This window comes from Camelus bactrianus, chromosome 18, assembly GCF_048773025.1.
Source record: "Camelus bactrianus isolate YW-2024 breed Bactrian camel chromosome 18, ASM4877302v1, whole genome shotgun sequence".
Classification (NCBI taxonomy): domain Eukaryota; kingdom Metazoa; phylum Chordata; class Mammalia; order Artiodactyla; family Camelidae; genus Camelus; species Camelus bactrianus.
In genome coordinates, this window is record NC_133556.1 from 25,383,061 (window position 1) to 25,902,387 (window position 519,327).

General features: G+C 51.7%; 18 protein-coding genes, 1 long non-coding RNA gene and 2 other non-coding genes across 68 annotated transcripts; 12 read left to right on the plus strand and 9 right to left on the minus strand.

Annotated features, from left to right (window-relative positions):
- Positions 1-2,118: 2,118 nt before the first annotated feature.
- Positions 2,119-11,301, plus strand: SEPTIN12 (septin 12). Of its 3 annotated transcripts, XM_010949937.3 has the most exons (10): positions 2,119-2,400; positions 4,284-4,409; positions 4,481-4,562; positions 6,133-6,270; positions 6,412-6,529; positions 6,627-6,722; positions 6,847-6,849; positions 9,867-9,963; positions 10,819-10,870; positions 10,956-11,301. In XM_010949937.3, the coding sequence occupies exons 1-10, from the start codon at positions 2,238-2,240 to the stop codon at positions 11,167-11,169; spliced, it is 1,089 nt and encodes a 362-aa protein (XP_010948239.2). In that variant the 5' UTR covers positions 2,119-2,237; the 3' UTR covers positions 11,170-11,301. The 3 variants fall into 3 exon arrangements, with proteins under 3 accessions (XP_010948239.2, XP_074201525.1, XP_074201526.1); XM_074345424.1 differs by lacking the exon at positions 6,847-6,849; XM_074345425.1 differs by lacking the exons at positions 6,133-6,270; positions 6,847-6,849.
- Positions 11,302-33,654: 22,353 nt separating this feature from the next.
- Positions 33,655-42,500, plus strand: ZNF500 (zinc finger protein 500). 2 transcript variants are annotated; one of them, XM_010949782.3, is made up of 7 exons: positions 33,655-33,873; positions 34,549-35,046; positions 36,626-36,809; positions 37,009-37,076; positions 38,073-38,184; positions 39,412-39,525; positions 40,612-42,500. In XM_010949782.3, exons 2-7 carry the CDS (start codon positions 34,645-34,647, stop codon positions 41,202-41,204), a joined length of 1,473 nt encoding a protein of 490 aa, XP_010948084.1. In that variant the 5' UTR covers positions 33,655-33,873; positions 34,549-34,644; the 3' UTR covers positions 41,205-42,500. The 2 variants fall into 2 exon arrangements, with proteins under 2 accessions (XP_010948084.1, XP_010948085.1); XM_010949783.3 differs by having other exon boundaries at positions 38,076-38,184.
- Positions 41,488-55,982, minus strand: DNAAF8 (dynein axonemal assembly factor 8). Of its 8 annotated transcripts, none has more exons than XM_074346381.1 (11): positions 55,688-55,982; positions 53,917-54,074; positions 53,313-53,441; positions 50,580-50,996; positions 48,783-48,900; positions 47,098-47,239; positions 46,073-46,216; positions 45,527-45,643; positions 44,633-44,899; positions 43,385-43,562; positions 41,579-41,696 (listed from the first exon to the last, which is right to left on the minus strand). In XM_074346381.1, exons 2-11 carry the CDS (start codon positions 54,022-54,024, stop codon positions 41,688-41,690), a joined length of 1,629 nt encoding a protein of 542 aa, XP_074202482.1. In that variant the 5' UTR covers positions 54,025-54,074; positions 55,688-55,982; the 3' UTR covers positions 41,579-41,687. The 8 variants fall into 8 exon arrangements, with proteins under 8 accessions (XP_045368653.1, XP_045368656.1, XP_074202480.1 ...); XM_074346380.1 differs by having other exon boundaries at positions 55,580-55,982; XM_074346382.1 differs by having other exon boundaries at positions 44,633-44,712; positions 54,931-55,982.
- A 3-nt stretch (positions 55,983-55,985) lies between these two features.
- Positions 55,986-82,401, plus strand: ANKS3 (ankyrin repeat and sterile alpha motif domain containing 3). 7 transcript variants are annotated; one of them, XM_074346367.1, is made up of 18 exons: positions 55,986-56,125; positions 58,719-59,109; positions 61,290-61,488; positions 61,685-61,806; positions 62,869-62,950; positions 71,630-71,765; positions 74,903-75,061; positions 76,172-76,318; positions 76,862-76,999; positions 77,502-77,611; positions 77,957-78,124; positions 79,439-79,563; positions 80,034-80,175; positions 80,614-80,786; positions 81,086-81,171; positions 81,612-81,695; positions 81,859-81,950; positions 82,045-82,401. In XM_074346367.1, exons 2-17 carry the CDS (start codon positions 58,940-58,942, stop codon positions 81,936-81,938), a joined length of 2,121 nt encoding a protein of 706 aa, XP_074202468.1. In that variant the 5' UTR covers positions 55,986-56,125; positions 58,719-58,939; the 3' UTR covers positions 81,939-81,950; positions 82,045-82,401. The 7 variants fall into 7 exon arrangements, with proteins under 7 accessions (XP_074202468.1, XP_074202469.1, XP_074202471.1 ...); XM_074346368.1 differs by lacking the exon at positions 81,612-81,695; XM_074346370.1 differs by lacking the exon at positions 76,172-76,318.
- NUDT16L1 (nudix hydrolase 16 like 1) lies at positions 78,173-85,287 on the minus strand. Of its 11 annotated transcripts, XR_012500376.1 has the most exons (9): positions 85,083-85,280; positions 84,744-85,004; positions 83,772-84,002; positions 82,733-82,905; positions 80,593-82,076; positions 80,240-80,343; positions 79,481-79,543; positions 78,836-78,975; positions 78,173-78,735 (listed from the first exon to the last, which is right to left on the minus strand). XR_012500376.1 is itself a non-coding variant. In XM_010949786.3 (4 exons), the coding sequence occupies exons 1-3, from the start codon at positions 85,278-85,280 to the stop codon at positions 83,781-83,783; spliced, it is 681 nt and encodes a 226-aa protein (XP_010948088.3). In that variant the 3' UTR covers positions 82,605-82,905; positions 83,772-83,780. The 11 variants fall into 11 exon arrangements, 2 of the variants coding, with proteins under 2 accessions (XP_010948088.3, XP_010948090.3); XR_012500378.1 differs by lacking the exon at positions 78,836-78,975; XR_012500379.1 differs by lacking the exon at positions 78,836-78,975 and having other exon boundaries at positions 79,481-79,838.
- A 2,055-nt stretch (positions 85,288-87,342) lies between these two features.
- On the minus strand, positions 87,343-132,311 carry MGRN1 (mahogunin ring finger 1). 10 transcript variants are annotated; one of them, XM_074346373.1, is made up of 19 exons: positions 118,276-118,990; positions 115,779-115,897; positions 114,171-114,259; positions 113,637-113,711; positions 113,366-113,512; positions 111,987-112,104; positions 106,843-106,909; positions 106,010-106,059; positions 104,294-104,341; positions 103,088-103,156; positions 101,764-101,923; positions 98,985-99,094; positions 96,726-96,791; positions 94,996-95,222; positions 94,319-94,418; positions 93,956-94,001; positions 92,552-92,650; positions 90,309-90,353; positions 87,343-88,923 (listed from the first exon to the last, which is right to left on the minus strand). In XM_074346373.1, the coding sequence occupies exons 1-18, from the start codon at positions 118,436-118,438 to the stop codon at positions 90,313-90,315; spliced, it is 1,794 nt and encodes a 597-aa protein (XP_074202474.1). In that variant the 5' UTR covers positions 118,439-118,990; the 3' UTR covers positions 87,343-88,923; positions 90,309-90,312. The 10 variants fall into 10 exon arrangements, with proteins under 10 accessions (XP_074202474.1, XP_074202475.1, XP_074202478.1 ...); XM_074346374.1 differs by lacking the exons at positions 90,309-90,353; positions 118,276-118,990 and adding an exon at positions 132,047-132,310; XM_074346377.1 differs by lacking the exons at positions 113,637-113,711; positions 118,276-118,990 and adding an exon at positions 132,047-132,309.
- Positions 132,312-137,635: 5,324 nt separating this feature from the next.
- UBALD1 (UBA like domain containing 1) lies at positions 137,636-142,759 on the plus strand. Its single transcript, XM_010949793.3, has 3 exons — positions 137,636-137,895; positions 141,270-141,332; positions 141,658-142,759. The coding sequence occupies exons 1-3, from the start codon at positions 137,776-137,778 to the stop codon at positions 142,009-142,011; spliced, it is 537 nt and encodes a 178-aa protein (XP_010948095.2). The 5' UTR covers positions 137,636-137,775; the 3' UTR covers positions 142,012-142,759.
- Positions 142,760-148,592: 5,833 nt separating this feature from the next.
- On the minus strand, positions 148,593-182,632 carry C18H16orf96 (chromosome 18 C16orf96 homolog). Its single transcript, XM_074346874.1, has 17 exons — positions 182,180-182,632; positions 173,258-173,362; positions 172,014-172,094; positions 171,716-171,802; positions 171,368-171,604; positions 170,530-171,127; positions 168,657-168,742; positions 168,195-168,305; positions 164,291-164,365; positions 163,716-163,880; positions 158,817-158,935; positions 158,054-158,116; positions 155,710-155,802; positions 154,572-154,752; positions 154,349-154,451; positions 149,832-149,912; positions 148,593-149,099 (listed from the first exon to the last, which is right to left on the minus strand). Exons 1-17 carry the CDS (start codon positions 182,630-182,632, stop codon positions 148,882-148,884), a joined length of 2,856 nt encoding a protein of 951 aa, XP_074202975.1. The 3' UTR covers positions 148,593-148,881.
- A 12,913-nt stretch (positions 182,633-195,545) lies between these two features.
- Positions 195,546-218,357, plus strand: CDIP1 (cell death inducing p53 target 1). The gene is made up of 5 exons (XM_010949794.3): positions 195,546-195,701; positions 216,471-216,575; positions 216,700-216,855; positions 217,557-217,830; positions 217,951-218,357. Exons 2-5 carry the CDS (start codon positions 216,491-216,493, stop codon positions 218,060-218,062), a joined length of 627 nt encoding a protein of 208 aa, XP_010948096.2. The 5' UTR covers positions 195,546-195,701; positions 216,471-216,490; the 3' UTR covers positions 218,063-218,357.
- Positions 218,358-220,183: 1,826 nt separating this feature from the next.
- HMOX2 (heme oxygenase 2) lies at positions 220,184-244,765 on the minus strand. Of its 2 annotated transcripts, none has more exons than XM_074346383.1 (6): positions 244,614-244,765; positions 224,278-224,404; positions 222,956-223,073; positions 222,079-222,570; positions 221,064-221,190; positions 220,184-220,967 (listed from the first exon to the last, which is right to left on the minus strand). In XM_074346383.1, exons 2-6 carry the CDS (start codon positions 224,361-224,363, stop codon positions 220,840-220,842), a joined length of 951 nt encoding a protein of 316 aa, XP_074202484.1. In that variant the 5' UTR covers positions 224,364-224,404; positions 244,614-244,765; the 3' UTR covers positions 220,184-220,839. The 2 variants fall into 2 exon arrangements, with proteins under 2 accessions (XP_074202484.1, XP_074202485.1); XM_074346384.1 differs by lacking the exon at positions 244,614-244,765 and adding an exon at positions 243,117-243,140.
- Positions 242,238-242,311, plus strand: TRNAT-AGU (transfer RNA threonine (anticodon AGU)). The gene has a single exon. It is a non-coding gene; the product is annotated as a tRNA-Thr (tRNA).
- A 5,711-nt stretch (positions 244,766-250,476) lies between the features above and the next one.
- Positions 250,477-259,439, plus strand: NMRAL1 (NmrA like redox sensor 1). 3 transcript variants are annotated; one of them, XM_074346385.1, is made up of 6 exons: positions 250,477-250,500; positions 250,641-250,806; positions 251,162-251,328; positions 256,426-256,675; positions 257,900-258,090; positions 259,147-259,439. In XM_074346385.1, exons 1-6 carry the CDS (start codon positions 250,492-250,494, stop codon positions 259,324-259,326), a joined length of 963 nt encoding a protein of 320 aa, XP_074202486.1. In that variant the 5' UTR covers positions 250,477-250,491; the 3' UTR covers positions 259,327-259,439. The 3 variants fall into 3 exon arrangements, with proteins under 3 accessions (XP_074202486.1, XP_045368664.2, XP_010948098.1); XM_045512708.2 differs by lacking the exons at positions 250,477-250,500; positions 250,641-250,806 and adding an exon at positions 250,813-251,050; XM_010949796.3 differs by lacking the exons at positions 250,477-250,500; positions 250,641-250,806 and adding an exon at positions 253,980-254,218 and having other exon boundaries at positions 251,156-251,328.
- A 5,831-nt stretch (positions 259,440-265,270) lies between these two features.
- On the minus strand, positions 265,271-294,432 carry DNAJA3 (DnaJ heat shock protein family (Hsp40) member A3). 2 transcript variants are annotated; one of them, XM_045512709.2, is made up of 12 exons: positions 294,186-294,432; positions 288,907-289,040; positions 285,580-285,663; positions 284,641-284,841; positions 283,325-283,477; positions 276,931-277,078; positions 275,734-275,798; positions 274,163-274,291; positions 273,511-273,626; positions 272,516-272,613; positions 267,144-267,260; positions 265,271-266,494 (listed from the first exon to the last, which is right to left on the minus strand). In XM_045512709.2, the coding sequence occupies exons 1-11, from the start codon at positions 294,394-294,396 to the stop codon at positions 267,157-267,159; spliced, it is 1,443 nt and encodes a 480-aa protein (XP_045368665.2). In that variant the 5' UTR covers positions 294,397-294,432; the 3' UTR covers positions 265,271-266,494; positions 267,144-267,156. The 2 variants fall into 2 exon arrangements, with proteins under 2 accessions (XP_045368665.2, XP_010948100.3); XM_010949798.3 differs by lacking the exon at positions 267,144-267,260 and having other exon boundaries at positions 294,186-294,431.
- Positions 294,433-303,677: 9,245 nt separating this feature from the next.
- Positions 303,678-358,460, plus strand: CORO7 (coronin 7). Of its 3 annotated transcripts, none has more exons than XM_074346386.1 (28): positions 303,678-303,865; positions 306,214-306,310; positions 307,104-307,178; positions 310,647-310,717; positions 311,135-311,318; positions 314,032-314,108; positions 324,224-324,274; positions 329,905-329,991; positions 330,437-330,519; positions 350,584-350,638; positions 351,175-351,232; positions 351,311-351,456; positions 351,542-351,634; positions 351,780-351,911; positions 352,350-352,476; positions 352,841-353,016; positions 353,522-353,630; positions 353,740-353,826; positions 353,907-354,049; positions 354,123-354,227; positions 354,307-354,392; positions 355,136-355,277; positions 355,368-355,457; positions 356,054-356,170; positions 356,418-356,553; positions 356,961-357,052; positions 357,601-357,687; positions 358,235-358,460. In XM_074346386.1, the coding sequence occupies exons 1-28, from the start codon at positions 303,806-303,808 to the stop codon at positions 358,250-358,252; spliced, it is 2,784 nt and encodes a 927-aa protein (XP_074202487.1). In that variant the 5' UTR covers positions 303,678-303,805; the 3' UTR covers positions 358,253-358,460. The 3 variants fall into 3 exon arrangements, with proteins under 3 accessions (XP_074202487.1, XP_074202489.1, XP_074202490.1); XM_074346388.1 differs by having other exon boundaries at positions 303,679-303,865; positions 357,808-358,460; XM_074346389.1 differs by lacking the exons at positions 303,678-303,865; positions 306,214-306,310; positions 307,104-307,178; ... (1 more) ...; positions 311,135-311,318; positions 314,032-314,108 and adding an exon at positions 314,126-317,609.
- On the minus strand, positions 334,822-345,704 carry VASN (vasorin). Its single transcript, XM_045512717.2, has 2 exons — positions 345,537-345,704; positions 334,822-337,477 (listed from the first exon to the last, which is right to left on the minus strand). The coding sequence occupies exon 2, from the start codon at positions 337,465-337,467 to the stop codon at positions 335,434-335,436; it is 2,034 nt and encodes a 677-aa protein (XP_045368673.2). The 5' UTR covers positions 337,468-337,477; positions 345,537-345,704; the 3' UTR covers positions 334,822-335,433.
- Positions 358,461-359,890: 1,430 nt separating the features above from the next.
- PAM16 (presequence translocase associated motor 16) lies at positions 359,891-367,098 on the plus strand. The gene is made up of 5 exons (XM_045512716.2): positions 359,891-360,028; positions 365,112-365,196; positions 365,952-366,088; positions 366,438-366,503; positions 366,940-367,098. The coding sequence occupies exons 1-5, from the start codon at positions 360,026-360,028 to the stop codon at positions 367,024-367,026; spliced, it is 378 nt and encodes a 125-aa protein (XP_045368672.1). The 5' UTR covers positions 359,891-360,025; the 3' UTR covers positions 367,027-367,098.
- A 730-nt stretch (positions 367,099-367,828) lies between these two features.
- GLIS2 (GLIS family zinc finger 2) lies at positions 367,829-388,007 on the minus strand. Its single transcript, XM_074346390.1, has 7 exons — positions 387,863-388,007; positions 373,923-374,165; positions 372,905-373,077; positions 372,160-372,336; positions 371,945-372,078; positions 371,735-371,853; positions 367,829-370,765 (listed from the first exon to the last, which is right to left on the minus strand). Exons 2-7 carry the CDS (start codon positions 374,092-374,094, stop codon positions 369,966-369,968), a joined length of 1,575 nt encoding a protein of 524 aa, XP_074202491.1. The 5' UTR covers positions 374,095-374,165; positions 387,863-388,007; the 3' UTR covers positions 367,829-369,965.
- A 340-nt stretch (positions 388,008-388,347) lies between these two features.
- LOC141573922 (uncharacterized) lies at positions 388,348-391,910 on the plus strand. Its single transcript, XR_012500383.1, has 2 exons — positions 388,348-389,326; positions 390,547-391,910. It is a non-coding gene; the product is annotated as an uncharacterized LOC141573922 (long non-coding RNA).
- Positions 390,464-390,570, minus strand: LOC123615299 (U6 spliceosomal RNA). Its single transcript, XR_006722892.1, has one exon. It is a non-coding gene; the product is annotated as a U6 spliceosomal RNA (small nuclear RNA).
- Positions 391,911-394,063: 2,153 nt separating the features above from the next.
- TFAP4 (transcription factor AP-4) lies at positions 394,064-424,184 on the plus strand. Of its 5 annotated transcripts, XM_074346394.1 has the most exons (8): positions 394,064-394,165; positions 408,256-408,581; positions 419,821-419,986; positions 420,096-420,194; positions 420,616-420,786; positions 421,419-421,559; positions 422,167-422,322; positions 423,125-424,184. In XM_074346394.1, the coding sequence occupies exons 3-8, from the start codon at positions 419,912-419,914 to the stop codon at positions 423,317-423,319; spliced, it is 837 nt and encodes a 278-aa protein (XP_074202495.1). In that variant the 5' UTR covers positions 394,064-394,165; positions 408,256-408,581; positions 419,821-419,911; the 3' UTR covers positions 423,320-424,184. The 5 variants fall into 5 exon arrangements, with proteins under 5 accessions (XP_074202495.1, XP_074202496.1, XP_074202492.1 ...); XM_074346395.1 differs by lacking the exon at positions 408,256-408,581 and having other exon boundaries at positions 394,075-394,165; XM_074346391.1 differs by lacking the exons at positions 394,064-394,165; positions 408,256-408,581 and adding an exon at positions 411,314-412,804.
- A 10,007-nt stretch (positions 424,185-434,191) lies between these two features.
- SRL (sarcalumenin) lies at positions 434,192-469,091 on the plus strand. 3 transcript variants are annotated; one of them, XM_045512718.2, is made up of 7 exons: positions 434,192-434,448; positions 456,456-457,463; positions 459,202-459,303; positions 460,388-460,483; positions 463,161-463,277; positions 464,031-464,264; positions 465,866-469,091. In XM_045512718.2, exons 1-7 carry the CDS (start codon positions 434,388-434,390, stop codon positions 466,675-466,677), a joined length of 2,430 nt encoding a protein of 809 aa, XP_045368674.1. In that variant the 5' UTR covers positions 434,192-434,387; the 3' UTR covers positions 466,678-469,091. The 3 variants fall into 3 exon arrangements, with proteins under 3 accessions (XP_045368674.1, XP_045368675.1, XP_074202497.1); XM_045512719.2 differs by lacking the exon at positions 456,456-457,463 and adding an exon at positions 451,087-452,089 and having other exon boundaries at positions 434,197-434,448; XM_074346396.1 differs by lacking the exon at positions 456,456-457,463 and having other exon boundaries at positions 434,198-434,448.
- Positions 469,092-519,327: the final 50,236 nt, after the last annotated feature.

Consider the following 519,327-nt stretch of genomic DNA (forward strand, 5'->3'; position numbering starts at 1 on the left):
AATGGAATAATCAATGCAAATGCTCCCTTAGCTCAGCGAACGCACTGGAAAACGTGCATCAGATGGCCATGCACCTCACTCAGCCTGTGGGTGGATTCCCTCTGGTCTGGTTGTTTGGGTACCTGCGGGCTCACCGGCCATCCTCACACTGCTCTGATCCCTTTACCCTTGGCTTTCCCCAGTCAGCACGGCCAAGGGCGCCTTGAATGGTCCTGCCTTCTGTAGACATGGTCCTCCTGTCCACAGTCCCGGTGGGTGTCCACTCAGGCTTTCTTCCCCGCAAGTTTCCAGAATCCTACATCACTCCTGTGGGATGCTTCTCCTAGAGAAAATGTTTTCTCGGCAGAGAAGCTTATATCCGTAGGGGACATCCCCAGAGGCAAGAATCCCCTCCTGTGCAAGGTCGGTCCCCGTGTTAGTCACCTGTGCTGCTCGGCCATCCACACAGAACGTTCTCATCTGTGTTGACGATGAGACCACAGCCTCTCCAAGTCCTTCAGGGGCTGTGGCGTCATAGCTTGAGAGAGTTCTCTGGCGGGATGAGCATCATGTTCCAGGTGGGCTCTGTCCCGGGCCCTGCCCAGCCTAACTCCTGGCTTCCAAGCCTTGAAAGTAAAGTGTAAGCCTCTGTCCTCAGATGTGTAGAAGGTAAGGGAGTAGAAGGACACAGGCAGGGAGAGACAGAGGCTGCTGGGCTCAGGGCAATTGAGGTGAATGGACTAGTGAGTCCCGGGGGCAGAGCGGGGGCGGCAAGCCACCGCCTGCTTCTATGAATGGCCTGAGTGGCACAAGCCACTCCCATGCCTCCACCTGCTTTCACACCACAAGGGCAGAGCTGGAGTGTGCAACAGAGATCTTAGGATGGGCAAAACTTAATATGTGTTCTATCGGGCCTTTTACAGAGAACATTGGCCAACGTCTGAGACGCGGATTGCTTAGGGCTTGCAAACTCAGGTGCCAGGAAACAGGTGAGAAAGGACAAGCCAAGTGAGATGGACTTGGTTTAAGAAACATCAGAGAGACATTAGGGGGAGGTGAGGACTATGGCAAACTGGAGAGCACGTAGCCCAACTTAACAGGGCAGCTCGAGTCAGCTGTGGGCTGGGCCGGGACTTGCCAGGGCTTACAGTCTCCACGAAGCAGCAGAAATCTAGGTGTTCCTGTAAACAAGAAAGGAGGCTGTAGAGGGTGAGCACGTGGACTCGGATCCCAGCCCTGCCTCTTCCTTACTGTGTGACCTTGAACCACTCTCCGGACACTCTCTTATCTGTAAACTGGTGGCAGTTACAGCACTTACGTCATAGGGCTGTGATGATTACTACGTTAACATCCTGGGGCTCTTAGAACCGTGTCATGCACAAACAAAACACGGGGTATGTTGGCAATTTAAAACCCTGTGGCACTGGCAACTGACAGACTAAAGAAAACACGTGGATGTTTTGCCTTCCAGCTGTGGGTCACAAGTCTGCTTCCCCGCAGAGTGCTTAAGGGGCATGAACTTGGAAGCCCGAGGGACTGGCTGAAGCCCAGCTCTGCCACTTAGCAGCCAGGTGACCTTGGGCAAGGGAGCCGCCTTGGGGGCCTGGGTTCCTGTCTGTAGAGCTAGGATCATTGTGAGGGTTATAGGGCAGGGACCTGAAAGGGCCTGGAGGAGTGGCTTAGCTGTCGCAGTCCTTGGCCCCCTGCTGCAGAGAAGCTCCCCCAGGACCAGGGTCACAGGAAGAGGGTGGAACTCAGATTCTTCAGTTAACTGTCACCCTCCCCCCGCCCCCACCACACACACCAGGGTCTGCCAGGACAGGGCAGCCCCCAAAGCTCCCACAGGGACCCAGGGCCACCAGGTGCTACACGAGGCTGCTTCTCTCGCTCTCCGTCCCCCACAGGTCCAGCCCCTGGGTTTTGCCAGGCCAGCCACAGTCTGCTGGGGAAGTGTCTGAGCAGGGAGCCTGCCTGGGCCAAGGGTGTGGGAGGGACATATCCCTGGGGCTGGTGCACCTCAGAAAGGGAGTTCAGTCTCCCCTGAGATGCAGCTCCCCCAGACACCCCTCACCAAACCCCATGGGCCGTGGGACTTGGGGAACACATAGATCAGGGGGCATGAAGTATGGGAGTGCCTGTGAGCAGGGCTCAGGAGTCAAGGCTCAGAAACGAGACCTTGGGTGGTCCTCCACTGGAGCCCTAGCAACCCCCTTCTCCCCACCCAACCCTGATGACAGGCATCATTGTTCCTCAGCCCCATGGACCCCCTGAGGCAGCCCCCCTCCCCCTGCTCACCAAGGCCTTCCAGCCCCAGGACACAATCCTGCGAGATGCTTGGTTACGTGGGCATCGAGGCCGTGCTGGACCAACTGAAGATCAAGGCCATGAAGATGGGGTTTGAGTTCAACATCATGGTGGTGGGTGAGTGAGGGCAGGGGCTTTTACGGGAGGACAGACCAGTGGATGCCACCCCGTGGGCCTGGATGTGTCGCCTCTCGGAGCCTCAGTGTCCCCATCTGTAAGGTGGGCCTGACAGTTATACCTCACAGGGGGGCTATAGCTGAAAATCTGGGAAACACTGAGTCGCTGAAAGACAAAAACCACCCATGAAGCCCCAACCCGAACAGAGCAATAAAGGAGAGACCATGGCAGGGAGTGGGGAACTCTCAGACTCAGATCCTGGTCCCAGGCCTTAACGCCCACCAGTGTGTGATCTGGGGCACGTCCCCTGACCCCTCTTTGCCTCAGTTTCCTCATCTGACCTGGCACAGTGCCTGGCATCAGGGAGGTTCTCCAAGGGTCGGTTTATCTGGAATCGCATTTTCATATATGCAGAATTAATGTTGTAACTCAAAAACTACACTTCTAAAAAAATGAACTGGATACCATAGAACAGAAAATGTCAGAGTGTGTTGCCCCAGCTAAGAGCATTATTCTAAGGCAGGGCTACCCAGTAGAAAGGTACTAGGAGCCACATCCATAATTTTAAGTTTCCTAGTAGCCTCCTTTTAAAAAAAAGTAAAGAGAAACAGGAAAAATTAATTTTAACTGTCTTTTTTATTTAACTCAACACATTTCTAAATACTGTCATCTTGACATGTAATCCATATAAAACATTATTCATGAGATCCTTTTTGTTCTTTATGTCATACCAAGCCTGCAAAATATGGTTTGTTCTTGTCCACCGATGGCACACCTCAATTCACGTTGGCCAGGTGGCCATATTGCCGCTGGCAATAGCCAGGCAATATCACCTGTATTGGATAGCACAGCCCAAAGGACAGTTTCAGTCAGACACACAGAGGTGTGTCCAGCCATGATGTAGGATGTGTCCTACTGCGGGGCGTGGTCTGCAGAGTTTGAGAAGCCCCCAGGGCAGGGAGAATGGACCATCTACAAGCCCAGGCAGCCTGGGGGAAACTTGCCTAGTAGCTCTGAGCAAAATAAGCCAGATATGAAAGATGTCGAGGATGGGCAGCAACTGCACCCCGCTGATAAAGTCAGGAGAGCGGCTGTCCCTGTCCCTGGAGCTGTGTTAATAGTTACTGAGACGAGGCAGGAGTGGGCTTGGGGTAGCTGTGTGTTGTGTCTCTTGATCTGGCGCTGCACGCACAGGTTGTTTTATATGTAAAAATGCTTTGACCTGCCCATCCACGGATAAATGGATAAACACAGCATGGTCCAACCATTTGGTGGAGTATTATTCAGTCATGAAAAGGAATGAAGTACCAGTCCATGCTACAATGTGGGTGAATCTTGAAAGCATTATGCTGAGAGGGAGGAGCCACAGACAAAAGGACAATATTGCAGGATTCCATTTATATGAAATGTCCAGAAAACAGATGTGTGGTTGCCTGGGGCTGGCAGGAGGGGGCGTGGGGAGGAAGTGCTTAATGAGTATAGAGTTTCTTTTTGGGCTGATGAAAATGTTTTGGAGCTAGATAGAGGTGGTAGTTGCACAACACTGTGAACGTACTCAATGCCACTGAATTGTACACTTTAAGTGGTTAATGTTAATTTTTTATTATATGAATCTTGCTTCAATTAAAAAATGAGGGAGGAGGATAATATCTCAGTGGTAGAGCACATGCTTAGCATGCACGTGGTCGTGGGTTCAATCCTCAGCATCTCCATTAAAAAAAAAGTAGGGGGAGGCGTTGAGCTGGAGACGTATGATAATACGCACTTTTCCGTAAGTGTGTGATACTTAGCAAACAGTTCACTTTCCAGAACAGCTTATTTAAGAGCTTCCAAAACACTGCCTAACCCATTCACCATTGTTGGTGCCATGTGGTTCCTCACAGGGCAGAGCGGGCTTGGCAAGTCCACGATGGTGAACACGCTCTTTAAGTCCAAGATGTGGAAGTCCACCCTGCCAGGCCTGGGGGTGCCCACGCCCAAAACGCTGCAGCTGCAGTCGGTGACCCACGGTGAGTGAGACCCGCCTCCCTCCACCCCACCCACCCAGGCCCAGCCTCTGCCCCTTCACTCTCCCCCCCAGTCATCGAGGAGAAGGGCGTGAAGCTTAAGCTGACCGTGACTGACACACCCGGCTTCGGGGACCAGATCAACAATGACAAATGGTGGGTCCTCAGCAGGGGTGGGGGGTGAGGGAAGACCAAGCCCTGGCTGCCCCTGCCCCTCCGGTCTCTGGGAGCCACCTGGCTGTGGCACCTTTGAGGCTCAGTTTATTTGTCTATGCAATGGGTTTGTGCAACCATCCCTCCCAGATCCAAGGGAGTCAAGTAACTTGAAGGTCTAGCTCACTGCCTGGCACACAGTAAGTGCTCAATAAAGGCTGTGGTGTGGCAGGGGGTTAGAAGCTCACAGTCCAGAGTCAGGACCCCTGGGTAGACTGCTTCCCAGCTGCATCACCTCGGACTGGCCACCAAAGCTCTCTGAGCCTCAGCTTCCTTCTTTGTAACTTGGAACTGATGACACGCCCCTTGCAAAGTTGTTCAAGGCTCTCAATGTAAGACACACACACACACATATATATGCATAATCAGGACTGGCTGCACAACTTGTGGGACCCAGTGCAATGAAAATGGGAGGGCCCTATTTAAAAAGCACTGAGAACTTTAAGACTACGTCCGCAGAGTGTTCAGACCTGCGTGGGCCCTTCTAAGCCCAGACCCCTGTGTAATGGCTCCATTCACATTCCCACAAAGCCAGCCCTGCACACAATGCCTCACATAGCACTTACCACGTGCAAGCTCTGTCCTAGACACAAGGATACAGCAACGAACAGAGCCGAAGAACATCCTTGTCTCCACGGAATGTACATTGTAGTGGGGGTGGGGGCAATCGATGAACAAAATTAGTCAGCTGTATGGAGGCTGAACCTGAACTCTACCACCCACACGGTACACTTCTGGGAGTGAAAGTACAGAGCTGTAATGGGCAGGGGTAGGGGTGTGCAATTTTAAGCGGAGTGATCAAGGAAGACCTCACAGAAAAGGTGACATCTGGGCAAAGACTTCCAGGAGAAGAATTAGCTATGTGCACACGCAGGGGAAGAGTGTTCAAGGCATGTGCCTAGAAGGTGGCATGTGCAAAGGCCCTGAGGTGGGGTGGCTGGGGGAACCTGAGTGATAGGGAGAGGAGGAGGGGCAGGCAGGCAGGATCAGTAGTGGGATCCAATAGGGCCTTGAAGGGCAACATAAGGGACTTGAGCTTTTTTTTTTTTCTGACCACTGGAGGCTGAGCAGAAAGGGGAGGTGATCTGACTCCTGGTTTTAAAAGAATGTTTTTGGCTGCTGTGTTGACAGTAGTCCTGCAGGGAAAGGGACCCAGGGAGAGGAGGCTGGAGACCATTGCAACAGTCAGGCAAGAGTCCCTGGTGGTTTGAACCAGGTTCAGCATTTCTCTCCTTTAATGCTCACTCCTCCCTTACAAAGTAGCTGCTCTTATCGTCCCCATTTTACAGAAGAGGAAGCTGAGGCCTCAGCTGGAGAAGGGCAGGGGCCTCTCTGATGATGCAGAGGAGTTGGTGGAGGGTACTCAGGTAAACAAAGGCCTCAGGTTGTGCAAAACTGAAATTCCTGTATCCTGGGCAAACTGGGCGATTGGTCATCCTAACAGGAGATTCCCCAGAGGACCCGGGGTGGGGGCTTCTGGCAAGGTTCTGAGGTTGGGCATCTCCTGCCCCAGCTGGGACCCAATCCTGGGCTACATCAATGAGCAGTACGAGCGGTACCTGCAGGAGGAGATTCTCATCACCCGCCAGCGCCACATCCCTGACACCCGGGTGCACTGCTGCGTGTACTTCGTGCCACCCACCGGACACTGGTGAGGTGGCTGGGCCCACAGGTGGAGGGCCATCTGCGTGGGGTGGACAGGAGAAGGAGGAGGAGTCCGTGGCATGGGCTGCGAACTGGCATCGCCTCACTCACTCACACACTCGCCACCGTCACTGTCCTGCCTAAGCAGCCTGCGGCCCCTGGACATTGAATTCCTGCAGCGCCTCTGCCAGACTGTGAATGTGGTGCCCGTGATTGCCCGGGCTGACAGCTTGACCATTGAGGAACGAGAGGCCTTCAGGCGCAGGGTGATCTGGGCGCCTGGGGCCAAGCTGGGGGTCGCTGGGGTTGGGGAGCAGGCAAAGTATACAGGGTGGGCTGAGGTTACCCAGGTGCTGTCTGCAGATCCAGCATAACCTGAGGACCCACTGCATCGAGGTGTACCCCCAGAAGTGCTTCGATGAGGACATCAATGACAGGATCCTCAATAGCAAGATCCGGGTAGGAGGCTGTGGGAGGTGGGGAGGCTGGTGGGACCGAGCCTGGGCGATTTGCTTTCCACTCATGCTTTCCATCTGAAGATTCGTCTCTCTTCACAACTTGGGGAAAGTTCATGTATTTCTAGCAGGTGTGAATCTCCATCCATCCACAAACTCAAGAAGTAGGTCATATCAACAACCCCCAGAAAGGGAGAAAGTGTTTGCAAAGGAGATATCTGATAAGGGATTTGTACCCTGAATATATAAAGAACTCTTACAAATCAACAATAAAAGGCAAGTAAGCCAATTTAAAAATGGGCAAAGGCGGGGTTATAGCTCAGTGGTAGAGTGTATGCTTAGCATGCACGAGGTCCTGGTTCAATCCCCAGTACCGCCATTTAAAAAAGGAAAAAGAAAAATAGAAATGATCAATGAGAAAGAAAAAAATTTCATAGAAAAAAATTCATATGGCTATATGGTCAACCTCATTAACAACCAGGAGAATGCAAAATAAAGGGTGTATATGTATAAAAAAAATGGGCAAAGGATTTGAATGGACATTTCCCCAAAGATTTTACACACATGGTTAGTAAGAATATGAAAAAGATGTTCGCGGTCATCAGTCATGAGGGAAATGCAAATCAAAGCCGCAATAAGATACCACTCCACGCCCACTAGGGTGGCGATTATCAAAATGACAGACAATGACAAGTGTTAGTAAGGAATTGGACAAACTGGAACTTTCATGCGCTGCTGGTGGGAATGTCAAATGGTGCATCCGCTTTAGAAAACAGTCTGGCAGTTCTTCAAAGGTTAGACACTAGCCTAGTGACCTAGCATTTCCACTCTAATAAGAAATGAAGCCTGTGTTGGGAAGAGGGTGAAGCTCAGTGGTAGAGTGCATGCCTAGCATGCACGAGGTCCTGGGTTCAATCTCCAGTACCTCCATTTAAAAAAAAAACCCTAATTACCTCCCCCCGCAAAAGAGAAGAGACAAGTAAACAATAAATAAATCAAAATTTTAAAAAACATGACTATGTGAATTGTATCTCAATAAAGCTATTTAAAAAAAGAAAACCTATGTCAACATAAAAACTCATATACAAGTGTTCCTAGTAGAATTATTCATAATGGTTAAAAAGTGAAACAGTCCAAATGTCCATTAATTTATAAATAGATGAACAGGGTGCTGGGTATAGCTCAGTGGTAGAGCACATGCTTAGCATGAGCGAGGTCCTGGGTTTAATGTCATACCTCCATTTAAAAAAAAATAGATAAATAAATGTGGTCCATCCATCTGATGGAATAGCCATAAAAAGAAATAAAATTCTGATAGACGCTATAGTGTGGATAAACCTTGAAAATGTAAAAGCCAGACCCAAAAAGCCAAATATTATATGACTCCGTTACATGATGTCCAGAATAGGCAAATGTATTGAGACAGAAAATAGATTCGTGGTTGCCAGGGGCTAGGAGGTTTGGGGGAAACGGGGAGCGAATGCTAAAGTGTAGGGGTTTTCACTTGGGGGCGATGAAAGCGCTCTGCAATTAGATTGTGGTGTTGGTTGCACAATCTTGTGAACATATTAAAAACCACTGAACTGTACCTCTAAATGGACAAGTTTTATGGTATGTAAATAATATCTCGGTAAAGCTGTTACAAGGAAGAAAGGAAAAAAGAAGGGGAAAGAAAGAAAGAGAGGAAGAGAGGAAGAGAGGAAGAGAGGAGGCGAGGGAAAATAGTATCTTCATTTTCTCTGAATCAACTGAACTCCAACTGCAAGTCCCCATATTGTTGTCCTTGTGGTACATTCTGTCAGTCTGTCTGGATCCTGCAAAGCACTTGGGTGAGGCATCCACCTCCCCCAGGGACCCTGTTAGCCTACACAGCACTTCTGCTTGGATTAGAAAAAGGCAGTAGCTTCCTTCACAGACGGGGCCTTGCATGGGATTTCAGCCCTACACAGCCTCATAGCCAGATGCCTTTGTGCAGTGCACAAACTGCACATTTGTACTTGGAAGCCCTGCTTCCCAGTTGGCACCAAATTTCTTTTCACATTCCCTCTTTCCACTCCCCGCTGGAGCAATGAACAGCATTTCCTGTGAAAGATTCAAAGAACCTTGACCTCCTGCTTTCTGTCCTGAGGCCGGCAAAGACAGCAGCGTGGCCACAGCTGGAACAGAACTAGGGGGAAATGAAGGAGAATATATTCAAATTAACACTTCAATAAATCATCCAGATGTGTAACATTGATTGAAGGTTGACAACGGGCTGGTATATAATAAGTATGCAACAGATAGTTGTTATTAGCATCAATTTATTCCCCATCACAACCTAATTCTTAGAGACAAAAACAAACCACATGCAGCACTTGGGGGGTTTTGTTTGTTTGCTTGCTTTGTTTTGGCATGGGAGGTAATTAGGTTTTTATTTATTCACTTATTATTTTTTTTAAATGGAGGTACTCGGATTAAACCCAGGACCTCATGCATGCTAAGCACACGCTTTACCACTGAGCTCTACCCTCCCCGCTCAGCACTTGGGAGTTTAATCTCCACTTCCTTTCTGGCCATGAACAAGTAAACAACTGGAATTTCCACAGGGCTTAGCAAACTTTTGTGAAGGGCTAGACGATGGTAAATATTTTAGACTTTGTGGGCTACGAGTCTGTGTTGGAATTATGCAACTCTGCGGTAGTAGCAGGAAAGAGTCAATGAATGGGCGGGACTGAATGAACTTGAATGTTTCGGCCAAGGAGCCATAGGTTGCTAACCACTGGTTTATAAATTCTCTCTCTTAACCCTCATGACAATGGTTGACGGTTTCACAGGTAAGAGATAGGGACAAGAGCAGGATTATATCATTAATACGACTCTGAGTAGTACTGGGTTTCCAAGATTTACTCTACGTACCTCTTAATCTTGCTAAGCCCTTCCCAGAGAGTCGCAAAGCCCTGCGTGGGTTCTGTTGTGACTCCCATTTTACAGATGAGGAAACTGAGGCGCCGATTAGACTTTGTGTCTTCTGACTTTAGATGTCTGTGCTCCTTCTCCCACTTTCTCTCCCCACAAAGGACAGCACCTTTCAAGTTCCTACCTTGGTGTCCTCTCTCTCCACTTCCCCAGTGGGACCAGCCCTCCCTCACATCTTGTCCCCTCCCCACAGGAACGGATCCCCTTTGCTGTGGTCGGGGCCGACCGAGAGCACCTGGTGAATGGGAGATGTGTCCTGGGCCGGAAGACGAAGTGGGGCATCATTGAAGGTCAGTGCAGGGACTCTGGGGAGGGCCCAGGGAGAACGGACTGAAAAGCCGCGCATGCCTTTGGCATCCTTACACCCACCATAGAGCCCCGTGTAGTTAAGCCCAGAGCCAAGAAACAGAGCCCTGGGGTCAATCTCCTTTGTGCAGCTGAGAGGCCCTAGGGAGGTAACCTGACTCTCTGGGCCTCAGTTTCCTTACCGTCAGGTGGGCATCACTGTAACATCAACCTCATAGGGCAGTCAGAGGGGTCAGAGCCACTCCTTTGCACGATGTCCGGCACCCAGAAGGTGCCCTATTTGCTCACCAGAATTGATTGTGGGCCTACCAAGTGCCGGGCACACGATGTGTGGTTCCTGAGGGGTACAGTGAAAGGGGGACCAGCAAGGTTTCTGTGCCCACAGAGCTGATGAGACAAGGACAGGTGGGAAAAGTAGAGTGAAGAAAACGTGCAGGGTAGGAGGGGGAGGTACCCAAGGGAGCAGAGGATGGGCCTGCTGAGGGCCAGGCCAGAAAGTGGAGGAGACGCAGCCCCGGCCTGAGTCCCTGACTTACCGATACAACTGTTAAAGGCAGGAAGTAGCACATATTATATGTGGCATAATAAACATCCTACACTCATTATTAAATGTATAATGATAAATGATCAGTGGGTTCCTTGGTTCAACAACTATTTGTAGAAGCCACCTGTACCAGGGCTGGGGGCGCTGGAATGAATGAAAGAATGGAGAAGGGAAGTGGGCTAACACGGGAGGTGCGGGGAGGGGCGGGGCGGCTGGCAGATGGCAGTGTGCTCGCTGAGGCCAAGGGCAGGGCTGCAGGCAGAGCCGCGCTCAGGGGCTCGGTGGTGTCTTGCAGTGGAGAACATGGCTCATTGTGAGTTCCCCCTCCTGAGAGACTTGCTCATCCGGTGAGCGAATGGGGAGCCCGGGGGGCTACGGGGGGCCCTGGAGGATTCTGTGGTCAATCCAGCCGTCCTGCCGCCCATCTCCCAGCACCCACCTCCAAGACCTGAAGGACATCACCCATAACATCCACTACGAGAACTACCGTGTCTTCAGACTGAACAAAAGCCACGTGCTGCCCCGTGGGCCCGGCTGGGTGAACCTGGCCCCGGGCCCGGCCCCCAGCCCTGCCAGTCCCCAGGCCACCCCCCGGACCATGAAGGTCTGCCGGTGGACCCAGGACAACTCGGACGATGAATGCTAAGCACTGGAGCACCCTGGGCCCAGGGTCTCCCGGACGCCATGGCACCCCCCAACCCCCCGCACACACCTGTATACTAGAGCGTGTATTAAAGGTGAACATTGCTTTTTGGGAAAAGCTGTGCTTTGAAAACAAAAGGTGTTTTGTAAATGTCTTCTTTGAGCTATTCTCAAATAAAATTGTGTTTCTTTTTAAAGTAACAGTATGAGACCCCAGGCCCTCAGGAGTCGTGAAGACCTGGGAGGGCCTCCCTTGGACAACCAGCCCCTTTCTGCCCCAGAACCAGAGTCAAGTTCCAAATCAGGCTCTGCGGTCCCAGTCCCTACCTCCTGGCACATGGCGTCATAAACACTTAAAACTTTGCCATCTTCCCAAAACTGTGTGCTCCCCCACCCCCCACCCCCTCACTCCTGCCTCCCCCTCTGCCTCAACCCACCCGGCAGACCAGAAGGAGGGAAACCAGCTCCAGCTTTGGAGTCTGGTGAAGCTATGTGAAAATCCCCACCCTGCCACTGACTTTGTGCGATTCAACCTTAGGCAAGTCACTTACTCTTCTGGGCCTCAGTTTCCTCATCTATAAAACGGGGATGGGGTGGGGTGTAGCTCAGTGGTAGAGAGCATGCTTAGCATGCACGAGGTACTGTTTCAAACCCCAGTACACCTCCATTAAAATAAATAAATAAATAAACCTAGTTACCTACCTTCCCACCTGCTGCAAAAAAAAAAAAGGGAGGTGGGGGTGATACTATGGCTCTCACAGCATTGCTGTGTGGACAAAATTGAGGAATTCACGGAATGTGCCTGCCACCCCTGGAGAAACAGCTCTCAGGGATGAGTAACAGGAGAGCACAGGTCCAGGGTGGAGGCTGTGCCTGCAGGGTGTGTGCCCTCCCCGGGACTCTCTGGAACCCTGGAAAGGAAATGGACTTCACGGAAGCCCATGCGGTACATGCAAGCTCCTGGAGGGCACGAGCAGGTGGGGAGCATTCAGTGAGTGACTGTGGGGTGTACTAGTCAGGGTTCTCCGGAGAAACAGAAGCAGTGGGGCGTGTGTAAGGAGATATATTACAGGAATTGGCTCCTTAGGTGAAGGTGGCGAGAAGTCCTGCTATCTGCCGTCTGTCTACAAGCTGGAGACCCAGGAAAGTTGGTGGTGTAATTCAGGGCAAGTTTAAAGGCGTGAGAATCGGGGGGTGGGGGACAGTGGTGTGAGTCACAGCCTGAGTCAAAACATCCAAGAACTAGGAGCTCTGATGGTCGAGGGCAGAGGGTGGATGTCTCAGCTCAAGCACACAGTAAAGTCACCTTTCCACCACCTCTTTTGTTCTATTCAAGCCCTCAGTGGACCAGACGGTGCTCACTTGCCTTGGGGAGGGGACTCTTTTTGCTTTAGTCTACTGAATCAAATGCTAACCTCTTCCGGAGACACCCTCACAGGCACACCCAGGAATAATGTTTTACCAGCCATCTGGGCATCCTTTAGCCCATGCAAGTAGACACATAAAATTAATCATCACATCAGCTCAAAGTCACCTCTGCCCTGAAACCCTCCTTGACTTCTCTAAGCCTATGTACTCGCTGCCCTCTCTGTGTACACGTCATGTGGTTTTCTGGTTAATCTCCCTATTGTCCAGTGGGACCTCTGTAAGGGCAGGGATACACAAGCTTCATACACGTGACAGGCACTCAGGACCTGGTGATTAAGTGAGTGAATCCTGCAATACCTGCCCCATAGTTATTTACCCACTGAATTTACAAACCTGCTGACTCCAGGTCTGGGGAACTCCCAGGGCCAGTGGGGACCCACACTATCCACAGCACAACATCTCACAGTTGGAGTATTACTGTGGATGAGCTGAACTCATTTCCAAGGTTAAGGTTATGGCCCCATCTACCTTTCAAAATCACATGCCCTTTGGTTCAGCAATTGCATTTCTAGGAATGGATCCCACGAATAGACTAGGATTTCACAGCCTCGGCACTATTGACATCTGGGGCCGGGTCAGCCCTTGTGGTGGGTGGTGGGGGCTGTTCTGTCCTTTGTAAGACAACCAGCAGCATCCCTGGCCTCACCCACTAGGTGCCAGTAGCACCGCCCCTCCTGTTGTGACAATCAAAGATGTCCCCTGTGGGCACAATCTCCCCAGTTGAGAACCACTGACAGTGGTACCTACTGCAGGAAAGAACACCGGTGGGGAATGGAAAGTAAATGCCATGTATTCGTTTCCTACAGCTGCTGTAACAAATTAGCACCAACTAGGAGGCTTCAGCAACACAGATTTTTATCCTCTCATAGCTCTAGAGGTCAGAAGTATGAAATTAATGTCCCTGAGCCAGAATCAAGGTGTCAACAGGCTTGCACTGCCTCTGAAGGCTCTAAGGGAGAATCCATATCCTTGCTCTTACCTGCTTCTAGAGGCCACTGTCATTCCTTGTTTCATGGTCCCTTCCTCAGTCTTGCTTCTGAAAGATCCTTGTGGCTACATTGGGCCCAGGGGGATAACCCAGGATCCCGTCCCCAACTCCAAATCATTAGCTTAATCCTTAATCACATCTGCAGAGTCCCTCTTATCATATAAGGTAAGAACATGTGTTCAGGGTCTGGAGTGGGAACAGGGGATATTTGGGGGCGGTTCTTCAGCCCACAACATCATGAAATATAAGGAACAAGGTCCTTAAAAAGAGTAAGGCAGCTCTGTGTTCATGCTAGGAATAGACTCCCAGGGCCCACCAGGTGCTGCTGCAGAGGCTGGGGGATGAGCAGAGAACAAAACCAATGGGCCGCCCTCAGAAGCTTGAACCTGAGTGGGGCAAGATGACAAAAGACAAAGCAAATACATAACATGTGAGGAGGCTGGATTGTGATGGGTACTCTGGCACCAAGTCAGGCACTGAAGAGGGATAGGACTGTCTGGGGTTGAGGGGGTTGCAATGTTAAGAAGGGGGTCTGGGGGCTCACTAAGAAGAAGATTTTGAATAAAAACATGAAGCAATAAAGGCATATCTGGGGACAGAGCATTCCAGACAGAGGGAAAAGAGGACACTGCAAGTGCAAAGGCCCTGGGGCAGGAGTATGCTGGCAGTATTCAGGGAATAGAAGGCCTGTGTGGCTGAAGCAGCATGAACCAGGAGAGAGAATGGGAGGAAATGAGGACAGAGAGGTAGGGAAGGGCAGACACACAGTTGTTGCATTTGAACTGAACCCAGGACCTCGTGCTTACTAAGCATATGCTGTATCACTGAGCTACTAGCCTGTTAGGTGCTGCATTTGAATTCCTTATCATGACTCTTTGTACAGACAGATTGATTGCCTAAAAGTGTTGATGAGAGGAGAACAAGGAGCAATAGAAGTAGGCAGCACAGGGACAGAAATATCTGGAAGGGCACTGAAGACCCTGGGACCCACGGCTGCTTCCAGGGAGGGCAACGGGATTGGGGGTCAAGAGTGGGAAGGAGACCTAATTCTCACTCTATCTCCTTTTGTGCTGCATGAATGGCTTGTTAGCCAGAAGCATGTATTCCCTATTCAGAAAACATTACTACATTTAAAATATGAGCTGTACACCAGAAACTAACACAACATTGTAAATCAACTAGATTTCAATTAAAAAAAAAATTAGCTCAGTCCCTTCCCTGAAAGGATCTCCTCCCTCTAGGGTCACCTGGAGACACAAATAGAAAGCCACTGGCCTACCTCTCCCTTCCTGGTTCCTGGTCACCCTGCTTTGGCCCTCCCCCAGGCTCCAGTAGCCTCCTCTCACCGTGTTCAGACCCGGACTGCCCCTTTCTGATCACTAGGGCGATCTTTTCTTTTCCTTTTTTTTTTTTTTTTTTTTTTTTCTGGCTGTTGTGGGTGGTAATCCAGGGACAACTGGTCCTGCTCTCCGCTGCTGGCTTTCCTTACAGTCTGGAAGCTCTTGCCTTGCCTACGGGGACTGCAGCCCATACTTGGCACAGAGTCAGGTGTGTACCCAGAAATGGCTGTGCCCAGATTCCTCCTGCATCTCCTGACCCACATCAGCTGGGTGAGGGCAGAGGTCTCAGCTGGCGCATCTTGGGTTTCCCCAGGCCCAGCAGGCGCGATTACAAGTCCAGCTCTGCCCCTTTAAAACTGCTGGACTTTAGACAAGTCATCTGACATCTCGGAATCCACTTCCTCATGCAGAAAACAGGGGAAGCGCTCCAACCTCCTACCTCAGGTCTGTGTGTTCACAGATGCCCAGGTTCTTTGAGGAGCCTTTTTTTTTTTTTTTTTTTCTGATCGTTTTGTTCCTTTTTGTAGGTGTTGAGGGATTTCCTTTGTGTCATACATTAAGCAAGTTCATGTTGTGATGACACAGTCATTGTATTAACTAACAATGGTGGGCAGTTTTTAAATGAGTGAATTCCCACATGCCTGGTACAATAAAACCTTCCCCAGATTTCACGGACAAGAATGTTCTAGCAGCCTTATTTATGGTTGCCCATAACTGGAAACTCCAAATGTCAGATGACAGGAGAGTGGATAAATTGTGGCAGAGTCGCACAACAGGCTGCTCTTTGGCAATCAAAATGAACCTACCACCGCTGATACACACAACAGTATGGATGAATCTCACAGACCTAATGGTGAATGTAGAAGCCAGACAGCAAAGAGAACACATTCTGTGGATGCCTTCCACAGAGCTCAGAACCAGGAAAAAATCCATCGAAGGTGATGGAAATCAGATCTGTGTTTTGGGGCAAGGGCTGGAGGTACTGACTAGGGTGGGGCATGCGGGAGCCTTCTAAAGTATTGATAATAACCTATATCTTGATCTGAGACTACACAGGGGTACAGATTTGTCAGTCTTTGAGCCATACCCTTAAGATTTGTGCACGTTACCATAGCTATGTTATAGCTCAAGTAAAAATCTTAGATGACGAAGAGAAATTTATAAAAATTAAAATAGAGAGGGGAGGGTAATAGCTCAGTGCTAGAGCACCTGCTTAGCATGCGCGAGGTCCTGGGTTCAATTCCCAGAACCTCCATTAAAAAAAAAAACAGATTTAAAGATGACCTCTTTTAAAAAATTAAAATAACTATATATAAAATAAACAACACGGACCTAGTGTTTAGCACAGGGAACTATACTCAATTTCTTGTAATAACATATAATGGAAAAGAATCTGAAAAAATATTATATGTATGTATATGTATGATTGAATCACTTTGCTGTACACCTGAAAGTAACACTGTAAATCAATTACACTTCAATACAAAATTAAAATTAAAATTAAAATTAAAATAGAAACAGTATACAATCAATATTACCTGCTTTAAAATTAGCACTGCATTTATTTTAAATTATTTCTGAAAACATTTGCTAGGTTTCAATGCTTCAAGAATGCAAATTCCCAATAATGGTTATTTTGTTATTATTGCTGCTGTTAAAAAAAAAAGAAAAACCACATTAAGACTTGCAGTTTATGCCCCCTGTACTCCTGCCCAATCACATCTCTCTCCAACCCCTGCTCCACTACGCAGTGGGTAATCATCACCTTGAATTAGGTGTTTATCCAAATCCCAAGTACTTCTTTACATTTCTATTGCATATGCACGTATCCCTCAATTATATGTAGCATTGTTCTGCCTGTTCTTATAATTTATGGAAATGGTTTCATTCTGCCACTTGTTTTTTTGCTTAATACACTCTCTGTGAGATTTCTCCATCCATCATTCTGTTGACTGACATTTAGATTGTTTTTAGGTTTTATTGTTACAAACAACACTGCTCTGTACACAGAGGCAGTCTTTATTACTTACAAAATTAGCATATATTAAGCCTTTATTATGTGTCAGGCATTCTGTTGTCTCTTTAAGTCACAATGGCTCCTAATCCAGATGTTAGTATCCTCATTTTATTAATGAATTATCCTTTTTTCTGTTGTTGTTAGTGGAGGTATGGGGGATTGAATCCAGGACCTCATGCATGCTAAGCACACGCTCTACCACTGAGCTATACTCCACCCCCATGAGTTATTCTTGCCTTCTCTTTTCTTCACCACAACCCAATTAGCCATAGGGCCCTGCTGATTCTGCTTCAGGACTCTGGGTCAGATCCATCCCTCAGTGACTACCGCCATCACTAGTATTACATCAACTCTGGATCCTGGCAGCTTCCAGCTGATCTGACTGATCCCCTCTCTTCTCCCTGAGATCTGTACTCCAGAAAGCTTCCTCTCCTATCACAACCTATCCTGCTCGGACTCCTAAACTCTGCTGGTCTCCCGTTGCCCTTGGGATATAACCCTCAATCTTCACCAGAGCCTCTGAGGCCCTCTTGCATGGTCCCACCTCTCCAGCCTCGTCTCCCACACTTGGCTCCCTGCACCGGGTCACACTGGTCTCCTTTCTGTTTCTCAAATGCACCCTGATCCCTCCGGCCTCAGGACCTTCACACCTGCGGTTCTTTCTGTGTAAAACCCTCTCCCCTAGTTCCCCAGGCTACTCTAAGCTACCTTCACACTCCTTCACTCAACTGTCACTTCCATCCTCAGGGAGTCAGGGTTCCTCTTTCCTACCCCTTTTGTTACCAGCCTGAATTCTTGGCCTCCTTAATCAATAGAAATTGATAAGAGGGAAGAAGACAAATTCAGCCAAGGCTTTACTGGGACTCATGCAGCACAAGGGAGCAAAAACAAGTAATAGGTTCCCTTGCTCACTCCCTGAGGAGGGGGAGAGCTGGTGTCTTAAATGGGGTGAGGGTAGGGGCAGGTCCAGGGGTTGGGCTGGAGGGGGCACGTAGGTGATCTGCCCACCCCCATGGTGGTGCTGTGTGCAGGGATAATGCACAGAATCCTGCTTTTGCTCTGGACACCTCAGAAGTGGCAGTTGGGTTTTTGGCCCTTTTGTATCTTATTGCTTATATCTGGTCCCAACTGTGCATGAACACAGTTATTTTTAGTTCTTTATAATTTCTTTGTATCCTGTTGTTCCCTCTGGTGCAGACATTGCAGCCCAGGGTCCCAGGGTCCCACGGTCCCAGTTCCCAGGTCCCAGCCTGGGCATGCTCTGCAGCAAAGGGCCCAAGTCCCAGGTCCTGGCATGTTTCTCTTCACCAGCATTCACCAAAGAAACGACTAACCAACTATTTGTGCAATTATTTGTCCACTGTATGCCTTGCTTGGTAGAATGTAAGTTCCACGAAAGAAAGCACCTGTTCATCACCATGGTAACCCCAGCCTGGCAGAGCTGACAAACGGGATTGCTCAAAATACGGCTCTACGCAGCATGCCAATCAATGAAGTCAGAACACTCCCTCACTCCATACACAAAAATAAACTCAAAATGGCTTAAAGACTTAAATATAAGAAAAGACACGATAAATCTCCTAGAAGAAAACATAGGCAAAATATTCTCTGACATCAATCTTAGCAAGTTTCTCCTAGGGCAGTCTACCCAGGCAATGGAAATAAGCGCAAAAATAAACAAATGGGACCTAATTAAACTCATAAGCTTTTGCACAGCAAAGGAAACCATAAGCAAAACAAACCGACAGCCTACGGAATGGGAGAAAATATTTGCAAATGATGCAACTGGCAAAGGCTTAATTTCCAGAATATATAATCAGCTCATACAACTTAATAATAACCCAATCCAAAAATGGGCAGAAGACCTAAACAAGCAATTCTCCAGTGAAGACACACAAATGGTCAATAGGCACATGAAAAAATGCTCAATATCACTAATTATCAAAGAAAGGCAAATCAAAACTACAATGAGGTATCACCTCACACCATTCAGAATGACCATCATTCAGAAGTCCATGAATGATAAATGCTGGAGAGGTTGTGGAAAAAAGGGAACCCTCCTACACTGCTGGTGGCAATGCAGGTTGGTGCAGCCAGTGTGGAAAACAGTATGGAGATTCCTCAAAAGACTAAAAATAGACTTACCATATGATCCAGCAACCCCACTCCTAGGCATATATCCTGAGGGAACTCTAATGTGAAAAGATACATGCACCCCAGTGTTCATAGCAGCACTATTTACAACAGCCAAGACATGGAAGCAACTTAAATGTCCATTGATAAAGAAGCTATGGTATATTTATACAGTGGAATACTACTCAAAGAGAATAAAATAATGCCTTTTGCAGCAACATGGATGGACCTAGAGATCGTCATTCTAAGTAAAGTAAGCCAGAAAGAGAAAGAAAAATACCATATGAGATCACTCATATGTGGAATCCCCCCCTCAAAAAGAGGACACTATGAACCCATCTACAAAACAGAAACAGATTTGCAGACTTAGTAAACAATCTTATGGTTAACCAGGAAAGGGGGTGGGAAGGGATAAATTTGGTAGCTTGAGATTTACAAATGTTAGTCTCTATATATAAAAATAGTTTTAAAAAAATTTCTTCCGTATAGCACAGGGAATTCTGTTCAATATCTTGTAATAACCTTTAATAAAAAAATGTGAAAATGAATATATGTATGTATATGCATGACTGAGACATTGACACATTGTAATTGATTGTACTTCAATTTAAAAAAAGCAAGTAGTATAGTAAAATGTTTATTACAAAATCTAGGTACTATGTGTATAGTTGTTCAGCGTAAAAATACTTCCACTTTCCTGCATGTCTCAAAATGTTGATAATAAAAGCATAGTTAAATAGAAAAAAATATGGCTCTATGACTGAAGCATTATGCTGTACACCAGAAGTTTACACAACATTCTAAACTGACTATACATCAATAAATATATATATGTATGTATATACAAAAAATATATATATGGCTTTAAAAAATATATGTATGAATGGATGAAAGGGTTTTGAATGAGTTAATGTCCCCTATTCACAGATGTGGAGACCGAGGCTGAGAGTATGTAAGGAACTGTCCAGTGGCCTCCGCAAGGACAAGGTCGCGCCCACTCCAGTCTAAGCCCTTTCTCAGGCCCTGGCAGTGCTGCGTCCCAAGGAGACCCTCCAGGCGGCACTGCACTGCCTTGCCCCTGGGAGTCTCAGGCGCAGTGCGGGGCACTACGGGAAGTGTAGTCTGGCCTGCTTCCCCAGTCCGGCGCCCTTGAGTTCCACTTCCAGCAGGCACCTTCCTCGTGTGAGACAGCTGCAGTGGATCTGGGCTCCATCTTGGTCACCTCCCCCGTGGGACCTAGGTCAGCGTTCACAATAACTTGCATGTGCATGATGTAAGAAGTAAATATACTCATGCGCTGATATTATAAGGATGGGGTAACTACGTACAATACGCGTGCGAGGGCATTATATAAGGACCAGTGTACACCTGAGGTGCACACAACCCCTTGTACTACAATAAAGTGCTGTTTTGCTCCATGTCAACTCCTTGCACATTATGTTGGCTCCTCACGCATTCCTTCAGTTGGGCAGCTCACCTCTTTGGATCCCTCTCCAGCCTCCTGCGGCTGACACTTGGCGTAGTAGTTGGCAGGATCAGGTGAGTGCCCCTTCTGCTCTCCCTTCCTCTGACGGGGAAGCTCAGATGGAAACACTGTGGCCCCCTACCTCTTTACGGTACCCAGTAGCGGCCTATTTGCTGGCATGGGCCCCACCTGAAGACTGGGACACAGTGGCGCCCCCAGCTAGAGTTGTTGGAAAACAACGTCCCACAGGCCCACTGGGAGGCAGCAGGGAGGGTAGCCTGGATGTTTTCAACTGCTTTACGCCACGCCAGCCGAGAAAATAGAGAGTTACAGGTGCAAGTGGAGCAGTTACAGCGCAAGGAGGAGGAACTTGAGCAGAGACTCAGTATAACGGAAAAATGCCTGCATGGCTCCAGTTCCAACGCCTCTTCGGGAGTGGTGAGCACGGCCCCCCTTGTTCTGCTGCGTGTACAACCCGTGGTGCTGCAGCAGGTGGAACTGGAGGGAACTGGAGGGGAGTGCCTGCAGGGCCACGGCAGGCAACTCAACAAGCCACCTATACGTCTTATTCGTCGATGGAACTGTGGGACCTAGCAAAGCAGTGTGAACAGCGTATGGGTGAGTCAGTCCCTGCATGGCTACTGCGCCTTTGGGATGATAGGGCTGACCAGATTGAGCTATCTCCAAAGGAGATGGGCCCGCTGGCCAGCATAACAACTGTGCCCTTGTTGCGACAACGGCTGCAAAACATTTCCCAGTCTAGTGCTGATGCCGGCAACCATACATTGATAAACTGGTTGGTGGCTGCTGCACACACTGTATGGGACAGTGCAGGGGATTTACCTGAACACATGAGCAAATGGACCACGTATTTGGATTTAGTGCAAGTTGTCCGAGAAATGGGCATGCGCCAAGTTATGTTTGCTTTGCAATTCCACAGTCCAAATGAAGAAGTTCTTACAGCCTGGATGAAAGACTTGATTTTGGCTAACGGCCCAGCGGGAACATTTGGGATCATGGCAGCATTACTAGCGCCGTATGTAGACCACCCCATACATGAGGCAACTGAGGCTCTGGCTTGTCTAGGGGACATAAAGGTGCGCCAAAAGGGAGTACATGCTGCCAGGACTAAAGGTGAGTCCATGGCCTCCTCCCGTGCAATGACTAAAAATGGGAAGCCCACTCAAGGGGAAAAAAAGAGGAATGCTCCAATTCCGGGAGGGCCCCAGAAGGTAAGTCGCCGACAAATATGGTGCAACTTGCTGGCGGCTGGCTTGGACCATGCAAAATTGGACGGCCAACCATTGGAGGTCCTGATGGCCCTGTGGAAAAAATTATGGCCTGAGCAACAATACACCCTGTTGCCAGCCTTCCTACAGGCCCAAGAGGTGGCCCTTACTGATTTCCTCCCTGACTAGGGTTGAGGCTGAGGCGTTCGGAACGTGGGGAACCCAAGCAACCGGAGGCCACACGTTGAACTGACCATCCACTGGTCTCCCACGAACAAGTAGCGGATATTGGCATTAGTAGATACAGGAGCCTACATTACATTATTGTATGGAAATCCAGATTGCTTTAGGGGACCATGATACAGAGGGATACGGAGGCAAGCAAGTGTGAGCCAGATGAGTGACTCTGACTTTAGGTATTAGCCGCTTGCCCTCCGCTGCATATGAAGTACATGTATCCTCAAATAGCTGAATATATTTTGGGCATAGACATTTTACAGGGATTGCAAATACAGATGACTCAAGGGGAATTTCACCTGAGAGTTCGCATGGTGAAAACAGTTACACGGGGGCACCCCCATCGTGCACTTCTGGTTCTGCAACAGGCCACTCGAGTGGTGAACATCAGGCAATATCAGTTGCCGGGGGCCACGGTGAGATAGGACGGACTATCTTAAAACTTGAGGAAGCCGGTATTATTCAGCCAACGCATAGCCATGTAACTCTCCAGTGTGGCCTGTGTGGAAGCCAGACGGCTCCTGGAAGATGATAGTGGACTGTCGAGAACTGAACAAAGTCACCCCCATGCATGCGGCTGTGACAAACATAACAGATTTGATGGACCGGCTGTCCCATGAACTGGGTACTTGCCACTACGTGGTTGACCTGGCCAATGCGTTCTCTACAGACACAGCCCCTGAGAGCCAGGGACAGTCTGTGTTTACCTGGGAAGGAAGACAATGGACTTTTGTTGTATGATCGCAGGGATATCTGTGCAGCCCCACACTGTGCCACAGCCTGGTGGCCTAAGACCTGGCCACATGGAGCAAACCCGACACTATTCGTTTGTTCCATTATATAGATGACATAATGCTAACCTCTGACTCCCTTTCAGATTTAGAAACCAGTGTCACAGTGCTGCAAGAAGCCCTGGCGGGCTGGGGGTGGGCTGTGAATGAGGACAAAGTGCAAGGACCTGGATGTTCTGTCAAGTTTTTGGGTGTTGTCTGGTCAGGTAAGACCAAAATGCTGCCTGAAGTGGTGATAGACAAGATCCAGGCATATTCCCGCCCCGACACGGTTAAACAGTTACAGACTTACTTGGGCCTTCTGGGATATTGGCAGGTGTTTATCCCTCATCTGGCCCAAGTAGATAAACCCTCTATAAATTGATTAAGAAGGGAAAAGTCTGGGACTGGACAGATGAAGCCGAACATGCATTCTTAGAAACTAAGAGGGCGGTAGCCCAAGTGCAGGCGCTGCGCACCATCGATCCCTCCCTCCCCTTCTGGCTAACAGTCCGCGTGGATGATGATGTGTATTGTTGGGGCTTATGGCAAAAGCATGGGCAACGGAAAGTGCCCATAGGGTCCTGGTCTCAGCCGTGGAAACAGGCTGAATATCATTATTTCTTAATTAAGAAACAATTGTCAGCAACTTATGCATCCTCAGTAGCCACTGAGCCCCGGATGGTACGAACCACATACCCCACTGCAGGATAGATACATATGTGGGCAAAGCAACCCCAACTGACGACTGGGCAGACCCCAACCCTGACTAAGTGGGGTGCTTACTTAGAACAGAGAGCCCACTACACCACCAGCCCCTTGGCTGCAGAGCTGCAGCAGGGGTTAGGGCCTGTGAGATTTGTTGCACCTGCTTTGCAGACGCTCCCACATCAGGGGGTGGACCCCACACCTGGTCCCTTCCTCGAAGGAAAGGGACCACCCCCGGGGAACCCTTGGTACATGGATGGTTCTTGCAATGACAGTCTGCCCACTTGGGTTGCAATGGCATTGCACCCTGCCACCGAAGCCTTCTGGTGTGAGAGACGAGAGGGCCAGTCCAGCCAATGGGCTGAGCTACTGGCAGTATGGATGGTGTTAATGTATGAATCCAGCCCTTTGCAGCTCTGCACGGAAAGCTGGGCTGTATACCGAGGCCTCACACTATGGCTGCCCCATGGGCCACGCAGGACTAGATGATTGGGCACTGAACTCTATGGAGACAGCATATGTGGAAAGAATTGTGGGACAAAGGCCAAGAAAGTCAGTACACAATTTACCAGGTGCCAGGGCACCGCCCAGCCTTGGCACCGGGCAACGATGCCGCTGACACGCTAGCCCATCTTCGTTCTGTACAGGCCATGTCTCTGGGACCCAACATAGGTCCCTGGCTCCATAAGAAACTTGGCCATGTAGGCCCATACACAATGAGGCAGGCAGCCGACTGCGGGGACTGCAAGTTGAGCCAAGTTGAAGCCAAGAATGCCGTGCAGCCATGCCCATGGTGTGCTAATCGCCACCCAGACCGGCAGCGATGGCCCCAGCAGGCGGGGATGATTGCACAGGGGGTCCAGCCATTGCAGGTGTAGCAAGTAGACTACATAGGCCCATTTCTCCTAGCACAGGCTTGCCGTACCTGCTGACGGCAGTAGACACCACTACTGGCCTGGGTTTCGCTGACCATGTGCCCCAAGCTATGCAGGACTCTCCCATCGCAGCACTGGAACTTTTACAAACCTTTACAGGACTCCGTTAGAAATACAAAGTGATAGGGGGCCCCCTTTACTGCCCAACAGACCCAGGAATAGGCCAAGGAAAATGATATTAAATGGACACTGCGTGTGCCTTACTGCCCCCCAAGCAGCAGGAATGATTGAGCGATACAACAGCCTACTATAGGATAAATTAAGGGCCCTTTAACCACAAGGACGAGGCTGGAACATTGTACTGTCACAGGCGGTACATCTTTTAAATGAACAACCCTGCCGTACAGGTATGAGCCCACTAGATAAGTTATTACAGGGGACCATTAGGAGGCTCAAGATTGGGCCTGTAAAGGACGCCTCCAATATATCAATAGTAGGGTGCGTGTTAATATCACCTGCCCCCAGGGTCTTAAATTCGGGGTAGCAGGACACATGGACATGGAAGGGCCAGATTCAGGCTGAAGGCCCGGGTTAGCCCTTTTAGAACCATGAGGGGTGACAGGCTAAAGAAAGCCCTGCAGGTAACCTGTGAATGGCCTTTTGATGTACAGGTCACCCTAGGAAGGACGGGGGTGTCCCTTCTTAAGGGAGCAGAGGCCCTGCGACTCTAGGCAATTCTGCTGATAGCCTCCAAAGCACTTCCAAAGTGTAACCAACCCAGTACCGGAGGATTGGTGTGGTACCAGCGCCAAGGGCGGACAGCCCTTCCTGCCACTGTACTCTCCCAGGACGGTAAAGTAGCCTGCATCCTCCTGGAAGGGAGAGACTTGCCAGTTATGGTGTCCACCTCTGCTTTATCCTTTCGTCCAGGGTGACGAGGAATACCATATTTTCCTGGGCACACACATTTGTGCGAGTCCACAACGTCTCATTGTTGGCTCTGTACTGAACTTTCCATAGACGCAGGGGATGGACTGCTGTGGCACCTCCACCCCATGTCCGAAACTAATTGGAGCGCATTGACCTAATGAAACACCAACAGGACAACAAGATCACCCTGAGACTTGCAGCAGTGGACCACTGAAGATACGCTCTGTCGTGAGTGGGGCAACGACTCCCCTAATTGGAAGGGCAGTATGGAATGGGTAGGGGTGGATGAATAGTGTTCATATAAAATTAACAAGTCTAAGCCCCTTCTGTATCGAGCAGCGGTTTGAACTTGAGGCCCCAAACCGCACCGTAGGGTGGCTCCCCAAAAGGCTGTGTGCCAACATCACTCACAATGTAAATGCCTCCACGCGGTGGGATGGGTAGCGTTTGATTGTCACGAAACCCACCAATTTCCTGCCGCCAGGGTATCTGTGGGCATGTGGCACCCACGGATGGTCTTCTCTCCTGGCTAGGTAGACAGGGTGCTGTACTTGGGGTAAAGCTTACATGCCCGGGCACATCCGGCCCACCTTAATGGAGCACCCCGCGAACTGGTATCCGTTTCACACCCGGTGGCACCGTGAAAAGTGTGCAGCTTGGTGGTTTTATTCCCTGGGACTAGTCCTGCCTGGTGCCGGAACCATCAGTGTAGAGTTGCAGGTGGAGGCCCTAGCTCAGCACTTGTCAGCTGCAGTAAATATCACGAGGAAGGCCGTAGGTGAGTTTTAGATGAGACCACCCAAATGCGGAAGGTGGTATTACAAAACAGGATGGCGCTGGACATTCTCACTGCAAGCCAAGGTGGCACACGCGCTATGTTACATACTGAATGCTGTATTTACATACCAGATCATCAGAAGGAAGTAGCTGAGGCGCTACGAGAAATAGATCAGGAGCTAAATCACATAGACCGTGTAACTCAAGGCCCCCTTAACGACTGTGGTCATCCCTAACCTCCTCTTGGAGATGGGTCTAACTGTCCTGGCCATCGTAGCTGCCTGTCTAGTGATAGGATGTTGTTCCCTATATTGTTGTTGTGGTCTCTGGGTGCAGAGCTCTGCTCTGTGGACCGGGGTCCCCATGATCTAGCGGGTAGAATGTCAGCAGTCCTGAGTAAGTAGGCCATGGGACCCACTTCAGCGCTCACAACAACTTGCATGTGCATGGTGTAAGAAGTAAATACATGCATGCACTGATACTATATAAGCATGAGTAAGCATGGGGTAACTATGTACAATACGCATGTGCAGGCCTTATGTAAGGACCAGTGTACACCTGAGGCACGCACAACCCCTTGTGCTGCAATAAAGCACTGTTTTGCTCCATGTCGGCTCCTTGAGCATTCTTTCAGTCGGGGCAGCCCACCTCCTCGGATCCCTCTCCCGCCTCCCGCAGCTGACACCGTCCTCGGTTGCACTCTCACTGTGTGCGGAGCGCCGCTTCTCCCCTTAGGTGTGCGCTGGGGCGCTCTCCCCGGTGTGCGCTCTCCCCGGTGTGCTCTCCCCGGAAAGTCCAGCGGGGCAGTTGACTAGCGCGAGGTCGCAGCCACCCAGGCAGAGGTGGGGCTTGAACCTGGACTGCCTCCCTTTCCTGGCCTCTCTTGGCAGCGGCAGCGGGGTCCTGGGTGCACCGCAGAACGATGTCAACAAAGAGCACAAGACGAGAGTCAGGTGGTCGGCTGAGTCAGGCTTTAGGACCTCTGCAATGTTACTACTGTTACGGAAATGACAGGCCAGCCAAGAAACAAGCACCACTCGGAGGGTTGGAGTACTCAGATTTATTATGCCGGCGGGCTCAGAGGGGCTTCTGCTCCTAAGCTCTGAGCACCTCCAAGACGTGCGCATGAGGTTTTATAGGGTTAAGTACAAGCTTGGGGTATTCGGCCAATAGGCATGGAAGAGCTTTAGCAACATCATTATCACAAAAGTAGAGGCAGTGAGGCAGCAAACCAACATTTCAAGGTCAGATATGTCTCTTTGAAAATCCAGCTGGCTAGCAAAAACATGAACAGGGAATCAGCAAACCGACACTTATTAACTTAGATTTACGAGTTAGCCCAGCAGAACTCAGATCAGTAATCCGACACTTGTTACACTTAGATTTGTGATTTAGCTTGTTAGCCCAGCCGGGCTTTTCCTTCACACTACCAGCTGGAGTGGATCAGCCTGGTACTTAGACCTGGAGTTCTGGAATGAACAATGTGAATCTCAATCCCATTGCTGTCACTTCCTAGCCATGGGACCCTCCCTGGGTTCAATACTTAAAAACTCTCAGAGCTTCAGAGATTTTTTTTTTAACCTGTAAAGTAGAGATACAGTACCTGTGGTCTTACTAAATAAAGAGCAAAAGAAGTGCAAAAGCATATTGCCTACTGCTCAGGAATGGGTGGCCATTATTATCACTGAATCAGAAAGAAGCAGGCAGGATGAGAAATTGGGGTTGAAAGTCATTGGGGTTTTGAGGAAGGGTTGTGCCATGACCTGGGAGGCCTTTATCTCCCAGGCAGAGGGTAGGCAAAGGAACTTGACATGTCTCTTGCAGTCTTACCGTGAACAACTTCTCCCTTTGGAAAGGAGAACCCCAAAGGGCACTTCTGCTTCTCCAGAGCTGTCTTCTCTGTCAGGGGTGGGGATCTGGGTTACCCAGGAAGTGGTGGCAAAGATTCTCTTCCTGACCAAACTGCTCAGGCCCCTCTGAACTGCCTTCTCAAGTCGGCCCTGACTTTCGGGCTTCCACGTTCCTTTCTGCGTTGTCCATTTTTAGCAAGAATCCTGCTGAGTCAGAACTCCACCCCACCTCTGCCCCTCATTGGGCTCCTCATCCTCCAGCACCCCCAACCCAGGTGATTTCTGATCACTCTGGCCTGCCTTCAGCAAGAATCTTGTCTTACCCCTGATGTTTCCTCTCACTAATTTTCCATCTATGCGCCCCCTCGCCAGCCCTGCACCTTGGCTATAAATCCCTTCCCTTTCCTTGTTGTGTTTGGAGTTGAATGTGATCTCTCTCCACTATAAAATCCCACTACGGTGGTTCCTAACAAGTGACGTGGATAATTTTTTTCTTTAGCAGTGCTTCAAGAAGCCCATTCCTCCACTATGCCTCTCTCACTCTGTCCATCTGTCTGTCTGTCTCTGTCTCTCTCACTCTGTCCATCTGTCTGTCTGTCTCTGTCTCTCTCACAGGCTGGCTCTCCTCTGCTTGGTTGGCTTCAGCCCACAGCAGATTTTTGGGGAGGAAGATGGACATTTTACCTCTGACTAGTTCTCTAAATTCTGGTCTTCTGTCCTTTCTAAGAAAGCCTTTGGAGAAAGTATTGAAGCCAAGGAGATGCTGGCTTCCCTTAGGTGGAGCCCAGATGAAGGAATGGTCCTTTCTTCTAAATATTCTCTACCTGAAAGAGCAACTGTGCCGCTCTTTCTCCTCCCCCTGGTGTGTTTTTCTTCATAGCACTATCACCACCTGCGTCATTCTTTGTGTAACCAGGCATACTTTGGAGATGTTGCAGGTCTGTTTTAGACCACTGCAACAAACAGAATATCATAAAGCGAGTCACGTGAATTTTTGGTTTCCCAGTGCATATAAAAGTTATGTTTACATTATACTGTAGTCTGTCATAAAGTGTGCAATAGCATAATGTCTAAAAAGTACATACCTTAATTTTAAAATATTGCTAAAAAATGCTAACCATCGTCTAACAATGCAGCATTGCCACAAACCTTCAATTTGTAAAAAAATGCAATATCTGCAAAACACAATAAAGTGAAGTGCAATAAACAAGGTCTGCCTGTGTAGCCTTGTTTGTACCAGACAGAGCCCAGGAATGGGTTGGTGTGTTTTATTGATCTCACAGAGGATTTAAACCCATTTTGAATCTACATTCCAAATTGGGAGTTTTCACCTAAACACCCAGAAGTCTGGCTTCTGGGGAGCAATCAGACTGACTGGCAGCCCAGGGCCTGCATCCCCCACAACTCCCTCTGGCCCTGACACTGAGGCTTTGCATCTGCTCCATCCGTCAAGCCCGCGCTGCTGTGTTTCTTGTCCAGAGATGTTCCCCACACTCATGTGGCTCTCACATGGTACCACAGAAGAAAGACCAAGAGGGACACATGTTTGAAGAAAAATGGGAGCGTGCACGTGTCTTTATGGAAAGCAAGAATATTCCCGAATGTCTGGTGTGCAAAGTGTGTCTGTGTCAAAAGTTCAGTCTTGCCTTCCCTCCCTGGCCCTTGTGGGTGTTTGAGCAGGTGACCCCAGGTCTGGAGTGGGTGGTGGTCTGAGGAGAATCTTTTGCATTCCAGGGACTGGTGTGTGTGGATCTGGCTGTGTGCTATGGACTGAATTGCCTCCCCACTATAGCAAACTCACTTGTTGAAGCCCTAACCCCCAGAATGACTATATCTGGAGACAGAGGCTAAGGAGGTAATTCAGGTTAAAGGAACAAAGACATCGCTTGCTCTTTCCACCAAGTGAGGACACAGAGACGGCACCATCCACCAGCCAGGAAGAGAGTCTTCACCAGCACCCGAATTTGCTGGCACCTTAGTCTTGAACTTCCTTCCTCCAGAACTGTGAGAAACAAACGTCTGTTGGTTAAGCCCCCAGTCTGTGGCAGCCCGAGCAGACTATGACCCTGTGTTTTTCCCAGGAGAAGTGTGTGCACCTTCACCCCATTCTGAGCCTCATCTGGGCCGACCGCAAGCAGGAGAGCTTAGCAGACGTCATCCCCGCTGGTGAGGATTTCCGAGCATGCCTGATGGCCCTTCCTCCTCCATACCGCAGCCCTCCTCCGTGATGCCTTCATTCTGGGAGCAGCTCTCCCTCAAAGGAATCCTCATGCTTTGCATGCCTGTTCTTACCCACCTGCTTCTCACTTGACTTACTGGCTGCAGGGAAAAGACAGTTTCCAACGCTGAGTGGACTGAGGTGTGCACGGTTGACCTCTCCTGCCTCCCTGTTCATCGGTGTATCTTCTCGTCTGTCTAAAATGTCATAATGGACCACAAACAGCCAGACTCCCAGGAGAGATTTCACAGCATTGCCCGGCAAGCACTCTTATCCCTCATCCTTTCTGTTAATGGATATAATAACAAAGAACTATTGTCTACCAAGTGCGCCTGTGTTTCGCCCTAAAGCAGAGTATTTTAACGTGCTGTGTCATTTAATTCTAGTGAGTGTCTGAAGAACAAATCCCACCCACTTATTTATTCAGTCATTCGGCAAATATTTACTGAGCGTCTATTATGTGCCAAGAAGATCTGCCTGGTGTGTCAGAAGACCACAGGGGCCCTAGTTGGTCACCTCAAAAGAGAACCTTAGGACAGAACCCGAGTCTTCTGAGAAACAGTATATTTACTCCTAGGCAGGGTTCTGATTAAATTACCCGGCTGCCGTTCAAGTTCGCTGTCAGAGCAGCGGTCTGCACAGCAGGCTCTTCAGCAGACTTTCCCAAGTTTGCCTCGGCTCTTCCACTTTCCTAGCTGTGTGACCTTGGGCAGGGCGCTGCACCTCTCTGAGCCTTAGTTTACTCATCTAAATTGAGGGTCACCATGATACAAGAGTCACTGAGGATTTAAGTAGCACAGTCAAAACACAAGATCCGTGGACTTAGGAAGTGCTTTAAAAACATGAGCCTTTATCATTAGCTCAGAGAGGACTTAGAGAAAGTGTTAAAAAAAAAAAAACTGACCCATTACATATCAGTTTTTGAAAACTGTAGCTCTCTTGTGACTCTCCTAGATAATTTAGCTAAACTATTTGACTTGCACTGAATTGTTGGTTCTCAGTCATTTGGACTTTGGGGAATTGCTACCAAAGATGACTCAAACCTTCAAAGTCCTTGATCACAAAGCATCTTTTCCCAGCCATAATTAAGTCATAAGAGCAAGCCTGAGCTGAACCAATGCCCAGTATGTGGTTGTGGATTATGAACCTTACGAGCCATCAGTCTGAAGATGATCATCCTCTCTGGCTTCAGAGGAGGATATATGTGTGCCTCCCAGTTGTTTGCCAACTTCCGTGAGTGTGAGGCTGCCATTTTAACTCAAACTGTTTTTTGTAAACAACATAAACCCGATGAGAACAAGCTACATGTATAAACATAAATAGCCATATATAATTATAGATATACTTATAATAATTATACATACTTTTCATTCAGAGTGTAAATGATGCTTGGGGTCTGAATGGTTTGTGGACCTCTTACAGGAACTCCATGGCCCCGAGCAGCCAAGATCCACAGGTTGAAGCCTGCAGACTCCATCCCAGTGTGGTTGCCAATCATGAACTAATGTTCATGGAGCGTCTATTAAGCGCTGGACATCGTCATCCGTCCTTTACAAACACTGTCTCCTCAAATCTTGCCTGTCAGCTCTCAGAAATTGGAGCTATGACAATCCCCATTTTACAGATGAGGCAAAGGTAAGGCTTATCCAGTGAATAAGTGGTCGAGGCAGGATTCAAAACACTGGTTTGGGAGTCCATCAGTGTAGGCCCAAATTCATCCTGGTTTACTTTGGTTATGGACTGAATGTTCGTGTCTCCCTTGAAAGAGAATTAAGACAGAAATCCTAGGCAAAGTAGAAATTTATCCTTTAAATCTCTGTTGGTTGTAGTCAACAAAAACTTCCCAGAGAGGAGAGGGCCAGGACCACGTTAGTCAGGCCTTGGTCATTACACAAACTTGCTAACTTGTGTACATCTGGCTCCAAAGAGATGAAGAGACAGAAATCCAGGGCCCCACAACTAACCAGAAGGCAGTTAGAAACAGGAAGGTGTGGGGCAGCTTTGAAAATGCTGGTGTCCTGGCACCTGTCTGTCCCTCCAGATGGAGCCCAGGGTGTCCTGCAACCAGACTGTTGTTCAGTTCTATAGAGCCTGCTGATTCTCCCTCAGATTCTCCATTGCCTTCTTCTGTTTTCCTCCTTTTCCCTCTGCCACCTTGGTCTATGCTCTCTTCCTCCCCTGCCACATACCCACCTGTGACGTGTTCAAATTAGCCCTTTCCACACCCTGCCCCTGAAGCCAGTGGAATGGCAGGCCTCTCGTGCTGGGCTTGAGCGCCAGTGCTCTGAACAGCTCCACACTTAGTCTTGGTTCCCTCTAAGATCCCAGCTTCCCTGCCCAGCAGCCTCATGTTGTAAGGAGAAAAGGAGGCATATGTGGTCCTGCCTTCCCTCAAGCCCCACCATAAGACTATCCTGAAATCTGGCATCTGCCCTTAAAGATGCCTCCCACTAGGGAGGGATGGTCTCCAGATATCAGTGGAAGGCAGCCCAGTGTCCTGTTCTGCCTGTGTGCTCACAAGAAAACCTGGATATTGGATGCAGGGGGAAATAATGGAATGTTAGAGAGGATGGAGACCAGCATTGGAAGAAAAGAAAGATGCCAGTGGGAGGGTTGGGCAAAGCGCTAGCCTGGGGATGCCAGGGCTGAAGGGCTCCGGGATGGCCTGGCTGTTATGTCAGTGATGATGTCTATGGAGCTCTCACCACTCAGCTCCAGCACACGACCCTCACCATGACCCTCCCGGCTCCCTCCCCCAAGCTCCACAGGAACACCAAGGACCGACTGTCCAGTTCACCTCCTGTTCTTCACTGGGCCTGCTTGGCACAAAGCAGAGCCTAATAAATACATATTTGTTGATCAAGTAAACACATGAAAGAACTAAGCAATAAATAACCAAGTTGCACCAAGCAAAGTAACTTTGTGGGTCTTCATTTTCCAGTCTCTAAAATCAAGGAGTTGGGCTAAGACACCTGGGTTCCAATGGCACCCTAGCTGTGCACTTACTGGGTGTGAGTGACCTTGGGCAAGTTATTGAAACTTTCTGTGCCTCAGTTTCTTCATCTGTAAAATGGAGAGAATAGTACCTCCCTCCTAGGGTTGTTTCAAAGATGAATTGATTTAATAATTGCAAAGCACATACGTAGTACTATGTAAGTAAAAAAGTTCAGGGTCCCCTCCACCGGGACTTTCTCAAGCTGGGGAGGGAGAATGGAAGGGAAGTAGAGAACATGTCCCAAAAGCTGCGGACCCTCCAAGCGCTCGCGCATGCTCACTGAATGTGCGGGGGGTACCATTGCCGCCTACAAAGCTTCCCAGCACCCACCTACCCCGGGAAGCGGCTCAGCAAGGGGGAGAACTACGTTACCCACAACGCATCTCGTGGGTCAGCTACGTACCTCGTTTTTAAGACTGACAGTCAGTTCAACCAATCGTACGAGGACTATGCTACCCATAGGGCCTCCCGTGGACCCGCCTCCAAGGCGCCTTCCCATTCGCCACAGCTGACTCAAAGGTGCGAGGACTACATTACCCACAATGCTTGCCTTGGGACGCCCACGCGGCCTGGTTCTCAAGCTTCAGGGCGGTTCAGCCAGTGGCCCCGGCGACCGTCCTGGGTCTCTGTTTTGCGGGTTGTGGTCTTCGTTTGTGGCCCGCCAAGCCCACCTCGTCTGCTGTTACGCTCCCGTCCTGGCCTGCCGCCTCGGGCGCGCCCTGAGCCCCTAAGGGTCGCAGCGCTGCGGGTGAGTGCGAGGGAGGGCGCGGGGTCCCGGCTCGAGCTTACATCCCGCTGCCCGCGCCAAAGCCCGGTTTATGCTCGGCCTGGGTCACTGCTCACTGTTCATAGAGAAGAGACCAGACGGAAAAGCAGCCCAGCCAGGGAGTCCTAACCCTCCCAAGACCTTGGAGTTGGAGGATCTTTAGTGACCATTCAGTGGGGTTCGGAGGGGCTTCAGGCTCGCCGAGCCCACAATCAGGGGTCAGACTGGGACAGAATCTGCGTCCTTCTGGGCAAAAGGGCCCCTGGTTCTCACCATATTTCCCCAGGTTCTCACCATATTTCCCCAGGGACCTTGTCCAAAAATGTTTGATATTGAAAACTCAGCATTTCTCCAACTCTGACCGTGTTCCAGGCACTGTGCTAAACAAGCTCTTTCCAAAAATCCCGTTTAGTCCTTTCAGCAGCCTATGTGTAGGTGGTGTTACCATCTCTTCTTTTCAGATAAGAAACTGAGAGCCGGAGAGATTGATTACCTTTCCTGAGAATTAAGGAGTTAGTAGCAAGGTTGACCCACTTAAATCCTTTCCTTTTGCCAATGAGGGCAAGTTGGCCTTGGGGCCAGGGCAGGGGCTTGTGGGTATAGATGCTTATCCAGCCCCAGTGCTTCACCCTAGATGAATTTGTTGTCTTTCCACAGAGCCCTGGAAACATCTCTCCCAGTGTCTGGCCAGAGGTTTAGGGAGAGACAGGTTTAATTCCCAGGCCAGAGAAGGAGCAAGGCCCAGCAGGAGCAATGGCGACCTCTCCCGGCCTCCAGCACCCGCCATCCCTGGAGCAGGACGAGATCCTGATTGTGAAGGTGGAGGAGGACTACTGCTGGGAAGAGGAGCCCTCCCTAGAGGAAGAAGACCCTAGCCCCGAGACCTTCCGCCAGCTTTTCCGGCTTTTCTGCTACCAGGAGGTGGCGGGACCTCGGGAGGCCCTGAGCCGCCTCTGGGAGCTCTGCTGCCGTTGGCTGCGGCCTGAGCTGCGCACCAAGGAGCAGATCCTGGAGCTGCTGGTGCTGGAGCAGTTCCTGACGGTGCTGCCAGGGGAGATCCAGGCCCGGGTGCGGGAGCAGCAGCCAGAGAGCGGTGAGGAGGCCGTGGTCCTCGTGGAAGGGCTGCAGCGGGAGCCCAGGAAACAAAGGCAGCGGGTGAGGTGGGGGGCATTTTGGCCCTGAGGTGAGGAAATGGGGCCCTGCTGCTGAGGTCCACATTTGTATATTCCTTGGGCTCTGGAGCCGTGGCCAGCCTTGGTTATTGGGAGGACCTGGGGCTGCCTGGGCACTGCGAATTGAACAAGGCAACTGCAGAGTGTTTTCAGTCTTGGCCAGTGGGTGTCCATCTGTTGATTAATTACTGTAGCCTCATTAGCCCTTTCTGAGCTATGTGGATTGGTTCATTAACACGATCCCAACACAGCCAGCCATAAGATTTGATGGGAGACTGGACACCTTCCAAGGCAGGCCTTGGGAGTTGAAGAGATCCCCACGGAGGGAGGATCACTGGGAAGAAAGACCAGGGGCTAGCGGGTGCCCTGGTTAGAGTCCCCAGATGTTTCCCGGTCTCTCCAGAGCTGTGTCATGCAATACAGTAGCTACCAGCCATGTATGGCTTTTTAAATTAAAATTAAATACAATTAAAAATATAATTTGTATATCGAACTGACTACATTCTAAGGGCTCAGTCATCACACATGCTTAATGGCTACTGTGCTGGACAAGGACAGGGCAGATAAGGGGCACTTCCACCACTCTAGAGCATGCTCCAACTTCTTCTAGTCACATTTGGGGAGTGGGAAGTCCCTTACAAATTTCTTCTGCTTGGGATAGAGTAATTCCTCCTAATTAGATACTTGGCAAATCCTGCAGGTGGCCACACACTGCTGTCGTTTTGCATCTGTGGCCACACACTGCTGTCTTTTTGCATCTGGCAGGACAGACAGAGCCCCCTACACCCCCCTCCCAAAACTGGACCACAAGGTGAGTTGAGTGCAATAAGCAAATCCTGCTGTCATGATGGCCAACAAGAACCTGGGAGCTCTGCTCAGCCCCTCCAGCCTTGGCATTTGGGGTTCCTGACATGACTTCCCTCTGTCACTGTGCACCCCATAACCTCTGGGGACTGTCTCCTCTCAGAGATGTAGAACATTGAGCCTGAGATAGGGTCCCTGGCCTTCACCTTATGGCTCCCTGGGGATGTGTCTTGTACAAAGAACTATTGCAGAGCTCAGTAAACTCAGATCCAAGCACATCTCGTTTACCTTCTCTGGAATTAGGAAACAGATAACTCCAGAGGGCCTGTAGACGATTTCAGAAAACGTAGTAAGTACAATAACTTGAATTTCCAAAACAAGACCTGATTTGGGACCCTTCTAGCTCCGGTCTTTTGGGAGCACCAAGGAAGGAAGGGTGAGAGTGTGACACTGACACTGAAAGAGAATGACGGGGAGAGAGTGCAGAGAGACTGCTGAGTCTCGGGAGTGGAGCAGGCCTCCCTTCCCCCAGGTTGGAAGCCTGACCCTTTCCCAGGTCACATGCCTTCTCCCTGGAGGCTGGATGGATGGAGACGTATGGAGGGCTGCAGGGGCCATTAAACACGACAAGGCAGCCCAGGTGGTGAGGGACAGCCTGGGAACAGGATGGCCTGGGTGCTTGAGACAGGAGGGATTGGGAACCCTGTGGGCTTCCCCCCTTCCTGGGAGCAGTTGGGCAGATCTGTGTCTGTGCGCAGGATCTGGAGGTGCTCCCTGATGATATACTGCCCCATGGGACAGGGGATTGGTTCTTGAAATGCCAGGCAGAGGCCCAGCCAGAGGAGCTATCCCTGGAGAAAGGGGCTCAGTACTTCAGCCAGCAGCTCCCAGCACAGCTGAGCCATGGACCAAAAAGAGGCCCCCAGCTCTGGCCAAATAGGGGTGAGTAGTCACCCATCTCGAGGGAAGAGAAGCCCTGCACTGGGGAAGGGGAAGGCTTGGGAGTTTGGCAGAGGGTCTGGCCTGCATGCCTATGGGGGTGGGCAGGCTCCCAGTGGGGCTGGGTGTAGGTGGAGAGCAGCTGGACCCGTCCAGCCCTCACTGTCATGCGCATGGGTGGGCAACTCTGCTCTTTCCCCAGGCCCAGTGACCTCCCGGCATCAGGAGACAGCAGCACTGGCCACGTCTTTCCTCTCAGCCTGGTCCCAGGTGAGCGGGCATTCCGACCTGCAGCATCCTCGTGCGTCCCACGCCTTTGATACAAGGACACTTATATTTAGTGGCCTGGGTTTCCAAGGCGGACCTTCACCTCCTCGGAAGTCTCACTTTCTCTCAGAAGCCACCTGAGTATTAGGTGTATTCTGGAGGATTCTGGGGTCCCAACAGTGAGCTAGGGCAGTCCCTTCAAACCCAGATATATGTTAGAATCTCCTGGTATCTGGGTTAAACTAGATTTTTCCAGCAGCCCTAGCCTGGAATCAGCCTCCTTTGCTTGTTTATTTCAATGATAGCTTTATTGAGGTATAATTCACATACCATACAGTTCATCCATTTAAAGTGTACAGCGTTTAGTCTGGTTACAGAGTTCTGCGGTAATCAGTATAGTCAATTTTAGAACATTTTCATCACGTCACCAAAATACCCCACGCCTGTTAGCAGTCACTCCCCATTCCCCCTGCTCAGCCCCCTGGCACCCACCGTCTCTGTGGATTTGCCTCTTCTTAATGCTGTTTGCTTGGGTGTTAATCGTGATCCCAGACCAGTCTGGTGCTAAATTTGGGAACCTCTGGCCTAGAGGCATCACGAAGTGCACATGTCACCCCATTTGGGTCCCAAGGTTGGCTTGAGCTGAGGCAGGGCCTGCTAACTCATATCCCCAAGGAGCATGGGCCCCGGTGGCTGAGATCGCAGTGGATCCAGCTGCTCCATGCAGCACATCTGTCCACACGACCCCTGCCCTGTAGCAGTGGGTCAGAGCTTGGTCGCCACAGTGTCCTCCTGAAGAGCAGGATCCAGCCATGTCTGAGCTGAGCTTGGGAGGAGGGGGTGGGGTAACAGCACATGGAAAGGAGAGGGTGGTTAGGGAAGGATGTTGCGTGAGGTAAGGAGAACCTGCCATGACACGAGTGGAGGGGCCCGGGGAGCCCACCAGTCTGGCCCACCCTGAAGGGGCAGTGGCGTGAGACTGAATGGGCAGCGTTCCAGCAGGTGCCGGTGACTGTGGAGGACATGGCCGTGTACCTGTCCCAGGAGGAGTCGGGGTGCCTGGACCTGACTCAGCAGGACTACAGCTGCAGCGTGCTGCCAGAGTGTGAGGGTAATGTGCGGGGAGACCGTCGTCACACACCGTGCTGTGTCTCTGGCATGGGCCTGGTTCAGGGAGGGGGGCTGCTTCCCTTGGGCTGGCTGTGGGTGTTTGTTGGTCTTTAAGATTCGAGGCCCAGGCCATCTCCCTGCTCAGCACCTTCCCCCACCTACAGGAGCTGGTTCTCAAACTTTAGTGGCCTGAGGAATCACCTGGGAGCATGTTAAAAATAGGAATTCATGGGCCCTGCACCCAGGGGATGGTTCAGTGGGCTTGGGGTGTTCCCTGGCAGGTCTTCTAGGCAGCCTGCTCGGCCACTAGGCCCCCCTGTCTGCCCATGGCCTTGCCTCATCCTGTCCCTTCTCAGCTCATCCTATCACTCTTGACCCCCATTCACTCCCCGAAACATTTTCTGAAGGAATCGAGACCCTGCTTTGTATCAGTTGGTGTTTTCCAGAGAAACAGAACCAGTTGTGTGTGTGAAGAGAGGTTTATTTTCAGGAATTGGCTCTCATAATTGTGGAGGCTGGCACTTCTGAAATCCATACGGGAAGCCAGGTGGCAGGATTTCTAGGCTGCCATCTCGAGGCAGAATTTCTTCTCCAGGAAACCAAGTTTCACTCTTAAGACCTTCAACTGATTTGGTGAGGCCCACCCCGATATGGAGGGTAGTTTGTTCTACTTACAGTCAGCTAATTCTAGATGTTAATCGCATCTGCAAGATAACCTGCACAGCAGCCTCTAGAGTGGTGGCTGACCAGTGACACCATAGCTTGGCCAAGTTGGCTCAGAAAATTAACCATCACACACTTTCTTTTACATCCTCATTTTTTTCAAACTAAAATGGAATGAATGAAGATGAAACCTTCTTACTGCCTCAAATACTGGTTTGCTATCCTCACTGTTGCTGGACCTCTGGGGCCTTCTGTCTGTCTGTCGCCTCCTATGTGTTGTAACTCTTGGCCACTTCATCTCTTTGGTGATGAAACTCTAGACCCCTCAGGGCATTGGGATTTCCCTCCCAGAACCAGGGAGAGCCTTGGGCCCTGTTTCCTCACTTTTTCTCCCTCAGAGGGAACAGAGTCTGCACAGAAGCAGAGCGTCTTCCACCTCTCTTTCGGGGCATCGAGCTTTCCCATGGGTCCTCCTGATGCCCCTTTTCCCTCATGAGAGGACCTTTGCAGTCTGCATTCTGTCCCAGCCACACTCACGTCCTCTCTCCTCTTTTCCCGTGAGCAGGACTCCTCGCTCCCAGGCCCTGTCTGATTGCCCAGCAGGGGCGAGGGGAAGGCCAGCAGGACCCGGCTTGTGCAGCCCTGGGGCCGAGGGGAGTCTCAGGCAGCGCCGGCTCAGGTGAGGGGGTCTGCAAGGAGGAGGCGGAAGTCCAGGTTAGACTCTCCCTCTCCTGAGTTTAGATTTCACTGATTGTGTTCGTGGAGTTCAAGCTCGAGGGCAAGGGCCAGCAGACTTTCTCTGAAGGGGGCCAGGTAGTGTAAGTAGTTCAGGAGTTATGGACCATGTGGTCTCTGTCTAGACTCCTCAGCTCTTCCGTCCTGGCATGAAAGCGACGCGGGCGATACGAACATACTCACGTGGGGCGTATCGGGTGGGCGTGAACTTTCGTTTATAAAGGCTAACCCTGCCTGAAGAAAAGGTGAGGGGAGATGGGAGACTTTAAGAAAAGCTTGGGGCTCGGCCAGAAAGCCCTCAGTATAGAAAGCAAGAGTCGCTCCATATCGGGCTGGGACGGCACCCTGCATGCAGGCACAACAGGGGACCTAGTCCCAAAGGAAGGCTGCGAGGGGAGCCCAGGCCAGGTAGGGGCCGAGGCCGATGCCCCCAAGGGTTGCCCAGCCAGCAGCGCTCACTCTCCTGGGTCTTCACGGGGTTGGGAGGGGTGTGGAGTCGCTCAGTCCTTCTGAGGAACTGCCAGACTCAGGCTTCCTTTTTAAAACTTCTTACCAAAGGCCAGTGCGCTGGTTCCATCATCATCTCTGCTGTACAGACGAGGTGAACGTGAGCTCAAGCCCAGGCTTGGCTTCCTGTAAGAGTGAGTGTGGAGACAGGAGGGGAGACCAGGAGGGCCCGCGCCGGATGTCGGGTGGCCAGTGTCTCAGCAGGGACACTTCCCCGTGCTGGGGGAGTCAGTGTGGGCCCTCCTGTGTAGTCAGTGTGCCTCAGCGTCCTTATGTGTGAATGGACAGTGACAGCACCACCTCACAGGCCATGTGAGGATTAGCCAAGTTGTATGTTCGCAAGTGTCTGGCCATGGTTTTAGTTCCTCAAATCAGGCTCTGACTGACACCTCCCTGCTGGGGGAGTTTGAAGGCATCGCTGTGCATCGCCCTCCATGGCCCATGCCTTCCTTCTTAGCAGAAGCATCCCTTTCCCTTCCGCCTCCCTGTGGAACTCTCAGTGACTGTGCTTTCTCTGTCTCAGAGCTTGCGGTGCGAGTGGAGATCGGAGAGGACGCCGGGGAGGACACGCCGATGAGAATGGGCTGGGGCCAAGCGCTCCCGGGTCATGGTCGGGGTTTGGGGCCCAGCCTGACCAGACCCCAACAGGCTTTGGACAGAGCGGGGCCCCGCGGGGTCCTGAAGCCGCACACGTGTCCCGAGTGCGGCAAGGCCTTCAGTAAGACGTCCCACCTGACCAAGCACCAGCGCACGCACACGGGGGAGCGGCCCTACCAGTGCCAGGTGTGCGGGAAGCGCTTCGGCGACCGCTCCAACTGCAGCACGCACCAGAGGGTGCACACGGGCGAGAAGCCCTATGCCTGCACCGAGTGCGGTAAGCGCTTCAGCCAGAGCTCCAGCCTGGTCATCCACCGCCGGACGCACACCGGGGAGCGGCCGTATGCCTGCGCCGAGTGTGGGAAGCGCTTCAACAACAGCTCGCACTTCAGCGCGCACCGCAGGACGCACACGGGCGAGAAGCCCCACGCGTGCCTGGTCTGCGGCAAGGGCTTCCGCCGGGGCACCGACCTGCGCAAGCACCAGCGCACACACTGCCGGGAGCAGCCCCCGCCCTGAACCCCGGGTCTCCAGGACGCCCCCCGCCCCTCCCCGGGACCAGGGCCTGCTGTTTCAGGAAGCTACCAGAGTCGTTTCTGTCCCGGAGCCGGCATCTCAGACTCCGTTTGTTCCCATGGGCCAGCGTGAGGACACTCAGTGGGGCATTTGGGGTGCCCAGGCCAAGGGAGGAAGCTGGACACCACAGGTGTGTTCGCGTCTGGGCGGCCAGAGGACCACTCTCTGGGTGGCTTACACCACCGGGAATTTATTCTCTCATGGTTTGGGAGGCCAGAGTCTTAAATCAAGGTGTCTGCAGGGCTGGCTTCTTCTGGAGGCTCTGATGGAGGATTTGTCCCACACCTCTCCTGGCTCCTGGAGGTGCCAGCCATCCTTGGTGCTCCTGGACTTGTGGCACATCACTCCAGCCCTGCTTCTGTCTCCCATGGCCTCTTCCATGTGCGCCTCCGCGTTCGTCTCCTCTCACAAGGACAGTCATTGGATTTAGGGCACCTTTAATCCAGAATGACCTTACTGTAACTAATTACATCTACAAAGACCTTGTTTCCAACTAAGGTCACCTTCTGAGGTTCTGGACATGATTTAGGGAGACACCCTTGTTTCCAACTAAGGTCACCTTCTGAGGTTCTGGACATGATTTAGGGGGACACCCTTCAGCCCCCTTGGGGGAAGGCTTAGTGGCTGCAGTTGCTTGCAGCTTTATGGACCCCAGCCTTCCCTGGGCCATCTCCCACCTTCCCCCACAAGCTTGCCACACTTTCAAAATGTAGCCAGGGTGGGTTTTCTGGTATCACAGTGGTGTTAGTAAGGAGATGGGTGAGTTGTGGGTCACCTTCACAGATCCAGGCTGTTCTGCAGGATGGCTGGCTGGTGTGGGGATGCTTCCCTGAGTTCCCACCTTCCAGCCTCTCCCAGCCCGCCAGGAAGCCCAGGGTTGTGGCCTCACCACTTTAGGGCACTAGGGCTGCCTTTGTTCCAGCCCAAGTGGCCATGTTCCAGGGCAGAGGCTGGCCTGGGTTGCCCCACTTTGTCTTTCTGAGGTGGATGTCCCTCTCTGACCTGTTCACATCCCTAGTCTTGTGAGTGGCCGAGGGGAGCGGTTAGGGTCCTTGTTTGGTTGGGTCATTAGTGAAGTTGTGGGGCAGCTCTGAAATCACTGAGTTCCTTAATATTCCATCCAGGGACTGTTCATCCAATCACTGTATTTTTAGCTTTTCACACAACCCAGGTTCCAGGGTGTGTGACTTGCTCTTTTCTGTTCTCTTAATAAATGACATCAGTTATTCTGGCCCCTGAGCTCTGTCTTGTGTGTTCCCTGGAGAATGGAGTCACCTCGTTTAGGGGTGGATTTTTTCTTCTGGGGTAGCTCGTGGGGTACATAGTACCCAGCCAGAACCAGCCAGGGCAGCGTCACCGACCGCCCATCTCCCCCTCACAGGCTCACTTCTCTCATGTCCAGGCTGATGCTGGAGGTGGCTGCCCTTTGCCTGGCCTGAGAACTGGGCCCATCCCATGCCTGTTCCCTGATTCTCTCTCATGGTCCTTCATGATTCTCTTTTCATGGATGGAAACTGAGGCCCTGAGAACTTGAAGAACCCTGTCCAGGTGGCAGAACCAGCTTTCAGCCCAGGTCTGACCTCCTGCCACCTCATCGTCCCAGCTTGCCTTGACAGACAGTAATTCAGAGAGTTGAACTTGGAACAAAGGCTTCTTCCTGTCACTGTTGGGGAAACTTCGTGAATGAACTTACTGCCATTAAAAGGGGTAGAGATGGGGGGATATGGAAATTTTATAAAATAGCCGTTGCCCCTAACAGCTGGCGGCTGCCGTGGAGGCTGTGTGCCACGTTTAGGCTGCTCTGCCCAGCACCTGAGCCCTGCCAGTGCTGTATGTGCCCTGGAGTGGGGGTGGGGGGGGCGCCTCTGCAGGTGGGAGGCGGCCTGGGGCCCCCAGGTGATGGTAGTCTGGCCCTGGCCCCTGCAGGAGAGGCCCCTCCCATCCCCCCAGCCTCTTGTGGCCTTAGTGAAAGTCGTCTCACATCTGACTTACAATGTAAATGCCTTTGGGAGGGGGGCTGCTGGTGAGGCCCCTTGGCCAGATCAAGTGGAGTCTGTGGTCCCAACTTGGCTGCCGGTGGCTGAGGCTGGGCAGAGGCTGGATGGGAAGAGGTCCTTACCCACCCTTAGTGCATGGGAGCTGGCGGTGACTCCAGCTAAACTCTGGAACACGTGCCCAGATGCCAATGACCCTGCAGGCTGCCTGATCCCATGGCCTGGGGGGCCTGAGATGATGGCTCTGCTCTTCCCACAGAGCAGGTGGGGCCAAGGAGGGCTGAGGCTCTGAGATACTGGAAACAAGCTAGAGAGAGAACAGAGGTGCCACAGATCAGGGCTCCAGCCTGTTGAGAGCAGCTGGGCTGAGAACAGCAGTTACAGAAAATTGAGGGCCTTGGGGGTAATACTAGTAATGTTGAGCAAGACAGCAAAGCCTTCTATGGCTCCCAGCTCTTGCTACTTATCCACAAGGGTAGACGCTGCTCCGCTGTCCACAGGGACAGGCTCAGCTGTTAGAACATACACATTCTTCCTACAACTGAACGTCAATCCGCCTTTACTTTGGAAGGACCTGAAACATATATGTGCCTTTGTGTCTTGGTTAAACAAAAGCAAATTTCAGTGGACCCCTTTATCAGAAAGTCCACTTGGTCTCTGTGTGTGCATGCGTGTGTTTGTGGTATTAATTTAGGAACACAAAACAGCAAACATCCAGGACCCAGAAAATCAAGCTAAGTTCTCTTTCAAGACCTGAAATTTGCTAACTATGTTTTACAGTTTAAAAAAAAAAACTTGTATGTTGGAAGTAATAGATGCATATTAAACAGAAAAAATGCAGAAATGGAAAAAGGTGAAAAAGCCTTGTAGTCCCAGTATCAGCACAAAAGCACTGTCTTCGTGGTGTTTCCTTCTGGTCCCTTTTCAGAGGGTTGGGGCCACTGGGGTTATCATGCTGTGTGTACACATCTGTACTGGCATCTTTGCTCTCAGTGCATGAAAATGTTCTGACTGAATTCTCACAGGGCTGCAGACAGATCCACAGTTGGAAGGTCCCTGTGCTGCAAAGGTACGTTCCAATGGAAATGGGAGAGCGAGGGGGCCACCAGGGCCTCGGGTGTCGATGGAAAATTAGATCGTCTGCTCACCTTCTCACATCCATTACTGGAGGCATCTACAGTTGGCCCAGGGGACGCGCCAGGGCCTCCATGACTGTCCCTGACCCAAGAGGTTCCCCCAGGGCCCCAGGACTTCCTCCTGGGGGTCTGGCTTGGGCGCTCTGCCTCTCTGCCCGGAGTGTTACATGTTGCTTCCCCCCACACCTGAATTCGGCTGTATCCCCAGGGGCCTGAGCCTTCTGGCTGCTGGGACCCTCACCGGCAGGCAGCTCGGGCTGAGCCGTTGCCTTCCGAAATGCCCTGAGCTGCTGGAGAAGCTGACTCTTCCTGGTACAGTCCCTGTGGCACAAGAGAAGCAACGTCCATCAACACCACGTGGAGCCGACCTCCTAATGCGTTGCCACAGAAACGGGACATGAGCAGGGGAAAGCCAGAGTGTGTCCACTGCTCCTGAAGATGCTCAGAGTAAGGACTGTGGCTCCCAGTCCTTGCCGAGTCACAGAGCACGTCAGCGTGTTCTAGGCTTCTGGGAAGAAACCCGTGTGACTGTTCTCAACCCAAAGTTTTCTACCCTCCTTATTCCTGTAATGCCTGGTCACATATCACATTGGAGAAAAGATGCATTAGACTCTAATGTTCCCAAAGGCTGTGATCCATGGGCTCTGCGGTTCCAAAAATGACAGAGACTGCAGAACACACGACACAGATTCACCCCGTGACCGCGGCGTGGCCATGAAGGACTTGAGCCTTCCCTGAACTGGACGTTTCACTTAATTGACCCAGGCCTTTCGTTTCTGGCTAACAAGCATCGCTTGTTCCACCCCTGTACTTTCTCTCCACTTCCATTCCCATCGCTAGTAGGGGGCAAATCAATTTGAGAGCAGTTTTTCAGGAAGAAAATGCAGTTATCCCTTCTCGAGAGTGAGCTAAGGCGTCCCTGGGGCTGTCTGGAGGACAGCAAGCCAGGCCAGACGATGCTGGGCTACCCTCCCCACCGCCCAGAGCCCCCCCCCGCCCCCACACCCCCTCCTGTGCTGGCCCTTTGGGTGCAGGACACAGAGCTGAAAGCACCAGAATTAGCTGTGCCAGGCGGGTGCTTGCTGCTGAGGCAGAGGGGAGCATCCCCAGGCGGCGGGAGCCCCCTTGTGTTTACCGTAGCCTGGCCGGGCCCCGCTGGTCTCTCAGAGCTGCTGTCTCCTCTTCTCCCTCCTCCTCACTGTCAGAGGAGCTGGAGATGCAGCTGGAGCTGCAGCTGGAGTGGGAGCTGGAGCTGAGGGAGAGAAAAGGGGGTTGCCTGGACATGCCCCAGGCCGCCCCCAGACTTGGAGTGCCCAGGCCTCCCTGGTGACCCAAGGCAGGAAGATGGGCCAGGCAGGCAAACCAAAGCCCAGACAGCTGAAACCAAAGGGCCACTGGGCTTCCTGCAGGTGGTGGAGGGGCACAGCCAGGGCCAAGGACCCCAGCCTAGGTTATGTCTGCTTAGGGCTCTGCCTGGAATAATTTCCCTTTGTTCCAGCTCCTCCCTCGCTGTGGGGAGGGCCTGCTGCTGCAACCCAGTGGGACTGTGGGCCAGGCTCAGCTCCCAGCTAAAGACACTTCTCAAGTGGGCAGTGCTCCCAGGACCTGCCTGCCAACATGGCAATGCGAAGCAGCGGGTTTGCTGCGAGGCTGTCACCGCTCACAGCCTTTGTGCTCCTACCTTCCCGAGGACCCCTGGGCTGATGGCTTCGTCAGCCGCAGATCCATGAAGACGGTGGGAGGCTCTGCTGGGCTCCTTAGCCGCATGTCTTCCGCCAGCCTCGGGCCCAAATCAGCGTGGATGCCCAGCCCCTTAGAAGCACTTCTGGGATGAGAGGAACAGGGGGCAGAAGTCACTTGCCAGTGATCACCCTGTGACCTGTGCTGGGCATGGCTGCCACTGGCTGGGCGCCCCTGTGCAGGACTCTGAGGCAGGTCCTGAGGTTTAGGGCCAGGACTGCCCAGTAGAACTTTCATGATGATCAGACGTTCTGTATCTGCACTTTGCAGTATGGTAGACACTTGCCATAAGTAGCCATTTACATTTACATTTCAGCTAATTAAAGTTAACTTAGAAATTTAGTTTGTCAGCTGTACCAGCCACATGTGGCCAGTGGCTGCTGACCAGACAGTGCAGGCCTAGGCCTTTGTACTGGACACTTGGGTTGTCAGGGACAGAAGCCTGCTCCAACTAGCTCAGGCAAGGGGCTTACTGGCTTTCAGATTCCTCAAAAGAGTGGGACATCCAGAGTGTGAGAAGAGCAGGCGTATAGCTGGGCCTTAAGGGACCCCAGGGCCCTGTCCCCACCTCTGCCCATCCTGCCCCCCAGCTTCAGCCTTTCTCACCATAGAAGGCCTGGCTGGGGTCGGATGCTCAGAGCTGGCCCGATCAGTGGTGGCTGGAGAGGCAGGGCCCTACTCCGGGGAGGCTGTGTGGATGGTGAAGGGAGGGTTCCCATGGGGTGGGGAAAGAGCAGGTGCTTTGGGGCTTGAGTCCCAGCTCTGCCAATTATGTCCTAGGCAAGTCAACTTCTCTGAGTCTCAGTTTCCCCATCTATAAAATGGGGGTAAAAGGAGAACCTACCTGATCACATTCTTGAGATGAAAGAAACACACACCAAGTGCCCCGCCCACAGTCAGCCCAGTAAATGCTGAGAGAAGCCAGTTCTAGAGAGGACAGGGGCTGTGGCTGGCAAGAAGTCCCACCTGCTTCCAGCCTCCTCCTGCTTGCTGTCCTGGGGCGTATCAGCAGGCGCCCTCCGGGCAGAGGAAGAGGCTCTGGACTGCGTGGCACACAGGAGGCCGAGCTGTTCCATGAGCCTGTCCTGGGTGCTCGGCTCGGTGTGGTCTGTGGGGAGGGAAGACGCTGCTTAGTGGGGACACAGCCCCCCTTTGACTCACAACAGCCTGAGCTTCAGGAGCCCTCACGGATGAGCCGGGCTTATGCACGAAGAAGTGCCGGGGGGCAGCCCTAGGCCCACCCAACCCTCAGCTGCTCATAGCCTTTGTGAGCCCCGCAGGGCGAGGGGCGCCGTGTCTTCACGAGCAGGGAGCTGGGTGTGAACCCTGGGAAGGAGGAGGCACCTCCTGTTAACAGTGTAGCCCACTTCCCCTCTGCGGTCCCACGTGTCAGAGGGAAGCATCATTAATAGTCCTGTGTGTTTGCTTCTTAAAAAATGCAATAGGATCATCTATAGATTTTTTTTCACCAAGTATATTTTACATCTTTCTGTGTTGAGATATATAGACTAGATGGATGGATAGGGTCGCCTCACTGAGCTGCAGAGAATTGTGGGTGACTGATTAGCTAGACTCCTGTTGAATCCTGCATTCGGGCTGTTTCTACTTTTTCACAGTTATAAACAGTGCTGCAGTCAACATCCTTGACCCACTTGGGTGAGGGTGTGTTTAGGACAGCCTTTTCAAATCTGATCGAAGGCTTATTATGTGCCTTTAAGTGGAGAACAGATCTGCCACATTTCCTGCCAAAAAAGGGGTGCCGACTCCAGTCCCCCAGACCTGCCCCACCTTGCAGGAGGGTGAGTTTCTCAATATCCTGCTCTCAAGGGTTAGATTACAAACAAAACCCCATTTAGGGGTTTGGGTATAGCTCAAATGGTAGAGCATATGCTTAGCATGCATGAGGTCCTGAATTCAACCCCCAGTACCTCCTCTAAATAAATAAATAAATAAGTAAACCTAATTACCTCCCCCCAAAAATAAAAACAATTTTTTAAATTAAAACAGCACCAGGGGCTGTCAGCCACAAAGGAGCCTTTGCTCTGGAACTGGAGGCCAGAACCCCTACATTTCCTTTGCCTCAGACCTGCCTCCACTTGCCTTTTGTGGGCCAGAGGGCTGGGAGGGGACTGGGAACTTTATTTTACAAAACTGCTCAGAGCCAGGAAGGCCACACGTGCAGTGTGGAATCCCATCCCTGTCTTCCTCTGGTAAATGAGGAGGCAGTGGAAGTAGGATTGTGTTTAGGATCTGGCTGAAGGGGCGCAGAATTCAGGGTCACTCTGCTTCCAGAGAGAAAGAGGAAGGTCTGAGGAGGTGGGGAGGGGGGAAGTGCCCTGGGTTGAGGGCAGGGACTGTGTCTGAAAGGCCTCTCATATCCCCAAGGCCCGGCCCATCCTGGGATGGAGCAGGCAGTCATGTGTTTAATGGATGGGTGAGTGAGTGAATGGATGGCTGAGTGAGTGAATGAATTAATGAAGTCTTGGAAGCACTGGCAACTGGGTGTGCAGGGCAGTGAGGGCCCAGCAGCTGAAAGGACATGGCGAGCGGCAGGGCCGCCCGTGCCCAGCCCACAACCTGATTTTATTAGGACGCTCTAGAAGGAGTTGCTGTGGGGGATGCACTTGGGCCCCCAGCGTTCAAGGTCAGACCTTGGCCCTGGCAGTGGTTGGCTGCCCACCACGCGGCTCCAGGTGCACCGTCTCCCTGGTCGTCCTCTCGCCCTGTCAGACTCTGAAGGACCTGATCCAAATCCCACTCTTCAAGTTGCTGAAATAAGTAAGGTGGTGATTAGAGGCTGCCGCAGGGCTCCGGGGGAATGAGCACCTGATTTCACAGCTGCTGTGACCCCCACGGCCCCCGGAAGCCATCTTGGGGTGTCCTGGGCAGAGACCAGGGCTGAGAGCAGGTGACCGGCTCACTCACCCCAACCCCAAGGGTTGCAGAGAACCCCCTCGCCCTCCTTCAGGGCAGGCAGGTCTTACTTTTCTTGCCCCCCACTTCCTATGCCTTTTTTGGGCAATACTTTTCTTTCTCGCACAAAGGCATTGTTTGACTTGGATGAAACCCAGTGTCATTTTAAAACTATTTAGGTTCATACAGGTTTAAAACATTGGGAGGTTAAAATGTTTTGCTTTTTGAAGAAACAGATGGTTCAAGGCAGGTAGGTGCTGGGCTGGAGGCCTTGGAAGAGGGTGCTGGGGGGCAGTGGTGTGATGAGACGGGGAGGACGTCAAACAGGAATTAATGTGTCTTCTGTGTGGCCTTGCAGCTCTTTGTAGCCCACAGGGGTGGGAAAATAAAAGGGTTCAGGAAAAAAATGGAGTTGATAGAATGGAATTGGTGAAAATGATCTCCACGTCCACCTTGATGTCAGTTTTCTCTAAGTGGTTAAAAGAATTGTCAAGATTTATAAATAAGGCCAAAAAGAGAATTTTGTGACATTCCAACGTCATGCAGGAGCATCTTCTAGGGAAAGGCTGGTTTGCGTGGTGGACTGGGGCTCACTTAGTTTACAATTTTGTACAACTGACAAGTGTGACAGCTTTCTTTTCCATCCAGTAGAGCAGATAACCCCAAAGGCACCAGTTCAGTTGCCCTGGAGGCTATGACTGATTTGTACTTAGCGGAGCAATTTAATTTCTGCATTCCTTTCCTCTACTCCCCCTGACCCATTTTACAAAATCCCAGCTTCTCTAATCTCTTTAAATCAGCTTTGTCATCCTGCTGGTTCTCTTGTTAATGAGCTAAGTATATACAACGTTCACAGGGGTTCACGATTTGTATGAGAATGAGAACTTGAATGTTTGGAAAACTATGCTTTGTCAAAGTCTGTTGTCTATTTCACGTGTCTTTATGATCAGGCTTGGGATTCGGTTTTATTGTTTGTTTGTTTTCTGTTTTTAAAGAAGGCTGGGGTCTCCTTGCTCTTACTCATTCTCTTTCACTCTACTTGAGGATGGTCTGTCTGCTGGGACAACACACCCCTGAGACTGGTAGCACTGCCTGCCTAATGGTGGATCCAGTGCCACAGGCCCAGGTCATTGCTATAGACTGAATGTCTGTGTCCCTCCAACATTCATGTGTTGAGATCCTAATCCTCAATGTGATGGTGTTTGGAGTTGGGGTCATTGGGAGGTGATTAGGTCATGAGGGTGGAGACCTCAGGAATGGGATTAGTGCCCTTACAAAGAGACCCCAGGGAGCTCCCTCACTGCTTCCAGATGAATCAGGGAGCATGCTCTCACCAGACATCGAATGGGATGGAGCCTTGATTTTGGACTTCCAGTCTCCAGACTGTAAGAAATGAACTTTTGTTGTTTAAGCCCCCAGTCTATGAGATTGTGTTATTGCAGCCCAAGGAAACTGACAGGCACAGTGGGCTGGCCCTCAAGTTGGCCCGGGGAGGACCCACGCCCCAAGGAAGCCTGGGCTGAGGGGACGCCTACCTGGAGGGAGAGCACTGGCAGTCCCTCCCGGGGCTGCTCTGGTGGCATCTCCTTCACTTGAGTCAGGTCACAGCAGGCTGGGTCCCAGGCATCCCAGGTGACTTTGTGAAGTATGTCTTTCTCCATCATCTTCCTTCTCTCCCTCCGGAGGGCTCTGCGGCTGTCAGAGTCGGAGCCTTCCTGGGCCAGTGAGGCAGCGCCTAGGGGCTCCGTCTGCAGGCCTGCTTCCTGGGCAGAGAGGGTGGACTTTCCCTGTGGCCACCAGGGATTCTGCAATCCGTGGGTCTCCGCAGGCATCCTGAGAAGAGAGTGCAAAGGCCCAACACAGGCCCTTCCTTCCAGGGAGGCTGAATCCTGGGTCCCTGTGGTCCACTCCCTCCAGGCATCTGGGGTGGGTCCCACAGGCCACACAGCTGGCTAGGGAGAAAACAGGCATTCTCTGTTAGCAGCCTCAAAACATACCACAGGGAGTCGTCGTGGCGATAGAAAATGTATAGAACATAAAAATCTGCCATGTTAACCATTTCCTTTTTTTGGACCTCATGCATGTTAACCATGTGCTCTACCACCGAGCTACACCCTCCCCCCAATCATTTTTAAATGTATAGTTCAGAAGTATTAAGTACATTCATTGAGTTTTGCAACCATCACCACTATTTCCAAAGTTTTTTCATCCCCCTAAATGGAAACCCTCCCCCAGCCCCTGGTAAACTCTCATCTACTTTTTGTCTTTATAGACTTTCCTGTTCTAAATATTTCACTGGAATGGAGTCGCACAATATTTGTCCTTCTGTGTCCTTCACTTAGCTTAATGTTTCTAAGTCACCCACATTGCAGGATGTATCAGAACTTCGTTCCTTTTCATGGGTGAATAATATTGTGTTGTATGGTTGGACCTCATTCTGTTTATCCATTTTGTCTGTTGATGGACACTTGGGTTGTTCCTGCCTTTTGGCTGTTGTGAACAGGTACACAGCTGTTAGAGGTGGGCAAGATGACCCCAGGCCTTTTGTCTCCAGAGCGAGCCCACAGCCTCAACTCCTGTGAGCTGATACAGACTTTCCCATCCCAAGATAAAAAACAATCGTCCAGAAGAGTTATCAAGGTAATTGTGGAAATGAAGAAAACACAAAATAAAGTGACGTGGACATGGTTCCAACTGAACTAACCAGGGGTCTTGGCAGTCCTGGAAATTGTTTGGGGTTATTTCAGATATGTTTCTAGGCATGGCTGAGGGAGTGGGTGACTTCTGTTATGGTGCTGGAAGGGGACACACCCTGGCTTTGTAAGATGACCATGTGTCAGTGCTTGTGCTCAGAACTGGAGAATCTCCACCTATACCCACTCTGTCCAAACTCCAAACTCTAGCATGGCTTCTACCAGCATAAGGCTAGGATGACCCCAGCCCCCCATTAAAATGCCTGCCTGGGGATGTACTCAGTGCTGCCAGGAGGATTTACTATTTCTTCTAGCCAATACCTGATGCTAGGTCCCTGACCTCCCTCTCTTGGAGCATTTACTAAAAAGGGCTTATAACTGTGAATATATGTCTCTTACAACCCAGAAGTATCTCTCACGGACCTGAGAGTCATTCTCTAGAAATGTACAAATCAGGAAGGACAAGGCCTCTGTCTCCGTTCTCCGTGGGAGGATAGGCTCCTGACTTCCACACCTGCCAGCCAGCAGACACACCTGGTCTAATCGCCTCTTTACTGCCCAGCTCTTTGTGATTTTTCACTTTTCTGACTCTTCCGAGCTCCCTCCCTCATTCTCCCTTGGAAACACCCAGTTGCCTCTGCACAGATCAGTTGGAGCTCAGCTGTTTTCCTGCTGTCAGTAGTTACAGAATAAAATCTCCTTCCACCACTTTAACTAACGTCAGCCTATGTATCTTTGGCAGCCCTGCCGCCCATTCCCCTGGTCACTGAGTGATAGCTAGTCCTAACAGTTATAACTGAGCTAGGCTCCCCTGGACAGGCCTGATGGGTTGGGGGCCTGCCCAGTGATAAAAGCCCATTGATGGATCCTATTCATCAAGGCAGCAGTTAATTTTAAGCATTAAGCCATAAATTTTCAGCAGGAGTTCTTGGTCTTACCTGGGGCCCTGGGAAAGAGGGAGACAAGATAGAAAATTCGCTCTGACATTTGGCAACGGTTGCAGCTACGATACTTAATTACAGAGCGTGCTGTGGCATTTTTTAGTTTCCTGTGTTCATCTCACCTCCCCAGCCAGGGGTACCTCTTACCTCTGAATCCCCACTGTTGCCCTTATTCAATCAACAAATGTTTAGGGAGCGCAGGATTTTGTGAGGTGCCAGATGACGCCGAAGCCAGCTGGGTTAAGGGAGGCATTTATGACAGTAAATTGTGACAATGGTTCAGATAGCTCAGGTAGACAATGGGTCGGCTGGGAGGTGGGTGTATGTGTGTTGAGGGGTCGAGGGGAAGAGCAGGGGGCAAAATCAGATAGAAAATAAAGTCCCACCCCCAGTCCTAAGTATGCTGGGCTCCTGGGGGTGTGATGTACACAAAGCTGTTAGATGTTTGGTGGCTGAACTCCTTGGCTGTACTTGGAGAAAGGCCCGGGCGTGTAGAGACGCTAGACCAGGGCCTTTAACCTTAGACCCACATTGCTGTTAGAGTCCAGTGAGGGCCATGGACACCCACACCCACACCCTATTCTGCTGGAAGGGTCCCAGCTTCGTGGATCCCCACAGCTGGCATCCTACAGACCTCAGGAGGAGACCCTGAGGTAGTGACCAAGGCCCCTGCAGAGTCTTCAGCCATTTCCTCTGACAAATCTGGAATCAGAGCAGTTTGATTTCGCTGGAAGATGAACAGCTCCTCTTCCTCACAGTCTGACTGTGGACAAATGAGAGGGCTGTGGATTATACAGCAGCAGGCAGGCAGGAGGGCCTCAGCTTCCACCTGTCCTAACCCTGCCCCACCCCATCCAGTCCTGCTGTTTCTCTGGGGAGCCGTCTGTGGAGATCAGTTCTCTCCCAAAGGGCCTTGCCATGGTGGTCCCTGTTGCTGACTTAGAAGTGGGCTTGCAGCACCACCTGGTGGAGGTGAAATCCAGGACTCCTGGTTCTACAAGTACCTGCCACCCCTAAGACCTTGCATACGCCTGGAACTGAATGAACAGGGCAGTGAGGTGGCAGCTGAAAGAGCAGAGTGTGGTCCTCCACTCCTCTGTGACAGGGAGCCATGGTACTTCACTTACGTGACACTGACCTGATAAGTGCTAAAGTTGTTCTTGGTTAGCATCATGTTTGTCATGGGAGGAAAGTGCACTGGGGGTCCAGGAAGATGTCAGAAGAAAGCACTTGCTTACCAAGGAAGAATCCGAGTCCAGGGTTGGGAGCTGCTCCCTAATGGCCTCCATGATGGCGTCCCAGGGAAAGGACAGTGACGGCCCCACATCTTTGTCTTGGGATGTCATGGGGGTTGGGGCTGAAGGGATGCTTCTCAGCGCACCATCATCCAAGGAGCCTTGCAGAGGATATGGAATGAGTGGGGCTCCCCTCACTCAAGAACTCAGGGGGCTGCCTTTTCAAAGCATATACCACCCCTTGGGGAATGAAAACAGATTGGCAGACCTCCCATTCCATTTTCCTTCTGGTCTGCAGGTTCCTGTTACTGAGTGCCAGGAAGTGCCATGCATTTTGTGTGTGTGTGTGTGTGTGTGTGTGTGTGTGTGTGTGTGTGTGTGTGTGTGTGTGTGTGTGTGTAGTGCAGTATGGAGCCTGCAGATGTATGTATATAATGATATATTAATATATAGATGCATGTACTGATATATAATGATATATGTACTTGATATGTAGGTATATATATATGATACATAGAATGATACACATATATGATATATACAGATACCTACAAACTGTATATATATATCCCATAAAACATAGATACTATTATTATCTACATTTTATAGGCTCAGAGAGGTTATACCATTAGTAAAGGTAAAGACAGAATTTGTATCAAAGTCAGAGGGGATTTCAAGCCCGACTACCCTCTACTGCCCCCTTACAAAAGGAAAAGACTAGAGACATTTGGAGTCCCCAGGAAACTTTTTTGGCGTTAACACTCAGATTAACCCGTTATACCCAGGCACTTAACCAACACCCCCCACCTTTAATCCCAGAGTCTAACAGGAGAAAGGCCAGTCCCTCAGGGGTCAAGGGGGCTTAGAAATGTGGGGTGATGGTGCTTCAGAGCACTTGTAGCCTGAGAGGACTCTGTAACAATAAAATGAGAAAAGAACACTCCTACCCCAGCCTGGCCCCTACCAGGGAAGCAGCAGGAGAAGTGAGTGGGGGTTTCTTGTTTTTTCTGTGCTTACAGGAGCAGGGGCAGGAGCTTGGTTCACCATGACCTGGGAACGGCATGATGTGGACACATGTGGTATATATATCAGGGGTGTTCTCTGGTTGCAGGGCAGATCAGAGGGCAACAAAATCACTCGGATGAAGTGGACTGCCAGAGACTGATAAATTCTTCAGGAGGACAATGCAATAAGGGAGGAAAAGGCATTACAGGCTGCGGGAAGATCATCTAAGAACTCAGAGGAGTGAAAATTGCCCAGTATGTTTGGAGAAGATTTCAGTTGTTGGAATATGCGGTGCCAACGGACCAGGCCGTGAAGGGTCCTCAGGAGCTCCTTCACCCAGCAGACAAGGGGTACATCCTGCCAGGTTGAGGAGCTCCGCTCACCCAGCCAAAGGGCAGCCCCAGTCCCTCCGAATCCTGACTCCGCCTCCACGTCCGTTTCTGGGCTGCAGACCGTTAGCCCCGCCCTGGCCCCGCCTACCGCCGGGTTGTTATAACAACTAGACGCCAACTTCCTCCCGGGTCAGGCTTTTAAATTCTAAAGCTCGGAAACACGAAAGCTCATCGCGAGTCCTCCCACCGACCCCCAGCCCGTTTCTCTGCTGCCCCGTCCAATTCCCAACGTTTATCTCTGCAGCTGCGGCAGGCCCGAGGCCACTCACCTCCGGCCTCAGCCTCCCCTCCCCGCGCGGTCCCGACAGGGCTATAAACAGCCTCCGCAATTACTGAGGCTGTTGCCGCCTTCGGATCCCCGCTCAGCAGACTCTTACGTTACTGAACTGCCAACTGATTTCCACCACCGCTCCCCCTGCTCCTCTTTCGGGACTTGGCGCGTCCTGCCTCTCCTGAAACAGGACTGGTTCTCTGGCCAGTGGAGGGGCGGGGCAGGGTGAATTCTCCCTGCTCATTGGCTGCCGCGGACATCACACAGCGAGCCGGGCGAGCTGACCGGAAGGTCCGGGTGCGGGACAAACTAATTCCACAGTGCCGGGAGCAGCCCCGGGGACCTGCGAGCGTCCCGGCGTGCTCCGCGCCTCCCGCAACCACTTCCGGGGCGGGAGCGGGGCCGCGGGGTCGCGCGCTGTGGCGACGGCCCGCGCGGAGGGAGCCCGGGCGGACACGGCTGAGGGAGCCCAGCGGCAAGCGGCCACGGCCTGGCGGCGTTGGCGGCGGCCCCAGGGCGGCCTGGGGCCTGAGGCCCAGCGCAGGTAGGCTCCGCGGCGGCCCGGCCCCGCTTGGTGCCGGCACCTGCTGCCCGCCCCCGGGGCGTCCCAGCCGTGCGGCTGGCTCGCCGCGTGAATTTACGACTCCGAGCTTCCGCTTTGCGGCTGAGGAGCTGGGAGCAGAAAGCCACGTGCAGTGTAGGATTACTGGGAGGAGGCGCCAACGGACGTCAGTGCCGTAGGTGCTCGGGTGGTTCCCTAGGTTACCCTCCCCGGAGCCTGAGAACGAGGTTGGGAAAATACTCCGGTCCCCGGGGAAGGCCCACGCCCAGGGGCGGGACGGGGTGCCCTCGGGCTTTTACAGAACTCCTCCCTGGGGGCGTGACTGCCGACCACCGATATCATTTTTATTTTTAAGTTTAATTTTTTTGTTTATTTTAAAAGTAACGGATAATTTGCATTTTATAGAACGGTCAGAACACAAAGGTAGAATGGAAATTAAAAGATCGAATTCCTAGTGCCTCTTCCTGAAGATAAGTTCTGTAGCGATAAGCAAAAGACATTTTCTACAAGTATACCGTGATATGTGCGTGAGTGTGTGAGTGAACATTATCATTTTGTTCGTAACGAATACCCATCATTGAAGAGCGTCTGGCACGTGGCACGTGATAAAGGAAGTAATAGCTTCCTGGGTCCTTGGCATCTGCGTTCTCCCTCCATCGGCCCCTTGAGTGGGAGTCTGGTTCTGATTGCCCCTCATAGCTCTGCAGAGTGTCAGACAAGTGAGCCTCCAATGAAAGGAGAGATAACATGGGCCCCATCATGGAGGAGGAATTCGGAGTAGAAGAGATACACCCAAAGAAGACTTGAGGGGTGTATTAAAAGGGGAGCTGAACTGACACTCAGCTTGTTTGGATTCCTGTCAAGGCTCTGTGCCCACCAGGACTGTTCAGGTTAGAGGTTCCCCCCTGCAAAGTGAGAAAGCTGGTTGATCTCAGGCCCTGCCAGTGTGGGAGGTGGTTTCAGGAAGCAGAGCTTTGGCGCTGAACTACAGGATCCCTCACATATACACATATTCTGGGCAAGGGCTAACACATTTTCTTTTTTTTTTTTTTTTTTTGTAATTCTTATTTTTTCATTGAAATGTAGTTGATTTACAATGTTTCAGGTGTACAGCAAAGCCATTCAGTTATACATATACATACATATATATTTTTTCAATTTCTTTTCCATTACAGCTCATTACAAGAAATTGAATATAGTTCCGTGTGCTGTGCAGTAGGTCCTTGTTGTTTATCTGTTTTACATGTAGTAATAGAACAGATTCTTTATCCCACTGATTGGTGGCTTGTTTGTTGTTTGGCCATCTTGGCTGTCACCTGGGGCTTGGAAGCCTTCTTTAGGAGAGACTGAGGTGCTGATAGCACCTGTGAGTCACTCTAGAACCTTCAGGCTGTCTGAACTGGATGTGGCTTTCTTTGTTTTCTCCTTCTCTTCCTTTTCTGCCCTTGCATCCTTGTTCTTTCCCACCCAGAGTAGAATAGGAGACAGATGTCCAAAATGTGTCAGATAAATGTGTCACATTCTGGACTAAGGGTTCTACTAGGCAGCTGATGACTTGGGCTTGATTGCTTAGTATTCCCAGAATGAAGTGCTCTTCATCCTAGTGCTTGTTGTTCCATCTCAAGGAAAGTGTCACCCCACAAATTTACCAGTCTGTCTCATTCCCCCATCCCCCCCACTTTCAAGGGGGTCATAGGTGGATTCCTAGTCAATTAACCTTCACTGAACATCCTGGTTTCTATGCTGTTGTTTTCATTTTTTTCAAAATTTGTTTTTAAAATATATGTACAATAGAAGTAACTCATTTTGATGTTCAGGTCTATGAATTTTGATAAATAGGTAGAGTCCTGTATCCACCAAATGAGATTGAAGAAGTCCATTGAACAAGTCCATCACCCCCAAACTGCCTCTTATACCATTGTGGTTCCCCCACCCTGAGCCCCTACTATCACTGATCTGTCCTCCACCCTTTAGTTCTATTTTTTCTAGAAAGTCCTATAAATGGAATCATACAGAAGGCAGCATTTGAGTCTGGCTTCTTCCACTTCGCACAGTGCGTTTGAAATTCATTCATGTGTTGTGTGTATCAGCTGTTCATTCCTTCTGCTCATGGCTGAGTAGCATTCCCTTGTATGAATGTGCCACTGTTTGTTTATACATTCTTCCATTTTTTTTAATTAAAAAATGTTTTTATTGAAGTATAGTTGATATACAATGTTGTGTTAGTCTCTCATGTACATATATATATATTTTTTTTTTCATTATAGGTTATTATCTCCCATGTTTTTAATAGCAGCCCTTTGAGATACTATGTCCCCATTAGACAGTGAGGATCTAGGTTGGAGATGCTAAATTTTGATCTAATTCCAAATCCAGGATTCTTTCCCACCACACCTAAGAGCTGATTTAGTCCACTGACCAAAATACCTTTTCTTTACTGCCCATCCAAGAGGTTGTGAGGCTCCTTGAGTTCCTGGAGGATTCCCTTTCTAGAACACCGGTCCTGGGGATTGATGAAGGAAACTATACGCCACAGTTTATGACTCATGATATGCGTTCTTCTTTTTCTGCTTAGTGACAAGCTCACCAGTTTTAGCATGATGGAGCTGCCCCAACCGTAAAGTATCTAACGAAAGGAAGCGGTCTCGTCAGCTCCAGGAGTTAGCTACGTTGGGCAGCCCCACTAGGGCAGTGACGTAGCCGCCCGCTACAGTCAGGAGTGTGACCATCCTGTTTCACTCCCCGGACAGCCAGGAGGGAGAGACCTACCCAACCCCTGCGCCTCCCTCTATAGCGATGTCGGAGCTCAGCGACGAAGCCAGCGAGCCAGAGCTCCTGAACCACAGCCTGTCCATGTGGCACGGGCGGGGGGCGCAGGTCAGCCGGGAGGAGCTGGCTGTCCCTCTGGATCTTCACACGGCGGCTTCCATCGGCCAGTATGAGGTGGTGAAAGAATGCGTGCAGCGGTAAGAGATCTCGGCAAACGTTCCTCCTTCTTGGATTTTTGAGCCCCGTGGTTCAGATCCCAGGTAGAGCCACCAGTCAGAGCCAGTGGGGCCTCTTAACACGTGGTTAGAATAATGGCTGCCCCTCTTGGCCAGTTGTCAATGACAATTTATGCCAGACGCCAATGAGGAAGGCTGTTTTGATTCCTAGGAAGAAAAAGATGCCTTAAACTTTTTTTCGTTTAGGCTAGAAACTTTTCATTTCAGGCTTAACTTTAACCAGGGTAGTTTTATGGTTTTCCCTAAATACAGAAATGCTCAGAGAAAGAAAACAAAAATAAAGATGGAAAGCAATGCCCTCCAGTCTTCTTTACCCAGAGGGGTCATTTTAATCCCTCACACACCACCCCCCCCGACTTCTGCCGTGGAAGAGGAGGTGGGGTTTCTCTCCCCTGGAGGACTGCACTAACCACCCATAAACCGTTTTTACAGCTCTTACGTGCATGTTATGTCCTGATACAATGGCAGAGGCCCTCGGCTGTGGCCCTTAGCTCCTTCTTATTCAGAGTACACTTTTGATACTCAGTGTAATTTTTGAAAAGGGATCAGCCTTCTCATCTCCACCCACTTTTGTCCACCACGCTTTGTGCTCACTATTACCATCTCATTAGTAACTTGGAGAAACAACCTACATTCATACCTACCTGGGCCTTTTCTAGTTCCAGTCTGGGGAGCCAAAGCACAGCCTCGTAGAAGCCCCGTTTCTGGTTCCTAGGTCATAGCCATCACTTACAAATATCTGGCCAGTTGAGTAGAGGTGCACTTGGTACCCCTGTACCAAGTGGATGTGCAGGCAGCCCATCCCACTGACAGGGTCATCACCTGTAGCCCTGCTCCTTTGGCATTCTCAGGCAGTTAAGCCTTTGGGTGTGCAGTAAAACCCACAGTCCAGAATGGCTCTGCAAAGGTGAGGGGCAGCGTTTGTGTTCTGATTGTGGTTGTGGACGCTGGTGCACAGTGAGCACACACTTGGGACCTGGGGAGGGGCTGGACACATCAGAAGGGAGGATTCAGCTGAAGGGGGCATGTAAGAGCCCTAGAGGTGCTCTGCCAAGGGGTGGGCTTCTCTGTGTTCACATGGAATTGTGTCCCACCAGTGGAGTTGGTGCAGTGAGGATGAACTGGTCTCCACGCGGCTCTCCCAGCCAGTGGCGGCCTCTGCAGCGTGGAGTCAGGCCCTGTAGAATGGTTGTGTGGGCCAGTGCCAGCAGCAGTGTAGAACATGCTAACAGATGGAAAATAAACGTCTGATGTCGCTTAGTGTGCGTACCTGGAACAGGCCTGAACTGTGGGGGTCAGTTGTCACTTGGTAACTCCGCTGGAGGTGAGGACTGTGGAAGGGGAAAGGCTGGGGCCTGAACCAGGCAGGATTCTTCTGGAGAGGGTTGCTATTTCTGTACCCTGATCCCAGACTCTTAGTTGGGGAACCCACATTTTTTTTTCCTGAATTGTAATGGAAATCAGTGAGGAAGGTAGGATTCTTTGGTCACGGATTTTCCAAGAATGTTTCTGTATGGTGGAGGGCAAAGGAGAAATCATTTTCAGTGGGACTTGTCCGTTATCTGAGTCCCTTCCTCTTTCCTCTCCCCTTTGCACCGGACTCACAGACTCTGGTCTGTTGGTGGAAGGTAGTCAAGTCTCCAGGTCAGCGTTTCTCAGCCTCAGCACTCCTGACAGCCCGAGCCAGGTCATTCTGTGTTCTGGGGCCATCCTTTGCACTGTGGGGTGTTGAGCCCACCCCTGGCCTCCACCCACTAGATGCCAGTCACTTTTCCTTCCCAGTTGTGACAACCAAAAATGTCTCCAGGCCCTGCCAACTGTCCCCTGGAGGGCAAAATCGCCCCTGGCTGGGAATTATATATGTAGCTGGTGGGAAGAAAGAAGAGAATTGCAGCCTTGGGATAGGAGGAGGGCACAGATGGGAACCAGCAGTCAGAGGAGGCAGACACACTCAAAGGTGTTTGCAGAGGCAGTTGCACAGCAAATGTAGCCATCTCCTCTCCCCCGTGACACCTGGGCTGGTGGGTGCTGCTTCCTGTCTGCCCTTCCAGCTCTTTCTCCCGGCCTGGCCTCGCCACCGGCTTGGGTACACCTCCCGTGTGAGATGGCTGGCAGGTCTAGCATGTCTTGCGTTTGTTTAGGAGAGAGTTAGATTTGAATAAGAAGAATGGTGGTGGCTGGACCCCGCTGATGTATGCCTCCTACATTGGACACGATACCATCGTGCACCTGCTGCTCGAGGCAGGGGTGAGTGTGAATGTGCCGACCCCGGAAGGGCAGACTCCGCTGATGCTGGCTTCTAGCTGTGGCAACGAGAGCATCGCCTATTTCCTCCTCCAGGTGAGCTACAAGAGGCTCAGGCCAGAAACCCGAGGGCCCCCGGCCGCTCTGCAGAGACGTGAACCACTGTAGGCCACAGTGTGTGCATGCGTGTGCGCATATACTCACTTCCATTCTTCCAGCGTGACGGCCTGGAGGGCGCCTGCCCCACCCAGAGGAGACACTGCCGTAACGAGCATTCTGTGTTCTCTTGAAGCAAGGTGCTGAGCTAGAAATGAAGGACATTCAGGGCTGGACGGCCCTCTTCCATTGCACCAGCGCTGGGCACCAGCAGATGGTCAAGTTCCTTTTGGACAGTGGAGCGAACGCCAATGTGAGGTGATTACCAGGTCTTAAGTGGCCTGAGGAGGGGGGCAATCACGTCTGACTCTGAGGAGGGCAATTGACAAGGCAGCTAAGCCCAGAGTGCAGGGTGCCCCTACCTCGGTTTGACAGATCAGGACAAAGGGGCGGAGGCGACAGTCCCACCCGGACGTGGAGGCACAGGGATCGTCCTGGCTTTTCCATGCACCTGTCAGGTGACACGGGGTGCAGCCCATGAAGCTCTCTGTGCCTCATTTCTTTATCTGAAAACAGGTACATAAGTACCTGTGTCAGAGAGCTGTCAGAAGGATCACATGTCCTGTTGTGTGCCAGGGGCCTGACTTAGCAAGTGACACTGAATTGACATGTGTTAAGTGCTAAATCCTTTCTCTTTCTTGCCTTCTGTGTGTCTCAGATGAGGCAATACTTTGAAAACGGTCATGAGTTTTATAAGCTGGAAATAGCATTTTTGTCTGAAGCATGTCTTGATGAATAATCCTCTTTCAGCAAACAAAGCACGTACCAACACAGCATCCACCTGCCACTGCCCTAGCTGGTGTCATCTGTTGTACCACACTGTAGGGCCACGTGCCCCTAAGAAAGAAAAAAATGCTGCTGATTAAAGTGCCACTCGTTTTTTGACGTTCTGACTTCAGCGATGCCAAAATGTGAAAACTGTGGGTCTTAGAACAGATAAAAACAGTAGTTAGCTTGATTCTTGTCTTCTGGATCTGAAGCAAGTGAAGACTGGGAGGCACTCTGAAGACAGGGCTGAGTTAACTGTAACCAAGCACAAAAAACAAGCCTCAGACACTAGGTGTAGTAAGGGCAGGGTGGCTTGTCAGCCCTGGAGCCTTGGGGAGAGTTCCTGGAGGGTGTTGAACTCTGGATAGGTGGATAGGAGGCACTAGCTGTCTGTGAGCCAGGAAGGGTGACAGCTGCTTTTTGCTTGTGATTAAGTGGAGATTCAGGCAGTAGCAGGTGGAGACAGCTTAGAAGGCGCAAGGATGGGAGACAGATTACTTCTGCCTGGAAGAACTCTCTGCCACCGATATGACTGTAGTCTCGATCTTGCAGGGAGCCGATAAATGGATTTACCCCTTTGATGGAAGCAGCTGCCGCTGGACATGAGATAATTGTGCAGTATTTTCTGAATCATGTAAGTGACCCTGTTTATTACCTTATAATTTAGTCAAAGCAAGTGAGGAATCATATCACTGAAGTATAAACTATAACAGAATTTGCTCCTGCATGGAAATAACTGCTCTTCATCCATTTATTCAGTATATTTCCTTGAGTATCTATTGATGCCAAGTAGTGAATGGTGCTTAGGCATTAGGGGTACAGAGGTGAGTAAATATAGATATCTATTCCTTTTTGAAAAAATTTTTTTTTTGAATTTTGAAAATACAATTATTTGAAAGGTATGGAAAAATATTTTTAAAAAGTACATAGCACTCATCATCCATCACTTAAAAAAATGTATGTAGAATAAGAAGGCAGAACTCTTCCTTCCTTCCCCAGCCACCCCTGTTCCTCCCCAACATGCCCCCTTGGTTGATAAAGAGACACTCAGGGGTTTTCTACTTAGAAAGTATTTCTGTATATACCTGTAAACACATGGCTTTTTGTTTTGAACAGAGTGGGGTTCTACTGTGTATTTGCCCTGCAGCTTCTGAGAAATCACTTAATATGCCCTAGACATCTTACCCTTGTACGGTATTCCATGTATAGTCCATGCCATAGTTAATCCAGTCAGTTCCCTTGTAGGGATGAGTCAGTTTGTTTCATAGTGGTCTGCAGATAGACTCAGGTCATGTTTGCCATCATGCACGGTGCTGTGCGGAGTATCTGTGCACAAACATCTCCACACAAGTATGGCCACGTCTATACAGTTTGGTACTAAAGGTGGGAATTTTGGATGTAGCCTAAATATAGCTTTAACATGGATGTTGCCAAATTGCCATCCAAAGAGTAAGTTGGAGGGTCCTTATAAAAGGGATTAGTGCTCTTCTAAAAGGGACCCCAGAGAGCTCTCTTGCCCTCTGTCCACCATATGAAGACACAATGAGAAATCGGCCTGAAAGATGGTTCTCACCAGAACCTGACCATGCTGGCACCCTGATCTCAGACTTCTAACCTCCAGAACTCTGAGAAATAAATTTCTGTTGTTTGCAAGCCAAAAATAACTCCCCCGACAAAAAACAAAGAGCAACTTGTACCAACTTGAACTTTGTCCACAGCAATAGAATTATGACTCTGAAATTATGAAGTACTATAAATACCTGGAATAGTACAGAAGATAATGCTAGTACAAGTAACCCACATGAATCCAGAGGTAACCACTATCCAGATGCTGGTCTGTACCTTTCCTTTCCCTGACTTTTTACTTTCTTTTTCTTTTTTTTTTTTTTTCAATTGAAGTATAGTCAATTACAATGTGTCAATTTCTGATGTACAGCTCAATGTCCCAGTCATGCACATACGTACATATATTCATTTTCATATTCTTTTTCATTAAAGCTTATTACAAGATATTGAACATAGTTCCCTATGCTATACAGAAGAAATTTTTTTAAATCTATTTTTATATATAGTGACTAACATTTGTAAATCTCAAGCTACCAAATTTATCCCTTCCCACCTCCTTTCCCTGGTAACCATAAAATTGTTTGCTATATTTGCAAGTCTGTTTCTGTTCTGTAGGTGAGTTCATAGTGTCCTTTTTTGCCTTTTATTTATTTATTTTTAATTCCACATATGAGTGATCTCATATGGTATTTTTCTTTCTCTTTCTGGCTTACTTCACTTAGAATGACAATCTCTGGGTCCATCCATGCTGCAAATGGCATTATTGTATTCTTTTTATGGCTGAGTAGTATTCTGTGGTATAACTATACCACAACTTCTTTATCCAGTCATCTGTTAGTGGACATTTAAATTGCTTCCATATCTTGGCTATTGTAAATAGTGCTGCTGTGAACATTGGGGTGCATGTATCTTTTCAAATTAGAGTTCCCTCTGGATATATGCCCAGGAGTGGGGTTGCTGGATCATATGGTAAGTCTATTTTTAATTTTTTGAGGAATCTCCATACTATTTTCCAGAATGGCTGCACCGAACTACATTTCCACCAGCAGTGTAGGAAGGTTCCCTTTGCTTCACACCATCTCCAGCATTTATCATTAATGGACTTCTGAATGATGGCCATTCTGACTGGTGTGAGGTGATACTTCATTATAGTTTTGATTTGCATTTCTCTGATAATTAGTGATACTGAGCATTTTTTCATTTGCTTATTGGCCATTTGTATGTCTTCATTAGAGAATTGCTTGTTTAGGTCTTCTGCCTATTTTTTGATTGGGTTGTTATTAAGTTGTATGAGCTGTTTATATATTCTGGAAATCAAGCCTTTGTCAGTCGCATCATTTGCAAATATTTTCTCCATTCCATAGGTTGTCATTTTGTTTTGCTTATAGTTTCCTTTGCTGTGCAAAAGCTTATGAGTTTAACTAGGTTCCATTTGTTTATTTTTGTTCTTATTTCTATTGCCTGGGTAGACTGCCCTAGGAGAAACTTGCTAAGATTTATCCTCACTTTATACTTTCATCGCATGCTGTGTGTCCTTAAACAATACATAGACTTGTTTTATATATCTTCAAGATTTACATAAGTGATATATTTATATAATGACTGTACGTGTCATTCAGTAAAGTGCAGTACCTATAGATGAGTTCACTCATTTATCAGCTCTGTATTTATTGAATGTAGGAATACAGTATATTTTCCATTTTTCTTTCAGCAGACACTTGAGTTGTGTCCACTTTACCATTCCTAACAGTGCTGCAGTTGGCATTTTTTATCTGTCCTCCAGAGCACACGTGAAGGCATTTCTTCAGGAGGTCAGGTTGTGTTCTTCAGCACAGAATTGTGGGTGTGTAGGGTGGGTGCATCTTCACTAGAGTGTGCACCTTGCTCTCCTCCATAGGTGTCCCAGCTCATACTCTTCCGATGGTATTTTACATAGCACTCATTTCCTGTACTCTCCAAACCCCTGGAACGTGGTGTCAGATGAGTGGTCTCCTGTTGATTTTTACCTTTCCTTGATTTCTGGTGAGGTTGAGCATCTTTTCATGTATTTATTGGCCATCTGGACTTCCTTTTCTGAAAATAATTTTCTTTGAAAGTAATTTCACTCACACATACTCAGCCTCCTTGAGACATGGCACAAGGTCAAGGTCGATGGGTAGGAGCCCAGACTGTGAAAGCATAACCTCTAGGTAGAACTGGACATCAGAAGGACAGTTACACTCTCCTTTTAAAAACTACTAGAGTATTAGAAAATCAGAGCCTTCACAGCATTGGTCTCCCATACAGGTTACATCCTCATTTGGTGCCTTTACTCCCCGAGCGGTCTGAGATGGTGTGTGGGCACCTTGTATGGAGGGAAAACAAGTCATACTGGATTTCTTTTGGAAAATTTTCTGAATTTAAAATTTTGAAATAAGTCCAGACTTAAATGTTACAAAATAGTACAAAGAATGTGTGTACCTTCACTAGATTTCCCAGATGTTAGCATTACACTTCATTTTCTTTCTTAGTCTCTACTTACATACATATTATGTTTTTAGAACCATTTGAGAGTGAGTTGCTGACATAATGCCCTTTTCCCCCTAAATACTTTAGTATGTGTTTCTTAAAACAAGGATTTCCTCTTTCATCATCACATACAGTATCAAACTCAGGGAATCAACAGTGAGCCCTTACTCCAGCACACTCATCAGGAGTGGAGGTGTTGGTCAGTTCTAGGGGGTCGCTTTCAGGCTGAGGGGCCGACGGGCACGGCTTGGAGCGTGTGGCTAATGGGCCAAGGTGTTCAGTTCTGGGAGGCCGCCTGGCTAGCCCAGTGTGGGTGCTCCTCATTCCCTGCAGATTTCCTGTGCTCAGTCGTGGGTGGACCCCAGGGAGCCAGAGGGGTAGGGTGGGTCCCTGACCCAGCCCCAGAGCCAGGCTCCACGTGTGAGGTAGAGAACTGGATAAGGCCGGACGCCCATGCTCTTCCCAGGGGAGGAAAGGGCTGTGGCTGCTTCCTGCACACCCCGTCTCCCTCGTCCCAGGGGGACCAGGCCCCAAGCTCAGTTGGGGCAGGGTGGGCTGAAACTCTCCTAGAAGGGAGCTGTGGCCTCCTCACGGGGAGTGCGCCCCCGCCGCGCTGGTCCATGGTCTCACACCTCTGTGTCCCACTTTCCTGTCAGTTAAAATGAATTCTCATCATGTTCTTCTCTAGTAATAAATGATATACCTTATAAAATGGGAAGAAAAATAGAAAAAAAATTAAAGGATAAATAGACAGAAATGCTAATATTTCCTTCCTCAGGGACCTTCTTGTCGTCAGTTCTGTTTTCTCCCTCATTTCTTACTAAGGAATCGTGTTTCTGCCCCCCCCCCCCCCCCAGTATCATCTTAAGTTGAAGTCTTCCAGGCTTAAAAATAAATACTACTTAAAATCCTTCAGTAAAGATGGTTTTGTTTGTTCTGGCTGAAACCTTTGGGTCCTTCTATCAAACTGAAACTAGAAATTATCTTTTTTTTTTCCCAGTTTTATTGAGATAAGATTGACATACATCACTGTTTAAGTTTGGTGTGTACAGCATAATTATTTGACCTAAGTATATTGTGAAATGCTTGCCACAGTAAGTTGAGTTTACCTCCATCGTCTCATACAGATATAAATCTCTATATATACAGACTTCAGAGACTACTACAGAGCTACAGCAATGAATACAGAGTGATATTGGCACAAAAACAGACACATGGATCAATGGAACAGAATAGAGAGCCCAGAAAGAAACCCACACACCTATGGTCATTTAATCTTCAACAAAGGAAGCAAGAATATACAATGGAGAAAAGACAGTCTCTTCAGCAGGTGGTGTTGGAAAAACTGGACAGCCACATACACATAAATGAAGCTAGAACACTCCCTCACACCATACACAAAAATAAACTCAAAATAGCTTAAAGACTTAAACATAAGACAAGACACCATAAACCCCCCAGAAGAGAACATCGGCAAAACATGCTCTGATACAAAGTGTAGCAGTGTTCTCCTAGGGCAGTCGACCCAAGCAGTAGAAATAAAAGCAAAAGTAAACAAATGGGACCTAATTAAACTTATAAGCCTTTGCACAGCAAAGGAAACTATAAACAAAATGAAAAGATAACCTACGGACTAGGAGAAAATATTTGCAAACCATGCGACTGACAAGGGCTTAATTTCCAGAATACAGAAACAGCTCATATAACTCGGTAACAAAAAGCAAACAACCCAGTGAAAAATGGGCAGAAGACCTAAGCAAACAATTCTTCAGTGAAGACATACAAATGGCCAATAAGCACATGAAAAAATACTCAATACCGCTAATTATCAGAGAAAGGCAAATCAAAACTACAATGAGGTATCAGCTCACAGCAGTTAGAATGGCTGTCATGAAAAAGTCCACAAGCAATAAATGCTGGAGAAGGTGTGGTGAAAAAGGAACCCTACTACACTGCTGGTGGGAATGTATTTTGGTGCAGCCTTTATGGAAACCAGCATGGAGATTCCTTAAAAAACTAAATGCAGAGTTACCATATGATCCAGCAATCCCACTCCAGGCATATACCCAGAGAAAACTAATTTGAAAACATACATGCACCCGAGTGTTCACAGCAGCACTGTTTACAATAGCTGAGATATGGAAGCAACCTAAGTGTTCATTGACAGATGATTGAATAAAGAAGATGTGGTGTATATATATACTGCTCAGCCACAAAAAAGAATGAAGTAATGCCATTTGCAGCAACATGGATGGACCTAGAGATTATCATACTAAGTGAAGCCAGAAAGAGAAAGGAAAATACCATGTATCACTTATATGTGGAATCCAAAAAAAAAAAGGAAAAAAAGGACACTATGAACTCATCTACAGCACAGAACCAATACCAGGGAAAGGAGATGGGAAGGGATAAAATGGGAGTTAGGGATTTGCAGATACACACTACTGTATATAAAATAAACAAGGTCCTCCTATATATTCAATGGCTTGTAGTAACCTACAATGAAAAAGAATATATATATATATATGTATAACTGAATCACTATGATATACACCATACACTGTAAATCAAACTGTACTTCAGTTTTAAAAACTCTATATGTATTTCCTTGTGATGAGAACTCTTTGGATTTACTCTTAATAACTTTCCTAGATGACACACATCAGTGTTAACTATAGTCATCATGTTGTACATTACATCCTATTTTCTACTTACCTTTCAACTGGAAGTTTGTACTTAAAAAAAATTTTTTTGGAGGTATAATTGATGTATAATATTTTACATTATAGGTGTACAACATAGTGATTCACAATTTTTAAAGGTTATACTCCATTTATAGTTATTATAAAATTTTGGCTGTATTCTCTGTGTTGTACATAATTTATCCTTGTAACATTTTTTGGTGGGGGGAGGTAATCAGGTTTATTTATTTATTATTTTTTAAAATGGCAGTACTGAGGAGTGAACCCAGAACCTCAGGCATGCTAGGCATGTGCTCTACCACGGAGCTATACCCTCCCCCCATAGCTTATTTATTTTATATGTAATAGTTTGTAACTCTTAATCTCCTACCCCTGTCTTGTCCCTCCCCCTAGGAAGATTGTTCCTCTTGACCACCTTCGTCCAGCCTCCTCTCCTCCTACCCTACCTAGAAATGATCTTTTAAGGCTGAAGTTTTCTAACTAGAGCTCTGGCAAGTGGGGGATTATAGAAAGTAAAGCTCAGTTAGGCTGTTGTAAAAATGCAGCTTTTTCCTACCAGAGGGAAGTATGATAATCACCTTCTGTACTGGCTCAACCAAGATCAATCAAGTCAGTTGATCATAGTTTTCCAGATTAGGGGAAAAGAGTACACATATATAAATACTTATTATACAAGTGATATATACTTGCTATAAAAAGAATTAAAAAGTACAGTTAAGCAAACAGCTGTTTAAATAGCCAAGACATGGAAACAACCTAATGTCCATCATCCCATCAACAGATGACTGGATAAAGAAGTAGTGGTATATTTATACAATGGAATACTACTCAGCCATAAAAAAGAATAAAATAATGCCATTTGGAGCAACATGGATGAACCTGGAGATTGTTATCTGAGTGAAGTAAGCCAGAAAGAGAAAGAAAAATACCATATGATACCGCTTACATGTGGAATCTAAAAAAAAATGATACGAACTTATTTGTGAAACAGAAACAGACTCACAGACATAGAAAACAAACTTATGGTTACCAGAGGGGGAAGGGGATGGGAAGCGATAAATTGGGAGTTCTAGATTTGCAGTTACGAAAATAGATAAACAAGTTTATACTGCATAGCACAGGGAACTGTATTCAATATCTTGTAGTAACGTATGGTGAAAAAGAATATGAAAATGAATATATGTATGTTCCTATATGACTGAAGTATTGTGCTGTACACCAGAAACTGACACAACATTGTAAACTGACTGTACTTCAATTTAAAAAAGTACAGTTAAGCAAACAGAAAGCAAAAATCACTCATAATCCCATCACCCAGAGATATAGCACATTGTCTAGTATCCTCGTTTTTTGTAGATACATGTTTTAAGTCAAAATGGAGTTCCAGTATACAAAAAGTTATAATAGGCTTTAATTCTCTTAACGATGTCTCACGCACACCTGCCCGTGTTCCTGCATACACTTGGACCTGTCTCATAAATGGGGGGGCGGTGTTCCCTTTTGTAGGTGTGTTCTCACTTATTTCACTAATCCCCTTGTGAATGCGTTCCTTGCAGTCCTCACTGCACTTCAGTGCTGCAGGGAAGATCCTGCATGTTAGTGTGCGTCCTTCATCACTTCCCGAGGCGGAGTTCCCTGTGGAACGGCTGGGCAGAGTACCACGCACGCTTCCAGCCCCAGCTGCCTCCTGCTGGGCTGCCCTTGGAGCATGGGCTCTGGTAGCTCTGCCTCAGCTGTAAGACCGCACGGCTGGAGCTCTTAAAAGTGGGAAGCTTCTGGGCTTTTCCCGTTTCAGAAGTAAACATGCTCCTAGTAACTAGAAAATACAGAAGATGAGGAAGGTGTGAAAAAATCCCCGTTATCTTACTGCTTAAAATAGCGCCAACAGTTGGGGCATATTTCTTTCCAGTATTACTTTCTGTACACGTTTTGGGTTTGTCTCTGGTTTTGCTGCAGCTATAATGTGTAGGCAGTTTTGTATCATGGTCCTTTTAAAAAGTTGGTTATAACTTGCTTATTTGTAAATACCCGCATTTATGGCAGTAACACAGCTGACTCTCTACTCCCCCAGAGCATGGAAGTCATCTCCAGGTTTTTATTACTGCAAATACGTTGTGCTGAAGACTATAAGTACTTTTTAGGACTTTGGATAAAAGTTACCAAATTCTGTTTCAGAAGGGTGGTGTTCCCGATCCGATTGTGGTTTTTAAAGGCTGCCCCCCTGGTGAATCTGTTGTCCCCAGTTTTCTCTGTGGGGAGAGATGGAGCGAGTGGGCCACATGCCAGGTGCAGAGGGTGAAGGTTGGGCTCCCCGGCCCAGCAGCCTGCAGCCTGCCCGCCCTCCCTCCCCGCTGAGTGTGCGTCAGAAGCCAAAGGTGTTATTTAGAAGGGAGCTTGCTAGGGCCTTGGCCTCTTCCTTGTAGGGCTCTGGGGTCGTAGGGGAAGAAGCTGGCCATCTCCAGGGTCCACAGCCCCTAAGTGAAGCCAGGGTGCTTTGCAGGGTAGGGTCCTAACTCTTCTTTCCCGAACTTTCACAGGGAGTCAGAGTGGACACGAGAGACCACAGTGGAGCCACAGCCCGGATGCTGGCCAGGCAGTATGGACACATGAAGATCGTGGGGCTGATTGACGCCCACTCACCGTCTCTGCCCCAGAGCGTCTACCGGAGCCCAGGTACCAGCATCTGCGGCCAGGCCTCTGCTGTCATCCTGTCACCGAGAGAGAGGAGGCTCCTCCTTCCCGGGCTCCCACTGCTCCTTGGAGCTTTGCCCGAGACCTTCTCAACGCCCCCCACCCCATGACTCCATCTCATCAGCAAGGTGGGGGCCCGCTGGGCTGAGGGGAGGGGTGCGGAGAGCAGAGCGGGATGGCCAGGCTGCGAGTGGGCAGGACAGAGGGCAGCTCACAGAGGGGCTCGCTCTGGGTTTCCTTTCCTGACTTTGCTCATAGGTGTCGCCATGTAAAATGTTTTAATTTTAAGTAGTCAGATTCATCAGTCTTTTATTTCCTCTGGGTTTTAAGTCACAGGAAGTCTTTCCCTGTGCCCTGGTTGTACAGGAATTCGCCCGTCTTCCTCTGGTTCTTGTCTGGTTTCATTTTCTACATGCAGACCACCGATCATTCACTTTATTTTCACGTGTGGAGGGAGGTGGGGTTTTTCAGCTGGCTGCCCCGTTGTCCTAGCATCCATCATCTGTTTAGAAGTCCATTTCTACCCAGTGGTCTGAGGGGCCATCTTTATCATATAGTCTGAATTTCCCTTTGTGTCCGGGTTTGTCTCTGGATTTCCTGTTCTGTTCCACCGGACCCTGTACACACGTCTATAAACGACAGGGGCATTTTCTGACATGTTTGACCACCTGCTAGGGCTGGCCTTCTCGCAGCTTCCCTTTCCCTACATTTCCTGGCTCCCGCTCACTTAATTTTTGGTATGAACTTGAGCATCCTCCTGTCTAGCTCCTTAAAGACAGTGTGTTGATATTTTTGAGATTGTGGAAAATCTGTAAATTAACGACCTCTTCATGCTGTTAAGTTGTCCTTTTGTTCAAGTGTACTTTTATGTCCTGCAGGACAATTTTAAATTTCCCTCATGCACGTTTTGCATACAACTTCAGTTTATTCCTGTGTGTCTGATTTTCCTCGTTGCTGCTGTAAACGTGTTATACCTCGAGGCTGCCACCCCAGCCCTCACTGCCTGTCGCCTGTGAAGAGGTCGGCGGTTGATGTCTGTCCACCAGTTTTATGTTCTGCTGCCTGACTGAGTTCTTTCATTGTCTGAGTTAGTTTTATTCATTGATTCCCTAGTTTTTTCCAGGTACGCTACCATAAAACCTGCAGATAGAGACAGACTTACTACTTTTTTTCAGATCTTTATACCTCTCATTCCTTTGGTTTCGTTGTGCTTGCTGAAGCCCCTAGTGCCCTGATGAATATGGTGGAGGAAGCGGGCATTCACTGTTGTCCGATCTTAGAGGAAATGCCACGTTAAGTAAGATGCTGGCTTTCAGAGTAAGGTTTGCATATGTGTTAGCATTTTAAGAAAGTGTCTGTCATTTCCTATATTCTTGAATGTTTCTTAGAGGAATAAGTGTTGAATTTTGTCAAAGGCTTTGTCAACATCTATAGAGATGATTGTGAATTTTCTCACAAAAAATATAATACAATATATTGCATTAATGAGTTTCCTAATAATAAACCAATTTTACATTCTTGGCATAAATCCCACTTGGTGCATTACTTAATGTGGTTTTGGATTCCATTTGCTAACATTTTATTTATTATTTTAATCACAAGTGACATCGGTCTGTAGTTTTTGCTGTTCTGCCTTTATCTGGTATAGGTCTCAATATTATACTTGCTGCATAAAAAGAACTAGGAAGGGCCCCTTCCTCTTGTGCTCTGGAACGATTTCTGTGGCGTTGGTCCCGTGTGGTCTGTGGGGGCTTCTCCTGTGAATCCACCTGGGCCGGTCTTTGCCCTCGCCTCTCTGTGTGGCGTTTTCCTAGACCCGCTCGTCTCTGTGCAGAGAGTGAGGTGAGCGACAAGGAGCCTCTGCTGGAGTGCGAGTCCGTGTCCTCCTCACTGGAGGGAGGCATGCTGATGTTGGCGGGGTCCCCGCCGCCTGGGCCGTGTTGGAGTTGGGGTGCGTGTGGGTCTGTCCGTTCTGCTGACTGTGCAGGCTCGAGAGGACGTGTCGGGAGGTTCAGGCTGAGGGAGCTGCCTTTTCCTCAGTTACCTCCCTGTACCTTTATCTTCTGTGACTCCCTCAGCTTCTGCTTGGACGGACCCAGGCTCCCCCTGGCGGTGGCCATCCTGGCGTGGGAGGGACTGACTGGACCACTTAGGGTCACTGGCCGGCTTTGGAAACGGGCCAGGGACCCCTCACTCTCCCGACAGTGGCTGGGCTGAGGCTTCAGCTCACACCTGAGCGACCTGCTCCCTTCCTGGCCACAAGACTGTTCTGTAACAAACACCAGCATGTGAGGACAGGGGTGCGGCGCTAACAGGGACTCCTCGGTGTGTCTCCACCCCAGTTCACCAACTCCAAAATGAGATCTTACCAATGGGAGCTTTCTACAGATCAACACCCCCCACCCCCGAAATTTGCTTTCTAGGTGTGATGAGATATGGAAAATGGAGAAAAGCTATAAAATGCTAACGGCTGTGCGCACACTGAGCTCGTAAGCTCATATGGGTGGTGATTTGAAATATTTCATGAAGCAGCAAACAGAGCCGTCAGGTGGTGCTTATTTCCCAAGAAGTTGTTCAGGGAGGGAGTTGTTCAGGCTCAGTGGTAGAGTGTGTGCTTAGCATGCATGAGGTCCTGGGTTCAATCCCCAGTACCTCCATTCAGTAAGTAAATACATAAAAATAAATCTAATTGCCTCCCCGCAAAAAATTTTAAAAAATTAAAAGAAGTTATTCATGTTGGGAACATAAAATTGCTTAGGAAGTTGTGACTGCTGTTGTTGTATGTTTATGAACAGGTGGGGCTTACTTGCCACTTCAGCCTAGAACAGAATTTATTTCTGACTGTAAACGTAATACAGGCTTGTAAGAAATTCTGGAAACCCAGACGGAGAGAGGGATGAGAACAGAACCCCTCATCATACTCAGCAAGCTTGCCACCCCCCAGGCATCCTGGTGGGCCGGCCTTGGGGCATTTCTCACAGGTGACATCCTGGGAAATACTTTTCTTCTTCTCAATTTAAGAAAACCAAGTACAATGACTTTCTTCTAGTTCGTTATGAGGATTACTAGATTAGTCCATCACTGAATAAACTGTCTTAATTTTGGTGTTTGACCCACAGAAAAATTTGAAGATCTGAGCTCTTCGGATGAATCCTGCCCGGTTCCTCAGAGACAGAGGCCCTGCCGGAAGAAGGGCCTCAGCATCCACGAGGGGCCGCGAGCCTTGGCCAGGATCACCGCCATCGGGCTCGGGGGGAGGACACAGCAGCCTCGCTATGGTGAGCGGCCCACGGCCCCTGGTGGCCTTGACACTGGAGTCCGGGATTCTGTCCTGATTCAGGCTCCTGACGTGTGGGCTGCCAGGTGGGAGCAGCAGCGGCAGCGCAGGGACTCAGGACTGATCATAGGGATGGCGACACGTCAGTTATTGGCTCACTCTTGGGTTTTGGTTCATCCTTTGATTTTCCTTTTCATTGGTTAAAATTAAAAATAGAACATTCTCTCATGGAGCAGAAATGTAGCTGAGGTCAGACCCATTTATCACGTGGGTGGCTCAGTCAGAGGGGGAAATGCCACATCCCCTGGGGAGGACTCTGCCCCTGCGCGCTTTCCTCAAAGTGATGGGTTTGAGAGCTGTCGGATGGCACACACCCCCGGGGGGCCGGAGCCCTAGACCCGAGTTTCCAGATCTCCTGACTGTTGAGTGCGATGCTTGTGGGGAGCTCGGGCGCCAGTGGTTCTTGGCGTGAGTTGGGTTTGATGCTCTCTTGCCGCAGGCCTGACTGAATGAGCAGACTTACGTGTGGGTTACTCGTCAGTGGCCAGGCCGCTGGTCTAGCAAGTGGGCGTCTGCCGCTGGGCGTGGAGGACCCGACTCCCAGTCAGGCTGGTGTGTGTGTTTCAGTCAAGACTATGTGAGAACTTGATTCCCTTCTCAGACCCTTGGAAGGGGCCCTGGTGCTGGTTGGGAACTCTGGGCCCACCTTCTCCCTTCTCCCGTCGTCCTGGCGGGGCAGAGTGGGAGCACAGTGCTGGAGCAGAGTCTGTTCTGAGCAGCCCACACCCCTGTCCTGCCTGAGGTCGGGTGGGGCGTAGGAAAGACCCACCACCAAGGCTTTTTAAATAGAAAATTCCTTCAAGTTACCAAAAGTCTATGGTGACGTCCATCCGTACAGCTCTTGTTTATGCACCACAGAGGAGCTGGTGGTCACCAGAGTGACAGCCGGAGCTGTGTCTCAGTTGTGGCATCTCAGGAGATTTTGTATTTCCTCTTACACTTTGTGATATTTAAATTTTCCAGCAAGTGTATATGTCCTCTTTGCCAACAGGTAAAAAACACTTGAATGATAAAGAGCATGTGCTGATTGTGAAAAATCTCTTAATTATAGAAGGGTATAAAGAAGAAAACACATCACCTGTGATCCCACCAGCCGGGCTTTCATGCAAATGCAGTTTCCGTGGGGAAGGGACAGGAGCAAGATTGCACTTAAACTCTCTGGTGTGTGTTCTGCTGCTTCTTGTTTCCTCGCAGACAGGTGCGCTCAAAGGTGACGGCATTTGGTGTTGCTGCTGGTCATGTTTAGCCCAGGGCCTCTTACCTTCCTACTCAGCCAGTCCTCCTTGTGGCTGGGCTGACTGACCTGAGGTGGAGCGCCCTGTGCTGGAAGGTCACAGGGGCGTGGCCGCGGTGTGTGTGTGAGGGTAGATGTACCCAGCAGAAAGGAACCCCTCATGGGATAGTTTTACTCTGGCTCAGGAATCTCCTTTTTTCTCTTGGAAAAGCCACGGTGATGCTGAGAGCACCAGCCTGGGCCGGGCCGTGCTCCACTGTGCACTCGCTGTCGGGCACAAACTGGCCCCTCACCTCTCGGAGCCCGTGTCCTCCCCTGCAGACTGCACAGTTATGTCCAGGCCACTGGGGCGAGTAGAGAAGCTGGTCACTACGAGCTGCCTGCCGGCCTGCGTCCTGGGTTCCCCCACCGGCCAAGATTCCTCTAAAGCGGCGGTTGCATTTGGAAGGAAGATCTTGTCTTGCTTTTTGTGTGTGTGTAGATTCACGTGCCCCATTCTGTCCACAGAGCAGGTGCCTCCCCGGGGCTATGTCACCTTCAACAGCAGCGATGAGAACCCCCTGGAAGAGGGGGGCCTCTGCTACAGGGACGTCACCTCCCCCATCAACGAGCGGGACGTGGAGAGCAGCAGCAGCAGCAGCCGGGGTATGCGCCAGCCCCCCAACACACACACCCGTCCAGCAGGGCCGTGGCACTGTGATGAGTCCATCCAGCAGAGGAGGGGGCAAGTTAGAGAAGGCTCTGGCTCTCGTGAGGAGAGTCAGAGAATCTAGCAGGGGGACAGGTGAGGAGAATTCTCGCCCAGGGCGTCTCCGGACAGGATGGGGGGGTCACTCCAGACAGAGGTTTAGCCTGCTGACTGGTAAGCCCTCAGGAAATGTCCTTGTATGCTACACGTATGGTCCCTTCACCAGCTGTTTAGTGAGTGCCCTCTGTGCCAAGCACTGTTCCAGATGCTTGGATTTATCAGTGACCAGAGCAGACACAACCTGGCCAAGTGTAGAGGGTGGGCTTGGCCAGGCAGTCAGCATGAACAGAATAAACAGTAGCTACTGAGAGCTGCGGAGGAAACAGCTTGGTGCAGGGCTCGGGGGAGTCACCACGGGCGAGGCCTGTGGTCAGGCGTCCTCGTCTTCGCCATTGTCAGAAGAGCACGCCTTCTGTGCCAACCTCGGGGCCGCGCGGAGCAGCAGCAGCAGCGAGGCCCTGGCGAGGGCCCCGGGACTCAGCAGCGAGGCCTCCCTGGAGAGCAATGAGGTGACCTTCTCCCCCCTCTTGCTCTCCCACCTCCCTCCCCTTTCCTGGCGTCAGCTGAGGTGAGCGGGTCTGCTACAAGGATTTACTGCGTCCACGCTGTGCCTGGACGTACCTGGAGCATCGCTGGGTTTGTGCCCCAGGGACCCTAGAGGCAGTCACCAGGGAGGCCTCTGTGTGGCAGGCGGGGGGGTTTCATGAAGGGTTTCAAACCTGACCCAGCCCGTGAGGGAAGTGGCACAGATGGCGACGCAGACGCTAGAGCTGTGGGGCGGAAAGCAGAGTTTGGACACAGCCACATTAGCTGTGAGCCCTTCGGAGTTACTTTAAACAAATCTCTCACTACAGGATTCGGATCATGCGCGTAAAAGCTCAGTTCGCAAACAAACTAAAAGTTTTGTGAAGACTAAGAGCCGTCACAGCAGTAGTGACAGCCAGTGGCCTCCTGGCACCGGGACTTCCTGTTCCCCGGGATCTGTCCCCCAGACTGAGAGGTCCCCGTATTCAGGACCCCAGGTAAGACCACTTGTGAAGCTGGTGGGTACGCTGTTAAAAGGACGGGGCTTTTGTGATCTGTGAGGCATTTATTTGAGAGACGAGAGTGGGGTGGTTCTTCCCCAAGTGACCAATAGAGCTGCTCGGGCGGAGAGGATGCTTAATGGCGAGAGGGGCCAGTGGCAGGGTTTCTGTCCGTCCCCTTGGTTTCCACGCTCAGCCCAGCCTTCCCGAGTCCGGGGAGGAGCAGCACAGGACCGATGTCGTGGAGCTGCTTTTTGGCAACAGTGACAAGATGCACATGAAGCAGTGACAGGTGGCAGCCAGCGCTCAGCGAGAACTGTGGTTTCTGCTTCTTGTCATCGTGGCTGCGCTGGCTCTGCAGTTACTTGGTTACAGGTGCATCAGCAGCTCAACTGTCTCACGTGTTTCAAGTATTTGCTATTTATCACTTCAAGTCACAGCTCTGCTCTTCGCCTAAAGCCTGTGGTTTTGCTGATTTCTCCTCGCAGCCCCCAGGGAGCTCTCCCCAGGGTTTGTGTTCCCGGCCCGGTGACCAGCTGGCCTCTCGAGGCCTTAAGCACATGTTGACTGGAGACTTTAAATCAGCTCTTTAAAATATATTCCAAGACCTAAAAGAAACCATCTCTAAATATTGAAAGTGATAGAAATAAAAATAACCAAATAGAAATTCTGGAGTTGAAAATATAGTAACTGAAGTGAAAATTTTACTAGAAGGGCTCGACAGCAGATTTGAATACGCAGAAGAGAGAATCAGAAAACTTCCCGTAGCTCAACTGAGGTCTTCCGATCTGAGAGATGAAGAAGAATGGAGAAAAGGACCCAACACCTGTGAGACCACAGTGGTGCTCCTAGGGAGGAGAGAGAGAAAAGCAGGGAAAATGTTTTAAAATAGCCAGGTTTTCCCAGATTTGATCAAGAAATGGATCTGCGCATCTATGAAGCTGAATGAGCTTTAAGTCGGTCAAACTCAGAGCCACATCTGGACACATCACAGACCATCAGAAGACACAGAATCTTGTGACAAGTGACTCAGCACATCCAAGGGCATTTCCAGAAAATTAACAGGACATTTCTCATCAGAGGGGATGACGTGTTCAAAGAAGTGAAAGAAAACTCAGCCAAGAATGCCACATCAGCAAAAGCAAAAACTCCCCCAGGTGAAGGGGAGATGAAGCTGGTTGAGGGTCTGCAGAGGCTGGGGAGTCACTGCTGCGGACCTGCCTCGGGGTGTGCCTTGTCTTGTGCCCCTGCCTCCAGGGCCCACCTGTGTTCTGACCTGCCCTCTGACCACGCTGGCTCCTTGCCCCCTAGGACCTGGCCACGCTGCTGGAGCAGATCGGCTGTCTAAAGTACCTGCAGGTGTTCGAGGAGCAGGACGTGGACCTCCGCATCTTCCTGACCCTCACCGAGAGTGACCTGAAGGAAATCGGCATCACGTGAGTCCACGGGGCCTCCGTGGCCAAAGCGCCCTGGGACCGGCTGGGGTTGCAGCTCCTAGCGTTCGGGTGGAGGGCCGCCCTGTCCAGAGGCCGGCTCTTTCCCTGCGGTTAGCTGTCTGCCACTCCTGGCTGACGTCCTGTGCAGGCCCAGTGGACACTTCTGTGTTCAGGGCACCCAGATGTTTTCTGCTGTTCACTTTTGAGTGTTCAGAGTTGGCAGACAGTCATCCACAGGTCCCTGTCCAGGGAAAGCAGCAGCCAGGGAGGCCACCCTACCAGAGCGGGGAGGCTTGTCACAATTCACAACTCCTTATGTTACTTTGTGTCCTCTGTTCCAGGATCCCGGGGAGCTACTCTCCCCCTTCAAAGCTGGGCCTTTTCTAGGGGACGGTCTTGGTAGGACGGCCCATGGAGCCTCCACACACAAGGCAGCCCACCCGCATCCTTCTCTCACCCCCCCGCCGCAGGTTGTTCGGGCCCAAGAGGAAGATGACCTCTGCCATTGCTCGCTGGCACAGCAGTGCCCGCCCCCCCAGTGATGCCCTGGAGCTGGCCTATGCTGACCGGCTGGAAGCTGAGATGCAGGAGCTCGCCATCCAGCTGCACAAAGTGAGTGGGGAGCCGGGGCAAGGGATGTGCAGAAATGCCAAGAGGGGCGTCTGCTGACACACACCTGCAGTGAAGGACGCAGCCGTGGAGACAGACGCCCAGAGTCCACGAGCAGCAGCCAGGGTGGGAGACAGGACAGTGAAGGCAGGGAGCAGGGCAGCTCACGTGCTGAAGGGAGACGCACAGATGGGCACTTGGGAGGGGAGAGGGTGAAGGCGGGGCACAGCAGCCAGCGGGGACACCGTGGGGCTCGCAGGCAGGGACCCAGAGTAGGGACACTGAGGAGACAGGCCCCTCCAGGCCAGGAGAAATGAGGCACTCAGACGGTGGAGATGGAATCTGGGGGCAGGGGTGTGGGCAGCCTGAGTGGTCATGGCCTGGTGTCCCCAAGTGCCCCAGCCCGTTTGCCTGCCCCACCTGCCACCTTGTCCGCCGCAGCGCTGTGAGGAGGTGGAGGCCATGCGGGGCCAGGTGTCGCAGGAGCAGGAGCTGCGGGCCGTGGTGGAGAGCTGCCTGCTGGAGCAGGACGGCGCCCGCAAGAACGTCCACGCACAGCTGCAGGAGACCTGGGCCCTCGCCCGGGACGCTGCTCTTATCCTGGACCAGCTGCGGTGAGTGGGCATCTGAGCTGCCCCCTGGGCCAGGGCCAGGCTGAGTCATCGTTTCCTCCAGATTCTTCAATCAAGGGGTCATTTTCAGGGCCTTCTGGGGTTACCACCACCACCCATTTCATTCTGGCTGTTCCTCCCTGCAGGCAGCAGAGGGGCCCTGAGAACCTGCACACCCCAAGTGGGTCCTTCTCTGCCTGGGCCTCACCGGCAGGCGAGAGCCCAGCTTCATACAGGGAGGAGGTGGGTGTTGGCCCTGCGAGGCCTCTCCCCTCACCCGCACCTGCTCTCATCTCCCACAGAGCCTGTCAAGCCGAGCTGTCAGCCCGAGTGAGGCAGGACCAGTACCCGCTTGGGGCCACCCTGGGCCCAGCCCTCCCCACAGCTGGTAAGAGCAGCATCCTGGCCCTGGTACAGGCATGTGGAGGGCAAGACGCCTCTCCAAGCCAGGCTTTACCCCTTGTCCCAGCACCATTATCACACTCACACCCCCAGGTCCCCTCACACACCCAAGCCCATGTCCTCACCGTCCCTCCTGACGGTGGGAGGCAGAGGTCCTTCACGTCCAAGACTTCAAGTGACACCTGCAGCCCTACACTGGGGCCATCCTGAGGCATAGCCTAGCAGTAGGCAGGGACCCTCACACTCTCACTCCCCATGCCAGGCCCTGACTGGCAGTTGGCACTTTGGTCAACAAGTGGGAGAACAAGCTGTGATGGAACAAGGGGGTGGTGCCGGCACTGACGGCTGGGTGGGTCCCCTGGTCAAGGTGGCTCAGGACGAAGAGATGCACAGACCCCAGGGCCCACCCAGCCCTCTGCCCCACAGACGCCAAAGGCTGGCAGGCCTCCTTGCAGGCCCTGAGCCTCCCTGAGCTGTCAGGAGCACTGGAGGATCGAGTCCGGGAGATGGGTGAGTCTCTGGGCAGCAGCTCGTGGCTCCTGCCCGCACTCAGGGCCAGATGCGGTGAACAGGGAGAGCCTGCCACAGCCCCCCAGCATCCCCAGCCACCCATTCCTGTGCCCTGCTCGCCCCCCAGACTTGCAAAGCAGTCACTGTCTGCTCCCATCCTCAGGGCGAGTGCTGTGCTCGGTGACCCAGAGCCTGGAGAAGCTGCAGGTGCTCAACGGGAAGGAGAACTGGCGGGAACCTTAGCCGGGAGGGACGGTGAGTGTCGTCAGCCCAGGACCCAGGCCAGGAGAGGAGGGCCTGCCGTGCAGCTGAGCGAGTGCCCACTGGAGTCTTCCCTTTCCCTTCTCAGAGCTGACGTGGGGTGACGGATCCACCCTGAAGCTGTGCCCGGAGACAGGAGGGCAGTGAGCGGCGGCCGCAGCAGCTGGGCCCCCAGCAGGGCCAGAGGATCGGGCCCCAGGAGCAGCCAGCAGACAGAGGCAGGACGGGGCTGTGGCTGGTGTGAGGGCAGCGAGGCCTGCTCTGAGGCAGGACGAGGGTCTCCTGTCCAGAACCTAGGATTAAGGCCCGGAGCAGGGAGGGCCTTGGGGAGAACGCAGCCCCACACACCACAGGCACCACACTGAGTTTGCCCTGACGGATGGGGACGGGCACCTGGGCAGCATATGCCATTTGCTGGAAAATAAAATTTAAGATTGGCTGGTGAGAGGTTCATTTCTGGTCACGTGGCCTCCAGTACTGGCTGATTGATAGACCACTGCAAGGAGACCCGTGCCAGGGCCCTCACCCTAGAACACTGACAGCAGGACCAACTGGGGACCCTTACTGCCCCACACGTCCATCCCCTGCAGCTCAGAGCACCCCAAAATTCTACAGAGCTACCCAGAGAGCAAAGCATGCCTCAGAAAGTATAGGCGAAAGGTACAGATGTTTTATTTACAGAGCGAAGTGTTTTTGCCCACAAGTGCCGGCCGCTTCATCAAGACTCTAAGGTGGGACAGATGCCCGGGTGGGGCTGAGAGCATTGCTTTCCTTACCAGGCCAGGTTGGCACTGTGGAAACTGGTAGCTTCACTGAGGAGTCTTTCCAGACATAAGGCTGTAGGAGACTGCCAGTGGTGACCTTCCTGTCCCACGTGGCTCTTATGCTGTCATTCCACACACTCGGCCAGTGCTGCCAGACTACCTCCCAGAGCTGCCTGCAGACTGTGCTGAAGATGGAAAAAGGGAGGCTTTCAAAGCAAAGGAAGGAGCAGCGGGCTCAGCCCAGGTACCACCAGAGCTACTGGGATCAGGAGAGGGGCCTTGCATGGTCAGTCCCAGAGAGACTCATGGCTGGTAGCGCCACAGTAAACACAGGGAGGTGTCCAGCACCCCCACCTGGGACAGGCCTGCCTTAGCGCCACTCTGAATGGTGTCCAAGCCCCAGTCTTGGGCCCAGCCTCTGCCTGCAGATCACTGGGTAGTGGGGAAGGGGACACCCTCCTGCACTCAGCCCTCAGCCTGCAGCCAGGACCAAAGAACACACAGAGCAGCCAAAGATCGACTCCAGCAGCTCCAGCTCCAGCTGGGTCCCGACTTCCTCAGGGATCAAACCCAAGGGAGTAAAACTGCTTTAAAGTTTTGCTGCAAGTGAAGCTAACAACCAAAATTCACAGTGTGTGAAAAAAAAAAAAATCACAGTGTAACATCCTACCCGAGGCCGGCTCTTCTCCAGGCCCTGGGGCTGACTTGGGGCAGGATGCAGGAAGGAGTCAACCCAGAGCTGCCCTCTGCTAGAACCAAGTCTACTGTGAAAACAGACCAGCTTCTCCAGGGTCCAAGTGCCTGTGCACTTACCCCCTTGGGCAATCGGGCCATACCCGGGGCTCCACAGCCCATGATGAAAGGAGAGTTTGAGTGGGCGCACCCAGGCCACCACCCAGTAACTGCTCAGGTCAGTGGAGGTGACAGGATGCGCACTCCCCCACACAGAATGGGGCAAACACAGAAACATGATGGAAGATACACTCCCACTGGAAGTGAGGGCCCAGCCTCAGCCCTTGGGAACAAGCAGAGGGAGGACGACAGGACGCACAGCGCAACCTCAGGAGGAAGATGGGAGCAGCTTCTCTAGGGCTTTCTTCTGCTTCTCCGTGGCCGCAGCCAAGGCCTCAGCCAGCTTCTCCTCGGGCATCATGTTGAGCACCTTGAGGGCAAAGAGGAGCTGGTACTTGGCTGTGCTGATGAAAGCATTACTCAGGAAGTTGGGAAAGCCACCGACTCGGTCCTTCTGGGTGTACAGTGGGACCCGCATGAGCCCCAGCACCTGCATGGAGAGGAGACCAGGGTTGGGGCCAGGCCCCAGGATAACATGACCCTGGCAGGAGGGGAGGCTTTTGAGCTGCTAGGCCAGGGGAAAGAGCCAGGTTCTCAAGGACAAAATGGGACACCCGGGCAGGGTCAGATGAGGCAGAAGCCAGCCAGCTCTCTCAGAGCAGTACAGCCCCACTTCTCCCCAAGCAACTTTCAAGGCCACCCCCATGCACCTCCATCCCACCCTCTAGTCCCAGTCCCCATCTGCTGGCAGGAAGCCCCCCAGTCCACACCCCATGCTCCCTCTTACACCTGGTAATCCTAAACACCCCAAGTGTCACTCCTAGCCCTTCCAGACTAAAACCCCCAGGCAAAAAGCCTTCACCTCCCTCACCGTAGGACCTGGTTCATGAACCCAGACCTGCAAGATCCTCTTTTTGCTCTTAAGTGTCCCACCTCCCGAGCAGGCACCGCCCCTTTCCATCCTCCCTCTGATCCCACTCCCCACTCCCAGGATTGGCAATGGCAGGCAGCAAGGCAGATGGAACACAGCCCCGAGGGAGCCCTTGACCCGACCCCTGCCTCCCACCCAACCCGGATCCCTAGCCCCTCTCCCCAACCCGATGCTGGAGACAGCGACACCCCTCCCAGCCCGGTTGGTGGACCCTCAGGGGGGCGTGTTACCCATCGGTGCCTTCCGCGGGGCCAGAGCCAAACCCCAGGGTGGGGGGCGGGGGACGGGCGGCGGCCCCACCTCCAGGCCGTGGTCGCGCGAGTGCACCGCACTGATCTCCACGGCGTGCAGCTGTTCCAGGGTCAGCTGCCGCGCGTACAGGTGCGCCACGACGCGGTGCGGGCCCTCGGTCAGGTGCGAGCTCAAATAGTCGGCCTCTGTGAGGCGCAGGCAGCCCAGGCCCAGGCCCAGAACTCGGTTCAGTCCGTCCTCCAGCGACCAGAAGCGTCGGTCCACGAATCCCCCGGGGAAGCCCAGCAGCCCGTCGAAACGCATCTGCATCTGCAAGGGAGCTCCGGGTCACGGACGCGGGTCCGAGTGGCGCCCGGTCCCCGCCCGCCCGCCTGCCTATGTCCTCACCAGCACCGAGAAGCGCATGGGGATGCGGCCAAAGAGCTGCCCGGGGTTTGCAGCATACAGCATGGCGTGGCACGAGTGGCTCCAGCCTGGCCCCAGGCGCATCGCCTCCACTCTGCTGATCTGCTTCAACTCAGGGACCACTGCCGTCGACATCTTGCCAGTACCCAGTGCTGCCCCAGCGCTGCCTCTTAAGTGCATGCGCGGGCCCGCCTCCGCCGCGCCTGGCCAATCCGCGGGCAGCTGCGCACCAGAGCCCCGCCTCCCCACCAATCGCTGGCGTGTATCAGGGCACAGCTTAACGCAGCTCTCCGACGCGTCGTTGCAAGGCGGAATGTGCGTGCGCAAAGGGAAAGGCGGTGCGTGCCCCAGCCGTCCACCCAATAGCCGCGCGCCTCGAGCGGGCCCCGCCCACCATTCCCTAAAACTACAGGAGCCAGGATGCAATGCGACAGCCCACTTGGCGGGAGCCAAGTGCGGACTCGGCACTGAGACGAACAGGACTTGCCTGAGGGCATCCAGCAGTTCGTGAGAACCAGGATCCCACCCTAGAGTCCCACCATCTCCTACCCAATGTCCGCAGCAGAAAGCCTCGAAGCTTCCAGGGAAGGGGGCATGAGGTACTTACCCGGCTTCTGAACTGCGGAATGAAGTTGTGGGGCTTGAAAGCATCAGAAACTGTCCGAGGGAGAGTAGTGCGGCTGCTCCCTGAATCCTGCTCTGGTGCCCCTCATGCACCAGCCCCTTGGGAGAGTGGTGCAGTGAGAGTAAGCTCTGTGGCACAGGGAAGGCTGCCCTAAGTGGGACCGAGCAGGAGGCGAGAGGGGCAGAAGGCAGGCAAGGGTTGGCAGGATCTGCCAGAAGCTCACTTATGGGTCCAAGGTGGTGCTCTGTCAGGAGAGTCAATGTTCTGTCCACGGGGAGTAAGGACCCAGAGGGAGCCTTTCCCCCACCGTGGCTCTCTGCCAGGGGTCAGGGCTCAGTTGGGGCAACCACAGCTGGCAGGGGAAGCCAGATTCCGGGGAGGTCAGCAAGGGGAAGGGCTCATTCAGAAAGGACCCTGCCTCCAGCTCATAGACATTATTAATAAAGGAGCTGGGTCATTTGGGGACAGTGAGGAGGGAGAGCCAGTGTAGCCCATGCAAGAACCCATGTGGCACTAAACGCCCTTCTCCCACACCAGGACATGCCAGACCCAGGCACCAGCAAGGATGGCAGGCCTTCCCTGACGTAGGACAAGTCGGCTTAGAACACTGGTTCCACCCTTAAGTGCCTGCATTGGGGGAACCAAAGGAGGCTGCTTGAAACGATGTCTACAACAGAGCTAGGGACCCCGCTGGCCAGCAGTGGTTCGAACAGTGCTGCAGTGGGCATTCTGGGCGCCAGCCTTTCCCTGCTCACCAGGCAGGGGAGCTCAGGCCAAGCAGAGGGCCCCGGCTGGGCTCCAGCATCCTGGCAGCCAAACCTGTCCTGTCCTGCCAATCCGTTCCTCACGTGACAGCTGGAGAAAGTTGCTCCTTTGCTTGGAAACCTGTGATTGTTCCTAGACTAAAACTCTGCCTGCCCCCACAGGGTGTCTCCACCCCACCGCCCCCGACTCTTGATGCTTCAGCTACTTGGTGGACACACTAGGCCCACTCCTGCTTCTGGGCCTTTGCACTTGCTGGGCCGGCTGCCTGGGGTGCTCTTCTGGGCCAGCTCCTTAGCATCCTTCAGGGCTCAGCCGAAAAGTCTCAGAGAAGCCCTCCCCAACCACAGGTTAAATTAACTTCGTCTCATTACCTGCTGACTCTTCTTAACACTAACAAGACCTGGGGAGACTTGGATTACCTGTGTGGTGTCTCACTGACCAGGACACCCAGGCGCCTTGCCCGTTTTGCCTTCTGCAGGCACAGCAGGCACTCAGTTTACAGCAGTGGGATGCAGGCGGTGTGGCTGCAGCGACTCACACACCTGGAGGCCCTGGGCTCTCCCACCTGCTCAGGACACACAGTCAAGTCCCAAGGGTGCCTCCCTTTTGCTCCAACCCAACAATGAACATCATGACAATGACCACAAGAGTAATAACCAGCAGTCCTCACGCCTTCCTGGAAGTCGTGGGTCACCGACATCTTACATGCGAGGTAACGGAGGCTGCAGCCACAAGGGGGCGTGTGCACTGCCATGAGGGTGTCAGAGCCGCCACAACTCAGCTGTCCTGCCTCCCAACCAAGAAGCAGCCTCGGTCTTGTGGTGCTATGCACGGACGAAGGATTGGACAGGGTATTGCTGCATGATTTTATTACTATAAATATACAGTTAAAAACGAACAAAAACTAGCCAATCAGAGTACATCAAATGATAGCACATGTAAGTCCAAGACAGGGCAGTCTGCGTCCCGTCCTTCAGAGTTACTGGCACCAATACCGTTAGTGAGAGGCCAGGGCACTGGCTGCTGAGGAGGTGTGAGGAGAGGGAAGTGGTCAGTGTGGGGAGAGGGAGGGGGGGGAGGGGGAGGGAGAGAGAGGGAGAGAGTGTGTGTGTGTGTGTGTGTGTGTACGTGTGCGTGTACTGGCATCCGTGCACCCAGGGGCACATGGTGGGTGGGAAGGGAGGGGAGGCAGGGAGCCAGCAGCCAGGGCAGGCTGCCCCGAGTGTGGCCTCTGCTCACAGGCTCAACTGGAGAGAAGAGGAGTTGTCTACCCCCGAGTCTCCCACTCAACAGGCCTCCGGCTGTGCTGCCGGCCACCCCAGAACCGTCCTGCCCAGGGCAGCTCCTTGGGAAGTGGGCCCGTCTCCCTCCTGCCAGGAAAGCGGTCGCACCCCAGGAGCTGCAGACCCACCCACCGGGCTCAAGGTCCTGCTGGGGCCACTCTCGCCTGGGGGCATCAGGGCCAAGTGTCCCCTCTGCCCTTCTGTTGCCCAGAAGGTTTATCTTAAAAAAAAAACAAAACACGGATGGGACCCTTGCCCCCAGGCAGGTCAGAATGCAGAAACCCCAAACAGAACACATCAGAGAAAAATGTGAAGTGCCATTAGAGAGGGAGCTGAGAGCCGCTCAGGCCCTCCTGAGGCAGGTGGGCAGGTGGACAGCAGCGCCGAGCGGGGCCCCCCACCCCAAGGGTCCGATGTGGGCAAAGCTGCCTCTGAGAAGGTGTGGGGCTCAGAGAGGGGCCCCTGGACACAACTGCTGACAACAGCCAGACCCCACCTGCCTCACTGCCTCTTGGCCTGGCAGGGTGCTGGGCTGGGAGAGGGGGAGAGGGAGGGAGTCTGAGCACATGGGGAGGGGACAGGCACTATTTCCTTCATTGACTGAGTGAGACTCAGACCGCACTTCCTTCCCTCCCACAAGGCCCCCCTGGCACTGCCTGGGAAGATAGCACTTCACCTGCCAATAAACTCTCGGGTTTGCTGAGTTCTTGAGCATCTACCCCCTGGGCTGGGTGAGGCCCATCCAGGCTGCATGTGGGGAGGACATTTGGGGAGAGATCCTGGCGCGCTCAGCTCCCAGCACAGGAAACCACTGTCCTTCATCTTGTACCATTTACAAACATGTCAACCGTAAAAAACGGGGGTTGTCAGAGGGGACAGTCAACTGTGCTCTTCAATCAAGGGTCACGTGGCCCCTTGGAGCCAGTGACCATGAGGGCGTGCAGACAGGAGAGGCCAGAGTTCACCCTGGAGTCCGGGCAACCTCTTGGCAAAGTCTGAGGAGCTGAGGGCTCCATGCTGCCAGCCTGGCCAGGCTCTCAGAGTGGGGTCAGCTCAGTGGCCCCGGCGTCAGGACTGGGGCCACCAAGTGGAGGCCGAGGGGGCCCGGTGGCGTGGAGGCTGCAGGGCGTCTCCATGGAGGTGGACCATCCTGCAATGGGAGAGAGAGAGAGGAGGGTCGTGTTTGGCTTAACTGTCTGGCCTCACTGCTCCCTTTACCGCCAGGCTCTGGGTTCCCACCAGCAGCCCTGCCATGTGGCCAGAGTGAGCCAGCCTGTCCGTCTTAGAGCAGATCACCCCTGGGTGCCAGCAACAGAACCGCAGCCCTGGAACTGAAGGCAATGGGGTGCCTGGGGCTGCTGGCCCCTGGGTTCCCCACCCACTCATGCTCCTGGGCTCTGACCAGCTGCGGTTCTGTGGCGATTTTACCCCTGGAATAGGGGCTGGAACTCAGCCAACGCAGGCAGAGGGGAGTGGCTGGGACCTGGGTGCACCCAGCAGGGGCCCCAGCCTGCCCTCCTCAGAGGCCTTTCCTGTCAACTCCATGCAGCGCTCACAGGATGCTGGGAGGAGCCAGTCCCTGGTGGAGCGGGGAGGGAGCAGGGGGGGCGGCACACCTCCAGGGCCGCCCACCACCTGCACGCAGGGCTCCAGGGCAGCTTCAAATGGCAAACCAAGCAGCCCCCCACAGCCTGTGACGGACACTTGGCGACTCTGTGAAGGGTCTCTTCACGGGAAGCCAGCTCTGCCATGCAGTTCTCGGTGGCTGAGTCAGACCTGCTTCCTATTTCTGGAAGTTTTACATAAATGGCAACACTCAGCATCTCCCGTGGCTGAGGCTGGGACCACCCTTGTAACAGTGCTGGGTCCTACTTCAGTAGAGGGTTAGCTTCGTCACAAGAAAGGTTCAAGTAAGACAAGGCCTGTGCGGCCACCAAGGCACCAGGTTCTCATCACCAGACTTCCTGGAGGGGCTGACGTCACCTGAAGGAGGGGCGGGGGTCCCCGACACATCTGCCTATTCTGGTGGTACTCTCGGGACTGCCTCCTGTAAAAACGTGTTTGGGTTGCCTGGGGAGAGGGCACCTCCCTGTCAGGTGGGGAGACCACCTCATAAGACCACCTCACAGACATCAGAGTGTGCTGGGGTTCCAGAAGGTTCCAGAGGTAGGTGGAGGGACAGGTTAGTTGTCAACCACAGCAGGGTCTCAGCTGGGGGCTGAATCACTGATCCTGGGGACCCTCGAGGCTGCAAGAGCCTGACTGGGTCACCTGGTTCAGATGGAGTATCCTCTGGGTCTAAAAGCCTACATCAGACCCCCAGGACCACCTCTCAGGGGACCTCCGCAGCGGTGTCTGGAGAGCTCTGAATTCAGAATCCAGGGCCTGGAGAAGACATGGATGTGGAAGGAGCCCGGAAAATGGGAAGGAAACCCCAGCAGGAGCAGGAGAGGGAGGGCAGCTGGGGTCCTCTCTCTGGCATCCTGCAGAGGCCGCCCGCAGAGCCCCCGCCACTTGTGTGAAGGCATCACGTACCAGCTTACTCCTCTAAACCACCAGAGCAGGAGCCGGGCCCCAGGGCTGTGCAGAGGAGGAGAGAGACGGAAGCTCGGTTAGCAAAGCGCTCGAAGGGGCCAGCACATTCCAGGGCAGAGGCACCGGCTTTAGGACAAAGTGCTGGGCTGGGGGTGGGCAGGACACAGTGGAAACAAACGCCCGCACAAACAGATGTGCTGACACGGAAAAAAAGACACGCCGAAACAGTGCTGAGAAACAGCACTGGGCTCAGTGCTGTGCAGAGGAACTCAGCCCAGGGTGGGACGTGTAGGGGCCGGCAGAACCCGGGGGAGGGTGAGGTCCGGGAAGGGCCACCACCCTCAAGGCTGCTGGGATGCCACGCATCTAAGGATTTCACCGTTCTATGGATTTCCTCCCACCTCCTTTTTTCCCATCCACAGGGGACACTAGCTTTACTAATTACGCTCCATCCACCAGGGGGCGCTGTGCAATTGTGGAGACCGAGTGTGTCCCCCTATTCTGAAACACACACACACAGATGTGGAGATGCGCAGGGTTCCCGCTAAGGGAGAAATGCAGGAGAACAGAGGGCGCCAGTGTGGGCGTGGGTGACTCAAGAGGTGAGCGCGACCACGAGGACCCCTGCCCGGCCCCAGGTGCTGAGCAGCTGTGCTCGCGGGGAGCGGATGCAGGATGGAACGGCACAGCCTCCTCTCTGCTCTGACATCAAGAATGAGCCCCACCCTGCAGAGCGGGCAGCGCGCTGAGCCGGCGCCGAGCCCAGGAGCCGTGACGGCACCCGACCTTGCCGCCCCATCAGGCCCCACGGCCGGCCTTCGGCCCCTGCGACCTCTCCTCTACCACCTCCACAGCCAACTGTCTCGGCTCCCAGTGCGGCGCTAAAGGAAGCCCGAGACACCTGCCTGGGGGCAGAGCCAGAGGTGCTGGTCTCACCTGTGGGCTGGGCCAGTTGGTTGTGGCCTGTCCTGACCTGCTGACACCTGAATGCTCCGCGGGCCACTAGAGGGCTGAGGGGTGCCGTGTGGGGTCAGGGTGCCCCTTGCCGCACCCAGGGGCCGCCCTGCAGGAGCAGGGCTCACACCTGTGGCTCCAGGAAGCTAAGTCCTTCTTCTGACCCTCTGCTCCCACCCAGGTTTTCATCATAATGCAATACTAAGTCGTCTGAAAGAACTTGCTGGAATTCTGTGTTTATCTAAGGTCCCAGACACAGCTTTCACCATAGGTTCCTTTGGATAGGCTCTTGTATGTCAGTGACCCAATCTCTGCCCTCCCTTCTCACACCTGGTAACCCCCTGTCCTCTGACTGGACCCTCTGTCTGCACAGGCCACTGCTCATCCAGAAGCCCAGGGACAAGAGGCCCTTTCAGACCAAAGCATGTCACAGCCTCTCAAGCCCAGACCAGGGGACCAGGCAATGGTGGCTCCTGGGGCCGATCAGGGGTGAGAAGGGGTCTCCCAGTCACAAGGCAGGAGCCAGGCTCTCTGAGGGCAACGTGGCTTTTTATCTTGATTACAGAACCTCATGGGATGTTACAGCAGGTGCCGGGCACAAATGTCTGAGAGCCCCCAGTGCCTGTCCCCCGTCTTTGGGGCCCAGGCCCTGAAACTGAGGATCTTGACCCAGAGGAACAGAGAGCAGAGCTGAGGCCACAGGGCCCTGAGCAGAGGCCTTGGAAGAGCGGGCCCTGCATGCCCCTGAGCCTTGCTCACACCTCGTGCCCTGGCCTGTGTCCTGCACCCTGGCCCGGACGTGCTGCCTTCCCCGGGGACCATGAAGCCTGTCAGCTCCCCCAGCCAGTGGTGGAGGATAGTGGCCCTTGTCAAACCTGGGGCGGGCAGGCAGGTTTCTGTCTGCAGCTGCCTGTGGCAGGGGCCCTGCTGCTGGGGTACCGGGCACAGCCCACAGGTGAAGAAAGGTAGCGATGCAGTGGGACCAGATCTGCCTGCCTGGCTTTAAACAAGAAGCCTCTTCCGCCTTCCCAAGGCTGAGCTGGTTTCGGGGTGAAAAGGGGTCTCAGCCAACAGTGCTGCCCCCAAGAGTCAGGGGCTGCAAGGTGACTATGGAACCCCGGCCTGGCCGTGCTTTGCAGGTCAACAGAAGGAGCATAGGATCAGAGACAGGGAGACGGAGGGGGCTCCCCATGGGCCAGCCCCTCCCTAAGCAGACAGCAGGTCCCCATGCCATGGGGACAGCTGAGCCACCGCACGTCCCCCCCGACACCATGGGCCAATGCTGTCACCTGGCAGGTAGATGTCGGCAGGTGCGCCCGGCTGGCCACGGCTGCAGGGCTCAGGGCTGCCATCCTGCAGGACGTTCTCAATGGACGGCACTCGGCTCCCTGCAGAGGAGGGGGCAGTCAGGGACTGAGCCACTGGGGCCCGGACTGCACCTTCACCCCTCTGCTCTCCCAGGACCCAGAGACAGATGTTCTGTTTTCTTCTTCTTTCCTTTCTCTCTTGCCTCTCAGCATGGGGCTGTTTTGTTTTTATTATACAAAAAAAGGTCACATACCCTCGTTTAAAAGACAACACGGAACGGTTACAGATTTAACTGTCTTCTCCCTGGATGAGCAGGTGGGGTGCACAGCCCTCTGGCCCCCACGCCTGCAGCAGGGGGCCTGACATGTGCGGCTGCTCTCCCTCACACATCAGTTCTCAGCCGGGACCTGCACTGTCTTCGTGGGGCATCCCCTTGGGCAGAAGAGGGGCCCAGACCCTCGGTCCCAGTATGCACTACGTGCAGGAGGGAAGGAGCTTTGGCTGCAGGTGAAGGAGCTGAGGCTTGAGAGGCAGAGCGACCTGCCCTGCATGCTGGGCAGGAAGCAACAGCACTGTGTTCCCAGAGCAGACCCCAACCTGGGTGGGCACCCTGCCCCGGGTGCCCACACTCACACCCAGGCCCAAGGTCCTGCCCACACCTGCAGGCAGCGCAGGGGCCACTGGCAGGGAGAAGGTCACAGCCACAGAGCAGCTGCAGGTTGCTCTGGGGGCCTTGACCACACTGTGGCCACCTCCTGGCTCTGACTCTCAGGGAAGGGGCCTTCGGCTTCTGCTGACACCAACCCTGAGCCTCAGCCTCCTCAACAGCCCAGCACAGGGAGGAGGGACCGTGACAGCAGAGAAACAGTATCTCCCCAACTGGCAGAGGAAGGCTTGGGAGGCACCTCATGCCCCACTATGCAGAGGTGGGGTCATCCCCCCTCAGAGCCAGTGCACAGCAGCAGCAGCTGGGACTGGACCCCGGGGGGCCGTCATGTGCTAAGCCCTCTGCTGAGGAGAGAGGCTCAAGGCCCTCTGCACAGGGGACGGGCAGGAGAGGGGCCCGGCTAAGCCGCACCCCTTCGCCCTGGCCACTGGCTGTGCCAGGCTGGGCGGCCGAGCCAGGAGGACGTGCACGGGGCGTGGGGTGTGGGCACGGGCAGGACACCCCTGGCGGGAAACAGAAGAGCTGCTACCACTAAACAGACAGGTAGGGAAGGAAAACCAGGAGTGGCCAGGGGCTGTTCTCTGTGAGATCGTGTAGGAACTGAAGTGTGTGACCCCAGGAGGGTGGCCAGCACAGCTCGAAGGAGCCTGCAGAGAGCCCCGGAGGCCCCGCCTCTTCCCCGGCCGGGGCACGAGAGCCCCAGGAGGAGAGGGCTTACCTTGCTTTAGGGACGAAGTCTCGTCAACCTCCTCTGTGGTGAAGCTCTAGGAAACAAAGGAGAACGTGCCTGGAGCCCCAGAGCTGACAGCCCAGCATCGGGCTTCCGGGGGAGGCTGCAGGGTGAGTCCAGTCCCGGACACGCTGGCCAGGACCAACCACCTATGCTTCCCGCGGCGCCCCCTGCAGCCTCCGCAGGGCTCCGCCCCACAGACGAGGACACCGATGCTGGCAGAAGTCACAGCAGCCAGCGCAGACTCGCGAGGGAGTGGCAGGGCGGGGCCCAGGGTCCGGAGGACAGCAGGCGGGCAGTGGGGACAGAAGAAACAAGGGCAGGACGGAGGAGCGTGGGTGGGGGCCTCACCTCGGGGGAGCTGCTCAGCGCCAGCCCAGCCCCACTCGGCGGGGGCGGAGCCTCCGCGTTGTCCTCTTCCTGGATGGGGGACGATGGGGACCGCAGGGTGCTGGGGACAGAGAGAGCGGGGGACAAGTGGATGAGCCACGCCAACCCCACCCAAGCCAAGGCCCTGGGGGAGCCAGGGAAGTGTGCCAGTCCTGAGGAACAGCACCCCCTGCCCCGTGTGTGTGTTAACAGGAGGCCCGCCACCTGCACCCACAGGCCGCACCTGGCACTGTTTCCAGAGAAAGGGTAGAGCCTTGGGGGTGGGGGCGCTGGGGAAGCAGCAGGAGAGGTCCCCATGTTTCCTCCTGTTTCCCTTTGTATCTTCGGAGTCTCTGCCACACGTATAAGGCTCAGGGCCGGTGGCTGGTTTTATAGAACCTGTACTTCCTTTACACTTTTCTAGAAAACCAGCACGCATGTGAGGAAAGACTAAACAGCAGGGCTGGTCACAGGTACCTCCAAGTGTCCAAGGGACCACAACTGACCCTTACTGTGTGGCCCTGAAGGTCACTGATCAGTGATGAGGACCCTGTAATCACCGAGCGAGGTGGGCCCAACCTCAGGGTCACAAACAAGGGTGATATGTACCTGGAGGGTCCCACACACCTTTCCTGGGGGGCATGCTGGCCTGGCCTCACCTGTCAGGGGACTTGCTCCGGGGCTTGCCCTTCTGGTGGCTGCTTTCCATGATCCGATCGATCCCAGTGAGTGGACAACTGGCCTGAGACAGGCCATCCGAGACGCCCGAGTAGGTGATCTCTTCATAAAGGGGGGCCGAGGGGATAGCCGGGGAGACGGCCCGAAGGCCGTTGAGCGCCTCGAGCAGGGAGATGGGCTCGTAGCCGGGCGGGATGCTGTCAGAGCTCTGCAGGGACAAGCGCAGGTGAGGGACTGGCCGATCAGGCTCCCTGCCCACTGCCCACAGTGACAAAGCCCCAGACACTGACCTTGTGTTCCAGGGAGGGTCTACTCCCCAGAACTACTCTCTGATCACTTCCTGTCCACTCTGCCTTCTAGGGACTCATACCCCCCTCCCTCAAGGGGTGCCAAGAAGTCCAGAGCAGCATCAGACACCCCTGCTCAGGGCTCCCTCGGCCATCAGCTGCAGCATGCAGCCCTGGACGCCCAAGTGCCCCAGTCGGTGCCCAGGACGGAAGGAAAGAGAGCACTCAGAAGGCCACCCCAGCCCCTACCTGGCTTTCTGCTCCTGCCTGGTTGGGGCAGAGAGTGAGAGAGGGTTAGTGGGAGGAGTGGCAGGAGCAGGAGGGGAGCGAAGCCATGGCAGAGGTGGGAGAAACCAGTAGGAATGCGTGATCCAGGCCGGAGAGGACCTGCCTGCGGAGCCCTGCCTGGCACAGGGGCCCGGCCGGGCTGTGAGCCCCGTGGCCTGGGACAAGCAGCCGCAGGGCTGACACGTACTCCGGGTGAATCTAATGGACACCCTGCTCAGAACTAGTTCTGCCCGCTCTGGGAGTGGATCAAGTCAATAGGCTGAGCCTTGCTTTAGGGTTAAAGCAAAGGGGGAGTGGAGACATCAGGGAGACGTCAGTCAGGCCTCGGGCACCATGGGACTGGGCAGGGTGGCCACCTGCCCTCACTCTTCATTAACAAGGTGAAGGGCAGCTCTCTACATGGGCTCCTACCTGCCCAGCTGGCCTTTTGGGGAGGTGACAGAGTGACCCTGGGGAACAGGGAGGCTGTGGGGGGCAGCTTCCTGCCCCCAGCAAGCGCCCCCTGGGTCCCCTGCATTCACTCCCAAAGGCCTTCAGTTTAAAGGCAAATAATTACTCTAAAGCCGCTCCCGCCCCTCGAAACAAGGAGAAGACCCCTCTCTCAGCTGACCCTCGGTGACCCTGACCCTCTGTGTTCTACCAAGGGGGCTTGGGGCTCGGCAGAGGCCTGCCTGGCCCCAGCCTGCTCCCTGGGATGGAGGGCAAGTGGGAGAGAACCAAGAGTGTGGCCCGCAGAGCAGGGATGCAGGACAAGAAGCACGGGGATGCTGTGGGCACAAGAGCGGCGGCCTGAGTTCCACCTCCACCGTCACCCCACTGCCAGCAAGAAGAAAAAGGGAAACAAGGGTGCTCAGGAGACCATGGGCAGAAGCAGAGCTGGCGAGCAGGGGTGCCCGGGGCCGGCGCTGCTGCCCGGCGGGGCTGCGAGACTGGCTTTTTGCCGACAGACCTTGAGCTTTGCTTGTTCCACAAAACTCCCTTCCTGGGCAGAGACACTGGGAATGGGGAGAGTGGATTTGACAGATTAAATTAACCAAACACGTGAGCTGGGGGTGAGAGTGACTTCCCGTACTGGTCACTGGTGCAGTGATGAGGGCGCGGGGCAAAGACGGAGCCATGGGGCCGAACACACTTACTGTTTCCCTTTTAGGTTTCTTGCTGGCCAGTGAGGCAGGGTGCGACTTTGATTTTTTAAAGGGACACTGTCAAGATAAAAATCATAGGTTTTACCGCTGCCACCCCATTGCGGCGCTGGAGCTGGTGCTGGCTGGATGGGGTCTCCCTGGTCGCTGGCCTCTGGGCATGCCGTGAGCCAGCGCTTTGCAAATTCAACACATTGAATCACGGGGACCTGGCCAAGCACTGGTTCTGCCTCAGGGCCTGGGTGGGCTGGGCCTGCACATCCAAGCAGCTCTTAAAAGAGTTGGTCTCCATCCCTGGGGGCCACCCTGGTCTGGGTCACCCCAAGCAGCAGGTCCTGGACAGGCTGGGCATGGAAGTGGCCAGGTCCTCCCCACATGTGGGCTCCACTGGACACAGAGAAGGGACCCTGAGGCCCTGGACACCTCTTTGAGGCTCAGCACAGTCTCATCTACTTATCACCAAGTCTAACTCCTAAAAGTGGAGCTAAACCCCCCAATCACCCCCACCCTGTAGTGATCGTAACAGACTCACTAGAGAAAACATTTCCTTTGGGCTCCCTGGGACCTCGGGGAGGCTGCTCGTGCAGGGAGCATGGCAGAGAACAGGGCCATTTACTTGGAATCGTAGACTCCAGAGAGGGGGCGCTGGCCCTCTGGCATGTGTGAGGTTACCATCCACGCCCCAGGCTGCCCTGCACTGTGGGAGGCACCTCGGCTTTCAGGACAAGAGGGACAGACACAGGAGGGTCCTGCCTGACCCTCAGACGCCAGGGCAGAAACCGGGAGAGGAGCACACAGGCAACAATAAAACCCCACCACCCAGGCCCATTCCTCCAAACTAGAGTGAGACTCCTCCCTCAGGGGCAGATCACACCTCAGTGCCAGTCCCCTCTCCCCCAAAAACGTGTTGTTGTAGAAAGTCTGCTCTGTTCCGAAACCAAGTCTAATGTTAAATGGCTGGAGGGCCTGGTGTCAACAGGGGCCCAGGAGGCTAAACAGTGTGGCTGGCCCAGGGGAGGGGGGAAGTGAGGTAATGGGCACCCCAACCCCAAGGGGCAACTTTGCCCCATCCAGTGGCAAGACCACACCTTCAGATTTGAGAGAAAAGCCAGAAATCTGTCTTAGACAAAATTCCCAGACTTTTAAAAGACCTCATGTTCAGAACCGCTGGGCCAAGCACACCACCCCCGCTGGCCGAGTGCAGGAGCCTGTCTGTGGCTGTGCCAACCCAAGGGCTTTGCTTCTCTTCCCTTTTCAGGCAGCTGGCAGGGCCTTTAAGAATCACGAGATCCAAACAACCTCAATCAAGAGCCAAGAAAACGGGCTTGCTGGCTGACAACGCTCAAAGCCAGCTGGGACCCGGGAGCTCGAGCCGGGCCGGCCCCACGTCCGTCCTCAGTCCTTCTGCCCCCATGTGTCCACCCTTGCAGCCCCCATGCCCGTCTGTGTGTGTCTCTTTCCATTCCTTTCTCCCTGTTGGACCATCTCTCTGCTCTCCCTTCCTAACCTCGCCCCCATCTGTCTCCTGTCCTCTCTCCATGTCTCTCTGCATTTGTGTCTCTCTCCCTCCCTGTCTCTGTGTCCCTGCCCATTTTGCTCTCGAGGTCTCTGAGGCCCAAGTCTGACTTCCTCGGCTGCTGCAGTGAGGTCTAACACACAGCTTCTTGGGAAGCAAGCCAAGTGGATGGCTGCCGGGTGCCCTCCTGTGCACCCAGGCAGGAGACAGGTGGGCCAGGAGTGGGCAGAGGATGTCACAGTCACCCTTTGGAGGACACCTCACTCCCCAAGAGCACAGAGTCTCCCTGGCTGCCCGGCTTGGTGGAGTGAAGGTGACAGACAGCATGGCTCTAACTCAAGGAAGGCCCCCTGCATCACATGATCTGCTACTGGCAGAAGCAGCAGCATCCCGGAAGCCAGGGCTCATTGGGCCGACCTGCATCACCCCAACACTCTGACAGCTGCCTGCTGGGACCACACCTGGCCTGCTGGACAAATGAGCCAGAGGCCCAGAGAGCTGGCAAGCGGGGGAGCTGGCCAGACAGTCTGGGTCCTGGCATGGCACAGCCCTGAGGGCACAGCCTGGACAGCCCCATCCTGGCCACACCACCAGGGCCTCCTGACCAACCCACCCCACCAGGAGCCAGACACTGTCCTAACACGAAAGCGGGGCCTGCATGATGGCCAGGGGCTTCCTCCAGACCCCTCTTCTCTCCACCCCAACACCTTCCAAGGCGGGAAGGAAGAGGCACTTACAGAATGCTCGTCGTGGTCCATGTTCTGGGCCAGAACAGGGCTGAAGGAGATGGGGGACAGGGCTCCAGGCTTCTTCCTAACCGCTCGGATCTGCAGAAGGGCCCGGAAAGCTGCGGCAGAATGACGGGGTTCACGTCAAGCACGGGACAGCACCACCGAGACCCGCAAGTTTCAGGGACACTGACCCCCACCCACCCACCCCCCAGCATTCCCAGGACAAGCCACATTTCCGAGGCAGAGGCAGAACAGCCCCGGGAGGGAGGGAGGGAGAAAGGCGAGGCCCAGACAGCGTGGCTTCCGCTCCAGTAGAGCTTCTAGGGGTGGCAGGCAGGGCACAGCCGGCCTCTCACCTGCCAAACCCTGGACTGTACACCAGACAGTGAATGTAGCTGCAAGTTACACCTGTCAGCCAACTAAAAGCACACAGTCTGACCCAGACACTGGCAACTCAACGTCAAAACAAACAACCCGATTAAAAAATGCACAGAGGATCTGAATAGACATTTTTCCATATGGCACATGAAAAGACGTTCAGCATCACTAACCATCAGGGAAATGCAAATCAAAACCACACCTCACACCTGTCAGAATGACTACTGTCAGAAAAATAACAAGTAACAAGTGCTGAGGAGGAAGTGGAGAAAAGGGAGCCCTCATGTCATGTTGGTGGGGCAGCCACTACAGAAAACAGGATGGAGGTTCCTTAAAAAGTTAAAAAACAGAACTACCATATGACCCAGCAATTCCACCCCTGGGTATTTATCAAAAGAAACAAAAATACTAATTAGAAAAGATACATGCACCCCATGTTCTTTGCAGCACTATTCACAATTGCCAAGATATGAAAGCAACCTAAGAGCCTGTCAACAGATGAATGAATAAAGAAGATGTGGCATATTTACATGTAATAGACTATTACTCAGCCAGAAAAAGATACAATCTTGCCATTTGCAACAACACGGAAGGACCTAGAAGCTATTATGCTAAATGACATAGGACAGATGCAGAATGACAAATACTCTGTGATTTCACTTACATGTGGAATCTAAAAAACAAAATAAATGAACAAACATAACAAAACAGAAGCAGTTACAGATACTGAGAACAAGCACGTGGTTACCAGGTGAGACAGAGGTGGGGAGAGGAAAGACATAGGTGAGTAAGATGAAGAGGTGCAGACTTCCAGTTGCAAAATAAATGAGTCACAGGTTTGAACCACACAGTGTGGGAAATACAGTCATATGTAAATATGTATCCATAACTATGTAATATCTTTGTATGGTGACAGAGTGTAACTAGACTTCATTGTGATTGTTTCCAAATGCACAAGAAAAAAAATCACTATGTTGTTTAACAGGAACTAAACAGTGTTGTAGGTCGGTTATAATCCAAAACCAACCAACCAGCCAACCACACAGAAAGAGGTCAGATCTGTGGTTACCAGAGGTGGGTGTGCGGGGAGGGGGAACTGGACGAAGATGGTCAAAAGGCACAGACATCCAGCTATAAGATAAATAAGTACCAGAGATCTAACGTACAACATGCTAAGTACAATCCCTGCTGCATGGTACGTATGAAAGCTGCTAAGGGAGTAAACCCTAAAAGTTCTCATCACAAAAAATGGTTTTTTATTTCTTTAATTTTGTATCTATATGAGAAGATAGATGTTTATTAAACTGATAATCATGTCATGATGTATGTAAATCAAATCATTACATTGTACATCTTAAACTTATACAGTTCTGTAAGTCAATTATATCTCAATAAAACTAGAAGAAAAAAAATTTTAATGAAATATATATGATTTAACAAATGCCTTTAAAATGCCCTCCATTTGTCTACTCTGTGTATACTAACAACAGAATACCTTTAATCTGGAATGTAATTCACTAAAAACAACTAAAGTAAATCAAATTGGGAGACAAAGTAAAATGATATGTTACCAATATAGAATTATTGAGTCCAAGTTAGGTTTTTGAGTATGCTAAACATATTCATAGGGCAAAGAACACTTTGTTATAAAGATCAAATTTGCATTAAAAAAAATCAACCTAAGCTTTGTTATTTTTAAAACACTTTCCTTTTTCCCTCCAGGGCTTCCTAAGGCCATGTCTGCTGATTAATTGCTTTGAAGTATTTTATTGTAGCTGTAAACTGTTTTTAAAAAAGAAGTTTTATAGTCAACAGTCATGAATCCAAGAACTAAATGTAGCCATAAAGAGATAACTTTATATTTAAGAGTTTCATATCTACCAATCCATTATTTCTGAAAGTGACTTAAATCTGATAGTCTTTATCTCTGCTTTAAAAAAAAGCCATCATTTGCCTCGGGAAAGAAAATGTCCCTCAGATCCCACAGGAGGGCGCTCTCCCCCCAACACCCAACCCCTCACCAGCAGGATTTACACCTGGAGAACCATTACATCCTCTCTATCAGGGAATATTTTAATCTGAATTAGTCCCGACGTGATGACTTTTTGACTGAGAGGGTCTGGATGCTCGAGGAAACCAAATTTAATTCCTTGATCATTTACACGCAGCACACTTTTCATTTCACTGTAATTTCTCACCGAACTCTTTAAAATAAAGATCTGACTCACTAATTGACTGTGCGGCTCACGGCACACGCTGCCCAGGAGCCCCTCCTGGACGCTCAGCCTGAGCCTAACTTTCCGGGAGGCAGAACGTGCCACCGCCGTGGCCATGGGTGTCACCCGCCCATGCCAACCGCCGTGCCTCGCGCTCCCTGCCGCCGCCCCGCACCCGCAGCCCCACTCACGCAGCCGGCAGATGGGGCAGCTGCTGGCCTGGTAGCGCAGCGTGTCGGCACACGAGTTGCACAGGCACAGGTGGCGGCAGGGCAGGATGAGCGTGTCCCGCAGGTCCGACAGGCACACCACACACTCACTGCTGTTGTCGCCGTTCTCCTCGTCCGAGGGCTGTGGGAACACCCCAGCCCCAGGGTCTGTGGCTCCCGAGGCCAGAGGCAGGGGCCAGATGGGTGCGGGGGGGGGATGTGGTGGCACAGGGAGGCCCATGGGGCAGAGAAGGTGGCCGAGGAGCAGGGCAGCCCCTCCCCTAACATGCCCCCAAATTGGGAGAACCCAGGTCTCCTGTCACTCTGAACCAAGGAGGCAACGTGGGAGGACGGTACTGGACAGAAATCCTCCGAGGAGGCGCGTTTACTTGGTCAAAACAAACAAACAAAAAAATCAGGCAAGTGTAAGTTGTTGAAATGTTTTCCTTAAATAACGGCAGTTTCTGGAAAATAAAAGTAGTAGCTTCTGGATCAAGACACAGCAACAGCCTAAAAATGAACTGGCCAAGTCCAGCCTGCCACCTGTTTCTGAAACAAAGTTTTGCTGGAACACGGCCTTGCCCCCGGGTTCCTGTATGTCTGTGGCTGCTTCTTTGTGACACCCGTGGTGCCGGGTGGATGAGCAGGAGTGACAGACGCTGCGGGGCCTGAGGCTGAGGACGACAAAGACCCGGCCCTCTAGGAAGTCGGCCGACCTCTGGTGCAGACACACGAACCGGGCAGAGAGCACCGGCTTCCAGCCAGTTCCAGCCGTCGTGGAAGCTGGCATGAGACTCCAGAGATTCTTAAGAAGAGGCGGAAGTTTCACTCGTGCCTTAAGATGATGACAAAGGCACAGGTTGACTCCCTGGCTCTGTGGGCCACCAGGTTCCTGTCACAGGAGTCAGAGGTCGAGCCGGCTGGCGGGTGCAGTGAATGAAAAGGGAGGGAAAGGCCAAGGCGGCACCGGCTATGCCTGAGGCAGGAGGGCCCCACGTTCCTAGGCCGCCCTGACCCACCTAACAGCCAGCAACCCAGTGAGGGTAACAAGCCGGTGAATTTGCTGGGAAAAGGACAAAATGGCCCATAGACTCGGTTTAACTTCTTAACGCTTAAGGGAAAGTGCTGGAGTCTGGGGCCTCCAGGGGAAGGCTTGGCAGGAAACCAGTTCATCTGCTTATCTGCGGGCCCCTGGCCAGGACAGGGGGCCCCGGACAGGTCACTCCGTGGGCGCGCTTCCTCACAGGTGGGAGGAGCACTGGGGAGCGAGCTCAGCCCGGCATCCAGCAGCCCCACGAGTGCGTACCTTCGTCTCCTGGTTGTTCTTATTCTCAATGCCATAGATCTCCTGCAGCAGGTAGCTGACCCGGTCCACCTGGAGAGCAGAGGGGTGTCTGGGCATTTGCCCACCCCCTACCCCCACCAAAGGCTCCTATGCACCCACCTGGCCCGACAACCTCTCCTGGGTGCCGGGTTCAGGTCCTGGGGCAGGCGTGGTTGGCAACCCAGGGAGCAGGTATCACTGGCGACAGGAGGGGAAAAGAGCCACCTGCCCCGCCCACAGGCAGCACGGGCACTGGTCTGGGCCAGGCGTCTGCGCACCCCAGAGGGCCTGGAGCCTACGTACCCACCTTACCCAGCCTAAGCCTAGAGGAAAACCACCTTGGACCTGTCACCAGCCCCACGAGAGTGACCAGAGCCGGGCCTCACACTGACTGTGTTCAGAAGTGGTCTGAGCTACTGTATTTCTTACAGTTCACAGACCACAGACATCTGTCCTGACAGCCACAGCCCTGCAGGTCAGCTCTCCCGACACCAGGGTCCTGGCTATCACGGGGGTCTCTGGCCCTCCTGTCACCCCCAAGGGCTGGATCTGCCAGAGTTCTCTTGACCCCTCTTTTAAAAAACTCACCAACGCACCTGAGCAGCTTCACACAAGGACAACCTAATAATCACGGCTTTTGACACAGACCCCACTGTGGCCACAGGTACAGCTCAGGGGACCCCATCCTCTAAGCCCTCACGGTACGTAAGTGGGAGCCCACTAGGGATAATTCTTCCTGGTGTTGGACCGTGGGGATCACCGACCCCAGAAAAAGGCTGTACTGGTCTACAGCTCCCGTTGCTTCCAAGATATCCCATCCTTCCTCTCAAATATGGACTAAGTCAATCCAAGTCTGCCCCACACGGAGGTATCGTCAGCAACTTGTGAATAGGAAGAGGGGAGGCTGCAGCGTTTGTTTCTTGTTTCCTCCCTCCATCCGGCATTTGTTCATTCAGCAAACATTTACTGAACTCTCACTAAGTTCAAGGCGGACAAGACTCAGGGCCACAACAGTCAATGCAGGTACATGGCGGGTATGCAGGTGACCCTGACCCTGACTCTTGGAGCCCAGGGCCCACAGCGGCCAAGGTGGCCCAGGGAGAATAATCCACAGAGACTACTGGGTCATGTGTGCATGCGTGCCTTTCACATCAAAAGGGCTCACAATGTTTCTTCTGAAGGACTTACAATTTGCTTCTGCTTTAAAGGCTTCACGGAGAAGCTTCCATCAACGTGCTGCAGGGGAGAAAGACACAGAGGTTAACTCGGCTGTGCTGACGTCCTTTTCTCAGTCAACCCACACCCACAGCTGAAAAAAAGGAGGGACTACAAGAAGACTCAGAGCAAGGCCGGGGTTTCTCAAGGTGTGGCCCCGACCTGGCTTCAAAACCACCCAGAGTCTTTCCAAGATACCGTCTCCTAGGTCCTACCCAGACCTAAAAAATCCAGCTCTCCCAGGCAGTTCCCAAGTACACTCAAGTTCACCACCATCAGCCAAAATCTGGCAATGGACAGATGCTCCCCCAGAGGCAAGAAGCAGAGCAAGCCAACAGTTCTAGCCCTCCAAGAACTCCCCGGGCTAACGTGAACACGGCACAAGGACGCCGCACATCCACGCACAGAGGAAGGCCCGAGGCTCCAAGAGCCACGGGGACACGACAGAGCAGACCGGTCCGGGGGCATCTGGGGAGGCACCCGGCTCCGAGGCCACGCAGTTAGCCAAGGCACCAGATCTGCACTCTCGCTCACCAGCTACCCCTTCTGAGTTGATCAAGAACAACACTCAGAGTTTCCTGTGAGGCTGATGGTTCCGACGGAAGTTTCTAGTGCGCTGCACTCCAAAAACAAGGCAGTTTCTCACTGAGCTCTATACCAGAGGCACAGAATGGAACGTCCGCCAGTGATGGTCCAATGCCTCGCCAGAACACAATGATGGGGAAACAGTGACTGTCGCCTCCGACGAGGCCGAACTGGGGCGCCTGCAGCTGGCTAGCCCAGAGAGGGAGAGGGCCACCTCCACCCGGGCACTGGCGTCACCACGGCCCTGGGAGACCAGGGGGCGCACAGACCTAGCCTCACCTGAGGGGGCCCAGGCCCGGCTCTACTGATACCCTGGGGGATCCAGAAAGACCTGGATCACAGGGAGGAGCTGGGCTCTGTACTTCAGGCTCTCAGGACTGCAGATACACACCAGGCCGAGGAGACCAGGGGTCGGCAGGACGTTCAGAACAAGTCTGAGCCTGGTCTCCTCACAGAGTCCTTGCTCCTTGTCCACCTGGGCTACAGGCTGGTGCTGAAAATACTTCACAACTGCAGAGCGCCGGCCAATGTCAAGGACCACTGCGGGGCTGGGGGTGGCACTTTCAGAGAGGGGCCACGCCCAACTGTGGCCAGCAGGGCTCTCGACGAGCAGAGATCCTGTCCCAATACAGCCAGGCACTCGCTCGCTGTGTGGACAGACACAGGGAACTGGCTGGCCCCCAGGAACAACAGTGTCAGTGAAAGGGCTGTCCCTAGAACTCAAGGTGCCCTAATGCAGAGCCAGCGGTGAGGCTAACCGTCCTCACCAACAACATCCCCACCACACATCATAAACATGGCCACAAAACGTCAATAGCCAAGGGCCTGGGGATGCACGTCTACGTGGAAAAAAGGGGCAAATCCTAAGTTCAAACACACATAACCATAAAGGTAGTTGTAAGTGAAGCCTTCGATGTAAATGGCCTCTTTACATGCAGGGCATCCCCAGCTTGGGGACCTCAGGAGAGCCTGCATGTCTAGGGCCGTGCTAGGCAGATGGCAGACACTCGTCCACCCCACCAGCATTCATGGGGCACCTACTGCATGCAGGATACAATGACAAATGAGGGATCACCAGGACAGTAAGGGGCAGGGGGGACTTACCTTTTCAAAGGCGGCCAAGAGCACGTGGGCGTGGCCAGTCACTTCCACAACTGCCAGGAGAGAGGGGAGAGGGGTCAGAGCTGGCCCCTGGCCCCCCGCCCTGGGCTGCTTCTCTCCAGCATCTCTCCTTCCCCTGCAGGCAGAGTCCAGACCCGCTGGAGGGCTCATCCTCATCTCGCCTTCCTCTGCCTGGGGGGCCCTATGGCTCCCTCCGACCCACACCTCACTGTCCCCCAGAGCTGCCACTGCTGACTGCCCACGGCCAGCTCTCACTCAGCAAACGGAGGGACTTCTTGGCGGTGCCAAGGAGCTGGGGGACAAGCCTGGGCCTGGCAGGGCTCCAGCATCTGTGCCCTGGCCTGGGACCCCCAAAGCCCGTGGTGGTGGCAAGGGAGAGATCAGCAGGACTGGCAGGAGGAGGAGGGGCGGGGAGGGATCCAACAGGCCAGCAGCAGAGCACAGGGCCCGGCCACTCCCTGCTAACTGTCTTCATCACTTCCCTGCGGGGTGGACCCCAGAACCGGAGGCCTGTCTAGCTGCTGTCAGCGTGGCTCTGCCACAGCGGGAGGAGACAGGCTGGCTGGGAGTGCCTGAGTCAGGAGGAGGAGCTGGAAGGGGAGCCGAGAGGGCTCAGGGGCAGCGTTGCCCAGAGGGGATGGAGCGCTCGGTGCCTTAGCCCCACAGCCCCACACCTGCTTGTCGGGCTGAGCCATCTTCCACTGTCTCTGGAGTGAACTGCCCCCGGCCGACTGATGTGAGAGTGGACTTGGGAAGTGGCCCCTCCACGTGGGTCCATGTGCCTGGAAGGGAGAACGGAGGGGAAGGCAACTCACCGTCCCCCTCATCCACCACGGCCTGGATGACCACTGGAAACACGCCCCGGTCCAGGTCAAAGTTCAACTGAGGAGAAAAGCAGGCAAGAATGATCAAAGTGAGCAGGAGGCGTCGTGGTAACAAAGTGCTGAGGAGAGACAGATGCCGTTTTTCTTCTCTGTGGTAAAACAGATGAAAACGGCACATCTGTGATCTGAGATTCAGTGTCATGAGGTACATCCATTAAGGTCACGTGACCGTCAGCACCACGGTTCCCAGAACATCTCCGGCAGCCCTAGCAGGAGCCAGCATCCAGTCCCAGAGCCTCCACCCTGCTTCCTGTGTGGACTGGCCCCTACGGGATGTTCAGAGAAATGGGATCACACGGTACTATCATCTGTGCCCGGCTTCTCTCACTCAGCATCACCAGGTCACAGCCGCGTCCTCCTCCAGGCAGAGCAGCATCCCTGCCCGGCCTGACCACGTCCATTCACCCGCCCACGGACACTGGGCTGCCCCTGGGCTCTGGTGAGGGTTGCTGCCTGGGCCTGAGCCCGTTTTTGACTCTGCTGGGTGTACCCTGGGCATGGGTGTACTGGGTACCACAGAGATGCCGTGTTCAACCTTGTGAAGAAAGGTACCTGGCTCGACCCCAAACAATGACGAAAGGAAAGTGAAAAAGGCCACATGGTTCGTCCGAGCTCACCCAGAAACCTCCTCTCCCTCTTCCTTCTCCTCCAGCTTAAAACCCTCGGGGATCCCTGCCGGCTGCAGGCCCCTCCCCAACCCACGTGTCCCCTCGGGCACAGCCTCCACGTCTGCTCACCACGGGGCCCACGGGCAGGTCACACAGAGCCCATGGGGAGAGGTGCTCAGCCGAACACACCCGCCGTGGAGAAGGTGCCAGGTAGGTCCCCAGCTGTCAGCGGGCAGCAGGGCCTGGAGAGGCCAGGTGCTGGGACAGGGCAGACTCAGCACTGCCGGCTGGGTTCGGGTCTGGCTCTACAACTCGAGCCTCAGTTACCCAATCCACATAAAAGGGACAGAAGTCATGCCTACACAAAGGCCCTGAGTGTGGTGCCTGGGAGAGCACGCAGTGAGCACCAGCCACTCGATGCTGCGTGTGTTAAGACAGCGACAGCCAAGGAGGTGGGTGGCCAAGGAGGGAGGTGGCCGGGGAGGGCCTCGCAGGACCACTCAGGGTAGGGCCTCCAGCGCCCTTGACCTGGTGGGGACATGTGTGCATACAGTTGCATGCGGGGAGGTAGGGGACGTGCTCAGGCCTATCCAAGCACCACACAAGCCTGGGCTTGGGAGAGGAAGGGACCCCCTTTCTGTGCTCCTGCCTTGCTCTTCAGTGACCCACAGGGTTGTGGGAAATCACCTGAGACAGGAGTCACATGTCATCTACGACTATCCTGGGGACAGGGCCCCCTGCACGCTGTTTCTGCCCTCCCCACCCTGCGTCAGCGCACATGGAGTGATCCTGCCGACGACCAATCCAACATCACCCAATGGTAACAATGACAGTGACACCCGGTGCAGCGCTCAGGCGCTGCCCTGAGAGGCTGTAACTGAGGCCAGGAGCGGCCTTCCGGGTGACAGAGCTGGAAGGGGAGCAGCGACCCGTGCTGTGCAGCCCCGCCGCCTGCGCTTCCACCGGTTGCTGGAACGTGGCCATCAGCATGGACGTGGGCGGCCTCCTGCTCCGAAGAGCTGCCGTGTGCTTTGCCTTTTCTTTCTCCCGGGTTCGCTGAGTGTGGCCTCAGCGCCAGCTGACATGGGGAGTAACAGACGTGGGTCTGGGGAGGAGTGATGGGGGCTCCACCAGCAGGTGGTGACCCCGGCCTCTCTTCTCCGGCCCCCTGGGCAGCAGGGTTCACAGCGGGGAGCCTGGGCTGAGCCCTCTACACCCCTGCCGTGTGGACCTGGACAGCCAGCCTAGAAGAAGGGGCTGTTTCCACCTCCAGATGACAGATGGGAAAGCCAGGCTCGAGGAGGTGGCATAACTTGCCCGATGCTTCATGCACAGTGAGAGTCAGAGTCGCCTCCAGGCCTCGCCCACCTGTGCTCTCTCAGCTCCTGGGAAAGGCCACCTGGTACTTCAGTCCTCCAGACTGTTCTCATCAAGCCTGACCCAACACGGGCCTCCTGCCGTGATCCGTCCAAACCCTACTGAAAAAGCGCAAATGGCTGTTGTCTGCCTGCCCAGCATTCGAGTGCCCTTCTTAGGTGGCAGCACCCCAACTTTCCTTGGGGAAATTTGGGAACAACTCCTCTCCCACCCTGGATCTATGTGGCCTGGCCAGGGGGACAGTATGCCTTGTCTTGAGCGGGGCCTGGGACCGTCCACCTGAGCACTCTGGGACCCGGGCCAGGACCACACCCATCACTCCACTGGTCTGCAGGGCAGCAGTAGCGTGCGGTCAGCTCAGAAGCAGTACACCTGTCCTGAAGACACAGGCCCCTGGAGGAAACCACAAGCCGTCCAGCTTTTTCAGAACCTATGCCAATAAATTCCTGGTTTTCTTAAGCCAGACTGAGGTGTTTCTGTCACTTGCAATCAGAAAGGTCCTGACACAGACGCTGCTTTGAAGGCTCTATTGCAGCAGCCTTCCAGGAGCCTCCCGTGAACAGTGTGGACCACGTGTCATCCCAGAGCCCAGGGCAGCACCCTACACATGGCATTCGTTCAGCTGACTCTGCAAACCCAGTGGATGACTACACTGGTAGACCCAGTGCTGGGCCAAGAGACAGAGGTGGAGATGACAGGGGCACCATGACCCCAGCTCTCCCCGGACATCAGGACGGTCCCCACCAAAGAATGACCAGGACCCAAAGGAGCACCGAGCCTGAGAAACCCTGGGATAAAGAGAAACCTGGGTTTGAAGCCAGAGTGTCCACCAGGTCTCAACCACCTGCCAACACCCTCTTCAACGCCCTCAGCAGGCAATGACGTCATGCCAGGACGTAACAGCACCGGTCTGCTCTCCGTAAGCTTAATTTCTGGAACCTTCTATTTATGGCAAAGCTTAGCAGTTTCCCAGCTATAGGAATGACTAATGAAGTTTCCGTTTAAAAATACCCGCAATAGAGGGAGGAAGGGGAGTGACTGCTTAATGGGTGGGTGCAGGGCTTCCTTCTGGGTGATGAGAATGTGCTAGAACGGCACAGTGGTCACACACTGTGAGTGCACTGCATGTCACTGTGGTTCCACTGCAGTAAAAAGACACATGTAACAGAAACTGAGCTGGTTTCAAGAACACATTAGCTGAGGTGATACTCAGAGAGGGCAAAGACGAGGACAGGGTCCTGGGATAACAAGGCTGGACAGGCCCAGGGTGGCGGCCCGCCAGCCCCACTGCACCACACACTGACAAGTCAGGGATGCGGGCTCCCTGACGCACTGAGGGAGGAAAGGGGGTGCCCCTATGCAGCACTCAAGATGGGCTTACGAGTCAGGTAGGCCCCCAGGACAAGGGACCCAAACCATTGGCTTGACTCAGTACTTCTGCAAATGTACAGGGGGTCTGTTTCGGGGCCAAAATGCCAAGAGACTGGACTATACAGAGGTCACCAAGCTGAGGTGCAGCCTCAGCCCGGCCACCCCACAGATCACCAGGGGCAGGAGCATTCACTTCCCTGCCCTCCCAGCCCCCATCTCCCTCCCCATTCACAGGAGGGTGGGCGGGACCAGATACACCTGCAGGGCATCTGAACTGGTGGTGCCCACAGGGATGGGACCATCCTGACGGCACAAGGCTGCTGCACAGAGCTGCAATGACTCCAACGACAGCTCTGCCTCTGACTCCAACGACCGCACACCCTCCCTTAAGACCCAGCATTCTCACCGAAGTAACACAGAGGTGGCTTCTGTTGCTCAACCAGCAAGCACACACGGCCGGGAGCAACCACCAGGGTGAGGCCTTCACGGCTGATGTCCCCGTGACCCAGAACCTTCCACACTACACCATGCCCCGCTACCTCCAATCCTTCCCCCTCGCGTATTTTAGTAACATAATACGCGACTACCTTTTACTAAAAAAAAAAAAAAGAGAGAGAATTCAGCCAGGTGAAAGAAGCCAGACACGAAAGGTCACATACTGCCTGATTCCATCCACGTGAAACGTCCGGAACAGTCAAAACTATGGTGACAGAAAGCAGACTAGAACCAGGAGCCGGGGGTGGGAGCAGGGATTAACTATCACTGGGCACAAGCGATCCTGCAGGGAGGAGAGAAATGTCCTATAACTGGATTGTGGTGATGGCTGTGATCACAGGTTTACTAAAAATCACTGAATTGCACACTGAAAATGGGTGAGTTTTATGGTATATAAATTATACTTTAATAATCTGGGTTTTTTTTTTATAAGTCAGAGGTGTACACAGTATGAACACTCACATTGTAGACGTATTGTGTGTGTGCGTGCGTGCGTGTGTGTGTGTGTGTGTGTGTTTCCTCCTCACACCACGACCCTCTGCAGAGGCAGCCAGTCTTCAGCTTGATGGGAATCTTCTCTGGCTTTTCCTCAAGGATTACATACACACATGTGTACCTGCGGAGACGGCTTGTGTGTGTCTGTGGCCGTCACATACATGAGATTTCGTGGTATTTGTCTGCATCATGATCTCCTCCAAGCCCAGGAGACAAAGCTCCATCAGCTGCTTTAGGGCTGCATTTCATCCCAGAACGGAAGAGCTATGGTGCCCGTGTTATGCACACAGGTGGTTCCCATAACATCGGTAAACCAACCAACCCCCCCGTGGTGGACACGTAGCTGGCTTCCAATTTTAGTATTACAGACAGAGCTGCAATGAGCATCCTCCACGTCCTTAACTATGCGGAACCACTAGATGGAAGGCATCCTGCCACGCTGCAGTCCCGTGGCCCCGACAACTGCACCAAAGCCCAGTAAGGAGCCTCTAACTGCCGCTGCTCCAGCCATCCGCAATCGTCCAGTCCAGCCAAGGCCTGGACCAAACCATGCTCCACGATCCTGGCACGCCCGGCTGGGCTGAGCACGCAGACCCTGGTCAGCAGCCGCCCCTGACGCTCACCAACCACGAGAGGGGTCTGAGCGCACAAGCCCCGCTGTGTCGCCCGCTTGAAGGGAAGGAATTCAGGCAGGGGGCCCGGGGGAATGGGGCCCAGCAAGGACACTACCTCGTCGTCCTTCCATTCCGAGAAGTCGATCTTGAAGGAGGGCAGGGAGAACTGTTGGCTCACGCCCCGCTTGTAGTGGACGGTCTCGGACTGCAGGGCTGGGCTCTTGGCGCTGTAGCTGAAGAAGCAGCAAGAAAGGACAGTGAGACAAACACTCTGTCTCACCCCGTCCCCCCCAGCGCACAGGAACTGAGACTGGCTGGCAGCCACTAGCCTCTTGGGGACCCAGGAGAAACCTGACTGGCAGGTCCCCACCACGCAAGCCCCAGCCCCTCTCTGGTGGGGCAGAGGCCAGCCTGCACGGCCACGTGTCCCTCACAGCACCGGCTCTGACCCAGCGGGGCCTTCCAGAGCCCACACCCGCCCAACAGCTATTATCTTTCCAGATTTGGCTACACTTTTCCCTTTGGTCTTTATGGTTTGTTGACTTTTTTGAATAAATATGACACTAAAATGCACACAGTGTAAAGGGACCCCCGCTCCCTGCCCTCAGGCCTGCTCCAAGCCACCTGCTTCTCTGCGCTGTCCGCAACTCACACATCACTGCCGGGGAAGCCAAGGCTAACCATGCCTGTGTGCGCCGGTGTTTCTTCTTTAATATTCAAACAGCAGTCCACCTACACTCTGCCCTTCACTACGCGGCACCCAGAGCCGTCCCAGAATCACCGCAGATGAGGTGCCATGTTCTAGGACACTGTGTGGACTCCCACAGCTTTACTCTGAGTGATTCAGTCAGGCCCCCAACAGTGGACACCTGGTGGTCCCCGACATCTTGCTATTCCAAACAAAGCTTCCAGAACCCTCTTCCACACATCTTAGTCGCACATGCAAGCATATCCCCAAGGTAAATCCCCAGGAAAGGAAGGGCTGGGTCCAGCAGCGCCCAAATGTTTAATCCTGATAAACTCTGGCATCTCCCTATGCCGGAATCCAACACATGACCCTTACCCGCCCCCCTCCACCCTACACACACCTGCTACCCTTGGGGCCTCCCTCAGTCTCTGGGACAAAGGATGCTCTCGAGGGCCCTGGCATGTCTGGCCTGAGACTGGCACTAAGGGAGGGGCTGCTGGCACACGAACTCAAAAGCCCAAGTTCTCAGCCACCGCCCCACTCTCCAGACCAAATCTGGCCTCCAAAGGGTTTTCTCCAACAGGACGGAAGCGGGCACATTTCTGCTCATCCTGCCCAGGTCTGGCCTTGCAGCCTGGAGGCAGCCCTGTTGTAGTCCTCCTGAAGTTGCAGACTTCCAACTTTGGGGGCCAGCAGGGCCTTCATTTCAAATAAAATCCCTGAAAGCTCAAACACAATGTACAGACAGAAGCAGAACTGCTGGGCCAGCCTGCCACCCCTACTCTGCCAGGCCCCAGGGGACTCACACAGCTGTCCCATTCAGGAACTCCTCCACCGCCTGGCAGTAGATGGTGATGGCCACCCGGGCATCGGCATCGAAGGTGAACTCCAGGCTGTAGAGAACTCGGGGCTTCTCGCTGTCGTCAGTGGGGCTGTCAGCACCATCTTTGTACCTGCCGAGGACGCAAAGGGACAGGGGCAGGTCAGGGGCCACGCCTGCGAGGGCATCCCCATCCTGCACCGCACACACCACCCCCGCCGAGGGGCCCCCAGAGTCAACTCCTGGCTGTGTCCCACCTTTCTAGGAATGCAGGGCTGTTTCCTGTTTGGACAATAAGGCTCAGCAACGCAGGGTCCTCCCTCCCTTGCCTCCTGCCCACAGGAAAGGAGATGAGTCCTCGGTTTAGAGGCAGCCCCAGATGCTGCACGTCTTCCAAGTTTAAAGTAGTTCCCAACCCACCGACATTCAGGGCTGGACCATTCTTGGCTGTGGGGGTGTCCTGTGCCGTACAGGGTGCTCAGCAGCACCCCTGGTCTCTGCTCCCCAGATGCCAGTGGCACAAGTCCCCAGCTGGGAAAACCAAGACTGTCTCCAGATACAGCCCATGGCCCTGGGGCACAGGTGCCTGGCTGAGACCCTGGCTTAAGGGCTGGACCTCCACAGGCGAATCCTGCTGGCCCCTCCCTTTCCCACCCTCACGCAGGGGCAGCTCTGGGAGGTGAGTCCTGACTCTACACACAGGGGGTGGGGGTGGGGGCCACTCAGCACCTCTCCTCCCAAGCATCACGGCCCTGGGGCATAGCGCCCCACAGGGTGGGGTGAAGGGTTACCTGACGAGCCGGACGGAGTCTTTGCGCACGTTCACCAGGCTCCTCAGCGTCTTCACCGGCTCGTGGGGGGCGGGGGTGACATAAGGAAACTAGGAGATAAACAGCAACTCCAGGTAACCCCCAGGGCATGGCGGGGGAGAGAACACATGGCGTAATCAGAACAACGGTCACAACCCTGCCTGGTACTGCTGGGCCCTCACACTGACCACAGGACGGCACTATCCTCATCTACCTCAAAGAAGCCACAGGCAACCCGGCCAGCACGTGGGGGAGCCGGGACCAGAAGTGCCCTAAAGGGTTCCGGCCATGTGGCCACAGTCCCCCAATTCCAGGAAGGACCCCTCGCTAGTGTCCTCTGGCTCAAGGGTCCCTGGCGGCAGTGGTTAGGGTTCAGGCTCTCAGGCCGCGTTCCTGCCGTCCCACTGCTGCTCTGAACAAGGTGGACCCTCCACACAAGGAAGATGGTCAGCACAGATTCTGGAAGGGACACAAGCATGCACACGCACACACACGGGTGCTGTAAAGCTGGTGGCATGTGCGAAGCGTGTGCGCATTGTCAGTCCCCTGCTTGTGACAACGCACTGAGACACTGAGTCTCACGAGCCGCTGTCGCTGGGAAGTCGGGTAAAGGGCACACACATGGAGTCTCTCTGCATCACTTCTTACAACTTCAGGAGACTCTATGATGGTCTCAAGGTGAAAGTTACACAAGACGACAGGTTTACAGGAGACCTGCACAAGCCAGGCACTGGGCCGGAGCTGAGGTTACGAAGACGTGGAAGGCGAGGTTCTGCTCTTGCTCTCATGGACTCGGGAGGGTGGGCAGCTCAGCACAACGAGGAGGCCCCACTGACCCCAAGGGTGGGAGCGGCCAGCACTCGGCCCTGGGCCCCTCGCCTCCCATCGGTTAAAGGATCAGAACTTCATGTCAACCAGCTGCTCCATGGCTAAAACAGCCTAGAGACCACCCATCCCCCACCAGGCCCAGGGACTCCCCAGGACTCGGCAGCCTCAGCAGACAGGGCCCAGTGTCTCCTGAGAGGGCCTCCCACCTGGCCCCCTGCTCACACTGAGGACCTCATCACCTCATCACACCTCACATTCGTCACCTCAAGATACAAAACCCAATCCCTGCTCAGCAACCCCGATGGGCCCTCACTTCTCTCCTTCCCTAGTCTCCATCCATCAAACATTTCCTTCTTTTTTTTTAAACTTTTATTTAATTTTGGGGGGCATCCATGGCTTTTTTTAATTTACCGTTCTCTTCTTTATTGTCTGCAACCCCTCACACTAAACAGGGCAGAGTCTGTCCTCTGTCCCCAGTCCCTGAAAGAGTCCTAGGCACACAGCAGGTGCCAAATGTGTGCTGAACGAATGGACAGCAGTGTACGAAGTGCACATCTCAGCCATCCAGCCTCCCAGGGGGGGCAGCGCCAGGGGCAGGCCTCTCAGAGGGGCACACCTCAGGCACACGTCCCACACACACGTCTGGCTGGCACCTCTGCCTCATTTGGGGTTTCTCGGGGCCTGCTCGCCGCCAGGGGCCTCGTCACCACCGCCAGGGGCCTCGTCACTACTGCCCACATGCCCAGCCCCGCAGAGACCCACCTGGACCGGGCGACTGCCCAGGAAGTTCAGATCCATGTTCTCGCCAAAGAGATAACCTTCAGGGTGGGGAGTGTCAAATTTCTCACCTCCCATGAAAAAGTGCGAGGCGAAGTAGTTTCCTGGTTAAAAGGAAACACAGCTGTAGATGACGGGGCTCAACACAGCCCAGTGGGAGCGTCTCACAGCCGAGAAGCTCAGCCCTGAGAAAGGCCGGCTCCAGGCACCAGCCTCAGCCTTTCCACCCAGCCCACCCCACCTCTGCACCCATCCCCACCTCCCCTCTACTGGGCCACTCCTCCCTCCTGCTGGACACATCCAGCACCCCCCTTCAACATCACCTCCATCTGCAGCAGGTTGAACTGTGCCTCCCTACAAGGACATGGCCCCATCCTAACCCCTGGTACCTGTGCACATGACCTTATTTGGAAACAGGGTCTTCGGAGATGTAATCAAGGTAATAGGAGGTCAGGTTGGATGGGGGGGGGGTGCTAAATCCAGGGACCAGTGTCTCCAAGGAAAAAGAGGGAGATTTGGACACAGACAGACAGGGAAGGAAGCCGTGTGCTGGCAGAGGCAGAGCCGGGAGGGACACAGCTCCAAGGCAGGAACGCCTGGAGCCACCAGAAGCAAGGAGAGGCAGAGAACCACCCCCACAGAAGCTTTGGAGGGAACCAACTCTGTCGATACCTTGATTCTGGACTTCTGGCCTCTAGAACTGTGAGAATAAACTCTGCCATTTTAAATCATCCAGTCTGTGGCACTCCGTTATGACAGCACAGAAAACGAATACACTTCCTCTGACCCACAGACTAAATCAGCCCCCGCATCCGAGCCCCAAGCAATGCCACAGTTTAAAACTATGTGGATGAGTTTTTACTTCATTCACATCTGATCCCCTCCTCCATGAAGACTGAAGATGTATGTCCACGGCACACTTAGGTACTGAATTCTCACTTCTCATAGAAATAAATGGATACAAGGCGTCAGACACAGCTCAGCTTCAAAGAACTGAGCTCACAGCCTTGCTGGGGAAACGGTGGAAGGACCACCTCTCCCAAGCTTCCTGATCTGACACCTGCCCACGGTCCGCCCTTTCTCTCTGGCACAGAGGACCCAGAAAAAGGCCAGGTGTCCACAGGACCAGGACCCTGTGAATTTTGTGGACCACAGGGAATTCTGGGCCCTTATAGCTACAGTGGGTGCCCTGCATGGATCTGTGTGTCCTTCCTGAGAACCACAGCTCTGGTGACGGAGGACACAGCCATGGCTGCCTAAGCTGGGAGGCCCAGAACCAGGAGTCCAGCCTGATGGCTCTGCCTGCAGGGAACACAGCCAGCACCTAACAGGCTAGGCGTAACCCCAACCCACATGTGGACCAGGAACCAGACACAGCCAACCACAGTGAGAGAAAAGAGAATAAAGTGGTGACTAGTTAAGTAAATATAACACCCGATTTCATGGAACATCACACAATAGCTGCTAAAGAGTGTCAACAGACCTGAAAGCCAGTATCACAGAACAATCGTTGAGCGCATTCCAAAACCTCTTTTGAAAGGCAACAGCACACGCTTAACCGCATAACTCGAGTTGTGAGCACACACAGAACAGTCAAAAGGACACGCCCAGAAAGCTGCCAGGAAGTCCAGCGGGAGCGGGTGCGGCAGGGACAGAGCCCAGACGTTCTGTTCGTGTTACACCTTTTCACTGAACAGGAACCATCGTGGTGCTCTTAATGAAAAGACTGAGATACAGGGACGCTCTGGGACTCTTCCAAAATCACCTGAGATTTGCCATGGTCCCAGTGCCCACACTGAAAGCATCAGTGCATTTTAATATGATGATCGTTCCCACACTGGCCCTGGAAGGCGGGTGGGAGCAAGGCACCAGGCCTGGGGCACTGGTGGTCTCTGGACTCCAGCTGCAGTCTTGGTTGGCCCTTGGTCCACCCAACCTCGAGCCCAAATCACAAGGTAGGTGAGAGATGCCTCGGCAGGAAGCTTTAAGGGGAACCCAGCTCAGAGCCACCTTGTCTGCCGAGATTGACTAGATCGTTACCACGGCACATACAGCAGGGCAGACAGGGAAAGCCCCACGCACCAGGCACTGGGTAACAAGTCGGACCGCAGTGGCACATGAGAGAGGGTGCGTGCAAGCCCAGTGACTGCTCAGACTGGCCAGTGAGGTCCCAAATGTTGAGCATTCGTGGTGGGGCCTGGTCCTCAGCCCTGATAGGCCCTCCACGCTGCTCCAAGACTCTGAGGTGGATCCAAAGGCTGTGGCCCTGGTCTGGAGGGAGGGCTCGGGAGAGGGCAGCACCAGGCATGGCAGCTTGGCCGACCCTGCAGGGCCTTCCGTGTGGAGACAGGCCCTTGACCTGGAAAATCCTGACCTAACCTCCTCCTGGGGGACCTTTAAGGCCAACAAATCCCCAGGGTTTTCTCCACCAGTAGAAAGTAGGTGAGGTAGCTCTCCTCCAAGAAGGCCCCCATATTCTCACCTCCTGGTACTTGTGTCTTTCGGCAGACTTCCCACACTGAATAGGAGTAACCGGTGTCACCAGCAGGATACTCTGGAAATGATGGAGTGAGACTTCCAAGGCACTGGGGGAAGCCAGCTGCCATGTGGTGAGGACGCTCAAGCAGCCCTAGGGAGGGGTCCATGCAGTGACCAGCGGGGGCCCCTCGCCACCACCCAGCACTGACCTGCTGGCCCCATGAGGGAACCACCTGGGAAGCAGACCCCAGCTGACTGCAGTCCCACAACTAAGCCACTCACAAGCTCCTGGGCCACAGAAACAATGAGATAATGAACATCAAATATAAATGGCTACACTTTGAATTTGTTACTCGGCAAGAGGTAACTATCACCATGGGCTTTGAAATCCAGTCTGGGTGACCCTCCGAGGGCTCCTGATTCTAATACTTTTTCCTGGCCACCACCCTAGTCAATGCCACCACCATCTCCTGCCTGGATTACTGCAATCCACTCCCCGGGTCTCCCCACTAACATAGCCCCAAAGTCTGTTTCCCACATCCCATTCTCACAGTTTCCTGGTGGCTTCCTAGTCACACTAGAATGAGTCCCAAACTCCTCCCTGGCCTGTGAGGCCCTAGACAGTGAAGACCCTGTTTGCCCCCAGGGTCTTTTAACATGCCGTTTCGTCTGTTTAATGAAGTTCTTCCCCAAGTCTGCCTGGATCCTTTGACCTCACGTTTCTATCTCAACAATCCCTTTTCTGATCATACTTTTTAAAACTGGCAACCTCCCCCAACTTCCCCTGACCCCCTTCTCTGCTTTCTTCTCCTCCACAGCTCTTCCACGACCTGACGGTGAACTATACACGGGAGGCCCCCACGTCTCAGTGCAGTCTGAAGCGTTAATAACTTCAGAGGTACAAAGGCTACAAACTAAAACCTCTAGATTAACAGGCAATGGATGAGATGTTCTCATTTGTTTTGTCTTTAACTGTATTTTATACATTTTCTAAATTAATGTGTATTACTTTAAAACAAGAAAAATTGTTTTTAAAAGATTGAACACATGGGACAAGAATGTGTTAGGGCAGTGGTTGTGTAATCACAAAACTGGAACCATGTTCTTGGAAAAAAAACACTGAATTGTACATTTTAAAAGGATAAACTTTACAGTATGTGAATTATGTCTCAATAAAGCTGCTGTTAGGAGCTGGAAGGACGTAAGTTGTTAGCTGGTAAATCATCAATAATATTTTTCTGGTATTAGATCTTTATGTGATTTTTTTTTTGGCAAATAATTTGGAATTGGATGCTATTGCTAAATCAAACACGTTAATTCTCATCTACTTGATTCATGTGAAAAAGTTTCTCAAGTTAAAATGAAAAACGGAACCAGAATAGATGCTGACCTGTCTCATTCCAGCAACAGGCTCTATTCAGCTGTGACTACATGAATTAACTGCGGGGAAAGCAGCCCATCCACTCACGTCAGATAATACGTTCAGTGTTTTTCAGTATTTATGTTTGTCACTTATGAAAACTGTAATATTTGTGATGTTTTGACCAACTGGGTATTTGTAATGGCCACGCAAACCAGAAGAAAAATTCTCACTCTTAAGATTCTAATTTTAATTTATGTATATATTTTGGTTGCAGACACACAATATGGGGATCAATACAAGACTTTCCAGCATAGAAAGATGGAAACACCTCACATGCTCCTCGATGAAAAGGGACAAACAGAGTGTGGCAGTGACGAGACGGGACCACACGCCAGTTAAAGGAGTGGGCCGGGTCTCTGCACATCAGCGCGGAGCAGACGCAGAAGGAACAGGACTCCGACGTGGAGGACATGAGAACTTAGCACAAGGCAGCCCCGCAGCGCAGATGGTGGGACACCCACATGTGGGGAAGGAAGAAACAAACGCGGAAGGATGTGCCCACATCCACAATATGAAAAATGCTAACCGTGGACGCTGGGTGGAGGGCGTTCCCTGTATTACTCTCTGTGCCTTCTGGTATGTTTTTTCTAAAGGAAGAACACATGCATCCAAGGAACTGGAGCAGCTCGCAGGTGTGTGCCTGTATACGTGTATGAGTACGCGTATGCATGTGTACGTCTGTGTGGTCTGTGTGTGTGGTGTGTCCGTAGGTGTGTTGCACACACGTGTGCTTGTGTGTGCACGTGTGTCTTGCACGTGGGTGGTGTGTGTGCTCATATATGTGCATCTATATGTGTGAACAATCTTGGACCAAGACGGGCTACAAAGAAAAGGGAAACAGAAAGACAAGACAATGGGGCGGCGGGGGGGGGCAACGACAAAAAAGTAAGATAGGAGACAGAAAGAGAGGAGACACCAAGCCCACAGCCCCCAGGGGTCTTCCTCCACGCCCCCGAGTCAGCGCCCCAGCCCAATTTCCCCACTGAACCCACTGAGGGGGGACAGATCCGGCCCCACTTTCCATGCGAGAAACTGAGCTCAGAGGTCACAAAGCTAGTGATGAAGGCCATGGCTCAAACCTGTTCTCCACCAAAACATCAGCTACGCACGCACCCAGAATTTTATTAAAACCCAAGTTTATCAGCAGACCAGAGTCTGGGACCCTGCTATAGAGTGAATGATTGTGTTCCTGCCAGCGTTCACACGTGGAAACCTAAGCCCCAGTGTGATGGTGTTGGGAGGGGGGCCTCTCTGGGGGATGATCAGGTCATGAGGATGGGCTCTGATGAAAGGGATTAGTGCCCACAGAGCCCCCTCACCCCTTCCGCCGTGTGAGGACAGAGAGAAGACAGTGGTCTGCAGACAAGGAAGAGGGCCCTCACCAGACACAGAATCTGCCAGCACCCTGTCATGGACTTCCCAGCCCCCAGAACCATGAGAAATAAATGTCTATTGTTTACAAGCCACCCAGAGTGTGGTGTTCTGTTACAGCTGCCCAGATGGACTAAGACAGACCCACTGGGTCAGAGAGTCCAAATCTGAACCCCGGAGAAGCATCCGCACCCAAATCCGCCAACCTCCGAAACACCCACAATGGAAAGGAGCTAGGCAGGCCAGGTGCCACCCAGCATCCCTGAGGGGACAGCCACTGCCACTGCTACCACCGGGGCCACAGGGCAGCTTCATGGCTTCATTCACTCCTAGTTTCGCCCAAGAGCTGAGTGAAGAGACATCTCCAGAGGCAGAGCCCCTGTGGCAGGAAACCCTCAGAATCCTCAGACCAGACTGCCAGCCAGGGTGGTCCCTGGAAGGATCTAATTAAAACGCAAGGGGGATGTTTGCACTCAATCCCCAGACCCCCTAGAGTCCCACCCATACCACCACCCATACTGCGCGTGGCTCCCAGGCCTGCCGCCCCTCGCCTCCTACCTCAACCTTCAGCAGCCGCCCACCTTCCCTCCACGTCCATCCAATACAGCTGTGCCTCTGGCCCCCAGGTCTCCGAGGGGCTGACACCATGCCCACGTTCTCACACAGAGGTCAAGTAATCGCTTGGGGCCACACTATCAGAAAAAGGTGGCGTCCTCACTGAAAAGCTGTGCTGACCCAGAGCTGCGTCCTCAACTACGCCAGCCTGATGTGCGTTTTCAACACCACCAAGCAGCTGTCCAGCTCTCAGTGCACACTGCCGGGGAAGGGAGGCTACAAATTTAGCTCAGTCCTGACACTACCTGGAGACGGCGTCAGATCCCACAGGTGAAGGGCTCAGTCCCACATGACTGCACCCTCCTCCACTTCAGATGCCAATCACAACTCCAGGTGGCCACCTGAGCTTCTGACGCACCAGCTATAAATAGGAGGTTCCCAGGACCCCCTCCTCAGGGTCAATTAATTTGCTAGAGTGACTCACAGAATTCAAGAAAACAATTCACTTACTAGATGACCAGCTTATTAAAAAGGCTACGGCTCAGGGACAATCAGACGGAAGAGATGCAAAGGACACGGCGTGTGGGAAGGGCTGCAGAAACCCCCAGCTCCCTGAGCGTGCCCCCTCCCAGCATCTCCATGTGTTCACCCACCTAGACGCTCTCCAAACCTGGCCACTCTGCGTCTTTATGGAGGCAAGACATTAAATCACTGGCCACAGGTAAGCACCTCAGTCTCCAGCCCTCCAAGCTCATGGCTGGCTCCACTGGCAACCAGCCCCCCGCCTCAGGTGCTTCCAAAAGTCATCGCGTTAATACAAACTCAGGTGTGGTTGAAAGGGGTTTCTTAAGAATATCGGAAGACACCCATTTCACTTTATCACTCATTGCTGAGGAAATTCCAAGGGTTTGTGGAGTTCTGTGCCAGAAATGGATGAAGACCAAATTATGTATTTCTCATTATAAATCACGATAATCCTGCCGGGTAAACCATGACATGAATAAGGATACCCTAGGGCCCCCTAAGAAACACAGCTGGCCCTGGGACCTGGGACACTGGGCGTGGATTTCGCTCAGCTACCCCCAGTGCCATTCCCACTCGATGGAGGGCGAGCGGGAAGGCAAGAAGGCTGGAAACAGTTCAGTGATTCCACTCGCTTAAAATTATTCTCATTCTGTATCAGGACAGATATTCCCAATGACCAGCTTCCTGACGTCCACTGCTGCTAAGCCCCACCGCCCAGCAGAGATCAGAATGTCACCGTCCACAGAGTGCTGATCTCAGAAAGCATCTCCAGGTCCCTGAGACAACCCTGCCGGGGGGGACAGCCCCTTAGCCTGTGAGCCTGGTCCCTGCTCAGCCACTCCCGCTCGGCCGAGGTCACGCGTGCGCACAGAATAGCGTCTCTGCCCCCCACACTCGGGCGGGAGACTCAGAATAGCCCCACTTCCCTGGGCCTCAGCGTCCCCATCTGTAACACGAGGCCTCAGTGAACCACCCTGGCTGCAAACTGCAGATAGAGGACAGCTGGGGATGCCCAGAGGCTACAGAAGCTGAATATTCGAAAGAGCTTTGCACAGGTGAAAAGACATGTGATAAACGTGTTTCCCAACCTCCCCGCAGTGTGAAAGCCTTACCACAGCAGACATAGCAAATAAAAGGCTCGCCCCTGCACGGAGGCAAGAACCTGAGCTGAGAACAGCTGTGACTAAGCAAAGACTCTGGTCTGCTGAGTTCCTGTAAGGTGTGGTAGCCATCTATCTTGGGGTGAGGGGTCTTCCCCAGCTTTCATCTCTTTTCTGGACATAGCCTTCACAATCCATAGGGCTGGGCCCCAGCTTCCACCAGAGCACACAGCTCCCAGCCCCTGGACACAGCTGGTTGGCTTCAGTGGACACCTGACCGTACTGGGCCATCCCTAGATTCTTGCCCCCCATGGAACTGGACCCAGAACCACAGGACTTGGTCCTTGAGGGCCCCCAGTGGGTGAAGTCGGCTTCATGCCTGTCACAGCAGCAAGACGTTGAGGCCAGAGAGGACTCTGCGTTCTGGTTATCACGATTTCCAATGCTTGGTTCCCCTCCCTGGGTCCCAGAGACCCCACCCCTAGGCCTCCAGTGCATTCCATCCCTGCCTAAGCGAGTTGGTGTAAATGCCACAGAGTCAACCTCCAAAGAACTCAAAATGTAATAAAAGGCACTTGGGAAAAGCATTCCTGCAAATAAGTGAGAAAAGAGAGACAACCCAATATAAAAATTTTAAGTAGACAAAAGATCTCACAAAAAGTGGAAGAGAAATGAATGGCAATTTACATACAAAAAGGTGTCCAGCCTCATTGGTCATCAGGGAAAAATAAACTTAAACTACCGCAAGATATTCATGGCTAATAAGGAAAAGAAACAGCAAAACAGAACACGCACACAGGACACTAGCCGGTGCTGGCAAGAACACAGCGGCCATGGGACCCAACTCTGCGCAGGGGGGCAGGGGGAGGGGCCCAGCCCCGCCACAAAACCGGAAAAGCTGCTGACCCCGCCCACGTGCACGAGGGGGCCAGCACCCACTGCCCGGCATTGAGAGTTGTCAAGACCCAGACACAGAAAGCAGAGTGGTGGCTGCCAGGGAGGGGATAGGGAATTAGTGTTCAGTGGGGACAGCTTCATTTTCACAAGACGAAGAGTTACGGGGATGACAGAGATGATGGTGGTGACAGCTACACAGCAGTTTAAGTGTACTTAATGCCTCTGAACTGCACACTTAAAACAGGTAAGGTGGTAACTGTTATATGTATTTTACCACAGTTTTTTTTAAAAGTGAAAAAAAATGCACCCAAAGAAATCAGAGTCGTGGGCACCAAAGCTGGGTACAGGAGTGTCCGTGGCAGCACCATTCATGAGAGTCCAAACCAGGAACGCCCCCAGTGTCCTACACGCAAATTCGCGGATGAACACGCGGTGCATCAGCAGACACTAGAGTGTCAGGCAGCAGCGACAGGAAATCGCCCACTGCCCCACTAACAGCACCAGGGCCTCTCATCACCCAGCCTGGAGCCAGGACCGTCCAGTTCCATTCACACCAAGCTCAGAAACAGGCAAAACTCCCCTCCAGTGGAGTCAGGAGGGGGCTCCCCAGGGTGGAGGGGACAGAAACTGGGCAGGGGCACCAGGGGCTGCCACTTTCTACTCCAACCCACCCACTTGGCGACAGCTCATCAAGCAGAATGCTAACTATCTGTACGTTTCCTCAGTATGGCACGCTCTGATTGTAAATATACACGTGTGTATAGTACATACCTTTTCTAAAGCACTGAACTGAGTACCGTTCCTTCATTCGATTCCCCCTAAAGGCACCGCCGGAGCCTGGTCACTCAGGGCTACCACAGGGGCAGGAGATCCAGGTAACACAAAGTGGCAGTTATCAAAACAGTGGACACCAGGGCTGACAGGACAGAGCCAGCACCCCTCTCAGGAGGCCGGCCGAGTCAACACCGAGTGGGATGAAAGGGTGAGAAATGGGTTCTTTCCAACCACTGCAGACACAGGGTGACAGATGCTCCCGTGTCAGTCATTCCCAAGCCTTCACCTCCCTCCCAGCTATGAGTGCAGGCCGATGACCACACCAGGGGTGCGGGCCCCAGGGCACAGGAAGGGACTGAGCCTGGCTCCCCAGCTCCAGGGAGCCAGGCAGACTAGGGGCAGTTGGCAGAACTGAACAACCCACCCTTATTCACTGAACCTGACTCCAACACTGCAGGGGTGGCGGGGGCTGCACTTCGTTTTACAGGACAACATGAAAATGTGAGGCCTGATGGAAGCACACATGGGAAGTGCCCACTGGATGTGGCCCCATGCCAGAGCCTGCCCGCCCACACTGGGTTTGGGAGGTGAGGCAGGCAGCAGTGGTCACCGCCCACAGGGCCATCCAGGAAGAGCAGGACGTTCCCAGGAAACTTCCAGGGAACTGAAAAACATGGGGCTCGGCTGGGTGGGGGCTTGGCCCCGCCCCCTGCCCAGCTCCCATGGGCTCGCAGAATCAAAACTGAAAGATGCCAGGGGACCACAGGTTAACTTAACCTCAGGGAGTCGGGAAACTGGGGCCAGAAAGCAAATGACCGGCTCAAGGCCACAGGGCAAGTCGCTAATATAGGGCCTCTGGACTCAGAATCCGGTGCTCCTCTCACTGCAGCTCTCCAGGCAGGGTGGTGGCAAAGGACCCCACATGGTGAGCTCGCTCTCCTGGTGCTAAACTGAGCTCCGGCTGTGCGCACCTGTCTGTGGAAGGGCATGCTGTAAGCACAGTAACAGCCACCCCAACTGTAAGGAAGAAAACACACGCACAAATGTAACCCTTTGATCCTGGGCAGCCAGGCCCTCGGCGCCATGGCCAACATCCCAGCACAGGAGGAAAGGCCCACCAGCCAGCTGGCCAACAGGAGAGCGCATCTCAGCCCAGGAGCTGGGTGAAGGATGTGGGGACCTCCAGGCCACTCAAAACCCTGAGGGCAGGTGAGAGGGCAAACCTCAGCCCCAGTGGCCACAGGGCCCAAGTGCCGGCAGCAGGCTTCTAAACCCAAGCAACCTATGGCTTCTCCTTCAGGGAAACAGGTCCCCAGATGCCCACCTCCATGGCCACCTGACAGGGGTTTTGTTTGTGTTGTTTCGTTGTTGTTTTTACCTAAAATCTAACACGTGAACCTCTGAAAACACAGCTTTTTTATACAGCTCTCACACTGACAGGATCCAAACTGAGCTCACATGAGCAGAAGCACAGGTGGCAGGCTCCCAGTGACGATGGTGCCGGGATCCGAGCAGGAAGGTGAAACCCCCGTGTGCAGGTGGAGCCCCTTCTCCCCATCCCCTGCCCCACTGCCACTGACCATGGGGCTCAAAGCACAAGCTCACTGCCTCGGGACAGCGATGGGACCCAGGGGCCCAGAACATCCCCAGTGACAAAGGATATCCTGGGTGACACAAAAAGTTCTCCCTCGTCTAGAACGCCTGCCATGGTTCTTCCCTCCAGATGCCAAACAAACCAAGAGTCGGCAAGGCCTCACTGTAGAAAAGGTAAACCCAACACTGGCAGCAGTGTTCACGAGAGGACGTTTCTAGACGGCCACCAACACAAAAGACACACCCAAAGTCTCCCGCACATGCTTCAGGTCCCCCATCACGTGGCGGCAGGCCCAGGAGTCCTTGGACCGCACCTGACGTTCCAGGGTATAAGATGCCGCTCAGTCTGAGCAGCTTGGACACTAGGGAGAGGGGGTTCGCTTTCTGTAAGGCCTGGGGCACAAGCATTTAATTAAACACCTACTGTGTGCAGGCTCAAGTGCTGAGAGATAAAGGGCTCAGTCTGATTTCTAGTTCTTCTGCCAAACAGGACAAAAGTCTAATGTTACAAGGACATGGCAAAGCTCCAATGAGATAAAGGAGGCGAAAACACTCTGAAAGTACACACATCTGATACACACGAGGTTTAGGTGTGAGGCGTATTTCACCCCCACTCCCAGGGTTGGTGGGTCACAGGGCTGATCACCCCTCCTGACACTTCTGTTGAGTGACCTGTCCCCAAACATCAGGGCAGGCAGCCCACGTCGCTTTGAGACACACAAGTAACAATAATAATGTGGGAGGAGGAATAACCAAACCACGGCAGAAGCCGCCCACGACCAGGCACTCCTGTGGGTCCCTGCTGCACTCTGGGCTCTCCTCTCCAGCCTTCTGTTAAAGAGCTCAGCCATAGTGTCCTAACACCCGCTTTGACCCTCGGCTGGGGGACCAGCCAGCTGTGTAACAGGGGCAAGTGACTGCAGGAAAAGTGACTGCAGAAATAAACCCTCACATTTACAGTCAACTGATTTCTGATGAAGGTGCAAAGGCAACGGATGAGAAAAGAATGGCCTTGGCAACAAATGATGTTGAAATAAGTGAAAATCCATTTACAAAACCTTCCCCCTCAAATCTTAGATCTTCACTCCAAACCATACATGGAAAAAAATTAACTTCGGGGAGAATATAGTTCAGTGGTAGAGTGTGTGCTTAGCATGCACAAGGTCCTGGGTTCAATCCCCAGTAACCCCACTAAAATAATAATAATAATAATTTTTTAAAATACATAAGTAAACCTATTTACCCCCCAAAACCCAAAAATTTAAAAAAAAAAGAAAAAAGTTAATTCAAAACAGCTCACAAACCTAAATGTATGAGCTAAAACTATAAAACTTCAAGAAAAACAATAGGAGAAAATCTTTATGACTTTGAGCTAGGCAAAGATTTTATGGATATAAATCCAGAAGCATTAACCATTTAAAAAAATCGATAAATGAATTCACCAAAATTTAAAACTTGTGCTCAATAAAAAATGTTTAAAAAAAATTAAAAAATAAAAATTAAAAATGTTTAAAAAAAAAAAACTTGTGCTCCTCAAAAGACAGCACTAAGAAACTGAAAAGACAAACCACAGACTGGGAGAAAATATCCGCAAATCACAGAGTTGATAAATGAACTGCATCGCTGCATCCAGGATCCATAAAGAACTCTTACAATTCAATGAGAAAACAATCCAATTTTTAAAAAATGAACAAGACTAAAACAGCCATCCCCTCCCTCCCCTCCCCTCCCCTCCTCGCGTTCACACACACACACACACACACACACCATATGCAATGGCCAATAAGCACAAGAAAGCCGCTCAACATTACCAGTCATCAGGGAAATGTAAATCAAAACCACAGTGAGATACCACTTCACACCCACCAGGACAACCATAATTAAAAAGGTAGGCAATGATAAGTGTTGACAAGAATCTGGAACCCTTACACACTGCCGATGGGAATAAATGCAAAATGGAGCAGCCGTTATGGAAAACAGCCTGGCAGTCCCTCAAAACGTTAAACACAGGGTTACCACGTGACCCAACAATTCCACTCGTAGGTATACACCAAAGAGAACCGAACACACCACACAAATGCTCACAGCAGCATTATTCATAACAGCCCCAAAGTGGAAACGCCCCAAATGTTCATTAACTGGTGAACAGATAAACAAAATGTACTAGATCCCTACAATAAAGTACAACACGGATGAACCTCAAGAACATTTGCTAACCTGGAGACTGTCATCCTCAGTAAAGTAAGCCAGAAAGAGAAAGAAAAATACCACGTGATATCACTTACACGTGGAATCCAAAAAACAGAAGAGAAAGAGAGAAACGAACTTATTTACAAAACAGAAACAGACTCACAGACATAGAAAACAAACTTATGGTTACTGGTGACGGGAAGAGGGTGGGAAGGGATAAACTGGCAGTTTGAGATTTGCAGATACTGACTAATACATATAAAATAGATAAACAGCAAGTTTATACTGGGTAGCACAGGGAACCATATTCAATATCTTGTAGTAACCTATGGAGAAGAGGAATATGAGAACGAATGTCTGTATGTTCCTGTATGACTAAAGTATTGTGCTGTACACTAGAAATTGACACAACATTGTAACCTGTACTTCAATGAAAATATATTTTTTAAAAATTTGCTAAGTGAAAGAAGCTAGACACAAAGAAGACTACATGCTGAATGAGTCCATTTATGTGAAATGTCCAGAAAGGACAAATTTTAAAGACAGAAAGCAGATCAGTGATGAGGTAGGAGTGGTGGTGAGGACAGAGACTGCCTGCAAATGGGCACAAGGCAGGAAACTTTGAGGGGTGACAGAAGTGTCTAAAACTGATGGTGGTGATGGCTGCACAATTGTCTAAGTTTACTAAAAATCGCCAGATCGTAGGTTTACAAAGAATGAGCTGTATCACACATAATTTACACTTCAATAAAGACCCAGGGAGAGGGTACAGCTCAGTGGTAGAGCATGTGTTTGGCATGCACAAAGTCCTGGGTTCAATCCCCAGTACCTCCAGTAAAAAAATAAACAAACCTAGTTACCCCCCCAAAAAATAAATAAATTTTAAAAAAAACTATACCTCAACAAAGCTGTTAAGAGTAAAATAAATAAATACAATGAATACAAAGCAAACGTTATTAAAGCTGCTGTGGTGCCTGCTGGAAGTTTCAAAGTAAAATATGGGCAGGAGATTTTAAAAATCCTCCCCACACACACAGGTAATGGTGAGGTGATGGATGTGTTAAGTAACCTTACTTGTGGTCATCATTTCCCGATATACATAAATACCAAATCATTACACTCTACTCCTTTACTCACACAATGTGTATGTCAATTGTATTGCAAAAAAGCTGGGGAAAAAATGGACAGTGTTACAGAGGTGTTAAAGAAAACACTAGCACTCAATCATTCTTTCTCCTTAACATAATCAACAAATTGACAGAGACCTGGAAAGATTAACAATCAATTGAACAGTTCATGGGGGACTCCCCTAAAATCATCTCAAACCCTCCTTCAGTCCCCAATGCACCCTTGGGGAAACATACTTAGGCCCCCATTACCTCCCAGAACACTGCTTAGGTCCCCAACTGCCTCCCGGAACAAGGTGGCCCAAGAGACAAGGAAGCAGAAAGGACAGCCTTTGGACTAGACAGGCCTAGGAGAGCACTGCTGTTGCTGACAGCAGAACCAAGGGGGCCCATGGCACCCACCCAGTCGATCAGTTGTGGCTGACTGGGGTGTCTAGGCTTGGCAGAAAACGGGGTCCTGACTGATTGACAAGGTCTGCCATGCAGAGTCCAAAAACCATGCCGTAAGTGCCTTGTACTTGTGATTTTGTCCAAATGCCCAAGTGAAGGGACACCAAGTTGCTCTAATCCCAGGTGACAGGAGATACCACCTTTTAAACTTTTTGATACCTCTGCCAACCCACCACTAACTGCTATTAGAGTCTGAGTTGATCACCTAATTTCCTTCTTAAGCCATTACAGCAGCTAACATTTTTCAAGGACTTCTTAGGTGCCAAGCACTGTTCTGGGCACTGGAGAGGGATCAACCCACTTTACAGATGAGTAAACCGTGACCTGGGAGCTAAGCAGCTTGCCTAAGATCACCAGGCTGGAAGAACACCAGAGATGGAAGAGGATGACTTCAAACAACTGCTTCATCAGATCTGGGGATGTCAGCCCACAGAGCCTCCAGGGGGTCCCCACACCAGACACAGACATCTCCCATGCTAGATAGGAAAGAGTGCCCTCTGTCTAGCATTACCTTCCGACTGCCCCAAACTGTGCTGGTCTCCACCCTCTTTATTGCCAGTGGTCCCAGACACTTGCCTTCCTTCACTTTCCAAAATGAGGGCAGAGCAGTTAACTTGAGTGGACATCAGACTCACCTGGAGAATGTTTTAAATGCAGGTTCGTAGGCCACAGCAGGTCTGAGGCATGGCCTGGGAAACACATGTTAAACAACCTTCTCCAAGGGGGAGAGCAGGTGGTCCTGGACCACACTCCCAGGAAACCTGGCCTGGGGGCTGCCCACAGGTCAACTGTGAAGCCTAGAAGACCACCACAGCAGATCAGATGTTTCAGAAGCCAGGATCAGAGGCCCCAGTCTGAAAGTCTCCATTATGTCCAAATCCCCTGTCCTGTTTCTTCTCTCTTTTCCCAGCAAATGACCAGAGGAGGAGATGGAGAGTGAGGAACCCAAACTAAAGTTCCAGGTCAGGCCACCCTCATCATTAGTGGCAGTAGAAACTGGGTACAACGCGTATGGGAGTCTGACTCCTGGTCCTGCTCCCATGTGTGCTTCCATCCACCTCTCAGACCTTGGGAAAGTCACTTCCTTCCTGGTGGCCCAGGCCTCTCAGTCACAGAAAAGAAGACCAGAGAACCTGGTAGGTCCCCTCCAACCATTCTTCTGTTCTCCAGCAAAAACTCCCTGCTTCTCTCCCAACGACTGTAATGCCTCCTTGGGCCCAGCCTCATTCCCCCAACCCACCCACCAAACACGCGCGCCAGGTCACAGGAGAGCTAAGCCTCTGACCAGATGGGACCACCAGCTGGGTCTTCAAACGAAGCCACCAAAGAAAGCGAAAACCGGCCATGGCGTGATGACAATCCTTATAACAACGACCACTTTGTAAGCACAAGAGAAGCGCAGGCACCGTGCTATGCCCTCGCCAGCGTCGCGCCCCAGAACCTCACCCTGGCCCTGGGGGTTTCCCATGGAGTTTTCCCCATTGTGCAGCCAAGAAAGCCGAGGCACGCAGGGGCGACTCGACTGACCCAAGGTCACCCAGCCGGGACAAAGCAGTCAGCCCTCTGCCCGACCCACGCCCCGGGGTCCGGGTGGAAGGCGCGCAGAGCTCCGGGTAGGGAAGCTGCAGGAAGGGCCGCGGGCAGAGCAGGGCCCCCAGCCCACCCTCCGCCTAGAGGCCGGCGCCCCAGCCCCGCCGCCCGCCCAGCGCTCCAGCCCGCGCCTCGCTGTCCGCGCCGGAAGCTAGGACCGGCGCCAGGGCGGCCACTCACCAGATTTCGGGGGATAGCGATAGGCCGAGTTTGCCTGGATGTCGATATCCTCCACGCCCGCGATGCGGCGGCTTAGGATGGAGCCCATGGTGCGCAGCGAGCCGGGCCGAGGCTAGGAAGGGGGCGGCGGCGTCCTCACCAGGACATGGCCCGGACCAGGCAGCGCCGACACTCGCCCACGGCCGCGAGCGCTCGGCCCCCGAGCCCCCACCGCCGGTTCGGCTCCCGGCCCGACGCCACGGCGGCTCTCCGCCCCCCGAGTCCTAGGCACCTCGGGAAATGGAGTCCCCTCGCCGCCGAGGGTGCCGGACAGAGGCTCACGAATCCCGCCAAGTACTACATTTCCCAGGATGCTGCTCGCCCAGGCTCGCTGAAGTTGTTGACAAACGCTCCGGGACAAACCAACTGGACCTGAATCCAGAGGGGAGGAACCATCAACCGCACCGCAAATTATCCTTCCCTTATGCATTCCAAGCACAAGACTAACATCATAACTCTTCAGCCTTTTCATAATCTGTTCATACATAAACATTCTAGGAATCCAATGCATTCCATTTACTCTCTCTCTGAAATTATTTCCTCGAGCTACCACGGTTCTCGCCACTTCCCAGGGTTTAGTGTCCTAGCCCGGCCAGCAGAGGGCAGACCTTTACCTGCCACCTGGAAAGAGCTGGGGGTGGCGGAGTGGAATCCAGGATTACTCCGAGCGGTGCTCTTAGGAGAAGCGAGGCATCTTTTCCAAAACTCTAGGCATATCTCCCGTTCCACGTCCAGAACAATTACTTTAAAGGCATAATTTTACAGCCTCCCCCCCGCCCTGCATAGGCACTAGACCTGTCCCCATTTTACAGATACGGAAACAGGCATAAAGACCGAAGGGCCACATGTAAGGGTGCTAAACCCAAGTTTACAAGAATCAGGATTACAGTTAAAGCCTCCTCGCAGGTTGCAGTGTACTTTCCTGGCTTTTGACTCATGCAAAACTCTGTAAGCATGCCAAGTAAGAATGTTTTTTACCTCCTTTTCAGTTGAGAAACGGTCGTAATAAGAAGAAAGTGACTTCCCAAGATAAGCCTTTTCTACTAAGAAAGGAGCTAGGGAGGGCAGAGGCTGGCTAACAGTCTCAGACGGTAAATTCACCACAGTCCACATTAAAGTGAATCCTACACCTTTCTAGAGGCCAGAATGCAGAATACAAACTTCCTATTTTCAGGGGAAACTGGGAAGGCAAAAGTAATAAAGGAAGTGAGGGACTTATTAGATTATAAGGGAGATCCCAGGTCTTGGGATTCCACAAACAAGATCCCCATTTACTGAGCACCTAGTATGTGCCAGGCATTGCTGTTGGGGGGTATGCAAATACTGTCTTTTTAAATTCTCTGTTGTAGGTTCTGTTTGCATTTCTAATTTACAGAAGAGGAAAGAGGCTGGGAGAGAAGTACCTCACTCAGCTTACATAGTAGATAAGTGGTAATAATGCTGGAATTTGAACCAGGCCACTCCTTTTAATGCCACCCCCACCTCCCACACATCTCCCCCACCCCCAGACAGGAATGCCCCAGTGCCAGGTTTCATGTCTCTTTCTCCCAGATAGGCTTGAAGACACCCCCACCCCATCGCTTCTTCCCTTTAAATTTCTTTCTGTTGAATCACACGACACTGTTGAATTATATATACACTCAAATATACCAACACTGACTTCAGTTTACTGGTCTCCCTGTTTGGGGGGAAGGAAGGAGAATATTGAGGGCCTGACATTCCGCCTGAAAAATAACCCTAAGAGCTTGTCTTCCATATGGATTGTGGGCCAGGGCAGTCGTTTCCATGAGCTGGATGTTTGACTAGTGAAACATTCCTCTTAATAGAGCTTTGGACTTCAGGTGTATTTTTCTGTGCTTATCCATGCCCCGCTGGGAAACAGGCCCTTTCTGATTTGATACTGGTTCTACTGTCAACACCTTGGCTGATTCATGTATTTATTCAACAAATAGTTATCATGCAGCTACGTGAAAGGCAATGAGCCAGACAAAGAGCCAGGCAATAGAGATTAAATCGAGAAACCACCAGACACAGAACACCTAGTGAGGAAATCGTGAAACTGCCAGACATGGAACATCTAGTGAGGAAACAGACATTAAAAAGGTGAACAAGGGTATAAATACAAAATGTGGTGGCTGCTATGGGGGAATGAAGTGAAATAACATAAGAGACTTACTATTGATAGGCAAGTCAGAGAAGGCTTCTCTGAGGAGGTGACATTTAAGCCAGGACTTAAAATATAAGTAAGAGCCAACCAGGCAAACTATGAGGGGGTAGGTCAGCCCAGGTTCCAGGCAGGGAGAACAGTGCGTGCAAGGGCCCTGGGGTAGCAGGCCCTGAAGAGCTGAGTAAGATCCATGAGCTCAAAGGCCAGCGTGGCTAGAATCGAGTAGGCAGGAGAGTTCAGGAACAGAGGTCAGGAGTGAGGCAGTGGCTAGATCTCAAGGTTCCTCAGCCAGCTAGCAATAGGTCCTTTGAAATGTAAGGAAAGACTCCAGGCGCACTTCATGGCTTCCTGGTGTGAGTCTCTCAAGGCTGGACCTCTTCTCCAGCCTTCTGAGGGAGCAGGATCCCTGCCTATTCCTTCTTGTGGTCCCAGAGCCAGACATCCAGTAGATGTCTGATAAACACGTCTGTGGAGTGATGGAAGGAATAAAGGTAGGGAGAAGGAGGCCCTGCATTAACTGGCTATGCCAACTTTGGCAAGGCCTTCAACCTCGCCGGACCTCAGGGAAGGTGAGGCACTGCCAGAAATGCCCTTTATTCCCTCCTCCCACTATCCTCTGGCCCCAGCTGTCAGGCCCCATCTGAGCTAAGAAATCCAAAGTCCACTCACTAGCCAGGCTGATCGTGGCTGAAAACAAGGTTGTTTTTTCCTTCCCTACTGCCCCTGGGAAAACAAGCTAGCTGAGGGGGCCGCGGAGGCCAGAGGGGTGACCTTCGCTCCTGCTAGCCCCATCTGCCCCACCCTCGCCAGCCATCTGGCTTGCAAGAGCTCCTTCTGGGCTGGGCAAGTCTGGGCAGGTACCTGAGTGGTGCCCAGATAAGGGTGAGGAAAAGGGTGATGGTACTTCCTGCCTCCTTGAGCAAAAAAAGCTCCCCACCCCACGTGAGCCCTGCCCAGACCCTGCTGGCCCAACGTGTGCCTGCTCTTTGCCGCTGGCTATGAACACTGGCAAGAGCGTAAGGAGAGCTTGATTCCAGCCTGTTTCCCTATCTGTAAAATGGGATTTGCGTTGCCTAGAATAGTGCAGATGGAAGCAAAACGGTGAGTGCTAGAAACGGTGCTCTAAGCGCCAGGCCCATACTGAGCACTTCACAGGGATTAATCCCCCAGAGCAGTCCTGGGAGAGCTCTGAGCTCTTCTTACCTTTGGTTCTACAAATGAGGAAACTGAAGCTAGGAAGTTCTTGTCCCAACACCAGACTACTTAAGTGGAAGAGTCAAGACTGTCACCAAAGTCTTTTTGACTACAGAACCTACTCACCTTCCACCATGTCCTGCTGCTCTCCCAGGAGTAACAGTGATAGTGGTAACCACATTCAGAGCTGCCTACCACGTGCTGTGCACTGAGCATTTTGCCCACATTAATTAATGCTTAAAATGCTTTGTGAAGGTGAGGGGCCACTCTTAATAAGAGCAAAAATCTCCTGGTACCATAAGGGTTTGCAAAAAGTAGTGGAGCCTGAGTGATCCCCACATAGCAGAAAGGGGTTGAATCCTTATTTCCTAAGTGGACGTGACTTGTGCCAGGGTTGAGGCACCCACCTGGAAGAGGACAAGCTCCGAACTCCAGCCCTTAGAGGCAGTTTAGCAGTTCGACAGTTCCAGGGCTCCTTGCCTCTCCCAGCTAACCCGGTGCCCCAGCCTCCCCCACGGCCCCATAACCTTGGGACCTTTCAGTCCCTGTCCACCAGTCCTCCATCATCCTCCTCCCACTAGCCAAAGCCAGAACCCCTAGAAGAGTTGAGGGACCCAGAAATGGCTCCTCGGAGAGCACTGCAGGTTCTCTTCCCACTCCCTTAATGAGGGACAGTTTCCTCCATTCAATCCAATTCTGAGGCGCTGGGCAGGGACAGACTCCCCTGTAACCAGATACACCCAGGACATCTCTTGAACCGTACTGGACCTCTCTGCCACCATCTGGTCTCCACACTGGTCAGCCACAGTAATCCTAATGGGGACAATGGATCAGATGTACTAAAACCCTCAATGGCCTTTAACCCACCACCTCCAGGACCCGTGCCTGCTTCCTGAGGGCACTTTCCACACTTGCAACTGTACATCTGTCCTTGGGATTTTTCGACACGCTCCCCCACCCCAGCCCCAGCTAACCCGTCTAGAATTTGTTCTCTGTACCCCGGACCAGGTCAGAGCCAGGCACAGAGAAAGGGTCCGAGATATAGTTGCTCAACTAATGAAACTGGAGACCAGGGAGCGCGAGGAACGGGGATAAGGTCATTCAGAGTGGGGGTGACCGAACGGGACTTCGGCCCAACATCTCTCCCGGCCTCCCTACCTGCCCTCCCGCTCCAAACCCGCCGGGCCCACAAACCCGACCCGCGACGTCAACCGGAAGCGGCGCGTGCGGAGCTGTAAACACAGTCCACAACACCCCACCCCACCCGCCGCGCAATCCAGACCCGCCCCCGCCCTCCACGTGATGCACCCCCGCCCGCCTTGACCCAGTACCCGCCCCCGCCGCCGCCTCATTGGACCGCCAGCTTTGTTTACCTTATATGGCCAGGTCCTAACACCTCGCGACCGCCCATAGGCCGAAGCACTGCCTCACTCACTTGACGTCACTCAGGATGGAACGATGCAAATAAACCGGGGCATTCTGGGAATAGGAGTTCAGGGCCGCCCCGGAACTGGCTCCGCGCGGTCCTGGCGCCCGCACGCTGAAAGCTGAGATTTCCGGCAAAGTGCACGAAATTTTGCGTGGGAAAGTCGGAGCATCTCAGAGACCGCACCCCAAGGCTGTCGAGGCTGTCTATCGCGGGCGCCATCCCTTTCTCAGACTTTCCTCGGGCCTACTGTGTGCCTGGCCTAGTGGGCGATACAAGCTTGCGCTGTGTGTTGGGGAAGACTCGAAGGCTTCCTGGAGGAGGTGACTTTGGGCAGAAAACTAAAGGGCAGGTTCATGCACTCACTGAACGAGTATTTGTAGGCATCTACTGTGTGCCAGTCTTTGGGACCTTACGGCCCTAGTGCTGCCGATTTGTACCAAAATCCCTAGCCCCCGCCGTTCCCCTAGGATGCATTCACTCCACACAGGAGGGATGCTAACCACAGCAGGGTTCGGGGTCCTGGGGTCTTGGCAAATACGCTCGCTGGTGTTTGCACTCATGCACGGTCTGTGGCCCCCGCCTCCTGACCCCCGTCAGTGCCGGGACTGGAGCGCGGATGCCTCCAGAGCAACGTGCACGTCCCGCTTCTGCACACAGTAGGCGCCCAAATTTTAAGGCATACCTTGGGCCCGGCCCGCAGCTCCCGTCCAGTGCGGCGGAAGCGGCGCGGGACTACATCTCCCAGCATGCCCCCCGCGGCCCTGAGCGAGGCGAGGCACGGTGAGTCAGAGCCCACAGTAAATATTTGTATTAGCCGGAGCCGGCTCGCTAATGGTGGACGCGTGAGGTGGAGGAGCGCGCGGCGGCGGGAGGCCGGAGCGGGCAGGCGGCGGTGGCGCCATGTCCGTGAACATGGACGAGCTCAAGCACCAGGTCATGATCAACCAGTTCGTGCTGACGGCGGGCTGCGCGGCCGACCAGGCGAAGCAGCTGCTGCAGGCGGCCCACTGGCAGTTCGAGGTGCGCTGTCGGGCCGGGGCCCGGGTGCGGGTGTCCGTCACGCCTGGAGGCGCGGGTTGCGGGTTGTGTGCGGGCTGGTGTGGACACGTGCGGACACGTGCCGCTGCGCGCTCCGCTGAGGCCAGGCCCGCGCACTCGGCCTGGTGTCCCGGCGGTCGCGCGCCCCGGCGTCCGGGTTCTATCGCGCAAACGCGGCGTGCGGGTCAGGCCCGGCCGCGCGGCCGCGTCTACGCGGCCCCCGGAAACGCCGCCGGCTCGGTGTGGGCGGGAGGGGCAGCCTGCCCCGCAGCGCCCCGAATCCCCGCCCCCCAAGTCCCCGGTCGGTCGGGTTGCGTGGAGGGCCCCCCCCCAACACACACACTTTTTGTTCGAGTAACGGCCAGGGCGGGGCGGCACAGCGGCGGGGCGGCACAGCGGCCCGGACGGACAGTCGGGCGGACGGCCCGAAGGAAGACGCCCCAGGCCTGGGCTGAGCTGGACCCGCGTCTCCCCCACCTCGGGACCCGCGAGGTCGGGATGAGGGAGCCCCGGGCCCGCGGGCGGAGCCGACCGGCGTGTGTGGGTCTGAGAGTCTGCGTGCCTGCTGGGCAGCTGGGCGGCGCGTGTCCACGTACATGTGCATTTGTGTTTACGCACGCGCCACACTACGTGTGGGCATGTTGGCGTGTGTGTAAACACGCAGTCCACCCTGGGCGCGGGTGCGGCGTGTGTGTGTTGTGTGTACACACGCACGTCGCCGTTTTGCAGACGGTGCCCACGTGCGTACACACGAGTGTATGGGTGGTGTATTGGAGCCCACACAACAGCTGCAGGTGTGCATCTGTGTACCCCGCTCTAGATGCGTGTCCGGGTGCCCTCCTCTGTGCTGGCTGACGTGTCTACCTGCACAGTGCATGGCATGGTGTACGCGGTTCAGTAGCTCTCAGCCATCCAGGCCCCCATGCCGCAGGCCTCCCTGACTCAGGGAGCAGTAGTGTCCAGGCCTTGTGCTCTTGTGCTGCCAAGAGGCCACCTGGCCTTCACTAACTCAGCCATCCCAGAAATAACCCAGGGTGGTATCTAGGGATGAGGCCAGAGCCCCTGAGCTCCGCCTCTCACAGGTGTAAGGCTACAGCCCCAGCCAGCCTGTAGAGTTTGTGTCCAGTCCAGGTTTAGGAGCCCAGTTTCTCGTTGAGGAGCCAGCCCCGGGAAGTTTTGGGCTGCAGAGGGGAACAGGGAAGAGGCAGGAGACTGGAGTTTCCTGCTAGTGGGATAGGGATCAGAATCCTGCCTGAATGTTGGGACAGTGAGGGGAGACGGTAGCCAGTACTCCCAGAGGAATCTTTGCTCACTTTCCTACCAGAGGTCTTAGGGGAACAGCTGACCCCGGGCTGGTCCTCACATCACAAGATGGGAGGCCACTTTGTCTCTCTGGGCAGGTCCCACCCTCTGGCCTCAGTTTTCTCAGCTGTACCTGGGTGGGTGGGTGTTGACCTCTAAGGAGTGAATGGCCAGCTGCCCCCAACCCTGGCAGCCCCACCCTGCAGGAAGCTCCCTAATCAGCCCGTTTGTTTCAAGAGCTGGATGTGGCAAAACTTGCAAAACCACATTCATGGCAGTTTGCTTGAGTCCCACATCTGCATATATGGTTCCCTCCCTGCCTGGGGCTGGGAAGGCAAGGTGTCCGGTGGGAAGGGGCCCTGCCTGTAGGCACTCTCAGCCCAGTCACAGAGCCTGGTACCAGCTAGGCAGTCACTCAGGTAGCATTGGTTGGTGTCGCTTGGTCACAGGAATTGGAAATGTAGCTTTGAAGATTGAAATGCTTGGGGAAAAACTCTGATCTCAGGAGAGGCAGGTGCAGCATGCAGACTAGGAGGCTCTGGTGGCCCCAAAGGGTAGGAGCCCTGTGCTCCAGGCTCCCTGAGTCTCAGTTTCATCATGTGTAAAATGGGGATACAGAGAGTATGGAGGTTCACTTAAGGTAAAATGGGTTTTGAACACTCAGATCTCAGATCTCTTACTGAGAGTGAGTGGGGTTCCTCATGGCTAATTCCCCTCTGTGTCCTCCACGCCTGGCTGGCAGCATACTTGGGCTGAGGCTGGTCCAGCTGGAGGCCATGTTTTGAGGTCACATTCTCTGTGATTTGGGTGTTGATGAGGACAGAAGGCTGCTAGGGGAAGGGAACCAGTGTGTTTTATGATTGGGAGAGCATTAAGAAGGCAGGAAAGGGGCAACCGTTTCTCTGTGGAATCCTCATACACAGCAGTGGCCTTTGGAGCTGCTTTTGGGGGAGGAATGGTTTGGTGTGTCTCCTGGGGGGGGGCGTGTCACAAGGAGGCGCTTAGAGACCAAGGCCCTCCCCCAGATTCCACACTCGTGTTTGGGGACATCAGGGTAGGGCGTCTCCAGCAGGAAATTCCCAGAATAATTCATTTGAATTTACTTTAATAATGAAACCCCCAGAGTAAGCCCTGGGAGCCAGACTGGATTTTCGGGTGTGTTGGGAGTAGGGAGGATGTTAGACGGGGCTGGGCTGGGGCTGCGAGACTGAGGGAGCATCAATAGAGGACAGAGCAGAGCGCCTGCAGACCCTTCGCACACTTGACGGGCTCCCTCACCCAGCGCTTTCGCAAGAGCAGCTGGTTCCTTTATTTTTCTGGACGCCCCTCCTGCAGGGGCTGAACCAGGACACACCAACACCAGCGGAGGCCGCCCTGGAGCCCCTCCCCCCAACCCCCCAGGGCCACTAGATGAGCACTAGATGGGCTGCCACCCCCTCCTCAGGATCCTGGGTGCAAACCTCACCTCTGCCTTCCTTCTGCTCCATCATCTTGGGAGCATTCCAAGGAGGGCTCAGGTGACAGGACAGGAGTGCAAAACCCAGACCATCCTACTTAATTTCGGCTCTCCCAGCAGGACTGTGGATCTTAGGAGGTCACTGCTACAAGGGAGGGGAATCTGCAGTCCACCTCGTCCAGTCTCCTGTGGTGTGGATGGAGAAACTGAGGACCAGACCAGGGCAGGGTTCCTTGTTCAGCCCAGGAGAGGTGTAGAAGGGTCACAGACTCTTCAACACCTAGGGGCCTTTGCCATCTTCTGGCTCAGAGACAAAGAAATTGAGGCTCAGAGAGGAGTAGGGACTTGTTACCATGGTCTTGGTAACAGTCAGGTTGAAATCTCCTGGAGGTCTTTCCGCATGAGACAGGCCCCTACGTTACGATGACGATACCAGGTAGGTATGATTTGGAAGCCCCTGGCGGCCAGGTGGCAGGAATGACACGAGGGTCTTCCCTGACCGCTGGACCTGCCCAGGGCTGACAGGCACTTCATCTCTCCTACTCAGTAGGCAGGGCCACAGGGGTCCTGAGGGTAAAGTCGGCCTTTCTTCCTGCAGACGGCCCTCAGCGCCTTCTTTCAGGAGACCAACATCCCCTACAGCCACCACCACCACCAGATGGTAAGTGCCGGGCAGCCCCAGGGCAGCCATGCAGGATCTCCGAGTTTGGGGCAGGGGGAAGCCGCCCAGGCCTGAGGAAGGTGCAGTGGCTCTCAGCCGTGGAGGGGCTCCTGGGATGGGACTTCCTTGGGGCTGGACAGCAGGCACAGTGGGCCACCCATCTTGGGCACCACACCTTTCCTTTCTGAGCTCCCGGCTGGTGGACCACCTGGGATTTGGGGTGCATCCAGGGAAGGGGTACAGGTCTCCCCCTAGGAGGCAGCGGAGGCACGGGGCCCTCCTAGAAAGGGATGCTCACCCCTCTTTGTTCCTTTTCTCCCCACAGATGTGCACTCCTGCCAACACCCCCGCCACACCCCCCAACTTCCCTGATGCCCTCACCATGTTCTCCCGTCTCAAGGCCTCCGAGAGCTTTCACAGTGGAGGCAGCGGCAGCCCGATGGCTGCCACGGCCACATCGCCCCCGCCGCACTTCCCGCATGCCGCCACCGGCAGCTTCGCGGCGCCCAGCTGGCCAACTGCGGCCTCGCCACCAGGCGGGGCACAGCATCACCAGCTGCAGCAGCCGCCCCTGTGGACTCCGGCACCTCCTTCCCCGGCGTCAGACTGGCCACCCCTGGTCCCCCAACAGGCCGCCTCAGAACCCAGGGCGCACCCTGCCATGGAGGCCGAGAGATAAAGGAGGCCCCTCCCCCCTCCCGGAGGCCAGGACCCCGTGGGGCGGGGGAGAGGATGTCTCTGCGGGCCCCTTCACCCTCCTCTGTCTGCACCCCCCTTCCCCGGAGCCCTGGAGGGGAGAGACCGGACCCTCGTGCCAGCACACAGGCTGCCCACACGCGTGTCTGGCAGCGCAGGCATGCAGCACCCAGCTGCGGTGGATTTGGTTCCCAGTCATCTGGGTGCTGGTGGATAGAACTTCAGAGAACAAGCAGCCTTCCCCAGAGGACTCGCCCGCCCCACCCCGCCCTGCCCCGGGGGGCTGCGGAGAACTGCCGAGGCAGAGACTCGGCCAGCTTCTGCCTTGGAGCTCCTTGGGGGCCGGCAGGCCTAGATCCCAACCCTCGGGAATGCAGAGCTTTCTCCGCATGTGTGCGTGTAGCTGTGTCTGTGTATTTATATGTATGTCGTCCTTCAAGAAGCAACCTAGTTTATGGGGCAGCTGGACTTTGCATGTTAGAGTGAGCCCCCAAGTCCCTTGCCCGCCGTCCCTCTCCCCAGGGCCCTGCCCCTCTCCTCTGCCCCCTCGGCAGCCAGCCTTGCTGTTCCCTGCAGAGAAAAGGATTGTGGGAAACTCCAGGACTCTTCCCACCCATCCCCCAGTGCCTGCCTGCTGGGGCTGCCTGCATGTCTCCCCCAGAGCCCGGGGGGTACCCCATTACCAGTCTTTTCCCCCTTTTAACAAAGGAGAAGAAAGAGTTCCAACCCACCACCAGGCTCTGTCGTCTTGCCTCGTATCCTAAGCTTTGCTGCCAGCTGGCTCAGCGTGTTGGGGGAGAGTGCCAGCCGAACCCAGAGCAGAGGCCCACCCCCCAGTCCCGCCTGGCTCCACACTGCTCCTGTCTGTCGCTGTCTTTTCAACCATAACATGCTCTGGAATCTTCCTACCCCAGGCTTTTCCCATGAAGTTAGTTCCTGGCCTGTGTTCCCAGAACCCCAGCCTCTCTGCCCACCCTTCCCCCTGCCCAGCTGGACAGATCCCCACCTCCAAGGCTAACAGCTGCTTTCTAGTTTCCTTGGGTTTCATATGAAGACCTTTTTTCCTGCCTTAGGGCCCCAGTGACCAGCTGCAGGTTGGACCCTCAGCCCAACCTTCAGTGAACGTGCTTCTTGGGGCAGGGCCCTTCCTTGGGGAAGCGCAGGCCACAGCACCCATAGCTGTGATAGTAGGTTTGGACGCAGAGCCTGTGGGGGCTAGCAAGGGGGACTGGACAAGGCCGGGCAGAGTCCAACCCTCTGCTCAAATCTTTGGTTGCTAAGATGAGCCACCCAGGGGCAATAGACGGTGGATCCCTGGCTGCTCCTGAGCTGGGCTGGAGCAGGAACCTGCTCTTGCCCCCAGGGAGAAGCCAGGGACACCCTACACTGCCCTGGGCTTCCTGTACCTGTGGAGGGCATCCCTGGTGAAGGAAGAGGCGTGGGCCTCTGCGGCAGTCCTCCAACTTGGCCTTGTACCTCCTGTTGGGCAGACCTCGCTCCCTAATCTAGGAGAGCCTCCGGGCACTCGGCCTTCTGGATGGCACCAGGGTTGAAGAGTTCCATCTTGGAAGTTTCCCTGCTTGACTGAAGTCTCCACAGTTGCCATCGACAGTCCTGCTTTTGCTCCATAGGGTTGCCATGTCACCACCCAGCTTCACCTCCACCTGTCTGAGCCTGGACAGGCTCCGTGGACTACTGTTTGTCCCCCAGTTGCCGCTGAAGTCTTGACTGTGGTGCCCCCAGCTTGAGCTGTTGCTTATGTCCTGGAAGTGTATCATGAGCTTGAAACCCACCCTTCTTATGACCTCTCGGAGTCCGGAGGGGGCTTGGCTCTACCTAGGTGCCTGTGGGGAGAGGCCTGAGGGCAGGAGGAGAAGAGTGAGGTGCTCCTGGGTCTCCTGAATCTTCAGTGCAGCTGCTCCATCCTTTTGGATGGAAGAAAATTCTCAGGAAGCTGCCACACCCCTCTCTGAGTGTAGGAAGAATGCTTTCCAGAAGCAGTTGTTTCTGGGTGTCTGCCATGTGGGGATGAGTGTACCTGAGCTCTCCGGTGGGCAGATTACTGAGGTGGCCATTCACATCAGGACCACACAAGATGGTGCACCATCTAGAATTTGCAAGCTGGAGGCTCCTCCCCAGGCAAGCCCTAGGTGACCTGTAAGTGAACCACACCCAGGCTACTCAAAGTGTGGTCCCCAGACTTTGAGTAGCAAAGCGGCATCACCTGGGAGCTTGCTTGTTAGAGATGCAAGGCTTGAGGCCCCAGCCCAGATCACTGAATCAGAATCTGCTTCTAACCGTTAGCTCAGTTGTTTCTGGGGGCCACTGTGGGCTGGGCCTGGAGTTCCCATGTGTCTCATTAAAGCTGGAAGGGTCTCGAGGTTCCTGTAAATCCAACTTTCCTAATGTGGACACTGGACACCTGGGGCTGGAACGTTTTCCAGCCCCTCGGGCACCCTGGGCACTGTGAGATACTGACCGGTGTTCCTGGCCCCTTCCTGCGACTAGGTGCCAGTAGCATCCCCCAGTTGTGACAACCAAAAATGTCTGTAGACGTAGTGAAATGTGACCTGGGGGCAAGGCCGCCCCAGTGGAGAGCATCTCCCCCATCCCCTGCTCTGTCCCGTGGCTCCCGTGGCTGGCTGCACAGCAGAGTGTCCTGGGAGCTTCCAGGCCCCAAGGCATCAGGCTCTCTGGGGAGAGGCCCTGACAGTATCACCTTAAACATTCCCCAGCATACTGGTGATCGACTTGCGAATATACTGAAAAACAGTCAATCATACACTTTAAAAGGGTAAACTGTATAGCGTGTCACTTATGTTGTAGCTGTTATTAAAAGTAAAATAGCTCCTGGGTGATTCTGATGCAGTCGCCCAACACAAGCCCCTCACAGCAACTGGGAGCCAATAGGCTTATGCCCCCCAAGCCTGCAGAGCATAAGGGACCCCTGGGTGCCTGAGGCAACTGTTCTGAGGAGGGCCTGGGAGCCTTGATTTTTAGTTAGTGGCCCAGGTGCAGTGGGAACCGGAGCAGGAGGGGGCAGTGGGCAAGGCTGAGCATCTCTCAGGCCAGCAAAGGGCTGCAAGAGCACGTGGGAAAACGAGGGGAGCCAGAGCGGGGCTCACATGGATGCCACGTGCCCCAGAACTTGAATGTGATGCTGAGAACCTGGAACTTCCTCAACTTCCCCAAGCTCAGAAGCTCAGAAGCAAAACTGGAGGAGTCAGTAACCATCTACATGTTCAGCTGGAAACTGGCTGAAAAGCAAAGATACTGATGCACGAACAGAACAGACTCACATTTATAGTCATCCTCTGCTGTCCTTCCTCTCGGGCACCTCCTGGGAGCTGCCTGAGCAGCACACAGAGAAAACCAGCCTTATCACCTCAAAGTCCACCCTCTCCAGGCTTTGTCACCCCAGACCTGACTGCCAGACTCGAGCTCCAGATGACTGTGTTTCCAAAATTCCATTCTAAAGAACACCATTTGCATCCATGAATTTGATGGGAAGAGTGTGATTGGAGCTCTGCATGTGTTATTTCTGAAAAGGGCACAGGGCGGCATGTGGGAACCTAGGTCTGGCCTTCCTGGGTGACAGTGGCCCTTCAGGTCTGCTGTTAAATGATCAGAGCATGGCTATCACAGGGGTTTGCAAACCTACAGGCCCCTCATGTGTGCTGTTGGGCTTGCATGGTGTTACATCTTTTTGATTTGTCCACCAGCACTTTAAAATCAGGAGAGTTTACATGAAAAGTCTTTCTCAGCTCATCTTGGAAATTTGTAATAGCTGGCCCAATTTCCTTTAAGGGCACAACTGGTTGAAACTGACCACCATGGTGGGTACCCAGCCCGGTCTGGCCTTGGCTGGCCAGCCACTCCGCTGGCCACCACGGACATGTGCATGTCCAACCCCTGTCCCAGAGTCTGCTGGAATCTCTGAAGGGGATTTGCTTTTCACCAGGAGCAGCTGCGGAAGTAAATGCCCTGTTCCGTGGGGTGGAGGAGGTACCTAGGGGGTGAATGGAGGCTCTAAAATGCTTTTTGCAGACAGGCAGGGCTCCTTCAGAGTTTTAGAGAGAAGGGCTTGTTCTGTAAGATTCCCTTGGACGAAGGTGCACGCCCCCGGGGCTGCTGAAAGTCCCCAGGGTCTCAGAACACACTGTGGCCGGCTGCAGAAAACCACACTGTTCCCGAGTCTGGCCCCCAACTGGCGGCAGGCGGGGCTGCTGTGGCCCTGGAGGTCTCTGAGGGGCTTTTCATAGCAGGACTCATCTGAGGATAGACCAGGGCTTTGACTCCAGTTACTTCCTGGTGTCCTTGTCGGGGAGGCCGCCTGGGTTGGCCAAAAGGAGACCTTTTGAGGCAAGGCTATTTCCAATTCCTGCATTTGGAAACGTCTCTAGTTGCTTAATCACAGCTTATATTTGGCAATATATGTATTTCAAATGAGCCTTAAAAGAACACAGCTCTTTTAGGGGTATGGGGGCACTGGGTCCGACTCTACAGACCCCGTCCTGGTCTGTCTGTTCCCCAAGCACCTTCCCCTGCTGGGATGGGGTGGGTGGGCCACTCTTCTGAAGCAGCAGCCCTAGGAGTAGGAGCAGTGCCTCCCTCCCAGCTGCCCAGGCCTGTGGGTCCCACCCGCTGGGGCTGGAATAGGGGAGGGGGCGTTCTGCCACGTCCTTGGCAAGGATTCTGCCTGCAGCTCCCACCTGGGACCAGGCCAAAGGCTGGCTTCCCCACCACCCCCACGGGGGACAGAACTGCCATGTTCGGGCCTGTGCCCGGCTGGCTACAGTTGGGTCTGCAGTTCCCCACCTTCTAGAGCACCCAGGAGGCCTGTCAGTTTGCAAATAGTTGCACAGTGACCTACCTGGGCCTCACTCCCTCCCTGGGCTGCAGGAACCCACTCCAGCACTGATTTCATTGGTACATCTGAGAAATGGGCTGGAAAGGCAGCTATGAGGGGCTGAGAGAGTGGGGCCTGGGTGCCTGTTAGTTCCACAAGGGTCAGGGCTGCAGGGGACAAGCCTGACCATACCTGGCACAAGGTGCCTCCCCAGAAGCCCCCATCTCTCTGTCTCTCCGAACCCAGCCGCACCTCCCTTCTCTGCCATGGGAGAGGGGATGGAAGTCGGACTGTTCATAGCTGTGTACAGCACTGAAGAAGTTAGGGCCTCCTGGGCAGGTGGCCAGAGAGCTGAGGAGTCACTGTATGACCCTGGGCAAGTCACACCATTGTCCTATGGGCCCCTGACCTGCCCACCACACAGGACCAGGGCAGCATGGGGCACTCTGTTACTGTGGGATGTGTGGTGGAGGAAGGGAGGCTTATGGATCTCTGCTGAGACTCAGCTGTGGTGAGCTCTGGGAGGCTGACCCTGGGGTGATGACCTGAAGACGGGCCAGCAGGTTCACCCACCCATGTGGGGCAGGCAAGGCCACCCCTTGCAGAGAGCACAGGGCCAAATCACCTTTATCCACAATCAGAAAAGTGAAAGATTTTATTCTGGGGAGAAATTGACAAAGATACTCATCTGTGATATGGGGGTGGGGCCAGGCTGCACTAGCCAGTGTCCCCCAAGGTGGCATGGGCAGGTAGGTCACCTGGGTCACCTGGGTTAGGAAGAGCTTGACCTCATTTGGACACAGTCCTTAGAGAAAGAAAAGAGAAGTCAGGTCCAGGAGGGGTCGCAGGTGAGGAGCTGGGGCGGGGTGGGAAGGCTGGGGGACAATCGGGAAGGGGCAGGCACACAGTGTCCAGGACTCCTTTGGCTGCCAGGCCCAAGGGCTCCTTCATGCCAGCACCCTGGCTCCTCCAGGGGGACCTCTGGGCAGCTCACTCCCACCCCACTCCCTGACTCGCTCCACTGTCCCAGTGGCCTGTAGTGGATGTTGGGGGGTGCCTATGCCCCAAAACCACACAGAGGGAAAATTTTTTTAGTCTTTGTGGCATGTGATAGAAATGTCAGGAGTACACAAGGGGTAGAGGGCGCGACTGGACAAGCGAGGGGATGGAAAGAGACAAAGAGAGAAGGTGAGAGGGAAGAGGAGGGACAAATAAACCATCCTGGGGGCAGAAACCATGCCAGGGTGCAGGACCGGAGAGGCAGGTGTGAGGGTTGCACTCTGCGCTCCGAGGCCAGCCACTGAACTGCCAAATCAGCACGCTTTGACCTCCTGCTTTGCCCTTTGTTCCACCAAGCTCGTGCTCAGTTAGCAAGGGAACCAAAGGACCAGAAAGACGCCAAACAGGGTGCAGGGCCCCAGTCCTCACAGGGACAGAGCAGTCCTGGAGGATTCCAGGCTGTTGCTCCAAGCGCCTCATGGATTAAACAGAAGTAAATACAAACAATCAGATTCTTTAAATATCCAATTCATAACGGTAATTACTGGTGGGAACAAGCAATACAAAAAAGCATGCCCGCAGTAAAATTTGGTTCCCATGAGAATGCTGGTCCTGGTAGAAGTAATGGTCCCCAAAGAAAATGGACAGCAGCATTAGCTGTAATTCGAACGGGTTCTGACGAAATTATTTCAGCAAAATAAAAGGGAAAGTGTTTTTAAAACCACTTTAACTGTGTTGTGTTAAAAATTGGTCAAGGAATTAAATGGGTTTAATAGGGAATTCAGTCTCAAAAGCTGTGTTCCCCCCATGAAACAGCATGAGAAGGGTTGTGTTGTGTGTATTTATATGCAGGTGAAAACAGCCACTGGGTCAAAAAGAGTCCCTTATGGAGACCCCTCCCTTAAGTCCTTCCCCAGGCCAGGCTCAGGGCGTGGTCTCCGCCAGAGGCAGGCGTGGGAAGGGCAGGGAGGAAACGCAGGCGCTGTCGGGGCACAAGCCCAGGGCTCACCGGTTGGTGGGCTCCTTGGCGGACTGCGTGCTGGCTTGGAACTCGAGGCGCAGTGGCCTCAGGTGCCTGGCAGGCCCTGAGGCCGGCTGGGGATCCTGCAGGGACGGCATTGGCGGTGGCAGCAGTGGCAGGGGTGGCAGAGACGGTGGTGGAGCTGGCATCATCGAATGGGGGCCTGAAGCGGCTGATCCCATGCTGGCATGGGGAGGCAAGGCTGGGAGGGGCAGGAGAGACCCAGAATGTGTCCCAAGAACATTCTGGAGAGAGGCTGGCCTGATGGGGTCATCCCCACCAAGGAGAGACACCCCAAGACTCTACCTCGGCTCACCCAGTCCCAGGCACCCTACACTTCCTAGAGGAGGGGGCGTCAGCCCAAGATAAATGAAACCAGAGGTAGACCCTAAAGGGGAGCAGAGCACCCGAGGGGACACAGGCCGTGGAGTCCAGGATCTGGGATTCCCCAGTTCAAGGTGGCTGGGCCTCAGCTTCCCCACTTTAAAAGGAGCTAGCTGTGCCCACCTCACCCGGGCAGGATAGGACTGGGTGAGAGATGGAAGGAGGAAGTGTACACTGTAGAGCGCTCAAAGATGCTGGGTACATGGTCATGTGAACCCGGGAAGCCATGAGCTCAGTCACCTGCAACCCAGCTCACGAGCCCTCCCTTATCCAACCCTTGCAGCCAGCTGGACACCTGGACGCTTGGGATGGTGCCTGGGCCAGGAAGCCTGGCTGAAGGGGAAGCTGGAGCCCAGGACTGCTGGAGGCCCTGGCCAGGGTGCTGGGTGCTGGGTGGGGGCCACTCAAGGGAACTTCACTGGCCCAGGTACAGGCAGAGAAGGTGAGAGATGGATGAGGTGGGGCAGGAGAGCCCCAGGCTGGGACTAGGGGCACCAGAGACCCTGCCAGAATCCCAGCTGGGCCAGAGAGGTGGGAGACAGATACTCATGGGGGTAGATGGAGCCGAATAAGGCACTTGGGTGCACACCTTCATATGGGTTTCGAGCCGGGGGATGCGGAACCTTCACAGCTTAGTGAAAAAGACAGGGGAAGAGACGGGGGTAGGGGTGGGCTCTGCCAGAATTCAGCCTCACCCTGGAGGCCCACGTCCTGTTCTCTGGCCCCTTCAAAAGCCCTTTCGCTCTGGTGGGACCCCTGCACTGCTGCCCCCACACTGTCTCTTCACACACCCAACCCCCACCCAGTTGTGCATGGAAGACCCTTTCTCACTCCCCACTTTCTTGAGTGTAAGGCTTCTGGAGGCTGAGATATTAGGAAGAGGCTTTTTGAAGGTAACTCCAGGTCAGGGAGGAAAGAGACATTGAGCATAAAAAGTTACAAGAGAAATGCTGGCCTGGCGGGTCTGGTGGTTCTTTAAATATTCCCGCCACGGCCAGACTCCCGGAATACCCCCACCCTCATCTTCCTGCCCTTCAGCTTTTGTGTGTGCACATTTTTTGTTGTTGTTGAGCTAAAATTCACATAAAATTAACCAGGCAGAGTGAGCAATCAGTGGCGTTAAGTTCATTCACCAGGTTGTGCCACCACCATCTCCACCTGGTTCCAGAACATTTCATCACCCCAAAAAGAAACCCATACCCAGGAGGTAGTCACCCCCCATTCTCCCCTCCCCAGAGCCCCTGGCAACCACTGATCTGCTTTCTGTCTCTGGCAATTTGCCTGTTCTGGACACATTACAGGAGGGGTCACCATATGTGGCCTTTGGGGTCTGTTCCCATCCTTTACTTTTGAATCCAAGGCGTCCCCTTCTCCCAGTCCAGCCAAGAATCACCACGACTGGCCATGCAGACCAAAGGCCAATGCACAAGTTGGGAACATGCTGGGAGGAGGAGGAGGAGAGGGGAGGGACTCCCAGGCGGCAGAGAAGGGCACAGGGGTCTGGACATGTTTCTGGGGCACAGAGCTCCTTCCCACGCAGGACCCTGACTGTTCCTTCTGCTTGGATGGCTGTGTCCTTCCCTGGCTGTCTCCTCATGATGTCCCTTTTCAGAGAGTCCTTCAGATCAGCTGCTCCACAGGGTCATCCCTCCACCCTATCATTCTCTCCCCCATTTCCATGTTTCATCTCATTCACTCGCTGAACTTACTTATTCATTTACATCTGACCATCCTTCATGGAGTCAAAACTCTAAGGGGGTAGTAACTCTATTTTGACCTCACCAGGTCTCCCCAGTGGCATCAAAAACACACCCAGCACCAAGGAGGGCTCAGGAGTGACCAGTTGAGTGACCAGGACCGTGTGGCAGCAGGAGGTGCCGCTCGGCTCTCCCTTTAAGAAGGAGCTGACCGTTCAGCTTTAAGGAGCACAGGAAGCTGACCACTTCCAGCTGTTGGCCCCTCCGGGGCTGTTAGCACTTCTGGCCAGTAGGGGAGCACAGGGCCTGGCCGTCTGCTGGGCAGTGTTCACTTAGAAGCGCCCCACTAGGCTGGCCTGGACCTTGTCAGGTCTGCACATGGTCTGAGGGGCTCTCTGCCTGGCCCCCCTTCTTTCCTCCTCTTTGTTAGTGCCTCCCCATCCCAGACCTCTTGTATCTCTAACTCTGTCTCAGAGTCTGCACCCTGGAGGGCCCAGCTGACCACCCTGATTCCCCATTAGCCTTTGGGATCCATACAGCTTGGGTCACGTCCCTTGAACCTGAGCTAAGAACTGCCTCCCGTGTGCTTTGTGGGTTTGGTGTAAGAGCAAATGGCCAGTTGAGAGTCACTCCCTGGCGCCCGCTCTGATTGCTGGTTGGCACCTGGACCCCTCCACAGAGGGGTAGCACCTGCCAACCAGCTGACTGATGAGACTGTCACACTCCTTCCCTTCAAGGTGAGGAATGTGGGCCTGGGATACAGGTTCAAAATCGAGAACCAGCAAGGCCTGGGAACCCAACTCTGAGCCAGCACTCTTCTCCAAGGCCCACAGACGCCTTGGACTATACAGGCCCAAACCCAAACCCACCACCTGACCCCAACATCTGCTCCTTCCAGCACCTCCTCCATGGCTCTCCCGCCTCTGCAGGAGCCAGAAGACAGGGAGCTGGGAGGCTCCTAAGGGGAGGGGGCACTGGAGCCCTGGCAGATGAGAAACGTTCTCTAGGGCTTCCAGGTGGAGCTCACAGCACGTGCAAAAGGCCCCACGGTGGGGAAGAGCCTGGATCGTTGAGAGAGAGCAGTTGTGTGAGGGTGGAGGGAGCAGATGAGGCCAGAGGAGGGTGGCAAGGGGCCTGAAGATCAGCCAAGGAGTCTAGACTCGGGGGACAATGCCCCCCAAGATGTCCCTGTCCTAATCCCCAGAACCTGTAAGTATGTCACCTGACATGGCAGAGGGGACTTTGGAGACGTGATCAAGTTAAGGATCTCGAGATAGGGAAGTGATCCTGGATTCTCTGGGTGGGCCCAATATAATCAAGGTCCTCAGGAGTGGAGGCCAGAGGGTCAGAGTCAGAGAAGGAGACATAAGGACGGAAGCTGAGGTCAGAGTGATGACTTAGAAGATGGCAGAAGGAGATGGGGCCACAAGCTAAGGAATGCGGGAGCCCTCTGGAAGGAACCGGCCAGGAATCGGAGTCTCCCCTTGAGCCTTGGAAGGAACTAGCCCTGCAGATACCTCAGTTTTGGCCCTGTAAGACTCATTTTGGGTTTCTGACCTCCAGAATTAAGATAAATTTGTGTTGTTTTAAACTACTGTTTGTAGTACTCTGTTACAGCGCCATAGCACACTCATCTTGACGGGTTCCAGGCTGGGAGGGGACTGGTCAGAGCGGGTTTTAGGCCATTCATCGAATGCTGGTGAAGACAGCCCTGGGGGAGATGGGTGGAGAGGGGCAACGTCTGATGGATGACTGGAGACGAGGGTCAGGTGTGTAGAACATCCCAGCCCCTCCGCTGAGGATGTGTTCCCAGCAAGCGGCTCTCACCTGCTCATCCGTGCAATGCCTCGCCAGCTGTTTCAGGGTGAAAGGAAGCAGAGCAGGGCCTGGCAGGAGGTCAGGCTCATTAAATATTAGCCACCACTGTTATCCTGCCTGGTGACCCCAGAGCCCAGCCTGAGTCCCTCCTGACAGCATTGGAGACCAGCGTCCTGAAGCAGCCAAGCCTCATCCAGGAGGAGCTGTTAACATGCCCAGGGCCACATCTGTGCCCTAGGGAAGAACACAGTGTTCGATATGGTGTCCTCCCCTCCTAGACCAGGGAGTGGGTTGAATGGCAGCCCCCAGAAGACATGTCCCCCTGGAACCTGTGAATGTGACCTTATTTAAAGGAAGGTTTTTGCAGATGAGATTAAGTGAAAGATCTTGAGATGAGGGCATCTGGGTTAAGCTGGGCCCTAAACCCAATAAGAGACAGAAGACGAGGAGATCCAGGGTGAAGGCAGAGACTGGAGTGATGGGGCCACAAGCCCAGGGACGCCTGGAGCCCCAGAAGCTGGAAGAGGCAGGAAGGATCCTCCCAGGGCCTTTGGAGGGAGGATAGCCCTGTCAACACACTGATTTTGGATTCTGGCCTCCTGAACTCATTTCTGTTGTCTTAAGCTGCCTGGTTTGTGGTCATTTGTTGCAGCCCCAGGACACTAAAGCAGGCCACTGACTTCTTTGTCCAGCACCCTTAGTGAGAGTCCCCTTTCCTCTTCTTATGTGTCTTATGTTCTCAAGTTAATGGGGGCAAAGCGGGGTGAGGAAGGATACTACAGGCAGAAGTTAACCCTCTGGCCACGTTGGGGCTCCTGGACCAGCCCCATTAGCACAGTGTGCGGAACCCCTCTTCCCAAAGGGGGAAAATCTCAAAGGGGCAGGCAGAGAAAGTACCCCTTTTGGTGCTGCCAGCCCAGTGCTGGAGCTGAGTCCTTGTATCCCCAGTAGAAGAGAACTAGAGTGGGGGCCACAACACTGCAGCAAGCAGAGCGACTGATTCCAATGTGTCCCCCAGCCCAACCCTCCTCCACCCACGACAGTTAGGACACAGGCCACCAGGGTCTGTCCATGTCTCCTCCTCATCACGCCCAGCCCAGCCTAATCTCCCTACTCCAGGTAGACTTACCTTCCTGAGTTCCTGGGACTGCCTTCCACCCACCACAGGGCCTTTGCACTGCTATTCCCACCACCTGGACCACTCTCCACCCACCTGACCCCCTCATCCAGCTAAGCTTATCCCCTCCTCAGAGGCCTCAGGAGAGCAGTCCAGGGCCTCCTTCTTGGACCAGCATCCCTTGTCACAACTCTCCCACCACTGCCCAGTATTCCTTCTTTGGGGAGGCCGACTGGCACCCATCCCCAGCATCCTTTTCCACATGCTGTTCTGATGCAGCATCTGGCATACAGTAGAATCCCATTTTTGCGTGTGGCTGTGTGAGGACTCCCCCCTAGTCAGGGACGTTGCCAGCTCTGGGTCCCACCTGCATTGCAATGGGCCTCAGGCTGCCCAGCAAAAGCAGGACACCCGGGCAGGCCTGACACCCCTCACCTGCCAGCTCCTTCTCCATGCCAGCCACCGGCCACATCTTGTCCTTGTTGCTCATTCGGCCCTTGTACAGGATGCCGTCCACTCCCAGGATGTCTACCTCGGCCTGTTGGACGGCCCGGGCCCCAGGTCAGGGAGCATCCTCCAGTCTCTCCAGTACACAGAGGCAGGCAGGGCCCGGCCTCCCCCGGGGTCGCCTGCCACCAGGGGCTGCGGCCTGACTCACAGTGTCATAGTCCAGCAGCTCGGGGTCCCCGTAGGGGTAGAGTGTCGACAGTTCACATGACTTGAACTTGAGGTTGGTGTCGTTTCCAGGGCCATCACCCCAGTCCTGCTGAGAGCCCAGCGAGCCCAGGCACTCCTCCTGGACTCCCACATTCTGGAGCTTCTGCAGCCGCTGCTGCTCCCTGGGGCCGGGCAGGGGCGTCAGCAGCCACCTGGAGACCCCTCCACCCCAGACGAGCCTCAGGTAGGGTCCGAGGGCCTGACCATTAGCAAGAGAAGACTGGAATTTCTTCCAGCTTGAGTTTGGGTGATGCAGCCAGGCAGGCCTGGGGCCTGGTGGGTGGATACAGACAGGCACTATGGGGGCAGAGGCGAAGAACTGAGACCTGTGTTTCCCCAGAAATGAAGCCCTGGTCTGGCCTCATCTCAAGGAGTCAGGCAAGGGAAGGTGGGGGCGTCGGGCACGGACCCCACATCTCTCCCCTCCGTGTGGCTGTGGCTGCTGCTCAGCATCACTCCCTCACCTGGCCAGACGCACCCTCAGGCCTGGGTGCAGGAAGCACCCATGAAGCCCCGGGACGTCAGTAGGATGAGGGGTGGAGCTGGGGCCCAGGGAGCCAGCCCAGCACGGTGGAAACCCGCAGGCTTAGGGGTCAGCTCTGCCACTTACTAGCTGTGACCTGGGGCAGACTGCTGAAGTCCTCTGAGCCTTAGTTTGTTCAACTGTGAAATGGGGTGATAGTAGAATGACCTCTAAGGGAAGGTATAAGGATTCAGTGAGGTCAAGTCTGTCAAAGCGCTTAGGCTGCCTGGCCACAGCAAGCCTCGAGGGTCGTGACTCACTTTTCCCAGCGAGAAGCAGGAAGCAGGCCTACCAACCATAGCTCACAAGGGGGTGTGGGATTTAAGTGAGAGACCCTCCCCTAACAGTTCCTGGCCCATTATGGATGCCCGATAAAAGTGTCCATTCCTCTCCCCATGGTCATTTCATGAGCCTGCCTGCGGCTCCACCACCTGGACATCTCCCTTGCAGATGGCTGGCAGTGCCCTGGGACAGTCATCTGGGGGCTGGAGTTTACGTCTCTGCTGGTGCCTGGGTTCCTGGGTGACCTCTGAGGGGTGGACCCCCACCCACTCACCTCATCTGTTGCTGCTGCAGGTACTCGTGGCTGTTGGCACTGGCTGGCTGCCGTCGCGACAGCAGGTGGGCATTGCGGATGGTGATGAGATGCCTGTGGAGGACAAGAGTTAATTGGGTGGCCTGCGTGGCCACCTCCTCCAGGAAGCCCACCCTCAATCACAGCCTTCCCTCCAGAAAGGTCCATGGCACAGAGCCCGCTATGCCTTTTTGTAAGTCATAAAGAACAACTGTTCTGACTATAAAAATAAAAATCAGAACAGATGAATCCTAGAAACAGGATGCAGATTGGAGGCTGCCAGGGGCCGGAGGGAGGGGGACAGGGAGGACTGCCGACGGGCATGGGGTGTCCTTCTGGGTGGACGGAAAGGTCCTGGCATTAGATTGAGGGAGTGGCTGCAAGGTACTGTAAAGGTACTAATGCCACTGAACTGTTCACTTCAAAACGCTTAATTTATATTACACGCATTTTACCTCAATACAAAAAATAAAAATAGGGGGAGAGTATAGCTCAGTGGTAGAGTGCGCGCTTAGCATGCCTGAAGTTCGGGGGTTCAATACCCAGTACCTCCATTAAAAAAAAAATTTTAAATAAATACATAAACAAACCTAATTACCTCCTCCCCTTAAAAATTATTAAAAAGATCAAATAAAAACAAAGATAAAGTAAAACATCAGGCTTTGGAGGAGCTGGAGCTGTTCTACATCTTGATCTGAGTGGTGGTTCCCAAGGTGTGTACACATGTGAAAACTTGCCAGGTTGTATAATAAACGTTTATGTACTTTGCTGTATGTATGTTAAGCCACAATAAAAATGTAGAATAATGCGTATTGATTGTCAGCATTTTAGAAAGTATAGAAAAGCACAAAAAAAATGAGGAAAGCACTGTAACCATGTGACAAGTAATTTGATATGTGTCCTTCCAGCATTTTTCCATGTTTTTTTTTTTTAACAAAAGTAGGATCATAACACACACCCCAGTTGGGTTTTCTCCTTTAAGTGATTGCAAACATTCTTCTAGGTCATTCAATATTCTTCCACGACTGTGCCATCCAATGTGGCAGCCACGGGCCTCATTTAAATTATTTAAATGAACTAAATTAAAGTAAAATTAAACATTTAGTTTCTCAGCCACATTGGCCATCTTTCAAGCACTCGCCAGCGGCTACTGCACTGGACAGCGCAGCTACGGAACATTTCCACATCTCAGAGGGTCTGTGTGAGGTGGGCCTCTATAACTCGCCCCACTGGCTGATGTGAAGGTACTGTGACTCATTAACCACTTCAGATCATTTCCTTTCTTCTTCTTTTTTAAAAAATATTATAAATAATGATACAACCAGATATCTGTGGTTTAAAAGAAGAATTCTGGACGTAGCTCCCAAGCCCCTCCATGCACATGGACGGGTGTGGGGTGGTGAGCTTCACCGGCCACCAGGAACAGGCCAGCCATGCAGAGGCTGTGGGTGCTGCAAGGTCATGGCTCTTAAACCATATTGGAGTGTTTGGTGGTTCCTCAAAAAGCTAACCATAGAGTTACCATATGACTCAGCACTTGCATACTTAGGTTTATGCTCAAAAGAACTGAAAACACGGGTTCAAATAAATACAGGTCCACAAAGGTTCCCAGCAGCACTATTCACAAAAACTTAAAGGGGGAAACAACCCAAATGTCCCTTAACGTGTAAATGGATCAACACAATGTGGCCGGTCCACACAATGGAAAATTATTCAGCCATAAAAGGAAATGAAGCGCTGACACATGGGACAACGTGAATGAACCTTGAAAATGTGATGGTCAGTGAAAGACGCCAGACACGAAAGCGATACAGTGTATGGTTCCATTCATATGAAACGTCCAGAGTGGGCCAATCCATGGAGACAGAGAATAGACTGGTGGTCGTCAGGGGCCGGAGGAGGGGAATGAGAGTGAGTGCTGATGGGTCTGGGGTTTCCTCTGGGGAGATGAAAACAGTTTGGAATTAGAGGTGAAGGTACACTAAATCGCACTGGATTGTTCACTTAAAGATGGTTGATTTTATGTTACATGAATTTCACCTCAATAAATAAACAGAAGGGTTAAACCATAAAAATATGTGTAAGGAAGCCCCGCAAAGTTCAGCTTTTCCTGTTTCCTTCCATCTTTTTCCTCTTGGAGCCAACTCCATCCCTGGACACAGAAGGTACCTGACAGGGCTGGTGAAGAAAGATGCCAGTACCTTGCCCAGGGCGGGGAGCTAATGACATGATGCATACAGAACCCCACAGGCACCGCAGGGTTTAGAGGGTGAGGGAGGAATCCAGACGGGAGGGGTGGACCCAGATGACCCCTAGAGGTACTTACGGGCCAGTCATCATTTCCACAGGCCGATCGCAAGAGATGCATTTCACCCGCTCAAACAGTTTCCTGGAAGACACCCAGGTCCATCAGCTGCCACACAGGCCAGGCCCTAAGGGCCAGCCCTGCCCCAGGCAGTGTTTGGAGGAGGCTACAGGTCCATCTGGGCCTCAGGGCTGGGGCTTCCCGCCATATCCTACTCCCACTGGCCCAGCCTGGCTCAGCTCAGCTCTGCTGACCCCTGCTGACTCCCATCTGCAGCCGCCTGGGGCTGCAGTGAGGGATAAAAGTGTGTGTAGTTTATCTCCTCACCCCAAACACAATGGAGGGCTTTAAAACAGGGCGGACATGGGGGAGCAGGAGGGGTGATCTGAGGACAGGACCTCCCCTCCCCCAGGAACATTGTGTCCCTCTGCCTGAGGCTCTGTCTGGATGACTGGAGGCCTCACTCTGGTCCCAGATCTGCCCAGGCTCCCTGTGTGGCCTCACACGGCCTCTTCCCTCTCTGAGCCTCAGTTTCCTCTTTTGTAGCAAAAGGGCCTTGGAGCACACGCTCATCTGGAGTCCCCTCTGCAGCCAAGGCCAGAGCTGCCCACTTCTGACTCCCTGGATGCTCTCAGCCCCATCCCCCGCCCCACCCCCTTTCCCTGGGTCCACAGTTCCGGAATCCTTCCTTCCAGAATCCACTGGGATACCCCTGTCGTTTCCTCTCAGGAGACAGGGACTCCCCGGCCTCTGGGAGCTGCACCCCTACCCAGGAGGGGCTCACTTCCTAAAGCCAGCAGCACTGTCGGGGTCAAATCGGAGGCCTTCAATCAGCAGCTTCCTGACTACTTTCCAGACCTCGTCCATGTCCTTCTTTAGATCATCCAAATCACTGTGAACCAGCTGCAAACAGCCAAAGGGAAGAAAAGATTATTAGTCAGTTAATTCACACCTTGCCTCACTCCAGAAAAGGACTTGCAGCAACCTGCAAAGCTCCATAGAGTGTAACAAGATTAATCAAGGAAAGTGAGGGGGTTGAGAAAAGGGAGAAAGACAACGCTTGGGTTAAGGCTCGTACCCCTCGTGCCTGTCTTGCTGTAGGGGAGCCGCACAGTGAGCTTCCCAGAAGCCAAGGCAAGGAAACACCATCAGTTACTGCCTACAAAAGATAAACCACCCCTACTGCTTAAGTGCAGGCCTGCAGGCCTACAGGCCTGAGAAATATTTTCCTGATGGTTCCAAGATGCCATATCTTCACACATTCAACACATATTTATTGAGGGTAAAGTATACATTCAAGAAGGGGGCAGGGTATAGCTCAGTGACAGAGTGCATGCCTAGCATGCACAAGATCCTGGGTTCAGTCCCCAGTACCTCTATTAAAAAAAATTAGGTAAATAAATAAATACACCTAATTACCTTCTCCCAACAATTAATGGCTTCTAGCACATTCACAAGTTGTGCAACCATCACCACAATCAATTTTAGAACATTTTCATTATTCCCAAAGAAACCTCATACCCAGTAGCAGTCACCCTTCATTTCCTCCCAAACCCTTAGGTGTGAACAATCACTAATCTACTTTCTGTCTCTATGGATTTGCCTCTTCTGGACACACCACATAAATGGAATCACACAATCTGTATCCTTTTGTGTCTTTTTTTTTTCCAGCATCAGGTTTTCAAGGTTCATCCATGTTGTAGTGTGTATCGGTACTTCAGTCCTTTTCATGGCTGAATGATATTCCACTGTACAGACAGGCCATGTTTTGTTTATTTATTCATCTGTTGATGGACATCTGGGTAGTTTCTACTTTGGGGCCACCATGAATAATGCTGCTGTGAACATTTGCTTTGTGGGAGCTGCTTTCGTGTCTCTGGGGTGTTTACCTAGTGTTTACCATAGTTTACTCTATGCCTAACTTTTGAGAAACTGCCAGACTGTTTCCCTTGGTGGGACTTTTGAATTTTGAAAGTGCCCAGATTTTGGTCTCTAACCACCATTCCTCACAGAAGGAACCAAGAATCCACAGAGAAATGGCTGATTCGGGTCAAGGAAGGGACTAGTTGAAGATGAGCCTGGAACATCTTGTCAGTTAAGAAAGCAGGACAGCTTTTCAAGACAAAGGGTCATGTCCAAGGGCTCAGGGGCCAGCTCTCAGGCCTAAAATGAGACCATGTGAGTGACAAAGTAGTAACTTAACTGATTGAACAAACTGAATATATAAAAACCCATGATTCATGATGACACCTACAAGAAAAGTAAAAAAAATAGAAAATTTCATTTGCCGCCATGTATTAGAAGTGGCTGCACCAATGCCTTACCCTGGAAACTGGTAATTAAAGGAGAGAACCCATCATTGTTCCCGTCTTTCCTGCAAGAAACAGACTTCAGGGTGATCAGCTCAAGCTAATGAGGGAAAGCTCTTCTTTACAGATTTCAAATATAGGCACAATGCTAGGGTTAGAAAAATAGCCATTTGGGGGGAGGGTGTAGCTCAGGGGTAGAGAGTGTGCTTAGCACACACGAGGTCCTGGGTTCAATCCCCAGTACCTCCATTCAATCAATCAATCAATCAATCAATCAATCAATCAACCTAATTACCTCCCCCACTCAAAATTTTTTTAAAAAGAGAAAAATTGCCATTCTGCAACCCTTAATGAAATAACTGGTTCAGGCAATAATCCTCAATTTAGCGGGAAACTACTAGGAGAATGGCCGAGGCAATGGCCGTTCCCAGGGTGCCAAAGAGTCACCCCCAAATTACCTGCTGCTTCTAAGGGGAGAATATATGTTTATGCCAGTGGTAACAGCCTAGCACCACTGGGCCCTGAGGAATCTTCACTTTGCTGCTGAAGGGCCCACCTGCCTGCATGACCTGTCTGCCAACCCAACACGACAGAAGTGCATGGCGTCCCAAGAAGATTCTTTTCCTGGGACGGGTGGAGAGGGTATAGCTCAAATGGTAGAGTGCATGTGTGAGGTCCTAGGTTCAATCCCCAGTGCCTCCATTAAAATAAATAAATAAACAAACAAACAAACAAACAAACAAACCTAATTACCTCCACCCCTCCAAAAGTTTTTTTTTAAATTAAATAGAGCAGGGCTCAGCAAGTGTTAAAAAATTATAATTTTTTAAAAAGATTCTTTCCCCCAATTACCTATTTCAAAAACTTTTTTTTCTATTTCAAAAACTTTTTTTTCTATTTCAAAAACTTTTAAACCTACAGAAAGGTTGCAAGAATAGTCCAAACAACTCTTACATATCCACTTAAATTCACCGATTTTTTAACATTTTGCCATGTTTTCTTTATCTATGCATATGTATGTGTGTATTTGTTTGTTTCCTGAACCATTTGAGAGTTCACTGCAGACATCACAATATATCACTCCTACAAAAAGTTAAACATAGCTATGACCCAGCAATTCCCCTCTTGGGTATCTACCCAAAAGAAGTGAAAACAGGTGTTCAAATAAAAACTTGTACATGAATGTTCAAAGCAGCACTCTTCACAATAGTCAAAAGTTAGAAACAACCCAAGAGTCCACCAACAGATGGATGAATAAACAGAATGTGGCCTATCCATTTGACAGAATATTATTCAGCTGTAAAAAAGAAATGAAGTTCTGATTCATGCTACAACAAAGATGAACCTTGAAAACATGATGCCGAGCGCAGCCAGACACAAAACGTTACACAGCATATGATCTGTTCATGTGCAATGTCCAAAATAGGCAAATCTATAGAGACAGGAGTAGATTAGTGGCTACCAGGGGCTGGGGGAGTGGGGAGTGAAGAGTGACTGATTAATGGGTCTGGAGTTTCCTTTTGTGGGTGATGGAAATGTTCCAGAATTTGATAGAGGTGGTGTTTGCACAACACTGTCAATGTACCAAATGCCAAGGAATTAGTTACTTTAAAATGATTTTTTTCTTTTTTCTTTTTTGGTGGGGGGAGTAAATAGATTTTATTTATTTATTTAATTTTTTTTTTAATGGCGGTACTGGGGATTGAATCCACAACCTCGTATATGCTAAGCATGTGCTCCACCACTGAGATATACCCTCCCCCACTACTTTAAAATGATTAATGCTTAATTTTACATCGTGTGAATTTTTACCACAATTAAAAATACACAAAGAAAAGAAAAGCAATGAGTATAGAATTACTTAAAACAACAACCAACCAAAGAAACCAAAAAGCCTCCAATTAGGGAAAAAAATTCAAACATATAGAGAAGTGAAAAGACTAGAATCAAATATCCACTATCTAGATTTAATAACTATTAACACATTGCTATATCTGCCTTATTTTCTTGATGGAGTGTTTTTTTTTTTAAGTTACAGAAGTCATGGCATTTCACTCAAATATTTTAGCAATTTTTAGCAACTGCAACACTGTTACCACATCTAACATGAGGAACAGTCATTCCTGACTTTGATCTAATTCCCAGCCCATTTGCAGAGTGCAGCCCCGAACCAGGAGACAAGGAAAGTCGCATTGTGTGTTTGCCTTTGGTTGTTTTGCCTCTTGACACTTGTTTAATCTAGAACAGTCTCTGTCCCACTTTTTTCCACCTTGCTGTTGAATTCTTAGGAAAAAAAAAAAAAAAGGTCAGTTGTTCCGTAGATAATTGAGTTACAGCTGTAATTCTGCTTTGATGTGTGTGATTTTGTGATGAATGTGTCCCTTATCTGTTTTTCTTATTGTCACACCCTCAAGTGACCAGCATCAGAAGTACCCAATACATGGTTGAAGAGTGAATAAATCCTCATTTTACAGATGAGAAAGCCAAGGCTTGGTGAGGTTCTATAACTCAGGGTATGCTGCTGCTTGTGGAGGGGCTGGGACTCAAACCCGGTCCTGCCTGATTCTAAATCCAAGCTCTCTTGTTCATACCAGCCGGTATGTGGCTGCAGGAACCACACAACACTGATATGATTGGCCAGACTGTTCCTAGTGCTGTATTGCATGCAACAAATTCAGAGAGGGGCTGTGACTCCTTATCAATATTTCCCCAGGGTCTGGTTCCTCACAGGCGGTCAGTAAATGATGAATGAACACGTGAATGACCAGCAGGACACCATTCCACCCCACCACATCCTTTTGCTTGCCCAGAGTGGAGCAATATGGTAGTTGGCCTCCAAGGCCCTCCACTTGAATAGGGCTGGTGTGTAACCAACAGGATATTACAGAAATGATGGAGTGTGACTTTGTGGCTGGGTGGTCCCCTCTCATAGTGAATAGGGCTGACCTGTGTTACCAACAGGATATTACAGAAATGATGGAGTGTGACTTTGTGGCTAAGTCAAAGAAGGGGTTGCAGCTTCTGTCTTGCTTTCTTGGACCATGTGCTCTCAGGGGACCACTCCCTGCTACGGTGCGAGGCCACTCAAGCAGCCCTAAGGAGGCATCCACGTGATGAGGAAGTGAGGAGTCTTGCCCACAGCCATGTGAGGGCACCATCTTGAACGTGGCTCCTTCAGCCCCAGTCAGGCCCTCAGATGATGGCAGCCCTGGCTGGAAGACATCCTAACTGCCCCCTCATGGGACATCCTGAGCCACCCAGCTAAGTCACTCCCCAATTCTTGACCCTCAGAAACTGAACATTTGCTGTCTTAAGGGGCTATCTTTCTTATAGTTTGTTATGCAGCAAGTGATAACTAATACAGGGGTACTCACCTTGGTGCGTATGTCCTTGCCCAGCTCTTCCACAGCCTTCTTCCAGTCATCTTCATTGGCCACGACCCTGAACAGCATGCCCTGAATCATCTCATTCAGCTCCATTGCCACTGTGTCCAGGTCGGCCCGGCTTGCCTTGCTTGCCAGGGTACTCCGGTCAGCTTTCTAAAGAGAGATGGGACTCAGGGAGGCAGGGTGGCAGGGGTGGGAACAGCAGGAGGCTGCAGGAGATCAGACCACTTTGGTCATTTTTTCTAGTTTGGGGCCCTGGACACCTAGCCTTGGGTCTGTGTTGGCTCAAAACAACCGGGAGACCTAAGCCAAGTTCTTCCTGTGATGGAGAAGTTGGTGCATGGTTTTTAAGTTCACATAACAAATTGTCACTAATCCTGAATTACTAAAAATAGGAATTGATGGGACAACTTTTGAGAAATTCTCCCAACCTTTCTATACAACAAAGTGGAAGGAAACTCTGCAAGTCTGTCTGCCTGGCTTTGTCTTGGATGGATGAGTCCATCTCCCTCCGTGGGGAGCTGGGGCTTGGGGGGAAGCGGGGGGAGAGGAATCTCACTCACCTCTTTCAGCTCCTGCTCCATCACACTTTTGTCTGCCTTGTACATTTCTAGGTTTCTGATTTGAGAATGGACAATCTGAGAACAGAAGCAGAGGGCATGTCAGCTGTCCTCGGAAGCCCTGAGGATAGCATCTCCCTCCCACGTCCACCCTTGCTGCGTGCCAGGAAGGGAAAACAGGGCCAAGTGGGCAGCAGCTGGGTGGTGCATTGGGAGGCTTCGGCTCCAGGGCCCCAGGTGCCCAGATCAGAAGGGAAGGAACATGGGACTTGAGACAAGCTGGCCCCTTGGAGATGCCATCATAGAGCTTTGCTACACAGGAAAGAAAAGAAGACCTGAGGAAGGAAAGCACAAACCAGTGTGGATGCTTTGGGTCCCCAGACATTTAAGGCAAGTGCATCTCTTTTGATCTGAAATGGGGTGGGGTCCCTGCAACAACGGCAGTCTATTCATCAATCAGCGTGACTTCTATGCCACACATGCTGTGCCCCGTGTCAGGGAAACCCCTTATTTCCCATCCCCATGACTCCATGAAGAGCCAACTCCCTCCATTAATTCTGCGCTCTCTCCACTTACTGGACCCTCCCTATGCTAGCAGCAGCCAGCTGACCTGCTTGGGAAGAGGCTCACAGTCACTAGACCATGTCCCCAGCAGGTAGGGTCACTTTTCCTGCAAAGCTGGAAGCAGGCTTCTACTTTTCCCTTCATAGCTGGTCTCCTTTTCACCCCCAGAAACAGAACTTCCAACTTTTAGCTGGCAGCTGGCATCCCAGAATCGTAACTATATGTCCCAACGTCCCTTATAGCTTGTGTGACCACTGAGGTGTAAATGAAAGTGGGTAGGTGTCCTCTTCACCACTGGCTGGAATGCAGAGTTAATGACCGGACCACCAAGAGCCATCTTGGGCCATGAGGTGACCTTGTGACTGGAAGTCATATACCATGGAGTTCTATACCAGCTCTGAGTCTCTTGAATGTAAAGGAGTAGTACATTTATGCCCTGTTCAAGTCAGTTATTTGGGGGGTTTTATGTTATCTGAAGTTGAACCTAATTCTAATTAATGCAAGGTTCCTTTACGTCCACCTTGCCCACAGGTGGGTCCCTAGGTCTAGGATGGGTGGTGGAGTTATGGAAGGAAGCTCCTGCTTTGGCCTTGCATCAGGCTGCCTCCTCCAACCCCACATTTGCAGGGGGCCCTGACCTTTTGGAGTCAACATTAATACTTAGACCCTCACTTGGCTCTTTCTAGTTAAAATCTGAAATAAAGAGGAGCGATTAGCCTGGACTCTCCAAATTCCACTGCCAGGGTTACCTGTGTATGGAGTTGACTAAGTCTCCCCCAAAATTCATACCCACCCAGAAACTGTGAACATGGCCTTATCTGGAAATAGATTTTTGCAGATGTAATTAGTTAAAATGCGGATTAGGGTTGGCCACGTGGATAAGGAGGCTATGTGCAGACACAGACGCACGTTTGGAGAAGAAGGCCATGTGACGACAGAGGCAGAGACTGGAGTGATATGTCCACAAGCCAAGGAACGCCAGGAGCCACCAGAAGCTGGAAGAGGCTGGAAGGATCCTCCTCTAGAGCCTTCAGACAGCAAGGCCCTTCCAGCACCTTGATTTGGGGCTTTTAGCTTCCAGAACTGTGACAGAGCATTTGTCTCTTATTTCCAGCCACCCAGTTTATGGTCATCTGTTACAGTAGCCTCAGGAAACTGGTCTACCCAGTAAGCAGCAGCATGGGGCTTCAACCCCAGGCCTGTCTAACCACAATAGCAGGCTGCCTCCCAGCCAGCTGGTTACTTTGCCTGAGTCTGTTTCCTCCTCTTTCAAATGGCATCCATACCACTCTCCTCCCGAAGATGCTGAGGGGGACTAGACACGGCATCTCCCTAAAAGAGTCAGCATTCGACACTCATCAGCTACCGTATCGGTCCTCTCCTGCACCAAGCCAGAGCCCTGGCTACAACCGTTTGTTTCAAGAATGGCTTTGTTGTGCAGTCTCTGGCTCATAAGAGATGCCTGTCCACTTGCAAAAGGCAACGTTCTCATGTTATTTGAGCCAGTAAGAGAGTTCTGTCCTCACTCATCTTCCTGCTGGGTTCTTAGTGGGAAACACTCCAAGAGAAGCACTCTGAGGTGAGGGAAGTGCTTCCATCTTGACTGGGTGGTGCTGACGTGTGTGTATAAAAAGGCAAAAGTGAAGTAAGCTCTTATACCTCAGGCTTGGACGTCTTACTGTGCATAAATTGTACTTCAGTTAAAAACAGATTCTACCACTCCCGCGCAAAAAAACACAACAGGGCCTGGGCAGTGTCTGTCTTGGCGACCGCTGTGTCGCCAGGCCCCGGAAGGGTGCCTAGCCCAGAGCGAAGGCTCCATGCTGTTGGCTGAATGACTCAGGGAGTGCATGAGGATTTCTCCTACCACCTGTTACGTCCAGAACACTTTCTCCCAGGCATCCAGGTAAAACAGTGACAGTCCCCAAGGCTGGGACAGAACCAGGGCCCAGATGTCTGCCCTCCCTCCTTTCTCTCCTGCGAGGACTTCAAGGGGCTGCTGATCTCTGGCAGCCCACACTCACTTAAGAACTATTTAATGAAGTGTGTTGTATACAAAACCCCATTCCAGGTCCTTCCAAGGCTCACTTTTATAAACAATCAGTTCTTGCTGGCACAAGGGGCAGGAAGGAAGTCTGGACAAAGGCCGACTTGGTCCATTTGGCCTGTTTGGCCAAACTCCTCTTGAGTTTCTCTCAACGAGTGACGGCTTCTTGGAGGCAGATCCTGTGACCCCCTCCTCCTCTGTGCAGGGTGGGACATAGTGCTGGACACACATCAGACGTGGTGAACGAACTGGCTCCAGTCTCCGTCCAGGAAGGACACCAATAGGTCCCTAGGACACGGCAACCCGGCCTCTCTGAAGAGCAGCAGCTAAATGAGGGCTCAGAGTTGGCAGGAGACAAATCAGTTCCTGATCCTGCACTCACAAAAGTCTGAGCCTGTAGCTGTGTATCCTGCGCCCACACATGGCCCAGGGGCTGCCCCTGCTTAGGTCGGAAATTGGTTCCCCTTTGATGAGCTCTTTTCCTGTCTAAATTGCCCTGTGTGCACTAGCCTGATTATGCTGTGTAACGATCTTGGGAGGGGGAGCTGTGCCCTCCCCTTTTGCTCCCCGCATCCTAATGCATCCCACCAACAGCACTCTGACTTAGAATCAGAAGCCCACTCGTGGAAACCACCTCAGGTGGACCTGTATGGGATTTTTGTCTCTTCATACGCTTGGGGAAAGGTCATCTCCTCCCACTGGGAGTGACTTTAATCCTTTCTCCAAAGGTCTGGGACACCCCTGGGACAAGGCACAGACTGGACTGGTCCTGTGGACTGTCAGGCCAGGGTCATCTGGCCAGCTCAGCGAGCCCACGGGGCACGGTGTCTGACTGAGTGAGCCCCTGGTGGGCGTTCTGCACCCGTCCTCACGTTTATCACACCAGAACTCTGCTGCTCTGGGAAGGCCCTGCAGTGTGGTTTAGGGGAAACGACCTGGTTTACGGGAAAGGTCATGAAAGTACCAGTTGGCTCAAGAAATCCTCTTATTCATTCATTGGTTCATTCAGCACATTATGAGCCTTCACTTCGCACCAGGCACCCTTCTAGGGGCAGCTGACCCCAGCGGTGGGGGAGACAGATACTGCTCAGGCCCCCTTGTTTAAGTGTGGGAGTAGAGGTGGGGTGGTGGGATTTGGTTGTTTTTCATGGAAGTGTAATTTACACACAGTAAAATGCCTGGGTAGAGTCCTTGGTTCTGCCTTCCGGGTGGCTGTGAAACCCTTGGGGAAGGTCTGAATGAGGACACTTCCCTCCTCTCAGCTATCTGTCCTCAGGCCCTCCCAGACCTTCACACCTTTAAGTCATCCAGACGCTTCTGGAGCTTCTCCACCGCCTTGTCCAGCACAATGTGGTGGTCCTTTATTATCTCTATTTGGTGGCCCCAAATTCTCTCGAGTTCCTCCTCCTACAAAGGGGAGACACAGACATCCAAAGCCTCTGTTGCTCAGGTCACCATGGCCAGGAGGGGACTTGAAGTGTGTCCCCAGACTGCCATCCAAAAGCCACTTAAGACATTCGTTGAGGGCGCCATGCAGCTGCCCAACACTGGGACCCCTGCACCAGCTGGAGAGATCTGCCTCCACGGGGCTGCAGCTGTCTTCTGGGCCCCTCCCCCTCCCCATGCCTCCTTTCAGCTCCAGGACAAATGCTGGGTCCGGGAGGGCAGGACATCCTCCCAGTTCTGGTCATGGAGTCTGCCACCAGCTCACTTCAAGTCACCATCTTCTTAAACACCTTTTCTGTCTGCGACACTGACCTTCATCCTGGATTTCTGGAGGTTGCCAATCTTTTCTTGCAATACATCCACGGTTGTCCCAAGCTTGGAAGAGGCTCCCATGTTAGCTGAAAGCAAAAGAGGGGGTGGCTGTTGGGGACAGGGATGGGGAAAGATGCTCTGTCTAAAGCTCGACCTGTTTCTGTTATGAGATGTCCAAGGCAGTGCCTTCCAACAGAAAGGTGTTGTGAGCTTGGGGGCCTTTGAGGTCATCTAAAATTTTCCAGTAGCCACATTAAAAAAATCTAAAAATAAGCAGGTGAAATTAATTTTAAGAAAATATTTTACTTAACCCAATATAATCTAAAATAGCATCATTTTAATATGTGATCAACAAAATGATTAATGAGCTATTTCACATTCTTGTTTTCGTTTTAAGCCCTCAATATCCGGTGTGCTCTTGGTACTTAGGACACATGGGAACTTGAACTCACTCCGTTTCAGGTGTCTGACAGCCTTGTTGTTATCCTAGTAGACAGCCCAGGCCTAGGGAAACCTCTCTGGAATTTACTCCCCTCCCAGAAGTGGCCCTCAGTACCTTACTTTGGGAGTATATGAAATGTATTATCCCACAGCAAGATAGAAAGAAGGATTTAACAAAGGACAGGGGTAAAAAAAAAAATACCCTCTATCCAGTTTCAGATGAGAGGCCGAAAAGTAATGTACATGACATAGGTAGGACGGTATGAAAAATTGCAGCCAAGATCCATTTACAACCTATCTTTATTTTTATTTGAGAGGGGGAGGTAATTAGGTTTATTAATTTATTTACTTAATGGAAGTACCGGGGATTGAAACCAGGACCTCGTGCCTGCTAGGCATGTGCTCCACCACTGAGCTATACCCTGCGCCCCCCTCTTAGTTTTCTTAACAAAAATGGCAGCTGGTCAGAAGTAGAGTTTGGGTTATTATGGCTTTACGTTGTATATTTAAATTGATGACTATCATAACCTTAGCTGTGCCACAGGATATCACTGGTAGCTGTGCAAAATTCTACTTTTTCAAGATTTGTGGAACGGTACTGCCCATCAGGAGTGGAGCCAGCCACATATGGATCTGACTTCGGCTAATTCAACTATTATACTTGGCAGAGAGCAAAAAAGCAAGATCAGGATTCAAAGAGGGTAAGACAGTGGATCCCAAACTGGGTTCCCCGGACCAGCAGGCAGCATGAGCAGCATCTCCCAGAACAGGTTAGAAAGGGAAGCTCTGGGGCCCCACCCAGATCAACAGGTCAGCAACTCTGGGGCTGGGCCCAGCAATTGTGCCTTAACAAACCCCCAGGAAGCTGAGGTGATCTTAAGGTTGAGAACCACTAGAGTGGGCCATTCTTCCCCGTTCCCTGCTCCCTGCAGTGAACATGTGCTCATCATGGACGTGAAATAGGAGCATAAATTTACTGCTACTGCCACCTAGAACATGACTGTGATCTTTTAAGGATACATATGTTTGTCCAGCAGTTGTCCCTAATCCCAAATTGACCACTTCATCTGGGTTCTATTCAGTGCTGTGGGACACTCTGGTTGATCTGGACTTATCAAAACACTGTACAGCAGTACTGTTTTATGCGCTATTGAAAGGGAATTTCCAAGAGTAATTTTGACATGTGATTTTCCTCCTTAAGCACCAACTTTAGACCCTAACTGCCCCTCTCCCCTAAGATAAGACCTCACTGTACACTCATTGTAAAAGAATAGACTAGTAAGAGGCTAATGCTTAAGCCAAAGGAATGAATAGCTAATGGTTGAATGTAGATTTTGTTGGAGGAACTAAACAAAGGAGAGGAGGTGCTTGTCAGAGGCCACAGGGAGGACCTGAGCCCTTGTCACCCTTCCTAGAGCCAGGCCACGCCTACCTAGATAAGTCATGCGCTGCTGCAGGTTGGATGACATCTGGGCAAACTCTCCTTTCAGGGTGTCGTGTCTAATAGGCATCTGGGCTATGTTGTTCATGGAATGCCTGACAGCCTTCTTCTTGTCTTCAGGGGTCACAGCCTGTCTGGCAGCCAGCATGGCCTGGGACAGGGCCATGTCGGGAGGGACATTGGCAGGAGAGAATGAGGGATAGAGGATGTCCTCAAAGTCCTTCTCCTGCAAGTCTTCTGTCTCACTGTCATCGGTGAAGGTCATGGGCCTACGGAAGGACCCTGCACCCAGGATGTTTGCAAGGACTCCTAAAGGCCCGGATGAGGCTGTGATCATAGCTTTGCTTGCCAATTTGGTGGCAGGGGCGTCCTCGACCAGCCTGGTGGCAGCCTTAGCTGACCGAGCTGCTGAAGTCGTTGCAGCCATGGTGGCAGTGTTGTATTTTGTCTGCTGAAAGGCAGGCGGGGGTCCCTTATGGAGTGCTTTCTTGGGGGCCCCAGCCCTGGGGGCTCCATCCTGAAGGACTCCCACATGGAGGGAGTCATCTTCTTCCTTTTCTGAGATAGCTGAGAGCTTGAGTGTCCCTTTCTGGTGATACAGGGACTGCAGTGAATGAGGCCAAGCTGAGCCCAGCTCCGTGGCTGGGAGTGGGGCCCCAAAGCCATGGAGCTGGGCAGGTGGGAAGTAGCCCCAGAAAGGCCCAGTGCTAGTCCCGGGCAAGCCCCTGGGAGGAGGCCAGCCTCCTGGTGTTACAGGCCAGGGTCCTGGTGGTGTGGGCTGAGGACCCAGGGCAGGTCCTGGCCCAGGCACAGACCCAGGCTCAAGCACCTGGGGCTCCTGCACCCCAGAGGGGGGAGCTGCTTGGACAGACCCCTCCTCCGGCAGCGGGCCTTGGGTTTGGTGATGCCAGGTAGTCTCCAGGAACTTGGGGTGCTGGATGGCCTCAGAGACCTGGCCATGACCGACTGCTTCATGGTACCTGGTGGTCTGGGGAAAGTCAGTCTCTGGGAGCTCTTCCACAACCTGCCACAGATCGGAATCTTCCAGCAGTGATGGAGCCTGTTCCTGCGGAAAAGGGGGCCAAGCTGGACGGGGGCTGGGCAGGCCCCTGCTTCCTCCCTTACCCAGCTTTCCCCAACCCTCAGATTCTGCCCCTCCTCCCACTCCTTCACTTACCTGGGTGAACATGGCCTCGTGGAGGCTGCTCCAGAGTACTATGTCTTCAGTTTGGGGGATAGTGATTACCTTGTTCTGGAGAGAAGCCTAGCGGGTGGGGAAGGAGGGTGGGAAAAAGGGTTGTGAACCCAGAGGGTCTGTGCCCTTGGTGGCTCCCTTCTCCATGCTGCCCTGCACACTTGCAAATAAATGGGCCCTTCCAGACTGTGTTCTCCTCCTTACCCCACCCTCCACCCCCAGTACCCCTAGGCCTGGAGAGTGGGGGACTCAGGTGAGAGCATGGATCCCGGGCCCTCACCACTTCCTGCTGTAATGCACTCATCTTCCGGTCCTGCCCTTTCAAATCTTCAGAGAAAATATCCATTTTTTCCAGATGCATCTGTCAAATGAATTAAGCCTGTGATCAGGGGTAAAGGTTCTGGTCCCAGCCCTGCGTCTCCCGCAGCTCAAACACAAAGGCCTTAGCTCTAGGTGACTAAGAGATGGAGAAGAAAGAAGGTTCCAAAACAAGTGTTTCCAAGTGAGTGGGAAAGGGTTCTCTGGGCAAATAATTTTGGGAAATGTTAGGCTTAAAAAGCATTCAACAGGTTTCTGTCTTGCAGGACTTCTCAGAGCCTTTAATGGGCCAAAGTACATTAAGAATCTCCAAGAGGTGGACTGGGAAGGCATGGTTTCCCAAAAAGATTTGGCCAACGGTCTTTTTTAGTGTTTCATGAGAGTTTCCTGACAGTGTCCTTTTTGCTCAAATGGAAGCTACCCAGACGAGACTGAAGTTCTCATAGTTCTCACAGTTAAATATGTACACTGACTTGTGCATTAGGGATGATACATTAAATCATGTTATTTGGGGGCAAGTTGTAAAACCTCAGCCACAACACCAGCATGGGTGTGTGGAGGCCTGGCTTCTGAGCCCAGCTCTGATTTGCCAGCTGTGACCTCACACGTCAGGGATTCCACGTCCTTCCACATCATGGTAAGGAGTTAGAACATGTCTGGGTTGATGTCCTGTGACTATAGAGGGAGCTAGAATGTATGCCCACGCTAGGCTTACTCCACTTCTCAATGTAAACAGAGTTTTTGGTTTCTGGAAGACATGTCCTCTTTCTGCTAAGTTGGTGGACTACAAGCCTGGAGTTTCCAAGACTTGGGGAGTATGTGCCTGAGAATGAAGCCAACCCAGAGGAAAGCATCACTGAGGGAGAGATGTTGATGTGGTATGAGAACCTGGATCTGGCTGTATCTGAAGGCATCCCTGAACTTTTTAGTAAATGAGACAATAAATTCTTTTATTTTGCCTAAGCCAAGATGAACTAGGCTTCTGGCACTTAACAAATGATGTCTTAACACAGTGGGGTGAAGATCATGGTAGAAGCTGCAGAGAGTTCAGTGGGAAGGGCCAAGTAGCTGGGCCATGTCAGTCCCCTTCCCTTGCCCCCATAGTTGTTCTTGACTAAGAACAGGCTTTCTGGATTTATCCTGTCACCCCAACCACCAGAGGTCCAAGCAGCATAGCCAGTATGAAGGATGGCAGGGAAGGTCTACCTTGTCAAACATGTCCTTCAGCATGGCCACATCCTTCCTGAGGGTTTCAGTGGTGGCCTTGAGAGAGTAAATGTCAGTGAGCAAATCTTGCAGGGTCTTCATGGCCTGGAGAAGAGGAGAGAAGGGGAAAATGTGAAGTTGGGTGTAGGTGGGGGAAAAAGGCAAGTAAAGTGCAGAAGCTCTCTGGTGATGCCATGGTCCAAGAAGTCCTCACGGTTCTTCCAAGGCCTAGGCTGGAACATACTCAGAGGACAGAAAGTGACACTAAAGCCAACTGTGCTCTGAGCTCTCAGGTGGCCTAGGTGGGAAGGAGGCAACCCTGTGTTTGAATGTGTTCAGTAAGCAGGAGTCACTCATCATGAAGCATGGTGGGAAACGCTGGAGGATCAGCAAGGGAGTTATGATTGGATTTACATTTTTAAAGGGTCCTCTGGCTTCATGTATAGATTGGCCCTGGGAGGGTAAAGGGTGAAGCTAGAGGAGCAGGGAGGAAACTTCAGGCAAGAGCTGATGGGTGCAATGCTGGTCTCATAGCTTAGCACCACCAATGACTGGGGCTGCTACTGCATCTTCCTAGATTTTAGACTCCTCGGTCATAAAATGGGTATGAAAGAAAATATGATAATGTATATAAGGGGCCTGGTGCATACTTAGGCATTCAGGTAAAAAAAATAACAAAGAGTAAAATGGCAGAAATCCTTCTTCTCAGTAATTACATTAAATGTAAATGGATTAAATTAAATTTTCATAAAAGGTAGAGATTGGCAGAATGGATAAGAAAACATGACCCAATCTCATGCTGTCTATAAGAGACACATTTTAGATTCAAAGACACAAATATGTTGAAACAAAAGGACAGAAAAAGAAATACCATGCAAGCAGTAACTGAAAGAGAATCAGAGCAGCTATACTAATATCAGGCAAAATAGAATTTAAGATAAAAATTGTTACTAAGATACAGAGGAATATTTATAATAAGAGGGTCAATCCATCAGGAAGATATAATAAACATACATGAACTTAACAATGAAAATATATGAAATCAAAAATTGACAGAACTGAAAGGAGAAATTGTTGAAAACTTCAATATCCCATTTTCAATAATGGATAAAACAACTAGACAGAAGATCAGCAGGGAAATTTGAAGAGATTTGAACATCACTGTAAGCCAACCAGACATAATAGAACACTTCACTCAACAGTGGCAAAATACACATTCTTCCCACATAGAACATTCTGCAGAACAGACCATATGTTAAGCCATAAAATAAGATTCAGTAAATTTAAAAAGGACTGGAGTCACACAAAGTGTGTACTCTAAGCACAGTGGAATTAAATTAGAAATCAATAACAGAAGAAACTTTTGGAATTTCACAAATATGTGGAAATTAAATAACACTTTCCTAAATAATTAGTGGGTCAAAGAAGACATGACAAAGGAAATTAGAAACACTGAGATGAATTAAAATGAAAACACAAACACACCAAAACTTATGGGATGCAGCTAAAGCAGCATTTAGAGAGAAATTTTAGCTGGAGTGACTATATTAACAAAGAAGAAAGATGGCAAATCAATAACCTAAACTTCCACCTTAAGACATTGGAAAAAGCAGTGCAAACTAAACCTAAAGCAGGTAGAAAAAGTGAAACAATAAAGATTAGAGTGGAAACTAATGAAATAGAGAATAGAAAAATAATAGACGAGATCAGTAAAATGAAAGCTGGTTCTTGGAAAAGATCAATAAAATTAGCAAACCCTTTGCTAGACTGACCAAGAAAAAGAGAGAAGACTCAAATTACTAGAATGAGAAATGAAAGAGGGAACGTTGCTATTGACCCTACAGAAATAAAAAGAATGATAAAGGAATACTATGAACAATTGTATGCCAACAAATTAGATAAGCTGGATGAAATGGACAAATTCCTAGAAAGTCATAAACTACCAAAACTAACTCAAGAAGAAGTAGATAATCTGAATAGACCAAAAACAAATAAAATGATTGAAGTAGCAATTTTTTTTTTAAACTAAGCACAAAAAAAGGCTCAGGCCCAGATGGCTTCGCCACTGACTTCTATTAAACACTGAAAGGAGAATTAATACCAATTCTTCACAAACTTTTCCAAACAACATAAGAGTTCCAAACATATTCTACGAAACCAGTATTATTCCGATACAAAAATCAGACAAAGACATCACAGGAAAACTAAAACATGGATGCAAAAATCCTCAGCAAAATATTAGCAAACTGAGTTCAGCAACATACAGACAAATAATCCAATTAAAAATGGGCAAAGATCTGAACAGACATTTCTCCAAAGATGAGATACTAATGGCCAATAAGCACATGAAGAGATGCACATCATTAGACACCAGGAAAATGCAAATCAGAACCACAATGAAATACACTAGGATGGCTAGCATCAAAAAGACAGAAAATGGGGGGAGGGTGTAGCTCAGTGGTAGGGTGTGTGCTTAGCATGCACGAGGTCCTCGGTTCAAACCCCAGTACCTCCATTTAAAAAAAAAATTAAATAAACCTAATTACCTCCTCCCTCAAAAATGAATAAATTAAAAAAAACTTTTTTAAGACAGAAATAAGAAGTGTTGGTGAGGATGAGGAGAAATTGGAATCCTCACACACTGCTGGCAGGAATGTAAAATGGTACAGCCTTTTTGGAAAACAGGCTGGCAGTTCCCTAAGCTTGAAACACAGCTACCATGTGATCCAGAGATTCTGTCTCTAGGTAGGTAGAAATAAAAGCATATGTTCACAGAAAAATTTGTATAGCAATGTTTATAGTGGCATTATTCCTGTGGTGGGAGGGAATAGCTTAGCGGTAGATTAAGTGCTTAGCGTGCATGAGGTCCTCAGTTCAACCCCCAGTACGTCCATTAGAAACAGATGTATGTAAATAAATCTAATTACCTCCTCCCAAAAACAAAACAAAACAGAACATAGTGGCATTATTCCTAATAGCCAAAAAGTGAAAACAACCCAAATATCTATCAACTGATAAACAAAAACTGGCCTACTCATATGATAGGTTATTTGGCAAAAAAAAATTCAGGTACATGCTACAGATAAACATGAAAACATTATGGGGCTCAAGGAGGTGCAGGAATGAAGAATGACAGCTAATGGTTAATGGGGTTCTCTCTGAGCTGTTGAAAATGTCCTAAAATTGACAGTGATAACTATGTAACTGTGTATATGCTAAAATCACTGCACTGTATACCTTTTTCATTGGGGTATAATTGACATATAACATAATATTGTACACTTTAAATGGATGAAATTATTAGTACATGGAATATAACTCAACAAGGTTTTTAAAAATAGCATTTTTGCTTTAGACACAATGGGGAGACATTTCAACACTGTCTATTGGATGGTATTCGGGAGTTGTTAATTTTGCCGGGAGTGATAACGGTATTAAGAGACAGATTTTACAAATCCTTATCTGCTGTAGATGGAAAAAATTCTTTTCAGAGAAATCTGTGAGGTCCCGACCCCCCACCCCGCGCACAGATGCTTCCCTCTCCCCGTGTCTCTCTGGATGTAACAAGGGGACCAAATTACCCAAGCAGGAGTCCACCGCCACCACGGGTAAGTACAGGGCAAGCCCTGAAGAGATGGCCAGGCTTCCTGAGGGCTGCTCCACGGGTAAGGGCTGCACACGAGGGGAGGAGGATTCTTTTCTCAGGGGATGCTGCTCTGCTATGAAATGCAGTCGAAGGTTTCTCACCCAGACTCAGCCTGCTTCTCATAAACGGGGGCCATGCCCTGACTCCAGACCCCAGGAAGGGCCCAACTTGGCCTCTCAGGCCACAATCAGGGCTGGGATGGAGCCGAGTTCAGTGAAGCGAGTTCTAGAAAACTGCCCTTCCTGGAAGGAGAATGTCCAGACTCTCTTTCTCTCTCTCTTTCTGAAGAGGGCTTCAAGAATATAGGCCTGGGGGCCAAGCGCTCACAGGAGCCTTCAGGGGCTGATAAGGGGGTCTAAGGCAAACACCCCCTTGAACAACCCAAGAGACTGGTCTACAGGATCTCGGCGCCAGAGCTCTGGGCAACGGGAATGCTAATGCCACTTCCTTCCCAGGGAATGAGGAAGGCAGAAGCTCTTCCCAGCCCCAGGAGAGGGTGTTGCCAGTGCAGGAAGTTCACTGCTATTACTGCAGTGACTTCCACTCGATTCTCCAAAACCCCACAGTGTCTTCCCTGCCCTTAAGCTCTGTTCTGAAATTCTCCAAAGCCAATTTACATTTAAAATCCTTTTAATTGTGGGATACACAGCAGGCGATTTTTGGTTGGGGGAGTGAAATCGGGAGGGAGTTTTGAAATTTCAAAAAAAGCAGCAACGAGTTGTTATAATCCCCTAATAGGACCCACGAGTTTATTGATGGAAACAGGGTCAGTAGCCAGGACAATCTTAATAACAAACAGTGGACATGGCCCCTCATTTTCTCCTTGGGTCATCATCACAGACGAGGTAAAGAGGCCTCAAGGAGACAGCCCCAGGCTTCCAAGTGCAGCTTTTCAAAACTCACATTCAGGGCTGCCTGGGAGATGTGGGCAGAGCCTGGGAACCTGCAATTCTGGAAGAGCTCCCTGGCATGGGCAGGCCGTGGGGAGCGGAACCTGGGGTCACGGGAACCATGCACAGCAAGCAGGGAGCCCAGCTCTTCTAACTCAGCAGTTCCCAGGGGGGTGGTTTGGCCCCCAGTGGACATGTGGCAATGTCTGAAGACATTTCTGGTTGTCATGACTACAGGGCACTCTGGGCACCTAGTGGGTAGAGGCCAAGGATGCTGCTCCACATCCCGCAGTGCCCAGGACGGTCTCCACCACAAAGAACGCTCCGGCCCACATGTCAGTTGTGCCCAGGGAGAGAAACCCTGCACTAAGCCTGCTTAATGAGGACTCACTGCCCTGCCTGAACCCCTAAATCCAGTGATGTACTGATCAAGGGCACCAGCCCTCGGGCCACAACTGTGAGTCCTCCCAAACCTCTCCAGAAGCCCCCTGGCTGCTTGTGCTGGTTTCTCAGACACCAATCCCCCTGTCTGGGGTGGGTGCTGGGGCCAGTGGGCTTGCCTTTCCCCAAAAAGGGTGGCATTTGGTCTGCCAGCCTGGCTGACGCAGGCGGGGATGGGGGTGTGTGTGTGCAGACTCTTAGCTAAGCAGCTTGCACCATCCTAGAACCAGCTGCCATGGCAACCCCTACAATGGGTCACCGTGGTAACCCTGGCAACCTCAGCCAGGCTGGGACTTGGTGACATTCTCTAACAGCAGCAACATTCCTAGATGCACAAACAGTCCTCTGAGGGCGGCACGATCGGTCCGAACCTGCCTACCAGCCCACATTATGAGCTGGTTGGGTCACTCCGGGTTCTTGTGCATTCTAGAAGCCTTCACCCATCAAGGCAGGCTGGGGGCAGGCTGCTTTGGAGGGGCTGGCCCCTCGGACCCTGTGTCTGCCTCTCCAGCTCTGAGACCGTCAGTCACCCACGCAGCCTTCTGTGCCTCTAGTGACAATTCTTGTCTTAAAGTCCTTTCTATCTGGTATTAGTACAGTCACTGCAGCTGTCTTCTGGCTCCTGCTTGTGCGGAGTATCTTTTGCTATCCTTTTACTTCCAACCTGTTTGTCTTTGCATCAACGTGTGTCTCTTGGGGACAGCATATAGTTAGAGGATTTTTTTTCTTTTAATGGATTCTGCCAATCTCTGCTTGTTGTGTGTGTGGTAAAATACATATCATGATACTAAAGTGAGCAATCCAGTGGCATTTGGTGCATTCGAAAGGTTGTGCAGCCGTCACCACTATCTGGTTCCAGAACGTTTTCATCACCCCAAAAGAAAGTCCACGCCCACCAGCCCTCAGTCCCCCGGCCCCTGGCAGCCACTGCTTTCTGTCCCTACAGACCTGCCTCTTCTGGGTATTGTGTATGAACAGAATCAAGCACTGTGTGGTCCTCTGTGCTGGCTGCTCCCACTGAGCACGATGATTTAAGGTTCACACCATGTAGCTTTGCCTCTTACCCACATCAGCCCACCCTGGACAGACTGGACATCCCGCTCTGTCTAAGCAGTTCCCAAGCTTTATCTTGTTTAGTTTTAATTGTTGAAACAATCCTGGGAGGAGGAAGCCGTGGCCATCCCCCCACTTCCAGGGGTAAGTGGCAGAGCATCTCAGCACCCACATCCCTACACCTTCAACCCACCCACTTGGCCCAGGTTGGCACTGGCCCCCTTTCTTCTAACACTATGACTCCAAGTGGGTTACTTAACCTCTCCGTGCCTCAGTTTCCTCATCTGTAAACTTGGGGGTAATGACAGCACCTGCATCACAGAGTTGCTATGAAGATTAAAGAAGCAAACAGATGTAGCATCCAGCTTAGCTGGCACACAGCAAGCACTTGTTCTCAGGATCATTTCCCTGGGGAAAGGGCCAAGTGGAGGAGCCATGGTGAGGGGGATAGTGAGGAGATGGGGGTGTGGGACCCAGGAGCATCCGCTGGCGGACTCTGGCCTGTGCTTCTCATGGCTCAGCATTTCCAGTTTCTAGGAAGGGAGCTTGCATTGTCTGTTTTTCTGTCACCTCTATAAACATCTGCACCAGGGTTCCCATCTTTTTCAGCCCCCAGGTCAGCAGTGAAGCCCGGTGGCCCCTGGTTATTGACACCTTTTGGGGTACCTGCCAGTTCAGGCAGTGGGAGCTGGCCCGCAGGAGCTCTAGGTCTTAGGCCTGACACTGACTGCCTGGCTGGGAGTGGACACCTGACCCTAGGTGTGCCCTCCCGTTCTCTTATCCTAAAATGATAACCAAAAGACCCGGAGATTGGTGAGTGGATGCTGAAATAGGTTAAGGGCTGTTTTCGAGAGCGCAGGAGATCTACGAACCTTCCCACCCTGTGAGGCCTGTCCTCTCACTTCTTCCTTGGTGCCCATGAGAAACTCCGGCGTCCTTCAAATAACACATTGCCTTTGTTTAAAAAGAGTCTCAGCCCAAATGCCCATCAGCTGGTGAATGGCTGCACCCAACGTGGTCTGTCCATACAATTCAGCCATGAAGGGGAATGAAGCACAGACACCTGCTACCATGCAGGGGAACCTTGAAAACGTGATGCTCAGGGACAGAAGCCAGACACACAAAGAACATGTACTGCATGATTCCATTCATATGAAATGTCCAGAACTGGTAAATCTTTAGAACCAGAAAGCAGATTAGTGTTGCCAGAGATGGAAGAGGGGAGGAATGGCCAGGGATGAGGAGCCCAGGGTTTCCTTTCGGAGCCATGGAAATGGTTAGAATGAGATAGGGGTGGTGTTTGCACATGAGCAATGACCAAATGCCACCCAGTTGTTCACATTAACTTGGTTAATTTTATGGTATGTGACTTTCACCTCGATTTTAAAAAGAAGAGTGGTATACACAAACAGCTCATATAACTCAACAACAATAAAACAACCCAATCAAAAGATGGGCAGATGACCTAAACAGACATTTCTCCAATGAAGACATACAAATGGCCAATAGGCACATGAAAAGATGCTCAATATCACTAATTATCAGAGAAATGCAAATCAAAACTACAGTGAGGAATCACCTCACACCAGTTAGAATGGCCATCATTAAGTCCACAGACAGGAGGAGGGTATAGCTCAGTAGTAGAGTGTGTGCTTAGCATGCACAAGGTCCTAGGTTCAATCCCAACTACCTCCATTAAAAAAATAAATAAATAAACCTAATTACCTCCTTCCCCCTAATATATATATAAAGCCCACAAACAGTAAATGCTAGAGAGGGCTCGGAAAAAAACCTACACTGCTGGTAGGAGTGTAATTTGGTGCAGCCACTATGGAAAACAGTATGGAGATTCCCTTAAAAAACTAAAGATAGAGTTATTATACGATCCAGCAATCCCACTCCTGGATATATATCTAGAAAGAACTCTAATTTGAAAAGATACATGCACCCCAATGTTCACAGCAGCACTCTTTACAATAGCCAAGACATGGAAACAACCTACATGTCCATCATCAGATAATCAGATAAAGAAGTTGTGGTACATACGTGTACACACACACACACACACACAATAAAAAGAATGAAATAATGCCATTTGCAGCAATATTAATGGACCTAGAGATGATCATACTAAGTGAAGTAAATCAGAGAAAAACAAATAGCATATGATCACTTATATGTAGAATCTAAAAAAGGACACAAATGATCTTATTTACAAAACAGAAACAGACTTACAGACATAGAAAACAAACTTACGGTTACCAAAGGGTAAGGTAGAGGGAGGGATAAATTAGGAGTCTGAGATTAGCAGATACATACCACTACATAAAAAATAGATAAACAACAAGGTCCTACTATATTCAATAGCTTGTAATAACCTGTAATGAAAAAGAATATATATGTATGTATAACTGAATCACTATGCTGTATACCAGAAACTAACACAACATTGCAAATAAACCATACTTCAATTTAAAAAACTGAAAAATTAAAATAAAAGAGTGTTAACACATCCTGAAATGACTCCTCTGTGTGATGGATGGTCTCCATCCTCGTCATCACCCCAAAAGGAAACCCAGTAACCACTCACTCGGCGGTCCCTCCCCACTCCCTGTCCCTCCAGCCCCCAGCAAACACCCATCTGCTTTCTGTCTCTGTGCGTGTGCGCACTCTGAACATTTCACACAACATGCAGCCTTCTGTGTCTGGCTTCTTTGCTCAAAACTGGATGGAGACTGCAAGCTTGGAGCTTTGGTTCTGCCTAATTCAAAGCCAAACAGCACCCCCGCCCCACTGAAGGGACAAGCCCATCATAAGGGGTACAAGGTGAGAGTGAAAGGCCTGGCAGGAGAGCCACAGGGGCAGGAAGCTCCTGGAGGCCGGGCAGCCTACCTTGGCCATGGCTTCCTCGTTGCCCTCCACCATCTTCCGGAGCTTTATCAGGTGCCACAGGTCCCGGGCGGGCTGGCGAGTGCCCTGGCTGGCCTCCAGCAGCTGGGAGGTGGAGGGCAGTTCCTGCAGCAGAGCAGGCTGGCTCTCTATGTTGTCCATGCGGCTCACCACGTGGTCGAAGATGTTGCCGAGCCCCTTCAAGGGGTTGAGGATGGACTGGGCGTCTCCTTCCCGTGGCATGAACACGGCCTGCGAGGTCTGGAGGAAGTCCTCGTCCCCCGAGAGGACCTTCTTGAGCTCGGCCATGTGGATGTGCTCCAGGATGCCCTGGAGCAGGAGGTGCAGGGCCTTGAAGTTCACCACCCCGCCCTGTGGGATGGCGACGTTGACCAGCTCGGAGAACGTGAGTGAGAAGATTGTTTTGTCGGAGTCCTGGGTGTCCTGGACATCCATGGGCACAAGCGGTGGCTTACAATGGACCTGCAAGCTGCACAGACAGGTCCTCAGGGGCCTGGGGAGCCTGCAAGTCTCGGCAGTCAGGGAGGAAATGGCCTCTGTCCCGGCTGGAGCTCAGGAGGTTCTGGCTGCTAGGACACCAGAGAATGTGGCTGAGCAGGTGCGATTCCGAGAGCCTGGAGCAGGCAGAGTAGTTGCTCAGTTAACAGATGAGGACTGTTCCAACAGACTGACGGTCCACCTTTTAATTCAAGCCCTTCGGTTATGTAAGACCGATGACCCTTTCCAAGAAGCATGCAGGAAAGTTTGACAGAGAAGCAGCTCTCTCCCTAGAAGCCTCTACAACCTTAGGACAGAAGACAGAGTTCTTGGAGTTAAGAAACCCCAGGTTCCTGCTCTGGAAGCCCCATAAAAGAAGTTTCAGATCAGAAAGGGCAGAATTTCTTCTTGTCTAACCAACAGGGAATTCGTGTTGTAGCAGACACTTGTAGTAGCACCTGTGTAAATACTACACAGATACCACGGGTCCGGTAGACAGTGGGGTCTCTAGAGAAAGACCAGCCTGACTCTGGGGCAGTTTTCACGGCCTGGGTTTGGCAACTGAGGGCCATCGGCAGGATAGTTTTGTTTCTGTTTCTGACAACCGCCTGTGTTGCGGTGGCTGATGTCTGCTGTCCAGAGTCTTGAGGGCAGTGACTGCCCCACAAGAGGATCAGACAGCTCGCCTGCACAAAAGAAGGTCCAGCTATGATGGCATCTTCTGAACAACCTCCTGACCCGCTCCCTCTGGCAACGGGGAAGCTATGGACACCGAGATGAGCGTCCTCCGGGCTGACTCCTCCGCCCTCGGCTTGAAGAGGGTGGAGTGTGGAGGAAGAGCAAAAAGTAGCCTGGACAGGGGAACTGGCCTGGTTAGAGGGGCCTTAGTCCACTCCTGTGAACTCAACCTCACAAAATCTGGACCAACAGGGCTTCTCTGCCCCATGATGGGCTCAGATCAAACAAGACCAGTCGTGATCATGCCTGAGCTGAGACAAGAACAGAACGTGGTCCAAACCACAAACACAGCCACATGGCCCCTGTCCTGGCTGAGCAAGTGACCGCTGCTCCTCGACCAGCTAGACTGTTAGCTTCACTTCGTTCCTCCTGCCTTCGAGATAAGACTGGTTAATAAAAAATAATAAAATAATGCCATTTGCAGCAACATGGATGGCTCTGGCAATTGTCATCCTAAGTGAAGTAAGCCAGAAAGAGAAAGAAAAATACCATATGATATCACTCATATGGGGAATCTTAAAAAAAAAAAAAAAGGAACTTATTTATAAAACAGAAACAGACTCACAGACATAGAAAACAAACTTATGGTTACCAGCGGGGAACAGAGTGGGAAGGGATAAACTGGGAGTTCAAGATTTGCAGATACTGACTGGTATATATAAAATAGACAAACAAGTTAATACTGTATAGCACAGGGAATTAAATTAGAAATCTTGTAGTAGCTTACAGTGAAAAAGAATATGAAAACGAATATATGTATATTCATGTATGACTGAAGCATTGTGCTGTACACCAGAAATTGACACAACATTGTAAACAGGTCATAGAATTACCCCTGCTTCCTGACAGCACCCAATCCAGGACACTGCTCCCGTCACCCAACAAGGGCCCAGATTCTAGAACAAGTCCTACTATTTTAACCCTTTCGCGAGATGCCCCTGGGTTCCCCACTGTCTTGTTAGACTGAAAATGAAAGTGCTGCCTTGACATCTTTGGGTCTCAAAGGCCCCCTTGAGTTCCCCTGCTCTTGTCAGATGTGTTCCCCACCCCAAGCAGGAAGGGCCCCCCACCACTAGTTCCCCAACCAGACAGACCAGCTGCACTCCACCCAGTCCTCAGCCTGAGGGTCTTCAGTTCCCTGCCAGCCTGTGAAATTATTCAGACTAGCCCATCACATCCTCCTGCAGGAACCAGGGAGCACCCACCCCACCCCCATTACTACAAAGCCTGCATCTACAGCCCCTGCAGGTTCACTCTGCTCCCCAGAGCAACCCCAAGTGCCCTCTTTCTCCCACTGCCAGTATACGTGTGGATCTCACCTGTGCAGTGCCAGGTGTGGCACTACTGAGGGCAGGGTCCCTCCCCAACAACAGAAGGTGATCAGAACACTCATGGTGTGTGTTCTCCCTTGTGGCAAAAGCCCATAAACCCAATTTTGCTCAAGGACAGCTGGGTTCCTCGTGGTCTTGGCTGGAGGGGCAAGACCTTAGGCAAAATCCAAGGGTCAGCGGTCAGGGTTTTTGGACTTTGGACCTGCAGATGGGGGACCATGGAAATGAATTATTACAGAACCATAAGCAAGACTTGCCCAGGTGGGCAAGGGAAGGTAAGGAAAGAAAAGGGGAAATGGGCAGTTTTAGTGTAGCAACAAGGCTGGAGAGGTGGGGCCAGACCACACTCCCCACAGGCCTTACAAAAAATGTGAGCAATAGAATCCAAAGCAATTCTCGGACCCTGGGGGCCAGGCTAGCTAAGCGGGTGTAACGACCAAGCAGTTCTTTGCCATCTGGGGGGATAGCCATCACCTGAAGCCGCTCCTGTGTCTTGGGAGGTCTGCGTCTTAGTAGTCCTGGTGGGCGGGGGTGTTATTAGGACCCAGCTCACTCTGAAGCCAGGACACGAGCATTTAGGAAGACATGCTGGCAGCCCCCAGGGCCCACAGTGTGTGCTCCTCTGGGATCCAAGAAAGCGAAGCTACTAAATCAGCCCACGTTCCACCTTCAGGGAGGTGGGAACTCACCTCAAACAGCCCAATCTCGTCTCAGGCCTTCAAGATAAGGGCTGCCAGCGCACCACAGAGATACTGATATGTTTCCCAGCACCCGGCACTGGACCTGGCACTGACTCTTCATTCTTTCCTTCCACCAATATTTGCTGAGCACCTATTGTGTGTCAGATGCTGCTTTTAATAACGAAGGGGATCTCAATGAGGTCTGAGGAGGTCTCTGATCTCATGGAGTGTGCAGGCTAGGGGGGGAGACAGACACTTATTTTGCAAGAAAGGACAAAAATAACCTCAGGGAGTGAAAGGAGTTATGAATAAAACTGAACACGACAAAACAAGAGTGGGGGATGGACACAAATAGGCTTGTTGGAGCAGCCAGCCTCCAACGTGTACCCCAAAGATAGCCCCTGGGATTCACACCCTTGTGGTCTCCCCAGCAGTGTACCAGCGCACCTGGTCATGGCCCTCCCCGCCTGCACCAACATACACACAGGTGATCGTTCATTTCACACTAAGGAACAGCAAGATGTGGGAAGGTTGTGCATGCTGCAGGTGATCTGATGCTGCTAAATCAAAACATTTATGATGGAAATGCAAAAAAAAAAAAGTCAGCATGTTAGACTTGAAAGGATCCATAAAGTTTAAAACTCATGTCATCTCAGGTTTGAAAATTAAAACTTGTTATAAAACTGGAGGACCTGGAGACTCGGCCGCTTGTGTGAAAGAGGCCACCCACAGGGTGTTCCCAGCTTCCTGGAGGGCCTGGTGTTCCTGAGGAGGGATTTTGCCCTTAGGTCAGCACACAGCATCTGTGAGCTGGCACCACTCAGCTGTGATGGCAGAACCCTAATTCAGACAATTTCAGGACAAACTTATCACCGGGACATTCTTTGAATGGCTGTCGGAGCCAGAAGCCTATTAATATGATTGGAAAGAAGCAATAGTGTTTTTTCCCTCCCCAATAAATTGAGGTCAATGATTAAATCAGTTCTGTACAGCCCCATTCTTCCGCTTTGCCCACACAAACTGTCTTTCTTGCTGGATAAAGAGCTAAGAATGATGACCAGGTGACCTTTCCTCTCTCGCTCTGGGAAGGACTGAGCGGGGAGGCTAGGGCTGCTGGGGGAGGATTAGAGCTTGTGGTGAACATGTGCACTTCCTGGCAGCCGAGTATCTGGACATTCTGCTTATTTAGGGTGGGGGTGGAGGTGGGGGATCACACGACAGGTGCAGGTGGCCCACCCCCTACTCAGAAGCTAAAGTTCCAGTTAGACCCCACCCCACCCACCAAGGTCTCCCTTGTGGTTAAATGTGAAAGATCAACAAGGCAACTGCTGTCCCTGGTCCTGAATTTCAAGAGCAATGTTTTTAAAAAAAACTTTTCCAATGTAAATCAGCTCTGGACTAACCTGCAGGAAGCTGTGAGGCCCTGGGGGGAGGCATCTGTGTGTGTGTGTTGTGGGGCGGTCTGTGGAACTGCAGTGACTCAGCCACTTACCATGTTCAGTCCTTATCTCACTAGGATGAGGGGCGGATGGAAAGGGAAGGGAGTTTTCAGGACAACTATAGCGCAGTCAAGGGTCCAGCAGCTGGGTCACTGGACAATGCACACTAAACTTCCCAGGCAGGCTGTCTGGGTGGCATCTTGACCAGAACCAGCTTCCTGGTTCCCACTCGAGCTGGGCTTCCCAGCCAGAAACATAGGCTCTGTGAGCAACTGTGACCTTCCAGTCAAGTCCTTTTCTGCTCAGGTAACCAGAGTCAGTTTCTGCTGCTTGTAACCAAGAACTTCCAACTGGTTCAAAGTGTTCATTTATGAGGCTGGCTAAACGTGAGGAAAATACAGATGGAACTCAGTGGGGAGGGGCATCTGGGTGTCCAGGGGAGGCCACAGCCAATCATAACCTGGACTTGCTGGGTCCCCTGATGCCCACCACCCAGGAGGGTGTGTCCAGGTGGGAGTAGGGCAGTAGGTACCCAAATTTCTTCTTGGGGGACAGAAAATATAAGCCTACATTTGCACTGGTACCTGGACAAGACACTGTCCAACTCACTTAATAAGACCTCAGATCAGAGGTTTCCAGGGCTTGTGGGACAGGACCAGGGGTCTTCTAGATGCCTTCCTCCCCCCAGCCACCCACATCACATCCTTCATCAGGCTCTATTGACTTTTCCTCCTTACTATCTCCCAGGTCCATCCTCTCCCCTCCTTGTCCATGGCTAGTCCTGCAGACCTGTGCCTAGGACAAAGACCAAACCACTTGACGTGGTCTACAGGTATGTGGCTGGACACTCTCTCACCTCTTTGGTCTCAACTCACAGAAGCTCCCTCTGCTCTCTGACTAGAGCACATTGATTTTCTTTTCTTTCTTTTTTTCAATTGTGGTAAAATATACGTAACACGAAACTTAATTATTCTAACCACTTTAAGTACATAGTTCCATGGCATCAACTACATTCACACTGTTGTGCAGTCATCATCATCCTCCATCTCTAGAATTTTTCTCATCTTCCTAAATAAAAAACTCTGTCCCCACTAAACAATAACTCTCCATCCCACCTCCCCCAGTCCCTGGCAACCAACCTTTTACTTTCTGTCTCTGTGAGCTTGACTAATCTAGGTATCTCATGGAAACAGACTTACATAGTTTTTGTTCTTTTGTGACTGGCTTATTTCACTTAGCACAATGTTCCCAAGGTTAATCCGTGCTGTAGCGTACGTCAGAAATTTCCTTCCTTTTTGTGACTGAGTAACGCTCCCTTGTATTTGTATGCCACATTTTGCACAACCATTCATCTGTTGGTGGATGACAGCTACTTGGGCTGCTTTCATATTTTGGCTATTGTGAATAATGCTGCTACGAACATGGGTGTATTTGAAAACCTGTTCAAGCCCCTCCTCTCAATTCTCTTGGGCATATACCCAGAGAAATGGAATTTCTGAATCATATGGTAACTGTATGGTTAGTTTTTTGAGAAACTGCCGTACTGTTTTCCACTTTATCATTTTACATTCCCACCATCAATACACAAAAGTTCCAATTTCTCTGCATCCTCAACAGAACTTGCTATTTTCTGTTTTTCCTGTAATAGCCATTCTAACAGGTGTGATGTGGTATCTCAATGTAGTTTTGACTTGCATTTCCCTAATGATTAGTGATGTTGAGCATCTTTTCATGTGCATATTGGCCATCTGTATATCTTTTTTGGAGAAACAGCTGATCAAGTCCTTTGCCCATTTTTTAATTGGGATGTTTTTTGTCGTTGTCATTGAGTTATAGGAATTCTTTATATCTTCTGAATATTAACCACTTACCTGACATAATTTTCAAATTAACTTTCTTTTAGTCCCCCTGTCCTTGTCCTAATTCTTCCTGCCCTGGGCCCTTTGCACACATAGTCTCCCTGCCTGAAACACTTTTCCTTCCCATCTTTACCGGGGAAAGGGAACTCCTACTTATCCTTCAAACTTCAGCTCAGCCATCATTTTCCAAGGGAAGCTTTCTCACCCCCTTGATTTGGGAAATGTCCTCTACTCTGGAATCTTCACATTTCTCATGTTTTTCCTTCACATGCTTGTCATGGTCATCTGTGCAGCTATTTGATTAATGCTATTCTCCCTGACTAATCTGTGAGTTCCTGGAGGTAGAGTATATCTTACTTCCAATAGGAGATGGCTTCTAGCAAAAAGCACATAATAGGTGCTCATTAAATACTAAATGTCAGAATGAATAAAACAGTCATTTGTAGGGAACCTTTCTCCTAGGAAGGAGCACAAATGGAGATACTTGCTTCTTTTGACAACCTCCAGGTGAGTATAGGAAGGCTGATTTTACCATCTGCCATAACAATATTGAGCTGTCCCTGTTGACTCATATAGGAGAGAACAAATAACACCAAAGAACTTGAAGAAAATTTGAAGCTACACCCTATGTACCTTAATAATGTGTTCAGGGAACCACTGTGATCAGACACTGAATTCACAATTTCTTTAATCCAAACAATACTACTACAAGGCAGGGATCATCCTTATTCTTTTAGCACTTTGAATATATTGTTCCACTGCCTTCTGGCCTCCATTGTTTCTGATGATAAGTTAGCTGTTATTCTTATTAGGATGGGTGATGAGTCATTCTTCTCTTGATCTTTTCAAGGTTATTTTCTTTGTTTTGTCTTTTAACTATGACATACATGGGTGTGGATCTCTTTGCATTTGTCCCACTTGGAGACTGTTGACACCCTTGGATGTGTAGATCAATTTTTTAAGTACATCTGGGATGTCTTCAGGCATTATTTCTTTGAGTATTTCTTCTTCTCCTTTCTCTCCTCTCCTTCTGATATTCCCATTATAAGTATGTTGGTGCACATTTCCCTGAAGTTCTTTTCATTTTTCATTTTATTTTCATTTGTTTCATTTTCTTCATTTTCTCCTTGTTCTTCAGATTGCATAATGTCTATCAATCTAGCTTCAAGCTCACTAGTTCTTTAATCTGCCAGTTCAAGCACTTCTGTTTTATAGAGGAGGAAGTAAGGATCAGAAAAATTAAATAATTCACTGGAAGTCACACATAGCTAATAAGTGGCAGGACCAGGACTTGAATCTAAGATTCAGCTCTCATCCTGCCAATCACTTATTCAATCACTCATTCATTCATTTCTTTGAGTAAATAATATTTATTGAAAGTCAACTATGTGCCAGAAACTGTTCCAGGGGCTGGAGAACACCAAAAAGACAACATTCCTGCCCTCATGAAGACAGCAAACAAGTAAACAAATAGATAAATAGGGTAACTCAGATGATGTGTGTGCTATGAAGAAAGTGAAGCAGGCAGTCAGGGAAGCTTGTTTGCAGAGGTGACATCTGAGCTGGGACCTGAAGATAAGGTGTTCCTGGGGTTCCTTCAGGACAGAGACCTTTCTCCATCTCCGTCTCTCTAGCCCCAGAACACACAGCTCAACACATAGAAAGGGTTCAATAAATGTTTGCTAAATTGGATGACAAATTAACAAAGGAGCTGTTAACTCTCATGGGCTATATTTATGATAGAAATGTTACACAGATGTTAACATTGATATCATTCATGTTTCCATTTAGAATCATTTAGCATTTATATTTGAAGGTCTGGCAATACCAAGTGTTGGTGAGGATATGACCAACAGAACCCTCATGTGCTCTGGTGGAACGTGAGTTGGTAGAAGCACTTTGGGAAACTTTGTGGCAGGGCCTACAAAACTGAACACAAGAATACCCTATGACCCAGCCACTCCACCCCTCGGTGGGCACTCAACAGAAATACGCTCACACCAAGTACTAGAAAGTCTGTGACAACAATATCAGAATAGCCAAAAATTCCCACCCAGATGCCCATGAACACCAAAACAGACAAACTGCGGTCTATTCACATAATGGACTATTATATGACAATGAGAATAAACACTGACAACTACGTACAACAAGATGGATGACTTTCATGGATATAAAATTGAGCCAGAGAAGCCACATACAAAAGAGCTCATATCATATAAATTCATCTCTATAAAAATTTCAGAAAGGGAGAAAACTAAACTTTGCTGTAAGAAGTCAGGAGCGTAGTGGCCCCGGGGTGACCTCACGCTTGGAAAGCAGGTTGCTGGGAGGTGGGTACCTCGGTGTGTTCAGTTTGTGACAATGCATCATGCTGCATGCATAGTGCTCTTTTCTATATTAAAGGTCTGGGAATCTGCAACAATTCAAATAAATCAATCACTGACAACACGGATTCTGCAGCGGTGGTGTGCTCCCTTCCTGTCCTGTGCTGGGTGTAAAGACAGATTTTTGCAAAGAGTTGGCCTGAGTCTGAAAGTTTCCTTTTTCACCTTGTTTGTGCTGGCTCACATTGTCTCTGGAGAGCAGCTTGTGAGGTGAGAAATCAGTCTAGAGTCACAAGAGTGGGGGTCTGCTGGCCGCTGGCTCTGCGACTCTGAGCATGTTATCTATCCTCTCTGCTCACCTTTAGGTAAATGCACACAGGCTCCTTGTGAGAATGGAGAGAGGGGTGTGTGTAAAGAGCTTAGCATGGCACCTGGCATGAAATAAGCGCTCAGGGATGTTAGCTGCATCTCTCAAAATGATTACGTGATTGTGTTTGAGGCTTTTCGAGCCAGATGCATCAGCCTGATGGGTGGAGGGGGGTTAAGGAGGACGCAGAGGACTGTGGGAGGAGAGAGGCACCTGGTGGTGCTCAGGCTCTGCTCCAAAGGGCAGAACCCTTTAGTTACCTGCAGTGTAGCATTACACAACTGTACACAGGATGCTCCAACTGGCTCCAACTTGTAATAGAAGATACAGAAACAGGCAAAACGAATCTATTCGTAGTAGTCAGGCTAGTAACTTCCTTGTGAGGGGACAGTGAGTGGAAGGGGGCACAGAGGAGATTGCTGGGGAGAGGAGGTCACGCTCTGTGTCCTGACCTGGTGTACTAACATGTGAGGTTCATGAACATGCATCAAGCTCAATACTTAAGACATGCACTTTTCCTTTGGGTCTCCATGTAAGAATCAGGCCTCATTTTTGCTCTGGTCTAAAAGAATTAAAGTCAGAGGGCTGAACACTGCCCCCGCCCTGGCGCTCTGCAACACAGGCTCCAAGTTAGGAAGGAAAGGCCAGCAGGGGAAGCCACCTCATCACGAGTGCCATGGTTTTGCCAGCAGATGGCACTGGTTTAGAGAGGATGGAGGAGCTCTGACTTTTCCCACCTGAGGGGTGTTTTCTACACAACCTGGGAGGCATATAGTTGGATGAAAGTTCTCAGGAAACCGATGGGCCAGCCCCGTTGAAGGTTGACAGTTGTTCCTCCAGTGGCAGGAGGATGATCTAGTGGCAGGGCCCAAAAGTACCTGTCACCAAAGGTGTGAGGTGCTCCAGCTGCCCCAGCTACAGTAAAAATCTGGACTCAAAGGACGGCTGGTCAGAGACTGGAGGAGGAGTCAGGTGACAGAAGTAACCACGTGTGTGTGCGGTCTTGAAGAGGGAGGTGTCTGCAGAAAGTGAACACTCCCCAGGAGAACCTGAGACAAGTAGTTACGCTGCAGGACTGCCAATGACAGCTCCTGCCACCTCCTGGGACAGTCGTGGGCTCCAGGTCTCAGATACACCTCACAAGGATTCTATAGCAAATAACATTGAAAACATCACCCTCTCTCTGCACAGAGTGGGTGGGGGCTTGCCTTTACTTTGGTGTTTCATTATCTGTCTGAATTTTTCTGAGTTGCTTTGGGTAGAGTCTCTCTTTTTTTTTTTGGTAACTATTTTAAGATGTAATTCACATTCACTCATATTAAGTGTACAATTCAGTGGCTTCTGGTACATTAACAGAGTCGTGCAACTGTCACGACAAATAATTTTAGGACATCTTTACCACCCCCAAAATAAAACCTGTACCCATTAGCAGTTGCCTCCATTTCCCCTGAATTCTCCCAGCCCTAGCCAGTCACTAAGCTTTCCATCTCTACAGATCTGCCTATTCTGAACATTTCACATAAATCACACAATATGTGTTACTGTGTGACTCATTTCTTTCACTCAGCATGATGTTTTCAAGGTTCATCTGCGTTGAAGCACATGTGAGAATTTCATTTCTTTTTAATGGCCGAATAACATCCCATTGTATGGACAGACCACATTTTGTTGATTATTTATTAGCTGTTGGGTTGTTTCCATTTTTTTTTTTGGCTATGGTAAATGTGAATATTCATGCTACGAGTATGAATAAGTGCTATGGATATTTGTGTATGGTTTTTGTGTGGACATATGTATTCATTTCTCCTGGGCATTTTCTTATGAGCAGAATTGTTAGTGACCCTATGTTTATTCTTTTGACAAACATTTGCCTTTAGTTTTTAGTGCAAAAATACAATTCAATCATCGCGTTTATTCCTTGATTCCTTGGAGCAAGTGAGAGATGGCAGTTCAATTTTAGTGAGGGAACTGAGGCCCAGGGCACTGAAAGGATAGCAAATAGTAACACACCATTTGTCTTGAATGCCAAGAACCAGGCAAAGTGACCTGACCACAGTGAGCCAGTCCGTCCTCACAATAGCTCTATGAAGCTGGTATTATATTTAATCCCATTTGTGGTTAGAAAATTGAGTACTTTGAACAAGGCCACACAGTAGTACGGTCCAAAACTTGAACCCAGTTCCATCTTACTAAATTTTAGGCTCTCACTGGCGCTCAAATCCTCTGCCATTTGGTGGTCTTTGAAGGGTCATCAGATCTCCACCCAGCCTCTGGCATGTTAAGGCTTGTCTGTCCTGTACTACTGCATGGGACACTCTGGACCACCCTTTGCCCTCCCTCCTCTCTGACCCTTCTCAGTCTCCACAGGTCTTTCCTCTGGATTCATCCTAGAGCCCCTTTCCTTCATAATGGGACCTCCTGCCTCCAATTTCCAGTCCTTCCACACTGCTGGAATGATCTGTCTCAAGTACAGATCCGGTCACATCGCTCAGCTTAAAATCCTCACCATTCTCCATCACTATTGAACAGGACAAGTTCTACATTCCACAGACTGGTCTATAAAACCCCCATTTTTCTTCATGCAGCACCCTCCCATTTCATACTCTACAATCCAGCCACAAAGAACTGCTTGGATTTCCCCAGAGACACTGTCATTCTGGGACTTTGCATTAGCAGTTCTCTCAGCTTGGAGTACTCTTCCCCACTTCTTTCACGTGGGGACCTCCTACACATCCTTCAAGTCCCAATGTCAATGTCTATCTCCTCTCCAAAGCTCTCCTTGTCTGGGTGCTCCATCCCTGACCTCTTAAAGTGCTTTGTTTTACAGTCTGCAACACAATCTATTCTATTAGTCTCTCTAGCTGGACTGTGTGCATTTTGAGAACAGAGATTGGGCTTTATTCCATTCTGTATATTTCCAGGCCTAGAATAGGATCTTGCTTGGTTGAATGAGTAAATGAATGAATGTTCCATATCTGCACTGTCCAATACAGTAGCCACAAGTCGCATGTGGCTACTGAGCCTGGGAGATGTAGCCAGTCCAAATTGAGATGTCCTATAAGGATAAAGTGCACACTGGATTTCAAAGACTTGGTGTGGTAAAAATAAGAACATAAAAAATCTCACTGATGATTTTTTACATTGATTAAATATTGGAACAATAATACTCTGCATATATTGGGTTAATTACTAAAATTAATCTCATCTGTTTTCTTTTTACCTTTTTAACATGATTAGTAGAAACTTTAAAATTGCATATGTTCTGGTCTCCCAGCTTCCAAATTGCTTCTCCTGATCTAAACCATGCTCCACACAGCAATCAGAATGATTCTTTAAAATGTCAGTTGAATCATATACAGTTGACTCTCATTGTAAGTGGTAGTTATATTCTATAAAGTCACTGAAAACACTGAATTGGTGTGAATACCCTCAACTGCTGCTCCTAGGGGAAATGCAGGTTAAGGCTCCTGTCAGCCACTGATCACAAATGATTGATACATAACCATGTTTTGAGTGTTTGTATTTTAAAACGCCTTGTTTAATATATATCCTTGGTTCAATAACAGTGAACTCAAGGCCAATAACACTGTAACTCACGCCTGCACAGTTTATCTACACAGGTATCGTCTCTATAAGGCACATCGCACCCTTCCTGCGCTCAAGAACACTGGACAGAGCTTCAGAATTATGTCTGAGGGCCATTTTAAACAGCAAAACCAACTAAAGCACACCAATGCCAAAAACAATGGCATTAAAAATACCCAACGACACCTGTTAACAGCATGAGGGCTGAAAGGAGAAAACAGAATGTTGTCTTATTTAACTCCGCTTGTAACCTCCACATCAGGCAATTAAAATCTTTCCCATCTGGGTCTGTCTGCATAACACACAGCACCTAAATTCCATAAAGGTCTGTGGAGTAACCGAACAAACGCGCCCGGAAGGATGGAAGGAGTGGAGGCCGCGGTGCTGGCGGGCCCTGAGGGAGGGCTTCACAGGGCCTCCCCTTATCTTCCAGCCGCTTCCGCACGCGACAAAGAAACCCCGGGCCCTCCCACGTGCCTCGTCGGGCCCGAAGCGCTTCTGCGCCCCTGACGTCACCGGGGCTCGTCACGTGCCGCCTCGAGTCCCCGCCCCGGCGCGGACCTCACGGCCCTGCCCGTCGCCGTGACGCCACAGGCCTCGGCCCTGCTCGAAAGCCTACTCGGCTCCTTCTGACAGACGCGCGACTGCGAGCTGCAGAGGAGGCCGTTCTTGCTACTGCGGCCGCAGGTGCCGCGGGGACGGTGAGTCGCCTCGGCCATTCGAGACGGCTTCCCGCGGACGGAACCCCCAGCCACCCTACCCAAAACCCCGGAGCAGGGCTGGGCGTTCGCGGGCCTCGGGGGGGAGGGGGACGACCTCGGACCGCGAAGCCCCCTCCCCGCCCCCGCCCGTGGCGCCTCGCGGTGCACGCCGGGTACTGTGGTCTCGCTGGCCCGCAGAGCGCGTCGCGGGCGCCCAGACGGACTACGTCTCCCAGAGGCCTTTGGGTGGTCGCGGGGGGCGGTGTGCACGCAAAGCCCCGCGGGGCTGAGGGTCTCCTGTCCTCCGAGCGTCTGGACCCCGGCTGTGTTGGTGTTCGCTCGGCCTGGGGCGCCCGGCCTCACGAGGTAAAGGGACCCCGGCGGCGGCGCAGCGGGCCGGTCGCCTCCTCCCAGGACACTGATGCGATCCAGAGCTGCCCTTGGGGTTTTGACGTCGTACGGTCGCTGGGTTGGCCGGCCACCCGCGGGGCTGCGGTGACAGCAAGCCAGGCCCAGGCGGGCGCCGGGCTTGGTGCCCCGGGGGCTGCCGGCTCCTCGGGTCCCACTTGTCACACTTTCCACAGCCTCTGCAGGGAACGTTGGGGGAATAGCATCCCCGGTTTTCCAAGGGGGCTGTTTCCTCAAGGAGAAGGGGTCGGGAGGAGGGTCCCGGCGATCACGAAGCCCATGCTGAGCTCCTTGATGACCTTGGCAGGCCCGAGGGGCCCCGCGCGGCTCTCCCTCCCCCGCCCATCCCGGCTCGCGTGCATCTGTTAATCTGCGCCGCCGGCTCCAGGTATGGAGGCAGTGACCTGGCCTGGCTTTGGGCCCCGTCTCATGCCTTCGAGGACCTTGGTGTGGTTGAACCCACGGGGTCTTGCGAGCCCAGGTTTGGGCACTTGACTTGTTTGAGAGTATGTGTGGTTCTATTTTCCTCTAAATGTTCCCAGGAGACCTCTCAACAGGTGTCAGGTAAGGAGCAAGCGACTGTAGGTTTCTCCAGGGTGGGCCTAAGATCCCCTGCATCGGAGTCACCGGGGCCCTCGTTAAAAGGGCAGATTCTGGGGACCCACCCCTAGAGCTTCAGATGTTGCAGTTATGGGATGTGCCCCAAGACCCTGTTTAATAAGTTCCCCAGGTGGTTCTCAGGCACATTTGGGGTTGAGAACCTTTGTCTTAGAGTGAGGAGAGTGGAGGACCCGGGGCATAGCATTTATACCAGTTTTGTATGTGTTCTGTGGGCTCCTGGGCAAGACAGTGCTTGGCAAGTGTGACATCTCTCTGTCTTTTGTTTCTTCCTCTCGGCTGACTTAAGAGTTGGGTGGGGAGAGGTATGCCAGCTCTGCCTTGCCCTTTGCTTGACGTTTAATTATGAAGAATTTCAAACATACAGAAAAGTTGAAGAAATTTTACAGCAAACACACATAGAACACCATCTAGAATGTCTAGCATTTTATTGTACTTTATCACAAGTCTAACCATTCAGCAGTCCATCTTATGTTTTTGTTTGTTGTTATGTCAGTTAATTGTAGACATGTCCATTTCCCTCCCAAACAGCTAAATGTGCATATAATTAAGTCAAGTCTTAGAATTCTTACTGTTTTTTAACTAGCAGAAGCCTGGTTATTTGAAAAGTCATTCTCTCTGTCTCCCATCCCTGAGAAGCTCAGGCGTTTGGAGGTTTCTCCATAGGATGGGCCTCTGGAACCAAGAAAGAGCTTTACATGTGCTCTTATAAAGATTTGAAAACAGCAGGCCATGGTTCTAGAACCACCCTAAGAGCAAAAACATGGACTGCGTGATGTAGGGTAATACTTCAAAGAGCAGGGTTGTTTTGAGGGGGAGCTAATGGAATGTGCCCCGATGGCCAGGTTGCCCCAGCAGATCGTTGGCAGGAATTGATGTAAGTCGTCAAGTTTGTATGCCGTTTCTCCTCTTTACACGTTCTGCTTGCCCGTTTGAACCTACTGGTTCGGTGTGTTTTCTAGAGCTCCAGGGGCACAGGGCTGTGTAGCCCAGTTAACAAGCTCTGAGTCCCTTGGTCCCAGGAGCTTTGTTCCGTAGCCACAGACACCAACCTTAACCCTGTTCAGTAGTCTCAGAGGGAGAGAAGTGACAGGTTCTGTGAAAATTTGTCTCCGTTTTCAGAAACACTATTCAAGGGGCGTGGACATATTTTTATTCATCTTGGACAAATCAGGGAAGTGTGGCAGTTAAAAGTCGTGGCATCTTAGATGTGGAGGAAGGCAGTTGTGCCAGTGCCATTGAGAAGGCAGCATGCATTGTGAGCTCTGCAGAGAACGTGGCCCTTAGTGGGGAGGAGAGCCAGGCTGGCAGTGGTGACATGAGGCTTATTGTGCCCTCAAAGAGGGACTTGGAAGTCAAGTGCACGGAATGGAAATGTGCTGGTTTCTAGGATCCCACAAAGACCTTCTGTCTTTGCATGGTCAGGACTCTTCCAGACACATCTCCCCTGGAGGTGGTAGGGGCTGCAGTGAAACTTAGTGCTGCAGAGGCCAGGGGTTGCCTGGCCTGGGACCTGTGGCAGGCAGAGCCTCTCCTCCTGAAAGGGCCACCCACCCAAGGAGATGCAGGTCTTGTTGGCTCTGAGCCTGTGGACCCATGGCCTCTCCTCTGAGTCATCAGGCTCTGGTGACAACACTGGGGTTCTGGGACCAGTACTGTCTAAACTCCATAGACCACACTGGAGGTCTTTCTGTCACTTCTGAGCTGTGTGACAAGGCATTTGCCCTCCCACAGCCTCACTTGCTACATCTCTGATAAGCGAAGAGCAGCACCCAGGCCGGATGAGGACCTGTGTCTGCTGTAAGTGCTGAAAAGACTAGTCCCCTGCTGTTAGAGGCAGTCTAAACCATGCCGTGCAGGGTGGGGAGTCCAGTGACGTTCTGATTCTTTCCACGAAAGTGTTTGTGATGTGTTTTTGGTGGTGTTGGATCATTTTCCCGGAAAACATTTCTCATCACCTTTTTAGTGCTCCTGGACTCTGGGTACTGTGTGTGGTCTGTCCACTGGGCGATCCAGCACCACTGATTGTTACCACAGGAGGTGTCATGAGGGTCCAGTAAAAACTGTGAACATGCTGGATATAATGTGTTCAGTAAGTATTGTTGCAGCCTGAATTCAGATCTGGTCTAGTGTCTGGGTGTTTTTCCTTCAAGGAGAAACAGAGGCCAGGGAAGGTGGAGGAAGAAATGAAATGTTGTCATAGTTCTCATTAACATTAAGAGCAGTAGCCTTACAGATTGGGGAAGCGGTAGGGAATGAAATCCCATTTGCGGGGTGTGCCCTTTGTGTGAGCTGTGTACCCCCCAGCTGAGCTTTCAGCTGTGTTTTGTCATTGCAGGCGGTGTGAGCTCTGCAGGGAGAGCTTGGGCACGTGTCTCCCGGCTGAGGAAGCAGCCAGAGTACCAAGTGACTTGCCCAAGGTTGCTAGATAATGCAGAGCCCTGAGACAATGAGGGCCGAAGGGGAGGAGGCTGAGGGAAGTGGGGGCTCCCCTGGCCCCCTTGTGAACACCGCTCCATTGAGCTGACAGTGACTCAAGAAAGGGCCTTTTTCCCATCTGGGTTTTTGGCCCTCTCATCCAGGAGCCAGTGTGCTCCATCTCGGCTGGTGCTGTGTTCTGGCGCCGTGGCGTCGGATGGTGGGCACTTGCTTGGGGTCTGAGCCCAGGACTGAGCAGGGACCTAGGGACAGGAGTGGGAGAGGCCAGTATTCTCCAGTGGGGAGACGGGTAAGGGACAAAGGATTCTTCTGCCAGGAATTACAGGAAAGGCTCTGGTTTGCTGGAAAGAGGGTTTGGAAGCCGAGGGAAGGGTCTGTGGAAAGGTTCTTTGATGGTGACCAGGTTTGATTTATTTGGAAAAGGGAGAGTTACAGTCTAGGGTGGCTGGTGTGGAGTGTGGTAGAGAGAGCTGGAACATGGGGCCAAGTCCAGACTTTTCCCCTTAAATCTTGACCAGTAGGTGAGATAGTGGATCTGAGAGCTTTTGAACCATGGCATTAGCCAGGCTTGCTGACAGGTCAGGGTTTAAGGGGCAGAGACAAATCTGGAACACCTCTTAGACATCCGTCTTGGTAACCAGGGTTCTGCTAACTGAAGCAGGGCCTGTGGGCTGGGGAGTATCCGCTGAGCTATGTTACCATCCACCTGGTCGCCTGACGTTTGATGTGCTGCCTGGGGCTGTGGAGAGACTGGCTCCAAACACCATCCCTGTCCTCCCAGAGCTGCTGGCTGGACCCTTGACCAGAATTATTTCCCCCTCGCTCTTAGTGACTCTGTTGCTCCAGTCTTGGAACCTCTGCCTGCCTCCTTGGGGGGCCTTCCTAGGGCTCACCTGGTCCCTAAAGCCTTCCTGTCACCCCCACCCACAGACAGCCACTTCTCTCAACCTGGAGCACCTGCTCTCACGATTCTCATTTGAGTTTTGCTGAGTATCTTTTGTAAGTTTTTCTCAAGTGTTAGCTGGCTTCCTGGCTGGATCTGCAGCTCCCTGCAGGCGGGGACCAGGGAGAAGAGTGACCTGGGCCTGTGAAATGTTGGCTGAATTAAGGAGCCAGGAATCTTAAGTTTTTTCACAACAGATTGTTACTTGAAAGAAAGAATAAACAAACAAACTTGGATAGTGATGGCTCTGCTGAATAAAACTGGCCAGTCCTAGAACTAGAAGAATTCTGTGTTGCTCACTTTCAGCTCTGGGACTCTGGGGCATTCTGTACTGCCCAAGGCTCAGGCCTCAGTTCCTGTCCAGGTGTAGGTAAGCTCGGATTACAAGTCTACCTGCTTTGCCTGGGGAGTGTGTGGACCACACCGTGACCCATTTCTCTACGGTCCCAGTCAAACTGGCCAAAAAGCACCTGTGCGTGCTGGAGGTGGGGGCCACGTACTGTAGGGTTCCCCACCTCCAGTAGCCACCTGTGGATGTCAGGACTCTTGGGGAGCCATATTAGTTAGCATGCCAGGCATAGTGCAGGAAGCTCTCCATCTCTCTTGGCATGAAAGTGGACGTCCTTCAGTGGTCAGAGGGCCTGGCCAGTCTCCACACACCGCCCCGCCTCTCTGCCCTCAGCTCCTCGCGGTCCTGGCGCCTACTCTGCCCCAGCCACCTGCCTGGCTGCGGGCCATGTGGGCACGTAACCTCTCTTTGCCTGGAACTTTCCACAGCTGTGTACATGTCACTCTCCTCACCTCCATCCTGTCTTTGCCTGAATGTTTCCTGCTCAGAGAAGTCTTTTCTGCTTAGAATTGCAGCTCCACAGCCCTCCCTCCCCTGCTCCTTGCTCCTCCGTGGCCTGCATCACTGTCTAATGTTCTAGTATTTTACCAGTTTCTGTGTTGTACAGCCCCTCCCCCACTAGAATGTGACATTAAAACGGCTGTTTCCCACATCTTTAGGGCCTAAGGAAGTGCAAGGAAGTGCCTGATACGTAGTGTGTGCTAGGTATTTATGTGTTGAATAAAATCATGTACTGGGTCTGTGTTTCAGCTGTCCCATTTTTCTCACGGCTGGTAAAGTCCCCAGGTCCCCAGGTGTAGGGACCATGGTCATTGTGTGCTCTGTTTCTCCCTAGGATGGGGAATACAGATTTGAACACAGTGTTGAATTCCCCAGTGGTTGGGGTCTGAAGTAGCTGGTGGAGCAGAGACCTCATGGTCCTGATGCTCAGTGAAGACCTCGAGCTGCCTGAGAGCTGGGAGTGCAGACACTAGGGGAGGCACGGAGGAACCCTGGTTCTGTCCCCTCCCAAGCCCCGCCCACACCAGGAGAAAAGCAGGGACGCATCAGCTCAGTTCACTCATTTCTCTTTTTTTGTTTTGAGCAGTGAAATCCACGTAAACTCACACAATGGAATTCCACCATGTGAAGCACTCTGTTGGGGGTTGAAGACCCTGCTCTAATAAATTTTGAGAAACATTTTGGAGAATGTGAGAAGAAACAGGGCTGAGCTGGGCACCGTAGGAGAAGCGCTGGCCCAAGTCACAGCTCTTCTCTGAGCAGCAGGGCCGGGCTCCCAGTTAGGGAGCAGCCGGGGGCAGGCACTGCCATCTTGCCCTCCCTTACCACTGGCGCTGCACCCGGGCCTGCCTTCGTGGGTGTTTAGTAACGTTTGAAGGCCAGATGTGTGTCAGCTGACACTGTGGCACCATGGGCTTTGTGCTCCCTAAAGACACTTCTGGCCTGAAAGGTAGTCTCTAGATGTGTGATTCATAGAGAAATAAATACACACATGACCAGAAGTAAGACGACCCCAGATATAACATGAGCCCCCATTTCCTCAAAGAGAAGATCCAAAATAATTCTCCTGTCCCAGCTGGCATGAGTCAGCTCTCAGGTCAGATATCCGTTTCAAGTGATACGAATTCAGTTAAATTTCATGGAAGATAGTTTCAAACGCTCATTAGATTAGTTCCCCACTCACATTTCCCAGAGCACTTTTCCCTCTCTTCCTATCTCCTTTGTGGACATCGTGTCCCTGTCATGGTCCTTTTGACCGTCATTGCGGGTCTTCTGAGCGCCCCTTGCTACAAGGATGTTTCCACTGGAGAGTGTGTCCCTGGACTGTTCTGTGTTCTTGGGTTTTTTCATTAGTCCTGTAACACGGCTTCTTACTGTGTGTCCTTTAAAAGGGTGTTTACGGCAAAATCCAGCCATTGCAGCTGGGGTGAGGTCTCACTCCAGGAAAAATGACTAGTCTGCTACGTGTCTGCTGGTATTTGGCTTTTTTCTTTTCACTGATTCCTTCCAGGTGACCTCTAGAAGCATGCCACAGTGGGCTGACTGCAACTAATGTTCTTCACCCAGCAGTACTTAGTGTAAAAGAATCAGGAGACTGCCTATAATATGAGGGACTTAGATGACGCAGAGCCACCCTCTCGCAGTTCTGAGGGAGGATGAGGTGAAACATAGGGGAACTCAGCATACATGGCAGAAAGGCAGAGCTGTTCCCCTGGGAGCATAGAGGCTCCCTACCCCCAGAAAGGGGGGACTTGGGCAAGGCCTGGCTGCAGGCTGAGCTCTTTTCCTGGGCCAGCGAGGCCAGCAGGCATTTGTGTTCAAACTAAGACTCTTACAGCTGGATGGGACCTTATAGTGGCCATGTGGCTTGACTGCACTTATGGGCCTCTTGCTTTTTTCCTGGATCAGAACGGTATGTCATGATCTCAGGTAACTGATTAAAACAGAGTCAATCCAAATACTATCCGTTTTGTGTCAGCTCATTGAAAGCAGAGGTAAGGACTTTTTCTTTGACTGCCTAAGTGATGGTTCTTTAGGCTCATCACATTTCTAAAATTAGTCAGCCTCTTGGTTACCCAGCCCTGCCTGCCCAGCAGGTGCAGATGGCTTGTTTATTCACTCGTGGTTGCAGCTGCATCTGTTTTCTTCCTTTCTCCTCGTCCCCTTCTTGTCTGTACTTCCTTCTTCTGTGCCAACAGTAGAACATGCAGAAACCAAGCTCCTGAGCCCTGTCCTGCCTGGGAGGCAGCTCAGAGGGTGGGAGGAGATCTGTGCTCCCAGCGCTGGCTCCAGCTAGTGGCCTCGAGCCAGCCCTGTAACACCATCAGTCTGTTTTGTCATGTGTCTGTTGGGATTTTCTCACGTGCCCTCCTCTGCCAGGTGACCTCCTGCTGGCTCTCCAGGCAGGATCTCCAAGGCCAGAATACCTTGGAGGGCCCTGATGTTCCAAATTCACAGGTCTAGACCCTCAATTTTACTGAAGCTCTGGGAGGTGATTTGGTATGGAGAACTGACCCATGCCACCAAATTCCTACAAGGCTGAGGTAAAGGCCGCACCAACTCATGAGAGAGAAGCAGCCTGGTCCTCAGCTTTGCTCCTTGGAGTGTTTCTTTCCCTACAGACAGAATTAGGTTACAGTCAGAGGTAACCTTTCTGGATGGTACACATAAATTTAACACAGTTATAATGAGTATTTTGAGGAAGGAACTAACCAGAGAAGCTGCCCACTCTAGAAAAACTAGAAACTACACAGAGGTAAAAAGTTTCTGTGTATGTTTATATGTAAACAAATAATCCAAAATCTCACTATCCAGGAAAGACCACCCTTAACATTTGGTGTGTAACATACAAGTCAATGTACACGTCTACCTGAGGATTGTTCCTTCTTCACTTGGTGCTCTATCAAGTCCATCTTTCTGTGTGAATTAAAAATAGATCTATATTATTTTGAGGGGGTGAGTATAGTTACATTGTATATGTTAACCAGATGGGTAACTGGTCCCTTTTGGTTGAACATCAAGACATTGATACATATCAACATTTTTGCATGTGAATCTGTGCCCATGCCTTCATTTCTTTCTAGGACAGATGCCTCAAAATGGAATTAACATGGTAAAAAGAATGTTCACGTAATGAGATTGCCCTCCAGAAAAGTTATGTGAGCCCGCTCTGCTGTGGCCCGTGTGCGGTTGACACTGTCACGGGGAGTCAGTGGTTTGCCAAGGCCTTGACAGGAAATCAACAGGATATAAACTGTGCATTTTTTATTGTCCTCATCTCAGTTCCTAGAAGTCTGACTACTTGTTAGCTTAGAACCAACCATTCTTTGAGTCCTGTCTGCCTTTTGATTTTGCTTCTGATTAAGTGCAACCAGTGGGTTCTCTCTTGTCTGTTTTCTTGTGTATTTTCCCATGCTCTGCTTACTTCTCCATAAATACAAGTAATCCAAACAATTATTTGTTTGTCGAACACTACGTGACAGGCTCTGAGCTGCGTGCTCTTCATCTGTGACTTCATGGGTGGGACCTGGTGCCTGGGCCCTAGTGGGTGAGGATTCTGCCCTTCCAGCTTGGCCTGTGACATCAGGGCTCACGCCTCCCCTGGAAGGTCATGGGAGACAGTATTTGGGGCCATCGGCTTAGGCTGATTTATCAGCTGTGTTCAGCCATGGCACTCATCAAGGAGGAGTGTGCCGGGCTGGATGGAAGGAGAGCAGACAGATGGGAAAACCAGTTCGCTTTCTGGTCCTTTCCATGTCTTCAGCTTGTTTTGAAGTGTTTGGAATTCCCAAGGCATCAAATACACCCGTGTTCAAGTGTGAAAATAAAGAAATGGTTCACAGCCACCAGTTATGCTCTCTGAGGGAGGGATTGTCTCTCTTGTCCTGCCTCCATCGGTAAGGACAGTGGAACAGGGGCCGAATTCAGGATTTCCACGCTGGTGGAGGCAGTGTGAGCTATAGGAAGCCAAGGCATTGGGAAGTCGTAATGGGAGCTTTTCGGTTATGACCACTTGTTTACATACTCTGGGGTCCAAGGAACACTTTATTTTTAATGGTATTTGTTTTTCTTCCTTGTTAATAACTAACTGGAAATTTACCAATCACAAGTAGATTGTGGCTACAGTGGATTTAAGAATTGCTGGAAAACCAACTCTTCCGTTTCTCTTTGATATTGAGATTAGATCTGGCTGCATTTACTAAGAAACCCAGAGTAACCAAGTAAAACATGTTTGTTTCTGTTTTGCTGGAAGATATGGAAGGTGGTCAGTTCAGTCTAGAATGGTATCTCCTTGTTCATCTGGGGCCTGAGCACCTTCAGTTGTCTTTAGCACAGCTTCTGTTCCCAAAGTCAGCTCAGGGTCAAGCATGGCTGCTGGGGCTGCTGCATCCATGTTCCTGCCAGCAGGCGGGATGAGGGTCCATCTCCTGGCCAAGGCAGCTCCCTTTTGGCACCTTCCCATAAGAACATACTTCACTCTGCCTGTGACTCTTTGGCTGGAACTTAGTCACCTGGTGACACAACTACAAGAAGGGCTGAGAACATCTTAGCAAAGACACTGATGCTCTGAATAAAAATAGTGGTTCAGAAGTGGAAACCGAGGCCTGGAGAGATTATACAGGGTCACACAATCTGTCGGTGGCACTCTCCAAATTTTACTGCTGGTCCAGGAAGGAAGCTGGTGTCTTTGTTCCTGAAGGCTGAGGCGGTGGGGCACTGCTCAGAGGAGAGGGGCTGGGGTGCTGCTGTGCTGGGGCTGTGGGCTGCCTGGCCTGTGGTCCTCACCCTGCCTAATGGCCCAGGTCCTCTGTGGGGATCCGAGGTCTGTGCAGTGCAGGGCAGCCCTGCACGCTGTGCCTTTGAAGCAGTCCTGAGGCTCCAGGCTGCTGTCTGCTCACACACAGCAGGCGCAGCCTCTTTCCTTAGACCTCGTGACTCATTGTCCGGCCACTGTCCCTGTTCTCTCTTTTGCCTGCTGGTCTCATTGATTCCGCCTCCCCTCTCGCCCACCACCTTGCTGGAGAGATGTTCCCTGATCCCGGAATGGGTCTGTCTTTCTGTACTTTCACAGTGGACTTTCTTGTACACCACTGGTCACGATATGTCATTACGTTTGGTGCTTTTTGGTATGTATCTAATGCCTGTCTCCACCACTTCATGGTAAACTTACGGAGGGCAGGGACCGAGCCTCTCACTCTGACTGGGACAATGTGTGGGCCACTTCCCAGCCTGTGCCCAGCACAGAGTTGGTGCTACACAGTGAACGGCATGAACTGACCATTGTTATTCCCAGAGGAAGCACCATCCCCCTTCAAGGGCCTTTGCCTGCCCCTGGGAACATAGAACAGGATGGTACATTGCATTGCCCAGGGAGTCACCGGCCATCCCTGGTGAATAAGCCCCAGTCATAAGGACACCTCACACTGCCTGGTCCTTCATGGCTTATCCATATCCATGTCTCAGTTCTTACAGTGGGCAGGTGGGGTGGGGACGGATGTGTGGGCCAGGCCTCCTGGGAAGGGCCTGCACGCCCAGCAGGGGCTGAGTGTGCTCCCCTTCCCCTGTCCTCTGGGAGGCCCCTGGAGACCCAGGGCACCCAGCAGGGCATTTAGCTTTCATGCTGGGCCTCCACCCCTCACGGAGCAGTGGGTGCCTCCGTGGTTCAGCAGATGGGAGGCTGTGGGCAAGGCGGAAGGCTGCCTTTCAGTTTCCCCGGGAAAGCCCAAAGCCCTTCTGGCCAGATGCCTGGAACCTGCTTCTTGGGGACAAAGGAGCCCCTCTGAGGCCAGCTGGCATCCTGGTGCCATGGCTGCTGAAGAGGTGGGGGGACCTCCTCTGGGCAGGCAGTGTGCAGGCCAGCCCGGCCTGGCCCTGAGAACCTCGGCCCTGCAGTTGCCGCCGCCAGGGTCTCAGTGATCGCACAGGGTCTGGACAGAGTGTCGTTCCGGGCAGCCGCCTGGCAGGAGAGATGGCCCTTTGTGAGGATCACTAGTATCTCTTCCCTTCCAGAAGTTGTCTTGGGGTCCACGGAGCGGCTGGCCTCAGCTTGGCCGAGCCGCAGCGAACTGCTGGGCCAGTGCACTCAGGCTGGGTTTGATTACACTTCCCCCGAGTCCTGTGGGGCATGCACACCAGGGTCCTCACTGGTGTGGGAGCAGAAGCTGTCAGGGTAGAGGCATCAGTGCCTGTTTTGTTTTCCTTCCTGTTGGAAGTTATTCATAATGAATGATAACAAAGCAGGTGCCGTTTATTCAGCGTTCTTGTGTGCTAGGCCTCAAGCTACTGCTCTAGGTATTTGCATACACTCTTTATTTTAAAACTGCTCCAACTGGGAGAGGTGGGCATGATTACCCCTATTTACGAATGAGGAAACTGAGGCTCAGTGAGGTCACACAGCTGGAAAGGGGTGGAGCTGGGTCTGAACTACTCTGAGGCTTTCTTTAAAAGCCTTGCCCATTGCAGCAAGCATGGCCTCAGAGGAAGGGGGCGATGGGCATCGGGTGACAACAGCCAGCTCAGAGACTCACGGAAACAGTCCACTCTGTCTTGGGACTCTCGGTCCCTCTGGCTGCAGGGCCCTGACCCTGCTCTTACCAGCTTGGGGGTTACTGTAGCCCAGCAGCTCTGGAAAAGTGATGTGCATTGTCCTGGAGGCTTCCTGAAACTTTCCAGGGGCTGAAGGTCAGAAGCATGTTTATAACAACTCTAAGACATTATTAGTTATATTGCCTGTTTCCGTTGGGTTGGCATTCGCATTGGTGATGCAGCAACACTGGGACTCGGTGCCAAGGCTAGCACCCAGCTGTGCTAGCCATTCTTATGGTTGTGTTCATGCCGGTTTCATTTAAGAAAAAGCAGTAAAAATTATTAACTTTATTATCTGGATCCTTGAGTACACATCTTTTTAATGTTTTGTGTGATGAAGTGAGAGGACACACATGAGGTATAATGGGTGCCTCCAGGGAAAGCACATGTGCAGTTGTTTGGGTTGTGAGCTGAACTAGCTTTCCCATATTTACTTAAAATAATGACACACAAACTGTGGTTATTCAGACTTGGGGATTTAGCAGACATTTTCTTGAAAATGAACAAAGCGAGCCTACTAATTCAAGGAAGACAGCCGACTTTTTATGTATGTTGCCAGTGATAAAATTGTTACTCTGTTTGTTGCCAATGATAAAATTTGAGGTTTCAAATGAAAATGTTAGAATTTTGGAAAACTTGTATCTGCTACCGTGAGCTTGACACCTTCCCAATAGTTAGACTTTTCTGATGGGACCTGTCATGATACTAACAATGTGGGAGGCACATCATATAATGAGATAGGTTAACTTGGCCTGATCTACATAATCAGAGCTCCTAAACACGGACCAGGATTTTCTGAATGACCCATGCGTGCTGTTACAAAACTGCACGTGTATAAAAGATCCACTCCAAATACAAGTGAGCCCAGTGATTTTTAATGAAAAGGAAAAATTCATTGTTAAGGACTCAGATTCCATGTTGCAACTAACCTTTAAGAAGCTGCCACCACTTGTCAACTCTGGGTGTTGTGTTGAAGAATATCCACAGCCAGCCGAGAAGACTTCAGACGCCTCTCCCTTTTCCTACTGCTTACCTGTGGGGGGTGTCTTGTACTTCAGCCAAAGCATCACAGCAGACTGGAGGGAGACACAGATACGAGACTCCAGCTGTCTTCTCTTAGGCCAGACATTAGAAGGGTTTGCAAAAATGTAAAGCAGTGCCAGGCATCTCATGAAATTTTTTTTGGAAAGTAGTTACTTTAAAATTTTATTTATGTTAACATGTAATGGGTTTTTTTTAAATAAATTAATACTTTAAAAAATTCCTCATTTTGGATTTGTAATCAGGTGTAAGTATTGATAGATTACGAAAACAGAATCTTTATGGAGTCCTCAGTGATTGAGCTTTGTAAAGGGGTCCTGAGAGCAAAAAGTTCGAGAACCCCTGCTCTAGTAGACCCCAGGGGACTGATGTCACAAAGCCTTCCTGCTGGGTGCCGTCCTCTCCTTTCACCTCTGTCTTGTCCCCACAACTGTCCTCCGTCCTCCAGGAACCCTCGCTCGTGCTGCCGATGGGTCTTAGTTCCAGACCACTCCCTGCCCTCAGTCTTCCTCCAGGAGAGAGTGTGGTGTGTTTCCTCAACAGATTGCGTGTGGGGCGGAAGAGATGGGGGCAGGACTGGCCCCCTACAGCAGCGTGTGGAACAGCTTAGGCTGCAGGATCGAGTTTGCAGCAGTGGCTGTAGCCAGTGAGGAGTGCCTGCTGCTGGCCTGGGCCCAGGTCCTCGCAGCTCCCACAGGGAGCCACCCGGGCCACCTTAGGCTGCTGCCAGTTGGCCCGGCTCTGGCCCTGGATCGATAGCAGCGGTCTCTGCAGGGAACGATGAATAGCTGGGAGCAGAGCAGAATGCCAGAGGCGTTTCCCTGGGCCTGAGGCCTTGTGCTTTTAACTCCTCTCTGGGATGTGGGCAAACGCAGAGGAGAGCAGGTGAAATTGGCACACCAGGAGGCAGAGACCCCCCCTCCCTCCTCCCTCTGCCACCAGAAGTCACAGCTGTCACTGACCTGTCCTAAAATTGTATTCTCAAATTTGTATTTTTAGTTATGCAGATAATACACAAACACCTTCATGTTGTTTAAAAAAAAAAAGTGTAATGAAGGAAATCCTTTCCTCTCTGGACCATGGCTGCTAAGCTTCAGTCCCAGAGGGACGATCTTGGTCTGGGGTGTTTCTTCCCCATCCCTTTCATTTATACTCTGCACACACCAAAATATCTAGACCTGGGTGGGCTTTGTTTTTTTGACAGAGAATTCACGTGCCGTACAATCCACCGTTCTAACGTGCGCAGTTCAGTGGCTCACAGGGTTGTGCAGTCATCCCGTCTAATTCAAGAGCATTTTCATCACCCCAGCAGATGTCCCCTCTGCTGCACAGTGAGTCTGCCAGGTACAGTTGTCATCACTGCTCTGCCTGCAGCCTGGCCAGGAAGCGGGGGTTCCAGTCCCAGGTCCCTGAAGATCGAGGCTCAGGGAGGGTCTGTGACTTGCCCGCAGCCACAGGATTCAAGGCCAGGGCTGACTCCAGAGCGCCACACTCTTCCATGCTCACCCTGTTTACTCATCCATTGGCAACTAACATGGGACAAATCTTCTCCCACTGTGAGTGGGAGAGGGTGGCGGGGTCTCAGTTCTTGCTGTCCTGACCCTACATTGGAAAGCTGTGTGTCCTTTCCTCGGAGCCATCACCTTCCTCGGTGGCTGTTTATAGAGTATTGGGTTGGATACAGACAGGCCTGGATTGGTGGCTTTGGAGTGGCAGAGGGGCAGTGAGGCAGTTTTGCTTGGTTTCACGACCCGTACCCTAGAACCCAAGAGCAGGTGTCTCAGAACATCGTTTTCATCCTCACACCTGGGAAAGCTCTCACCTGGCCCCTCCCAGCTCATCCGGAGGACAAGCAAGAGCTGCTCTGTGTTGGTGAGGCTTGATTAGCCTCTGCAATATGGCTGAGGGCAGAGCTTCTGGCCATCAAGGAGCAGAAGTTTCCACGCTGGGGATGGACCCACACTGAGCGCCGAGCGGGTCCAGGCTCCTCAGTGGGTACTGACCCGGCCCAAATGGCAGGAGGGAAGCTGTGGGGTTTCCTTTTTGCAGAAAGTGCCTGGCCCAGTGTCCTGTCCCAGAAGCCCCCAGTGTCTGCTGCCCTGGGGAAGATGAAATGAGATTGCAGCAGGCAGTGGGTCCAAAGACAGATACCAGATGTGGAGGCGGGCTTCATCTCATTTTAGGGTGACTCAAATAATTTTCTCCTACATAAGGGCATAGTGGGCACTAGGCTGTTTTGGTCATGGGTGCAGGGGCCAGACTGGGCCTCAGGTGGCCCCGTTCTGTCCCCTGGTGGAACAAGAAGCCAGTGCAGGGCCTCCCTCTGCTGGACAACCCCTTGACCCTTGGTCTGTCCCTCGCTCCCATGGGCCTCACTGTCCCCTGTGGCAGCCATGGCCCTTTCCATTCAAGGGGATTTCTTGCTGATCCCCTCAAGGAAACAGGCCTGTGCTACGAATCAGTGGACAGCATGGGGAAGCTGTGGGCTCACAGCACATATCAGTGTCCCCATGGCACCTTCTCAACTCATCAGCCATGCACCCCATGCTGCTTCCCTGCCCTGGCGAAAGTCAGGACATTCCACTCCGGCGGGGTCTCAGCCTGAAATTGCAGTGGAGGGGACACTGATCTCCTTTGTCAGTTCCATCCTTGAGGCCCCATGATGGGGCGCTGCCCAGGAACCCACCCTCTTCCCTGCACACATTTTCAGATCCTACTTAGTTCCAGCCCAGACTTCCAGCTTCTAAGGGCCAGTGGCTTCTAAAGTAGGAGTCTTCAAGGCTGGAGCTTTTATCCAGGGCTACGTGGAAATTCCCCAGTATCCCCAAAACTGCCTGAAAACAGGTAAGCAGGAATTTAAGGCTCAGAGGAAATCCATGAAGACACCTGAAACTCACTGTGAGGCCAGGTGACTCTGGGCGTGTGACTGAGCGGTGCTTATGTCTCTAAAATGGAGACGCTGATGGGCTGCCCAGGCGCTGGCTGAGGACTGAGCTCATGCTTGGTCTGGGCACAGCCCAGGGCAGCAGCCACAGTAAGCACCCAGGGGATGTTTCTTGATTCTCACGATGGCGTAGGGTGGCTACTTCTCTAGGTCCTGACTCCGTAGTGCCTTCTGCAATGACGTCTGCAATCCGGGAAGCCTTGGAAGAGAAGCATGTTCCTAGAATACGCCGCCCCCCTCGTGGCCTGCATTGGGTATGGCTATTGCGACACCTCACCGAGCCCCTGATAGGTGTGCTAGTGCTGTTACACGAGGACTTCAAGGCTGCATTTATGAACTTTCCTTCTCATTTCACGTACTCAGTGAGAACAACCCCCCAACCCCGTGCTTGTGGATGCTCGAATCTGGCAGAGCAGGGGGTGCGTGAAGCCGGTGGCGGAGTGGAGTCAGCTCCAACGTCCTGGGTGCCGCTGCTCTATTCTCACTCCCTCACACCCGGTGCTGCTGGGCTCAGCGCCTTGGTGGCTGGCCAGCTGCTCAGTGGTCAGCTGGATCTCTAGCCCTATTCTGAGAGAATTTGTGTTTTATTATGAGTGGGTAGTACCTTCGCATCCACAAAATCCAGAGGGCACAAAGTGGTGTGCTGTGTAATGTCCTCTGGGCCACCTGGGAGCTCGGTTCAGTTTATGATGGACTCATGGAGGCTATCAGACGACTCTGTTTCTTCACAGCCTGTAGCTACAAGATCTGAGCCGGAGGCTGAGAGCCCCATCTCGGGTTTCAGGGGCTGCACGTTGGCTTCATTGAGCTCCCAGGACCCTAGGCCTCCCTCTTCTCTGTTGGGAGCTGCAAACCCACGGGTCTTGCTACCCCTTTAGCCTCTTGTAGCGGATGCTTCAGTGCCTGAGGCTGTGATCTGATTCCACGTTTGCACTTGTAGCTTAGTTTGAGCAGTGCCCCTTTTTATCAGAAAACTATTTTGCCTTTGGACATGTGACTTTTAAAAAATATAGCATTCTTGAGATTTTTTTTTAATTATACCTTAGACGATGCAGTTTTGTGGGACCCCACATTTGGTTTTGTATTGGGAGGCATGGGGGGAACTGGGGTTTGAATTCCTGAAATCTTCATAAGCCATTTTTCAGAAACCTGTCTCTCCTTTTGGAGGGGCTGCCCCTAAGTCTCTGCTACAGTTCAGGAAGGCGGCTGGAGGATGGGTGTGGATGGGGAGGGGAAAGGAAGAGGCAGGTGGAGCAGGCTGTGGTGTGGTCAGCAGCTTCTTTTTGCGCGCTCCAGGCATCAGAGGACATTTCAGGGTTGGGTGGACACCAGGGGAGGCCTCTGCCCTGTGTGCAGGGCTCGTACCATCATTATGATGGTGGAATTCCAGAAGTTGAACTCTTGGCATTCTAGAGACTAAGAAATAGACCCAGCGATTTTGATGTCATGCCTGCATCCTTAGAGGTGGGTGTGCCTGTATACTCCAGAGACATGGGCCGGGAGTACCCACGCTAGCTCCTCCCTCTTAGAACTCGAAGGTACTCAAGCATCTCACCAATGGCAATGCAGCTTTTCCCAGCCTGCTCAGAGCATCCCAGGGCAGGCCGAGTCACTGCTGAGCCAAGCCAGAGGCATCCCAGCGGGTGTAGGATGGGAGTTTGTGGCAGGTGCCAGCCTGTGTTCTAACAGATGCAGCACATTACAGAGTCTTCCACAGACATGAGTCAAGCCCCTCGCGGAAAGCTGCCTTTTCCTCCTACTAGGCTGGCCATGCTGGCTGGCGGTGGTAGGGTGAGGGCCCCCAGGCCCAGCAGGCACAGCTCGTGCCTCCTGGACAGAGGTCTGTGACATGCTCTGGAAACTGCAGTTCCCTGTTCCTGACCCTGTACTGTGGGAAGTCACCTGCAGGAGAAGCGTGGACCAGTCACACCTAGGCTCAGCTCTGTCTCTAGTCAGCCATGGGACTGCAGACAAGTCCCGTCTTTTCTTGGCCTCTATGTCTTCAAAGGATAATTATAAGTAAGTAACAATTCATAAGAGCTGACATATAATTTATAAGCACTTGGGAAGATGTTCTCATAGTAACCAAAGAAATAAACATAAGCAAGTGTCATCTTAACACTGCAAATCAGTGGTGACAGTAGTGTTCAAAGTTTGTGCTGTAAATCAGCATCACACATTGTCCCTCCTTCACAAAATGCATAAAATGTCCATATCCTTTGACCTAATAATCTCACTTCTGGCAAGTTTAGCCCAAGGAAATAATCCAGGAAAGGGAAAGAGCATTAGCAAGAGGTGTTCCAGTTTTTCATCAAAGTGACAAGGAGCATTCTGAATGCTTTCATAGGGGTTGGTCAAGTAAACATTGACGGGCCCATTTTTGGGAACATTAAAATCAGTGGTCATGGGGTCTTGCAAGGTGGAAGAAATATGTGAGACACAATGCTAAAAGGATTTTAAACTGTCCCAACAGCAGCTATATAAAAATACAGGTGTCTCTGTATATAGACAGGCAGGGACGTGCAGAGACCGGCTGCATCGGGGTAATGAGATTGGACAGTTTTGTTGTAGAAAATTATATGAGTAGTAAGTTTTGTTGACCTATAATAATCCACATAACATATGATTTCCCCATTTAAAGCATGCATTTCAGTGGTTTTTAGTATATTCACAGAACTGTGCAACCATCATCATAGTTTTGCATTTCCATCATCCCAAAAGGAACTCCATGCTCGCCATTCTGTGCCCACCCCCACCAAGACCCCTGAAAACTACTAATCTGCTTTCTGTCTCTATGGATTTCCTGTCCTGGACATTTCACATAAAGAATCATACAACATGTGGTCCTTTGTGTCTGGCTTCTTTCTGGCTTCTTTTACTGAGCATAATGTTTTGAAGATTCATCCAGGTTTGTGTCAGTACTTCATCCCTTTTGTGGCTGAATAATATTGCACTGTATGGATATAACCACAGTTGATGGACACTTGAGTGGTTTACACTTTTTGGCTATTATGAATAATGCTGCCATGAACATTCTTGTACAAGTTTTTGTGTGGACATGAATTTTCAGTTCTTTTGGGTATACACTTACGAGCGGAATTGCCAGGTCATGTAGTAAGTCTGTTTTAACCTTTTGAGGAACTGAGACTGATCTCCAGAGCAGCTATACCATTTCACATACCCCTCAGCTGTGTGTGAGGGTTCCAATTTCTCTACATTACGTATTATTGACCTTTTCATTTTAGCCATCTTAGTGAGTAGGAAATGGTACCTTGTTGTGGTTTTGATTTGCATTTTGATATGCACACTTTTCATGTGCATATTGGGCATTTATTTATCTTTAGAGAAATGTCTGTTCAGATCCTTTTGCCCATTTTTAAAAATTGGGTTATCTCTTGTTAGCGTTCTAAGAGTTCTTTATATATTCTAAATGGTACAGGTCCTTTAGTAGACACATGATTTGTAAAAATTTTCCTCCATTCTGTGGGTTGTCTTCCCATTTTCTTGGTGGTGTCCTCAGAAGCACAAGTTTTTAATTTTGATGAACTTGATTTTACCGTTTTTCTCTTTTGTTGCTTGGACTCAGTCCCTCTGGCCCTGCCACTGATTCGTTACATTTAATATTTAAACCTACTGACTACAGGCTCCCTCTTCCCAGCAGGGTTATTTGGGCCCCTTCATCCCCATATGGTTCTGAACTTAACACTGGTGGGCTCCAGGAGGGACCTATGCTATGAAAGTTGTTTTTGCTGTATATCCTTTTGTATTGTCTAGCTTTTCTTTCTAGTTAATATTATTTCAGTTAAAAAAAAACAAAACTGAGTTTCACTTCAAAATGCTACTAATTCTTATCCTTTTATGCTGCTGAATCCAGCAGAAGGAAGTGCCTACCTAAAGGAGACAGAATGCAGACCCAGGGGCAGGAAGGTGGCTGGCTTCCCTGCTTCTCACCCGGCACCCAGCAGCACTTGCTTCGTGGGCCATGGGAAGGAAATGAGGAAGTGTTCCACTTGACCGACACTGGCTCCTTCCTCCTTACCCCACCCACTCCCCATGAAAGCAAAGAACTGCTGCTGTAGGGAGAAGCCCCAGGTTCTCATTCCTTCCTGCAGGGCATGTCGAGGTGTGGGGGCTGCTCTGGGGAGAAGCTGAGAAGGGGGGAGGTGAGGAGTGGGTAGGGACACAGGATGGCGCGGTGCTGGGCAGCTGGGGGAGAGACCAGATGGACGTGTGGTGCCGGGAGTGTGGCTGCCTGGGGGCCAGGTGCCCAGGTGCAGCCCTGCCCCAGTGCGTGGGCCCTCCCCCGGTTCTGAGGGCGCTGCCTTCTGTGCTCCCCTGACACGGTCCCCAGAGCCCTCCTGTCCTCCCAGGCCAGCAGTGGAAAAGCCTTGCCTGCCAGTCTTCTCTGGGTACCTGGGATTTGAGGTAAAGTCTCCCAGATCCCTCCCACAAGCAGGCAACAGTGCCCTGGTGTGGAAGCCAGCCTGCTGCTCCCTAAGTTTGAGGGGAGGAGAGGACCAGTGGCCAAGCTGCCCTGTGGGGAACCCTAGATTAGGTTCCTGAGCTACTGGGTTCTGTCCCCCTCTGGCTTTCACACAAAGTGTGGATGACCACTGGGGTTAGTAGTTCTGGAGGTTGGAGGATGGTGGCTTTGGGCTGGGTTACCTGGGCGATGGTGGGGCATCTTCAGGGCCTAGAGGGAGCCTAGTCTGTGTTCCCGAAGGAATCGGTCCCAGCCCATCTCAAATGTGGAAATTTATGTGGAGGGGAGTAAAAGGTGACCTGAGCCCCGAGGGCAGAGGACACCTATGGGGCAGGGCTCACAGGGGCAGCTCTGAGACCAACCACACACCTTGTGCTGCAGCCCCTCCTCACAGACCAGTACCTGAGTGGCAAGTTGGGGGGCTGGAGCATGGTTCCTTATCTGAGTTTTTCCTCCAGGTCCAGGAGAAGCAGCAAAAATGTCAAATGAGCCACCCCCTCCTTACCCTGGAGGCCCCACAGCCCCCCTTCTGGAGGAGAAAAGCGGAGCTCCGCCCACCCCAGGTAGGGTTCAGCACTCTTGTCTGCTGTCCCTTGCCCTCCCCCGCTGCTGGAAGCCTGCTCCTGGAGCGGCCCTCGCACTGATGGCTGGAGCCCTCTGAGCTTCCTCTCTCTGCTCTCTCTCCAGGCCGCACCTCCCCAGCTGTGATGCAGCCCCCACCGGGCATGTCGCTGCCCCCTGCAGACATTGGCCCCCCACCCTATGAGCCACCAGGTCACCCAATACCCCAGCCTGGCTTCATCCCCCCACATGTGAATGCAGATGGCAGTTACATGCCTCCAGGTAAGTTGGAAACGAACCAGCCCAGCCCAGCACCCAGTGCATCACCTAGGCTATTGTCCAGCCTTTGCTGCGGGTGAGTAGTCTTTGTGGGTAATTAAGGTAAGGGCAGGGGACATGGGAAGGTGCCCTAGAACAGGGTACCACTGTGCAGGTGCTGTGGCCAGAAGTGCCCTGGGCCCTGCCTGTGCCGTGGGGCCTCTCCCTGCCAGGGACCTGAGTCCATAGTAGAGGCCTGGCCTGCTCCCGCAGCAGCTCTTCTGAGAGACTGCACAAGCCGGAGAAGGGCCCTGGTCAGGTAGGCTGGTCCCTGGCACTCCATGCAGGACTTGATGCTGATGGGGAGGAGAAGGGCTGGTGAGCGGAAAGGCTTTCCCTCCTGTGGCCAGAGTCCTCACGCACAGCCCCGTCCCCTAAGTGTCAGAGGCAAGGGAGCCAATGCATCAAGCTTAGGCGGAGGAAAGGAGAGATGGGGCCTTGTTCCCAGCTCTCTGTCATGTCTGGCTGGGTCAAGTAGCTTCCCTGTCTTGGTCCCCATGGGGCAGGGAGCAAGGCCGGGAGAATGTGGATGGTCACCTTGGCCCAGGGCCTGGTCCAAGGCCTCACCTGTGTCCTGGGGGCCTTAGGGCTTTGTGCTCACCCCTCACATGGGGCAATTGGCAAGCTAGTGACCTGTCTTTGCTCTGTCTTCTGTGCCATTCTAGGTTTCTACCCTCCTCCAGGCCCCCACCCACCCATGGGCTACTACCCGCCAGGGCCCTACCCGCCAGGGCCCTACCCTGGCCCTGGGGGCCACACAGCCACGGTCCTGGTCCCTTCAGGGGCTGCCACCACAGTGACAGTGCTGCAGGGAGAGATCTTTGAGGGTGCGCCGGTGCAGACGGTGTGTCCTCACTGCCAGCAGGCCATCACCACCAAGATCTCCTATGAGATCGGCCTGATGAACTTCGTGCTGGGCTTCTTCTGCTGCTTCATGGGGTAGGTGGTACAGGCGGTTGTGGGAAGGGGGCCATGGCTGCCCACCACCGCCCTGGAGTTGCCCCGGGCCCTTGGCGCCTTCTCTTCAGGCCTGCCCATCTCTCCCCATCTCTGATTCAGGTGTGATCTGGGCTGCTGCTTGATCCCCTGCCTCATCAACGACTTCAAGGATGTGACGCACACATGCCCCAGCTGCAAAGCCTACATCTACACGTACAAGCGCCTGTGCTAACGGAGCTGGGACTGGACTCCCTGCTGTCAGTCTGGCCCCCGTGCTTTGCTCCCTCCGCTCAGTGGCTCGCTTCCCCACTCCCACTTGGAGGTGGAAGCTGTTCCATCAGTCTGTCCCCTGGAAGTCTTGTCCTCTTCACCTTGCCCTTCCCTGAGCATCTGACTCTTGTGGCAAAAATTCTGTTGGATTTAAAGCCAAGGGTCAGTGAGTGGCAGGGGGATGGCACTGAGCTTGTGTGTTGGTTTGCTTGGTGTAAAGATAAGCAGGGAAAGTGTCTCCTTGCACAGTCTTCCTGCTGGGGTCTCTTCCTCCATTTCTGCACCATGTACGGGTTCGGTCCTGAGTCTCCCTGGGACCAAAAGCAGCCAGAGCGGTGGCTGGTTCCCCAGACCTGGGGCCTAGGCTGTAGCCACAGTCGTTTCTGATCTGCTGGGCTGAGTGGGGGATGGATCCAAGCAGGACAGGGTCATAAGGCCTGGGTTTGTTTCTGGGGTGCTAGAGGCAGGTATGATGGTCGGAAGGAATGACCCTGGCCCTCAGAACTCTCGGGAACTCTTTAACAGTGCCCAGGAGCCACCTGGGGTAAGGTAGGGAAGTCTGCACACCTGCAGGCCATGGGGTAAGGGATTGGGCCCTGGCTTTCCAGGAAGGGACTCACCTCTGGCCCCTATCCAGCTCCCTTTCCAGCCACATGTCCGTGAACCCCATGCTTTGCTGGGACCAGAAGGAATATCCAGGAGCCTAGCCCATCTGTCTGTATATACCATGCCCTTGCTGTGTGTGGGCATAACCGCTGCCTAGGAGCTGCTGTGTCCCAGCTGTGACCAGAGATGGCAGAGAGGAGGGGCCGCCTCGTGGGCACACTCAATTTGCAGTACACTCTCCAGATCCTCTTCCCAGTAAGCACTGGGCCCTTCGCCTTGGCTGGCTGGCTGTCACTGTGCCTACTCCAGGGGCAGGAGCAGCTGCGGCACTGGACTGGGGACGAGGAAGGAGCAGCCACAAGTGGCGGAAGTGCCCTGCTGGACACCAGCCCTGCCCTGGGCCTGAGCCCACAGTCTTTATTTCCTGACTGGTTTGTCTGTGAACTTGCTCACGTGGACCGCTGTATCCTGCTGCCACCCCTCCCTCTCCTGGTCTCACACTGCCACTGCATGGCCTCCTGTCACTGTGAATCGTGGCCAGTCTCAGTTTGTAGTTTCTCATTAAATTGGCCCTTTCACTCCCCAGCCCTGGGCCTCTGCTCTCTTGCCTGGCTTCCTTCTTTTGCGAGGGAAAGAGGGTGGGGCTGCAGGTAGTCTAACTGCAGAGGGTTGAGTCCTCAGGTTCTTATTGCTTATGCCACATCAACTACCCAGGGACAACACTGACCTTTCAGTCCCTAACTAAACCACACCAGAGTCCAGTGTGGATGAGCCCGGAGATTCCAGCTGTGAGAAGTTGGCTTCACTGTGCTATCAGATCACCTACTATATTGATACCGTGTCACCCATCTCCACACCATGCATCCACCCATGGGGTCTGCAAGCTGGAGACCCCTCCAGCTAGAGCTCAGGGCCACCCCACCGTGCAGGGAGGTACCCTCACTCCCTTAAGCAAGACAGAGCCATTGGGACTGAGGCTTCTGGTCTGAAGGCTACCGGGCATGGTCAGGCAGCCTAGGTCCCCAGGTTCTGGCTGGCTCAGCCTCTGCCCCTCACCTGACTTGTGAAGGCAGGTGGGCTCAGTCAGTTGTTGAAAAGTGTCCCCACCATTTAACCTTGTTTTTGAGTAAAACTTCCACAGATCCTCAATATGTAAAACAGGTAATAAATTCCTATTAAAATAAATATTTAAATCCACATTTCTATTTTAGACAATGAATTGTTACATAATACAAGCATATGCTTTTTTATCCTTATTTGTGGGAAAAAATTTCAAAAAGTGGAAAACTCCAAAGCACTCCAAGAATTAGAGAACCACAGGACCAGCTGGACTTCAAGGGTCTTCGTGAGATGGCCATGATGACTGCCCCAGACAGGAGGGCTGCTGAGTGACCAGTAGTACTGGGGACACATGTAGGGCTGCCTGGGGGGCCAGCAAGGATGACAGGAGGACGTCGCACCAGAAGGAGGAGGCGGCTGTCAGAGTCCACTTTATTGAGAAGGTAGCATTTACACAGGTCATGGCCAAAGACCCTACTCAGGGTTTTCTGCTTGAGAAGCACTGAGGACTGGCTGCCCAGGACGGAGTTCGCAGGACCTCTGAGGCAGGGTGTGAGTCTGGCTTCTGCCCCTTCTCACCCCTGGCCCTCTGCCCCCAGGAGAGGTCCTGCAGAGGAGCAACAGCATCTGGGGAGGCCCCCCTCCCTCCCACAGGGCTAGGGGAGCCTGGACTTGCTGGCTGCTCCGCTCCCAGCAGGGAAAAGTTCCCACCTAAATGCCGACACAACAAGGAATAATGGAGGGAATGAGCCTGGGGTCAGACGTATGGGGGCCCCGGCAGCCAAGCTGGTTCCAGAGGCCCAGGCCAGCCCGCTGAGCTGCGCAGGCTGCCCTGCTGCCCGCCATGGCCTGGGGACTGCAGCGGGGGTGGGCCTGCATCCAGCTCAGCATCTGGCCTACAGACGGGATGCTGACAGGCAAAGGCTTTAGCATCTGGCTTTTATTGGTGGTTTTCTCAAGGCCAGCATTTAAAAAAAAAAAAAAAGGTCACCTGAGGTGGTAGTTTGGTCGTGGGTGGAGGTGGGGGCGGGCCAGGGGTCAGGAGGAGGGCGCCAGCGTAGTGTGGTGGGTCCTTCACATGTAGTACCAGGCCAAGAGGCCGGCAGCCAGGGCCACGCTGGTGGCCAGAATGAACTGGAGGGTGGGCCTGCTCAGCACAGCCAGGGCTGTTCGGAAGGGGCAGCTGCTGCCCTCCAGGATACCTGCATGGCAGCACCAACAGAGGACATGGCATCAGTGGGGGACGCAGGAACACGGACATGCCTGCCCTAGCGGGGGAGCTCAGACACGAGACCTACCTTTGTCTTGTTTAGCAGCGTAGTAAGGGCATTTCCGCACATCTCCCTTCCCACCGTGCATGGGAAGCCCATCCTCCAGGGTGTCTTTGGCCAGCAAGGAGCCAGCCTGGTCCAGTTCATTGAATATCTGCAGGTGCAGAGGATCAACAGCCATCACTGTACTGTGTACACTCTGCTTTCAGAGAAGACTGTCTCCCACACACACAGGGAGCTGGAGCAGGTGAGGCTTGCTCAGGAGCACACAGCAGCAGCCCCAGTCAGCAGCCGGGCGGCCACGCTGACCTGGCAGCCCTCCCAAGCATGAGCACTGCGAGGTGTGGCAGCACCTGTGCTGCCCCGACTGACACACAGCCCACAGCTGAAACTACCAGGGGACAGACAGGAGGAGAAAGCAAAAGCACTGCCCATGTAAGCACCAGTACTTCCCTATTTCTAATGGGTGTTTTTAGCAAGAAATGATAGAAAAAGAGGAACATGGGAGAATGAGGCCCTGGCAGGGCTGACTCATCCTGAGTGGCCCTCAGAGGCCTACAGACATCAGGCTAGGGGGCTGCCAAGCCTACGGTCAGGTTGGCACTTCACTGCCTCCTGTGGCCACGCTCCTGGTGCTGAGGGCTGGACCTGGGCTCTCTCCCCAGGCTTGGGCCCATCTAACGGCCTCTAGTAAACTGAGTCATTCTTCTCACTCTCCCTGAACTGTTCAAGTAGGACTCTTCATAGCAACCCTTGCTAACAAGGGGGAAATCCATTCCTCAAGACCAGAATTCTGTGGTGAGAGAGAGCTCCATTCTCCCCAGCCTCTCTGTGCTGGGGCCGCGCCTTCCGAAAACATGCACACAGGCTCTCTATCAAACAAGGCGGCGCCATCGCTGGGTTTGTGCCCTCTGGCCTATGTGGTCCCTCACCCTTCTCTCGGGCAGGCTGCAGTTCACCTGTCTAGTGCACTGATGCCCCTTCAGGCAGCTCAGGGGGCCCCACAGTCAGAGGCCCCTTCCCACCCAGCCCCTGGTAGTACCTGCATGTTGTACTCGAAGGCCCTGTTGGCCTCCTCCACGATTCTCTCTTTGGTCCTCATGTCCAGGTCCAGGGCGTTCATCCTGGCCCGGTACAACTGCTTGAACTGCTGCGCATTGTCCACGTTCTCAAACAGGTAGAACTGGGTCCCCTCCCCCGTGCTGGGGAGCTTCAGGGCCCGCTGGGCCACCTTCTTCAGCACCTGGCCCCCCGACAGGTCCCCCATGTAGCGGGTGTAGGCGTGGGCCACCAGCAGCTCTGGCTCATTCTGCCCCACATAGTGGATCTGCTCCACATACTTTCGGGTGGCCTCGGAGCACTGCACTTGCTCCTCCCAGTCCCCACCGTAGAAATACTCCATGTCCTTGGTCAGTGCCGCCTTCCGGTGCAGCTCCATGGGGAAGTACAAGGGGGCGAAGGCTGGGTGGTCCTTGTTGCGGTCCATTTCCTCCTCAAGTGCCGAGTACGTGAAGTATAGCGCAGTAGTGGCCAGCTGCCGAGGGCGATGGGGACACCATGGGCAAGGGCAGGGCCTGGGCCTCAGCCAGCAACTCCTGAGCCCACCACCCACACATCTGAACAGCTGCAGACAAAGGCTTGTGTGGCACCCCCCTCCGTTCCCCTAAGGCCCACTTTTAGGAAGTGAATTACTTCACACGTGCAGGAAGCTTTTGTTTCTTAAAGGAATGGCATGGTGAATTCTTCGGAACGTGGCTCACTTCCTTTACATCACTTAAGACATGAAAACACAGCCTGTCGTTGAGAAAGCATGGAGCGTAGAGAAAGGCCCAGCTTTTCCCTCAGAGCAGCTCCAGGGGGACCTTCCTCATGGCACTAACACCCCCAGCCCAACCCAGTCCAGGACCGAGGGCACAAACCTTAAACAGCTCTTTCCTGATGTTGCCTTTCAAGAAGTCCTTGACAAACTGGGTGTTTTCTGCCCGGTCATGTGCTTCCTTGGTCCCTTCCTTCAGGAGCTCAGAGAGGTCCACCATCCTAGGGAAAGAGTGTGTGTGTGTGAATTAGCCTTTCCCAGCTCCAGGGGGACCACTTGCTGAGCTAGAGGCAAAGGCTGCTCAGAAACATGACTCCAGCCTCTTAACCAAGGAGCACAGGGCAGGCAGACAGGAGTCTGCTCTAAGGACTTGCGTGACACTCTGGATGACTGTGACCTACTCCTCAAGAATGTCATGTCTCTCTGAACCACTCAAATGAGTCATGTTTTGCTTCTGCGGCCACTAGTGCCCAAAGAAACACACACCTCTAATCCTACCATAATTTGCTGGCTTCAGGGAACAGCCAGCCTTCGGGAGCTTGTCTCCCGGAATCCACGCCACGGAGGAGGACCAACTGTATACCTCCTGGGGCGGCCCTGCTGCCATTCTCCTACCTTGAACACACAACCTCTTCAGGATTATGTGTGGCTGGGCCCAGGTGTAGGAGGGTAAGAATGAGATCAAGGCTCGGGATGGTGGAGCCAGTACCTAGCTCTGTGCTGCTTAACAAAGTGACGCAGGATGGAGTGGTGCTGACATACTCCAATACCAGACAAGGCAGAGAACACACTGTGCAGGGGCACCTGTGTGTCCACACCATCATCCACTTGAGCAAGAAAAACTTGGCTTCTCAAGGCCCAGCCTGGAGACTGGCTCATATCACCCAGTGCTGAGAATAGATTATTATTAGCAATTATTACAAGATACAAAAACAGAGCTTTGCCAATGACAGGGCTATAAGGAGAGGCTAAGAATGATGAAGAACATGCCTGGGTAACATGAGGCTTCAAGTGAACTGTCCCTCCACAGTAAGAAAAACCCTGAAGTTAGAGTTGCTCTCACATTTGAAGGGGTAGAAGACACTGCCTCTGACGACCCTTTTTCACCCAACGACAAAATGCTTAGGGTTTTAAGAAGAAAGAAGGACCAGAAATACCATCAGATGCTACCCTCAGCACTCCCAGCAGTACCTGTCCTGCCTCCTCGCATGAGATGATGGTGAGAAGGAATGGGGAAGAGTGTAGAGCGGCCCAGGCCGCCGTCCACTGTCTCTGCAGCCTCTGCGGTGCCAGCCTGGCACCCTGGCGGCCACAGCAGCACAAACTCTGACCACACTTGGTACCCCCAGCATATGAAGCCAAGTGTGCTGGGCGTGGCAGGCCCTGGGCCCACCTGACTCAATACGGCCAGCCCCCATGGCTCACCTGGTGTGGTTTTCTTTTCCTGAGGCCCCAGAGCTCTTTTTCTCCGACTCATCCAGCCCCTCTGAGGTCTCCAGTTCTGCTGACATCGTTGCCAAGTGTGGTTCTTGCTGCTCTCACTCCTCCGGTCCTGTAGAGACACGAAGAGCTGGTGATGCAGTACCCATGACAGTCACTTCCCCCAAACACCTGCTGGATCTGCTCTCCTCCAAGCCAGTGTAACTGAGGAGTCATCCACATGCCTCAGGAGTGTTTTCCTTAAAAATGAAGGTCTGCCATTACTGGTACCATATCTGCATATGGAAAAAATTTGAGTATGGACGGTGGATTAGGTAATAGCACTGTACTGACGCTGAACTTGCTGTTTTTTATAACTGCATTGGGATTATTTAAGAGAATGTCCTTGTTTTAGGAAATACGTACTGAGGTATTCAAAAGTAAAGGGACATACTACCTGCAACTTATTGTCACATGGTGCAGAGAGAGTCTGTGTACATGCACATATGTGGGGCGGGCGGGGGTGGCAAGAGGACATGAAAGCAAAGCAAATGAGACAAAATGCTGAAGGTGAAATATGGGTTTTAAAAGGTACACAAGTTCAACGTACTATTCTTAGAATTTTACTGTATGCTTGAAATTATATCAAAATAAAAAGTTACCTAAAACATAAGAAACAAAGAAAAAGAATCATTAAAAAAAATGCAGTAGTGCAGGGGCTCTCAGTTCAGCAGCAAGCGCCCCTGAGGCCAGCCCGTCCTACCTGTCAAAGGCAGATGGCCTTGCGCAGAGGGCAGCAGAGCTGGGCATGAATTGGGGGGTTAAGCCAGGCCATTCAGAGCAGCCCTGCTTTAAAGCAGAGCAGTTCGAAAGGCACCTGACAACCTGCATCAGCTACACTGAGTCACCAAGCCAGCAGACTGTCCCCACCCCACTCGACTCTGCTAGGCCGAAGGGAATAACACAAGTTAGCCAATCAGTGCCCGCTGCCGGCTGCCAGGGCTGAGCCTTCGTCAGCCAGGGAGATGTGGTCCCTGAACATGACAAGCTCACCCTCCACCCTAACAGTGCAAAGGGGCAGCCCATCTGGGGAACTTCTCAGGTGAACAGCAGCACAGCTGCACCAGCAACTAACAAAGTAACACAAAGCCAGAGCTACCAAGACGGGGGCCAAATCAACCCAAAGAAAGAGACTAACTTTCTACCTCAACCAGCATCTATCTACTGGGCATTAGTGAGCTCCACCTGGAAACAGGTGTCAACAGGGACAAAGAAGTATAAGAAATGGTCCTTGAAAGGTACAAGAAGACAATAAAAAACAATCTCTATCTCACCCCACAGATATAACCACTGTTAATCTGTTGCTATACATCCCTTCTGAGTCTTCTCTAGGCATGTAGTTACATCTTTGTTATCTTTTGGAATGATATAAAGCATGGTTTACTCAGCAGGATCTTTCTGAACCTTTTCTCACCTTTAGATTTAGCACTTATACAATGGGATTAATGATAGGAAGGATTAAGTGAGAACACAGAAGGCTTTTAGCACACTGCCTGTCATGAGGTAAGCACTTAGTAAATATTAGATATGATGGCTTGTACTTGCATTTTGATTGAGGCTTACTGAGGTTGTCCAAGAACACTTAGAAAACAGCAGAAAGGGAAATAAGTCAGACAAAGCATAGTATCACTCATATGTGGAATCTTAAAACACAAAAACAAAACAAGTTCAACTCACAGAAACAGAGAGTAGGATGGGGGCTGCCAGGGACTGGCAGTTGAGGGCAAAGGGAGAACGGCCGGTAAAAGGGTTCAAATTTTCAGTTATAATATGAAAAAGGTCTGAGAATCTAATGAACAGTATGCTGACTATAGGTGATAATACTGTACTGCATAACTGAAATTTGCTAATAGATCCTAAGGGTTCTCAGTAAGAAAAAGGTAAATATACGAGGTAATAGGTGTGTTAACTTGACCACGGAAATCCTTTCACAATATATGCATGTATCAAATCACTTTAAATATATTACAATTTTATTTGTCAATTATACCTCAGTAAAGCTGGGGGGGAAAAGAGAGAAAGAAAAGAAATAGCATAACATGGAAATGGGAACTTCTCTTGACTCCAGATCAGATATATTCTCCTCTATAATAATGCTGGTGAACGGTATGGTGCAGACCCTCAACAACAGACAAGAATTGAGGTAAGGGAGAGGAAGTGCCTCCAGATCAAGGAACAATATGAAAAAAGCTAGAAATGGGACAGTCCACAGAGATGGCGAAAGGCTACCTAGCTATGCGTCCTCTTTCTGAGGGGTCGAGGTAGACATTTTGCCAGCTCAGAATAAGCCCCACATTGGCCTTCCATCAGCTTGTCCATACTGATCTGATTTTACAGGCTTTTAAGAAGTAACATCTGAGCTCCACACCCTTAGGGACCCTGAGAGCCACGATTTGTCCCCAGCCACTCAGCACTCAGCCTGCAGAGAGGAAACGGTGCTGGGATGGGAGTTCTGGGCTTCCCACAGGAGGGAAGCCTGCAGTAAAAGGCCTCAGAGCCTCTAGAAAGGTATATGACTATGCTGAGGGACATGTCCCAGGCACCGGAGGACTGCAGCCCCCATGCTGCTTCAGGCAAAACTAAAAGTACATAAAGACAAGAACAGATGTCATTCAGTTGCCTAGGTTACCAAGAGCAATAATAGGTAAACTCCATGCAGCATAATGATCACACAGTGATTGTGTGCATGACTAAATGTGATCATTAACTGTTTCACTTGACGATAACTGCATGCTCTGGGAGAATGTAGTCATTTAAGCAACAAGGCTTCTGATTCTCTTAAAAATACAGACAAGGGAAGAGAAAGCCAGCTTCCACAGGTGTCTACCTTGGCACCTTTTTCTCAGCAATATTTAATTTGTATCAGGCTCCCTTTGGGTACACTCCCCCTCCACCCTCTTCAACTGGGTTCTGCCTGATGGCCCCCAATTCCCTCCTCCTAGGCCTGACTCTGGCCCCAGGGGCAGGGCCACAGCTATATGCTTCACTCCAGGGCCCAGAAAATAATAGGCTCTCGATGAACACTTATTGAACAACAAATCCAGAGGAAAGAAGGTGGGCCGGCAATGGTGTAATGCATTCTGCCAACAGTATCCACCTGTGGACAGCAAAGAACAATCTGCTGTCCACTACTTCAACAGGTTCTAAACTCAAAACACGGTTAAGGATTTTGCTTTGAAGGAAAAACAGATACCAGCTTATTCCACCCCAGCAGTAAGAATACTGAGTGCTTAACACGTGCTAAAAGCTCCATCTGCCAGGAAAGGAGAACACTCTCGGGAAGGCTCCGTTAGTACATTCAACCCACACAGGATGGGTATGAGGAAGAGGGGCCCATATCCATCCCTAAAGCCTGATCACTGTTCCTCAAGGGAGTGGCCGTACAGTGTGGCATTCAGGAGCCACCTTGCACATCAGAAACAGAATTCACTTCAGTCTCTGAAAAGCTACATGGCCAAACGAGGTCAGGGTGACCTCTACACCCAAATCCTATTTTCTTTGCAAGAACCATTGGAATCCCTAGAAAATCAGAAGCCAAATAATAAATGTAAAACCTTTTTAGACTTCAACCTCTTGTTATCAACAAGAAGCTGCCTCATCCCCCCAACAAAAACAAAAACAAGAAGATCCCAAAATATTCCACTCTGGGAATATCCCACACTTGAATAAGTATTAAAAGTAATCTGTACAAAATGAGAAGTAGCCGTACTGTGACATCTGAAACAAGGCACACAGCCTAACAGTACAGGGAAGGGCTGCTCAAACAACAGGAAACAATGGAATCCTGGCATCGCTGCGACAAGTTGATGGGCTGCACCCACACATGGAAAAGTCTAAACTTATTTCTTCAAAAAAGGACCCTAAACACTAACTCCGACTGTGTATAACTGAGCATACTGATGATGACAGGAAGGGAATCTGGAAAGCTCTAAACACTTATTTGTTGGACTTTTTAGGCAATTGGCTCCTTCTTGAAAGGGGGGGAGGGAAAGCCTGGGGAGAGGGGAGAGAGGAGAGAGGAACAGAAGGAGAGGAATTGGACCAAGCAAACCAGCTAAGACCCTGTGCTCTACCATCTAAACAACAGGAAGTTCCCTGGGTCCTTTGCTGTTACTAATCCCAGAAAGATCAATCTGCCCTCTCTCTCTTCTACTTCCAGAAACTGTGGCCTTCAGTTTATAAAATGTACTTCCACAACTTGATAATTCTATACTCTGAGCTGTTCACCTGATCACTACCGGTTTTTACTCCCACACCTGATCTGAGAGAAGTAGCAACAACAACCCTGTCACCAATATTCCCTCCTGCGGACCTGCCCAGCAGACCCAGAATACTTATTTCAAAGTCTCCACCCTGGTAAATGACAGATTCAAGGAACTAAGGCTTTTGAAAGAACAGACATGTTCAAAGGTGTTAAGTCTTCCTCCTCAGAGACCCACGTCAGCAAATCTCAGGTCAGTTAGCCTCGTGCACTGCCGCAGGACGGAAACATAATCTAAGGCTGTATCATCACTCATTCCCCACCTGGCGATCCCAAAAGGCACAATGGAGACTTCATCTATAACAACTCTTTTTTTCATTCTCCTTCTTTTTCTTTGCCCTGGAAAACCACAAACTGAGGGAAGGGGTGGCGGGGGGGTGGGGGTGGGGTGGGGGGTTGCTGAGCTTGGTCAGCACTAGAAGGGAAGGAAAGGCAGAACGACCAGCTCCCTGAAGTTAGAACAATTCTCCCACCTGACTGGAATTGACAGTGACCAGCAACCAGCTACCGCAGCTCAAGGGACGCCCACCTGGAGCTAGTGCTACCACCCATACAGAGAGGAAACAGCCAGAGGGAAGGTAACTGGCAGCTCAGACTCCTGCTCAGGATCCACTGCTGCTCCCTCCCTGCTGGGCATCAGGAGTCCCTGCCTGCTTCCTAAAAGGCTGTTAGAGGCTCAGAGTTGACTCCTGTCTGGAACTGGCGTCACATTAATAAGAGGTGACTATTCTTCATCTTCCCCCAACTGCCACCATCCCGTTTCCCCCGTTAAACCAGAAGCATCCCACAAGACAGATCAAGACTCCCTCAGACTCTTATTTTCCCAGAATCCACAATCCATGTTCCACATCACGTACAGCTCTGCACCCTGGGGAGTCTCCAACCTGAGTTGTAATTGTTGCAGATGCACAAATGGAATGACTACTGAGAAAGCTAGCTAAATAGGAAGGGGGGGAGGGGTGACAATAAAATATTGGTTAAATTCTAAAATACCAAGTCAAACAATAAAATTTTTAGTTGGGTGCTAGGTCTCTGAATTAAATGGTATGAAATTTAGTTTTTATCTTTCTTCAGATCTGATTCATTCCTCTTCCCTTCCTTCCCTCCGCCTCCACCCCTCTCTTGTGGTCTAGATTTTCTAACTAACGAGTTGTTTATAATTCCCATGCCTCTGAGCTGGCCAAGGCCATCCTCACCCCACAGGCCTCAGCTGGGTTGGCTCTTGCGTTTACTAGCTAGTACTGTGTTTTCTCTGCTGCTCCTCCGGAGTCCACTGCTCCCCTCCCAGGGCTCCAGCAGCCCAGGGTCTCCCCATAGTCCCTGCCTCTGGCTGCTCTCCCCGCAACAGAGCTGGGCACTGGGCCCCTGGCCCCTCTGACTGCTCCATGCAGGCCCAGTCCCTCATCCACTCCCCCCTTGCCTAGCGAGGCTGCTCCTCACCTGCAGGCCTGTGAGGCAGGCAGTCCATCGGGCTCTGGCTCCTTCTCTTAGCCAGTACTGTGGGTAATGAGGCTTCTTCTGTCTCAAGGCCTGCCTCTGGTCACTGGTGCCGCTTTCTTCCCTGCAGCCCATGGATATGTGTGTGCTTTCCACTCTTCCTGCTGAAACTTTCAGTTGTATACTTCTTTGTCTAGGATCCCCACCCTACTTACATTGTGACATTCAGGAGGGTCACAGTTCAAGATGCATCACCTCTCACAGAAACCATGTACAATATGTGCCCCATAAATGTTTTTGGATAATAAACACAGAATACAAGAGTCCAAGATACTCCTTTACTGGACTATAGGATTGTTCCTTCTCTATAGCCCCTAAAGGCGTTTCGCCTTTAAGTGAGAATATCTGTTTCTGTTTAACACCATACTCAGGCCAAGTCAATTCTTAATGGTGCCACACACTCCTAGCAGGCAGGCCTCAGCAGATAAAAACAAACAGGTTGTTTACCCAAAAGTTCTTTTCTGAGTATCTGTCTACATAAAAAGAGTAAACTAACATCTTACTTATAACCCTATATATGATCTGGGGAACAAACCATGGAAGGAACAAGAGCAGGAGGGAGGAAGCCGGGGACAGGAAGGTGCATCCCTTCAGAGCCTCCCAATCCCTCCCTGTGAAGTGTAATGACTACCTGCCCAGCTTTCAATACGATACGAGACTACTACTAGGATCAAAGATGATGACCATGAAATCACTTTATAACAAACAAGTTACACAAATGTTACAAAAGGAACTGAGAATGAACTCAGAACTATTTATTACTTGATCTACCCTAGGAGACACTCCTGCTGAGCTTTTTTCAGACCTTGTTAGGACACCAGAAAACTCTCAACATGGGGAAGAAGCCCTATTCCTGGACAGAGTGTGGAGATAAACCTATTCTCCTTAGCACTGCTTAAAATCCAGTGCTTATAGGGGTAAACCCTGCACCAAGGTCCAGTTTTGGCTTCCAGCGATTTGCAGAGGAGGTGCAACACATCTTCTGTATTAACCAGCCCCTTGACTGCCCCTGCCCTGCTCCCAGACCTCAGGGAGACTGGAATGTTGGGGGAGGGAGCTCAGTGGACCTGCCAGTTTATAGGAGCCACTTCCAGGCTCCCGTTTACTGTTGATTATTGGTATAGACCCAGCTCACCTTCAGGAACAGAAAGGCAGCTGGGCCCTGCACAAAAGGCATGGTCTTAGAACTAGAAGGATTTGGGCTTGAGACCTGGAGTTCCAATGCTGCGTAGCTTCACAGCCATAGGTAAGTCATAACCTTTTGAAGGCTGAGTTTCCTCATCCATAAAACTGGGTAACAAAACTCTCTTTGCTCTGTATTCTCAAGTGTGCTGTGAGGACTAATTGAGCTAATATGTGTACAAGTGCTTCGTGAAATATAACACTGCTCAAGTGCAGATGATCTCTTGAGAAAGTTGTTGGCAAAGTTGGGTGATTATGAAACACTGAGGAGGTATGTGAAATTCGGTAATTCTGAGTCGGTCATACCTAAGGACTTCTGACAGTCCTCATTCCCTGGCAATGCCAGGAAGTGGGAACTCCTGTTCTTCTGAGGTGAGACCTGTAACCACTTTAGCCAGAAAATCCACACTGCAGATGCTGCTCAATGCTGGCTGAGACAGATGTCGGAGTAGTGCACAGAGTTGAGTCAGCTCTGACCCTACAAGGCAGTTGATAAGATCCCCCCAACCCCAAACCACGAGGAAACCACATCATCCACGTCACTAGCTTCTGAGTTTGCAGAATAAGCAGCCTGAGGTCTCTGAAGTGTGGTGCTGCCACTCCTCAGCAAATCTTATACACGAGCTTCACCCGTTTCATTTTGATCACTGGGTGAATTCAATCCCACAGTTCACTGAACACATAACTACCTCTTGATAAAGAGCAAGTTCAGACAAGGAATCCTGGAAAAGTGAGGAGTCCAGGGACACAAAGCTCTTGTGTCAGATTTACCCAACACACACCTGCACATTTGGGCAACAAGAAACCAGAAAGCAACGAAGGGAGCTAGCCTCTTAGTAACCTCAAAAACAGACAAGACTCAGGAAGTCCAAGACTTCTCTGGCGGGCTTTTTTCACTAGGGAGGGTGTGTGCTCATCTCTAGCATGTTCAAATGCAACTGAGCAAGCATTCCAAGCTGCCACCAGGACAAAACCTGAAACAATGAAAAGGCAGAGAAGGGGCCAAAAGTCTACTATTGCTGGCGCCAAAGACGAGCCCTGGTAAAGAGCACTTCCTAGTAAGAATGAAATAAATATAAGACCCACCCTGTTCCCTGAGTGCCACCAGGTCTCAGGACTGAGAAGACAAAGACTCTTTAGTTCCAGGAGAAGCACCTGGGGGGTGGGCATAGAAGTCCTGACTGAATTCTAAAATGGTCAGGCCAGGATTTTCTAAGAACAAAGCCTAGGCACCAGACATCCGCAGAGCTGGTTGTAACACAGTGAATGCTGAAAAGACCATGTGTCACCCCTAAGTCTCAGCAAGCAAAAACATTCCAACTTTAGAACAATCTTGAAAGCATGTGTCCTGTGGACTAAGTGGTCAGTCACATTTCTGTTCACTCAGGTGCAACAAGTGTCACCTCTCATAAATGACGACTCCAAATAGCATTAGGGTGGAGGGAGAGAGTGGGTGATTAGGATGTTTCTGCTGAATTTCCATTCTGGAAAATCTAGAAGTGCTGTGGGCTCCTGGGTGCTTTCCTCTCTACAAACAGGCTCGATGGAACCTAAGTCGTATCCCTGCCAGGGCTTTTGGCCCCTCAAGTTCACACAGGAGAAGGTGGTGCAGAGAAGCACCAGACTCGCGTCTAACAGATGTGGACACATCTTGCTAAGTCACTTTTGAGCAGAGTCCCATAACTACAAAGGAACTAAGATCAAGAGAATTAAGTAATATGGCCAAGGTGATTCAGAGAGTTAATAGTCGAGTTAGGACCAAACCTGAGTCCTTCTGAATGCAAGGTCATTCCTGCTGTGTCCCCAGTTAATCCCCAGTGGTACATGAACGTGAGATTAGCATGGTGTCACGACAGACTACTAGCAAATGGAAACTCAGGTTATACCACATGCATTTATGCTCTCAGTAGAAGGGTTTTCTAAACCACTGAGTGCCATTTGGTTTTTTAGTATGAAAAGTGAGCTTAATCCTATGATTTCTGAGAAGTAAATGCTCAGGCTCCCATTTGAAGATTCAAGATTCAGAAGCTGCTGCTGCCTGCCCCCACAACACTCACCTTGGCTTGCTCAGGTTACATGGCAACCTGAGAAGACTGTTCCCTGCTGAGCCCTGCTTTTGTTGACTAGCAGGGCATGCCAAGGCTGGAGACGGTTGGTCCCAAAGGGGAGGATGGACCTCCCCCTCCCCAGCTCGGTATCTGGAGGGAAGCAGCCAGACCTGCCAGGTCTTGGTGTACAATGAAGCCAGAGGCTCTGGGGCATCCCTACACCAAGGGGTAGTCACAATAGGGTCTGCACATTTCTATAGCACCTATTACCATAGTAATTACAGAGAAATAGAACATCTGGTTTCAAGAATCTGAAAGCATGTCCTCCATGTACGGAGGGTTTAAAATCTGTTCAGTCCTGTCTTTCTATCGACTGAAAATATACTCTGCCTTGGAAAGAGTAGTGTGACAGACAGGAAGTATATCAACATAAACTTCTTACAAGATTAGCAATTCCATTGGCTAAGGCATTGGTCAATCTAACAAGATGGCTCCTGTATCTCACTGTGGACCTTAAGGCCTTTCCAGAGGCCTGCAGAGTTAAGAATTATTCCCAGGCTTTCTCACAACTGCTTAGAGTCTGGCAGCAGGGGGAGGGGTAGGGGTAGGTGGAAATGGGGCAAGGAAACAAGACCCCACTAAGAACAGGTAATTCCAAGAGGCTGGCCCCGTCCTCACAGGCTTGTGTCTATGGTGCAGGGGACCAGCAGCAGCAGCCACTGGACTTTCTTAGAGTAAGAGGCTCGGCTTTCCCAGCATTACCAGCAGGCCCTGCCTCCACTGAAGGAGTGGTCAAGGGCACAGAGCTGACAGCCTGCTGCCACCCTACTCTCTGGTACCCTACTCTCTAGTTCCCTGTATTAATGAATGAGGCAACAGCTCCCAGGAATGGGGGTTCTCAACTGTTTCCTCCCTCAGTATGTCTGGTCTGATGTGTACATGAATGACAATGTCCCTTAGGAGTAGCCAGGAGCTTAGCGGGTAGAGAAGATATATTGGATGTGAAATTATCAGTAGTCAGTTGAAACAGCAGCTCTCTCTTCACCTCTAAAAAGCCTCTCAGAATGAAAGCTGACTTACAGGGATAATCTTTAAGTCAATAAAACTTATTTTTTAAAGACAAAACATTCATACATTTCACTGTTAGGAACAAACTACTTGCAACACTCCTCAAAACCACACTTAAAAGGCAGAAAAATCAAGGCAGCACAGTGACTACTTAACAAATTGCCCTTAAACTCTCTTTCTAGATGCTCTAGCTCTTCAATGAAGCCTTCTAGGATCCAAGCTAAGAGATAACACATCACTTTGCCTGGTCTATTCATGAAATTTCCACAGACATGCACTTTACTTTCCTCACCAGTATGAAATTCCCAGAACACAGCCTCCCCATGCAATAGTCACTGGCAGTAACTTAGTGTCTGTATAAATCTGACTATTATTCAGATACAAATGTAAGTATCTGTATGTCAGTATACATTCTAAGACATGGAAGAGAGGAGGGTATAGCTCAAGCGGTAGAGTGCATGCTTAGCATGCACAAAGTCCTGGGTTCAATTCCCAGTGCCTCCATTTAAAAAATTAATAAGCAAGTAAAAAAACCTAATTACCTACCCCCTGCAAAAAAAAATAAAATAAAAAACATGGGAGACTGAATCTCTCCATCTCAAAGTTTCTGGGAGATGGGCTCAACAAGTCTAACAGCAGCCACAGGCAAGGAAGTCCTACTGGCACAGCACAATGTTAATGTGCTGACAGGACACCAAAGAAGTTGGGGCAATGACGGAACTGTGTGATGATCTCTAGAGCCAACCCATGGTAGACTCCCAACAAACCCTACTTGAACTAATAAGCCCAGTCAAGAGAGAATCCACACACAGGCTGAGAGGCAGCGCAGGGATGTGGTTAAGGCACAGGCTCTAGTTGGTCACGACAGAGGATAAACCCTGGTCCTGCTGCACACAAGCTGGGTGGCCTTGGACCAGCTATTTAGCTTCTCGGAGTCTCAGTTTCTTCATCTGTAAGGATAGTAATAACTACTCCACAAGGTAGGTACCAAAAAAATTTTTTTTTATTTACAGAGATACACATTCCATAGACAGAACGCAGTCCCCCTCAGAAGGGAGAGTAGCCCCAGGAGATACACATTCTACAGTAAAGTGAAAGTAGATTTATTCAGGGAGATACACACTCCATAGACAGAGTGCAGGCCATCTCAGAAGGCAAGAGAGTCCAAGTATAAAAATTAAATGAGATAAATTTCTTATAAAATTGTGCCATGTTGTATGATGCTGATTAATGAACTGAAAAAAAAAGTCAGTTAAAGTTTAAAGTTAACAAATGTTCCTATATACTTTTAGTCAAGAAATGGAAATACCCCTGTCTCTATGAAAGGCCCTACAGTAGCATCCAATCTATCCTGGGTTAAATGCTCACTATGAAGACACTTTGTTTTCATTTTAACACCAGATACCAAGAAAGGAACAGAAAAACCTTGGAATTTCTAAAAAAATAAATTTTGCAAAGGACCTAAAGGGAGACAATCACCAGAGTTCAAACTCTTTCAGGGAGGCTCTGAACATGAAGGCCCCTCCATGCTACAGAGGGTCAAGATGGGGGACAGGATGCGTTATTGCTTTGTTTCTTTAGAGCAGCTCATTGCTGTAAATAAAGGTCGAAGTAAGTGAAAAATTTACTTGATAACTCTGATTTGCATTTACATCCCATGATAATCAATCCCCAACCCAGTGACTCAGATGGGGGCCATTTTACACCCCAAGGGACATCAGGCCATACCTGGAGATATTTTTGGTTGTCACAAGTGGGATGTGGGGTGTGGGCTGTGCTACTGGAATCAAACAGACAGAGGCAGGGATACTGCTCAATATCCCACAATGCACAGAAAGTACAAGTGTGCGTGCACACACACACCCACCACCACCAATCCAGCCCCAAATGTAAACAAAACCGAGGTTGAGAAACCCTGCTTGAACCTCAGAAGCAGTGGTTCACACAAGGATGAGTCTAAGACTCTTCTCATCCCTTCATCTGTTTACAGGGAGACAAGATGAGGTTTGTTTTGGCAGTATGCGTCACACCATCCATCATACCTTCATCAAATACCCTTTACAGAGATTTCTGGAGAAAATGAATTTCCACCAGAAAACAGAAGAGGGTGCCAGTAGGCAGGATAACTTGGCACCATCCACAGATGTCAATGAAAAGGGTCACAGTACCTTCCTGGGAATAGGACTGATTTGTACTTAGATTCCTAGGATGCAAAATCTTTAAAGCAGGCTCAGTAAAACAAAGTCAGGCAGGGGCGAAGCCCTGACAGAAATGAGTTTACTGATTTATTTGTTGAATGGAACACAAAACTGGGAGAAAATCTCATTATTGCTTATCAGTCTGGTGTCCAACTGACAAGCAGGCTAAGAATGAGGAGAACTAAGTTCTACTACCAGGTCTGCACTAACTGTATTACAAGACTTCCCCGGAACTGCAACACCTTCATGTGTAAAATAAAAGGCACTTCTCAGTGAGCTGCGGGGAGGATGGTACTTAACTGGAGGCAGAGCAGGAAAGACTGGGCTTCCATCTACCCATTTCAGACAGAGCAATTCCCCTATTCCTTCCCATACGTTCTTCGAAAATAGAGTTGTGCTGCTTCTAAAAATAAGGTCTAGAAAACAATGAACTGGACGATCTTGGAGTCCTGGTATTACATTAAGAGCTACTTAGACAAGTCTTTCATTATTATAGCGCTTGTATCCTGTTACAGTATTTCTTGGTATACGTGTCTTTATTCCAGATTGCGGTTCATTTATCTTTGCCTCCTACTGCCCAACACAGAGTACCTACCTAATCAAGGTTTGCTGAGTGAATGAATGATTTCCAGAACTTAAGGTTGTCTCAAAATCAAGGTATTATCAAAGAGCAGGTGACAAAGAGAAAATTTAAAAGAGAATCCCAGAAATAAGAAAAATGGCTGGCTAATAAGTAAGCATTTTTGAGTAGCATTTTTACTGCAGAAATTTCTATTGGTGGGGGAGGCAGGAGTGACATGGGCCTCATGGGGAGACCAAGCACACGATGCTTTTTGCTCAAATAGCTCCCTGTTTCATATCTGATGGGGAAAGGCTGCACTGCATTGCCTTTACTGGCTTCCTTACATTCCACAGATACAGCTATTGAGAACACACCTTTTAGATTTTGTTTTAAAGACTTTGAAAGCCTGATTAAGAGCAGAATACTGTTTTACTCTTTAAAAAAAAATAGGCAAAATTTTAACAGTCCAGGTAACAAACCCTTGCCAGCACTCCTCCACCCCAGGCACCCACAAACCACCGACTCCTCCTGCTGTCTGCCTCTGTGAAAACTCTATATTCACTGAGCTGGCTTTAGAGAAGGGATTTTGTAGCAGTATTCTCTTCACGTTTGTTACTCTAGGGAAGACATCAACCTTCTTTTAACAAGCCCACACCCTGTCTTTAAACATATTTTGGAGGAAATACACTAAGGCATTAGGTTATCATTATTGCAAGGGGAAAAAGCAAAATGCTACAGTAATCGCACTTTACCAAAAGAGAAAATATAAAAACAAACAGCAGTTTGCTACTAAATAACTTCCTGTTTCAGAGGCAGCCCCTACAACTACAAGAATTAAAGCTATGTGAAGTGAGTGCCTGTAATTCCCAAGAGGTCTCCAGAACTAGTCAAACATCACTATCACCATCTATCATCATCATCAAAAATAAATTCAAATGGCCCAGAACACCTATTGCTGACTAAGGACCTGATTAGGCAATAATGAATAACTAGGAAAAAAGAAGGCAGACAAAACGGGGAGGGCAACTGTCCAAGAAAGGCAGAGAATCAAGTGCCCCAGGGCACTGAAAGGTATGCTCAACATTCTCCCAAACTAAACCCCTACACAGAAGGTCAACACGTGAAGCAAGTACAGTGGAGCATCCACAGTTAAAGCATCCACAGTGGGAGTGGAGGGAGGGGAGAGGGACACAGCGCTCTTAGAAACTCTGAGCTCAGCCTGGTTTGCTGGCAGAGGTCTAGGGGAGCTAGGGTGCTCACTTTGAAACAGTTTCCATTCCTGCTGTGCGTGCTAAGTGACGGCAGCTCTGGAACAGTCTTTCAGGCCTGTATGTTCAAAACAGCAGGGGGAGGCTGATCCCAGATCAGCCACTGTTCCCAGGCCTGAGCAGGGCTCCCCCTACTCTTTCATACCTTGTTTTGCACAGTCCCAGCAGTTTCTGAAAAATGTCCTGACCTTCCAAAAAGCATGTGATGTTTATGTCAATTTACACCATCCCCAACAATCCTACTTGGCTCTAAGTCTGTATCATGGGCAGGTGTATACTATAATCAGCTACATTTGACTGTAAGGTTTCTCTGAGAGCAGATCTGGAGCCTCACTCACACTAATCAGTATGGGCACTTTAGGGGCCCCACCCCCTGGGAACCAGATTAGACCACTGTCTATATGGGAACACGCTGTCCTTTGCAGGAGCATTCTGTTTCATGACAGCTAATGTTCAACAGAAGGTTGTTTGTTTACAAAGGAATCCTAGGGTTTCTGTCTCTAATCTTCCATCCAAATACCGCTGCATCTGAAGATACAAATTCAGACATGCACTTCTGAAGATGGGTGGCAAGGATATTTGTCAGAATAATCATTAGCCTTTTGGGGTTGCAAATCCTTCTGAGAATCAAATGAAGGCTTCGAACTCTCTCTCCAGGACAATCACATATTTTAAAAAAAAATGTTGCTCATGCCATTCCAGAGCAACCACAGGCCCCTAAAGTTCACCTGTGGACCCAGAATTCAGGTTAAGAATCCCTATTCTAGAAGAGTCATTTTATGACAGACATTCTTTTTGTCGGTAACGTTTTCGGTAAGAACCCTGAAGGCTCATTCATTAAAGAGGGGTTTCCCCTCCTCCCTTCTTTTCTCTTCCTACTGTCTTTCGCCTAACCCAGTGAGGTTCAGTTCAAGTTACTATCTTTTCCATTTCTCAGCTCTTCATTTCCCTGACCTCCTAGAATACTGATGTCAAGCGACAATCATAAACCTTACAAAGTGAATTTACTGTTATGCACCTCCCTAAGGTGGCTGCCAACTCCTGGTGACCAAGGACTGCTGGGCTTGCTGCTGTTTTTGCACACCTGCTCAGTGCCAGTACTCTGCACACCACACAGGCAGTACATGCTTGCCAAACAGGCAGATAGCACTGTTTCTTTGTCCTTCTACCTGCAGGCACTTGCACTTGACTGTGTTGACTTCTTTAAAATCTGGGCATATGCCCTGGAAAAGCCACATGTAAAGGCAAGAAAGCATAACCTACAGCAGCCAGTCGCACCACTTTGTTCCTTTTGGGTCCACCATTATGACTTTCAGCAAACACAAAAAGTGCTACAAAGCAAGACAAACATGACACTGAGCATACTTAGAAATTCTGCTGAGGTTGACAAAAACCCAAGTGTGTGGTAGAGGAAAGGAATGTTTTAAAAGTTATTTTCTAATTAGTGGGATACCTGCTACTACTAAGCAAAGAGAGGCCTGACTCTTCCCTTGTCTTCCTATAGAAAACCAAGGGAGTAAAGGTTTAATGTCCCCTCACTACACCTGCTTTTCTCATCTGCCTTCAAACACTATTACCTAGACCCCTCTCCCAAGCCACCGTCAGTTCTGCTCATCAATTCTTCCCCTTCATCTGCCTGCCCTTCTCTAAATTGCCCTGGAAGGAGTTCCAGGTGACAACAGTTACTCTGCAGTAGCTGGTAGCAGTCTTGCCAGAGAGAACAGCAGATCCAGTATCTAAGGAAGGGATGACTACACTTGGGCATGTGACATGCCATGTTATCATCAACAAATATTTACAACGCTCATGGGCTCCATGAATTACAAAGAGGCCTAAGATCTTGTTCTGGACTTCAAGTAGCTTGAGAGAGAGATGGAGAAGTAGAAAGATAAATAACATATCAGGTGTACTATAGTATAAATACTAATTGTGCAGTACAGACAACAGGCTAAAGACAGAGCCTTGTGTTCCAGATTTTCCAGGACAGTTTACTCAAATATCCTGTCTCACCAACTCGTTCAGTACACCTGTACGCTCAGACTATGGGTCCCAGTGTTTGGCATAATAAATATGATCACCACAGTGACTGATGAGGCAGGCAAGCCAGCTAGATTAGCTAAAAGCTTGATGGCAGATTGTTTTAATCTTGCTAGCACCTTCCCACAGCCCTCAGGTAATTGTGGGATTGAATATAATACTTGACAGGGAAACCTGAGTCTTCCAAGACAGAGGGTTCATCAGGAGAAAGGCAGGAAGCTGGGAGTATTCAGAAAAAGTCAGGCTGGCGGGATGCTGTCTCTTTATGCCATTCTCCCTCAAAGCCCTTTTAAAGTTACTGAGAACTATGACAATAATTAGGCCCATGATACTCCTGGGAAGGAAACAAATCTATTCATGTGACAAAAATTAATTTTTTCCTCTAAGTAGAGAGAAGAGAATATCCACTTGCTGGGCCTCCGACAGAAAGGCTGACAGCAGTCACTGCGTACAACAATCCCTCTTTCTGTCCTCCCTGCTGTCTCCCTCGTGTATCCTGTCACTTACTTCTCTGCGTTCTTGCCAGTCTACTCCCTCTTCTTCCCAGCCTGTATTTTAGACAAGTCGCCCCAAACAGGAATCACATGGGAAACTTTAAACACAGGTTCCCAGGCCAAATCCCAAGCCCAGTGAAATAGAAAGGTTTGGAAACCCCATCCTAGATCAAAAAGTAGCATTCAAGGCGCCAAAGACTTGAAAGATCATCAAGTATTCACCTCATTTTTCAGATACAGAAACTGCAGTTCAAAGGGTGTAAAATGTTTTTCTCATGGCCAAAAATATACCACTACAGCTTTTATTTTTTTAGAGAAAAACAGTTTATCTTTCACTCCAATATAAATTAAATGTAAATTAGATGCAAAACATTGTCTAGTGTTGTATAGTTGTTTGTGAGTGAAAATAATGGTTACAAATTGATTAATTAGCTCAATTTTGTACTTAACAATTCAATCATTTTGCAGTACAAAGCAGTGTATCTGCAGACTTTCACAGAGATACTTAAGTATACATTTGAAAAAGAACCCTCCTCAACATCACATCATTGAACAGCAAGAAGACGTGTATCCTGATGCAATTTCTATTCCATAAGCAGACTAAATAGCCTTTGGATTACTATTAAAATATCTGCTTAGAAGAAATACATCACTTTGAGAAATACATGTTTGCTAAAAGCCTTCTAAAATTACATCAAAGCAACATTAAAACCTGCTCACTGAGAAGAGCCTCATGAATTTAACCGCTGTTTCAAAATACCTAGTTAAGGGTTCAGGAATATTACCTTGTAAGGTCTGAATATAGATGTGGCTGATATGACGACCCAGAAGGAGTTCCTGGCTCCATTTCAGTCAGCCATGATGGCAATTTAGATGCAGTCCTCTGATGAACTGATTGTAAATTTAGTTCCTTCACAATAGCTATGCACCTCTAAATTATCTATAGTAAACTCCAAAAATCATTGTTATTCTTAAATGGAAAGACACTGGTCATATCAAAAGGATTTATGAATAAATGTAACTGCATATTCTGTAGATATATGTAATGTTGCTAGACCAGACCATCAGTTATGTATTTCACTACTGTATGTTCAGTTTATTATAAGTTTAAAAAGAATTTAAAGTCAGCTGTCTTCATTACCTGGCTTTAAAACGTGTAATACAATGGGAGACATCTTACAGTAAATAAATGAAGTCAATATGGAGAAGTAAACCATAGAGAGAATAATACTACAGAGCACCTGAGTGGTCACCAGAGTGAAATATTTTCCATATAAAAAAAATAAAAGAGGGAGGGTATAGCTCAAATGGTAGAGCGCATGCTTAGTATGCATGAGGTCCTGGGTTCAATCCCCAGTACCTCCTCTAAAAATAAATAAATAAACCTAATTACCCCCACCCCAAAAAAAACTTAAAAAAAAAATACAAAAACAGAACTTAAAAATAGAAGACCCCAGTATAAGCAGTTATATTACCTCTTTCAATTAAAGACTCGCTCCCCACCCCCATTTCTCTCTCATTGCTGGCAAGAATGAATCAGTAATGGCACTCTTCAGCAGGGCAAAAATATCCTGAGAGATTATTCACATTATAATGAAAGACAGAGCTTTCATCCTATGTCTCTACACAAATAAACCTATCAGATACAATGAATTAAGTTAAAAAGCAAATAACCTTCACTGTGTTCAACACAAAAGGAGATGTGACCCAGATCTCTTAATTCTCCCATTAACTACTATCAGAAAAAAGAGATTGTATTAATCATCTGTTAACTTCTTAGTTAACTACAGCCAATGATATACAAGGAAGTAATATACTGTTCAAATTTTTCATCTTTCTCTCCAAGGAGTTACAAGCTAAATTCTAAATTTTACACTGAAACATACAATTCCAATTTTCAAAAACAGCTTCCTCCTGGAGGAATGATATTTCAGTTTTTGGTACAAATCTGATAGAGTTTAACTGTCCTATGATGAGAGTCAGCTTTTAAAAAGAAACAAAAATCAAGGTAGCCCAAAGCCCTTAGCTGTCTGTCTAGTTTTGCTTTTCGACAGACTCAGTGAGGGGTGAGCCAAAGGCAATTAATGTTTTCTGTAACTCATCTTCTCCTTGGCATTGTCGTTTCTAGAGTAGCTCATACTGCTGACTCTGGTGACTCACACCATCTCACCTTATTGATGTAAAGGAAAAAAAGATATCAAGTCAGACAATGGAGAATCACAGGTTTTTTCCTCTTAACATCTCCAGTCAGGTGAGGTCACTCGATGCGTCTGTTTCCAAGGTCCCTCGAATTCCCATACCCTCACCAGTGTTTTGGCTTAAGTACTGTTATTTCAAAACTTTTTTCCAATTTCACCAAGTAAACTTGTAAATGCCCAATTGAACAGTGAGCTCCTCGTAAGCCTGTGATGTTGTCCCGTGATGTTTCTTGAAAAAAAAATAATGAATAAAGCACAGATTTACTCATTTATATTCCTTATGCCCCTCCTTGCAGAAGAAAAACTAAAAATGTTAATACAGCAGGTAAAATTTTAATCAAAACACTCTGGTTAATGCCGTAACAGAAATTCAAATACATACAACCAGTGAGTTCCTGTTTCCTTCTACTTGGGAGGACAGTTTAGGGGAAGGGGGAAGACAGGTTAAATAACAATCCATTTCTAATCTCTACAGCTCTGTTCAGGAAAGCTCATGGGATCTGGGGGCAGACGACCAGGGACAGGACCATCTGTGCCATCTTCTTGGTTGTGAGATGCAGTCCAAGTCTCTTAACCAGAATCTCACCATTAACCCCATTTTACAAGTGGGAAAACTATCAACTCACAGGGTATTGTTATGGGCTGGGAGTGAGAGGGCTTCCTGAACTATAGGACATTATACCATGTTTATCTCTTTTTCAATCACATTCCGCCTTGTGTGGTTCACAGAGCCATGAATACAACATAAGAAGGATGAACAGCCACAGGCCACATAAGTAATTTAAATAGCATGACACATACAGGTTTTGTGCAAAGGCGGTGCAAGGCGGTCCTGCAGCTTTTATGGGGCAATTAACACACCTAGGGCACTGCGCTTATGAGGTGACAGGTAAACTCCCTGCCAGACTAACCGGCTGTCCCTGACATTGGTCCCTCGCAATGTGGCGGCCGCGGGTCACTGGGGAAGTCACGACAGCGACTTAAAGGGCCCTTCGGATTGAGGTGAGTCAGGAGGAGGAAGGGCAGAGCCCGGCCCACGCCAGCCTCCCGGACACGGATCTCCGACGCCGGGCCAGGTCCGGGTCCTCTCCGGCCCACGGTGGACGGACGCGCCGGCTGGGCGGTCAGAGGTTGCAAGCCCCGCCAGGAACGCCAAGTCCGCTAGCGGCGACCCGGGGGTCACCTCCCCGGGGCACTCGTGACGCCGGGAGGGGGTGGGCCCGAAGGGGACCAACGCGAACGGGCGGCTCAGGCCGCCCCCTGGCCTCTGAAACACCGTCTGGGAAGCGGGGTCCCCCCGCCCCGCCCGCCCGGCTCCCCGCCACCCCGCGCCCGGGCCCACCGGGGTCCCTCAGGCTGGCGCCGGGGCGTAGCGGCCCGCGGCCAGACAAGCCCAGCTCCAGAGGACCCGGGCCGGTCAGGGTCGCCAAGGAGCCGTGAGGGAGGCCCGGCAGGGCGCGGGCACTCACCGGCCGCAGGGACGCTCCACCTCCCGTCAGCGCCGCGTCCGCGAGTCTGTCAGCGACTCCCTCAGCCGCCGCGGCACGCCGCAGTTGAGCAGGCGGCCCGACGTGCGCACGCAGCGGGGGCGGGGCCTGCGGAGGACACGCCCCTGCGGCGGGCACGAGGCAGCTCTGCGGGCCGCCAGGTCTGCTGCAGAAGTCTGAGTGCTGGCGAGTGAAAAAGCTGGTTTCCCTGAGACCCCGTGCTTAAGAGGACGCCTCGGGGCTACGCGCTTTTCTAGCCCTGTGTCGCCACCGCCTCAGGTTCATCTCATGCTGGGCTCCACCTGCCCTTTCTGTTCCATCCACACTGGTTTCCCGTCATTCCCTTAACCATCCGATTGGCTGAAGATTAAAACACTGACATTGTCCGATATTGGCAAAGATGTGGACAATGTGCGGTGTTTGAGGGAGTTGTTGGGAAGGAGGGAACAGTTTGGCAAGGTATGTTAAAATTTAGAATGGACATTCTTTTTGATCCAGTATTTCCACTTCTGGGAAAGCTGTTCCTGAGAAACACTTGGCGAGAACCCAAAAAGGCACAAACTAGGAAGGTCATTGCAGCACTTACCAGGACACGCCATTTCGATGAAAACCGTGAAACAACCCAAACGTTCATCAGAAGAGGTTGGGCTGGGGGTTGACTGGGGCACATCCATTTAATAGAGTTGTGCCACAGTTAAAAAAGAAGGGCAGACACCACCGTAGGGAGAACACCAAGTAGAAGGGGTAAATCAAGTTATAGGAAAACACAAAAATACGTTCTACTATGTAAATGTAACCTTAAAAACAGATACTAAACTCAAAATAATGTATATGCTGAAGTGTTAAAGCGTGAAGTGTACTGATGTTTACGACTTGCTGGAAATGCATCAAAAAATAAGATTAATTGATGGCTAGACTCCATCTAATTAAGCAAATATAGCAAAATGTTAAGAATGAAAGTGATGAGTTTTTTGTATGTTCATACATTTTTGTGATAAATTTTTAGGGAGGATTTATTAAGTACGATGAAATAAAAATTCATATGTTAAGGGGAGACAAGAAAAATTTAAACAAAATTTTTCTCTGCCCATTTGGGCCTCCTCCCTCCCCGCCAGTGTGCCTTGTGCATCCGCATTATGCATTAACCAGACCTCCCCAACAGCAGAAATACCTCCTCAACCATAAAGATTAATATTTATCCTGGCACCAGCCATGTAACTCCTGAGGTGATAACATTCCTTTCTCAATCCAGTAAGGGGACACAATACAAATATCTTGAGGAGATATTGGGCCGTATATAATGAAAGTTCTTAAGTACTTACTTATGACTTTATTAATGTCACTAGTTATATGACTTGTATTCTGCCTACTTTACATTATTGTTTCTTGCATCACCAAATGCGCAACTGAGCCTCAGATAGAATTAACGATGATTAAGTGACTTGAAACGACTAACCTAATATGTAGTTCTATAAGGTCAATGCTTGTAATAGTGTAATTCTAGATATGGGAAGAAGCAATAAGAGAAAACCATTTCCTGGACCATGACAGACTGTAAGACAGGTGGTCCAGAGGCTTTTGTCTACTGTTAACAGGTCCTACCTAGCCAGTAATAGCACACTGAGAGGCCTGTCAACGAAATCTTTGCCTTACCTGGGAATGAGCATTCCTAGAGCCATGGGACAAACCAGTCATGAAATGCCTCCCAAACCTTGGCGGAAATTAAGGCCAAAAGGGAAGAGATTATGAAATAAAGACTATTGCCCACCATCCAGTTCTACAAGAATCATGTCACTAGCCACTGAAGTCACTGACCTGCAATACTCCCTGGAAAGAGTTCAGAGCAGAGGTTAGGATGAGGCACTTTGTGCTCTAGGGCCAGATAGATATTTTCAGAAGAAATTTTTATGAACTCGCTTTCTTGCATCTTTCCATACTTAGAAATGCACTAAAACCATTAACTAAGATATCTGTTCCTTGCAAATAGCAGTAACCTTCTAACAAGATGTGTACTTGATTGCATGTACCCCTTGGTCAAAATCACATATATACTGGCCTCCCTCCTCGCCTCTTCAGAACAAATTCTCAGAGCTCAGGTTGGCTCGAATGCAATTTTCCATTTCTTTCTTAGATTTGTTAGCTGATAGTGAGACCCTAAATTAGGAAGCCCACCAAAGTGTGGGTCCTTACCAGCTGGCTGGAAAGAATTCACAGCTGAGGCAGAGGGACAGTGAAAACTGCTTTTATTCTTAAAAGAGGAAAAGGAAGGAAAGTGCTCAAACAGTGAGAAGGAAAGAAAAGCACTCAAGCAGGGAGACATCAGGCAAGATGGCCAGTAGAGACAGCTCCTGCCCAGGTCAGGCCACGTGTCCAGCCTTTTATGAGAGGCTTTGGCCATCATGTCCTCCTTCTGGGTGTGATGGAGCCAGTCAGTCCGTGTTCAGGCTTTTCAGTCCTTGTGTGGGCTTTTCCGGGTGTTGTCATAACAATCGTCAATTGTCATGGCACTGTGGGTGTGGCATTTAGCATGCTAATACATTACAATGAATGTGTAATGGAATGAGGCTCAAGGTCCACTGGAAGTCAAACCCTCCACCATCTTGGACCCTGTTGGTCACCACTTTCTGTTTCTTCTCATTGCAGCTGCCTCCTGGGAATTCGATAAGAGTAATAGGTTTCTAGCAAAGGGAGAGGGAGGGGTATGATCCTGGGGGCAACAGCCTTGGTAACAATAAGGAAAGTTGCTTTTAACCAGAATGACTGCAACCTGGTAGACCCAGCATCCCCCCCAAAAAAACATCTCCAAAGATTCTGTTCAGCCATGGAAGTTCTAAAGGGAAGTGGAGGAGTAATCTCAGTTAATCACTGAGGTAGGTGGTCAGAGTTGTTGCCATCCCCTAACACCTGCAGGCTTGTCCTAATCAACTGCTTGAATCTGCTCTTTGAACCTGCTCTTCTAAGACTTAGGGAGGCCTGGATGACTTCAGCTTTTCTATAAACAAGAGGCAGGGGTTGGGGGAGGGGTGGCCACAGGGCCCTGCTCCCTTTCAGATTGACCATTGATTAGTTGACAATCCTTTTTACTTATTTATTTTTTTACTACAAAATGTTATCTTTCTACATGTTCATGTTTCAGCCTGTAAATGCATCCAAAGAGGGATGGTTTACACAGTAGAATGACAAAGGAATGTCAAGGGTCACTTATGCTGTATCTGTACCATTTAAATTTTTTAATGAGAACAAATAAATGCATTATGCATTACTTGGCTATCAAAATCAAATTTAAAAGTATGAATTTTAAGAAAAGGGTAACAGGACGTACACACAGAATGCCCTTTGCCCCAAACATACACACACATAAAATTGAATTAAATGGAGTGGCACTGATTGAAGGAGGGGTTGCCTCAAAGGTTCAAATGAGATAATATGGGGCTGTCTGTGCCTGATACGTAGGAGGAGCCCAGAGAAGGGTTTGACTGTTATCATTAGTACATGGCACTGGGCTGAGTGAACTGGCAAGTGCTTTGCTGGAAGTCCTCTGTCAGATATAAAGTCCCAAAGAAAGTGCTGAGTCACGGCTGAACATATGCCAGTCAGTAGCCGTATCTCTTCCCTCAGGCTTTGGGGGATCACTGGGTAGCTGGGGCTTCAAGAAACAAGACATTTCCCCAGGCTGCTCATCTGTCTGCCCACTTCAAGACAGCTCCCTGGAACCAGCACCACTGACCAGAAGCCCTGGGCAGAGATGCGGTTCCCTGCCATTCTTTGCCTGCCTGATTTGCAAGCTACAGGTTCAGCAAGGCCAAAGGGCACTGGAGTTGCTTGGGTCCCATTATGTCCCTGGGATGCTACTCTCAGTTACCGAGCAGTCATTCTGGGTCCCACGCTCAGAAGGACCTTGGGCTTGGTTCAATGCTCTGCTTTCACCGGCTTGAAATTCTTGATAATTTTTAAATAAGGAGCCTTGCATTTTCTTTTTGCACTGGGCCTTGCAAATTATGCAGCTGGTCCCACTGAGGATCTTCTTGTTTGGAATTGTTTCCTTAAAGAGGAGACCTCAGAATATCAAGTTTTGTGGTTTAACCCATGCAGTTGAAGAAAAACCTCATCTTCAATCAGAGTAGTATGCACTTGGGTTCCATTTAGTAAGTATTTACTGAGTTTTTACTAAGCGCTGGACATCGTTGCAGTACCACCTGGTGCCTGCGGAGGCCCTGCGAACCCCCACTCGTGGGCTCTTGGATGTCTGCCTGCAATCCCTGAAAAAAAACCAAAGTACACCCTTTCCTAATGTGTTTGCCTTAGCAAAATCAACAGGCCCTGGGAAATGACTAGCCTCATTGTAGCTCAGGTCGATTGTCTTAGCCCACCTTCCTCCTTATTGGAGTCGTGAATCCACTATCTTCTCATATACCAAAGTCCTTTACCTCACATATAACCAATCAGAAGGCTGTTCTATTCCTTTGTGTTCACAGCCCCTTCCCCGATAAAAGACCCTGCATGTTCACACTCGGTGGACACGCAGGGATCTCTTGCCTGTGTGGCCCACTATTGCGTGTAGCAGCACATGTATTAAACTTTCCTTTGTTCTTAAACATCTTCCTTTCTGGTAAATTCTTCTTACCAACCCATGTCAACCACCCAGCCAAGTGTCCCCCAACAGTTGTGCCAGGAAGGAGTGAGACAGAGACAAAAAAGACATGGGGTCAGCACTCAGGAAGCCCTCCATCTAATATGGTAGAGACAATTTTGCCAGTGGAATAAAGATGGGAGTGAAATAGTAGTTAGCCTAGCCTAGGAATCAGAGAGGGCTTCCTGGAGGAAGTGATGGTTATGTGGTGTGTTAAAGAAATGAGTAGGAGTTAGCCCCATCTGAGGTGGTGGGAGGAAGGTATTCCAGGCAAATAGGCAGAGTTCCCAGCAAACTCTGAGCTTGAGCTCAGAGGTATAACATAACAGGGTGTGGAGGAGACTATATGAGATTTATGCAAGATTAACACTCTATTTAGATGATACCTTCATTTATAAATATAAACAAAAGTAAACAGTGGGGAGGATATAGCTCAGTGGTAGAGTACAGCTCAGTGGTAGAGCACATACTTAGCAAGCACGAAGTCCTGGGTTCAATCCTTAGTACCTCAATTAAAAATAAATAAATAAAATAAATAAAGTTAACTACCTCCCCCACCAAACAAACAAAAAACACAAGTAAACTGTGTATTTATTAAAATAAATATATGCATAATACATAAAGATCAATATTTTACATACATAAAATACACATTAAGATCAGCAAGTTTCTTCGGTATAGCATAGGGAACTATATTCAATACCTTGTTAGTAACTCATAATTGAAAAACAATATGAGAATGAATATATGTATGAATGAAACATGCCGTACACCAGAAATTGACACAACATTGTAAACTGACTATACTTCAATAATTAAAAAAAAATACATATTAACTTGTGGGTTATCGCCACTACTAGATTTGGGAAAACAGCATCAGTTTCAGTTTGATTTCCCTGTAACTCCAGTGCCTAGTAGATATTTAGACAACCAGTCAATCAGCAAATATTTATCGAGTCCCTAGTTTGTGCCAGGTGCTATTTTAGGTGCTGGTAATTCAGCAGTGAACACAGGCAAGTGCCGACTGTCACGAAGTTGACATTCCGGGAGGGGTCGGTACACATTCGGGAACGAAAGAAGGAAGGAAAAAAACCCGAATGCTCCAATCCTCTCAGCAGTACATTTCAGAAGAGGAGTGAGAGGGTCATTTCTGAGTTTTAGTTGAACACAAAGAACTCTCTTTTCTGTTAGAAAGAATTCAAATCCGTGCAAGTAGTAGCGACCTCAAACATGAGTCAGGTATGTAAGAACTCAGAGCTTCAGATGTTAAGACTCACGGATATAGACTTACTTATCTTTGGGTGATGCCCCATATTTCAAAGATGTTCGTGCAAGATAACAAAAATTTTATCTACCTACCTACCTACTTAATTATTTAGCTTCACGCAGTCATCACCCCCAGCATTCAGCTAAGCAGCCCTCTGCGCGAACATTTCGGTCAGCCCCGATTTATGCAACTCCGGTTTACGAAGGTCTGGGGAGGGCGCGTCCTGAACGGCCTCCCAGCGCGGCAGGAAGCAGGCCGAACCATCTGTGCCCGCGGAGGTGGGTGACAGTTCAGCTCCGCGCAGAGTCGGAGTCTGGATGATGGGGATTCGGAAGCAGTGCAGCCTGGGGTCCCTTTATACAGGCTGTTGGGAAGGGGTGGCTTTGGCAGAGTGCGTCCGGAGCTGCGGGCGGGGGTTCCCGCCGCTCGAAGACGTCCATCCTCCCCTCCGCGGTGGACTCGGCTACAAAACCCGGGGTCCTCGTCTCCCTCACTGTTTCCCACCTAGGCTGTGTCAAGGAGGTACAGCGGGGCCGGGGTACTCGGGAGGGAGGTGGGGTGCCAGGGTCGAGCTGGGAGGGGGTATCGGGCCCTTGGCGACGGGGGTCCCAGGGTCCCGACCTCTCCTGGCAGGACCGCCCCCTTTGTCCTTCGCTGCGCGCACGGGATCGTTCAGGCGGGAACCCCCAGCCCCTTCGCCGACTCCTCGCTTCCCACGGCCCCCAGACCTCTCTGGACCGCATTTCCAGCCGCTGCTCACATGGCGGACAAGAAATTGGTGGTCGTGTTTGGAGCCACAGGTAAGCGAAACCCCAAGCGGAGCCCCCAAGGCCCTGGACCCGTCATTAAGCCCAGCCGAGGGGTCCGGCCGGTCTACCCCGCAGAGCCAGGGCGCCCGACCCCCCAGCGCCAGGAGACGTCCAGGGGTCCTGGAGGAAGGGGTGAGAGATAGCTAGGACCCCTGACCCAGGGTGGAGCCGTGGGAGAGGACCTGAACGCTGATCCCCTTTAAATTTTTGTTTTGAAATTAATTACTTAACTTTGAATAACTAGTGACTGCACCTAATAGCACAATTAAATCTTCCTCCCACCTCTGTACCTGAAACCCCATCCATTACTGTTAACAAGTTTCTTGAGTATTCTACCAGACAGATTAGATATATAGATACTATTTTTTAAATGGTAGTGTTTTATTTCGCCCCAACTTGTTTTTTCTTTCCTATATATTTTTTAAAATATATAACATCTTTATTGAGATAAAAATCATACCACACAATTCACCCATTTAAAGTATGCAATTCACTGCTTTTAAGTATATTCACAGAGCTCTGTGACCATCACCACAGTTTTAGAACATTTCATCACCCCCAAAAGAAACCCTGTACCCACCAGCAATCACTCCCTATTTCCTCCAACTTTCCCCAGCCCCTGGTAGCCACCAAATTTCTGTCATCAGATTTGCCCATTCTGAACATTTCATATAAATGAAATTATACAATATGTGGCCTTTTGTGTTTGACTTTCACTGAGCATCATGTTTTCTAATCCATGTTGTAGCGTGTATCAGTGCTTCCTTCCTTTTCGTGGCTGAATAATATTCTATTGTATGGATAGACCACCTTGCATTTTATTCATTGATAGATATTTTGCCCTTTATGTTTTGTCCCCATATCTTGGCCATCGTGAATAATGCCGTGAACTTTCATATACTAGTTGTGTGGACATATGTTTCTAATTTTCTTGCAACTTTACTTAGGATTGGAATTGCTAGATCATTTGGTAACTGTATTTAGCATTTTGAGGAACTGCCAGACAGTTTTTCAAAGTGACTGTCCCATTTTACATTCCTGCCACTACTGTATAAGGGTAGTTGTAGTTCTGCAGTTTGCCTTTTGTTTTGTTTTGGGTTTTTTGGGGGGAAGGAGATAATTAGCTTTATTTATTTATTTATTTTAATGGAGGTACTGGGGATTGAACCCATGACCTCGTGCATGCTAAGCATGTACTCTACCACTGAGCTATACCCTCCCCCTGAGTTTGCCTTTTCCACTCTAGGACACACTGTGGTCACTTGTCTTAGGTCATACATACAGATCTGCCATATTCTTTTTAATCACTTTTGTATTGATTCATCACTTATTTAACCAGATTCTTACCAAAGGACATCTAGGTTTTCTATAAATTTCCAGTACTGCTAATAATGTTGCAGCAGGTGTTCTTATACATATATTTATGGATGATATTTATTTTCTTCCTTTCAATGATTTTAATTTTTATAATTTTCTCAGTCTTTTTTTTTAGGTATAGGAGATATTTTATTTCTTATGCTATGCGATGGGCTCTTGAGTACTGGTAACCTTTTTTGTATGTGCTGAATATTTCATAATACATTTTAAAATTTTTATGAAAGGTCTAAGTGTGATGTCTGCTAAAACATGGATGAACCTTGAAAACACGTTCCTAAGTGAAAGAAGCCAGAGGTAAAACACCACATGTTGTATGATTCCATGTATATGACATGTCCAGAACAGGCAAAGCCATAGAGACAGAGAGTAAATTAGTGGTTGCCAGGGGTGAGGAGGAGGGGAGAATGGGGAGTGACTGCTAATGGGTATGGGTTTTCTTTGGGGGGCAATGAAAATGTTCTAAAATTGACTGCAGTGATGGTTGCACACTCTGAATATACCAAAAGCCAATTTAAAAGGGTGAATATTACAGCAAGTGAATTCTATCTCAGTGAAGCTGTTATTAAAAGATGGTGTAAAGACATGGAAGCAACCTAAATGCCCATTGACAAATGAATGGATAAAGAGCTGTGGTATATGTATGCAATGAAATACTACTCAGCCATAAAAAGGAGTAAAATAATGCCATTTGCAGCAACATGGATGGACCTAGAGATCATCATATTAAGTGAAGTAAGCCATAAAGAGAAAGACAAATACCATATGTTATCACTTATGTGTAGAATCTGAAAAAAAAAATGACACAAATGAACTTATTTACAAAACAGAAACTCACAGACATAGAAAACAAACTTATGGTTACCAGGGGGGAAAGGAGGGGGAGGGATAAATTAGGAGTTTGGGATTAACAGACACAAACTACTAAGTATAAAATAGATATACAATGAGGTCCTACTCTATAGCACGGGGAACTATATTAAATATCTTGTAGTAATCTATAATGAAAAAGAATATGGAAAATGAATGTATATGTATGTATGTATAACTGAGCCAGTATGCTGCACACCAGAGACTAACACATTGTATGTCGACTATTCTTCAATCTAAATGAGTAAGTATATAAAAGCTGGGGTAAGGCAGGCAGTGGGGGTCACAGGCAGACAGGGTGGGTATCTTGCTGCGGTGGAGCGTTCCCTATAGGGGCTTCACCCTTGGCAGGCCTCCTGGGCCGCTCTGACCCTGCCAGTCTTTCTGACTCTTCACAGGTGCCCAGGGGGGCTCAGTGGCCCGGACGCTTCTGGAAGATGGGACATTCAGGGTCCGAGTGGTGACCCGGGACCCTGGGCAGAGGGCAGCGAAGGAGCTGAGGCTGCAAGGTGCAGAAGTAGTGCAGGGAGACCAGGATGATGAGGCCAGCATGGAGCTGGCCCTGACCGGGGCTCACGCCACCTTCATCGTGACCAACTACTGGGAGAGCTGCAGTCAGGAGCGGGAGGTCAAGCAGGTGAGGGCAGGCGGGAGTGCGTGCGGAGGCCGGGGCTGGGAGCAGGGTCTCTGCAAAGGAGCTCCCAGGTCTCTGCTGGTCCCTGAGGGGGCAGCTCTGACTTGCTAGAGAGGGGCTGACCCCTGCCTGTGACCACTTACTACTGCAGGCCTTTCCCCTCCTCTTCCATGCAACCCTCCTAGACTTTTGAGGGCAGGAGATGGCTGCTTCCTCATCCAGTGACATTTTTTTTTTCAGATATCATTCATATACCATACTGTTCACTCTTCTAAAGTGTACAATTCTGTAGTTTTTAACATAGTCACAAAGGTGTGTAGCCATCCCCACTACCTAATTCCAGAACGTCTCATCACCCCAAAAAGAAACACCATACCTGGTGGCAGCCACTCCCCATTCTCCCTTTTCCCTAGCCCCAGGCAGCCATAATCTGCTTTATGTCATCCAGTGACTTTTTACACTTTCTAAAAAACTCTATTGACTCATAATTTTCTTAAAATGCAAACATTTTAATTGCATGCTTTGATGAGATTTAAAAATGGATATACTTACATCACTGCCATTGTAATCAAAATATAATACATTTCTATCATTCCAGAAAGTCCCCCTTGCCCCCTTTCACATGTTGTATGTTTATCTTCTGTTTTCCACTCAGAATCTCTCTGGTTGGCTAGTTATTGAGCCCAGGTGGCAGAGGGGGAAGGTTGTGACTATTTAGGGGACATGGCCATCTTTTTAAAATCTTGCTGAAAGTGAAGACACTTGCAGCGTGCCTGTGACATAGAAGGCACTTGGGTGTGTGTGGAAAGTGTGACTGGTGGCAGAGGAAAGGCACAGGCTGAGAACCATGCCAGTCAGCGTTCAGTCCTGCCTCGCCACAGCTACCCACCACCATGGCTGTGGACTTGTGACCTCCCTGCACTGGTCAGTCTTTTCCTCCCATGTACAATTTAAAGGGACATTGGACTGGAGCACTGGTCTCCAAATTTGTTTTCAGCCTTGACCATTTCTTTGATTGCTGGCTCACATGGAGGCCCATTCCAGAGAGTGGACAGAGACAGCTTTTCTGGTTGTCACAGATCTTTGCCTGACCGCCTGTGCCATAAAAAATGACCACAAGCCAGGTGGTTTAAGACAACAGGGGTCAACAACAAGTTCATGCTGTATAGCACAGGGAACTATATTCAATATCTTTTAGTTACTTATGGGGAAAAAATATATGAAAATGAATATATGTGTGTTCATGTATGACTGAAGCATCGTGCTATACACCAAAAATTGACACAGCATTGTAAACTGACTAGACTTCAATAAAAATAAAGTTAAGGAAAAAAGACAACAGGAGTCAGTTCTCTCCTAGTTCTGGGAGGCAGAAGTACAACATCAAGGTGTTGGCAGGGCCCTGCTCCCTCAGGAGGCTCCAAGGGAAGTTCCACTCCTTGCCTCTTCCAGCTTCTAGAGGCTGCCGGCTCTCTGCAGCCACGTCACTCCGGTCTCTGCCTCTGTCTTCACGTGGCCTTCTCCTCGTCTGTCTCTTGTTAAGACATTCATCACTGGGTTGAGGGCCCACCAAGGAAATCCACAGTGATCTCAATCTCCTTACCTTAAAAATATCTGCAGAGCCCTTTTCCCAAATGATGTGACATTCACAGGGTCTGGGGGTTAGGACGTGGACATACCTGTCTGGAGGCCACTATCCAGCACAGCCTGGTGCAGCAGGTAGTGTCGCTGTCCCTGTTTAACTGACGAGGCCAGAGCGATTAGATCACTTATCCTGGGTCGCAGCGCTAATGTGCTGCAGGGCCAATCTGGAACCGAGTGGTACGTGTTGTGTGCTGAGCCACAGCACTTCCCAGGGAAGCTCTCCAAGGAAGACAGCTTAGCACGTGGACTAATGCTCCCTGAGAGCAGGCAGAGGTGGAAGCCTCTGTGTGCACCCTCACAGATGGCACAGGGGTGGGCCACGGTCACGCACATCAGACGGTATAACCCAGATGATCTAGAGAAGTGGCACTAAGTTTGTACGGGTGGTGGGAGGCTTGTAATCCCGCGGTGCTGTGTGAGCATCGTTCCAGAAGAGGGAGCCTTTCAGAGGGGTAAGTGGCGTGTGGCTCTTGGCACAGTGGCCACCCTGGAGTTGGAGAGCCAGGGTCGTGATGGGGGCACGTCCTCCCTCTGAGCTTTGTGGTTTGTCCTTCCCGGCCCACCAGGGAAAGCTGCTGGCCGACCTGGCCAAGCGCCTGGGCCTTCACTACGTGGTCTACAGTGGCCTGGAGAACATCAAGAAGCTGACGGCGGGGAGACTGGTTGTGGGCCACTTTGATGGCAAGGGGGAGGTGGAGGAATATTTCCGGAACATCGGCGTTCCCATGACCAGCGTGCGGCTGCCCTGCTATTTCGAGAATCTCCTCTCCTACTTCCTGCCCCAGAAAGCCCCAGATGGAAAGAGCTACTTGCTGAGTGAGTGCCCTCCCCCTTCCTCGGGTGTCTGCTCTCACCAGGTGGAGCTGTGATGGGGCAGAAAGTGGGCTTGCCCTCAGATGGGTTCTGGGTCCAAGCCCTGGCTCTCACACGAGGCTGTGACTGTGAGCCAGGCAGGTAGGCTTGTGGGGCCTCTGCTTCCTGTTCTGTGACATGGGCACAGCACAGACTTCCGCAGGGGCCATGGGACAGTCTACCAAGAGTGGTGATGCGATGCTTTGTTGGAGAGCTTTATGGAGATGAGTGGTCGTTGTTACTTCTCCTTCAAAACTAAGGGGAGGATTTGGAAGGTAAGGTCCAGTTGTAGATTTCCCAAAGTAGGAAAGCACTTTCTTCTTGATACCTATTTGCGTATCTGTAAATGGCTGGATGTGTTGGACCCCTGGCTTAGAGGGAGCCGTGTACAACCTACGTCCTGCCGGCAGGTCAGGGGGTTAGCGCAGGAAGCTCAGCAGGCAGAGTGGGAGGGGTCAGTGCCTTCCCGGCCCCTTACCTGTGTGTGAACTCCACTCACCCTCACTTGGGTCCTGCCCACCAGTGAGCAGAGCCTGGTCCCATTGTTGGCACAATGGCACCGCCCTTTACAGTTTGCAAAGCTGTAGTCAGAGATCACCTGTGTCCTGTCTCTGAGTTGGAGCTCCATCCTCACAGACTCCCTGGGTCATCTGAACAGGCAGCCGCAGTGGCCCCTTTTTGTAGGTGAGGAAATTTTATAGGGCAGGATCTGAGGGCTCCAGGTGTCACATCTAGACCCTGCCCTGACTCTCCACCCAAACCACAGCTTGGCAGGTGGAGTCACTCGTTAATTTAACATGACTGAGCACCGCGGCTCTGGGCGAGGCCCGGGCCTCGGCTAACCAGGCCTTCCTGTTGGTAGAGCTGGTGTTTGGACACCCCCCACAGGTGTCCACGTCAGGAATTTGGGATTTGAGAGAGTGCCCTTTCTCCTGTGAGCCTTTCAGAGCCCCTTCCTCTCCTTCCCCTTGTTCCCATCTCAGCCCTGAGAGGGGTGACAGGTCCAGGGTTCTCCCCATGCCGGGAAGGAAGCAGCCAGGCTCTGAGGTTGTGAAGGGCGTGCAGGGTGGCAGGACCCGATTGTGTCCCGACTCCTGACTCAGTTCCACTACTCACACTAGGGTGTCTGTGCGTGCCAGGTGCTGGCCTGTGCACATGCATGTCAGCTCGTCCCTCTCCCCCTCCCAGGCTTGCCCATGGGTGACGTGCCCATGGACGGCATGTCGGTGACCGACCTGGGCCCTGTGGTGCTCAGCCTGCTTAAGATGCCAGAGGAGTACGTTGGCCAGGACATCGGGCTCAGCACCTGCAGGCACACGGCGGAGGAGTATGCCACCCTGCTCTCCAAGCACACAGGGAAGGCCGTGCGTGACGCCAAGGTGGGAAGGCCCGGCCAGGGGGGTGTCCCAGCTCCCACCAGGGGACCAGCATCCCTGGTCAGAGAGGCTTTGTGAGCAATAGGGAAGGGGTGGCCCCAGCACTCTGAGCAATGGAAATCCAAATTCATCACCATAAACGTTTATGTCGTGCTGTTCTTGGGAGCCAAGTGTGGCCGCCAAGTGAAATTTCTGGCATCACTATTTGACTAAGTCACGAGGAAGGTTTCCAGGAAAAGGGGACAGTGGGGGGCAAGGCAAGGAGGGACAACTCAGAGCATCCTAGGCTCCTCTGGGGAAGGAGAAGGAGGCCAGAGTAGGCCCCACCCTGTCTCCCTTCCTACTTGGCCTGATTAGGTGGACAGGAGGCCCACAGTCCTCTCCTCTCCCCTGATGCTAAGTTCCTGTCCAGACCCCCAGGTGCCTTGTTTCTTGCTTTTTTTCACTAAAGAAAATCTGGGATACTGAGTCATTAAAAGATAAAAACCACCTGTAGAGCCCCTAGACCCAAGCAGAGCAATGATGGGGAGAGACCACGGCAGGACATGTTTCGGGCGAGTCAGACTCCAGACTGGGGGCCCGGCCCCTGACCCCTCTCTGCCTCAGTTTCCTCACCCATAAAGTGGGTGTATTAAGAGTTTCCCCCTCCTGTTTGTTGTGGGGGTTGAATGGAATAATTGATGTAAACACTTTCCTAGCACAATGAACACGGTGGTGTATGACTATCTAAACAAATATACCCTGAGGCAGTCATGGAGGATTTGAGGAGCTAAGTTCAGATTCAGTTTGGTCGGGAAAGAGAAACAGGTTTGGTTTTTGAGGAAGAAAGTGATGTAAGCAGAGTTCTGATTTGGAAGGGACTGAGAAGTTTTCATCTCATGATTGTGGAAGAACAGGATTTAAATTGCCCTAGAACAGTGGTTTTCAAACTTTCATCTTTTCAGTAGAACGGTTTTCTGATGAACTTAGTAAGGACCAGGGTAGGAACTGAGGTGCTGACAGTGGGGTCAGGGGGCTGGAGATGCCGACCGACCCTAAGAGACGCCCCTCTGCTTCCAGACAACCGCTGAGGACTACGAAAAGCTTGGCTTCCCTGGCGCCCGGGACCTAGCCAACATGTTCCGTTTCTACGCCCTGAAACCCGACCGCGACATCGGACTGACCCTGAGGCTCAACCCCAAGGCTAGGACACTGGATCAGTGGCTGGAGCAGCACAAAGGGGACTTTGCCAGGCTGTGACTCTGCCCACCTCTCCACCCTGTCTGGGGGGACGGGAGACACGGTCACAGTGATCCTTTCTTGTGTTACGTAAAGTTTATTTTTTAAATAAAGGCCATTGTTCTCACAGATGACTACTGGAAGAAAAGTGCTTTGTTTCAGGGACTGAGGTTGGGGTGGCAGCTGCTGGGGCACCAAGGACATGACCATTCCAGCAGGAAGCGTCAAGTGGTGGGGGACCCAGAGAGGACTCCCCACACCAGTCAGGAGTGACAACTTTTCACATCCCTGCACACACACACTTCCTCTCCAGAAGGCAAGTGCGGCCACCTGTGTGTTCCTTCTTTTTTTGGGTGGAAAGACTGGCCCCTTCTCCCTTTCTCTCTATTCAGCCACTTCCTGGACCCTAGGGTACAGCGGCCCTGAGATGTGGGTGGTCTCCAAAACAGGCTGGAAAGAAAGGCTTGAAGGAACATGGCAGATCTGTGGACCCCAGGGTCACAAGAATTGGACATGGCTGAGAAAAGGTGACACTCCTGCCGCAAAGGCTGGGGAGGGAAACCAGTAAGGACCCAACCCTGCCTTGGCGGGTAGAGTCCCCCAGACACTGGGATGGTGGGGCTGGTTCGATCTTCCATCAGTCTCCTGCTCACTTCAGAGAAGAGGAATTAGGGCCCAGAGAACACAGCTGCGCAGGCTTACCAGCGTCTCCGTGGGCTGTGTAACGTCTGCTGAGGCACCTCTACTGCCCCACCTTGGCCTCAGGACCCGCAGAGTCACTGGAAGCAATGCCACCAAGTTTGTTTGATCTGCTCACTCATTAAACTGATCTGTGGAAAAGGCACTTCTTTGACAACTTACCAGTGTGCTGGACCCTAAATACAACATTAACCAAAAAAGTTGCGTAAAACAAATTAGAAAATTCTCTAACACCGTATAAAAAATAAACTCAAAATGGATTAAAGACCTAAATGTTAACACTGAAACCATAAAACTAGAAGAAGAAAACATAGGCAGAACAGTCTTTGCTGCAAATCATAGCAGAATTTTTTTGGATCTGTCTCCTAAAGCAAAGGAAACTGAAAAAAAAAAAACCACAAAACCCACAAATGGGACCTAATTAAACATGAAAGCTTTTGCAAAGCAAAGGAACTCAGATTTAGAGAACAAACTAGTGGTTACTAGGGGCGGGAGGGAAGGGGGAGGGGCAAGGTAGGGGGAGAGGAGTAAGAAGTACAAACTATTATGTAAAAATTAAATAAGCTATAAGAATATATTACACAACAGGAAATATAGCCACTCTTGTGTAGTAACTATAAATGGAATATAATCTTTAAAAATTATGAATCCTATGTTATATATTTATAACTTATGTTACATGGTACGTCAACTATACTCCAATTTTTTTAAAAATTATGCGCCCTGCCTTGAGGAGTTTGGTTTAGCACGAGAGCCAGATATAAATATGCAGCAGATTGACACAGGGCTGCAGAGAGCAGGAGCGATGAACACTGAAGGGACGGGGATAGCCTGAGTTCTGAGGGGAGAGCAACGAGCCTCCCAGGCAAGGTAGGAGGGAAGAGACTTCTGAGCTGCTCGCGTATCAGCAAGAGAACACGAGAGGTCACCTGTGCCAGCGCTGTGAGGCCTAAGTCCCCCAGGTGCCCAGGGTGGGAAACACCTGCTCGGCCAGGGCTGGGACTTACTGTGCCAAGATCCTGGAGTGGCCCCCGGGCACCAAGCCTGGGGAGAGCCCGCTGTGCCAGGCCCAGAGTGAACTGCAGGAGCTGACACCGGGTTCCAGCCACTCCTCACCCACAGGCTTAGGACCTGGGCATGTCGCTGAGCCTTACAGGTCTGTCTGCTCACCCGGTGCCACCTGGCAGGGCTGTTGTGAGGGCAACGTGAGGTCGTGTGTGCCAAGTGGTGTCTGACTCCCCTGGGCCACCTTCTCCCTCCTGTCTGCCACCCGTGGTCAAACCTGCTAGCCTCCAGCACCCCTCTGTCTGTTCCCATCCCTTTCAAAGGGTGGCCCCCACTGGTCCGCCCCACCCAGGGCTCAAGTCCAGTGAAGTTGTTAAAACTGTGCACAACAATTCAGGATGCTCCAGTGCTGAGAACTACCCGCACTGCACAGGAAAACCAAACCCGAGGCCATGAAACTCATCTCTGTGATACTGTAGCTGTGGACGTGTCATTACACTTGTCCAAATCCACAGACTGCACACCACCAAGAGGGAGCCTAATTTAACTATGGACTTCTGGTGATGATGTGTCCACGCAGGTTCTCAGTTCTAACAAACGTGCCACTCTCTGGGGGGTGCTGATAACAGAAGAGGCTGTGCGTGCGTAGGGGCAGAGGGTGTTCAGGAACTCTCTGCACCTTCCTCACAATTTCACTGTGAAATCTAGAAAGTGCTCCAAAAAACAAAGCCTATTAAAAAACAATCCTAGTATGTTAAACCACTTGACCCGTAAGAGACATTCATGTTCACCCACTTCCCATGTCTCTTGGCAATAACCAAATGAGGCTGGTTAACAAGGTCCTTCCCATACCCTAGATGCTAAATCAAAGTGTTCGGCCTGGCCCGGGGGCTCCTGCCCCGGCTGTGTGTCACTGCAGGAAGAAAGCACGTGTGCGCCACACCACGCGGAGCGCTGGGGAGTCTGGCGCTGCACCACCACATCAACCTGCGGCTGAGCTGTTCCCAGCACAAGTCTCAACTGGAGGCACACCATGTGTGCCTGGATCTTCTGAAATTTGGTCCCTGAAATACATTATAGTTAGCTGCCAACATTTATTTTTTATTTTCTTATTTTATTTCTTAACTATGTATATGTATACGTAACATAAAATTTACCATTTTAATTATTTTTAAGTGTACAGTTGAGTGGCATTTACACATTGTTGGAATACTACTCGGCCATAAAAAAGAATAAAATAATGCCATTTGCAGCAACAAAGTAAAAGAGAAAGAAATACCATATGATATCACTTTTATGTGGAATCTAAAAAAATGACACAAATGAACTTAATTTCAGAATATAAACAGACTCACATAGAAAACAAACTTACGGTTACCAGGAGGGAAAGGAAGTGGGGGATAAGTTGGGAGTTTGGGACTTGCAGATACTACTATATGTAAAATGGATAAATGGCAAGGTCCTACTGTGTAGCTCAGGGAATTGTATTCAATGCCCTGTAATGACCTGTAATGAGAGAGAATGTGAAGGGGACTACATATGTGTGTGTAGCTGAATCACTATGTTGTACACCAGAAACTAACACATTGTAAACCAACCATACTTCAATTTAAAGAAAGCATACGTGTTGTTGGGCAGCCATCACCACCATCCAACCTCAGAACTTTATCATCCCAAATGGAAACTGTCCCCATTAAACACCAAATCCCCATTTCCCCTTCCCCTGGCACCCACCATTCTACTTTCTGAGTTTGACTACTCCAAGTACCTCATATAAGTAGCAGTCAACATTCTAAAATGTGACAATAAGGGGGCGGGAGGATACAGCTCAGTGGTAGAGCACATGCTCAGCATGCACAAGGTCCTGGGTTCAATCCCCAGTACTGCCATTAATAAATAAACCTAATTACTGCCCCCTCCAAAAAAAAAGTAAAATGTGACAACATTCATAATAGCATTATTTTTTCTATAGGTGTCTTTTTGTGTGTGTGCTTAATTTAACATTAGTCAGTTTACAATGTACATAGCAGCATTATTAACAATTGCCAAAAAGTGGAAATAACCCAAATGTCTATCAGGCAATAAATGAAAAAAAAAGTGGCCTATCCATATAATGAAATTTATTCAGCCATAAAAAGAAATGAAGTACTGACTTAGCTACATCATGAATGAACCTTGAACCATTATGTAAATTAAAGAAACCAGAAAGAACCAAAGACCAGATATTGTATGATTCCATTTACGTACAATGTGCAGAATATGCAAACCCAGAGAAGTAGATTCATGGTCGCCAGAGACTGGAGGGCTCAGGAGAAATGGGAAATATCTGCCCGTGGGCATGGGGCTTTTTTGGGGGGTGATGAAACATCCCGAAATTGTGATGGTTGCACAACGTTGAGCTAAAAAGTACTAAACTGCACACTAAATGGGTGAGCCGCATAGTATGTGAATTATATCAAGTTGTAGCTGGAAAAATGAGGTAAAATTAAAATCTCTACATAAAAATCTGGATGCTCAGCCTCTCTTGGGAAGCTCCAGATCTGGCAGCACTGGGTCTGAATTCCTGCATAGCCCCCTTGGGTGGAGCTGAGGAGTGGCTGTCCCTTAGACAGGGCAGCCAGTCTCCACCACTCCCCACTGTCTGACAGGCACGGAGGCTGCAGGTCAGGTCCCACTTCACTTTTTTATGTCTATTTCCTAGCTGGCCCATTTGCGACCTTTCATGAGGATCATGCCAAATAAGCAGAACTTCTGGTTAAAAAATATACAAGTGCAGGTTTCATGGTGTTTATTAACAGAATGTAAACATGCCTTCTGCAATAGTCATGACTGCTCATAACATTCATTTTCACAGCCAGGCTCCAGTGTTGCAGAACAAAGCAAAGGGTGGGGCAGACCCTGGATGCTGGGGGACTGGAGAGGATACTTTGAGAGGGGTTTTCATGACAGGGAAGGAAGCTCCAGTCCACTAGAACCCAAAGGCCTGAGGAGGAGAGGGAGTGGGATGGGGAGAATGGATCAGGTCAGAAACAAGTCACAGCCTGCAGGTGGGGATGGAGCTGTGGTCCTACGCATGTCTGCCTCATCCGCGTATGACTGTCTTGTCTACCCTCCTGACATTTCAGCAAATGCTGAACACCATCTACCTTTCCCCCTCCTCTCAGTCCCCAAAGGCTCAGGGAGAGATAGTTCTCTGTATTTGTAAATGCTTCATCTCATGCTCCGGCCCCAACTCAGAGGCTGCAAAGTTGTCTGGGGACAAATGCCTCAGAGCCAGCTGTGGAAATAAACCAAATCCAATCCTGGCCTCATGTGGAATGTGGATTCTACAGATGTTGTGCTGCCACCTTCTGACCATCCGAGGGAACGACACCCCGGTACAGCAACGAAGGTGTCTGGCTAGAAAGAAAATCTATTTTTCTCTTTGAAAGTCCTCCTCTAGACGTCTGCTTTCAAGAAACAGGCCATGAGTGGGACTTCAGTTGACTTCTCCAGTAAGAAAACTCAGGCTTTCACGAGAGACACCATCTAGCTTCCCACAGCCATAGCCCAGGGTCTAGGATCACGCTGGGTGAGTCCGCAGCAGGTGCTCAATAAGCTTCTGTTCAATGAAGGAAAAGTATGGAAATTGGGAGGAAGTGACTGAGCCCCCTTCTTGCCCATCAGGTCTTTCCCAAGCTCTTTACCCAACCCAGCAAGTGCCCTCACACCTCAACCTGCTCAGCCTAGAGCCCTGGGGTGGGTGGAGCTCTGTGCCCAAGGCCCACTCCAGCCATGGCAGAATCGGGGCTTTAGGGACACAGTCTCTGCTGGGAGCCCGGACTAAAACTTTAACACAATAATACCTTAACATTCCTCTGAAAATAATGAAGGGAAAAAAAAATCTACTGAGGAAGACAGTGATGTATAGGGACCTAAAGGCCACACCGCATGTCTCTCTCGGCTTGGGCTCCCAAAGAAAAGGCTACATGCTGAACCCTGGAACATTGGTTCAGATCAGCACGTAGTGTCAGGGCAAGCTCCCAGCTCTGGGATCTGCACTGGAGAGGGTCAGCGCCTGTCAGAGCCTGCAGGATACCCCTCAGCATGCCTGTGTGCTGGATGGGCGTGACGCCGAGGACGAGGCCAGCCACCTCCAGCTGGCCCCAGGAAGGCCAGGAGCAACGTGGGGCAGCCTGATCAGTGGGCGAACACCAGTAACCCGCTGCTAGACCACCTGCACAAAGCTGTGTGAACCCTTCCGAAGAAGAAATGACCACAATTTAGGTTTTAAATATCTTTTTGCGGTAGATAATCTTATTTACATTGATACAGAATCATTTACATTCTTAGATCAGACACTAGTAGATGCTTTATTTTAGTAAATTATGAAAGAAAACAAAAAAGAAACTAACCAGAAGTGTTCTCCATTATCCTGTCTTACCACAGCGGGAGGATCTGGAAACACAACGGAACCCGCACAGCCTCCAAGCCAAGGCTGGGGACATGGCTTTGCTCTGGCTGGATGGTGGAGAACCTCCAACTGCTGAGACTGCGCTTTCTTTTGAACAAACATTTATACAGGAAAAGACGATGATTCTTAGCACTGAATAATTTAAACACACTTCTGCAAACAGAGGTCAGCAGTGTGAGTGGTGAGAACCAAGCCCCTGGTAGGCAGCGGAGCAGGGGGAGGCCATTAGTCAGCCCCAGGACACGCTGGCTGTGGTCCAGCAGAAGGGCCGGAGCTCCACTCACACCTGGCTTAGAACAACAGAACTCAACAGTCGAAGGACAAGAGGCCGCTCCACGTCGGGTGGGAGGAAGGACTGTCCGTCCAGACAGAGATCATGGCTCATGTGCTCAAGAGTGACGTCTCCAGGGACCCTCTTTACATGTGTCACCCTGGGGTCCCAAGGCTCCCATGTTCCAGCTGCTTGGTACCTTTGGGAATTAAAACAAATTCCAAGAAGAGTAGGGGATGCCCCTGCTGAGGGACAGACGACACTGGTGGGGTGTGCATGTCCCAGGTTCCTGAAAAAGACAGCCTTACAGTAAAGACTCATTTTGGAACCTCCCAGAGGTTTGCTGAGAGGGAAATTAATCACTTCACAACTTGGTGCAACTTAAGGCTTCATTTTTAAGCTGTAAGCATGGCCTTTAATTCTTTAACTAAGATCTCCACCACATTCGATTCCAAATCAGTTTTAGCTCTGCAAGAAGTGTCCAGCCATGACTCTCCCTGTGCCAGAAGGAGCCAAGTACCTACTTGTGGACAGGAAACTACCAGCCCTTAGGCATGCCATGCCTTACTGCCCAGGGGTTGTCCACTGTGACTGTTCCACGGAGAGGTGAGTTGTTACATGATTTTGCTGTTGCCAAGGTGGTCCAGAGGGCCTCTGCAGGCGGGGCTCGGTGCTGCTGTGTAGGATCCTCCTGTGTCCTAGGTGCCCTGACCACAAGGAGGGACTGTTGCTCCCAGCCTAGTTTCCAGTGGACCGTTTTCCTGAGCCAAGACATAAACAGTTACATTTCTCTGGCATCGAAGGACAACACACACTGTTGGTGAGTTTCTGTCATCCCTGGCAAGGAGCTACACCAGGAGCTCCAGCCACCAGGGACCAGCACAAGTAAAGAGTCCTGAGACACCACAGTGAGCAAGCAGGACTCCCAGCAGGCCCCCCCACCCGCCCCAAACAAGGTTTAGATGGCCCCGAGCTTCCCCTGCAGGACAGGGCACTATGAAACAGGCAGGGGTTGGGGAGATCTGAGTTCTACGCCTGGCTCTGCTATGACTTGCCCTCTGTGACTGTGGGCAACCTGGTTCCCACCACTATGAGATACAGAGCCCCCAGGAGTGGCAGGAGGAGGGCTGTGAGGCAGCCGCCCAGTGCAATGTCTCCAGGAAGTGGGCCCAGCAGAAGCTGGCTGCTGCAGTGTGGCTCAGCCCTTTATCACTAGCTGACTGTTACCCTAATGCAGATGTCCCCACGAGCTGAGAGGCTTGGCTCTGATGGGGGCCAGGCACACCATGCCTGAGACTGGTCCCTCTTCAACTCTGGGGGTGGGGGACATGACACTGGTTAAAGTGAGGGAAACAGAGGTTAGTTCAAGGAGAGAAACAAAAGGGGGAGAAACCTCAGGGGTTTTCCTACCTCGGCTGGGATATCAAGAGGTAAACATTTTCTTAAGTTTGGAAAGGAATCCCTCCTTGTCCTCCCCAGCCTCAGGCCTAGCCTTGCCTCCTGCGGAGCTATCCATGGTGCTGCCACCTGGGCACAAACAGCAGAGAGAACTGGGGTCAAGGGAGCACAGCTCGACGCATCACATCCCAGGCCCTGCCTGGCCACCCAGGGGCTTGCCACTCAAGGAGTCACCAAGAGCCACTCCAAGAGGAGTGGGGGCCGTGCCGGGGTGGACCAGGGCTGCCTCTCCCGTCAGATGACTCAGCACTTCAGTGCATCCCAACTGCTCCTCGAGTCACTGGCTGACAAGAGGGAAACAAGAAACAGAAAGGGACAACTACCAGCTGTCTCTGCCTCAACAACTGTAACAGAAGTAGAGCCCAGGGCCAGATGCCTTCCAGGCTAGGCCACACAGCTTCCACATTAGCTCGTTCAATCCTTAGGATAACCTTACAGGTAAATGTCACAGAGGAAAACACCAAAACAGACACAGAGGGGTTAGGAGGTGACCCAAGGTCACAGAGCCAGTAAGCAGGAGGGAGACCTGAGTTCAGATCCAAGCAATCGGACTCAAAAGCCCAGGCTGTCACCCACCATGCCACCGGCTCTGAGAAGGCAAAGACACATGCCAAGACCAACTGACCAGCTTCCACACCCAGGCTTTGTGCACAAACAGTCTCAGGGACACCCGGGGAGTCCCAGGACACGTGCACATCTCATGTCCAATGACGATGGCAACAGAGGACACTGTGTGTCAGTGGGCAAGCCCTCCTCACCTGTGGCATCGAACCCCAAATGCTCCAGATAAAGGAAGCTGCTCCCGCTGTTTCCTGAGGGCCCGCTGAGGGCACCTCTGCTGCACAAACGCATCACTTTAAAGACCTGTCAACCATGAGGCAGGGAGGGCCAACTTTTTGAGTTGGTTTACAAACTGTACTCAATATTTTAAATTGTGCCAGGAGAATCAGCGCAGTTTAAAGTGCTAGGAGATGTATATCAAATGCAGTGCATAACAGGGTACAAAATGGTCACGTCCCCAAGATCTCAGTCTAAGATGCCTTCATCAGGGAGAGGCTCAAAGCTCTGGGCAGCAGGCCCCCAGCAGGGCCGGGGAGTGGTTGTCCTGGATGCAGTCCCCTGGGCAGTCCTCTGGACCTGGCATGCTCTCCAAACTCAAGAACATCCTCAGAGAGATAGCAGTGGACCCAAACAAGGATGTGCTAACAGAGGTCTGAGCATTCAAGAAAGCCTAAGTGGCCAGAAGACACCGATTCCCAGGGCTCCCCAGGTGAGGATCTGGGCACTGCACACTGTGGCAGGCCCCTGCGAGAGGCGTCCATGGCCACAGGTTACAAGACCAGGTGTGACCTCCCTCAGTCCTTCAAGCCCCCTTTTCTTGCATGAAGGCTTAAGTAACAATAAAAGGACTAACACAAAGGAATCCACAAACCAGAAACTTCCCATTGCTCCTGGGCCTCCTGGGACAAGAGAGGGTAAGAGAATTGAATTTTGCTATGTCCTTGGTAAGGGAACAGCAAATCTTTGTGTGTGTATGTGTATCACACTATGAGTTACCACTGATGGAGCTTTTAACATATGCCAGGTACCATGTCAAACACGATCTTCATGATCTCACTTAATCATGTAAGAACCCTATGAGGTAGATGTTACTATCCCCAATTTACAGGTGAAGAAACTGAGGCTCAGAGAAGTGAAGAAATTCGCCTAAGGCTTTATAGCTAATAATGGCAGAGCTGGGACTTCAATCATCTGACAGAAGAACCCAAACTCTTAACTATTAGTCACGAGACACAAAAAAAGTATTTGAGCCACAGAGGCCAAAGTCTGGGAGAGCCAGCATAAGCACTGGTTAGCTGGTTAATGATTCACACACAAAAAAACAAAACAGCAAAGCACAGACACACCCAGAAATTCTCACCCCCTGCCACCAAGAACATGTTCTTATCTCTTTTTATTTTTTTAAATGGAGGTTCTGGGGATTGAACCCAGGACCTTGGATATGCTAAGCATGCGCTCTACCACTGAGCTATTACTGGCCCCCCTCCCCATTTTAAGTTAGAAAATTCAGGAAGCTCCTTCAGGAATAAGGCTTACTGACAGGGACATCAAAGGATTTAAGCACTGAACCAAAAGTCAGGGATGAACTGTGAGCCTCTGCACATGGATGATGAGGTCTGTAACTACACTGGCCTGGGGGAAGGGGAGGGACATGTCCTTGTAGGACGTCCCGGCACTTGGGCGCCTTCTGGTGTCATTATAGGATACAAACACGAGCACTTTACTTCCAAAGCTTCTCTGAGTACAGATGGTACATGATTCCTGCACTTCTAACAAACAGGAAATGCCCCTGTGGAAGTCTCTCCAGCCACATAGGCACTGCATGTCCAGTCCGCACCTTCAGAAGGCGACCAGAGGGAGGGGCTGCTCAGCTAACCGCAGAAAGAGGTCGGACCGGAGGCCACAGGACTCCTCTACCAGACCACTGCTTTCCAGAGCAGGGTTTACATTTCCATCCCTCAGAAGGAAAATGAATTCAAATAAACTCAGCCAACAGCACTGTGTAAAGCGCTGGGGATTCAAAGGGGACGCTTTCTGGTCAACTACACACAGGGATTCCCAGGCAAAGTGTTTGATGGACAATAACCAGGTAACATTCATTCCGTAAATCTGGACCCTTTCTGGGCCAGAATGTTTTCTCCAGTTACAAACTCCCAGTGTTACGAGCAAGGTCTAGCACTTATTTAGGGGCTCAATGTTTGCCTGACTTCCCCCCCTTACACTGTAAGCTGGATGAGGGCAGGGACCCTGTCTCTCTGGGCATCATTTCTTAGCATGCAGCAAATACTCAATGACCATATGAAGAAACCATTTGTTTGAAGCCAACAGGACTCCAGGATCTGACTTCTGAGGACTGGACCCGCCCTACAGGTGGAGGTGCAGCACCCACAGCCTGACTCCGAGACGCCTACTCGCACAGACTGAGCCAGCAGAGCACTTCTCCTTCTACTAACACGCCTTTGCCCTCATCTTCCTCTTGCCTCTGCCCTGCAAAACTAAAGGAGCTCTACAGTCAGTGCCATCAGCTTGTCTGGGACGGGTCACAGGTGGGATTCCCAGAAAACAAGCTCTGGAACAGCTCCCTACACAACAGCTAAATGTACATTCGTGTGTCATATGTGTAAGAACTAAAGATGATCCAGAAACACGCATAATGAGCCACTCTGTGTCTCTGAACCCAAAAGGTCACGTGGTGACCTCAGAGGGCCCCCGTCCCCGAGAGCGCTAAGAGTCCCAAGCTTGCTTCGGTCTTCCTGTGTCACAGACTGGGAACGGAGCCAGGGTCAGCCATTAAGGTTTCTAGCAGCTGCTTAAGGGAAGAAAGATTAACAAGGGATACTAAACCCACCAAGAACCTTAGGTCAGTCTCCTACGTTACTGTAACTATTCCAAATCCCTTCCAGGTACCCTTTCCCGGAATGAAAGCAAAGACACCCAGGAATCAGTTTGTGCCTGCAGTGACAGTCTCTAAAAATGACTGTCTAACTCACGGGGACTTAGAGGCTATTAAGAAGTGACACTTTAGCCCAAGAACCACTGACAACTGATTGCAACTGCTTCTAGTATAATTTGAATAAAAGAGATTCAGGCTCTACCTATATAAATAGGACCCACTTTTAGAGAAGCTGTCAGGAAAGGGGAACCCTGTGTGCTGGTGTGTCTGCACACGTGGACTGCAAAAGTAACCTCTTCACAGCATAGCAGGAGGCTCACTCACACCCAGGCCACAGACTGACTGGCAGTGCATTCCTGGAAGCCAATGCGAAGATTCTTAAATGTCATTTAAAGAATTATGTCTGAGAGCCAAATTTCCCACTGGAATACAATTCTGAAATGACAACAGGAGTGGAAAAAAAATAATTTGGCATACCCATTTCACTTTATAAACAACTTTTCAGAAATGCATCCAATGCATTTATTAATGTTAAGCTTACTTGGCAAAATTATGTCAATAAAAATTTTAAAAGAAAGAACTGGCAAAGTGTCTGGCACACAGGAGCCTCCCAATAAATCCTGGCTGAATGAGGGGAGAAGGCGTGAGCTAATAGGACAAGGGGCGAGGGCAGTTGCTGCGAGCTGTCTACAGAGCAAATCTCACATGCTCCGTGACTGCAGAAATACTGGGGATTCAGGAAGGAGAAGCTAGAGGTGCGTGATCGGAGTTAAGTGGAGTAACTATTCCCACTGTTCCCACTTCTTTTTAGTTCAAGGGACGTTAACTGGAAAAGCCTGCGAACCAAAACCACTAAAATAAGTGCCCACTTAGTGCCTGGTTGGCTGCAGACAGGATCTGTGGCAGCTGCTTTTTCACAGAGGACTTGGTCCCCTGGGCTTGACAGGAGCTCAGGCTGCTGCTGCTGGGACCCCTGCCCTGGGGCTCTAAGACCAAGCCCTCGACCCCCAGCTCTGACCACCTGCTCTGAATGACTGTATATTACTTTAATACCATTCAAGTTCTGAGAAGGTGAGAGGTCCATCCAGGATCCAGGCAAAAACAAAACAAGGCACCAAGGAGGCAACACTTTGGGCAACTGAAGCCAGTTCACCCTCGGCAGCGCCCATTTTGGCCTGAGGGGGAGGCCTAGCTGACAGAGAACGGCACCACCTCGGCAGAGCTCCCCCGTCCCATGGGAGGAGGGCTGTGGCCGAGGTTCCCGTGGCCAAACCATCTGTCTGCAGGCATTCTGGTATCAAATCACTAACATTTAACTACAGTCTACAGATGGTTCATGACGTCTGAGCTCAGGGTAAATACGGTATCTATTCACTGCCCTAGGAATTCAGAGTTAGACTTGCTGTGAACAGGCAGACCTGGGTCACGTGTCTGGTCTTTCAGTGCTGCGGTAGCTGTTGTTTACAGGACACAGAAATCCTGGTGAAGCTCTCTGGGTCAGGAGTGCATTAAGCTTTTCAATCCATCTTCTCCTTTAGTGGTTACAAGGTGCTCCCATGTAGGGACGTGCCCAAGGTCACAAGGCAAGTGGCAGAACCAAGGATAGAACTCGGGAGAGCAGCCCTCCAAGACACACAGCTGCCACCCGGCAGGAAGCACCATGGAACTCGCCAACCTCAGCAACCAGCGCGCGCGCAGAGGGAGGGCAGCTTTCCTCGTGCAAGGCTGCCCTCGGCTGTTCCTAGCCCACAGCTCCCCTCTCTCTACTGTGCTCTTGGAGGCTTCATGAAGATCCCCAGGCGGAAACCCCAACATGCTCCCGAACCATCCACCCTCTGTGGGGCTGGGGGCTCCCATGTAACTGCCTTACCAGTGCTTGTGCTGGTGACGCCATTCACTGTCCCCTCCACGTCAGTCTCATCTTCTGCGTAGCTCAGGATCAGGCTCTGCTGCCGGCTTGTCAGTCTCCTGTGGACCAAGCACAGTCCATGTCAGACAGTTTCCTTGGGGCAGTTCTTTAAATGACACAAAGGACACAAAGTGTGGGGGAAATGCGGGACCCTACAACCCAGGCACACGGCACACCCTGAACCCAAGAGCCCACGCCCTCAAAGCTTCTGTAAATCTCAAATATTCTAAGTTGTTTTAAACAACACTGTGGCTGTGCTAAATAGTCTACTGGGGGAACAAAATGCTGTTACAATTCTGTGTGTAGGAAATCATCTAATTAAAAAGGGTGCTGGAAACCCTGTCCTCCCAAGCAGCGTCGGGCCTGCCCTGCTCCGCACACCCGCGGCCCCCTGCTCCAGACGCCCACAGCGCCCCGCTCCGCACGCCCACGGCCCCCCTGCTCCGGACACCCACGGCCCCCTGCTCCGGACGCCCACGGCCCCCTGCTCCGGACGCCCATGGCTCCCTGGTCTGCATGCCCAAAGCTCCCTGCTTGGACTTCTCTCCCAGAGGATGTAGACATCACACAGCTTCACAATCTGGTTATAGATCCATCTCTCCCACCAGACAGGCATCCTGAGATAATAATAAAATCAAAGGCAGCAGCAACAGCCAAGCATTCCCTGTGGGTTATTCATTTCAATCTTCCAGCAACTCAACAAAGTCAAGCTCTCTTATTATGGCCCCTTGGCAGATGGAGCACTCGGGAGGACAGACCTGACTTAAAGGAAGAGATGACCTGCTTCAGCCTCGGCGCTTACAGTAGCAGAGCCACACGGGCCCAGTGATCGGGCCGGGTGCTGAACCCCTACCACCGGCACCAGCCCAGCCGGTAAAGAACCCTCAAAGGGGTCCCGCTCAGTGGTGAAAGCCGCAGAGACCAGGTGGGCCTGGCCACGTGAAGCAGGCGCTTACTTCGGGACCCTTATCTTGATGTGAATGTAGTGATCTCCGTAGCCGTAGCTGTTAATCCGGGGGATGCCCTTCCCACTCATCCGAATCTTCTGGTCTGTTTGAATCCCAGGGGGGATCTACAAAGAAAGGAAGCTCTGGTTTTCCTTGGTCTCCAGGTGCCCAAATGAAAACATTTCATGACGTGAAGACAGTCTTACTCCTGAAAAGAACTCCGTCCAGGTTTCTAGACCAAGCCTGCCAACTACCACATGGAAACTAGCTAGACTGGGTCCCCCTCCCCCCCCCCCAGCAGAGCCTGTGACAGGACTTGGGGCAGGTAGTTTGCGAAGGTGAGCCCAGGAAGCAGGAGGGAGGGAGCATGGAGAGGGAGACCTGGGAGGAGGCAAAGCCAGCAGGGGGCGCTGCTGAGATTGCTCCCCCGCCCAGGAGTGGACACCGCCCAGGAACGGCCACCGCCCAGGAACGGCCTTCCCTGGTGACTCACACCCAAGGCATGGCCCAACACTCCTCCTGCCCTCCCCTAGACCCCATGTCCTCCGAATCCCAGACAAGCTGGTTGTTCAAAGGTTCCACCCACTCCTCAGCCATTTTCTGTTTCAGGAAAACAGGGCATTGATGTACGAGGGTGGCCGCGACGTGCTGGTCCTCTTACCGTCACGTTGATGGTCTCGTATAGGCCCTGCACCCTGGCCGTGCCCCCAAGAATAGCCTGGGCTATGGAAATGAAGAGGTCGGAGTGGATGTCTGCGCCGTCCCTCCGGAACACAGGGCTTTTCTGCACCTAGGGCCAAGAGATGGGGATTACGCACAGGGAAGCCCTTCTGGAGAACAGACAACAGCCCTGCGTCTCAGCAGCCTAGAACGTGGTGTTGAGAGAGAGAATGTACTTTCACCAAAGTGGCCAACACTCCAGGCTCTGAGAGTTCCACAGAAGATCCTTTCTCCATGGCAATGCAAGGGTGTCAGCCTCAGATCTTTCTTGGTGAAGGTGAATAAAAACATAAAATCGGCTTTTGAACATTTAAAATAAAAATCTTACTGTGTACTGGAAAACATGAAGACACACAGACTAACATGACCTACAAAGGCAAAGATGGTTCATTTTCCCAATAGTCATGTGGCACAAACTGCCTTCAAGTCAGACTGGCAGCGCTGGAATCACTCTGATTTTAAAGGCACTATATTTTGTGAATAGACATTCTCTGCCTTCCAGTGAGTTCTTCTCTTTCTTTTTTTCCTCTACGTTATTAGCTGAGAACAGAATCTAAATTCTCTACCAGGCCTTCCTCATCGATTGGCTTCCAGGCCACTGCCTTTGTCTTTGATTCCTCAGTCTAGAAGTCTCACACTTGACATTATTTTTGTCTTCGTTTTAAATTATCAAGTATTTCATATATTCAAAAACTGGCCAAGTAAAAAAAGTAACACATGTGGTGCACCCACAACCCAGCTTAGGTAACAGAACATTAGGACACAGGTGACGTCTCCTCACCTCCAGAGTAACCACTATGTTAGTTTAGTATTTATCATTCCTCTGAGCATCTTTTTACTCTTCCCACATATTTACGTGTCCCTAAACAATATATACTACCACCTCGTGTGGTTTAAGACTTCACACAGATCCTCTCCCTCCCTGCATCCTCCCTCGATCATGACCTAGAAGTCCCAAAACGTCTCACGCTGACACGTGTGGCCTGAGCCTCCTGCTCTGAGGTGCTCTGTGCCCATGCATGGTCCACTCACTGTTGTCAGGGTCTTGCTACTACGAGTGAGGCTGTTGCACACCCTGTGTGTGCCTGCGGGGGCCTCCTCAGGGACACGTCTGGTGGAACTGCTCCCAGAAGGCATGACCTCCTCTCACGTCTCCCTAACCTCATGAAACCAGGTCTGCCCTTGTGTGTGTATATACCTTGACACTTGCTGTCCCTCTGAACAATTTGATACATGAATAAAAGACACTAGGAGACATTTCCTGTATTTTTATGTGTGCTATGTTTCCAACTTGTAAACACTTTGAGGAAACTTTGTTCTCTCCACACTCAGCAAAGAAGCTTGATGTAACACATGTTAAATCACCCTGCCAAGGTGGCCACCGCTCGCCCTGGAAACGCAGATGGCCAGGGGCTCCGTGAAGCTCCTACCTCTCCCACGAGAAGCGTTAGTTGGCGGTACCCTCTCCAGGAGAGCAAGGGCCCAACAGAAGCTATGCAAGCAAGCACCTACCCTGAACGTAATGAAAATTTCTTTTTTTCCTACAGGCATCCTCACAGTCTGGCCATCCTCGACTCCTGTAAATAAAACCAAAAGTTCATAAGAGAACAATTATTTTGGGGCCTCCCCAGGCATTTTCTACCCTAGATCCACTTACCTAGAACCCACCAACTTCCTTACTCCTGTTTCTTGTTAACAAGGAACAACACAATCATCCAACACGGCAACAAGTATAACTTTTCAAAGGTGCAACATAGAATAATTAGTAACCGGGGAGGCTGGGGGAACCAATTCAGCGGCAGAGTGCATGCTTAGCATGCACAAGGTCTGGGTTCAACCCCCAGTACCTCCATTTTAAAAAATAATAATTGATAACCGAACAAAAGCACCTTCTATTCATTTATTCAAGTTTACTGCTAGGTCCACATGGTGTCTCAGTGACTTTAGAGTCTAGCAGGAGACAGCTATTAACCAAATAACAACACTAACAAATTTATCACTACAGAGACGTATTCTTAGAAGGAAAAGATCCCAACTCCAGACAAAGGAACATCTAAGGATCTAAGGAAGGAGGGTTCCAGAAAGCCTCCCTGCGGGAGTGATGTTTGAGCTGGGAGCTCCAGGAGAACAGAATCAGCCCACTGAAAAGAAGGTGGACAGTGAGCTTCAGACACCAGGAAGGGCATATGCAAAGGCTCTGCTCTGGGAAGCAGGGGCTACATGAAAGTCGGGAAGCTGCAGGGCAGGTAACAAGGGGGAGACTAATAAGGGAGGCTGGAGACTAACAGGAGCCAAAAGAGGAGGCCATTTCTTGGCCCCTGAGAGTCACCGCAGGGTCCTCCACAAGGCGAGTGACATGATCAGACTGCCCAGGGGAAAGGTGGCCCTGGGAACGAGAGCTGGTTGTGGGGAGCAGGCTGGTCCCGAGGGCAGGAGGAGCGGGTGATGTGGCCGCATGGGCCAGTAGTGGGAACAGTGCTGGCCTTGGGACAGAAGAGAGGCGGGAAGGGGGAGTTCCTTCATGCAGGAGCAGATGGGCCCGTCAGGCCCCATCTCCCCACGGGACATGTGTGTGCAGAGTTTGAGGATAACTGGGGCACAAAGGAAAAGGCAAGGAGACACCGGCTCCTCCTCCAGTCTGGGTTCCAGAAACAAGGACACCAGGGCTTCGGTTCCCAGCCTCCGAGTGTGGCGGAGCCCCAGACCCACCGGCAGGCACGGGGATCATCACTTTCTTCTTCTGCTTGGCTTGTCCTGCTCCTCTGCACACCACGCAGGGAGTCGTGATGATGGAGCCCCGGCCACCACACCTCCGACAGGTGGAGCGCATCACAAAAGGGCCTGTATTTATGGTTTCCTGATAAGAAGGAGAAGAAAAACAGACCCTTTATCACCCTGACAGCCGAGGCCCTGGGACCACAACGTGCATGAGAGAGGAATCATTTCTCTGAAGACTATTGTTTTGTGTGCATTCGCACTAAACACACTGCCTGAGGACGCAGGTGCAGGGGCTCAAACTTAACTGACCTTCTAGAACGCACTGACTTCTCAATTCCAAACCACCAAGCTGATTATATGACACTGAAAAATGAGATGTTCCCCTCTATAGAAGTTCCTGAAACCCCCTGGGAGCTGAGCAAATACGCTTTAAAAACAGTAAATGCCCCTCCACCCCGCTAGAAAAGGGACAGCTGGGAAAGCAGGACGAAAGTGGCAACCGAATGCAACCCCTGCTCAGAGGGGGGAGCAGCACTGTCCTCCAAGGCCCCTCAGTGTTCCCACCCCCATCACAGGAACCCCAGGAGCAATGAGGGAAGCAGCTCCCCTCGCAGGCGCTGGTGCTGCTATGCCCCTCCTCCTGGGGTGTCTTTGCCCTCGTCCCCACCCCCGCCAGGAGCCTCCCCAGCTCCCAGCTCTTCACCCAGCTGGTGGGGCCTTACAATTTGTGGCCACTCCCATCAGCTCCTCACTGGGCACCTTTCTATTTAACCTAATGTCCTTATTTTTTTTTTTTTTGGTAAATTATTAAGTACAATCGTTACAGCAAATCAAAGGATACAGAGATATATAATGAAATTCTTGCTAATCTCCCCCTCACCTTGACTCCCAGGGTGGCCAGCTCTTAGTAGCTCAGTTTGAGGTGCTCTTCCCACAACTCACTGTTTTTTTTCTTCACAAGAGTTTCTTTTTTAAGTAAAAATTTTATAATAAGTGCATTATACTATCACTCTGCAACTTGCTCTTCATTTTATCTTCATGACACATCGTGAACATTCCTCCAGGCCAATAAATATAGATTTCAATTTCCATTTTAATACTTATGTTTCAGTGTTGCAGAAAAAAGTCTCTGCACATCTATCCTTGTTTTAATGTCTTTATTTTTTGTAACACAGATTTCCAAAGGCGGACTGGCTGGGACAAATAATTATTATCTTTAAAATTTTATGTGTTATATTTATTTGAAAAGGTCCTATGTGTACATGGTAAAAATTTCTAAAGTTAAAAATGGAGGTATGGTGAACAGTTACGTGTGCCCCGACCCCTGACCCCTAATCATTCCAGGTCCCTTCCTTAGAGGCACAGCTATAGTGATATTCTACTTTGACAGACAACACACATTTCAAGCCATCCACTTGGCCTGAAAAGCATTACGACTTTTCCATAAGCCAAGGTAGCATACTGTGCACACAGTTCTGCAGCTTTTGCTGTTTGTTTTTAACAATGTAATGATCTTGGAGAGCATTCCTCATCACCATATTTTCCAGACAACCTACTCCTGGTGGTCACCGAGGCCGTTCAGTCCTTCACTATTACACACAGGCTCCAAAGGACATCCTGTAGGTGTGCAATTTTCCAAGTGTGATCTGTAGGGTATGTCCCCACAGAGATGCACGTATCAAGCTGAACAGCTACTGTAACCACCACTTCCCAAAGCCAGGGTGGTTTCCACTTCCACCATCAGTGCAGAGGCTGGGCAGCAGCAGGGACGGTACCCGACTTTGAAACGTGTACCAGCTGAAGGGTGAGCCTCAGGCATCTTCTCGGCTCCCTCTGCACTTCCCTGACTACTGGTCACTTGCATTTCCTCCTCTGCTCACCCTGACCTGTTTTTCCAATAAGTTGTTAGTCTTTTTCTCATTATTCTGAAGAAGCCCTTTACATATTAGGAATACTAACCCTTTAGCAAATGTGTTGCAAATATTTTTTCCCAATCTCAAACATTATACTTGGAGAGAAACATACTTCAGCTTTACTATCGTACCTCAGTGTTCACCTTAGAAATGTGAAAAAAGAAAGTCATAGCGATTCAGGGCCTTGGAGAAAGGACCTTAGAAATGAGAGGGGACTGGGATCAATAAGAGTATCTGTAACAAGTGGCAACAACTTGGCTCACAAAATTGTATCTGTGGGAATCCTCGTCCTAAGAGCGCCCTCTAGAGGACCACAAGCACAACTTCACTTTCTTAGACTAAGCAAGTTGGTCCTTTTATCAGCAGGATTTATAGGTAACTGGATACACCCATCAGTGGACTATTATTCAGCCATCAAAAAATGTTTAAAAATATTCAAAGCTATTGAAAAGTGTTTTCACTATGATAAACAGTGAAAAGTGAGGGAAAATTGTATGTATGATTCAGCAGCTGAAAATTACATACACTATATATAATAGCCAAGACATAGAAACAACCCAAATGTCCACGGACAAATGACTGGATAAAGAAGTTTTGTGTGTGTGCATGTGTGTGCATGTGTGTGTGTGCGCGCGCGCGCACGCGTGTCAATGGAATACCACTCAGCCATAAAAAAGAATAATGCCATTTACCTGTAGATTGGCATTCTAAGTGAAATAAGCCAGAAAGAGAAAGAAAAATGCCATATATCACTCATCTGTGGAATCTTTAAAAAAAGGACACAAATGAACTGGTCTACAAAAAAACAGAAACAGACTCACAGACATAGAGAACAAACTTATGGTTACCAGGGGGTAAAGAGGGTGGAAAGGGATAAATTGGGAATTCGAAAATTGCACCTCCTGGGGAGTGATGGAAATGTTAGCTGTCTTGATTGTGGTGGTGGTTTCTTTGGTGTATACATCTATCATAAGTCATATGCAATATGTGTAGTTTACTATACAAGAACCATACCACAATAAAGGTGTTAAAAAAGTAAAAAGAAAATTATAAACAAACAGGCAAAAACTTTCAAAGTCCAAAGACAGATTTAAAAAATGCAGCTGAATTCACTGACAAAAGACTAACTGAATTAATTTATAAAGAGTTTCTACAAATGAGTAAGAAAAAGATCAATTACTCAACAGAAAGAAGGGCAAAAGACTGAACAGATGCAAAGGAAAATAACAGCTCTCAAATCTTAAAAAAGATGTTCCACTTCACGTACAATAGATATCTGCACATTCAAAAAAATGAATATAAGAAATGACATTATGCAAAAATATTCACTGTCTATAACAGCAAAAGATGAGAAACAGCAAGACATCCAGCGATAGCGGCCTGGCTAAACAAACAGTGATGTGTCTATATGAAGGACTATTGTGACCATAAAAAGAGTGAGGCAGTTATATGTGCAGAGTATTTCCCAAACATACTGAGAAGTAGACACAAAACACCAGGGTACAAACAGTGCTAACAGTGTATTCTACCTTTGGTATGAAAAAATGCATGCACACATATGCGTGCACATACAGGCTTGCATCTAGAATAGAAGGCTGCTTCTGGAGAGTGGAACGCAATGTAAAAGTCAAGAATGCAAGGGAGGGGGAGGTTATATAGCTCAAGTGGTAAAGTGCATGTTTAGCATGCATGAGGTCCTGCGTTCAATCCCCAGAGTCTCCTCCAAAAATAAATGAATAAATAAATAAACCTAATTACCAACCTCGTCAAAAAAAACAAAAAAGAATGCAAGGGAGACTTATCTTACACAGTTCTCAATTTTTACCCACTGAATTTTCAAAGATTTGCATATATAACTTATTCAAAAACTAGCAAAGAGGGGAGGGTACAGCTCAGTAGCAGAGTGTGTGCTTAGCATGCATGAGGTCCTGGGTTCAATCCCCAGTACCTCTATCTAAAAAACGAAAAAAATAAATCTAATTACAACCCCCCCACCGAACTTAGCTAATATAAAACAAAAATAACATCCCTAATCAACAACTAGCAGGTAACACACTAAAATACTAACAGTGGTGGAACTATCAGAGACTTCTGTCTCCTTTTTATGCTTCTCAGTGCTCAAAGACAAATTCTATCCCCTCCCCGCCCCCGTACACACACAAACCACAATGATCTGAATTTGAAGGGGGGGAGGCGAACAATCCAACTCCCTTAAAAAAGAAACCATTTAAATGCAATACAAACATATTCAATGGAAACCTGACTGCATTTCAAACAAATAGTATAATCATAGTGAAGTGGGAGAAAAAGAAGTGACCTACATAAACTGAGCACAGTATTTTAACAACATACCCTCAATCTAAAGATAAAAAGAACTCTAGACATCACATGCCAGTTAAGTAGAACTGTATCCTGCAGTGGTATGAGTAACGATTCTGAAACTACTTTTTGTGTGTTGCAGGAACAAGCAAATGAGTATTAAGGATAATTAGAGCCAGACTTCTCTTTACTAGAAAACAGTTTCAAATGTGACAGGCAGAAGACTAGATAAACCCTGTGGTGTTGGACTGAAAGTGGAACAATCAGGTTGAACTCACTGATGTGTTGGATGGATGGTGGGTGGATGGATGCAGGAGTGGCTGGATTGGTGTGTACATACGTGCATATATACATCTACAATATGAATATGGAAAAACAGATAGATATGGAATATGTATCTGTGTGTGCACATGCACAAGTGCTCACATGCACAAACACACACTTTTTTCCTGGCTCAGTCTGCTGAAAGGACTTGGAAGCAGTGACACTCCAGGCACAATGCACACACCTGAGGCACAGATCTTGGTTTTTAAATCCCATTAGACACTAAAAGGAACCAGGACTCCTTGGAGAAATGGCTAGTTCCACAGTATGACAGGCAAAGTACAAGTTGTCTAGAACATCCTGTTGTGATAGAAAGTAAGGAAGTGCTGAGAGAACGATGGGGCCATGTCAAAAGGACACAGCAGTCAGCTGGAAGAGACTTCCACAGGCCAAGCTGGGGATAATCTGGGCATGAAAGTAAGTAGTTACCTTGATGACAGCCCAGTGAATAAAATAACAGTCTGTGAGTTCATACTAATACGAACGAATGAATAAATAAATGGAGAAGAAAAGAAAGCTCCTATTTCGGTAGAATGCCAACTAATAAACAAAGAAGGGATATTGTAATCAGAAAATCACCATTTTGCAACAGTAACAGTAATTAATAATTTTAGGCAAGAATGACTAACGGATGCTATAACTAGTGGGTAAAAGTTTGATAAGGAACAGGATACTTATATAGTGTCAAGATACCTCAGGACTTCCTTGTTAATTTTGAAATTGTAACTTTACAGTGAAGAAAGCCAGCAGACAGTACCTTAACTGACTGTGATCAAACATTAACATCAGCACTAACAGGACAGACTGACACCTCATGACTCCAGAGATGATCCATGGAAAGGGCACTACATCTCTGGGGTGTCTCTGCCAAAAATGCACAATCTAAATCTTACCATGAGAAAATATCAGATGACCCAAAGGACGGACATTCTACAAAGCAGCTGGTCTGTAATCTCAAAAAACTGTCAAGTTCATGACAGACAAAGGAAGACTGAGAAATTGTTCCCAATTATAGCAGACAAAAAATATGACAACCAAACACTGCAAAGATCCTAGATTGGATCCTGGGCCTGGGGGTAAAAAGAGCATTATAAGGACAAATGAAAAAATTTGAGTAAGTACAGATAATGGTATTGTATCGATATTAAATCTCCTCATTTTGACAACTTACTGTGTGGTTACATAAAAGAATGTTCTTGGTCCCCCCTCTCTCTCTCTTCAGAGACAGTCCACACTCTGTCTATGGAGTGTGTACCTACTTTTAATCTGAGCACCCAACCGCCACAGCTCGTGGCCTTTCTCTTGCCTTTCAATGTATCTCTCTGAATAAATCTACCTTTACTCAAAAAAAAAAAAAAAGAATGTTCTTGCTCTTAGAAAATACACACCATAAATGACAAAGCAAATGGGACAAAGTATTAACAACTGGTGAAGCTGGGTAAAAGGAATAAGGGAGCAGTTCTTTATAATACTCTAAGTTTGAATTATATCTAAAGCTCAACAAAAAGAAAAAGAAAGATTATATTTCAATCAAAATTTCAGTTCCCTTCCCCCCCACCCTGGTTTCAAATGACCAAAATGGCCCAAAGTACATTCGCACAGAGGACAGCAGTTTCTGTGCTGCTTCTGTATTGCTGACCAGGACAGAGCACCCCGGGAAAAACAAAGAAGGTTCTAGATAAAATTGTCCCACCTAGTTATGAACCCACAAAGCCCTAAGTACTGCTGAATAAATATTCACGGGCGCACAGGAAAAAGGAACGGTGGGGAGAAGGGTGGACAGCACAGTGGGGGGGACCCCGGGAGGCCAGGCCCTGACATGCTCTCACCATGCCTGAGCCGCCGCAGTAGTGGCAGTGCTGCACCTTGGTGCCGGGCTCACTCCCCTTGCCGTCACACCGCTCACAGGTATCCATGATGTTCACCGTGAACTCCTTGTTGACGCCCTTGGCAGCCTGATTGAATGTCAACTCCATGATGTACTAAATAAATCAAAGGATGACCTATTATCTCTCTAAAAGTAAGAGAGGGAGCTGGCCAGCAGTTTACAGTTACTTCACTTTCTCTTTTAAAGACTTTATTTGTTAAAGCAGTTTTAGGTTTCCAAAATTGAGAGGGAGGTACAGATATTTCCCACATACTCTTTGCCTCCACACATGGCACAGCTTCCTCCATTATCAACATCGCCCACCAGAATGATACTTTCTTTTTTAATCAAGGATGACGCTATATAGAGGGGAGGGTATAGCTCATGTGGTAGAGCACATGCTTAGCATGCACAAGGTCCTGGGTTCATTTCCAGTACCTCCTCCAAATATAAGTAAATAAATAAACCCAATTACCTCCCCCTCAAAAAACAAAAAGCCAAAAAAAAAAAGATGAACCTATATTGACATATAAACGTCCAAAGCCCATAGTTTACAATAGGATTCACTCCTGGTCTTGTACACTCTCTGGGTCTGAACAAACATACAATAGCTTGTAGCCTCATTATAGTATCATGCAAAGTGTTTTCTCTGCCCTGAAAATCCTGTGCTCCACCAATTCATCTCTTCCCCCAATTATTTTACTTTTTAACTTACCTGTATTCTGTCAAGTAAGAATAGATGGCACTCACTTAACTGATTCTGCCCTGCTCCTTAGGATTTTTAGGAGATTTTTTTTTTTTTAATTTAAGTGAAAGTGTACTTTTCAATAAACTGAAAATGCTCAGGGATAACATTTGTACATGGTCCTTACTAACAGCTCAAACGATCCACAATCGTAACTTACATAATGAAACATTTCCCCTCTCTAACTCTGATAATATCTTAAACAAGACATAAATACAGAAGAGATGGTATTGGCACTACCTCCCTACTGGATTGAGCTCTCCAAGAATAATGAGGCAGGCTCTAGACAAAATACTCCCACTCTAATTATGGACTCTGAGAGCCTGAGGTGCTGCCTGATTGAGCAAACTGGTGCACCTTATTACTTACACAGTTCTCCAAATACTGGAACCATTTCCTACCAAGATGGCTACCCCCAAATCATTCCATTTAAGCCACTTTACCTTTTTCTTTGAGAAACAGAAACTGGCAAATCTGTTTGCATCACACTGAGCAGCCAAAATTGGAATGATTCCTCAAAATGAGATGCTTACCTCCTGAGGCTGATTGAATACCCCCTGGAAATCTCCAAAAGAAGAGGATGAGAACTCCCCAAAAATCTTCCTGAAGAGCTCCTCTGGGTCGACAGTGGGGCCTCCTTTCCAGTAGCTCTGCCCGGAGCTGCCAGCCCCAGGATCGAAGCCAGCGGAGCCGTAGGTGTCATACTGCTTCCTCTTCACCTCATCACTCAGAACCTATGGTGAAAGGCACAGCCGTCAGGGGCTCCCAAGCCTCCTGAGGCCCAGGGACACGGCCACCAAGTCCGGACAGTGGTATCGTCTCAACATGAAATTTCCTGATCCTGACAAAGGTACTGTGGTTATGGAAACGAATGTTCTTGTTCTTAGAGAATACACACACAGAAGCACTTAGGAACAGAGAGATACCCTGTCCGCGACTTCCTCTCAAACGGCTGGAGGATGCACGCGTGCACACACACAGGAGACGTATGATACCCTACATGCACATCCCAAGGCCCTTCAACGCGGCCGAAGTCTGGGAGGAGGCCCACTTTCACAGAGCTCTGTAGTTGTTCAGCGGCTGTTTGCTGTCCACTTCGGCTCTCTTCTTCCAGGGCAGTGGTGGTCTACTTTTACAACACCCACCATCCCATCAGACAGCGATGCCCTACGTAGGAGCGGGGTCATCAAATAGGTGTGGAACTACATAATCCAACAAGGAGTTCCCAGACCCGGCTACAAGTCCCAGTGACCTGGGGAGCTCGGTTACTACAAATTATTGGATCCTGTCCTCTGTTGAGATTCCACGTTAGATCTAGTGTGAGACCTGGGAATCTTGTTTCTCTTCAAGGAGGTGATCTGGTGCAGGGACACAACCTTCAAACTTCTAACAAGTCAGGTCCCACTGGGCAGCACACTGACGCACACACACAGCTGAAAGACAGTGACCGCACACACCGGTGGGCCACATACCTCATAGGCCTCTGCCAGCTGGGAGAACTTCTCCTTGGCTTTGGGATCATCCTTATTCGTGTCTGGGTGATACTTCTTGGCAAGCTAAGGGAGGAAACAGTCAAATTACTATGGACATAGGATAATTACTAAAACTGAACCCCAGACACCAGTCACAACCTCACGTCCTTTGTAGCAGTTGTCTAAGATTTTGCAACCAATAGCAATTCTTAAAACAAGGTTTAAGACTTTAAAATAAACCATCTCTAACGAGACTTATTGTGATGATCATTTCACAGTGTATACAAATATTGAATCATTATGTCATACATCTGAAACTAACATGTCAATTATACCTCAATGAAAACAAACAAAAAGCAAAACACATGCAGCCAGAATTAAGAACATACACTCCATGCATTGTGTTCAGTTTTCAAATTTGACCAAAAGTTTATTAAGGGTAATAAATAAAATAAAATAAAATAAACCTTTTCTTCAAATCTGAGGTATATACACATTTTTCAACCATAACAAATCTCTAACAAAAATAACAACTAATTCTTTAGAACGGGCACCGTTGTGAAAGACACAAAGCAGTGTATCTAGTAGATTATCACCTATGTAAAAAAAAGAGGACAATAACTGGATAGGTAAGTAGGTGTATCTGCTATATAACTTAATTCTAGAAGAACATACAATAAACTGGAAACACTGACTGCTACTGGAGGGATGGAGATGAACGGGAAGGAGGAAGGCTTCTCACTGTGCACTCCTTTGCACTTTCTGAATTCTCAAAAAGAGAATATATTACCTACTCAAAACATAGATTTAAATCTTAAAAAACAAAACAGGATCTCACGCGGCTGTCCAGAAGCACACTGGCATTCTGAGCAGCTCTAAAATGAGGGCCTCCTCCTGGCCACACCGAGCAGTGCTGTGTGCTTTGCAGGTCATCACTGTGTTTGCTGAGGCTCCTGATTCATTCCAAGTCTGGATCACCCTGATGTGAGGGTGAAGAGGGCACAGACTCCAAAAGATGAAAGTGGCTCAGGAGGTGTCTGGCTCCATCACTGCCAGCAGCTGGCTGCTTACTCTGCTCCTGGAGATGCTGGACCTCACTCCAGCACAAGGAAGCACAATAGAGGCTGCGTGCCAAGTCTGAAGGGGGCTGTCTAGGCATGGGCCGTACACCATGGTAGGTCACAGAGATGGTCCCAAGGTCTTGATCAAGGTCTAACCTCAGTAACTGCTCCATAGAGACTATGTTTTAAATTTCCAGTTTTAAATTACACAGCTCTACCTGATCCTTTCACTTCCACACCTGAAAACTTGGATGGTTCCCTACTGTCTCTTCAATTCAATCTCTAGTACTTGCTAATAGCCTCGTATGCCCCATTAAGGTGGCCCCAGCCTCCGTCTCCCCAACCTCCTCCCACCCTTGCACCAGCTCAAAAGAAAAGACATGCTATTCACTATCCCAAGCCAGGATCTCTGCTTCCTATCTCCAGTCCTTCCTCATTCCCTTACAGCCCAGTAATAAAAAGACAACTCAATTTAAAAATGTGCAAAGGAGTGGGCAGTATAGCTTAGTGACAGAGTGCTAGCTTAGCATGCACAAGGTCCTGGGTTCAATCCCCAGGATCTCCAAAAAAAAAAGATAAACCTAATTACCGCCCAGACCCTGCACACAAAAAATGGGCAAAGAATCTGAATATATACATAGTAAATGGCCAATAAGCACATGAAAAGGTGCTCAACATCATTAGCCACCATTGAAAAGCAAATCAAAACCACAATGAGATACCACTTCACACCCACTAGGATGACTTGAATCAAAAAGACAGATAACAAGTGTTGGTAAGGATATGGAGAAACTGGAACCTTCACAAGGGCTGGTGAGAATCTAAAACAGTGCAGCCACTTTGAAAGAGTTCAGAAGTTCCTCAAAAGGTTAAATGTGGCAATTAGAATTACTATGAACTGATCCAGCAAGTCCACACCTAGGTATATGTACATACCCCAGAGAAATAAAAACATAGGTCTACACAAAACTTACACATGGATGTTCACAGCAGCACTACTCATAATACCAAGAAAGTGGAAACAATCCAAATACCCACCAACTGATGAATAGGTAAATAAAACATAGTATATCCATGCAATGTAATGTTATTTGACCATTAAAAGGAATGAAGTACTGACATGTGTTATAACATGGATAAACCTGGAAAACATTACTCTAAAGTAAAAGAAACCAGTCACAAAAGCCCACATATCACATGACTTAACTTCTGTGAAATTTCCAGAATAGGCAAATCTATATATAGAAAGAGTAGGTTAACAATTTCAAGGGCAGAAGAGAGAGAACGGGGAATAAGCGCTTATGGTACGGGGTTTCTCTCTGAGGTGTTGAAAATGTTCTTAAATTAATTGTAGTGATAGTTATACAACTCTGTGAATATACTAAAAATCAGTAAATTGTACACTTAAAAAAAAAAAGCAAGAGGAAGGAGTAGCTATCCAAGCCATAAGCTGTTAGGTCTGATCTTGATCAGTATTTGGTTCACAAACATTAAGCTTAGACAAAGTTTTTGTTTGCCCACAAAAAAATAAAAAATAAGGAAGGAAAATCAAGACTTCAGAGAAAATTTTTCATAAAAGTAATAAATAAAAATAAATTTTTAATTTTTAATTTTATTTAATTTACTAACTTTATTAAATTTAATCTTCTTCATTCTTATATGATGGTTTTCCTATTTTTATGTTAAGGTGCTCTTTCTTTTATCAAATGGTGTTAATAGATTGTACTTAATTACTTTTAACATCTATATTAGGCAAAATACAAAAGTTAGTATTCCTACATCAGTGCCCTCAGTCTTTTTTTTTTTTCGGTCAGAGTAAAAGTCCAGAGACCACCGGTCCACGTGCCACTTCACCCATCACCCCAACACATCCTGGGCCACGATGGTGGGAATTTCAGTTTCTGGGTTAAGAAAAGAATTCTAAATCCATAAACTTTTAGCTGAATGCAAAGAATGACGATCTAAAATAAAACTCAGACCAGTATATCTACTGATTAGAAGATGCAGAATAAATTTAAGTACAAAAACAGCCCTGGAAAAAGATTTTTTTTCAACCTCTGGTTCTGACTCTCCTCTTTATTCTGAAGCACCAACCAGCATGGCATCACGCACTTGAGGGACATGGCCCAGCGAAGCCCACCTTTATCATTTCATTCCACACTGTCAGCTGCACACGACCGACACGTACGAGCATATACCCTGCAATGCTCAGGATCAGACCAGATCGACAGCTTTCCTGTCTCTAAAATGTGGCTTCCATACAGACCTGATAATAGGCTTTCTTGATCTCCTTCTGGCTGGCACTTCGGGGCACTCCTAATATCTGGTAATAATCCTCTTTGGCCAAAGGGGCGCTCGTGTGGAAGGAGGCAGTGCAAACAAAAGGGTAACATTTCACTCCTAAAAAAAGAACAAAGAACAAAGAAAAGAAAATCACTCTGGAAACGTACTCAACAAAAGGTAACTGAGTCAACAACTAGCAGGGTAGTACCTGTAAAGGAGCAAATAACGTCACAGCTTTAGGGCCTGTTCTCCTCCAAGCCCACTGCAGACCAAACTCACGCACTTCAAAAACGGCTAAAGCCACTGTATGTGAAGACTATAAAACAGCGCTGGACAGGGCTGATTCTGCTGGATTACACTAGGGCTGTAGCCTCACCATACCTCTTAAGGAACCGCACCCCAGATGGGGGCTGCCCCTGAGATGACTGAAAAGGACTTCACTCTCCTGCTCCAATGCCGGAGCACGCGCCAGGTGCCAGGTACTCCCACATGCCTTGTCCCACTCAGTGCTTAACAACTCCCAGGTTCTTCCCCTCGACCATGCAACCCTGGGTATCTGCTTATGGGGTAGTTCTCAGGGTGTGATCCCTGAACCAGTAGCATCATCAGCTTGTCAGAAACGTAAATTTTCCAGCCCCACCCAAACCTGAATCTGAAACCCTGGAGGTAGGGTCCAGCAAGCCCTCCAGGTAATGATTTGAGAGCCACGGTGCTAAAGAAATGGTCCCCGGTCTATAGTCATAGATCTCTCCGAGAGAATCCGATAAAAGTGCTGAGCCCTCCCCTAAAAACAGTATGTACACATACATATATACACACACACACACACCTATGTGCGTATATAGAGAGACATACAAGGTTAAAGGGTCCTGTCCTGGAACCTCTGTTCACCCCAGAGTACACAACCCGAAAGGGATCAACGCACAAGGCTGCTCCCCTTCGTCCCCTCTGCACCCCCCCCCCCCGCTCCTTTCAGGCCTCTTGCATCAGCAGCTGGGAGGAAAGGCTGACAGACACATGTACTCAACTGCCTTCTGGGTATGGAGCAGAGTCCTAGCTGGACTGGCCCATCACCAAGTGAAGGGAGGAGGCTGCTCTACAATTTTAAGTCCTGCCTCCTAACCCCCAACCTATCCTGTGACAACTGAAGATGGGGAGGGCAGGGCGGGGTTGGGGAGTAGAGGCCAAGTTAAGGCTGAAGAGGGAGCAGAAGTCAAGAAAGGGAATGAGAATCATGAGGCAGCTCCAGGCGTTAAGTGGAAGGTTTGCCTGCCAAGGAGAAGCTTCTGTATTCAGCACTCATTCATTCAGCAGTCACTCACTGAGCAGCTCTGCTCGCCAGGCACTGGGCTCCAGCAGCAAACCATTCAAAGGCCCTGCCCTCTGGGAGCTTACATTCATTCCAGACCTTAACACTGTACTAGGCACCGAGGATACAAGATGAAAAAAAGAGTCAAAGTCAGTGCCCTCAAGGAGCTTACAGCCCCACAGGGAAGTGTGAGAGGCCATGTGTGAAATGGTATTAGCACGCAGGGATGCAGAGTGAGAATACACAAAAGGGTCACCTAACCTGGGTCTCTCAACCTCCACACTACTGATGGGATCGGGTTCTTCTCATGGGTCGGGTGGAGCACAGTACTATTGTTATGGGCTGAATTGTGACCACCAACCCCCAAATTCCTATGTTTTAAGTCCTAACCCCCAGCTTTTCAGAATGTGACTGTATTTGGAGATGGGGTCTTTAAAGACAACCTTGCTAAAACACTGATTGTGGAATTTTACAGCCTCCAGAACTGTGAGAAAATAATTTCCCATTGTTTAAGCCATTTAGTCTGTGGTACTTTGTTATGGCAGCCCTATGTATTTATTTATATCCTAATATACCTAGGTATTTATAATACAGTGTTTTTAGCAGCAGCCCTGGTCAACCGGTTGCCAGCAGCACCCCCCTCCAAACTGGCCACTGAAAACATCTCCAGAGACTGCCAGATGTCTCCTGCAGGGTAAAATCACTACCAGTTGAGAACCACTACAACTCTATCTCAGAAATTCAGGGTAGGTCTTCTAAGGCACCTGTTGTTAAGCTGTAAAAACTAGCTAGGCTAAGGAGGGCTTGAATCCATCCAGATTTATGCTTGTAGTCCCAACATTGTTTGCAATAGCACCCTCTTTCACTTTCAAAAGCACCCCATTTAGTAGCTAAATCATATGATCACCTTTGGTTTGGAGGGAGAAAGTTCTTGTGCATTTAGGAATTGTAGGTACTGTGATGTAACTAGGGAGAGAGGGAGAGAGAGAGAGAGAGAGGGAGGGAGGGAGGGAGAGAGAGAGAGACAGAGAAGAGACAGAGGAGAGAGAGAGAGAGAGAGAGAGAGAGAGAGAGAGAGAGAGGGAGGGAGAGAGAGAGAGTGTGTGTGTGTCAAGGACCTTCTCCATTTCAGTGCAGATACTATGATGTAACTAGATTAGAGACTCATGGGGGCGGGTAGGCGGGTGATAGAGATGATGCTGATGATGATTAATGAGGCCTGGGAATAAAGAGAAGGGCCTCTGAACTATGCTAAAGAGCCTGGATTTTATCTTGAGGGCAATATGGAGCCTCAGCAAGTGCTAAACAGAGAATCAACCAGATAAGCATGAGAAAGAGCTCTCAAAAAAAATAAAACAAGGATCGGGAGAATACTTAAAATTTATGGGTACAAAAGACAACTGGAGGGTTGAGCATATCCAGGAAGCTGGCAGGATAAAGGATAATCAGACAGAAGAATGAGGAGGAATGGTCAGATTGATTAAAATCAGAACCAGGAAGCAGATCTATATTTTCAGTATCCCCGTTACTTGTTCTCTGTTGCTGCAGCTTAGATTTTCTGGCACAAGAAAAGCAGACAGGGTGGGAGCAGTAGGGATTAGAGACTACTGTTATGTTTCTCCAACCAGATTTGAGAAAAACACCAGAGCTAGTTTCTTAGTGCTCCTGTACTCAGCCCTGCTTCACTCAGGAGGGAGAGGTTACCTCGACCCATCTTGCCTCTCCTACCACCCCTTCCAATCCAGAAGGCGGAGGCTGGTAGTGGCAAAGGCTCTGGCAGCTGCAGCTTCAACATCATAAGATAATTTAGGCTTGGGTTAGAACGGGGGACAGCAATGTGCAAAACTGCATATAAACACAAATCACATTTAACTAATACAAGTTTGATGACTTCTGACATTATCCCAAAGGTATCAATGATTAGCAGTAATTAGAAAGAGTTCACTTAATAGACATATTTTCCCCCAAGATATGACCAATAAATGTCCCGCCCATTTTAGAATAACCCAGAAGAGGATTAGTCTCCAAGTCGGTCCAAGAATGGCCAACCCAGTGTGAAATGACTACCTTCTGCTCTGGGAGAAAAGTCGGATTTAAAGCGTTGTTTTTTACATCATCTAATTGCACTACTGGACTTGAGATGTTTGAGGGCTGAGTTCATGACTTTAGATGTGGTAATAGAGTGCACCTTGAAGGATGCCACCTCTCACATGTGTTCATCACCTGATACAAAACATGCCCATTGTGGGCACTGGGCTCATTCGGGGAAAAGGAAAGCTGACTGCAGTTCCTTACACATCAGGCTCAGCACTTAGTGCTTGTCTGTCTCTCACACACGCATACACAATTACCAAAAAATGTTCCCCAAACCTGTACAAATGTGGTATGAACAAGTTTAGCTTAATAAGCATCAAAAGAATTAATATCTGAGCAAAAAGATGCAGCCAAATTCTATTCCAAACAACCTTGACATTAGAAAACATTAGCAAAACCTAAAAATGACCACTTTTGCTCATATTGAGAAATACAGCGTGACATGGATTCAAATAACCCTGAGGAAACCTTGGTTACTGCTCCATCCATGAAGAAATATAAGTGGTAGGAACAGAATAAAAAAGTGGGATCACGTGACCAAAATCACATCCAATCTCTTTGGTCTCTGCTATATCCCCAGTACCTATAACAGTAACTGGCATATGACAAGCCCTCGATATATACCTATTAACATTTTTTTCAGTTAAGGAATGGAAGGCACAAAAGGATTACATAATTTGCTCAGGTCTCACACATGCTACTGGAGTAGTGTTCACTGCATAAGGTAATCACAATTACTGATATTTTAATAACTAGCTATTATGTAAGCATTACAAAACTGGATCTCAATAGGAAAGCATCTTGCGTAAATTACCTCGTCAGACCCTTTAATTAATCATCTCTGTAAGTTTATAGATAGTTTAAACTATCATTTGCACAAATTCTAGGGGACACAAACATCTAGCACAATTCAGGCACATAGTTGGGTGTTCAGTGTTTCCTCCTTCCTTATCTCACTATAAGGGAAGTCATTCAACACATAACATAAGAAACCATCATGGCTAAGCACTTAAAAGGCTCACTATATATTAATTCAACATCACTTCCAGCATTAAAAAAGCAGGAGGTTTTGAATCACGACTCTCCCACTTTCTAGCTTTGTGACATCCTACCAGTTACCATCTAAGCCTCAACTTATTTACCTATAAAACAGAACAATAGTCTCTATCACGTGGAAGTGATCCATGCCTGGTACATAGGAAATGCTCAATAAATATGAGTTTGCATTTTTAGCAAAATAACCAACATAAAGATTTCTAAAAAACAGTAAGCGTGCCTTCCAATTTACACCGTGTGGTGCAAAGAGCGTAGTTTTGAAAGAACAGCTTTGGGTTTGGGACAACTCTTCTTATCTAACTTTATGACCTTGGGAGGGTCAACTCCTCTGCTAGAACCTCAGTTTCCCATTCTTTAAAATGGGGATGATGATCCCCACGTTGCAGGGCTGCTGTTACCAACAATTGAGATGAGGCACAAGGTGCTTAGCTAGCCCAAGAGCAGGTGCTCACCGAATGGCCGTTACCTCTTCCCTTCCTCTACAGGCTAATAAGTAGAAAGGAGGGAAAGGAATCGGGTAGAAGAACAGCGGCAGGCCGGAAAGAGGCCTCCAGAAATGTTGACAGAGAGGTGAAGGTTCAAGGCCTGCGGGGCGTTTCATCCCCGCCGCCGGGGGCTCCACGCAGCTCTCCTCGGTTCACCGCTTCTAAATAGCCATTTGAGCCTCTCTGACTCCTGCGTGCCCATCACCCCAAGTGATTCCGCAGGTAGGTCGGAAGACAAACTCCACCCCGCAACCCCCGTAACCGGAGCGAAACGAGTCACTCCTTTCCCCTCACTCGGGGGCTGGAGCCTGCCCTCACCTGTAAGGCTGACACCGGGTCTCAATGTCAGCAGCGCCCCGGAACCGCGAGCTCGCAGGGAAGGCGCGAAGGCGGTGACGCTCAGACCGCGGCCCAGCGATGCCCCCACCACGCCCCCCACGGGCGGCCGGGCTCCTCTCCCCGCTGCAGCCGGCAGCCGCAGGGACCCGACGGCTACAAGCAACCAGCGTGTAGAGCACCACGCCGCCATTTTGGGCCGGGGGCACTGCGCCTGCGCCACCCGGCTCAAGGCGGCCTCACGAGGACAACGCACGCGCGCAGCGCCGGAGCTTCCGGGGGCGGGGCCTATTGAGCGCCCACGCGAGAACCCGTGTTGTGCATGCGCATCCTTACCCACTGCAGTTCCTTGGTAGCCTATGCTGAGATGTTTGCTCTAAAAAGTGCTACTAAGTAGCTTGCCTTGAGGAGCCTCGTCATTCCGTGCTGGCCGACCAAGACTGCACCTTATTCGTGTAAGGACGAGGTCGAGCGTAGCCGAATGTAACTAGTCTGGGGGTCCTGGCAAGGGCCGGACTACAAATCCCGGCGTGCAATGCGACCGTCAGTCTCGCGGATTCCAGCGTGCAGTGCGGGCTTCCCTCCTCCTGACCCTGAGACTTAGTTATCCTTGCGTGAATCTTACTCACCCGATGTCCTCGGGTGGCTGGAGTCTCTGCCCTCTTCTCAAAGCCAGGCCTCAAGCTCACTTTCCCTCTGGCTGATTCCCATGATCAGGAGACTGTGATCGCTCAGCTCTCTCCTAAGCGTGTTAGCCTTCTCCAAACGTGTAGTGAACTTGCCGATCGCGGAATGTGAGCTGAGCTACCCAAAAACGAACTTAATAAATGTTGTGAGCACCTACTAGGTGTAACGCATGTTCTAGAATGTCGGGGATACAATGATGGATGACATAGCATCCCTGCTTTGGAGGCGTGCACGATGATTCGAGAGGGACAGGCTACTTAGCAACTAGATGACATGATCAGTGCTATCGTAGGTATAAACAATTACAGGCACACAGGTAAGAGTTTCTCAGACAGAGGTTGGGGCATTGGGGTGTCAGGGAAGGCATCTGAAAGGTTAATAACATTCAAGTTGGACTTTGGTGAAAAGTGCACCAGGTAGGAGTGGAGGGGAGAAGTATTCTAAGTAGCAAGAACTTCAAAAGCAGATGTCTAAAGATGTGAAAGTGCTTGCCCTGTTTCCTTATGCTTTAAACTTGACGCGTGTGACTAGAGATGAGGCTAGAAATGTAAACCTGGCCTGGTAAGTCCTGCGAAGAAGTTTCCACTTTCACACTCCCATCACCACCATCCCTAACAATAGGAAGGGAACCTGAAGGCTACAGGATGAGTTTAAGATGATCTGTGCTTCTTGCCCCCTCCCCCATTATGCAGGAAACTTTTATGTATGTGGATTTTTATCTGGGGAAATATCCATAGTGTTCATCAGTCAAATTCTCCACAGGCTGTGAGATTGAAAGGTTAAAAATCACCGGTCCGGTGAAGAACAGTTATGAAGCTGTTGTAAACTGCAAGGAATAGTTTAGAGTTTGGGCTAGGGAATTTAGAGGACTGAGATGAGCAAGGGGCATTTTAGAGAAACAAGGAAATGTCATAGGATGGGAAGTAATGAAAAGGTTTTTTGTTTTTTGTTTTTATAGTCAACAAATATTTAAATGTCTCCAGCATAGTGGTTAAGAGTAAGAGTATGGACTCTGGAGTCAGACTGCCTGGGATTGAATCTCAGCTCTGCTACTTAATAGCTGTGTGTCCTTGGGCAACTTACTTTACCTCTCGGTTTCCTTTCTCTAAAGTGGGAGACATAATAGTAACTACTTCAAAGGATCATCTGAGGGGAGTGAGATAATCCATGTGAAGTCTTCATACTATACTTGGCACATAGTAAGTGCTCAATGTATGTTAGTCCTATGCTCCAGGCTCTGTGCTAAACACTGGGAATACCAAGCCGAATTCACACAGTTACTTGCCCATGGGAAGCCCAAAACCTAAGGGGAGGAGAGGAGGGAGCTGGTTGAGAAGTACAGCTTTCAGGAATAAAAGCTGAGAACAAGAGCCAAAGGGACTTTCATTTACCACCTCAGAGTGAGTTAGCAAGTAGAGGAGGGCTCACTAATATGAAAACTCTGTCAGCTTCCTAACTTCCTCATTTTGGGGTATTTTAGTCACCCCAATTTATTTCCCCAAAGTGATTAACAGTGAAAATCCTCCACATTGAAAGGGGATGTGTGTGTCCTTGTTTTAGGGGATAGCAGGAAAGTTGATTGTTAGAGAGCCCATATTTCCTCTTATGAAGCAGAGAACCCCAAGGGAATCGAGTGCGTGACGGTGGCTACCAAAGGCAGGAAAACAGAACCCAGGACAGAACCCAGGAAGCCTCTGGCCAGACTCCCTGGTGAGAGCAGTCTCGGCCTGTGTGTGGTTTCTCTCACTGCTAGTCACCATAGAAAAATAGGAGATGACACAATTACTGAACATGGGTAGCTTACAACGCTTGAGAAGTCCTCACAGTAGTGGTCCTTGGTTTTCGCTTCCTGAATCATCTTGAGTTGATGGTTGTTTGAATATACTTTTTTTTGACATGAATATCCTTTTTTAAAATGATCTCCAGGCCACAGTGATGCCAAGTAGGAAAGGAGCAGTTTTGGAGAAGATAATGAGTTACTGTTATTTGGACGTCTATGGGGCCAATTTCAGGCAATTGGTGGCCATTGAAAGATCTGAAAACCTTAGCTATGCTAAGAACAGTCTCTTTCCAGTTCCCAAAGAACTTTCTCGTGTTTTTTGTTTTGATACAATTACAACCCTGTGGGTAAGTAGGGCAGAGACTATTCGCATTTTCACAAATGGCGCCGCCTTCCCAGCCCTGCAAAATAACCCCAAAATAAGCTCTGAAAAGTCAGAAGACTTGTCCAAGGTCACACAGCTAGTGAGTCAGTCAACTAAGATCTAACAGCAAAACCAGATTCCTTTCAACTGTGTGCTTTCATAAACTGTGGTCAGTAGTTCTCAGTCATATATCCCTTGATAGTTTACAGAGCACTTTCTCATGCAGAATTTCATTTGCTTCTCACAACAAGGGGAGGCAGGACAAGTATTTATTACCACCATCACCTGCAGACTTTCACTGCCATCCAAGGACTTCAGCTGTGAAGGAACACAAACGATCCATCCCCGTCTTGTTGCCATAAACGGGGATGAACACATGGGCCACACCTACCCACACTTTTAGACAGAATATGTCATGGGTCCCCTTCTCCCCCCGCCCCCTGACACTGCCCCCTTCTCCAGTCTAAAGCCAAAAACTTTAGCTTTAAGGAGAAACAGATGTTACTTACAAAAGGCACACAAGTTTCGCAAGCATCTGCCCTTCTGCATTTCTCATTTTACTATTCCACTGGGCCCTTTCCAGCTTTCCTGAGGCGGGGAGATCTGTGAGACCCAGCAGGGAATTTAAGTATGGTCCTCCAGCGTGCCGGGCTGAAGGCAGAGGGAGACAAGAAGGTCTAATCCACGATTTCCAGTGGAAACTGACCATCTGAGGTACAATGGGGCTGGCCAAGTCCATGGCTACGTGATGGATGGCTGTTCCTTCCCCACATGATTTAGGAACCCCTCCAGGGAGGGTGGAAGGGCCTAAGCCTTTAGAGGCAATAAAAGCTAGCTCAGGATTTCTCTAGTCATTTCCTTTCCTCCCCAAGAGAATAAGGGACAATTCCAAGGGGCTGTGGAATGTGGGACCCAGATGTTCCCACATACGACCTCGGCAGTGGGTATGGTTCCCTGCAGAAGGAGGAGATGAACTATGTTCTCGCCTGGCTCCCCTGGGTATTCCCCAGTGGGACCTCCATGCTAATGATTTCCCTTTAAATAAACCACAAATGGCCCCAGCTGCCAGCCAAATACTCTTCTGCCCAAACTAGGCTTAAACTTAAGCAATGTTTCACAAACCTGAGAAATGAAAGGAACTCTTATAAGGGGAAAAAACAAAATCACAGATGCTGAGAATAAACCTCTGGGTCCCCTGGTGATCAGTAGACTCCAATGTGAAAGATGTCACCTTAGAAAAGGACAGTCTTTTTTATGAAAACATTCTGTAGTTGTGAATTATCATCACATAAGTTAAATTTTGTGTTTCTGTTAAAATATTTTGCAAGTTCTTGTAAAAAAAAATCAAAAACAAATCACTGGTTGGAGTAAGACTTCATAGTCCCAAGAACACATGGGTACACCTCCATAAACGACAAAATAATAACACAAGGTGTACTGTTAATGTTCTTCCCCATTTTTGAAATGTATTTTGTTCCTTCACTGTTCGTTCCTGTGCTGAAATAACTAGTTACCTTTCTGTGCTGTTCCTAAAATGAACAAGGCAGGGCTTGTGTATAAAAATGTTTTTAATGTGTATTTTAATAAACAACCATTCCAGGGGCAGATAACTAGCTTTAAATACTCTGTTGTTGGCACTGAAGCTGTCCTCATCCACCCCTCTCTTGCAAAAATTCTAATTTATGGAAACCACTGACTTCACAGAAGATTAAGGGAACATCATGGTGGAAACTTGTTTTCTTTGGCATCACGGTTTAAAATAAAGATGCGTCCTAAGGCTCTTTAATACTTTGGTGTGGATTTTTTGCTTTCTTCTTGCTTGTTCCTTTTCTTTCTGCTAATATCCCTTCCTTCGGTTACATGAAGTATTTTGAGTTTTCTAGAATGAGGACTTCACTACAATTCACTACAATTCCCAAATTCTTGTTCGTTATTAATTATTCTTGGAAATAGGACCTATGAAATTTAAATCATTCTGCCAGGTGCCAAGCTAACCAGACATCCTCCCACTGCTGGAATTTGATCTGCCCTTTGATAGATTGCCTTTTATGGTAGAGTGGTGTCTTCTAGCATTCTTCTAGGCAGACAGTGAAGTGGAGTTTCTAGGAGTGCAAAGAGACAAAGCTGATGACTTGCAGGCTTGAAGGACTGGAAGGTTCTTGCAGGCTGTCAGTTCTAACTTTGCAATCCATGAAGTTATTTATTCTGATCAAGTTTGCAGCAGCCTTAGGGCTCTGAACTCTCTACTAGAGTAATTTTCTCCAGCCATAATGGACCTGGGAACATGTGAGTTGCTCCCTCATCCTTTGATGATGTCCCTCTGGCTCTTCCCTCTCCCTTGCTGTGGCACTCAGGTTGGTCACCATGGCAATGGAAAAGTGGACATTCTCCTACTTTGCTTCCACCAGACCCCAGTTTGTGGAAATAGTCACATGACCCAGTACAGCCAGGGTTATGGCCTCTTTCTCTCCTGAGAGAGAAAAGGTCAGGGGTCACAAACCCAGGTGCCAGGGCCAGGCAGGTGCAGTAAAGTAAGAGTAGGGTGGCTGTGTTTAAGACCACAGGGGCCAGTGAGACTGTGGTGAATTGGAAAACATGCTTCAAAAGTAGCAAGTGCTCCTCAGCTCCAGCCCATGTTAGCCATGTGGGCATGTGGCCCTAGTGTTGCCAGATCTTTCAGTGATTTTTCGCTTGCTTGTTTTTGTTTTTGTTTGAGGAGGGGAGGGTAATTAGGTTTATTTATTTTTAAAGGAGAGACTGGGGATTGAACCCAGGAACCCATGTGTGCTAAGCATATGCTCTACCACTTGAGCTATCCCCTCCCCCCAGATTTTTCAGTTTTTCAAGAGATACTGAAATCCAAGCTTTTTTTTTTTTTTTTAAGCTTCCCAATTTTGTGGGGGGAGGCAGGGGCAGTAATTAAGTTTACTTATTTGTTGTAATGTAGATACTGGAGACTGAACCCAGGACCTCATGCATGGTAAGCACACACTCTACCACTGAGCTATACCCTTCCCGTCTGCCGAAGCTTCCCAATTTTTAACATACTGTATGAACCAACTAAAACATATCAGTAGACCAGATTTAGCCCATGGCATGTCCATTACCTCTGGGGATTAAAGTCTTTCTCACTTTCTGGCTGCCCATTTAGGCCATCTGACATAATGGTACATTAAAAAAATATGTAATTCAGGGATAACAATGAAGTGACATCAAGTGACATCAATTTTGGGAGGTTTGCAATGAACCTTTCCAGTAGGTGTACAGTTGATTTATATATACTTTTTGTTGTGGGAAAACACACATTACATAAAATGTATCATCTTAACCATTTTGAGTGCACAGTTCAGTTGTATTAAATATATTAATAATTTTGTGCAACAGTCACCACCATCCATCTGCAGAACTCTTTCCATCTTATAAAACTGAAACACTATACCCATTAAACTCCCCACTTTCTCCTCTCCCAGACCCTGGCAACCACCATTCTGCTTTCTGTCTCTATGATTTTGATGACTCTAAGTACCTCATGTAAGTGGAATCATACAGAATTTGTCTTTTTATTACTGGCTTCACTTAGCATAATGCCCTCAAGGTTTATCTATGTTGTAGCATCTTGCATATTTTCTTGCCTTTTAAAAGCTAATTATTTTATATAATATTCCATTAGAATGTATATCCCACATTTTGCTTATCCAATCATCTATCAGTGTACTTTTGGGTTGCTTCCATGTTTTAGCTATTGTGAGTAATGCTGCTCTGAACATAGGTGTGCAAATATCTCTCCTGACCCTGCTTTCAATTCTTCTGGGTATATACCCAGAAGTGACATTGTTGGATCATGTGTCAGTTTTGTTCTTAAATTTCTGAGGAACTGTCATACTGTTTGCTCCAGTATACCATTGTACATTCCCAACAATGGTGTACAAGGGTTCCAACTACTGGTTCCAACTACTCTACATTCTCATCAACACTTGTAATTTTCTGTGTTTCTGTGTTTTGTTTTTTTCTTTTTTTGATAGCAGCCATCCTATTGGGTGTGAGGTGGCATCTTATTGTAGTTTGGATTTGCATTTCCCTGATTAGTAGTGACGTTGAGCATCCTTTCATGTGCTATTGGCCCTGTGTATATCTTCTTTGGAGCAATATCTATCAAGTCCTTTGCCCATTTTTTAATTAAGTGGGGTTTTTTTGTTGTTAAGTTGTAGGAGTTACTCTATATTCTGGATACTAATCCCTTATTAGATGTACAATTTGCAGATAATTTCTCCCATTTTTGTGTTGCCTTTTTATTCTGTTCATAGTGTCTTTTGATGCATAAAAATTTAAAACATTTTCATGAAGTCCAATTTCTCTGTTTTTCCCCTTTTGCCTGTACCTTTGGTGTCTTAGCCAAAAAACCATTGCCAAATCCAAAGTTGTGAAGCTTTTGCCCCATGTTTTCTTCTAAGAATTTATATTTTTAGGTCTATAGTTGATTTATATTTGAACCACAATATATAATGTCTGAATGTTCTCTTACCAGAAAGTTATAAATCAAGTACTGTTGCTGAAAATAGAGGTTGCTGCATACTGTAGAATTAACCAAACAACCAACAGTAACTAATGGATGGCTCTGAATGTTTAGTTTTTAGTAACCCAATTCTAAAAGTAATATGTGGTATAGAGATCACTCAAAAAATTAAAAATATAACTACCATATGATACAACAATCCCACTTCTGGGTATATATCCAAAAGTATTGGGGTAGGGTATAGCTCAAGTGGTACAGTGCATGCTCGGCACCCAAGAGGTCCCGGGTTCAATCCCCAGTACCTCCTCCAAGCAGAAATCAATGAATAAACCTAATTACCTCCTCCTCAGAAAACAAACAATATAAGCAAAAGTATTGAAAGCAGAATCGCAAAGAGATACTTGCACACTCATAATCTTAGCAGCATTATTCATAATAGCCAAGAAGCAGGTGAACCCAAGTGACCATTGATGGACAAATGAATAAACAAATTACGTCTATATATATATATATATATATATATATATATATATATATATATACACACATATATATACATACACACACACACACCAAAATATTATCTTGCCTTAAAAAGGCTAGAAAGTCTGCCACAAGCTCCAGCATGGATGAATCTTGGGGACGTTACACCAAATGAAATAAGCCAGTCCCAAAAGGACACATGGTGTATGATTCCACTTGTATTTGGTATTTAAAGTAGTCAGATTCATAGAAGCAGAAAGTGGAATGGTGAATACCAGGGGTTGAGGAAGAGGGGGAAATGGGAGCTGTTGTTTAATGGGTATAGTTCCAGCTTTGCATGGAAAAGTTCTGGATATCAGTCACACAACACTGCGAATGTCTTTAATTTAATGTTAAATTTTATGTTTTTTGCCACAATTAAAAAAAAAGCAATAGAACTAGCTATAGTGATTGAATACCTCAACCAACTCAAGGCAGGAATTCCAGAGTCTAAAGAATATGTACCATGGGAAAGCTGTACTCCAGTGGCTGCCAGACTGCTTAGAATTCCAAATCCTAGGCCTCAGTCAACTCTACTGACATCCTATCTTTAGTTGATGGAGATCAAGGTTGTTCTTAACTCAGTAAGTGGCCTCTGAGTCACCACAGTTTACTTGTGAGAACTGAAAAAAAGAACTTGCATCTTTTGGCAATGGGTCCCTTCATGCCCATCTCCAGGCCAAGCTTTCAGAATTACCCTTGGTTAAGGCCGCTGACTGCTGCAGGCTGCGGAGGGTGAATTTTCACAGCACTGTAGCGACCAATCACTCTCATTCCTCAGGTCAAAGTCCCTTTTCCAGACAAGCCTGAGCAGGTGTTCTGTCTGTTCTCAAGCAGAAAGCGTATTCTGGAATCACGGAGTCGATTTTCAAAGCAGAGAAAGGCTTGTGGAATGAATGGCCCCAGGTGCTGCTCTCTTTTCTCCAGAGTTGTCCGGGGTCTAAGCAGGTTAGGCACATTTGCTATTTAAGGGATTCCCCTTTGCCCTTATCTTCTGCCCTTTCAGCTTATCTGTAATTGATTGATTTCCTTCTAGGAACTTGCCCCACCGCGCCCAAGGCCTGCAGCCAAGACTTAGTCAAATAAGGAACGCTGAGGGCCCCATCTCCCTTCCTACCGAGCCCACCTGACCTAAGCAGGGTGGGTGGGATGCGGAGTCTTTAGAGTAGGCCCCACGGCCAGGGATTTGCATCAGACTTGGGCTCCCCTCCGCTGCCACTATCTGTGTGACCCGGGCCAGCGGTGCTTCTCTCCCTGAGAGCGTTCCCTGTGTCCGTATTGGAGCTAGTTCATTTCTGCTCTCTCTCCTCCCCGAGAAGGGCGTGTCCCGCACACTGGATAGACTCCCAGGGCAAATCCCTGCACCCAAAATCACAGCTGTTGCCCCTCGTCCTACACGCCTGGCCGCGCCGGGGGCGGACAGCGCGCTGCACGTGACCTCCCGGCCGCCTCTGCCAGCCTGTCGGCATCGGGGCGTGGCCTCGTGGGGCGGCCGAGCGGCAATTGGCCAGGGGGCGTGGCCTACCGCGCGCGCGCGGAGGAAGAGGGGCTGGGGGCGTGACTCGACGGGCCGGAGCCGGCTGCGATTGGCCGGGGGTGCGCCGGGGCGTGGCTGCGGGCGGCGGGCGGCGGGCAGCGGGTGGGGCCGGAGGCGGCGGGAGTCGCGGCTTCTCGCGGTGCACCTGAGAGCCGACGCCTGGGTCTTCGAAGCTGCGCCCGCCGCAGTCCTCGCCGCCATGAACCGCTTTAAGGTGTCCAAGTTCCGGCACACGGAGGCTCGGCCGTCCCGCCGAGAGGTGAGCCCGGCCGCGGTCGCCCCTTGCCCGGCGGCCACCCCTCCCCTTCCTCTTGCCCCGGGCGGAGACCCCCGAGCCCGCCTGCCCCGGGGCGCCCCCTTCAGGCTCGGGCCCGGCGTCTGGTTCGCCCCGCCGCCTCATGGTGGTAAGAGTCTGGCGCTCCCGGTACATTCTCTGGCCTCCGGATGAGCCCCGCGGTCCGCTGGCCCGGCCGCCTCGCCCTGGGACCCCCAAGGCGGCGCAGCCCGACTGACGGGGCCGAGGCCTGAGGCCTGCGAGGCTGCCTGCCTTCCCGGCTTCCGGTCGGCTTTGCCTGAGAGCCGGGACGACTCCCTGCCGCTCTGATCGCCCCTGCCCGGGGCTGGGGAGTAAGAGAGATGTCCCTCTTTGCCCTGGCCTCAGCAAGTCCGGGTGTGTCAGCTGGAGTGGGAGAGCTTCTGGCCAAAGGCGCGCCCCTCCCTCGGGTTTCCGCCGGTGCTTCCTCTCGTGGATGGCTCTAGTGCTTCCGTTACTCAGGGTGATGCTGCCAGAGGCTGATGGGGCCTGGGGAAGCCCGAGCAGGTGGAGCCCAGACGAAAGGCTGAACCAGGTGGTGGGGGGCGCCTTGGACCCCCGGAAGGGCAGCAGGCCTGATGAGGAATATATTTCAGAACTGATGCCAGCTCTGGTCTGCAGGGAAAACATTATTTGTAAGGCCTGGGAGTGTCTTCCAATCATTGGGCCTAGAAAGTGACCTCTGGTGACCCCAATCGGGGGCCATCGCACATCAGGGCAGCCTGGAGCAGAAGCCAGGTTTTCATCCTCTAGATGGTATTTCCTGGGCACATCCCTGCTGGAGCCACAATGGTGAACAAGACAGCGTTTTCCGTCCTCTGGTGCTTACAGTCTCATGAGGGAGACAGCCAGCAAGCAGACAGGCATGCAAGGGTAACGCACATTTTAATAAGTGCACTGAAGAACACACTTAGGGGCCAGGATAAAGATGGAGATGGGCCTAGAGGTGAGGTTAATCTCACTAGGATGGTCCAGGAAGGCTACTGGGAGGAAGTGACATTTAAACTGAGGTGGGAAGGGTGGGAAGCAGCCAGCCATGGGAAGAATGGGGTAGGAAAAAGCCTGGTGGAAGAAGGAAAGTGACCCAGGCTGGATGGAGGGCAGTGACAGGGAAGCATGGTGTCAGATGAGTCCAGAGTGGTCCTGCAGAGCCTGAGGACCACAGGAAGAAGTTGGGTTTTATCCTCAGTGCAGTGGGGAACCACTGAAAGTTTGAAGGGGGTGTTGGTGGTGGAGAGGTTCTCACATTTGCATCAAGACTGTCTCTCTGAGTGCAGTAAGTACTGCTTGGAGGGGTCTGGAGGGTACTTGAGGGGCCCTGGGGCTTGTTCCTGGGTGGGCCGCAGTCCAGCAAGGTAAACAGGCATGGAGCTAGGGATTACAGGGAGAATTTACAACAGTTTATGTTAGGGAGATGGGAGAACAGGTGATCTGTTCTCCTTTTCAGAGATATTTCCTGCCACTATATTTGTACAGTAAACATGAATCTGGAGGGAAGAATAATGCAAGATGATAACGTTCTACCCGTGGAGGGTGAACATTGAAACAGAAACTTGGGTAGTGGGCGTGGTTTCCGGGGTGCTGTGGGTGAGTGGGCTCGGAAAGGTGGGCAGGGAGGAGTGTCAGATGGCAGGGAGGAGTGCTGCAGGGTGCTCTGACGCCAACAGAAAACAGAAAACGTTGGGACCTTGCTGATCTCAGTTTCAGGAAAAGTGTTCCTCTGCTCCTCGCCATGTGGGGGTGTTAACATCACTGCCTTTTCATGGGGTGTGTCGTTCACTCATCTATGGGACTTTGTGGAAAGGCCTTGATTTCCGCCTATCTGAGCTTGGATGTTTCTCCTGGGGCTTGGAGGAGACCCTATGCTTGGTGAAGGCAGGCCTTCAGCAATTGAGTTGAGGAAGTCAAGTCTGTCTTCCTAGGTGTTTACTTCCTCCTTTTTCTGTTTCTCTTTCTCACTTTTAATAGAATAATCACCCCTCCCCCTCCACACCCCAACACACACACTGCCCAGTTAGCCTCTTGACTTTGTCCAGCCTGATCTTTCTGACGGCTTCCTCCCACTTATTGGAGAACTTACTTAATGAGCAAAATCGACCCCTTTATGACAGGTTATGGTTTTAAGGACGTTTTGCATTTTCTAAAGAACTGTGTGAGTGGGGTCAGGTTTGATCCAAAGAAATGCATCTCCAATGGTGCAGCTTTAAGGTGGAGTTCCCTGGATTATGCTCTATGCCCTACCCCTTGCTTTAGGCAGAGCCCCAGCCAACACGTTTACTGTTCTTTATTTTCAGGCCTGGATCAATGACATTCGAGCAGGAACTGCCCCCTCCTGTGGGAACCATATCAAGTCCAGCTGCCGCTTGATAGCATTCATTTCTGACCGTCCAGGTAGGGAGGTGAACATGGATGTGGAGATTTGGACGTTGTCACCCTAGGTCGAGTGGAGCAGACGGGCAGACTTGTTCTGGCCAGAAGCTTGGAGGGGCCTCTCTGGGCTCAGAGGTCAGCACCATAAAGGGGCTTAGACCTCCACAGACTGGTCAGCGTGCAGTGGGCAGGTCAACTTCACTGCGCGCATGGTATAAACCGTGTTGGCTATGGTCTTTAGGCTTGGCAAGGAAGGTGGGGAGGGGGCTGTCACTTTTGTTTCCAGCTGTTACCACATACACTCATCTTGGGGCAACTGTAGTCAGTAGGAACACAAAATCTCCTTGTGTTAGTTGGGACTCTTGATTGCTAGTGATAACTCAGGCCTCACATTGACTTAAGCAAAAGGGGATACCTTTTTGACTTGTATAACTAAGAATGCCAGAGACTTCGGGCAGAGCTGTATTTTACTGTATCCTGACCTCTCTCCCTGTCCCTCTGCTCTGCTGCCCTTGGGCGATAGCTTCTTTCTCACGTATGGCTAAGAAAAGTGGCAGCTAGTAGCCCCAAACTGTCCTCTTTTGACCCACAGGGCCATAAAGAGACAACCTTTGTCCCTAGTGTCTTTGCACAGTCAGTGTCATGGAAGGCTCTTGCATGGTGCAGAACCTAACCTTGGGCCAATCACTCTGTCCTGAGGGGTGTGGTCTTAAGCTTGGTGGAGGCTGTGGGAAAGTCCAGTGCTAAGCTTTTGGGTCTTGTGGCTCTGGAAACCCTGGGCAGTGGAGTCAGAGCCCCCGTGTTTGTTTGACAGGTGTGCTGGGCATTGTGCCTCTGGAAGGCCAGGGAGAGGACAAGAGACATGTGACCCACTTGGGCTGCCATTCAGGTGAGTGGGGACTGGAGGAAGCCTGGAACTCTCCCCTCCCTCCCTGGGGCCAGGATTCATTCTTATCTGGTCCTGCAGCTCCGTGGCTTCCCTGGTCACTCCTACTATCCTCACTTCACCTCCTGACAGATGAGGTCCAGATTGGAAGGCTGGTTCCTGGTTGCGAATTCCAGCCTGGGCAGAGAGGAGGGAAGCTTGGTGCTCCAGGTGGTCAGGCCAGAAGGAAGGGGATATACATTGGCCAGGGCCAGGCTCCAGGCTCCCTGCAGAGGACTCAGCTCTGTGTGGTTCTTAGCCCTGTCTGCTCGCCTGGAGCCCAGCAGACCACCTCTCACCGCCAGGCATCCTCCCCAGCCAGGCTGCTTAGGGCTGTCCAGGGAGGGGGCTGGTTGTGCTGTAGGGTCAGAGATGGGCCCTCACAAAGAGAGCTTTTGTTCACCACTGCAGCTGCTTCTGGGGGCGCCCAGTAATCCTCCTGGCAGCCCGCCTATTTTGAGGGAACAGTTTGCTCTCCTTGGGCTGCAACAGCACCGGCCCGGCTGCCTCCTCTCTCCCTGTCCAGCTGCAGTGGCCGTGAGCCCAGACCCTCTGGCCTGCATTCCCGGCTGCCTTTTGGGCAGCCCTGGGTGAGGGAAAGGGGCTGATCCTTGGTCCCTGGTCTGGGTGTGCAGCCCAGTGTAGTGGTCCTGACGATGATGGTGGCGGTGAATAAAATGACCGTAGTGAAGATTGATGGAGAGCTCCCTGGGTGCTAAGTGTGTTATCTGTGTTTTGTCATCTAATCCTATTTTAAAACTTAAAACAACTTTATTGAGGTCTCATTTACATACTATGAACGTTACTTGTTTGAAGTGAAGAATTTGATGATTTTTATTAAAGTTACTGGGCTGCGTATCCCACCCCACGGCGTTAGAACATTTCCATCATCCTGGGAAGACCCCTTGTGCCTCTTGGCAGTTAGGATGTGTCTCCCTGAAGCCCTGCAGCCTCAGGTGTCCGTTGATCTTCCAGCCTCTGCAGCAGGGACTGAAGCTACCGTGTGGCCAAATCTGGCCCGCTGCCGGGCTTTGTAAATAGTTTTATTGGAACACAGCCACGCCTCTTCATTGACTTACAGGCTGTGGCTGCTTTTTCCAACAACTGCTTTCCAACAGTTGAGGAGACAGAGACCGTATGTCCCTCAAAAACTAAAACATTTCCTACCTCGCCCTTCACAGAAAACGTTTGCTCTGTTGACTGGCCTTTTCTGGGCGTAAACCGACTCATACCATACACGGTCTTTCTAATCTGGTCTCTTTCGTTTGCTGTAATGTTTTTGCGATCATTTGTGTCCTCCAACGGAGACAAAGTCCGCTTTCTCATCCATTCTCATACATTTTTGAAGTAGGTTTTTAAGTAACCCATTTTTCAGCTAATGAAACTGAGGCTCAAAGAGATGAGGAACTTAGCAGTGTGGGCACTGTTGCTGGCAGAGCCAGAATCGGAACCCGGGTTAGGCACCATGCTGTTTGCTTCTTGTTGCTTATTTCTCCTGGGGATGCTGCCCATGTTGGTGTTACCTATAAGATTGTGAGCTCCCTGTTATTGGGGGGGCTTCAACTAGAAGCTGGATCAAGCTTCTATCAGCGGATTGTAGCCTCACTGTGGCTATCTGGAGCCTCTCCTTGCAGGAGCAGCCTTGCCGGGAAGCTGCTCTAGGGGAAACTGAGCTCCAGCTCCTCAGAACCTGCTTTCCAGGCACCAGGCACCATTCTGCCCTCTTAGGTGCTGGTTGGGGGGGGAGACTGTGGTGGTCTGGGTTCTGGCTGCCGCCCCACCTTCAGGAGCACCTTCTGCCCCTCGGCTCAGGGCCAAGCAGCCCTTTGGTCCGTGGAAGCAGAGTGCTTGGAAGCATCTTGACGTTTCTGCACGCCTGGGCTGTGGGATGGTGGCGGGGGCCCTGCTCTGACTCAGGAAAGGCCATGTGTTGTGCTGAGGTTGTAGGTTCTGAAGCTGGACTGCCTGCCTGACCCTCAGCCTTGCCCCTTCTTAACTGTGCAGCTCTGGGCAAGTTACTTAACCTCTCTGTCCTCGTGTCCTCATCCTTCAGTTGGGGATGATGCTACAGTGCCACCCTGATGTGTTGTTGTGAGCATTTGGTGAGATAAGTGCATGCGAAGGACACAGGCCTGCTGTCACCGCTGAGCACTCAGAGCATTCTCATTGATGCCAGGCTTTGTCCAGTGAGGAGCCTGCAGGGTGGGGTGTCAGGGGGTCTAGGCTGGGGCTGTCCCAAGGAGTGCTTGTCCCCGTCTACCCCTTCTCCTCTTTGTCTCCTCTGGCCTGGATGCCCAGGGTCCAGCTCCGGCCTGGGAGGAAAGTGTACCTTCTCGGCCCCACTGGGGAGGCAGTCAGTAAGATGGTGACGCAGGCCTAGCTGTCCTGCTCACATCCCCTGCTGCCCCTCACACCTGAACCCTGGCCTGGCCCTGCCCCCTGAAACCATCAGTCTCATTTCCCCTCTGGGCTCTGGCTCACTCTGTGTGCCCCAACTCCCATCCTGGTCCCCCGGAGCTGAGGAGTTCAGGTTGTTTGGTTGCAAAGAACTGAGACCAACTCTAGCTTGCTTAAGCCAAAAAGGGATTTATTGGGAGACTCTTGGGGAGCTTCCAGAACTGAAGGAGCAGCTGGACACACAGGCCTTAGACAGCTCCCTCCCAGCTGGCTGACCTCCACCCAGGCCAGTCCCTAAGGCACCCTGTCACTTGACCTTCCCATTCCTGGCTTAATTCCCTCAAGAGACACCCTGGCTGCCGGGCTTGGGTCAGGTGCACTCCTACAGATGGGCCAGCCTTGGCTCCTGGGGGTGTCAGGGGTCAGAGAACTCCTAGGTCGGGCATGTCACCCCAGCCCCCTGCCTGCCTGTTCCACCCTCTGTATTCTTCTGGGTCCATTGTGCCTCCTCCAGGAAGTCTATCCTGACCTCTGACCTTGGGGTCTCTCCTGCGTGCACAGCCCACCTCTTGCTGCATTTTCAGAGACATGTGTGTCTTCCCTGTGGATGTGATGAGGGCCTGTTAGGGTTAGGTGGCCTCTAGTCTGTCCTGTTTGTGAATCCCCTTTGGGCCCAGACTGGGGTCTGGTGCTTGTGTTCATTCACCTGAGCTGGGTTTTGGGTGAATGCAGGTACCTGGTGGTCTGAGGAACTTCCTGCCTATCCTGCCAACCTCCCGATGCTGGGCCCTTGGCCACCCTGGGCCGCAGGGCTCTTGGGGACGCCTGTTGCAGGCAGAGGCCTATAGCATTTACCCGCGGTTTCCAGAGGTGCCCTCCTCTTGAGGACTTTAAGCCTGCCACCACGTGGGCAGAGGTGTCAGCTCAGAAACCCTGGGCTGTGATTCCCAGCCTTGGGAGAGGTCACTTTGAGCTGGAAGCAGGACATTCTGGCTGGTTCCCATCCAGCCTGTGTCAGCTGTTTCTCTCCCACAGACGTGGTCACGGACGTGGACTTCTCTCCTTTTGATGACTTCCTCCTGGCCACAGCCTCAGCTGATAGGACGGTGAGTGGAGCAGCTGAAAGAGCAGTTCGAGGCCCCTCCCACCCCTCGTCGGGTGCCTCTGGGTTCCCATCCAGCCCCTCCTGCTAGGTTCCTCAACCCTCGCCCGCTCCCGTGCACTCCTGTGAGCTTGCCCTGAGCCGTGGCTACAACCTGTGTTCTGCTGCTCCCTGAAGATAGCAAGGCTGGGGTGATGGGGGAGGCTCAGAGGAGACGGAGTACAGCCCCTGGATTCCCCCCAGCTCCTGTGTCTTTCTCTCAGCCTCTAACCACACCCTGTGACCCTGAGCCCCTTCCCCTCCCTCCCCTGACACAGAGACCAGCCCCTTGCCCCTGGGGTTAGGGAGCTGCTGGCAAGGCTGGCTGGAGGCAGGGAGGCCCCTCCCAGCCCTGGGCTCACGGACTCGCTCTTTACTACAGGTGAAACTGTGGCGACTGCCAGCCCCTGGCCAGGCACTGCCCTCGGGGCCTGGGCTGTTGCTGGGCCCCGAGGACACCCAGGTGGAGGTGCTGCAGTTCCACCCGACTGCGGACGGCGTCCTGGTGAGCGCAGCAGGCAGGGCCGTGAAGGTCTGGGACGCAGCCAAGCAGCAGCCCCTCACAGGTACGGGCTGCGCTGACTGTCCCTGCTGGGCAACCCCACCTGCACAGCACTTTGTTTCTTCGTTTATGGTTTTGGTAGCATTAGTTTTTAAATACATACCAAAGTTTCACATGTACCTGATGTGCATTTATGTACACGTGTGTATATGTGTGTGTACGTACATATATGCACGTATACAGACATGTATATATGTGATTCTAACTTGCTACAAATACCCCATCCCTCCCCACTTCCCATAGACATCTGTTTTCATCTCACTTAGCTGTTTTTTCAGCTTTTTCCTTCATATGTCCAAATGACTTTCTTATACCGTTATTTCTTGAATTGTGTGTCATTTCAGTTCTGAAAACACACTACTGATTTCTGCCCTCATCTGCCCTGGGAGATGAGGATTTTGCTCTCTTCACATCCCCCCCCCCCCATGGTGCTTCTCTCATTTTCCCCGTATGCATCGTCCTGTCTGTTTGGACAGCTATAACAAAATCCCACAGACTGGCTTATGAACAACAGGCATTTATTTCTCACAGTTCTGAAGGCTGGATGTCTGAGATCAAGCCACCAGCAGGTTCAGTGTCTAGAGAGGACTTGCTTCCTGGTTTGCTGTGTTCTCGGGGTGTCGTCTCCTAGAGGCAGGGGCGAGGGAGCTCTCAGATGTCTCTTTTATAAGAGCACTAAACTCTCTCATGAGACTCCACCCTCGTGAGCTTATGACCTCGCAGAGGCCCTGCCTCTGGATTCCATCACATCCGGAATCCGGTTTCAACATGTGAATTTTGGGTAAAGGGAACACAAACATTCAGACCAGGCATAGCTGATGATAACTTTGGGTCCGATTCCTCAGTATTTGAATGGTTATGCCCCTGCACTGTGACCCATAGTGGAGCTTGGCATCACCAAATCCTGTCTGCAGAATCCTCTGTGTCGTACTCATCCCCTTTTAGGGTAAAGGTAACAGGAGAGTTGAAGGACGGACTTGCCCCACAGGGCTGTGCAGAGTGCCCAAGTGGACTAAGCCTTCCATAATGATGTCCCCATCTCTGGGGCTGGGACCAGGGGCCATCAGCCTAACGGGGTGTCTCAGGGATTACCCCCTGACAGCATCAATTACTCAGAAGTCAGCCAGTGCCTACCATGGAGTTGTCTTGTGCCACAAAGGATGTGACATTCAAGGTGTAGGCCTCGTCCCCAAGGAGCTCCTGGTGTAGTAGAAAAGTCCAGGCCAACCTTTGAAGCAGAGGTGAAGGCCATCAGGCAGTGTGTCATCAGGGAGTCACCCCAGCTGTAACGGCCATCTCTCAAGCTTTTCTCATGTGCCTGGTACTGTGCTGAGGGCTTCACACTGGGGAGTGTTGCCATTCCCATGTTTCAGATGTGGTTAAATAACTTGACCAAGGTCATAGTGCAAGCAGGTGACAGGACTGGGATTAACCTCTGGGAAGTAAACTTGACATAGTAGTTACCTATTGCTGCAGAACAAATTACCCCAAAACCTAGAGACTTAAAACAACTATAAACATTTTCTCATTTCACAGTTTCTGATCGTCAGGGATTTGCGAGCAGCTTAGCTTGGTGGTTCTGGCTCAGGGTTGTAAGTTGAGGTTGCAAGTCAAGATGTCAGCTGGGGCTGCCATCATATGAAGGCTTGATTGGGGCGGAAGGATCAGCTTCCAGGATGGTTCACTCACACAGTCCCAGCTGTGGACAGAAGGTCTCGGTTCTCCCCCATGGGCCTCTGGATGGGCTGCTCACTGCATGGCAGCCACTTCTCCTGGTGCACAGTCCAAGAGAGAGAGCAAGGAGGAAGGCACAGTGCCTCTTATGCCTTTGGAAGGCACATGCTCTCCATTAGAAGCAAGTCACTGGGTCCTACTTACACTCAGGAGGAAAGGAATTCAGCTCCACATTTTGAAGGGAGGATATGTTAGTTTCCTAGAGCCACTGTAACAAAGTACCACAAATTGGGTGGCTTAGAATAACAGAAATTTGTTACCTCGCAATCCTGGAGATTGGAAGTCCAAAATGCAAGTGTCAGCAGGTTGATTCCTTCTGAGGCTGCGAGGGGCAGTCTGTCCAGGCCCCCTCCCAGCTTCTGTGCCTGCTGGTACTCCGTGGCTTGTGGATGGCTATCTTCTCTCTGTTTACCTTGTTTTCTCTCTGTGCATGTCTCTCTCTGTCTGATTTCCTTTTTCACAAGGATGCTAGTCATATTGGCTTAGGGTCCATTCTAGTGACATCAGCTTAACTCGATTATCTGCCAAGACTGTTTCCAAATAAAGTCCCGTTCACAGGTGCTGAGGGTGAGGGCTTCAGCATCTTTTGGAAGCGGACACGATTCAACCTCTAACAGGAAGGGTATCAAATAATTTGTGGACAGGTTTTAAAACTGTCACATTGGGGGAGGAACAGGGCCAGAGTGTGTGTGACATGTCCAGAGCAAGCCTGGGCGGGAAGAGAGGCGGGCCCAGGAGCTGGGATCCTGGGAAGGGAAGGGAAGGGAAGGGGAGGGGAGGGGAGGGGAGCGAAGCGTGGCCTGAGAGGGCAGGGCTGAAGGCAGCAGCCCCGGGGTGCTGTGCAGTGCCTTCTGGGAGGAGCTGCTGCCACTGCCCCTGCAATTACCCCCAAGCCAGGCCAACCTGCACCTGCTTCCCTGGTGTCCTCATGCTTGGGATGGGGGGACCCTGAACCCCTCCTGACCTTGGCTGCTTCTCTGCAGAGCTGGTGACCCATGGGGACCTGGTGCAGGGTGCCGTCTGGAGCCGGGACGGAGCCCTGCTGGCCACGACATGCAAGGTAAGGGTGAGACTTGAGTAAGTGCCTGCGGGGGCCTGAGGCCATCATGTTGCAGAGCACATGTCCCGGGCTGTACCTGCCAGGCTCAGCAGTACTTAAGAGGCAGCAGAAAACCAAGGCCAGGGTAGGCGGTTGTGAGCCCCTCCCCCACCTCAGCTGCCCTCACACCTTCTAGCTCATACCTGTCTCTCAAAGCTCCCACTCCACCAGAGGAAGCCCCACACTGGCCCTCTGGGGCTCCCATTGCAGCCTCCCCTGGCTGCCTGGCTGCTCTGTCTGCCTGCCTATCTGTGAGGGTCATGTTAGACAGCGTCCATATGCAGTGCACTTTGCCAGCCCCCACATCCAGTGAGCAGGCCTCAGGGTCCTCGATGATGCCAGGCCCCATGCCAGTGGGGGTGGCTGGTGTGGGTCCAGGGATCATATGGATAAAAGGATAATTGTGACCCATGACAGTCATGGAAGAGGGACATGAGATGCTTTGAGTGGTTGGAGAGGCTAGGGGAGGCATGCTGGGTGTCGGGCAGGGGCAGGGTGAGTGTGCTGGGTGGAAGGAGTTACAGCTGCAGATGGGGAACGAGAGGGTGCAGGGACTGGGTGCAGGGCTGGGCCGGGCTGGGGCCAGAGAGCAGAGCTGCATGCAGAGGGTCACACTGATTACTGTAGAAGCAACAGGAAAGCACTGGGGTGTTTAAAGCCAGAGGTGGGTGGCCGTGGTGTCAGGTGAGCAGATCTGCATTTCGAGGCTCCCCAGCTGCAGTGTGGACAGAGCATTTTCTTGGTGGGGTGATGCGGCGGCCAAAAGTAAAGGAGGAACAACCTCTTAGGGAGAGAGGAGCCTCTCGGGCCAGGGGTGGTACAGATGTGGGATGTGACAGATATGGGAGACAGGAGACAGGAGGAGAGAGCTGTGGGGTTGGCTGTGGGCTGGCTGTGTGGTTGGGGGTTGTGAGGCTGGCTTCTGGGTTATGGGCTGGAGGAGGGCCCTGCCACTGAGACAAGGACAAGATGGGGCGCTCCTGGTGTGGCTGGTGGCCGGTGGGGATGGAGGCACCTGGGACCTCTGAATGGAGGTGTCAGTTGAATCTGTGGACTGGGCTCTGCTCTGAGCTGAGGGTGGAAGGGTGGGCGTCATCTGTGTGTATGTGGTACCTCTAGGGGGACGCGAGTGTCCCCATGGGGAGAGGAAGAAGTGAGAAGAGGTGGCCCAAGGAGCCGAGGAAGGATCAGAACCTGCAAGAGAGACAGAAGGAGCCTCCTGGTGGGAGGAAGGAAGCCAAGAAAGACCAGTTCTCTGTTTCCTGAGACCCAGGGCTTCCCCGGGAGGTGGCAGGGGCACTGGGAACAGTGAGTGATACCTACGGATCTGGGGTCGTGGGCAACCTTTGGGACCTTTTGAGGTATGCTGCTGCCTGAAGCCGTATGTGAAGAAAGGCAGGAGGCAAGGAAAGATCTGGCAAGGAAGGGTTTATCTGGGAAGTGTGGCTGGCCAAGGGGATGGGGGGACAGGAGCTGGTTGTTGGGAGGCAGGGTTGGGGACTCCTCTGAAAGAGAAAATGTGGGGTCTGCATATGCAGGAGGATCCTATTTCCAACTTTCACTTCTTTTCTCTGCTTTCTTGGGAGCCCCATTTCCCAGTCTTTATTGACTTTTCCCCATTTGATTTATTAAACTGTAGGTCTAGACACTGGCCTGAGCTCCAGGGGTTGAGGGGTAAATATGACAGGGCTACTGTTTCTCCAAGACTCTAAGGAGCTGCTGCTTTAGGCCGAGGCAGTCACACCATGTGGTTTGCTTGCTCAAGTTAAATGCTGGTGAGCACTGTGTTTCCACGTGTGTATGTGAGACAGACAAACACAGAATGAGACGAAGGGAGGAAGGAGAAAGCTGGGAGGAGAGCGGATTGTCACAGCAGATTTTTTTCTTGTGATCACCCAAGTATAGTAGTTTGTGCTTGTTTTACAAATTTTGGAGAACAGTTAAAAAGTAAAGAAGCAAAAAAAAAAAAAAAAAAAGTAATCCTCTCAGGGACAGGACCTGTCACCATTTCGACATCGTTCTGTATTTTTCCTGTATGTGTTGAAATCATACTCTCTACGTTTTTTTTTTTCTCAGCATAATAAAATTTTCTCCAGTCCATCAAAAACTTAACAAATGTCACAGGAAATATTTTACCATGTAGATTTACAGTTTACTCATTGGAGCCCCTGCTTGCAGAAGTCTGGGTTGCTTCTACTTGGCATCACTGCGTGACAAGTTGTCAGGTTTGAATGCACTTGTATATAGGGGTTTTTCTCTACCTTTATATGATTTTCTTAGCCTAGTGCAGTGGAGGGCAAACTTTTTCTGTAAAGGGCCAGATAGTAAATACTTCGGGGTTTGCAGGCCAAGCTATCTCTGTCAGTATCACTTTGTAACAAAGAGGCAGCTGTGGACACTACATAAATGATGGGTGTGGCCATGTTCCAGTAAAACTGCATTTGTAGAACCAGGTGGCAGGTTGGATTTGGCCCGTTGGGCCTTACAGCTTGCCCACCCCGACCTAGATTCCTGCCAGAGATGTTGCTGGCTCTAGGCTGTGAAGAGTTTTAAGATGGATAAGATTTTCACCAGCTGCTTTCCCCAGGAGTAACGCTGGCTGCCCTGGGGCTGTTCTGCAGATGTTGTGGGCTCCAGCTTGGGTTTGGGAGGAGACGTGTGTCTGTGGGCTAGCAGTCCGGCCCTCTGAGCCTGGAGAATGGATGGAGCAGAGATGCTTGTTCCACAGCTGAACCCACAAGGAAGTGTGCGGAAAGCACTAGCCCCTGAGGTCAGGCCGGGCTCTGGGCTGCCTGCTTTTCCTCCCGCCTCACAGCTCCAGTGGTGCCTCAAGGGAGCAGGGCTGCAGCCCTGTGGCAGCTGGGTGGCTTGACAGAAGGGTGGCAGGAAGATGCCTTGGTTTCTCCAGTGATGGAGCAGCCCTGGGGCAGACACGTGTGGTCTCCACACCCTGTGAATATTCTGTAGCTGCCGCACAGATCAGCTGCCTAGGGCATGGCCCTGGAGAGGGAGGAAGGAAGCTGTGGGGCCCAGGGCAAGCTGGGGCCACTTCTGTCAGAGCTCACCCAGGCTGCCCCACCAGCACTCCACCCTGGGCTGCAGGTACCGTTGCCTAGACCACCCTTCCCCTGAGACCTGCAGCCCACAAGGCTGGTCTAGCCTGTGGCCTGGAGGGAGGTGACACCACTGGGCCTTGTGTTCTCTGCCTCATGTCCCCTCATCTCCAGTCCCACCCACCCCCTCTCCAGCACCAGGCAAGCTGTCGGAGGTGCAGATGTCTGAGGTTTGATGTGGGTCATTTCCTGTGGAGCAGCCAGAGGCACCACCCCTCCCCAGAGCTCACGGCCCAGCCGGAGCCCCCAGCGTGGTTGAATCTGGTTCTGACGGGGCTTCGAAGGGACAGATCAGGAGTTGGGCATGTCTCCCGGGGTCCTGCCATGTTCCGTGTTCAGAGGCAGCCAGGTGAGGAGTGCGGGCCCGGGGGGGAGAGTGGGGTGGGCTGCGGCTGAGCATGAGGCCGCGTGAGGGGTTTGTTCTGAGGGCAGTGGGCACCTTGTGGGGCTAGGGTGACGGTGGGGAGCAGGCCGGCCTCCAGGAGATGGGGCAGCGCAGGCCTTAGTGATGGGACGTGGGCAGGGAGAAGTGACTTCCCAGGGAAGGCCTGGCAGAGCCTGGGAGGACCTAGAGAGCCCTGGAGACGGGGAAGAGGGCGTGGAGTCCAGAGATTGCGTGCAGGGGGTTTGTGGAGGTACATAGGAACTGTCCTGTTGAGGCAAGGGGGCTGGGCACTGTCCCCACACAGACCAGTCCCTGGACATGCATGTGGCCGTGAGCAGCAGTGCCAGGAGGGGTGGGACCAGCTGTGAGCCCTGACCACCCAGGGACGGAGGGCCTCACCACAAACCCCGCACCTGCTGCAGTCCCTGCGGTGCTGCTGGGACTGCTTGCTCCTTTTCATAAGTTCACCCTGGGAACAGCTTTCCCAGGGTCTGGCTGGAATCTTGCAAGAGGAAAGGTAGGAGGAGGAGGCCCCTCATGAGGCTGGTCTCATCCTCTCCCTCCCCACCACCCATGCTGGGCTCCGGAACTCTTGACTGGCCCCTGCTGGTCACTGAGGGGGGATTCACTGGTGTGGGAGTCTAGCCCCTTCTCCCCAGGGGTCTGAGCTCTACTTACCATCAAAACTGGGCCTGGTGCAGGGCAGGTGGAGAACGAGCACCCCATCCCATCGCATCCTGCTACCTCCTCTGGTGTGGTGACTCTGTGCCTGCTGCTGTCTTGGGAAGAAGACTTGGTGGAACAGGCTACAACTCAGAGCCCAGTGAGACTCTCCTGTCCCCTGTCCCCTCAGAGAGCGTAAAGTTGCAGGGACAAAGTGCACAGGTTTCTCAAGTGGGTCACTGGAGTCCTGCCATGTTAAGCTTCCCCAGTTCCTGGACCTCATTGCTCTACTTGTGAGGACACAGCACCTTGCGATGCTGTTGATCTGGGTGCAGCATCACGGAGGAGGATGCTGTCCTCGCAGGCCATCCCCTGTGAGGAATGCTGGGCGTCACCACGGTCCTGTATCCAGTGCCCCCTCCTTGGCTGTAAAGGGAGCCTGGGGGTCCTGAATGTGTGCATCAAAAGCTGGAAAACCTTGGGGAGTGATGGAGGGGTTGCATGTCAGGTGGAGGTGCCCATGGGCTTGTTCTGAATGCGTGGGGGAAGCCGGTGAGTGGGCCAACTCTCAGCAGGAGGGAGACTGAGCCCCTCCCAGGCCAGGCTCTGGGTTTGTTCACAGAACTGCCTGATTTGGGCGGGGTGCGGGGAACACTCTGCTTCCATCAGAGCCTCCCTGGTCTCCACACTGTGCACCCCCCCAACCCCACGGGGAAGATCTCCCTGGCCACCTGTTGGGACTCCCATCCTCCCATGGAGCAGTTCTGCCTCTGGGGCAGGGCCCAGGCCACCGAAGACCCTTCCTGCTCCCCTTCCAGCTCCTGCAGCCGAGGGAGGGGCAGGCAGCCGCTAGGGGGCGCGCCAGCCTCGTGGATGGCTGGGCTTGGCTGGCTGGGCCCCCACTCCACGTGGTGGGTTGTACCTGTGAGCTGAATGAGGATATTCTCCTCAGCAGGCCAGTGCCACCCCTGCTGCCCGGCCCTGCGGGCCCCACCAGCGCCACGCCAGCCTCCAGTGCCTCAAACGCTGAAATTCTGCGCTCGATGGCCCAGCTCCCTTTAGGGAGGTGCCCAGGTGCCAAGACTGTGACTCTGACCTGTGAGAAGTAGTGGGATTGGCATCCTGACCTAGGCCGTCTGGTCCCCACTGCTGGGAGTGGCCCTTGCTGCCAGGAGGCCTTCCCTCTTGCCCATCTTCTGTCCAGATCCTCTGTCTCCCACTGCGCGCCCCCCCCGTCTGTCTCTTGCTGCCCTGTCTCTGTCCTCCATTTCTAGTTGTTCTTTCTCTGTTACTTGCTGTCTTTTCTGTATCTACCTAGCTGTCGTCCCCTCTCTGTCCTCGCTCTCTGTTGTCTCTTGTTCTGTCTTTGTCTCAATCTCTCTCTGTCCCTCTCTGTTTTCCTATATTCTCTCTATCTCTTACTATTCTTTCTACCTGTCTCTGTCCTGAATCCTTCACTGTCCTTGTCTGTCTGATCTCTGTCTGTCTCTAAACAGCTTCTTCCAGAACCCGAGGCTATGGAGTGGACGGTGCTTCAGAGCTAATCCGTGGGCTGTGCCTGGAGCCCACCTGGCACATAGCAAGTCCTCAGTGAACTGCAGCTGGTCTGCATTTCCAGGGTGACCCTGGCATGAAGGGAGGCCTCTCCGGGCTGACCCCCTTCTCTTGTCCAGCTGTGCACTTGCCCACTGCCCCCCTCCAGCCCATTCCCACCATTTGCCCTTGTCTTCCTTCCACATCACATCTCAACATCTTTGCTCATGCTATTTATCCTCACTTAAATGTCTTTCCCTTCCCAGCGCAAGCTTGGCTTATCCTGGGCTTAACTCAGGTCCACGTTCCTCTCTGAAGTTGCCTGTGACCACCTCTGGGTAACAGACACCAGCACTCGGTGCAGACAGTTTCTGCATCCCAAGCAGCCAGGCAGGGTGGGCAGAAACATTGAGCAGATAGTGCTGAGTCTCCATACCCCCATCCCCGTTCCATCTGGCATCTGGGTGGGTTACATTTGTTACAGTTAAACCAACGTTGCTGCATTAACTGAAGCCCACAGTTTACATTAGGATTCACTCTTGATGTGAGTTCTGTGGGTTCCCACAGATGCATGATTTCAAGTATCCATCATTACAGCATCACACAGGATAGTTTCACCACCCTAAAAGTGCCCTGTGCTTCAACCGTTCATCCCTGCTTCTTCCCAAACCCTCAGCAACCACGGATCTTTTTGCTGTTTCTGTAAGATTTGCCTTTTCTCAAATGTCGACTGGAATGTCGTATAATTGGAATCATACAATATGTAGCTTTTCCAGACTGGCTTCCTTCACTTAGTAACAGACATTTATGGGTCCTCTCTTTTTGTGGACTGATGAGTATTTTTTTTTTAATTTGTGATATAAAAACACATATCACAAAATTTACCATCTTAACCACTTTAAGTACATAGTTCCAATATTAAGTATATTTGCATAGTGGTGAAATGGATCTGCGGAACTGAAACTATGCTCATTAAGCAACAACTTCCCTGGGCCCTCTCCCCCAGCCCCTGGTCATCATTCTCCTTTCCATATCTAGGAATTTGACTGCTGTAAATGCCTCATGTAAGTGAAATCGTACACTGCTTGTCCTTCTGTAACTGGCTCATTTCATTTGCATAATGTCCTCAAGGTTCATCCATGTTGTAGCATGTGACAGGATTTCCTTTTTCAGGCTGAATAGTATTTCACTGAATGTATACCATGTTTTTTTTAATCCATTCTGTCGGTGGACACTTGGGTGGCCTCTACCTCTTGGGCTATTGTGAATAATGCTGCTATGAACATGGGTGTTTAAATATTTGTGACCTTGTTTTCAATTCTTTTGGGTTTATACCCAGACATGGAATTACTGGATCATATGGTAATTCTATTTTTAATTTTTTTGAGGAACTTCCAGTCTATTTTCCATAGCAGCGAAACCATTTTACATTCCCATCAGTAGTGCACAAGGGTTCCAACTTCACACATCCTCACCAACACTTATTTTCTGGGTTTTTTGATAGCAGTCATCCTGTTGAGTGTGAGGTGATATCTTACTGTGATTTTGATTTGCATTTCTCTGATGATTAGTGATAGTAAACATCTTTTCACGTGCTTGTTGGCCATTTGTGTATCTTTTGAGAAACGTCTATTCAAGTCTTTTGCTCATCTTTAAATTGAGTTATTTGATTTTGTTGTTGTTGTTGTTGCTGAGTTATATGAGTTCTTTATAATGTTCTGGATGTCTACTTCTTATAAGATTGATGATATGAAAATATTTTCTCATTCTATAGGTTGTCTTTTTACAATGTTGATTGTGTCCTGTGATGAACGAAAGTTAAGTTTTATGTAGTCTCATTTGCCGATTTTTGCTTTTGTTTCCTGTACTTTCAGTGTTGTATCCAAGAAATCATTAACAAATACAGTGTCATGAAGTTTTTCCCCCTGTGTTTTCTTCTAGGAGTTTCATGGTTTGGGGTCCTTTTTATCACTGAATAATATTCCATTGTATGAGTTTGCCATCATGGCTGCTTCCGGTTCTGTGCAACTATGGTAAAACTACTATAAACATTTACGTGGATATAAATTTTTGACTCATATGGGTAAATAGTTGACAGCGCAGTTGCTGGATCATATTGTAAAAGGATTTTTGGTTTTGTAAGAAGCTACCAGACTGTCTTCCAAAGTGACCTTACCATTTGCATTCCCACCAGCAATGGTTGAGAGTTCCTGTTGCCCCACACCCTCACCAGCATTTGTCAGTTCTTTTTAACGTATCCATGTGTAGTGGTAGCTCATTGCTGTTTTTGTTTACAGTTCTCTAATGGTATATTATGTTAAACATCTTTTCATGTGTTTGTTTTCCATCCATGTATCTTTTTTGGTGAGGTATCCATTCTGGTCTTTTGCCCATTTTTCAGTTGGGTTGTTTGTTTTTTTATTTTTGAGTTTTAAGTGTTCTTTGTATATTTTGGATATAAGTGCTTTCTCAGATATGTGCTTTGCAAATATTTTCTTCCAGTCTGTGGCATGTCTTGTTATTTTCTTAACAGACCAGACTTTCTTTTGCAGACCAGAAGTTTATAATTTTAGTAAAGTCCAACTTATCAGTTTTTTCTTTCATAGGTCATGTTTTTGGTGTTGTATCTAAAAAGTCATTGCCAGACCCAAGGTTACCTAGATTTTCTCCTGTGCTGTCTGCTAGAGGTTTTATAATAAAGGTTTATATTTTACATTTAGGTCTGTGATCCATTTTTAGTTGATATTTGTGAGAGATGTAAAGACTAGGTCTAGATTCATCCCTTTACATGAGGATGCCCAGTTCCAGCACCATTTGTTGAAAAGCCTGTCTTTGCTCCATCGAATTCCCTTTGCTCCTTTGTTAAAGATCAGGTGCCTGTAGTTAAGGGGGGTCTCTCTCTGGGCTCTCTGTTCTGTTCCGTTGATCTGTTTGTCTATCCTCTTGCCGATCACACCGTCCTGGTTACTGTGGCTTTGGAGTATAGCTGGGAAGCATCAGTCCTCCAGCTTTGTTCTTCTTCTTTAATATTTCATTGACCATTCTGAGCCTTCTGCTTCTCCATATAAACTTCGTAGTCAGTTTGTCGATATCCATAAGATAACTTGTTGGGATTTTCATTGGGATCGTATTGAATCTCTAGGACAGGTTGGGAAGAATGGACCTCTTGACAATATTGAGTTTCCCTATCCATGAACATGGAATATATCTCCATTTGTTCAGGGTTTTTTTTATTTCTTTCTTCAGAATTTTATGGTATTCCCCATGTAAATCCATGTATCTTGTTGGGTTTATAGCTAAGTGGTTCAGTTTTTTGGGTGCTAGTGTAAATGATACTTTGTTTTTAATGTCAAGTTCCAGTTGTTCATTGCTGGTTCATTGTTTTTCAAAATATGAAATTATGAATCTGTGCTGATTGAAACAAAATGGAGCCATGCTAAGGTGTGAAAAGGAAAAGCTGGTCACCCCTCACCTGCCTCTCTCCTGGTATTCAGCGTTAACACACGGCCCGGGCTGGTCAAGACCCTTCTCCTTGTTCAGCAGACTTGGAAAACGTACAGGAATGTGGTCAGACAGATGGTGATTTCTGTTTGCTTTTACCGCAGCAGAATCACATCATGCTGTGTCATTCTGCATCTTCCTTTTAGCACTTAACAGTTTATCGAGGCCAAGCCAATAAATCATCAATGGATACAGATTGTGCTTCCCTCCCCCAGTTCTTTATTCAAGTACCTTTGTGTACACTCACACACAGATTATTCCACAGATATAAAGCTCTTACACCAGCTATGGGAGGTGTTTTTTCCTTTTTTTTTTTTTTTTTTGGTTTGTTCCCACCCCCACCCCACCCCCGGGTGTTCTGAACCAGTAATTGAGTGCTGAGTGATGGATGGATGTGTAAGCTTGCCATCCTGGTGAGATGCAAAGTTAAGTGTAGAAGTGATGTCCCATGAACTTCTCTGGGCTGGGCCAAGCACAGGCCCAGACACACATACAGCAGCTGGTAACCTAGAGTTTGGTTCTGAGCCTCAGTTTCTCCATCTGCAAAGGGGTCATGGTGATAGCACACTTCATAAGGTAGTTGGAAAGATGGGGCAAGGTCATGCGTGTTACATGCCCAGCACCTAGTAGGTGCTCAGGAAATGTGAACTCTTGTCCCTGAGTTCTCTGTGTGGGTGACTGGGGCAGGAAAGGGGGCCTGCCCTTTGCTGTGAGAAGAGGAACTGGTCTGGGGAGGGATCACCCTGGTGTGTGTTGCCTGCCCTATGTACTGGGGGAGGGAGGTGGGACCATTAGTGCCTAGGGATGGGGGAGACAGGCAGGCCCCAGATACCCTCCCTGCCCTAAATGTGCTCTCTGTTTCCTCCTCTCTGCTTTTCCAGGACAAGCAGCTGCGGATCTTTGACCCCAGAGCTAAGCCTGAGGTCTCCCAGGTGAGTTGTGTGGGCAGCAGGGCTGGGTTGAGGCCCTAGTGGCTCCAGTAGGTGTGGGTGGGGGCAGGCGCCACTGGTACACAGGTTCTGCCATACCCTGTGCCCCTGGCCGAGGCCTGCCGGGGACGTGGGGGGTCACCTGGGAGGTGGCTCCCACTGCTGGAAGCTCTTTCTGGGAAGCGTGTCTTGGGTCCTGGGAGGGTCCAGCTTTGATCACAGGGTGGGGTGCAGCCAGGCTGCCCACAGGCCTTCAGTGGAGGCATCCTGTGGCTTCAGGAAGCTAATTTGAGATTCCAACTTCCTCTCCTTCTTTGAGACCCTCATCCCCACCCACTCTTCCTGGTACGGTTAGCAGAGGCCAGTTATGGAGGAGCCAAAGAAAGCACGGCCCCCACCTTCTGCACCCCTCCAATCTCACAGCTGGTGTTGGGGGCCCTGCCAGAACTGTGGGCCTCAGGCACCGAGTGTGTTTGGTTTGTGTGTGCGGCTGTGCATGGGGTGCATGTGGCCCTTCAAGTGGAGAGGCCAGGCGGTGGGTTCACGCTACAGGCACGGAGCCCCCGGGGAATTGTTCATTCATTTGAGAGCAGCTTGATGCCAAGCACAGAATGTTCTGTGGTGAACAAGACAGACACGGGACCATTGCTAGGGGGTTTCTCTTGCTGGAGTGGTTTAGTGCTTCCCTGAGGAGCTGAGGCCTGAGTGATGCGGACGGCCTGGGGTGGGACAAGCTTGTCCCAGGATCCCGAATAAGGGACCTGTCACCTGTGCTGTGGGAAGCCATTAGAGTTAATAAGCAAGCAGTGAGATGAACAGATTTACATTTATTTATTGATTTTTTGAAGAGTGATTTATTTATTTAGTTTTTTTTGGGGGGGGAGGGTAATTAGGTTTATTTATTTATTTTTACAGAAGGCATTGGGGATTGAACCCAAGACCTTGTGCATACTAAGCATATGCTCTACCACCTGAGCTATACCCTCCCACCCAGATACACATTTAAAAAAATTTTTTCTAGAAGCTGAGGAGCCTTCTTTTCTGAGGAAGTTCAGTTCAGGGCCCTGCTGCCAGCTCAGGTGAAGAGCTCCCCAGAGATGCCCCAGGGCCCGCACAGGTGCCCCCATCTCTATTTCTAGGACTTGTTCCTCACCTGGGGTTGAGGGTAATCCACCAGTCTAAACCCAACCAGGAGACAGGGAGCCTCACCCCCCCTTACCCACGTGCGCGTGCGTGCACACACACAAACACACACGAGCCCCTTCACCCAGCCAACAGCAACTTTTTGCCCAAGACAGTGTGGTCAGTTCCAATTCTGGCTGGAAACTAACAGGAGGCCCATCCTGACAGGTGAACCCAGCCCGGCAGAAGTGGTTTCAGCCCCAGCCTGGCCGTGCTTCTGGTGAGGCTGGTTCTGGGTCCGTTGCCCTGTGGCTGGTGGTGGAACTGTTTGAACCTCACGGCAGTGTAGGTATGAGCAGTGGGCTTCACTGTAGCCTTCTGCAGCCCTCCTCCAGTCTTTGCCTGGAAGAGGGATCCCAGGCTCAGCTGGAGGAGGGAGACTGAGGCCCCCTCCCCCAGCTTTCTCAGGTGGCCCTTTCCTACCCAGGCTCCAGGGCATAGCGCCTGGCACCTCCATCCCTGCCCCAGCCTGGCCTTGCCTGAGGCCAGCTCCCCTAGCCTGAGCCTTTTCCTCCTTCCTCCCCTCCTCCTCCTCCTCCAGCAAGAGGGACAGTGATGGTGCTGAGGTGGAGACGGCAGTGGCTGCCATCCAAGGGGCTCCACGTTCAGAGAAGAGGGAGGGAGAGGATCTGGTTCTGGAGGGAGCCCCCCTGAAGGGGTTTTCTGGGCTGAGGAGACCTGGGAAGAGCGTGGGTGGCTCCCACCCCCTCCCAACTCCTGGGACGGTGCCTGTGCTCCGCTTGCTGGTGCGGGGGCAGCGGGGCCTGGAATGCTGCCCTCCGCCTGGCCCTGCCCCCCACTTCCGCCAGGGCATCTGGCCCACACCTGGCTTCTATTAGTAAAACTGCTGCTGGCGGCCAGGGTCGGTGTGAGCCCAGGGGCCAAATCAGGGGAGAGGCCTTCTGGGAGTGCCTTCTCTTGAGATCCTCCTTCCCCACTAGATGGGGTCTGTCCCCATAGCCTGGAGGTTGGGCAGAGGGCCTGGGGCTTCCTCCCTTGGCTGTTTTTGGCCCCGCCTCTGGTGACCTGAGCACACAGCAAGGGATGCTTGGGTGGCTCCCTCCTGTTCACACCCTTGCTTTCTTTTTAGGCTGCATTTATGTTGGGTTATTGTGTCCCAGGCCCTTAGCACACATGACTTCCTTCCACCCTCATGACCGTCCTATAAACTCAGCCCTTTGGTCATTTTTGCCCCAGGGTCACATGGCTGGGTGGCAGAGGTAGGTTCAGTCCATTGGACTCCAGAGCCCCCGGCCTCTCTGCTGCCCCTTTGCTGTGCCAGGGCCCCGGTGGGAGTGGCACCCCTGAGCCTGCAGCCATGGCTGTGCCTGAGAAGTAGCAGCCACAGCTAAGGGGGCACCCAGGGACAGTGAGGCTTCTGGACGCCTGTCTGGTGGCCAGTGGGGGCTGGAGGGCCTCTGGCGGGCAGGCGGAACTATGCCTTCCAACCACCCCGTGTGTCAGGCAGGCCTGGTGGGGGCCAGCATCTGGAGCCCAGAACTGAGCCTGGCTTAGGAGGGGTGTGGATGAGTGGTAAGGGTCTTACCACTGGGGAAGGTCCCCTCACCACCCCTCTTACCCGAGGAAGGAGCCCAGGGCCCCTCCTTCAGCCTTCCTGCCCCACACAGGAAGTGTTGCCGAGGCAACAAAGAGGGGGATTTGGCTGCACCGTGGCTGGAATGCCGGGTATGTGCCTGTTCCTGGCGCCCCTGTGCTGGGCAGGCTCTGCCTGGCCTCAGCCCCTCCTGTTCCCTCCTTGGGGCCAGGTGTTGGGGAGACGTGGGGGTACTGAGCAGGATACCCAGCTCCTTGTGAGAGGGAGACCCCAAGGCCTGGCCTGCAGGCTTGGGGATCACCACCAGCGCTTCCTGTGACAGGGTGTCAAGGTGCCTGCAGCCTCCCCTTTGCCCCAGAAGGATGAGAATCCGGGGATCTCCTTCCTTCCAAGTCCCAGTGAGGTCAGCTTGCCATTGTTTGAAAATGAAAGTCACTCTAATGATCTAATGACAAAGGGTGGTCGGAGGGGGTCCTTGGCCACCCCTCCCCCATTGCTAGGGCTTCCTGTGACCCCTGGGCAGAATGAGCTAGGTGTGCCCATGGCGAGTGCACTGGGATCAGCCTATGCTCTGACCTTGTCTCCACTTCCTTGGGGCCATGCCCTCCGAGACCCAAGGCCAGGGTGGAGAGCTGTGGGGTGAGCAGGACACACCAGCCCACACCGCCCTGCCCAGCAGCCTGGTTCCCCCGTGGGACCTCATCTAGGGCTCCTCCAGGGATGACTGCTGGGAAACACATGGTGCTTGGGGGCAGCTGGCTTCCTGGGCTCCTCCTGGTCTAGGCTCTGCTGCCTTCTGGCTGTGCCTCTGTCTCCTCTCCTGTCCTCGCCTCAGCTCCCCTTGTGCAGATAGAACAGTGGCAGTTGGCAGTGGCTATCTTGCTGGGCAATTTGGGGAAGATGGCTTCCTCTCTCTGGGCCTCTGGTTTCTCTGTTTCTCCATGTGTGAAGTAGAAAGGTGGGAGGCGTGGGCCAAGGAGTGTGCCATCCCCAGCCCGTGCCTCTGGATGAAAATGCTTTCGCTGCCTGCAGGCCCTGTAGGCCCTGGACACCTCCGCCTCTCCCTTGACCCCAGTGCTGGCTCTGCCGGCCTCTTTGCTCTCCGAGGCCCCTACTCTTCACAGGTGCTGGTCCCTCTGCTGGCTCACGCCTGTCAATCCTTCACATCTTAACTCGAATGTTACCTCAGATCACTTCCCTCAATTATACTCTTATTGTACCCCATTACCATGCTTTAAAAAATGCCTGTTGACGTGTTCCAAACACAACCCTGGGTGCTTCGCCAGTGTAAACCTAGCCCTGGCACAGCCTCCACAGCAGGTCCATTATAGTGCTCTTTGTACAGATCAGGAAACTGAGGCACAGGGATGTTGCGTAACTCATCCTGGTATGAGGCTGATAGTGGCAGGGCCTTCACCAAGGCGGTCTGACTCCAAAGCTTGAGCTCTTAAGCTCCACTGGTGACAACCTGGTGACGTTGTTATTTCTGTTTGGTTCACATCTGCCTTTCAACTCACATGCTTTGTGAGTTTGGCATCCCTTTCCGTGCCATTGACCATGTCCCCAGCGCCTCGTGTTGTATGTAGCTCAAATGTTCATATCACGAAAGACCAAGTGAATGAGCAGCCCCGCTTCACCCAGCGGATGACTCTCCGTTTGAGAGGGGTGTGTCAGGCCCTACCTCCAGATCCTGGCACAGCGCCTGGCCAGGGGGAGGCCTGCACATCTATTGAGTGCATGAATGCTGTGGGGATGTGGCAGGAGCCATCTGGTCTGCTGCTCACGTGGGACATTTGCACACCGAAGAGAGGGCAAGAGCCCTTCTGACACTTCTGACTGACTCTGGGGCTTCGGGGGCGGGGCTGACCCTCGCCCCTGACCCCACAGCCCCTCTTGCGTGGAGACGGGGATGTCAGGCCCGGGTTCTCAGGCTCCAGCCCTGGCTTCCTGTGCTGACTGCAGTGGGTGGGAAGGGACTAGTGAGAAAAGCCCCTTGAAAGACACACGGGGCCGTTTCCGATGGTCTCCCACGCTGGGGTCGGCCTCCATGGGCTGGGGCGGGGGCGCTGGGCCAGCTCTTCACAGCCACCCTCCTCCCTCATTCATTCCCAAGGAGACCGTGGGAAGCTTGGAGGAAGCTGGCCACAGTTTGGGGTGAGCTATTTTTGGTAACAGGGTCTTTCGTCTCAGGCTCCAGGGGCCAGGGTGACTGGGAGGGAGCTGTTTGCATTTCCTCTGGCCCCCTCGGCTCCCTGCTGCCTGGGCCCAGGGGACAGGGCCGCCCGCAGTGTGAACTCGCCTCTCCTCCCCAGGGCCCAGGAAGCCTTCCTGCTGGCAGCTCCAGCGCTGCAGGAGGGCGATGAGGGGCACTTCTCTGCCCTCCCCGGGACTGTTCCCTAAGTTTGGCACCAGTACCTCTCCTGGGCCCCCTGGCAGCGTTGGAAGGCAGCAGTAATACTTGTAATCCCTCGATTTGCATGGTGCTTTGTGGCAGGCCTGCTCCTGTCACATGTGGTCTCAGTCGATCCTCACAACAGCCCTAAGAAGCAGGCAGCCTGGGCCACGAGCAAGGAAAATGAAGTTGCAAGAGGGTACTGGGGTCCCTGGGGACAGTGACCGGCAGCCGACTGCCTCCCCTAGGACACCTGCAGGGGCAAGGACGCACCACCGTCCTGAGCCCCGTCACTGTGGGAGGAGGGCATCCAGACAGGCCCTATGGGAGGAGGGAGACTGAGCCCAAGCTGGCTGGCCAGGTCGGCCCTCTGGGTGCAGAGCTGTTCCCCCTTGGCTTCTGGGGGGCACTGACCTGGCCCCTCCTATCCTCCGTGGGGCTCTCAGCTGGGTGGCTCCCCCGAGGAGGCCTCTGTGGTTTAGCACCATCTCTTGCCTCCTCCAGAGCACACAAGCCCATGAGAACAGCAGGGATGGCCGGCTAGTGTGGACGGGCACCCAGGAGCACCTTGTGTCCACCGGCTTCAACCAGGTATGGCTCCTCGCAGATGAGCAGGGCCCCTGCACTAAGGATCGGGGTGAGGCCGGCTCCAGGCCTGTCCATATACGGCCCTGCGTGCAGCCGGGTCTCAGAGCCCCAGGGGACCGACGGCTGCTGAAAACTGGCAGATTCCATTTGCAGTAGCTAAGCCTGACCCTGGGAACTGTGGTGGGCCCCCCCCAGGGACCAGAGTCCATGGAGGGAACCGCCCCTTGTCCCTTGTCACCTAAGGGTTCTTAAAGGGGCAGGACATGAAAACCCAAGCTCTCCCTCCCTGGCATGACTCACCCCCACCCCCCCTGCCGACTGCTCTCCCAGCTCTGCTCTGGGGAAAGTGCCCCTGTGCCAGGCTGTGTCCTCAGTCCCTGGATTCCTGGGGAGCCCTGCGGCCTGAAGGACAGGCCCCTCTGAGCCTCTCTCTGTCCCCTCCTTGCAGATGCGTGAGCGTGAAGTGAAGCTCTGGGATACCCGGCTCTTCTCTAGTGCCCTCACCTCGCTCACCCTGGACACCTCTCCCAGGTAGGAGTGTCTGGCATGTTGGGACGGCTGCAGGATGTTAAGGGCCCAGATGGTGTCTAGGAATGCACACTGCTGGTGGTGGGGCAGGCTACCGCCCAGGGGCTTGTACTGGTGTGTTTTGGCATTTGGGGAGGGGACTGAGACTCAGCAGGTGCTGGGGACAGGCAGGGCGGGGATGCACATGATTTTGCTGTATTTTGGACCAAGCTGAGGACCAAGAAAACTGAGGCTGTGATGGTGGGGTGGATGCAGGGTGATGTGGGGACAGGTGGGCTGGTAGGTTTGGAGGCTCCAGTGGCAGATGGAAGCAGGCCTTGGACCCGCAGCCTCTATGAGACCTCCTCCACCCAGGCCATGTGCTTCTCCCTGGTTGTCCTGAATGGGTTGAGGTGAGGGCGGTGTAAGCAGCCTAGAGGTACAAATGTACCTCATCCTTCCGTGATCCTGGAAGTGTGTGCATGAGGGTTTATGGTGGTGCCCTTGGGGTCCTGGCTTGAGCCAGCTCTGTGCAGGGACAGCCCAGGCACCTGGGGGACCACCCTGGCTGGGGCCAGAGAGGCGGGGCCTGGTCCCTGTTCACCTGTGACTCTCGGGTGCCTTGCTGAGACCCGTACCCAGGCAGGAACCTGTGAAGGTCAGGGCCAGGACAGGGTCCTTGGATATCCATCTAGCCCCTTCCTCTTCTGTTTTACAGCTAGGGAAGCTGAGTCACAGGGGGCTCAGTGACCTGTCCAAGCTTCAGGAGCAGCGAGGGCCGTGTCCAGGGCAGGGAAGACTGTTGTAAGAGCGCCTGCCAGGGCAACCCCAGCTGAGAGCCCCCAGAGAAGGGTAACAGTCAGGGCGGCAGTGATCTTCCATTTCCATCCTCTCTCATAGCCCAGGGAGAGGCTGGGGAGCTGGAAAGGCCTATTTTGCAGATGAGGGAGGTGAAGCTGAGATCCCCTACCTTCCTTAAAAGCACACAGTAGGTGGCCTCTGTCTGCTCTTGGCCCTGGGGACTTAGGGGGATGTTACCAGGACCCTCTGCGCTGGAGGAATCAGAGTTCCCAGGCTTCCTGGCTTCATGTCCAGCAACCCATCCCCTAGCTCTTATGCTATACTGGTATCTCATCCTCCACACTTCCCCTACCAGGCCAGATAGCCCCCTTCCTTACAGGCCACCCCCCCTGCAGAGAGAGGGAGCTGGCCCAGCCTGGAAAAGGGACCCAGGCACTAGCCATCAAGTGCTCCTCACCCCACCACTTCCTGCCTCCCAGGCTCCACCCCTGGTCTGTGTTGGTCTCCCTCCCCTCACGAGCAGTCCCTGCCCAGCCCCAGCGTGGCCCCTGGGGGAGTTAATGATGCCCAGACCCCATGGTGCCACTGGCCAAGGCTGACCCTGTAATTATAGCAGTTAAGAATAGCTTCGCAGGGCCAGCGAGGCCTGGAATTTCTCAAATCACTCCCAGATGGGCGGCCAGGCCAGTGTCCCGCCCCCTCCGTCCCCCAGTCCTGGCCGTTGCCCCACTGGGCCCACGCCCTTGGCGGAGGAGCCGGGACTCTCCAGCCCTCTACAAAGCTGGTGGACGCCAGGGATGCATGCCAGCCTCTAGGCTGGCCTGAGAGGTGGCGGATCCCCTGATCTCCCTGGCTTCCTGAAGGCAGAGCCCCTCTTGAGCCCCCTGGGGTTCTGGGGACTGCTGTGTGAACTGGACTGAAAGTGGAAAGTGCAGGGTGTCAGCTGTGGCTATGGTATGGGTCTCCACCACACCCTCTCAGTTTCTTCTCTGTTTTATAGATTTTCCAACTCAATTTGGGTAGAACAGTATGAGCTCTTGGAAGAGCTAGAGGGGGCGGGGGGGGGGTCAGACACATGGCCCTCCTTATCCTCTCCCAGGATAGGACCCAGGGCCCCACCCTCCCAGGGGCCTTCGTCTCTGCTCCCACCTATGGCCTCCCCAGCTCATCCCTGTTGTTTGTGGAGTGCACCTCCCCAGGAGGAGACGGGCCAGGATGGGAAGAGCAGGGCGTCAGGTCCTCTCTGTAAGGCCGGGCTCAGGGGGCAGGTCCACAGACAGCTTCTCTGCACTTCCTGTGTGCTGGGCCCTGGGCAGTTTGGAGGCAGGGGTTACTGGCTGGGCCTGGGCTGATGGAGCAGCTCGTGCCCCGGACATGCAGAAACACCACCTGTCTCAGGTACCCTGCTCCTGGGCTGGGTGAAGGGTCAGCAGTATCGAAGGCAGAAGGGGATTTTTCTCCATATGTTACCAAAGAGGCAGCTGAAGCCAGAGAAGTTGAGCCTCTGTTGAGGTCCCCCAGCAGCAAGCCTGTGCAGGGTGGAGGCTGGGACTCGGGCTCTGCTTCTTCATACCGAGGTGTCTACCTCTGGCCAGAGGCACTGGCCCCACATCCCAGTGTGTTCCCTGGAGATTGGGAGCCCCTCTCCCTGCCTGGTAGCTTCTGCTGCTCGTAGCAGCCCCTCCAACCCAAGGCTGGCAATTTCCCCAGGGCCAGGGAGCAGGTGCTGGGATCCGTCCCTGCCACCTCTCCTGGCCTGAGATTCTCTTTTGTATAGGGTTTGTTGGGCCTGCAATGGGAGCAAGTGTAGCTTGGGTGACACAGGGCCTGTGGCAGCGAGGACCCAGCAGTTGGGGCTGGCATTTCCCCACATCTGCCCCAGTCCCTCGGCTGGGGCCATCAGGATCACCTGGGTAGTAGTGGCATCTTGGCTTGGTCCACAACTCCCCCGGCCCTCCTTTCATCCCGCAGCCCCTCATCTGATGGGACCCCCAGATACCTTTTCTGGGAGGACTGGCATGAGTGCCCAGCCCCCTTCCTTTGGGCCCCACTACCCACCCCTGCTGTCCCACTAGCCAGGTTTAGCTTTGCAGCGAAAACATTCATTCAGCAGCCTCTGTGTTTAGCAGCAGCCCACAGGCCCACAATGGCCCCTTTGACTGGGCCGCTAAAGGGGAGGGCAGGCCTCGCCAGAGCTGTTCCTCTAATGGGACCCAGGCCCACAGGAAATCCACCTGGGCTGCTGCCGCCACTGCCTCAGGAAGAAGGGGCCCCACCCAGGCCCACTGCCACCACCCTCTGCCCGCTGTGACCCACCACCCGCCTCCTCCCTTCTCGTGCCAAAACCCTTAGCAGCCGATAATTGAATCCAGAGCCTCGCGTGGCCGGGCCTGACTCTGCGCTGACATCAACTCCCAGAGCCACAGGGCCTGTTCCCCAGGCCTGGCTGGGCTGCCTCCTTCCCGCTGGGGTGAGGCTGGGGGCCAGGGACCATGACCCATGGAGGGACATGGGCATGGGGCCTCAGGGAGACTCACTCCAGCCTTTGCAGGGCCACCTCCCTTCCTGCCCAAGGGTAACAGGAAAAGGTGCCATGTATCTGTCACTGTCCCGCAGCTCTCAGCACCTGATCCAGGCCAGGGCTGAGTGCAGTATCCCTGGCCCTGCCCCCACCTTAGCCTGTGGCTTCCTGGAAAACACTCCCACTTCCGGGGTTTCTGGAAAGCCTGGGTACATCCCAAGTGCAGAGAGGAAGGGGGCATCACAGGGATACCAGGCCTCCGCAAGCTGGACTCAGACCTTTGGTCCCTTCCCAGGGCTACCTACCCCTAACAGCCCTGGCTCGGCCCCTCCCTCCCCACCCACCAGAGGGTTCTTGTCATTCAGAATCTGTGCTGCCTCTCCACCCAAGCCCCTTCCTGTAGCTAGAGCAGGAGGCTGGGAGCAAGGTCTCCCAGCCTGGGCCATGCGTGTTGCCTGGTCCAGGACCACCCACAAAGGCCTGGTTGGACATGGCTAGAGGCACCCCCTCCACAGATGAAGGCAGGCAGTGAACTGCTGTCAGACCTGTCCCTGAGGAGGGACCTTTGAGGGTCCTCTTGGCCAGTGTCTGCCACAAGCATCTCCCCAGTCTCTCCTAGGAGCCCTGCAGCTCCTGTTGGCAGAAGGCTAGGCCTGGATAGGGTAAAGTTGCCCTAACTATTTACTCTGCCCTGCGGTTGGAAGTGGTCCTGCTCCCATCCCTGCTCCCACCTGGGATGCTGACTAGGGCCTGGTGCCTGCTGAGGAGAGGGGTCCTGGACCCCAGCTTCCCCACAGAAACGGCTGTCCCTTTATTTTATTTTTGCAAACTTTTTTTTTAATGGCAGTACTGGAAATTGAACCCAGGACCTCATGCATGCTAAGTATGCACTTGACTACTGAGCTGTACTCTCCCCTCAAGTGCTGCCCCTTTATGCCGATTCTGCGCGCCACCCTCCCTCCACCCAGTCCAGGTACAGTGGGGCCGTGCCGAAGAAACACTCATTTCTTTTCATCCTTTATTTTTCTTACAAAAGGCCTTCATATTGTTTGTCTTACAAAAACCAAAGTCCTTGTCTCTGAGTTTGAAAACATTTTCCCAGAATAAATGGGAAAGGATCTTTTATAAATATATTTTAAAAAACAAAAGCAAAACTTGTTCCTAAAGCATCTTGCTTTCCAGTTTCTTTTGTTCCTTCACTCCCTGGAGCCGAGGCAGGGCCACACACCCCATCCCTAACCCCACTCTCCCTCTGCTCTCTTTTCCGGGGGCTTCCTTCACTGGCCACCCAGAGCCTCCCTGGGGTGTGGGGCTTCGCAGCCCCGGGCCTGTGTTACCAGCACACGGCAGGGCCCGCCCCACCCCGGGGGTTGCATGTTGCAGAGGATGGGGCTGACGCCATCCTTTAGGCACTCGAGTTGGGTCACACCTCAGAGGTCATCACCTGGGTCTCAGCATCTTACAGACTAGGAGACCAAGGTCCAGAGAGGGGTCACACAGCCCCAGTCGTGACGTGTCCTCGTTCGGATCTGAGAACTTCCTTGGTCTGGCAGCAGGAGACTGGCCAGTCCCAGTGGGGCTGAGCACCTGACCTCGGTGGTCCATCACTCCCAGGCTTAGATGTAGGGTTTAGCAGGGAGGGGCCCCTGTTGGCTGGGCCCCGAGTAGCCCATGAGCGGCACCTCACACTCAGGCCCTCCAGGTGGGGCTTCCCCACCACCCTCAGTTGCCTTGGGGCTTGGCTCCAAGGGGGTCTTCACCCCCTCCAACTCCAGGGGCCCGGCCCCCGGCCCCACCTGCCCTTTGCCCTGAGCCACAGCTGCTGCGGCCCGTCCCCGCCGCACACAGATGGCTGCCCCCACGGCGGCCAGCACGGCCAGGAGCACAGCAGCCAGGGCAGGCGCGATGAGGAGTGGCAGGTTGCCCTCGCGCGCCTGGGTGACCGGGGAGTGGTTGGAACGGGCAGCTGGGGGTGTGCGGGCCTCCCCACAGGCCTCTTCGCCCTCAGGCACCCTCCCGGCCCCCAGGGGCCTGACACAGATGGAGTAGGTGGCGTTGGGCCGCAGCTGGGTGACTGTGTACTCGGCGAGTGAGGCGGGCAGCCGCAGTGTCACTGGCCGCTTGTCAGGACCAGACAGGTTGCGGTAGGTGAGGCGGAGGCTCCTGAGCTGCACGGGGCTGCCCTGCAGGTAGCGCTGCAGCCCCACCCGCAGGGAGGTGGGGCTTGCAGGCTCGATGCCGAGGGGCAGGGGCTGGGGTGGCCGCGGCGTGGCCGGGGCAGGACTGGGCCTTGGCCCTTGCCTCACCCGGCTGTCACAGTACAGGCCGGTGAAGCCCTCGGGGCACAGGCACTCCAGGTGGCCCCGAGGCCCCAGGTGGCAGGTGCCCCCGTTGAGGCAGATGGATGCTGGGCAGTCCTGGGGCCAGGGGGCAAGCCCCACAGTTGGTGGAACATCAGATGGCAGGCTCTGGGCCTCGGTGGCAGGCTCTGTGGGGCTAAACCAGGTGGGAGCTGGGCTAGAAGGTGGGAATGTGGGCTCCCACACCGTGGGCCTCGTGGTGGGCACCGTGGGCCTCGTGGTGGTGGTGGCCGGGCAGCCAAAGTCAGCATAGTCAAGGTCCAGGAGCAGCCGGCCCGCGTTCTTGGGTGGGAAGTGGCAGCGCGTCTCCTCGGGGCTGGCCAGCGCCACGCGGCTCTCCCGCACCCAGGGGCCGAACCAGCTCAGGGGGCACACGCAGTTGAAGGGGTTACGGGCAGCCGCCAAGAGCCGCAGGCGGGGGAAGAGGCCTGAGAGCTCGTGCGGCAGGGCCTGCAGGCTCAGATTGCTCAGGTCCAGCTCCTGGAGGGCCACCAGGCCAGCCAGGTCCTCGGGCCGCAGCTGGGCGATGCGTGTGTTGCCGGCCAGCCGCAGGCGCGTCAGTCCCCGCAGGCCACGGATGGCAGGTGGCACACGCTCCAGCTGGTTGTCGGCTACATCCAGGTCGTGGAGGTTCCGCAGGCGGCCAAAGAGCCCTTCGTCCAGCCGCTGCAGCCCCAGGCCGGCCAGCCGCAGCGCCTCAACGTTGGCGGTGTCCAGGCTGTCGGGCTCCAGGGCTGGGAGGCTGTTGTGACTGAGGTCGAGCAGCAGCAGGCGCGGCAGGCGCAGCGGGGGCAGCACCCGCAGCTCGTTGTCCTGCAGCTTGAGCTCCAGGAGGTGGTCGAGTGCATCGAAAGCACCGGGCTGGATGTGGTGGATGCGGTTCTTGCCCAGGTAGAGGCGCTCCAGGCGCCGCAGGCCGCGGAAGGTGTCATTGGTGATTTCCCGCAGCCTATTGGCTGTCAGGTCCAGGTTGCTAAGGTTGGCCAGAGGCTGGAAGACCCCACCCGGCAGGCTGGCAATCTGGTTCTGCGACAGGTCCAGGAGCTGCAGGCCTGGCAGGCTGGCAAAGCTGCCCACGTCAAGTGTGGTGATGCCGTTCTCAAAGATGTACAGGCCCACTGTGTCGGGCGGCACATCGTGAGGCACCGTGGTCCCCTGGCGGGCAGTGCAGAAGACTGTCTGTGGCTGGTTGCACTGGCAGCCTGATGGGCAGCCCTGCACCCTGGGCCTCAGGGCTGGCAGCAGCAGCAGCAGTGGCAGCAACAGGCGTGGGGGGATCCTGGAGCTCATCTTCTGGTCCCTGGGAGCAGAGAGGAGAGGGGAGACCATGAGTCAGGAGCCCTAGGGGATAGCCACTCCAGGAAGGATGAAGGGAATTCCCAGCCCCCTTCAGCATTCCCTGCCTCCAAATCCAACAGCACACAGTAGTTGTGAGTCAGGTCCCCAGTGTCCTGGCTGGGTTCCTGTCCCAGACCCATCACTCCGTCGCTATGTGACTTTGAGCAGTCACATGACCTCGTTATGATATCAATTGCTACTTCCTGTGCTGTCACCAGGGTTCGGTGGGCTGGTGCACACAGAGGGGGGCTGGCCCCCAAACACTCAGTGACCATGAATAACCTCCCTTCTTAGCCCCAGCCTTCTCACCTCTCTATGGCTGAGAGAGAACACATGGTCAAAAAGCATCAGATTCTGCCCCAACTCCGCCCACCCCCCTTGCCAAATTCCCCCCAAAATCTCTGCTGAAGTGGGCAAGGAAGGGGTGAGAATGGTGGGTTCTGGAGCAGCAGCCCCTCCCGCAGCATCTGGGAGAGACAGACGGGTGGGCAGGAGGCCGAGCCTGAGTGCGTAAGTAGAGAAGCAGGCTGCCCCGGGCCGCCGGCCCCTGCTGCCACACTCCGCGTCCTCCAAGTGAGGAGACCGCAGCGGGAAGACTTCACATGGAAACTATGGGATTGGTGTTTTTTCCACTTGTGAAGTCAGACCTGCCCAGGACGGGAGCTGTGGGCCTGCGAGGATGTGGCCAGCAGGAAAGTTCCTGGGGGAGAGGGCAGAGGAGGGCTGGAGCCATTGGCAGGTGTCCCCTATGGGAAGGGGGGAGGCACGGAATCTTGGTCTCCAGGTCCCCTGCCTCTCAGCTGTGATGACAGAACTAGAGGTGAGGGGGGTCCAGCCTCCCTGGGCAGGCAGACTCAGCGCTCAGGTTGGGGGACGTTGGTTGTGTGGTGGCCCCAGAAGCAGTGCCAAGCCTCGAAATGCTCCACAGATTGGATCCTCTGTTGTTTCTCAGGGTCTGCCCTGGGCCAACCATTGAACAAGAGAAGCAGCAGCCCTCCCCATGTGCCAGGGGCACTGAGCGTCTGCTGTCCCCTCGTTCAGTCCCCAGCAGCCACTCCAGGTGGAAGCTATTATCCCCACACTCAGATGACAGGAGAAAGGGGGCTCCTAGAGGTGCAGTGACTTGCTGTTGTCACACTGCCGGCAAATCAGAGCTGGAGCCCAGGTCCTTAACCACATCCAGGTGCAGCTGGGCCTGCCCTCCTGACGTGGGCCCCAGTCCTGCCTGGGGTGGGGGTGGCTCCCCCAGCTGCTGCAGGCTCCCACTCATAGCTGGAACTGCCTAAGACATGGGCCCCCCTTCGCTCAGGCTCCTGGGGGGAGCCCAGGGGGCCACTGCAGCAGCAGTGCCCACATTCTGGGCCCCTAGAGTCCCTGAGAGGCTGACACCCCTCCCCTCCAGGTGCCTCCTGCAAGCACAAGGGCCTTTTGTGCTGGGGCTCAGCCTCCCCTTCCCCCACGCTGGCTAGCCATCCAGCCACAGCAGGTAGCACAGCCCCCAGCCCAGCCTGCCTTGTACCCGCTGTGGTTGATCAGACTGACCCTCCCCAGGTACGCAGGCTCCTGGAACGTGAGGCAGAGGAGGGAAGATGGTCCCTGGAAGGCCACTGTGGTCTGGGGCCACCTCTGGGTAAAAGCCTGTCACCAGGCTGGGCCTCCCTAGGCCCTGCCCACCTGCAGAGTCTTCTCCGCCTCTCAGTAGTTAAAACACTGATGACCACCCTTCGAGGCCAGCCAGAGAGGCCTTCCCTGACTCCCAGGCAGCGCCACCTCCTGTGCTCTCCAGATTGTACTGTCCCCTCTCTGAGGGGAGGCCCTGTCTGTTTTCACTCCTGTGCACCCTAGAGCACATCTTTGCTGAGTCAACGGTGGGGCAGGGTCTTTCACTCAGCCTCAGATGAAGCTCAGCCAGAACCCGGGAGGCCTCATGTGCCCCTGGCCCTGCCGGCAGTCCCGTCCCGAGGGGACTCTGTGTGCCGCACCCAGCCTCCTCCCCCGTGTGGACCCGCTCCACCCTCACTGACTCAGAAGGCGGCGGGTGGCGGGTGGCGGGTGCAGCCTGGCCTCCAGATGTGGGCTGTGAGCGACCCCCGCCCCCTCATCCACGTGGGGGGTGAGCAGCCTCCCCTTGAATCAGCCCTCCTGGCAGGGGGTGGGGCAGGCAGGGTCAAGAAGGGAGCAGCCAGTCTCTGGAGTGGGAGGGGTCCTACACGTGGCCAGACTGGCCACCCCTGCGGCTTCAGCTCCCCCTGGGCCTCATATAAGGTCACGGTTAAAAGCTCACGTTCCAGTCAGGAAGCCCTGGGCCAGGGGTGTCCAAGCTGTGAGGCCACAGACAGCAGCCTTCTCTCAGTACCTCAGTTTCCTCATCTGTCCACAAGGGCATTTCAGAATCGACACCTCCCAAGACTAGGAACACGGAACATCGAGCTGCCAGGCGTGGTCCCATTCTGCATTGAGGAAGGGATCAGCCTGGGCTCTGGGTTTCACTCCTGGCCCTTTAATCAGTAAAGCCACCATGGGGGAGGGAGGCAGGGAAGCTGAGGTTCTGTCTGGCTGCAGGGTGGCAATCTGGCTGAGCTGGTGGAGAGCAGGGGCTGGATCAGAACAAGAGCAACTGGCATTCTGGGCTGGGGAGACCCCAGCAGGCAGCAGCTACCCTGCTTCCCACCCCCTATGCTGCAGGGATGAGTGCTGCTGCCCACTCTACCCATCCAGCAAGGAGTTGGCACCAGGGCCTGGGAAAATAGCAGGCTGGGGGCTGTCAGCTCCAGGAGCTCTGCCACCAAGAGGGGACCCAGAGGGCGAAGATTGACGGTGGAGGGGACAGTTGGGGCAGCAGGAGACAAGTTCTACTCCTAAATAGCTTTCTAGATCCCTTCTCAACCATGGGCTTGTTTCTCACCAGCCTTGCTTCAGCCTCTGGAGTTGTTCCGAGCACCCAGGGGTTGTAGTTCTGGGTTGTTCTGTTTGTTTTAAATGGGGAAGTTCTTTTAACAAGTTCTGGGAGTGATCCCGCCTGTCTGGGCGCGTGCTGGTGTGTGTGTGTGCATTGGGGGTGGGGGTGTCTCGCTGGGGTCACGGCTGCCCTGGCCCTTGCAATTTCAGCAGCTCTGAAGGACCACGGGCCTGGGCTTTGATATCTGATCTGCTGACTCGAGGCAGGGAGGTGGGACCTTTCCTGCTGCAAAGGGTGTGGGGAGAATTATGGAGGCAGCCTGGGATTTGGCGGGGGAGGGGAGACCAGGAGGGCAAAGTGTCCAGGGCCTCCAGCTGGACCCACCTTGGCCTGGCCCCACCTCGGGGTCCTCCAGGGAACAGTGCTGGGATGGGGTTTGGGGTCCGACATGACAACCTGGCCACAGCCCTTCACCTCAGTTCTCGTCTGTGAAGTGGGGGGGGGGGGCTGGGTATAGCATCTGAGTCTCAGGGCTGTTTAGTTTGTACCTGGAGAACATTCTAAGTGGTCAGTAAACATTAGCTACCAAGAGTGTCACCCATAAAACCTAAGTCCTGCCTTCCACATACGGGGTGAGGGTGCCATGGTACGAGAGGGGTTCCACGCATATTTCAGCACAGACAGGAGGCCCCGGGGCCCAGGGTGAGGCCTCCACCCTCAGGTGTGGGAGAGCCGGAGAAGCTGGGGAGAGCAGCCTGAAGAGGGGTGTCTTTAGTTCTGGAAGGGGGTGGGGGGAGTGAGCTGTCCTTTGGCCAGCACCTTCAGCATATGACCTGGGGGGGCAGGGCGGAGCAGAAGGAGGAACTCTATGAGTAAAGACATCGTCATCTCAGCTCTGAGGAGGACCCAGAGTGTCCTCACCCACCCCCAAGTGTGGGACACACCTGGAGGCACCCACTCACACATAGGCCCTGGGTCAGGGAGGGAATGGCCAGTATGTAGAACCCTGGCTTTTGAGTGACCACATGAGACCTCAGGCTGGAGCATCTCAGCCTGGCTGGTGGGGAAAGAGGTACAAGCAGAGAAAGGTACACCCACCCCCCTATACCCGACACTAAAGAGTGGGTACAGGGGTCTGGTGCTGCAGATCTGACCCCACGGGTCTGGGCTGTGGCTCTAGTGCCGGCCTGCCGGCCAGGCCTGGCAACAGCCCAGCCCAGGAGTCTGCCAACCCCCCAGGCAGGCGGGACCATGCCGGCGGCCAGAATGGCTGGCTCCAGTTTTGCTGACGTGTATGAGGAGGCTCTGGGCCTGAGCCAGGTCCACCAGTCTCCCCATCCCTGGGGAGCAGCAGCCCCTGGCCTAGCAGGTTGGGTTCTCTGTCCTAGACCCTCATGGAACGGGCCGAGGGGGCTGAGCCTCCAGTTCCTCAGAGACAGCCCTCTCTGTGTGTGGGGGTCCTAGCCCTGCCCTATAATCAAGTTGGGGGTCCCCACCAGTCTTGGCATCTCTGCCTTACTTAACTCCATCACCACCAGTGGTTGGTTCTGCTCATGCTACAGATAAGGTCCGACACTCCACGACCTCATCTAGGTCCCTTCTCTTCCGTCTCCCACCTATAGGGCTTCTCAGACCCAGCTGCACATCAAAATCACCAGGAAGCTTTAGAAAGTTCCTAATGCCTGGGCCCCCTACACCACCCCCAACCCCAACCAATTAAATAAGAATTTCTGGAGTGAGAGTCAGGCAGAGTTGTGTTTTAGAGAAGCTCCTTGGGTGGGTCTCCCATATAGCCAGGTCTCAGATCCTGGGGCACAGGGTTGCAGAGGGGGACAGTGTGTCAGCCCATCTCCCTGCCCAGGGAAGAGTGGATCCCTGAGCAGGCATGGCCAGCTGGCAGCACTAGAAGAGCAGGAACTGGGCTTTCTGCCTCCCCTTCCTCCATAGCAGGAGCTGCCTGGCCCCAGGTGGGTGCCTTCTGTGGCACCGTGGGTGACTTGGTGGCCGCCAGACCTGTCAGCCCAGGGCAGGAAGACCGGTGACTAAGGCCAGTCCCTGACTTGAGCCCTGAGGGCAGCAGGACATGCCTTCTCACTCGGGAGAGGTGCCACTCTACTGAGAGGACACCTGCTGCCCCAGGAGCTATACTGGTGGCTGTGGCCCAACTTGAAATGGGCTGATCCAGATGCCAGTTGGCACACGCAGGTGTGATGCCGCTGGGACTGGCCTCAGACATGGGGCCTCATCACTGCCCTGTCCACACCCAGAGCCAAGCACATATCAAGTAAGGCTCTAACCCTGCAATTAACCTTGAATTTGCCAGAGGAAGACCGTAGTCACCAAGGGAGGCCGCCAGTCCCAAGTCAACTAGGCCCAGGCTGTCTGGGGCTTGACAGGGTCCGAGAAGGAAATGGCCCCAGAAGGGGTCTTGCCCTTCTCATTCTCATCATGCCCAGGGTTCTTGGTCACCCTGCGGCAGAAGAGGCCCTTCCTGGGGTCTGTGAGCTGATCAGCGGGCAGGTGGGATTGATTAGGGGAGCCGCAACCTTATCTCTCAGCTCTCACTGCTGCCCATCCAGGCCCAGGGCCAGTGGGGCCCCAGTGGCCACCCCAGCCTCAGCCCCAGCCTCTTCTCAATGCAAGCCAGCTCTCTCCTTCCTCCTTAATTAAATCTCTCTGGCAGCCTCTGAGGAATGTCAGAGCCTTATTGCATTCCCCGGGAGGAGACCGGTGGGGGGCTGGCCCCAACCTTGGAGAGGAACTGGCCCCTCGCCTGCCCCCACCCCACCTGCCCCCACCCCCCAAATCCGAGGTGGCCCAAGGGAGCTTGCTCCAGCCTCTCCATACCCAGGGAGGCTGGAATGAGGAAAAGCGGGGGAGGCCCACAGGCCTGGCCGGCCAGGCGGCCCAGCCAGCTGAGGGAAAGCAATCCGGCTGACTCTGGAATGTGGAAACCGATAAAAGGAAGAGGGCTGAGCCCCCGCCCACCCTCGCTGCACCCCTGCCTGCCCCCAAACACAGCCCTGCTCTAGTCACGCGCGCGCAGACACATGCCCACGCCAGACACACGCCCACTGGGCTGTACTCTGAGACACACACACACCCTCCCCCTTCTCCAAGAACTCTCAAATTCCACAGCAGTGAGGGGAGCTGGTTTTCTTGGCAGTACAGAGCCTTGGGCTCTCTGGCCCAGAGAGGGGACTCTGAGGGGGGCTCTGGGAAGAATCACTAACCCTGTTAGGTGGCACTGCTGTGCTTCCCACGAGCTGCCAATGGTCAGGGATGCTTCTGTGGACAGAGGCTCACCCAGCCTTCTCTCTGGTCACCAGGGGCACTGAATGGCTGGCCAGTGCACTGAGGTGGGAGCTGCCTCCTGGGCCCAGCTGAGACCCTTGTCCTGATCCCAGGAGCTGCCTAGCCCAGGGGTGGGATCCACTTAACCCCCACAAGGCCTCAACTCTACCTGGGACTTGTCCCAACTGCCCTAGGGCTGTAGTGGGGATGTCAGGAATGGGAGCCAGGAACTGGACCCATCTCCTGCCCAGGGCATCTCCCTGGCCCCAGGGCTTCCTGGGCAGAGCACAGGTCTGGGCACTGTCTGAGAGACTTCAGACAGTTGAACTCCTCCTCCACGTCCAGAGTCTGGAGAGAGTGGTGCCATTCCAGCAAATTCCCTAAGACTTCAGCCCCCACCTGCCCCATCTGACCCTCTGGACCCACAAGTCCTAGAGTAGTTTTAGTCTGACGCCATGAGACTGGGGGAGGTAGGAACAGGCAGTGCCCAGGCCCCCAGCCTGGCACGTGTGTGCTCATCCTCCCTCCCTGGGCCCAGGAGAGGCCAGATAATGGTCTGGAGGGAATCCAGCTGGGCTGCTCATTACCAGAGCCCTCTTCCTGCCTCTGACACTCTGTTTACAGAAGCTCCAGGGGTTGATTCCCCTGGGAGAAGACAGCAAACTCAGGGGAATGCTCTCCCATCCCCCCACCCGCCTGCCTTAGCCTTGTTGGGCCCAGCTGGGCTCATACTGGACGTCATGGCCTGCTGGGCCCCCTGACCTCACTTGGAGGTCACCTGCCCAGCCACCCTTCTATGCCCCCAATGCCCAATAGTACAGCCTAGTGGGAAGGGACCTTTCAGACTTAGTCCAGTCCATCAGCTCTAGAAGCTCTTGGCTTGGGGAGGGGGGTTCTGGGTCCTGGTGCCTCTCTCCAGAGCCTCACCTGGCCTCGGTGCAAAAGGCAAGCAGAGGGACATTCAGGGCCACTTCCTCCTTACCACTTTTCAGACTCCACCCCTCGGCCCCAGTGGGAGAGGTTGTCAGCGACCCTGGTGTGGTAATCGTTAACGAATAGGGGGAGGCAAAACGGTTGGCACCAATCCGCTGGCTTGCCAGTGACCACAGGGGACCTCAGCAGCCCTCAGGCCTCAGTGCTGCCAGCCCAGGGACACAAAAGACTAGGCTGGCTCCAGGCCATTGGGTTCACAGCCTGAGCAAAGCCCCTTCCCTGGCAGAGGCAGAGATGGGGCAGCCTGATGCCTGGAGTACGACCCAGCCTGCCAAGGTCTGTACCCACCTCCCCAGGGTTTCATCCGTGTGGCCCACCTGCTTTGACCCAAGTGACAGGGGCCCTAAGGACCCTAGGCCTTTGATCTGCACAGGGGCATGGGGGCGGGGACGGGGGTTGGGGGTGTCCATGCCCAGAACCAGACTGTATCACTCCAGGAGTAAAAGTAACCCAAGACTATGGTTTGGCCATCCCCTCAAAGGGATTTGATTCATAAAACTGGTCATGCCGGAGGGCCCAGCCGTGGGAGGAGGAAGCGGGGGGGGGTGTTTATTTTGTCTGCTCACAGCCCCGCGGGCCCGTGAGCCGCGTACACGCGCGCGCGCACTCCGGCCGTGGGGCTGTCGGCGCCCAGGGACTGCCAGAGGAGGGGGCGGGCCCTGTGCGCCCCTGGGTTGGCCCAGGTGATCGTGTCGGACTGGGGGCACAATCTGCCTGAGTGCGTGTGCACGCGGCGGAGGTGGAGGGTCTTCGCGCGTGATCGGCGCGTGTGCACAGCCCGCTCCGTGGCGTCCCCGGTTCCCGCCCGCAGTACCCTAACCCGGCAGACACTCACCGGGCGGCAGCGGCAGTGGCGGGAGCCGGGCGGGGCGGGCCGCAGCCTCAGTGCTTCCCAGCCCGGCGGCCGGAGGGGTCCGAGGTCCCGAGGTCCCGAGGTCCCGAGGCAGTCGCGTCCGCGTCTCCCCGCCCCAGGCTTGGGCTGCGGAGTCGGCTCGCGGGAGGCGGGTCGCACCTTAAGAGCAGGGGGCGGGGCCGCCTCGGGATGGGGGCGGGGCTGTTCCCCATTGGCCGGGGCGGGGCGGACAGAGACCCGCCTTCCCTCGCCGCAGAAAGGGTCATTCCGCGGAGTAGCCAGGTCCTCACCTCGCCACCTCCTGACCAGGCGGGCGGGAAAGATCCCTTCAGGAGTCAAGAGTCCCGCAGCACAGTCTGGTCTGCCACTAGTTCGCAGTATAGCCTTGGGCAGATCCCTGTGTTTAGTGGAAAAAAAGAGCGAATATTGAGTGGGATCAAGCGTCCCAAATCTGGATGCCTATAACACACCAGGAAGGTGATAAAAATTCGAGGAATGGACCCCAGAGTCTGTGGAGACCTGGAATGGGGAACCTGGTGTAAGGGTCAGCCCCTATGACCTGTCCCAATCTGCCAGAGTTTTCAGGAGATACTGGAAGTCTGGATTTTTTTTAGGTGAAATCTCTCAATGTGTTGTTGGTAGGTAATACCAATTTCAAAAACTCCTGGATAGGCCACACACACACAGATCCCTTCTGACAGCCTGCAAAGTACAGTCTCCAATGCCAAATCCGAGTCCTGGGGTCCTTTTAGCCATGACAGCTTTCAGGACCTTGAGCATCCCTGGACACCTTCCCCATGTGTTAGATGAAGGGACTGAGACAGGAAAGGGACGTGACAGATTACCCACGGTTTCTGACAGCTTCAAGGCTAGAATGTGCTGGGGGTTGCTAGGCTGAAGTGGGAGGTTGGGTCTTGCCATCAGTAGGTGGCCCTTGATGAGGCAGAAGGGGCAGGGTGCCAGGGGCTGGACCAGTCCAGAAAAATCCCCTGCCTTGGAGGATTCCCGGAAAACGTTTTGCTCCCCTCCCCCCTCTGCACTTGTGGTCAGACTCATGTCTCAGGACCTTTTGGGACCCAACTCCACACTTGACTTTCAGACAGCCCCTGGACACCCACCACTCCCTCCAGCCCATCCTGCAGCCAGGGCCTTTGGCTGGGCCAGCTCGAGTCTCGGGGCCTGAAGGCTTGTCCCAGCAGGCTGAGCCACACCAGCTCGGGGGGTGGTGCGTGGATTTTGAAGGACTCAATCACCTCCAGAAGGCAGGATGCTTTCTGTATCCAGTCTCTAACAGGGATAAGCAGGGTCCAGCTGCAATAGCTACCTCCCAAACTTTCCCTGTCAGCTGTTTGCCTCCTCACGATTTCTCCCCCATGGGGCCCCTTCCAGGATGGGCAGGGGTCTGCATCTCATGCTTTTCATGTTATACGTGGGTGTGGGATACGCCTTGTGAACTTCTGAACATCCCCTCTTTGGCCAGTGCTGGCCCTCAGGTGTGTTTCATTTGGCCTGTGTGGGAGTTTTTTAAAATTTGAAGCCATTGCCAGCATTAAAAAATCCAGTGGCTTCACATTAAAGAGGGACTTTCCAGCGTACCTTGAACAGGAACTCTCGGCCAGGGCTGAATGGCAGCTACCCTCTCTGACCAGAGCCCAGACTCACAGATTGCCCCAGTCCCCACCACTCCCAGTTGTCTCACAGCAGTCTGCTTAACTCGCTCGATTTCCTGAAGCATTTGAGTTTTGCAGTCAGTACTATGTGACTCCAGTCAGGCTGTCCTTGTGCCTCTGCCCTTGGGCCCTGTGTCCCTTGAGGCCCTCAGGAGGATCCACCCTGATTCTTCTCAAGGAACAGGACTTCCTGAAGCTTCTCACCTCTGGGGCCCATACTTGCTGATAGGGAGATCTCACCTGCCTCAAGGGTCCATCCCTCATCTCGATCTTGTGCCTGGACTCACACAGGCCATGCTCCTATCCATCCAGTTCAAGGGCAGTTTCCAGGAGACCCCCTTCCCAGTTTGTCCATCCTTTCCTCATATGGCTTCAAAGCACCCCCCGCCTTAGAACCTGCTTCTAAGGGAGCAAGGGAGTAGGGGCAGGGCTTGGTCCGAGGGGGTCTCCACTGCCCAGCCTGAGTGAGAGGCACAGATCCAGGGGACCTGGTCTGCTTTGGACCCATGGCAATGCCAGGATGTCTAGGTGGTGGGTCTGAGTGGGAGGGATGCACTGGCAGGGGAACCAGAGGAAGTCTCTTGAAGCAGCTTTTCCTAACAGGCACACACAGTGGTACTTCCTGTGCTAATTGAGCAGTATCAGGCAAGCTGATGGAATTAACAGGGGCTGACTCCTCCCCAACCTGACCCACCTGATATCACATTGTTCTGCATGTTCTGGGATGTGGGCTCTAGACCTCCCATGGCTTTGAGACCCCTAGACTCGGGTCAGAGCACTTCCCAGTGGCAGGCCCAGAGGCCAGCCCTCCCCCCCATGCCATGGCAGCAGGAGAGGTGCCTGTGCCAGCTCTTACCACCCCTGGCCCTGCGCCAGGTCAAAGCTTGGTTCTTCATTCCAGACCCAGACCTGGCTTGGCTCTCTTTACAAGGCCTGGGGTCAGGCCCGTGCCAGCTCTTGGCCAACCCTTGGGGCTGGGTGCCATGACCCCATTTCCTGGCCCGTGGCGGGCAGGATGCTCCTACTTGGCGGAGCTGCTCAGGTAGTTCTGCCTGAGGCAAGGAAGACTGGCCTGACCTGTCAGAGAAGCTAGCCCTGCCCTCTGTGACTTCCTGCCCCCGCACCCCCAGTGCCTGAGTCAGTGGGCCAGCCAGCTGGGGCTGATGGGGCAGGGGTGCAGGGAGGCCAGGTCCAGCCTCTTCAGGAGGTTGGTTTAGAGCATGAGTGAGCCATCAATACCGTGATGAAACCCACAGGCCCATTCCCCAGTTCTTGCCTAGGCAGAAGCAGGGTAACAGGAGTTCCTTCCCAGCCCACTTGCTCTCAGACCCTTGTTTTCACTCTTCCTGCCTGTCTCCACATGGTGACTTCTACTCAGCACAAATCTGACCCTGTCTCTCTTCACCTAAGATGTCCGATTTTTTCATTGCTCATCCAATAGAGGAAGGCAGAACTCCCCTTCTGATATACTAGGCCCCATTTTGTGTGGCCTCTACTCACCCCATCCTGAGCCTCAGCCCCTTACCCTCACTGCCCAGGTCACCAGCCATGTCATCCACTCCTGTTCCTCAAGCAGGCCGTGTACACAGTGCCTTTGCACATGCTGCTGTTTTTGCCTGGAACACACTCCCCTTGACATGGTTTATTTCTCCTTAATTTTTGTGTCATAAGGAACACCCCTCCCCTGCGGCCAGCCAAAGTCAGTTTCTTCTGCCCCTTGCTATGTGTCCTCAGAGAACTTTTCCTTCATATGTTTATCTGTGGAATTGTGTCTTCCTCCCACACTAGGCCGTGAGCTTCTGAGAACAGAGGTGGTGGGGTCTGTTCACTCATCTTTGGTCACACCTGCAGGTCTTGCTGAGGGCGGGGCACAGACCAGCTCACCAAAGGAATGAATGATTGTGGATGAAAGAGTGAGTGAGTGAAAGCCTGGTCAGAGCTGTGAAAGGACCTGCAACTGGCCCCAGTGGATCCAGTGTCAGTGTGGGGGACACCTGGGGTCACATGCCCACTTTGTCCCCCTGCCTGTCCCCTCCCCCATAGCAAGCAGTGGTCAGACCAGGTCAAGAGGGGCAGTTCTGAGCCCAGCTCATCCTACCGGGCCCCAGGTAATTAGAGGCTATGTTACTCACAGGTAACCGGCCCAGGGCACTCCAGGAAGCTGTGGAGACACCCGGGTCCCCACCCAGCTTCCCAGTCTACTCTGTAGCTCCCTTCCAGCAGGGTAGGGAGGGGAGGTGGGCAGCTAGCTGGGCAGGGGATGGGGTGGGCTGGGCCCTCTGTTGCCCGGAGGAGGGATGGAGGCAGCTGCCACAGATGGGTCACTTCTGACCACAGGGACCACAGTGAGGACAGGGTTCTGTTTGAGGGTGAGTGTCAGCATTGGGATGGGGTTCCTGGCCCACTGGTCCCTAGGGATGTAAGACCAAGACCAGAAGACCAGGAGCAGGAGACAAACAGATGAAGGCACGTGTCCAAGTTCTCCTGGGTGCCCCACTCCCCCAACCTCTGGGCCTGGAAGGCAGCACTCACAGGTCTGGGGGCTGCCAAGGGGCCCTGCTGGGCCTGGGAGGAGAAGGAGGAGTAAGTCCCTGGGCAGTGACTGGCTGTTGGCTGAGGCAGAAACCACAGAGCAACAGAGGCACTGGGGTCTTCCAGCCTGGGCTCTTGCTGCCAGCCTCCGCCCCGCCCCAGGGGCCCACCTCGGGAACAGGGGGTCAGAGAACCAACCTGGAGACCAGGCAAGCACAGCAGCAAATGAGCCCGGGCTCCCGGCCCCTGACCCAGGCTGGGGCATGGGGCTCAAAGACAGCGCTGAGGGGAGTTCTGAGCCTCATGTGCCATCAAGACACAGGAGCGGGGTGACTGAGGAGACGGCCCCCAAAGTTTACGGCAGCCGTGGGGCGCCCGGGCTGACTGTGTTGGGTGGGGATGGAGGGAGTCCCCGGTTCCAGCACCCTGCTTGACTTCCCGGGCCTGGTAGGCTGGCTGAGGAGGGACCAGGGACAGAGCATATGTGGGGGCTTCCTGGAGCTGCTGAGTCTGGGGAGGAGATCAGGGCTAAGCTGCAGAAAGAGGGGGCGGCTTGGCTGTGCCCGGGGTCCTGCACTGTCCTGCAGTGAAGCAGCTGGGCAGACGGAGGACCCTGGGAAAGGAAGAGTGGGATGTGGGGTGTGCTCAGCATGTCAGTAGCACAGGGAGAAGGGATAGAGGGCTGTGGGGGACGAGGCTGCAGGCACCTGGAGGAGCCACATCACTCCTGGCCACTGCTGAGCCAGGCTGAGGCCCTATCTGGGGTCATGAGGCTCACAGCCCACAATGGCTGCCTTCATCCCACGACTGGCCCTCTTTCCCCCTAGGTCTCTGATGCCCCTGCTGGACCTAGACTCCGGGCTCCTGGTCCTGGCAGGAGAGGTGAGCCCCTACACATGTAGTGTCCCCAGGGCTGGTGCCGTCATTTGCCAGGCCAGACCCCGACCTCTGACCTGGCCAGCCAGCTAGGAAAGTGGGGCTTGCAGGTTGCTATCCAGCCCCCAGGAAGGAGGAGCTAGAACAGGGTTGCTTGGGCTCCACCACCGTCAGGGGCTCCTGACGTCAAAGGCATGTGGGCCTCTAAGTCTCCATCCATGCAGTCGGGGTGAACGTAACTCCATAGAACGTCAGCTTCCTGAGGACGAGGCTGAGAACAGAGCAGAGTTTGCACACAAAAGGCACTTTGTAATACTAAATATATACCCCTGGTGCTCACTCTGTGCACAGTGATGATGAACTGGAGGAGCAGAGTCAGCCAAGGGCTCAGCTCAGTGCCCAGCACACGTCAGCACCCAACTGATGTCTGCCATGGCTCTGTGCCTCTGTCCTTGGGGAGGGAGGGGCAGCTGGAGCTAGAGCTGGGCAGCCCAGGCCACCAGCACGGTCAGTCAGCAGCACGTTTTTGGGGCTTGTTTCAGGGCGAGAGTCAGCTGTACTGCTACGAGGTTGCCCCCCAGCAGCCGGCACTGATCCCAGGTAAGTCCTGCTTTTCCGCCCCGTTGCCCCCTCCACTCCCACACCCACCCTGACTGTCCTCCACGGTGTCCCCAACAGTGACCCAGTGCCTCCTGGAGAGCGCGCTGCGAGGGGCAGCCCTTGTGCCCCGGCGGGCACTGGCTGTCATGGGTTGTGAGGTGCTCCGAGTCCTGCAGTTGAGTGACACGGCCATCATGCCCATCAGCTACCACGTGCCCCGCAAGGTAAGGGGTCCTGGGCGAGGGGCTGCGAGGGCCTGGAGGGCCCGGAGGACCCGACCTCACCAGCCATGTGCCTGTTTGCCCCTAGGCTGTGGAGTTCCACGAGGACCTATTCCCGGACACTGCAGGCTGTGTGCCTGCCTCTGACCCCCATGCCTGGTGGGCTGGGGACAACCGGCAGGTAGGACCAAGGCCTGGCTGACCACTCCCAGCCTCCACCACTGGCAGCACCGCACGCAGTCCAGTTGTGTGCCAACTCAGCTGCCGCGTATCCCCCATCCCCACCCCCGACTCCACCTGCCTTAACTGCTGGCCTCTCCTCACAGGTGCAGAGGGTCAGTCTCCACCCAGCCTGCCGGCCCCACCCCAGCTTCACTTCCTGCCTGGTGCCCCCTGCAGAGCCCACCCCTGATGCAGCCCAGCCTGCAGAGACGCCTGTGGGTGACTCGGACCCCAGCGTGAGTGCCAGGGTGGCCCCCCAAGCCTCCCCATTGTGGAGACCCCAAGTTAGGGCAGGAGTGTGTGGCCTGCTCAATGGTTTCCAGAAACACAAGAAGCATGAGTGAAGAAACTCAGTGTTCTCTAAATTGAGCAGACACTTAGAAAGGGAGACTATTACATGAAATCTAGATTTCTAGCTTCCCTTGAAAAATTGTAATCGCTCTGAGCCCAACCTCCCACAAAATCAGAAGCCAGCAGCTGTCACCTGTTGTCCCCTATACTGAAGCTCAGCTGCCCTCTATGTTACCACTGGCCCGTTGGCCTCTGCGACTGCGTCCCCACCCCACGTCCCACAATGGGGCTTCATGCCTGGCCCAATGTCCCAAAGCAGTGGATCCAGCACCTGCTTTTCTCTTTGGCCAACCACCCCCAACCTCAAAGGTACTTCTCCACAGGAGGGCTTCTCCTCCCCACCCAGCTCGCTGACCTCGCCCCCCACGCCCTCCAGCCTGGGGCCCTCGCTCTCCAGCACCAGCGGCATTGGCACTAGCCCCAGCCAGAGGTCCCTGCAGAGCCTGCTGGGTAAGCACATGGTGGGGGACTAACCCCCTGCCACAGAAGCCCCATTGGTCCCCACCCCAGCCAGCTTACTCTGTACTGCAGTCCTGCCTCCCCTCCTGGAGGAGCCACTTCCTTGTGAGACAAGGTGAGTCTCCTCTGTAAAAAGATGGCCTAGACATTCTGAGATACCTCCAGTCTCATTCCCAGGCACCATTCTGGGCGAGTTGTTTTGGCTGGACCAGCAGAGGCCCGGGCACACATCCTGCACGATCCTTTCCAGGGAGGAACAGGCAGCCCAGACACAGGGTCCTCCTGCAGGACAGCCCAGGGTAGGCAGGTAGGGCATTCTCACCTCACATGGCTTCGTGTCCCTACCGCCTGCCAGGCCCCAGTTCCAAGTTCCGGCACGCTCAGGGCACTGTCCTGCACCGAGACAGCCACATCACCAACCTCAAGGGGCTCAACCTCACCACGCCTGGCGAGAGCGACGGCTTCTGTGCCAACCGGCTGCGTGTGGCTGTGCCCCTGCTCAGCAGCGGAGGACAGGTGGCTGTGCTCGAGGTGAGGGGCCCCCTCCATATCCCTGCAGGATGCTGAGGGCATCAGGGCCCCCAACAGCTCACATTCTCGAAGCACAAACCGCTTGCCCAGCATCCCCCCTCATCCTCCCAGCTGCCCCATGCGGGGTGGGTGTGTGTGTGTGCATGTGTGTGTGCGCCACTCTTATCCCCATTTTACAGATGGGAGCAGTGAGGCACAGAGAGGCTCAGTAACTTAACAGGTCACATGCTGAATAGGTGGTGGAGCTGGGATTTGAACCCAGGCCACCTGAACCCCAAGCTTGAGCTCTTCCCACCACTCCATGCTGCCCCCCTCACTTTCTGGGGGCCTCACAGTTGGCAGTTGGGGCTCAGAGCACGAGGTAGCCGAGGCAGAGAGCCACCCAGTAGTGCGTCATTGGCTGCATAGGGCATGGGCCTAGGCATGCTGCTTACCCTGCAGCCCCTGGGGACCGGGCTCTTCTGCCTGTTTTTGATGGGCCTCGGGGTGGGGACACCTCCTACAGCTGCAGAAGCCCGGCCGTCTGCCAGACACAGCGCTGCCCACGCTGCAGAATGGTGCAGCCGTGACTGATCTGGCCTGGGACCCTTTTGACCCCCACCGCCTTGCCGTGGGTAAGGAAGCTGGGCGCTGGGCTTGAGGGAGGGTCCCGGGATCCTGAGTGGGGGCCAGGGAAGCCTGGGGGCCTTGGGTCCAGCAGTGATGAGCCTGCACTCTTGGCAGCCGGGGAGGACGCCAGGATCCGGCTGTGGCGGGTGCCCCCAGAGGGCCTGAAGGAGGTGCTCACCATACCTGAGGCTGTGCTCACAGGTTAGGTGGGCCCAGGTGGTGGCCAAGGGGTGGGCAATGGCTCCTGAGGGGCTCAGCGTCACCCCATGCCTCACCCCCAGGCCACACAGAGAAGATCTATTCTCTGCGCTTTCACCCGCTGGCGGCTGACGTGCTGGCCTCCTCTTCCTATGACCTCACTGTTCGGATCTGGGACCTTCAGGCTGGAGCCGAGCGGCTGAGACTACAGGGCCACAGGGATCAGGTAGAACAGCTTTAGGGGCAGCCCACCAGGCACAGGGCTATAGGCTGCTTCTCACATCCCCACCTGCCTCCAGATCTTTGGCCTGGCCTGGAGTCCCAATGGGCAGCAGCTGGCCACTGTCTGCAAGGACGGGCACTTGCGGATCTACGAGCCCCGGAGTGGCTCTGAGCCTCTGCAGGTGAGCAGGGTGGGCTGGGGATGGCCCTCAGACCTGGCGGGCAGCTCAGGGTTGGGCCTCATGTGCTGTATCCCGACAGGAAGGCCCAGGGCCCGAGGGGGCCCGTGGAGCCCGCATTGTCTGGGTGTGTGATGGTCACTGTCTCCTGGTGTCTGGCTTTGACAGGTGAGGACTTGGGGACCACCATTCCCATCCCCGGACTTGAGTAGCCACCTGTGTCCCCTCCCCCACATATACATACAGCTGTCAGGCATGCAGAAGCTGTCCCCACCCCTCACTTGGATGGGTGGGTGGGTGCATGGTTAGGTGGGTACGAGGGAGGGAGATGGGGAGGAATGCGTCAGCTGGGAGCCCAGCGGGATGAGAGCCATGCCTGCTGCAAGAAGCCCATGCCTGGTGGGGACCAGGTGAAACACACAAAACACAGAACCAAGCCTACTGGAGAGGTCTAATTGATGGACATCTGGGGCTCTGGAAGAAGGATCAGGGAGGCCTCCCAAGAAAAGTGTCATCTGAGCTGAGTCACAAAGGCGCTAGTAACCAGAGACCTGGGGGAGAGGGCATTCAACTCTGGGTGGAATGACCCAGAAGGTGACTAGCCTGGCTGGAGTGCAGGGTGTGGAGCAGAAGGTGGGGAGTAAAGACCAGACTTAGCCGTAGTGGCCACAGGGCAGGTGCTGGGGCCAGGAGTGAGAAGGCAGAGGTCAGGGAAGAGGCAGGGCAGCAAGTGATGAGGAGGTTGCATTAGGCCAGGGCGGTGGTTCTGAGGCTGGGTCAGGAAGGAGGGTGAGCAGAGGCCTCTCCCACCTGGAGGCCCTCAGGCCCCTGCCCCACAAGATCAGGGTTCTTGCCCTGCTCTAAGGACCTGCTTCTTCCCTCCTTCCCCCCTCTTCCCTCCACCCCCGTAGTCGAAGTGAGCGTCAGCTACTCCTGTATTCGGCTGAGGCCCTGGCCGGTGGTCCCTTGGCAGTGCTGGGGCTGGATGTGGCTCCCTCGACCCTGCTGCCCTGCTACGACCCGGATACCAGCCTGGTGCTGCTCACAGGCAAGGTGGGTCGGGGTGCACAGGCAGGGGTGTTGGGCAAGTGAGGTCGGGGAGAGGAGCTAGAGCTGGCTACCTCACTGTTGCCATCCCCGCAGGGTGACACCCGCGTGTTCCTGTATGAGCTGCTACCCGAGGCTCCCTTCTTCCTGGAGTGCAACAGCTTCACGTCTCCCGACCCCCATAAGGTGAGCTCCCTGGTCCGCCTTCCCTTGGTGAGACCACGGGCTCCTCGCCCTCTCATGGCCATGTGGGGAAGTGCAGGGGCCTGTGGGGTCTGCCGGTCCCTGGGCTGAGGTGTGCCCAGCAGCCCGCGGGAACTGGTTGTTAAACTCAACCATCATTAAAAATTAAACTATGTAAAGGTTAGGTTTTATGAACCTGCAAATAAGTTACATTAAAGACCAAGCCAATAGATACTTAATTTATCACTTCCTAATTATTTTACTTGATTTTACTATTGTCTGTACCGTTGAGGTTATTTACATGTGCCGGCAGAAATACCATATGGCGGGCTGCCACTGCGCGTCTCTTCCCAAATCTGCATTCACCTGGTCACGCCGGTGTGAAATTGACAACGGTGGGAGTTTTCACACCATGGAAATAGGCAAACGCTCCAAGTCAGGGTGTTTTTCTCAAAGCTGGTGGTTAAACATCACACCACTGTCCAGGGATAGGCCCTGGTCTGGTGGTCCTAAGTGAGGGGTCCTGGCACCCTGGGGGGCCGGGTGCCCAGCGTGAGCTCTGGACTCCAGCCCCAGCTCAGACTCCCCTGCTACCCCAGGGCTTCATCCTCCTGCCCAAGACAGAGTGCGAAGTACAGGAAGTGGAGTTTGCCCGATGCCTGCGACTTCGCCAGACCTCCCTGGAGCCTGTTGCCTTCCGGCTGCCCCGAGTCAGGGTGAGGTTGGGGCCCCAGCCCCATTCCCGGCCCCTGTCAGGGGCTTTGGGGCCTGACTTACCTTGTCACCAAACTGCCCTGCTCACTGCTCTTTGGGGCACCTGTCCTCCTTACTCTGCTGACATTCTGAAACTCAAGGAAGCCCCAGATGGGGTCTGGGGTCTTGCCATGCCCCCCTCCCTATGGATGCCTCTGCCCTGGGTCTCTGGTTGGTTCCTCAGGGTAGCCCCTTCCTCCCTCTCTGCAGAAAGAATTCTTCCAGGATGACGTGTTCCCAGACACAGCCGTGAGCTGGGAGCCAGTGCTCAGTGCTGAGGCCTGGCTGGGAGGCGCTAACGGGCAGCCCCGGCTTCTCAGCCTGCAGCCGCCAAGCATGACTCCAGGTAGGATGGGGTGGGTGTGGCCAAGTATGAAGCAGGGGAGTGGGTAGGGGGTAGACAAAGGGGCAAAAGGCCCAAGTCTGACCCTCCTTTCCTGCTGGCACACAGAAACCTCTAGTGCTCCCAGGGATGAGGTGGCTGCACTCTGGGCTCAGTCTGAGGCCCTGGAGTTCAGGGCCCAGGCTCTGTCTTTCCATCACAAGCCCCCACCCGCAACACATGTGCACAAGTGCACACTCACACAGCCTGGTGCCCAGGACAGGCCTTGTGAACCAAGGGTGGAGTGGCTGTTAATGCCACCTCTAGAGTCTCTGCCATAGAATCCCCTAGGGGCTAGTACCAAAGGGTTGGGCTAGGAGCTCCCCTCACAGGGACTCTGATGCTTGGCACTTGTTCCTGTCCCGCTGCAGTGAGCCAGGCCCCGCGTGAAGCTCCTGCCCGGCGGGCCCCACCCTCAGCACTCTACCTAGAGGAGAAGTCAGACCAGCAGAAGAAGGAAGAGGTAGGCGTGGGAGAGGGCTGGCTGCTGGGGACACGGGGTCCTGGCTGCACCTGGTGATTGCCCTTCAGTTCTCTAGTCCAACCCAGATTGGGACAGGAGCTGGTGTCACCCACCTCTCATTTAGACAGTTTAAGGGGAGACATTCCAAAGCCCTGAGCTGACTGCAGCTACCCCCAGGACACAGGGCTTGGGAAGCCAGGGAAAGGCAGAGAGGGACCCCAACCTGGCCTGGCCCAACCCAACCAGATCCAAGTGCGCTTGGGACCCTGGTGCATATTTGAGCCTCTGAAGCAATATGCAGAGACAGCTGCCCTGTGACTCTGATGCTCCATGTTCCAGTCTCTCTGTCTCTGGCTCCCCCATCTCTGTTGAGATGTCTTTTTTGCAACAAAAACCATCAACTTTGTTGGGGCTCTAATGAAAATGACTCTTCCACACCTTTAACCTTGTTCCACAATCTTGAACCCTGTGGTTCAAACTGGGATCTGACATTCTTGGGGTCGCAAGTCCTCTTTCCTTCTGACCCCTTCCCTCGCCCACTCTCCCAGCTGCTGAGTGCCATGGTGGCGAAGCTGGGGAGCCGGGAGGACCCTCTCCCACAGGATTCCTTCGAAGGTGTGGACGAGGACGAGTGGGTGAGTGCATGAGTGGGCCGCAGCATCCCATCCATCCCTCCCTCACTCACCTCTGCAGCATGCACCACCCCTTCCCCAGGCCCTCTCAGCTCCCTCCCACGTCTTGGTTTATCTCCCCAGGACTAGCCTGCCCACCAGCCACCTCTAGCCTCACCTGCTGCCACCTCCTAGAACCACCTGGTGCCCCTTGTACACCTCACGTCTCACCTTCAAACTGGAAGATGCCTCTTGGCCCTGGCACACCTCATCCTGGAAGCCCTGGCTTCCTTTGGGTCTTGGGCACCTCCATGTCCTCTGGGCTGGGCCCTGCTGCAACTCCCATGGATTGTCCGCATCTTTGCTTTTTCTGGGACCGACTGCTTCTCAGCTGCCTGCTAGCATGTGGAGCCAGGGGCGTATGGGTGCGGATGGGGGCTTAGTGGCATGTCCCTGGGCAGGCGCTGGGCTCCCTGTCCCCTCACTCTGACCTGAGCTGGTCCCAGCTTGAGCTGGCTTCGCCCAGCACCTTCAAATATTACATGCCGTCTCATCTTGCCTGCTGTTCCAGTTCCGGTCAAGGGCTTAGGGGGCTGGCCCCCCGCCAGGCCGCTTGGAGCAGCACCAGCCTCAGGGGCCTGGGACCAGTCACTCTGCTCCCCAAGCTTGAAGCCAGGAGGAATATAGGCATCACAGAGATGATAGCCCAATTGGCAGGGTGGTGTGAGCCCTGCAGGGACCACCAGCCTGCATGTGCCCTTGATGTTTTCAGCAATTAAACTTTTCTAAGCTGGCCACCTCTTGTGCTGTTGTAGTCTCTGGGCTGGCTGGAAGGGGAAGAGGACAGGAGTATGGGTGAGGGTGGTTTGGCCCTGGGCTCCCCTTTGTCCCAGGCCTCATCACTTTGCTCCTGCTGGGAGTTCATTCATTCATCCAACACATTCGTATCCAGCAGGGCTCTGGATGGTAGCTACTGTAATGAACAAGGCTTCTCAAGGCAGTTAGTATAGTCTCTCTATGCAGTGGGGAGCCAGACCGTATGCAAATAAGCAAATAGTGTGAGGTGAGCTGTAAAGTAGATAAATTGCATGAAAGGGCAACTGGGATGTGGGGGGAAACAGTAGTCAGGGTCTGAGAACCAACATTTAAGCTGAGAGCTATGACCTGAAGGCCACGAAGCCATGGAGAGACCCCTGAGAACACTGAAGACAAAAGGAAGGATAGCCTGGGCGCTGAGGGAAGGAAGAATTTGGAGAGTTGAAGGAAAGGAAAGAAGGCCAGTGATCCAGAGCATAGTATGAGGCAGCCCGACTTTCATTAATTCAGCAAACGTTTGTTGAGTGCCTTCTGTACCAGCCAGTCTTCCAGGTGCTGATGTCCAGGAGTGGAGAAGAGGTAAAAGTCCTGCCCACCAGGAATCCACATTCTAGTAGGAGGGAAGATATAATAAACATAAAAATGAATGAATGATATAATGTAGAATATGATAAGAGCTTTAGAAAAAAATTAGGAGGGATCAAGAATAGAGGTTTAAACCACGAAAGACCATCTATAGTATGATTCCCGTTTCTGTGAACATCCAGAGCAGACAAATCCAGAGGCAGGAGGCCAGTTGGTTGCCAGGGGCTGGGGGTGGAGGAAATGGGCATGGAATTTGTTTTAGGGGGGACAAAGATGTTCTGGAAATAGTGATGGTTGCACAACTATGAATACACTAAAAAGCACTGAACTGTGCATTAAAGTGAATTGTATGGTGTGTGAATTCTCAATAAAGCTGGTATTAGAAAAGCAAAGAAATGGAGGACACATGGCAGCGTTGGTGGGTCAGGGTGGGCCTCCCTGAGAAGGTGACATTTGAACAAAGACTTGGAGGAGGGAGAGAGCCCTCCTTTCCAGACAGAAGGAAGCTGGACTGAAACCTATTTTGAAGTTTTCTGTTTTCTTAAATATTTGTGAGAGTTTGGCACCTTCTTATGTTTGTGAGGTGTTGTATGCTTATTGCATATCTTTTAGTCCCAAATATTTTGGCAAAATGAAGAGAATTCTCTGCCCTACCTGTGATCGAGGTTATTTTGCAGCTCCTAGCGCCCCAGGAAAAGCATTGTGACCGCCCATCATCAGCTCCCCTCGGTCTTCGAGCGCCGGAGGCGGACAGGCCCCGCCTCCGGAGGCCACGCCCCAACACCGCCCAGGCCCCATATTTCTCCGCCCACACCCCGCCCTCCATGGTTGAGGCAACGCGCATGCCCTGCGCACGCGCTTTTTGGAGCTTTCCTTGACCTCTGACCCACCGGCAGCCCATGAGTCGGGACTGCTGGACCAGGAAGTCGGAGCCCGGGCACCCAGAGGCAGAACGGCCGCCATGGTGAGGCCCGAGTGAGGGAGGGGACGGGGGCCGTTTCGGGACGGGGGCGAGGAGTTCCGGCCAGGCTGCGGGAGCTGTGCGCCCTCTGCTCGCCTGGCGGGAAACGGGGACCGAGGCGGGCGCTGGCGGCCGCGGGGTCAGGGAGAGCTACCTGGCTGGAAGGCAGGGCGGCCCTGGCAGGCCGGAAAATGCACAGCAGGTGAGGTGGCCGTGTGCGCCAGACACGTGCGAGCAGCCCAAGGTGGAGGCTAGTCCGGCCCGCGAGCCCCTGCTCTGTCCCAGACCTTTTGGTGATTTATGGTGTCACCCCATTACTGTCCCCATTTAAAAGCTGGTGAAACGGGCTCCGGGACTGTCGCAGGAAAGTGGCAGAACTGGGACTTGAACCAGGCCCCGCGACACCGAAAACTGAGCGTTCCTGGGGTACCATTGGTGCCCAGAGCCAGCCCACAGATCTGGGCCACACTGGCTGGGTCAGGTCACCTGGGGACCTTTAAAAGTGCAGGGTCCTGAGCTCTGTGCCTGGAGGTTCTCTCTCTTTGTGTAAGTTCCCCAAGTGATTTGGGACAGCCGGTTTGGGCAGCCACTTCTTAACTGATAGTGATGAGGTGAGAGCTTACAAAATGCCAGGCCCTGAGCTGAGGCTTTTGTAGATTCCTCTTTAATTCTCATGATGTCAGTGCTTTCATTGTCCCCATTTTACAGATAAGCAACCCGAAGCTCAGAGCATCTGACTCCTCCAGGGTCGCTCATCCCGTTTTGAGCCCAGCTCCTTCTGTGTCCTGAGACTACTTACTTAGCACCACATTGTTCCTGCCTTGAGATAGTCGCTGCCATTTTCTCAGGACCCTCCCTGACGTGGGTCTTTCACACACATTCACACGTTGTGTAACGCAGAGTCACCCTTGAGGGCTGAGTAAAATGTGGCTCTGGAGGAGTTTGTACCTTTAAGGAGAAAGACTAGTCTTTAAAATAGGACAGTGTGACAGTGTATTAATAGGACAAGAAAGAGTGCTATGGGAGGGTAAAAGTGGGAGGAGCCTGGGAAGATTTCACTCGGGAAGGGGGGTGACATGAGCTAAGTCTTGAAGGATGTTGGTCTTTGACTCAGTATCAGAGTAGGAAGGACAAGAGTCAGGGTTAGTGGGTATGGAGTTTTTTGGAAGGATAATGAAAATGTTCTGGAATTACCGATAGTCATTACACAGCTCTGTGACTATTCTAAAGCACTGGATTGTTCACCTGAGAAAAGTGACCTTGTATGGTGTATGAATTCAGAGCTACAGGACTTTGGGGTAAAGAAGGAGTGCTGATCTGGGAGTTGATGGTGTGGCTGCACGACTTGTGAAGAGTGGTGAGGGGAGAGGAAGCTGAAGTCATTTGTAGCCAGACAGCTTGCGATGATGAGCTGGGGGGAGCGCGGACTTCACTGGTGGTGGCTGTGGCATTGGTGGAGAATCGTGTGTGTTGTGGGGGGATGGCCAGAGCCCTCCTTCAGCAGAGGGAGTGTGAGACACTTGGAAACCTCGTCAAACCTCGTCCCCTTCATTCAAACGTGTATTGGGCACCTGCTGTGCTAGCCACTGCCTGGCCCCTGGGTATATCATGGCACATGTGACAGTCGTGGTCCTGACCTCCCTTCTGCCTAGTTATGATGCCAGCAGCTGTTTTCAGGGGCCTTGGGTGGAAAGAGCCCCCTTTCTGTCTCCGTGCGTCCTTGAGAAGGGGTTGAGTCAGTGGCCATGACTCGGAGCTCAAGGAACTGTGCCTCGAAGGGAACGTTGCACGTCCGTCTGTCCAAAGCCAGGCTCCCTTCCTGATGCACTTGACATGGGATAAACTGCATTCCTGAGTGCTTCCCAACCTCCCCTCACCCCACTGCCTGTGGTCCTTTGCCCCAGCTGCAGGGCTTTGGTCCTGCTTTGGGCCACATTGCTCCCCAGACAGGAAAGCATGTGCCGTCCTCAGTGTCCCAGTCCTATGGCTCTGTCCTCTGCTCCTTGACCATCAGCTTGGCCTGAATTGGATGCCCTGTCAGCCAGTTGCTCTTGCCAAGGGTCTTCAAGCCCAAGTGTCAGTCAGTGGGCTGTGGGGTGTTTTAGGGCTTTCTGGGAGAGGCCTCAGCTGGTGGCTGTCTTCATCTCCTGTGGTAGCTGCAGCTGGCAGAACTGTGCCCCCCCGAATCATCAGCTCTGAGCACAACAGACCCACAGCTGGCACTCAGCAGGCATCTGGGTGTTGAGTAGGTGGGTGAGAGGCTTGGCTGCGCCTCTGATCTCCACACCATTCAGCACCAGGCAGGATCTGGTCTGGAAGCAGAGCAGCTGTTGAGCTGCTCTGGACCTGCCACTATCAGCCTGTCCACTTGGTTTAATTTGCCTTGCCTTCTGAGGCCTCGCAGCCCTCCTGTGAGGAGGATATTATTCTGAAGAAAACTGAAGATCAGAGAAGTTGAGTGATCTGCCCAGGGCCACACAGCTGGCAAGAAGCGAAGCTAGGATCCAGGTTATGTCAGCCTGACTAAAGCAGCCTTCTCACTCCTCACCCACACGGCCTCTATCTAGCTCCTTGGGAATGTAGCCCAGTGTTGTGATTCCTCAGCCTCTCCCCTGAGGAGTCAGAGGACCTATCAAATGAGCAGCTGTGTTGGGAGCAGCTTTGTTCCTCCATGATGCCTGGCCATTGCCGGCTTTGTGAAAAACAGAGCAGTTGTAAATGAAAACCAACATTTATTTATTGTTTCATCATGCTCTGTGTCTGACACTTTAAAAGCATTATCTCATTTAATACCTGTGGCAGCCCTATTGTTGGTCCCATTTTACAGGAGAGGAAACTGAGGCTCGGGGAAACTGGGAGCTTGTCCAGGGCGCACAGCTAGGATTTGCACACAGATGATCTCAAAGTTTGCCTGTGTAACCACTACTTCACTGCCTCCCCCAAGAGATGCCTTCCAGGGACCCTTGGTGGCTGCAGTGGGCCAACAGACAGCTCCCTTGGATGGCTGGGGTAGTCTCTGAAGCTTTGCAGGATAGCCTAGCCTGCCCCGCAACCATGGAGCTCTGGCAGCAGGAACCACAGGCTGTTGTGCAGGGGGTGTTGAGGGAGCTGTCCAATGACAGCTTCTGCTCCTCGTGTTCATTATGTAGCAACAGTCACGCTCTGGGTGGAGAAGTAAATGCCTGAGTACAAGGCAGTGTGACGATGGGGCTCCACACAGGTGTTGCAGCAGAAGGAGGTGCTCTGAGGCCTGACAGGAGGTCCAGAACAAGGGAACCCTTGGAGTCACCTGCTGGCCAGTCAGACTCTCTGTCCCTCAGGAGGACCAGCTGTCCATCTCAGAGCCTCCTGTCCCACTTGGGAGAGGCTTTAGGCAAGGAGGGGGGTTGGGGGGAAGAAGCCAGGTGAGACTTCCAATGTGCAAAGGATCCTCATTTGTCTACACCACAGCCCACCTGGCTGCGGCCCCGCCCCTCCCTCTGATCTCTGGAGAGTCTTCACAGAAAGCAGCTTTGCTTTCTGTTGTGAAATACAAGGCTTATGAAATCTAAGCCCACTTCCCATTTATTAATTCCCACTAATGGCACAGAACCACATCCTGCCCTGCCCATTAGAGAGGCCAGCAAGGCCAGGTCTGGAGTCTGGATTCCACTGGAATCTGATGAGTCCCTCTTCAGCCTCAGGGTTGGGTTCTGATCCTTGTCATGTTCAGTCGCCCTCCCTGCAGACCCTGGGATCCTGTGTGAGGTGGGCAGCCTGGGGGTGCAATGGCTGATAGCACTGGCTGTGGGTTTTCTGCCCACCTTCTCCCAGGTTCTAGCTGTGTGTCCTCAGGTTGGTCACTAAACTCCTCTGTGTTTCAGTGTCTTGAGTTGTTGGGATTAAAGTGCACAATGAATAGAGTATGTTTGGCACAGCACTTGATACCTTGGCTAAATCAGTACTTGTTGACGGATAGGAAATCTTAACTATAAAAGAGTATGAAGAAGGGAAACCACCAAGATGTGCCATGTGAGCAGTGGTGACCTGCAGTGAGCGCTCTCCCAGTGTCCTTTCTGCGCCCACTTCACACACACGTGCTGTCTGTTTGTAATACTTGTAATCTTTGATCGCTGTAAGATCTGTATGTCTTCCATGTCAGCCGCCTCCCTCATTTTACCTCTTACTATTTACAAGTCCCTGGGCTCCTGGCTGCTCCCAGGCATCCCTTACACTCTCCCCCAGTTTGGACTCACTCTTGTCCCTCTGCCTAGGAAGTGCCTGTATTCCCGTCATAATTCCACCTGCCCAGGAGAAGTGCTGTTGCCTGCCAGAGTCTCCATCTTGTTCCTGGGGTGTCCCTCTGTTGCCTTTCCGCGCCTCTGGTCACACCTGATGAGATGCCCCACTTGCCTCCCTGGTGCATTGGGTCATGTAGTCTTGGGGTAGAAGACCCTGTGGTGCGCTGCGGTGGAGGACTTCCCACAGAGCTGGGTCCTGTGTATCTTCGTGGTCCCAGTGCCAACTCTCAGGAAGCCTCTGCGTGAAGGAGTGAGCTGGTAACAGGGGAGGGACCTGGTCTCCCTCATCACTTGGTCCCTGCCGAGTTTGTCTAAATGCCTGCCTAGTGGGCTTTGCTCCTTGAAGACGGAGGGTGTTTTACTCTTGTTGTGTTGAATAGAATGGATTTGAATAGTGTTGGGAGTGTTAGAATGGCACTGCCTTTCCCCACCAGTAAAGTGAAGGTCAGACCAGCCAAGCTCCGACGCACAGGCATTGGCCTGCAGTGGCAAGGTGAGTGGTGAGTCTGGGGCCAGCCCCAAGTTCTGGCTCCTGGGCCACTTTGCCTTGGCTCCTGTTCACCTCTTCTGAAGGCCGAGGGAGAGTCCCATCTGCTTCCTGGGACTCTCAGGTTTACCCCTAGCCTGCTGTCCCGTGAGCCACCCAGAGCAGCAGCTTATCGGAGTGCTTTGGAGAAATTGGCCTATGGTCTGAGCTTCCTTCCCTCAGCTCTTCAGAAGCCTGGCCACTTAGCCACCGTGTCCGGGGTCCATCTCTGGGGGCCCTGAGAATGCGGCCTGCTAACAGGTGCCTGCTCTGCCCACAGGCCAAGTACCTGGCCCAGATCATTGTGATGGGCATGCAGGTGGTGGGCAGGGCCTTCGCTCGGGCCCTGCGGCAGGAGTTTGCAGGTAAGTGCGGACCCTGATTCCTTGGGCTGGGAGCTCCTGCCTGGGTCAGATTTTCCCCGTAGCTATAGGCGCCTTATACTGGGCCGGCTGTGAATGCAGGGACCCTCTGGGGTGGGGTTCAGGCAGCTTGCGGGGCCTGGGGCACTTCCTGTTGGGGGCAGTACTGGACTTTGGGACCTTCCCATGAAAGGGAGACCTGGTGGAGCATTTAGCCAGGAGTCGGCACACTGGTCACCTGTTCTTGTAAATAAAGTTTTATTGGAACACAGACACACCCTCCAGCTGCTTTCAAGGTAGAGAGTTCAGTAATTGCAACACAGACTAATTGGCCAGCAAAGCTAAAATACTGATTTATTCTTTGACCCTCTAAGAAAAGTGTACTGGCTCCTGAATCTAAGATTGTTGAAAGGGAAGAGGTCATCCGAGGCAGCCTCCCTGGTGGCCTAGGCAACCGTAGGGCAGCTGGGGCTCAACAGCTATGCCACCCCTCCCACGACGTCACTCTGCTCCCCAACTTACTATACGCCCAGGATAAGGGGGCACAGGAGAGACGAGGGCAGGATCATCCTGTGGTCTGATGCGGGGTGTGACCAGACCCTGCCCCTGCTCTCCAGGAGGCGGAAAATCTGTCCTCACTTCACCACCCCCAACCTCGTACCCCAACAGTCCACTCCTGGAGAGGAGATGCCCCCTTGAAAGGCCCAGGGGAGCTCCTGGCTATTGAGGGCTGAGTGCTCACCCATATGTCCCCACAGCCAGCCGGGCAGCAGCTGATGCCCGAGGCCGCGCCGGACACCAGTCTGCAGCTGCCTCCAACCTCTCGGGCCTCAGCCTCCAGGAGGCACAGCAGATTCTCAACGTCTCCAAGCTGAGCCCTGAGGAGATCCAGAAGGTGAGGCCTCCAGGCCAGCTCTGAGACAGGGAGAACAGAGAGGGGGGTGAGGAGGAGGCTGGCTGAAGGGCCAGCAGTGCAGGCTCTGCTGCAGCCAGCTGGTACTTGAACTTGCGGAGCCACTGTCACTTGGTGTTTAAGCCCAAGGCAGCAGTGGCAGAGATGGGGAGCCCCTCCCTCAGTGGGCACCTGTCCCCTTCTCTGTCCTTAGCCATTGCAGCAGCTTCCTGTGTTGTAGCGGGGCAGGGATGTTGAGCCCTTTCGCTTTCCTCCTTTGTCATCTCCTAGCTTCCCCTGCCTCTGTAACCCAGAGACTGCACACCCTCTCACCGTCTCCCCTCCTCTGCAGAACTACGAACATCTGTTCAAGGTGAACGATAAATCCGTGGGTGGCTCCTTCTACCTACAGTCAAAGGTGAGTGCTGGGAGAAGGGCCTCTTCTCATGGTTGGGGACCCTCATTTCTAGGCAGTTCAGAGCTTGGCAGGGAGAGAGGTGTTCCAGGCTCAGGGAGGCCCCCCTAAACTGCTAGTCCCTCAGGCTGCCTGCTCCACAGGGCTTTGTTGGCCAGAGCCCTGTGTCATCCTGGACTTTGGTCCTCCCAGCAGCCGTGGCTTTGAAGGAACAGGACCACTAGCTGGTGGGGTGCTAGAACCAGCTCAGCTCCCTGGAGTCACTATGCCCTGGGCGCTGTCTCCCTGGAGAGGGGGCCCCCAGAACCCCCTCTCTGTTTATATTCCACTCAAGCTGTTAACTCTGACCTGCCTGCTACTCTCCAGGGACTCCCAGCTGGAGCTGGACCTGGGAAGGGAAGGGCCGCCCTCCCTAACTTACTTGTGACTCCCTCCCCAGGTGGTCCGAGCAAAGGAGCGCCTTGATGAGGAACTCAGGATCCAGGCCCAGGAGGACAGAGAGAAAGAGCAGCCACCCAAAACGTGACCACTCGGCTCCTCCCACCCACCCCGCCCACTGCCTCTAATTTATAGCTCGATAATAAATGTCTTTTCCGCATTTCTTGAGTGCACACATCCAGATTCCAGAAGGCAGGCTGCTCTTCCAGCCAGTTGTGGGGCTGTGCGTGCAGGGACGGGGAGGCAGTGATGTCCGCCTCCCTGTTATTGAGCCTTTGACACCCAGCAAAGCCAGGGTGGGCGAAGTTGGTGAAAAGCTGGCCAGCCTATTCCTGCTGACCTGAGGAGAGCTGGCTGCGTTCTGTCACATACAGATGCAGTCACTCCTGCTGTCACAGCACCAGGGCCAGGCCCTCCCTCGGCATCACGGTCCTCAGGTCTGCCCCTGCCCGTCCAGCTGGTGAATGGAGCCCCCCGCCCCAAGCTCTGGAACAGGCTGCCTTTCCCTGAGCTGGGTTTGGCGCTAACATCTCAGTAATCTCGGGGGAGAGCCCCTGGGTGTGGCTGAGGAAGAGAAGCCTTCACCAGCCTCTCTGCATTGAGGCCAGGGAGCTGGCCTCCCCCAGAGCTAAGCTCCTCACCAAAGTCATAGTAGGGAGTGGCAGGTAAGGGCCTGAACCCACAATGTGTTGTCTCAGCACCCACCCCGCTCCTGCCCTTCCCTTCCAGCTCCCAGCAGCAGACAGGTTGTGGCGCCCCCGGGGTCAGGAGGAAACCTCAGAACAGGGCCTCAGTGTTGCACTCTGGGTGGGTGACCCCAGAGCCAGGCACGGGGCAGTGAGAGGTGGTCTCCTGTCTTGTCACCCAGCTCCTGCACATCCAAGACAAACCATGTTGTAACTCACTTTTATTGTTTCTTTATAAACTTCCTCTCACATGGAGGAATATATTGTTATAGTCATTAGCTTATCTCTCTTTTTTTTAAACTCTATGCTAACAGCAATGGAGCCAAGAGGAGGAAAAACATAAGCTACGATAGAAAGGCACTTAGAACCTGTTAAAATACTGATATCCTGGAATGTGCAACAACAAACCGACAACAACACGTACACCGGCCCCTTCGAGCCTGGTCTATCACCGAGTCACATGCTGAGCTAATGTCACCTTCCAGTGCCCTGTTCCTCTGCTCCCTGGGCTCGAGTCTCAAACCCCTCACCCCAACGGGGACTTAAGGCCTGAGGCCCTTAGTTGGGGTGGGGGTGCCTGGGTCCTGGGTGGGGCGTGAAGGAAGGAGACCAGCTCCCTCCAGCTTTTTTCACAGCCCCTTCGAAGGGCAGAGCCAGCACTGCCAGGCCCTGTCAGTGGGCCGGGTCAGGGTGACCCCTCTGGGACAGAAGGGCGGTCCAGGAAAGGTAGGGTCAGCAGAGCTGCTCAGAGGAATGGAGGGGGACCCTGGAACCACAAGGCTGCCAAGGACCCCACTGCTGTTTGACAGCTCCCTTGTTCTGCAGCTGGGGAAACAGAGGGCTTGGTCACTGCAGCCAAGCACAGGGCAGGCCTAGGAGCCAGAGCTCCCTACTGCTGGGCCCACACCTCCCAGGACGCACCAGGCCACCTCCGGGGAGGGAGCAGCAAGGGCTCAGGGTGTGGGTACACACTGCCTCTCCAGGGCCTCTGGGAGAGCCCAGCTCCCTGGGACTGGACAGTGGATGGACTGTGGGTCAGGAACACCAGCATCCTTAGCTCATTCCGGCCCCCTGCACTGGGGGAGCAGGCAGGGTGGGAGCAAAGGGGAGACACCTAGGACAGTCTCAGTCAGAAAAGCCAAAGGAAAAGCCACGTCGCAAGTCCAGGCTCTTGCCTCTGACTTCCCCTTCCCAGGCGGAGGGGCTAGGTCTTCCTGTGACCATCCTTGGCTGCTCTCCCCTGCTCCAGGCTTCAGTCCATGGCCTCCGGAAAGCTCCCCTGCCCAGCACCGGCCTGGAGCTGGTTGTGACTTGGCACCCCTAGAACAGGAGCCATATCCCAGCCTGGGGTGGTCCCCAGCCAGCCTCCCGTCCTGACGCCCTGTAGCCACTTGTGCAGGATGGCACTGCCCCAGGCTAGGCCCAGCCCCACCTGTTCCCTGAGCTGGGCGGGCCCTGGGTCCAGGCACCACCTCTTGCCGCTCAAGGCTCCACTCCCCACACTCCCAGGGCTCCCCAAAAGCAGAGGGAGGAGGCCCAGCGGAGAAGCGGCAGGTAAGTGGTCAGCTAGCCCATTACTTTGAGTGTCGGCCAACCCAGAGAAGGAGCCGACCCTCAGGCAGTGTGCTAGCTGCTTCAGCTGGCCAGCAGTGGGGCAGCTGGCAGAGCGGGCCTCCCTCTAGTAGCAGGGAGGCTCCTTGTCATAGGGGTACTGTGGCTTCTTCCTGTGGCTTTGCCAGGGCCTGCGTCTGTCTTGCTTTCCCTCTGGAGGGTGGACCAGAGGGAAAGGGGTCAGGAGCCCCCAGAGCAGGGGCCTGGTGAGGCTAGGCAGTGTGGGGTAGAGCCTTGATGTGGGGGCTCCTTACAGCTCACCATTGAAGGGACAGGAGGGAGCCCACGTTAGCAGGGAAGGCAGGTGCCACCCTGCCACCCTGACTGCTGGGACGTGGCTGGCAGGTAGGCAAGGCAGGGAGGGAGGGTGACCTGCCCAGTTGGCCACTGGATGAGGGAAGCACCAGAGTGGGGGACCAGTGGGACCTAGGGATAAGTGGAGGGCAGGGCGGGGAGGGCCAGAGGTGAATGACCTCAGCACCCAGGAGCAGAGCTCTCCCTGGCCGGCAGGCCCCGTTCCCCCGGGACACCAGCAGTGACATAGCACCATCCTAGCTGCCCAGCTTGTCGGGGGCTGTGTCTGCCCAGGGGACACAGCCAACCGGGCCCCAGGGCAGGAGGATATTATTGCTATTTCGCAGAAGAAGAGTTTCCGTTCGTCGGGGGTTGTGGGGGTAGGGCTGGGAGCTGCTGGCTGGGCTGCAAGTGGTAGCTGTCCACTGGGATGGGTTCAGTTCACCACGGCTGGTTTGAGCAGCACGGAGCCCGGCGGGATAACCACCCAGCCTGGAGCGAGCGCCTCTGGGCTGCTGGCCGCCGAGTTGACACCCGTGGACAGGTCCAGCACGGTGCCTGGCAACAGGGGGAGTCCGTCGGGACTTGGCCGGGAGCGGCCGCTCTCAGTCCTCTCCAGGGGGGTCTTGTGTCCCTCCATGCCCAGGGCCCTGGCCGGCACCACCCCACGCCCCTTCTCCCCCTCAGCCTTGCCGCCAGCGGAGCCAGCGAGGAGGGAGACCACGGGCAGGCCCAGTCCGCCAGCCCCAAAGGGCGAGGGCAGCAGTGGGTTCTTGGCCAGATTGAGGGGCAGGACAGGGCTGGGCAGCCCAGGGCCCATGCCCCCCCCACCCCCACCGCCCCCACCGTTGCCACAGGCCAGGGCGCTGAGGTCAAGGGGGCCAGGGGCCAGGGGCAGCGGCAGGCCGGGCAGGCCAGGGCCTCCGAAGAGGGCAGCAGGGTTGGGGATGATGATCTGGGCCCCGCTGACATAGGGGCTGCCGTCAGGGGCGGGCAGAGGCGGTTTGGGGGGCGGGCGAAGCTGCAGGAGCTCTTGCTGCTCGTGCGACACGAAGTGGCCGTGGGCCTTGATGTGCTTGCGCAGCGAGCTGGGGTCCGTGTAGCGCTTGTGGCAGCCGGGCATCTTGCAGTAGTAGGGCTTGTCCACATAGTGGGTGCGCGTGTGCTTGAAGCGGTCACTGGAGTTAGAGTAGCGCTTGTTGCAGCCCTCGTAGGGGCACACGTAGGGCTTCTCGCCTGCAGGGCAGCGCCGGTGTGAGGAATCTCCTGCCTCCTGGGCCGACGCAGCCCAGTCTCCTGCCCTTACCCACCCACCCGAGAGCCCCCAGGCCCCTCACCCCAGACCGAGATCTCCCTGAGAGCACGGGCAGTCTGATTTGGGAGGCAGTGTCCCCAGCACCTGGTAGGAGCTCTGACTGCAGGTGGGGGCAGCAGGGAATAGCCACTGAGAAGCCAGCCTGGGGCCTGGCTGTGTGTGTGCCCTTGGACTCGGTCCCATGTGTCAGACTGTGATGAGAGAGCCGACTTTGACAGATAATTACATGAAGACCCACTAGGGCACAGCCCACAGTGAGCTCTGCGTGAATGCCGACTGCCCTTGGCCCTGACTCAGCAAAATGGCTCCAGATTTACTAAACGGCTGCTGCTGCTGACCAGGGCTGGCCAGAGCCACGTGAGGCTGTGAGCCTTTGAAGTGTGGCCGGTCCAAACTGAGACGCACTGTGAGTGTAAAACAGACAGCAGGGGGAGATTGCACGCCAGAGTCTGTAGACTTCCTATGAGATGAAGAATTTTCATGTTCTGTTGATGTTTTAATATTAAAATAACATTTCAAATATACTGGGTTCAAGGAAATGTATCATTACCATTCATTTCATCATGTATTTGTTTGTACTTTTTTTCAAAGCCAGTGTTTAGGAAATTTAAAATTAGGTGTACAGCTCTGCCAGCCAGTGCTGGCCCTACTGTGTGCTGGGGTACACAGCACAGCGAGGAGCAAGAGGACATACTGTCTGCAGTCACAGGTGGCATGAGTCAACCATCATTATGAACACAATGCCAGACGTGACACAGGAAGTCAAGTCTGTGCCCTGAGAGTGTGTGTCAAGGGCACAGAGGGAGAGGCTTCCCCAGCAAGGGGCGCTGAGCAGTGGGGTGTGTGCTTTGGCCCACCCTCCAGCCCTACCCTCCAGCTCCGCCCCTCACCTGTATGCGACCGGTTGTGGATCTTCAGGTTCTCCAGGCGGGAGAAGCTCTTGCTGCAGGTGGGGCAGCGGTGCGGCTTCTCGTTGGTGTGCGTGCGGATGTGAATGAGCATCTTGTACCTGCTCCCAGGAGAACATGGGTAAGGCGAGAACAGCTCAGCTCACTGCATACCCGAGCCCCCTCCCTCGCACCCCTCTCGCCCTCCCTCACCTGGCATTGAAGCCGCGGCCGTGGCGGGCGCAGCCCTCCCAGTGGCAGCAGTAGCCGGCATCCTTCTCGGGCTTGACATGGTAGTCGTTGACATGATCCACCAGGTCTTGCAGGAGCTCGAAGGGCTGGTTACACTGCGGGGCCAGGGTGGGTGCTGAACCTTCGTAGGGCCACTCGCCCCGGACCCTGCCTCCCTCTTCCCAGCCCCAACTCACCTTGGCCCAGCGACACACCAGCTGCTTGGGCAGGGGTAGCTCTGGCGAGAGGCACTTGTCCTTGGGGGGAGTGAGGAAGGAGGAAGCAGGCAGGTGCAGGGCACCCCCAGAGCCCAGAGGCAGGAAAAACTGGAAGGAACTGGGGACGCCGTCCAGGTAGCGAAGAGGCTGGAGGTCCTGGGGGAGGGCAGGGGCAAAGCTGGTCAGTGCCCATTGGACCAGGGGACCCAGACACCCCCACACATCCCCCATTTCCTGTGGCAGGTTGAGCTGTGTCCCACAGGAGGATATGTCCCAGCCCCAAACCCTGGTACCTGTGCACGAGACCTTGTACAGAAACAGGGTCTTTGCAGACAAGTAATCAAGTGAAAGGAGGTCAGACTAGATGAGGGGCCCTAAATCCAGTGACTGGTGTCTTCATAAGAGAAAGAGGGAGGTTTGTACACAGACGCACAGGGCAGGAGGCTGTGTGACAGCGAAGGCAGAGGTGGGAGGGATGCCCCTATAAGGCAGGGAACGCCTGGAGCCACCAAAAGCAGGAAGAGGCAAAGAACGATCCCCCTCAGAGCCTTTGAAGGGAGCATGGCCCTGTCAACACCTTGATTTTGGACTCTGGCTTCCAGAATAATACATTTCTATTGTTTTAAGCCACCCGGTTTGTGGTCCTTTGTTATGGAGACCCCAGGAGATGAATACACCTTTCTTCTCTAGGATACATGTCCCCTCCTTACTGCCCCCTCCTTACCGGGCCGGCAGGCACTGCAGGCAGGTCCCCGTTGCCCTGGCGCTCAGGGGACAGCGAGCTGCTACCATTGGGGGACTCCAGCCCAGATGGCGGCGACAAGCTGAGGTCCACCAGAGGGGCTGCTGAAAAGCGTGCCTCTACCTTCTCAGGGAACTTGGGGTTCAGCAGGAAGCCTAGGGGACAGGCATGAGTCAGGGACCCCAGAACCAAGAGTCCTGGGGGGCCACACCCTCCTGCCTGACTCCTCCACTGTGACCCTGGAAGCAGACACCAGCCACGCCATGCTCCCCCTCCCTGGGCCACCCTGGGACCCAAGAATCTGAGCAGAGCCTGTACAACTGGCAGATGTGCCCTGTGCTGTAGTGAGAGCTTGGCCATCGGGGAAGATGGGGACATTTTACAGATGGGAATGGGCTGGCACACAGGGTAACCTGAAGAGGAACTTGAACCCAAGGCCCCTGGCTTCCCGTCACACTGTCAAGAAGGGACCTTTCTAACTTTTCCTGGGCCCCTTTCTGCCTCAGTGCTTCTTTCTGTAACATGAGAGGTTTAGGCTGGGCTGCTTCCAGAGCCTTCCAGCTCAGATGTGGTAGGTCTGGTTCTCAGGGTCCACTGGAGGTGGGGCAGGAGGCCTGAGCCCCGAGCACACCCTGAGAAGTACCTGCTGGGCTCGGTCCCCAGTCTCTAATAGCCTGGCTGACCAGCCGCACTCCCTGGGTCACGGGGCCTTTTGTTACTACCTGTGAATCCCCTGCTGCCCCTTACCAGCTCCTCCAAATCCTCCCAGAGGCCTCACTGAATCCTGGCTCTGCCCTGGCAGCTTCATGAGCTGGGCAAGTCAGTTCCCTCCTCCCGGGGACAGTGGCACCTCCAAAGATAAACTGCTGGAAGGATCCAGAGAGTTTGGGGGCTAAGTGAGGCTGAGAGGGGCTGTGACTATGTCCTGGTGGACATACCTGGGGGACGTTTTTCCTATCTCCAGGGCTCAGAGACCGCTGCCCTGTCCAGGACGCAGTACCTGAGGGCGGGGAGCCTGGGGAGCCCGGAGTGGGGCTGTCGTCCACCAGGCCAAGCTCCCTGTGCAGCGCTCGGTGCCGGACTGCACTCAGTGTTCTCTCCCGCTTCTCTCTCGCCGCCCGGAGCTTGGTGATGCTCAGCTTCAGGTCGAGCGGCTCGTCCAAGGAGTGCATGGTGATGGGGGCTGGGAGTGGGGGTGGCAGCAGGCAGTGAAGGGCTCCCAAGCTGGTATTCAGGCAGGAACCTGGGAGAGGACAGGAGCTGTGCTGTGACACTGTGGCCCCAGCCTCCTCCTCGGGCTGCACCCGTTGAAGCCCACAGGAGCAGAGAGGCCGTGGGTGTGGGGCAGTGTGAAAGTTGTCTCCTGGGTAGACTCTGAGTGGCCCTGGACGCAGGTATCACAGAGAGCCAACCACCGAGCCAGATCTAACTCACCCACTTCCCACGAGACTTTTCTAGGAAGCAAAGTTCATAGAGTCCATTCTGCCATGACCAGAGTTTTAGAAATGCTACCTCAAGTTGCAGAGCTAGGAAGTGGCAGAGCCATCAGAATCAAGGCCAGATCTTCTCCCTGGAATTGACCAGGCAGGTCCCAAAGGTCATTTCTGACCGAATGGGAAGTCATGCCTGGTACACAAGCCTAGGGTGAGCAGGAAGACCCAGAACCAGGCCAGGAGAGCACGAAGTGTCCTCCCAGGTGGCCCTTAGAGTGCCTACTGGGCTGCGCCCTGTGCAAAGCCTGGTCTGGCCCCAAGGGTTGGGTGTACAGAGGTGGCCTTGCCTCCCAGGGGCGGTCCCAGGAGAGGGCTCCACAGACAAGGGGAGCCAGAGGGCTCTGGGCCGCCACCAGGGGGCAGCTGGGGACTGTGGCCCAGCCAGGCCAGCCAGGGAGGTGATCAGCTGTCTGGTGGTTAGTAAAATACAGACATATGTAATTTTTTCACTGGTGATAATATTCTTTTATTCTGAGTGGTGAATTTTCACCACTTTCTTAGAATTTCTCAGTGGTGTAATTTTCTTCACATATAAATGACCCAAGAGTGAGCTCAAATAGTCATTCCAAATTCAGTCTCTTTTTACAGCAATAACCTTCTCACATGCTGGGCAACGGTGTTTCCTTGTGTTTGTTAATTGAGATGTTCACACCCTGAAAATCTATCTGCCAAACAAGCCAACACTACAAGATACTCCCTGTCTTTCCCGGAATCCAGGTTCATCCATCTCCCCAACAAGCTCCATTTCTGCCAAGACACTCCAAGTACACAGGGAACAAAGCAGTCCCCTCCTTCACTTGGGACCCTCTACTTCTGAAGAAACATCTCAAGATCTCAGCACATGGCTGACACTGGAGTCTCTTGAGTCCGGGGAGTGGGCTGCATTATCAGAGCACGAGTGGCTGCACTTGGCCAGGGGACCCAGGTCTGTGACTTGACTTGTCCCTGTTAAACTCCATCAGGTGGGAGCTGACACATCTGTTTCGATTTGCCCACAGGCCACGCATGGGCCAGTGATGCAGAAGGACTGGGACCAGACTGCCACCCTATCCCTTAGGAGCTCTAGTCCCAGGCAGGCAGGTGGGTGACAGTGATGGATAGATCTGGGCCCCCTCCACTCTTCTCTAGCTGAGTAGGAGCTGCCCTCTGCCTGACGACCCCCCCCCCAAGTTATGTCTGTCTGTCTGTGTATCTGCCTGTCCTTCCACCTGTTTATTTTTAGACACAGGCCCAGTCCAACCTCCCTGAAGGTCCTCTGTGCTGGGAGCCTGGAAAGGGAGGAAGGAAGTAAATATTTATGCTGATTAAGAATTCAGGAGCCAGGAAGGGCTGGTGGCCTGGTCCTTCAGCTGGCCTAGGGCCACAGGCCTCCCCACAGCCTCTGCCCCACCTGACCTTCAAGGGCAGGATGGTTTGGGAACTGGGAATTCAGACTAACATAGACTCTTACTGCCCAAGTAACATCCTTTGGCACCTGCCCTCTGCCCTCCCCCTAGGCCAGAGGGGGCCAGGAAGGAGCCATGGGCCACCTTGTTTTGAAGTCCTGCAGGAGACACTGCCTCAGCCCAGAACTAGGGAGGACCCCAAAAAGAGTCTCCCAGGGGTGGGTCCGGGGCCCAAGGTGGGGTGGAGGGAACTCCAGCACCTTCCTTGATCAGCAGGCCCATTCCCCAGAGACCCCACCCCACCACCACTTCTTGCCGCTGGGTTCTGCCCTGGGAATAGGGGTTCATTCTGATGGAAGCCAGAGCCCAGCCAGGAGGCCCAGCCTCCCCACTCCTGGGAAAGGAAGGAGCCCACCCCAAAAGCCCACAGCTCCCAGCACTCTCCCACTCCAGGCTGGCCCCACCCAGATTTTCCTCCTCATGGCGGTCCCACCCCAAGGGGAAGACGCCTATGATCCCCACTCCTGCTCTGACCTTGGCCAACCTTAAAGTGTCCCTGTCAGCCCCCCACCTCCAATCCCTGAGACAGCAGTGGTCAGCTCTGGGCTCTGGCTCTGCTCTTTGTTCCTGGGCTGGGTGAAGTGAAGTGGGGCAGGCCAGAGTCAGGGTCATATTCTCCTGGGCCTTCTGGGCCCAGAGTGGGGACTTGGCCAGGCCTGGAACCCTGGGACTGGCGCTGGGTTCACTTCCGGAAGCGGGCCAACCAGCGATCATCCGATTGATTTGGCGCTCAAGACAACCAGATGGTGGGGAGGTGGACACTCGGTGTCGTCTTCCAGGAAAGGGCAGGAACGCTCCGGAGGGTGACCTGCCTTGCTAAGAGTATAAGCAAGTTTCTTAAGCAGAAAGGAGCCCGTAGTGGGCGGATGCCCACTGGATACTGCGCGGAGTCCCTCCCCCCTGGGAGTCTCAGTTTCCCGCTGGTCGCGATGTGACGCGACGAGCGCCCTGCTCGCTCTCAGGGTCGTGCGGTCCCGGAGCGCGGGGGGCGGGCGGGGAGGCGGCGCCGAGGTGGCCGAGCTGCCGGGCGCCGCTGCTCCAGCTGCGAAAGGAACTAATTAGGGCGGAGGGAGCGGGAGGAAGCGGCGCGGGACGAGAGCGCGCGGGGGCGGCGCGGGGACCACCGGGACGGCGGGGGCGGGGCGGGGTCACCCCGAGGGTGGGCCGCGCTGGCCCTCGGGGGCCGGCCCCCGCCCCGCCGCACCCGCCTGCCGGCCGAGCACAGACAATGGCCGCTATTGTGCGCCCGCCGGCCGCGCGCAGACGGCCCCCAGCTGCAGCGCCCCGGCCCTACCTGGAGGCCTGGCCCACCGCCCCCCAACCCGCCACTCCCAGGAGACCAGCGGGGCGAGCGCGGGGCGGGGCCGGCCCCCTACCGGCCAGCGGGCCGAACCTTCCGGGAAACTGAGGCCCAGAGAAGGCACAGCCTCCGCTAGCGTACTGCGGCGTGGGGTGGAACGCATAGCCGAAAGCGGGGAGTCACCATCCGTTAAACACCTACCATGTGCCAGGCACCGTCTATGAATTCTCTGAACACTCTAAAGCTATTATTGTGAGTGGCTGCGGTTGGTTTCCCTGCCGCACGGATGGGGAAACTGAGGTTCAAGGTCACCAGGCCAATGGGAGCAGGCAGCAATCTGCTCTGGACAAAGACCCTCCTCCTTGGGTAGGAGAGGGCTGCCGGCTGGCCTTGAGCCTGGAGGGGTTCCTGTGTGGCTGGAGGGAGTGGGCTTGGCACACCCCCCTGAGAAGCACTCAAGAGTCTTCTTGGCTGAAACAGGACAGGACCCTCTGTAAGATGAAGGCCCTCTCTGCCCACCCAGTAGCAGCATGGGGCCAGGTGAGGGTAGCCAGTATAGCAGTGTTGTCAGGGCAACAAGAGGCAAACCCCTTATTCCTGGGGTAGTCCTGAAACTAACCTTTGGTCAGTGGTGGCCTGTCTGGCCTAGGATTTGGGGACAAGGGCCCAGGCAGCACCTCTCAAAAGCCCATGTGGTTTTTTTGCTATCGAATGGAAAGCAGAAGCAAGTCCCTGGCCTCCCTTGTGCCCATCTGCTCCCACCTGCTGGGAGGGTACTCTGTGTCCGATACAGGGACCAGTATTGTCAGCATATTGGTCTTACAGGTGGGGAAACAGGGCTGGAGGGGCACAGGCTCAGGTTACACAACTGCGTGGCAAGCTGGGGACTGGAAACTGGTTGAATATCACCACCATGGTACCAACTGCCAGTTGTAGGTAGTCGGACAACGTACCTGTGAAGGCAGGTGCTATTTCATCCCCATTTTACAGGTGTAAAACCTGAAGCTCAGGGAGATTAAGTGGTCTGTCCAGGGTCACACAGCTTGTCTCTGGCTGAGCTGAGTTTCAAGCCCAGGTGAGCATGTTCACCATTAGCCTGTCCTGTGCCCATGGATGTGGGGAGGGGCAGGCAGAGGGGCTGTGGCTTCCCACCCCCTCTCTGCCCAGGGATTTATGGGAGCTAGGTGCAGAGCCTAGGAGGGGCAGCAGGCAGTGAGTGGGCGCTGGAGGGGCCGACTGGGAGGGGGCCCACAGGGAGGCTTGGAGAGCTGAGGGCAGATATGCTGCCAAAGCAAACGGCCCCACAGCCCCGCATTCCTGGGAACCGCTGCGGCTCCCTGCTCTAGCCAAGAGCTCCACCCTTCTCAGCCTCCCAGCCATGGGGGCTGGAGGCAGGGGCAGGCCTCATCTCAGGACCCCCCATTCCTGACCAGGCAGCAGCGCAGGGCTCCAATATGGGTCAGACCACCTGAGTCTCTGCTTGGCTCTGCCACTTCCTGCCCATGTGACTTAGGGCAAGTCACCTCCCAGTCTGAGCCTCATTGTCCTCGTCTCTAAAATAGGATAATAATAGTATGATACGCCCTCCCATTGCATTTTGGGGAGAAATCAAATACAATGATGCACATCCAATGATTACTTGGTATTTTCCATTAGTATGTAATGTTCAGCACCTAGAACAGTACTGGGTACATAGTAGGTGCTTAATCAAACTTGTGAATCAGTTGTCACCATTGCTGAGTCCCCCAGCCTTTGGCCAGTTTGGGGCTGAGGACAGCAGAGTGGGGACTGGCCCTCCTGGCTGTACCCACAGACATACAGTCTCATCAACAACTCGGAGCACCTGTGCTTCAGCTGAGTGTGTAACTAGACAAGCTGGTGCCCCTCAGAGAGCCACAGGCCTCTGCTATCCTGTCGAGTGGCCACAGCTGACTCTAGCCACGTTCCAGAGCCTGACTGCATCAAAGAAAGAGCGCTGGGAGGCCTTGGAGAGCCTCTGAGCAGCCCTGGAAGGAGCAGGCCTCCTCCCAGGACCCAGCGGAGAGGCTTATCCTGAGGCCTCAGCTCAAGCAGGTCCCAGGAGAGGGGCCAGTGCAAGCAGCACTTCCTGAAAGAGTGAGGGGTTCGCCTTCCCTGGGAACCTCTCCCTTGGAAAGCAGACCCCTCCCCTACCCCAAGATGGGTGTTCAGCCAGCACCAGGGGCCTCCCCCAGATCTCCTGGAGTGCAGACCCTGCCCAGGTGAGAGCGCAGGGGCCCCCAGGTGACCCAGCCAGGGCTGAGCTCTCTGCTTTCAGCCATGGGGGTCTCGGGAAAGCTCCCAGCTGGGCAGCACCTAAGCAGGAGTGCGTGCCAGGAATCCTCACTTGGGCATGTTTAGAGAGAGCTACCCAGAGTCAGGCTACCAGGTCCCCATGGATAAGGTGCCAGCTCACAGCGTGGAGATTCGGGGTATCCCGCAGGGCAAGCTGGCCTGGCACCCAGCACACAGGAGGTGCCAGCAACTGGTAGCCCTGAGGATTCTTGTTCCTGGCCCTGGGCTAGGGGTGCCCCACATAAGAACTCTGCCTGCCAAGGTCACCCAGATAATTCAGGCAGCACTGAAGGTGGAAGGAAAGCAGCTGGCTCCCTCATGCCCCTCACAGGCTTCCCGGGAGCTACATTTCCTTCCCTGATGCCAGCAGAGTGACTCTAGGCTGGGGGCACGGTGGTGGGGGTGGGAGGCTCACACATGGGCCAAGCCCAGACATGTGGACTTACACAGGCATGAGCACCTGTCCAGCTCAGGGGCCAGCCTGGCACAGAGGCCTCCCTGGCCTGGTGGCTCCAGGCCCATCAAAGCGGCCCCCACCCCCTGCTGCCTGCCTGCAGCCACCTTTGCACAACTATGTCTGGTATTTTCCTGTCTGCCCAGCTTCGGGGGGAGGTGGTGCGTGGGGCTACGAGCACTGCCTGCACCTGGGCCTCAGCCAGAGGCGAGCCCGCCAAGTAGCCCCCACGGCCAGCTGGGTGGCGGGCAGGGAGGGAAGGGCTGGGCCCAGGCCGCCCAAATCCCTGGGAGGGGCCAGCACCAGGGGAGCCAGACAGGGGTACACACCCAGCTAGGCTTAGGCACAGGCAGCTCAGGCCCTGCCAGGCAGCACTGCCACCCGCAGTGGGCGGGCAGGGCTGGGAACTCTGCCCGAGCTCTCTAGGGCATTGGCCAGTGTCCCACAGGACATGGATGGGCACCCAAGGCACCCCCAGACATACAGGCATATGCATATGTGCCACATCTATGCACACACACGGCACACATAGGACACGACAGGTAAGCAGCATCAGGGTCCCGGACCGAGGAGTCTCGGCTTATGGGTGGGAGTGGGGATGAGACCTGGTCTCCACAGAGAAGTAAACACTGGGCTTTCCACACTGAGCCTGGCTGCTGGACTGCAGGATGACCCTAGGAGTACCTCCCGAGTCCTGGGGACCCCTGCTCATGGCCCACCTCTCCCACCGCCCCAGGACAGGGACCCAGCCCACTGTGGACAGTACCTGCCAACTCAGAGAGCAGGAGGTGGGCCAGGCGGGCTCTGGACTTTGGTCCTTCCTTCCACCTCATTTACCAACCGCTCAGTTATGCATTCCAACACCAGGCCCTCTGCTGTGTTCTGGGGGGCCCAGACTTCCCGGAGGTGATCAGTGTCAAAAGTGGGCTGCTCCTATGGCGGGGCCGGGGGGGATAGATCCAAGTTGGCCCTGTGGACATGAGGTGAAGCTTTGGGGAAGAGGGAGCATCAGGCCCTCACAAGTTCTGCGGGCCAGGAATGGCCAGCACGCCTCCCACGCGCCATCTCCATTCATCCTCCCGACCCTGTGAATTAGGTGCTGTTTCCCGCCCTCTTCCAGGTGGGGAAACCAAGGCCTAGAGAGGTTCAGTTACCTGCCAAGGTCACAGAGCTTATAAATAGCACAGCTTGGATTCACCTCTAGGCTCCAAAGCCCACATTCTTTCTGTGCCCAACAGTGCAGAGGCGTGGGGGTGTGGCCCCAACTGACCCACAACAAACCTGCCTATATTCAGTAGAGAAGGAGACTGGGCCAGGACCTGGAGGTCATTGGGGAGCTATGGAGTGCTCTATACAGAAGAACGCCATCTTCCTTTCTAGCTCAGTCTCTTGTCCTGAGGCTATCCCCTTCAGGATCTCCTTTCTCAGGATTCCCTGCCTCCTGCCAGCCTAATTGATGTGCACCTCTTGGGTGCCAGCTCCTACCTCACTACCTCCAATGGCTCTGTATTCTCCTCTGGCTGCCACTCCTGTCCCATCCCCTCCTCCAGAAAGTCTTCCCTGATTCAACCTCTCTGGCCCTTGCCTCCTGCAGCTGTACATGGGCTGTTCTTCCAGGTAGCTGAGAGATGAGCAGAAGACCTGCCTCTGCCCCCCACTGCTGAGGGCAGCCTCCTTAGCCCTGCAGTGGCCCTGTGCTGCCTGCCACACTCTCCCTGGGTCCAAGTCCTGGCTAATGCATTACTAACACCACAATGTCACCAGCTCTTGAGCATGCCTGAGGTGCCCTGCCCTGCGCACAGAGCATCACATGCACTGCCCCCTGCCCCCGACATTCAGAGCTCTTTCCAAGAAGTGAGGCCTAGAGCAGGCAGGGATATTTCTGGGGCCTCAGAGTAGACCGCTGCCCCATTTCCCAGGGCCCCACACTGAGCCCACTTCTCCCATCAGAATGAACTGGGCAGCGACGGGAAGTGCTGGGGACTCAGAGCCAGATAACCAGGCCTGCTCTGATTTGCTGTGGGCAAGACTCTGGTTTTCCCCCAACTGTAAAAGGAGGGGGCTGGCCTAGTATAGGATCAGAGCTTGAACATCCAAACCACTCCCCTAATGGCACCATCACACCTGCCTTTCACTTTTCCTGAAAACTTGGTATTCAGTGAATGTTTGTTGAGTGAGTGAGTGATCCACTGGTGGTACCCACCATCCAGGTGAGGTGGTGGTGGGGGGCTTAAGGCCCAAAGAGGTAAGTGGCTTGCCCGAGATGCAGGGCCTGAGCCCTGACACAGATGCTTCCTGCCTGGGGCAAGGGACCCAGGGGGAGACCTGGACAGTGAGGGTGAGGCGGTCAGCATCACCATGGCCAGCGGGATGACCAGAAGGGCCAAGTTCCTCCACTTTCATCTTCTGCCACTCCTACCCAGCCCTGGCACAGAGCCGGCCCAGAACAGCTAGTCAAGACCAGGCCCAGCAGGGGCTCCGGCACAAACTCGGGACTCCACCCTCACGCCCTCTTCCCAGCCACCCCTGTCTCTCCCCTGCTCGTCCAATCCTGGCAGCAAAGCAAGTCCAGAAGCCAGGGCAGCCTCTAAACCCAAAGGAAACACCCACTGGGAAGGGCCCTGCCAAGCCTGGCCTCTTCCAGGCCCTTGGGGCCCAGGGCCCACAGGACCATGCAGGGTGTCACTAGGAGGGGGTGGTGTTGGGGGCCTGGCTGGAGGAGGGTGGGGCTGGCAGGCAGCCAGCCAGCAGCACTGGAGTGGGGGGGTTACTTTAGAACAGGCAGCACAATGGAGGGCCCCACAGCCTTGGGGGGAGGGGGACATCACAGCTCTGGGTCAGTCAGCCTGGAAGTGTGGTGATGGGGATTGTAGGGGGTAGGGTCTGGACACAGGAAGGAGTGGCCCTGAGGAGAAATGGCCCAAGCAGGCTGGGACTTGCCAGCCAGACCCAGGTGGACGATGAGGGGAAGGGAGGGAGGCTTCCTCCGGACACAGCTGCCCCCATGTCAGGCCCATGCAGAGGACGGGGGGCAGCGGTGAAGCTGGGAGGACTCCCAGGCTAAACTGACACTTTTCAGGGGTCAGGGCCAGACAGCCCTAGGCTCTGGTCCCCCTCTGTCCCTCCCTGACCCCAAATGACATTGGGCCAAGCCCTGAACTCTCTGAGCTTCAGTCACCAGGCCCCCACCTCCTTACCCCCAGGTCCCAGTGGGGTGCTAGCCTGCAGTGTTAGAGCCCTGGAGGCTCCCAGGGCTGACCAGGCAGCTCAGCAGTCTCCTGGGGCCTCAGCGGGCTCCCACCTCCCTTGGCCAAGACCAGAGGAGGGCCAGGGGCTGGGTCTGAACCCTTCCCCAGACAACCATCTGCCACAGCAACAGTACGTGTGCATGTGCAGGTCACGCTTGTGCATGTCGGGCCCTCCCTATGGTGGGTACTACCTGGCCTCTCCTTCAGGGAAGACAAAGGACCTAAGGAAGCCTCAGCCTCCCCCCAGTTACAGCGCTGCAAGAGCCTCAGGCCCAGCTGCCCATCCCCCCCAGGGGCATCTGGAGCAGATGGGAAGTCCTCTCCCACTGGAATCACCAACCATCTCTGTGCCCCCCAGGCCCCTCCCATCCCGGCTACCAGTTAACCAGACCCTCTGTCCCATCTGAGGAGGGGAGAGGGAGTAGAGAGCCAGAGCTCCCTGCTCTTCAAGATGCCCAGAGCCAGGATCTCTATCCTGCCCAGCTGGAGGAGCTTGAAGAGACACAGCCCAACCAGGACGCAGGTCTGACCTCTGGGGTTCCCTGGGAGTAGACTGTGTGGAGTTTCTCAGAGTTCCCCTGGAAGGGTTCCACAGCCCCAGAGCTGGACTGGGAAAGAGAGCTGGGGATCCATGCACAGCTGGGCCAGGCCTTGGTGCCCCGCTGGAGAAACCTGGAGCTGAGGCTGGGAGGATCAGTGCCAGGGAAAGGATGGAGGCTCGGGGCCCAGGGCATGCAGCTGCTCGGGCCAGCTGGGGCTCCCCTCAAGAGCAGGCTCCCTCCTGATGCCAGGCTGAGAAATTGGCCACGAGACCTCACCCCCACCCTCCCTAGCCATAGCAGAGCCAGGAACTCAGGCCCAGATGCCCGTTGGCCCTTTTCCATCCTGAGCCTCAGTTTCCTCATTTGTCAAATAGGGATCAAGGGGTCTCTCTCATAAGGCTGATATAGCAAGTGACAGATGACAGATGTCAGTGCCTGCACGGCCATCGGAAGGCATCCTGTTGATTTTCTCAGGCAGTTGTTAGAGGCGTTCCTCCTGTGCCGCTCTGTCCCCTGACCCACTTTACCTCCCCTGCTCCCACGCCCTGGGGACCTAAGCTGGCATTTGTATGAGTTGGAGAGACAGCAGGGATTTACAGGGTGAAGTTGGAGCCTGGAGAGAAATCTGGGTCTACCCCAGATTGTGCCCCTGGATAAGACACTCCCCATCCCTCACCCCCTCAACAAGTCCTTTCCTGTCCAGGCGTCAGAGTCACCCCAACCCCAGCTGATCAGCAAAGCACTAGAGGTCCTGGTTGAAAGTGCAGAATCCCTGCCCCCAGGGTGGGGCTGAGGCACACGTGTCCCAAGGGCTTTGCAAAAGCTGTGGTCTTCCACACCCAGAGCTGGCAGAAGGCTAAGTATGCCATCCCTGCCTGGCCCCAGCATTCTCAGAGGGCTGAACCCTGACTCGTGTCTGGGCTATGGCCCATCTCTAGGACCCTTTCAGAAGCCCTGGGAGGTTGGGTGGGGGAGAGTCACCTCTTCTGGCTGGCCCCAAAGTCCCTCCTCACCAGCCAGGGATGCCCCCTATCTCTGAGAAGGGTGCTTATCTGGATGAAGAGAGGACCACCCAGTACCTTCCAGGGGTCACCCCTCTGGCCTCAGTCATCTGTATGAAACGTAAAATGACAATAACTCTGAATAGAGGAAGGCTTCTATACAGCCTCAGAAAAGGCAGACTCCCCTACCCCCACTCCATACCACCCAGCTCAAGGCCTCTCCACCGCAGTCCGAACCAAATTTCCCACAATTTCAGGGGCGCTTCAGCCTCCCCTGAGACACAGGACCCTGGGGCGGCATCCTGCACTTGAGGAGAGAGCCAGGAGCAGCCATCTCCCTGCATCCCCAGCGTGCCTCCCAGATCCAGGGGACCCCACCCCAAATGCCTCACAAAGAGCTCAACTGCACGCCCCAGTCCCACATCTGGTCCCTCAGCCACAGCTGTCGCCACCCTCCCTCATCCTGGGATTGCCCCAAACTCTGCCTGGCACTGTCCCCGCCCCCTCGCCTAAGTGGGAAATTCGGATTCCAGTCGGGGTAGATGGAAATGCACATGGGAAAATGTTGTCAGGAAAACACATTCTTCCTTCTATACCGCAGCTCAGACCCTGGGAGGATCAGGTGGCAGATGACACTCCCATGGCCTGGGCCAAGGCCAGGCCAGGCAAGGAAGGCAGAAGGGAGCGAGGGCAGCAAGGTGGGGCTGAGAGGGGTCCAGGCCCCCTGACAAGCCCCAAGGAGGGACCCCGGCAGAGCTTTGTCTTCCCACAGGCCAGTTTGCCCTGTCGGCCTCCCTGGGCACTCCCAGCAAGGACGAGAGCCCAGGCAGGAGAAGACATCACTGTGGCTACCCATCTGCAGCTGGGCTTTTTAGAAACAACAAAAGCTTTGGGGGTACTCAGTTCACATGATTGTTTAAAATGAGGTTTTTGGATGTCTGTGGCATCTAGTTATTCATACTGGCTACACCCACAGATAATTGAAAGTTGTCTTTTGTTGGCCTTAGCCCCCTCTCAGCACCCACACCCCCCTCCTCAGCCTTCTCATGGACTCTGCAGTTCAGGAAGCTCACCCTGTCTGAACTGTTGACTTTACAGATGAGGAAACTGAGACCCAGAAAGGGGAGGATCCTGATCCAAGGATCTTTGGGAGTTGGTGGTGGCACAGCCAAAAGTCAAATCCAGGACATCAGACTCCCAGGCCTGGGGCTTTCCCCACTCACCCTCCAGGCTGTGGCCCATCTCCAGCGAATCCCCCAAAGCCACTGACCCCAAAATCAGTGGTGCCTGGAAGTGGGGTGACTCACTGTCTGGCTTCCTGGGGCACCTCCTCCCCATCAGTGAGGGAGGAACTGGCAGGTGTCCCTGTGTAGAGAGCCAAAAGCAGGGAGAATCCCCCCAGAGGTCCTGCACTAGGGTCACTCAGGGGCCAAGGAGCCCCAGCTGGAGGGATTTAACATCAAAGGTCAAAGGTCACAGACAGGGAAGGGCGGGCAGGCTTGGGGGTCAGAGGGTCAGCTCTAATGGCAGCTCCGGAAAGGAGGGGGAGGGGAAGGAGCTAAGGAAAACAGGGCTGCTTCCAAGGGGTCCTCAACCCCCGTAAATGGTGCCCAAGCTCCTGGCACTGCCTCCTGCTTGGCTGGCTGCAGATGGGGCTAAACCAAGCTGGGCTGGGCTGTGAAATGGGCTGGTGCTCAGAAAGGGGTGTCCTGGGAGGGGCCCCCAGGTGCAGCCCCTCCCCTAGTGCGGGCCAGGCCAGCTGGGAGGCCCAGCCTGGGCCCACAAGGGAGAAGGAGGAGCAGAGGGGAGGCTCTGAGGTTCTGGAGAAGGATGTGTGGGCTGGGCTGGAACAGCTGTGGCACTGTGGCACTGGTGCGGGAATTGGGGAGGGCTGGGCGGGTGGGCACAGTTTCCCTTTCCCTAAACCTGGGGGCTGAGGAAGGCCCTGGGCAGCAGAATGTCTTCCTGTCTTCCCTAGCTGCTGGCTAAGCCCCACCTTCCCTCCAGGATGCCAGAACCAGGCATGTAGGACCCTCAGATGGCTGCCTCCAAGGACCACAGCTCAGGCCCTGTCCCTGGCCCAGACCAAGAACCACGGGAGCCCAGGCCTTGGCCAGGTCCCCAGCTGGCCTGGCTGCCCCCTCAGTGTCAAGCGTTCCCTTCAGAGCCAAGATCCTGGGCTATGATGGCTGGGGGCCCAGGGCTCCTCCCAGGATCCCTTCCCGCTTCCCAGGCCCCAGGGCAGGGCTGGGCAGCTCCCTGCAACCATCATTGCCCAGGGTGGCCGGCCAAGCGGGCCCTCCTGGACAGGCAGACAGGCGGTGTGCTGCCCTGCTGTGGCCTGAGTACCCGGCTGGGTAGGGCAGTGTGCCAGGGCCTCCAGGTGCCAGCCTGGATTCCAGCCCCTTCCCAGGGGGCCTGCTGGGAAGCAGAACGCAGGCATCTCCCTCCTTTGGGATGCACCTGCCTCGCCCCCTCCTCCTGCCCCCTCCAGATCCTCCCCTAGGCGGGTTCCCCTGTCCTTGCCACTCTGTCAGGCCCTTCTGCTTGCACCCAGAGAGCAGGGGAGGAACAAGTGCTGGACAGGACGCCAGCTCCCAGTCCTGACCCCCAGGGACGCCTCCCTCCCCTGGCCCAAGGAAGGCCGGGGCTAGCCAGGGGCAGCAAGGGGAGACTTCGCCGCACCAGGGAGGAGACACCTTTCAACCCTCGTCCGAGAAACAGCCCCGCGTGGGAAGAGCTGGCTGCCCGGCTGCCCCAGACAACTTCGTGCCCAGGCTCCGGGGGGCCCCCCTCTCACCCCACAGCGCACCCCCACGGCGGTCGCCCAACTTCCCCGCCGAAGTTTGCTCCCGCCCGTGGCCCGGCCGCGGCTCGGCCGGCCTCCGGACGGAGGGAGGGAAGGAGGGAGGAGAAAGACAGAGACGGAGGGACAGGGCTGGGGAGCCGGCGAGGGAGGGAGCGCGCGAGCCAGCGAGCGAGGGAGCGAGCGCAGGGGCCCCGGCGAGGGCTCACAATAGCCCGAGGCGAGGCGCTGACGCGGGAGAGGGAGGCGACCCTCAGGTCCCGCAGTCCCCGAGCGACAGGCCAGCCCCCCCCCCGCCGGTCCCCGTCCCCACGGCGCGACGCCCGGGGGCTTCCTACCTCGGCGGCGGGGGCGGTCGGGCTCCCGGCTGCGGGCTCCGGCGGTCAGGGGGCGGCGGGGGAGCGAGCAGGGGAGGGGGCCGGGCGGGCGGGGGCCAGGGAGCTAGGCTTACGGGGCGCGGGCTCCCCTGGCACGGCCGCCCGGCTCCCGGCCGCTCCGCCACATCTGCAGCTCCGGCAGGGAAGGTGGCCGCGGCGGCCGGGCCGTGCGGGGATGTCTTAGAGAGGGAGGGAGGAGGGAGGAGGGAGGCGGCGGGAGGAGGGACCGGCGGGCCGCGGAGGAGGGGGAGGAGGAGGGGCGCGGGGGGCGGCCTCCCTCCCGCCTCCCTCCCCTGCTGCTTCCCTCCCTCCCGCCCTCCCAGCAAACCCCTCTCGCTGCCGCGGCCCCAGGCCCGGGGCGCCAGCTGCCAGGCGGGGCGTGCGCGTTGGGGGGAGGGGGCGGCGGGGAGAGGGCGCTGGGCCGGGGGAGGGGAGGGAGGGGGTACAGAGCGGCCGGGGGAGCCGACACCGGGAGGGAGGGGGCGCCAAGCCGCGGCCGAGTGGCGCGCGTCCTCCTCGGCCCCATCCTTGGGTCCCCCCCGCGGCTCCGCCCCCGGCCCGAGGGCAGCGCTAGGACACGGCCCGGAGGTGGCCTGGGGGTGGCGGAGGGAGGAACGGCCCGCCCTCGGGGAAGCCCAGATAGGGAGCGGCGCGCGGAGGACCGGAGGGAGGGCGTGCGGGCCCAGAGGAAAAGCCCCGAAGACCGGGAAGATGGAGGAGGTCGCGGCGGCTGAGGGGGCGGGGGCCCCTCGCCTCCCTCCCGCTGGGTCACCTTGGCCAGGCCCCCCGCGGCCCCGGGCGGCGGGGAGGGCGGCAGGAATGCCTCTCCGTGGGCCCTGATTTCTCCGACCAGCTCAGTTCCAGGAACGCGCGGGTAGCGCCCGGCGGGCAGAGGCCCCGACTCCGGATTCAGGGCGGCGCGAGCCAGGGTTCGAGGCCGGCCTCAGCCCCTCTGTCCTGTCCGGCGTCAGGCTAGTCCTCGCCTTGCTTTCTGCCTCAGTTTCCCTTTTGGTGGAATAACGAGAAGCCGGGCCCCACGCGGTCCCCGCAGTTGGGACAACCTGCATCATCTAGCCTGAGCGCCGCTGAGGTCCCTGATCGCTCCTGGGCGCTGGCCTGGACCCTCAGCGCCCAGCGCGGTTCCGGCGGTTAGGAAGTGGAATGCGTGGAGACACGCGAGTGAGAAAGCCCGCACCCGCACCCGCACCCGGCTAAGCTGATCTCTACCTCCTGAGTTTGAACCCCAGACTCGCGTTCTTGAATGTGTTTTGTTTGGGCCAGCCCGGGTCCCTGCCCAGTTATCTTCTTGCTGTTCTGATGTCTGGTGGCAAATCAGGTTCAAAAACAGCCCTCCTGCTGTTGGCCATCCCTGCCGCCTCGCAGTTGGCCTTGAGGAGCCCAAGAGACGAAAAGCATCCTCTATAGGTGAGGCACCTGACTCTAGGTGTAATTTTCCTTCAGTCATGTATTTAATGCCGCAGTCCCCCGCCAGAGCCTGAGGCCCGTGGGTCTTGATCTCACACCATCCTCAGTGCCTGGCACAGTGCTTGGCACATAGTAGGTGCTTAGGGCATGTTTCGCAGATGGACACAGAGTAGGTGCTCATTACATCTTAAGTGAATGTACATACAGTAGTGCTCAAGACTTGCATGAATAGACAGAATAGGTGCTCATGAACTGTTGGGTGATACATGAAAGGCCGGAGGCCCGGAAGGCGGTGATTTGGAGGTGACCTCCCCTGCCCCAACCCCACCCCACCCCAGTTTCCCTCCTGTGGATAATGTGGAGTGAGGCCGGGTTAAATATTAGCCGGCAGATGGTCCCGAGGAAGGCTAACTTCGGGACCTAGCGCCTACTAGGAGGGGTTTGTTAAGGGCCGACTCTCTGGGTACGCTGACCAGCCAGTGAGTGGGGAGGGGCTGAGGCCAAGGGCCACAGAGCGCCCCCTCCCGGCGTCCCGGATCGCAAGGATTCAGCCCGCAGCGCGGCCCTGCGGCAGATGGCCTCACTTTGCGCGATCTTGGCCAGGCAGGGCTCCAGCTCCTAGTGAATGCTGGTGTACGGAAAAAAGGTACGCAAGGAGCTAGTTTTGGGGGTCGGATATAGCTCAGTGGTAGAGCGCGTGCTTAGCATGCCCGAGGTCCTGGATTCAATCTCCAGTACCTCCATTAAAAAATAAAGAAACAAACCTAATAACTCTCCCATAAATAAATAAGTAAATTTCCGGAAAGAAAATAAAAGATAAAATTCATAGAATATGAATATAAAAAAGTTGGGCTAGTTTTATACCTGTTAAAAATGTTCATGGGATGCTTACAGGATGGCAGGCACCCTGTGACAGTTGTGGGGACAGAGAGTGAACAACCCCAGCCATCCTTGTCCTCATGGGTTTTACAACTCAGCAGTAACCGAATAAAGTGAAATCCTAAGCTCCGCCCCACGAGGGGACCTAACTATCCCACAAAGTGGCTTGACCATAAGAAACCTTCACCCACTAGACAACCTTTCTCACCATTTGTTTTTCTGCTCACATTTGTTTTCTTTTTTCTTTTTTCTTTTTTTTTTAATATGGAATGCTTCACGAATTTGCATGTCATCCTTGCTCAGGGACCATGCTAATCTTCTCTGTATTGTTCCAATTTTAGTATATGTGCTGCTGAAGAGAGCACTGCTCATGTTTGTTTTCAAGAACAAGAACTTTGCTCCCACTGAGAACTCTGACTTGAGATTGCCATGTTTGGGTGGTAAATAATACCATCTCCTTTCTGAGGTTGTTGTGAAGATTAAATGAGGTACATTCTCAACACATATTAGTGATCACTACCAGGTATCAAGATTGACCCACTGCTTTTCAGTTCCAGGGCTCAGCTGGTGTCCCCTTAGCTGCAAATAAACCCCTAAATTTGGCTCCTGCAAATCCAACAATAATGAGGAACTCTATAATCTTGGTGGAGGTGACCCAACCAGAAACCTCCAATTTCCAGCCAGATCAGTTCTTTCTCTGTACCAGATGCTTTACTTTCATTATAATCACAACAACCCTGAGGGTGGGTCCTATTATTATTCCCATTTTATAGAGAGGGAAACTGAGGCTTAGATTTTAAGTAACTTGGCCTAGATCTAAGAAGCTGGTAGGAGGCATAGACAAGACTGCAGTCTCAGTTGCTCTGATTCCAAAGCTTGTGTCATAAGCTACTACCTCCCTGAGGCATCAGATAAGTGGTGGGATGGGGGTCCAGGACATCTCAGAGGGTCAGGCTCCCAGAGGGTTTTTCACAGTGTGCTGTTCTGGGAGGCAGCAACTGCTATAACAGTCAGCCGAATCTTGGCTTCCTCCTTCTTAGTGCATGATGTCCCCACAATCATGCCAGGTTTCCTCCCTCCAAGAGTCCTTATTTTGAGAACCCATCCTTTGCTACCTGCTCCTGACACCATGTGTTATGGACTATCTTTCCTTATTAGAGCATAAATTCCTCAAGGAGTAGGACACCGGGCATTATCTGCTTTGTTGCTCCCCCTTCAAGGGTCTTGCCCTGGCATATAGTAAATGCTTCATAAATATTGCTGTTATAGACTGAATGTTTGTATCCACCAGCCAAAAATTCATACGTTGAAACTCTAACCTCCCCCAAGTGTGATGATATTTGCACTTAGGTTTAAATGAAGTCATGAGGGTGCGGTCCCTATAATGGGATCAGTGCTTTTATAAGAAGTGGAAGAGAGATCAGAGCCCTTTCTCTCATTTCCTCTCTCTCTCCGCCCACCAAGTGAGGACACAGCAAGAAGGAGGCTTTCTGCAAGCAAGGAGAGAGTCCTCACCAGGAACCGAATCTGTCGGCACTTTGATCTCGGACTTTCAGCCTTCAGAACTGTGAGAAATAATGTGTGTTGTTTAAGCCACCCAGTCAACAGTATTCTGTTATAGCAGCCTGAGCAAGATAAATGCTGACATATTTTGGGGCTGAATCTGGTCCTGTAATCCTTCATCAATAAACATTTATTGAACATCTCCTGGGTTCCCGTTCACTCAAATGCTTATTAAACACTTATCATGTGTCCATTCAACAACATTTATTAAGGGCCTACTATGTGCTGGGCTAGCAAACCCATCAAGATCTTCAAGATCTCTCAGTGTAGTGGGAATTCCCTACCTGTCAGTACCCTGAGGGGACATGGCTCACTCATTCACACACAAGTATCTGCCCACTGCAAGAAGGGTGTCCTACACAGCATGTCTGCTTAGTAAAAGGCTCTTCAATTAACACACAATGCTAGGTCCAGCAGAAGCTGAGCTGTATGAGTATAGTTTCTGTCCTCCCAGAGCCTTTAATCTCTTCGGAGGGCTGGAAGTGAATAAGACAACATAGAGAAATGAGCCTCACGATGTAGGAGACGTAGGAGAAATGACGGGAACCAGGATGAATGAATGGCAGCAAATCCCAAGTTCTAGCCCTTGACCTTAGCCAAGGCATCAGATCCCTCTGTCTGTGAAATGGTGACCCTCATGTCTAATATGGGGCTATGTGAGGCTCAGAGGAGAGGGCAACAAAGGGCTCCCACCAATGCCTGGAGGGGAGAGAAAGTGCAGCAAATGGTAGCTATTAATGTTATTAATGAAGCCTGCAACTGTAAGTGGGGGTTCAGGCACAAGGATGGAGCTGTGGCAGGAGTGAGCTCAGGTTGACGTATTAACCTTGAGCTGGCAGCCTGGTGAGCGTTTTTCCCCTTTGGCGCTGGCTTGCCATGGCTGCAGGCTTGGGGCTGACTATGGGTGGGGTGTTTATTCTGGGAATCGGCCCTGGCTGTGCCTCACTCCCTGCTCAAGCGAGAGAGAAAGAAGGGCTTTGAGTCAGAATTGAGGGGCCTGCTGGGCCCAGCATGTATGACCCATCCCACCTGCCAGCAGGGTCCCTGGGCTGAGAATGCCCAGGAGGCACAGCCCCAAGGGCCAGCAAGGTCATTCTGGTTTGAGACACACTCTCCAGGTTGGGACTCAGCTAACCCTCTAGAAGGCCTGAAGTGCTCAGCTTTGGGAGCTCTGATGAGCTCCAGGATGCTCCTGGGCTGGTGTGTGTGTGTGTGTGTGTGTGTGTGTGTGTTTGTGTGTGTGTGCACACACGTGATATTGGAGGTCGCGGTGTCCAGCCCATGGAGGAGCCTTCATCAGGGCCAGCCACAGGGACATTCACCTGTGCAGTTGCACAAGCCTGACACTTAGCAGGGCTCATGCTTTGCTTAATTTTCTTCCATCGCCATCTTGAAACTGTTAATCATTTTTTAACACTGTTCAAAAATGACCTAGTCCACTTTCAATGGGTCCAGCAAATTGTGCAACCTGTCCTGCCCTCGTGCTTTGGTTTCCCCCAGTCTGTATGTAGCATCTCCCTTGAATGGGACATTCAGATCTACTCCTTAGCCACAGCCAGCCAGCCAGGAGTGGCTTAGATAAGCCCATTTCTTGAAAGGTGGTGGGGGAGCAATAATCGGCCTCTCTAACCTAACGGAATCAACCTTTCCGTAAAAGCTCAAGGCTGCTGTGTGATGGTGGGTAAGTCACTCAACTTTCTGAGTTTCTGGATCTAACAATATTGTACTTAACTTAGAGTGTTGGGAGGGTTAAAAGAGGTAGTTCATATAACATGCACAGTGTCTGGCACAGAGTAAGCGCCCAATAAATTAGAACTATTATTACGTTTTAAAAATTAGGATTATTACAGGCAGTAAATTGGAGGGAGGGAAGAAGGGAGGGAAGAAGGAAGGGAAGGGTCAGTCCCATCCCTATGGACCTGCCCCAGGAAGGAGGAGCTGCCCCTCTTGACCCCGCCCCTCCTGCCTTCTGAGGGAGGAGACTCCCCCAGGGCCGAGACGAGGGGGTGGAGGAGCGGGAGCGACACATTTTTGAGTCGTGACCAAGTGGAAACTCCCTCCCCGAGGCGGAAGCCGGGGGCGCCCCAATGGGGCCGGAGCCGCAGCCGACGCGGGATCCGCAGCCTGGGGGCAGGGCACCGCGGGAGACCTGGGCCCCGCCCCTCAAAGCATCTTGAATATGAATAAGCCTGCCAGGGAGAGAGGAAGTGGGAGGTGGCCCGGACCCGACTGGCTCCGCCCCCGCCGCGGGCCTTCGGCCAGTGGGCGCGGCCTAGCCGCGGACGCCCCGCCCCTCCGCCCCTCGCGGGGCCTCCTTCCGGCCGGCGCGCCCCGAACGTGACCTCGCGGGCGCGCGCCGCAGCCGCCCTGAGGGAGGCGCCCGCACCCCCCGCGCAGGTAGGGCCGCCCTTTGTCCCCGGTGCCGCCCCTCGGAGCCCCGGGTCTCGCCATCCTCCCTGGCCCGCGGCCTCCGCGCGCGCTTCCCCTGTTGATCTGGCCCCGGCCTGGCCGCTCTCTCAGGCGCGGCGCGCCCGCAGCCGGGGAGACGCGATAGGGGCCCTTTATTCACTCCGGCGCTGGCACCTGGGGTAGCGAGGGCTGCAGAAGCCCTGCCCTTATACGGCTTGTGTTCCCGGGCGAGAGAGGCCACCGAGGTGAATTAGTAGAATGTCCAGTATATCGGATGAGTGTCAGGGTGAGGACGGAAGCGGGGGACGGGCATCAACCAGGCGGCTAGCAGGGTCCCTAAGAAGGTGACTTTTGTGTCAAGCCCCGGAGGAAGCGAGGGAACAAGCCGGCGTCTGGGGTGTTGGGGGTAGCAGGGCATTGAGGCTGGTGTGGCTGGAGTGGAGAGAGGGTCAGAATGAAAGGGTGGAATCATAATAATGGCTCAGTGTTGAGCAAATGCCCAGCCAAGTGCTAGGTGCTTTATGCATATGTCCTTTAAGCCTCAGGACAGCCTGGACCTTGGCATTACTATTATCTGAGAGGAAATCAGGCCCAGGCAGGCTAAATAACTTGCCCAAGGTCACACAGCATTGGAGCCCAAGCAGACTCGCATCATTGCCTGAAACACACCCAGGAGACCCAGGGTAGGGTGACCTTGACCAGGTCCTGTAGGCTGCTCCTCAGTTTCCTCAGTACCAGAGGGAGAAGATGTGACTGACCTCCTGAAATGAAGGATGGGCAGGCATGGCCCTTTTGCTGACAATCTGCCCGAAAGCCGCCCACTCTAATTCATACCCAGCAACTAGGGCCCTGAAACCCAGCCTGAAATCAGTGCACAGAACGTGGGTGTAGCAGGAGCCTTCGAGGATGTCTGTTCTCCCAGGAGAGCCTTTTGTTGTTTGAGAAGCACTTGTCACCCTTCCGTGCTCTGGAGCAGGTACGAGTGGCTTCAGGGAGGGAAGGCAGAACGCTCAGAGCCTGGAATAGGCTACTTCTGGAGGTGGGCTGTGGGGAGTCCTGTGCGGCTGAGTGCTCCTGGGTAGTAACAGGCGGAGTCAGCCAGGCAGGCCGTGTGTGCCGGCCAGCAACTGCAGAACAAGCAGAATCACCCAAACATCCCTGTGAGCCTAGAGAGATTAACACACACACGAAACCCACCCATGTCTGCACTGGTAGCGGGTTCTCTGACTACTGCCCAGACCAGAGGGGAAGGGCCTCAGAGCTACCGATCTGGGCTCTGCTGGCTGTGCTGACCCTTCTCTCCTGTGGGAAGAGGGGAAATGTTTTCATGCTCTTGTGAAGATCTGCCTGTGCCTCTGATTCCGAGAAGCCTTGTGGATTCTAATGGGGCAAGAATGGCGAGTATTCTGCAATTTCCCCTTCTCCAGCCTGGCACAGCCTCCAGCCATGGCTTTTGGGCTGTGGTGTGAAATGTGGCCCTGGGAGGGTTAGGAGAGTAACCCAGCCCACTGTGTTGGAGCCTCAAGTCACCAGTCAGTCAGAGGTACTGGTGATATAGGACCACAGCAGAACTTATTGTCAGGCCCATGTTCAGAGAGGTTAAGTGGTTTGTCCAAGAGTGCACAGTTTGAAAGCAGCAGAGATGGCATCCTAGTCCAAACCATTTGACTCCAGAGCCCAAGCCCTTCCCCTCAGGGCACTGATCCACCCCAGGAGAGGGGACATAACTTCGTGCTTAGCTTGGAGACCCCCCACCATATACTCTGTAGGGGTATAGAGGTGGCAGAAGGGACAAGGACCAAACGGGATGGAGACACTTTCTGGTCTTCTCAGCCACACAGTCCCCGGACCTTGTCTCCAGGCCTTTATGTCTGTGCAGAATTAGTCAATCCCTTTTCAGGGTGGGACTGGTACAGGTGGGACCAGAGGCACCTGAAGGGGTGCCTGGGAGAGGGCTTCCTCCTCATGAAGTTTGGGGGTCCAGTGAATGACTCTGACTCTACCTGGGCCCCTGGGACCATCTGCACACTGGAGCTCTGGCCTCTGACCAGGTTGGGCAGGCTGGGAGTGCCCAGGTGGAGGGAGAGGTCTGAGGTGGTACACGTGAGTTGTGAGACTCATGTGGATAGAATGCCAGAAAGAGGGGAGAGCTGGTCCTCTCAAGTTCCCCCCGTGGGTTGGGGCTCGTTTCAAACAGTCACTCTCCATGCGTTGTTGCTCCCTTGCTCCCTCCGGACTTCTCACTTCCCTACGGATATTCTGAGTGTCAGAACCCCAGTGGGTTCTCAAACTGACAGGCTTACTGAACCAGTAAGTCCAGGGCGATGCCCAGGGATCTGCATTTTTAATGAGCTCCCAAGTGGCTATAATGCATATGGTCTTCTGACTAAACCTGGAAAACCACTGTCCTGGACCTCTCAGCCCAGCAGCCATGAGAAGCCCCTTCCAGAGCCTTCTAGCAGATCGCAGCCTGATACATGTAATTGTTTGCCAGGACCAAATTTAAATGCATTCCTCTCTTCAGTTGGGGCACTGTCATCAGCTGAGCTTCTCCCCTGTTTGAAATATATGATGGCGTCTCAAGCGATAGTCCTGCCTCCATCCCTCCCCTGCCAACTTTCCCAAAAGAGCAGGCTGGCCCAGTCACCCTCTCACTGCTCACTGCAGAGCTCTGTCCCAAGCTGTCCCCTCCTGTCGCTCTTCGCAGGAAGACGTTCTCTCAGCTGCTTCTCCAAAAGTCCTTGCTTTTGCTCACTTGAAGCCCTCTAGGGTCTGCACCACCTCCCCCTCTGCCCGTGGCCCCCTGAAACTGGGTATTCCCTAGGGTTCCCTCCTTGAGCCTTCTCTGCTTGATGCCTTTCCTCATTTGCAGTTGCACAGGCAGAAGTGAGGGGAACCCCATCTCTATTCTGAGAGTCCCCACCATTTATATGCAGTCTCCCGGGTGCACCAGGACTACATTTTTAGGGGCTCGCTTGATACCTCCTCTCAGCCTATGTGCATTGGAGCTCTTCCAAATTAGCTCTTTGACTTTGAGGGAATCTGGCCACACTTGTCACCTTAGGGTGTTCCAGCTGCTCTGGGTTCTGCTTGGCTCCTTTGAAGCCGCATGCCCTCGTAGAAGAGAGTGCCTGCCACCTTTAAGGGAGCCCGTCTCAGTAGCCAGGCTTCTTTGCCAGAGACTTCTGACTTCTTTCTGCTTTAGTACCCCCTCATCTTCCTGACCCTTGAGCACCCCCCCCCGCACCCCCGCATTGATGTCTGTCCTAGTGCCCCAGGCTTGCAGCCTCAGGGTCTCTTTTCTCCTTTCTTCCACCTCCTCCCCCCAGGCATGTTCAGCTCTGCTTTGGTAGCCTCTCTAGTGTCCCTCCATCTGTCCTGTCCTCTAGGGGCCTCTGAACTCCGCAGCAGCCTGTTTATTTCCCAAAAGGCCAACACTGCGCCTATGGACATCAGCTGAATGGGCAGCTCCCCCTCTGGACCAGCCCGTTGGCACCTCCTCAGAGATGCACAGCTTTCATCCATCTGTGTTAGGGGCCACATGGCATTGGGTCAGTCTTGCCTGGAGTCAGGGGTCTTGGTTTAGATCTTGGTTTTGCCCTTCTCAGCCTTCTGACTGGACAGATTCCTTGAGCCCTCCATTGAAGCATTCTCATTTTCTTGTCTGTAAGGTCAAGGCTGGTAATGATAGTCCTGTCTCACAAGGTTCTTACTTAACCTCATCTCTGGAAGTCCTTGGCATGTAATACTGCTTGATCTTTATTACCACATTTAATCCTCAAAACCATCCTGTCAGGTAGAACGTCACTGTCAGGCCCATCTTATAGATGAGGAGAGAGATGCTCAGAGAAGCCAAGTGATTAGTCCAAGGGCACCCAGCTCTAAAGTAGCAGAGCTGGGATTCAAGTGCAAACCAGTTCCCTCCAGAGCCTGAGCTTCTAACCACTAATCACGCCCCCCCCGTTCTCTTCTGTTCATTCGTTCATTCATTGGACAATTGTTGATGGTGCACCTACTATCTAGGAGAATAGCAGTGAAGGAACAGACACCCTGCCCCATCTGTGGAGGCGCAGGTAGGAAGAGATGTATAGGAACTCCTGTAGGAAATTGCCCGAGGCCCCTCTTCCTCAATCCCTGCTCAAGGGGCACAGGCCAGGACACCCCGCCCCCACCTCACTTCCCCACTTCTCCTTGTACCTAAAGGCCTGCAGGCATTTGACTGGATTTGGCTTTGACCTTTGTGAAGGAGGAAGTGGATCAAGGTGGGGGGCCTGGTGTAGGGCTTGGAAGCACCGGAATCCGCAGGAGATGGGGGCAGTGCAGGCATGAAAGGGGTACATTTGGGTACCACAGTAAGATACCACTTCACATCCCCAATGGCTGTCACAAAAAGGGAGGGGCAGTAACAAGGGTTGGGGAGGAGAGGGAGGACTTGGAACCCCCTCCCCCTGCTGGTGTGTATGTCAAATAGTGTCACCGATGGCAGTTCCTCAGCACAGAGTCACCCTCTGACACAGCGATTCCCCTCCTAGGTGTACACCCAAGAGAAATGAAAACATATGTCCACGCGAACACTTGTAGTTGGATGTTCACAGCAGCATGCTTCACAATAGCCAAAAGGTGGAAATGACCCAAATGTCCATCAGTAGATGAATGGATAAACAAACTGTGGTCTGTCCACAGTATTCCTCTGCTGTAAAAAGGAATGAAGCACTGACACACGCTACAGTGTGGGTGAACCTCACAAACGTGATGCTCTGAAAGAGTCAGACACAAAAGGCCATGTATTGTGTAAGTCTGTTTCTATGAAATGTCCAGAAGAGGCCAAGCCATAGACAGAAAGTAGATGAGTGGTTGCCAGGGGTTGAGGGCGGGGGTGTTAGGGGACACCTGCTAAGCAGTGCAGGATTTCTTCTGGGGTGATGAAAATATTCTAAAATTAATTGTGTTGATAGTGGCACAACGTTGAAATACTGAAAAACATTGAACTGTATACTTAAAATGGTGAGTTGTGCAGTATGTGAATTATATCTTGATAAAGGTTTTATTAAAAAAAACCAGCCAGACTTCCGGGCATCTACGTTGATGGAGGGCAGCAGGACAAGGATTCACCTTGCTGAGTGATGGGCGACATTACTTGGGTTTACTTTGCACTGGTTCTCGTGACGTGATTGCCGAGAAGTGACTCTGTAGGTAAGGTTTCCTTCTGGCCTCAGCTTACATGTTACCCCTGAGAGAGGCCCCCATTCTCCTCCCTTTGTCACTTGTCATCCATCTCAGCTCTTCCTTTCTTTTAGAACTATTCCCACACTTCGAATTGTTTTCTGTCCATGACTCTTGCTGGGCCGAGTTCTGTGAGGTCAGGGGCTTGTCTCTGTGTTGTTTGCCGTGTATTAGGTACTCAGTAAATACTGGTTCCCTGAATGAGCCATCCAGGCTGATAACTACCGGGGTAGGGATGGGGGCTGTGAGGTCCAGGCTGGGGTCCATCCTCGCTGCAGGGGAGGGAGCCAGCAGGCCGGGTCAGGGTGTCTCCCGGCCCTAGTGGCTTTCTTTTTCTCTGTTCCAGTTCCAGGAGAATGTCTCTGGAAAGGAAGCCCGAAGCCTGGTCTGGCTGGGAAGCGGGGAGTGGGGAGGGGAGCGGAGGGGGAGCGGGGGCTGGCCTGCCTGGGGAGGAAGTCTGCAGCCCCAGGCTGCCGAGGGCGTGGTGTCTGTGTTTGCACCTTTGGAATGTGGCTGATTCACTCTGGGGGGAGCCATGCAGCCACCGCTGCTGCCTTGGATCCGACATCTGGAGGCTGGATTCCAGGAGAAAAGAGACAGATTCTTGCAAGCAGATGTCAACTTTGAAGGTCAAACTGAGCAATGGAGCTGAGGAGGAGGCTGAGCGGGTCCCACACCCCCATCCCCGACCCCAGGATTCTGAGAGAGAGGTGAGGTCCCATCTGGAGCCCTGTCCTGGCTCTAAGGGGACAGCATGGGGCAGGGAAACAGTGTGAGTTCTGCAGTCAGACTTTCCTTCAAAGACTAGTTAGTTAATAGCTCATGCAATGGTGAAGGCCAAGGGCCTAGCTGGTCCAGTGCTCAGCAGTGGTCCAGGGACACTGGCTTGCATCTCCTGGCCCAGTGTCCTCTGTGTCACTTTACTCTTGGGCCATCGCTTCCCTGCAGACTCCCAGCTTGCCTCTCCCTGGGGCTCCAGCAAGACCCTAGGCTTGCCTCTTTTGTTGGCCCAGTTGGGGCCCAGCTCATCCTGGACACTGATGGGACAGGTCTGGGTTAGGAGTTTACCCCAGTGCATGGCTGACACCCCAAGAGCCACGCAGAGAAAGTGGAAATTGGGGGTCCCCCAAAGGAGCCAGTGCCAGGGCATGGGCAGAAACGGCAGACACGCCTACTCTGCTGAGCTGACCCCGTGGGCCTGGCTTCTAGGGCTTGTGCCAGGCCCTGTACTGGGCTCTATGGCTCTTACCTAAAGGGGTGTTCTGCTGGCTAAGTTCCGGAAGCTCTTAGAAGCTCATTTTCTCCAACTGTGGAATCTCATAGGATTCTTTTCAGGATCCATTGAGACAATGCTTGCAAATTCCTCAGCACCTGCCTGGCCTGGAGGAGGTGTGATGCTAACTAGCCTAACTCCCTTACTCTTCTCAGTATCTAGTTCTGTGAGATCTGCCCTGTGGGCTGAAAGGATGGTGCGCACGTATGTGCCTGTGCGCACGTGTGTGCAAGTGAGCGTGCAGGCCCCTTTCTCTTCTCCAGGGAGTTTTGTGTTGTTTGGCTTCTCCCCGAGAGGGTTAGGGACTACCAGGACAGAGGGTGGAGGCAGGAATGACAGGCAAGGGGTGGAGGGAGAAGTGGGTGGGCCTCACCTGTGGGCCTGCAGGCCCAGGCCTGCCCCTGGGAGTCCTATCCCTGTGCCCTCAGCTCCAGCTCTATCCTAGGAGTGGCTGCCTCTGTCCCTCCCTCCCAGGCTACAGCCTAAGCCTGTCTGTCATTTGACCTTGGGGTGGGGGTGGGGGAGGAGGGGCCTGAATCAGGCTTGCGATTTCCTGTATTCTGTCTCCAGGAACACTGGAACCTTGTGGGGATGGTCAGAGGGGATCCCAGGCCTGGGGCTTCTCAGAAGAGGAAACCCAATGCCCAGAGTAGTCTAAACCTCTCAGACACCTCAGGGGAAACCTGGAGCTTCTGGGAGGGTGGAGGGCCAGCCTCCTGCAAGCTTTTTGCAGCTATTTGTAAACTGAAGTCAAGCACTGCCCAGAATCCTCTAGTGCTTGAAGAGTGTGCCTCCCCTTCCTCCCTGAGCTCAGCGCCCTCCACTCCCACCAGCCCTGTCTGCTGGCATCCCTCTGGGACGCCACACCTGTGTGGGTGCCTGCTCTTCCTCACCAAACCAACCACGTCCTCTGACTCCCAAACGCTACCTCCTCAGATTCCTGCCAGCCTCCCGCACTCTTGGTTCTGTTTCTCTGGACATGGTGGGTTGAGTACCTCTGTGAGGAGCCTGCCACCACATCAGCCAACGCAGCGATGGGGCTCCTGCATCCGTCACTCGTCCATGTCCTGCATGTCCTGAGTGTAACTCTGTGACAGTCATCCCAGGCTGCCGGGACCAGACTGCCCGCTCTCTTCTGGGTGTCAAACATTTTTTAATGTGTTCATCTAGTCTTTTCCATTATACAACAGAATCTTGAAATTGAAGGACGTAGTAATGAGAGCTGCATTTTCTGTGCTCTAAGTGCTTTTTAAAAATTGCGATATAATTCACATACCATCAAATTCACCCTTTTGAAGTGTACAATTCAGTGGGTTTTAGTGTATTTACTGAGTCGTGCATCCTTCTCCACCATCTAATTCCAGAACATTTTCATCATCCCACAAAAGGAACCCTAGCAGATTCATCAGTTGTAAGAAAAGTACCGTTCACATGGGGGATTTGATAGTGGAGGGGGTGCTGTGCACATGTAGGGGCAGGGAGTGTATGGAAAATCTCTGTACCTTTGCTCAAAATTGCTGTGAACTTAAAACTACTTTAAAAAATAAAATCGATTAAAAACAGAAACAAAAGGAAAAAGAACCCCCAACCCATTAGCTGTCACTCCCCATTCCTCCACGCCCCTGCTCCAACCACTGGCAATCACCACCAGTCTGCTTTCTGACTACAGATTTGCCTGTTCTGGACATTTTCATAAATGGGGTCCTACAGTATGTGGTCCTCTGTGTCTGGCTTTGACTGAGCATCATTTTCAAGGTTCATCCATATTGTAGTGTGTGTTAATGCTTCATTCCTTTTTATGGCTGAATAATATTCCATTGTCTGGATAGATCAAAATTTGTTCATCCATCCATCCATCAAAGGACATTTGAGTTGTTTCTACTTCTTATGAAGAATGCTGCTATGAATATGCGTGTACAAGTCGTTTTGAAGACAAAGGTTTTAGATCTAAGTGCTTTTTGACAAACACCTCATTCAGTCCTCACAGCACCCTTATATGTCAGTGCTGGCATGATCCCCCTTCTTTGGGCGAGAAAGTGAGGCTCAGAGAGGTGAGTCAAGGTCACAGCTGGAAGCTGTGGAGCTGGGACCCTCCTGTCCCCTGGCCAGCAGGCTCCGGTGGTGCCTACTACAGTGCTTCTGTTTTTAGCAGAGCCTTGCCCAGCACTGTCCCACAGTTAATACTGCTGACTCTTCAAACAAGGGCCACGCACACCTCAAGCCCCAGGAGGGCTCTGCGTGTGTCATCTGCTCAGTGGCGACCCTGTGGCTCCAAGGGGATGCACCTTAGGGAGGTACGAGAAGTCCTTACCGCCATAGAATCCTCATCCACAGGTCCCGGTGGGACCAGGGTTTTCCCTTGCTTCTCAGCCTGCACCACCTCGTGGGGTACCAAGCCCCAAACACTACTGCCCCTTTTGTTCATTTGCAGCCGCTTTTCTGGGGTTCCTGGGCTGCCTTTCATCTCTTGCTTCTTGGGTTTGGCACATACCCGTGTGTCACCTGCTGGTGGACTTTGCCCCTTCCACCTGCCGGAGAGTGTGGTCTGGTGGGTAATTGCTGTCAGACAAGCCCAGGTTCATGTCATCTTTGCCGCTCTGGCTGTGTGGCTTCGGGTAGGTTTCTAAACTTCTCTGAGCTTCTGTTTGCTCATCTGTCGTGGGGGTCACAATAATATACCTGCTGATACGGTGGTTGTGGGATTGACTAAGGGAAGGGAGATGAGGGGCTCACATGGTGCCTGGCACCTTGGAAAGCCGCAGTTAGTCGTCCTCACTGCAAGGCAGCAGGCCTGGGTGGGGGCGGGGAGCTTTGTGTGTCTCCCTGCCTTTGGAGCCAAGAGAGGCTCCCATGACTCAGTTCTGCCCAAGAAAGGGGAAGTCAAGTCCATGCCTCTGAGGCTGGGGTCCCCAGGGACCTCCTGTCCTGCTCCCTTCTCTGACCTCTGCCTGTCTCCCCACCCAGTGCTTCTGGCAAAGCCCCATGCATTCTCTGCTGCTTGCCTGGGCATACCCTCCACCCCTTCCCCAGATCTGCAGCCCGGACCTGCTGCTCCGTGGCACGAGGGCTTGGATAATGGCGAGACCGGGGACCACCGTGAGTGGGTGCCACAGCCCACAGCCTGAGGCAGGAGGGGCAGTGATGCGGAGGGGACCTGGGCCAAGGATGGGAGGGCCTCCTCTGGCCGCTGGAGCTGAGCTGCAGGCTCCTGCCAGGGAAGCCCTTTCTCCTCGCTGCTGCTGCTCAGCCTTTCCCAGCCCTGCCCCTCTCCTGCTTCTCACATTTCAGCTTCCAAGTTCCTGGCATTGCAGCCACTGCTGCTGTGGTCACTGTACCAGACAGATGTTAACCCCCAGTGTGCTGGCAGGAGCAGCGCTGCCGCAAGGTCCAGAGGTGTTGAGGGGGGAGAGCACCATCCTGAAACCATCCTCTGCTCAGCCAGGTTCCCTCTGGAGAGCGTATCACATCTCCTTCCTCCCTGTCCGCCCAAATTTGAAGCCGAGGCCTTCCCTGACCCCTGGGAGTTGCTCCTTCCCCTGGCTGGCTGGGCACTGACCGTCAACCACAGACCATGGCCTCTGTATCTCCACGAGCCTGACCTTATCATTTCACACAGACAGGGTTTTCTCCCTCCATACCCCTCAGCCCCGTCTTGCACCTGGCTTTACCTGAGCAGGCCTGGGCCACCAGGACCAGGTGAGCTCTCAGCCTGCAGGCAGCGGCACAGGCCATCGAGGAGGAGCCAGAAGGGAAGCAGGCACTGGCGCAGCCTGGCTAGGTGACCTTGGGCAAGTCCCTGGGGTATAAGGGAGTTAGGGCCCATGGTGTGGACAGAACAGGGGATGCCTGGTCCATGGCAGCGCAGGCCACTTGGGCCCACGAGCACACACGCATGCCTCCTGACATGACATGCCATGCCGGGGCTTAAGGCCCCCACTCCAAGGAGAAGTCCTCCCATTTTCCTGGCTGCCTCCCTCCTCACAGCTCACCCGGGTCTACTTTCTAATTAGAGCAGGCCTCTGTTTCTCCCCGGGCCTGGCTGGTCTTAGCCTACCCTTCTCCATCCCCAGAAGGGACTGGCTGTCCTTCCTTCTCTCCTCACCCTCTTCCACTCCTCTGGAGGAGAACTAGCTGCCCAGAGGGACACTGGACAGCCTCTCCGAACCCAGCGTCACCCCAGCATCCTCTTCCCCTACCCCCTGCTTCCTGTGTGAACCCTTTCCTGAGCCCCAAATGCTCCCTCCCGGTTTCTTAGGGTGTCTCTGCTGACCTTTTGTTCTCTGGCCATATGCCCTTGGTGCCTTGGCTAACTTAGTCTCCTTTCCTGATGACCAGAGATCCCGATGTCCTGTCTTCTGTGTCCCCCTGCATGCCTGGTGGGAAGGGCCCAGGCTGGTGTCAGGTCCCAGCTTTACTGCTGGGCTGTGCCTCAGGCTCCCCATTGGCCTGGTGGGATGGTTATAACCGCCTCGTCTGCTTACAGTCAATTGAGGAAGTGGTCAGACAGCCATTTCTGTCTGAAACCGAACCAGTCCAGCCAGGGTGGCCATTCGCTGAGTGTTTATAAAGGGGCTGCACCAAATTGAAGCAGATGACCTGGTTCCTCCTGGTTGATATGTTGAAAAGGAGAGGGACGTTTCCCTGGGGGACCCAGGACAGGAGGAGCTGAGGGAGGGAGAGGAGAGAAGAGGGCAGGAGTCTACCCCATGGGCTGCAGTGTCAGGCCTGGAAGCACAAGGGGCAGGACCAGAGGTGGGGGCAGGGGACATGCCCCAGGTGGACTCTAGCCCCCTTTTCAAGGGCTTGCTTATGAGCAAAGTGAGCCAGGTCGGGTTCTTAGAAGGAATTGGGCATCTAGAGCTTAGGGCCTTTGGACACCTGGACAGGCCTGGTGCTCTGGGGATCTGCAGGGCCTTGGGGGTGTGGGGAGGTGGGCGGTCAGCCCTTCCACCCCAATAAGTGCCTTGAGTTCCCCAGTGTGTTCAGGCTCCAGCTTGCACAAAGGCATCGTGTGTGCCGGGCGCCCCCTAGTGGTTGGGAGGGGGACCCAGCCTTGTTGGCCCAGAGGTCTCCCTGTGATTAGAGTAGGAAAGGAGACCAGGGCATTGGGGGATACTGGGATTTGCTCCAAACCCCAACAGAGGCATCTTATCCCCATCCTGCCTTCCTGGGAGCATTCAAGGTCCTCTCCCAGGCAGGGGATTTTTGCTTCTATGGGATGTCATCCCTGCTCCAACAGCTGGTGTCCACAACCCCCCCGCCCCCCACCCCAAGCAGGCTGGAGTACCTGAAAGGCCATCTGGCCCGTCCATCCTTCGCTTCTGGGCATGTTTGTGTAGAGGAAAAAGCCTCAAATTAGGTGGGGGCCCTAAATACCTTTTCAGGTTCCATTCCCAGTCCTCTGTAGGTCCCTACGGAAGGTCCTTAGCTTTCTCTGCACCTCCTTCATGCTCCCCCATCTGTGGTAGCAAAATTCTCCTGTGACCCCCAATGACTTTTGCCCTTGTATACTCTCCTCCCATTGAGCATGCATGGAACCAGTGAATATGACCTACTCCCGTGATTAGTAGGTTATGTTATATGGCACAGTTGTCCTTGAGCTCAGTTATCCAGGTGGGCCTGACCTAATCACACAAGCCCTTTAAAAGCAGAGCGTTTCCTCCAGCTGCTTGCAGAAGAGGACATTAGAGAGATTCTAAGCAACAGGGGGATGGATGTGTGGGACACTCTCCGTTCCTCAGATGGAGGGGCCACCTGAGAGTGACCTCTAGAAGCTGAGTGGGCCCCAGCTGACAGCCAGCAAGACAACGGGACCTCAGTCCTATAGCCACAAGGAACTGAACCCTGCTGACAAGCAGTGAGTTGGGAAGATAATCCAAGCCTCAGGCAAAATTGCAGCCCTGCCTGACACCTCAGTTTCACCCGGCAGGACTCTAAGCTGAGAACCCAGCCATGCCACACCTGGCCTTCTCCCCGTCTGAACTGTGCGATGATAAATGGTGCTGTCTGACACCAAGAAATTTCTGGTAATTTGTTACACAGCAACAGGAAATGAAGGTGTTCTTATTTAAAGAGAAGAACAGTATTCTAGACACACAAGTAGGATAAAAGTTTAAAAATAAGGAAAGTCCATCTGCCCTTTTCACAGGTGCTCTGCAGAGTGGAAACCCACAGCGGCCGCTGCGCTCCCCTAAGTCCTCCCTCCACGCCGCTGTTTACATCCACTTTCTTAGGGTTCAAATCTCTCACCTGAGCTTCCAAGCAGCCTTCCTAGGGCAGGTGTGTTCTGGGAAAGGAGGCACTGACGGCACCTTTGGAGCAGCCAGATCCCACTTTGGCTGGAGAAAGGAGCTCTGAACCCTGTGCTGTAGGGGATCCCTGTGATTTCTGGGGCTCCCTGGACTTCTGGACATCTTTGGGGTCAATAAAGCCCTTTAAAAATAACGCTTTATTTGATATAAGTCACATACCATTGAATTCACCCATCTAAACTGTACAATTGAGTGGTTTTTCGTACAGAGTTTTGTAACCATCACCACAATCAATATCAGAACATTTTCGTCACCCCCAAAAAGAAACCCCCCTACCCATTAGCACCCACTCCCCATTTCCCCCTGACTCCCCCTCATTCCCTGGAACCACTAATCTACTTTCTATCTCTATGGATTTGCCTATACTGGACATTTCATAGAAATGGAGTCATACGGTTTGTGACATTTTGTGTCTGGCTTCTTTCTCTGAGCATCATGTCATAGTTCACCCACGATGTGCCCTGTGTCAGTATTTTCTTTCCTTTCCATGCTGAGTAATACTGCATCGGATGCATGGATGGACCATGTCTTTTGTGTCCAGTGGTCAGTAAAGCCCACTGATGACTCATTTCTCCTACCTGGAATTTGGGGGTGGGGCTGGGGGAAGGGGAGTAAAGGGAAATTTGGGGGATGGGACTGGACAGGCTTGGGATTGACAACACCGAGGAAGGAAGGCCAATGTTCTGAGGTGTCCCAGGCCACACTGCCTTCCCAGGCTCTTTTCCCCAACCCAAACCAGCCCCTTCTTCACACCTGCTTTTCAAACCCATGTCTGCCCAGGGTCTCTGGCCCCAGAGTCTAGCTGCAGGTGGGCCGGCTGTCTGCCAGGGCAGGACGTGATAATCTGCATTTCTAACCAATCATCCATGGGCAGTTATTTCATTACAGTCTTCACAGAGACGCCCCTTTTAAAGGGCAAACTGCAGGCCGATTTTCACACCGCCAGATCCTACCTGGGAGTGTCTTTACCGTAAAGTGGGCAAGCCCCACGTTCACCAGAAAAGCACCTTACACCACGCCTGCTTCCTCTCACCTGTGACAAATTCTAGCAGGGAACGGGGGAGCTTGGCCCCTCCCCTGTCCCTCCCCTGCACATCGCCAAGCCCTGTCATTCTCCCTGGGCCAGCTCAGATGCCTCTGCCACTGCCACCTGTGGCAACTCAGTATCAGTGATAAAAGCAAATACCACTTATTAATGCTACAACATGCTGGCTGTGTCACTGACTTGGGACAGCCTGTGAGCTAGGTGCTGTGTGGCCTCTGTTTTACAGACCAGGAAGCTGAGCCAGCTGAAGGAACTCACCCAAGGTCACCCTGATGACACCTGGAGCTAGGGTTGGGGCAGTACCTGGATTCTGAATCATACAGCACGGCTTCTACTCCTTCCTGGAACTCTGTTGTCCGAAGAGCAAGGAGTGTGTGTAGACAGAGATAAGGTCTGAGGACTGTGATACCCGGTGGGTATCTCAGGTGCCAAGCAGAAAAGAACGTCAAGAAGGTCCCAGACACAGTAAAGACAGAAAAGAGAGCTCTTTGGAGTCACCAGTGGGAACGGCTGTCGTGGAGTCCTGGGGCTGGATGGAGTGAGGAGGAGAGGGTAAGCACAAGCCCCCATTTCAGGGAGTTTTGCAGTGATGGGGAGCAGTGAAAGAGGGGTAGCTGCAAGGGGATGTCTTGTGGAATTTTTGTTTTTAAACGGGAATAAAGACAGATTATTCTTAGTGTGGGAGCGACTGTTGGTGAGGGTACAAGGTAGGGATGCAGGAGAGGAAACAGCTGACCGAGAGACATCTTTGATTAATACACATTCTCCATACACTGACAGAGCATGGACACTCATCCAGACACAGGTCAGAGGGCAAAATTCAGGTACAGGCAGGGAGGCAGAGGTGATGACCGGACCATGTGGAATTCCTCTCCTACTTGTTTCCATTTTCTCAGAGAAACAGGACATGAGGTCATCAGCTGAGAGTGAGGAGGGAGAGGAGGTGACAGAGGTCTTGAGGAGAGAGGAAAAGGTGGGAGGGAGGATGGACCAGGGCAAGATGAAGGGATCACCAGCTGCCCCAAAGAGCCACTTAAGGACCTTGGTCCAGCAATTAAAAACAAGAGCAGTCAGCCAGGTTGTGGGGTTTCCTTTCCTCAGCACTGTTCAGCTCCAGGGGACAGAAGCAGGGCAGGTGGGGGCTTGGGCTCCCAAGGGAGAGTGCATGCAAGGTGACTATATTGGTGAGCTGTGAAATCTAAGCTGGACGGGAGGCAAGTGAGAAGATAAGGAGAAAGGCATTGGTCGGATCAATGGGGTCTGTCAAACCACAGCCCATGGGTCAGATCCAGCCTACCGACCATTTCTTTTAAACATTTTTTTTTTTTTACTGTGCTACAATATATATAACATAAGATTTGCCATTTTAAAGTATACAATTCAGAGGGGTCGGTATAGCTCAGTGGTAGAGCGCATGCTTAGCATGCACAAGGTCCTGGGTTCAATCCCCAGTTCCTCCATTAAAAAAAAAGTTATAAAAAATAAAGTGTACAATTCAGTTGCATTAATTATATTCACAATGTTGTGAATCACTATTTCTGAAAGTTTCCATCACCGTAAACAGGAACTCCATAACTGTTAAGCAATTGCTCCCCACCTCCCCTCCCCCTAGCCCCTGGTAACCTCTTACCTACTTTCTATCTCAATGAATTTGCCTGTTCTAGATATTTCACAGAAGTGGAATCATACAACATGTAACTTTTTTTGTATCTGGTTTCCTTCACTTAGCACCATGTTTACAGGGTTCATCCATGCTTTAGTATTTAACAGAACTTCAGTCCTTTTTAAGGCTGAATAATATTCCCTTGTATGGATAGACCACATTTTGTGTATCTCTTTAATCACTGATGGACCCTGAGTGGTTTTCACCTTTGGGCTATTGCGAATAATGCTGCTGTGAATACTGGTATATGATTATCTGTTTGAGTCCCTGTTTCCAGGCTTTTGCATATATACCTAGGAGTGGAATTGATGGGGCACATCGTAACCTTTGCCAGGTTTTATGACCCATGAACTAACGATGGTATGGTAGAGAGAAAAATGGCTCCCAAGATGTTCATATCCTAATCCCCAAACCTGTGAATAAGTCACCTTGCATGGCAAAAGGGGCTTTGAAGATATAATTAAGAATTGTGAGATGGGGAAATTATTCCGCCTTATCTGCGTGGGCCCAAGGTCATCATATAAGGATGACAGTGGGGATCAGAGTCAGAGAAGGAGGTATGAGGACAGAAGCAGTTGGAGCCATGCACTTTGGAGGTGGAAGAAGGGGCCAGGAGCCAAGAAATGCAGGCAGCCTCCAGAAGCTGGAAGAGGGGAGCAAATGGATTCTACCCTAGAACCTTCAGAAGGAATGCAGCCCTGCTGACATCTTGATTTTACCCCAAAATAACCCACGTGGACTTCTGAGTACCCAAGAATGAATTTGTGTTGCTTTCAGCCACTAAGTTTATGGTGGTTTGTGACAGTAGCAATAGGAAACTAATACAAATAACTTTTACGTGCCATTTACAGAAAAAGTTTGCTGATGCCTAATTTAGAGCAAGAAGGTGAGGGGGCAAGTCAGGAGCTGAGGATCAAGGGGATTTTGCTGAACACCCTCTGAGGGCTCCAGAGGACACAGTGGCCCGAGTTTAGGAGTTGGGAAGGGAGGGAGAGGGGATCGGACTAAGGGGTGTACGGAGTATACAGGGAATGGAAAATGGCCCAGAGTTTGGGGGCTTCTTGTGCTACTGTCGTGAAGTGGGTAAGTGATGGGAGAGCGTTGGAGTGGGGCAGTGGGGGCAGTGATGGTATTTCAGCCCTCGGGGCAGGAGCAGCTGAGCCAGGGCAGAGGGGGTTTGGGTTTGTGCATCTGAGACAGCTCTAGATGAGAAGGCGCCTTTGGCAGAAAGGGGAGGCCAATCTGAGTGACAGTGTGCTCACAGGACCAGGCTCAGGCTGGGTCAAGGCATTTCTGTAGAAGAAAGCAAGGGGTAGACCCATTTCTCATTTGTTCATTCACTCAGGCCCTGTGGACGTTGTATACAGTTGTGTGGCCCTGTATCCTATGTTGTCCCCAGGTGTCATCATTCCTGTCCCCAGAGTGAAGCCTCCCAGGGACTGTGATGTTACATGGTTCAGGATCTGCACTTTAAAGAAACAGCCCAACAGCTTACTTTAAGGATGGGAAAACAATTGCGCAAAACTGCTAGGCATCTACAAGATGCTTGAAATATCTAATAACAATAACATTTCCTAATAATAACAATAATCCTTGTTATCAGTAGGAGTATTTCAATTAAGAGGCGCGATTTGGGCGGAACTTGGAAGGCGGATGGAATTGGGAAAGGCGGTGGGCAGGAGGGAGGACATTCCAAGGCAGGCGCGGTCTTCCTGAGCCGGGGACCAACCTCCAGGAGTCAGGGGAGGGGACGCGGAAAGCGGGGACGGAAGCTCACAGTCACAGCGTCCCTCCCACCCCCGTCCCAGGCCTTCACCTCTAGTAGAGGGCGCACCCTGGCGGAGGAGCAAGTGCCGCACTGGCTTCGCCATGAATGGGAAGGGACAGCCTTCTGCCAGCCCAGGCCAAGGTGGGGCGGGCCTCCCGCTGTCCAGCCTCCCAGCGGAGGGGTAAAGCAAGGGGGGATTGGAGGGGACCCGGCAGCAGCCACTAGACCTCCTGCTGGTGCTGGCAGCCTGCCTCCCGGGCCGCTGCTGTCCTGGCCCGCCTCCACCCTTCCCTCCCCCACGGGGCCCCTGCTTCCTAAGGCAGCCCCAGGATCCCAGGCGCCCGGCGCGCCCCCTTTACCCTCCCCTCCCCAGCTCCGGGATTCCCAGGCTCTGGAGCCCAGGCGGACGGCTAGAGGCGGGCAACGGGGCAGGGAGGGAGTGAGGGAGGGGGCTGACCAGCCTCTGAAGTCGGCCCCAAGTTACATGTGGGAAGCGGTGGCTGTGACGCAAGTTTCCAGGGGGCCCTGGGCTCGGAGGGAACGCGCCAGAGCGGCTCCTCTCCATGCAGTTGCAACCATGAAAAAGAAAAATCCCCGAGCAGTACCCCAAGCCGCCTTCGCCGGGCCCAGCTGCGCGCCCCCGTCCCGCAAAGGCCGCCGAGTTCGCAGACCCTGCACCGGGCAGACCCCGCCGGACCCCCGGCGCACGGGCTGGGCTCCCTCGCGGTGGCTGCCTTTTTTTTTTTTTTTTTTTTTTTGCTACGCTTGCCAACCTGTCAGCTGATGGACCTCATCACCCATAGTGGCGCATGTAGCTCGGCCGCAGCTCGCTCCATTCACGCCGCGCCCCCCGAGCCAGCCAGCAGCCCCCGCACCCCAAGCCTGGGGGTAGGCCCGCAGACCTTGGCTGCCACCCACCCCCGGGGGCCCGCGCCCTTTTCGCCCCAGCCTCGCGCCGCCCGGGGGGCGCAGCAAATAGTCCTTTGTTTACATGCAATTCCTTACTCCGCGGAAGGAGGCCGGGGGAGTGCTGAGTTTTCACCAGCTGTTTCCCGCCTTGAAACAGACATCTGATCAGCTGCAAACACACACACACACACGCACACACATACACACGCCCGGGGAGGCAGGCCGGAGAGACCTCCCTCCCGCCCCTCCCGCCCGCCTCCCTCCCCTCGCCGCCGCCGCCGCCAGCATCTGGGACCGGCCGATTCTGCACCTCCGTCCGGCGCTGCCCTTTGATTCGGATTTTCATCTTGCATTCTCCGGCGGACCGCGGGACCTGGCTCGTGCAGAGGAGGGGGGCCGATCGCTATGGAGTATTTCATGGTGCCCACTCAGAAGGTGCCCTCTTTGCAACATTTCAGGAAAACAGAGAAAGAAGTGATAGGAGGGCTCTGTAGGTGTGTACTCCTCCTCCCCCTCACCCCCTTCCCACGATTGCAGCCCCTGGCCAGCCCGCCTGGGCGGGCGCGCGTGTGCGCACGCATGGCCCGAGCCGCGGACCCTCTCGCCTTTCTTAGCCGCTGGGGCGGCTGCAGCCCCGCGTGCCGGGCTCCGGCCGCCCGGGGACCCTCCTCCCTCGGAACATGAGGGACCCGAGCGGCCCTGGTCACTTTTGTCCGCTGCAGGCGGGCGAGTCGCGACGTTTGTAAATTGCAAACAGACCCACGTGGTTCTGCAGCAGTCCCGGCCATGCTTGGTGCTGGTGGCTTTCCCCCCCGCGCTTCCTCCTCCCCCCTCCCGCGGCGGCTTCCTTCCTCTCCCTCCTTCATCGCTCTCTGAGCGCCCCCCCTCCAAGGGGGTCTGGGGGGCCCCGGGCGAGCGTGGGGCCATGGCGCAGGCAGCTACAATGCAGCCACGCCGCGGCTCCGGGCGCGGGGGGGGGGGAGGCGGGGAGCCGGGTGGTGTGAGTGTTTGCAGGGAGCACGGCTGCAGCGGGGTTGGGGGGCATGCTGGAGTGGGGGTGTGGGGTGGGCGGGACCCGAGGGGCCGGCGCGGCTGCCAGGAGCGCCGCGAACCCGGGCACGTTGGGGCCGCCCGCTCGTTCGTCGCCCGCGCCCGGGCGCTGTTTACTAGCGAGGCCTGGACGTGACTCTGCAGCCCTCTTGGAGTAGGCGGACCTCCGCGCGCCGCCTCCCGGGAGCTGTAGTTTTCCGCGCCCCGTCGGTGCGGCATTGTGGGAGTTGTAGGCGCGCCGGGGCCACGCTCTCCCCGCACAAAGCTCGGCCCCCGCTGGCTGGATGGGCGAGGCAGGCCGGGTTGCGGGGGCTTTTGGAGAATCGGGGCCCCATAGGCCACCTCTAGCCTCACCAGGCGGCTGTCCGCCGCACCTGGGTCTCCGCAGTAAACTTTCCTGTCTTTCACCCCTCCCCCCAGCCGTAAACCGAAAGCGTCGGTTGTCCAGCGGGGTGGGTGGGTGGTCTGAGGATCGTGGCCCTCTCCAGGAGCCACTTTTTAAGTTTGGCCCGGGTTGCTCCAGACCTACCCTTTACTGAAGAGTGATGGGTTAGCGCACCACCCACACCCGAACAGACCTGGGTACTTGCTAAAATGCACATGCCGGCAATACCGATCGCTAGGAGAAGGGCCTGGACATCTGCATATTGAACATACACCGCGGGACGGCGGTGCTGCGTGGGGTGTTCTCTGCGTGTCCAAGTTTGGGATCTGTGGCCTCTCCCCTACCGTGCTGCTCTAGGAACGAAATGGCTCCCCAGAGCTGCGGCCACGTGCTCTACCGCCCTGGGCAGGCAAGGCGGGGATTGAGGTAGGAGGAGCCGCGGGCGGTGTGGCCCAGGCTGGTGTAGCCCAGGCTGGTGGACACCAGAGGCTGCAGAAACAAGTTTGGGGGAAGGTTGCTGCACACGTGTACACACCTCCCTACCCCAGGGCTCCCATGTTAACTACTCAAGTTCAAGGTGGTTGGCAGTCAGCAGGGCTGCCCTGAGTGCTGGCCTTTCCCCTTAAGTCCACCTGGAGTGCTTACCTGTAATCAGCAAAAAAAAAAAAAAAAAAAAGAAAGAAAAAAAAATCTGGAGCTCTTAATACGTTGTAGGGACTCGTTTTGCTAGGTTTTTCTCAGTGAATTGTCACACTCTTCCTCTGAATTAAGTGGCTATATGATTCTGTGTGGGAACAGGTAGGGTAAGTGATGGGGCTGGAACTTGAACCCTTTTCCCAGAGTCCTGCTCTTACGCTGAGCTGCTGGTTGCTCAGAGGTGGGCTGGGCAGTGAGGAAGTAGACTGAGCTGCTCCAGAAGCTGGAGAGGACATTCTGGGCCTGACCCCAGGCAGACTTAGCACTAGGCAACCCTCTGGTCGCCTGGCCTGGACCTTGGCTATATTCTCTTCCAGCCCCCTAGGACTCTGGCTTCACTCTTTTCTGTTCCAAGCCCCTCTTTGGAGGAGTTCAGCAGTCCCCTAGGGGCTACATGCTCCAGGGTTGGGCAGGGGGACTGCTCAGCCTGCCCAGCTGTGAGACAGTTGTCGGCCCAGGTGCTGGGTGTGGAACTGGGGCCTCTGGATTTGTTCGTTTCAGGAGGAGGTGCTGGATGAGGTAGGAGACCTGTCCAGGATTGAGCGTGGTTTGGGTGGGACCTTCTGGCCGGATATACTCGCTTCTCGGGCTGGTGGACTTTGCTCCATTCCTCTGACTAGCAGGACTCCCTGCCTTTCTCCTCCATCTCCCAGATCTACCAGAGGGGACCATACTGTCCAGTGGGGGCCGTACCCCACAGGGGCGCCCACACAAGCTGTGTGGCTTTAGACCTGTCACCTAACTGCTTTCAGCCTCCGTAAAATGGAGCACCTGTGAAGTTTGGCTCTGCATATGAAAAGTTCCTGGTAGCTGTTAAAATAGCATTCAAGTTCTTTCTGAGGGGGAGGTAATTAGGTTTCTTCATTGATTTCCGCTTGGAGGAGGTACGGGGGATTGAACCTAGGACTTCTTGCGTGCTAAGCATGCTCTCTACCTCTTGAGCTATACCCTTCCCCCTCAAGTTCTTAAAAGTGGGACCATGCTGGTCTAAAAGAGTTTACCTACTGTATACAGTGGGGAGGAAAGAGACCAGCTCCCCTCAGAAAGAGTTAGAGAACAATTAGGGGCTTTGGAGTGTGTGTTGAATCCCCGATCTTGTATTTACAAGGCCCCTCGTAACTTATGCTCACCCACCTTGTGCTGGGATTGAATGAACTAGAACTTGCCCCTGTTTCAAGAGCTCCAAGTCTCATGGTGCTAAAGGGTCTTGTCAGTTTCCTTAGCTCCATGGGTTCTCCTGGAATCCTGGGTACAAACTCTGGAAAAACAAGGCATCCTGTTACCCACAATCTCTATCCCCTCCTGTTTTTTTCTCCTCCATCTCTTTTAAACTTCACCACGACCCTATGAAGTGAGGCAGTATTCCCCTGTTTTATAGATGGGGAAACTGAGGTTTCCAGAGATGAGGTGGCTAAGCTTGGGGTTCCAGCTAGTAAGTGGCAAGGCTGGAGTTTACACTTGAACCCAGTTCAGGGCTCCCTCTAAAGGGCTGTAGAAGCCGTGGGGAGGAGTGTTTCTGATGGGAACAGCCTGTGTGAGATTTGTTCTGGGACCAAGGGCAGGTGTGAAGCTGGTGGTATGGGTAGAAGCAGTGGGGATGGGGGAGGGCCCCAGGCTGCTTTAGTACCTGCTGCAGAGAGAAGGGTGGGGGCCTTGGGCATCCTTGGTGAGAGGGTCATCTTCCTCCCTCCTTTCCTCCTTTTGGTGAATGGGAGAAACCCCGTGTGGGCTTTCCCACCTCCGAGTGTGTAGACATTGAGTAGCAGGTGGGTGCGTAACTTTGGGGCAGTGTGAAATGAGAGTTCTCAATGGCTAACTTTGAGGCTGGAGCTGGGCAGGGCTATGGGAAATAGGAGATAGCCCTTTGCCCTCAGGCCAGCCAGGAGGGGCAGGCTGGGATCTAGACTTGAAAAGGGTGCTCCCTGCCCCTGATCCTTTGGTTGGGATGCCAGCATTATTCCAGGGGGTGTTGTCCTGGGGGTATCCTGGTAGTGGAGGGTGGCAGCTCTGGTTTTTGGCACCTGAGGCTGATCTGCAAACTGTTCCTTGGCCATTGGCTGTCCAGCCCCAGGAGACTGGCTGGCTGAGGGCTCTCAGGGAGGGAGAGGAGTGAGAGACAGTGGCAGTTGACCAGCCATACTTTTCCTCTGGGGGGTCTGAAGTTGATGTGGAGAACCTTACAATGACTGTGAACATGTTTAGTTCTGCAGAACACAGAAAGAAATGTAAGAAGCTTGCAGACATTTGTAGAAATGTCTCCTTCATCTAGTACAGTAGCAGCTGGAGATGCTAATTAGCCATCCTTTATAGGAGCCCCTGGTTGGTCAGTGATCAGAACCCCTGGTTAGCCATGATTCCACCAATCAACCCCTGGTTAGTCTGCATTTTGTTAAAGAAACTTCAGGGCTATTTAGGTGAGTTGGTCTTGGTGGCAGCCCAAGTCCCTTTGAGGAACTGTGGCTCGGGGTGGAGGTCTGATTTTTGGGACTGAAGTCTGCACGAGATTAATCAGCATATGATTCCAGAACGAGGAGGCTGGGCTTAGGGACTTGTGGTGAAGGGGACAGGAGGGAACATTTGGAAGAGCCAGGATGAGCAGGCCTTTGCTCCCTGCCTGGACACCTGGACCCTTCCTTCTGAGAACTTCTGGGCTGGAGCTTTCAGGCTTTGGATCCTATGGTCTCCTTTGGTGTCTCCCCAGCTCATGAGCACCCTGGGAAGAAGGGAGGGGCTGAGGGTTGGTTCCCCAGGACTGAGGTTTCATGGGCAGATGAACTGGCTGGTGGGAGGTGGGGCGTGAGTTCTGGTTTCAGCCTGGAGTGTTGGCGGGATTTGGCTGGGGGGCAGTGGGGGTTGGAAGTGCTGTCATGGTGTGACCTTGGGCAAGTCACTTCTGGGCCTTGTCCTGTCCCACCATTTGTCAGGAGGGGCAGGATGCTGCCTCTTGAGGCCACAGGCAGGGCCCAGTAGAGGGTGCCACCAGCAGGTGGGGGAGGAGAGCGTGTGTTTGGCACCTGCAGGTGCCTGGGGTGCCCTGGTGTGGCTCCTTGACCTTGGACATGTCACTTCCCTTCCGAGAACCCTGGACTCCTCATCGCAACGCAGCCACCCAACTGGGTGTCCATGGGAGTCAGACGGAAAAATATTAAAAGTTCTGTGAATGGAAATAGGAGCTAACACAACAGCAGTGCACACCAGTGTTCCTGTGCTCAGTCCTTTCTACAGGGGTAACTGTAACCTGTCCTTCAGGGCGTCTGGCTCTGTGGGATGGTGCGGAGCCCCCTCTGCCCTGTGGGTAAGCAGGGCTCTGGGATCAGGGTTCAAATCCCAGCCCCAGCATTTATTGTAGCTCTTCCCTTCCTGAGGCCCTGTGTCCTTCCTCATCCCATAAGCCTGCTTAACTCAGGTGAAGAGTGAGACCTTCAGTGAGAGAATTCCAGCAAAGTGAGTCCTTAGCACATTATATTAAGAACTCAAAAGACTTTTTAAAACAGTAACTCTGTTGCTAGGCTCTCCAGGTGGGCCTTCTGGAAGGGCCACCACTTGGGGGGCCGGGGTGGAGATGGGGCTCCTTTTTGACCCTTTGTCACTCTGGTCAGCTCTGGCCTTTGGGCATCATCAGGAGGGACCCAGGGTCTGGGTGAGGAGGGGTTCTCTCCCCGTACCTCTCCTGGGGTGGGGGGTGGGGATGCCCCTAAACAGATCTCAGTCACCTGATGACTTGGCTTTCTGGGACATCTCTCCCCATCTCTTTAATCCACTTGCCCAAGCAGATCTGGAGAGCACTGCCAGGCCCAGTATCCTGGGCTCCGTTCTGATGCCCACTCGCCCTCCTCCCTCTGCAAAGAGCAGGCGGGCCATCTACTGCCCTGTACCTCCAGTGCAGGGGCAGGGAAGCTGGGAGAAGTGAGGTGCCCAGAAGTAGGGGGGCCAGGTGCCCAGGACCCTAAAACTGTGTCCCTTGTGCTCTGAGCCTTAAGTCCTATTTGTAAATGGTGGTCATGGGCCCCCTTTCCAGGGCTGCGAGGGAACTGTGTCTTGGCGGGAGGGGGTCCAGGGAGCTCCTGGGGGGGGCCAGTGGAGGAGAGGGCTTGTCTGTGGACCCCCAGCAGTGGCTGATGGGGAGCCTACTCCCGGCCTACCCCCAGCTGACCACCCTCTCTGACAGGAGAGGAGGTCAAGACCCAGGAAGAGGCAGGGGTGAGTGAGGGTCCCTCAGGGAGCTGAGGTGGGGCAGATGAGGTGGGCTGGGGGGTCTGGGAAGGCCTCAGCAGTCTCCTGCTGTTGCAGATGTGTTCCCCTCCTGGGTTTCCAAGCAGACTCCTTTCTGCCTGGGGATGGGCACCTCTCTGAGTCCAGGCCTCCCCTCCCTGGAACAAGGCTGCCCAGAGTCCTCTCCCCATTCCCCACAGACCCAGGGGTGTGAGTTCCCTTGGCCCAGGCCTGGACCAGGTCATCCTAGGAGGGCCCCTCAGGAAGAAGCCGGGGCTGTGGCTTTGGGTGGGGCTGGTGGCCTCTTCTGGGAGCCTAGCATCTGGAAGCCATCAGGCCAGGGATGGGGGAGTTGCAGGAGAGGGCCTGGAAGGGGAGTGTGCCTCCTTGAGGCCACACACAGGCCCACCCCTCAGGAGTGGTGGCAATGGGCCCCCGCTGCTGTCTCTGCCTCCCGCCAACGCCTCTCCGCCCGCAGCCTCGCCCCCTTCCGCTGGCTGCCTTCTCTCTCACCCCACTGGCTGCCTCTCCTGCAAGATGCAATCACATAATAGGCAATAACATTGCCTACTGCATTCTGGGAGCCCCACTTCTCTGCTACAGGGTGGGCGGGCTAGGGGGAGAGCTTCCCCGGGGGATGCTGGCCTGGTCCTCTTCCTGGTGTGAGTGGTACCTGTCTTGTCCTTGAAGTCTTAGCGCATGGTCTAGGGCCGGGCTGGAGGCTTATGTCGGAGCTTGTGGCTGTGTGGATGGGAAGGGAAGAGGGATATCTTCCTCAGTTCTCAAGCCTGCAACCCTGAAGGAGGGGGTCCAGATGCATAGCAAGGAGCTCAGAGGTGTCCCAAGAGCAGATGTCTCAGGTCATTATCATCTGAGGCCACCTGCATCCGAATCACAGAGATTCTTAGCCATGCGGGTTTCTGGGTCCTACTCAGACCTGCTGGCCAGCACACTACTCCATCACCCCCCTATCTGCTGGGGGTGTAGGCATCAGAGAGCTGGTATCTTTTGTAGCTGGAGGGATGCAAGTTACACTCAGGTCCCTCTGGAGGTTGGGGGCAGGGCACAGAGGACACCTAGCCTGAGCCTGTCCCTGTCCTCCCTGCAGCCTTGCCAACATTCCACTGACGCCTGAGACTCAGCGGGACCAGGAGCGGCGGATTCGGCGGGAGATCGCCAACAGCAACGAGCGGAGGCGCATGCAGAGCATCAATGCGGGCTTCCAGTCCCTTAAGACCCTCATCCCACACACAGATGGAGAGAAGCTCAGCAAGGTGGGCGAGGGCCAGGAGGACTTGCTGGAGGAGGTGGTGGGCTGGAGCAGGGGAGAGATTCGGGAGATGATGTCAGTCTGGATTCCTGACTCGTCCCTACTGGCCTTAGGCAGCCATTCTCCAGCAGACAGCGGAATACATCTTCTCCCTGGAACAGGAGAAGACCAGGCTCCTGCAGCAGAATACACAGCTCAAGCGCTTTATCCAGGTAGCACCCTGCGGAGGCCTCCAGTCACCTTAGCGCCCTGTGCCCTCTTCCTGGCTCCCTCTCCCTGGCATGGGCGTGTCGGGGCCCCACCGCTGGCTTGGGACTGTGATGTGTCTACAGGGCCCTTCCTCCCCACTGACTTGCCTACTTCCGGAACTTGCCTTCCTGCCCTAACCCTGGGATAGCAACAGTCACGGGCAGTGGAGTGGGCTCTGGAAGGAACCGGGTGGCTTTTGGGAAGCAGATCCATTTGCCTCCCTTTCTGGCCTTTGGCTGCTGAATTTGCAGAAGGGGGCTCCCTAGTGCCAGTGCACCTGGGTTTGACAGCTTTGGGATCTTAACGGAGCTCCCCACCTCCCTGGCGGTGGTGGTGGTATATGCTGTGTCACGGCACACTCACTGATCCTCTTGGGGTCCCCAGGAGCTGAGCGGCTCATCCCCCAAGCGGCGGCGGGCAGAGGACAAGGATGAGGGCATTGGCTCGCCAGACATCTGGGAGGATGAGAAGGCAGAGGACCTGCGGCGGGAGATGATCGAGCTCCGGCAGCAGCTGGACAAGGAGCGCTCGGTGCGCATGATGCTGGAGGAGCAGGTGAGGCAGGCGTGGGATGCAGACTGTCTCTCTTCCTTTCCTCCCTCTGAGCAGTTACTTATAGGAGCTTCTGCTTTGTGCCAGGCCTCGGAGTGGGGCGTCCATTGGGGAGCAAATCAGACAGGGTCCATTGGGGGTCACCGTCTGCATGGGGGGAAATGAGTCAGTTACAATCTCACATTATAAACATACAGCTGTGATAAAGGCCATGAGGGAACAGTGGGCGAGGAGGGTGCTGGACTGGTTTCAGAGAGGCTGCCCCATAGCTACTCTGAAAGTAGCTGAGCCGAGGTTGGGAGGGTGAGTCTCAAAGCTAATGGTGCAGAGACGGGAGAATGGTGCTCCAGGCAGAGGAAACAGCATGGGCAAAGGCCTGGGGGCTGGAGGGAGGCAGGAAGGGAGCACCACGGCTGGAGGTGAGAAGAGTCACGGCAGCCTGGTGGGCTATGGGTCAGGACTTTGGTCTCTACACCGAGGGTGGTGAGGGTGGTGGTCTCTGTGCTAGAGTTTGCAGCAGGAGTGAATAGGAGCCGGGAGACTGACCTCGGCAGTCTGAGGGCCCCGTGTGTAGTGGTGGTGGGGGCAGGGTGTGGTCTGGGCCCTGTCCCTGATCCTGCCGCTCCACCCGCCAGGTGCGCTCGCTGGAGGCCCATATGTACCCGGAAAAGCTCAAGGTGATCGCACAGCAGGTGCAGCTGCAGCAGCAGCAGGAGCAGGTGCGGCTGCTGCACCAGGAGAAGCTGGAGCGGGAGCAGCAGCACCTGCGGACCCAGGTGAGCAGGACGTGCCCCGAGGGGCTGTTTGGGCCTGCGCTGGCTCTCTCAGACTCAACATTGGTGCCGCAGGGTGGACCCAGGGCATCAGTCATGGTCATGTGGAGGGTTCTGACTTCAGGTGTCCTGCATACATTGTTACATTGAATCCTTGTAGCAGCCCTTTGAGACCTGAGCTGTTACTACTCCTAGTTTGCTGATGAGGAAATGAAGATCCAGAAAGGTTTAATAACATGCCCAAGACCCTTAACAATTTACAGGAATTTGAACCCTGGCTGCCTAAATTCAGTCTAAACTCCATATCACCACTGTATTTATTAGATGTGAACTGCAGCTTGGCTCTGGAGAGGGAGGGCCACTCAATCTCAGACAGTGGGAAGCCCCTCTCCAGGCGGCTTTTCTTCATTTCTTAAATAAGAGGGTCACAAACTGGGCAGCCCCACTGAGTGAAGGAGGCTAATGGGCTGGAGTGGTCGGTGGAGGCTCTCCAAGCAGTAGGCAGAGGGAGATGGTTTTGGAGGGCAGTCCTACACCCTCTGTGATGGATGGAAGGGAAGGGGCAGCTCCCAGAACCTTTGGAGAAAGGCCGAGGGCCTCTGTCTCGCAGCTCCTGCCTACTCCGGCCCCCACCCACCACCCCACGGTGATCGTGCCGGCACCGGCGCCCCCACCCTCCCACCACATCAACGTCGTCACCATGGGCCCCTCCTCGGTCATCAACTCTGTTTCCACATCCCGGCAAAATCTGGACACCATCGTGCAGGTATCTGGGTTTGGGGAGGGGGCAGCATTTGGGGGTCATCATCTGGGAACAGGCCCTTTGAGGGGATTTTAGAAAGTGGGAGGCTGGAGGGGATTGAGACAGGGCTTGAGCGTTGTGGCAAGGAAGTCTGGAAGCCAGATGGGTCTCCATCTCTGCATCTGGGGTGAGGGGTGCAGAGTGGGAACAGGATGGCCTGGAAGACCCCACTCCTTCCCTCCATGTGGAGTTTGCTGAGCGGGTTCTTTGTTCTCAGAGCCTCCTGCTTTCAGAGTTCCTGCATCCAGCTCTTGGGTTGATCCAGGACCTGGGATGTGGGTGGAGGTGGCAGTGGCAGCCTCCTAAAGAGGAGGAAGAAAAGAGATGATCAGCTCTGAGGATCAGTCCTTAAGTTACAGCTGTGCCCAGTCTCAGGCAGAGACAACACTGCAAAGAAAGAAACAACTGAACCCAAAACACTGAAACAGAAAAGAGGTGCATGAAGCCCTGAAATTTGAGTTGGATGTAAACCCAACAGATTGAATCATAAAATTAATAACAGAGACCTTCCAAAAGTGAACACACAGGCTTTGAAATATACAAATAAATGAAACATGCTTGTGACTTACAAACAGCCAGGCACTGTCCTCTCCTCCAGCTGTTTTCAGCTCAGCAGAGGGCTTCTAGAATTTGTTTCTCCTGACTCTGGCAGGCTGCTGGTGCTTTACCAGGCTTGCTTCTGGACCTTTCTGGGGGCTGTTTGTGGGTGGTGGGGAAGATGGCTGTCCACGTGGTCCCGCCATCCTTATTGCAGCCTCTCCCCCAGGCGATCCAGCACATCGAGGGCACCCAGGAAAGGCAGGAGCAGGAGGAGGAACAGCGGCGAGCGGTCATCGTGAAGCCGGTCCGCAGCTGCCCCGAGGCCCACGCCTCCGACACCGCCTCCGATTCAGAGGCCTCGGACAGCGACGCCATGGACCAGAGCCGGGAGGAGCCGGCAGGGAACGGGGGGCTTCCCTGACTACCCCCCAGCCCTCCTCTCCCTTCTGGGGGCTGGAGGGGGCGGGGTAGCAACTGGGAGAGACGAGGGTGAACGAATGAGGAATTTTTACAAAATTACGGCATCATTTGGGTCTCTTTTATGACCTCTTTTTCAATACTGTAAATCGACCTTTGAGCAAAGCCACCCAACCCGAGGTCCGGGCTGGGGTGGCAGGAGCACGTGGGAGCACCGGGACACCTGGGGCTGGGCCTCGGCCCCGGAGGCTGGGGAAGCGGACACTGAGGTGCCTGGCCTCTCTCCGCCAAAAAGCATTTTTTTCATTGAACCATGTTTTTAAGAACAGGGAAAAAAATCAAACAAAACCCCAATGTATTTCTGCCCTCCCCAGAGCCAGCCCTACAACGGTCAGTTTTTAACTCCCCCTTCCCTCCTCTTTTTGGTGTTCTTCCTCCTTTAAGCACTTACATGGGTTGGGGGTCCAGCTGGGGTCAGGGCTCTCCGAGGAGGGTCCGGGGGTCTAAGTTGCTTCTCGGTTGGGGTTTGCTGCTGCCCTTCTTCCCTCCCCTCCCCGACTTGTCTCAGCACTAGGAACCACCACTCTCCACCACCTCCGGGCCCTCACCTCTCCCTCCAGGTTTCCCATCTTACACCCCAGAAAAGTCATTGTCTCTCTCTTTTTGTTTTGTTTGTTGTTGGTTCTTTTTTGGTTTTGGTTTTTTTTTTTTTTTTTTGGGTTTTTGTTGTTTTGTTTTTTACAATTTTGAGGTCTTTTTTTGTGTTCAAGGAGAAGCTATTATATTTTGTTAAGAAAGTGGGGGGTAAAAACCAAGAGGCCACCGTGCCTTTATAAAGAAACAAAATAAAGTTTGTACTTTGTTTTTTAGATTCTGTGTCTCCTGGATGCATGCTGTCCTAAGGAGCTGGGAAAGGCTTACTAGGGTAGAGTAGGGGTTGCTATTTGGGCCCACTGGGGAGGATTGGATGTCGGTAAGCATGATGACTCCCCCAACTTGCATGTGGTGTGATTAAGCAATCAGGGTCCTCAGATTCCCTGAAATGATTCTGGGTGTTCTGCAGAGATGTGAGATGGTGTTGGGGGTGGGATGAGGGGCTCCCAACTCCTTTATGGGAGGCAAGGAGAGAATGAACAACCAGACCATAGGTTCCTATCTCCTAGAGAAAGGACACAGGATGTTCAGGGGTCCTGATTGATCACTAGGCTTTGCCACTTCCTTAGCTTGTGTGACCTCTCTGAACCTCAGTATCCTCATCTATAGAAGGGAAGGGAGCACTCCCTCATGGTGTGTTTAAGAGCTCAGGTCCTGGAGTTGGTCTGCCAGCGGTCAGGTCCAACCTGGGCAAAGCACTTGATCTCTGAAACTCAGTTTTCTCTTCTGAAAGTTGGAAATCATAATGGCACAAGGTGACTGCAGCTTAATTGGTATGGAGCTGGTTCTTTAAATTTCTTAATTCTTCATGACCAGAGACTACTTTAGAGCATCTCTTTCTCGACCTGCTTTTCCTCTGGTACGTGACAGGCACATGGGGACTGAGGCCAGAGCTGAAGAGCTGGTTCACATCTCACTCCACAATGAATGCCTCTAGACATGAATTTGTTGAATAGAAAGGCAGGCAGGAGTCTGCATTTTTTTTTTTTAGTACTTTTTAGTGAAATTCAAATAACTTAAAATTAAGCATTTAAAAGTGAGGCATTCAGCGGAGAGGGTACAGCTCAGTTGTAGAGTGTATGCTTATTAGCATGCTGGAGGTCTGGGGTTCAATCTTCAATTCCTTCATTAAAAAAAAAAATAAATATTACCTCCCTCCCCCCTAAAAAGCTTAAAAAAAAAAAAAAACCTTAAAAAAAAATAAGGCCCCTCTTGTTCCCTCACCTTCCAAGATGGCCCAAACTGTCTATGGAGTGTGTATCTACTTTTAAACACCCAACCCCTGCACCTCTTGGCCTTTCTCTTGCCTTCTGAGACAGCCTGCACCCTATCTATGCAGTGTACATCTCTCTAAATAAATTTACTCAATAACTAACTAAAATAACAATTCAGTGGCATTTACTACATTCACACTGCTGTGCAACCTCTGTCTAGTTCAAGAACGCTTCTATCACTCAGAAATGAACCCCTTACCCATTGTTCCGTCTCTCTCCATTCTTCCCTCTGAATCCCTGACAACTTTTCGTTGTTTAGAATTTAAAAAGAATTAAAGTGTAATTTATGTTCGGTAAAATTCATACTTTTTAGTTTTTGGTTGTAGGAGTTTTGACAAATGTATACAGTTGTGTAACCATCACCACAATCAAGATATAAATGAGTTTCTTCATCCCCAGTGTTCCCCCATGTCCTTTTGCGGTCCACCCAGACCCTGGCAACAGCACCCTATCCCAAAGTGTCCTATACTGTAAATATCCGTTTACAGTATATGATATTACATATTTAGCTTTTTGAGTTTCTCTCATGACTGTAATTTCCTCTCTTTGGGTATATCTAGATATATTTACATAAATTAAATACGTGTTTGAGGGGAGGGGCTTAGCTGGAATCTGGGCAGGGAGACCCCTTCCCGAGGTCAGCAGAGCGACCCCTTTTGGCTAGGTGCAAGGCGCGTCCGACGGTTTCCATGCAGCCCCTAAAGGGATCAACAGAGGGCGCTGTGGAACCAGGACGTCTGGCCCAGCAAGGGCGGAGGCTCCGCCTCCTACTGGTGCCCGCGGGACTACTCAGTTCCTATAGGTCACAGTGGGGGCTCGGGGGCGGGGCCTGAGGCATAACCCCTCCTTCGACCTGTGGCGCGCCCAGCGACCGTAGGCGGTCTCACCAGCAGGCGGCGGAAGTCAGGGGCGCGGCCACGATCCCGCCCCTTCCCGGACTCGCCCCGCCCCGTCCCTCGGTGCGCATGCTCTTTGGAGCCTCAGGCGCTCTCCCGCGCTCCGGACTGCTATCTCTTCTGGCCCCGCCCGCGGCCCCTCTCCGTCCGAGGCTCCCCTTCTCACTCCCACGCAGGCTCCGCACTCAAACGCTGCAAATGTGCGGCTCCTGCGTGTCCCCCGTGCGGAGGCGCTCGCCCACTTCCCCGCGCGCTCTTCCGCCCCGGGTGGTGGCGCCCGCGCTGCCGGGCGGAAGTCCGGCGCGCCGCACACGTGACTTACTGTGGTCTAGAGGCCGCGGTCAGAAAGGAACAGATGACATTAATTTTAATAACACGTTTACTTAAAACGTTAACCCACAGGGTCCGAAACGTTGTCATTTCAGCATAGTTGATGAGTAGGGAACTACGCACGAAATATCTCATTTTCCCTTTCTGCCGAGTCTGGGAGTCCTGGACACGGAGTGGGGCGGCGCGGGTCCTTGCATCGGGGGCACGTGGGAGCCAGGCATGGGGTACGCAGACGGCCCAGTGTCCTGCGGGCAGTGTGGACACTGCCTTGGAGGATGAAGAAGTGTACAAGATGTGGGAAGCGGATCGTAGAGGGCTTCCAGGTCACGCTAGGAAGCTTGGACTTTTTTTTTTGTGAAGGGGAGGGGTCTAGGAGAGACACGATCAATGCAGTGTTCAACAAAACCTGTTTTGAAAACCTTTTTATTGAGGTATAACGTATACTACAAGAGGGCTTATAACCGATGTGTGTAGCTCCGTGAGTTTTCACAAACTGATTATACATCCAAGTTGCCAGCACCCACCAAGCCCTCAAGTGGTTTATTTTTTAAGACTTATTTTGAATTTGGAAATAATTGTAGAAATGTACAGGGAAGTCCTGTCCGCTGTTCACCCAGCCTCCCTCAGTGCTAACATCTTGCATACCTAAACTACAACATGGAAATGAGGGGTAGTTGCTTTCGGTGCAGGCCACAGGGCTTATTCAGATTTTATGTTTTACTTGCTCTCACTCATGTATGCGTGTGTACAGTTGTATCCCGTTTTGCAGCAGCAATTTTTGAGAATTGGAATTGTTCTGCATCGTCTCAACAGCACTTGATATTGTCAGATTATTTTATATCCCTACCCCCGCCCCCCCACCAAACAATCTGGTAGGTGTAGAGTGGAACCTCACCAGGGTTTTAATTTCTATCATTGTAGATTAGTTTTGCTTATTTTAGATCTTCATACAAATTGTACAGTATATACAATGCTCTTTTTGTCTGGCGTCTCCTAATATAATTCTCTGAGATTCATGCATGTTTTTATATATCAGCAGTTTGTTCATTCTTATTGCTAAGCATACTGCATTATATGAATATGCCACAGTTTGTTTAGCCAGTCACCTAACGATGGACATTTAGGTTGTTTCCAACTTATGGCTGTTATGAATGTATTTTAATAGGTACTGTCTCCTGAATGTGCCAGGCTGTTGATTCTGCCACTGGCGTGTGGGGTGGTAAACTGTCAGTGGAGGAGGAGGGACGTTTTTTGTTGTTACTGGAGTTACTGGGGACTGAACCCAGGACCTCATGCATGCTAAGCATGAGCTCTACCACTGAGCTATATCCCCCAGCCCTGAGAAACATTCTAAGCATATGCCACTGACTGTCTTTGGTGGTGGTTTCTTTGGGAGGGGACTGGGCCTTCTTGGTTCCTGGTGGCCTCCCCGACCCTATTTTAAGGGTGTTTATTAAGAGATTAAACCTCATGGGAAATGTACGTCTGCTCTGATCCCAGGGGTCATCGCATTACACCGTGTCCTCTTTATGAAGATCCTCAGAAGAAATTCCTGTCGAGTCTCAGTAGCAGAAATAATTTCACTTCTCCCATACAGTTGGTTTGTTCTTATTTTAAGGACACCGGGAATTGGCAAGTGATCAAGTTACACACGTGGGAGGACTTATGTATTGAGTGCTGTTTGCTTTTGTATCAGCCTTAAGAATGGCTCCATTCTGTGTGCCTGCCTTTGTGCGGTTTTCGGCTCCTATTACTTCCAGTTCTTGCTTTCTTGCTGTACTTTATGAATATTTAAGCGCCATCTTTGTGCTCCTCTGGTACAAGGTGCGTTATGATCAATAAATGCTGCTTGTGTTCTGATTCGGGGTCATCCCTGGCAGTAGAGCAGTTGCCCCAGCCCTGTGACAGGTTTGAAGGGCTGTCTAGCACAAAGGTGAGAGGGGCGCCTTCCTGTGACCTTGGCCTCCTTAGGGGCTGGTTAACTGGTTGCAGACCAGTACATAAAGCACATGCAAATCCTCCAGCCACCTTTTGGAGCTGGCTGGCTTAGCCTCAGATTTTGTTGTCTCTGGCTCTCCCCTGTCCCACCTGAGCCCATCCCACTGTCCCTTCTTGGTCCAGCTGTGCTTTCCTGGGTGCTAATGTCCTGGTGACATCTGTCTTTTTCACTCTCACTGGAGTTCTGCTTGCCCTCCCTTGCCCTGTAAGTCCTGGGCTGGGGGTGGGGCTCGTGCTGTCCCCTGCCTGGGTCCCCTCTCTTCTCTTGCCCTGCTGAGTTGCAGGTTTCTGTGTTGATTGACATGAGCGCGTGCTGACTGAGAGGAGGGGGTAGGATTGGGGGTGGTGGGGGCAAGACGGGCCCTAAATTCGACAGCTGTAGAAAGGAATGTGCTCCCCAAGCCGGCCCTCCCCCACTCCACGCCCCTGGTGTTGAAAAGAAGCTCAGAGTGACAGCTGCAGAGTTTCCTGAATTAGGGGTCCTGGGTCACAGTTTCCCCCGGCTGCTGCAGCCTGTCTCCATGGCGGCCTCAGGATCAAATTAAAGAGGAAACGGCAAAGTGACTGGAGGAGGCCCGGGTGCTGTACACGTTCCAGAGATTAGCTGTCTCTCTCCAGTTGCCTCTCACCTGGTGGGAGATAAAGAGAATGCTCTAAACATTCAGAAAGGGAATTGAGGAAAATCTGTTCCCTTGTAGGGAGAAGGAATCATGCTGGGGTGGACAGGCACTTAGGGTTAATGGGGGGACCACTTGTTTGAGGTCAGGGGAGGTGGCGGGGCTGGGGGAGGAGATCTGAGCACTGAGGCTAGCTGTGGGCCTCACAACATCGTAGTCAAAACAGCAGAGTTAGTGCCCTCTGGTAGTGAGTTCCCTGTCACTGAGGGTATTCAAGCAGAGATCTCTGTCAGAGTTACTGCAGGGGGGTTCCTGCACTGGGTGGAAATTTGGGTCCTTCTAAGGGGGATGGCCTCTAATTCCTGGTGTAAAGGAGAGAGTCCCCTTGGTGAAGGCTTCTTGCCCCACTGTTCATGTTGAGTCTGGAACAGGTCCAGACACTGGGGCCTGCATTGTCTGGGTCTGAGTTGGATTTCCCAGCCCTCGAGGAACTGTTTGAGGTGTGGAAATATCTAGTGAGTCGCTTGCCAAAGAGGGCCCGAACCCTTTGAGGGTGAGGACCCTTAGTCTGAGGGCTCTGGCAGCTTCTGTCTAAAGACTGAGTCTGGGAAAGATGAGGTCTTTGCTCTGGAAAGGCAGCAGCAGTGGGTGACTGGAGGGTGAAACCAGTGTGGAGGTTTCCTGGGGCTAAGTAAAGTCTGCTTAGGAACTGATGACCTGAGAGTTTATCTTCCATTAAGTCGAGCCTCCTTTTTTTTTTTTTTTTTTTTTTGTGAATTTAGACAATTTATTTAGTCTCTCAGTGTTTCAAGTTCTTTCTTTCTTTTTTTACTGAGGTATAGTCAGTTTACAGTGTTGTGTCAGTTTCTGGTATACAGCACAATGCTTCAGTCATACATGAATATACATATATTCATTTTCATATTCTTTTTCACCATGAGCTACTACAAGATGTTGAATATATTTCTCTGTGCTGTACAGTATAAACTTGTTTATTTATTTTATATATACCAGTCAGTATCTGAAAATCTTGAACTCCCAGTTTATCCCTTCCCATCTACCTCCCCACTGGCAACCACAAGTCTGTATTCTATGTCTGTGAGTCTGTTTCTGTTCTATATATATAAATATTTGTCTTTTTTTTCAGACTCCACATATGAGTAATATCATATGGTATTTTTCTTTCTCTTTCTGACTTACTTCACTTAGAATGACATTCTCCAGGTCCATCCATGTTGCTGCAAATGGCATTTTTATTCTTTTTTATGGCTGAGTAGTATTCCATTGTATAAATATACCACAACTTCTTTATGCAGTCATCTGTCAATGGACATTTAGGTTGTTTCCATGTATTGGCTACTGTAAATAGTGCTGCTGTGAACATGGGGATGCAGGTGTCTTTTGAATTAAGGTTCCCTCTGGATATATGCCCAGGAGTGGGATTGTTGACCCTCCTTTTTAATCTCATTTTCCAAACAGGGTGTCTTCTTTTATTTTCCAATTTTTAAAAGTGGTGGTAAAAATATATCTATATTTAATATAAAAATTACTGTTTTTAGTGTACAGTTCAGTGGCATTAAGTACGTTCATAATGTCATGTGACCATCGCTACCACCCATCTATACAACTTTTTCATCATTCTAAATAGAAACTCTGTACCCATTAAACATTAACTCCCCGTTCACCCCTGCACCTATCCCTGGGAACCTCTTATCTCCTTTCTGTCTCTATGCATTCACTTAATAGAATTTTTCACAGACTGAAGGTTTGTGACCACCCTGCCTTGAGCAAGTCTGTCAGTGCCATTTTTCCAACAGCATTTGCTTACTTCTTGTCTCTGGGTCACATTTTGGTAATTCTCACAGTATTTCAAAGTTTTTCATCATTATTGTATTTGTTACGGTGATCTGTGATCCGTGATCTTTGATGTTACTACTGCACAAAGAATCATGACTCGCTGAAGTCTCCGATGATGGTTAGCATTTATTTTTAAGCAATAAAGTATTTTTAATTAAGGTGTGTACTTTGGGTTTTTTAGACACAATGCTGTTGCACACTTAGTGGACGACAGGATAATGTAAACATAACCTTTGTATGTACTGGGAAACCAGAAAATACATGTGACTCGCTTTCTTGTGATACTTGCTTTGATACTGGCTTTACTGCAGCCCCAGCAAACTGATACATTGTCCTTTGTTTCACTCAGCATAAGGTGTTCAGGGTTTATCCGTGTTCAGGGTTTATCCGTGTTCAGGGTTTATCCGTGTTGTGGCCCATAGTAGAAGTTCATTCTTCTGTGATGGCTGAATAATATCCCATTGTATGGGGGGGCCACGTTTGGTTTATCCATTCATCTGCTGATGGGCCCCTGGGCTGTTTTCACCTTTTGGCTGTTGTGCATCATCTCGGCTGTGACCACGGGTGTACAAGGATCTGTTTGAGCCAAACAGGGCATCTTTAAATCAAATGCAGTTAACCCTTTAAGCAGTGCTGGGCTCACTCTTCCCCGTCTGCCTGGTTTGCGTTACTGTGGTTCCCCTGATGTCTGTCTGTTCTCCACGCCCTGCCCCCCAGTGCTCCACCCTCTTCCCTGATGTGCTGATTCCTCTCCTCCCCAGATGGAGGTCACTTGACGGATGGGAGAAGCCACGGGTTTGTGAGGCAGGCAGATCTAGGTTCCAACCCAGCAGCTCTGTTCTTAGTTGGTAATGCTGAAGATATCCCTTCAGCCCTGAGCCTCGGGCTCCACTGTGAGATGGTGACGTCCCGCCTCTCGTCTGTGCGAAGTCTCTGAGAGCAGATGCTTCGTTCGCTTTGACGTCCGTTTCTCTCTTGTGACTGAGCGCTGCCTCCTCCCTCACAGGGAGCCCCCCCAGCCCTGAACATGGATTGGAAGACTCAGTGTGTCAGTCAGGGTCTCTCAAGAATCAGAGCCAGTGGGATGTGTATTTGCAGAGGGAGGTTGTGGGGAATGAAAGTCGGAAATCCACAGGGGAGGCCGGCAGTCTGGAAAGTCAGGCAAGTCGATGTTGCAGTCTGTAGTCTGAAGGCAGAATTCCTTCCTGCTTGGGGAACCTCAGTCTTTTCTCTTAAGGCCTTCAGCTGATTGGACGAGGCCCACCCTCACTAGGGAGGGTGATCTGCTTGACTCAGAGGCTACAGGTTTAAATATTCAGCATGTCTAAAAAGCACCTGCACAGCAACATCTACACCAAACAACTGGGCTCCACGTCCTAGTCAAGTTGTCACATAAAATTAACCGTTGCATTTGATAACTTGTCAGTTCTCTTCAGACTGATCTATAGATTCATTGTAATCCCAATTAAAATCCAAGAAGGCTTTTTAAAAAACAATTGACAGGCTGATTCCAAAATTCATGTGAAAGTGTAAAGAAACTAGAACAGTCAAAACAACTTAATAAAAGAAGATCAAAGTTGGAGGATTCACACTACCTGTTTTCAAGATTTATTAGGAAGCCATGGTGATCAAGGCAGCAAGGTACTAGTCAGGCGTTAGACATGTCGTAGATCAGCGGAGCAGAATATAGTCCAGAAATAGTTACACATTTATATGGTCAACTTATTTTCAAAAAAAGGTGCAAAGGCAATACAGTGGTGGTAGGATGGTCTTTTTAACAAATTGTGGTGGAACAACTGGATATCCATTTGTAAAAATCTAAATTTTGGTCTACATCTTGCAACATATTAAGAGAGATTAGCAGAAAATGAATCATAGGTCTAAGTGTAAAACCTGAAACGATCACACTTCTAGAAGAAAACAGGTAACAATCTTTGTGACCTTAGGTTAGGCAGAGTTCTTAAGTCTGACACCAAAAGCATAATTCATAAAGGAACAAATTCATAAATGAGACTTGATAAAAATGAAGAGAGTCTGCTCTTTGAAAGACACTTATTGTGAATGAAAGACAAGGCACAGGCTGGGAGGAAATATTTACGAATGATATGTCTGATTAAGGGCTGGTCGCCAGCATGTATAAAGAACCCTCAAAACTCAGTAAAAGAAAACAATCCATAAAAAATGGGCAAAAGGTTTGAACAGGCACTGCATCAAAGACCCACCAAAGAAGTGAATGACAGATACACGCTTGGGAACATGTTGAATATCGTTAGTCGTTAGGAAAATGCAAAATAAAACTGCAGGGTGTAACACCTGTAAGAATGACTAAAATTTTAAAGACTGACCATACCAATCGTTGGCAAGGCTGTAGAGGAACTGGTGGTGGGAATGTAAAGTGATACAGTCATCTTAGGAAAAATTAAATAGATGCTTGCCATGTGACCCAGCCATTCTGCCCTTAGGTATTTACCCAAGAGAAATGAAAGCGTGTGTCGTAATGAATTCTATACAAATTTTCAAAGCAGCTTTATTAGTAATAGTCAAAACTTGGAAACAACCCAAAAGTCTCTCGTAGGTGAATAGATGACAAACTGTTGTCCGGCCAGGCAGCGGGATACCACTCAGAGTCAGAAGGCGTGGCCTCCCTGTCCCCGCCGCATCAGGGATGAATCTCAGCACAGTTACACCGAGTGAAAGCAGCCAGATGAAAAAGCACATGTGGTATGATTGCATTTATATCAAAATCTAGGAAATGTGAACTCATGTCTAGTGACAGAAAGCAGATCAGTGGATGCCTAGGGAGGGGCAGGAGGGAGAGATTATCAAGAGACATGAGGAAAATTTGGGAGTGAGGAATCTGTTCACTGTTTTGGTTATGGTTACATATCGAACTGTGCACTTTGAATATGCTGTTTGCTGGGTGTCGGTGGTGCCTCAGTGAAGCCAGTTTAAATGGAAAGCACATAGAAGACCTGAGATTCGGGGAGGGGCTGAGACGAGTGTCAGTGTCTGTCAAAGAGGACCTCTCTTGCTCTGTCCTACGACTTCTGCGTTCACAAAACGGAGGCACGTGAAGGTCTGAAGGTCACTGTCTCACCCAGACTTTGGTTCAAGTTCCAGCAGATGCTGGGAAGACCTGGTCCCCGACTCAGACCTGACCCAAAAGACGCCCCAGTTCTTCTCCGCTACCTCCACCCTGTGACCCGGTCACGTGGCCCCAGGGCCGCTGGGGGAGAGAATCCAGGCGGGGCCCTGCCTTCTGGGGCCTGACAGCTGGTGCAGCAGTGGCAGAGCGCGCCTCCTGTGCGCCTTGCGGGGTCTGCCCGGCTTCCCCATCACGTCCTCCCAGTTGCCCCAGTGACTGTGTGACCCTTCTCTCCCGCCCCGCGCTGCCACCTGCCCTATAAATAGAGGCGAGGAGCAGCTGGGCTCTCTTGGCAGTCACCATGAGGGCGCTGGTTCTGCTCTGTTGCTTCATGGCCTCGCTCCTGCTCCCAGGACAAGCAGGTATGACCCCCACCCCTGTCGTCCGCGACCCCATGCACCCCCGAGGGGTGGGTGGCTAGGGCGGCAGATGGAGCATAAGGCCTCCATGATTCCTGGGGCTGATGGAAGCCCTTTGCTCCTGGCTGGTCTCCCCTAGAAAGTGCGGGGTGCAGAGACCCGAGAATGGTCAGGAGCTTGTGAGGGGGCCAGAGGGAGTGGAAGCAGTGAACCAAGAGGTGCAGGCATGTGCGAGGCCTGAGCAAGGGGCCAGGGGCTGGAGAGAAGGGCTGGCCAGTAGATGTGGGAGAAGAGAACCCCAAAAGCCAAGACTGGAGCCTCCTAGATGGACAGAAGACCCTGATCTTGGAGGTGAGGGGGGGCCCTGGATGTCGATGAGTTGACCCTCCCACATAGTGGAGATCAGGCGGGGGCCTGGCTTTGCATGATTGAGGACGGGGGTGGGGGCATGGCTTGGGAACAGTGGGATAGAATGGGGGTCAGTTTGGGATGGGGTTGGAGATGACAGTTGGGGATTGGGATAGTAACTAAATCAGATATGTTTCAGAGGAGGAACAGGAGTCATTCTGGAGTGGAGCCGGCTGGGCTGGGGGCTTCACTAGAAGGGGGCTGGGGCCTGCATGCCATGGTTTTCCTTTGACATCTCAGCACTTTGTGTGGCAGAGGCGGTGGTTCCGGTTACAGCATGGCAGTTATTTATAGGCACAGAGGGGGTACCAGAGCATTTTGCCACCTCTGTTCCTGAGATTCCTAGGGCTGATTTCCCCTTAGGGATGCTCTAGGGGTGCTCTGAGGACCCCCCCCCCCCGCCAGGAATCTGGGAGTCCTGCTTTGTCTTTTCAGGACTGCAGGCTTCATTTGCACTGGGGATCATGGGACCTTTGAGGTTCCATTTCTTGAGGACCCATACCCAGACAGAAGAGCCCCAGGCAGGCAAGAGCAGAAGCCGTTCCCTCCAGGGTTAGAGACCAAGGCAGGGGGCTCCGGCCTCGCATGTGCCGCTGGGCCCTGCCCTTGTCTGCCCTTGAGTTAATTTGGGCTCCACGGGGCTGCAGTGGCCAGGGTGGCGAGGATTCCAAGCGGCTGTCAGGTGGCTAAGTATGGAAACAGCCGTGTAATTGGATCCTGAGCCCAGGAGCCACTGCCACCCTCTCCCCTCACAGCCCTCCCCCGCCCTGCCCAGCCCCAGCTGCCGCCTCACTCTGCTTCCACTGCAGTCCCAGGAGCTTTTAGCCTTTTAGGGACATCCTTTATCTTTCCTCCCAGCAAGGGAACTGGACATCTGGAAAGTTCCACGGGCCTCACTGGGGGATCTTGCCTTTGAGAAAGGAGGCAGGCGAGTGCTTTGTGCAGAGGTCCTCTCTTCGCAGGCCCGTTCCTTCCTTCCTTCCTTCCTTCCTGGACTCCGCGGTGCCCCTGGCCTGGCTTCCAGGGAAGGGTCCACCAGGGGGTGAGGTTCTCTCCCTCCTCAACCCTGCTCATGGCTGGGGTGGATTTTATCACCCCTCCCTTTGCAGACTGCACACTCCAAAAGATGGATTCTTCCTGTACCACGTTGAGGGGGGAGGTTCCAGCCATAAGGGTGATGTCCCCCTACTCCCATAATGACAGTCCTTCCTGCTGGTTGATATTCCCCTAGAATTGTGCCACTCGGTAAATGCCACCGAGCCCACAGGCAGCAGCTTTGCTCCTGAACTTCCCACCCTGCTGCCGAATCCTCATTTCCAGGCCTGTGTCGCTTGCCCCTCGCTGGATGGCAGGCAGACTTCTCTGTTGCCCCCTTCCTGCTTCCTGGGGGGATCCGAGGGAGCTGCCCTTCCTTCCTTTGTGCCCACCTTGCTCCTGTGGTCCTCTGGACCAGGGTGATGGGCCCCACAGTCTCCCCTGACCAGTCCTCTGTGACCACGGTGTAGTGGGGGAGGGTCCTCCTCTTTGTCTCAGGGACCTGGCCTGAGGACAGGCCAGCTCAAGGACAGGGGAAAACAGCCCAGAGACAGCTTGCTATCTCCTCATTGTCCACGTAAGGGAGCGGAAGCCAGAGGAAAGAGAGCCATGTTCAAGGTCAGACAGCGGGTCTGTGGCAGGCACACCCAGCCCAGTGCTGGTCTCACCCCGCCTGGGAGTTCCTGTCCTCCCCTCGGCTGCCCGCACTCTCTGACAGGCCTCCCTGAACACCCAGCCCCTCTGCCTGTGGGCAGCTTCCCTCGGGATACAGGGCAAGACTGAAGCCCTTGACCCACTGACTCCTTGTAGAACACATGAGATGGGTTGGGGGTGCTGAGAAAACATGTCTTTGGATTGAAGCCCCTGGTGGGCACCTGGCTTCGTGGCCTGTGGAACCACAGTTTAGGAAGTGCTGGGTTAGCCTCCCATCTGGCTGTGACAGTGAAACTCAAACAGCTATTTCTAGGGCCAGAGCTGGAATTCCCGGCTGCTCACCCCACCCGCTAAAGGAGGTCCAGGCAAGGCCAGTCGCATCCACCTGACCCTTTGTGCTCACATAGGTGTGGTAGGCTGGGAAGGAGCCTGATTCCTATGGACCAGGAGAAGGAAGATGTCTATTCCTCCGTTCGACCTGTCTGAGGGGCGGAGGACATGCCTCTCGGCCTGGAAGGAGGGTGGCGGCTGGGGATGGGGGGGCCTGCTGCTGTGAGATATGGGGCTTAGCACCTCTCCTACTCTAAATCCAACCCAAATCCAGGCTCACAACCCCTTACCTTTAAATATTGCTTGAGTGTGCAAATCCTTTTCATTCAAACACCTTGCCACACTTCATCATTCATTAATTCATCCCAGGTTTATTGCGGACCTACTACTTTATAGGTATGGTGCTGAGGGAACTCAGACAGGCATTTTGTCCTTAGCATGCATATAGTCCAGGTTGGGGAGGTAAAGCATCTTCCACCTTGTGGCCCTCCATACGCAAATAAGTCTCACAGGGAGGGACAGGTAAAGTGAGGTGAGTCGGAAGGAAGCAGGGAGATTATTTGTAACTGGGTGGATCAGGAAATGTTTTACAGATGAAGGACTGTTTGAGATGGGCTTTGAAGAAAGTAGGATTCAGACATGGAAAACTGGGAGAAAAAGGATGCCACATAAGGGAGGGGGATGGACAAACTTGTGCAGTCAGGGACGACCTGGGCAGGCAGAGTGAGGTGAGGTCAGGGGTCTGTTTGGAAGGTGAGGTTGGGGCCCAAGTGTGAGGGGCGTGGAGTATTGAGTGAGGAGGGGCTTTTCTTTGTGTTTGACCTTGGAGGGCTTTGGGAAAATCTGTCTATCTGGCAGTTGTTCCTAGGGAGGGACAGAATGAGCAGAGACATAGGAGGGTGTGAACTTGGGTGAGGGAGACGGATGGAGGAGGGCAGGACCCACAAGTGCTGGGTAGAGTCTATGGGACTCCTCAGCTTGGCGAACTGGGAGGAGCCCTTGAGGTTTTAGGGTAGATCATGGCAGGCATGATCTTGCCAGAAAACAACAAAAAAAAAGACCAGGATCATAAAAGACCTGATTTTAAAAGTTCATCTGGGGTCCTGATGAATTTTGGGTGCTGGGGGACATCTGGGCAGAGAGAGTTAGCTTAGGAGGACAGTCAGGTCTGGGGAATCCAGAAATGAGATTTTTCTGGATAAAGATGGGGGTGAGGCGGTGAGATCACCAAGGAAGCTGTTGCAGAGAGAAGAGATGCAAGGACTGGTCCCCTGGAGGGTGGGAGGAGAGAGAAGAGAAATGGGTTTCAGGAAGATGGGAGGAGATCCAGGAAGAGGCGTGACCTGGACACCAAAGGGTAGGATGCCTTCCAGAGAGGCATTCAGTCTCTGGGGAAGCTGAGGAAGATGTAGCCTTGGCTTGAATGCCAGGATGCCGAGGACAGGTCCTGGCGAGCTCACGCATATTCCGTGAGCCCGTGGAGGCGACGTACTCACACAGTGAGACTCTTAGCATTAAGTCTGTGGGGGATAAAGGGCAGTAAGGGTGTGGGGTTGTGGAGGTAGGGTGTTTTTTTTTTTAACACCAGAGGGGACGGTGTATTTCTGGGCTGATGGGGAGGGTGGGGTGGAGCAAGAGGAGGGGGAGTGACCCAGCATCTGAGACTTGAGCAAGGTGGGCAGGTCTGAGGCGGGTCTGAGGGGACACGAGGCTTGGAGACCCCAGAGGGACACCGCACACCTGAGGTCCACTCAGCAGCCCCGGTGCCCACCAGGGAGCTAAGCTAGGGAGTGGGGAGCCTTGTCTACACTGGGGATTGCTGTGGAGCAGGGTGAGGGTCACAGAGAGGAGGGAGCCATGCTGATCTTCCCAAAAACCGCAGGAGCTGGAAGGGGAAGCCGGTTGTCCTGAGATGTGTGGAATCGGACAGCCCAGCCCAGCCCAGAGCCTGGTGTCTAGTCCAGGCCGAGAAGAGGCCAGGAGTTGGCCAGTGAATCAGCATTTTAGTCACAGTGAATGTTGGTCTCTTGTTGGTGAACCCGCTCCCTCAAGCCAGATGTGCAGAAAACAGGGACAAACTCTGGTCCCAAGCTCCATGCCCAAGGTGTTCACCCAGCAGATGTTCACTGCGTGTGGGCTCCACCGGGATGGGTTACCTTGGTGGAACTGGAGCAGGGCATGTGGCGCGGAGTCAGCTGGGCTCAGGTTTCCTCCTGGGTGTTTTCCTGGCTGTGAGGCCTCCCTCCGAGGCTCCAAGGCTCATCGGTGGAGCTCATTTTGAGCTGAGGGGACTGGTGTCCTCTCACAATTGGCTCTGGGAGGCCAGGCCCCTCTGAGACTGTTCACCTGCCTCACCTGCCGTCTCAGGGGCCTTCCAGACTTGGGAGCTAGACGTCTGGCTTTGGACTCCTGCATCTGCCCTGTTGGGTTCCTTGGTGGTTCCCTTCTCTTCCCTGGCACTGGCCTTGCTCTGTCCCTCCCATAAGACATGCCCTGAAATTCATTTCAAAAAGGTCCAGTGAGCTCAACACTTAAACTGTCACTTTGCCAAACCACCGTTTATTTTAAAGGAGTCAGAAGATTTTAGCTCAAGGAATGCATCTCTAATGTGGAATTTCTAATTGCTTTGGTGGGCAAGCTCTTACCCAAAGTCCTGAATCACTGCATTGAGGCAGTAGATAGTCTACTGATTCTGGGCACAAAGGCGCTGAACTGTAGGGTGGAGCTTTCTCCACCTGGCCCTGAAGGAGAGAGGGAGGGAGCGAGGGAGGAAGGGAGTGGACTGGAGCCTTGGTGGCCACTCCTATAGGACTTGCTCAGTGCTCAGGAGGCCCTGTCTGCCCTGCTCACCCCTAGCCTTGGTGTCCCCAGCAGGAGGCGAAAGGGGTGGCGTAATTCAGCAAATGATACGGGTCAGGTTTAGCAGAGGCTTTAGAGACGTCGTTCCCTAATCTCTGCTGCCTGTGCTGTGTCTTTCTCTGGGCTCAATGATCGCCTGTCCCATGTGGTTTCAGCCTCATCCCTCACCAGCCCCGAAGGTAGATTTGCTCAGAGTCAAGGTCCCAGGCACTCCTCTGCCCCGGGGACATGCCCACAGTTGTCCAGGGCTCCAGATCAGCCTTTTCTGAGCCGCCATCCTCAGGGGGAGGGGCTCAGGGCGGGTGGACAGAATCTGCCCTTGCCTCTTGAAATGCCTGAGCTGTTAGGTCAGCTGTTGACACCCCCAGGCAGGGCCTACAGCAGCCTCCTCTCCTGCCCTCCAGCTCTTCCCTATCCAGTGCGGAGGGGGTGCTGCCCTTGTGGTGGGTGTGCCCAGAGGCCCGGCTCTGAAGACCACGAGACCATGGTGCTGGAGGGCAGCTCCTGTCTGGCACCATCCCAGGAGCCTGTCTTTCCTGGGATCATGTCATCAGGACCACGGGGAGGCACAGTTGCTGTTGTGCCGTCCAGCTCCAGATCCTGGGGCCCAGGATTTCGGGTGGAATGTTGGCCCCACTGGGGCAGGCTCCCCAGGTTCGTTGCAAGGGTGTTAAGTGATGAGAAAAGGCTTTTCTCTTCTGACTCTTGGGTGGACCCTCCCCTCAGGGGTCCTGGTCCTTCATAGCCTTGAGAGCACTTGACCTCGTCTAGTCCTCTGTCAACTCAGGGTGCTCAAGGACACAGAATGAGTGCAGGAGATGTGGCCAGCCCTGGGGAGAAGAGGGGCTCAGCACAGGATCCTGAAGAGATGGGAGAGATGTGGCCGTCCCTAGGAACTGCGCCCTGGGTGGGGAACCAGGATGGACTCATGTTCAGGGTGATGGGCAGTATGAGATCAGCAAAATGCGTGCGGGTGCAACAGGGATTTAGACACTGCAGGAACCGAGGGGAGGGATGGTGGGGCTGGAATCACACAAGGTGGGTGCTTGACGAGAGAAGAAGGAAAGATGAGGCAGATAGAGGTTCATCTCTGAAAGGCCCAGCTCTCCAGCCCTGAGGCCAGGCTCTGCCCGTTGCGAGGTCCTGGCTGGCTACACTGTGCAGGCAAGAAAGGGCTATGCCCCTGCCCCCGGGAGCTGACTTCTATTTGGGGAGATGACACGCACTGAAAAAAAATGTAACTAACACCCCCGGCAGCTCTGGTTGGAGTTCAGAGGAAGGCTGGAAGGTTGGCCTCATAGATTGGCTGGGTTTCAGTGGCACTGGGAGGAAGGGGTCGATCCCTGGATGTCAGCTCCAAGAGGACAGGGCTGTGCGTTTGTTTAATTTGTTCACCGCTCTATCACTGACGCTTAGCACAGTGCTTGGCTCATTGAAGGCAATGAACAATGTCTGATGAATGAGAAGATTTGTGCAGGCAGAGATGGAGGAGCATCTGAAAGTGGAAGTGGGGAAACTTGGAGCATCGCGCTGGCAGGGATGGGATGAGACCAGTTTGGGCTAGAATGTGGGGCTCCTGTTCCGGGGAGATCAGACCACCCTGATGGGTTGGAGCCCGTTGGTAAGGGTCCTGAATACCGAGCCAAGTGGCTGTCTTCCTCAGCCCCTAACATTCTCTAGCCTGTTCCCCTTCCAGCTAGCTCCTCCCCTTATCCTCCCTCTCAGATATTTTTGGACCCTTCTGGAGAGGGGACTGCATTCTGAGCTCAAACAGGTGCAGGCAAAGTCTGGCCTGGAGTTCTGGGCCCACAGGAAGTGGGTTTCGCTGGGAGCTCAGCCCAGAACTAGGCCAGGGGAGAGCCCTGGGGTTGGGGAGCCCCCTCCCTCCCTCCCCCACCAGGTCCCTGCCAAAACTTCGGCCCCTGGTACTCCTCCAAGTGGCCATTCAGTTAGGACCTCGTCCAGATGGTTGCCTCCCACAGCATTTTCCCTAGATGGCAATAGGTAAGGACTTGACAAAGCCATTGCCTTGATCACTCCATCTCTGATGTGCATCTGACTCCACAGCTGCCTGTTCCGTGCACCTGCACACACCAGTTTCCAGCTGCTGTTGGTTACTTGGTTTTTCCTGAATTTCCTCCTACCCTTTACTCCAGGCGTCAAGTAGTAGAAGACTGCTTATTTGTTTAGTTTATCCCAGGAGGTAAAGGCACCAGGAAAGCTCCCTGGGGGCTGGGGAGGGGTCTGGAAACACTAGGGAGGGGCCACAGCCCTCACTGTGGCCCGAAGGAGCCCATCCAGCAGAATGAGCCTGGGTCCGAGCTGTGATGGGAATAGAAGTCCGGTGGCCTTTTGATCCCGTCTTTTCCTGCCTCAGTTTCCTTTCTGAATTGGTAGTTAGCCTGGCAGGGTCTGGATGGAGACCCCAGAGGTTGCCAGCCTGGGGTGGAGTGTGGCATGCACTGTGGGACAAGCCATGGCATTGTCACAACTCACCACCAAGCCCCTTACCATCTCTGCACCTGTTTGCTCACCCATAAAACATGGTAATAATATTTGCCCTATTTGCAGCTTGGGGTGGTTCTGCAACTAAAATAAGAAAATGGCTATCGAATGCTTCAAATGTTTTTCGATCTCAGATACTTTTTACGGTTAGAAGGACCGTGACAATGATTCTAGGCTCTTACTGAGGACGGTATGCCTGTAGCTTGACACCTGCCACTGGTTTCCTCAAATATCATGAAACTCGAACAACTCAGGGAATCCATCAACACATCTGCCCCTTCTCAGCACTGTTAATATCCTTGGGATTCTCTGTCCTCAAAGAGTGTACAAACCAGGAGGGAAGGCTGTCCCCGCTCATGATAGGAGTAGGGAACCATATAAGGCAGATGTAATCAGGGGCTAAAAATAAGTAGCCCGAGCTTGCAGAGAGAGGGGGAGCAGGGGGCAGGGACGGGGCCCGGGGGCTGGTGAGCTTGACCAGCTTAGCCTGAGAGGGGCTGCGAAGCTTTCAAAGGGCCTGGATTAGGGGTTGGTCCCTATATTATCTTCCTGGGGCTGCCATAACAAATGACCCCAAACTGGGTGTCATTCAAACAGAAGTTTGTTCTCTCCCAGTCTGGAGGCTGGAAGCCTGAAATCAAGGTGTGGGCAGGGCTGAGCTCCTTTGAAAGGCTCCAGGGGGCTCCTTCTGCCTCTTCCAGCTTCTGGTAGACCCGGCAGGCCCTGGCCTTCCTTGGCTGCTGGGTGACTCTCTCCAACCTCTGCCTCTGTCCTCAGGTGGTCTTCTCTCTGTATGTCTCCTCCTCTTATAAGGACACCAGTCAGTGGACTCAGAGCCCAGGCCAGGCCAGTACAGCCTCATCTCAACTAATCACCTGTGTGCAGACCCTGTTCACAAACAGTGTCACATCCTGGGGTTCCAGGTGGGGTGCTCACCCGCTCCAGTTCCTTAGCCGTGGACCCAGACTGCTGAGCGGCTGCTGGCTCTGAGACAGTCCTCGTCTCTCTCCCAAGTGGTCATCGTCCCCTGGGCATGGATGGCTCCTGTTTCCCTGGTCCTCTCTTGGGCCCCACGGCTCACACGATTGCCCCAGCCGCTGATCTGGAGCTCTGCTGACACACCCAGGGCGCGTGTGTGAAATGAATGGACCGACAGCTGTGCGGGGGCAGGGGATTCTGGGAGCAGCACCTCGCCTAGCGGTGGTGCTGGGAGCACGGTGGGGAGGAGTTTCCAGCTCCCTGTCAGGTGTGCTCAGGTGCAGTGTGAGTTGGAGTCCAGCCGTCCTGAGGGCAAAGGGTCTGGTTCCCAGCTGGTCATGTGGTGGAGAGGGCAGTGGGCTGAGAACCCGGAAACTCAGGCCCCCGTGGGCCCAGCCCTGCACTGTCTCCTGCGGGTGCGGAGGGGGAGTGAGCAGGGCGTGGGATGCACTTTGAGAAGCCACTTGGGGAGACAACTTCCCAGTGACCCTCCCTGGCCTCCGTGAGGGGTTTGCATCTGGGCAGGATCCCCTGGCTGGAGGCTATCTGGGTCTCCTTCTGGCAGAATTAGGGGTCCCCAACCCAGAGTCTGCGAGGGTCAGGCCAGCTCTGGAAGCTGGTGGCTATAGCTTTGTGGTACTCTCTGTGGTTTGTCCTCGTTCTGGAAGAGAGTAGGGGTGGGGGCAGGTCTCTAGGGTCCCCTTGCCTTTCCAGAAGGGCTCACCCGTGAATCCAGTCTGTTCTCCTCTCTCCAGCTTGTCCCACCCTCTGGACCACAGACTCTGTTCCCCACACATGCTTGGCTTGATTCCTGTAGCCACCCCAAAGGCACCCCCCACCCCGGCCTCTGCCAGGAGCTCCTGAGATGGGCCCCCCATGTCCAATCCCTGCCTGGCATGGAGACTCTGCTGCCAGGAAGCCCCCTCTGCCCGCTGCCCCCTCCTGTTAGATGTTGTGTCTTTAAGGGGAGGGTCTTTACACCCAGGAATCCATACAGTGGTTATCGAAGCAACCTCCTGAGCCGATAAGGCAGCTGCTCCTAGGACCCTTTGATCACAAAATAATAGGCCTGGGCAAGATAGGTGACTCCACCCATGGGGACTTTTCTGGTTCTGAGTCCTGGTTTCTGAATATCTTCTCTTCCAGGACTTTGAACTTTCTGCCACTGAGTTGAGGACAGGCCTCACATTTTGCCACCATCCATCCGTCCATCCAACGACTGTTCTAGGTGCTGCGATACAAAATCTCTGATAGGCAGGAAGCCAGAGCAGTAAGGAGTCTGCAGGTAGACAAAAGGTTCAGCTAAAATTAGGGAGAAAGAAAAGAACTGAAGACAGTTTATCTATTTCTTTAAGTAGCTTTATTGAGATAGAATTCATATACTGCACAGTTAGCCCATTTAAAGTAGTTCAGTATTTTTTAGTATATTCACAGAAATGTGCAACCGTCAGCACAGTCAATTTTAGGACATTTTTGATTACCTCAAAGAGAGACCCCCCATCCCCATCAGTAGTCACCCGCATTCCTCCCCAAATCCCCCACCCCCTGGCAGCCACTAATCTGCCTTCTGTCTCTATGGATTCCCCTGTTCCAGATATTTCATTTAAATGGAATCATACAGTATGTGGTGTTCTGTGTCTGGCTTCATTCATACAGCACCGTGTCTTCAAGCTTCATCCACCCTGTAGTGTGTGTCAGTGCTTCATTCCTTTTTATGGCTGAATAATATTCCACTGTGTGGATGGCCTACATTCTGTTTATCCATTCGTCTGTTGATGGACATTTGGGTCGTTTCCACCTCTTGGTTATCGTGCATAATGCTGCTGTGAACATTAGTGTGTACGTTCTTGTGTGGAGATGTGTTTCGAGGAGAGTTTATCCTAACGTGAGCAATGCCGTATACTTTTCTAGTACTACTCGGCTTTCAGAACTCCATCACGTGTCACGTGAGCCTCCTGCTCTTGGGCGGAGAGTAGGTGCTCCATCGATAGCTGTGACATGACGGCACAACGAAGTGTAAAACAGGCACAGAGAGTGAAAATCCTTGCTCAGCATTTGCTCCCCACTGCTGATTAGGGGAGCAGATTTGGGCTCCTGACTCTGTCCTTCTCTCTCCATCTTCCTCCCCAGAGTCGCAGAGTCCCCGGGGCTTCTCCTTGCCGGTTTCATCCCAGGGGCAGGTTCTTCGAGGGCCTTCCACCACTGGCTGCTCCTGCCCTTTTAGGAGGGATATCCCCTGGCAAGATAGCAAGGCCAGGTGGACCGCAGACCCACAATGTTCCTGGAGCTGATGGGCATCAGCCCTGTTGACCGCCCATGGCCTTGGAGATAAGGCCTCAGCCTGGGACAGGGAGCCGGAGGCAGGCCTGATACAGCCTCCTGCAGGCAGGTTCCACCCTCTGCAACCAGTAGGTCCCTGGAAAGATGGGTATAGGTTGACTCCCAAGGTCAAGGCACAAGGACAGTAGTTCTCAGATTCTAGCATGTGTGAAGACCATCTGGGCTCTTGTTAAAAAGGCAGACTCCTGAGGCCTCCCCACCCTCCACCCTGAGTGGGATGCAGACGGTCTGGGGAACCAGCCAGGAATAGAACTTTTAACCAAGCTTCTCCAGGATCCTTTTGCAAATGGCCTTGAGCCACACCTTGAGAAGGGCTGACCCAGGGGAGGAGGCACATTCCTATCGGGTGCTCAGGGCATCCAGCAGACATTCCCTGTGCAGGGTGTCTGCCAGGCCTCGTGCCTGCGGGACACCTGTGATCCTGAGAGGGACAAGCCTCAGGCGCTAGCATCCATGGGGAACAGGGTAATAAAAAGACTGTCACGTAACGTGACAGGTGCTGCGGGAACACAGAGCAGAAGCAGCTTGGTACGGAGGGGCCAGGGAGGCCTCCCAGGGGATGGACCTTAAAGCCGAGACCTGAAGTGGGAGCTGGGATTAGCCAGGCCTAGGGTCGGGGAGCAGGGCACTCAGGGAGACTGATAGGGAATGCACGAGGACTGAGAGCAATTTCTTAAAGCATTCTGCAGGCATTTATTGTGTGAGTCTCGGTGCTCAGAGCTTTCTCAGGCTCTGTGGGATATAAAGGGGTAATGGGCCTCTCTCTTGCCCTGGAGGGAATGACAACCTGGAAGGGAAGACAGGACATCCCCTGCCCCCAGCTCCTGCACACAGGTCACAGCCACATAGGGCTCAGTGTGGACAGTCGTGGACACTGAGTCAGTTGAGGTCAGCGGGGGGCCCGTGTGGGCTGGGGTGGTGAGACCTGGAAGGCGGCGGGAGGAGAGGGGACATAGCTGGTGGGAAGGCCTGGGCTGCTGGATCTGTGGGGAGCAGAGGGCATTCCAGGCATGAGGTGCTGTGGCCATCGGCAGACCCATTTCAGGCTGGATTACACTTCCCAAAAAGATGCACTGAAGTCCTAACCTCTGCATCTCAGAATGCGACCTCTTCTGAAAATCAGGTGGTTGCAGATGTAGGTAGTTAGTTTGTGTTCTTAGAGGAAAAGGGGAAGGGACACTGCGTAGAGGCTCAGGGAGAAGGCAGTGTGTGCCGGAGGCAGAGACAGTGGACATGCGTCGACAAGCCAAGGATGCTGGGAAGAGACAGGGAGGAGCCTCCCCTAGAGCCTTGCAGGGAAACGGGGCCCTGCGACAACTTGAGGTTGGACTTCTGGCCTCAGGACCATAAGAAAATATGTTTTTATTGCTTTAAGCCACCAGGTCATGGTGCTTTGTTACAGCAAATACGGGAAACATGCATACAAGACAATGTGCAGGGATGTGGGGCCCTTGTCAGCGGGGGGTGGTGGCCCTTTGGGTAGGCAGCCTGCTGGATCTTCAGGTGCAGCCCGGCGGGGGCGGCGTGTGGCCCGCGGTGATGACCAGGAAGAGTTACCCCGGGGACAGCATGTGCGGAATGCACTTTTGCTCTCGCCGCCCCCCCCCCCCGCCCTGCCCTTGGCTTTCACCTTCCCCTCCCCAGGGGAGCCCTGTGAGAACTAAAGAGTAGGTGGCCCATCCTGGCCTCCTGCACAGCCACCAGGTGCCAAAGGAAAAGAAAGTGTAGCGAGATTCTAGTGTGGTGTCAGTATTTGGAGAGACCAGCCGGAGAACCCAGGCCCCATTGACGTGGGAGGAAGCTGCCCTGGGGTTTAATTGCCTGTGAAGATTCTTCCCTGGGGATGGGGATGTCAGAGAGGGAGCCCCATGGGAGGGCCGGGAGGCCTGGTCTGTGGGAAGGACAGAGCCCAGGGTCCCTGGGAAACATGGCCCACGTGTCTGGGGTTCAGGGGTCGAGGCCACTTGGGGATACAAATCAGAAACAAGTCTGCTCCTGGGAGGGGGAGAGGTGAGATTTCTAGAATGTTCCACCAGAGAGTGACTTGGGTGTTCTAGACATCTTTGTTCAAGCTCTGGAGCTGTAACTGAGGGAAACAGATGGATTTGCTCCCGAGCCCTGGACGTGTGTACCAGTCGCACGCAGAGCCTCAGGTGGGAGGTGGTCTTCTTCCCTTTCTCTGTGACCCGGATGATGGAAGGTTCTTCTGGTCCAGTCTTGTGGCCTCTGCTGTCCTGAGCTCAGAGACTGGCTCTCCTGGAACCAGCTGCTCTTTGTCTCCTGGTGAGGGAGACAGGGAGCCCCTCCCCGCATACTTTTCCCAGTGACTCAGAGACACGAATGCAGGGCTGGGCCGGGTGCAGGCGACCTCCAAACTTCAGGAGCTTAAAACTCACCCCATCCCTTCTCCAAATCTCCATCCAGAGCTGTGCTCAGGGACCCAGCCTGACATCAGGGCCCTCGGCTGGCCCTCGCTGGGAGGCCACACTTCATAGGAATGAGTAGGGGAACTGATAGGTAATCCCAGGAATGCCGGGCCCTAGGGTTGGGGCAAGACGTGGACTGAAAGGGTTGAAAATGTCAGGGGCAAAGGAAGCCATTGCTGTTTAGAACGCACATGAAAGGCCAGGTGAGGAGTCTGGGGACCTTGTGTGTATGTCCTGCTTTGCCCCAACGGGCTAGGTGACTTCTGGCAGGGTCTTTCCCATCTCTGGGCCTTGGTCTCTTCATCTGTGAAATGAGAGTTGGGCTAGTGAATTTCTCAGTTTCCTTCCAGTTCTGCAAGTCTCTAATGCAAAATTCACCCTAAGTCTGAGCAGCGAGATAAGATTTGGGGTCGTGAACTCAGGGACCCAGAAGTGGAGCCCATCTGTCTCGAATTTGGGAAGAGAAGGTGGAAAGATCTAGCATCTTAGTGTCTGGGCAGCAGTTTTCACGGAAGGGTCCAGGGCACTTGGGGTGGAATATTCGCGTTTTATTGCTGCCCCAGCTTCTGTCCTTGCTTGACCTTCTTCCGCAGCCTCCTCTGAGCAAACCTGGGGACTAGTGGCAGCGGGAGGTGAGATCCACTAAGGGCGACGCACCCCTGGGCAGGCGTGTTGGTGGGGTTGGTGCCACTGAGTGGTGCAGAGCTGCTGCTGGTGCCAACATGAAGGGGCCGCCGGGGCCGTGGTTGTGCAGGCCGGTGTGTGAGGCCCGTGGAAACATCAGCTCTGATTTCAGGATGAGCAAAGCACCACCGAGGGGAAGCTAGAGCCGCTCTCTCAAGTCTAGTGCAGCCAAAGCTGCATTCTTGAGGCCTGAGTCACTCCTGAAGAACTTACTGTTTTCCCTCTGTGCTCACTCGTCATAAGGATGGTGGCGAAGCCACGTGGGCACTTCGAGGTGCCTGTCTCCCATCGTGCTGCTGTCGTTTCCCAGAGCAAGGAAGGGCCTTCACCTGTTCTTACGCAGACTCGACCCTATGAGCATCTGTTTAGACATCCCCCTGATATGCCTTTGCACTGGGGCAAAGTGCAGGGTCCCCTCACTAGGCTGGATGGGAGGGTCCTGGGAGGTGGAGGACGGGGGAAGCCCTATGTAATCATGTAAGATTCTGGGTGAGTCAGGGCTGCCTGCAAGTGGGGGTCTGTGATGGTAGGCGTTAGCCTGCGGCTCAGCAGGGCGAGATCTGGGCCCGGGAGTGTGGCAGCTCAGGCTCGTTCCTGTCCCAGGCCAGCAGGAGCCACGGAGAGCAGGGCTACCCCCAGGCGCCCGGAGCCCCTCATCTGAGCTGCTTCTGGCTAGAAGGAGAGGAGAAGGACCTGGGCAGAAAGACCTCTCCTGGCCCACGGACTGACCCCCAAGAAACAGGGGGTTGAGAAGAGCAGAGTGCAGGTGAGCCGGCGTGGCTCCTGTCCAAAGCTGCTTCTGTTTTGGCCCACTCAGTGAGCTTGGGATTTGGCCTGGCATCTTTGCTCTTCTAGGAAATTATTATTATGAAACCTGACATTCATAGAATGCTTTTAAACATCATCTGATGTTTAAGATAATCCAAAGGGGTTGGCAAAGCATCATTCTCTGTGTTTTATGGGTGGCTGGAGCTGGGCTGGGGAGCGAGGAGCAGCCCGGGTCCCGGCCGTTTGGCAGGTTAGGAAGGCGCTATGGGGCAGAGCCCCGCCCTCCGGACTTCTAGCTGCGCCCAGAGAGACCTGTCTGGCTCTGGGTCTCATGGCAAAGGAAAGCCCTGAGATGTGGGCCTGGCCCAGGAAGGTGTCAGATCCGGTTCCCAAGCTCAGGAAAATAGTGGACTTCCTCCTGCTTCCCCGGCTTGGGGAGGAGGCGGGTCTGTGTTGCAGCTCCCCCACCCACCAAGCCGATGATGGCTCAGACTTGAACCCAAGGCATCTGTCTGACTGAGACCTCAGGGAGCCACATTCCTTTGGCCCCTAGTGGGTCGCTCCCTGCCTGGTGCCCCAAAGTTGGACCATCAGCACTCCTAGGACCTCATGGACCCCAGGGGGGTTCTCTTTCTTCATGTGTGGAGGGGGAGGTGGGGGGACCAGCCACCTGCCTTTGTCTCTCTCAGAAGCCAGCCTGCATCTCTCCCTTCTTGTTTTCCTCTCCTGCTCAGCTCGGCCACTCTGAATGGAGGAATTATTGCCAATGGCTTCCGCAGGGATCTATGTTTTTTTAGGCAGGGTTGCTCTCTGGGAAAACCGGGTGCAACATAGAGCGTCCCTTTAATAATCGAGTCACACTCAGGGGTTAAGTCTTAATGTTTTGCTTCTTCCAAATGTCCTTGCCTTTTGAAAGCGCGTGCTTATCCATTTCCATGAATCCTGCAGGGGTCAGTGACAAGCGCGTGTGTGCACCACAGCTGTGGGGTTGTGGGCAGTTTCTCTCTGTACTTCCCAACCCAAGAGTTCCCAGGGATTAGGGGTGGGGATTGGGGTGGAGCTATTCTGTCAATCTCTGGACTTTACAGGTTAAAAACAATTGTCTTGACATCTTGAAGTATTCTTTTTGAAGCAAAGAAGACAAGGGTAGGCTGAGAAGTCGCTGTCCTTCTGAGGCTGACTCACCCCATCATTTGGGGGTGTTTGTGGTCAGGTGCCGGGAAAGCTCATGAGACTGGGACTTGGTGGTGGGCTGGGTTCCAGAACCAGCCCGCCACTAAGTAGCCTAACTAGCTCTGTGGCCTTGGGACAGTCATTTATCAGAGTTCTAGGATTCTGAGCAGTGAAATTCAGGAGGCGGTCCCTTTTGACCCCAACCTCCTGGTTCCCACTGATTGCCGCCTTTGTCATCATGTCCTAGGTGAATCATTTTGGGGCTAGAGTCCAGCCAGGGACAAGCTGTGCCGGTGGGATTAGCCTTGACTTTCTGAGCTTAGCCAGGAGGCCAGAGAACCTTCCAAGAAAGGCTGCCTCATTCACGGCACCCTGGTCACCTTGTCTGGGGGGGAAGAGGGGTGGGCCCACAGAATGGCGAAGGGGAGGGTCTCAGGGTCCCGGGAGGAGGCGGGCACTTCCCTCCTAAGTTCCTTTTCAGTGTTGGCATCTGCAGAGCAGTCTGAAGGCTCATCCAAGAAGAGAAGGAACGAGGGGCCCTGAGCAGTGACCGTTTACTGTGTGAATAAGGTCAAGAAAAAATGTGACACCAGAAGGGGCTGCTGCTGCTGGTCCAGTCCCGGAGTGTTCAGAGACAGGATCTGGGACATGGAGGGGTCAGTCTGCCACACTGGCCTCATGGACTCTGATTCTGAAGTGCTCTCCACTGCACTTGAGAACCGCCTATATGAGATGTTGAATGTGTGGACCAAGGACTGCCTGGTGAAGACTGGTGAAGACTTCCTGATTCCTGGAGACAGATGTGTCCAGGGGTAGAGGTGGAAATTGATTGTGCCCCCGGGACTTTGTTTTTTTAACTGATGACTCATCTACATAATTATGTATGAGTAGTGGTGTATTATACCTGTGTGTGACTTTGGATGCAATGGTTTCAGTTCAAATGGATGAGAAATCCCACAGAGGAATAACCTTCGGTGGATGCTTAGAAACATGTGCTAAGGAGATGTGGAGGATTGGAACTGGATTTCCATTCAATTTCATGAAGAGGTCAACCGAAACAGGCCAACCAAATAAAAGATCTGGGTTGTTGACCTCTCTTCTCCTGACCTCCAGTTTCAGCTTCAAGACAGACTCTCCCTGACATTGGTACTGACGGTAGCTCAGAGTGGTAGTTCTCAAATGTTGGTGTTCATTAGAATCACATTGTGAAACGCCCGGATTCACATGGACTCAACCCTGGAGACCAAGCCTCTGTGTGGGAGAAGCCCTGCAGGGCCTGGATGCCACCTCCTGTGGGCCAGAGAGCTCTGCTGTGTTTCTTGGCCTGAGTGCTGGCCCATCCCTGGATGCCCTGTTGAACCAACACTTGACTTTCCTGTGTCTGCGTCCTCATTTCAAGAGAATAATCCTTGCTCTCCTGGCCTCCAGGGGCAGATGAAGAAGAGCACAGAGCCACTTTGGGAAGCTTGATGTTCTGCGTGAAGGTCAGACATCCCCGAGCTCCGTGCTGGGCATGTGGTGATCAGCAAAGTGCAAAGGTGCTGGGAGGGGGCGCTTCTTGGGCTGTTGGAGAAAATGATCACAAGAAGGAGTTCTTAGGGAAGAGGCAGGAGAGGCAGGACAGTGGTTGTCAGCCCCTCCCAGCTTTGGCAGTGGGACAGACAGACCCAAGGAGAGCTGCTGGGCAGGGAGTACCAAGGAGGGGGCTGAATCTTGGCTCCTTCATCTTCCCTCCCCACCAGGCACTTCCATGGAACCCCAGCATCTCATGGGACATGGTTTGCCAACTATGCGGGGGCAGAAAGCGCTCTAGACTAAGGGTCATGAACTTGGACTCTGTCCCAACCCTACCCCTGACCTTGGGCAAGTCTTTAAAGCTTCCTCCTCTGCAGCTGGACTCACCAAGGCCCTTGGCAACCCCACAGTTCTCTGAGTCCATGAGAAAGTGCTTGGGAAGAGTTAGTAGCTGGGGGAAAAAATCAGGTGTTCGGTGGTGGAGAGCAGAGAGAGGAACTGAGCCTGGGGCTCCTGCCAAGGCTGTGGGCGGGGGAGCAGCTGCAAGGCTGAGCCCCGGGATGGGGCTAATGGGAGAGGGGAGTGTCAGGAGAGAAAGCAGAGCCTGTTTAGGCTGGGCTCTGCTTGGGCATTGGCCTGTCAGGCTCAGGGGCCATCCCATGATATACGGGGCTGAGCTGGGGGCTTGCTATTCATGTACCCTGACGTCAGCACCCAGCTCTGTCCTGGGCCCGAGCATCTGCCCTGGCAGCAGCACATACAGTGTGGTACTGCGTGTCCAGGGATAGATCAAGACTCATCTTACCAGGCTCTCAACCTGTCCAAGGTGTCCTGGGTCCTCTGTCCCCTCCCTTACCTTCTCCTCCAGGGCCACTTGGGGGCTTCAGCAAGATGCCAGAGGTCAGGGAGGGTGGAAAGACACTGGGCTCGATGTCATGGAGTTGAAGGAGTTGGAGGCTCTTGAAGCCTCTCACTGCATCCTGGAGGAGAGATCGGATCGGATGGCACAGCTGCTTCCTGGGGCTCAAGCTCTGGGGGCCCAATGGCATAGCTTGTTTCATTGAGAGACTTTCTGTCAGAGAAGTAATTTTTAGCTTGGGAAGGAAGGTCGCAGGGCATGAAGTCATCACCCTTGGTCTTTTTCACTCCAAATTGCTTAGTAGAAGGGCAGGGGCAGCTTGACACTAAGTCATAAAAACCAGGGAAGAGTATGGATGTAAATGTGTATACACACATGCACACACTTGCGTTCCTGTCCAGGGCCCAGGCGTGGAAAATACACAGCAGTGTGAAAGTCATGGTAAACCCCCAAAGTCTGGGATCCTTATCTCCCTTGGGATGAAGAAGCCCTCTCTCCCCAACCAGGAAAGAGGGTGTTTTGAGACTGTTAGAAATGCCACATGTAGTCAGACCCAGAGTCTGTTCAGCCCAGTATCATCCCCATCAAAATCACTATCACCATTATCATCATCACCATCAGTACCACCACCATCAAGACGAACATCGTCATCATCACCACCATCACCGTCACCAACACCATCAATATCATCATCACCACCATCAACATCATCATCACCGCCATCACCGTCACCATCACCACCACCATCAACATCATCACCACTACCCCTATTACCACCATCACCACCATAACCATATCATCATCAACAACATCAACAGTAGAGGGTGACAGGGCATGTTGGAAAGGGCTGGATTCCCCAGAGAAGAAACCTTGACCACTGCTACTCCAAGGTCAAATGCCAAGCCCCGGTAACCTATTCAATTTGGGACCCTCCAGGGGGTGCATGAGTGAGGAGGGATCAGGAGCAGAAGCCTTGGGGTCAGGCTGGGCAGAGCTTTGCAGCTTTGGCTGCATGTTAGAATTACCCAAGATTTTTTTTTTTTTTTTTGGTTAAAGTCCTGATGCTGGGGCACCCTGGACCAATTCAATCAGAACCTCTGGGAAGGGGGAGAGGAATGGGATCAGGAACCAGGAGATTCCAGTATATAGCCAGTGTATATAGCCAGTGTCAAGTGTTGAGCACTAGTTTATATGCAGTTTTATAAGCTCCTGTAGACTAGTGCTTCTCAAACTGTAATGTGCAACAGATGAATTGTTAGAATGCAAATTCCCTCTCAGTGGGTCTGTTCTGGAGCCTGAGAGTCTGCATCTCTACCAGGCCCACCCAGGTGATGCTGCTGCTGCAGGTGCCTGGACCACACGCTGAGTAGCCTGGGCTTAGAACCTGCTCTAGGGTCAGGCCATCGCTTCTGCAGCTCTGGACTTAAATGGCCTCAGCCAGTTGCTAGCTGTGTGTTGCTGGGCAAGGCATTTAGTGCCTCTGATTCCAGTCTGTCCTCTCATCTGTAAGGTGGGAATAAGGGTAAGACTTCTTTTACAGAAGCAAGTAAGAGTAAGCTGAGTAAGATCAAGTTCATGTTTAATGTATAAAGTGCTTAAGCATTGCCTGGCACACTGAGTAACTGCACAGATGTATCTCATATGAGATACAGATTTATATATATTGCTGCTCAGTGGGCTGTCAATCTCCTTGGGTTAAACCAAGTTCCTGCCATAGGTTTTTTTCTACAGAGGTTATGGGGGTTATCAATAGAGTTGCAGGCCAAGGAATCAGGACTTACAGGTATTTGGGTGGTAATGAAAGGAATTTTAAATGAGTAGTAACCTCCAGCTCCCCAACTAAGGGGCCAGGAATTCCTGTTGTACCCCAGACTCCCCATGGGCCTCTTCATGGCACTTTCTGGAGGTCAGGCAGGGTTGCAGCCCTGGGAACACAGGAAGGATGAAGCGTTGGTTCCTGCCATCCAAGGGCCAGGGAGGGGAGTGCATGCAGCGGGGGCAAGGTACCAGGGGTAAAGGGTTCCCCTGTGCTCCCCCCAACACAGCGTGGCATGGAAGATCTGGGCAAGGAGTGGGCTGTTCTGGGTTCCACCCACCCACTAGACACCTGGTGTCTTGGGTGAATCAAAGACTTTCTTCAGACCTTCAGCTCTGAAAACTGGCTGACAGTAATAAGAGAGGTGAATACGGTCACAGATGTGAAGGTCACTGGGAGAAGTGTTATATCAACATACAGGGCTCCTTTATAATAAAAGGCACCCAAACTTCCTATCCTTCTGAATTTGAAAGCAGGTTGTGTCTGTGGGGATTAAGGAGAAAAGATTTGTCCCTGGCTCCTGGAGGAACTCCTTAGGTTTCAGGGAACAAGGGGGTGGGTACCTGGAGGCAGAAGGGAAGGGGCTTTTCTTCGTGGGAGGCAGAGCTGGGATTACCAGGCTGTGGCCTGGGAGGGGAGGTGTCTGTACCCAGCAGAGAGGTGGTGTGCTGCTGCTTCAAAGAGTGCTGTGAGTCAAGGCAGACCCAGGGGCGTCTCAGGTACCCCGAGGCAGGGCACCCATGGTCCCCTCACCCCCATGCGCCGGCGATGTTCCCTCCTCCTTAAACAGGTCGCAGCCTGGGTGGGAGGGGGCAGAAGAGTTAGGTCCAACCCTCCCTTCTGACACCACTGTCCAAATAAATCACACTGATCCCTTGACAGAGGTGTCTGTTACAGACTAGGCACCTACCTTCCCTCTGCTTGCTCTCCCTGTGCCCTCAGCTCTCCTGGTAAAGCTATCGGCCATTAGAAGGGGATCCCCTCCCAAGGGGTTGGCTAAGGCTACCGGGGAGCCCAGGCCTTCCCGTTTTGGGTATCTCCTCCTTCTCAGGCCATGTCCCCTCTAATCTAAGGTAGAGAGGCCAGCAAATTCCTGCCCTTAAGGGGACAGAATTGGATGTGTGACTTAATAAGGTTGAGAGCCACAAGTAATCCCCTAAGTGCTCTGCCCGTAACCTAAGAGGGTCTGGCCGGCACACACCTGTTTTCACTCCTTTGCTGATAGCAACATAAAAAGCACGCTGGTTAATGACTCTAGGAAGTGACAAGGGGTGGTGTGGACATGCATCTGCCCTATCTTGGAAAGATCTCCCCGTGAGCCAGGATGCACGTGCCAGCCAGCAAGGTTGAGGAAGGGCTGGAAGGGCACGCCCAACTTCCATCCCTCCGGGGAGGCTGGAGAGGCAGGGTCAGGGGCGGGGCTCTGGGGTGGGTCAGCTGCTCTCCCGCGCCACAGCTGCCATCAGGAGGGAGGCAGGGTATAGCACCGCCTCTGCTGGCCCTCCAGGGCGGTTATGAAGACTAGGGAGGGAGGTGCCCCACCGCACTCCAGGTTCACACCACTCTCCTGGAGACAGGAGCTAGGCTGAGTTAGACGTTTTTGAGAAGCAACGTGAGTGCCAACCCCTTGACACTGACCAATCGTGTTCTAATCATCTAGAACCGCAGGTTTCCGCTTCGGGTGGCACAGAAGATGTTGACCATTTGTTGGAGAATCATTTCTCTGCTGGAGACGCAAGTCTAGAGGAGAAGGAAAGGGCCCTTCAGGCGGAGGCGGCCCTTGGAGAGACGAACCTGCTCCTTCACCCCCCAGATGGCGGGGAGGCTGGGAGCTCGGAGAAGAATGCCGCAGGGGGCTCCACCGCCAACGCCGGCCTGGGCTCTGATTCCGAAGCCAGCCCCTCCAATGCCTCAGCCTCGGAGTCCGCTCCCCTCGGGGAAGCTGCCGGGCCTGGGGAGGAGGATGCGGGCCCCCTGGGAGCGAGCGCCCCTCCCCCAGAAGGAGAGTTGGAGCCGGGGGAGGATGGGGGGCCGGAGCTCAGCTCTGGAGAGAGCCCAGGACGGGAGGCGGAAGGACAGGCTGGGAGTGGCGTGGGCCCCGAGGACGCCGAGGAGGCCCTTCGCGACGACCCCGCACAGGGAGCAGCAGAGGGGACCTCGGAACCTGAAGACGCAGGGCCCTCTCCTGGCACACAGATCGAGACAGAAGAGGTGGGCAGCCCAGAGCCAGGTCAGGAGCCAGAAGTGCCAGATGGAGCCGCGGACGTGGACGCAGAAGCCAGGGAGGGGACTGAAGACCAGGTGGAGCCCAGCTCCAGCCCTGCCTCGGACGCCGGCGCAGAGATGCGGGGTCCCCAGGAGGACCGCCCCCGAGAGGGGATGCCCGAGGAGCAGCTGGACGCAGCCTCCTCCGAAGAAGAGGGGGGCGAAGACAGCAGCGGCGAGGAAGAAGAAGGAGTTCTATCCCAGGAAGAATCCGAAGAGGACAGCGGGGACGGGGCTAGTTCGGAAGAAGCAGGAGGCGACTCGGAGGAAGAAGCCGGGGAAGCCCAAGAAGCAGCGGGAGGCGCGAGCCGCGGGGGTGAGGGGGCCGGACCGACCCAGGAGCAGTCGCACACGGAGCCCCGGGGGGCGGAGGCGCGGGAGCCCGAGGAGTCGGGGCCTCAGGGTAGGGGGTTCCCAGGGCTGCTCGGGGCGCTACCAGCGGCCGCGGTCCTCCCGGAAGTCTTGTGCATAGGGGGACAGGCAGGGACCCGCGGGGCAGGAGGGTCCCCAGCCAGCCCCGGGTTTGCAGGGTTGCGGCCCCATCGGGGTGCCCGGCCCTCGGGGTGCTCCCGGCTGCTCATCAGCCACTTATCCCCAGTTCTGAGGGACCCAGTGAGAGTCCGCGCCCTTGGAGGATCCAGAGGCGCTTGGTTGCTTCTGAGTTAGGACGTCAGAAACTTACTGGTTAGGGTCCCTCAGTGCACTTTACCGCGAACCAGTGCCTTATCCCAAAGGGCCAGGGGCATAGCGGCAGGATTTGAGGCCTGGAGGCAGGCTGGGGGGTGGAGCAGGCACGAGGGGACCACATTGGTGGGCTAGCACCTGGGCTCTTTCCTTGAAGACTAGACCATGATAGGCTGGGTAAACTGGGACCGCGGTCAGGATCTGATAAGAAATCTAGGCTGGCAGTGACGCTGATGTCCTGCAGATGTCCACCTGGAGCAGCAGCAGCCCGTCTCTCAGGGCCTGGGGACAGGGAGGGGGGAGTGGGCAGGGCCAAAACTACTGGGTAATACTGGACGTGTGTTGCATGCTAGGGGTGGCCAGCACCCTCTGTGGCCTTGTCCACCGAGTTCACCGGCCTGGACCAAAAGCTGGCTTATAGGATGGAGGCGCTAGGGTCAATCTTCACCTTCTAACGCAGGTTTCCTTGCAGAACTTGGTTTCCACACTTGTCAGGTACTCGTACACTCCGTTAGGGGGAGGGCCTTCAGTCATCAAGCCCCTCCCCTTTCCCCGTTCCCCCCTGTTCTGGGTCTGGCCGAGTAAAGAATCATTCTCCCCAGGTGCTGCAGGAGGCATACTGATTCTTCTCTGCTTCCCACCCCTCATGGAGCTGGTCTCCCTCTGCCCCACTGTCCATCCTTCTATCACCAAAAATCCTCTGTGCAATTAGCCCAGGTAGAAACGGCTGTGGTAATAGAGGCCCTGGAATGTGAGCACCCCTCCCCAGGAGCCTCAGATGATCACGGGCATCTCATGCTGGGCCAGCAGCGACACAGTCCCCCTGCTGAATCCCCCTCCCCAGTCTGCCTGTCTCCCAGGACTTCCTGATAAAATCCTCCCTTGATCAGGCCAGTGGTTTTCTTAGAATCCGAAATGCAGTCTCCCATTAACCACTCATGTCTCCTGTATCATCTCAGATCTCAGCCCACAGGCAAACCTCGGAAAGTTTTCTGACTCCCCATCCTAAGACTGTCCCTTTAAGACTTCGTAAGCACACTTCTTAGGCCTGCCTAGCTTCTGAAATCTTTCCTTCCGTAGCCACATCATTGTCTGTAATTATATTATTTTCCAGGTGATTTCACTCCCCTATCCCTGGGGACAGACTGTAGAAAACTCAAGGGCAGAGCTGGCTTGGTCTGGGGGCACCACGGCATTCACAGCACAATGCTTTGTGCTTGGCATGTATAGCAGGTGCTCAGTCTACTTTTGTTGAGTACATAAAATAGATTGCAGAGCTTAACAGAAGTTGAGTTTGGATTTTCAAAGTCCGTCTTAGAAACAAAGCTCTATTCAGTTGAACCTGGTGAGGCTTCGTGTAGCACTTCCTCACGGCCCCGTCCTGGCCCATCTCAAGGGAGCCTGAAGCCTCGGGCTCCTAGCTTTGCCCTAACCCTGCTCTCTGCTTCTCTCCCCAGAAGAGGTGGAGGACGTGAGTGAGGAAGCCCCGCTGAGGGATCGTTCCCACATCGAGAAAACTCTGATGCTGAATGAGGACAAGCCAGCTGATGATTTCTCTGGTAACCAGAGGCAGGAGCCAGGCAGGGCTGGGCTGGGGGTGCCCCGTGGCCAGTGGCCAGGCAGAACCTCCAAGGCTACGGCTGACGCTGGCAGGCACCCAGGGGAGGGGGAGCGCCCTGGAGATGGGGGGCTTCATGGAAGAGGCTCCGTGAGCAGTGTCGAAGACTTGGGTTGGCCAGGAGGAGGAAAGGCGATCTAAGCAGAGGGACCAGTGGTAGGGTGGAGGGCAAATTCCAGTGCTGCCGCCTGGGGACAGTGCCAGGCTCCAAGTCGTGGCTGAGAGGGTTGTTAATGAGAGTTTATCACGTTGGCTTTGATTTTTACAGTTCATAAAGCCCTTTCATGTCCGGTATTTCATTTCATCCTCATAATAACCCAAAGCTTTCAATAAGGCTTACTGTTTCCTCTTAGTCAATGAGCTAATGAAACCTGGAGGCAAGGCAGGGGTTTGCTAGGGCACATAGCTGGCTGGGGGGCGTCCACGGGGGTGGTTCGGAAAGCCTGACCCTCTGTGGCTCCATGTTCCTCCCTCTCTGTGCCTCACCCCATGAACCCCTTATCCCAAGAAGATGCTTGGGATGTCTGAATACTCCCAGGGGCACCGGGGATGTGGTGAAGGGTGTGGGGCTGGGGCTGCCATGCCTTCTTGCCCTTTAAACCTAAGGCAAGTAGAGGTACTGGCCGAGAGAAGGAGATGGGGTTCCCGTCTGCAGTAGGAAGAGTCTTCAGTTAGCTGCAGAGCTAGGTGAGGTGATGCTTCTGGACATACTATTGAGGGGAAGGAAAAGAGGATTAGGTTAAAAAAGAAAGAAAGAAAAAAGCTCCGGAGGCTTACGGGGTTGGGTAGGGGGATGCCTTCTGGTTTAAAGATTTCTGAGGATTGGGACGTGCACCTGCTCCCCACCCCCATCTCCCGCCCCAGGAATGCTGATGCACAGCCCAGGTTGGAGCCCACCCCTGCTCCCCACCAGACAGGGCCAGAGCTGCTCTGGGGAGTGAGCCGGGTCCACAGGGGTGCAGCTGGCCGCCCCACCCCACAGCGCCCCTGCCTGACGCTCTCCCTTCACCTTTCTCTGCCTCCAGTGGTGCTGCAGCGGCTTCGAAAGATTTACCACTCGTCCATCAAGCCCCTGGAGCAGTCTTACAAGTACAATGAGCTTCGGCAGCACGAGATCACAGGTACCCCTGGTGTCCAGAGGTCGGGCTTGCACCTCTGGCCGCCCGCACTCCCCAACGTGCATGAGGGGAGTTCTCCTGAGTTCTCGGGGAGGGGCAGAGGCTTCAGTGGCATGGACCATCCCTTCAAGGTGTGCCTTTAATCTGCACAAGGCTTCATGGAGAGCATTTGATCCGTGAACCTTCATGCCACGTAGTGCAGTTTTGGTTCCCAAGGACGGGGATGCCAACTTCCATCCCTTCTGTGCCCAGGAGCCCCCAAGAGCTCCCCAGTCACTTACAGATCATGTCTTTCGTTCCCCTGGTTGGCCTGGAATCCTTCCCTCCTTTTTATGGCTTCTCCAGTTGACTTCCCTTGGGTCTGGATTCTTTTAAAAATTGATTTTCAAAGTAATAAAAATAAGGTATACTTCTTGCCCCCCCAAATTCTGTGCAAAACAGTATAAATTGAAAAGTAAAAATCCCTTTCTTGACCTAATTCCACTCCAAGAGACACTCACTGCTATAGTTTCTTGTGAACACCTCTAGACTTTCCTCTGCAAACATGAGCATATACAAGTGCATCTTTTCATTCGTTTTACAAAGATGAAATTACACCACACCACTGCTCTTTCTGTTCCTTGTGAATGCACCCCCCTAAATGATACTACCCTGCTGATGGACCACTGAGTGTTCCCTTTTTAAAGTGTTACAGACTCTACTGTAATTGTTACATATTTTACCCAAGTAAATTTGTAGGATAAATTTTTAAAAGGAATGCTGCAATTCAACATTTTGAAGGTTGCCGCCCAGTTGCTAGAGTTCGGGTTGCCCCGCAGCAATGCCGTTTTAAAGTGCTGTTTGTCTTGGAAAGCTGTGAGTGATGGCAATATTCAACTGCCATTTGAATGGTCAGTGGTGTGGCACCGGCTCTGTGCGTGTTGGTTGGCTGTTTTTGTATTGCTTCCTGCGGGGCTCTCCATGCCCGTACAGTGGATGGGGGTTATAGGGCGAACAGTATTCCTGCTTTACAAAAGATGGACCCTTGAGGCCCAGAGAAATGCTGGGCTACCCAGGATCACCCAGCTGGAATTCAGAGTGGTAACTTTCTCCTCCTAAAGAGAAGACGGTTCCCTGGTTTACGATGACCTCTAGGATTTCTTGCATCCTCCTGCTTCTCAGAATGCGAGGGCCCAGGAGGCTTCGGGGAGGGCGTCCCTGGGTGCTGGTGCCCCTCTGTGTGCCCCGCCCCTCAGCCTCTTGTGTAACCTCCCTCCTCCGTGCCTCACCTGCAGCCTCCTACGTGTGCCAGTAATGCCCCCTGCTGCATAGATTGGGAACAGCAGCAGGGAAAGCCAGCGTGTGGTGGTCTCCCTGGAGAGCTTTAAGGTCCACAGCCCCTCCGTGTGGCCTGGACCTGGGGAAAAGAACCTTTTTGTAGGCTCTCTGTAGCTATAACTGGGGACACCTGCCTCCCCGGCCCGCAGCCTGCCTGACCCTCCCTGTCCCAGCAATGCGAAGGACTGAGTGTCTTTACAGGCGGGGAGGAAGGGGCAGGGCCTGGTACCAATTTCAGGCCCTATACATATGTGCCCTCCCCTTATGAGACACCAGCTTGGTCTTCGAGGACTTAGTTCTGCCTTAGAGAAAGAAAACCAGCCCCTTGAGAAGCAAGGTGCAGACACACTTGTGCAAAAAAGATGGGGAACATGGTCTCTACTGACATCACTTACATGTGCATTAAAGTGTCTGAAAGGACACAAGGGGTGTTATGGCCAAGCAGACTGGGACCAGGTTGGGGAGACTTTTTGCTGTATACGTTTTTACACTTCAGATTTTTGGACCGAGAAATTAAATAAATTAAAAACAAATAGAGTGCCAGGCTCATGGAGGCAGAGATGTCTGGAGAACTTTAGTGCTAAGTTGTGTGGGGCAGACCCCGCGTGTGGTGGCTCAGGGAGGGGCCGTAAATCAGCAGGAAGAGACCACAGCCTGTAGGGAAACCTCTTACCTTCCCCTCCCCGCCCGCTGGTTTTGAAAACACTGGAGGATTCTGCTTTTTCTTCTCCATTGGAGTGGGGTGTTCTCCCCAGCAGGGGATGAGGATTGCCAAGTCACTGCTTGGTCTTGGACACTGGCAAATGTGTCACGGACTTGGGAGGCTGATATTTGAGACAGGCCCCTGAGCCCGGCTTGGGCTGAGCCCGAGGTGGGGTGTCGGGAGGTGCAGCTAAGGGGAGGGAGGCAGGGGACAGGCAGCGCCCGAGTCCAGACGGTCCAAGACCACATAAGCCTCTTTCATCTTCTTTGTTCTGTTACCAGTTGAGATCGCAGAGTTTTAGCCTCTCCCACGTGGCAACTCTCTCCTCTCCCATTATGAATGATTCTCCCCCAGATCTCAACCGGAGGCTGCACCCAGAGTGAGCTCCAAACCAGTGTTTGCTGACTTCAGTGTGTTCCCTCCTCTCTGGCGCTGGTGTGTGGAGGATCTGTGCACTGCCCACCTGCTGTCTTCCCGGGTCTTCTAGCTGCGTCATCGCACTTACGTAGCAAGAGACGTGCCGCTGACTGCTCCACGCTCTTTGGTCCAGTGTAGAACCCCACGACCCGGTGACAGACTTTCTAGGGTGCAGCGTGAAGAACCTCGTGCAGTGAGGAACTTTGTGAGTTCACTTTCGTTTCTAATCCCTGCCACCCACAGATGGGGAAATCACTTCCAAGCCAATGGTGCTGTTCCTGGGGCCATGGAGCGTTGGCAAATCCACCATGATAAACTACCTCCTTGGGTTGGAGAACACTCGCTACCAGCTCTATACAGGTATCAGTGAGATTTTCTTGTGTGATTGCTGGTATTTCAAGGTTATATGTAAAAGCATTGTGAAAAATGAAAACATTCATAGGTGTCTTCAGTAGAACAATGAAAATACAAGAAACCAGTAGCTACACCTATGTTCACAGCAGCGTTATTATTCACAATGGCTAAGAGGTGGAAACAACCCACACATCCATCAGTGGATGAATGGATTGAATGGATAAACAAAATGTGGCCCATCCCTAAAATGGAATAGTATTCAGCCCTGAAGAGGAATAAATTTCTGACAAATGCTACAAAATGGGTGGATCTTGAAGATGTTGTGCTAAATGAAATAAACTAGACACAAAAGGACAAATATTGTCTGATTTCACTTTTATGGTGTCCCTAGAGTAGTCAAATTCATAGTGACAGAAAGCACAGGTGAGATTACTAGGGGCTTGTGGAGGGGAAATGGGAGTTAGTGTTTAGTGGGGACTGAGTTTCAGTTTGGGAAGATGAGACAGTTCTGGAGATGGATGGTGGTGATGGTTGCACAACAATGTGAATATTCTAGGTCCCACTGAACTGTATACTTAAGAGTGGATAAAACGGTAAAATTTACATCTACTTTATCACAGTTTGAAAACAGAAGCCACTAGCTTAGCAAACACAGTATCCAACACTTGTGGCACGTCCTCCCTGGAGCACCTTGCTCATCCATGTGGGTCTTCTGCCCAGAGATGACTGTGTTCCTTACCCTTGTGCCCGTGTGTGCAGGTGCTGAGCCTACCACCTCCGAGTTCACGGTCCTCATGCACGGGCCCAAGCTGAAGACCATCGAGGGTATTGTCATGGCTGCTGACAGCGCCCGCTCCTTCTCGCCCCTTGAGAAGTTTGGCCAGAATTTTCTGGAGAAGCTGATTGGCATTGAGGTTCCCCACAAACTTCTGGAGCGGGTCACTTTTGTGGATACACCAGGCATCATTGAGAACCGCAAGCAGCAAGAAAGAGGTAATTTAACACTCATTTCTGAGCAGCACGAGCTTGGTCTTAGAAACCTGTTGTAGACAGTGGTTGGTAGGCAGACGGGGGAGACGCCAGCGTTGTCCGGGACCAGGGGAAGCGTTCTCTGTTTCCAGCCCCTTCTTGTCACTGGTACCTCTTCAGTGTGGGATGCCTCATCCTTTTACCTCCCCAAGGACTAATCTGGTTTGGAGGCCAGCAGAATTTTCCCTACGGGAGGGCTGGCCTCCTCTGTCAGTAGCTCCTTCAGGTCCTTGCTGGGGCTGAACTGTCTTTGGGAGGCCCAGGCTGTCTGGATGATCAAGGCCCTGGACTGATAGGATCCTGGTCCAGGTGTACTTGACCTCTGGCTAACTTGAGTCTGGGTTAAACCTGACCTTCAACTCTTCCTAGTCCCAGTGTCTGCTTTACCAGGCCTGCTTCAGCACCAGCTTGTAGCAGACTCTCCAAAGCCCTCCTTGCCTTCAGGTGACAGGGGAGTGCCACTTTGGGCCCAGCAGGCACTAGGCTGTGACGCAGGGCACTGAGTGTCACCATGACCAGAGCCATCTGCAGAGATGAGTCATAACAGGGCATTTGTAGGAATATATGTCCAGATGGTGGATCTTAGTTTATGGTTATGACTCTCATTTGTTTATAACCAGACCCTGTTTTATTGCTAGTGATAATATTATCATTAATAATTATAATAATAAATTAACCTTTATTGCAGTCCAATAATGCATTGGCTAATTTTATGCATTATTGGTTGATTGTTACAGAAAAAAATTCAAGACAGGTATTCCTAGTCTTCTCATTTTGGAAATAAGTTAAAGGAATTAAAATGTATTGCACACCTACTGCGTGACGGGCTGGCAGTTTTAGTTTGGGTGCTTTTCCTATGTTTATAGCAACTCTGTAATCTTTGTATCAATTTAGGTGTTAGTGTTCGTCTCGTAATTTTGTAGCTAAAATGCTAGAGGCATGGAAGCATTTCCTACTTAGCTGGCCAGTGGCAGAGCCCAGATTCCAGCTCAGGCCTTAGTGGCCTAAGTATTGCACCTACTCTTTCATTCCGTCTAATTCTCTGACTTCTTTCCTTCAACATCTTTTTTTTTTTTTTTTAAATGGAGGTACTGGGGATTGAACCCAGGACCTCATGCGTGCTAAGCATGCGCTCTCCCACTTATCTTTGCCCACCCTCCTCCTTCAACATCTTTGCCGCTGCCCTAGATCTTTTCAGACAGTAGGAAAATCTCCGTTTGGAAAAAGTGTTTTGCTTTCCTGAAGCCTTGGATTCCATTGCAGATTAAAACAAGGATCAGGTCGTTATGTGTTGAGGGTTGACAAGGGGCAGGAGATATGTAATTAATTCTTTAAAAGTTTTTGTTGGGGTAATAGCTCAGTAGTAGAGTGCATGCTTAGCATGCACAAGGTCCTGGGTTCAATACCCAGTACTTCCATTAAAAAACAAAAAATAATAATAATAAAAAAGTCTTTGGAAACCCAGAAAATCCCTGATGCTCTTACTCCCTTCAACCCACGAAATGATATGGTTCTGGAAGGAGGTGTGAGGGGCTCAACCTGACCTCTCGTTCCTTCTTCCCAAGGTTACCCCTTCAATGACGTGTGCCAGTGGTTCATTGACAGAGCAGACCTCATCTTTGTCGTCTTCGACCCAACCAAGTTGGACGTGGGTCTGGAGCTGGAAATGCTCTTCCGCCAGCTGAAGGGACGTGAATCCCAGATAAGGATCATCCTGAATAAAGCTGATAACCTGGCCACGCAGATGCTCATGAGGGTCTACGGGGCCCTCTTCTGGAGCCTGGCCCCGCTCATCAACGTCACAGAGCCCCCCAGGGTTTACGTCAGCTCCTTCTGGCCACACGACTACAAGCCTGACACCCACAAGGACCTGTTTCTCAAAGAAGAGATCTCCCTCCTGGAAGACCTGAACCAGGTGATCGAGAACAGGCTGGAGAACAAGATCGCCTTCATCCGCCAGCACGCCATCCGGGTCCGCATTCATGCCCTCCTGGTTGACCGCTACCTGCAGACGTACAAGGACAAAATGACCTTCTTCAGTGATGGAGAGCTGGTCTTTAAGGACATTGTGGAAGACCCTGATAAATTCTACATCTTCAAGACCATCCTGGCAAAGACCAACGTCAGCAAATTTGACCTTCCCAACCGTGACGCCTATAAGGACTTCTTTGGCATCAACCCCATCTCCAGTTTCAAGCTCCTGTCCCAGCAGTGCTCCTACATGGGCGGTTGCTTCCTGGAGAAGATTGAGCGGGCCATCACCCAGGAGCTCCCTGCCCTCCTAGGAAGCCTGGGGCTGGGGAAGAATCCAGGTGCTCTCAACTGTGACAAGACAGGGTGTGGCGAGACCCCAAAGAACCGCTACAGGAAACCCTAGGTTGCCGCAGCCATCCTTGGGTTCCTGTTGGTGAATGAGCTTGCATCTGAACTGTCTGAGAAGTCCTGGTTTGTTAACCCTTTGAGCCACACTGGCAAGAACCATTACGCATTGGAGATTTGGGGATTCACGGAGGCCAGTGGTGGGGGAAGGTGTGGGTGGAGGGAGGAAAGTGGAAACTGTGAATTATCGCGTTGCTTGTCTTGTTGCTTCAATTACGGCGCCTGATTGAGGCACTTCGGGCCGCACCTGCTTTCCCTGGGTCCTTATCTCGGAAGGTCAGAGAGCAGCTAAATTCTAGGGTAAACTGAATTCATGAGTGCCAAATAAGCTAAAAGCAGCTGAAATTCCTTTGTCCCTTATAAGCTGGGAAAACAGAGAAAACTTGAGTTCCACAGGCCTGTCTTCTCCTCCACACACAGTCCTCTGTTGCTCCCCAGCCCTCAGCTGCCTCCTGAGCTTGGGTTGACTCCCTAGGAGACAGTCTCTTGGGTCTGAATCAACCTGGGGTTTGAGCCTACCCCCAGGCCCTCTTCCCTGTTTTCACAAGGGGCGGGGAGCGGTTCAGGACACCAGAACACCAAGAGAGAACAAGAGTTCCTGGCTGGAAGGATCTGCCCCCTGCTCCCAACCCTGGCCATTTCTCTGGCATCGTCTTCTAAACCAGCTGGGAAGCTCAGTCCCTTTCTCAGCCCCAGGAGGAGGGTGACTCTTCTGTGCATTCAGGTAATTCACTTCTTGGAAGCGACTTCAGTGAAAGTCCTGGCAGGGCTCAGAGGGTTAATTGGTTTGCAGTGTGTCTTTGTCTATTGCATGTCTTGGAAAACTCAGACCCCAAAGGCTTTGGGTTTCAGAGGGGACAGTGGAGACCTTGCTCCTTGCTGTAGCCCCAACGTCTCCGCGGAGACACTCGGCAGAAGGGTCGTTCCTTCCTGGTTTTCATCACATGGCTTTCCTTTCCCTTCTCCATTCCCTGATGTGCACTTGAAACTCGGAGTCATTTCCTGGGACTCAGAACCCGCACCAGCCTCCGAGTATTGGTGGCAATCCAGGCCCGACCTTCAGTTCCCACCTGAACTTGATGCTAATTCCCACTGATTGCACCACAGGGGAGCCTGGCTTCAAATACCGATGAGTGCGAATGTGTGTGTATTGCGTCTTCCAAGAGAGATTAGGGAGATGACAGAGGCCGGAGGGCACAGAGGAAGAGCTGGCTCTGAGGGTCCTGCCCACCTGGCATGCCGTCTTGGTGGGGGGCAGCAGGGACGGAGGGAGGATGCTGGAGGGGAGAAGCCTTTTGATGGAGAGTGAGTGGCTGAAGAGTCTGTAAGTCCGGGAGACCTGGCCTAGCTGCCCAGAGGGCCTCCTGCTGAGTGACAAGTGAGCCAGGCCCTCCTGGGAGTGAGCTGTCCCGGGGGACTTCACTACGGGGCAGGGGTCAGGACCCACTGGCCTCAGGGAGTCACCCAGACCAGAAGGAAACTGAAGACAAGGCAGAGGGAGAGGTGCCCTGAGGATTACGCAGTGGAAGCAAATCGGCGATCAGATTAGGTCCGCCAGGAGAACTGTAATCCGAGAATTCCTGTTTCTTGGAATTATTAACACTCCGGCATGTGCTGCAGCAGAAGCTGCCTCTTGTGGCTTTGCTGAGGACCCAGAACCACCCACAAGGAGACCAGAGCCTCCAGGACATTGTTTCTAAGGCCAGAGCCAACCAGAGAAGAAAAGTCTGCCAGGGGCATCCAAGGAGCCTGGTGACCAGTGCCTGGGGAGCTGCTTCCTTCTCGTTAAAAACCAACCCTTCCTCATCTCTGCATCCTTTATGCTCTTGAGGGGCTGCCCTCCCTTCTTGCTCTCAGCTACCCGTGGCATATCTGTTTTTCCCAGTGCAGAAGGGGAAAGAAAAAGTGCAGAACTGGGCATTTTTATAGCTGCTAATAAGGTCACCACTGCTTTGGGGGAAGCAGCTGGAATGAGATGAATACATTCACACAATATTTACATTTTTGGGGGTGGGGGCGGTGACATCGTCAGCGATCATTTCCCCCTTGTCTTTTTTCCATCCGTTTTCTGTTTCTTACTCCTGCTCCAAGGTTCACTCCTTGGCTTCCCGTCTCTCTAACTGCCCGCACGCCTGTCAGTCAACCAGCTGGGGCTTTAAGCGCTGTTTTGTGCCCCACTCTGTGGAGGTGGATTTCAAGCAGAATTCTGACTCTTTGGGTTGGGGGGTGGGGCAGTGGGGAACTAGGGGGGAGATTCAGGATCCAGAGATCCCCTGGGAGGAGCATCTGTAAATGTTTGTGCCTGAGCAGTTGCTGTTCCTCTCCAAAGCGGAAACTTTCCACTGCCCTTTCCATTCTGAGTTCATCAGGGAGAAAGTCTCAATAAAGTTCCAATCTCTCTGTAACACCTCATACTGTCTGGTTGTCTCCAAGCAGTGTATCTCTTTTTCTTTTTATCTAGTAGAGTGTCCTGGTTTTTTTTATTAAGACAGTTTTTTTAAAGAGCAGTTTTAGGTTCAAGGCAAAACTGAGAGGGAGGCAGAAATTTCCTGCACATCCCCTGCACCCCCAACCCCGCACAGCCTCCCCCATTATCAACGCCCCACCAGGTGGTACATCCATTACAATTGATGAACCTACACTGAGGACACGTCACTGTCACCCTGAGTCCAGAGTTGACAGTGGCGTTCACTCTCGGTGTTGTGCATCTACAGGTTTGGACACGTAGAAATGTGTAATGACACCTGTCCATCTCTATAGTGTCATGCAGGGTAGTTTTGCTGCCGTGGAAATCCTCTGTACTCTGCCTCTCCATCCTCCCGTCTTCTCTCATTGTGTGTACTAATTTCTAAGTTTCTTAGAGATAGACTGAAAATTTATAAATTGCCCGCCCTTGAGCTGGACCCCTTCCAGGCACCTTCTTCTGAAGCTCCCTCCTGCTTCTCGCCTCCCAGTGTCAAAGGTGACCTTCAGCTGGCTCCAAAACTAGGGTTCCTGTTGTATAATTGGAAACCTGAAGTCACATTCTCTCCTCAGCACTCGTATTTGTCATTTCCCCTGGCCTCCAAGGCAGTAGCCCATTAGTAGGAGTTACTGAAGCTTCTGTCCCTAAATCTCTCAGAGGAGGCTCAGGTAGGTGGTCACACCATTGTGTCCCCTCCCTCAGCCACGCAGCTGCCCACCTGGCACCTGGAGGCTCAGGTGAGGAGCCAAAGGTCGGCCCTGAATGTGAGGATGGTGCCTCCCCTTGGCTTCTGCAGAAGGCGGTGCCGCCATGGCATTACCCTAGCTTCCTGCTGGTACCTGTGTTCAAGGAAACCCAAACCTGTCCCTGACTCTGATCCTGTGACCTTCTCAACACACTTTAATGTCTCTGTGTGAGCATGTTTCCAAAAGGAAAAGAAGTGGGCCCTGGGAGTGTTAGTGGGAGGTTGGGAATAAGCAAAAAGGGAGTATGAGTTAACCCACGCCAGCACTGATGGGGTCAAGCCGGAGAGGATGCTGAATTCAGTGAATTCAGTGCAAGGCCACCTGCTCTGGTGTCTCCTAAGTTGAAGGCTGATCTCAGGGCAATGTGGTTCATTGCCTCCTTGTCCCTCCCTTGCCCTCCTCCCGATTAGGGGGCCCACAGTCCACAGACTGATCAACTGAGCAAGCTGCCCCAGCTAAGGCTGCTGCCACCCCCTCCGCCCGCCTGTGACTCCAACCAGAGTTTTCCCATGACTGGGAGAATATGGAGCTTTTCCCTGGAAAAGGGAAGGTAGGTGAAGTTTTCTTTTTTTAATTTAAAGAAATGATAAAATAGATTTTTAAAAAAATTTTACATTTTTAATACAATTTTTAAAGGTTACTTTTCACTTAACAGTTATTACAAAATATTGGGTCTATTCCCCTTGCTGTACAATACATCGTGAGCCATTCTCATGGCCAGCAGTTTGTGCCGCCCAATTCCCTACCCAGGAGAGGTCTGCTCTGAAGGTGAATATAGCACACCCGCCCCGCTGGGGTTTCACACGCCTCATCCCACTACCTTTACGTTGCCTGCTGTTAGGAGGACAGAAAAACAGAAATGCAAAAGGCATGAAGCAAAGTCAAAGGCCATTCTAAACGAGCAGATGCTTTGAGGGATGTCGTGAATGGAGGGAGTGTGTATGTGTATGTGTCCCTGGGATATTGGAAGTTTCACGTGGCTATGTATGTAAGGGGTGGGCAAACACATGCATGTGTGGATGGGTGCATGTTGGGCAGCAGGCGCAGATGTGAGTGGGCCTTAGGGGAGTCAAAAGGGTGGGCACTATGTTGTGCGGAGAGGGTCCAGGGGAATGGGTATGTCTGGGGTAGGTCGGTGGGTGTCGCTGTGAAGTAACTGCACGAACAATGTGTGGATTACAGATCATGGGAGCATGTGTGCAGGCAGATATGTGTGTTTAGGGGGTGAAGCTGGATGCCCAACCCAGGGTGGAGACCCAGGACAGTTCAGCCCTAGGAGAACATCCCAGCGGTCCCTGGTCTTTGCACTTGTACCCCAGAGTCTGAGCCTCCAGACGACATTTCAAGCCAATTCCACTTTCTGTGACATTAGGCTCATGCTTTTCCTAGTCCAGGAAAACTTGAAATTTTCTTTGGAATACCATAAAGGCGACGAAAAAGAAGCATGAGAAGGGGAGGGTAGGGCTCAGCAGTAGAGTGCATGCTTAGCACACATTAGGTCCTGGGTTCAATCCTGTCTCTCCATTAAAAAAAATTTAAATAAACCAAAATACCACCCCCCTCAAAAAAAAAGAAACATAAGAAAAAGAACAATTCAGCCAAGGTGTATTGAACAGTTCTGAGGTATCCCCTGTGTCAACCTCTTATCTGAAGGATAAAAAAAATGACAAGCATAAATGAGCATAATCTGTGTCTGCTTGCACTTTGGAAACTGTCCTTCGTTTTCCCTTAATGTCAGTGGAGAAGGGAACCAACTTCTAGGCCACTCCTTTGTGCCAGGAGCTGGGCTACAGACCTATAGATATTACCACTCTTATATCTTAAGATAATGCAGTGATTCTAACAGCTGTGTGCCAGGCTGCACCAAATGCTTCGTGTACTTTATTTCATTTAATCCTCAAAATAACTCCACAGGGAAGAAGCCGTCCAACACGGACAAGAGCACGGGCTCTGGAGTTGGATTGCTTAGGATTCGTCCTGGGCTCCACCACTTACTAGCTGGGCAGCCCTAGTCAAATGACTTAACTTCTCTGTGCTTCAGTTTCCTCACCCATAAAATAGAGATGCCAATAGTCTCTCAATCATGGGGTTGTTGCGAGGATTAAGTGACTTAATGCAACATGTTTGAAATAGTACAGAGCCTGTAGAAAGCATTCAGAAAGTGTTATTACTATTGTTAATCATACTTTATTGATGAGGAGACTGATGGTCAGAGTGGCTGAGTTGATGGCATGTGCAACTGGGAGGGCCAGAATTCCATCTGAAGCCTGACTCAACCTATAGGTCATGCTAGGTTATTTGCCCAGGGTCACTTTAGGTGACTCTAGTCTTTCTGATCCCAAGGCCTTTCCCTCCTCTTCACAAACGGGCAAAAATTCAGAATTTCAGCAACTTGAAGTTTGTTAGTGACAAAATGTATCATTTGAAAGTAATTTTTATTAGAAATTTATTGAGGATTATTTCCTGAATGAAATAAAATATTAAAAAAAACCCCAAATCCTTAACTCTATTTCAATTTGATCTTCCTCATTGACCACCTTATAAAGTAGACAAGGCAGGTATATTTGGCATCCTTAAATCCAAATCCAGCATGGGGAAGAGAAGTCTAGTCCAAGTTAACCCAGTTAAAATGTGGCAACCTGAACCCAGAACTGCTCTAAAAATAAAACCTGTTTTTTAAAAAAATGGCTTTAAAAAAAACCATGATAAACCGAACTAAAAGGCCAATTTTCTACCCATCCCACTATTCTTTCTACTATTTTCTATCATGTTGACTTGTATTAACCCGGGGCCTAGGCCAAGTTATGACAGTACATTTTTCTGACACACTAAAAAGAGTGATTTTTGTATTTGTGAAAAGTGACTTTTGAATTTGTGTATTTTGTTGGCTATATTTCCATTTCCTCAAAACTTATGGATTTTTTTTTCCCACTACAACTTCAAAAGCCTTGGAAATTTTCCATATTTATTCAGGCATAGTCTGCCCTGGGGGAGCTAACAATCTAGTTAGGAATACAGAGCATGCATGGAACCAGAGTTACCAGGGAAGTCCTCCAGGATGAAGCAACCACATTTTCTAAATCATACATAGGGAGTTTTAAAATTTCTAAATCATTTTCTAAATCATACATAGCAGAGGATTTTTTCATTTGCAAATGTAGTTATTTGAAAAGTCTAACCGCATATAGACTGTTAAACTGAATTAAACATTTAATAGATTTCCTTTGTTGAACTCCATTTACATAACATCAGGACTCTCCTGAGAATACTGGGACAGCCAGGGGTTACCAAGTTTAGGGAGTGTAATCCCAGCTACACTTCCAGCAATGGGTGGGTTTGGAAGTTCAGAGACCAGGGGGGTGGATCCTGGGGGAAGATCAAAGGCCTAGACTCGGAGAAAGGAAGGCAGCTGTGTGGCCAGTGAGGAATCAAGGTGAGATGAGGTGAGCTGGGAAAACCGGTCCTTAGATGGAAGCCCAAGGAACCTGGGTTTGAGGCCACTCCAAGTTTCTGAACAGAGGGCCATGAAGAAGCAGGAAAGTTCCCGCAGGCAGCAGCACTAGGGCTGAAGTGAGAAGTGAGAGCTTCGCACCAAGAAACCTGCTTTGGCTACCCAGATAGTGACCCCCGGGCAGTGCCCCCTGGACTGGGATCCAAGGCCTACGGAGTGAGGGGTACCGGGTCTCTATCCTTCGACGCTGCCCCACTCCTAGGAGCTGGGAACCAGCCGCTGGAGCCTGGCAAAGAGGCGGCGGGAAGACGCCCACCCCATCAGTCTGGCCCTACTTAGGAGCCCTGGTTGGGCCCTGGACCCCTACCAGCCCCGGGCAGACCCAACTCTGTGTTCTTTGAACCCCTGTGATGTTTCAGTCACTCCAAGCCAAGTGACCAGGGCCAGCGGACAAGAGGACACGCAGGTCTATGTGACCGAGGCCGGATGAGGACACCGGCTGCTCCTGGCCCGCGGCCCCGGGTCTGCGATCATCCGGCGGGTCTGGCTCCTGGCGGGGGCGGGAGCGGCTTCCTGCACAGAGACCGGCCTCCGGGACCCGCGACCTCCGCGTCTGGGGGTCTCGGAGGCTGCGGCCCGCGTCCTCACCGCGGCCAGGTCCGGTCCGAGGTCAACGTCGCGACTGTTGGGGGTGCCTCAGCCTTCGCCGGTGCAGCCCCCACCCCCACCCCACGCTTTCCAGGGGAAACCGAACTCCGGAGGAGAGCAGTTCTGGACCGGGATCGTGAGGGTAGGGGAACCCGCCGCCTGGCGTAACTTGGCCTCGTCCCTCAAGCCAGGCTCTTCGCGCGCAAATGGCCATCCCTGAGGGGAATGTCATCGCGATCTTGCGGATCTACGGCGCGCGACCGCGGAGCCAGGTCCCCAGCGAGCCTCGCCCGCGGGAGCCCGCTCCGCGCATGCGCCTCCGCTCGCGGCCGCGGCCCGGCCCCGCCCCGTCCAGTGCTGCGCGCTCTCGAGACACGCGTCCGGGATCGCGCATGCGCAGGCGTGCGGCGGCGCTTCCTGGGAACCAAGGCTCCGCGGAGCCGGGGCGGGCTGTGACTCAGCGCCGGGGGCGGGGCGGGGTTCCCTCGCCGCGGGGCCCGCAAGGTTCTCCCTTTCGGCCTTCGCGGCCGCCTGGGCCAAGGCCGTCCCTGGGCCCGGCTGCGGTGCGGGCTTGTCGCCCCAGCCCGCCCTGTGCGCCGTCCCACGGCTGGAAGCCCGGGGAGGGGGAGGGGCACGCGGGTTGGGGGTCTTGAAAGTTTTCACTTGGGACCCGGAAAGGTCTTGATCTTGCTCAGAGTTGTAGGATGAATACACATTTCTGGAGGCCTTGAGGGGCGTGAAGAACGTTAAAGACAGATTGGTGCTGGCAATTACTATGCTGTGGTTTTCACCTGCGGCCAGCCCTCAGGTAAAACAGGCACTGAGAATTGGACGTTATCCCACCTCCCTTTCCCCCCCAGAAATTGGGAGGAGCTGGAAAAGCTGGAATCCACACTGCCCTCTCCTCCTGTCCTTTAGGACAGAAGCCCAGCCCGACCTCTCTCACTTCCCGCTGCTGGGTGACTGCAGGTGGGAAAGCGCGTAGGGCAGATCAAACTTCACATATGGGGGCCAGGGAGGGTGGTATTATTAAAATGTCTTTCTTGTGGCTCCTGGGTTTCCCTGAGTCGCTTATTTCAGGAGCTAAAAAGACCAGAGATTCTGTAATATTTCCTCAAGCGGTGGATAGCCTCTATTTGAAGTATGTCCAATGACAGTGGTCTCCATCCAGGGCCTTCTGACACGATGCTGGTTTAGGTCCCTCTGCCCTAGACGCCAGCTGTGAGGTAGTGTCCCTCCTTTTGGAGCCCCGTGAGCGTCATGTGTGTACCTGCTTCCCTGCTCAGACCCCTGGGCGCGCTAGAGTCCGGGAAGGGGCTTCTGTGGCTAAACCAGGGTTGGCCAGCTGGTTTCTGAAAGTAAAGGGAATTTTCTTTTAATTTCCTGGGTTTTCTTGGCTGTTGCTTTGAAGTGGAGATCATGCGGGCATCTGGCACCCTGGCGGCCTGAGAGGAAAAGGAAAGTCCTTGGGAAGGAGTTAGGTGATTCCTGGGGACGAACGTGTTGATGTGGGGCTTAGATGTATCACCTGCCCTCTACTCGAGGAAGCTCTACTCCCTTCCGTGCATCCCTTCCCTGGGCTTAACTTCACAGAACACCCAGCAGGGGCAGGAAATTGTAGCGCAAAAGAGCCACGTGGTCCAATGCATCCTTTATACAGATGAGAAGCTGAGGCCTAGGAAAGGAGAGACTGGCCTGGGGTCACAGAACCAGCTAGGAGGAGAGAGGGGACTCAAATCCATGTCTGCTGACCCCCAGCCCTGTTCCCATGCTCCTACACCATGTATGTCAGGGGCCAGCAGAAAACAGGTGGCACATTTCAATTGGGTATTTTGAGGCAAGGTGTAGGGAAACAGCTACGGAGAGTGAAATATTCTGGGGCTAGTCATGGTGCCATCTTACCAACTGCTATGCCTGGAGGCAGGGAGGCTCTTTGGAAGGTCATCTTCCTAGAGCTGGGACTTTGGGTCAAGGGGCTCAGGAAGGGAGTTGGGGAAATAAAAGCCTTCTCTTCAATTTCTCCCTCCCTCTAATCTGGCTCCCTGTGTACTAAACCCAGTGGAAAGTCAGGGGGCAAGGGAGTCCATACAGGTCAGTTCTAGGGCACTGCACAGGGTGGAAAAGGATGCAGAATGTACCTGGGAGGCGGGGGGCAAGTGAAAGATAACCAGCATAATGTGCAATCTTGCTTCTGCAGTATAATAATAGTTTACACTGCTTGAGTACTTACTGTATGCTAGGTATGTCCATTATCTCATTTCATCTTCCCGTAAACCTATTTTCTCCATTTGACAGATAAAGAAACTGACTAGTGAGACAACTTGAGGGAGGTATGGACAACTAAGCTGCCGTCTGCCTCTCCAGGATCTTATCTTGTGTATAGGAGTTCCTCTGTGGACGTTAGTGGGATGAATGAATGAAAGAGGAGCAGGATTTGGTGGAGAATCTCCCTGAAGATCCTTAGCTGTGCCTCTTCTCCATGGGACCGAGGTGCAGCTGGAGGGGCTGAAGGCTCTGTGCAGAGATGAGGTGCCTGTTGGTGTCTCTCCTGCCGGTTTGCAATAAACCAGGTTATTCAGGTTAAAAGAGCAGATTATATAGATCTGAAAGGAAAAACCTTGGACGTTTTTGGCTTTCCTAGTAGAGGATAGCTTTTGGAATTAAAGACATTTTTCTTTCTGTAGCCGTCTCTACCCACCCCCTGATTCCTGGTACCCCCACAATCTGGCCAGGGGCCCAGGTGCTCCCTCTCTTCCCTGCTCGACTTCTACACATTGCTCTATCCACAGGCTCGGTTCTGCTAATTGCATTGCTTGGTTCTGCTCCTGGAACACCGTGTTTTTCAGGGATGAACCAATGACCAGTGTTGTGGGAGCATTTTACCAGCACCCCTAAAATGGCCTGTTGTGGCACAGAAACCTCAACTCAGAGGCCCATGGCTCTTTCCTCCACGGTTCCTCTTCCTTCACCATCCCCTCGCTTCAGAATCCTCTCTCAGTGGCCTCTTCCTTCCTCAAGGGTCCCCCAAAGTCTTTCACTTATTGTTCATTGTCCACACACCTAAGATATGGAAAAAGAACCTAACGTATATTGATCACCTGCTATGTGCCTGACACTGCCAGATGCCCTTGGGCCGTTATCTCGTTTCATTTGATAGTGACCTGCTCTGTGGAAAGCGTTGGCTAGGGACCTTGCAGAAAACCAAGACTTTGGTTAGCTAACTTGTCCAACATCATGCAGCTCTTAAGAAAAGAGCTGGCATTTGAACTCTGGTCTAATTCTCAGGCTCATCCTGGCCCACTTCTCCTCCTGGATAAACTGCTGTTGTGGAGTTTCATTTTATTTACATTTTAGTTGAAGTACAGTTGATTTACAACGTGTTGTCAGTTTCTGGTGCTGGCGCATTTGTGTTCAGCTTGTACTTGGGCTCTCCAGAGCCTGCTCCTTGCACCACTGCCTGCGTCCCTAGGGCTTGGGCACATCGAATGCACTGTGTCAGCCCACCCTTGTTAGTCTCCCCATGGATCTGCCTAACATTTGATTCCATCCATAGTCTGTGTATCCTCCTCCAGTCCTTTGCTGGGGACATCTCCACCATCTGGTGGGCCATTTCCCCTATTCTGAATGGTACCATCCAACCTGTTCTCCAAAGTCCAGCTCACATGCCACTTCCCCCACGATGTCCCTCCAAACTCAGTCACCTCCGGATTCCCAAACTCACCTTGGTGAGCCTACCCTTGAGGATTTATCACATTAGATCCCATTTGCACAGTATTTTGGATATGCAACTTACTCTCTTTGCTGGGGCAGGGATTCTGTTGCAATAGGATTTGTATCTCCCTGGTTCCCACCAGAGGACCTTAGATACAGTAAGCCACCAGTGAATGAATGCATCTGGGGAGCTTTTTGTGGTGAAAAGATTTTGTAAAGTGAAGGTTTATCCCTCAACTTTACATGCTATCTTTGCTTAAAACAAGATTCAGCTGTAAAATAAATGTCCTGGTTGAGTCTGGGGGATAGTGGTGGAGGACACCGTGTGTTTTTCTACAATGAGGGCAGGCAGTGGAGGTGGACCCTACACATGTGTCTCCCAATGGGGCCCAAAGAGTGAGAGCTAGGTCCCTTGACCTTTATCACGGGCTGCAGCTTTTCTGTGACTGTCCCCTGCACTCCCTGAGTCCCTTTATGTTTGCTCTGATAGACAGAGGCCATCACTTCTGCTTTCACCACCAGGGGTAGGGGAGACCTTGGCCACAATGGCAGGCCTCCCTCCTGGGGACCAGAGTCAGCTCAGAGCACCCATTTCCCGTATCACCCAAGACAGACAGATGCTGGGGCCCTCGAGCAGAGGACGGGTGTGGGCTGGGATGACTCACCTGCTCTGTTGCCGCCTACAGCTCTGCTCAAAGCCCTTCGGAATGAAAACAGCTCCCGAGGAGAGGCACAGAAGGCTCTCCTTACAGATAGCAGCTTGGGTTCCTGCTTTTGCAAATGCCTGTTGCCGCCCCAGTGTTTCAAAGTCCAGGTCAGTGAGGAGCCATCCCACTGGGTGGACGTGGAAAACAGGCAGAAGCAGCAGCCGAGGCCGGACAGCCCTGATCTGGGCACCAGACAGCTTAGATTTTAATTGGTCTCTGCCAGGAGCTCACAGAGAGGGAAAGGAAAGGGGTTCGTTCTTTCAAAAAATTTTTTAATTAAAAACTTATTTTCCTTTTTTTTTAATTGAAGTATAGTGAGTTTACAATGTTGTATTATTTTCTGGTGTACAGGATAGTGGTTCAATTATACATGTATATATGTTCCTTTACATATTCTTTTCATTATATGCTATTACAAAGTATTGAATATAGTTCCCTGTGCTGTATAGTAGGACTTTGTTGTCTATTTAAAAAAAATTTTATTTCTATTAATTTTTTTTTTAAGTGGAGGTACCAGGGATTGAACCCAGGACCTCATGTTTGCTAAGAATTTGCTCTACCCCTGAGCTATGCCCCACCCCGCAAGGAGTACATTCTCTGAGTAAGCATTTTTTTGACTGCCTACTCCTACTGTGCTCCCTAAGGGCAAGGAGGGCTGTAAGAGTCAAAACCCATCCCTACGCCATGGTCTCTCAGTTCCTGTAAATCAATACAGTTAGGGTAATAAATGTGTTACAGAGGTGCTTTGGGAGCATAGAAGATTTTCCTTCCTTGAGAAAGTAAGGGGAGATTTAACTGAAGAGGTAACGCTTGAGCTGGACCTTGAAACTGGATTCTCCTGGCAGATGGGAGTAAGTCTGTTGCGTCTTTGGAGAATGGTGTGCAGTATTTTGTCAGCAGAATGACGTCAATGGAGTGCTCGCTTCAGCAGCACATATAGTAAAAAAAAAAAAAAAAAAAAAAAAAAAAAAAAAAAAGGAGTGATATAGAGGTCAGTGGAGTGTAGGGAGGAGGAAGGTAAAGACAGGAGATGATACACATGAAGGTCTGTCTGCACTGAGCGGCGAGCAGCCTTCTCAGGCCATGTGAACTGTGGACCTTATCCCGAAGGCAGAGGGGCAGCTTGAAACAGCCATGTTGTAGAAAGACCGCTCTGGTGGCGGCGTAGAGGATGCAGAGAGACACTGGGTAGGAGTGGCTTAAACTTTCAGGAAAGAACGTTTGAGGACCTCAACTGTGGGATTAGAGAAGAGGGTCGGACTAGTTCGTCCCTAAACTAAAAAAGTTCTTTGCCCCGATCCCACCTGGGCCTGTTGTCCTTTTCGCACCTGCCCCCTCCCACCTGGCTCCTATTTGGCCACCTTGATCTCTTGCTCTTGCTCTAACATGAGGGTGAGGGCTTTTTGGATTTTGACCCCATCCAAGGTCCCTGTTTGTCAGTTTTGTCCACCAGCACTTCAGAGGAGACCAGCCAGTGGAAAGCCATGCTCTGCCTTGCAGTCCTTTTGACTCCCAGCTCTGGACCTGACTCTGCTCTCTCCCTGGGCTTTGGACCTCAGGTCTCCAGGTTGGCTGTGGTAACTACGCCATCATTCCTGTTACTTGTTCCAAGAGGAAGGATGAGACACCACGTCTCATTGGAAGGTGCTAACAAGCAAGAATTAGAAAAATGGATGAAAGGGACCTGTGAACCTTGGTCTAAGAGAGGGCAGAAGGCGAAATACAGGAAATACAGGGCAGTCCCACAGGGTGACCCAGAAAGTCTGAACCCCTTGATTTAAATTTAACTCAGTTCTATAAAATGTAATCCTAAAACCAGAAGAGCATGTCTTTTCCTAATCCCTTATCTGTCATCTCGTGATTCTTGGACCTATAGATTGAAGCGACCGGTCAACTGAAAGGATTTTGGTACCTATGGTGTGCCCGGCCTCATGCTGGCTGGGATAGGATACAGGAACCCCCCTGGCTGTGTTCTCAAGGAATCAGGAGACTGGTATTCTAATCTAGTTGGGAAAGCAAAACACACATAGAGAACAGAAAATGGGAGTGGTTAAGAGGGCAGCTAAGATTTGGTGGGATGTGCTGTGAGTACCAGAGAACCTAGGAAAGGAAGGAGCAGGTGGTCTGGGTCTCCTGGGTTCCCTCCAGTTAGGGGCGGGATCCAGCTGAGATTTAGCTGAAAGTCTAAGCTGGATCCCAAGCAGCCTTGGTGTGAAATTGGGGACCAAGTGGACTCTATGCTTCTCTCACAGGGGGCTCTGTCCCTGTTTCCCCGATGTTCATGCTGTTTCCATCCATCTACATCTCTCTGTTTGTCCAGATTCTCCAATTCACCCTTCAAGGCCCAGCTCAAATGCTTCCTTTTTTCAGAAAGGCACTTTTCTTCCAGCAAGAGGAATTGTTGCTGATCCTCTACAGCCCTTTGCTTATAACTCTGTTGTGACATTTATTCCATCTTGTTATATATTTGTGAATGTCAAGTATTTCGTCGTATATCTGTTTTCATCAGTTCTGCTACATTGTGAGCTTCTCGTTAGCTGGGAATGTGTCTGACTCATTCCTCTGAGTCCTGGTAACTAGCCTAGAGTGGTACCCTGCTCAGAAACATCCGTTAAATGGGTGAAAAGCAATTTAATAGATAACATTCTCCCTGGAGTATCAGTGTTATAGAATCATTTGTGTAAAAGTAATCCTGAAACCAGAAGGGGCAGGTGCCTGCTTTCTGGGGCTTACTTCTGGCAGAGGAACAGTGAGATGAAAGGTCATTGTAATTGGACTTGTGTGGACACACAAGAGAGGGGTATCCAATCGTCTCTTGGTCTTGACCCTCAGGACCAAAGGGACAAAAGTTGGGTATGAGTTTCAATAATGCCCTCTCTTAGCTTCTAGAAAGAGTCTTGGTTCAGAAGAGGTGGGGACTAGTTCTGGGCCAGTCTCTGGTGACAATATACTTGCCTTATTAACCTTACGGGATTGTTCTGTGAACCCAATGAGATAAGAAATACGTGAGTTCTTTGAAAAGTATAAAGTGTTACTGGAATATTAGGTGTCCTCTTACTCCTGATCCTTACTCCTCTTTCATTCTTTCTGTAACAAAACTCTCAAATTGCCAGCCACTAAGGCCTGTTGGGAAGAGCTTAGCTACTCTCCATTTGAGTTCCCATTTAAGCCCAAAAGACTAGATCCAAGGAGGTAGAGAGGCAAGATTGTGGTTTTTTGGATTCTAAACCAGGTGACCTTGGGTAAATCAGTTCAACTCTCTGAGCCTCAGTTTCCTCATCTGTAAAACAGAGATAATAATCTTTATTCTACCCACTTCCTAGGGCTCCTGGGAGGGTCAAATGAGATGAAGAATTTGACAGTGCCTTGTAAACTGTAAAGGTCTGTCCAAATGCTATGGATTTACTTTTTAATCTGTGCTTGAGGGCTCTGGATGAAATTTGCCAAGGCTGTTGCACATGTAGACAGTGACATCATATGCATGTTATTGGAGTCCAGGGTGGGGCACCAAAGGAGAGATAGAATGCAGGAGGGAACCCCACCCACTGCCTGCTTGGAGAAGACCTTAGTCTGTTGTCACTCATTTTAAGGACTTGAAGAAATTCAGTCTCCTGGTTTCCAGACTGTCAAAGACTCTGCCATGACCTCTGTGCTCAGGGAGACTTGGATTCAAGCTCCAGGGTTGGGGCCTCTCCGATTTAGTTCTCCACCTCCAGGAGACATGGTGGGCATCTGAGTAAATTTGTCATTGAACAAAATGCAGGTAGTGCATTGTGTAAGATCTCTCATCATCTTTATCCTCACTTCCTTTGTGTTTGCAAATTCCAGGTGTAGACAAACATTACATTAAACAAACAAACATTAAACAAAAACATTAAAACAAAAACAAAAACAAAAACAAAAACAAAAAAACAGACCATGATTCAGAGAAATGGTAGCTCAACTCATGCCTGAAAATGTGACTGGCCCGTGTTAATGAAAGGTCAAGCTTCAGAAATGAGTATCTCCATCTTGGAGCTTTGTTAATCCCAGGAGCCTGTGAGACCAGAGTCTCATGGGAGCGGCTCTCTGTGTGTCTGTTGCCAGCTAGGTTCCGAAGCCCTTCATTGGCCTCGCTGGTCACTGGAGCTGAAAGAAACAGGCTCAATGCAAAAATATTTGTGAGTGTTTTTGTGTGCTTGGCCCTGTACTGGGTGCTTTGGGAAATGTGGAGAAAGTCAGGTTGTGGCTTCTGTGTTGGAAGCACTTAGCCTAGCTTTGAGAAGACCAGAAGACCGTAGAGGAGCAGAGGCTCCCCGCTGGTGGGCAGCGTGTGCACAGGGATGGGAATGGTGGACAGTCACTGACATGGGAGGGCAGAGCGGAGGATCCTTAAAGGCTCGAGAAGAGGTGGAAATATGTGAAGAGGACAAAGTCAATGATTGAGATTCACCTCTTCCCCCAAATTATCTTCTCTCCTTTTCTGGCCCCAGTTAGGCGATTATATTTGTTTTTCTTTTCTGCCTAACAAATAACCACAAATGTAGCCACTGGAAACAGCATCCTTGCAGCGCTTTCACAGATCTACAGATCATAAGTCCAGGCAGGGCTCCCTGGCTGTCAGCTGGGGGTTCTTGGTTCCTAGAGGACACCCTCTTGCCTCTCCCATGTGCCTAACTACCCCACCCCCTGACCCCATCTTCAATCTAGCAGTGGCACCTCAAATCCCACTGGTGTTTGGAATCTGTGACTTCCTCTGCTGTTACCAGCTGGGGAGAACCCTCCACTTCTAAAGGACTCATGTGATTAGGTCATGCCCACCTGGAGAATCTCCTTTGGAATCAAAGTCAACTGATTAGTAACCTTAATTACATGTGCAGAATTCCCATTGCTATGTGCTAATGAAGTCACAGTCCTGGGGCTTCACATGGGAAATCTTGGAGGGAGAGTTTTAAGATGCTGCCCACCATACATCTGTTAGTGGAAAGGAAGTAACGAGGGGCTGACCTCAGGCATTGGCAGTGGTGGTGGAAGAGAGGCAGGAAGTACGGTGTGGCAAGAACTTATTATGTGGCAAACAGCATACCCAGCATTTCCACAAATGTCACCCTCATGCTCATATCACAGCTATAAAGTAGGTATTGTTATCATTATCCTCATTCTATTAGTGGGAACGCTGAAGCTAAACAAAAAAAGGCACCACTACTAGATGGCAGCTCCGCCTAATTCCAAAGCCTCCTCTTTCCCCTCTGCTGTCTTGGGAAGGAGGAGGAGGGTGGTAATAAACAGCTTTAGGGGAGGTAAAGCACAGAGTTCATGGCTTTGCTGTGGGGCAAAGGAAAGAGAAGAATCTATTAGGAGTCCGGGAGAGGGGGAGGTTGGTGGCATCATTAATAGAAATATACCCAAGGGCTAATCCAGTGGCATGTGGGGAGGACACCGATTTCTGTGTGGATTTCAAATATTCAGTGTCCCCAGGCTCTTTTAATCTATACCCTTTACCTTCAGAGAAGCTGGTTTTCTCTGCAAGGAGTGGGCAGGGCTACCAGTCTTGATACCTGGTTAACTGGTTTAAGGCCTAAGAATAGCTAAGAACTCTGCAGGTGCTAGGTCCAAGTGGGGGAGGGGGAGGGAGGGGTCACCACCAGCCACCGGTAGCAAGGGAGCTGATGACAGAAACCCTTCTCTGCTGAGTGTCTGGGCAGCTTCGGTTTCAGGCTTGCTTGACTCTGACCCAGAGGTCACGCAGATGGGTCCTGCTGTGATGTTGGTACTCGGACTGGGAGTCACGGCACCTGCCCCCAGTACTCCTCTGGACCACCACTTCTGATAAATTATTGGATTCCTGGTAACGCATATTTCTCCTTCCCTGTCTTTCTCTCCCCATTCTGTTTCCAGTGGACGATGATTATGAAGGCGCCGTGATGGAAAACATGGGATCGCTCTAACCGTAAGCTCCCTTTCTGTAAACATGGCCTGGAGTACTAGGTAGTGCACGTGTCACCTGCTTCCACGTTGCCTCTTCACCGTGGTTCCTCCACGCTCCTGGGACTCTGCCGCCCACAGCAGGATGGAACTTCTCTGCCATTTTGTCCTCACCTTGTTTTTGAAGACTTATACAATCTCAACAAGCTAACACACTCACGGAAATTGTTGTCATTGCGAACTTTAATGGGAGGTAGGGCCAAGTCGGATGTTTTCTCTGAGGGCCGTTCCAGCCATGTTTCTCTGTGCTTCGGGGATCTGGTTGAGAGGGACATCTGGCAGGGCAGGCGCTGGCAAGGTGGGTGATGCAGGCGTTAAAGGATGAGTGGGGCTGGGTTAAGCAGACCGGAGAGGGCAAGGCCTTCCAGGCAGGGGAAGGGCTGAGCACCGACATGCAGGTTGGAATGAGCCCGGTGTGTTTATGGGTTGTGAGCCCTCCAGTCTGAACCGAGGGAGGTAATGCTACCTTGATCTGAGAGCATGACTCTCAGCCCTTCTGCCTCTCTCTGTAATTAAGACTAAGGATTTTTTATTTTAGCTTTCCTTCCCTGCCTTGGGCATCTTGATGGATTCATAGGGACCATTTCTTCTTGCCGTCTCAAGGGCATGTCTGCCGAACACTGTTTTCCCTTTAGAGTTTTTTTTTAAATTGAAGTATAGTTGATTCACAATGTTGTGTTAGTTTTTTCCTTTAGGTTTACTCCTGCCTCCCAATCGATGTCTTTCCCTTGGCCCCACCCTAACTATTTTCTTAAAAAAAAAAGCTCTGTTTTTAACCAAGGAAACTTTCTTGCTCTGTTTTCATCTTTGCAGACAAATGCAGCATTAACATTGAATACATTTAAATGTCATTGTTCAGTTCATCCAACCACCTTACCTCTCCCTGGCAACCAGGACTCTGTTCCATGATCTATTATTGCACATTTTCGAGAGGCGCCTAGGGAGATGGGGGCCTCCTTTCGGTCTGAATGGTATGGAGAGCTTTCCTGGTGTGGAGGCAGATGGGTAATGCTGGGCTGGAGATCCCTTTCTCTCCTTTGAATCTGACCACAGTAGGAAAAAAATAAATCAGTGATGACACAACAAATGGTGAGGAAATGAGTCCATCACAGTGTTAGTTAGGATTCTGTTATTACGTGCTCAGAAATCACCTGGTGTTAGTTTAAGCCAAAGAGTAGAATTTATTTGAAAGATTCAGGGAGATAGCATGAGGTCAAAGGGCAGGAGGAGACTGGGTCTCAGGAAGGGACTTGACCCAGGAGCTGGGCAGCCATCAGGGACTGAGGCAGCGTCATGGTGCGCTTGCTTCCACAAGCGTGGTGGCAGGTTGGCTGTCCCTGCCTCTGGTCCACACGTGAGGCAGGAAAGGGCCATGGCCATCCCGATTTGCTCGAATGTAATTCCCTTCACTCAAGAGACCAGCCAAGACTCCATGAAGATCTGCTAGTCCCAGTTCCAAGTATGTTCTAGAGACCCGCCCTTAGTCCAAATAGCAGAGACCAGTTGGGTTCACAGAACACAAACCCTGGCTGTTGGAAGCCTGGCCTGCGGGAGGGACCAACTTCATCAAAAGGAGCTTCCTCCAAATGTCCCTCCTGCCAAACCAGACAGATGGTCAACATCTCATTGTTACCAGAGTGACTTTCATGTTTCATGATGAACTAGAGACATTGTGTAGAGATGGTGGTGGTGATGGAGAGCAAGGATTGGGAGGAACTACATAAAAGACCTGGATCTGTTTTGTTTTTGGTCCTTAGCCCAAAAACTTTCTTCATGGGTCGTCCAGTTTTACAGGAGAGGCCTTGAAAGAGGTAGAAGGTAGGAGTTAGCTAAGACATCATAATGCAAAAAGTGCTTGACTGAATGTTTTGAAGTTTTTTGTTGTAAGGGATGCAGGCTTTTAGAAAATTATTCTCGGGAGGTAACTGGTAAGCTATTGGTAGAGAACTGCCAAGAAAAAGGTTTTTGGGGTGAATTTGTTTTAACAGGCCTGCAGTGGGTGAGAGAGTAGATGTTTTCATGTGTCTTGAGGGCTGATGTCCTTTAATAGAAGTAGCATTTAGCACTGGTCTTGGCTACAGAATACTGGATTGGGTCTCTGGGCAAGTTCTTTAGTATTTCTGAGCCTCAGTTCTGCTTCTGTGAAATGGGATCAGAAATAGGATCTACTTCCTAGTGTCAGAAGAGTATGTGAATTAATGCATGGTTATGTGCGTGGCCTTTTTCTTTGTATATTAAGCATTCGGTAAATGCAATCTTACAAAAAGTGCTGATTAAGCCTGTGCTAATTAATAGTTAAGGACTAATTGAAAAAGGAACAAATTGTGCCTGAGTGCTTTATTTTTTTTAAAACATAATCTGTGAATAACATTTTAAAGATATTTGCTAACATTGCCTATGCTTAGCCGTGTAATAAAACATTACATTTTATTTTTAAAAGGAAGAAAAGTAGACTTTTGTGTGTCACAAGAAAGGCATCCCTGGCCTAAGCCTGTTGGTATCAGTCATGAGATCTTTTTGCTTTTAATTGTAAAATACACATGATGTAAAATTTACATCTTAACCGTTTTTAAGTGTATAGTTCAGTGTTAACACGTACATTGACCTTGCTGTGCAGCCACCACCACCATATACCCCCAGAACTTTCTCATCTTCCCAGACTGAAACTCTGTCCGCATTAAATACTGATTCCCGTTCCTCTGCCCTCGGCCCCTGGCAACCACCCTTCTACTTCCTGTCTATGAATTTGACTACTCTGGGTACCTTATCTAGGTGGAATCATACAATATATTTGTCTTTTTGTGAGTGGCTTATTTTGTTTCACGTAGCATAATGTCCTCAAGTTTCATCCATATTGTAGCACGTGTCAGGATTTCCTTCCTTTTTAAGGCTGAATAATATTCCATTGTAGGTATGTACCACAATTGGCTTATCCATTCATCTGTCAATGGCCACTTGAGTGGCCTCCGCCTCTTGGCTGTTGTGAATAATGCTGCTATGTACATCGATGTGCAACTATCTCTCCAAGACCCTTTTTCAATTTTCTGAGTATATACCCAGAAGCAAAATTTTTGGATCATATGGGAATTCTGTTTTTAAGTTTTTGAGGAACCGCCATATTATTTTCCATAGTGACTGCACCATTTTACATTCCCACCAACAATGCACAAGTGTTCCAGTTTCTCCACATCCTCATCAACACTTGTTATTTTCTGTTTCTTGATAGTAGCCATCCTAATGGGTGTGAGGTAATATCTCATCATGGTTCTGGTTTGCATTTCTCTAATGATCAGTGATGTTGAGCATCTTTTCCTTGTTGGCCATTTTTATATGAGTCATGAGATCTTAAGGCCTCCCTGCCGTCTGATGTAGGCCATATACTAACTGTAGGAAATGTACCTAAAGGGGCAAAATGCAATCTTTTATAACCTACAGAGACAGAAAGATTAGTGGTTGCCTCGGGGGAGGTGGTGGGGAGAGGCAGAATGGGGAGTGACCGGTAATAGGTATGCAATTTCTTCTTGGGGTGATGAGATGTTCTAAAATTAGATAGTGGTGATGGTTTCACAACTCTGCAAACCTACTAAAAAACCATGGAACTGTGCAATTTTAATGCATGAATCTTATACAAACTTAGCATATCCCAAGAAAGCTGTTTTTAAGATGCTGCCTTTTGAAAGCTGAACTAACTAAAACAGCAACAGTGATGAGAGCAAATGTCACTACTTCATTAGCCAACTCCCCTGAGCAGGAGTGAATTACAAATTTTGGGTGAATTGACATTTCTACCCAGATTTTTCAGTCCCCCTCCCCCTCCCTTCACTTTTCCAAATTGGTTCCTCTTCCTTCAGTCTCATTCTGTCTTAAGAGTCTTCCTTAGATTCTTCTGACCCAGGAAACAGCTTCATTTCATCTGCCTGGCAAACAAACCTGTGTGTTTGGCAGAAATAGAAAGTTAGGGAAGAGTCAGCCACCTGGGGTGTCTCTGGGCCTCACCCCTTGCCCCAGGGGATGTCGTGGTTGGGGAGAGGGTCTTATCAGGGATGGGGTAAGCAGCTGACTCGGCTGTGTTCCACTGGGTCTGAGAAAGTGCCCTCCCACTTCCCGCACCTCAGTCACTCCCCTTTTGCCTTCAGCAGTCTGAAAGTCTCGCCATTGGTTTGTCTCATTTGTCCCATCAGTCTAACTGGAGCCTCAGGCGTGAGGGTGGGAGTCCCAGCTTTGGTGCATTGGAGAAGACACCTGAGGTGGTGGGCAGCCCTGGACATGTCACTGCAGCGTGAGGCTGGCCCCCAGGCAGCCAGCAAACCCTGCCAAGACCCTGGGCTTTCTCAGGCTGAGCACCTTTGGGCTTAAGTCACATACTTGCCTGTGCACAAAGAGCTTTCCCAGGCGTGGCTCTGTGTGTACCCAACTCCACGGGTGTCTCCTCAGTGAATCTGGAGGGTGCCCCCTTGCCAGCTCACTTCCTGGTCCAGGAAGAAAGATAAGGGTCTGAGAAAGGCCAGAGGAAAATGGCAAATAGCTTAAGGTGGGAGGTGCTCAATATATACTTTGGTGGAGTTTGAAGTAGATGGTTGTTGAGCTCCTCGTTTCCAGCAGTGCTGCTTCTGGAGGTCTTGGACATCACCAGAAAAGCGTGTCACCCCTCCACCCACCATCCTGTTCAGAATGAGGAAACGGATCCCGAGAGAGGAAGCGCCTGGCCCAGGGTTGCCTGGCCAGCTCCCAGCAGAGCCAGAGCTCCCCGCTGCCCTGCCTGTGAGTGTTCCACCCGCGCCGCACACATCTGGTCTGGCCCAGCCAACAGCCTCCAGTCCCGGAGGGTTCACTGCTAAGGAGGAGCCCGGCCGGCGGACACGGATGCAGCCCCCTGCATTGGGCCTGTGTCTGCCTGAGCTGCAGAGGTGTGCCCTGCCTCACACGTTGCTCCTGTGGCTCTCTTTGGAGCTGGCTCCTCTCCTGGTTTGTTTTCTGCCTTCTCTGCAGCAGCCCCCTCCATCCCCATGCCGGCATCATCTGGAGTGCAGCCCTGCTAAGGATCCCCACACCTCGGACCAGCCCCTGCGCCAGGCTCTGCCGCATGTGGGCCCACACCAACACAGACTTACCAAGTACAGAGAGTTCTCCTTTTGTTTGTTTCTGATTGCTTAGGGAGAAGACAGTGTTGCTTCTCAGGCTTCAGTGTCTTAGCACTTAAGTAGTGACAGTGAAAAAGAATTCTTTGCAAAATCTTCCCCTTGGTGTTTGTTATAGTTCTTCACCTTTCCTCCTCTGATTTGCATCAAGGACAAGGTCTGTGGCTTAAAGCTGTTAGATGCCCGAGCCAGGAGAGGCTATTCCATCCCCTTGGCCTCACCACTTGCACCTCTGCCATGGCCTGGATTGCATCCTCTGGGGTCAGGAGTCCAAGAAAGCTTTTGGTGTCTCAGAAAGTCTGGCCTGCGCTCCTTGTGCGAAGATGTGGGGGTGCCCATTCCTCCTCCTCTCCAGCTCTGTGTCCCCTTCTTCTCTCTTTCCTCCTTCATCCCACTCTCCTTCCCTTCCTCTCTTTGTCTTCTTTTTATCTCCAGACTTTCTCACCCTTGTGACCAGACGTCATCCAGTTATGACCCATGTGTCATGCTGTCTCGATGTGGCTGCTTTTTGCATGGGGATGTGATGGTGCAGTCAGCTCATTTCATTGTCACTGGTGATATCCACTATCTGGGAATGGCTCAGGCCAGAAACAAGCTGGAAAAGCCAGGGTGGGAATGGCTTCCTCTTGATTTCACTCATGGAGGTAAGCAACGGGGAGATTTTGTGGCCCCTTGCTGTAGGGTGTGACCAGGAAGCAATGCATCCTGCAGTCTCTGTGTGTGTCTACCTCTGCGCCTTTACTCCAAGAGCCTTCCTTCTCTGTAATGTCCTTTGTACGGAATGTCCAGCCTGTCTTCCACTAAGGTTCCCCCACTCTCATGTGGAAGCCTGGATGGCAGAGCTCCATTGTAACCACTCCCACAGTGCATCTCAGCTCTGTTTGTCAGGTAGTCTATGCCCCTAAGGAGGGATTGTCTTGGAGGTACGGCTGCACCCGAATAATCACTGGGCTCTGAACATGGTGCGTTGCGTAGCTCTCTGACAGAATGGTGTGAAGTGGCCTCCCTGCTACTTGAACTTCAAGGTGCTGGCTGGTACAACACTTGGCATCTGCTGCCTCATCTTACTAGCTTTTTTCTGCATATACCCTGCTGCCCACCCCCGTGCCCACAAACACAGTTAGGACAGGGCATTAGATGTCCTACCAGTTGAGCCAAAGAAAATGCCCCTGTTTGACTCTTTTAACCTGCAGAATACCAAGTGTAGATCTATTTCTAGACTCTCTTTTTTTGTTCTATTTATCTGTGTATTCTAATACTAATACCAAACTGTCTTGATTACTGTTGTTCATAGTAAGTTTCTGACATCGATTGGGAGGCAGGAGTAAACCTAAGTAAACCTAAGTTAGTAAGTTAACTAACAGTCAGTTACAATGTGTTAATTTCTGGTGCACAGCACAAATATCCCAGTTATATATATAGCGGCTAACATGTGCAAATCTCAAACTCCCAAATTTATTTCTTCCCACCCCCTTTCCCAGGTAACCATAAGATTATTTACTATGTCTGTGAGCCTGTTTCTGTTTTGTAGATGAGTCCTTTTATTCCTTTTTTTTTTAAGATTCATAGTAAAATTTAAAATCAGCTACTGTAAGTCCTTCAACTTTGTCCTTTATTAAGATTATGTTGGCTGTTCTTTTCATTTGCACTTAAACTTTAGAATCTGCTTGTCAATTTCTTAAAAGTGCCTGGAGTTTTGACAGGATTTACACTGAATCTATAGATCAGTTTTGGGGAGAATTGACATCCTGGCAATAGAATCTTCCAATCCATGAACATGGTATAGCTCTTCATTCATTTGGATCTTCTTTCATTTCTCTCAACAGTGTTTGGTAGTCTTCAGTGTAGAAGCCTTGCACATTTTTTATTAAATTTATTCCTAAGTAGCATTTTTATTTTAATAGAGAAACCTGGAAGCCACAGAGTAGTGAAAGTGAATTGGTAGATGGACAGATGATGGGACTGATGTTTGTGGTTGGGAACTATTCAGGGTTTGATCACCACCAAAAAGCAGCTGTTCACACGGGGTGATTCGCACTAGTCCCCTCCATCTGGATATTAGAATCAAGCTGAGTCTTTATCTGGGGACGTGATAACCAGGAAGTCTGTGCTTATTCCCTGTGTGCACCGAAATGAACACCTTCTCAGTCTTCCCTTCTGGACACTGAGTCTACTATGAAGGTCAAGCACAGGCTGGTCCTGCTCTCTGTCCATCTCCTGAGAGATGCGGGGCTCCTCTGGCTCCTGATGAGCCTCCTCTGCTCTTTCCTGATTTTCAGTGGCCAGTGATCTCTGCATGGGCCTGGCTTGGAGAGCCGTGCCTCAGTGAACTGGGAAATGAGGCAGGATCAGCCACACACTTGGTAGAGGAGGAGAAGAAAAGAGATGGATGAGAAGATGCAGAGTGTGAGAGGGGAGCTGGATGACTAACAGCAGAGCCCTGGAATAAGGCTCAGGAATACCTACTGCCTGGAAGTCTACCAGATGGCCTGCTTGCCTGGGCCACCTTGAATTTCCACTGGCTGTCCAGTTCCAGTGCCTAGGTGGCCTCGCTCTCCTGTATTTCCTACTCTTCCCACAGGTGGGAATTTTTCCAAGGGTCCTTTGAGGGCTGGCTCTGTGGCTAAGGTTTCTCTGTTCCTTATCTCTACAGGTATCCTAACAGTATTGCCTGCCCACTTGCATGAAATAACTTGAGGGAATTACTGCTTCATGCACCCAGGAGAGACTAACTGACACATCTGATACTTCCCTTAGGTCTGTTGGGTTACCTCCATTTGAAGCCTTTGCTTTTCCCTTGGTTGTGTGTGTGCGTGTACACTGATCACTGGGACTCTACATTATGTCTCTAGTTCTGTCACACACGGGTAGAGGTCTTATTGCTAATTTGGAGTGGGCCCACTGAAGGTATCCTGGAGAGGGGATACCCTGAAAGTGATGCCACAAGAAGATCCAGGAGAACTGGGCTTCTCAGCAGAGATGCTTGGGGGCTTGCAGGACTACCTTGAAGAAGCACATTTGATCCCAATGCCGTATGGGGAGGGGAAGAAACTGTAGCTTAAATATTTTGGCTTAATGTAGAGAACTTCATAGGAGCTGTACAACCATGGATTGTGATTTCCATATCCATGTAATATACAAGCTGTCAGAGACTCCTGCACTGGGCAGGATAATGTGACCTTCAAGATCCATGTGATTATGTGCCTAACAATTTAGCGGGAGTTGATTAATATTCTCCTCCCAAGAAGATTTCTCCAGGGGAAGGGAAGCCAAAGAAAGACAATTCTGAAGGTGAAATCTCAGGAGCAATGACATCAATGTAGAGAGGCTTTTGTGGCTGAGGATTGGCCATCACCCCTCACATTATACTGTAGTTGATATACAACTACATGATCCATTCTGCGAGTGGAAATGCTTTCCTCATCAACCTCCTCACCAGTCGTTTGTTTCGCCTAGGTGAGCTCTCTCAAACCAGTTGGGCTAGGCCTCCTGATTCTTTGCAGCCTCTATCCACAAGAAAGTGCCAGAAGGTGTGGCATCAGGGCTGAAGGAGACAATGGAGAATGTGGCTGCAGGAGACGTCTACTCCAGGCACTTCACAGAGGGTACCTTTCTCTCAGTATCAGCTTGGAGCCAACTTTTCTTTCTTATAGCTCAACCATCATTAATTTTAAAAGCTGCCTCGGCATTCTTCACTTCCGCCAGAGGCCCTGCCCATGCTTAATCTGTCGGTGCTGTAGGCATTTGCCCCTTTCTCATTTAAGGTCTTATAGGAGATTTGTCCTTTCCAGAAGTCTTCTTGGAGGGACCCTCAGTCCCCTTCATGGTCTCTGTGGGGTGGAGGATAATGCCCTTTCCTTGTGTTTTTGGCTGGTTGCACCATTAAAGTGTCTTCCCAAGATGCCTGTCCAGAGTCTTAAGTGGTGGAGAGTGTAGGGGCGAGAGATGAAGAACACACCGCTCCCCATCAAGGGATGAGAGGCATCGTGGGCTAAAGAAAGGAGCTTTGAGTTTGGATGAGCTTGAATTCGCTTGCCAGTTCTGACATGAATTAGCTGTGTGACCTTGGGTAGTTTATCCACTCATCTGAGTCTTGATTTACGCTTCTGTAAACATGAGGTGATGGTGTCTCTTGTACTTGGTTGTTGGGATTATTCAATGGGGATACTGTGTATGGCCACACCTGGTGTGGTACTTGCTTTGGGTTGAAACTCAATGAATGCCCCTGCCTCCCTCTACTTACCACTACTTCCTGGAACTGTGATCTTCGTTCTATCCAAGGCCTTCCTGGCAGCCACCCAGCAGGCATAACAGTGGTTGTGGGTGCCAAAGGAGTGGTGTTACCGGATGGGAAGTCCTGGCACCCTTCAGAACATGCAGAGAGAGCCACAGACAGAGTAAGTGGCCATTTTATGCTGTCCCAGAGCAGACTGTGAGGAGTGGATCCCGGACTCCATCTGTTACATGTTACTCACCCCCTTGATGTGGCCTGAAATTCCTCCCACTGGTCATTTCCTGTTTTAAATTGTCTCTGGAATCAATAGATTCACCTGGAGAAATAGTGTATAGTCTACAGGCTGGAGTATAGAAAGCCATTTTTAAGGGTGAAGAGGAAGGCCAGGTGTGTTGGCTGCCTCTCCTCCAGTAGCACATTGGACCCTTTAAAAATGAGACTCATTGGCTGACATCTTGGAGCTGAGACTGTCATTTACCACCCCCTCCTTTAAAAAAAATCTGGAACGTTGAGAATGGGCCCTGACTACAGTGATGATTAAGTGTTTTTTAAAAATTATATGATTCTGGCATACAACATGGATGAATCTTGAGGTCATGATACTAAGTGAAATAAGCCAGATACAAAAAGACAAATATCGTATAATTCACTTATATGAAGCACATATAATGGTCAAATTCATAGAGACAGAAAGTAGAATGGTGGTTGCCAGGGTCTGGGAGAAGAGAAAATGGGGAGTTGTTTAATATGTGCAGAGTTTCGATTGGGGAAGATGAAAAAGTTCTGGAGATGGTGGTGGTGATGGTCATACAACAATGAGACCATGATTAATGCTACTGAGCTGTGCACTTAAAAATTATGAAAATGGTACATTTTTGTTATGCATATTTCAGCACAGTAAAAAAAGAAAAAAGAACAGAAAAAAAGAAGAAAATTTATGTGTGTGCTTAGTGTAATCAGTGTCCTGATTTTTTAAATGGTTGTATAGTCATGATACTGTAAATTAACATTTGTGAACTGAAAATATGGATTGAAACTATTGATGGATTTGCTTGCTTATTCAGCCAACACTCCCTCAGCCGCTGGCTCTACCTGAGCCCCCGGGCTAAAGCTTGATTCAGAGATTCAGTCCCAAGCTTACTCTTCCAGACCCAGATTCTGAGGATGAAGATGAAGACCCAGCCCATGAACCCCTGGTTCCATGAGTGAAGCTTGCGTTCCAGTCGAGGAGCCCAAGGAAGAGCTGATCAGTTCCCCCTGGTGTCTGAGGCAGGTTTCAGTGGGGAGGCAGTGATTTGGCTGGATTCTGCTGTGGAAGAAGTGTTTCAGAAGGAGGGAATGGGCGCTGTGCCCAAGGGGGCCAGCCCCGGACATAGACGCAGAACTGTAATGTTGTCTGGTGAGTCTGAGAGATGGTGTTGGGGGGGAGCCCGGTGGGGCTCAGGCGGGGCTCTCACTGCTGGTGAGTCTTCAAATCTGGTACCAGCCTCAACTCAGTCTCCCATCAGCGGATGACCTTGGCGAAGTTTAAAAAAAAAAAAAACCTCTGTGAATCTCAGTTTTCTCATCAATAGAATACTTCTGCCCAGGTTGACAGGATCAAATGAGAAAATGTGTTGACAGTGTTTAACTGAGCTCTACCTGTATTACCTACAGATCTTTACAGATGTTGTCCATGTCAGTACACCCATGCACAACAAATGGGTCTGGGTGGGAGAACTCCGAAGGTCTGGAAACAGGCCCTGACTATTTATAGGTTTCACTTGTCGTTTTTCAACCAGGGCATTTTTGGCTCTGGAGGGTGGTGAGAACATCCTGGGTGTGTCTGGCGCCCTATGTCTCCCCAGCCCAGGTTCTTCGTCAGAGTGGGGCTGGGAGTGTGGGACCTGGGGTGGAGGATGCGGGTGGAGCCTGGGGTGTCAGTGAGGGTGAGTGTTGAGGCTGTGAGAGCCTAAGGCCAACTCTTTCACTGGTTACTGTGTTGGGGTCCAGGTCAGAAGTCCAGTTCCTTGAACGAGCTGGTTTGCCTTGTCGCCATGGAGACCGCACTGTCTTAGCCCAGACCCATCCCTCCTACTTCCTGGAGAAATGGTTGGGGAGGCTATAGGGTCATTTTCATCCATGAAGGATGTGCATCACACACATGGGTGGCCAGGATCGATGACTTAGACGTGACAGAACCCAAGAACAGATGGTGGAGGGAGGGAAAGGGAAGGGACGTGATCAGCCATTGATAACTCAGCTTGAGTCGGTTTCTCAGATCTAAGATAGTCACCTGTCAGGACTATGGGAAGGCTGAGCAGGGTGGCCAAATACAGAACCTTGGGAGGAGGGAGAGGAAGGCAATGCAGAAAGAGTAATGGAGGCCTTTGAATTCACTGGCAGTCCACTAAATTATAATAGCTAGCACTTATTGAGCACCTACTGTATGCCAGGAGCAGAGTACTTTATATCCATCTTTATGGGCTTTGTTTTGGATCAGAAAACACTACATCTTTATTTTTATTAACTCCTAATGGATATTTAGCATTTCCTTCAATTATGAGTATAGACAACAGGCCACAGTATTATTCTTAGGACTGTGCCCCTGTCACTGATACTGATGTAAATCACAGATATTGAATCAGGATTAACTGAAAGAGGACACTGCAAATCAATGGAAGGGTCTAAGGCTATTTTCGCTACTTTGGTATTATAAGCTGTGTGGCTACAAAAGGCATTTTTTTTCCGTTGCTTTATGAGCCATGTCAACATAACCACCAAAGGAAGATGCTTGGAATGCTGCCAAAGAGGAGGTGATAAGACAAGATTATCAAGTTATTGTTGGTGGAAATTTCCATGGATGTTATCTTTGGGCTAAGAGGTCAATTTAGTGGACTTACATGGAAGCTTGAAAAAGGCTCTGATTAACTAGTTAGTCCATTTACTTTTTTTTCCCCTCTTCATTTACTCTTTTGTTATTGACATATAATTCACATTCTATGCAATCCATCCTTGTAAAGTGTAAAGTTTGTTGGTTTTTGGTATATTCACAATGTTGTAAAATCATTTCCACTATCTAATTCCAGAACATTTTCATCACCCTGAAGAGAAATCCCCCACTCCTTAGCTTTAACTCCTCACCCCATCCCAGTCCCTGGCCTGGCAACCACTAATCTATTTATCTCTTTTTAAAATTTTTAAAAATTGAAGTTTACAATATTGTGTTAGTTTCAGGTGTACAGCAAAGTGATCCAGATATATATCTATATCTATGTATCTCTCTCTCTCTCTATTCTTTTTTGGATTCTTTTTCCACTAATCTACTTTCTGGTTTATAAATTTTGTAATTGTCATGTTACAAGTCTTATACTTCTTTTGTTACACCCATTTACTTTTAAAGGAAGTATTTCCCAAGGGGTCTTCTCCAGCGATGAACAATTTGACTGATAACCTTCATTGCTTTATAACAGTAACACTGTCATTTTCCTCACCCAAGAAACACATGAAGATTCTCAAATTGCTCATAGTTCCCATGATGGACATTTTTCATTCACTCCTTGAACTTTAATTTCACTTCAGCAATCTTGCCACATGCCAGGGCCATATCTCATGGCTGTTTTCTCTAGGAATCAGAGTTAACATACATTAAGACAGTGTATTTACTTTGAATGCATATGGATGCAAGCAACAGAAAAGCCTACTTTAGATTCTGATGCCAACAAGGGATTGTTTTTCCCTATGAAGCAAAAAGCTCATGGGGAGACACTCCAGGGTTGGTATCAATAGTCATCAGGAAACCAGGCTCTTTCCACTTTTCTGTTTCTCTATACTTAGTAGAGACCCTCATTCTCCAGCCTCTTGTCTCATGGTTGCAAGATGGCTGCTGCACCTCCAGGCCTCAGACTTATGTTCCAGGCAGGAAGGAGAGGGGAGGAAGAGTGAAAGTTTGAAGAGCTTTCTCTTAGCAAGTTCTTACTTTTTATTTTAGAGGAGAAGCTAGGGCTTGGGAAAGCCAACCAATAGTGTCTGCTTTATATTAATTATCTTATTTAATCCCTATTTTAATCATCTGAGGTAGATAATCCTTTCTCTGCTTTACAGATGAGGAGACTTCTACTTAAGGAACTTAGTAACTTGCCCAAGGTGACACTGTCAGGGGCAGAGCTGAGGCTAATAATAACACAGTACATTTCCCCAGCCTATTTTCATTATTGTCTGCAAAGTACTTTCTCAATCATTTTTCTCATTTGGGTCTCACAAAACTATGAGATGGGTGAGGCGGGGGTTAGAATATCCTCATTTCACAGGAGAGAAATTTGAGACCCAGAGAGGTAAATAATGACTTGCCCAAGGCCCCACTTGGCAACTTCCAGAGCTGAGATCTCATATCAGGTCTGGCATCCTGTCTTGCAGAGCCCACCGGCTGGATGTGGTCCAGGAGCAGCCCATTCATGGAGGGAGACACACACACAGAAAGAAACGGTACAGATTCAACTTCATATGCTTGAGTTTTACATAGGCCAAGCTTTGGAGGGCCTTCTCCCTCACAGGGCTGGGAATGTGTCTGGGACTCCAAGGGGATGAGCCAACACTTTGGGAATAAGTAGTGTGTGTGGAGGTGGGCTGCCTGGCTTTTTTCTACCACTTGATTTTAGTCCTTGTGTGTGTGTGTGTCTTCGGGCCTTGCTTCCAGACGGGTGTCAGCCATCTCAATCAGTTTTTTTAGACTAAATCAGACTTTCTCTCCAGTATTGTCTTCCTCTCCTTGAACACAGGTAGCAGAGGTGTGGATGTTTCTTGACAACCCAGACTGATCACATGGTAAAAGGAGAGAAAACCCAGGTCCACGTGAGTTTTCGGTTGGTGTTGGCAGAATTAAATAGAGTTTAAAACAAAAAAAGCCCCAACTCAATTCATTTTCTTAAATCCTGTGTGTATCATGATGAACGTGGCTCAGAGCTCTGACCTTGGTGCCTGGGTCATGAGTCTTTGAGTAAAATCCCTAAGTGATTTATAGCCCAGCAGAGCCAAAGGCTCCAACCATGGCGAACAGATGATCACAATGGATGGCAGCCCTATAATCATTTAAATATAAAAGTATGATATTTGGGTGCTCTGTTAAGCAAGAAAATGTTGATAAGCACACAGTGAGCAGAATTATCCATCACCCACCTTAACTGGGTTCAAACTATTGAGGCACAGAGTAGGTGCTCAACGAAACCTTCACTGACTCTGGGAGTCAAGCCAACTAAACAAATTGCTCACCGGACTTTTGACACCACAATCAGATAAACAATTTAAAAGTGTCTTATGTATTCCGTGGTTATTCTATGATTAAAGATGATCTTTTAAAAAAATAAACTACTGTCAAAATAGGGTTGCAAATTAGGGGAAGAAAACCTGCATTTACATCTGCTTTCATCAAGGAAACCTCATGTGGTAATCACTTCTCTCCCACTCTTACTAGTGGTCTGAAATGCGAATGGCATTTGCTGCTGACATCGGCCATCAGGCTGCCTGCTGGGTGCCAGTCAGCTTCTGATAACGCAAATCAAGGGTCAGCCCTGGCAAGTCAATTACACGATGTGGTGTGGCTGGTGTGGCTGGTGTGGCTGGTGTGGCTGGCAGATCACCACTGGATGTGAATGAAGACAGAGAGTTTTTAAGTGTTCTTAGCCACTCAGCTTCAACCAGGGTTGAGCCCCCTTTTCAGCAATGTCTTCTCCATCCTCCCGTCAGTTGCTCAGGCTAATAACCTTGGAGTCACCTTAACTCCTCTTTCACATTCCCTCTTGGATCCATGAGCATGTGCTGTTGGCTCTACTTTGAGAATATATATATAATCTCACCTATTTTAACCACCTCCGCAGGTCCTGTGTGAGGCCAGGCCACTGTCATGTCACACTTGGGCCATTGAAATACCCCGGTTTCCTGCTTCTGCCCTGACTTGCTTCTAATCTGTGCCCAACACAGAGAGTAGGGGGACCCTTTTTGAAAATATAAGACAAGCCACGTAACCCTTCCCTATTCTTGTCAGAGCTCTCAGATCCTCGTCCTGTTCCCCATGTCCTGACGGTGACTTATGACCCCTGTGGCCTCTCTGAGTTCGCCTCCTGTGACCCTCCCCTGGCTTACTCCATTTAGGCCGCACTGGCCTCCTTTCTCTTCCTGGAACACACAGACGGGCTCTGCCTGGGACATTGGTCCCCACGTATCCACATGATTCACTCTGTTACATCCTTCAAATCTTTGCCCAAACATTTCCTCTTCAGCGAGCCCTGCCCTGAACACTCCATTTAAAACTTGCAGCAATCTTGCAATCCCTCTCCCCTCACTCCTTCTGTGAGATCTCAGGGTTGCCATTCCCACCGATTAGGAAGCCTATGGTGTTGCCTGAGCTTGCCCAGCTCGTGGCCCTGCCATCCCACTTCCGGCTTTATTTTTCATTTTTCTCCATAGGACTTACTGCCTTTGAGAAGGCTACACAATTTTCTTTCTTTATTTTGTTCATTGTCTGACTTCTCCCCACCTGTGACTTGAATATCTGGTCCATAAGAGTAGGGATTTTGCCTCTTTTTTCCCACTATTATGACACCAGTGTCTACAACACTGCCTGGCACATAGTAGGTGCTGAGTACACATTTGTGAATAAGTGACTGACAAGCATTATTCATCCTTTTCAACCGCACACATTTTATTTTTCTAGTTGCGTTATTACACTGACTGGAACATCCTGAATAATGCAGAGTAGAAGGAGAGAAAGCTGTTATTTTTGTTCTCCCTGATTTTCTTTTTAAAATTTTTGATTATTTATTTATTTTTCTGATTTTCTTTTTTAAATCAATTAATTATTTTTATTGCATTGTAGTCAGTTTACAATGCTGTGTCCATTTCTGGTGTACAGCACAATTTTTCAGTCATATATGAACATACACATATTCATTTTCATGTTCTTTTTCACCATGAGCTACCACAAGATCTTTAATGTATTTCCCTGTGCTATGGAGTATAAACTTGTTTATCTATGCTATATATACCTGTCAGTATCTACCAATCTCAAACTCCCAGTCTGTCCCTTCCCACCCCTCTCCTCCCTGGCAACCACAAGTTTGTGTTCTATGTCTGTGAGTCTGTTTTTGTTCTATATTTAAGTTCATTTGTCGTCTTCTTCTTTTTTCTTTGGATTCCACATATGAGTGATATCATATGGTATCTTTCTTTCTCTTTCTGACTTAATTCACTTAGAATGACGTTCTCCAGGGACATCCACATTGCTGTAAATGGCATTATGTTGTCATTTTTGTGGCCGAATAGTATTCCATTGTATAAATATACCACATCTTCTTTATCCAGTCATCTGTTGATGGACAGTTAGGTTGTTTCCATGTCTTGGCTATTGTAAATAGTGCTGCTGATTTTCTTTTTTTTAAATTGAAGTACAGTTGATTTACAATGTTGTGGTAATTTCTGTTGTACAGCACAGTGATTCAGTTATACATATATATATATTCCTTTTCCTATTCTTTTAAAATATAGGTCATCACAAGATATTAAATACAGTTCCCAGTGCTCTACAGTAGTGCCTTGCTGTTCTTCCTGATTTTCAAGAGACAACTTTTAACATTATACTGTTGCATATTAGGTTTGCTGTAGGTTTTTTTTTTGGTAGTACTTTTTTTTAGGTTAAGGAAGTTTCTATTTCTAGTTTGCTGAAAGCTTAAAAAATACATTGATAGTTATTGAATTTTATTGAATGGTTTTCCTTTATCTGTCTGCTGAGATTATGTATCTTCTCCCTTAATAAGCAATGTGGTTAATTACATGAATGTATTTTCTTTTTTGTTTTTGTTTTTGTTTTGTGTAGGGGATAATTAGGTTTACTTATTTAATTTTAGGGGAGGTACCGGGGATTGAACCCAGGACTTCATGTATGCTAAGCATGAGCTCTACCACTTGAACTATACCCTCCCTGCAATTTATTTTCTATTATTAAACCAACCTTGCATCTTTCAGGACTCAAGCTGGGCCTTACAGGGAATGTAATCAGAGCATGGCAATGTTGCTGAGTTGAGGAGACAAACATTGGCACTTGGAGAGGCTGAAGCAGTTGGAATTTGCAGAGCAGCGCTCCAGACAGGAGGTTCCTATGCAAAGAAAGAGTTCCAAGAACCTGGATACTGTTACTGAATACTAAGCCACATATCCATAAGGTAAAATTCTATGAGGCTGGTCAAAGGACACCTGGAGAACTGTAAACTGAACAATTCCTCAGTTCACACAGCCCTGGGAAATATTCAAGTTTCAACCAGCTACAGTGGAAAGTCCTTACTGAATACATAGGGCATTCACTGAGATCCCAGAAGGGTCAGTCTTCTGGGTAAAACTATTTCTTGAGTAAAGGAGATTAAAGACTTGTCCAAACAAAGCTTAACAACATACCTTGAGAGAATTAACCTAAGCTGCGAGTAACCTGTTAGAACAAAGTCTAATACTCTTGAAAAGAAAGCCAGAAAACCTGACTCAATGATATAAAATTTACAAAGTCCAGCATCCAATTAAAAAATTACTGGACACGAGAGCAGCAAATGTGATCCATAATCTAGAGTAAAGTCAGTCAACAGAAACAGACTCAGAAACAACAGAGATGATGTGATGAAAAGACAAGGACTTTAAATCACCTACTGTAAATATGCAAAGGCTTAAAGGAAATCATGTAAGGAATGAGGGGGAAGTGTTAGATATAAAAAATACCCAAATAGACAAGTTCAGTATGTGAAATGGAAATTTCACCAGATGGGGTTAATACCAGATGAGACTCTGCAGAGGAACAGATCAGTGAACTCGTGAACATAGTCACGGATACTATCCACACTACAGCACAGAAAGAAAAAGGAAAAAGCCCTGCCAGGTCCTCTCTGACCTGTGAGACAATATCAGACAGTACATGTATGTGGGACTGTGTGTAATTAAAGTCCCAGAAAAAGAAAGGTCAGGAAAGAAATGTATTGGAAGAGATAATGGCCAAAGTTTTTTCACATTTGATGAAAACTATAAACCCACAGACCCCAGACATTCAAAGAATCCCAAGAAGAATAAAAATAAAGAAATCCAAAACAAGACACATAACCAGGCTGTGAAAAAACCAGTGATAATGAGAAAAGTCTTCAAAAATTTCAGAGAAAAGAAGATACATTAAATATAGAAGAACAAAGGTTAGAATTTTGCTATAGATTTCTTGTCAGAAGAAATACAAGCCAGAACATATCAGAATAACGTCTTTAAAGCACTAAAAGAAAAAAAACTATCAATCTAGAATTCTATATCTAGTGAAAATATTCTTTGAAAAAACATTTTCAAATACACCAAAGCTGAGAGAATTTGTTTCCTACAGATACACGCTGTAAGAAATGTTACAGAATGTTTTTCAGGCAGAAGGAAATGAAACCAGTTGGAAAATTAGATGTACACATAGGAATGAAGACCACAGGAGGAGGGCAATAGAAGAGCTTTTCTCATTAAAATAATTTCTCTAAAAGATAATTGACTGTTACATATACAGCAGAATATTACTCAGCCATAAAAGAGAAGGAAATTTTGCCATTTGCAGCAACATAGATGGACTTGGAGGGTATTATGCTAAGTGAAATAAGTCAGACAGAGAAAGACAAATACACTGTATGATATTGCTCATAGGTGGAATCTAAAAAAATACAACAAACTAGTGAATATAACAAAAAAGAAATAGATTCACAGATGCAGAGAACTAGAGGTTACCAGTGGGGTGAGGGAAGGGGGGGCACATAGGGGTGAGGAGTGGGAGGTAAAAATTATTATGTATAAAATAAAGTACAATGATATATTGTACAACATGGGGAATATAGCTAATATTTTATAATAACCATAAATGGAGTATAACCTTTAATAATTGTGAATTACGGGGGAGGGTAAATCTCAGTGGTATTGTGCATAGTTAGCATGCACAAGGTCCTGGGTTCAATCCCCAGTACCTCCCTTTAAGTAAATAAAAACCTAATCCCCCCAAAAAATTGTGAATTAGTATATTGTACACCTATAATTTCTATAATATTGTACATCTACTATATTTTGATAGAAGTTTTTTTAAAAAAGACTAAAAAGAAGATAAGTGACTGTTCAGATCAAAATGATCCTTGAATCATGGAGTTGATAACATATGTGGATATAAAATGCATGGCAACAATGGCATGGAAGTTTTTGGAGAGAAGAAAACAACAAAGCATTTCCTTGAGTCTTCTGCGAGTTGATTGGCCGTATGACTGTGTTCTGGCCAAAGAGAAGTGAGCAGAGTGGTGTGTGCAACCCTCAGGAGATGGAAGAGGGAGTGCATACCTTTCTTCTTTCCCTCCTCCTCTTTCCTGCCTGGAGCCTCAGAAACTGTCTTGGACAAAAGGGTGACCTTTGGATACTGGGCAGTGACTTTTCTGTCCTTGGACAATAAAAAAGCAACAGACCTGAGAAGCCTGGATGTCTGACACTGTGGATGGCTAGACCAGCCCTTGACTGAAACCCTTCTGGACATTTCACAGTGAGAGCATGTTAAATCACTGCTCTTTGGAGGTTTTCTCAGAGCCAAACCCAATTCTAGCTAATATGATTAGCTATTTGAAAGAGTAATGATACATTTGGTAAATCTCTGACAAGCTGATCCAGAAGAAAGAAGACTCAATTACATAATGTAAAGATTTAGAAAGAGGGCAAAACCATAAATGCAACCTAGATTACAGAGATTATTACAAAGAGACTATAATAAGAGACTATGAAAAACCTTGTATCAGTAATTTCCACATTCAGAAAAAAATTTTTTCTAGAAAAAAATCACTAAAACTAAGTCAAGAAAAAGCAGAAACTCAAAATAGATACTTGTACACTGGTATTCATAGCATCATTATTCACAATACTGAAAAGGTGAAAACATCCAGATGTACATTGTTGAATGGATGTGGTCTATACACACAGTGGAATATTATTCAGCCCTAAAAAGGAATTAAATGTTGATGCATGCTACAACATGGATGTGCCTTGAAGACATAATACTAAGTGAAAGAAGCCAGACACAAAAGGGAAAATGTATGATTCTTCTTAGATGAGGCACCTTAAATAGTCAAATTCCTAGAGACAGAAAGTGGAATGTTACCAAGTCCAATCTCATACTGCTCCCTGCATGACAGGCCAATAAATTGAGAGATGAGTTGTTGGGGCAAGGAATAGTGACTTTATTCGGAAAGCCAGAAGTCCAAGAAGATGGTGGACTAGTGTCCAAAGAACCATCTTGCCTGAATTAGAATTCAGGCTTCCTTTATACTACAATGAGAGGGAGTAAAGGCAAACCGTGCCTGGTTCGGTCGGCCTCTGGAGGGGATGTGTTAATTTCTTCCTTCTGGCCGTCATTCACAGATAGGCCTGGTCAGGATGTTTCCTGTGACCTAAACAAAGGTCTTTAAGCTTAACAATCATCTCCTGGGAGGCAGGGTTCCCAGAGATGGACTATTATGTATACCTGAAGCTTATAGGCAACATCCCTTTAGTGGTTAACTTGTAACAAAAGCAATAGAATACAGAGGTTAAAATAAAAGAAACAGATCCAAGATGGAGTCAGATTTGCTCTTCCCTACTACAGAACAGAGGTTACCAAGGACTAGGGTCAGGGAGGAAATTGGGAGTCATTGTTTAATGGGGACAGAATTTCATTCTGGGAAGATTAGCGGAATCTGGAGGTGGATGGTGGTGATGGTTGCACAATAATATGAATGTGCTTAATGTCACCGAACTGTACACTTAAAATGGTAAATTTTATGTTTCTTTCACCAGGAAAAAAAAATATTTCTTTTTAGGTATTTTGGAGGAAGAGGATTTTTTTTTTTCTTCTGTATAGCTAGGCCTCCATGTAGAAACTTGTAGAACGCTGGCCCTGGCATTCTAAAACGTCAAGCTGGGTGACTTCTGCTCTGTCCTTGTCCTATCTTGGCATTTACATAGTTGGAAGAAAGAGTGGATGCAAATATATATGATAGCAATCAGCCATGGGAAAGGGCAGGCACGACATCCGTGCCCTGCGGGAAGCCTGTTAAAGAAGAGAAGCAGCTCTGGAACCAGATGCCTCCACCTTGCCACCCCTTTCTCTTGTGAACTGGCAATGAGGTCTGTCAGCTGCCCCGTGTAACCAAGGTCGTCTGGTGGGGGCGATGTCACTGGCACTAGCGGGGCTCCGTCTTTTGGAGCCTCTGTCTGCAGGAGGCTGTTTTCTCATGCCAGCCCCTACTTTCCAAACCCCGGAGCCTCAAAAATGCACAGGAAGTCCCTTCACAGCAGGCACTTTCCAGATCCCCATGTAGGGCGGCCGCACCCAGATTCCAAAGAGAGCTTTGCAGACCCACCTCCCAAGCGTTCCTGCCTCCTCCTGACTTTGAGCCCTGGAGCTGTCAGGCAGGGATGAGTCTGCATCTGTGCGTGACATCATGGGTCCTGGAGGAGAGGTAGGTTCCTCCTTCCTCCCAAGTACATTTCTGCAGCTGCCCTAGTTTGACCTGTGAAAGCAGACAGAAGTAGGGGAGTCGGCCCCTGTGCTCTGAGCAGGGCCACCTCTGCCAGGGCAGCTTTGGCACCCATGAGTCTTCCAAAGGCTTCTGAGCTTCCTCTCAACACAGCCCCATCCTGGCTGTCCTGCTGAATTGCCTCATGTCCTCTCTGCCCTGTAGCTCAGCTGACCTTTCAACCTCCCCAGCACAGCCCATCGGCTTGGCCTCTCTCTGGGACTCTGGGACATGTGTCCTTGGCGGCTCCTGGACCACAGTTCTCCTGCCTCTCTGTGTTAGAGTTCCTCAGAGAAAAAGAACCAACAGATGAATAGACAGACGGGTAGATAGACAGATGATATAAATCAATGGATCTCGATTTGTCTACATATATCTGTATATCTAGATCCATCGATCCATCCATCCATCTGCAGAGAGATTTATTTTAAGGAATTAGTCCACATGATTGTGGGGGCTGGCAAATCTGAAGTCTGCAGGGCAGGAGGCAGGCTGCAGACCTGGGGAGAGTTGACACTGAGCCCAAACAGGGCATATTTAAATCAAATGCAGTTAACCCTTCAAGCAGTGCTGGGCTCACCCATCCCTGTCTGCCTAGTTTGCATTCCTGTGGTTCCTCTGAGGTCTGTCTGTTCTCCATGTCTGGTCCCCCAACGCTCCACCCTCTTCCCTGACAACGTGCTGATTTCTCTCCTTCCCCAATGGAGGTCACTTGACGGATGGGAGAAGCCACGGGTTTGTGAGGCAGGCAGATCCGGGTTCCAATCTAGCAGCACTGTTCCTAGTTGGTAAGATGTCCCTTCAGCCCTGAGCCTCGGGCCCCACTGTGAGATGGTGACGTCCCGCCTCTCGTCCGTGTGAAGCCCCTGAGAGCAGATGCTTCATTGGCTTCAACGTCCGTTTCTCTCTTGTGACTGAGTGCTGCCTCCTCCCTCACAGGGAGCCCCCCAGCCCTGAACATGGATTGGAAGACTCAGTGTCAGTGTGTCAGTCAGGGTCTCCCAAGAAACAGAGCCAGTGGGATGTGTATTTATAGAGGGAGGTTGTGGGGAATGAAAGTCGGAAATCCACAGGGGAGGCCGGCAGGCTGGAAAATGAGGAGAGTTGACATTGCAGTCTGTAATCTGAAGGCAGAATTCCTTCCTCCTCGGGGGACCTTGGTCTTTTCGCTTAGGGCCTTCAGCTGATTGGATGAGGCCCACCGTCACTAGGGAGGGTGACCAGTTTGACTCAGAGGCTACAGATTTAAATGTTCAGCATGTCTAAAAAGCACCCGCACAGCAACATCTACACCAAACAACTGGTCTCCATGGCCTAGCCAAGTTGTCACATAAAATTATCCTCACACCCTTCCGCAAGGCTCACCTCAGATGTCACTGGTTTTAATGACTGGCATTAGTTGAGTATTTACTACATACCAGGTACTGTGTTAAGGGCTTTCTTTGGCTTGTTTACTTTAATCCTCATAACAGCTGTGTGAAGTAGGTTCTATTTTGAGCCTCAGTTTGTAGATAAGAGCTCTTAGGTTGAGAGAGTTTAAGTAACTAGCCCAAGGCTGCACGGTGAGGTGTGAGGCTGGGGTTTGAAGCCAGGCAGTCCCAGTGTGGAGCCCACTGCTTTAGCCGCACACAGTCCGGCTGCCTCTTCCAGAATCCCCAAGAAGCTCCACCCCCTTCCCTGAGCCTGGCTGGGGCTTGCAGGTCTTTGAGGCATTTGCCCTCCTCCACCCCCTTTTCCCCCTTTCCCTGCTCGTTGGGAGCAGGTTTGTTGAGTGTAACTGAGGTGTAGACTTGCCTGTGGCCAGGTACCTCTGACTCCACCTCGCGTCCAGCAGGAAGAAGACCGGCCAGCTCTCTGTTGTGTCCCTGACCTGACAGCTGGGTCATGCTGCCTGGCCACCCTCCCTGGCTGGGCACTGGTGGAGCCGCACTCCTGCAGATGGCACCGTGACCACGGGCTCAGCTGATGAGGCATCAGGAGGAAGACCAGGTCTGGGCCGGAGGCAAGTCTGATGAGGCTGGCCCCCCACACTGCAGAGCCCCCCGGCCGCAGCACAGGCAATTAACACAACTTCCACCTTCTCAGGATAACGAAGCAGCCCAGGAATGAGATTTTATGCTGTCCTGGCAACACTGCCTGGGGCCTTTGGAATTACCATTCTGTCCCCAACCTCCCTGAATCTCAGGAACCATTGATCTCTGCCCTGCCCAGCCCAGGGCTGTGTTTGCTTGCTGCCCTGGGCACCAGTATGCTGGCCCTGTCCCCTGATTCTTGGAGGACGGGCTGCCTGGCCTTGGCCCTGCTGCCGGCGAGCTGGAGGCCCGTCCCGTCCTAGGGTTGTGGCAGGAGCAGCTACCACTGCACCCCTGTCCCCACTGACGGACAGGATGACACTACAGGCCTCAACTTGCCTCCTTCCTGTAGTGGGTTGAATAGTGTCCTCCAACTCCTGACCACTTGTCCCTGTGAATGTGACCTTATTTGGAAAAGGGGTCTTTGGAGATGTCATTACCTTGAGATCATGAGATTGTCTTGGATTGCCTGTGTGGGCCCTAAATTCAGTGACAGAGGTCCTTGTGAGAGTGAGGCAGAAGGAGATCAAGATCCTGAGACAGAGGGGCCCTGTGAAGATGGAGGCAGAGATTGGAGCCATGCAGCTCCCACCCCAAGGAACGCTGGGAGTCCCCAGAAGCTGGATGAGACAAGGAAGGGTCCTTCCGGAGAGCCTGCAGAGGGAGCACGGCCCTGAGGCAGCACCTTGATCTTGGACTTCTTGCCTCCAGAGCTGTGAGGGAATTGAATTTCTATTAAGTCATTGACTTGTACTAATTTATGACAGCAGCCCTCAGAAACTAACACCTCCCCCAGTCATGGATGTGGGGCCCTGCCATGGCCTCAGTGCTTGACCCCTGCCAGCCTGGTGCCTGTATGTACCAGGGACCCAAGACAAATGAGCAGACCCAAACAGGGTGCAACTGGAGTAAACTGAACGCTCTGATTTAGAAGATGGCATCTGGGGACTCCTCTGAGCTCAGCTCCTTCCTGGAGTATTTGTTTGCTAAACCTTGCTTCCCCTGAAGGGTGGTTGAGGATGGAATGAGATAATAAATGGAAAATGCCCGACACAGAGCAAGTAACCATAACTGGTACTTACTACTATCAGGGTGGAGCAGAGAGAATATTAAGTGAGGACGCCTGGGAATCTAGACCCGCTTGTGCACTGGAATGGCTCTGGGACCTTCAGGACTTGCCCCCATCCTGGTTTTTGCCACTGTGTGAGAGGCCAAGAGTGTCCTGTTCCATGACCAGCCAGCACTATGGTGAGAATCAAAGGAGGAGTGTAGGTACAAGCCTCTTGCAAACCATACAGTATTGCATAAACCCAACATGTTTGTATTATGATTTATGTGGTGTTTACCTGTGTCCCGATGCACTTATACCCTATGTCTTTAACGACATTAGAATTTTTTTTCATTGACGTATAGTTGATTTACAATGTTGTGTTAGTTTCCAGTGTACAGCATAGTGATTCAGTTATACATGTATATATTCTTTTTCATTATAGGTTATTATAATCTATTAAATATAGTCCCCTGTGTTATACAGTGGGACCTTGTTATTTGTTTTATAAATATTAACTTGTATCTGCTAATCCCAGACTCCTAATTTATCCTTCTCCCATCCCCTTTTCTCTCTGGCAACTATGTTTGTTTTCTATGTTTGTGAATCTGTTTCTGTTTTGTAAATAAGTTTGTGTCATTGTTTTTAGATTTCACTTGTAAGTGATATCATATGATATTTGTCTTTCCCTGACTTCTGTCACTTTGTATGATAATCTCCAGGTCCACCCATGTTGCTGCAAATGGCATTATTTTATTCTTTTTTAAGGCTGAGTAGTATTCCATAATATATATGTATATATATATACACACACACACACACACACACACACACACACCACAGCTTCTTTATCCAGTCATCTGTTGATGGACATTCAAGTTGCTTCCATGTCTTGGCTACAGTAAATAGTGCTGCTATGAATATTGAGGTGCATGTATCTTTTTGAATTAGAGAGTTTTTTTCTGGATACATGCCCGCACGTGGGATTGCTGGATCATTTGCATACCCCATATCTTTGAATGTACCTTTGTGTAACTCAAGAAGGGAGGAAAAGGTGGTATCCAAGCTTTTAATGTTTCCAGGATTTAAAAGGTGCTTAAAGACACTTGGTTCTCAAACGGGCAGAATCCAACTGCAGATACATTTTCTCTGTTCAACAGACCCAGATTTTGCATCTGGGTTCTAGCTGTCCTCCATCCTTTTATGATCACCAGCTGGCTTCCAGCAGCAGCTGTGGAGGGGAGGGTGATAGTCGAGACAGAAGCCCCTGGCTCAGGAGCCCTGCTGCCCCAGTACCAGATCTTGCTGCACCCATCTCTGCCTTTCAGGTGTTGAGAGCCTTAGAGGAGCGAGCCACTCACCTAGTTTTAAATTGCATTCTGCTAAATAACAGAAGCAGTCCAAATTGCTAGGGGAACACTGAGAGGGTCAGCTTGTTGGTCACGGAGAAGTGGGTGAAAGTTCACCACTTTCCTTGGGGCCATTCCTGTGATGAACCCCATCTCAGGAACTCCATATGCCTGTCTCTCAGTAGTCTTGCCAGGAAGGGCACAAAAGGGGCAGGTGTACAGGGTGAGGGGGAAAGAACCAGAAAAAGGACCAAAGGGAGAAGAAAATTTTAAATAGGTTTGGTGATTTTTTTCCACTTGCCTGTTTATAGGCTTATTATTATTATTATTATTATTATTATTATTATTATTATTATTATTATTATTTGTAGTAAAATACACATAAAAAATCTACCGTCCGTATTAGTTTGCTAGGGCTGCCACAACAAAGTGCCACAAACTGGGCAGCTTAAACAGCAGAGATTTATTCTCCCAAAGTTCAGGGAGCTCGAAATTCAAGATCAAGATGTCAGGTGGACTGGTTTCTTCTGCGTTTCTCTCCTTGGCTTGTAGACGGCTGTCTTCTCCTTGTGTTTCTACACATCATCTTCCTCTGCACATGGAAGTGTCCAGATTTCCTTCTTATAAGGACACCAGTCACATCGGATTTAGGGCCACCTTCATGACCTCATTTTAACACAATCACCCCTTTAAAGAATGTCTCTCCAAATGCAGTCACATTCTAAGATATGGGGGATTGAGACTTCGACATATAAATTTTGAGGGGACACAGTTCAGTCCGTAACACTGCAGACCCGTAACTAAGACTAAGAAGACCCGTAACTAACCATTACTGAGAGTGGGAAGGTCTGGATAGAAGCCAGGGCATCCAGACCCACTGGCTCCCCCTTCCAGGAGAGCTGTCTCATGGTTGCATCTAAGAGAGTATGTGGATGTTGCCCAAATTATGACACTATTCCCAGAAAACTGCAAATATATAGCCACCAAGAGCAACAAGAATCTTAGCACCAAAGGCTACCGTGAGTGTCATAAGAGTTGGTGGTTAGTTGAGAGCACACTTTGGAAATATCTTGGAGTCTTCTCTAGGGCTCTGCTGCTCACTGCACATGAGAGAGCTTATCTCACCCAAGCAGTCCTACCACATTACTTGAATGCTGAGTTCTTATCACAGCTCGTGTAAGGACCTTGCCATGGAGCATCACGGATCATCGGAACACGATGCATGAATGGGCACAGCAGAGAGAGCCAGAAAAGACCGCTGGTTGTGTATAGCCTGGACTCAACACCTTCTCGGTGTGTATTGTGGGTGGTGGTGGAGACTTTCTCCTGGAGTTTTTCTGTGTTTGAAAAAAATTATTTATTGGCATTGCAGTTATACTTATCTGACTCACACACTTCCTGTTTGAGGAGTGTTAATGAGAATTCGATACCATCATGTGCCTAAATACACATACATCATTGTAGCAGGTATACAGGGTTCTATCACAGTGGATACAGATGGATGCAGATTTATCATGCAAGTGACTGTCACAGGAGGGCTCCAGGGTAAAAGTTAGCAGCATTCCAACAGGACTGAAACTATCCCTGATGATGGTTTGCTAATGGAAGTTTGGATGCTGAATGCTGAGACTTCCAGCCTCTTCCCTTCTCAGCCGAGTGGCAAACGGGCTGGAAAAATCTTCTCTGGAAAACCTGACTAATCTAAGGAAAAACACCTGGACATACTGACATGGGTGGGAGAATATTCTAAAGCAATACATGATCATAAGAATCACCTGCGGAGGTTTGAAATCCCCTCCTATCCCCCTCCCCATCTCCAAAAGTTTACTCAGAATTTCTGAGGGTAGGGTCAGGCCTTTAGTGTCCACAAGCTTCCCAACGGATTGCAGCATATGGCTGGGGGCTGGGAACCACTGTGGTTGACAAGCCCCAGCTTTTTATTGATGCCTCTGAACCATGAGTAGACCCCAAAGGCTGACCAGACATGTAAGAGCCTCTAACTTGAAAAAGGCAAGAACAACTAGAAAAAAATGGAGATGATGCAACAGGATATTTTAAAAAAATCTGTCTTCAGAGAGGTGAGAAGTTACTACATTGGTGAAATGAGAAAAAGGTGAGATTAAAAAATTCAGAAGGCAGAAAAATTATTTGATATTAAAACATAACAGCAGAATTATTATTATTGTGCCAAGTTGTTGAAGAGAAAACAGGATAGAAAGAAAGTCTCAATAAAAGATGAAACAGTAAAGTTGAGGAAATCTCCCAGAATGTTGGGCAAAAAAATGAAAGAGAAAAGAGAAAGTCATAGACGTGGAGAATAGAAATAAGAAAATGAGAGGAACAGTTCAAGAGGTCAGGCATCCAATAATAGGTTTTTGAGAAAGAGCACAGGGAAAACAAAAGAGAGAAATCATCAAAGAAACAATCCCAGAAAACTTCCTGGAAGTGACAAACTTGAGTCTCCAGGGGGAAAGGGACCAGCAGACACCCAACACAATGGGTGAATGCAGTGGACCGCCACCAAGATCCAGCCTGGTGAAGTTTCAGAGCTACAGAGAGACCTGCCAGAGGGAAAACAGGTTTCATACTGAGGCCCAAGAGCCAGAATGGCACCACTGCTGGAAGCCGTAAGATGCTTGGCAACTCTACAGCTGTTGGCAAAGTGCTTTATTTCTCTTGGCTCAAGCTTCTTGTCTGTAAAGTGCGCATGATAAGGTGTGACTGGAGTCCCCTCAGGCCTCTCTAGAGCCTTTTTTGAACAAGAGTGACCTGATTCCTCCTCTTTCTCACCCACATGAGGTAGCGCAGATCTCTGTCCTCCTGTGGTGTCCTTGGGGGTCCCCAGAAGCTGTCAGCTCTCACTAAAGATTTCTTCTGACCCTTGTGTCTGTGCTGTTAGAGGGCAATGCTAGTTGTACCCTGACTTGCAGAGTTTGTGATGAAACTGTCTGTATGAGTTTTCTGGGGCTACCATAACACATGACCACAAACTTGGTGGCTTCAGGCAACAGAAATTTATTCTCTCACACTTCTGGAGGCCGTAAGTCAGCAATCAAGGTGCTGGCAGGGCCAGGATCACTCTGAAGGCCCTGGGGAAGACCATTCCTGTCTCTTACAGCTTTCGGTGGCTCCTGGCAATGCTCAGTGTTCCTTGGCTTGTAGGTGCCTTTCTCCAATCTCTTTGTCTGTCTTTCCATGGCCTCTTCTCCATGTCTCTGCATCCTCTCCTCTTTATTTGGGGGGGGGCGGGAGGCAATTGGGTTTATATTTATTTGCTAAACAGAGGTACTGGGGATTGAACCCAGGACCTTGTGCATGCTAAGTACATGCTCTACCCTTGAGGTATTCCCCTCCCCCCTCCTTAAAAGTGTTCGCACCATAATCCAGTATGACCTCATCTAACTAATTATCTCTGCTAAAACCCTGTTTCCAAATAAGGTCAGATTTTTCAGGTTCCAAGTGGGCATGAATTTGGGTACACTCTTCAATTCACTGCACAGTTCTTATGCCGTTTTGCTTATACCTACTCCAAAGTTCCTCACCATTACTCACAGGATGGGGTGGGATCAACAGTCCAGCAGGACTGTTGACAAATATAGTGACAGACACCACGCTTTATTCAGAATCCCCCATCCTCTCTCTCAACCAAGCTCTTGCTGGTCAACCAACTAGCTCCTCCTTACTTCAAAATGTGGTTGCTTCCAAGATTGGTCCTCCCTGGACCCATGGGGTCATAAATATGTCCATCACCTCTTTTAGCTTTAGGTTCAAGCCAGAGCCTCTACTTTAAATATAGGCAGAAAGAGCTATAAACTCATAAGCATTACATTAAAATGTTACCTATTCTGCTTATTAAAAGTAACCGAGAGCTCAGCTATTGCACTTACATCCTATTTCTTTTAATTCCCATCTGCTTCATTCAGTGAAGTGTTATTGGGCTCTGTGCCAGGCCCAGCAGGATATAGTCCCTATAAATGACTAGACTGAAGACTCCTGGATTTTAGAGGAAACTGCAAGGGATTTTGGTGATCTTCTCTAATCAGTCGTTGGTTTTGCCCGGACAGCTGATTCTCTGCCAGCATGAAAGCAGCTGCCAGAGACTTGTGACCAACCAACAGGATGGAGGAAATTGATGGTGGAAAAAAAGTATGTGGCTAGATTCCTACCCTCCTGACTTTCCTCAGTTGAAAGAAAAAAGTACTCAAAGCTTGTAATCAAAGCTTGGAACACATGATTGGATAAGAGCAGGGAATCTCATCTTCCAGGGGTTCTCCAAGAGGGTTGCCTATCTGACAACCAAAAATAATTTGGAGCTGTGTCCACATGGAGGCAGTCGCAGTTGTCAAAGCCAATCATAGTTGTCACCTGGGTGACTTCTAATAGCTCAGAGCTGAGGCCCTCACCGATCAGGTGAACATGGACGGCAGCATGAGGCCGGCAAGGCTTTCCAAAAACTTTTGTAGAGATTGTACAGACACATTCTGATTCACACGGTGTCTGGGTGGAAGGTTGACACACATCACACGTGGAGAGAAAGCCGGCAGATCTATCAGCAACCTGAGTTGAATGGTTGGAGAAAGCATCTTTCTTGTATCTGCTGGGTATCAGGCACCTTTATGCTTTCTAGGGGTGGAGAAGAAGGGACCCAGGACCCTCCAGTGACTCCCCTCCACGTCTTGGAATTATGGGAATGTAGTTAAACTACTTTGTAGAGCTCTCTCTTGTGCAATCTGTCACCAAGCCTAATTAAATTTCATGTTCATTTTCTTTCTTTCTTTCCTTCTTTTTAACCATTGTAACAAAATTTTATTGGCAATCATCAAATACAGTGTTCAGATTTCCCTGGTTGTCTCATAAAATATTATAGTTGATTTGTTTGAATCTAGATCCTTTTACCTCAATAAAAAATAAATCTGTCCTTAAAAAACTGAAAATAGACTTACCCTGTCATCCAGCAATCCTACTTCTGGGCAAATATCTGGAGGAAAATCTAATTTGAAAAGATACATGCACCCCAATGTTCATTGCAGCACTATTTACAATAGCCAAGACATGGAAGCACCCTAAATGTGCATGGACAGATGACTAGATAAAGAAGTTGTGGTAGGGGGAGGGTATAGCTCAGTGTTAGAATGCATGCCTAGCATGCTTGAGGTCCTGGGTTCAATACCCAGTACCTCCACCAAAAGTAATAAATAAATAGATAAACATAATTACCTCCCCCAAAGTTAAAATAAGAATAAAATTAAAAAAATAAAGAGCAGAAGTTTTTTTTTTAAAAAAAGAAGAAGCTGTAGTATATTTATACAATGGAATACTACTCAGCCATAAAAAAGAAAGAAATAATGCCATTTGCAGCAACACGGATGGACCTGGAGATCATTGTACTAAGTGAAGTAAGCTAGAATGAGAAAGAAAAATACCATATGGTATTACTTATATGTGGAATCTTAAAAAAAAAAAAAGGACATAAATGAGCTTATTTACAAAACAGAACAGACTCACATACAGAAAACAAACTTATGGTTACCAGGGGGGAAAGGGAGTGGGGAAGGATAAATTGGGAGTTTGGGATTTGCAGATATACACCACTATAAGTTAAAACAGATAAAACAACAAGGTCCTACTGAGTAGCACAGGGAACTATATTCAATACCTTGTAATGGCATATAATGAAAAAGAATATGAAAAGGAATATATATATATATATATATATATATATATATATATATATATATATATTTATATGAATCACTATGCTGTACACCAGAAATTAACACAACGTTGTAAATCGACTATACTTCCATAGAAAAAAATCTTTTAAAAAAAAGTAGACATGAGAGGTACCTCAACAAATCACAACAAATAGGCTTCATTTGGATGTTGATTCCACTTTCTTAACCCATCCCCTTCCATGGCATCTTTCCCAGCTCCTATAAGCCCCGTAAGGACAGAGATGGTGTATCATTGTACACCCAGGGCCTAATGCACAGTGCCAGGCACATCGCCCCCAGTCCCAAGGGTTTCTGGAAGACTCATGCCCTTACCAGGAGATAGAGAATGCTCTGGAAGTTTATAGGTTTCAGTGGCAGGGAATGCTGCCCAACTGCTTCCGGAAGACATACAAAAGAGAAGGAGAGAGATGGGTATGATTATTCCCCGAGTCAAAAATCTGACATGACTAATTTATTTATAACGTCAAAGTCACCAGAAATGGTGGGTGGGCTGAAATGGTTTGTTGGGGGGAAGAAAAGCACAGACAGGCAATTTTTCAGTTGATTGAAGGAAATCAGGAATGAGGAGTGTGGGGTTGCATGAATTAGGGTTAGGTGTACTGTGAACCCTGTCTCCAAGGACTTCCTGTCCAGTTAGGTTGGTCATCATATGAGACAGGGGGATAGTAAAAGGGCCACCTGGAAGCTCAGAGAGGGTGGTGCCTGGCTGTTCAGAGATTCGTGGCCACAGGAGTCCAATCTGGTTTTGAATCTGAACTATGTCCCTAGCCCATTGTCTGACTTTGGGCATACCACTCTCCCACCCTCAGTTTCACATCTCTAAAATAGGGACAATAATGTCTACCTCAGTGGGTTGTGGTAAGGACCAAAAAGGTCACAAGTGAAAGTGTCCAGTGGTTTCTGGCACTTACGACACATTCAGTCAACAGAGAAGTTACCTCTTTTTATCTTAGTAGCTTGTAGCGGGCACTCAACTCTTCTGAACCTCATTTCTTTCTTTTTCCTTTTCCTTTTTTTAATTGAAGTATACTCAATTCACAATGTTGTGTTACTTTCTGGTGTACAGCATAGTGATTCAGTTATATGTATATATATTCTTTTTCAGTATAGGTTATTCAGGCTACTGAATATAGTTCCCTGTGCTCTACAGTAGGACCCTGTTGTTTATCTATGTTGTATATAGTAGCTTGTCTGAACCTCAATTTCTTCATCTGTAAATATGGAGTATGAGAGAGTGCCTGGCACTTAGTCCAAGTTCAAGAAAGGTTGGTTTTTAACTTTTTTTACTTTTATTTTGAAATAATTTCAAAGCTGTAAAATACAGTAGAGAGTTCCCCTATCCCCTACACCGAAGCTTCCCCTAGGGCTAACATCATACCTAATCATAGTACCATGATCAAAACCAGGAAATTAACATCTCACAATGTAACGCCATGAACTAAACTGCAGACCTTATTTTTCTGTTGCAGGTTTCAAATCAGGATCCTGTGTTCCATTTAGTTGTTGTATCCCTTAGTTTTCTGCGATTTGTGATAGCTTCTCAGTCTTTTTTTGTTTTTCATGACCTTGACACTTTGGATGAGTACTGGTCAATTACTGGGAAGAAATATTTCTCAATTCAAGTTTGATGTTTTCTCATGATTAGACTGAGGTTATACACTTTTTGCAGAAATACCACAGCAAAGATACTGTGTTACTTTTTTCTTTTTCCTTTATTGTGATAAAATACACATAAAATTTCCATTTAAACCATTTAAAAGCATACAATTCAGTAGTATTCAGTACTCTCACAGTGTTGTGTAACCAGCACCTCCATCTAGTTCTGGAACATTCCATCACCCCCCAAAGAAACCCCTTACTCATTAGCACTCACTTATTCCCATTACCTCCAGCCTCTGGCAATTTCTAATCTGCTTTCTGTCTCTATGGCTTGCCTCTTCTGGACATTTCATATAAAAAGAATCATACAATATGTAGTCTTTCCTGTTTTTTTTTTTCCACTTAGCATCGTGTTTCAAGGCTCCTCCAGCGTTGCAGAATGAAATAGCACGGCACTCCTTTTTATGGCTGAGTAATATTCTGCAATATGGACAGCCCACATTTTACTATTTTCTAATTCAACACTGAAACCTGGGGGTGGGGAAGGAGGGAGCAGACCCCCATGACTGGCAAGAGGTACTGCAAAGTATGGGGAGGAGAAGGGTCAGGACTGGTGCACTGGAGAGTACAGAACTGTACTTATACGTGGCAGACAATGCCTACGGAGTCCCCTCCTAGGACTGTCCCAGGAGTAGCAGACTCCTTTGAAAACCTCATTTGTGAAAAGGGAAACACAGTTGTTCAGGAGGAGGGTGAAACGACCCAAGGATGGAAAGGGAAACTCTCCCTGGGGCTGGAGGAGCTGGTTCTCAGTGGCACTAGCTTTCTAGGGCCAACCACGGCCCCCTGGAGGCCTGCCCGGCTGGGTCAGCAGAGGCTGGGGCTGGGACCGCACTGCGGAGGTGGCCCTGGAACAAGCTCAAGGAGGGGCCAGTGTCCTGGGTGACACTTGCTCATTGCTTATGAAGAAAGGGGAGCCTCCCTTTAGGCAAATACAATAGTTGCAAACTTTTATTTATAAACAAAGTGCACCGAGGGGAAGGCAAACATTTTCATGTCCCAAACGTCACACTCCAGTTGCTCCTTAACTAGCAGATGCCCTTAGGTTTCCCCGAGCGGGTCTGGGGTCGAGCAGCAGGGAATGGTGGTCCCTCAGCTCTCTCTGTGCCGGTAGCCCCCGCATCCCCGGAAAGCCCGCAGCCCCTCAGCCCCCTCAGGCCCGCAGTGCTTG

Coding starts and splice junctions, on each gene's coding strand:
- SEPTIN12 (XM_010949937.3), top strand. CDS start 2,238: ATGGACCCCCTGAGGCAGCCCCCCTCCCCCTGCTCACCAAGGCCTTCC. Junction 2,401..4,283: donor GTTCAACATCATGGTGGTGG/GTGAGTGAGGGC, acceptor GGTTCCTCACAG/GGCAGAGCGGGCTTGGCAAG. Junction 4,563..6,132: donor CAGATCAACAATGACAAATG/GTGGGTCCTCAG, acceptor CTCCTGCCCCAG/CTGGGACCCAATCCTGGGCT.
- CORO7 (XM_074346386.1), top strand. CDS start 303,806: ATGAACCGCTTTAAGGTGTCCAAGTTCCGGCACACGGAGGCTCGGCCG. Junction 303,866..306,213: donor CTCGGCCGTCCCGCCGAGAG/GTGAGCCCGGCC, acceptor CTTTATTTTCAG/GCCTGGATCAATGACATTCG. Junction 354,050..354,122: donor TACAGGGCCACAGGGATCAG/GTAGAACAGCTT, acceptor ACCTGCCTCCAG/ATCTTTGGCCTGGCCTGGAG.
- DNAJA3 (XM_045512709.2), bottom strand. CDS start 294,396: ATGGCGGCGTGGTGCTCTACACGCTGGTTGCTTGTAGCCGTCGGGTCC. Junction 283,478..284,640: donor TATTCAATCAGCCTCAGGAG/GTAAGCATCTCA, acceptor TGATTTATTTAG/TACATCATGGAGTTGACATT. Junction 272,614..273,510: donor ATCAAGATAAGGGTCCCGAA/GTAAGCGCCTGC, acceptor CTTGGTCCACAG/GAGACTGACAAGCCGGCAGC.
- GLIS2 (XM_074346390.1), bottom strand. CDS start 374,094: ATGCACTCCTTGGACGAGCCGCTCGACCTGAAGCTGAGCATCACCAAG. Junction 372,337..372,904: donor CTGCAGTGCCTGCCGGCCCG/GTAAGGAGGGGG, acceptor GCCCTCCCCCAG/GACCTCCAGCCTCTTCGCTA. Junction 372,079..372,159: donor TGGTGTGTCGCTGGGCCAAG/GTGAGTTGGGGC, acceptor CTGGCCCCGCAG/TGTAACCAGCCCTTCGAGCT.
- VASN (XM_045512717.2), bottom strand. CDS start 337,467: ATGAGCTCCAGGATCCCCCCACGCCTGTTGCTGCCACTGCTGCTGCTG.
- SRL (XM_045512718.2), top strand. CDS start 434,388: ATGAGGGCGCTGGTTCTGCTCTGTTGCTTCATGGCCTCGCTCCTGCTC. Junction 434,449..456,455: donor CCTGCTCCCAGGACAAGCAG/GTATGACCCCCA, acceptor CTAATCATCTAG/AACCGCAGGTTTCCGCTTCG. Junction 463,278..464,030: donor TCGCTACCAGCTCTATACAG/GTATCAGTGAGA, acceptor CCGTGTGTGCAG/GTGCTGAGCCTACCACCTCC.
- ANKS3 (XM_074346364.1), top strand. CDS start 58,940: ATGTCGGAGCTCAGCGACGAAGCCAGCGAGCCAGAGCTCCTGAACCAC. Junction 77,612..77,956: donor CCTCCCTGGAGAGCAATGAG/GTGACCTTCTCC, acceptor CTCTCACTACAG/GATTCGGATCATGCGCGTAA. Junction 80,176..80,613: donor TCGCCATCCAGCTGCACAAA/GTGAGTGGGGAG, acceptor TGTCCGCCGCAG/CGCTGTGAGGAGGTGGAGGC.
- UBALD1 (XM_010949793.3), top strand. CDS start 137,776: ATGTCCGTGAACATGGACGAGCTCAAGCACCAGGTCATGATCAACCAG. Junction 137,896..141,269: donor CGGCCCACTGGCAGTTCGAG/GTGCGCTGTCGG, acceptor TTCTTCCTGCAG/ACGGCCCTCAGCGCCTTCTT. Junction 141,333..141,657: donor GCCACCACCACCACCAGATG/GTAAGTGCCGGG, acceptor TTCTCCCCACAG/ATGTGCACTCCTGCCAACAC.
- MGRN1 (XM_074346371.1), bottom strand. CDS start 118,438: ATGGACCCCTCCCTAGGGCTGCTTGAGCGTCCTCACCACATGGCAGCT. Junction 113,513..113,636: donor AGCCCTGCATTCCTAGAAAG/GTGGGACACAGC, acceptor CGTCCTCGGCAG/GTACAAAGATGGTGCTGACA. Junction 92,651..93,955: donor GACTTCGTCCCTAAAGCAAG/GTAAGCCCTCTC, acceptor CCTCCTCTGCAG/GGAGCCGAGTGCCGTCCATT.
- TFAP4 (XM_074346391.1), top strand. CDS start 412,452: ATGCAATTCCTTACTCCGCGGAAGGAGGCCGGGGGAGTGCTGAGTTTT. Junction 412,805..419,820: donor TCATGGTGCCCACTCAGAAG/GTGCCCTCTTTG, acceptor TCCTCCCTGCAG/CCTTGCCAACATTCCACTGA. Junction 419,987..420,095: donor ATGGAGAGAAGCTCAGCAAG/GTGGGCGAGGGC, acceptor TACTGGCCTTAG/GCAGCCATTCTCCAGCAGAC.
- C18H16orf96 (XM_074346874.1), bottom strand. CDS start 182,632: ATGGATGTCCAGGACACCCAGGACTCCGACAAAACAATCTTCTCACTC. Junction 163,881..164,290: donor TGGAGCAGGAGCTGAAAGAG/GTGAGTGAGATT, acceptor ATCTCTCTTTAG/AAAGCTGACCGGAGTACCCT. Junction 149,100..149,831: donor ATTCGGCTCCATCTACCCCC/ATGAGTATCTGT, acceptor TGCCCCTCCCAG/CCTTGCCTCCCCATGCCAGC.
- PAM16 (XM_045512716.2), top strand. Junction 365,197..365,951: donor CCTGCGGCAGGAGTTTGCAG/GTAAGTGCGGAC, acceptor ATGTCCCCACAG/CCAGCCGGGCAGCAGCTGAT. Junction 366,504..366,939: donor CCTTCTACCTACAGTCAAAG/GTGAGTGCTGGG, acceptor CTCCCTCCCCAG/GTGGTCCGAGCAAAGGAGCG.
- DNAAF8 (XM_074346379.1), bottom strand. CDS start 54,976: ATGCCGTTCCCAGGTCATGGTGAACCAAGCTCCTGCCCCTGCTCCT. Junction 46,217..47,097: donor CAGGAGGAGGCTGGAAGCAG/GTGGGACTTCTT, acceptor CTCTCATCCCAG/AAGTGCTTCTAAGGGGCTGG. Junction 45,644..46,072: donor GCCCAGGGGTCCTCGGGAAG/GTAGGAGCACAA, acceptor TCTCTCCCTCAG/CTCCAGCTCCCACTCCAGCT.
- NMRAL1 (XM_045512708.2), top strand. CDS start 250,846: ATGATGGGGATTCGGAAGCAGTGCAGCCTGGGGTCCCTTTATACAGGC. Junction 251,051..251,161: donor ACCTAGGCTGTGTCAAGGAG/GTACAGCGGGGC, acceptor CTCTCCTGGCAG/GACCGCCCCCTTTGTCCTTC. Junction 256,676..257,899: donor TGGAAAGAGCTACTTGCTGA/GTGAGTGCCCTC, acceptor TCCCCCTCCCAG/GCTTGCCCATGGGTGACGTG.
- CDIP1 (XM_010949794.3), top strand. CDS start 216,491: ATGTCAAATGAGCCACCCCCTCCTTACCCTGGAGGCCCCACAGCCCCC. Junction 216,856..217,556: donor TGGCAGTTACATGCCTCCAG/GTAAGTTGGAAA, acceptor GTGCCATTCTAG/GTTTCTACCCTCCTCCAGGC. Junction 217,831..217,950: donor TTCTTCTGCTGCTTCATGGG/GTAGGTGGTACA, acceptor TCTCTGATTCAG/GTGTGATCTGGGCTGCTGCT.
- NUDT16L1 (XM_010949786.3), bottom strand. CDS start 85,280: ATGCACTTAAGAGGCAGCGCTGGGGCAGCACTGGGTACTGGCAAGATG. Junction 85,005..85,082: donor CCATGCGCTTCTCGGTGCTG/GTGAGGACATAG, acceptor GCTCCCTTGCAG/ATGCAGATGCGTTTCGACGG. Junction 84,003..84,743: donor CGCGCGACCACGGCCTGGAG/GTGGGGCCGCCG, acceptor CTCTCCATGCAG/GTGCTGGGGCTCATGCGGGT.
- ZNF500 (XM_010949782.3), top strand. CDS start 34,645: ATGGCGACCTCTCCCGGCCTCCAGCACCCGCCATCCCTGGAGCAGGAC. Junction 35,047..36,625: donor CCAGGAAACAAAGGCAGCGG/GTGAGGTGGGGG, acceptor GTCTGTGCGCAG/GATCTGGAGGTGCTCCCTGA. Junction 39,526..40,611: donor CTCAGGCAGCGCCGGCTCAG/GTGAGGGGGTCT, acceptor TCTCTGTCTCAG/AGCTTGCGGTGCGAGTGGAG.
- HMOX2 (XM_074346383.1), bottom strand. CDS start 224,363: ATGTCAGCAGAACTGGAGACCTCAGAGGGGCTGGATGAGTCGGAGAAA. Junction 221,191..222,078: donor CCTTCGAGTACAACATGCAG/GTACTACCAGGG, acceptor CTGCACCTGCAG/ATATTCAATGAACTGGACCA. Junction 220,968..221,063: donor CGCTGCTAAACAAGACAAAG/GTAGGTCTCGTG, acceptor GCTGCCATGCAG/GTATCCTGGAGGGCAGCAGC.